General features: G+C 42.2%; 1 protein-coding gene across 1 annotated transcript; it reads right to left on the bottom strand.

Moving 5' to 3' along the window:
• Positions 1–61705: 61705 nt before the first annotated feature.
• On the bottom strand, positions 61706–472161 carry LOC126484826 (ras-related protein rapB-like). Its single transcript, XM_050108422.1, has 4 exons — positions 471909–472161; positions 136209–136300; positions 71041–71233; positions 61706–61734 (listed from the first exon to the last, which is right to left on the bottom strand). The coding sequence occupies exons 1-4, from the start codon at positions 472159–472161 to the stop codon at positions 61706–61708; spliced, it is 567 nt and encodes a 188-aa protein (XP_049964379.1).
• Positions 472162–576716: the final 104555 nt, after the last annotated feature.

Below are 576716 nucleotides of genomic sequence, written 5' to 3' on the forward strand. Positions count from 1 at the left end.
TGTCATCCCCAACCAGCATTAACCGTCCCTATATTGACCGACCAAGTGCAACCGGCACGGAACTCCATCCCACAAACTGATAACCAGCTCCTTACAACACAATGCATGTATGTTCGCATGTTACATCCAACATTCTGGCGGTTTATTAATGTACGAGAATTTCACATTTGCTGTTGCTTATCTCGCGCTTACATTAACCTACGATCTTGCAATGTTAATAACTTAAATATTAATAACTTAAATATGTTATGTAGACAGCCGGCCGTTGTGGACGAGCGGTTCTAGGCACTTCCGTCCGGAACCGCGCTGCTGCTACGGTCGCAGGTTCGAATCCTGCCTCGGGCATGGATGTGTGTGATGTCCTTAGGTTAGTTAGGTTTGAGTAGTTCTAAGTCTAGGGAACTGATGACCTCAGATGTTAAGTCCCATAGTGCTCAGAGCCATTTGAACCATATGTAGACAAATGTATTCCAGAAATTTCCTTACTACACATTAATTATTTTTTGGTGGTGTGATTTCTTCTCTTCAGTGTATTTACTGCTGGTGATGGTTTGATCCTCTCACCACTTTTGAAGCCGGCAGGGGTGGCCGAGCGGTTCTAGGCGCTACAGTCTGGAACCGCGCGACCGCTACGGTCGCAGGTTCGAATCCTTCCTCGGGCATGGATGTGTGTGATGTCCTTAGGTTAGTTAGGTTTAAGTAGTACTGAGTTCTAGAGGACTGATGACCTCAGCAGTTAAGTCCCATAGTGCTCGGAGCCATTTGATTTTTGAACCACTTTTGAAGAGTCATCATCTAGGACATTACATGTACTACTGTCTCTTTACCTGCCGGTGCACACATGTTGCCTTTAAGCCTATTTTATTGGAACGACTTTCTAATCAATATTCACTATTTGTGGTGGGTGCACGTTGCATACCAGGGAGTAAATCAGGCACCAGCTGCGTGGCAAACGGGTCGGTGATGTCAATGATCAACTGATTGTGCCGAGTGTAGAGCTCTAAAATCCTGAGTACTGATGCCTGTGCATGCATGCAAAGGCGGCAGTATCGACTGCTAGCATCGGAAGATAGCTTGTGTCCTACTCGGCTTAAGTAGAACACAGTTTATGGTCACTCACACTGGCGGTAACGCAGAGACCGGTGTAAAAACAAGCGGATCCCTTGGTTTGTGACGGTGTTCATGAAGCGAACAACTAGCCAGAAGCGAAGTCCAGGAGTGATCTGAATCGAAAAACATGAGCACCGGCAAAGTCAATCATTGTGCTATCAGTGGGGCATATCTAAGGCTTCACAGGATAGTGAAAACTGCCGGACAAGTGTCGGGCTGTGGTATTTACAGACACTCTCGCGTCAGCGAAGGGGCTCTCGTGAAATGCCCGCAGCTGCTGCGGCGCCTTTTGCAGAAGCAAGCTGCAGCCGTCGTATGAAGTTCGATAGGTCATGTACTAAACTAGTAATGGATTTTGCTCTTTTAGGTCCTCTTAATCTTCAGTTCACCGTTTTGTTTAAGTGACACGCTGTAAAGACTCCAGGATACTTGCTGTTTTTTCTATGAACTATTTCCACAAGAAATATCAAACATCTGAGAGCAAAGAAGTATTACACCACCTGAACAAATGAAGTATACACTATATATTGAAACGTCCCCTTAGAAAAATTATAAATGACTGTGCTTAAACTGACACACAATATTTTTAGCGGAACACACTCTGACTTTCAAAAATCCCTACAAAAGAATGGCCCTGACTAACAATAACCTATACCTTTCATGAATGACTTACCTCACAAAAATCTTCGTTACTCAAACTATTGCAATACAGCGTGCGCCAATACTGCCAGCTGAATAAAAGATTCTAACAACTGATAGGCATAGTTAGCAAATGAAAGATTTTGATAAAGAACAAACAATGTATTTACCTTAATAGTATTCAAAAGTCATAATATATATATCAGTTCATGATATCCAATATTACAAATTTACTCTTTTTAGCGCACACACGTCCAGATCGTCCGCTCTTAAAATTCTGCCATCTCTCTCCCCACATCCACCACTGCTGGCGGCTCACCTCCAACTGCGCAACGCTACGTGCTGTTAACAGCCAACTGCCCAACACTACAATAGCAAATTCCAACAATGCAAACCAGCCACAGGCTGCACACAGCACAGTCAGTGATTTTCATATAGAGCGCTACATGGCGTTACCAACATAAAAACCTAAACAGCCTGCTTACAATATAAATTAGAACGTAAATACATAAAAAATTTAGGAAAATTGTTTCAAGAGGATATAAATCTGATTGAGTGGGAAGAATTATTTTGCGGAATAAGAGAAACGATAATATAAGAAGGTGCAATTTACTGCATTCTACATTTTGTATGTGCTTCTGTGTATTTATTTTCTTTGCGAATAAATGTTTGTTTTGAGATGTTTAATCTACACTTTTCCTATTCTTTCACTTCTCATCAGTGTGGAGAATTTACCGTATGACCTTTGTCAAAAACATCATCTTGGATTCTAGTTCGGTTATTTATAATCTCTATAGGCCTACCACTGGTAGTTTCTTAATTATGCAGGACACAATTAAAGTGTCACGTTTAAAAAATCCGATAATATTCTGCCATTGCGACACAGAAGTTCTAAATTTCACTCAAAGGTGCCCGCAACCTTTCTCTGTAATGGCGCAAAACCGAGTCCCCTCGGGCTCAACGATGCTTGTAACAGCAAGGTGTCGACACTGCGAAAAAAAAACGGCCAGAGCCCTGAAGCTCATGCGCAAGGTGGGTTAGTGACGTCACATTGACACCAAATTTCTTCATAATTCTGCCTAGCGCCAGAGTGGACTTGTTACACCATGGGAAGGTCGTTAAACCCACAGTTACCCGCATTTCACCCCTTCTTTTCACGCCTGTTCGATGAAGATCAGAACCGCACCGCCCAGATTTAAAATCATGCTGTTTTCTTATTGGTTGCTGATTGCAGAACCTCCAAAGACGGTTCAAAACCACTCGACGAAATCTGAACGTGATCTGAAGCACCTAAGACTGTTTAAGCTTTTCACCCCTCCTGTTTCGCGTTCTCCTGTGGATGATCATAAGGGGGTGTCGCACCCCCTTATGATCATCCACTTGTGTGAAATAAATGCCAAATGCTGCATCTAAGACCCGCCAGTTTGGTAACAAAATGTTCAAAATATTCAAATGTATGTGAATTCCTAAGGTACCAAACTGCTGAGGTCATCGGTCCCTAGACTTACACACTATTTAAACTTACTTAAACTATCTTATGCTTAGGACAACACCCACACCCTTACCCGAGGGAGGAATCGAACCTCCAGCGAGAGGGGCCGCGCCATCCGTGACAGGGCGCCTGAGACCGCGCGGCCACTCCCCGCGGTTGTTCGGTAACACCATCGTTGCCATCTGCACACATTAGTTGGCCACTACAAAACATTTACAGAGGCAGACAATCAATGAATACTTGATGTGTCGGCAACCACTTCGACATCCCTGATCTGAGTGAGCTATGTCACTAAACTAGCATCTGCTGGCCATATGAGGAATGTGAAGGGTGTAGAAAGAGTTTCTCGTCATCCCAGTGCCTAGTTATCAGTGAAAAACTGCCTCTTTAGAGGAACACTTCTAAAGGTCCCAACAAAGGTATGCGAGTGGTACCCAGTGTTGCTGAACTGGTGGGGTCTTAGAGGTACCCGTTGTTCTTTATTTATTTATTTATTGATTTATTTAACCTGGCAAGATTAGGGCCATCTTACTTCTAACCAGGCACTCTACTTATTTTACATTCATATGTTTTAGTAGGCATGTTAAACTACATCTAGTCCAAAAAGTGTGTCAGTTTCACACTATCTGGTGACCACGCCACAGGCGGGCGGCAAAGAGGAGGATTGAAAAAGCTGCTTCGTATCACGTTCAGATTTCTTCGAATGGTTTTGAATGGTCCCTAGTAGTCCCACTCTGTACACCAGACCAAAAGTTGCAGTCACGCTGCGTTCCAAAGGGATGCGATCATGTTCAGTAGGGTTGCACGCCCACGATGTCCTTAGAGAAGGGTTGAATCGTTGAGGGGAGGGGGGGGGGGTATTAGCGGTGTCAAAGGTTGTCAAGAACGTCATCTTGCTGCTCATCGCCCTGTGAGTTGTCGTTTTCAACAGCGAGATGAGAGGGAATCAACACCTCAAGGAAAGAGGTGGTTTCATTGACGCCCATTGTGCCATTCCCTGAGGCCTCTTGTTGTCGATTGTGAGGGTCGGTGTCTCTGAATTGTTTTCCGTGTCTGAACTGTTTTCCTCGACCACCCATAAGAAAATCGCGTGATTTCAAAGCTGGACATCGTGGTTCTGACCTCCACTGCAGAGCCGTCAAAAGAAGCGGTGAAATGTAAGAGGGACATGTGTTAACCTTCCCATCGCGTGGCACGTTACCTGCGGCACTGGGCAAAATTGTAGTGAAATTTGGTGCCAATTTGACACCATTAAACCACCTCACATGAAGTTCTGAGCTCTGGCCTTTTTTTTTTTGCATTGCCACAGGGTGACGTCGCAGAGCACCACGCGTTTGCGCCATTACAAAAGAAATTGTAGGCACCTTAAGCCAAGTATCAAACTTCCGCGTCTCTTTGGTAGACAATTATGGGATTTCGAAAAAGTGACACCTTTAATTGTGTTGCGTAGTGAATATTTCGACTTTTTGTAAGAATATCACTTTCACTGTTATGGTTCCAACGTGCACGCTGGATAGACCTCACAATACACATAATTTTGGCATCGGTATGTAATCAAAAACGACAACTCGTGAATGGTTAGTCTTTGTACAGGAATGATACGCCCGGGACGCTGGAGTAGACTCAAGTAATAGTCGTTTGAAACAAGGAAGTCACTCCCATAAAAGGTACTTTAGATACAAGTAATTAGATAGTCCTGCGACAGTATATGGATAATAGATATTAGGCCTGCCAAGGGGCTGATATCGAACGCGGATAGTAATGATTCCCAAATGAGGCCCGACACACCAAATGACAGCATCAGCGAATTACTCCAAGTCACAGTGATACAGAAGTAAACTGCCATTTGTACTCATATTGGGGAGATTTCTGTCAGCACGTTGGACGACCCACCGCTGGAGATGATTTAGCGTTATCTCTGCAGCGTATCTTAGTCTGCTGGAAAACGCTCGTTTCCCTGGCAAAGCAAACGAATGATTTGGTAGTTTCCGATAGTTTTGTGGATAAAAATCTAGATGTCTGCCGTGGGGCTCTGTCGTAGCAACGAAAAGTCTCAAATACTAAAAGAAAAAAAACGTAGATAAATGTCAACTACTAATCCAAAGTCTAGTAATTCGACTCCCAGTCGATTCTACGATTAATACTCACCATTTCTTTCACATGTGGCACTGGTTTGTTGGTATCAAGCTGCACTGTGATTCAGAGTCCACAATAATTCATAGACCCACAGTAACTGGTTGGGTAACTTGTTCAGTGGTTGGAGAAAGGCAACAAGACCACAGACTTTGATTTTTGAGCCATGCGTGAACCGTGTCTGAGCCACGCACAAGCGATATCAGTTGCTGCCGCTCTGCATAAATACCTTTGCTCTGTTGTTGGGTAACCGGCTTACATGCTTCCGAAATGGGAACAGCGATGTGAAGCCGAGGGGCGATATATGGACGTACACGGCTTGACACCAGGAGAGTTGGCTTACTGGAGGTACAGTCTGCTGTTTGGTATTCGCTGTTGATGCAGGCATGTTTACTTTCTCAGCGGGAAGATCGTTGTGGCAGAAGCAGCAGTCTGGTCTGAGCACTGTTGGTGCTGAGACAACTATCTGAATTCGAGCCACTAGCCACTCAACCATGCGATGGACGGGAAACTGGCCAGGAATTACGTTTAACCCGAGAACTCTTGGAATCTGTAAGGAAAGCATTTGATTTCGTCGTCGGCCACGATTCGAATTTGTTAAACAGGTGACCTGAACCCTTGTCATCCTGCTTACCTTGCATCTTGCAAGTGTGTTTTCTGTGCCTTGTCTATAACTGGGTGAGAGTGCGTTTTTAACACGCACAGAAAACTTCTGCGTGCATGTTATTTGCTGAATTTTCTTGTTAGTTGCACCAAAGGAGCTGTGCACTTAAGAGATTTATTTTAGAACATACTTTTTGGTTTGCATGTTATGTCCTTGTCTATGCTATAGGGTTTATATGTGTGTTTGCTTGCCTATGTTAGTTGGAGCATTTTTATTCCAATTTCATATGTTGCAAGGGTGCATAGGATGATGATGATGTTTATTATTATCATTATAATAAATGAAAAGCACTAGTTTACTTTCGTTCTACAGTACTGTAGAACAAAAGCAAACTAGTGCTTTTCATTTATTATAGTGTTGTTCTACCACGAACCGACGGAAAGTCAGGTAATATTATCATTATTGTAATTACATGGTAAATGTACCAAAAGGGGAACTGGCATTATAATCTTTTGTGCCTGCTATTGGGCACCTCAACTGCCAAATAATTCGAAACAAAGGGGTAACTCGGCACAATCACTGAATGCAGTGGCTAATAAAGGTATCTGTCTCCTTTTATTAAAGCTAGTTAAATTTGTCAGTTTCTGTTACAGATTTTGAACACATGAGCCATATTCTGGAGTGTCTCTCGACCCTTCGTGGTATTGCCACAATTTTCTGTTGTTATGTATTGTTCTACCACCCCCCCCCCCCCCCCACCTTCTGTCTGCTGTGGAGGAGGTTAATTTAAGGCTGGCTGTCCAGCGGCGATAATTGTTAAGTTTCTTTTTAACAGAGCATCAAGAATTTCTTTTCATTTGTATAATTTTTCTTGTTGCTACTAGATGTTTTAGCAAATTATTATATATCTTGGTTGCAAGATCTCCCTAGCGTCATGTATTTACTTCTCCATTTTGGCATATTATTGCTTTAAGGAGCTTGTTCTAAGTCTAATTGTACATGCCCATTGATGGCTGTTCCATAAAGAAAATAAAACAAATTTTTGTTAGTACCGCAGTGAGGCGGTTTTCATTTTTCAACCTGTAACTGGCCGTTGCTTTCTTGGTGGTTGTAATACCGTTTACCAACGCGCTTTCTCTAGAACCTTAAGAGCTTTCACATTAAGTGTTTACTATTTGTTTATTTGATGACACTTAATGTTAACAAATTGTTGTTGAAATTTGATGTACTATTAATACGTTTGTTTGCATGGCCACCTTCCGCACTAGCTGTTAAAATCGATTACTATTGGTTATCCTTCTTGAGCTTACTGCAATTTAATTAAAGAGAATTATACCACACGCGTTTGGCTTTTATTTATAAAGCATCGTCCGTGATTATTATGAAAATTGTGATTCTTGAGTTTCTCCCGGCGTATTTGATAATCAAAATATCCACGGGTATGCTGCCGGTCTATAGTGTCCAACGGGCACAATATTTCGGCGATCAAACATGTCGCCATCATCAGGTGAACTGACGGACTGAGCTCCTGTGAACGTGCCGGCACGGAGATCCGTACGCTATGGCTGCCCAGTTCCCTCTGAGCAGCCATAGCGTACGGATCTCCGTGCCGGCACGTTCACAGGAGCTCAGTCCGTCAGTTCACCTGATGACGGCGACATGTTTGATCGCCGAAATATTGTGCCCGTTGGACACTATAGACCGGCAGCATACCCGTGGATATTTTGATTATTATGAAAATTGGATACAAAAAATTGTACATTTTTTGTTGTTTTAGGTTAAAACAGCATTTTGTTCATAAAGTTGGTGTGCGAGTTGCTTACGGTGTTCCTTTACGTATTCGGCTTCTTCCCTCCTTGCTTGCAGCGGCTGACATCGAAAAACTTCGATTGACTTATGCACTTGGCAGTTTTTTCCATTCTGCAGAATTTATTGCGCTGTATTATTTACACCTCACATTTGTAAACTGAACCGAAGTTGTATGTGACTCTCACTCTGCACAGTGACAGTGTTCATGTCTGCTCGTTTGTTTTCAATCACGCTTTGAGTGTTGCCCACCTATGAAACTACTACTTTGTGTGTGTGTGTTTGTGTGTGTGTGTGTATATATGTGTGTGTGTGTGTGTGCGTGTGTGGATAGAGAGAGAGAGAGAGAGAGAGAGAGAGAGAGAGAGAGAGAGAAAGAGAGAGAATTAGTGAAACTGTTTTGTACGTTAGGTAGAGATGTGAGAGGAGATGGGAAAGGGAGATTCGATTGCATTTTTTTTTTTTTTTTTTTTTTTTTTTTGTTGGGGTTGGGGATGGGCCTGGATGGTGATTACTGGACGGAATCTGAGAAGAGATGGTAGTGGTAAATGGGGCCTGTGGTACATATTTATATTTAATGTTATATTACGTGGTCAATCAGTTTAAAGAGTGTGTGATTTGCCAAGTTGGTCTGATCATTTATCTTCTTTTCTGTTGTGGTTTTTTGAAAGTGAATGTTTTTTTGTTAGGTGAGGAGGTGTTTTTTTTTGTTGTTGTTTATCCTTATGATTTCCACGTCTGTGTCTCTTGAGGTAATTTTATATTTAAAAAAATAGTGCCAAATAGGATTAGATGTATGGATGACATCTTGTACCTGATAGATGAACGAATCAATAAAATTGACCAGTTACACACAGGCATATATTATATTCATGATAAGATACATTTTGCAATAGAGAAAGAGCAAAATAAACAGTTAAATTTCTTGGACATCACCATAAAGATTCAAAACAACCAACACACATTTTACATACACTGAAAACCGACAACAACATACACAATTACACATGACAGATCACAACCCCCTGTGCTCAAAAGCGGGCAGCACTTAGTTACATGATTCACAGACTAAACACAGTGTCATTAGATACACACAATTACAAAAAGAAATGAATATCATAATGCAAGTAGCCACAAAAATGAATACAAAGAGAACTTAGTAACAAAGCTGAACAAGAAAAATCAAGAAACAGAAAAGAATAAACACTCAGCTGTCATCACCACGAGGACAAAATCACGTCAAACAAACACGCAAAATACAAGAACAGCAACAATACAAAGTGTGAAAAAAATAAAATTAAAGATGGTATACCATGATGTACAACCACAAATAAACACACACAGAATATCCAATATTTTTAAAAAAACGAGACATAAAAATAGACCATCAAACCAACACCTCAATTCAGGAATACTTCCCAAAAACAACAGGAAAAACTTATCTATATCAGACAAAAGGAATACACCAACTGAATTTCAATACATGTGATGGAAAATACATAGGTCAAACCAGGAGGACGTTCGACGCCACATACAAAGATCACGTAAGAACATAGAAGTATAGTATAAATTACTCAACTTTTGCAGAACACTTACACCAACACCAACATAAAACTACCGCCTGAGACACAGATAAGGAAATCATAAGGATAAACAACAACAAAAATGGCTCCTCACCATACAAGAAAAATACCACTTTCAAATAATCATAACAATAAAGAAGATAAATGATCACAGCAACTTGGCAAATCACACACTCTTTAAACTGATTGGCCACTTAATATAGCATTAAATATACACATATAACCACAGGCCCCATTTATCACTGCTATCTCCTCCCATATTCCGTCCTACAATCAGCATTCAGGCCCATCCCCAACCCCCTCCCATCTCCTCTCACATCTCTACCTACATACAAAACAGTTTCACTAATTTACACTAACATGTTCTCTCTCTCTCTCTCTCTCTCTCTCTCTCTCTCTCTCTCTCCCCGCTCTCTGTCGCATACACACACACACACACACACACACACACACACACACACACACACAAAACTTGAACGAAAGCAAACGGACATAGACACTGTCACTGTGCAGGGTGAGAAACGCATATAATTTCAGTGTAGTTTACAAAAATGAAGTGTCAATAATACAGCGCAAGAAATTCTGTAGAATGGCAGAAACTGCCAAGTGCATATGTGAATCGAAGTCTTTCGATGTCAGCCACTGCTAGCAAGGAGGGAAGAAGCAGAATATGTAAACAAACAGCGTCAGTAACTTGCACGCCAACTATATAAACAAAACGCTGTTTTTAACCTAAAACAACAAAAATGTACAAATGGTTCAAATGGCTCTGAGCACTATGGGACTTAACATCTGAGGTTATCAGTCCCCTAGAACTTAGAACTACTTAAACCTAACTAATCTAAGGACATCACACACATCCATGCCCGAGGCAGGATTCGAATCGGCGACCATAGTGGTCGCGCGGTTCTAGGCTGCAGCGCCTAGAAGCGCTCGGTCACACCGACCGGCACAAAAAATGTACAAATATATGTGTCCAATTTTCATAATAACTGTGGAAGATGTTTCATAAATAAAAGCGAAACGCGTCTGCTGTAGTTGTCTTTAATTAAACTGCAGTAAGCTCAAGATGGATAATCGATAGTAACTGATTTGTGTACTTTTGTTGGCCTACCACCTTACCCCTCACCATACCAGGTCCCCACTACTGGAGAGATGAAACCAACAGCTTTACCTTTTCACAAAAAGTTGTCATTGCGTTAGAGCTCTGGTCGCTATTCCGAATCCTCTGGAAAGTGATGACGTCTAAGCCAGTTACCTTTATAACAGGCACCACCTCCTTAAGGCAGTTTAACACCGCACCTTTGATGGGGCATGTACCTGAATTCACAAAGGTAATTACGATACTGTATAAGGGAAATTGTTTGTTTTGTATGGCTTCAGCTTTTAATATAATGAAATATGGCCTGATGGAGTAATTTAGTTCCGTCACAAAAGGCTCTTTTTAGCTCTAAATGAATAATTTACCATTAACTAGTAACACCATGAGAATAATGAAAATATCTTACAGGCTCTGCTTGTGTTATGCTGTAGATTCGATCTGCTACTCAATTGACAGTGAGGCCAAATGCTATAATTTAAATGTCTTTGGGTACAGAAATAGGATTATTAGGATTCAACGTCCCGCTGAGGAAGAGGCTAGTCAAAAGAGATATAGTAACTACTGGACGAATCATCTATGCTGTTAAACTCATTTATTGTGATAACCGTTCAGCCTTTGAGGTAAGGAAATGAAGTTTTCAGTATGAAGTAGCACTCAGTCGCCAGTATTTTCGATGTGGTATTCATGTTCTTACCTTTTTTGTTTACAGAGATTTTGAAGCTACTACATTACTTTCATGAAATTACGTACTTTTTTCCACTGCACTTGAAAAGAGGGGAATAGTGTAACGGTACTTGTTATTCTTTGCAGCAAGAATGTTGACAGAAAGATGTAGCTAGTGCGCAAAATACAAAGACTAATGAGTTGTCAGAAACTGCGTTCAGTTAAAAAGATAATTGCCCCAGTACCTCGAAAAAAATATGTGTTATGGAAGTTGATAATACAGCAAAAAGTTGACTACTCTACGCAATTTCATTCCTTGCAAACCTTGTTTTACTATCTGCAACGGTCCTGCACTCTATTTGGCTTTAACAAATTAGAATACAGTGCTCATTTAATAAATTATGACTTGAATGTTACTGGGAACAGCGATTACATGAATGGCAAAAATCAATACGATGCGTAAGAAAGATGCAGTTAAGCTCACTGCTTCTTTATACTGTAATTATTTTAGTCCGAAATTTATTTCTCATTTTACTATAAGTAAAGAAATTTGAAAAATTAAAAATAAGATGTGTGCGTCCTCCTTATCTCTCTGGATACAACGTGGTTTTCAGTATTCGATATGATTCTAGTTTCATTTTGCTTGTTTTAGCACCTCTAAGTGAAAAAAAATTTATTTTCTTCTGTTGTTATGCCAGCTGCCTTTAACTATTGTCACTTGCTAACGACCCTGATTAGGGTTGAAGCCGGTCGTGTCGAATAAACCGCTGCTGTAACAGGAGCTGTATTCTTCAACATTACTGTTATACGACAGTATTGCTTGGCTCTCGCTCTGGAGAAGCAGAAAACAGTTAAGACACGTTTTTTCCAATATAATTCTCTAGTAATACTTTTTGAATAACGTTAGACAAATCCTTGTCTCTGCTTTCTGCAGTAAAGGAATACTTCTTCCTGCCGGTAGCGCCATGTTCTCAAAGATTTCTCTGTAGGAATCCGCCTCTTTGCCAACGAAGCAAGCGGCTGTCAAAGAAAACCCAGCTACCAGGTCGAGTTCACCTTTGAGAGTCAGCTTTGCCCACCACATAGCGCATTCCGCATGTATATTGTTTTCACTAAACTTGACTTTTAGGCTGTGAGAAGTACACTGTTGCTCCTACTTTCGACATATAATTCAGCTGGAACTGGAGCCTACAAGGGAATGTTTTCGTCTCGCCCAGATACTCTGATTCGAAAATTTTCCGTTTACATTACGGTAATACTTGTTCCGTAGACTATGAATACGACATTTCATAATGAAGTGGAACGTATCAGTTTAACATAAGATTTTTCAGACTTTTTTTTGCAGTTACTACTTCACGCACTAAAATTCATCCATTGAGTAGAAGGAGTTGTCATACAAAAATTCTTTTAATTTGTTTTTAAATGTTGGTTGACTATCTCTCAGACTTTTAACGCTATTTGGCAAATGACCAAAGATTTTTGTGGCAGAATAGTAAAATCATCCTTTCTTCTACTGTTGTAGCTATGCAGTTTGCTATTATTTTTGAATTGGGATGGATTATTAATAACAAATTTCATAACTGAATGTACGTATCTTGAAGGTACTGTGAATATTCCGACTTCCCTAAATGAATGTCTGCAAGGTGATCGTGGGTGGCCTTCAGCTGTTATTCTGACTACATGCTTTTGTACACTGAATACTTTTTCTCTTAATGATGAATTACCCCATATGAAAGCAGTGAATGAAAATAGGCATTGTATGCTAATTTACTGTTATGTTTATTAGCAAAATTTGCAATAATCATAATAACTTTGCAAAAACAGACATAATGTCTGATGGGATAACCGCAATCAGTGGTTTTACGGTGTTACTTATAATCCGCCTTGATTGCATAAAATGTTTATTCACATGACCGGTTGCAGTTCCTCTAGAACCATCTTCATATATGCAATTTCAGTTGCAGGAGTAACCCGTCCACACACCGCAGCCTTCACATGTGACGCACAGCCAACATTGCCGGAAAAACGAAACCTCAGATAAAACCGATCAGCACTGAATGCAAACTTGAGGGCAACTAAGTAAGGAGAGCATTACTCTGGTCGGTGTAACGAACTATAAGTGCAGATATTTTTATATGTGGTGCCTTAATATGTACACACATCAGTGTATTCGTTTTTTTTTCTCCCTCAAATAGTCTTCCCACAAACACGTCACAAACTAGAAGACGTAATGCTCTCTGTGCCAGCGTAACTGCACCACTAAGTTGACTATACCTGTTAGTGTGGATTATCGGCTTTGCTTCCACGTGTACACGCGTCCACACTTCAAAGCCTGACCTGCTGCCCAGACATTAATGTCTTACTCTTGCCGCATGTACTCGTAGATACTACTCAAACTAAAAGCAGACAACTTGTAACAGCTATAATTATTAGTGTCTACAAATTACGTAAATGCTGATGTATTGTTGTTCAGTACACCGTCCTCACTCACCAATATAAATATCTGCACTTACACCTGTTCATCATATACAGGGCTATTACAAATGATTGAAGCGATTTCATAAATTCGCTGTAGCTCCATTCATTGACATATGGTCACGAAACACTACAGATACGTAGAAAAACTCATGAAGTTTTGTTCGGCTGAAGCTGCACTTCAGGTTTCTGCCGCCAAAGCGCTCGAGAGCGCAGTGAGACAAAATGGCGACAGGAGCCGAGAAAGCGTATGTCGTGCTTGAAACGCACTCACATCAGTCAGTCATAATAGTGCAACGACACTTCAGGACGAAGTTCAACAAAGATCCACCAACTGCTAACTCCATTCGGCGATGGTATGCGCGGTTTAAAGCTTCTGGATGCCTCACGGTTTAAAGTTTACGGCCCCTTTTTCTTCTGCGAAAAAAACGTTACAGGACACGTGTATCTGGACATGCTGGAAAATTGGCGCATGCCACAACTGGAGACCGACAGCGCCGACTTCATCTTTCAACAGGATGGTGCTCCACCGCACTTCCATGATGATGTTCGGCATTTCTTAAACAGGAGATTGGAAAACCGATGGATTGGTCGTGGTGGAGATCATGATCAGCAATTCATGTCATGGCCTCCACGCTCTCCCGACTTAACCCCATGCGATTTCTTTTTGTGGGGTTATGTGAAAGATTCAGTGTTTAAACCTCCTCTACCAAGAAACGTGCCAGAACTGCGAGCTCGCATCGACGATACTTTCGAACTCATTGATGGGGACATGCTGCGCCGAGTGTGGGAGGAACTTGATTATCGGCTTGATGTCTGCTGAATCACTAAAGGGGCACATATCGAACATTTGTGAATGCCTAAAAAGACTTTTTGAGTTTTTGTATGCGTGTGCAAAGCATTGTGAAAATATCTCAAATAATAAAATTATTGTAGAGCTGTGAAATCGCTTCAATCATTTGTAATAACCCTGTACATAAGAACTTTCAGGCTCATTAACATTGTATTAAAATTTCCGAATGTGGATAGTGATATCTAACAGAAACGTGTAGTAACAGTACAAAAGAATCAAAGAGGGACAAGAGTTTGACCGGTCACAGAAAGAACGAGAAATAATAGCAGATGGAGTGGAAGGAAGAAAAACAGAAATGGAGGAGAGAAGCGAGAAGCACAGATAGTTACAGCACGACGGAGATAATGGGTCCCTGCAGGACAGAAAGAAAATAGCTGGGATATACGGAGAGGGAACCTGCGCGGATGATAACAGATAAATCTCCTCCTGAAAGCAAAGTGGTTTTGGATAGGACGCAGGTTACACGGTTGTAGGACTGAAATGGAGGAAAAGATGGAGAAAAACTTAGTGCTTTGCAAAGGTACAGCCGTCACCCGTTACCTTGCCGTATAGAAAGTTCCTCGGCGTGACTATCTACTGCTCACCCTTACAGTCGCTTACGGTGATCTAACCACAAATGGCGAGGAAGCCTCCTAGTGCGCTCATCTTATTTTCCCTCTGAGAAAAATTGATAAATAATGCCGAGACTGGTTCTGTATGAAGTTTTCTGTCAACAGTTTTCTGAAGGCCGCATTTCCATAAGCCCACAGGCCTGTCGACGCAAACACTGGACTTGCGGCGGAGAGGCAGAATTCGTCTGTTGTGCGAAGCGCTTTCCCTCATTGCGGCTGCAACGCACAGCGTAAATATTTCATAAGTCGCTATTTTCCGCGCTCCCATTGTCCCGCCCTCCAGTGCGGGAGGAGACTTGGACAGGGGCTGGGTGCCCTTGCCCTTGTCCTTTCCCTTTGTATACCGGGTCGCTTCTTCGCAGAATTATTCCGTTTTACAGCTTTCGACTTCGTCATCGCCATAAAGTCGTGTTGGTTACCTGCAATTTCCAAAAGAGTGAACAACAGCGTCAAGGTGGAGGGATGCACAGGGCGGGAAAAATATATCTGGCTCAACCATTCTAAATTACGCTCTCCGTACCCAGGACGATTAATGCAAGTTCTGTTTTGCTCTCTCTGAAGTTCAGCTGCGGTCAAAAACTAATTTTAATTTGAATGCGTGGCATCTGGTTCTATAGAGAAACCCTTAGATGTTGCAAGATGGAATACGATGTCTTGACAAAAAGTTTGTGGTCAAGAAAAAAAGTGGGAGGAATAATAATAAATAACACAAATTAAATCAGAAGAACTAACCAATAAGGCTGACTAAAGAATGTTTACAGAAAAAAATTCTTTTACAAACATTAAAAATTAACCGAAATTTCTGAAAACAGATATTGGCAAGGTTGAAAATCTTAAAGAATTTGAATACCTTGGGGAGATAATCGAACAAAATGGTGTGGAAGAAACTGCAGTAGAGAACAGGATGCATAAAATGGGAAGAGCATATGGTGTAACTGGAAGTCTTTTACTCAAAGAAAGAAAAGAAAAACATGCCTGTCCGAAAATGCAAAAATAAAGCTTTACAATATAACAGTTACAACATGTCTTTTGATAAAACAGCAAAGTTATATTCCTGCTTATGGACTTCCCTGACCTAACTCCAGCTAAAATATTTGCAAAGTTATGGTAACTGCGTTGAGTTGACGGTAAAGAACTATTTCTTTTAACTGTTTTATAAAAAGACAAAATCTTTTGGAAAATTAACATCGGTAAACCCCATATATGATACTATTTTTTTCCACTAAGTTTTAATTATTTTGTCTATGAAAAAAGCGACATTAGAATGTTTCGTACTTCTTTTTCTGGTAGTGAAGTTTTGTCAGTAATAATTGGACCATTATATTTTAAACTTTGTTTTATTTTATAAACTTACCGACCTTCCAGTTTTGCCGTTTTAGTTATATAATGCAAGCAATTACTGGAGATTTAAACTAGGTTGTAAGCGATTTGTTGATGACTCAACGATCGACCGTCATTAGCGTCATATCGTAAATTATTTTATTTTTTGAAAATTGAATCTACATCATAATTCGAAGCCCGATTAAGTTTTTGCAAAGTAATTCGCTTTCTGTAAACATTGTCTGCGTACACGGTTATGCATCATCAGGCACGCCGTTAAGCAACATTGAGCATTTTGGCCTGAATTTAATTGTCATTCAAGCTAGTAAAGGCAATGAACTCCATTTTACTCAGACAGAAAAATAATCAATATTTGCAATATTTTCAATAATGAATGAGAATAATAGTACCTTCCCTTTTTTACCGCCTATGAATTGAATCCTTTTGTTTGACACTTTAGACACATTAGCAACAAACTTGATCAGCTTCTACGAAAGGAATACTTCACAGTGAACGCTGAATGCCTTTATGCAAGCGAATTTCTAACATTAAACTATAAGTTAGACAAATTAGAAGCACTATAAAGGCGAGCCATTGGGAAAATATTCGGCCTACAAAAACTATGGAAGGATGGAAATTACATAGTAATGATGAAATTCATCGAAACATAGAAAACATATCATAACTAATCAGAAAAATAATACTGGTATCTTTCGGACATTTGTATCGAATGCAAGACAGTAGATTAAGTAAAAATATCTTCAGATATTTATGGGATAGGAACTCAACAGTGAGTTGGACCCATCAAGTAAAAAACGATTTAGATAAAGGTAGGGTGAAAGCTGACAGAAAAGGCTCTAGGGAAAAAGTACTAAATGTGAAAGCATTCTCAGGCCAAAGAGTGAAAAAAACTGGTCTTCCAGTGGTCAGAAGAAGAAGGGAAGAAAAAAGATAGTGAACAGATGAAAGAGCTGGATGTAAAAAAGAGAACAACCAATAACGAACTGAATTTGGCATGTGATCCTTCGTTGGCCCATCCGAGAAGAAAATATGACGGATAAAAAAAAACAACAAACCTCACAAAGGAAACACGGAGACAAAATGGAAAGTAATATTTATGAAAGAACTGAGCAAATAATGTAGGTGTGAAATTGAAAATAGTAGTATGGCAAGAGAATAGCCTACCCCTACTAGTATTGTACTGATCCCTAGAGAAAATTGTTGACCTAAAATTAGATTGTAAGAAAACGAGACAGCTGCAGCCGTCCTTATGTTGTCATTTACTGTTCAGCTACCAATTTCGGCGCTTCGATGCACCATCTTCAGACCTTAGCAGATTCTGAAGGAGTTATCACGACCCATATATATATATAACGCATCAGTGACCAACAACTGGTTTACGCAGGCTACCTGTGTGGTATCGATAGCCACGATGCCGCAGCGTAGGTTGGCACTACGACACCAACACCGACGACAGCGCCCTCTAGCCGGTGCTGTGCTCTACGAGCTCCGCTCCAGATTCACCCCATTTGATGAAGAGCAGACGGCCGGGACACTTCGCACCTCATTACAAAGTTATGTATTCTTTTTGCTAGAGTAAAGGTGATTTATATTAATACTGCGGTACCGACGTGTAGTAGCTTTTCCTGCTCCTACGCACGCGCCGCCTTCCAGGCGGGATACAAAAACCTGTAACTGTGATATCGCCTTTCCAGCCATCAACTGTCAATTGGCACCTGATGGTTGGTGAGATGACATCACAGTTACAATACAAGGACGGCTGCAGGTATTTCACTTTCTTACAATAGTGAATGGCTGTAGACCTCAGACCTCCTGGCACAAGGATGGACACACAAAAACTTAAAATTAGAATGTCTAACCTTTGTAAACGACACAGGACTAATCAATACTGACGCAAAAAACAACTTAAAATGTTGAAGGAGCATGCAGAGAAGACTGGCTGCAAATTTCGTAAAAAGACGACATAACTGATATAAAACAGCACCGAGCGAGCTTAAAATTAGCGATTAAAAGTATTTCGTGTCAAAGAATTTAAATACTAAGGTGAAAACGGTAAAGAATAGACGATCATAAAATCCAGATTTAGAAACTACAAACTGGATTTCAGTTTTCAAAAGACAGCTTTCCTGAAACTGTAAAATACGCCATTATACAACAGTGGTCAATCCAGAAGCACTCAACTCTTCATAGACGCTTACTCTTCAGCCAAATATTAAACCAGCAATTAGAAGTAGAAGAAGCTAAAGTACGAGAAAATTCCTAAGACTAAGAATAAACAATGGAATATATGTTGTAAGTGTGGTGTCACCGTCAGACACCACACTTGCTAGGTGGTAGCTTTTAAATCGGCCGCGGTCCATTAGTATACGATGGACCCGCGTGTCGCCACTGTCAGTAACTGCAGACCGAGCGCCACCATACGGCAGGTCTAGAGAGACGTCCTGGCACTCGCCCCAGTTGTACGGACGACTTAGCTAGCGATGCAACACTGACGAAGCCTCGCTCATTTGCAGAGAAGATAGTTAGAATAGCCTTCAGCTAAGTCAATGGCTACGACCTAGCAAGGCACCATTAGCATTATATTGCATGTATCTAAAGAGTCTAACTTGTAGCGTCAAGAGCGATGTATACAAATGATGGATTAAAGTTAAGTATTCCAGCAGCTACGTACTTTTCTTTATAGTATTCATTCCGTATCCTGTTTCAGACCTCACGCCAGCCTGCGTGAGTTTAACGCGTGCATTTCGGCCTCCTCTCTCAATTAGTGTGCGTAGTGTTGGCAAACTGCCAACTCTATATATTTGGCGACGAATCTCAAAAGAGGCTTTAGCGTTGTATTGCCCTGATTTACTTGTGTCATGGCTTCGCCAGATGTACTGTCCGAATTTTATCGCTTGCAGAATCAGCAGACGCAGGCGTTATTGGATGCCCTTGGACAGCTCGTCCAGGTCAACGTGCAATGCAAAACGATGCGGCGGCCGCCGCTCCACCGCTACCGCAGCCACAACACACAGTTGCACGACCTTTTCGTCCTTTTGATGCTGCACTGGAAAGCTGGACGGATTGGTCACGCCAATTTGGATTCCATCTCGCCGCCTACAGAATTCAAGGTATTGAGCGGCAGCCTTTTTTGCTTTCTTGTGTAGGTGTGTCCACCTACCGTGTGATAGTGAAATTATTTCCCCGACGCGACGTAGCAACTCTGTCCTACGACGAAATTTTGTCTGCATTAGATGCATATTTCAAGGAATCAGTCAATGTAGTTGCAAAACGGTATACTTTCTTTCGTACCAAACGTACGGCCGGTCAGACTAATCGAGAGTGGGTTGCAACATTGCAAGGCCTTACTCGGGATTGTGCTTTTGAGTGTGAATGTGGACTCCCTTATTAAGATACAATGGTGCGTCATGCAATTGCACAGAATGTTTCTGATGTTCGTATACGGGAACAGATTTTGAAACTAGTTAATCCCTCCCTTCAACAAGTGATAGACATATTGGATCGGCAAGACACACTTGACTTTGCTCAGGCATCATTTGAAACTTCGCCAGCTGTGTGTCACATTAACCGGCCCGCCGGGCGAGCTGCATGGAACTGTGAACAGCCCTCGCGCCCGTCCGCGTAGCTGCCGCCACGCTCTCCACCAAGTGTGCCGCGTAAGCGAGCAAATGCAGTGCTAAAATCATGTCCGTGATGTGCAACTAGACATTCGCGTGACAATTGCCCGTCACGCCAAGCTATTTGCTTTTTCTGTAATAAGAATGGACATGTTCAAAGTGTTTGCCAGAAAAAGCTCAGATCAGACAATCACAACCATTCCAGGCCCTTTGCATCGCGCCAGAATCGAACCAAGAATACTCAGGCTCGTGAACCTCCGCCCATGGACATTCATGTAGTTAATTCCACTCCGCCCAGTGCCACTTTCTCTAACAGTGACTGTGTTCGTCCCACCAATAGTGTGCGTCGACGTCGCCGGAAATCCCGTCAAGTCACGAGTGCTTCTGTACCAGTGTCAGTTCAAATTGCATGAGACAGTCGCTCTTGTCGTCAGCAGGACAATAAACTTTTTGTAGACTTGGACTTTCATGGCCACGTGATACCATTCCAGGTCGATACCGGAGCTGCAGTTTCATTGATCAATCACGACACGTACAAACAACTGGGCAAACCTCCGTTGCGTGCCGCAAAGGTTACGTTACATAGTTATTCAGGTCAGAATATCCCTGTGTTAGGACAGTGCAGCCTTCTTGCAACATACGAGGGACGAACAAAACTTGTGTCATTTTACGTTCTTCGTTCTTCTTCTGCAGTGAACTTGTTTGGTTTAGATTTATTTCAGTTGTTTAATTTGTCTATAGTCAATCAGGTCCTATCAGTGAACCAGACTGTGCCTTCCGCCAGTGTTTCTCGTCTGTGAAGAATTTGCAGACATTTTTGCACCGGGCCTTGGTTGCGCTAAGAACTATGAAGCACATTTGGAACTGAAAGTAAACGCGCAACCGCAATTTTTCAGAGTGCGCAATGTTCCACACGCATTGCGTGATGAGGTCGCAAGAACATTACACGATTTAGAGTCACAAGGTGTAATTGAACGTGTGCAGGCTTCTCTCTGGGCCTCACCCTTAGTAATTTTGCCAAAACCTTCCGGAAAACTGCGACTTTGTGTGGACTTCAAGGCAACTGTGAATCCACAACTAGTGATTGCAGCTTTTCCTTTACCCTGCTCGGAAGATCTTTTTGATAAACTGTGCCCGGGTAAATACTTTTCGAAGTTGGACCTAGCAGATGCGTACTTGCAAATACCAGTGGACGACGAATCCCAGCTCGTCTTGGTGGTTAACACGCATCTTGGTTTGTACCGATTCAAAAGACTGCCATTCGGGTGTGCATCCACCCCTGCATTGTTTCAGCTGTATCTACAAACCGTTTGTGCGTCGGTCCCTACTGCAGCAAACTATCTGGACGATATTGTGATCTCCGGAAAGACAGAAGAAGAACATTCAGCCAACCTCCGAACATTATTTCAGGTCTTGCGACAACATGGTCTTCGCTTGCGGAAGGACAAATGTGTGTTTTTTGCTCGTGACTTACCATCTTTGGGACATGTAATCAATGCCCAAGGCATACATCCGAGTCCAGAGCACCTCCGTGCCATACAGGACTTGCCTTCGCCGCAGAATTTGAAGCAGCTACAGAGTGTGTTGGGAAAGATGAACTATTACACGCGGTACATCCCGCATGCCTCTTCCATTTCAGCACCGCTTCATCGCTTACGCCGTAAAGGTGTTCCGTTCGTCTGGACGACGGAATGCGAACGCGCCTTTCGCCAGTTGAAATCGGCGTTGCTTTCTAATACTTGCCTTACGCCATTCGATTCCCAGAAACCCCTTTTGACTATGCATCGGATTTCGGGATCGGTGCTGTGCTTGCGCACAAAGATGGATCGCATGATCGCCCTATTGCCTTTGCGTCCAAATTGCTCTCGTCTGCGCAAAGAAATTATTCCCAGATAGAGAAAGAAGCTTTGGCTCTCGTATTTGGTGTTACTACGTTTCATGATTTCTTGTATGGTCGTCACTTTTTTCTTTATTAAGATAACCATTATAATTAATACAAGTTAACCCACTTCCTCAGCTCATTAGTGGGTCCTAACAGTTATACATTTTTTATTAAATTGTGCAGCTAGTTTTTTAGTTTTATAGTGAGCTACAGTTACTAACAACAATGGGCAAATAATATCTACATCTACTGTTTATACCTAAATCCTATAACTAATTGAATTTATATATATATATATATTCAGCAGCGTCACATGTGTGCCAGTAAGAATATAAACCTACTATAATATGCCTTGTTCTTCGAGCTAAACCCGAAGACCATGCCCCTGGCACTGGGCAGGCGTCGACGTTATAATTCGCTGCAGTACCTATTCTAATTTCCTATATCTAAGTCCTACAAACTAACTTATCCTACGTCATGTCCGGTGTGTGTCATAATCGGTGGTTGATCCCTACTCCCCCTAGTCCTGCACATGGCGGATTCCAACTCGGATGAAGTCGGCCAGTCAACGCACAGGCGGCATGGGAATAGGGCTCTTGGTCGAAATCGGTGATTATTGTCCTTGTTATTTACTGTATCACTCTTAGATATTCAATTAGAACTTTTCGTGATACCTCGTTTGCCAAGGTGTTTAGGGTCTGAAAAGTTTCCTCTCGTCTGAGCAGTTGATACGTGTCATGGTTGGGAAGTCTGTTTCGTAGTGCGTTTGCGACATCATTGAAGAGGGGACATTCGTAAACAACATGCTCGGGTGTACCCTCCGGATCGCCACAGTCACACGCTGATGTTGCCCTTTTCCCAAATCGACATAAGTACGTCGGGTAGGGTCCATGGCCAGTGAGAAAGTGAATCAGACCTCGTGTTGGCTCGAAGTACTTCATTCCCAGGCGTTCCCTCACATCAGGTAGAAACTGGAAGGTTCGTCGTCCAGCCTCTTCTATCACCCAAGTCTCCTGCCAGAGCTCCTCCCCTCTTTTCCTTAGTTCTCTTTTATCCCCCACCCTAATACCCATAATATCTACAATCTTCTCGTAATTACCCTTTTTGGCCCAATACCGGGCCGCCTGTTCCCTTATTTTTATGTCCAGAGGGCAAAGCCCCATTATGACTAATAGGGCCCCCCCTGGAGATGTTCTGTAGGCACCTACAGCTCTTAGTATCATGCTTCTCTGGACCCTTCTCACTGCCATGGCGGGCACCACCCTCGTGAGCCTGTGCGCCCAGACTCCCGAGCCATAGCCCACAACTGAGGTTAGGATGCTGTTATGATAAAGTCTAATCAGGTGTGGAGGAAGATGGAATCTTTTATGGCCTATTGAGATGAGGTTGTTTAGTATGTGAAGGGCTCTCTGGGTGACGGTATCAATGTGTTTTCCGAAACTCCACCTCTCGTCAATGATGACTCCTAGGTAGCGTGTCTCACGTCGTCTGAGAACTGGTGAACCGTCTATTCTGACAGTCGGATTTCTAATGAGATGTCCTTTTAGCAGGAGGTAAATAGATTTGCTGGGCGATATCGTCATTTTAGTCGTGTGGCACCACTGTTGGTGCAGTCTCTATTTTCGGTTCGATGTCTTCGCGGCTGCGGCCGCCAACCAACAGGAGGAGGTCATCCGCATATGCTATCACCTGTAGCACCTCTTCATTCTGTTGTAAACTATCTAACAAAGGCTCCATATGGATGTCCAAGAAGAGGGGTCCTAAGACGGAACCTTGGGGACATCCTTTAGTAATTGTCTTTCCAACTCTTTCGCTAGAGGATGATAGCCAGACCTCCCGATCCTCGCAATAGCTCCTCAGGCAACCATATAGCGGCCCTGGACACTTTCTCCCGCAGGTAGGAGAAGAGCGAAGGCTACCACAGGTTGTCGAAGGCGCCACTGATGTCAACCATGATGCCAACCACGTATTTGTGCGGGGTCGAGCCACAGACCTCGGCCTGGTCGTCACTTTACAATCATCACAGACCACAAACCTTTGACATCGCTTTTTCATCCGAACAAGCCTGTACCTCCACTTACAGCGCAGAAATTCCTTCGCTGGTCTCTTTTCCTCTCGCAGTACCGCTACGATATCTTGTATCGGTCCACTACTAAGCACTGAAACGCTGATGCGTTGTCCCGTTTGCCTGTTGCTGAGGATAGAGCATTCGATTCTTCCGAACTTGCTTGCATGTTCATTGATTCGGAAACCGATGACGTGGTCTAATCGTTTCCGATTGATTTTCGTCGTGTGGCTACAGCCACAGCTACTGACCCTGTCCTTGCTACAGTTCTGCGTTTTGTTGCTACGCAATGGCCTTTGTCAAAGTCACGGATCGCGGATCCGTTGGTTCGCCGGTTTTTTGCTCACAAAGAGAGACTTTTTGTTCGACATGGTGTTTTGTTGTTGCGTTCTACATCTACATCTACATTGATACTCCGCAAGCCACCCAACGGTGTGTGGAGGAGGGCACTTTACGTGCCACTGTCATTACCTCCCTTTCCTGTTCCAGTCGCGTATGGTTCGCGGGAAGAACGACTGTCTGAAAGCCTCCGTGCGCGCTCTAATCTCTCTAATTTTACATTCGTGATCTCCTCGGGAGGTATAAGTAGGGGGAAGCAATATATTCGATACCTCATCCAGAAACGCACCCTCTCGAAACCTGGCGAGCAATCTACACCGCGATGCAGAGCGCCTCTCTTGCAGAGTCTGCCACTTGAGTTTATTAAACATCTCCGTAACGCTTTCACGGTTACCAAATAACCCTGTGACGAAACGCGCCGCTCTTCTTTGGATCTTCTCTATCTCCTCCGTCAGACCGATCTGGTACGGATCCCACACTAATGAGCAATACTCAAGTATAGGTCGAACGAGTGTTTTGTAAGCCACCTCCTTTGTTGATGGACTACATTTTCTAAGGACTCTCCCAATGAATCTCAACCTGGTACCCGCCTTACCAACAATTAATTTTATATGATCATTCCACTTCTAATCGTTCCGCACGCATACTCCCAGATATTTTACAGAAGTAACTGCTACCAGTGTTTGTTCCGCTATCATATAATCATACAATAAAGGATCCTTCTTTCTATGTATTCGCAATACATTACATTTGTCTATGTTAAGGGTCAGTTGCCACTCCCTGCACCAAGTGCCTATCCGCTGCAGATCTTCCTGCATTTCGCTACAATTTTCTAATGCTGCAACTTCTCTGTATACTACAGCATCATCCGCGAAAAGCCGCATGGAACTTCCGACACTATATACTAAGTCATTTATATATATTGTGAAAAGCAATGGTCCCATAACACTCCCCTGTGGCACGCCAGAGGTTACTTTAACGTCTGTAGACGTCTCTCCATTGATAACAACATGCTGTGTTCTGTTTGCTAAAAACTCTTCAATCCAGCCACACAGCTGGTCTGATATTCCGTAGGCTCTTACTTTGTTTATCAGGCGACAGTGCGGAACTGTATCGAACGCCTTCCGGAAGTCAAGAAAAATAGCATCTACCTGGGAGCCTGTATCTAATATTTTCTGGGTCTCATGAACAAATAAAGCGAGTTGGGTCTCACACGATCGCTGTTTCCGGAATCCATGTTGATTCCTACATAGTAGATTCTGGGTTTCCAGAAATGACACGATACGCGAGCAAAAAACATGTTCTAAAATTCTACAAGAGATCGACGTAAGAGATATAGGTCTATAGTTTTGCGCATCTGCTCGACGACCCTTCTTGAAGACTGGGACTATCTGTGCTCTTTTCCAATCATTTGGAACTCTCCGTTCTGATAATGATCAGTCCAGAGTCGTGGTCCCACGTTCGTTACAGTACTCTGTCTTACGGCTTCTCCACCAAGGACATTGGGGTATAGTGCGAACGAAACAACTTGCTCGTCAGCACTGTACTTGGTTCGGAATCGATGCTGCGATTACGAATATGTGCTCTTCTTGCATGGCGTGTGCCGAACAACAATCCGCACCGTCGCGGAAATTCTTTGCTTGGCCACAAGCCACTTCCCCTTGGCAACGCTTGCACATCGATTTTGCTGGTCCATTCTGGAATGCTCGATGGTTGGTTGTGGTCGATTCTTTCAGTAATTTTCCTTTTGTTGTCCGGATGTCTTCCACGACGTCATCTGCCACCATTCAAGCGTTGTCTGCTATCTTTTGCATTGAAGGTCTTCCACAGACTATTGTTTCCGACAATGGCCCACAATTCATGTCCGCAGAATTTCAGTCATTCTGCAAGGCCAATGGTATTCAACATCTGACGTCCGCGCCGTTTTCGCCTCAGTCAAACGGTGCCGCTGAACGATTGGTCCGGCCTTTCAAGTCACAGATGTTGAAGTTGAAAGAGTCGCATTCTCGGGAGGACGCGTTGTTGCTCTTTTTGTCTTCGTATCGCTCTCAGCCCCGAGATGATCGCTCGCCGGCTGAGTTGCTCCACGGTCGTCCTCATCGAACCTTGATGTCTTTGCTGCATCCGCCGCATCAGGTTCCTGTGCAGCGGCAGACTCCAGTTTTTGCACCAGGCGACGTTGTATTCTATCGCAACTATCGAGGTTCACGGCGTTGGCTCGCAGGGCGCATTCTTCGCTGCCTCGGCCGCGCGATGTATTTGGTTTTGGGGGCCTCTGGTGAGGTGCGTCGGCATCTCAATCAGCTGCGCCTCTGTCGTCGCACGGGTTCTGCTGCTCCCCGTCTGCTTTCAGCGACGGTGCTGTCCGGTCAGCGCCCTGGGGACCCATCTACTGGCTCGCCTCATCCCCAGGTGTTACCGACGCTGCCTTCCGTTTTGCCCCATGGCGACGCGCCGCCGCCGCCGCCGCCTGTTCTCCTGCCGGCGCCGCCCGCAGTGGACGCGTCGCTGCAACCGCCTGGCGCCTCCCTGGGTCACGCGCCGCCGATCGCTTCCCGTGACCAGCTGTCCTCCGCCATGGACCTCTTGCCCGCTCCGGACCACATGGCGTCTTCGCGCTTCGGGTACCTCGACGCGATGGAGGTCGACCCTTCGGCCCCTCCTGTCTCTTTACGGGCGCATACACCGCATGTTGGCGTGCACCCTGGACTAGGTTTTCAGGCGTTTCCTAGCTCCCCTCGGACCGAATGGCCGGGTGCGGGTGGCACAGCCTCGCCTGTTGTTAGGCTCCCCACCTCGTCGCATACGTCACCATGGGGTCCTCCCCACGGCGGGCGGAAGCCTTATAATACAACCGTTCGCCGATTTGCGGGGGAGGAATGTGGTGTCACCGCCAGACACCACACTTGCTAGGTGGTAGCTTTTAAATCGGCCGCGGTCCATTAGTATACGACGGACCCGCGTGTCGCCACTGTCAGTAATTGCAGACCGAGCGCCACCACACGGCAGGTCTAGAGAGACGTCCTGGCACTCGCCCCAGTTGTACGGACGACTTAGACTAGCGATGCAACACTGACGAAGCCTCGCTCATTTGCAGAGAAGATAGTTAGAATAGCCTTCAGCTAAGTCAATGGCTACGACCTAGCAAGGCACCATTAGCATTATATTGCATGTATCTAAAGAGTCTAACTTGTATCGTCAAGAGCGATGTATACAAATGATGGATTAAAGTTAAGTATTCCAGCAGCTACGTACTTTTCTTTATAGTATTCATTCCGTATCCTGTTTCAGACCTCACGCCAGCCTGCGTGAGTTTAACGCATGCATTTGGCCTCCTCTCTCAATTAGTGTGCGTAGTGTTGGCAAACTGCCAACACTACAGTAAGAGAGCCACATTCCCGTTGAGCTATCACTGAGAACTCAAACAGATCTCTTGTAGGTACAAATATTGACTATCAAGGTCGGACCGCCGAGATCGATTGGTCAGTGGTCAGTTGGCGGAGAGTAGTCGTTGAGGTTGTGTAGTGGAAAGCGTGAGTGGATGTAGTAATGGTTGAAATGGCTCTGAGTACTATGGGACTTAACTTCTAAGGTCATCAGTCCCCTAGAACTTAGAACTACTTAAACCTAACTAACCTAAGGACATTACACACATCCATGCCCGAGGCAGGATTCGAACCTGCGACCGTAGCGGTCGCGCGGTTCCAGACTGTAGCGCCTAGAATCGCTCGACCACTCCGGCCGGCTGGACGTAGTAGCTGTGTCGCCCTTGCCGCGGATAGACCCTCACTAGACCGACATAATTATACAAATTAGAGAGAAAAATGTAGTTTTTGATTAAAAAATGTCTGTGTATGGAACGAACATTGCCACCATTCGCGTCAACCGCGCTGGACAATGGATTACAGTGTTGACGCCACGAGAGTATCACGAGAATATCGCACCACGTAGGAGTTATCCTAAAGGGACGGAAATCGGTAGATGTTATGCACATGTACGCACAAACAAATCAGTACAATTTCAGAAACCTGGGTGATTTATTCAAGAGAAAGAGCTTCACAAATTGAGCAGGTCAATAACCGGCTGGTTCTTTTTTGTTCTGAACCTGTGTCTCCTGCTTACAACGCCCTTATGCAAGCAGCTATTCGATTTGGCATTAATTGCTAGAGGTTGTTAGAGGTCCTCCTGAGGGATATCCTACCAAATTCTGTCCAACTGGCGCCTTAGATCGTCAAAATCCTGAAATGGTTCTAGGGCCCCGCCCATAATGCTTCACACGTTCTCAATTGGGGAGAGTCCAGCTACCTTGCTGGCCAAGCTCATAGACAAGTAGTAGAAACTGTTGCCGTGTCGGACGGTTATTCTGTTGCTGAAATGTAAACCCAGGAAGGCTTTCCGTTAAGAGCAACAAAACGTGACGTAGAATATCGTCGACGTATCGCTGTGTTGTAAAGATGCGGCGGATAGCAACCAAAGGGGTCCTGCTATGAAAAGGAATAGTGGTCCAGTCCATCACTTCTAGTTGTCGGGCCGTATGGCGGGCAATAGTCACGTTGGTACCCAACCACAGTCTGGGGCGTCTCCAGACACGTCTTTGGCCTGGAATCTCATTAACTGGAGTAGAACTGTCTTCAGTAATGAGTCCCCCTTCTAACTGTGCTTCGATGACCAGAGAAGACTTGTCCTCAGACGCCGCGGACAGCGGTGGGAGTCTTTTTGTCTTAGAGTGTAGTTCAGTTTACTTGCCCTGTTTAGAGATTACAGGTAGGTAATCTACAAGACAAAGGGATGACTGTCTCCCATAGTTTCTAAAAAGCATACATTGATTTACGTAGTGCAAACGGAAAGGTGAATCAAGACAAGTGCAATTTAGTTGAAGACAAGAGCACCAGGAATTCGTTGAAATAGACGGAATGATGTTGAGGAGAATTCACCAGTCCAAATGCTTGGGACCTTGGTTTACCAGTGACAACAGTGCAGAAATGGATATCAAGGAAAGACTAGTGGTGGAAATGAAATACATGAATTTTCTCAGAAAGACAGTTCAAAATCAATATCATCGAACACTAAAATTAGAATCTATTGCACAGTGATATGTCCAGCAGTCATGTGTGATGCAGAAACTTGGAGCTTGAGTAAACGCGAAAATGAAAAACTATTAATATTTGAAAGAAGAGTAATGACGGTGGTACGGGGAACGATCCTAAAGGACAATGTAGGAGGAGGAAGAACGAGGGAATCTGCCTCCTCTCACAACAACCAACATTCCCACAGAAGCTTAATAGCAAAAGCATTCTAGTGGACGGGCCTTGCAGCCCATATGCCAGAAGAAAGATAGGTGACGAAGGCATTTGAATGGAAACCAAAAACCAGACTCCCCATAGGACAACCGAGGCAGTGCTGGATGGACGACATGGCGAAGGGCCTGACAGCCCTGAGGACTGAATACACCCGGAGGAGCATAAAACAAAAAGAACTGGAGGCAGTTGATGAAAGCAACGCGTGGTCTGCAGGATATGTGATCTAAAATGACCTTGATTATCATAAAACCTAAATTTTGAATCTAATATTATTAGGCAACCAAAGTTTCGTTGTAACATCTCCCGTGCCAAAACCGACCATCTTTACTCATTAGGCACAGTCACAAAAATCAAAAGTTGGGTTGCTTTACATTCTACAACTTTTTGACGGTCAGTTAGTCGTGGTTGTCAAATCTCCGGATATGCATAAATCTACAGCCAAATCCCTAATGTCGCAGCTACAACGCATATACGAAGTAACCAGCTCATGGGCGGCGTAGAAAGAATGTTTTGAAATAGACTGACCAATCAGATCCAAAATTTTTGAAAAGTAAACTTACTAAGGCCCCGCTAGTACACACAAACGTAAAACGCCAAATTTACAGCGGCAATACGCAATCAGAAAAATTACACAAAACGAGGTTTAGAGGAAGAAGTGAGAAGAATCAAACTACACAGGGGCATGGAGCAACGGAAAAACATTCAACCATATGTAAGACTGGAAAGTTACGCAGCTCATACCAATACTTAAGAAAAGAAACAGGAGTAATCCGTTCAATTACTGGCCCATATCACCAATGTCGATTTACTCACCAAGGTAGCCGAGAGCGCTAATGCGCTACTTCCTGGACTCGGCTAGGCGCGCTGGCCCCTGTTCGAATCCATGTGGCAGATTAACGAAGAGAACCGGTATGCCACATAGCCTGGATGTGGTTTTTGGGCGGTTTTCCACATCCCACTAGGTGAATAACGAGCTGGTCCCCATGTTCCGCCTCAGTTACATGACTCCCAGACATTTGAAAACGTTCACACTATTACATGGCATACACTAGGCGCAGACAGTTGGGGTTCACTAATTCCTCCCGGGGGGTTCGGGGTGGTGGCAGGAAGGGCATCCGGCAAACCTCTGTAACTGCCAAATCAATAGTAACACGACTGACCCCGCTTTGAAGCGGGACTACGGCCCTAAGAAAGAAAGAAAGACCACCGATTCGATTTGCAGCATGATTTTGGAACGTATTGCTGTGTTCGAACATTATCAGAAATTTATTGACACATAGTCATTACGGATTCAGAAAAAGCCGTTCTTGTGAAACAAAACTAGGCCTTTATTCACCCGAAGTAATGAATGATAGCGACAGGGGATCTCAAATTGATTCCATATTTATAGACTTCCTGAATACTTTTGGCACCATTCCTCACAAAAGAATTCGAATCAGATTGCGTGCCTCTGGAGTATCGCTTTTTGTGGGATTGGATTCGTGATTTCCTGTCAGAACGGTTCCATTTCATAGTTCCACCTCGCGTTCGTCAAGCAAGTGTTATAGGACCTCTACTGATACTAATCTATATAAACATGTTAGGCGACAGTCTGGGCAGCCCTCTCAGATTGTTTGCAGATGATGCTGTCATTAACGCCTCGTAAAATCATTTACCGCATTACGTGAGCGGTCGCCTTAACCGCTTTGGCATTCTGTGCACGACTCACGCCAGACCCAGACTTCCGTATTTCGTTGTTCCTGCCTCACAACCTTTACTCGTGCACACATTTTGTAATTTCCATTCACAGCAGGATATTTCAATCGAAAGTCGCTGCCTGGTTTCGCCGGATAAATACGATCTTGCAGTATCTGTGTTGTTAAAGACCGATGCAGTGCTCGAGTACGGGTTACGATGCAGGAACGACGACACGTAAATTTGCAGAGGGTCATGAGGCCAAAGCTGTTAAGTGAACCGCTTGCGTAAAGCAAGAAATCCAGGTTCGAGTCCCGGTCGGGTACAAATTTTCATTGTTGTCATTCCCTTACACAGCTGATGGTTGTTCGTATTTGCAACTGCGAATACATTTCATGTAAAGGTTTTTCTCGTTGCTGCAAGATCTTTTCACGAAATATCAATCACCAAATGTCTCCTCAGAATGTATTTGTCTGTTGTGCTCAAAGAATAGTAACAAACTGTCTTTCTAATGTACTTACTCCGTAGAGAACTGTAATATTTGTTTATTCTGCCCTGCATGATGTTTTCTCAACAACAGTAAGAATTTCCATATCAAGTCTTTACTATTCTTTTATTTGCTGACTATTAATATTAATAAATTGTTGTTGAAATTTTATATGCTTATCTCTCACCCTACCAGCTCCCTGACGAGTTTTGCTACTTAGGCAGCAAAATAACTGATGATGGCAAAGCAGATGGGACGTAAACTACAGGCTGGTAAAGCAAGAAAAGTGTTCCTGAAAATGAGGAAAATGTTAGCATCGAATATAAATGTAAGTTCTTGGAAAAGGATAGAGACTGAATCAATGAATTAAAATTAGTGCCACAGCTGTGACCTTTCATTATTGTTCGGAACCTGTATCTCCTACTTACAGGACCGAAGACCATCGCAGTCTGGTCCCATTACTACCACAAACCAACCAACCAACTTACAAGGTGAGACGCCCCGCTAAACCTGGAGGACAGGACAGATAGTTTAAGTTGTGGAAACGGGCCAAAATAAGCGGCTGTCAGTTACACTCGAACATACAACCTTTTATTTGATCAAACATTACAAGCGCTGAAGAAAGTTTTTGTTTTAAAAAAAGAAATACAGCTTTAGTTTTGGAACTTAATTAGCAACTGAATGCGTCGTACCTTAAGAGCAAGACCACTTTAATTTAGAAACAGCTGAAAGCCAAGAACTTGAAGCTCAACCAAAAACAGAAATTTAAAAGGCAAAGCCTTATCTTAAAACAGTTGCTTAATTAGGCTGAAGGCCCAAAGAATCTGACACTTTAAGAGCAAACAACTTAAATTCAAAATCGGCTGAAGACCCAATACTTAAAACTCAGTAACATTAATTTAAAAAAATGCCAAAGGCTTTACATAAAACAGTTCTTAAATTAGGCTAAAGGCCCAAACCATCTGATGCCTTAAGGGCAAAAGAACTGTAATCTAAAAATCGGCTAGAAACCATACAAGTACAAACAACAAGATCAAACAAGAAAAGGCAGTACACCCAAGGGCGCACAGAAGTTCTGAGGGTCGGCCTGGAATTCAAGCACTAACGCTCGCTTAGGTGAGATAGGCAGTCGGCCCAACCATTGTCGACCCACCGACAAGATAACCTCCGCTTCACCCGACCAGCACACAACAGGGAGTTCAATGGAACAACACAGAAGGTATTGGCTCCCACAACCAATTACACATTGAGCTGTCAAACAACACACTGTGCTGGACAGCGACAACACGGCGAGAAAAACACACTGCCTGAATTTACGTCAACGGCCAGGGCAGGTAACCGGAACGTTAACGGCCACAAGGCAGAAGATTCCGCTGGTGCACTTCAATTAAAATAACTAAGTACACTTAAACTCCACCGGAGGGTGGCTAAAATTTGTGAACTTGAAAACACACGTTGTTGCTCGCAGGCATATCCCAACAGCCAACAACGAACTCCAAACGAAACAATGTGGACAGTCGTGACTTGCTGGTAGATTAAGTCAAAACTCAACTTTCATATCCAGGATCGGTGAGCCACGAATCTCGTAGCAATGGGAACAGCACCACACACTCCGACACTGCATAGAGGCTGCCAGCGGGCCTGGCCAAACTACGCTCCGAGGAGATTTCCTCGCTGTTCCACGCCAACCGACCAACTGCCCAGGCCCGGAAACGGCGAAAGGACCAAACATACGTCGGCCGATGAGACTACCAACCGAACGACCGACGAACGGTCGTCCCGCTCCAATCTGCCTCCGTCGGACAGTTCACGTGTATCGCCAGCGGTCGGCGAGCTCTGGCTGTAGGCGCCTCACTGGCGCTGTGTCCCCGGCTTCACTCCTGCTGAGTCCCGACTGCACTGCTGGTCCGTCTCCAACCGACTGCCAGACACACGACGACCCGGAAATACTATCGGTCGCTCCAGAGATGGTACGACAGTGCACTTATCGATACGCGCTGCTGCTGCCGCTCACGGGCAAGTAAAGTAGGAAGTTAGTGACGCCAGTGAATGGAATAAGAAAACGAGGCGGCAGTACCGTAATAGAAGATGACAAACAATAAAAAAACGAGAGCCGTGCACGGCTCGCAAGGCAGAGATGCCAACTAATATATCACTGAAGATTGTGGCGACCATAGCTGCTCGCACTATCCTAGTCCAATGACCTTAACCTCACTTACACCAGGCAGGATTTCCCTACTACATACTGTTGTGGACTGGCAAGACAGCCAATCCACTAGGAGGAGGAAGCCGAAAGGCACGCGTTTAAGCTCACGCAGGCTGGCGTGAGGTCTGGAACAGGTAAAGTAATTATACTAGCAAAAGAAGGTACGTAGCTTCTGAAATACTTAACTTTAATCCATAATTGGTGAACATCGGTCTGACGGTACATGCATCACAAGATAAATAGCAAATGATAATGGCGCCTTGCTAGGTCGTAGCAAATGACGTAGCTGAAGGTTATGCTAACTATCGTCTCGGCAAATGAGAGCGTAATTTGTCAGTGAACCATCGTTAGCAAAGTCGGCTGTACAACTGGGGCGAGTGCTAGGAAGTGTCTCTAGACCTGCCGTGTGGCGGCGCTCGGTCTGTAATCACTGACAGTGGCGACACGCGGGCCCGACGTATACTAACGGACCGCGGCCGATTTAAAGGCTACCACCTAGCAAGTGTGGTGTCTGGCGGTGACACCACACATACAATGCCGGGATGCTATTGCAGTGTCGGAGATCCTTGGTAATACGATTTAAGAACGGGAAAATGGGGTGTAGGTGTGAATTGAAGCTTGTGTTAGGGAGGAAATTGGACTATGGTAGTTCATGCAGTGATAATAAACGCAATCCTGTAGTGGTTAGCGCATCTGCCTAACAATTAAAAGACTTCAGTTCAAGTCCCAGCGCCAGCCTGTGTGGCCGTGAGGTTCTAGGCGCTTCAGTCTGGAACCGCGTGACCGCTACGGTCGCAGGTTCGAATCCTGCCTCGGGCATGGATGTGTGTGATGTCCTTAGGTTAGTTAGGTTTAAGTAGTTCTAAGTTCTAGGGGACTGATGACCACAGATGTTGTCCCATAGTGCTCAGAGCCATTTGAACCATTTTCCAGTCCCAGCTGTGGTGCAAATTTTAATTCAGCGTCTCAGATTCTATTCTATTTCGAAGATAAAGTCTGAGACTCCCATGTTCCCAGGAAAATGTAATTCCGTAACATCAATAAATTTAACTGTTGTGAAGTTTCTTCTGATGACATTTGTCTAGAGTATAATCCTGCACGGAATTTAAATGTGGGCCATAAGTTGTTTAAACAAGAAATGAGGGGCCACAGAAGAATGTTGAAGATTATATGGGTAGATGGAATAACTAATTACGAGGTATTGTAAATTGAGGAAAAAAGAAATTGTGGCACAACTCGACTAAAAGAAGTTTCGAACTAGAGGAATGTAAGGGGGTTTCAAAAAATTGCAGAGGGAGGCCAAGACCTGAATACAGTAAGTATGTTCAAGGGGGTGAGGGCTGGAGTAGTTAATTGGAAATTAAAAGACTAGCAGAGGATAGAGATAGTGTGGAGAGCTTCAGCATATCGTCTTTGGACTGAAGATCACATCAAAAGCCAACTCTGACCGGCTTGCCTTTCAGTTTAAGCACATTTCTTGGATACAGCAAAAAGTTTCAATATCGACGTTAACGAGCGCTGTGTCACTAAACTCGCGTTTTCAACAGCTTTCTAATACCGTTGTATCCTACCATATAAACGTACTTGCATCTGTATCCCATACAACAAAATTATGCACCACCATGCCTAGTATCATTTACTGAAAACATGGCTCAGATACCTTGAACAGCCTACGAAACAGAAAGGATGCAACATTAGGTCATCCACCATTTGTATGGTACACGAAAGAAAGATCAGAATGAAGACACGTTTTCAAAATCGTTCTAAAAAGTACTAATAATTGATATCAGTATCACATAAAGATGCAATTTTAGGGTTCAAAATGGTTCAAATGGCTCTGAGCACTATGCGACTTAACATCTGAGGTCATCAGTCCCCTAGAACCTAGAACTACTTAAACCTAACTAACCTAAGGACATCACACACATCCGTGCCCGAGGCAGGATTCGAACCTGGTATAATCATACCAGACTGTAGTGCCTAGAACCGCTCGGCCACACCGGCCGGCTGGTTTTAGGGCAGCTGCTATATGGATACAAACACCGCTGCAGTAGCCGTACGCTGAACACTTCTTTGATGTGACTGAACGCAACCCTCTGCCGAGCAGTCAATACGCTCACCGCTTTGGTGTCTGCCTTTGCGCTGCTACGGACGCGCCATTGCAAACGGTTGCATTGTTAGGTTTATGGGAGTGCCGTCGGACAGGCGCACATGTGCAGCACTACAGTATAATCATACCTTAACGCAGGTTACTGCGGGTACAACTGACTCAGCAGAGGACAGCTCGAACTAGTGCAGCTAGTTCACCATAGATGGCTGGCACAATTAATGACTTACGTCACAGAGGTGTAAACGGTGGATGTGTGTTCGGCTTCAAAATCTATAATGGAAGCAAAGTATGTAAGAATAATTTCGACCTCATGATTTTCTTAAATATTGACATCTAACATTACAGAATGCTTGTAGGACTGGCTCGAATTACACACTGTCTGATCGAAACTGTCCAGATAGCTATTGGTAGATATTAACATGTGTCGTCTTTATGACGGCATGAACTCCATTTGGAACAATTCTAATGAAGTGTCTGAATGTCTGTGGAACAATGGCAGCCGATTCTTCCTCAAGAGACGAAACCAGAGAAGGTAGTGTTGTTGGACGCTGTTGTGTAGAGCAAAGTCGACGGATTAACTCATCCCAAAGAAGGAGAAGGAAGAGGAGGCCATGAATGTTTAACATCCTGTCGACAACGAGATCATTAGAGACGAAACACAAGCTCGGATTAGGGAATGATAGGGAAGGAAAACGGCCGTGCCCTTTCAAAGGAACCATCCAGGCTTTAGCCTGATGCGATTTAGGGAAATCACGGGGAACCTAAAACAGGGTGGGCGGACGCATGTCTGAACGTTCCCAATGCGAGTCCGGTGTGCTAGCCACATCGCCACCTCACTCGGTTCCCGAAAGTGTTCCATTGGTTTCAGGTCGGGTCTCTGGGCAGGCCAGTCCATTTCAGGTATGTTACTGTCCACTAAAAATTGCTTTACAGATGCTGCTTTACGACAGGCACACTGCCATGCTAATGCAAACAATCATCGTCTTTGAACAATTCCTCTACCGTACTCAGTACATGATACTGTAAAACGTGTTCGTAATCTTCCGCACAATTTTCTTAGGTGCAATAAGGAGACCTAATCCCAACATCGAAAACGTTCCCCATTCCCATAATGTAACACTACTCCTTCGAACATCACTGTTGGCGCTACTCAAGATTGCAGGTAAGGTTATTGCCAAACCGTTCCATGGGATTGCTACAGGTGTAGCGTGATTCGTCCCTCGGATCACTTGTTCCCAGTCATCCTCTGTCCAGTGGTGTCCCTCTGTAGTCCATAGCATTGACTGCAGAAATGTGTGGCTTATGAGGAGTCGCTCGACCATTGTACCCCATTCTTTGTAACTCCCTACCAACACAATGAAAGAGAAATTTTTAGATCTTAGCTTCTTAGGGGTATTGTATCAAATGCAACGACGACATGTGAAAATTTGTGCCGGACCAGGACTCGAACCCGGATGCTCTGTATCTCAGGAATGGTTGCCTTAACCGCCTCGTCCATCCAAGCACGCCCCCCGTCTAGCCCAAATTCCCACATGTCGCACACTGCAGATCATTTATTTTCCGTCCATTATCACCAGTTTGTTCGCAGCTATTCAGACGAGTCTCGCAAGGATTCGGACAAGTGAGTGCATCTATAAATAATATATCACTTCGCCGTCAGGGCGCATATATGTATGTACACTCCTGGAAATGGAAAAAAGAACACATTGACACCGGTGTGTCAGACCCACCATACTTGCTCCGGACACTGCGAGAGAGCTGTACAAGCAATGATCACACGCATGGCACAGCGGACACACCAGGAACCGCGGTGTTGGCCGTCGAATGGCGCTAGCTGCGCAGCATTTGTGCACCGCCGCCGTCAGTGTCAGCCAGTTTGCCGTGGCATACGGAGCTCCATCGCAGTCTTCAACACTGGTAGCATGCCGCGACAGCGTGGACGTGAACCGTATGTGCAGTTGACGGACTTTGAGCGAGGGCGTATAGCGGGCATGCGGGAGGCCGGGTGGACGTACCGCCGAATTGCTCAACACGTGGGGCGTGAGGTCTCCACAGTACATCGATGTTGTCGCCAGTGGTCGGCGGAAGGTGCACGTGCCCGTCGACCTGGGACCGGACCGCAGCGACGCACGGATGCACGCCAAGACCGTAGGATCCTACGCAGTGCCGTAGGGGACCGCACCGCCACTTCCCATCAAATTAGGGACACTGTTGCTCCTGGGGTATCGGCGAGGACCATTCGCAACCGTCTCCATGAAGCTGGGCTACGGTCCCGCACACCGTTAGGCCGTCTTCCGCTCACGCCCCAACATCGTGCAGCCCGCCTCCAGTGGTGTCGCGACAGGCGTGAATGGAGGGACGAATGGAGACGTGTCGTCTTCAGCGATGAGAGTCGCTTCTGCCTTGGTGCCAATGATGGTCGTATGCGTGTTTGGCGCCGTGCAGGTGAGCGCCACAATCAGGACTGCATACGACCGAGGCACACAGGGCCAACACCCGGCATCATGGTGTGGGGAGCGATCTCCTACACTGGCCGTACACCACTGGTGATCGTCGAGGGGACACTGAATAGTTCACGGTACGTCCAAACCGTCATCGAACCCATCGTTCTACCATTCCTAGACCGGCAAGGGAACTTGCTGTTCCAACAGGACAATGCACGTCCGCATGTATCCCGTGCCACCCAACGTGCTCTAGAAGGTGTAAGTCAACTACCCTGGCCAGCAAGATCTCCGGATCTGTCCCCCATTGAGCATGTTTGGGACAGGATGAAGCGTCGTCTCACGTGGTCTCCACGTCCAGCACGAACGCTGGTCCAACTGAGGCGCCAGGTGGAAATGGCATGGCAAGCCGTTCCACAGGACTACATCCAGCATCTCTACGATCGTCTCCATGGGAGAATAGCAGCCTGCATTGCTGCGAAAGGTGGATATACACTGTACTAGTGCCGACATTGTGCATGCTCTGTTGCCTGTGTCTATGTGCCTGTGGTTCTGTCAGTGTGATCATGTGATGTATCTGACCCCAGGAATGTGTCAATAAAGTTTCCCCTTCCTGGGACAATGAATTCACGGTGTTCTTATTTCAATTTCCAGGAGTGTATTTGTATGCATGGTGTCTGTTCTTTCCGACACGTCCGAAAGAATAAGCACCACACATACACTGAGCTGGCTAAAGTCATGGGATAGCGTTATGCACATATACAGATAGCGGAAGTATCCCGTACACTAGGCATAAACGGGCTGTGCGCTGGCGGAGCTGTCATTTGTACTCAGGTGATTCATGTGAAAAGGTTTCCGACTTGATTATTGCCACACGACGGGAATTAACAGTCTCTGAACGCGGAATGGTAGTTCGAGGTAGATGAATGGGACATTGTGTTTCGGCAGTCGTTAGGAAGTTCACAATTCCGAGATCCACTGTGTCCAGAGGGTGCTGAGAATAGCAATTTTCAGTAATTATCTCTCACCAATGACAACGCAGTGACCGACGGCCTTCACTTAACGATCGAGAGCAGCAACATTTGGGTAGAGTTGTCAGTGCTAACAGACAAGCAACATCACGTGAAATAACTGCCGGGATCAATTTGGGACGTACGAGGAATGCATCCGCTAGGACAGTGTGGAAAAAGTTTGAGTTAATGGGCAATGCCAGCAGACAACCGACTCGAGTGCGTTTGATAACAGCACACATCGTCTGCAGCGCTTCTCCTGGGGTTGTCACCATATCAGTTGGACCCTAGACAACTGGAAAACCATGACCTGGTCGGATGAGTCCCCATTGTAGCTAGTAAGAGCTGATAGTAGGGTTGGAGTGAGGCGCAGGGAATTTGATAAACGCCTGGTTTTCGAAGGCCTAGGTCATCTTTCACTGAACCCAGTAGAGTCAAGGTTTTAGCAGGGGGTCCGAATACACATTTCACATTGTTTTTCCCAGGATTCTACCGATTTTTCTTGAGGTGTTTCCGACAAACGGAATGCATGCCAATGACTTGTGTTCTTCTGTTTCTTCTTCTTGATCTCTTGGCGCAGTCTGGTTCAAATGGCTCTGAGAACTATGGGACTTAACATCTGAGGTCATCAGTCCCCTAGAACTTGGAACTACTTCAACCTAACTAACCTAAGGACATCACACACATCCATGCACGAGGCAGGATTCGAACCTGCGACCGTAGCGTACACGCGGTTCCAGACTGAAGCGCCTAGAACCGCACGGCCACCACGGCCGGCGGTGCAGTCTGAGTGCGTGTCTTATTTGCTTCTGGTTGTTCCCATTTTTCCGAAATGTTGTCTCGAGGTGCTGCAGTTCTGCTGGAAGGCTCTCCTGATCGCAGATCGATCGTGCCCTGTGAACAAGTGTGCGCAAAACTCCTTCACGCTGGGAGTTGTGGTGGCAAATGAAGGCATTTAGGTACAAATCGGTGTGTGTAGGTTTTCTGTATACACTGTGTCCCAGCTTGCCCTCATGTTTCCGTTTCACCAGGACGTCAAGAAACGGTAGGGCACCATCCTGCTCCACTTCCATCGTGAACTGTATGTTGGAGTGCAGCGAGTTGAGGTGTTCGAGAAATTCATTTAAGCTGTCCTGTCCATGTGGCCAAACAACGAACGTGTCATCCACGTAGCGGAAGAAACAAGATGGTTTTTGTTTGGCTTGTTTTAGTGCCTTCTCCTCGAAATTGTCCATAAAAAAGTTGGCTACAACCGGTGAAAGCGGGCATCCGATGGCGACGCCATCTGTTTGTTCATAATAATTTCCGTCGTACAGGAAGTATGTTGAGGTGAGCACGAACTCGAAGAGCCTTGTTAGGTTGTTGTCGAATTTCATGATTATCAGATCGATGGAGTCTTTCAGTGGTACCTTAGTGAAGAGGGATGTTGGATGTACTGTGCCAGTTGTACAACAATGCCGGTATCAGCGGTCACGTGAACATTCACAAACCCATAGACGAGATTCTGAACGTCCACGCATCACAGACGCCCGCCAGGATCGTTTTGTTGTAAGGGCAACAGTTACCACAACACAAACAAGAGAACTTGTGAGCCGAACCGATTATTAGCAATGGGCCTACGGACATGCACCCAGGATCGTTTTGTTGTAAGGGCAACAGTTACCACAACACAAACAAGAGGACTTGTGAGCCGAACCGATTATTAGCAATGGGACTACGGACATGCACATCTCTAGCCCGTCTTCTACTCACGCCACAGGCCTGACGTGCAAGGCTCGACTAGTGCCGATGGAGGATCACCTGGAAGATGGAATGTCTCGCCGTGCTCTTTAGCGACGAAAGCAGATTCTGTCTGCACAGAAGTGGTGGGAGTTTCGGGGTATGACGTAGACCTGGCGAGTGCTGTCTCGTAGAGTGTACACGTGCGATAAGCTACAACTCTCGTTCATCTTTGGTGCTTCTGGAGGGGACGCTAACCAGCGCTTGGTACGTGCAAAATGTTGTTAGACCCGTTCTTTTTCCATTCATGCAACAGGCAGGTGATGTGTTGTTACAACAGGATAATTCTCACCCACCCACTGTCCGTGAAACTCAACGTGCTCCGCAAGACATGCAGCTACTTCACTGGGCAGCACAATCTCTGGACTTCTCTCCAATCTAGCACGTGTGGGATATGATGGGACGAGGAGTGACTCGTGCGACTCGTCAACCAACAACCATTACAGAACTACGTGAACAGGTCGAGCAGACGTGGCATAACGTATCCATGTACAGTATTCGCCTTGATAGACAGGATGTCACAGTCAGTGCCTTCATTGCTGCCTGTTGAGGCTACACTACGTACTGACAGGGGTGTTTCGAGATCGATCGATACCTGGTAACTCAGAACCACTTGTGCTCTTGATTGTGAATGTAATCATTTCATACATTCCATATACTCTGTCACAACAACAAATCTTGAATGAATTGGAAATCTCTGAAACGGTGTACCAATTTTTTCCAGCAATGTACTTAATTAATACTTGCTGTAGTCTAGACAGTTAAGGATATTATAATCGTACATTAATAAACATTCAGATACAGTGGGCGAACTTATTCCCAAGGTCCATGCACCAATTAAAGTTCTGACCGTGGGCCTACGACGCATGCTCTCTCTATTCTTCCACACTGTTGTGTGATTCTGGCCCTATTCCACTTGAAATTCATATAACAAGTCCTTATTGGTACTGATTGCACTCACTCTGCAATAGCTCTCATTCATTTGTCACGTGCTTGTTTGAGGTTACCAGTGTTGATTCAGTACTGCACGATAGCCTTTCCTTTACGTAATAATGCCCTCGGTATGAAATGTAAATCTGACTTAAAAATTATTGGTATCGAGCGGTGGTATCGAGATAAAGCCAGACGGCTGTAAATGCCTCACGTTGCAGGACGTCGTGGATGTGGACTGGACTGGGATTGAGGCCACTCGAGTGGAACAAATTAGTTCCCGCGGCCGGGGTGCGGCTTCCCCGGTCGCGCCTTTGATCAGCGCCGCCAACTTGGCGCGATCTTTCCTCGCCTGGAACGGCGCGAAAATTAATTCCCACCCAGCGTCTGACGCAAAGGCCGTGTGCCGCCCTCCACGAAGCCGTGCGAGCGCCCAAAAATATTCCTGGCCTCCTTTCGGGAGCTGCTGTGTTGTGAAATACCTGCATAACACAGCAGCGATCAGTCTGGGTGGGAGCGGTTGGAGGGGGGGAATAACTACAGCTCACGCGCCCGGTCCAACGAGCATCAGTCGCGAATACCTTACTTAACTAGCATCAGCAGAGACCAATACGGCTAGCTAGCACTTCACTGTGTGGGTCAAAATTTCGGTACTGCCGACAGATACACACACACACACACACACACACACACACACACACACAGGTTTCCACTGTAGCTTACGGATCAGTTAATCCCTTCCTCAAGGAGGAAACGTGGATACTTTGCAGAAGGTTAGGCCCCAAGAACTCCACTTGGAGAGTGGTGGAGACCGAGAGAGAGAAGGAAGGGAGAGAGAGAGTGTGAAGGGGGAGAGACATGGGGAGAGAGGTGGTGGAGGGAGAGGGGGAAAGGCAGGGGAGAGAAGGAGAGGGGGGTGGGGAGAGTGAGAGATGGGAGGAACGGAGAGATGGTGGGGGTGAGGGAGGAGAGTGTAAGACAGGGGGAAAGAGGAGGGAGGGGAGAAAGAGAGGAGTAGAGTGGTAATGGATAGGAGTGGTAGAGTGGTAGAGTAATATAGGAGGAGGGGGAGAGAGAGGGAGAGGGGAAGGAGAGAGGGGAAGAGAGGGAGAAGGGGATAGGGGGAAAGGGCAGAAGAGGCTGAGATGGGGAGAGGGGTCAAAGGCGAGAGGGGTGGAGGAGAGGGAGGGCGAGAGTGGTAGAGGAAGGTAAGTGAAAAGCATTAAACAAGTAATGAAGTATTTAACAGGAGGAAAGGTTTGAAATTGTTAATGGAGGGGAACGGGATGAAGTGCACATGCGAGCATTCAACTGTTTCATGTAGATACTGTGTTACCTAGTAGTACCTAGTTCGCTGCTTTAAAAATTGAAAAGTGAGAACAAGTTACAATAATAGTTCCAACCGCCTATTGAGACATACGACACGTAAATCGGAAGCAGGCATATATGAAAGTAAATGGGAAATTTGCTCTAAGTTTTACATTGATCAAACAGGAAGGCTTCCAGTTTAAAGAGCACACAGCGATATGTGACAATAGTCCTTCCGCCTTTGCTGCATGTTTAGAGGACTCAGGCGGAACAGTGTTATTTCACATGGCTCTTGGTGTGTCATAAAGCTATGATTTGATTGGTTTATAAATGTGTAATGATGCTCATATAGATGTAATCAACAACTTGTGAAACGATAAGATTTTTGAAATTGGGTAATTAATTATTGTTATAGCCTTAAATATACGTATAAATGAACACGAAATATAAGTGTCTGAGCTCATCCCAAAGGTAATTTAATTAATTGATATGCAATGTATAGTATTCTGCTTTGGAATTGTGGCAATCATCAGGCCTGAGGACGGCCGACTCGTTCCCCTTGTCGTTGCGTTCACGAGACACCTTTTCTACGAGGAGAACAGTGCAGCAGGTCGTCCTGGTGGAAGCGAAGAGAATGGGTGGCGTTTTTTTGTTCTGGGAACGCCTTCTTTCCAGGAGGAGGTATACCGCAGACAGAGTTGGGCAGAGGAGTCTGCTGGCAGTGACAATGCGAGGTCGTGTTGCTGTGAACTCTGCAGTACATGGTGTATTTTGACTAACTTTGCTGCAATTGATAGCAACAAGTAATGACTAGCTCTTCTGCAAATAAAAGTCGTCCCTACTATATCGTTGCCGTGGGTGCAAGACTTTTCCCGTCATTACTGGATGTGGGAAATGTTGCAACTTATTGTTTCAAGTAAGCTGATCAAGGATAGCCAGTATGGTACTGCGGAAGGCTGACGCCAAATTGTTTTCGAATAGACGTCTCGATTCTCATTAGCAGCCACTGTGTTTATGCTACAGCGGACATACTGATGTCATTAGTTGCCATCTTATTTTTGCTTAGCGCAAGTGCCGATTCCCATAAGATACCTACAGTGACATAATAATTCCATTCCCATTTGACACAGACTTAGGTACATACATGCAGCAGGAATCGCAAAAAAATTGCCTTTTTGATATTCTGATAATATAAGTACAGTACAAGCAAAGTTGCAGTTATCAAGCATAAGTAATAAAAAAACATAAGTAATAAAAAACTTGTAGCAAATGTTTCGATGATATTCATGCCGGATAATTAGTCAATTAGACAACTTTTCCATTTGTTCTTTTATGTACTTTTGTTTGTACAGCATTTTTTTCGGAGTAGTTTTATTTTCGCTTCTAATTTTAACGCAAGTTTTAGTTTGAACACCATTTAAATTCCCCGACAGACGGAATATGATTGAAACTGAGCGTTCAGTTCAGAGTGGAACGCCTCACAGCAATTAGTAGTCCGTTCAGAGCTACTACTAAAGTCGGTACACGTAATGGGTGGAAAGTCGCTATGTGCAAAAATATTAGTATCAAGTCAATAATCAAAAAGATATCTAGATGTTCCTTGTTAGGCTTGAGGGAATTAGGTCCTCGACGAAGCAATCTTCAGTTTGGTAGGGAGCAGGAAAGGCATGCCAAAAAAGTTTGACATTGATATTTCTCCTTATTCGAACCAAATCGTGAGTTATGAGAGTGTCAGTATCATCATTAGCTAACTAGAGGCGCACACAAATTTTCTTCATCCTTTCTCCTGACACTTTACTGACTCTCTGTGCCTGTTTCATATACTAGAGACATCCTTTTCACGATTGTGGTCCATTTGCGAACCGCCAATACAATTTAAGGAATTTAATATTACAAAAGACTTACCTGAAATTGCAATGAAATCCAGACCATTAGCTGCTTTCAGGCGTTGATAATTATCAACGGGGACAGTGTACCCCGACCGCGAATCTAACCCAGGATCTCCTGCTTACGCTCTATCCGAGTGAGCCACCGAGGACACAGAGGACAGTGCGGCTGCAGGGACTTACCTCTGGCACGCTCCCCGTGAGACCCACACTTTACAACTTATTGTCGACGCACTACATTTGTAGTGCCCCTGCCCACTATACTCATTACTCACGGCAGTCAATCCTCCAATTCTCGTAAGAGTTCCGGCAATGTGAGTGCATCCGTACTGAAGAGGATCATTGGCAGTCAAGCCTTATCTATATGAACATGGTATCTGTTCTTTCGGACATGCCCTCTCCTCGTATACTTGTATCAATCAACGCCAACGACGAGACACTTATGGCAACAGAGTTTCACACAGGGCACTGTCTGCTTACAAGACTGACCTGTGTGTGCGGCTGTGGAAAGGTAAAGCGAGGCACTGCAAGCCGAAAGGTAAGGGAATCAATACGGGTGTTATTGTTCGACGAACTTAACGAAAGTGGGCATCAAGTAGTTTGCTATTCGACCGTATGGGGACGAAAAATGACAGCAACGCTTTGGTTACACAAGTGAAGAATATGCAGGAGTATCTTACTAGAAACCTCCCCAACGCACCCCCATCAGATTTAGTGGTAAGACGGCCAGGTGGATAGGCAGTCCAAAATTTAACACAAATCAAGCATGAAAAAAGGAAGAAGGTGAACTATGTAAAACAATCAAAACAGAAACAGTGAATGGTTCAAGCTCAACAAGTGCAACATAGAGGGTAATAGTTATGGCGTCATGCTTAAGTGATAATGGTGTTCGCCTGCGAAGCGGGTACTGAATTCCCTCGCGCCATCTATTTATTTTTTTCACAATTTTATGAACTGTCCGTCTGGTTATCAAAACGTTTGTTCTCTTTCTGTAATCCTGGCAGCTGTCACGGTTATAGAATGTAAGTCACTTGGTAAGAGTACATTAGCATCGCAAGTAAATGTGATTCACAGTGAGAGCAGGCGAGATACCACATAGTCGTTTCACGGAAATGAAAACTACAAATAAACGGATGTGAACTATTTTACAGCAAAGGGATTCAAGAGTCAGAATTTCCAAAGCGGAACGAAACCTCAAAAACGTTGAAAACATATGTCTTGACAGCGCGCAGAGAAACTGGTGATTGTGGAACTGTTGCGTTTATTTGTTGCAGCTTATGTGACAAACTATTACGTTTTCCTCTTTTCCTTGGGAGCGATCACATTCACATGAACACCTAAATCGGGCAAGGAGACATATACCACTCACCAGGCGTTCAAATTATGTCCTATTATATGACACAAGTACTGTCACCAATGCCGTGTACGATACACCAGACGTGTTTTCCGTTGGAGGATTCCATTGCTTGTCGTCTTGTCATCAAAGATTTGTGGTTCCCATTCGAAGCCATTTCCTTTCGTCTGCTAATAGAGTAGTTATGCAGAATCAATTTTCATTTTAGGTCCCTTCCTTACGTCTCACTGTTGCAAACGGACGTTACACCAAGGCACAGACACAAATTTGAATACTGCGAACAGCGAAAAAATATAATTAAAGAAAACGAGGCACAAGGTAGCCTTGAATACGGCGTGCCCGCTTTGCAGTCCATCACCGTCACCACTTAATCACGACGCCGTTGCTTCACTGGCCCGCTAATATTGCACTTGTTAAGCTTGGACTGTTCACTGTTTCTATTTCGCTTTCTTTTCTCACGTCAGTACACCTTCTTGCCATTTTAATGCTTGATCTATGTTCAGGTTTTGACGGGCGGTCCATTGGGCCCTCGTACCACTAAATCTGAGTCGGGTGCGCAGAGATTCGAGTCCTCCCTCGGGCATGGGTGTGTGTGTTTAGGATAATTTAGGTTCAGTAGTGTGTAAGCTTAGGGACTGATGACCTTAGCAGTTAAGTCACATAAGATTTCACACACATCTGAACATTTTTGGGGTGCGCAGGGGAGTTTCCCTTGTTAACACCACGTCCTCATCTGCACTGCTTCAGCCAAGACGAGCTACAGACAATGTATCCTCTGGCAATGTCTAGAAGAGCCGGACTTTTTAATTCGACAGGTGTGAGAAGCGTTTTGATTGAATACACAAACTTGAAAATTAGCGAGTGCCTACATTTCACTTCAAGGATCTATTTCATTTATTTTGAATTTTGTCTTAAAACTACTAATTTCTCATATGAAAGTTTCACCAGTAAAAGCGAAGATGGTGGCCAGTATTAATTTAAGAAAATGAGAATTACAAGTATCATGGGACGCATTGTATCAGTCTCTGCTTGACTTTCAGTGACAAATTCATGCACTCAAAATTCAAGATTAAAGTAACTTTTAATTAAAGACCATTGTTAAAATCAGTTTAGTTAACAAGTTTCTTAAAGTAACACTTGAATATGAAGTAATGTAATATCTGTAAGTTCCAATCTGATATAACAAACATTAATAACATTAATAAAATATTAAATTCCATAACTGTTTCAAACCGAACTAACAAGTTGGCTTCTCCGATACTTGTCACTTCACGACGTGGCGAGCGTTTATAGCAAGTATAAGGGGCAGACAAGAGAAGACCGGACAGATGGAAAAAAGTAAGTAAGGGAAGAAGTAAGTAAACTGTTTACTGTTTTAAAAGTAATCGATATAATTGTTAATACGTTTATCCCAGTGTAAGATGCTCAGTGCCTTCATGAAAAAATGTTTGCGGTTGCCCATGGGGCCTTGACTGTACCCAGACGTGTAACTCTTCGTCCGAAGCAAATCAGCGTCATCGAATGACTATCTTAAGGGCTGAAAAAATATGGTAATCGCATGGAGAGATATCGGGATCGTATCAAGGGTATGTAAGGGCTTCCCAGTGAAAGATCTGCAGCATATTCCAAAAAGCTCGGCAACGCATGGGCGGGCATGTTGCTGGAAGGTTACAGCATTCTTATGTCGACTCCTTGGTCGTGTCTTCTTCCTTCTATCCTCAATGCTCACCAACTCATACAAGAAATTCGGTTCGTTTATTAGTACTCACTGTTTAGTTCACTGTTAAAATTCTTTAGGTCGTCCATTGCTAGATGAGTCAACCAGTGTGTTGCTTCCTCCTGCGTATATCTCTCGAAACGACTGTGAAGATAAAGTTAGAGAGATCGGAGCTCACACGGAGGATTGCCGGCAATCGTTTTTGCCGAGCACCCTTCGCGACTGGAACAGGAAAGGGAAAGGCGGCAGTGATAGACAAAACACCCTCCTCCTCACACCGTGGATAACGGATTATAGATGTAGGTATAGACACTTTAACCTTCCCGTATAAATAAAAAATATATAAAATAATGAAGTGTAACCTTCCCGAACAGAAAAAAAATTTAAAAAAATAAAATTTGGATGAACTCCGATCTCTCTAACTTTATCTTCACAGTCGTTTCGAGAGATATACGCAGGAGGAAGCAACTCACTGGTTGACTCATCTAGCAATGGACGACCTAAAGAATTTTAACAGTGAACTAAATCTTATGAAAAACTGACAAATTTTGACGTAAGCAGTGCTACGCTCTGGCCCTGTGAAATCAATCTGAATCTGTACGTGAGAAACAAACTGAAAATTTCTTACCTCGTGATGATGTCGCCGGATAACGCTGTCTGTATATCTGCTCGTAAATGATCCAGCTTAGTGCAATGCTGGTCTATCTTCTAATACTGGATAACATTTGTCTGAGAACTGAATTACTAAAAAAACTGACTTTACTTAGTGACACAGCCGCACAGCTGGTCGTCTGATTACTAAAGGGCACGTGACTATGATCTGACAAAAATTCTGGAATATTTTAATTTAGATAAATGACTGGATCGGGACTAGCAATGACTTAGGCGAAATTATACTTTTATAGTTGACTGGTAAAAACAATTATATTCTGAAAATTTTTTCCGTTGTTGATAAAGATCTACAATCCACTACACGGTAAAATTGAATATATTACAAATCTGGGTCAACTGGTGCTGACGAATGACAAAAGAAAGGATTGAAACAAACTCGTATTAACATCTCAGACAAGTGACTTAACTACGCGCATGCCAATAAAAATAATAATATTTACTTTACAATCGATGGTTGACTTAATTACACTGTTGATTTTTCATTATATTAACAATTATTCATATGTTCATCATCATCTCATTCCATGGCATCATTTACCTCTGCGGCTGATCACAATTATTATTCAGATCCATATAATAAAATTTTACAGTTTGTTCTGCACTGTGACTTTAACAACTACTAACTACAAACTGCGCTGTACCGGCGACAGATTACAACTACAGGGTAGCAGCCAGCGACTGCAACTGCGGCAGACTGCTCTGACCTGCGACTCTATTGCAGCTCTCTTTTGATAGGGTCAAAGATATTTTATGTCTCAGGCAGCGCCTGTGAATTGTCGTTCTAGCAAGTGAGTAGTACATCGAGATTACATTTGCTCCAGCAGTGTGGTGAACCCCTTACAAAACGTGCTATAAATAACGTGCGCAAGCAATGGGGCAAATCATTCTGACGACGAAATTAGTCTTACTGCAAGGGACAATCAAATGAAAACGAGACAGATTGGAAAAAAGTAAGTAAACTGTTTATTTTTTCAAACGTAACCGCAACTATAACTGTTAATACGCGTTTCAAACTGTGAGGTAAGACGATCAATGCCATCATGAAGAAACGTTTGCAGGGACAACTGTTAACACATTTATCCCACGGTGATGACCTAAGATGTTGAGTCCCATGGTGCTCAGAGCCATTTGAACCATTTATCCCACGGTTACGAGACGCTCATTGCATTAACTATGTTGTATCAAGGTGTGCATCTCTTCTTCGGAAAAAAATCGACAGTCACAAGTGTCTTTCTTCAGGGCTTCAGAAACATGGAAATATCATGGTGAGAGATCGGGATTGTGCGGACGGTATGTAAGATCTTCGGAGGGAAAGTTCTGCAGCGTACTCGAAACAACCTTGGCAACATGTGGGCGGGCAATTTCTTACACGTTGCATTGATTAGCTGCAGACGTTTCGCTGAGAAGCCCTTACACATCTCCACAGTCCCGATCCCTTCCCATGCGACTATCATATTTTTGGACCCCTGAAGAAACACATTTGTGGCCGTCGTTTTGTTTCTGACGAAAAGGTGCATGCCTGGATACAGCATAGTTAATGAATCGACCGTCTTGTCACAGTGGGATAAAGTGTTAACAGTTATAGCAATTATTTTTGAAATAATAGACAGTATACTTACTTCTTTCCTATGTCTCTGGTTTTCATTTTACTGCCCATTATACAATAATGGAGAGTGGTAGTCTGTCACTTTTAAACTGTTGCTGTGAGCTTGACTTTCTTCATGTCGATAATATTCAGCCAGCCTGCCACAAGAATCTCTGCAAACTTTCGTGTTAAGGGGTGACTTGCAGGCGTAACCAGATACGCTCACTCGGGCAGCTTAATTTTTTGGCCCAATTACAAAAATCAGCCTTTCCTTTATAACTTGAGCGTCCTCATCACTTATCATCGTAATATTTATCATAATCATCATCATCATCATCATCATCATCATCATCATCATCTGTATACGTTTCTGATTAGCGTGCTAAGAACTTGGATGTAAATTTCATCTAGTTATTTTACTTTGCCGTAGTGGAATTTTGAGCTCAGTTGTCATCCTTGTAGAAAATAATAATGAATTAAGTTTGGGTCCGCCTTTTTGCAAGTACACAGTTATTGTTTTGATTTAATACCTAAATGATTCATCACAGTCGTGGCAACCTCAGTGAGCTTTTTTCTTTACCTTTCTGTAATAGATACGTACCGATTACGTTTAGGTTAGGAAATATGTGACATGGGATTCTGTTGTTGTTTAAATTACACAAGCACTTTGCCTTTTATTGGACGTTGTGTGTAACTTGGCTGTCAACCGAAATCTGTCGCAGCTCTAAATTAGTAAACCAGGTCATCTGGAAACAGAAGGGATGTTAACAAATCGTCTGCTAAAAACAGCCTAGGTTGCATAAGTATTTCTGTCTTTAACGTAAAATGAACACGTTTCACAACAACAAGATTTGTAAGACCTGAAGATGGCAGCAATGTCTGTCGATATAGGTTTCTTAAACAAGAAATTTTTATGAGGTCTAGGCTGCTGAATGTTTTTAGAAAGTTAAACAGATCACTCCTTCGGTATTCTCGAAATCAGAAATTCAAACAAATCGCCTGCAGTTAATTTCTGTTTGTAATCTAACCTATAAAATAAGAATCCCTGTAAAAATCATGGCGTATGCCCCTTTTATGACCTTAGGCTTGTACTGAGCTGTGGCTGGTTTGTATTTGTGTGCTGAACGAGTTTCTGTTGTTTTGCCTATTTTGTTATTTTGTGTAATACGCAAAAATTTTGTGATGCTATAGTATGAAGAACTATTTGCCGTTGTTTGCTATTCATGGATCACGTTTCGCGTTTTAACAGCGTTTACCTTTGTTTTCTGCTGCTGATTTGTGAATTCTGGGCCTTGTTATGTTGCTGTGACTAGGACACAAGTTTCATTGCACAATTTACGTTTATGATGCGATTTTTGACAGTCGTTTGTTTTACTGTTTTTGTTTGACGGTTTCAAACTTTGAATTTGTTCCGTTGGCTTTCGTTTTGCTCGAGGTGCGCATGTGCGTGCGTGTGTGCATTCGCACGCCCCCGCGAGTGTTTGTGTGTGTGTTTTATGTTGTGTTGTCTGATAGTTCGTTTAGAGTGGTGAATAGTGTTTTGCTGCATAGTGCTGTTGGCTCACTATGACGTTTGGCGTGTGTGATGGGTTTTTAAATTTGGTAATTTTCTTCTATTGTTAAAAAAATGATACAGATGATTACTATGATTTAGGATTTGGAGGTCTGTTTCTAGCCATTGTGGGTGGTGAGTGTTTTTAATGAGACAGTCTTCAAATGTGGAATGCGTCCTGTCAATTTTCAATGCTCTTAAAAATTTCGAGTATCTTATCCTGAAATTTCTGCGTGTCTGTCCGACGTGTATTGAATCAGTCTTTACACGCTAACTGGTATATACCTGCTTTGTTGAATTTAGCTGTGGTGGTATGGGTATTTTTAAACTTTTCTGCAGTGTGTTGCTTATTTTATATGTCACACGCACACCTTGTTTTCCGATAATATATGGTTCAAATGGCTCTGAGCACTATGGGACTTAACTTCTGAGGTCATCAGTCCACTAGAACTTAGAACTACTTAAACCTAACGAAGGACGTCACACACATCCATGCCCGAGGCAGGATTCGAACCTGCGACCGTAGCGGTCGCGTGGTTCCAGACTGTAGCGCCTAGAACCGCTCGGCCACCCAGGTCGGCCTGATGATATGTCCTATTCTGAGTGTTATTTTGTTGTTTGTGATTTCTTCATCCTGCGTATTTTCTATTGAGTGGTTGTTACTGGTGTGTTGTGTTGCGATACGGTTTGCGTGTTTGGTGGGAGTTACATTTTTATTTTATGGTTCAATTTGTCAACAATATCTTGATTTTCTGTGGAAACCAGTATGATTATGTTTATTTCTCGTGCGTAGCTATCTTTGTCCATTGGGATTCTGTTAAGTCTCTGCAGGAGGTGTCTGAGGCTGAACTCCTTGTGAGCTGTCATGTGGTTTGGCCAGTGGTGAATAACTGTGCTGGTTAATGTAGTTTTTATATTTAGAACCGATGTTTGTGGTTTTTGTTTTCTATTGTAATGTCTAGGAAGTTTACTTTTTTATCTCTCTCAGGTTCAAGGTGAAGTGTATTTCTGGGTAGTTATGGCTACTACACTCCTGGAAATGGAAAAAAGAACACATTGACACCGGTGTGTCAGACCCACCATACTTGCTCCGGACACTGCGAGAGGGCTGTACAAGCAATGATCACACGCACGGCACAGCGGACACACCAGGGGCCGCGGTGTTGGCCGTCGAATGGCGCTAGCTGCGCAGCATTTGTGCACCGCCGCCGTCAGTGTCAGCCAGTTTGCCGTGGCATACGGAGCTCCATCGCAGTCTTCAACACTGGTAGCATGCCGCGACAGCGTGGACGTGAACCGTATGTGCAGTTGACGGACTTTGAGCGAGGGCGTATAGCGGGCATGCGGGAGGCCGGGTGGACGTACCGCCGAATTGCTCAACACGTGGGGCGTGAGGTCTCCACAGTACATCGATGTTGTCGCCAGTGGTCGGCGGAAGGTGCACGTGCCCGTCGACCTGGGACCGGACCGCAGCGACGCACGGATGCACGCCAAGACCGTAGGATCCTACGCAGTGCCGTAGGGGACCGCACCGCCACTTCCCAGCAAATTAGGGACACTGTTGCTCCTGGGGTATCGGCGAGGACCATTCGCAACCGTCTCCATGAAGCTGGGCTACGGTCCCGCACACCGTTAGGCCGTCTTCCGCTCACGCCCCAACATCGTGCAGCCCGCCTCCAGTGGTGTCGCGACAGGCGTGAATGGAGGGACGAATGGAGGCGTGTCGTCTTCAGCGATGAGAGTCGCTTCTGCCTTGGTGCCAATGATGGTCGTATGCGTGTTTGGCGCCGTGCAGGTGAGCGCCACAGTCAGGACTGCATACGACCGAGGCACACAGGGCCAACACCCGGCATCATGGTGTGGGGAGCGATCTCCTACACTGGCCGTACACCAGTGGTGATCGTCGAGGGGACACTGAATAGTGCACGGTACATCCAAACCGTCATCGAACCCATCGTTCTACCATTCCTAGACCGGCAAGGGAACTTGCTGTTCCAACAGGACAATGCACGTCCGCATGTATCCCGTGCCACCCAACGTGCTCTAGAAGGTGTAAGTCAACTACCCTGGCCAGCAAGATCTCCGGATCTGTCCCCCATTGAGCATGTTTGGGACTGGATGAAGCGTCGTCTCACGCGGTCTGCACGTCCAGCACGAACGCTGGTCCAACTGAGGCGCCAGGTGGAAATGGCATGGCAAGCCGTTCCACAGGACTACATCCAGCATCTCTACGATCGTCTCCATGGGAGAATAGCAGCCTGCATTGCTGCGAAAGGTGGATATACACTGTACTAGTGCCGACATTGTGCATGCTCTGTTGCCTGTGTCTATGTGCCTGTGGTTCTGTCAGTGTGATCATGTGATGTATCTGACCCCAGGAATGTGTCAATAAAGTTTCCCCTTCCTGGGACAATGAATTCACGGTGTTCTTATTTCAATTTCCAGGAGTGTATATATGTGTAACTGTAGTACCCGGTTATGTGCTTGATCTGCGAAGCAAATTATGGCGTCAACATTGCGGCGCTAATACATTAATTCTTAGTCTTTTGTTTTTATTAATACTTCATAGATTTTGTTTTTAAGGTGATTAAGGAAGATGTTAGCCAGCAGACCACGTGTAGGGAGTCCTTCCTAAGAGATGCAGAATTCATCTTTAATTTTGTCCTGTATCTGTATTTGTTGGGGTAATGTTTGTCTGCCTTAGAAGTTTTTCGATGATTTTGATTGTTTTTTGGGTTGATATGTACGTGTACAGTACATTGATGTGATGTAAAATGACAATAGTGTACGTGTGATGGGTATGTACATATCTTCGATTTTGTGTATTAGGTCATTTGTGTTTTCTAAGCTTCTGTTGTTCGTATATGTGTAGTGTTTTTGTAGAATCGTATGCATTTGTATAGCTAAATAATGGGGCTTGTGACTTTTTTCCTTGTGTGTCTGTATTTCGGAAGAATAAAAGAAAAAAGCCCACCGAGATTACCACAACTGTGATGAAACATATTCGACTATTAAAGCAAAACGATAATTTTTGTACTTGCAAAACGGCGGACTCGTCCTAAATTCGTTATTGTTTAACTTTAAATCATAAACACATAGTCTATGTCTTATTTTCAGTGCACAGGTATCACCCTTTGTGTATTTTTATATTTTGCTACTGTAAAATTGTAAATAATTCTAGCTGAAAAGCGGTTGGCCATTTTGAGCCGCCAACCAGCCTAAACCAGAAGAATTTACAAAAAATTAAGAGAGCAGTCAATTTTACTTTTTCCGTGAAACTGCGAAAGAATCACCGTTTACCGTTATGTCATCAGTGTGATTGACGTTATTGTCTCAACTCTTTACCCTATCGCTGAACGTAACTGCGGGTAGGCTTGTCGTTTAATTATACCGTAGAAGTGTGTTACCTCCAGTCGAGATACTGAAGTTCTTGCTTAAAATATTGTAGACGTTTGTGTACCATTAGAGATCGCACTAGGAGGAGCTCTATGCTAGTAGGAAATGTAAGTGAATAATAATTGCTGTATTTCTATAGAAGCTGGAGAACCTATAGAAATATGATAAATGACAATATCAATAACATTCTATTGGAAACCCCTCCAGACATTGCAATGACAGAAAAATAATTAAATATACTTTCAAACGCTGTAGAAATAACACCACTGGTCAGAATGACGTCAAATTGCAACGGAATATTATCAGAGAAGGGAGAAAACGTATGGCAGAAGAAAAAAATAGTGTGGAAATTGATCAATAGATGGCGCTGTATGTGCCAGATACGTAAATGAAAATACCTGTCATGCGCACGACCCATTGAAGTTGGTATAAACACGCCGGGCACACGGCTTTTCCTCGTTTCGCGCCTGCGACGTTCGCCATGACTGTGGTAATGCAGGATCGCGCTCTGCTTGTAAAGTTGTATTACAAGAATGATGACTGTGCACACGTCGCTCTGCAGAAGTTCCGGACACTGAAGGGTATGAAAAAAGGCGTTGGTCCGACAACTGCCCCGGGTCTGGCAAAAATGATTCGGAAATTCGAAAAGGCCGGCTCTTTTTGTGTGCAACCTGGTAGAGGGAGGAAACGAATTGATTCGACGTCAGTGGGAGCAGTGCTCACGGCAATGCAGGAGGGGACGAGTGGTGGTGTGCAAACGTGAAGGGCATGGAGAATTTCCCGAATATTGGACATACCCGTGAGCACGGTGCGTAAAATCCTACGAAATATCCTTCTTTGTTATCCATTCAGAATTACCAGTGTGCACTAGTTGCTTCCTGTTACCTGCCATCAAGAGAGACCTTTACTTTAGAATTTCTTGCTCACATGGAAGTGGATAATGATTGGCCGTGGAAAATTTTGTGGACAGACGAAGCCCACTTCCATCTGACAGGATATGTCAATACAGAGAATTGTCGAATGTAGGAATGGAAAATCCACACGCAAATCAACCAGTACCACGTCATCCTGAAAAGGGCACTATGTGGTGCGGGTTTAAGACATAATTTACCATAGGGCCATACTTTTTCGAAGAGACAGGTGATTCCGGTCCTGTCACCTGTACCGTCACTGGTAAGCGCTCTAAGTGTCTTTTGCACAACCACGTCGTTGCAGCTCTCCAAAAGCGTAGATGTGTGGTTGGGATCATTTTTATGCAAGATGGCGCACCTCCACACATTGAAAATCCAGTTAAGCAGCTGCTGAAGCGCCATTTCGGAAATGCTAAAATTATCAGCCGCCATTTCCCTATAGCCTGGCCGTCCCGATCATCTGATCTTAATCCGTGTGACTTCTGGCTGTGGGGCTATCTGAAAGATATTCTGTTCAGTGTTCCGATTGGAAACTTAGATGCATTGTGGACACGCATGCGCAACACATTTTGAACGTGACCCAGGAAACACTTAGATAAGTTGTGGAACATTCATACTGAACATGTTTTGCGCCAGTCACACGAAAATTAATAATCCGATTTGATTTTGACTCATGCTTTTATGCAGATTTTGACCTCAGAACAGTTAAAAACCGATTTGATCGATGCTTTTTATGCGGGTTTTGGCCTCACGACAATTAAAAACCAGTTTTTCCCATCCGATGTGGTATGACCTTGTCGTGGCGAATGGGCTTACGTAACTAACAGTATCACACCTGTACACCCATGCACACTGTGTAACACAGTTTGTTTAACGTCAGACGTACACCTTAGGCATTGTTGTATGATTGATTTGTCATTTGTAGTCGACCACTATTAAATGATGATGCTACATTTTGTAACTATTTATTTTTCTTCCGCCATACGTTTTCCCCTTTCTCCGATAATGTTCCGTTGCAATTTGATGTCATTCTGTCCAGTGGTGCTATTTCTACAGCGGTTTGAAAGTTTAATTTTAATCATAATCACCCTGTATTTGCAATCCCTTGCTTGTAGGAACTGACAACGATACCTTTATGTAATGTACTGGTAATCTTACGTCAATGTATACATGAACTCTTTGTGTAATGCACCGTCATTGCTATTCCAAAATCGCCGAATGGTTTCTAAAGTTTCCAGGAATGATATAAGAAGAAACATGTAGATTTTAATGTCACGTCAGTGAAGAAATCATTAGACACTGCATGCACAAGTTCGGATTCGACAAGAAAGGAAAACGAAATATGTCGTGTCTTTTTCAACGGAACCACCCTATCATTCACCTTATTCGATTTAGGTAAACCATGGAAAGCTTATAACGGAATCTCACTTCTCCTGAATGTACATCACTTGCCTTAACTATTGCGCCATCTAATTCAGTCCAAGAAAACAAGGGAAAAAATAAAAACAAATTAAGGGAAACGCAAAGGTTGAAGAGCAAAAGGAAATTAAGAGTACACGGTAATATGAGAGCAATAGAAGTTTCTGAACTAGACAGAAGCATTTACACTTTACAAGAAAATGGCAGAAGGAACCATAAGAATATCATGATGGAGACAGTGGAGATGGTTCAAATGGCTCTAAGCACTATGGGACTTAACATCTGAGGTCAGTAGTAACCTAGACCTAGAACTACTTAAACCTAACTAACCTAAGGACATCACACACATCCATGCTCGAGGCAGGATTCGAACCTGCGACCGTAGCAGCAGCGTGGTTCCAGACTGAAGCGTCTGGATCCGGTCGGCCACAACGGCAGTGGAGAAAAGTGGAGGGAGGAAGGAAACCGAACAGTCACTCATATTGCGCAGGCATGTCATACCTTCATTCTGGATGTTACACACCACTGTTTCGATTATCAGGGAGACTACTAGAGTCTGAATATTTCCTTAAAGTTTAGTGTTTTTCACCCTGTGAAACAGAAACTTAATTAAGAGATTGTGAAATCATATGCGTTTCAGGATATTGTCACAGCATATAGGTAAAAACGAATCGAGATATTCGAAAAAGGAAAAGAGAGAACGACCTTTTGATGATGTATTAATAAAAAAAGTTGATGCAAACAGTGGTTGGAGGAAGGAGAGGAAGAGAGGGTGTACTAAAAAAAATTAGCTTGCCAAGTAGGCGATAACTGAGATCTGGAGCATCTAATTAGTTAGTTACATGTCGTCGGATCGCTATAATAATTTATCGGAATGTAATGGAACGAGTTAATTTGCAGGTTTATTACATTGACTATCTGTTAAATCCAGCTGCATAATGACCATTTAGATGAGTTGTAACAGCAAAAATATTATTTGTTTTAATGACAGAAGAAAGCACTATAACAAGTACAAGTAAAATAAAATCCTGTTAAGCAATAGAAAGAGTTACCAAGCAGGTATCCTGTTAGCTTAGTTTCAAATCTAGTTTTGCTATCTGACAGGCACTTTGTACCATTAGGTAAGTAATCAGAGATTGTGCTTGCAGCATTACACTGAGGTGAAAAAAGTCAAGGGATGCCTCCTAATATCGTGTCGGACCTTCTTTTTTCCTGGCGGAGTGCAGCAGCTCGACGTGGCATGGACTCAAGTCGTTGGAAGTCCCCTGCAGAAACAATGAGCCATTCTGTCTCTACAGCCGTTCATAACTGCGAACCTGTCGCTGGTGCACGATTTTATGCACTAACTGACCTCTAGATTATGTCCGGTAAATGTTCGACGGGATTCATGTTGGGTGATCTGAACTGTTCCGAATGCTCTTCAAACCAATCGCGAACAACTGTGGCCCGGTGACATGGGGCATCGTCATGGAATATCAAATTCATGAATGGCCGCAAATGATCTCCATCTAGCCGAAAATAACCATTTCCAGTCGATGATCGGTTCAGTTGGACTAAAGGACTCATTCAACGTAAACACAGCCCATTCAATCCTGAAGCCGCCACCAGCTCGCGCATTGACTTATTGACAACTTGGATCCATGGCTACGCGCTCTCTACGCCTCACTCCAACCCTACCATCAGTTCTTAGCAACTGAAATCGGAACTCGTCTGACAGGGACATGGTTCTGCAGTCGTCTAAAGTCCCACCGATAGGTCCACGACCACAGAAGAAGCGGTGCAGGCGATGTTGTGCTGTTAGCAAAGGCATTCTCGTCGGTCGTCTGCTGACATATAGCCCATTAACCCCAAATTTCGCCGCTCTCTCCTAACGGATACGTACGTCATACGTTCCACAATGATTTCAGTGGTTACTTCACTCAATGTTGCCTGTCTGTTAGCACTGACGACTCTACGCAAACGTCGCTGCTCTCGGTCTTTAAGTGAAGGCCTTCGACCACTGGTTTGTTCTTGGTGAGAGGTAACGCCTGAAATGTGGTATTCTCTGCACAATTTTGACACTGCGGATCTAGGAATAGTGGATTCCTTAACGATTTCCGAAATGGAACATCCCATGCATCTAGCGCCAACTACCATTCCGCGTTCAAAGTCTCTTAATTCCCGTCGTACGGGAGGTCGGAAACCTTTCCAAGTCAATCGCCTGAGTACAAGTGACATCTCTCCCAAAGCACTGCCCTTATGTGCCCCGTAAATGTGTTATTACTACCATCTTTACATGTCCATATCTCTATCCCATGACTTTTGTCACATCATTTTATTCATCCCATGATGCGCTAAAGTGCGTATTAAAGACGAATAATAAGGGTGTTTCACCTTCAAGTAATGTTTGTTATTATGACGGTATGAATCACAAGAAAAATTTTCATGATTGATGTTGTTGTGGTCTTCAGTCCTGAGACTGGTTTGATGCAGCTCTCCATGCTACTCTATCCTGTGCAAGCTTCTTCATCTCCCAGTACCTACTGCAGCCTACATCCTTCTGAATCTGCTTAGTGTATTCATCTCTTGGTCTCCCTCTACGATTTTTACCCTCTACGCTGCCCTCCAATACTAAATTGGTGATCCCTCGATGTCTCAGAACATATCCTACCAACCGATCCCTTCTTCAAGTTGTACCACAAACTTCTCTTCTCCCCAATTATATTCAATACCTCCTCATTAGTTATGTGATCTACCCATGATGTGTCATAATTGTGTGATGATTGATGTGTGATGATTGATAGTGTAATTAAAATACTTCATTCCTGAAATTGCTATGTACAAGATGACTGTGGGCAAGCACCATATATTATTTCTGCAGCACACTTTTTTGTAGTTACAAGTTCCTTTTGTAAAGACGAATGAGCAGTGCCATAATTTCATTGTCAAGAAGGGGAACGGGAAAATAGAACACGTAATTAGGTTTTAGCGTCCCGTCGAAGGCGAGAACACTACAGGCGGCACAGAACCTTGTGCTGCAAATGAATGGGTATGAAGTGTGCCATCTCGTTTTCACAGGAATGAATCCGTGGCAACCCTATATCCGGACGGCCGGATGGGACTTGAATTACTGATACTTTTCGTTGAATATTAATTACTGCGAGAGATGATGCTGCTTAATATTCATGGTGCTTCAGACCTTCTGTAACAGCACTCTTCTCGAAAACGGTGCGTCCGCTCTTTCTCGGGAGTAATGCGTTTTACGCAACCTATTAAGGGAGAATAGGATAGCGGAATTCACATTCACCGTCAGAAAATGGCGAATACGACCTCAGCTTCGGAATTTCAGACATGAACATGGGAAAACCTACTAGCACGGTTGCAACGAGCTCTCAAAAGTCAATGTTTTTGTCCTAATTTTTTAAAAAATTTCTCTCCTTTTCGACGATAACATGAAAAGTTCGTCTTAGCAACACGCCATGCCAGAACACCCTAGTCAACCGAAGCAAGTGGGAGCTGTTGACGGCAAATACCGTAAATTGCATATTCTCGCTGCTACTGCCATTCCTCATGTCAAACGAGGGGCGTTTTGGGGAACACTGCCAAAAGTTTCTGTGGTGGTCTTTAGTTTATGTTGTGCACAGTAAGGACATATTCTAAGGAAGAGGTATTTTTTATTCCCGCAGGAAGTCACCAGCATTACCTGCAAGTAGAGTGAGTTTATGCAGAGAATTATCAAGGTTGTATGCAGCCGCCACATGTTTTTCAGCGAATGGAGGCACGGTTCCACAAAAGCAATAGTGCCCAAGCACAACCGACCCTTGCGGAGACAAATAAATCAGAAGACGTGTTACAGCGACAATAAATCTTGACCCATATATTTCAGCACAAAACTCTTTTGGGGTGAGCAGAGTTACCGTCTTTAGAATTCTAAGTGAAAGCTGATTACGACCGTATCAAATGGTTCAAATGGCTCTGAGCACTATGGGACTCAACTGCTGAGGTCATTAGTCCCCTAGAACTTAGAACTAGTTAAACCGAACTAACCTAAGGACATCACAAACATCCATGCCCGAGGCAGGATTCGAACCTGCGACCGTAGCGGTCTTGTGGTTCCAGACTGCAGCGCCTTTAACCGCACGGCCACTTCGGCCGGCACGACCGTATCACATCCATGTTCAGCAGGCAAGGAGCGAAGACGATTTCCAGGCAGTACTCGCCTTTCCCATCTTGACACTAAATCAAAATCAGAAAATCGCGGTTGTGACACTGGTTTGGTGAAGCCATTTTCAAAAATGGCTTCAAGGTAGATATCCAGAATGCTCACTCGTGATCAGAACAACATTGTCAGAGGCTACACCAGCAAGAGGGCCAGCAAACTGGTACATAAATACTTTGTCTAGAATTTATTTTTTCCATGAACAGTTAAATAGCGGCAACCACTCTGTATTTGTCCAACGTATACTGTTAGGCTTACTAGAATATATTCCACTAGCAACACCTTTGTTAATGTAGCAGCAGTGTGGGCCTAGGTCTCTAGCACATTTTCTCTTGATGACCAAGAGCATATTAAATCACAAATTTTCTGGATCGATGGCGTCGTAGAACAGGGTCAACGACTTGGAATAATGGTTTCTCCTCTTCTTCTTCCTCTTTTTTTCCATGAGTCTACTAACTGGTTTGATGCGGCCCGTCACGAATTCCTCTCCTGTGCCAACCTCTTCATCTCAGAGTAGCATTTGTAGCCTACGTCATCAGTTATTTGCTGCATATATTCCAATCTCTGTCTTCCTCTACAGTTTTTGCCCTCTACGGCTCCCTCTAATAGCACAGAAGTCATTCCCTGATGTGTCAACAGAGGCCCATCATCCTGTTTCTTCTTCTTGTCAGTGTTTTCCACGTATTTCTTTCCTCTCCGAACCTGCGCAGAACCTCCTTATTCGTTACCTTATCAGTCCACCTAATTTTCAACTTTCGTCTGTAGCATCACATCTCAAATGCTTCTATTCTCTTCTGTTCCGGTTTTCCCACAGCCCATGCTTCACTACCATACGATTCTCTGTTCCAAACGTACATTCTCAGAAATTTCTTCCTCAAATCAAGGCCTACGTTTGATACTAGTAGAATTCTCTTGGCCAGGAATGCCCTTTTTGCCAGTGCTAGTCCGCTTTCGATGTCCCCCATGCTCCGTCCGTCACTGGTTATTTTGCTGCATAGGTAGCAGAATGCCTTAACTTCATCTACTTCGTGACCATCAATCCTGATAAGTTTTTCGCTTTTCTCATTTCTGCCACTTCTCATTACTTTCGTGTTTCTTCGATTTACTCTCAATCCATATTCTGTACTCATTAGGCTGTTCATTCCATTCAGCAGATCATGTAATTCTTCTTCTCTTTCTCTCAGGATAGCAATGTCATCAGCGAATCGTATCATTGATATCCTTTCACCTCGAATTTTAATCCGATTCCTGAACCTTTCTTTTATTTCCACGATGTTATTGTACTTGGCCTCCCACGATCTTTATCGGAAACGCGGGGTGATTCTCATATCAAACAAGTACAGTGGTGATTAAGGAAAATGCATAACACTGTGACAGTTGTGCATAGAGTTGCACTCTGTCGAAACTACCTGTAGTATTGGTAAAGTTGATGGGGAAAGAAACATTAATGAATGATGGGGATAGAAATTGGGAGCCGATGACTTCTTTGTTTTTGTTTGTGTGTTTGGTTGTTTATATTGCACATAATTAGAACTAAATGTCATTCATTGCTCGTCCGCTGTGTATTTTATATCCTCATAGAATATAAATTGCATTTTATAAGTAATAAAAATTAGCTGATAGCGGAACTTTTGCTCTTCGATGTAATCGAAGCAATTACTTTTACTGCAAGTATAGTTTACATGCACAAATACAATAGATCGTTATTCATCATGATCAAAGGCAAGAGTTTCCTGTTATAACAAGTTTATATAAGTTCGGTGATATACTGAAACAATGTTGATATATTTTTGTTTTTACGTTTATTTATCTTACCTTTTTGTTTAGGAAATTTCGTTTTCTATCTCTATATGATAGACCTGTATTGTTTTCCTTATTTTTACTATAACATACCTCTGTTTCACGTTACAAATTAACAATTTTCGAATACAACCTGAATTAAGCGTTGACAATTTCAGTTCTGCTAAGAATGTTGTTTATTTGTATGTAACAGACAGGAGAATAAGTATGAAGAAGAAAAATGTTCTGTAGGTTACACGTACTTTTATATACCATCACTCAGTTTGCAGACAGTTCACCATTCCAGTTTTTAGAGGGCTCTAGTGAGACCGTGATCGCATGAGTAAGGAAAGCAATCGTTATGACATAACGCCCGATCTGCATGCAACACTGCCAGCGTATAGGTAATGTGGGTTCGAGTCTAACAGATCCAGTCTATCAGGAAAACTGCCATAGTCTACGTTTACTTATTGTAATCTACAGTAACGTACGGCAATTTTTCAATAGTTGTGCAAATACTACCAAGTGGTTCAGCGTTTCCTCATGAAATATCACGATAAAATCTCGCGATAAATGGACAAAAGTGCCCTCGCGCCCAGGTGCAATAATATTGTGGTCGGCTAATACAAATGGCCCGTAACTTCCCCATACTGCATATCAACAACACAGTAAACACTTAATGAAAAAAAGTCTAGATCAGGTAAGCTTTTGCTGCTCAGTTGAGGTCAATCTTAAAACGTCTGCCAGATCAGGTCCTCCAGCATTTCCGTGACGCTCACCCGTGGGTAAATAAAACTGTAACCGGTCCCGCTAATCTTCTTTGTATACGTTCAGTACCCTCTATTTTGTATGTGTCACATATACTGGAGCAGAGTTCTAAGAATGTCACACGATTATTTTGTAAGCAATATCCTGTGAAAACTAATTACAGTAGCTGTGTTTGTGATTCACTTTTTGAAATCGCACACTTAAAATTCTCTTCGACGCAATTGCAGAACACGTTTCATATAGTTAACGGATATCATCGGCCTTTATCAGATGTTGTTTTACTTCCGAAGGTGCCAATGGGAGCCGATATCGGTTAACGATATAAAATAAGTTTAGATAACGTGGTTGGATATAAGACAACGCTCTATTACAAATTAGCACCAGTCAAGAACGCAAATAATCATTGATTTAAAAACGATGACAGGTTTCGGCCTTCATACTGGCCATTTTCAGCTCTAAAGCACCATGTGGCTGATGTCGGCAGTTCACAGAACAGTTATGTGATGCCACGACCATTTTTGTGTTATAAAAGGTACTAACGTTCGTGACATCACGAAACAGTTCTGTGAGCGGCCGACTTCAGTCACACGGTGCTTTACATCTGAAGATCGCCAGCATAAAGGCCGAAAAAAGTCATTTTTAAACAAATGATTGTTTGCTATCTTAACTGTTCCATGAAGTGACGAACGATATAAAACATTTTCTATGAGATAATTAACTGTACAACAGTTGCATTTTCTCAGTATTCTGTCGATGAACAGAAGTCTGTTGACTGATTTACCCACGTCTGAAGCTATGTTATTATTTCATTTCATATGCCTACAAACTGTTACACCAAGCAGTTGCATGAGTTCAGTGATTCTAATTGTCACTTATTGATATTTTTGTCAATTTTGCGTTTTATGCGCTATTCAATATTTTCTATTACCGTCCTGCAAAATGATAGTTTCTTTTCTGGTCAGTGTGATTTATTATTAATAATAAACAGTATTTAAATTGCAGAAGTTAAACACATTATATTCTTATTTCAGCTTTTGTAAGAGAGGCACCAATAACACAAATACACATGTCAGCATCTACACGATTTAGCGCTACCATTTTATTGAGATGGTGAGGCCAAATTTGACACATCTTCATATGTTATTGTGGACCTTTTAATGTTTTCTCGGGGGCAGCAACAGCTCTCTCGGAGTCTAGATAAACTACTACAGTAGCACATACAGGCTGTTTGACTATTATAGGTACAACCGAATGGGGACGAGTAAAGAACAATGAAACAAGCAAGTAATCCTAATAAAAATAGGTCCGGAAGCCAATGGTTTCTCCAGTATGGCCACATTTCCTACCTGGCGCTCCTAAATTTACTGCAACAAGATAATAGACAGTTTGGATGATGTTCCTTAGGGTGAAACGATGCATGTGTGGAGCACCGACACATTTTCATGTGGCCATTCGGGAATACGTAGCACGAATATTTGACAACAAGTGTTTCGGTCATGACTTGTAAACACCATGGCCTCTCAGACCTCCGACCTGAAGCCGTCGAAATTTTTTGTGGTGTGGTATTTGAAAGCTCGTATTCCCGCTCTGCTTATAGTGCCGATGAACTCCGGGGAGGCATCGTCGATGATTGTCAGTGCATCTGGAACACGCCAGGGAATTCTGAATGCACACAGGCCTCGAGAGGAGACCTGCTGATGCCTGTCTGCATGTGAACGGTGACGGTTCAAATGGCTCTGAGCACTATGGGACTCAACTTCTGAGGTCATTAGTCCCCTAGAACTTAGAACTAGTTAAACCTAACTAACCCAAGGACATCACAAACATCCATGCCCGAGGAAGGATTCGAACCTGCGACCGTAGCGGACTTGCGGTTTCAGACTGCAGCGCCTTCAACCGCACGGCCACTTCGGCCGGCAACGGTGACGGTACGGAACGCTTGTTGTAGTGTATAAATGCACTTTGGATCCTAGTGACCTTCATGTGTTGTTTATATACTCAATCGTAATGTGTCATACCGGGGAAACCGTTGCTTTTCGTCCTATGTTTATTAGGATTGCTAGCTGTACCCGACCACGCATTACTGTCGCTCAGTCTAGCAACCCCGACAAACATTCACATTTGTGGATGTACGTCCTAATCTCCAATCCCCCTTTCTTTGTCCCTCTTCTCCCCTGTCCCTTTCCATCACTTCCTTCCTCCTCTCTTTGTCCTCGTCACCCCACTCTCTCATACATACAAGATCTTCTCCTAACAGACGTCAGGCCCATTTTCTCTGGTGTTCCAGCAGATAACTGCAATTTCGCTTTTGGAATATGTAGCGAGAGTCATCTCAGACAAATACCGATCATCAAGTCTCTCATGCAAACCCCAGTGCTGACGGAAAGCGTCAGTTTGTTTTCTGTTACAAACAAAATGATTTTTAAAGCGGAATTTTACGTGACCATTGCCTTGAGCAAAATGTTTCAGATAAAAGTTGTAGGTGGTAAAGAGGGTCACGCATTGATACTAACGGTTGTGACTTTGAACGTGATTTCCAAGACGATTTGGAGCTTAAAGCCATTTTTTTAAAAATAAGAACCGTAATACTAGATTTAAGATTCGAAAAAAGCGGCAACATTCAATGAAGGTCAAATAAGCAAATACGTTTTTAGTTTTAAGATTAACTCAGAATAGAGCAAAATACAACGTTAGATACTAATTGGAAAGTGTATAAGAGGTCACGTATCATTGCCAATAACCATGATCTTATAGGTAATTATCGAAGGTAACTGGAAGGTTCACTTTCGTTTCATGGAAGCCACAGCTTATGTAGTCAGATTTGGAAAGAGCGAAGTTTTAATTAACGTGTTCATTGGAAAAAATAAATACATCATAAAGTGTAAATGTTGTTTTGATTTTTGGGAGACATAACAAACATAAATGAAACGTAGATCATTAATTTACAAGTCGTTGAGTGAGTTCCCTTGCCTTTCATTCCACAGGGTACTTTATTGAAAGAGTTCCCGTGCCTTTAACTTTATACCTGGAAACTGACCATTGAGTACGTGCACAAAGTGACCACCATTCCCCCGTCTGTTTCGAGTTCATCCCTACTAGAACTTATTTGATCTTCATTGAACCTTGCCATGATCTTGAATAATGCATAATTTTACACGTAAAATTGGCCGCTCTTTTCTAATCCTAAATCAGGTACTACGGTTCCCACTAAAAATAATCATTTTAACATCCTAATCATCTTAAAAATGACGGCCATTAGTAGCAATGCGTGACCCTCTTTGCGACCTACAACTTTTGTCGCAAACAGTTTGCTGTATCCATTTCTGTTTCGAGTTGTTCCACAGTATGGTTTAAAATGGTCTATACACAGTTATATCCTGCGACACGACACCGCGGTTCTGGTGTAAGCCTTTACGGCTAAATAACAATTGTGATTGCAAGATCAAATTTGAAACCTACGTTTAATTTGGTGACAGTACGGCTTACAGCCTTAAGACATGATCCAATAATCTATGATTACTTTATATTGTTTTCCTGCTTTATACACTGACCAGCCAAAACCTTATGACTACCAATTTGACAGTGTTTCGGTTCTGCTTTGGAATACAATACAACAGCGATTCTGCGTGACATGGATACGCAAAGTTCTTGGCAGGTTTCCGGAGGTATGTGGCACCAGGTGTCTAGGCATACGTCACAAAGACTCTCTCCTCCCAAACAGGCCATGAAGGCCCAACGGTACCGACCGGCCGCTGTGTCATCCTCAACCCATAGGAGTCACTGGATGCAGACATGGAGGGGTATGTGGTCAGCACACTGCTCTCCCAGCTGTATGTCAGTTTCAGAGGCTGCAGCCGCTACTTCTCAATCAACTAGCTCCTCAGTTTGCCTCACAAGGGCTTAGTGCACCCCGCTTGCCAACAGTGTTCGGCAGACCGGATGGTTACCCATGCAAATGCTAGCCCACCCGATCGGCGCTTAACTTCGGTGATCTGACGGGAACCGGTGTTACCACTGCGGCAAGGTCGTTGGCTCATATGTCACAAAGCCGCCATAAATTCGGTCTGATGGTATCTGGGCACGGAGCTGCTACCCGATTACACCCCAGATGTGTTCTGCAGTGTTCAGGTTAGACGAATTTGTTGACCATGACATCAACGGTGAATTCACTAACATGTTCTTGAATGCAGTGTATCACGATTATGGCCTTATTACCCTGTTGGAAGATGTAATCACTGGGAGGGAAGACATGAAGGGAGACAGGTAATCCACAGTAATGTTTACATAGTGTACAGCTGTCATGTTGCCTTCGGTTGCTACCACAGATTTCGTGGAAGTCCACTTGAATGTTCCCGTAGTGTAATACTATCCCCATCGGCTGCATTTGTGGCTCGATGCATATTTTGAGTAGCCATTTGTGTGGATGATGGTGTATCTGGACGCGGCCATGAACAGAGTGCAACAACAAACGTGATGCATCCACTCCCCGACATGTTTCCACTGGTCCACGCTCCAGTCTCGAAGATATCTGCCCACTGTAGTTGTAATTGATAATGTGTTTGTAGCAACATAAAAATAACATAGAGGTCGTCTGATGCGAAGCTTCAACTTCACCCTTGTGATGTGGACTGTCTGATTCGAAACCCTTGTGCCTGCATCACCACTGTTGTTAGATCTACCACAGAACGCCGTCTATGTTGCTTTACAAAGCGAGCAACCATTCGATTTCCATGTTGTGTGACACGTTGTGGACGTGCAACACCTTGTCGCCTGTCGTCCTCCTTCAACCACTTTTCGTAGATGTTCACGGTAGTAGTGTAGCGGTACCACCGTTAGGAAAGTTAGATTCAGTGCAATATTTCTCAGCACACAAGTTACAGCCAGACGCAGGCCTGTTGACAGTGAGTTACGCTGACCAGCTGTTGCGAAGTAGAATGGAAGCCACAGGGCCGTCGAACCACTGAAAAGAGAAAACGCGGAGTTTGCATGGCGCAAGTTACAAGCAGAAGGGGCCCACTGGCGCAACCTAGGTGTTACGAGTATGTGACATGGAGTGGCGTGTTAGCAAAACAGAGCCACAGAGCCGTGCATAAATAGGTGCCGGTTTTTTAACGAGGGGGATTCAAGTGTGGCAGCTCTCCCGGACGGTGGTATGTATCACACCACCGGCTACACACAGCAGCAGATGAGGCACCAGTGTTCCAGCCCACGGCGGGTCGCTGGTTCGACCCTCTGAGGCCAACGTGCGGTCCGTAGCAACTCGACAGTTCGCTACTGCGGGCAGTCTTGTTGGCTCCCAACACACGCCGGAGGCATCCCGAGGTGAGGGCCGCAGATTTGGCTGTGGGTTCGCAGGCGCTTATTGTGATAAGAATGATGGGAAGAAGCACGCAGCAGGCCGCCCTGCGGCTCCCAACGAGCAGCACTGAGGCAACGGGGACAAAGGCCACTGAGTCGGCTGCTGGCGCTTCCTGACGTAGTCAAAACTCGCGGCTGTACACGGCCGGCACGCTGCAGTACGTTGCACGGGTTGCTGTGGTAGCCCTTCCGTGCCAAGCTGTTTTGCAGACAGCGAAGTGGCGTCCTTGGCATTGTGGGACCATGTGATGCAGACAGAGGGGAACACAGCACTGTAGCTGGGAATAATAAAACACTTGAAAATCACGGCCGAGTTTCAATAAGGCGCATTCTGAGAGTTTCCATCCACGTGCTACATTCCTACACTGCACGCCAATTTGGCAGTGACGGCTACAGTAGCATGAGAGCTTTGTCGTTTCTGAGCTGCTCATTATCTGGCGATGGGCCATAGCAATCTGTCCTTTTTCAGAGTCGCTTATATCAGTGTATTTCCACATCTGCAGCCATCACTCTCGACAGAAAGAATCCTCATCATGTCCCATGCCTGCATTCAGGTGAAATTCAAACTCGTAATGAGCAATGGACAAAATGTTTTGGTTCAGCTGTGTAACATGTAGTGAATCGGATTGCAGGAGCCATGTAAGCATACACGCGAAGTAAATTCATGATCCCACAAAGCCTACAAAAACAAAGAACTAAGTACGCCAACAAATCAGAACAGATAACTTACCTTGTCCCTGGCAGGTCAGATCTTCCTATAGGGCAGTCCTCGAGAGGCATTGAGGTCGATGACTGTTTCACAATTCCAGAACATGCAAAATATCCAACCTGGGTAACTTGCTTTCCGAGAGCTGAGGGTGGGCTAGTGGGAGGCAAGTGACTCACCAGCCATGGGCACCTCCCGCCGCCTCTCCAGGTCTGCCTTGTTGCCCACCAGGATGACGCCACGCGACGCCACGTAGTCGTTCTTCCACAGGAACAGCAGGATGTCCTCGGCTGCCTTGAGCGTCTTGCGGTCCACTACCGAGTATACCACCACGAACACGTCCGGGTTGTACGTCGTGCAGTAGCTCTCCACCTGCAAAGCGACACGTACTACGTTAATAGCTGTAAAAGTGTGTCCTTCAGGCGGCTCACAGACAACGCCATATGCTTCGCCGAAGCATGCGGAGTTTCATCACAAAGCAACGGTTCTAATTCGGTTCAGCACTACCTCATAGACAAAACTGAACCCGTCGTACTTAAGGGAACAAAACAGACATGTAATACCAACACTTCATGGCACTTATGATTTTCACTTGCTTATAAATGATGTTTTACCTGAGTGTTGTGCATAATCCGTTAAAATTTAAATTAATTTGTAATTTCTTATTGAATATGGACTTTTATATATCTGTATTGTAACTGTAAAATATTATTTACTTTATTGGCTAGCGTATGCAGTAAATCAAATAGTAATGATAGAATAGGCAAATCAGGAAAGCGCGCCAAAGGAAAATGTGGAAAGCACGAAAGGAGCATATCAACTGAAAACAAAGTACGAACTGGTAGTTAGCCATCTGACCATACACTTACCGTTGTGTGTGCGAGGCTAAAATACCTCGGGTTTCACGGAGTTAGAGCCTCAGATGGATGTTGGTTCTGCATTAAAAGACGTGAAACGAAAATTTTCTGGTTCTAGGCGACTAATAGTTGGAAGAAGTCATCTGTGAGTCGTGAGTGAGCCCCTAAAGGATCCTCTTATATGTTGACCTGTTATATGTTTGATCAACATGTCTAAGATCATTAGCTAAATGTATTGAACACTTTCACGAACAGTTATACTGTACAGGGTGATTCAAACAGAAAGAACAGATCTCAGTTTTTTTATTACAGACAAACTATGAAAGACAGAAACGCATTACTCGTGTCATTGTTTAGAGAAAAGTACAAAGTTTTAAATTCGCATAGACACTATACCATACACTGAACATGAACACCACGGGTTGCTCGAGAAACATCGAAACGGTAGTCCAGTTCATTTGACACACGAATCAATAGGTACCGGTTTACTAAATCGACAGCTTCAGCAATTACATTTCTCAGCTCTTGAAGAGTAGAACAAATTTTTTCAAGCGTCTGTCAACAGCATCGATATACTTGGAGAAATGCTTGATACACACTGTGCTGTCTTACAGTATACGCGAGTCACCTAGTTTCTCACCGAGATATTTGATGAACAGTTCACGAATTTTTTCAGAGCAATTCGAGAAACGTTCTTCCTGAATGAAAACGAGTTCTAGATTTCTCGATAACTTGGTAGATCTACTGTCTCTAAAACGCGCTCCTCTCTGGCGGTCCAGACAAATTTTGGCCAATGATCATTATAGCTGCTCTCATATCACTAGATGCCTCACCTACTTAATTAGTTACAAGTCTTTAAGGAGTCTTCGTATCCTGCCAAAATGTATTCTCTCGAAATGCTAGAAAAAGTTTAGCTAAAGATATCTTTAGATGCCTGAAGAACTAAAGTACTCGTATATAATGCTCTGCGTACAAAGTTTGTTACCCATTACATCACTGAAGAATATACATGCTTGTATGTATTTAACAGTTCTTCACGTACACTCATCATTCTATACACCACACATTATGAGGGCGTGAAACCTGTATATTATAACCAAAATAATTAATATAACCAAAATGATCTCCATGACAGTTTTAAACATAGACTTTTTTGTAAATTTTTGTGTTGGTGGTGAGGGCCGTAGGCTCAGCCTACATATCCTGCGGCCACCGTGGCCAGAGTGACGCAGCCTTACACAAAGTCCATTTGTATGTCTTTCTAGGGAAACATTATAACTGTGGTTCGTCGCAAGCATGATAGTTATTTTGTAAAGCAAGTGGAGATGACACCATTCGGAATTCTCTGTGCATTGTTTGTGTTGTATAGTGCTTGTTTAGAGTGGTGAATTCGAACGAACATACCGCCAGTTGTGACAGTCGATCCATATTTCTTTTTTTGAGTTTGAGGAAGACTAAATAAGTCGACATTCATTGACATATTGGGGAGGTTTACGAAGAAAACGCGATGAGTAGTTCAGTGATAAAGAAATGGATCCGAGAGTTCAAGTAAGGACTTGGTCAAGTGCACAACAACGGACGAAGTGGGCGCCCATGTTTGTGCTTTGTCCTCCAGAAGAGACAAAGACATCCACAGAAATAAAAATGAGCGTTTGGCGTTGTTGGCCGGGAGGCCCCTTGCGGGGCAGGTCCGGCAGCCTTGGTGTAGGTCTTATTACATTCGACGCCACATCGGTCGACCTACGCGCCGGATGGGGATGAAATGATGATGAAGACAACAGAACGCCCTGAGCGGAGAAAATCCCCAACCCAGCCGGGAATCGAACCCGGGCCCCTTAGGACGGCAGTCCGTCACGCTGACCATTGATCTATCGGGGCGGACGACATCCACAGAGAAGGCACCACACGGCAAGATCAGCCTCTAGGGAGGCGCAACAGAGCCATAGTCAGACACCACAGAGCAGTGGTGGAAAACTTGATTATACCCATGATCTATTGTTTACTGACGAAACCCTGTGTTATCTACCACTTAACATGCTTCTTAAGAGGGAAAACATAAAATTGAAAATCATCCTTTCTAACTACTTATTCGTATTAGTGCGAGGACTGCGTCTGAGCATCTTCCGCTAGAATAGCAAAGTCAGGTTTGTAGTTGGAAATTGCCCGCCTTAAAGAATCCATTGTATGAGCGTCTGTCAAGCCAGAACGGTGCTTACGTTTTGTTTGTTTTAAGTAGGAAAATTGCTGATTCACTTGAATACGTTGAACCCAAACACGAATGCAGTTGTTCAACACATTTCTTCAGATCTGTATATTTCTCGTTCGAAACCAGTGCCCAGAAATCTAGACCAAACAATGACCTTGCTTTTAGAAATTTATCGCAGCGCAGAGTAATAATTTCGTTTTGTTGTATCATGTGGTCCATTTGAAACGTATCTGCAAATTTTTTAGACATTTCATACAAAACACTATGATCACTTAAATCACTAAACGGATAATTGATGAATTCCACTAACTTCTCAATTTTTTTCAAATCACTAAAGCTAATCTCGAAACCTGATACTTCTGGCTTAATTTATGCCGTGTACTTGTCAGGAATGAAACTGTAGGTAGGATGTTTTTCCAAATTATCCTTGATGTTTATAAATTGTTGATTTTTTTTCTTCTCCATGTTAACTATCATAGACGCTGTTTGACTTAGGAAGGTTGCAGTAGAACTCAACATTTCTGCTACTGTTTTATTCTTGCCTTGTAATTTCAGGTTTAATGTACTCAGTTTTCCGGTGAAACCTGCTATAAATGCTAAATCAAATTGCCAGTCTAAATCACGAAGATACTGATGATCATCACCTCTTTCTTCAAGAAATTTTATTATATTGTCCAATAGATCTCGAAATCCTTGCAAAATACTTCCTTCAACTCAGCCACCTCACGACAGTGTGCAATGCCCAATCTGGTTCCTTCTCATCTGATTGCGGCTTAGAGCTGCCTTTGGAGAGATTTGCCATTTATGGAATCTAGAAACAGCTATCCATTACATGTTTTGTGTTTAGTCTCTTACTAGCCATTACTTGTTGATGAATTATGCACTGATAGCTAATGAAGTTGGGAAAGTGTTCGTCTTTCTGACAAAGAGCAATAAATCCATTATGAATATCTGTCATTGCATGAGCCCATCAGTAGTCACTGATACGAGTTTGTGCAAAGGTAGCCTAATCTTGCTAATATATGCTTTGAATTTCCTTTTAAGGAAATCGTACTTAGCAATTGTTTCTTCGACAAATCTTCAAAGACCATCCGGATAAAAATAAGTAATTATGCCTTATTAGTGATATCCTTTGACTCTTAGAGTTGTAGCAAAAAAGCAGAGCTATGGATTATATCGCTTCATAGTTGTTCGTTTATGTTCCCGTTCATCATTTCGATATGACGCATCACGGTATTTCGACACAACTGTAAACCATGAATAGTTTTTTTAATTCCATTGTCATTTTTGAAATTCTCGAACAACGAATCTGACACTTCTTCGAAAATTCCTTTGATGTATTCTCCATCGGAAAAAGGTTTGCACTTTAGTACAATTCTGAAACTTACTTAAAAAGAAGCTTCAGTTACAAGCTTACTTTTCTCAATAGGTCGAGAAAACATGTTTTTTTGGACTGTTAATTGCGATATCAATGCTTGCAATTTACTTTCTTGTTTCGCTGTTTGGTGGAAAGTCTCTCTGATATTTACTATGAATGGTGTTAAAATGTCGCTGTAAATTTCCTTGTTGGTATTGCCACGGATGTATTGCATATTCAGCAGCAACAGTGTTCTTTCACCATAGTAAATAAGCTGTCCATTTGCCATTCTAGGTGAAAGTGATAAGATTTTAATTTCTTTGGAGCACATTTTTCGAGAAACTACAATAATAAATTTAAAATGTCAGTAACATAATTCGTTTGATAATAAAAGTAGAGATATCCCACCACTAAATGTGCATTAAATTTATTTTCGTAATGTTGGCAAAAATTTAGCGTCTTTACTAAGCGGAAACTTTCTGTTGTTTCGGCAGGTAGTAAAGTATTGTAGCTGCAGTTGTCGACTAGATCAGTAGCCTACGGCATTGTGACAATTGCTGTACAAGTTTGTCAAGATTTTGGCTTAAAGTTATAAAATAACGGAGGGTTTTACAAAATTGTGTGCTGTGTGAGATGATTTAGTTATACATATTCCCAGTACTTCAGTAACGAACAATGCAATCCAAATTTATGGTGAAATCTACATCTACATGGATACTCTGCAAATCACATTTAAGTGCCAGGCAGAGGGTTCATCGAACCACCTTCACAATTCTCTATTATTCCAATCTCGTATAGCGCGCGGAAAGAATGAACACCTATATCTTTCGGTACGAGTTCTGATTTCCCTTATTTTATCGTGGTGATCGTTCCTTCCTATGTAGGTCGATGTTAACAAAATGTTCTCGCATTCCGAGGAGATCTCTAAGCCGTCCGAAATCACCCCGTTTGACTTAGTACATGGGTAATTCGCTTGATCCATCGAGTAAAATAATGTTGAAAATATTATCTTACTTTATTTGTTGAATCTCTAGAAGCATTCCTTTCTTCATTTGAAGTTCGTTCAGCGTTTCTCTTCAACCACTTTTCCATAGCGCATGAGGCGCGATGCAGAGTCTAATCCTGATTTACATCGGTAGTTGTTGATGTAACTCCGCTAGTCCCTGTCGTCAACTGATGGTTTGACACCAGTCCCACACCCGCATTCCACTCGCTTCCCGCCTATTTTCATCGCGTGCCGACAACGAAAGAGAGCTACGTGACGGAGCGACGACTGAAAAATAATACAACATTGTGCGCACAACAGTCGAGGATTACGTTGCGCAGTGTGTTCTACGTATTTGTTACATATAACTGTTATTATTAAGTATATTAAACTTTCATGGTTTTTTGCCTTGCCACGATCGACAGGACTAATAGCCGCGATCGAGCGGTCTATCGCGATCGACTGTTTGGCCACCCTTGCTATAGACGGTGCACGCTACACGTTAGTGTCATGCTTCCGTCTTTCGTCACCCAGATATTTCCGAGGTGGATATTCATCTGTTAAACTCGGATATAAGAGAACGCACGGCTCTACTCAGAGAGTCTATCGACTGTTAGTTCCACAGTGTCAGCACCGTTCATCAGGACTTATTAGGTCCCAGCCCAGAAGACACCAACTAGACATTCTAATTACGTTAGCATTGTTCCCCGGATTCAGGACTAGGAAAAAGATCAAAGACTGATCAGTGCAAATGAACATTTAACTATATTGTCACTCATCATCTTCACACTCAAGTTACGCAATGTATAGTTTTTCTTAATAAATTATTGTTAATTGTTTCTAATCTGTGTTGCCATAATTTTTGCCGTAATTCGCTTAAATCTATTCGGTGCTGTTACGAAGGAGTACAGTTCCCGCGTGTAACCTAGCTCCCTCAGTAGCAACAACTACTTTTGGTCGTACAAGGTTCTCTTCCTGCCACAGCGCACGCAGGTGCATTTATCTAGTCAAGACTGTCTGATGAATACAGCAGTCTGGTTAATGAACAGCTGGCTCTGGCAGCTGATCTAGAAAAGAAAAAAAACCATTAGTTTAACTAAGAACTTTCTGCAAATTTCAAGGTCACTTCTTAATCAAAGCCGGCGGTTGTGGCAGAGCGGTTCTAGGCGCTTCAGTCCGGAACCACGCGGCTGCTACGGTCGCAGGTTCGAAGCCTGCCTCGGGCATGGATGTGTGTGATGTCCTTATGTTACTTAGGTTTAAGTAGTTCTAAGTCTAGGGGACTGATGACCTCAGTTGTTAAGTCCCATAGTGCTTAGAGCCATTTGAATTATCTTAATCAAATTGTTACAGAGAAACTGAATTTTCAAAATCTGTGTGCACGATTAGGTGCCTAAAGCTCTCCCTGGGCAATAAAAGAAAGCAGCAGCTTCGCAGTGCATTTGGCTTCTTGACAGGTTAAAACAAAGATTCTGAGGTGTGGGGTTGATCTGTTATTCTGCGCAATGGATTAATCTGAGATGTACTCTTTACCCTGTGGCTCCTGCAAGATGCAGTTTCCACCCTCACACTACTACAGAACTCAGACAGACGCTCCTAACGTTCTAAAGAGAAATGCCTGAAAAACTTTAAGCAATAAATATCTTCTGGAGTCGTCCGCTGTAAGGAAATGACACAAAAATTCACAAAATTTCTAACGTAACTAGTGGGATGCTTGGGTACTGGAGTAGTGCTAATTAGTGTAAGAAAAACATGGAATTAACGTAAGTTATTATTTATTTTGCAAAAATTCTGAAAAATCACAATGGCACTTTTAGTTATGAATTGAACAAGTTATATCCTGGTTCTTTTCGGAATGTGAAGTTACATCTCAAGGATAGGATTCGCTAATGAAATTTCTATACAAAGTTTAAGATGCTTGTTGCCTTGGCAAAATGGCTGAGAGGCGCGCCTACTCAACTTGAATAATTATCCTTTAGAATGTTGCTAGGTACGGTCGAGGCTGTTGCATGTGAAATGCAGTGAAGTGTACTGTTGTGGAGGAAATATGGGGCTCGCAATAGCTATAACGCACAATACCGTAAGCTGCGAGGACTGCTGTCTGCGCCGCTCGCTGCTGACAAATAAGATAACTTTCGTTCTATCTGGATTGACCTTCGTCAATCAAACTGTCCCTATGCCTTGATGAAGTCAAGGATTCCTATTCGCCCCTAGTCTAACTATTGGCATGGTACACCGGTCAGATAACCAGTCCACCGTGATGCCACTCAAGAATTCACTCACAGGCGTTTAATTATAACTCTGTCTGTTCACACCGCACAATAAGTGTGTCGGCCAACACAGTGAACAACGCTTAATCGCAAGGACTCAATACAGAGTCGCCCTTCGATTCGCTCTCGACAGAGGTGCTCTCCCAGTGAAGTACTGAGGAGAGACTTGTTCCTCGCTCTTTCGAGTACACATACGAGCGCGCACGCTCTCGCTATGTGTTCTCGCTCCAAGAGCGACAACGGAACAGCCCCTCTCCACGCCAGACGTGAAGGGGTATATCTTTCAGTCTCTACCATTATTCCTTCAGCTCAAGGCGTCAGAAATTTCGTCTGCCAATCAGCATTGCTCTTCTAAAACGGGAGAATGACGTTTCATTTAAGGCGACCAATCTGGAAGCTTGTAGCTTTGGCGTTTGGCGTTTGCTGTCTCCCTGTGAAAATCTCTGAAACTGCGTGCTATGTGTAAAGAATGCGTAGGCTGGCCGCTCCCACACAATGTAGCGGAAATTGCTTTTAAGCCAAACACGGGGTCTTTCCCCCTTTTCACTCGGGCCCACACTGTCTGCTATGGGTGGTCACCGGCCGACATGGGCTCGGTCGTCCTCTGAAGGGCCTGGCGTCTCGCTGTGGGGCCTCTCTCCTGAACTAAAGGCCTCTGTGACCGTCGTGTCTGGAATGTATGTGTACACGCCAGCCTCGAGTATTTCAACCATGGTGCGCTCGCTTGTCAATTGCATATCGTTTACATGAATTTATACAACATTGACTTTATCTTACCGAGTTTGGGTTCGAATGAAGCGTCTTGATGTGCGGAACATGATTGTGAGGTCGGAATATGTAAGCAATGAAGGTCTGGAGACCACGACGTCTTACAAGATGATGGCGCTTTTCAGAGGAAGATAGGGATTCGGTATGAAACCGACATTCAGCGGAATGGAGGTAATGGAATGGAGGCGATGGACTAGAGGCAATGGAATGGAATCATCTAGCAAATCTTGACCCCCTGGAAAAGTCACGCGCGCAGTCTTTTTGGACAGACACAGAATTTTTTACCGCTAGCTGGAAGAACAAATGAAAATGTTAGATGCTTATGGATCTACGTCACGCAAAACGGAATAACCATCTCGAAAATCTCGGAAACGGTACTATTTCGATTAATGGAAATGCCCTTTCTCTCACTGCGAAAAAACTTACAGAATTTGCCTGGAGTTGGGATGGCCACATTCTGTACAGTTCTGAGGTCTCCCATTTGTTCTTCAACCTGAAAACGTTCCTTGGTGGTTAAAAATTCAACAACGATGACTAGCTCAAAGAACATGGTACGAGACGGTTGACATTACGGGCGGAAATGTTCTCTGAGGAAATCACAGAGAAACTTGGGTAAGCTATGGGAAGGGCCTACAATACGGGGAGAGGTATGTAGAAAGGGCGCTTAGCATTTGTAAGTTTTCAACACTAAATTCTTCCGTATCTAACACTGAGCGGTGGTAAAATTATCTGTTTTGAAGAGCGCGCCGTAGCGCGTAGTGTAAAGCAGTCGCCTTCCCTTTCTGGCGGTGGCGCCGCTGTGGCAATCGCAGCTATGGTGTCTCCCTCTGGTGGGAAAGGGGAAAAGATGCCTGTTCACGTGCATTTAAGGGGCGCTATGAGGTCGGCAGGGGGTCAGATGGTGAGTCTGGTCAGTTGGTAAGCCGGGTCAGTGTGAGGCAGTCAGTGACTGTCTGTCATCCGGAGTGCTTGTATGTCTGTCGTTTGGATGAAACTTTAAAGACAAAAAATGAGAGTCTTGCCACTCCGCCAGTAACAGAACTCAGCTAGTGGTCGCCCGGTCGGGGCTGAGTTCCTGCATATGAGTCTGCGCGTTAGGCCGCCAGTCTGCTCGAGTTGCTTGGCCAACGGTCATTGGCGGTTGGGTCGGTCGGTTGGTCGGTCGCGCGCTGAGACACAAGATGACTGAACCGCCTTGAGCGTCGGCGCACGTGAGGTCCCCACGTGAGTCCAGTGGGCCGCGCCGTATAGAAAGGGGTAGTGGCTTCGCGGTCGACACGAGAGCAACAGGAGTCAAACCATGACATCGGGCTGGCCGGGGCGAGCTGCGACGCCGTGAGACGGGAGATCGGCGCGCCTTCCTGCGCCCGTTGAAACGGCTGGCAGCGGACGGTTTGGGAGAGCGTTTTGGGGGTGCTGCGCCAGGTCTCCGCCAGACATCGCAGTTTATTCGAAGTTAAGTGATTCGTGATATGTTGTTCATTACTTGTTAAATTCTGCTTGTTTCCTTGGTTAGTCCCTCGTCCCCAGCTTGCTCGTCTGTCTCTCGACCGCATTTGTTAGGCAGTTAGTGTCTGTCTGTCGGTCTGCCATACGTTAATAGCTGCCTCTGTCATGTTTGTCGGATTCGGTGTTAACGAATTTATTGCTTAAGGTGTAAAGGCAGAATTCCTTAAATATGTTTTTGTCTTGCCTATCATCTTGCGAGGTGGTGTATGTGTAATGTAGAGCATGTTGGTACATTTTATGTAGCACTGCATTTCATGGATTTTATTTAAATGGTCTTTTTAGTATATTAAGTTGCCACCCTTCCACCGTAAGAGTTCTTTTAAAAACAAGTTGCACTTTTGGTGGCAAATAATTTTTAATGTGAGTGTTTTGTACCGTTTCCATCCCTCTTACGGGGTGCATAATTTGTGTGTTTGTGTGAGTTGTTAAAATGTTTTGTTTTAAGTAATCTGGTGTGTTGCAGATTTGCACCAGTGTAGTCTTTCAGAGGCTGTTGTGAGCGGTCGTGACTACGGCAAGGTTCTCAGCCCGAAAGCTAATTATATATATATATATATATATATATATATATATATATATATATATATATATATATATATATATACACTCCTGGAAATAGAAAAAAGAACACATTGACACCGGTGTGTCAGACCCACCAAACTTGCTCCGGACACTGCGAGAGGGCTGTACAAGCAATGATCACACGCACGGCACAGCGGACACACCAGGAACCGCGGTGTTGGCCGTCGAATGGCGCTAGCTGCGCAGCATTTGTGCACCGCCGCCGTCAGTGTCAGCCAGTTTGCCGTGGCATACGGAGCTCCATCGCAGTCTTTAACACTGGTAGCATGCCGCGACAGCGTGGACGTGAACCGTATGTGCAGTTGACGGACTTTGAGCGAGGGCGTATAGTGGGCATGCGGGAGGCCGGGTGGACGTACCGCCGAATTGCTCAACACGTGGGGCGTGAGGTCTCCACAGTACATCGACGTTGTCGCCAGTGGTCGGCGGAAGGTGCACGTGCCCGTCGACCTGGGACCGGACCGCAGCGACGCACGGATGCACGCCAAGACCATAGGATCCTACGTAGTGCCGTAGGGGACCGCACCGCCACTTCCCAGCAAATTAGGGACACTGTTGCTCCTGGGCTATCGGCGAGGACCATTCGCAACCGTCTCCATGAAGCTGGGCTACGGTCCCGCACACCGTTAGGCCGTCTTCCGCTCACGCCCCAACATCGTGCAGCCCGCCTCCAGTGGTGTCGCGACGGGCGTGAATGGAGGGACGAATGGAAACGTGTCGTCTTCAGCGATGAGAGTCGCTTCTGCCTTGGTGCCAATGATGGTCGTATGCGTGTTTGGCGCCGTGCAGGTGAGCGCCACAATCAGGACTGCATACGACCGAGGCACACAGGGCCAACACCCGGCATCATGGTGTGGGGAGCGATCTCCTACACTGGCCGTACACCACTGGTGATCGTCGAGGGGACACTGAATAGTGCACGGTACATCCAAACCGTCATCGAACCCATCGTTCTACCATTCCTAGACCGGCAAGGGAACTTGCTGTTCCAACAGGACAATGCACGTCCGCATGTATCCCGTGCCACCCAACGTGCTCTAGAAGGTGTAAGTCAACTACCCTGGCCAGCAAGATCTCCGGATCTGTCCCCCATTGAGCATGTTTGGGACTGGATGAAGCGTCGTCTCACGCGGTCTGCACGTCCAGCATGAACGCTGGTCCAACTGAGGCGCCAGGTGGAAATAGCATGGCAAGCCGTTCCACAGGACTACATCCAGCATCTCTACGATCGTCTCCATGGGAGAATAGCAGCCTGCATTGCTGCGAAAGGTGGATATACACTGTACTAGTGCCGACATTTTGCATGCTCTGTTGCCTGTGTCTATGTGCCTGTGGTTCTGTCAGTGTGATCATGTGATGTATCTGACCCCAGGAATGTGTCAATAAAGTTTCCCCTTCCTGGGACAATGAATTCACGTTGTTCTTATTTCAATTTCCAGGAGTGTATATAAACATGTTATTTCTGCCTATGAATAACTGTAGCTTGATATTTACAGGGTGCTTTATGATTATAATTTTAAATCTGTTTAGAAAAAAAGAGGCTTTTAGGAATAAAATTTCCATTTATTGAAAAAAAAATTAATTTGATTTAATTTGTGTCATTAGTTACCCATTAGCAACTACTTACACGCTCACATAGTGTGATTAAATGTGTTAATATTGTTGATGAATAAAGTAAATTCTTAAGAAAAGGTTTTGAAAGTAAATTCACGGTTCAAAGATTCGATTTGTTTTTATTACGAAATGAAACTTACTGTCTTGACGAGCCATTTTTCACACAATTAAATCGACTGGATGCCTCGAGCCTTGCAGAGAGCTGGAGTAAAGGGTCCCCCGCCTTTTCCCGTCGCGGTCTCGGCGATACTGCATGTGAGCCGGCCGCGGTGGCTGGTGGTTTCCCGCCGGAGTTGGTAGGCTCTCGGTGCGCTGTGGTCCTCCACTCTTCGGCAAACAGCGCCGGCCTGATCCGCCACTCGCCCTTTTCCTCCTGCGCTCGCCGCAGCCGTCGCGACTCGGCCCTTTGACGGTCCTCCCACCGGCGCGCGTCGGCGTATTTGTATAGCAAATACGTTAGGGCGTGGCCCTCATCCCGTTAATGTCCCGCAGCCCTGCGGCGGTGACGTGTACGGGCCGCCGCCGGCGAAAGGGTCGCGCGAGTCGATCGAATGAATTCTTTACCAGCAGCTGCAAGCAGTGGGTCGGCGTCTCGGTGCGTCTACCTTACCGGCGCTCTTTCAGTTTACTTTTCTTGTTTCTCCTGACCTTTGAGCATCGCCGAGACAAGATTACGAATGTAGTACCTTGCAGTACGGAATCTGGGATGGAGCTGCTTCCATCAGGAGCGTAACTCGTAACTTCTTAATGCCCGGCGCATGATACATCTCCGGCCACTATACGGATGAACTTTCAGGGTCCGCAGGTAATGCCCCACGCATTCATGGCATCCGTTTCCTTGTCATAAACCTCGCCAGTATCAATGGAGTAAGCAGGTTTTTGGCTCTATTTTGAACCATAAACGTTTTCATTAACCTTTTCACTGATAAATGTATTTATTAATTGTGCTTCATTTAATTGTCATTTCGGTTATGCTACGAGTGTTGGTGAATGTGTTTGAATGGATACCTAACAGCATTATTTTCTTTCTTTCAACCAAAGTCAGAACATTTTACTGAAAAGTACTAACACTTCGTTTTCTCTTCTCTCGGTAGAAAGATCCATGTTGTATGCGACGCAAGAGACTCCTAACGGCCACCAAGTGAACCATCTTCTCAAGATTTGGTTCGAGACTGAATTACTATTTAATAAGCGCGTATTTCAATGTATAAATAAAATTACCTTTGTCTAATAATAAACAATTGCGAAAAAGAAAATAAAGTATCTAAGACGTGTTGTTCATAAGCGAAATCCACCACTGTAGTTACCAGTAAAAATTATTTTGTTTGTAGAGGAGGAAGTTTAATTTCAGCTCACTTGACTTCGTCTACTTTTCTAAAAAGCTGGTGTTATGCTCATAGCTATTTTGTGAGATACTGGAGAGTGAACTTACTGACAGAATTATTCTGAACCGGGAGTTGAATAGAGATTTTGTGTGATCTGTTGGAATCGTCCTTAAATGAAAATGTGGCCGGCGAACCTGATCTTAATTTAAATGATTTGTCTATAATACAGACGAGTCAATAAATACTCACAATTTTCATTCCCAATGGAAACTTTGCGTGAAATACTCTAAAATTATTAATTTTAAAGTAATGTATGACTCCTTGACGATTTTTGTCATTACATTTGGACTTGGCTAAAACAGCCGCTATTTTATGGAGTTTCCCATTTTCAGTTTCTCAACGAAGTTGTAAGAAGTAACCAAGACCGAGGTCCAGACGTAACAATCCTGTAAAGAAAAGATTCGTACAGATTATAAATTTATTTGTTCTGTGAGATCTATCACATTATACGTTGTTTATTACCAGATTTGACTTTCTCAATGTTTCGAAACTTAAGAGATTTTGAATTTCTCGTACAGCTTCCATTAAACCTTCTGAGGCTAAATATAACAATACCTGCAAGATTAATAAAACTAAAGATTACATTTTTACAAATAAATTGTAACTATCTCAACAATTTATTTAGAGTATTTCATTTTTGCTCATTAAGGTTTGCATTTTCACAAATGTTGACTACTGAAAGCAGTTGCATTTCGAAGGCGAATCAGTATTACGTTACTATGACGAGTGCAAATCTGTGTGGTGAATACAGCGACATTTCAGAATTGCCATTGCACCAAGAAATTGCGATTCATGACAGCTCGATGATGTTTGGAAGTGAGAAGGTGCTTGTTGCTTCCCTTCCAATTACAGTGCGTTTCAGTAATAAATGACTTGTTCTTGACATTGACCAGCCAGTTACACTACATATTAGTAATTGGTTCATACATGATATTCATATCGGATCTCCAGCCGGAACATAAAGCCATCTTGAGTCGGTATTTCGGCTGTCCATCTGACTACCATCTTCAGATGAGTAAGCCGTCGCACTAATTGCGGTGAGTTCAGAAACTTAAGCCCACTAACTCCGGCATGTTCAGTAACTTAAGCCTAGAAACGGAAAGACAGTAAAACTGAGTATTTTTCTTCCCATTCTAGCTTGGACATAAACGAGTTAAAGATCTGTGTATGTATTAAAATATTCCTAGAAAGGGAGAGAGCGTAAAGTACCTGCGTGTGAATGCTGTTCTGCCTTAAGTTCAGCAGAAGAGATCACACGATGATTTCTACACACGATGTAGTACTCGTCACACCTCTCGATCAAAACCGCAAAACGGAACAGAACTACACGTCACCTTTGTTATCACCGACGCCACTCTGACTTTATCGAAAAGCTGGTGCTCATTATTTTGTATCTGTTTGAACGGCATGTATGCGTATGCGATTATTTATTTATTTTCTTTTTTTTTTGCGTTATCAGTATTCTGACTAGTTACATCCAGCTCTGCCGGCCGCGGTGGCCGTGCGGTTCTAGGCACTTCAGTCCGGAACCGCGCGACTGCTACGTTGGCAGGTTCGAATCCTGCCTCGGACATGGAGGTGTGTGATGTCCTTAGGTTAGTTAGGTTTAAGTAGTTCCAAGTTCTACGGGACTTATGACCACAGATGTTAAGTCCCATAGTGCTCAGAGCCATTTGAACCATTTGAACATCAAGCTCTTCACGACTCCTCTCCTTTGCCAGCCAGTTCAGAGTAGCACTTACACTCAACGTTATCTGTTATTTGTTGCCCATACCCCAATCACTGTCTTCCACTACACCTCTTCGTCTCGACGGCACCCACTACTGCCTTGAAAATTACTCCCTGACGTTGTCCTGTCAGCCTGTCCCTTCTTCCAATCGGTGTTTTCCATATCGTCCTGGGGAGAACCTCCTCATTCCTTATCACTCCACTTAGCTTTAAGCATCCTCTGTAATACCACTTACGCTTCGATTCTGGACTTTACCGTTTTCCCCATATTTCAATAAAATTCTCTGTTCCCAGATGTACATTATGAGAAATTTATTTCTCAAATTAAGGCTTAATTTTGAAACTGGTAGACTTCTTATTGCGATGGATGCACTCCTGGTGTAAACCAATGAATAAATCGATTTCAGCTTCATTATGTTGGTCTCAACATTAGATTACTCACTTCCATCTGTATTACACGTGCATTAGACTTACAATGAACGTATGCGCAGTATGCATTTTGATATGAATTCTATGGCTAAATCAACAGGAAAAATGAAAAAAAGTATGTTTATACAGTAGCACACGACAAATCCTATTATTCGTTCACTCATTTTGACAAAAAACGCAGCCGTGATGTTGACGTATAATAACGAACTATTTTATATTCCGGGCAACTGCAGCTGTTGATAGGCATGATGTTAGAAAGATTTCCGCTAGCAGCTGGTAAAATTGTTGTTTATTAAAACATAATCGGTTTCGCAGCCTAAAGCCGCATCATCAGCTGAAATCCACACGGTAAAAAGGAAAGTATAGCGTCATCACGTTTTGCGGATATTAAAATTAATAAAGAAATTTCAATATATACTCACAACGTGAAAACATCATAGGCACACACATCGCTCCTGGCAAAAATTTACTATTCAGAGAATATCGTCAATACTACGAAGAAAACGTGCTCCATTCTTTAAAATTTGCCTGCATCTAAAAAGAAAATATTTTATGGTGAACGGGCGCTAAAAGTTTATAATAAGAGGCCAGATTGGCGATAAAAAAATTGTCACAGCTAACAGGATTATTCGCGGCTCTATACAGATTACAATGTGGAAAGTACCAGGTGGCAGTGTCTTAGCAGTGGCATAGCAGGGCAGCTCGGTGCAGGGTAATGAAAAAGCGGCCAGCACGAACAACAGAGAGAGGCTAGCCGGCAAGCGGATAGGAAGCTATCGATACGAAGAGTGTGACGTCATATACTCATGACTAAGAGAGATGGGTCGCTACCTTTACAGGCGACGATAATACAGAGTTTTATTACTCACTAACACCTAATCCTACGAAGAATCAAAATTAGCCAGAATGCTATGGTGCTTTAATTCCAATTTACTATTCAACACGCATTGTGCTTTTTCGTTTTTATATCTAAATATTTCTACCTCCTCTAGTATATTCAAAATATGACTTTTTTCTTTTTTAAGAAGTATTTTTAATTTTTCTAAAGGGATTGTGATGCAGTGCCTCTCATCTCGCAAGTGCGCTGTTAACTCCGATCATGGGTTATTTAATTTAAGGTATTCAAGAATCGCTTGATGTTGACTACAGAAATGTTTATTTTTGGCTCCTTATGCACAGAAATTGTACTAGCTGGACTGGCAGTAGCACTTTCTAACCCGCGAGTGATTTCTTCCGCTGAGTTAGTGCGATTTTTATGAGATCCTCCGGCAGTGCTGGACTGTCCCTGAGCGTCAGTACAGGAGGTCTGTCTGGCCTTGGTTCAGCTGTGGATATTTCTTCGCGTTTCCACTTCACAGCCCATCACCAACAGCTAACTTGGACGGCTTTAAAATGTTCAAATGTGTATGAAATCTTATGGGACTTAACTGCTAAGGTCATCAGTTCCTAAGCTTACACACTACTTAACCTAAATTATCCTAAGGACAAACCCACACACCCATGCCCAAGGGAGGACTCGAACCTCCGCCGGGACCAGCCGCACAGTCCATGACTGCAGCGCCTTAGACCGCTCGGCTAATCCCGCACGGCTACAACTTCCACCTACTGCTGTACATAGTCGCTGCTCTGACTTCCACATTTGTCTTGGTGATGCACCAACTTTCCAGTGCCCTCGTCACAGAAGGCAGTCACATGTGCTTTCCGCCAATTCTCTACGCTGGTCTACAGCTCGTTGTCTGTGACAAAACGTTGTCTTCAAAGCCAGCGGTTCATGTGAGCAGAGATGAAACGCAGAGAGACCCAATTACGGGCTGTATTGTGGGTGACCAAACTTTTCCCACCCAAAAAAGTGCAGGGGCATCTTCATTGCCCCTATTTGTATGCCGCCGAGAATTTTCGTGAAGAAGAAAACGCATGACAGTTATCTTATTTGGGCTGCATGCCATCAGGCAAAATCCCTAACACTCGGCGGGTGACACTGTTTTCTACGCATCTTTAAGTTCTCACTGTGCGCTCAGAATTGAAAAAAGTGACGTGACGCGATCTACAGGCATAACAGAGACACTGCCCAAGACATCTGTGGAAAGCTGCATCTGATTTACTCTGTAGATTCCATGTCGCGCCCGATCGGACTTTACTTTCCGAACAGCCCTCTCATGACGGGAGTAGGATTCGCCATGAATATGAAAGTAGGTCAGAGACTGAGTTACCTTGAACAATTCATTGATAAGGTTCAAATCGTCAGAATCGACAGCAATCGAATTTCAGCAACAATGAAGCACACATGCCAATGTCACAAGTAGAAAATGGAGTTACTGGAAAGTATACGAGGGGACTGAACATGTAATTCAGTATGTAAAGACAGACGAATTTCTAATAATCATGGCTGACTGGAATCCTGTAGTAGGGAAACGAATAAAAGACAGAGCTACGGCAGAATGTGGGCTCGGTATTAGGAGTGAAAGAGGAGAAAGACTGAGTTCTGTAGTAAATTTCTACTAGTACTAGCGAATACACTGAGGAAGATATATACTTGGCCTTGAGATGTGGCAACATTCCAGTTGGATTATAACACGGTCAGACACTTTCCGTAATCAGATATTCGATTATAAGGTGTACTCAGGAGCAAATACAGACTCAGATGACAATCCAGTAATGATGAAGAGTTTGAGACAGTCTTCCAAAAATTCAGTGTAGAAAGAAGTGGGGCACTGAAGTTATGAGGAATTATGTACGTTTGAATTTCTCTAAAGCTGTAGACACTACATTAAAGAATACCACAGTAGGCAGATCACGTGAAGAGGAATGGCTGTCTCTAAATAGGGCCATAACAGAAATCAGAGAGACAAATATAGGTACAAGGAAGATAACTACGAAGAAACCTTGGGTATCAGAAGATATTCTTCAACTGATTGAAGAAAGAAGTAGGTACAGAAATGTAAAAAAAAAAAAAAATACAGCATAAGTGTCATGTATGACTTCGTACACAACAGTAAGTGGGCTACAGTGTGGTGCGCAGCTGTCGTTGTGGGGAAGATGGACAGGAGCAGGAATAATTAACGCACAAATTATTCCCATAAATGTAGGATTTACTTAACTTCTATTTATCTACATCTACATCTACATATATGCTCCGCTAGCCACCAAGCGGTGTGTGGCGGAGGGCACAATTCGCGCCAAAGTCATATTCCCCCCCCGTTCCACTCGCGGATCGACCGAGGGAAAAACGACTGTCTGAACGCGTCAGTACGAGTTCTAATTTCCCTTATCCTTGAATGGTGATCATTGCGCGATTTGCAAGTTGGTGGTAATAATATATGCTCTGCATCATCGGTGAAGATCGGAATTCGGAATTTAGTGAGCAGCTCTTCCGTTTAGTGCGCCGTAGTGCGTCCTGTCCCACTTCAAACTTTCTATGAGATTTGTAACGCTCTCGTGATGGCTTGTCGCTCTTCTTCTGACTTTCTCAATCTCTTGAATTAGACCCAACTGGTAAGATTCCCATACAGACGCACAATACTCTAAGACTGGACCAACTAACGTATTCTCCAAGAGTACAATGACCCGTTACAATAATGCAGCAAGATGTAGAGTCCAGGTAATACGATAGCAACGGGGATGAGGCTTTCTGAACTAAAGTATGAACGATGATGTTGGAGCCGTGACTGGGCGTCATTTGTGTGGCATCACATAGTGAAAAGGCTTCATGCGCGAGTGGGGTTTGTGGCTGCTGCTGGCCATCCTATATCTCGGGGGCAGAGGATGTTCATGGTTTGGAGCCGCTGGAGGCGAAGCTCAGCGGGCGCACACTATTGAGTCTGTCAGATCTTGCGCGACTCCTGTCGACGTCTAACAGAAACCTGCAATGTTGTTGCCAACTTTAAGACACGTGTGGGGTGCTATCAATTCGTGGTGCCACAATAAGTTACTCAGGAATCAAATAAATAAGAAATGTCGAGGGAATCCAAGAAGAAATGGCTGTAGGAAAAATTTGAAAAAATCGAACGAGAAATAGTTGTCGGAAAGACCAGTTAACCTTAAGTGAAATTAAACGCCGTCAACATTAGGATTACGAGTGGAATTCCGTTGTTAAACGCAAAAGTGAGAATGGATAGGTTCACTAGTGCTTTGGAAGACTAAAGATCAAATAGATAGAATTTATTTTCAATTACGGAGTGGAATAGAGTGTGTCCCGACATGTCAGGCCAATAGATGTTCAATGTGGGGTACGTTAAAGGAGAATGTGTACCATGATGTGCCTACAACCCCAGAGGATATGAAACAACGTATTGTGGCAGCCTGCGGCGACATTACACCAGATGTACTGCGGCGTGTACGACATTCATTACGCCAGAGATTGCAATTGTGTGCAGCAAATGATAGCCACCACATTGAACATCTATTGGCCTGACATGTCGGGACACACTCTATTCCACTCCGTAATTGAAAACGGAAACCACGTGTGTATGTGTACCTCACCCCTCATGGTAATGTACATGTGCGTCAGTGAAAAAGACCAATAAAAAGGTGTTAGCATGTGGACGTAATGTGATGTTCCAGTTTCTTCTGTACCTAAGGTCCATCACCGTTCCCTTTGGATCCCAACGTAATTCGGTGCTCTCCGATAGACACGATCGAACAGCGGAGGAGTGGTACTCAAGCGTCAACTTTAGGTTACAATACCTCCGGATGTAATTAACATTTTACAATGCAACAAACGGCACTGATTACGTATTTGTTTATACGTTCGGATGTGCTAACATAACTAACGTGGTTTTATTTTAAAAAATGTAGGTTTGTGTTAAAAAACATACTTCCGTGCATTTTTTTATGGTTTGTATTAACCAATTACACTAGCCCCTCTCCTCACGTTCGGTCTGTGGAATCGGTTCGTCAGTATTTGATGTGGTTTACGAAATATATCCAGCGGTAACGTTAGGTGACTCACCCTGTATATAAATGTACAATCCGTTAAAAAGCTGTTTCCAGATGTTATTTGTTGTGTTAAATTTGGGAAGTTAGTATCACACGAATTTAAGGTTAGCAGACGAGTGAGACCACTACCATATTTAAAATGTTTTTGAACGAAGCATCGGAAAAATTCGAAAAGGAAATGAAAAATGGGGTTTGGAATAAATAATGGTAGCCTGGTGTTTCTAAGTTTCGCTGAGGATCATTTTCGCCCAGGACGGATGAATATGTGTTAGCTTAAAGAAGAATATAAGCAGTGAGGTACGAAAATAAATTTTAGGGCTGAATACTTGGTTTTCAGGATAGGAAGGGATCTTACTATGGATGTCTATCGTAATGTGTAGACGATCATATACAGATTTTGGGACAATCATTTCTGACATAAGTGGAAGCTAGGAGGAAATAAAAGCACAGATTAGGAAAGGTCAAAAGTGGCAATTAATCAGCTACGCTACATTATTTGGAATAAAAGTGCGTTAAAAATTCAGAAAGGAGGAAATACATAACTATTGTTGCAAGCATGCATGCTGAGTTGTGGAAAGTCTCCAGCATCAATGAGATGAAATTATAGGAAAACGTAATAGAGTTCTTGTGCAAAGTTGTGAAGTGAAAAGGAGAGACAAAATAAGAAATAGAATTACGAGAACAAATGAGAGTTACCAACGATATTGTAGACTCAACTGTAAACAAACGCCTATCATGGTGTGGACATCTTAAAAGAATGGCAGAGAGTATATATTCTTCTAGAATAAGGCACTTGAGACCTCCACGGCATGGAGAAAGAGGAAGAATATGGCTACATTGGAAAGGCGGAGTGAGGCGTACGATGCAGGACAGAGCCGTGCTAGAAGATGACTGGCTAGATAGTTGATGTTGTTGTGGTCTTCAGTCCTGAGACTGGTTTGATGCAGCTCTCCATGCTAATCTATCCTGTGCAAGCTCCTTCATATCCCAGTACCTACTGCAACCTACATCCTTCTGAATCTGCTTAGCGTATTCATCTCTTGGTCTCCCTCTATGATTTTTACCCTCCACGCTGCCCTCCAATGCTAAATTTGTGATCCCTTGATGCCTCAGAACATGTCCTACCAACCGCTCCATAAAAATACTTTCAGAAACGACTTCCTGACACTTAAATCTATACTCGATGTTAACAAATTTCTCTTCTTCAGAAACGCTTTCCTTGCCATTGCCAGTCTACATTTTACATCCTCTCTACTTCGACCATCTTCAGTTATTTTGCTCCCCAAACAGCAAAACTCCTTTACTACTTTAAATGTCTCATTTCCTAATCTAATTCCCTCAGCATCACCCGACTTAATTCGACTACATTCCATTAGCCTCGTTTTGCTTTTGTTGATGTTCATCTTAGATCCTCCTTTCAAGACAGTGTCCATTCCGTTTAACTGCTCTTCCAAGTCCTTTGCTGTCTCTGACAGAATTACAATGTCATCGGCGAACCTCAAAGTTTTTATTTCTTCTCCCTGGATTTTAATACCTACGCCAAATTTTTTTTTGTTTCCTTTACTGCTTGCTCAATTTACAGATTGAATAACATCGGGGAGAGGCTACAACCCTGTCTCACTCCCTTCCCAACCACTGCTTCCCTTTCATGTCCCTCGACTCTTATAACTGCCATCTGGTTTCTGTGCAAATTGTAAATAGCCTTTCGCTCCCTGTATTTTACCCCTGCCACCTTTAGAATTTGAAAGAGAGTATTCCAGTCAACAATGTCAAAAGCTTTCTCTAAGTCTACAAATGCTAGAAACGTAGGTTTGCCTTTCCTTAATCTTTCTTCTAAGATAAGTCGTAAGGTCAGTATTGCCTCACGTGTTCCAACATTTCTACGGAATCCAAACTGATCTTCCCCGACATCGGCTTCTACCAGTTTTTCCATTCGTCTGTAAAGAATTCGCTTAGTATTTTGCAGCTGTGGCTTATTAAACTGATATTTCGGTAATTTTCACATCTTTCACCTGCTTTCTTTGGGATTGGAATTATTATATTCTTCTTGAAGTCTGAAGGTATTTCACCTGTCTCGTACATCTTGCTCACCAGACGGTAGAGTTTTGTCAGGACTGGCTCTCCCAAGGTCGTCAGTAGTTCTAATGGAATGTTGTCTACTCCCGGGGCCTTGTTTCGACTTAGGTCTTTCAGTGCTCTGTCAAACTCTTCACGCAGTATCGTATCTCCCATTTCATCTTCATCTACATCCTCTTCCATTTCCATAATATTGTCCTCAAGTTCATCGCCCTTGTATAGACCCTCTATATACTCCTTCCACCTTTCTGCTTTCCCCTCTTTGCTTAGAACTGGGTTTCCATCTGAGCTCTTGATATTCATACAAGTGGTTCTCTTATCTCCAAAGGTCTCCTTAATTTTCCTGTAGGCTGTATCTATCTTACCCCTAGTGAGATAAGCCTCTACATCCTTACATTTGTCCTCTAGCCATCCCTGCTTAGCCATTTTGCACTTCCTGTCGATCTCATTTTTGAGACGTTTGTATTCATTTTTGCCTGCTTCATTTACTGCATTTATATATTTTCTCCTTTCATCAATTAGATTCAATATTTCTTCTGTTACCCAAGGATTTCTACTAGCCCTCGTCTTTTTACCTACTTGATCCTCTGCTGCCTTCACTACTTCATCCCTCAGAGCTACCCATTCGTCTTATACTGTATTTCTTTCCCCCATTCCTGTCAATTGTTCCCTTATGCTCTCCCTGAAACTCTGTACAACCTCTGGTTTAGTCAGTTTATCCAGGTCCCATCTCCTTAAATTCCCACCTTTTTGCAATTTCTTCAGTTTTAATCTACAATTCATAACCAATAGATTGTGGCCAGAGTCCACATCTGCCCCCGGAAATGTCCTACAATTTAAAACCTGGTTCCTGATTCTCTGTCTTACCATTATATAATCTATCTGATACCTTTCAGTATCTCCAGGATTCTTCCATGTATACAACCTTCTTTTATGATTCTTGAACCAAGTGTTAGCTATGATTAAGTTATGGTCTGTGCAAAATTCTACCAGACGGCTTCCTCTTTCATTTCTTAGCCCCAATCCATATTCACCTACTATGTTTCCTTCTCTCCCTTTTCCTACTGTCGAATTCCAATCACCCATGACTATTAAATTTTCGTCTCCCTTCACTACCTGAATAATTTCTTTTATCTCATCATACATTTCTTCAATTTCTTCGTCATCTGCAGAGCTAATTGGCATATAAACTTGTACTACTGTGGTAGGCATGGGCTTCGTGTCTATCTTGGCCACTATAATACGATCAATGTGCTGTTTGTAGTAGCTTACCCGCACTCCTATCTTTTTATTCATTATTAAACCTACTCCTGCATTACTCCTATTTGATTTTGTATTTATAACCCTGTATTCACCTGACCAGAAGTCTTGTCCCTCCTGACACCGAACTTCACTAATTCCCACTATATCTAAGTTTAACCTATCCATTTCCCTTTTTAAATTTTCTAACCTACCTGCCCGATTAAGGGATCTGACATTCCACGCTCCGATCCGTAGAATGCCAGTTTTCTTTCTCCTGATAACGACGTCCTCCTGAGTAGTCCCCGCCCGGAGATCCGAATGGGGGACTATTTTACCTCCGGAATATTTTATCGAAGAGGACGCCATCATCATTTAACCATACAGTAAAGCTGCATGCCCTCGGGAAAAATTACGGCTGTAGTTTCCCCTTGCTTTCAGCCGTTCGCAGTACCACAACAGCAAGCCCGTTTTGGTTAGTGTTAAAAAGCCAGATCACTCAATCATCCAGACTGTTGCCCCTGCAACTACTGAAAAGGCTGCTGCCCCTCTTCAGGAACCACACGTTTGTCTGGCCTCCCAACAGATACCCCTCCGTTGTGGTTGCACATGCGGTACGCCTATCTGTATCGTTGAGGCACGCAAGCCTCCCCACCAACGGCAAGGTACATGGTTCATGGGGGGAGGGGCTAGATAGAAGGAAGTGGAAACTTGGATATGAGAGACGTCACTTCATAAAGAAAACTCGAAGAAGTAAGATGAATAAATGACTGAGGGCGTTGGCCGAAAGTGCCAATCTGAGATGAAGAGGTTGGCACAAGAGAAGAAGTCGTGGTGAACCGCATCAAACTCTTTAGAGGATTGATGACTTAAAAAAAAAAAATTTACTAACTTTGCTGTCCTCCCCTCATTGAATATCCCATGAATTCGTGACAGCCGGCCGGTGTGGCGGAGCGGTTCTAGGCGCTTCAGTCTGGAACCGCGCGACCGATACGGTCGCAGGTTCGAATCCTGCCTCGGGCATGGATGTGTGTGATGTCCTTAGATTAGTTAGGTTTAAGTAGTTCTAAGGGACTGATGACCTCAGCAGTTAAGTCCCATAGTGCACAGAGCCATTTGAAAATTTGTCGCAAGTTCGTGACATGTAGGATGGACACTGTTACTTCATCTCGCTGAAACTATCCAAACTGCCGTTCATCATCCGCTGTTTAGATGCTGATTCGACGTTGACCACCCTGCACCAGCCCACGTTCGCTCGTTTGGGCGTGTCCTCGCCGCTGGCACTGTATGTTGTAGGATCGCCTGTGTTCGATTTGAAATTCCTACCAAAATGACTCCGACTGTCATTACACGATCTCGTACTACTTTCACCGTTTCCACACTAACAGTTTTTGCTTTACACGAAGCACAAACTCAGAGGCTAAAGCTGAGGACTTTTTTTTTTTTTTTTTTTTTTTAAATCAGCACATAAGCCGTATGGTGCAGTTCATCGAGTTTTGTCACTCGAGCAGTGTAGAATAGATTTTCTATAATTTTTAGTTGTATTCACGTTTTTGGCTATTTGTACATTAAAACAGGAAAGAACATGAGAAGAAACTAGGACAAGTCTCAGATAATGTGGGATGAAAAACACGTACCTGAGACACGATTGAAATTGTATGAAACCAGGAGGAGGAGGAGATTAGTGTTTAACGTCCCGTCGACAGCGAGGTCATTAGAGACGGAACACAAGCTCGTATTAGGGAAGGATGGGGAAGGAAATCGGCCGTGCCCTTTCGAAGGAACCATCCCGGCATTTGCCTGGAGTGATCTAGGGAACTCACGGAAAACCTAAATGAGGATGGCCGGACGCGGGATTGAACCGTCGTCCTCCCGAATGTGAGTCCAGTGTGCTAACCACTGCGCCACCTCGCTCGGTTATATATGAAACCAAAGATTTTCCTACTTCGATGTGTAGCACTGAGTCACGGGTCACATTTAAACGACAACAACGTAGAATTGTGGCTGCAGAAATCAGATTTCTCAGAGCAGTGAAAGGATATCTCCAAAATAAAAAATAAAATCTATGAAAACACAACAAAATGAAATGAACAAACAGGATGATTAGCTTAAGATTACTTCTCAAAATCATAAGAGACAAACATAAAGAGAGAAGAGGATTGAGGAAATTATGGATATTGCAACAGGCAAATGCCTAATGCGTGAAGTGTACTAGGAGCGGATGCAGATGAAGGGCATGGAAGTTTTGAAACTGGTTGCGTGGTTTTAAAGCATTACAGAATTGCTGACTTAGTTTTGGCTGCTCATTTAACATTTTATGTCACCTGGCTTCTACAGGAGTGACGGATGACGAGTCCCTGACACTAAACCATTGTTCATCCAATAACGCTACTCTTTTCGTCCCGTCAATGCGACATTGCTCTCAATACATAATGAATGACGGCGTGGGACGTGTCTGGGGTATCTACACAATAGACTACCATCGCCTGCGTCCATTTACTGCACTGTGATATCAGATTTGCATGCGGAAACAATGTGTGAGACAGAGATCACAATAATGTTCCTGTCTATTTCAATATAAGGTGTCTCGTCGCCTCTGTGGCATTACCAGGCTGAGTTTGAACTTTTTTCGAGGATTAGACACTCTTTTTGACAATTTGTGTTTACACACACACACACACACACACGCACACACACGTACGCACGCTTCAGCACGTAATTATTCTTGAAATCGGACATGCTGTTTTTACAGAATGAAAGTACGCAGATGTCTCACCAAATTTACCTACAGAACGTTCCCAATAATAATGGAAATGTTGGTTAATAATAGCACCCTTACATTTCTTAACTGGTATAATGCACTTTTCTTTATGAAACTGATAGCTAATGTTTGATCCAGAATGGCATTTACAGTATTGTGCCAGGTAAAATAGTTTGTAAGCTCTTTTCATTCCATATTAAGAACTTTGTTCCAGCCGGTATAACATGTACTGATGCATTTGCCATATTAACTGGGCACGTCTGTGTGTGTCTGTATTTAAGTCTGTGTTTACTTATGAATAGTTTCCAACATTTTTCACATTTTTTCGCGCTGACAATCCCTACAAAATGATGAGATGAAAGATGCTCACACCTTACTACTTTTCCGCCATTTATGCAGTAAAATTACCACATGAGGTATACCGTTATAATTTATTTCTTCTTTACCACTAACTTTAATCGTGACATATTTTGCAGACGGTAAGCATTTATACCAGTGAATCTAAGCGCAAAATTATATCATTGTACAATACATATTTCAGGAGACATGACGTCATAAACAATGAGACGCGTGAAACACTGCCACATCGTGCACGACGTTTAAATTTGTTACTTCCTTGCTGCTAACTAAATTCGCAGTAAATTCCGCAGACAGTATATACTTAGAAATTATATCATTGTACTACACATAGTTTAGGAGGTATGACGTTATATACACGAAGCACAAGGCCAGACGCTGCGTGGTACGGACATGGACGCACAGTTGCAAATGAATTCATGGGCAACGCCGGGTAGAACTGCTAAATTAACGTCGTGCGACTAGGGCCTCCCGTCCGGTAGACCGTTCGCCGGGTGCAAGTCTTTCGATTTGACACCACTTCGGTGACTTGCGCGTCGATGGGGATGAAATGATGATGATTAGGACAACACAACACCCAGACCCTGAGCAGAGAAAATCTCCGACCCAGCTGGGAATCAAACGCGGTCCCTTAGAATTGATATTCTGTCGCACTGACCACTCAGCTACTGGGGACGGACGTTTCTCTGTTAGTGTTTATAAAAAATCGCTAATTGCTATATCCTGGGGCTTAGGCCTTACAGCATCACATCGAGGTCTGCCGGGTTGCCTAACCAACAAGGGTCTACAATTTGTAAATAACGTTTAGGGGATGGCTTGCGGATGGCTTCAAGCGGATTGGCGGCGTCAACATTACCACCGGTGCGCTAAAGTCACCGCACTATTTTTCTTATGCTGATCATGTGCCCATGTGTGAGTGTAACACGTAACCTTCCCCCCAGTGGCTATTTAGTACGCCGCACAGCTGCAAGCCAGCTGGTTCCGGTTGCAGAGCCCCTTACACTCCTCTTCAGCGAGTTACCTCCGAGTTCATCTAGCAGCCAAGCTGTGGTTATGGATAGCCATCGATCGACCATGGAGCTTTCACCACTGACAAGTGATTGTGTTGGACTTTGCGTCCAAACGATACTTTAATATTCTTAGTTTGGCTTTGTGTCCAAGTAATCATCTTACTCTCCTATTTGGGACTTAAACCTCTTTGATTGGACCTTGTGTCAAAAGTGACGATTGGATTCTATAGATTGGCCCTTGCACCATCATCGTCATTAATGGACGCTGATAAACGTTTCCCATTTAACATGCAGGAATACACGATATGAACTGTGTGCTAGCCGATGATAATATGCAGAAGAAAGCCAGCGTGTGGATATGGAAAAGGCTGACTCTAAAGCAGGAAGAAGACTGCCTAAGCAGACTGTTCTACTGTTTTCTCTTTGATGAAGTATCAGCTTTTTAAAAAGATTCTTGTATATTTTGCTTGGTTACGAGAGATTGCTCTCGAAATGTGGGTTCCTGTTGCGAATTTTGTGTGACTGAGCCAAATTTGAATATTCTCGTAACCACACGCTCACCTCCAGCTAAAATGGAAATTTATTAAATGAAGAAATTTACAATTAAATTTACTTAATATTTGTACAGAATAAAACTCATATTCCTGTTACAGTGATCAACAGTTACACTGTACGGAAAACACAGAACGAATTGCTCTGTGACGAGTGGATTGCTAGTACAAAATACAAAGAGTAAATGTTCGACTATCATCTTTATTTGTAAAGCGACGTGTAAATGGAGATACAGCACAAAGAACTATATGGATTAGATTTACAATGCAGCTGCCTGAGAGATTTCTTAAATTCTAGAATGTATCCCATACAGACAGACTTCTCAGCCAGTTGCACTGGAAAGACAAAGATGAATTTTAGTGCTCAGAGTTACTCCATCGAAAGGTGCAGTGACCTATAATATACGTCCTCAGAAGATATCAGAATTGGGCTGTCGACAAGTACGGCAATACACCACGAGGTGATGCAAAGTCTGGTGGACCACAGATACAGAACTTACTTGTACATTACTTCCTAATTTACTAAAATTTAAATAAATTTAATTTTCTTGAATCGTGCAATGAATGCTAGAAAATCTATTAGTCATTAATGCACATTTTTTGTCAGATTTTGTCTGTGCTAGTGTATCCCTAACGTCAAGAGTGACAATGAGCGCCATTTTCGCAGCTTTAATTGTCAAACAAACGCACCATCTGCAAAGTTTATCCTGCAAGTGAAGTAGTCGTCGTTAACTAAATTTTATTCATGGTCAGTTCGAACAACATTAATAATAATAATAACAAAGAAAAAAGTTTTACTTTACCGGAACCAACAAAGCAAATTTACAGTGGAATTCAGAGATAAATGAATGCAAATGGAGTGTACACAGTTCGGTATAAATATTACGCTCCGAAAAATGAACACAACATCATGGAACTTTCTGAGCGGGGAGCACTACGCTTGAAGCCTAAAGCATTTAGTCAGCTTTCAGTGTTTAGAAGTCTAATAGGGAATTTATCGGAGCGTTTACATATTTAGTCTTCTAAGACAGACCCCAGAATTTTAAAACACTACACAAGTTGCAAGTAAATCAGTTATGAGCAAACAGATAATATAAACAGCCTCTATCGTTTTTCCCTTAAGTTAGTTTAAATATTGCAGGTAGAAGGAAAACAAGGAATGGAAGGAAACAAGATTTTTGTGGAGAAATAGCTCACACAGACAAAAATAGGAAAGGACATCGGAGTTGTATATTTGGTGGAACCGTCACTTCACATGCTTTACTTAAGAGGGGAAAATCAAAATGACGGTTGCTGTAATGGCCTTGGCTTCCACTGAGGATAGCCGTGGGCGTCTGTGTTGCATCTCTCGTTCATTTTTAGTTACTGTTCTTTAGCATATCTGATGCAGCCGTCACCTGACTTGCTTTAATCAACAGAGGAAAATCAACACGAAGATGGCTGTAATTACCTTGTCTCTCACTGTGGTTAGCCGTATCCGTTTATGGTGGATTTCTCGATCATTTTTAGTAACGGTTCACCTGCTGAAGTATATGCTACATGCTCTTCTATTTTCTGTGTTATTGATCAAGTGTAGTGTTTGACTTTACCTAAAGCCAGACACGAGTTCTCGAGATGCTTCAGTCGACTAAACTCCGTCTGTATTACGAGAGGGCCTGTTGACTAGTTACCTTCATGGGGGAGTGGCTCATTACAGCATGAAATACGATTTTGTAACTTGTTAAGAAAAAAAATTTGAGTACAGGAAATGGAATGTAAGAGCTCTCCCTTGTAGAATACTATACCACTTATTGTAAATAATAGACAGTACATATATAGTTATTGAGCCGTGGCGGCTCGGTTTGTTGGCCTAATGGGAAGCGAAGAAATGTTACGCTGACGATGTAGTTCTGCCAGCAAACAGTGATGACCATGTTAGTAGCTACATAGTCTGTTATTTTAAGAGACTGGTTTTACTGAAGTGAAAAGCCCTTGATTCTAGGGCCCTTAATTTTTAAATATGGACATTTAGATCGTTGCTGATACATGCCATGTGTAGACAGCTTTACTGACAGGTTGCTAATGAGTAAGGTTTAAATCTGTTGAAACCATGGTAAAGGTTATTTGAAAACCATCATTTATGGCAACTGGTTGGCTGTCTATTCTGTAACGGTTGCTGTAGTGCAGCCATGTTCAAAATATTTTTATAATGTGTTATATGACTGGTTTTGTACAGTGCTCCCAACGATCTCGGCAGGGTACAGTACCTGTTATTGTCTCATTTTATCTGCGTAAGTTACTAACTTTTGGTTTGTTTTAACAAACACATAGTATAATAATTTGTAATTTGCTGTAATGATACCTACTTCTGGTTCCTTATAGTTATAACTAATGATGGCACAATTATACTAGCATCTGTTTCTGTTTGTTAAACAATGTCCATGTTTTTGAACATTGAAATAATTGAGGAATTCTTTTCATGTACATTATATTTCCACTGTACTCTTCTTAGTTACACTGAGATATCTACTATGATGCACTAAGAATATAGAGTTCGGATTTTTTGTGCTTGTAGTCCGTAAAGTGACTATGGGAGACGTTTCCATGTTTTTTATTGTGCTTTGCGGTGCAATGGTTACTAATTATTTGTCACATTGCGTGGTTAACCTCTGGTAAGGCCTATTGTTCTACAGATATGTTTATTCCTTATTTGCCAGTTGTGAGGATATAGACAGTAAAATTGTTTTACTTTGACTCTAATGACTTTAGGTCATACAGTCATTTTCTACTGATCGTATCTGTTCTTGTTTGCACCAGCCTGAGATGATGTAAAGTGTTGTTTCACTGTACTTTCGATGTTGAAGGCTTAAACAAATATTTATATTTTGTTTTACAGCATTACAAATGACTTGGTAGTGTTTTGGTACCGTCACTTTACTACCGTTTCTAGCCCAGGTTTCGTTTAATTCGAATATCTGTTTTTATTTGTATTTTTAGTAGTGACTTGAAAGAACTTGCAACTGAAGCGTGGTGGCAGCTCCTTGTAGATTCTTCCCTGTCTGCCGTAGTTCAAATGGTTGAAATGGCTCTGAGCACTGTGGGAGTTAACATCTGATGTCATCAGTTCCCTCGAACATAGAACTACTTACACCTAACTAACCAAAGGACGTCACACACATCCATGCCCGAGGCAGGATTCGAACCTGCGACCGTAGCGGTCGCGCGGTTCCGGACTGAAGCGCCTAGAACCGCTCGGCCACAGAAGCCGGCTCTTCCGTATTCGTAAGACTTTATGGCTCCACATTACCCTGTGTATCGAGTCTCCTTGTGAAGCAACATCTCTGGCGTTGCATCGAGGAGGCGACAGAACACGGAGGAACCAATACAACCAGGGCAAGCGAACAGCTGGGTACGGCGAACCAGGACGACCAGCGGTCCACACTACCAGCGGCAGCTACACTAAGGGATCAGAAGTATCCGGACACACCCAAAGCCATACTTTTTTTATATTAGGTGCATTGTGCTGCCATCTGCTGCCACGTTCTCCATATCAGCGACCTCAGTAGTCATTAGACATCGTGAGAGAGCAGGATGAGGCGCTCCGCAGAATTCACGGAATTCGAATGTGGTCAGGTGACTGGGTGTCGCTTGTGTCATACCTCCGTATGCGATATTTCCACACTCCTAAACATACCTAGGTCCACTGTTTCCGATGTGATAGTGAATTGGAAACGTGAAGAGACACGTACAGAACAAAAGACTACAGGCCGACCTCGTCTGTTGACTGACAAGGATCGCCGACAGTTGAAGAGGGTCCTAATGTGTTATAGGCTGACATCTATCCAGACCATCGCACAGGAATTCCAACGTGCATCAGGATCCACTGAAAGTACTACGACAATTAGGCAGGAGGTGAGAAAACTTGGATTTCATGGTCGAGCGGCTGCTCATAAGCCACACATCACTCCGGTATATGCCAAACGACATGGAAGAACGTCGTATGGAGTGACGAATCACGGCGCACAATGTGGCGATCCGATGGCACGGTGTGGCTATGGCGAATGTCGGTGAACTTCATCTGCCAGCGTGTGAAGTGGCAACAGTAAAATTCGGAGGCGGTGGTGTTATGGTCGTGTTTTTTAAGGAGGGGCTTGCACCGTTTGTTGTTTTGGGTGGCACTATCACAGCACAGGCCTACATTGATTTTCTAAGCACCTTCTTGCTTCCCAATTCGGCGATGGCGATTGCATCTTTCAACACGATCGAGCACTGTTCATAATGCACGGCCTGTGGCGTAGTGGTTACGCGACAATAACATCCCTGTAATGAACTGGCCTGCACAGAGTCCTGACCTGAATCCTATAGAACATGTTTGGGATGTTTTGGAACGCCGACTTCATGCCAAGCCTCACCGACCGACATCGATACCTCTCCTTAGTGCAGCACTCCACGAAGAATGGGCTGTCATTCCCCAAGGAACCCTCCAGCATCTGATTGAACGCGTGCCTGTGAGAGTGGAATATGTCATCAAAGCTAAGAATGGGCTAACACAATACTGAATTCCAGCATTACCGGTGGAGGGCGCCACGAACTTTTAAGTCATTTTCAGCCAGGTGTCCGAATACTTTTGATCACATAGTATGTATTTTTCGGGTGCTTGTTTGGTTCACAGTTTCTCGCCTGCTGCAATATTTTGGGAGACGGCATTCTGTTGTATGAATTCGATTCGTCTTGACATCCGTTGGTTTGTGATTCAGGCGATTAAATACTGTATGCGACTGGATACTTAATGCTGCCCTGATAATATTCAACTTGCACCGCCTTTGGCGCCTTTCATAGTCAGTGGTCGCACTACGAGAGCTTCTAGCTTTACTTGGTCTTGGTGGCTTCCTGAAGGGCTGAAGTTAATGTGATTATCGATTGAGCTCTCTTTTTCTGTTTATTGGTACATTTTATTAATAACTCGTGTTTGCCGTTCAGTGATTCTCTATGGGTGGTTTTCTGTGTTATTTATTGCATGTGTAATCTGGTCGCTTAACTCTAGTTATAGTGGCCGAAGGCAGTTACTTAACGAATGTTATTTATCTTTCTATTGTATTGGTTATTACTTTGAGGGTTGCTGTGTTTTATTTGAATGCTGGTGGCCACCATTTTTTGAAATAGCGTTTTTAATTGAAGTTTAGTCCTTAACAATTTTGTGGTGTAAGAGGTTTCTTCTGGATGGCTACGTGAAATTCTGATTATACTGAAATGTTTATTTAGCCATATGGACACCTGAGTCTAAAGTCATTTAAATTTACTAGTTGTGTTTTCTGCTGATGGATATTTTAGCAGCACTGAGGCCACTAGCCGCTATAGTACTGCTACATCGTGCCACAATTAGGGCGTCACACTGAATCTGCATGCACAGGCAGCATTGGTGTCAACGCTTCCATTTAGGTCCACATGGAGCACAGTACTTCGATGTTATTAATCAACATGTTGTGAGAATCACACTATTTTTTATACTTTACGAACGTAAAGGACAGAGATTAACACCTAAAAATTTTTATTCACAGCCGAATGATTATACTGATGCCAGCTAAGTGCAGCTACAGAGTCGAATGTGCGCCCTGGCAGTAGTAGTTTCTTTTTCTAAACAGAATTTGGTTAAGTCTTTGTTCTCACTTGCATCTACATCTACATCTATATCTACATGATTACTCTGCAATTCACATTTAAGTGCTTGGCAGAGGGTTCATCGAACCACAATCCCGAACAGCGCGCGGGAAAAACGAACACCTAAACCTTTCTGTTCGAGCTCTGATTTCTCTTATTTTATTTTGATGATCATTCCTACCTATGCAGGTTGGGCTCAACAAAAATATTTTCGCATTCGCAAGAGAAAGTTGGTGACTGAAATTTGGTAAATAGATCTCGCCGCGACGAAAAACGTCTTTGCTTTAATGACTTCCATCCCAACTCGCGTATCATATCTGCCACACTCTCTCCCCTATTACGTGATAATACAAAACGAGCTGCCCTTTTTTGCACCCTTTCGATGTCCTCCGTCAATCCCACCTGGTAAGGATCCCACACCGCGCAGCAATATTCTAACAGAGGACGAACGAGTGTAGTGTAAGCTGTCTCTTTAGTGGACTTGTAACATCTTCTAAGTGTCCTACCAATGAAACGCAACCTTTGGCTCGCCTTCCCCACAATATTATCTGTGTGGTCTTTCCAATTGAAGTTGTTCGTAATTTTAACACCGAGGTACTTAGTTGAATTGACAGCCTTGAGAATTGTACTATTTATCGAGTAATCGAATTCCAACGGATTTCTTTTGGAACTCTTGTGGATCACCTCACACTTTTCGTTATTTAGCGTCAACTCCCACCTGCCACACCATACAGCAATCTTTTCTAAATCGCTTTGCAACTGATACTGGTCTTCGGATGTCCTTACTTGACGGTAAATTACAGCATCATCTGCGAACAACCTAAGAGAACTGCTCAGATTGTCACCCAGGTCATTTATACAGATCAGGAACAGCAGAGGTCCCAGGACGCTTCCCTGGGGAACATCTGATATCACTTCAGTTTTACTCGATGATTTGCCATCTATTACTACGAACTGCGACCTTCCTGACAGGAAATCACGAATCCAGTCGCACAACTGAGACGATACCCCATAGGCCCGCAGCTTGATTAGAAGTCGCTTGTGAGGAATGGTGTCAAAAGCTTTCCGGAAATCTACAAATACGGAATCAACTTGAGATCCCCTGTCGATGGCGGCCATTACTTCGTGCGAATAAAGAGCTAGCTGCGTTGCACGACAATGATGTTTTCTGAAACCATGCTGATTACGTATTAATAGATCATTCCCTTCGAGGTGATCCATAATGTCTGAATACACTATATGCTCCAAAACCCTACTGCAAACCGACGTCAATGATATAGGTCTGTAGTTCGATGGATTACTCCTACTACCCTTCTTAAACACTGGTACGACCTGCGCAATTTTCCAATCTGTAGGTACAGATCTATCGGTGAGCGAGCGGTTGTATATGATTGCTAAGTAGGGAGCTATCGTATCAGCGTAATCTGAAAGGAACCTAATCGGTATACAATCTGGACCTGAAGACTTGCCAGTATCAAGCGATTTGAGTTGCTTCGCAACCCCTAAGGTATCTACTTCTAAGAAACTCATGCTAGCAGCTGTTCGTGTTTCAAATTCTGGATTATTCCGTTCGTCTTCCCTGGTGAAGGAATTTCGGAAAACTGCGTTCAATAACTCCGTTTTAGCGGCACAGTCGTCGGTAACAGTACCATCGGCACTGCGCAGCGAAGGTATTGACTGCGTCTTGCCGTTTGTGTGCTTTACATACGACCAGAATTTCTTCGGATTTTCTACCAAATTTCGAGACAATGTTTCGTTGTGGAACCTATTAAAGGCATCTCGCATTGAAGTCCGAGCCAAATTTCGAGCGTTTGTAAATTTTAGCCAATCTTCGGGATTTCGCGTTCTTCTGAACTTCGCATGCTTTTTCCGTTGCCTCTGCAACAGCGTTCGGACCTGTTTTGTGTACCATGGGGGATCAGTTCCATCTCTTACCAGTTTATAAGTTATGAATCTCTCAATTGCTGTTGCTACTATATCTCTGAATTTGAGCCACATCTCGTCTACATTTGCATAGTCAGTTCGGAAGGAATGGAGATTGTCTCTTAGGAAGGCTTCTAGTGACACTTGATCCGATTTTTTAAATAAAATTATTTTTCGTTTGTTTCTGGTGGATTTGGAAGAAACGGTATTGAGCCTAGCTACAACGACCTTGTGATCATTAATCCCTGTATCAGTCATGATGCTCTCTATTAGCTCTGGATTGTTTGTGGCTAAGAGGTCAAGTGTGTTTTCGCAACCATTTACAATTCGCGTGGGTTCGTGGACTAACTGCTCGAAATAATTTTCAGAGAAAGCGTTTAGGACAACCTTGGAAGATGTTTTCTGCCTCAACCAGTTTTGAACAAGTATTTTTGCAAACATATCGGGGGAAGGTTGAAGTCCCCACCAACTATAACCGTATGAGTGGGTTATTTATTTGTTATGAGACTCAAATTTTCTCTGAACTGTTCAGTAACTATACCATCGGAGTCTGGGGGTCGGTAGAAGGAGCCAATTATTAACTTAGTTCGGCTGTTAAGTATAACCTCCACCCATACAAATTCGCACGGGGTATCTACTTCGACTTCCCTACAAGATAAACCACTACGGACAGACACAAACACTCCACCACCAATTCTGCCTAATCTATCTTTCCTGAACACCGTCTGAGACTTCGTAAAAATTTCTGCAGAACTTATTTCAGGCTTTAGCCAGCTTTCTGTACCTGTAACGATTTCAGCTTCTGTGCTTTCTATTAGCGCTTGAAGTTCAGGGACTTTCCCAGCACAACTACAACAATTTTCAACTAAAATTCCGACTGTTCCTTGATCCAAGCACGTCCTGTATTTGACATGCACCCCTTGAGATTGCAGCCCACTCCGTACTTTCCCGAGGCCTTCTAACCCAAAAAACCGCCCAGTCCACGCTACACAGCCTCCGCTACCCGTGTGTAGTGAACTCCTGACCTATTCAGCGGAACCCGAAACCCCACCACCCTATGGCGCAAGTCAAGGAATCTGCAGCCAACGCGGTCGAAAAACCGTCTGAGCCTCTGATTCAAACCCACCAACCTGCTCTGCACCTAAGGTCCGCAGTCAGTTCTGTCAGCAGTGCTGCGGATGGTGAGCTCTGCCTTCATCTCGTAAGCAAGACCGGCAGCCTTCTGGAAATATGTGTATAGTATGTGTATTTAACCTTGTTGTCTAGTATCATCTAATTTATTTTCAGTGTTTACGTAGTTTTAGTGCGTTTGCATTGTGTAAACTGACTTTTTAAAGGAACGTCACGCCGCTCACAGCCGTAGTGTCGCATGATTCAGTTTGAATTTTGTGACCGTTATGTACAGTACTTGAATAGTCATCAGAAGCGCAGCTGCGGAATTCATTGGAGGTCCCAACAGCTGCAGCAGCAGTTGCTGTTGTATACGCTATTTAGTTTAGTCTTTGTCTCCCGTGCTTCTGGGAAACAAAGGATAATAACAACATATTTAACTGTGAAGATTTTCACGGGTTTGCAGCCAGGTTCCATCGTCCTAACGACAACACGATATTTCAGCGGACCATCTGGTCGCCATCTTCAGGTGAGATTGAGTGCACAATCACGCCGTAACTGAAGGGATCTCATTTTTTTCCCTTTATTGTTATTTTCATACCTAAAACAATCAGGTAGGCTGTCAGCGGCATGCTACGCCGTTCTTCAGCCATAGTGTTGACAATAACAGAACACAGAATGGAGAATCAGAATGAACATAGTGACGGGCAAAAAATAGTGGTCACAGATACACAAAAAACACGGAGCCGTTCATACTCGACGATAACGACACTGAAAACACGTTGACACGGCGCACATAACACTGATGTATCCGACGGCACAAGTGAACGTAGAAGCGTGATGGCGGACACTAAACGACAAAACGACGTCACACACACGTGAAACTGATGGCTATGATCTCCGGCGCGCAAAAGTCCACAGATCATGTACGAGTCCGGGGACCTACCAAGGGGGAGGAAAGAGGAGTGGGAGGGAGAGGGGTGAGCAAGAATGACAATGGCGGAGGAGACGGAGGAAAAACGGAGGAAGGGCTGGAGGGAAAGCCTGGGGGAGGAGTGGGGAGAAATGGAGGAGAGTGGGAAGGAGGGGGAGAGAAGGGAGGAGGGTGCCCAAAGGAGCAAACACGGGAAGAGGGAGGGGGGATCAAAGTTGGTGGGAGGGGTAGATGGAGGGGAGGAGAACATCATCAGGGTGGGGGAGCTGGCGGAAGCCACCTTGGGAGAGGGTATGGAGGGTGGAGAGATGGAGACCTGGCGGGACGTGGGAATACAGGCGCGGCAGCAGGCGGGGGTGGGAGAGGAGGGGTGAGACAAGCGGGTGGGGAGGATCGAGTTTACGGGAGGTGTAGAGGATCCGAATCCTTTCAAGGAAAAGGAGGAGGTGGGGGAACGGAATGAGGTCGTACAGGATCCGCGTGGGGGAGGGGAGATGGATGCGATAGGCGAGGCAGAGAGCTTGGCGTTCAAGGATCTGAAGGGATTTATAATAGGTAGTGGGGGCAGAGATTCAGGCTGGATGGGCGTAACAAAGGATAGGGCGGATGAGGGATTTATAGGTGTGGAGTATGGTGTAGGGATCCAGACCCCACGTACGGCTGGAGAGGAGCTTGAGGAGACAGAGTCGGGAGCGTGCCTTGGCTTGGATTGTCTGGAGATGGGGGGTCCAGGAGATGCGACGGTCGAGGGTGACGCCAAGGTACTTAAGGGTGGGAGTGAGGGCAATAGGACGGCCATAGATGGTGAGACAGAAATCAAGGAGGCGGAAGGAAGTGGTGGTTTTGCCTACAGTGATCTCCTGGGTTTTGGAGGGATTGACCTTGAGCAACCACAGGTTGCACCAAGCGGTGAACCGGTCAAGATGGGATTGGAGAAGGTGTTGGGAGCGCTGCAGGGTGGGGGCAAGGGCAAGGAAGGCGGTGTCATCGGCAAACTGGAGAAGGTGGACGGGGGGTGACGGCGGCGGCATGTCCGCCGTATATGAAAGGTACAGAAGGGGGGAGAGGACGGAGCCTTGGGGCGCACCGGCGGAGGGAAAAAAGGTGTACGAGTCCGTGTTATGGATGGTGACGTAGGAAGGACGGTGGGAGAGAAAGGAGCCGATCAGACGGACGTAGTTAATGGGAAGGGCGAAGGTTTGGAGCTTGATGAGGAGACTGGAATGCTACACGCGGTCATAGGCACGTTCGAGGTCCAGGGAGAGGAAGATTGCGGAGCGACGGGAATTGAGCTGTTCGGAAAGGAGATGAGTGAGGTGGAGGAGAAGGTCGTCGGAAGAGAAGGAAGAGACCTCAGATTCGGCGGCTCCTTTATACCGCGGATACTGGCCGTTGCGCGTGCGCGAGCAACGTAAGAGCTGCCCTCTGTGAGGCGAAGAATTGCAGCAGCGCCAGCGGTGAAAACTGCCAATAGCGAGGAATCGCAGAATTAAAATGCACTTCGTGGGAAGTATTTCTTCGAAAATTTCAAGAATCCTCAGGAAATATGATATTAAAAGCGTCCTTATGCCTTTGGCCAAAACTAGATCCCTTCTTGGATCGGTTAAAGATGATTTGGGACTGAGGAAGCCTGGGCTATACAAGATTCCCTGTCACTGCGGAAAGGCCTACATTGGACAGACTGTTCGTACAGTTCAAGATCGATCTGTGGAACATCAACGGCATACACGTCTGCTGCAGCCGGAAAAATCAGCCGTTTCTGAACACTGTCTTAATGAAGGGCACAATATGTCGTATAATGAGACGCAAATTATTGCCTCGGCTTCCCGTTACTGGGATTGTGTATTGAAAGAATCAATTGAAATACGTCTGTCTGATGATATTAATAATAGAGATAAAGGTTTCCCTTTAAGTAAGACGTGGAATCCTATTTTGTCACAGATAAAACAACAACGGTCTGGTTTCCGACCGGCTGCATTTTAATTTTGCGATTCCTCGCTATTGACAGTTTTCACCGCTGGCGCTGCTACAATTCTTCGCCTCACAGAGGGCAGCTCTTCCGTTGCTCGCGCACGCGCAACGGCCGGTATCCGCGGTATAAAGGAGCCGCCGAATCTGAGGTCTCTTCAGAACGTAAACAACGCCAGTTTCAGTAACGGACACCACGCGCGGCCATTACCACAGTAGCGGAGCCTTTAGCTTAAACCACCGGCCAGTCACTTCGGCCCTTCGTTTTCCATTTCTCTCACTGTTTCTCTCACTATCCTTTCATCTTTCTTTTATTTAAAAAAAAAAATTGCACAAAGAGTCAAGCCGAACGATAAAGCCATGAAATTTCCCTAGCCAAACCGTCATGCCAGAAGGTGAAGCGCCTTGTTGCGCTAGTAATTCACCCCCAGTCGAGGTTATCTTCCTCAGTCCATTGTGCAGGTAGGTAGGTCTCTTCAGTTCTGGCGTGGTTGTGCATTCAATCTCACCTGAAGATGGTGGCCAGATGGTCCGGCGAAATATCGTGTTGTCGTCAGGACGATGGAACCCGGCTGCAAACCCGTGAAAATCATCAGTATTTGATACGCCGGGAAAATGTACGTTATCACAACATATTTAACTGTGTTGACATGATGTCAGGAAGAATTCCGCTAACCACTGGTTAAATTGTTGTTTATTAAAACAAAACTCGTTTCGGTGTCTAAATGTGCAACAACGTTAAAAGATCATAGGCATATCCAGCGCTCCTAGTTAAAACAGTAATGCCTACGATCTTTTAACGGTGTTGCACCTGATGATACGGCTTTAGGGCGCGAAACCGGTTGTGATTCAATAAACAACAATTTTATCAGCTGTTAATGGAGCTCCTATTAAATCATGCCTTTCAACAGATGCGACTGCCTGGAATATAAAATATTTTGTGTTGACTGGTGCCGATTAACTTTTTCTGAGCGTTTCCATATTTTTCGAGTAGCAGTGTCGCATGAGCTGACCTTTTAGTGATAACTAAAAGCATGGTAGCAGTAGTACTTGGACTGCACCTAGCGACTACATGAGTTTGTGTTATACTATTTGTTGTATTGACCGCTTTCCGTCAGATCATCGAAGTTAAGCGCTTTCGGGCTTGCCTAGCACTCGGATGGGTCACCGTCCGGGTCTGCCGAGTCCTGTTGACAAGTGGGGTGCACTCAGCTGCACGTGTGAGAAAGCATCCTGTGACACCTAGGGGCTGAGGACGACATGGCGGCCGGTCCGTACCGTTGGGCATTCCAGACAGTTTGGAAGGTGTTCGTTTGTTTTGTTTTATTTGTTGTATTGACGATCATAGGATGGATGGTGTCAGCACCAGATATGTATGTATGCAGGAGAAATTAGCCTTGTCTGGGACCGAGCGGGGTGGCGCAGTGGTTAAACACTGGACTCGCATTCGGAAGGACGACGGTTCAATCCCGCGTCCGGCCATCCTGATTTAGGTTTTCCGTGATTTCCCTAAATCACTCCAGGCAAATGCCGGGATGGTTCCTCTGAAAGGGCACGGCCGACTTCCTTCCCAATCCTTCCCTAATCCGATGAGACCGATGACCACGCTGTCTGGTCTCCTTCCCCAAACCAACCAACCAACCTTGTCTGGAAACAGGTGGAAGCTACGTTAGATACAATCGACAAGCTTCAAGCCGCTGCTCTGGAGTGCGGTAGCGTTAAGAACCCAGAGACAAATGCTCTGGTATCTTTGGTGCCTACGGAGTCGCCTGGGACCCTTGAGGTCGCAGCGCCCTCCGACTCGCTCCCCTAGCCGGTCGACACAAACCTGACGGTGAATGGCGAACAGTACAGTGGCGGGGTCAGGAATCACTGGGCGTAAGTTGAAAGTGGAACCTGCGACACGCACCGATGCCAACTTACGCCTTAAAAACAGGTTTGACGGTTATTCGGAGTTCCATTGATAGCCAGATCTTTGAGCCGCTTAGAGAAATAGAGGTCATGATAGGAGGGAAGGCAAGCGTTCACTCCGCTTGTCGGATTGGTGGCAGGGGGGGGGGGGGGACATTTGCAGGTTGCGTTCGAGCGCACCGGCTGCACCCGAATGCAAATAGTGGCTCAATTCTGCACGAATGACGCCTGGACTTACAGAGCATCGTCGGTTCCTACAAGCAGCTGTCTGCTTTGGTAAAGACAGGTAGCGCCCAGCAGACAGCATGCCTGACACTCAGTCGATTCTGTAATGAGGATTTCTCGATCTCTACTACTATCGGGTGGAGAATTGTAGCACATTTTTTAACAGGTAAGGTGTGCACTAGACCCAGGAAACGTCCACGATTGCAGAGTGAGTTTGGTGAGCACATGTGGGTGTTTTAGGACGGAGAAATCCCTCCGTTGACCAGAGAAGAATATCAGCCTTGCTACTTAAAGAGAGTAGCATTTGTCACGGAGAAAGAAAACATTAGTGTAGTATTAGATAACTGCAGGAGCGTCCATGGAAAGGTCCCAGAAGTAATCTTGTAGATACGGCAATACTGCGCACATCGCAATAGAGGCAGAAATATGGCTGAAACCAGAAGTAGATAGCAATGAAGCGATGGTAGAGTTGTGTTTATAGTTGTAGAAAATACAATTATCTCTAGTGACCTTAGTAGAGATTCCGAATGCGAAATCATTTGGGTGAAGGTGACTGTTAAAGGTGGGTCAAACATAAAAGGGTACTTTTATAGACCCCTGTCTCAGCAGCAGTAGTGGCAGAACGTTTTAATGAAAACCTGGAGAAAGATGCGTATAAATTTCTTGGCCATGTAGTAGTATTAGATGGAGACTTCAACTTATCAGCTACAGACTGGAAGATTCAACTAATAGGGGAGGTAGCAAGGACAGGGAATCGTATGAAATCGTTCCAAACGCTTTATCTAAAAATTACCTTGACGATTTAATGAGAGACCCGACTCGTGAAGGTAACATCTTAGGTCTCCTGATTACAAACAGGCCAGAGATTTTCGATTCAATGGATTACACATCATATCGTCACATATCAAAAGCGACGCTGTTTTAATAGATGTTCAGAGATTAATTCGAAATACTGCATACCTTGATGAAGCTGTTAGTGGATTAATCACATCTTCAGATGTGTTCAAACCAGCTGTGTGAAATTTGTAATTTTTGCAAGACCTTGGACGTAATAAATTATTATACTAGTGTATAACGTTTAAAATTCACGTACTTCCATCTGGAAATAAGATAATTTTTAAAAGGCCAGTGAGGTATTGCAACCAACGCACGTGGTCAAAACACTTGGTTTTACTTAATGGGCAAAGTTTTCATTTCTGTTTATTAATTAAAACATCGATAAAGATACACCAATAACTCTAGTAATACTTAAACAGAATTCAATTTCAGTCCCATACTCCTCTGATCAACCTGAGTCGTTTGAAGTACATCGAAATTACATTCTGTTTGATGTTTGATCTGGCATTTATCTAGTGATTTTTGCGTTTGTTTGTTTTTAGCACTTCCATCAGTCGTCGACTAGGTTCAATGAATGGGTGAACAAGATCTGCATGCGAACAAGACTTCGAATGCCGTTCAGATGCATTAAATTATCCACATGATTGGCCATCATAATAACTTCAAATTGATACCATAAGGCACTTCGCAGTTCTGACATAGAGATTGCCTGATGCCATGGGAATTACGTCACAAACTAATAGAATAAAAGAAGACACCATAGACGGGCAACAGCTGTGAGAGTCTTGACACGATATCAACAGCTGCAGCAGGTAGACGCTTTGGCAACTATAGAAATAAGATGCGGATGTTTTGCTTTTGTTTAGCGTGAAGGTGGTAACACTGATGTAGCGAAGTACAGGGTTGGTTGGGTTGTTGTGGGGGAGAAGACCAGACAGCGAGGTCATCGGTCTAACCGGATTAGGGAAGGACGGGGAAGGAAATCGGCGGTGCCCTTTCAAATGAAACACCCCGGCATTTACCTGGAGCAATTTAGGGAAATCACGGAAAACATAAATCAGGATGGCCGGACGTGGGATTGAACCGTCGTCCTCCCGAATGCGAGTCCAGTGAGCTAACCACTGCGCCACGAAGTACAGGGAGTAGGCAAAAATATAGAAAGGCTAAACCAACACCGCCTAATAGGGTGCTGGAAAACCACTGGCATTCAAAATGGCTTCCAGTAGTCTCGGAATGGATAGATACAGAGCCTGTGTGTTCGAAACGGTTACTTTTACTATTTTTTTCTGCAAAATAATGACAAGTTCAGGTAACAATAATGGAGATGCATAGCGACCACGCAGCCTTCTCTCCGAATTAAATCACAAGGGCTCAATGGTATTGAGATTTGGCGACTGTGGTGGCTAGGGGAGATGCGACAATTCATCCTCATGCTTACGAAACCAGTCCTGGGCGATGGGAGCTTTTCGAACAGGGGCTCTGGAACATAGCATCGCCATTGGTAAACAAACATTACACCATGAGATGTATCTGATCAGCCAATACGGCCACATAATTCTTGGCAGTAATGTGACTTTGCACAGTAACTGCGGAGCCCCTGGAATACCACGGTATGTCTATACAATGCATCTCACTTGTGCTGTGGTGTATTCATTGATGCCAAATAAACAAATATTACGGAAGGTTTTTGTTAGTTATTTATAGAATGAGAGACACCTCAAACAAAAAATGAAGCCATAGACCTGCAACCCTGTAGACCATTTTGCTTAGGCGATGGTCAACAGAAAGTATCAAGTTAAAAAATTGCATAACACTAGTACCACAGGAAACCATAATTGGCAAGATAATGTGGTAACTAATGTTAAAGCACGTACGACATGTCATACATCTTTGAAATTTTCCCGCTGTTAATGATGCTTCAGAACAGAAACAGGCAGCAAAATAAAATAACATTACTACAGACAGCATAGTGGTACACATTTTTTTAAAAACCTGTGTAACCAGCAAGAATGTGACAAGTACTTCCACTGGATTTGTGAATGTGGGAATTTGCATTATTAGTGTGGTCTTGCATTAACGCCATTTCAATTAAACACCCATAGATCTCAATATCTTACCCTTTTATTAAGTGCACTTAAAAATCAGTCTTTAATATTGTTAACTAGCATTATATAAATATGTAACATAAAGAACTTAAATATGAGTGAAAGAGTAAATTAAAATTTTGACTACTTTGGAAATTTTACAAGAAAGATTTTTTACGTTTTATTTATCTGATCACGAGGTCCTATTGGATATAAGAGATATTGGCTGTACTGTACTAACGTATGCTGTATTTCATGAAAATATCAAATGCGCTTCTACTCAGACTCTGTGAGCTTCGCCCTCCTCTTCCCGCCTAGGTATCGCGTTAACATGGATGCATAATGCAGTGTCAGAACGAGAGAGACGAGGAAGCATGTATCTGAGCCTACTACGAGCCAACAGGTGGCTGCCGGGAGCACGGTGGGATGCGCGGGCTGTTATTTTATTCAGGGAGGTTGCTCGCGGCAGACATCGACTCCTATTACGACACGATGCGGGCGGCAACGGGATGCGGGACCAGCACAAAAGTGGAATCACTGGACTCTGTAGTTGCATATTTTCGAATAAGTACACTACACATCTATCAATAACTACGGGGGCTGGAACGCCATGGCATCTACACTGCCGCTATGACCAAACCATCTCCCCTCCGCAGTTCCTCCAGTAGGTTGATAACATCGTTTTCTTAGACCTCTACGCTACACTCTAGGAATCCGAAGGGTCCCTCAAAATCCACGTTGACCTGTTTGCTTCCCAGTGTAACCAATAATCAAAAGCTGCGCAGAGTAAACCCATCCAAAATCCAGACAACCACCCGCCGCTTCCGCTCTCATCACATGTACCTCGCCATCTATAACAATGCAACCCTACTCAAATGGCTCTGAGCACTATGGGACTTAACATCTGAGGCCATGAGTCCCATAGAACTTAGAACAACTTAAGTCTAACTGACTTAAGGACATCACACACATCCATGCCCGAGGCAGGATTCGAACCTGCGACCGTAGCAGTCGCGCGGTTCCGGACTGAAGCACCTAGAACCGCTCGGCCATCGCGGCCGGCTCCAACCCTACTAAACAACACACTAAAATATCACCTAACGTTACCGCAGGATATATTTCGTAAACCACGTCAAATACTGACGAACCGATTCCACAGACCGAACTTGAGGAGAGGGGCTAGTGTAATTGTTGAATACAAACCAAACAAAAATGCACGGAAGTATGTTTTTTAACACAAACCTACGATTTTTTAAATGGAACCACGTTAGTTTTGTTAGCACATCTGAACATATAAACAAACACGTAATCAGTGCCGTTTGTTACATTGTAAAATGTTAATTACATCCGGAGATATTGTAACCTAAAGTTGACGCTTGAAACATTGTCCTCACTTCATTGCAGGGGCCCAAACAGCTGCAACATACATCGCGTTTCTACAGAATGATCTGCCAACGTTGCTCGAAAATGTCCCACTGGAAACGCGTCGACGTATGTGGTATCAGCATGATGGTGCACCTGCACATTCCACAATTAACACTAGGCTGACCCTTGACAGGATGTTCGACGGGCGTTTCATAGGACGTGGAGGACGCATAGATTGGCCAGCCCGTTCTCCTGATTTTACACCTCTGGACTTCTTTCTGTGGAGTACGTTAAAGGAGAATGTGTGCCTACAACCCCAGAGGATATGAAACAACGTATTGTGGCAGCCTGCGGCGACATTACACCAGATGTACTGCGGCGTGTACGACATTCATTACGCCAGAGATTGCAATTGTGTGCAGCAAATGATGGCCACCACATTGAACATCTATTGGCATGACATGTCGGGACACACTCTATTCCACTCCGTAATTGAAAACGGAAACCACGTGTGTACGTGTACCTCACCCCTCATGGTAACGTACACGTGCGTCAGTGAAAAAGACCAATAAAAAGGTGTTAGCATGTGGACGTAATGTGATGTTCCAGTCTCTTCTGTACCTATGGACCATCACCGTTGCCTTTGGATCCCTACGTAATTCGGTGCTCTCCGATAGACACGATCGAACAGCGGAGGAGTGGTACTCAAGCGCCAACTTTAGGTTACAATACCTCCGGATGTAATTAACATTTTACAATGCAACAAACGGCACTGATTACGTATTTGTTTATATGTTCAGATGTGCTAACAAAACTAACGGGGTTCCATTTAAAAAAACGTAGGTTTGTGTTAAAAACATACTTCCGTGCATTTTTTTATGGTTTGTATTAACCAATTACACTAGCCCCTCTCCTCACGTTAGGTCTGTGGAATCGATTCGTCAGTATTTGATGTGGTTTACGAAATATATCCAGCGGTAATGTTAGGTGACTCACCCTATATATATATACACTCCTGGAAATTGAAATAAGAACACCGTGAATTCATTGTCCCAGGAAGGGGAAACTTTATTGACACATTCCTGGGGTCAGATACATCACATGATCACACTGACAGAACCACAGGCACATAGACACAGGCAACAGAGCATGCACAATGTCGGCACTAGTACAGTGTATATCCACCTTTCGCAGCAATGCAGGCTGCTATTCTCCCATGGAGACGATCGTAGAGATGCTGGATGTAGTCCTGTGGAACGGCTTGCCATGCCATTTCCACCTGGCGCCTCAGTTGGACCAGCGTTCGTGCTGGACGTGCAGACCGCGTGAGACGACGCTTCATCCAGTCCCAAACATGCTCAATGGGGGACAGATCCGGAGATCTTGCTGGCCAGGGTAGTTGACTTACACCTTCTAGAGCACGTTGGGTGGCACGGGATACATGCGGACGTGCATTGTCCTGTTGGAACAGCAAGTTCCCTTGCCGGTCTAGGAATGGTAGAACGATGGGTTCGATGACGGTTTGGATGTACCGTGCACTATTCAGTGTCCCCTCGACGATCACCAGTGGTGTACGGCCAGTGTAGGAGATCGCTCCCCACACCATGATGCCGGGTGTTGGCCCTGTGTGCCTCGGTCGTATGCAGTCCTGACTGTGGCGCTCACCTGCACGGCGCCAAACACGCATACGACCATCATTGGCACCAAGGCAGAAGCGACTCTCATCGCTGAAGACGACACGCCTCCATTCGTCCCTCCATTCACGCCTGTCGCGACACCACTGGAGGCGGGCTGCACGATGTTGGGGCGTGAGCGGAAGACGGCCTAACGGTGTGCGGGACCGTAGCCCAGCTTCATGGAGACGGTTGCGAATGGTCCTCGCCGATACCCCAGGAGCAACAGTGTCCCTAATTTGCTGGGAAGTGGCGGTGCGGTCCCCTACGGCACTGCGTAGGATCCTACGGTCTTGGCGTGCATCCGTGCGTCGCTGCGGTCCGGTCCCAGGTCGACGGGCACGTGCACCTTCCGCCGACCACTGGCGACAACATCGATAAACTGTGGAGACCTCACGCCACACGTGTTGAGCAATTCGGCGGTACGTCCACCCGGCCTCCCGCGTGCCCACTATACGCCCTCGCTCAAAGTCCGTCAACTGCACATACGGTTCGCGTCCACGCTGTCGCGGCATGCTACCAGTGTTAAAGACTGCGATGGAGCTCCGTATGCCACGGCAAACTGGCTGACACTGACACCGGAGGTGCACAAATGCTGCGCAGCTAGCGCCATTCGACGGCCAACACCGCGGTTCCTGGTGTGTCTGCTGTGCCGTGCGTGTGATCATTGCTTGTACAGCCCTCTCGCAGTGTCCGGAGCAAGTATGGTGGGTCTGACACACCGGTGTCAATGTGTTCTTTTTTCCATTTCCAGGAGTGTATATATCACTAAAATACTTTGATACAATGTCATCTCCTGCTTTAATGTTGCATAGCTATCGTCTCCAAAGAACTTCTATCCAATCCATCCAATCCTTTCACCACCATACACCTTGCCTCGTTTTATGTACCTTTTTCCTTCTCCCAAATGGTTCCTGTACCATATCACCAACTTATCGCCTGTACTCATGCACATTTGACACCGCTGTACATCCTACACTACCAGCAACTGGAGTCCAGCAGTTTTATTGACTCCCATTATATCTCAATCCTGGAATGCACCGCACCTATACGAACACATTCCATCAACTCTACAACTGGAGACTCTCTATATCATTTCCCAGCGATACTTCAGACACCACTCATCCCCAGACAATGAGATCCACCTCAATATTTATCCTTGCTATGAACTATAATTCTTTCCCACGTATCACATTCTGCATCAGGGCTCATCCTTCCCCCTTCCATCTTTCTCTGTCCCTCTAACTCCTTATTGTTCGTCCCTGTTTTTCCACCATTCACAGTGAACCCAAAAACTTCCTCCATCTCCATAGATACTACCCAGCCGTCCCCAGTGCTTATCCCCACATCACCAGGTGCGAACAGGACGAGCGCACTCAGTGTTCCGTGCAAGCTTAATTATGTGTATAGACAATTCATCCATTCCAGGCATCCCGGATCTCCACGAGTTTTGCCTGTTATTGACAGTGGTACTTGCAAGATATCGGCCCCAGGGATTTGGAGACTTTTCAGAATGTTTTAATTTCAAGTTGCAGCCGCAAAGCAATTGAAAAAATAAATATTTTTTCGTATGATATAATTACAAATTAACACTTTTTTCATTTTTTCACGTTACTTGTTCTGTGAAACTTTTCTTCTCGCGAAATTTCATGATTTTACATCAGGAAGAAGTACCGTATATGTTTTAACGAGTGAGTTCGCGAGTATCAAAGTATATGACGTAAATGGCCATATCTTTTGACTGCATCGACTCAGAAGCTAACGATCAGTCATCGAAAGGGATCATAGACCTTAGTATGTGACATAAATTTCAACTTGATACGTCTGTCCGTTCGTTACAGAAATGATTTAGAACAGTCGAACAGACAGACAGACAACGAAGTGATCCTAAAAGGGTTCCGTTCTTACGGATTGTGTTACGGAACCCTAACAATTTTTCTCAGTGAGATCCACCTACCTTTTCGTGGAAGTGCAGTGCGTATTTAATAGATAGTCACACGTATTAAGTGTATTCTTATTACTCGTTTTTAGCTTTTTAAACGACAAAGATTGGTCAGGCGCATTTTCTCTGCTGGTTCGGCGGGTATTTGCAGTTTCAGTTTTGTGATGAGTAACTGGTGTCATCCCAGACAAACACTGCCCATCACGTCTTCCATGTGACGCCCATTGCCGACGGAATGGGTCGATTTGTTTCCCATTGCGAAGAAAATGATTTTTAAAGCGGAATTGTACGTCCCTACTCGTCACAGCTGCCATCTCTGGCGAATGCGATATTATAAGTTCCGTGTGTTTAAGCATTTAGTGTTCTTTTAAGTGGGCCATAAATTTAAAATGGTGCACGTGTTTCAAATAAAATAGTTATGAGTAAAGTGTTTCCATTATTTGTCCGTAACTTTGGTTTAAATATTGCAAGTAGAAGGAAAACAGAGGAAAGACGGAAACAAGATTTTTCCGGTCCCATGACATGGTTAATGTTGACACCATTCCTTTTAATTTCACTGAAGGTTGTTTTGACTTTTTTGTACGGTGACCAGTCTTCCTGCGCCCATTTCCTTTACGATTTATTCAGAATTTTCCTGCAGCCATTTCGTCTTTCATTACTTAAGGGGAGGTTTACTATCTTTTGGTTCAAAAAATCGATTTAAAAAAAAATGTATATTTGGATCCATAAAAGTGTTTAGAATCCACCCCTGAAACGGTTTTTTCGAATGCGGAACGGAAATGTTTGTTATTCGCGGTTGAAGAAAAAAATGCACCTGCCTGAAATCGGCCTTTTTCATGCACCAGCTTTTTCGGGAATCTCGACGTTGTAGCCGCGAAAAATTATTCTATGTGCTTGCTCATGACTAAAACTGATAAAGTGATCAAGGAGCTTACGACGTACTACGGCTTGGCAATCCGACGGCATTCCAATTCGTTGGAACAGATGAAGAAGGCAATTTGGGCAACGTATTTCCACAAGTGTTCGACGGATGACCACTCATAACACCAAAATTGTCCGGCTGGGGAAAGTAGAATATCAACACGACCAGCCGCTCTCAAAAGTTCAAAAAGTGATTCATCCTATCTACTAAGCCCTTTCAGAGGACGAGTTATTGTACCAGTGCTTGGGAGGAAACACACAAAATTCAAATGACAGTTTGAACGCGTGTGTTTGGAAGTTAGCTCCCAAGAATTTGCATTCTGGTGCGAAGACTATGAATATAGGGACTTTCCTGGCACTGAACAGCTTCAACGAAGGGTATTCAGCAATTCTAAAGAGCATGACAACGATGGGCGTCACCCTGGGACTCTATTCGACGCAGTTCGCCAAGCATTCGGACGACCACCGGATTCAAGTGGCCGAAAACCGCTTGTCACCGGCCGTACAAGCGGCTCTGGAGCAGCGCAGGATGGCCCAGATCGAGCAGAACGCCCTCTGTGAGGAAGAGGAAGGACTAGTTTATGGATCCGGAATAGCAGATTGAACGTAAGTTGCGTAATATTGCATTTATATGTAGTCAAAACATCAAACGCGTTTTTCTGGAAATGACTTTTTTTATCGCGCGGTATGGTAACTTCAAATCTACTGAACCGATTGGCTTGATTCTTTGTTTCCAACGAAGCTAACTAAATTAGCTAGGAGTTGTACCACTTTTATTCCGATCCATCAACTATAAATATTTTTACTTGACCGACAAAGTCGAAAAATCGATGAAAAAAAAACCATTTTTTCAAATGGCCGCCATTTTGTTTCCTACGGTAAAAATAACCTAAGCGAGGTACCGCTCCTAAAGAATCTTATACACTTCGCTAACGTCAACTCAAATTTGATTTGAGACTAGCCAGCTGACCTGTGACATACCGAGCGTGGAGGTCTACATCGAAATTTTGTTTCGTTCCGACGGCACTTCCGCCTTTAGTTATCGACATTTCCGGTCGAAAAGATTCCAGTTTGTAGAGGAAATATCAATTAACATTTTGACCAAATTTGATATTGAAATCTATAATACTTCCCGAGAAAAAAATTCTCAAAGAACATGCTTTTTTCGGGCCAAAGATAGTAAACCTCCCCTTAATTTTCCTCAACAGTTTTGTTCTTTGTTCTTCCGTCGAACATTCGAAATGTTCCTTTTGTTAAAAAAAGTTTCTTTGCAGTTACTTTCATGGTACCTACACTACTGGCCATTAAAATTGCTACACCACGAAGATGACGTGCTACAGACGCGAAATTTAACCGACAGCAAGAAGATGCTGTGATACGCAAATGATTAGCTTTTCAGAGCATTCACACAAGGTTGCAACCGGTGGCGACACCTACAACGTGCTGACATGAGGAAAGTTTCTAACCGATTTGTTGTACACCAACAGCAGTTGACCGGCGTTGCCTGACGAAACGTTGTTGTGATGCCTCGTGTAAGGAGGAGAAATGCGTACCATCACGTTTCCGACTTTGATAAAAGTCGGATTGTACCCTATCGCGATTGCGGTTTATCGTATCGCGACATTGCCGCTCGCGTTGGTGGAGATCCAATGACTGTTAGCAGAATATGGAATCGGTGGGTTCGGGAAGGTAATACGGAACGCCGTGCTGGATCCCAACGGCCTCGTATCACTAGCAGTCGAGATGACAGGCATCTTATCCGCATGCCTGTAACGGATCGTGCAGCCACGTCTCGATCCCTGAATCAACAGATGGGGACGTTTGCAAGACAACAACCATCTGCACGAACAGTTCGCCGACGTTTGCAGCAGCATGGACTATCACCTCGGAGACCATGGCTGCGGTTACCCTTGACGCTGCATCACAGACAGGAGCGCCTGCGATGGTGTTGTCAACGACGAACCTTGGTGCACGAATGACAAAAAGTAATTTTTTCGGATGAATCCAGGTCTGTTTACAGCATCATGATGGTCGCATCCGTGTTTGGCGACATCGCGGTGAACGCACATTGGAAGCGAGTATTCGTCATCGCCATACTTGCGTATCACCCAGCGTGATGGTATGGGGTGCCATTAGTTACACGTCTCGGTCACCTCTTGTTCGCACTGACGGCACTTTGAACAGTGGACGTTACATTTAAGATGTGTTACGTCCCGTGGCTCTACTCTTCATTCGATCCCTGCGAAACCCTATATTTCAGCAGGATAATGCACGACCGGCCTTTCTGTATACAGAAAATGTTCGACTGCTGCTCTGGTCAGCACATTCTCCAGATCTCTCACCAACTGCAAACGTGCGGTCAATGGTGACCGAGCAACTGGCTCGTCACAATACGCCAGTCACTACTCTTGATGAACTGTGGTATCGTGTTGAAGCTGAATTGGCAGCTGTACTTGTACACGGCATCCAAGCTCTGTCCGACTCAATGCCCAGGCGTATCAGGGCCGTTATTACGGCCAGAGGTGGTTGTTCTGGGTACTGATTTCTCAGGATCTATGTCCCCAAATTGCGTGAAAATGTAATCACATGTCAGTTCTAGTACAATATATTTGTCCAATGAATACCCGTTTATCATCTGCATTTCTTCTTGGTGTAGCAATTTTAATGGCCAGTAGTGTATTTTTGTCTATCCTACTTCTGTGATTGCCCTTTTTAGGATGTCCAATTCTGCTTCAAATAGGTTGCAGCAGACTGCCGAGATGGCGAGGCTTGAACAGGTTAGACATAGCGAGGAGAGCTGCATCAGACCTGTCTTCGGAGGGAAGAGCACATCTACAACAGCCGTGCTGAGGTGCGCGGCGGGCGGTTGCCCTGCACGGTGCGGCCTGCAGCGGACCTGAGGCGCCACGGTAGGCATTATCGGTGGAACAGCGGCGGCTGTCGGCCGGCAGACAGCGGGTGTCGGTGGCGGGACGTGCCCCCGGGCGACAATCGATTGGCAGGGAAGACGCCGTCCGTGTCCCTAGTGGCTCTCAGCCGCAGGCCGCGCACCTCCCCTCACTGACCTACTGCTACAAGCTGCAAGCCTGTCAGCCGATTACACGGCTAAGCAGCTTTACCGACCGTGGAGTTCTCGATTCTTTTGTAGGTGCCGCGGATGTAGATGATGCATAGGCTGAAAGAAGATACAGCGAATGTCGTCTTTGAAATTAAAAAATAGTCCATTAGCTTGCCACTCCGAAAAAGAAGAAAAAGATACATAGAACCTGACAAAAGGTTAAAAGACATTAGAATTACGTACAAGGTGATACAGCTGCCCCTACCGCTGGGGTTTATGCAACCAGCACCATTAGTATAACACGTACAAGATTTTCATATTCTTAGCTCACTATGCCAAAACTGATAGTCCCACAGAAAACATGAACAGGGGCCGGCCGGAGTGGCCGAGAGGTTCTAGGCGCTACAGCCTGGAACCGCGCGATCGCTACGGTCGCAGGTTCGAATCCTGCCTCGGGCATGGATGTGTGTGATGTCCTTCGGTTAGTTAGGTTTAAGTAGTTCTAGGTTCTAGGGGACTGATGACCTCAGAAGTTAAGTCCCATAGTGCTCACAGCCATTTGAACCATTTTTTTGAACATGAACAGGACCTGCTTCTACGAAATTTAATGTACTTAAAATTTTTACTCGGATACATGTTTGCTAGACGCCGCAGTTTTCGAGTTATTCAAGAAAAAAAAAAAACGTAGAAAAGTAACTTTCAGACGAGTTTTTCTTGAACAAATCGAAAACTGCGGGCTCTGGCTAAAACGTATCCCTGTACAAAATTTAACTATATTAATTTTCTTGCAAAATGGTCCTGTTCGTTTTTCCTCCAGGACTAATAATTTGTAGCGAGCAGGATAACCTAAAAATATCACGCGTGGTGTTTGAAGACATTGAAGGTTTCATAAAACCGATAAGTAGGGGCCGCTGAATCACCCTGTGTAACAACTAGCGGGGGGGGGGGGGGGGGGTTTAAGAAAATGTTAAAAATCTCTGGCTTTAGTAGAATAATTAACAAGGTAAACTAAATAAAAAAAGGTAAAAACAAAAAATAAACATTCCTATACATATCATGTGCATAGCCAGTCTTAAGCCTGGAGACAAATGAAGGGATGTACTTAGTACAAAACTACAGCTAAAATTTTGTGGTAGGGAACACCATGTAGGCATCACTGGTCGCAAAGCCCACTGTAGAAAAGCTGGCGAGACAGATTCCGCAAGTATTACTTTGCTCAAAAGGGGCGCTAAGGTAGGCACTGTTTACAGCTTAAAAAAATTACATGTAATTTGATAACCGATTTTCGATTACTGGTTGCAACAGCTATCAAAGGACTCTTTGACCCTAAGCTAAATTGATAATACATAAATTCTATTTTTTTTAAACGTAAGTCATGTTTACAACAACAGCGCAACACTACTGATTGCTTGCTGATTCCACAGATACGATACAATCGTTCTGAAGTTGTATTTTAGAATTTCTGTAAGAAATCCATATTTCGAATGTTGACACCACTGAAGTTCATGATCCCGTAGTTTGCTATCATGAATTAAGGATCTATATATAACGTCTAAAGATCATAATAGGATCATAAGTTTCATGAGAGATCTATTTGTTTGCCTTATTCCAAAACTGTATCACTCATTAACAAAGGAAGCTCAAATGAAAATTCAGTTAAAAAACTGTTTTCATAAGTAACGTTCATTTAGTTACTGGTAGAGAACAAAATATTATATTCTATACATACAACTGTAACACAAAATGAATTAATAAAAACAAAATATAAATTACAATATTAAATTCTCCATAACTTCGAAAATATAACACACTCGAAAACTAAGCCCAGTTTTAGAATCAGCACAAAAATTCTTGGAAGATGAGATATTTTACGTCTCATTTCACAGTCATATATGGAATATAGAAAGGAAAATCTCCTCTAAACTAAAACTAATATGAACTGAAATAGTGCTGGCCATCAGGCCTTAATTCTACTATGGGGTGCCGGCAGTTGTGGTCGAGCGGTTCAAGGTGCTTCAGTCTGGAACCGCGCGACCGCTACGGTCGCAGGTTCGAATCCTGCCTCGGGCATGGATGTGTGTACTGTCCTTAGGTTAGTTAGGTTTAAGAAGTTCTAAGTTCTAGGGGACTGATGACCTCAGAAGTTAAGTCCCATAGTGCTCAGTACTTATTTTTGTAACCTCATATACCTTAAACTTGTGGGGAGAGGCATACCGATAAACAGATATTTGAGACACCCCCGAAGGCAGTTCATACACAGATGGAAAGAAAAAATCGCAACAGCAAGAAGGAGTTGTGCGACATTCAAAATGTTCAAATGTGTGTGAAATCTTATGGGACTCAACTGATAAGGTTATCAGTCCCTAAGCTTACACACTGCTTAACCTAAATAATCCTAAGGACGAACACACACACCCATGCCCGAGGGAGGACTCGAACCTCCGCCGGGACCAGCTGCACAGTCCATGACTGCAGCGCCTAAGACCGCTCGGCTAATCCCGCGCGGCTGTGCGACGTTAACGAAAGTTGATACGCGTGTTTTTAAATCTGAAAGGTGATGTCCATTCAAATTTCATGCGAGACGCATAAGAATGGGGCTAGTAGGTTTGCTTTAAGTATGCTGTATAACGTTCGTGAACGTCAGTCACCTTTGAGACTAGACGTGGTGAGCCGATGTTAGTCAAGAATACCTTTAAGGCAACAAAAAGGCCATTATCAACGTCTCACCCGTTTGAACGAGGTCATCTATTAGGGCCACGAGAAGCTGGATGTTCCTTCTGCGATACTGCAGAAGTTATGGCAGGAATGTAGCCACTGTACACGATTGCTGGCAGCGGTGTTAATGAGAACGTACTGTCGCAAGAACACCAAGCACTGGATGAAGGCGTGGCACTACCTAGAGAGAAGACCATCGTGTTCGGCGTATGGATCTGGCGAATCGAACTGCATCTGCAGCAACAGTTAGAGCTGCAGTTGGCACCAAAATATACAACGAACTGTTACAAATCGGTTACTACAAGGACAGCTCCGAACCAGACGCCCTGTAGATTGCATTCCACTGACTCCAAGTCACCGCCATTAGCGACTTCAGTGGGTTGGAGGACAGGTTAGAAGTCTGTTGTTTTTTCTGATGAGATGTGGTTTTGCCCTGGTGCCAGTGAGGGCTGTGTGTTTGTTAGGAGGACAGTCGAGTGCCTGCAAACAACCTGTCTGAGTGCTGGACACACTGGACTACACCTGGAATTATGGTGAGTGCCGCAATTTTATGACAACGGGAGCACTCTCGTGGTTATTCCACGCAGCCCATGTGCAAATTTGCATTTTAGTCTGGTGATTCGACCTGTTGTGCTGCCATTTATGAGCAGCATTCGAGGGGGCTGGCCCAAGTACCGCTGTTTCAATTCAACACGCGTTACAGAGTACCGACATCTTGCCTTGGCCTGCTCGGGCACCAGATCTGTTTCCTATCGAGCACAATGGGACATCATTGGACGGCAACCCCATCGTCAGCCGCAAACAGCATTAACCGCTCTTGTATTGAGCGCTCAAGTGCAACAGACATGGAACTCCATCCCACAAACTGATATCCAGCACCTGTACAACACAATGCATATACGTTTGCAAGCTTTCATTCAACATTCTGCCGGTAACACCGGTGAGTAATGTACTAACATTTCACTTTTACAATGACATATCTCACACTTACGTTAACCTGTCATCACTCAATGTTAATTACTTAAATACGTTACCTAGACAAATATATTCCCGAAATTTGATTACTCTACGTCAACCATTCCTTGGTGTTCCGATTTTTTTCCGTCAATGTAGTGAGTTGATGTCGAAGTATGCCGTTAAGGCCGTCAGTACTTGTGTTTCTGTGAGCGCCTTCCAAATGTAAGTTCTCCACGGGGGGGAAAACATGGCCGATGGCTGTTGTTATTCTGAACTTCTATTCTAATGTGTGCTTACGAAATAAAGATCGTGGTATGAATACGTGGTTGTCATTTCTTAAAATTTACATAGCTTAAATGAACTTTACGATCAGGCCTCTGAAATCGTGTTTGGGGACTGAATAGTGTCAATAATTTAACTCAGAAGTTGATGGATAACAAGTTTTTTGGTGTGTGGTTTGACACTTCCAACAAAGGTAATCAAAAGTGTTACCCTTTTTGTGTAAGTTACTTTGATGTGCAAGCAGGCGTGTCCCACAGAATTCTAGATTTCTATGGGGACTCTGGTGAGTCTGCATCTGCAATGTTTGAACAGATCTTGAAAAGGATTCCAAAGCACAGAGGTGAATTTGTCCCAGGTTTCAAGTTTTACTGCAGACAATACAAATGTAAACTATGGGAGAGAAACTTTGTGTTCACTTGTTGTTGTTGTTGTTGTTGTGGTCTTCAGTCCAGAGACTGGTTTGATTCTATCCTGTACAAGCTTCTTCATTTCCCAGTACCTACTGCAACCTACATACTTCTTAATCTGTTTAGTGTATTCATCTCTTCGTCTCCCTCTACGATTTTTACCCTCCACGCTGCCCTCCAGTATTAAATTGGTGATCCCTTCATGCCTCACTTAAAAAAGGAAAATCGTGGTATCGTGAAATCAAATTGCTGCGCATATGTGGTCCATAATTGCTGTAAATCTTGTATGAATGTTATGTCAATAGATATTGAAATATTAGTTATTAAGACTTTCAACTATTTCTCATATTCAGCTAAAAGGGTATCTCAATTGAAACATTTATCTCAATTTCTTGATTTAGAATACGATGCTTTGTTGACACATGGACCTACAAGGTGGTTAAGCCTAAAGCCTGCCATAGAAAGATTGTTGAAAAATCTTCCTGCAATTATACAGTAATTTTCTACAGTAGATGATTGCCCCGGCTTCATTACAACAACTTGATTGATGTATCTGGTTCAGGAAAACAACTTATTTTAGTGGAATTTTACCTACAATTTTCCAGCAACTTTTAATTCATCATTCGTTCTTAGTGAAATCGATAAGTTGGATCTGTGGGAACAGCTGAATGATGGCTCAGAATTTAATTTTTTTGTCTTGAAGCTTAGAAAACGCCACACACTCTAACTGTTTACATTAATAGTTCCTCTCTCACTTGTATAAAAGCGTGTGATGAAAAGTCAACCATATTCTTATAAGACAAATCTAGAAGAAAAAGTCCTACAAACATGTCTGAAAACAAATACTTGTTGAGAGAGTGACAATTTACTTGTGTTAAGAACGACCAGTAGTCACAGCTGTGGTAGGTATTAGTCGACACCAACGTATCATGTATGCCGAACGACATCCTCAACGCCGCATATGTCAGAAAAAGAATTTCACAGTTTGTTCCAGAAACTTGTAGAATTGCGATTGTTTCCGACCAAGGCAGAGGTATTCCGCTAGATTTCTCACAGTTCTCACGCTGGATTTGCTAAGTACGAAACACAAAAAATAGAGTAGGTACCCCATTTCAACGAGAGTCTTCTTCTGATTATCTCTCAAGTACCGGCGGTTACCACTTTCTCAAACCTCAGCTAGCGAAAATTGTCTCACTAAAATTTCTACGTGATTTCCTAATTCCCATCGGCATAGTAGTGTATGTTCCTGTAGTCTTCATTACCAGTTCTCATGAATTCCAAGGAAGCAAGCTTTTAGAATCAAGCTTACATCTAGTGTCGAATTTCAAGGCAGGTACAAGCAGAACATACCGTCTAGAGCACACAAGAATATGTCAGTGAATGTTAGGTATCACTACTGCACGTGTTGTTGACGACTGTTCTGAAGTCGTGGCTAGGTGACGTCTTGTAGTCAAGACATTCAGAAGTGATTCAGTTTATCAGACGTTTATAGTTGTGAAGACAAGTTATTTCGGGCCAGGAAGATGATGTGAGAAACAAGGAAGGGACGCTAGATCAAGTTTTGTTCGGCACAAAATTTCTTGATAGGCGCTCTGGACAAAAACATTTAACATCTTTAAAGAATGTACGAGTGTACAGGATAGTAACGCTGTCCAAACTAGTAGAGAAATTCCGGAGTAATTCATAGCTTTAGTAGCGAGGAGCAATTAATTGACAACTCTCCTTCAGAGCTGGATAAAATATTTTTAATTAATCACCTACTCCACAACCTAAAACGGTAAGATACCTTTACGAATTTCAACGTCTACACGGTGGGAAAAGAATGGGAAATTTTGGAACGTGTTGTGGTCACTCCACGAGGTAGGTGTCACGGAATGACATATACAATGCTACTAGCACTGTCTTGCCATTTATTAAATGACAAGTTACTGAACACTTGTGCGAATTCAACTTATTTGACAAACATTAGTCTGACTTTCATAAACACCGCAGCACAAACACTGCACTAATTAAGGTAAACGGTGTCTTGAAATATGCCATGGACAACCGTGACACCACAACACTAACAGCACTAGACTTCAGCACAGGTTTTGATACTGACAACTTTGGCATATTGCTCAGGAAAATACGACAGCTAAATTTCTCAGACTGAAGTGCTACTTGAAAAACAGACAGCAATTTGTAGTCTGTGGGAATGAAAAATTGTCTTGGAAACATGTTACATCTGGAGGGCCACAGGCTTAATTCTTAAGCCCACTTTTGTTTTCCTTGTATGTCAATGAAATTTCCTTTGTTTTGTCTTTCTGTGAACATCTTTTCTATGGCGACGACCTACAGCTCTACCCGAGTGTCAGACCTGAAGGTGTCAGTAATTCTATTGTCCAGATAAATGAAGATCTGTCTTCAGTGGTAACTTGGATGAAAAACTTGAGTGTTAAAGGAAATGCAAAAAGGTCGTAAGTATGTTAGTAGCCTGTAAGAATGTAATAACTTCAGAATTCTGTGATCAATTTCCTCCCATTTCAGTCTACGGTAATAAGGTCCAGCATCAGAAAGCAGAGAAGAAAGTGGATGTAACTGAGGCAGAGAATACTGTCGCCAAGTGCCGGAAGACTTCCGCTTGCCTCGATGCCCTCAAAAAGATTCGAAACATGTTTGGAGAGGATATGAAAGGTCAACTCGTGCAGTCACTCTTTCTATCGAATCTTCGCTATTGTGATATAATTCAACATGTCACGAGTAGTGAAATACAAGACGGTTAGAATTAGCCATAAACGCTTGTATGCGTTACATCTGCAAAATTCGTCGACATGACCACGTCAGTGCTTCATACGTCCGGTTAGGGTGGCTGCTGCCCGACAAATTACGACACTACCACGCGCTGTGTCTACTTAACCGGCTCCTCAGGGCGCTACACCCCAGTAACAAGCAACAGAAATTAAGTTCCTGTCACGTCATCATACGCGAAACAAGGTTTCATTTATCTAGTATTCTAGATATATTCATAATACAAGAAGTTTTAAAAGTAACATAAACAGTTTAGACCATAAGAAACCTTTATTTTTGTGGTTACCGACTTCGGTTAGTTTCTGACCATCTTCAGATCTCATACTGTGGTGGTAGGCGTTAGCACTCCACGAACGTCAACTGCTCAGCAGTTCGTAACGCATGCTCCATTTGCCGCCACCGTGTACAGTCATGGTGTGAGGTCTGAAGATGGTCAGTAACTCACCGATACCGGTAACCACAAAAATAAAGATTTCTTGCGGTCGAGACTGTTTATATTAATTTTGAAGTACTAAAAAACCGCTGTTCTCCTCGAAAAATGTTCTCAAAAATGAATAATGCAAGAACTTCTGCAAATCTTTCGCTTTCGTTGCTGTCCGCCTCTGGAACAGCTACTTCGACTCTGCGCTTTTCGCACAATTTCAGGTCCTTCTACTTTTAAGAAGAAGTTTAAGCACTTCTTCTAACACATCTCATAAAATTAAAGTACTTGGCCAGCTTTTACTCTCCCAAATATCAAAGCCAGTGCTCCTATCTTTCTCCTTTCCCTTCTTTACGAGACATTCCATCTTTTCTTCCCTTAAGATATACCGCAAACTGTGGATGAAGAGCAACAAGCAGATTCCATATTCCTATATTTCCGAAAAGCGTTTGACTCGGTACCCCTCAACAGACTGTTAAAAGACTTCTGAGGTAATACAACCTAGTATGTTGTTCACTACGGTGAGTGTTCATCAGAGACAAGGCTTTTGTCAGGAGTGCGCCATGGAATAGTGATAGGACCGCTGTTATCATTTATGTACACGAATGATCGGCTGACAAGGGGGGCAGCAATTTGAGGTTTTTTGCTGATGATGCTGTGCCGTACTGGAAGGTGGCGAAGACGAGCGACTGCAAGAGGATACAAGGTGACTTAAACAAAGTTTCTAGTTGGTGTGATGAATGGCGGCAGGCTCTAAATGTAGGAAAATTTAATTTAATGCGGATGAGTGGAATAAACAACCTTGTAATGTTCGGATACAGCATTAGTACTGTACCGCGTGACACAGTCACGTCATTCAAATATCTGCGTGTAACATTGCAAATCGATGTGGAATGGAACGAGCATTTGAGGACTGGGGGAGGAAAGACGACTGCCCGACTTCGGTTTATTGGGAAAGCGTGGTTCATCTGTAAAGGAGACCACATGTAGAACACTGGTACAACTTACTCTTGAGTATTGTTCGAGTATTTCGGATCCGCACTAGGTCGGATTACAGGAAGCAATTCAGAGGCGGACTGCTAGATTTGTTACCGATGGGTTCAAATGGTTCAAATGGCTCTGAGCACTATGCGACTTAACTTCTGAGGTCATCAGTCGCCTAGAACTTGGAACTAATTAAAACTAACTAACCTAAGGACATCACACACATCCATGCCCGAGGCAGGATTCGAACCTGTGACCGTTGCGGTCGGTCGGTTCCAGACTGTAGCGCCCAGAACCGCACGGCCACTCCGGTCGGTTCCGATGGGTTCGAGCAACATGAAGAGTTGCGGAGATGATACGGTAATTCAAATAGGGTTCCCTCTAGGGAAGACGACCGTTGTTTTCGAGGAACACTACTGAGAAAATTTGGAGAACTAGATTTTGAAGCTGACTGCAGAACGATCTTACTGAAACCAACAAACATTTCATGTAAAGACCACGAAGGTAAGAGAAACCAGGGTTCATACGGAGGGATATAGAGAGCCGTTTTCCCTCCGCTCTGTCAGCGAATGGAACAGGAAAGGAAACGAGTAGTAGCGGTTCAAGGTTCCCTCCGCCATGCACCGTGTGTATGCAGTGCAGATGTAGATGTATCACTTTCCTCTTTCCCTCCATCCATCACACCAGTCTCTGTGCCCATTGCTAACAGCAATCATGATTAAAAACCTACCTTACTGTAATCTCTAGATGTTGTTTTATTTATCGTTTACAAATATAAACAATGTTTATGCGTTTTTTATATGCAGTATTGTAATTTTTGTTTGCTAAATATACTATAGCATGATTACTATAATACACGCAATGTAACACATGTAGAACACCTGTTTAGATGTAAGGACGGGGGCCTGATGGCACTAATTTTAGCAGGTTAATTAAATAAATAAATAATCTTAGCGGGAAGGTTAGTGTTGTCTGTTGCCCTAGTCAACCAAAAGGTGAGTGTGGTCGTATCGCAAGCCGTAAGTTGTTAAAATCAACGTCAAAAGGAGGCTCAGAAATATTTGAGTGTGTCACTGTACAAACATAGGTACAGAAAGTGGCTTTTGAAACAAGCAGATGAATATTCGTGTCTTATATAATAATAAGTGAAGGAAATTAGGATTTATTGTCCCGCCTGTAACGATGTTATTAGATACAGAACAAAAGCTTGATTTGCGGCGGATGGCGAATGAAACCAACCCTGCACTTCAAATAACATCCCGGGAATCGCTTTAACGCTTTAGATAAATCAGGGCAAACATATTGGGTTGGCGCATAAGTTCGTAGTGTTTCTTCAAAAGTTTAAACGCAACAGATACACTCAACAAAGTTTTTAGTCATCAATAATATATTCTCCTTCACTATTTACAACAGTCTGCCAACGCTGGAGTAACTTCTCGATTCCGCGACTGTAGAAATCACGTGCTTTTGAGGCGAAGTACTCGTCAAGACATGTTCGTAGAGCATTTTCATACGGAAAGGAATTTCCTTGAAGGTTTTTCGATAGAGAGTGGAAAATGTTAAAATATGACGGCGCAAGATCAGGTGAATAAGGTGGGTGCAGAGTGACTTCCCATGCCAACTCCTGTACAGCTTTTCTTGGCAGTGTAGCATAATGCAGGCGGGCATTATCGTGGAGTAGAATCACTTCACGCAGTCTTGCTGGTCGTTGTTCTTGGATTGCGTCTGCAAGACGACTCAATTTTTGACAGTAGACGTCAGCAGTGGTTGTTACACCTCAAGGAAGCAATTCGCAGTACACCACACGGTCGCTGCCCAACAGATGCATATGGTTATCATTTGTGGATGCACGCAGGTCTTTGTACAGGGCATTGCTTCTTTGTTTGGGCTCAATCATCCCTTTCTTTTCCTTACGTTAGCATAAAGACACACTTCTCGTCACCAGTAACGATACAGAGTAGGAATAGTCGGTGCTGTTCACGAACCACCTGCTGATTTTTGTGATTTTGGCTTAGCGCATGCGATAGCCATAAACCCGATTTTAGAATCTTCCCCATTGCATCCAAATGTCGCAAAATGATGGAATGATCACAACTCATCATATTTTCCAGTTCTCGAGTACAGTGGCGTGGAACACTGCGGATTAATGCCTTTAAACGATCTTGTCAAACCCCGAAGGTTCTCCTGAATACGGCGCAAATGCTCCTAGCTGCCTCCGCTGGTGTCATCCCAGTGTTGAACCCAAACAGAGGAATATGTCGGAAACGTTCCAATTTCTCCACTTGGCACTCCATTTTCTAGCGTCTACAGCGCCATTCACTACCTCCAAGTGACAGAATGACAATATGTAAACTCAAATAGCAACGGTGAACTACAACTGGGAAATGGCAATCGATGAATAAATCCATAGCAACCGGGACACCAACATACCCAACAAAAACGCTACGAGCCTATGCAACAGCCTAATCAATCTGCATATTAAACCGGGGAACTGACACTCCGTCCTTTCGAGTAAGAATGTAGTGTATTACGACTGAGACACCTCGCTTGGGTCTTAATTAAAGGCATTGTATTTTACAGCACTTACCGACATCTCTGAGGCTGGGTGGTCGACGATTTCAAGTTCGGCTTCGCGTCCATCCAGCATCACGGACACCGTCTTCTGGCCGAACTCCTCATCTGCAACAAATAGAAAAGTCATCAGCTGCAGTTCACCATACTTGTTCCACATACTGGCTGCCGTTAATTTTTCATAAACCCGAAACCAGAATTTTGCCGTTTATCTGAAACACACATTAGATTTCATTCCACACGTTAAGAGTTCAACACTAATGTGACTTAGATACCAGTCCACTCTGAGAAAGAAACATTTCAGCTTGGATCAAAAAATTAAAAAAAAGTATATATATCTGGTGTCTGTTCTTTCGGACATGTCCGAAAGTTCAGACAACAGTTAAGACAAAAAGGAATTACAAACATTATCTGCGATCATCATTGAGTTAAATCAATGGGGTAAGTTGAAACTGGTGCGGGACCGTGATCTAAACCCGGGTCTCCTGCTCACTAGGCAGATGCTCTGACCCCAAGCCATCGCAACTTCTTGGACTACCCCAGCGCGCCTCCCGTCACACTCAAATTCTCAACTTATTAAGACGCTACTAATTTACCGGTTATTGTCATTACTCGCAGCATTTCGCCGATTCCTATAAGAGTTCGAACTTTCCCCATCGATTTAAATCAATGTCCGTTCGCAGCCAATGTCTGCAATTCCTTCGTGTCTTTACAAGTTAGTGTCCAAATTCAGTCCCTAGATTGCTTTCCCTTATTCTGGTCATATTGAAGTAAAGGAAAGCTACATAGAGACTGAATTTGGACATTTTTCCATTAAACTGCCAATTCAAGTTCACTTGAAAATTCAGTGTGCAACTGACTTGAAATGTAGAAGAAGACTTCTAACGTTGTTTAAATTGACTGGGGACAGCCTGCAACTGAGTATAAATGATTGTACTTTCCGGCCTCAGTGCTTTGAGATCGAAAAGATGAAGCTCATTGTTGGGTCTGGATATTACAGAGGAGAAATGCTCCTATCGGACCACAAAAAATACAAGTATGTTCTTGTTTATTTAAAGGCTCTAACTGAAAAGTAAAGTACCAGCTTTTTTCTTTCCCTGCTGCAGGAGGGCATGTTACGCATATGAAAAGGAATATCTTGGTTAGCAAAATTTAGATAATTTACCTACCTCAAACCGAATTCACGTGCAAAAAACCTTTGAATGTGCTTCAGTATTGCAAGATGCGGTTCTCAGATGATAACGGAGACACTTTACAGGATGTTTGTCCGTGCTACGTCACTTCATAAACTACGTTTTCGCCCCACAGCTGGTTTTCCGTGGCTATTTCACTTGTATAAGCAGGGTAACTTTGAACCTCCGTATTTTGGAAAAAGACATGAGGAAAATTTTCAAGACTGTTCAGGATCGGGATCTTAGGAGTACATCATATAAATTATAGCCATTTTCTGTGCATAGCCGTCTTGGAATCCATGGCTGGGTTTTAGAAAAAAAGTTCTTGGGCGTTTCTCGATAACGGGCAAAAGTTTTTGGAAACGAGGAGATGGAGCTCCTACACAAATGCTTAGAGAATATCCGTTAAAATTTCAGAAAGTTACTGCAGTTGTTTATTATTTAGATTTCGCCTCATGCAGGATTTTACGTGTAGAGTTAGGGTAAGTTTAAACGTCTTTATCTTGGAATCGGATAAAGCCATCAAGAAACTTTTCAAGGTTGTTCGGGATAGGAGTCTTAAGATTATATCGTAAATATTTCAGCCATTTTCTGTGCATAACCGTCATGGAATTCTCGGCTCGACTTTGGCCTGTTGGTGAGGCGAATGTGTAGTAAAACAAAGATTTTTGTGGGGTTTTACGAGGAACCGCCCATGAAATGATGTCGTCTCCACAAGTCCGATCAGTCCCACCATAGACCATATCATGTGCAAAAATAACCAACCGATTTGCTCCGTTTGCCTAAGCAGTAGAGTAATGGTTATACTTTGACCCTGTAGTGTAGAATAGTGACATTAAGGCAATCCTTCTGTTGGCTATGCTAATCATCCCTAGTGCAAGAGCTATACAGAATATTCGACCATCACTTTCTATCACCAACAGAAATCTAGGTAAGGGCGTTGGAAGAATCCTTTTCTCATGCGCGGCGTTTTGGGAGATACTGGTACACACGCTGTCGCATACATACCGATGTCCAACTAGAAAAGTTCCCATGTTATCTGCGCCATCCATTATAGCAATATACAGACAGAACGTGGTACGTTTTCGAGTTTTCGTTCGAGTTGAAGGTTTTATGCACAATATTTCGGTAACTAACGCAGTTTCCTTTTTCGGTTGGGGTTATACATCTCTGTGGTGTAGATTCAAACGAGAAATTTTTGGGCCGTTTTAGAACCCTCGGTTCATTTCCGTCAAATCTCAGGCAGCGAGGAGAGAAGCAAATGAGTTCCCTATTGAGGGTATTACGTACTGAGTAGAAATAGACAGTTCTGGAATCTGCCGATAATCAGCGGGAAGCTACGTCTAACTTTGGTTGGAACCGGAGAATTAGAATTATTTTTGTGAAGGTGAGTCAAAAAGTATTTGCACAATATTTTTCTAATGTGTTACAACAACAGTTAAAAATTTGCAATAGCGTCATTTTTAGTGTTCCCTACCTCAGTCGGTATAAACAGAACCCTTATAGGATCACTTTGTTGTCCGTCTGTGTATCTTTCTGTCTGTCTGGCCGACTATTAAAAAACCCTTTTTCTTAGGAACGGATAGACGTATCAAGTTGAAATTTGCGTTTCATACCGAGGTCAAAGGTTCCTTGGTGATGTAAAAAATGGAATCTTTTAAGTAAATGCAATCAAAAGTTGCGGCCATTTGTGTCACATAGTTTACGTGGTCGTCGCCACCACACACTGCTGCACTTATTTCACTCTTGACACCTGCTTCAGACCATCCATACGGGGGACAAAGTTTTCTGTTGGGTCAATAACAAGCCTCACAACTAGTAATCTGGTGTCGTCACTAAGACGACTGACCAAGCTCATTATACCACTCACGGCAAATGAGGCCCAAAGACGGCACCAAAACCATCTTCGGTTTCGTTACTATTGTGATCCTGTCGTAGATTTTCGTTTTCACAAACGCTGCCTGCAACCTAAACTGCTGCCCTCGAACAGTCTCTACTGGTGCGCTGACTTTTACCGCAGACGACTCTGCCATAAGAGGTCGACTCTGTTCGCGGGAGCCGCCGTTCACAGCTACATCTGTCACGGACATCGAATCTCACCAGCTGTTCAGCCCTTGGCTTCCTCAACAGCGGCAATACTGCACACACTTGCGGCATTGGAAGGACATCCTACCTCCAGTATTTTGATGGATGGAGCCAGTGATTCATCAGGCGAATGTCGGGAGGCGTGTTGGTTGCCTTCGCGCCACAACCAATTCCATTAGCAGCGCCACGGCACAGACCTCCCCCACACTGTGCGACGATGAGGCGCTGTTTTTTTTATGAGGGGGAGGGCGGGGAGGAATCGATGGTGTCTTCGTCTACCGCACACTGCACGCCGTTCACATCTCGGCGTGAGTCGATGGATTGAAACCTCCCACCAGCGCACCTTCGCAGAATTACGTTATGAGTGGCGGATGGCTCGGGACTCATATATTTGGGGTTCTTGTACTGTTTTCCTTTTGCATGCTAAGATCGATGTAGTCATCATGTCCATCTCCAAATAGTGTAATTTCTTCCGGTTGAACACGAGTTAGTATCAGATGCATCCCTGGCTCTTCCTGCAGACTTTGCCAGTAAGTATTGGTTTGTTACAAGTGAATACTGTGCAGATTCTGTGATACAATTTGTCTCTCAATTTTTGGTTTGAAGTGGACATTTCGTACAAATCAAATTTTGGTTTTCCTCTTGAATTTTATATCAATAAAGGCTGGTCAAAGTGCACCCGTCATTAATTTTGGTGTCCGCCTCGATAGCTGAGTGGTCGGCGTGACGGACTGCCGTCCTATGGAGCCCGGGTTCAATTCCCGGCTGGGTCGGGGATTTTCTCCGCTCAGAGACTGGGTATTGTGTTGTCTTCATCAACATTTCATCCCCATCCGGAGCGCAGGTCGCCCAATATGGCGTCGAATGTAATAAGACCTGCACCAAGGCGGCGGGACCTGCCCCGTAAGGGGCCTCCCGGCCAATGACGCCAAACGCTAAATTCCATCAATTTTGGTAGTTAAATAAATCCCTTAATTCCTCTGCTACACTCTACGGAAAGAAAGCCGACGCTCCACGATGGAATTATCTGAATGAGACAGAAAACGGTAGATATGATGTACATGTAAAGACAAATAATGATTACACTTTCAGAAAAATTGGATGATTTATTTGAGAAAAAGCGCTTGACAAGTTGAGCGTCAGCAACATACTGATCCACCTCTGGCCCTTAGTATTGACTGACAGAGTTCTTGGATGTCCTCCTGAAGGATATCGTACCAAATTCTGTCCAATTGGCGCTTTATATCCTCAAAAGCCCTTGCTGGTTGAAGGCCCTGCACATAATGCTCCAAAGGTTCTTAATCGGGTAGAGTTCCGGCTTCCTTGATAACAAGGTAGGTTTTGACACGAACGAAGAGAAGCAGAGGCTCTTGCTGCGTGCGGGCGGTCAGTATTTTGCTAAAATGTAAGCTCAGGATGGGTTACCATGGAGGATTCATCACTGAAGACAATCAACTCCAATGAGATTCCAGGCCGAAGAAGTGTCTGGGGATACCAACCTGACTGTCGCAGTCATGCGTCCCGAAAATCTAGAGTGATGGTCTGGGGTGTCATTTCTTTTCGTAGCAGAAGCTCTTTGGTTGTCATCCGCGCACCCTTACAGCACAGCGGTACGTCGACGGTATATTCTGCACCCTGTTTCGGTCCCCTTCATGATAAGGTATCTTTGGGCTACATTTCAGTAAGATAATGCCCGCCCTCAGATGGCGGGTGTTTGTACTGCTTGTCTTCGTGATTACCAAACCCTGCCTTACTGTATATTCTACACCCTCTTTAGCAGCCCTCATGACAAGGTATCTTGGACTTACATTTCAGCAAGATAACGCCCGCCATCACATGACGAGTGTTTCTATTGCGTGTATTCGTGCTTGCCAAACCCTGCCTTGGCCAGCAAGCTCTAAGATCCCACCACAGCAGAGAACGTTTGGAGCATTATGGACTGGGCCTTTCAATCAGCTCAGGATTTTGACGATTTAAAGCGTTAACCCGCTCGGGACAATATCCAACAACTCTGTCAATTAATACCAAGCCGAATAACTTCTTGCATAAGGGCCATAGGTGGACTAACGCGTTATTCACAAGCTCAATTTGTGAAACTCTTTCTCTTGAATAAATCATCCAGCTTTTCTCCAACTGTACTCATTTGTTTGTCTATAAATGTGCATCACATCTACCGATTTCGCGCCATTCGGGTAATTCGTTCATTGTGCTTCGTTCTATTTTGACTTAGAGTGTAGTAATTCTGGCAAGGCTCACACTCGCGACTCATTTGTCAGGACCATTATTTCCCCAGTCTTTGCAGCTGCGAACAGTTGGTCAAATTACGTCTCAGTCTGAGTCAGAGTGGTCCACGTGCGGATCGAGAGGGTTCACAATTCAGTAACACCTTGTACCCTGATCCAGGATGATAACAGCCGACTTCACAGGGCTGTGTCCTTACATCCTTGATTGACGAACACACTGGCACCACGTCGCACTTCGTTCGACTCACCAGATTACTGAATATTCATCCTGTCTATTAATGTTTGCGACTACTTGTAACAGCAATCAGCATTCCCACAATTTGGTATCTCTGCGGGGTCTAATCAATGAGTTGCTTCATCTGAATACGCCGTACCAGAAGAAACGTCTGGACTTCTTTTCTCAGCGAATTATCACTACTAGAAGTGTTGCTAAACGCTGTTATTGTATTGTCTCTTTTTATCCAGTGTGTTTACGTGTATAGCGTAGGAATAGATTGGAAAAAAGACTAAAGGACATCTCCGAACGTTATTACGGCTTGTGTTTGTAGACGTGCCAATCCCTTGAAAGTAAGTTTCATGAAATTCTGGGGGCGCCAATGAGTAGCATTTGAAAATAAACGTATGAAGTACTTGTTCACATTTTTGTGTCTCACAAGGCACTTAAAAGAATTGCAGCAGATGTATAGCTTGTAGGCCGGCTAATTCGCCTCCAATTCGCTGGGCAATCAGAAATAAAGTGCCCTGTTTCACAATCGTGACGGCTGTTGCTCGTAAAGCATCGGGAAAGAGCTTACAGAGGCGCGTGTTTACGATGTAGACAAGCAGACGTAACAACGTAATAACATGTTAACCTCTGTCGCTCAAAAGCATGCGTCACAGGAGCCGTGGCTGTAAACAACCGACTTCCCGGCGCTTTGATCAGGGCAGCGGCACGGTCCAGCTGCGCTTACAAAAGAGCTAGTCAACTTCACACGCGCTGCAGCAGCAAGTATTTCTGAACGCAGTGATCTCTCCGGCTATGTTTATTACTCGCAATGTATTAACTCCGCGAACAAAACACTCGCCTAACAATACATTTTCCCGTTTTTGGCCCTTTCCTACCATAATGAATTACATTGTGATATTTCTCAAATTTCTTGCTTTTCGTCTTTACACTGTGACGGGCTTCACGCATATCACGCATTCCCGAAGATGATATACTATATGTGATCAAAAGTATCCGGACACCTGGCTGAAAATGACTTACAAGTTGGTGGCGCCCTCCATCGGTAATGCTAGATTCAGTATGGTGTTGGCCCACCCTTAGCCTTGGTGACAGCTTCCACTCTGGCAGGCATACGTTCAATCAGGTGCTGGAAGGTTTCTTTGGGAATGGCAACTCATTCTTCACCGAGTGCTGCATTGAGGAGAGGTATCGATGTCAGTCGGTGGGGCCTGGCACGAATTCGGCGTTTCAAAACATTCCAAAGGTGTTATATAGGAATCAGGTCAGGACTCTGTGCAGGCCAGTCCATTACAGAGATGTTATTGTCGTGTAACCACTCCGTCAGAGGCCGTGCATTATGAACAGGCGCTCGATCGTGTTGAAAGATGGTCTTCAACAGTGAGAAGCTAGAAGGTGTTTAAAACATCAATGTAGGCCTATGCTGTGATAGTGCCACGCAAAACAACAAACTGTGCAAGCCCCCTCCATGAAAAACACGACCATAACACCACAGCATCCGAATTTTACTGTTGGCACTACAGACGCTGGCAGATGACGTTCACCGACATTCGCCATACCCACACCCTGCCATCGGATCGCCACATTGTGTATCGTGATTCGTCACTCCACACAATGTTTTTACACTGTTCATTCGTCTAATGTTTACTCTCCTTACACCAAGCGAGGCGTCGTTTGGCGTTTACAGGCGTGATGTGTGGCTTATGAGCAGCCGCTCGATCATGAAATACAAGTTTTCTCAACTCCCACCTAACTGTCATAGTATTTGCAGTGGATTCTGATGCAGTTTGGAATTCCTGTGTGATGGCCTGGATAGATGTCTGCCTATTACACATTACGACCCTCTTAAACTGTCGGCGGTCTCTGTCAGTCAACAGATGAGGTCGGCCTGTACGCTTTTTTGCTGTACGCGTCCCTTCACGTTTCCACTTCACTGTCACGTCGTAAACAGTGGACCTAGAGATGTTTAGGAATGTGGAAATCTCGCGTACAGACGTATGACAAAAGTGACATCAAATCACCTGAGAACGTTCAAAGTCCGTGAGTTCCATGGAGCACCCCATTCTGCTCTCTCACGACATCTAATGATTACTGAGGTCGCTGATATGGAGTACCAGGCAGCACAATGGACCTAGAATGAAAAACGTATGTTTTTGGAGGTGTCCGTATACTTTTGATCACATAGTGTATGCTTCAGCCGAGGGCCTTACAATGAAATGAAAGCTTTTCGACTTACGTCTAACAATAATATCCAAGCTAAGTCGCAAATGAATCACAGATCTTTCCCATGAGGTGTTCATTTCATATCCTCCCTTCGTCTGTCTCTATCCATCTCTTTCCCTCTCCTCCCTTTCCTCCCACCCTCCTCCTCGCTCCAAGCTCGTACTCGACCTCTTCATCCAACTTCATCTCTTCACTCGTCTTTCACTCACACTCACATTCACTCACGCCCTGACTCTCTCTTTCTCTCGCTGTCTCCCTCGCTGTGTGTGTGTGTGTGTGTGTGTGTGTGTGTGTGTGTGTGTGTGTGTGTGCGCGTGCGTGCGTGCGTGCGTGAGTGTTCGTGTATATATTCTAAAATCAAAAGTCTCGTATTGTTAAAGCTGATGGTGTCAATTCCACTTGCTGCACCTGGTTCGAGGTTCGAACCCGTGCCATACCTAACTTAACCGTGTGTCTGTTTCAGTGTGGTACATTTTGTCATTTTTCGTGCCTGACCTAGGAGTGAAATAACAGGTACCACCTAGGATGCTATGGTACTTTGTAAAAACTCATTCACATTGTTGTTTAGTAAATTTTTAGATAATACAACAAAGACATTCGCCATGTTAAAACTACTATTCATAGTCCGGAAATTTTTAGCTCTAGTGTTCATGGCCACTTTATGCCTCCCGCACCACTTCCTAATATAGCACATAAGCACGATGAACAAGACTGTGGGATGTCCATAAATATAAGTATGTTGTTTTTCCATTGTCTCGTAAAAATATTTGGTAACACCTTCCGTATGTCAGACATGAAATTATTTGTGAATCATCATTTTTTTTCGTTGCGTATAAACTGGTCCATTTGATTTGGGGCGTGCAGCCACAGGCACTCTATTTCTTGAATTGATACTTCGGGCGTTCATCTTCCTTTCGCCTTCTGAGTGAGGTGAAAGACTGACGTTACAGCACTGCATTTAAAACATGAAAGCAGCGTCGGTGTGCTTTTGGCCATTAAAAACACAGGGGGCCAGAGATGTCGTTCGGTGGCGAAGAGTTTAGTATGAACTGAGTCTGTGATTAGACGATCGATCCATATATGTTATACTGTAGCGACTTCCTTACGAAGTGATCAAATATACCGTCGGATTCCATGCTTTACCTAATATTTATTCATCAGCCTGCAATGAATGAGTTCTTAGGGTAGGCGCAGGTACTTGATGGTAAATTGGATTTGCCTGGGAAGGAAATTGCTCTGGCTGGCCTAAGTTATTAAATGAGGAATCAAAACACTCGAAAGGCTACTGTACGAGCAAATCCGTCACGAAACTATCCGTCGAGAACCGGTACCAGTGTTGTCAGAGCTATGCTTCTACATCTACATCACATCTACATTTACATCTGCATCTGCTTCTTTATAACGTAAGCCATTACACAGTGCGTGGCGTACGGTATTTTGTTACACTATCACTTTCCCCTCTTCTTGTTCCAGCCGCGAATGGTTTACGGGAAGAAAGCTTGCTGGTAAGGTTCCTTGCGCTTCCAGTGATCAGTCTGGAGTCGTGTAAACAGACAATAGTGTGTCTTTCTGCCTATTTATGCATAATACGGTGCATTTGTTTAACTTGAGAGTCAATTTCCACTCCCTGCACCAAGTGTTGATCCTCTGAAGATCTTCCTGCATTTGGCTGCAATTGCGTTCAGATTAATCTGCATACAATAGCATCATCTGCAAAAAGCAGCTTCTCCCAGGAACCACAGTGGGTGGGAACTATCGACTTCGCTGACAAAAGAACGATGCCAAGTATCCATAAAAGCGTTTTCCACGAAGTATTTTTATCACAGCAACAGTTTGAAATAGGACTAATTCTGTGTCAGCAGGATGAAAAATCCTGCATCAGATATTCACCTTGCTTTAGGTAGAAGAAAAACGAAATTTCACTCTGGGTGTACAGAGTTCGTGAAAAATTCAAGAAACACTTTTTACACGTGATTAGCTACTTGGGTGGTGTGTTCAGAACATCAGTAACTGCAGTGCAGCATTTATCTTCAAACTGAACTTCACCAACATACTACTCGTGACGCAAATGACAATACCGACGCGAGGGAGGAACAGTCTACGAAGTTTCTGGATCAGAAATTCAAATATAATTTTAGAATTTCTCTTCCATTCTTGTTTTACATGTAATAAATTCTCCTAACTGCTTACGGCAACCTATTATTATGCGTATCTGACAAAATGAGACAATCGCAAATAGACTACCGTAAACAATCGAAGAAACGAGTCACATGTTAGCAAAAAGTAGTAAAAAAGAATCACACTTAAAATGTATTCTCTACATTTCCTCCTGTTCTTTATTTCATGAACGTCAGTAACCAGTAAAGACCTACAGTAGTTGGGAAACATTGTGGTACTAGATTTCCTCTGATAACTGGTTTCCGCTTGAGAAATGTCCTGGTGGAGACACTCTCCATTTTAGTCACCAACGGCGGCAAGATTATCCAGAAGTAAGCCCAAATTATTATTCAACAAATAACTTTAAGTGACATGTTACATCCCATAAGGTGACGTGATCTCAGTAGTTACACTACTGGTCATTAAAATTGCTACACCACGAAGATGACGTGCTACAGACGCGAAATTTAACCGACAGGAAGAAGATCTACATCTACATCTACATTGATACTCCGCAAGCCACCCAACGGTGTGTGGCGGAGGGCACTTTACGTGCCACTGTCATTACCTCCCTTTCCTGTTCCAGTCGCGTATGGTTCGCGGGAAGAACGACTGTCTGAAAGCCTCCGTGCGCGCTCTAATCTCTCTAATTTTACATTCGTGATCTCCTCGGGAGGTATAAGTAGGGGGAAGCAATATATTCGATACCTCATCCAGAAACGCACCCTCTCGAAACCTGGCGAGCAAGCTACACCGCGATGCAGAGCGCCTCTCTTGCAGAGTCTGCCACTTGAGATTATTAAACATCTCCGTAACGCTATCACGGTTACCAAATAACCCTGTGACGAAACGCGCCGCTCTTCTTTGGATCTTCTCTATCTCCTCCGTCAGACCGATCTGGTACGGATCCCACACTGATGAGCAATACTCAAGTATAGGTCGAACGAGTGTTTTGTAAGCCACCTCCTTTGTTGATGGACTACATTTTCTGTGGACTCTCCCAATGAATCTCAACCTGGTACCCGCCTTACCAACAATTAATTTTATATGATAATTCCACTTCAAATCGTTCCGCACGCATACTCCCAGATATTTTACAGAAGTAACTGCTACCAGTGTTTGTTCCGCTATCATATAATCATACAATAAAGGATCCTTCTTTCTATGTATTCGCAATACATTACATTTGTCTATGTTAAGGGTCAGTTGCCACTCCCTGCACCAAGTGCCTATCCGCTGCAGATCTTCCTGTATTTCGCTACAATTTTCTAATGCAGCAACTTCTCTGTATACTACAGCATCATCCGCGAAAAGCCGCATGGAACTTCCGACACTATCTACTAAGTCATTTATATATATTGTGAAAAGCAATGGTCCCATAACACTCCCCTGTGGCACGCCAGAGGTTACTTTAACGTCTGTAGACGTCTCTCCATTGATAACAACATGCTGTGTTCTGTTTGCTAAAAACTCTTCAATCCAGCCACACAGCTGGTCTGATATTCCGTAGGCTCTTACTTTGTTTATCAGGCCACAGTGCGGAACTGTATCGAACGCCTTCCGGAAGTCAAGAAAAATAGCATCTACCTGGGAGCCTGTATCTAATATTTTCTGGGTCTCATGAACAAATAAGGCGAGTTGGGTCTCACACGATCGCTGTTTCCGGAATCCATGTTGATTCCTACATAGTAGATTCTGGGTTTCCAGAAATGACATGATACGCGAGCAAAAAACATGTTCTAAAATTCTACAAGAGATCGACGTAAGAGATATAGGTCTATAGTTTTGCGCATCTGCTCGACGACCCTTCTTGAAGACTGGGACTATCTGTGCTCTTTTCCAATCATTTCGAACTCTCCGTTCCTCTAGAGACTTGCGGTACACGGCTGTTAGAAGGGGGGCAAGTTCTTTCGCGTACTCTGTGTAGAATCGAATTGGTATCCCGTCAAGTCCAGTGGACTTTCCTCTATTGAGTGATTCCAGTTGCTTTTCTATTCCTTGGACACTTATTTCGATGTCAGCCATTTTTTCGTTTGTGCGAGGATTTAGAGAAGGAACTGCAGTGCGGTCTTCCTCTGTGAAACAGCTTTGGAAAAAGGTGTTTAGTATTTCAGCTTTACGCGTGTCATCCTCTGTTTCAATGCCATCATCATCCCGTAGTGTCTGGATATGCTGTTTCGAGCCACTTACTGATTTAACGTAAGACCAGAACTTCCTAGGATTTTCTGTCAAGTCGGTACATAGAATTTTACTTTCGAATTCAATGAACGCTTCACGCATACCCCTCCTTACGCTAACTTTGACATCGTTTAGCTTCTGTTTGTCTGAGAGGTTTTGGCTGCGTTTAAACTTGGAGTGGAGCTCTCTTTGCTTTCGCAGTAGTTTCCTAACATTGTTGTTGTACCACGGTGGGTTTTTCCCGTCCCTCACAGTTTTACTCGGCACGTACCTGTCTAAAACGCATTTTACGATTGCCTTGAACTTTTTCCATAAACACTCAACATTGTCAGTATCGGAACAGAAATTTTCGTTTTGATCTGTTAGGTAGTCTGAAATCTGCCTTCTATTACTCTTGCTAAACAGATAAACCTTCCTCCCTTTTTTTATATTCCTATTAACTTCCATATTCAGGGATGCTGCAACGGCCTTATGATCACTGATTCCCTGTTCTGTACATACAGAGTCGAAAAGTTCGGGTCTGTTTGTTATCAGTAGGTCCAAGATGTTATCTCCACGAGTCGGTTCTCTGTTTAATTCAAAAAAATGGTTCAAATGGCTCTGAGCACTATGGGACTCAACTGCTGAGGTCATTAGTCCCCTAGAACTTAGAACTAGTTAAACCTAACTAACCTAAGGACATCACAAACATCCATGCCCGAGGCAGGATTCGAACCTGCGACCGTAGCGGTCCTGCGGTTCAAGACTGCAGCGCCTTTAACCGCACGGCCACTTCGGCCGGCTCTCTGTTTAATTGCTCGAGGTAATTTTCGGATAGTGCACTCAGTATAATGTCACTCGATGCTCTGTCCCTACCACCCGTCCTAAACATCTGAGTGTCCCAGTCTATATCTGGTAAATTGAAATCTCCACCTAAGACTATAACATGCTGGGAAAATTTATGTGAAAAATTTTCTCTCAGTTGTTCTGCCACTAATGCTGCTGAGTCGGGAGGTCGGTAAAAGGAGCCAATTATTAACCTAGTTCGGTTGTTTAGTGTAACCTCCACCCATAATAATTCACAGGAACTATCCACTTCTACTTCACTACAGGATAAACTACTACTAACAGCGACGAACACTCCACCACCAGTTGCATGCAATCAATCCTTTCTAAACACCGTCTGTACCTTTGTAAAAATTTCGGCAGTGCTGTGATATGCAAAGGATTAGCTTTTCAGAGCATTCACACAAGGTTGGGGCCGGTGGCGACACCTACAACGTGCTGACATGAGGAAAGCTTCCAGCCTATTTCTTATACACAAACAGCAGTGGACCGCCGTTGCCTGGTGAAACGTTGTTGTGATGCCTCGTGTAAGGAGGAGAAATGCGTACCATCACGTTTCCGACTTTGATGAAGGTCGGAATGTAGCCTATCGCGATTGCGGTTTATCGTACCGCGACATTGCTGCTCGCGTTGGTCGAGATCCAATGACTGTTAGCAGAATATGGAGTCAGTGGGTTCAGGAAGGTAATACGGAACGCCGTGTTGGATCCCAACGGTGTCGTATCACTAGCAGTCGAGGTGACAGACATCCGCATGGCTGTAACGGATCGTGCAGCCACGCCTCGATCCCTGAGTCAACAGATGGGGACGTTTGCAAGACAACAACCATCTGCACGAACAGTTCGACGACGTTTGCAGCAGCATGGACTATCAGCTCGGAGACCATGGCTGCGGTTACCCTGCAGAAAGGAGCGCCTGCGATGGTGCACTCGACGACGAACCTGGGTGCATGAACGGCAAAACATCATTTTTTCGGATGAATCCATGTTCTGTTTACAACATCATGATGGCCGCATCCGTGTTTGGCGACATCGCGGTGCACGCACATTGGAAGCGTGTATTCGTTATCACTATACTGGCGTTTCACCCGGCGTGATGGTATGGGGTTCCATTGGTTACACGTCTCGGTCATTTCTTGTTCGCATTGACAGCACTTTGAACAGTGGACGTTACATTTCAGATGTGTTACGTCTCGTTGCTCTACCCTTGATTCGATTCCTGCGAAACCCTACATTTCAGCAGGATAATGCACGACGGCATGTTGCAGGTCCTGTACGGGCCTTTCCGGATACAGAAAATGTTCGACTGCTGCCCTCGCCAGCACATTCTCCGTATCTCTCACCAACTGAAAACGTCTGGTCAATGGTGGCCGAGCAACTGGCTCGTCGCAATACGCCAATCACTACTCTTGATGAACTGTGGTATTGTGTTGAAGCTGCATGGGCAGCTGTATCTGTACACGCCGTTCAAGCTCTGTTTGAATCAATGCCCAGGCGTATCAATGCCGTTATTACGGCCAGAGGTGGTTGTTCTGCGTAGTGATTTCTCAGGATCTATGCACCCAAACTGCGTGAAAATGTAATCACATGTCAGTTCTAGTATAATATATTTGTGCAATGAATACCTGTTTCTCATCTGCATTTCTTCTTGGTGTAGTTGTGAAAGTGTCCAGTCTTTCAACATCACTCTACAATTCAAAGAACTATTCTTCAGGCGTTAAGCTGCTGTCCTACGAATGTTCCTTCCTATATCTTAGGTTCTCTGAACCTTGGATGCTTCTGTACGTGAGTCCAATTGAAGTTTTATTTACGGCTCTCTCAAAGTTTCTGAGGAGACGTGGTTTAGTGTGCAGTGATGGTGAATACACGTTTTTGGGATCAACATGAGGATTGTTCACCACATTCTTCTGTCCAGGCAGTAGTTTATTCCCAGCAGGCCATTTTCCCCATAATAGTGTTTCTTTCTGTTTCTGCTGTCCTATGCGTTTTATGTGACCGAGTTGCATGAGTGAAGGAGAACTGCAATTACCTTGAGATGTCCACATAAAAGCCATTTGTATTTCCAATGCTAGATAACTACGAGTAGAAGTTTAGAGTTCTTATACGTCTCCTTCAGAACAACTGCATGAGCGATCAGAAATTAAGTAAACTCGTGACCATTAAGAAGAAATACTGCTTTCAGACTAGCTTTGCTGGAGTCTATGAACAAGCGCCAGTCATGTTAACTGAAATCACGGCCAAGAATATCCCAAAGGACTAGATATAATGACAAAAAAGAATGCCGCCTTACTTGGAGAAATATTCAGAAAAAATAGCATTGCGCTCACGATAAATATTTCTATCGCAAAGAAGAAGATTCCATCGTTACATTCCCGAATTTGAAGGCTTGGATTTAAATTACGAACAAAATCGTTGATATCCTCTTGAGACAAAAAATGTGACTCGTATGATTCACAGTGGCATTCTTTCGGATGTTCGCCTCTGTATTCTTCACTAATTGTCAACTGTCAGGAGCCTCTGGGTAGACAATCCTTTACTGCGAAGTATAGGAATTATAGCAGATGGTAAATAAGAATATTCCACAGTTTTAGTTTCCGGCGCTATTCCATACATTTTTGTCAGACAAAAATAACAATCTGTTGTGTAGGCTGTTTCTCTCTCCAAATCGTGGGAACAGCAAAGGACGTGTGACGTGGACTTTTTAACTTCAGAGAAATGTATTACTTATGTGTGGAGCACCTCCTTTTCCTGATCGGACACCTTACATCCGAGATACAGTTCTAGTACCTATTTACAATAGGATTACGTTTCCGTTTTTGCGATTTAGAATTAAGCTCTCCATAGGTGTAAGGCTTGTCATGGTCAAGTTTGTGGAAAAAGCTATCTTAATTTTGAAAATAATATTTATTATGTCTTGATAATGGAATCAGACAAGGATAACCCATTTAGACTAATCAGGAAATCATCTTGGCATTTAAAACAGAAAGAAAAACACTGTTCGTAAACTTTTCTAGCTATAAGAAACAGTCAAATAAAAAAGAGACAGTTGGAAAAAAATAAGTAAACTGTTTATTATTTCGAAGGTAATCTCCATAACTGTTAATACATTTATCTCACTGAGACATGATATGGTCAATAGCTTGATTGAAATATGTTTGCGGTTGCCAACGGAACCATGATTGTACCGAGGAGCACAATTTTCGTCCACAGCAATTCGACGGCCACGAAGGTGTGAGGGCTTCCTTCCCATCGAAACTTCTGCAACGTAGTCGAAACATCCCTGGCAACAGGTGGGCGGCCATTTTGTTGCCAGGTTGTTCATCTTTTTCTATCACGCCAGCAGACAAGTCCTCCCCCTCACAGAAGCCTTCAAAGTACTCTTGCCGCCTACCCGCGGTGTCGCCTGCATGCAACAGTCGAATTCCCATTGCACTTTTAATGTTACCGCCCTCGCTTTTAATTTTATAGAAGACTGTTTTGATTTTTCTATGTGCTGAGTCACTCCATCTGACAGTCACTTCTTTTTCGATTTTTCACATTTTTCATGCAACCATTTCGCCTTAGGTTCTCTGCATTTCCTGCTTATCTCATTACTAAGTGACCTTTATTTCTGTATTCCCGAATTTATCTGAGGATTTTTGTACCTCTTCTTCCGTCGATCCACTGAAATATTTCTTTTGTTGCCCGTGGTCTATGGACAATGTCTTTGACTAGTAATCAAAGCGCTCTCGGTCCCACCACTCCCTATATTCTGAATAACAATCATCAGCAATGGCGGCCGAAGACTTCAAGCATAAGAAGTGACCCTCGCTCTGTCAACGGCTTTGCAAAGAGAGTACAGGAACGGATTGAGTTTCACGGTACTCTCTTGATCTCTGGTGAGTGAAGCTGCTCTAAAAGGCGAAAGAACCAGCAATGGTGAACGGTATGGGGATGCAGAAGGCAATGGAAATCACTGCATTAAAGACACATAATATGTATGCGTGCCTCAGCGATACAGATAGCCGTAACGTAGGTGAACCACAACGTAGGGGTATCTGTTGAGAGGACAGACAAACGTGTGGTTCCTGAAGAGGGGCAGCAGCCTTTTCAGTAGTTGCAGGGGCAACAGTCTGGATGATTGACTGATCTGGCCTTGTAACACTAACCGAAACGGCCGTGCTGTGCTGGTACTGCGAACGGCTGAACCCAAGGGGAAACTACAGCCGTATTTTTTCCCGAGGGCACACAGCTTTACTGTATGGTTAAATGATGATGGTGTCCTCTTGGGTAAAATATTTCGGAGGTAAAAGAATCCTCATACGGATCTCTGCGCGGGGACTACTCAGGAGGACGTTGTTATCAGGAGAAAGAAAACTAGCATTCTATGGGTCGGAGCGTGGACTGTCAGATCCCTTAATCGGGCAGGTAGGTTAGAAAATTTAAAAAGGGAAATGGATATGTTAAAGTTAGATATAGTGGGAATTAGTGAAGTTCGGTGGCAGGAGGAACAAGACTTCTGGTCAGGTGAATAAAGGGTTATAAATACAAAATCAAATAGGGGTAATGCAGGAGTAGGTTTAATAATGAATAAAAAAATAGGAATGCGGGTAAGCTACTACAAACAGAATAGTGAACGCGTTATTGTGGCCAAGATAGACACGAAGCCCACAGCTACCACAGTAGTACAAGTTTATATACCGACGAGCTCCGCAGATGACGAAGAGATTGATTAAATGTATGATGAGATAAAAGAAATTATTCAGATAGTGAAGGGAGACGAAAATTTAAAAATCATGGGTGACTGGAATTCGATAGTAGGAAAAGGAAGAGAAGGAAACGTAGTAGGTGAATATGGATTGGGGGTAAGGAATGAAAGAGGAAGCCGCCTGGTAGAATTTTGCATAGAGCAACACTTGGTTGAAAAATCATAAAAGAAGGTTGTATACATGGAAGAAGCCTGGAGATACTGAAAGGTTTCAGGTAGATTATATAATAGTAGGACAGAGATTTAGGAACCAGGTTTTAAATTGTAAGACATTTCCAGGGGCAAATGTGGACTCTGACCACAATCTACTGGTTATGAACTGTAGATTAAAACGGAAGACACTGCAAAGAGGCGGGAATTTAATGAGATGGGACCTGGATAAACTGACAGAACCAGAGAATGTAGATAGTTTCAGGGAAAGCATGGATAGAATGTCTGGACGCTGGATAAGAAACCACTGAAACTTCGACGGTGACGCATTCTTTTCTCATGATCTGGTTCTTGGTTTCTTCCAATGTTTGCACCATGTGCACCCTGTATGGTCACGATGCCTGTATCTTCGCAGCTCTGTGACGTGTGCCTACTGAAATGATTTTCTCTTGGCCCAATCGATGCAACGATTCCCTTGAAGAATTCTCCAACATTATCAATAACTCCTGCACTCTGTGATGGTCTACGTTTGCCACTGTCACTGTTTAGAACAGCAGTTGTCTCCCGCTTACAGTCGATAAAATTGTTGTCATTGTTGGAACACGGCACACACTGAATTGTCTCCGGAATGTCTATTGTGTTGTAACCAATCAGTCTGTCTTCCGGTATGTTTTCACAATAAAACCCGCCCTGGAAGTGTGTACTTCAAGCTTCTGTAAGCTAAAGACTGCGAAAAAATCACTGATTCGCTCGTTATTGTCACCATGCCCGAACTACACACTTATAAACTTCACAAACCTCGACCGTCGGTGCTACGAACGAACTAACACGAGCGATCAATTGCTGCATTTTACCGGACAACGGACCTCATACGCAGAAACAATAATTAACTTGCCAACAAAGGACGATACTCTTATTTTTCTCAGAACTACTGAGACCATTAAAACAACTTTCTCATTTTTACGAGCCGTCGGACGGAAGTTAACTCTTTGATGTAGTTCAGGTTTATATGAATCGCCCTTTATAATAAACTGTTTTCTAGTAAAAAATTTGTTTTCTGTAAATGACGTTAAGATCGCTGCGTTCTTCCTAACGATATTAGGCTTCACATCGATGTATTTACTCTCTCCAGATGTATTTTGCACGGTTTTTCTTAGGTGCTTCCTTTGTGTTGCGACCCCCTTCTAAGGAAGGCCAGCCATGACTGCATCTTGTTTGTGAAGCACGGAGCGGCGGGTGAAGTGTTGAACGCGGCCGGCGTAGGGCCGCAGCATTGTGACAGATGAGGCCAAGTCGCCAATGGTAAGACACGTACCCAAACAATGGATGGTTCCCAGGTAATGTCTATGTAACACTTTATTAGCGTAACACATAAAAGCCAAGTTCAGTATAAAACAGATTCTGATAAACACAACTAAAGAAACCTCCTGATTTTGTGTGAGTGTGACGAAACCAATGTCCGTAGTGATGTATGTGTCGACAGTAACTACTAACTACAGGTTCACAGTCGAAATTCCACAGCGGAATACGAGTCCAGTGAAGCTAAGTGTGGCACGGCCAGCAATGGTGGAGGCGAAGACTTGGAGCGTAAAGTCTGCCTTCTCGATGTGGCTGCTGTTGAGTATCATCCGTGGTTGCTCCGGTGTTCAGAGACTGAACTCGGCTGAGTGTTGGCACCAGATTATGGCCAATGGCAGTTCGGTGACAGTCGTGACGGATAGACTGTTGAGAGAGTGTAAGCTGCCTGCTAGCGGTCGTGCAGCGACTTAAATAACCATCAGGCGGAGAAATACCTGAGAGGTGTTGAGTAAGCGCATGTCTTGCAGATGTAGCACAGTGCCGTGATTGCAGCGCCACTATCGTCGATGCATGCATTGCTGTCGGGCGAGGCTAGCGCCCCTGGTGGCGCCTGTTGGAGACTACCGTGTCAACAAGGGTACTATTGTTTACCGAGAGTAAAGTTCCCAAACACACTGTATACTAGAGTAGTTCGGCGCGTTTGCTGTTCCCGGAGGAGAAGTGTTTGTAGCACAGGAGAACGATTACCCGCTAGTCGCTGGTGTTGTGCCGGAAGCAGAAGTGCCCGGCGAGACATCCTACGTAGCAGGTTTACATAATCATGCGATCTAAAGATAGCGGTGGTGAAATATAAGTTAATCACGCAGGGCTGTTCGAAATCAATATGGCGATGGCAAACTGTTATAAATATTTAATGTACATCGACAAGAATGACAGACAATGAGTAAGAAAGATCAAACAATTTAATTTAAACAGTTTGTAAGTGTTCTGTACAATACTTCTTAGGCACACGCATACACACACACACACACACACACACACACACACACACACACACACACACGACATGTAATCGATAATCCATCCCACGCCATTTAATAATTTGTGCACCCATCGAAGCAAGTGCGATAGAAATGTGATTTTGAGTTATGGAACTGTTTTCGGCACGATCTTCCACTTAATCCCATGAAAGTCGTACTTGGTTCAACTGGATTTTTAAATTGTTGAAGCGAAATTCGTTTCATTCAAGCTCTAGAGAGGCCTTTCACATTTATTGTTATGTATACAGGATCTACATTAAGTTAAATTTAATTAAACTGGTTTTGCGGAAGGAGTTACCACAGCAGACGGAGCGAGTGTACTGCAGACGACCCAGTGTGAAATCTTTCGTTTTAAATAGAGCCTTCGGTTGCATGGACAAAACCCTGCTTAAATTCCGGAAATATTTCCTGGAGGAAGTCTAGGCCAATGGAGATCGCAATGAAAGGCAGTAGGGGAGGGAGGAGTAAAAAAAGATAAAAAATGGTCTTGTGATGTAGTGCGCGCTTGGAAACCGAAAACTGGGGCCACGGAATATTTCAATCTTCCGTTAACCTATGTCTTAGCTTTCACTTACGTGATAATTCGCCAGAAATGACACGTCATTCCAGTTCAAAGAGGAAATCTCCTCTCCCTGGTAGTATTTCTGGAGTAGAGGAGAGACACTACAGTAACCCAAGTGGACCCTATTGAAAAACTTGCACCAGGACTCTCAGCAACACGTAATCCTTTTTCAACAACACATAATCCTTATTATTATTTTATAAAAAAGCCGATTGGTGTTAGGTCTGGACACCTACCTGGCCAAGAGCGGGACACAGGGTCGCCATGTCCAGCACGTCCGATTCAACGATTTGTAAGATGTTAATCTAAAAGGAAAAGCGAACCGCCATACTCCCATATGTGTGTGCTCCATTCTTGCTCACAGATGTTATACATTGAGTCTGTATCAACATAGCCATCAGCCAGTGATCAAAATTGTGTGGATAAATTTTACTGTAACAGTTAAGTGAAGGGAAATGGACTGTTCAATTTTTTGTGCTGACATCGCATTTCCATTGCCTTTGCAACTATTTAGAGGCGAATCTTTGTTAAAATACTAACGAAATGGGGTTCATTTTATATACTTGTGCAGTTAGTCACTATACGGCGAATAAAATATAAATATCAGCAACCTTCAGTGAGTCATGCCGATATACAGTACATGCGAACGCTGTAGTGAACCCTGTATTCGAATGTTGTTATATTTAACCATGCCACTTATGTGAAAGACTGCTTCGTCCCTGGATGTGCAGCAAATGTTTCTTACTCCAGAGCTTCCAGCAACCCTGCAGCGTAATTTGAACGTTTGACGTACAATTCTTGCTTCAGTTTTTGTAAACTTTAAATTACGTACGGCTCAATTATCAGCTTCGTCTGGAGATCACGCAGAACTGTTATTTGTAGAATTTATGGCTTGGAATTTATGGCTCCCTGATGGACAACGTTCAAACGAAAGGCGAAGTCGCTGCCCTTCAGCAACGATAAAAATGTAGATTTACGTATCCTGTAATTCTTATCAATAAGTCTCATGCATTAAGTAGTCAAAGCCGTTTCTAGTAGCTATATTTATTTTGATTTTTGCTGTCTTCTTCTTCTTCTTCTTCTTCTTCTTCTTCTCCTCCTCCTCCTTCTCTCACTCCAACGTAAGGCCTGGGGCCTGTTCCGGTCTATCTCTTCCTCGGTTTTCCCACAATTCTCTTGCCGCACGGTATATAATCCTTTTGATACTTTAGGAAGTCTTTGTGGCGACATAGCAAGTACGTGTTCTCTCCATTTTTCTTTGTTTCGGATTGCCTTTTGTGTTACTGGTTGCATCTCTTTATTCTTCTCTTATTTCTTCATTTTTATTTTGTCTTCCCTAGTGCGACGTTTTACAGATTTTGGGTATTTCGTTTTTGATGCTTGTAGTTTCCATAAATCTTTATTTGCTCAACGTCAAACTTTCTGCCTTATTTCCGAAGGGCGTTCAATAAGTAATGCAACGCACTTTTTTCTAGACCAATTTCGGTTGAAAATATGCGTAATTTGTTGTGGGATATTAAGAAATGTTCCCGCTTCAGCCCCTGAGGTTTCATGAGGTTTCGACAGGTGGCGGCGCTATACGTAGCCTATAAAAAATGGTCTTTAATGTAGATGTGCACTGAAGCGCGATAACAACGGTGAAGCCACTGATGACAGTGCCACTAACACGGTTTTCCGAAACTCCTTAACGAAAGAAGACGAAGCAAATATTCCTCAATTCCAATCAAGAACAACTGCCAAGATGAGAAACATAGAAGCAGATATCCTCGGTGTAGCAAAGCAGCTAAAATCACTTAATAAAGGCAAGGCTTCTGGTCCAGATTTTATACCAGTCAGGTTCCTCTCAGAGTATGCTGATATCTCCATATTTAGCAACTGTATACAACCACTCTCTCATAGAAAGATCCGTGCTTAAAGACTGGAAAATTGCTCAAGTCACACCAATACCCAAAAAGGGAAGTAGGAGTAATCCGTTGAATCACAGGCCCATGTCACTAACGTCGATTTGTAGTAGGGCTTTGGAACATATACTGTATTCGAACATTATGAAGTACCTCGAAGTAAACGATTTATAAACACATAGTCAGGACGGTTTCAGAAGATATCGTTCTTGTGAAACACAACTAGCTCTTTATACTCATGAAGTAATGAGTGCTATCGACAGGACATGTCAAATTGATTCCATATTTTTATATTTCCAGAAGGCTTTCGACCCCCGTTCCTCACAAGCGTATTCTAACCAAACTGCGTATTTATGGAATATCGCTTCAGTTGTGCGACTGGACTCGTGATTTCCTGTCTGAAAGGTCACAGTTCGTAGTAATAGACGGAAAATCATCAAGTAAAACAGAAGTAATATCCGACGTTCTCCAAGGAAGTGTTATAGGCCCTCTATTGTTGCTGATCTATATTAAAGATGTAAGAGACAATCTTAGTAGCCGTCTTAGATTGTTTGCAGAAAATTCTGTCATTTATCGCCTTGTAGAGTCATCAAATGACCAAAAGGAATTGCAAAATGATTTAGATAAGATATCTGTATGGCGCGAAAAGTGGCAATTGACCCTGAAAAAAGAAAAGTGTGAAGTTATTCACATGAGTACTGAAAGAAATCCACTAAATTTCGTTTACGCGATAACTCACACAAGTCTGAAGGCTTTAAATTCAACTAAATACTTAGGGATTACAATTACAAATAACCTAAACTGGAACTAAACACAGATAATGTTGTGCGTAGAGCAAACCAAGGACTGCGAGTCATTGGCAGAACACTTGGAAGGTGCAACAGGTCTATTAAAGAGACTGCTTACACCACGCTTGTCCGCCCTATCCTGGAGTACTGCTGTGCGTTGTGGGATCCGCTTCAGGTAGGACTGGCGGTTGAGAGTGGAAAAGTACAAACAAGGGCGGCTAAATTGAGGAGATAGTGCCACAGACATGATACATGAATTGGAGTGGTCATCATTAAAACAAAGGCGTTTTTCGTTGCGACGGAATCTTCTCATGAAATTTCAATCACCAGTTTTCTCCTCCGATTGCAAAATCATTCTTTTGACACCCACCATATATAGGGAGAAGTTATCATCACGATAAAGTAAGAGAAATCAGGTCTCGCACAGAAAAATTTAAGTGCTCGTTTACCCTTTGACAGTCACTTTATTGTGAATAACAGAGTAATCATGTAGATATAGATGTGACAGGTGACACGTACGTAAGCATCCTGTCTGATCACCTGCATCCATTTGTGTCCATTGTGCTTCAGATGGACTCGGGCAATTCCAGCAGGACAATGCGACGCCTCACATGTCCAGGATTGCAACAGAGTGACTCCAGGAACACTCTTCTGAGTTTAAACATTTCCGCTGGTCACCAAACTGCCCAGACGTGAACGTTATTGGGCATATCTGGGGTTCCTCACGACGTGCTGTTCAGAAGAGATCTCTAAACCCCCACGTTCTCTTACGGAATGATGGACAGCCTGCAGGATTCATGGTGTCAGTTCCTTCCAGCATTACTTCAGACATTAGTCGAGTATATGCCACGTCGTGTTGGGGCGCTTCTGCGTACTCGCGAGGGCCCTACACGATATTAGGCAGGTGTACTAGTTTCTTTGGCTCTTCCGTATATTTCAGGCAGAGAGCTGTCATTGAGTTTCTTTTGGTGGAAAACCAGGGCATCACAGATATTCATAGGTGCTTGCAGAATTTTTACGGAGATCTGACAGTGAACGAAAGCACGGTGAGTCGTTCGGCGACACATTTGTCATCACCGCAACAAAGTTCGTGCAAACCTGTGCAATATCCCGCGTACCGGACGGCCGTACACAGCCTAAGAAAACAGAAAAAATGCTTCAGTGTCTTCGTTCCATGACAATGCAAGGCCTCACAAACCTTCATGGGACTGTTTTTTTTTTCGTACACCCTACAGCCCTTGTTGCACCTTGAAGCAGTAGGTGGATGATGGGGTGGTAACTGATGCGCAATACGTTGGCTCCAACGTCGAGCGGCAGCATGGTACCATGCGGGTATACAGGCCCTCCCAGTGAGGTAGCTTACTGCCGTCGCTTTTAACGGAGATTATGTTGAAAAGTACAGTTTTGTAGCCAAAAGAGTGGGGAATAATATGGTGTATTGGAATTCTGAATAAAATCAAATTGCTTTCAGAAAAAACAGTCATAACTTCACAAAATCTCAGTTATGTCTCTTAAGTGTTCTCCTTATTGTGCCACGTATGTGCTGGTGAGTATTAATTTTTTTTAATATCCGTATACTTGTTCTATCGGTTTGTTATTGAGGACAATTTTTGTTCGTTCTGAGTGAATAAGAATGGGTTTGGTTCTGTTTACAGATAGACTGTAGCTTAGATTTCTCATTTAGTTTATATTATGGCCTTTGTAATTTATGTTCGCTGTCTTGTACGACAACTAGATCGTCTGTCAACGGCCGTGCCGGCCGCTGTGTTCGAGCGGTTCTATGCGCTTCAGTCCGGAACCACACGGCTGCTACGGTCTCAGGTTCGAATCATGTCTCGGGCATGGATGTGTGTGATGTCCTTAGGTTAGTTAGGTTTGAGTACTTGGAAGTCTAGGGGACTGATGACCTCAGATGTTAAGTCCCATAGTGCTTAGAGCCATTTGAACCATTTTTGTCAACGGCCGTCCGAGGTGGATACACCGGTTCTCATCAGATCACTGAAGTTACGTATCGTCTGACTAGACCAGTCCTTGTATGGGTGACTGTCCGAATACGCCCTGCGCTGTTGACAATTTCCTTTGCCTTTACGACAGAGGGGACAGGAAGGGTGGTAGTTAAAGTCCTCTTTGCACCAGTGTCCTGGATTAAATTCCAGTGTCTCATGAAGTGAGGGCGTGGGACTCTCTGGATGGTATATAATAAAATGTAACACATACACCCGTCCGTACGATGTCATTTAGTATATGGCTACCAGTTTCGGTACTTCAGTGCACGATCTTCAAGTCTTAGCTGAAGCTGAGGTGGTTAACTCCATCCTTATACACGATTCACCAGTGGCCAACATCTGTTGTTCTCCAAATCATCAGTTATCAACTTTAGTTGATAGTTGATGGTTGGAGCCAACGTCTTGCTGCATCAAAAACTTCATCATCCACGTACGCTTCCCCCGAAGTGCATCCTTCATTGGGCCAAACAGATGGAAGTCGGAAGGTGCAACCATCAACTACTAGCTTCGATTAATAGTTGATGGTTGGAGAGACAAAATCGCTATCACGGTAGTCTGCGGAAACCAGTTATAGATGTTGGAGAGACAACATCGCTATCACGGTATTCTGCGGAAACCAGTTATAGATGTTGGCCACTGATGCATCATGATACGGATTGAGTTAACACCCTCAGCGTCAGCTAGGGCCTGAAGATGGTGCACTGAAGCACCGAGACTGGTAGCCATATAATAAAAGACATCGTAAGGACGGCCGAATGTATTTCATTTTATTACATAAGTGAACGGCCGAGGTCCCTCACACCTCCAATCACAAGGATGGACATACAAAAACATTCGATGTTAATCCGTCCGTCGTATGGGGGTAAGTTAATCTTGGCGGCCCCCATGCTACTTTTCGACAGGAGTAGGCTGAGTGCCGCCACCGGGTTTCACTCCCTCCCATCTCTCATCGTCTCCAACACGAACATGACACTAAACTATGCACACACCATTGCAAAAAAATGGTTCAAATGGCTCTAAGCACTATGGGACTTAGCATCTGAGGTCATCAGTCCCCTAGACTTAGAACTTCTTAAACCTAACTAGCCTAAGGGCATCACGCAGATTCATGCCCGAGGCAGGACTCGAACCTGCGACCGTAGCAGCAGCGTTGTTCCGGACTAAAGCGCCTAGAACCGCTCGGCCACAGCGGCCGGCCACACCATTACAGCCTGCTACACTTAAAGGATACACTTCTCCATGCAGCCCTTATACTTCGCAAAGGAAAGGTGCCTTTGGGCGCGAAAGACAGGAAAAATCTTTCCAGTTAGGCCGCCTGAACCTGTCCTTCCAGCTTTCCCAGCCGTACGATGTTACCTTACTTTACTTACTTGATCAACCGCGAATTACATCGTCTTTACATGTTTGTTCCTCCTAATATATATGCCTGATGGTTTTCTAGTTCCTTTCCTTGTGATGTATAATCTGTAAGCAGCTGGCGTTAGTTTACGCGAATGTCCCTGCTGCTCCAGCTGCAGAGCCAAAGTGCCCCTCGGTACGCTACACGACAGGCAGGGCCACTCGGCGTTCGACCGGCCGCCAATCGATGAGGGCCGTTAGGTGGTGAGCCCGGGGCCGCCACCTGTTGCCGGGGGCCAGCCACGCCTACTCACACTCCCACACCTGCGCCCACGCCTCCACCTACACAGGGCGTGCTTCCCGGGCCACGCACAGCCAGCTCACACGGCCGGCACATCGACGTCTGCACTCCGCAAGACACGGCAGGGCGTGTGATGGAGGGGACACGCACTAGCTGATCAAAGGTAAACGGACACCTCTGTGTGATTTCGAAATGACCACTAGATGTCACGAGACGCGGACCAGCCGGTATAAAAGGAGACGGAGTGGTTGTACTAAGCAGAGAAGCGGTAACAGCAGAGGAGGGCTCATTGACGTCGACGTGGTATTCCATTGGATGCCACCTAAGAAATCTGTAAGGGTATTTCAGTCCTTCTAAAAATGCCCATGTCGACTGTCGGTGATGCGACTGTGAAGTTCAGATGTGAAGGAACAACCACAATCAAACGGAGACCAGGCAGCCCTAACACGTTGACGGATAGGGACTGTTGTGTATTGTGGAAGTCTGTTGCGAAATATCGCATAAAATCGGCGGAAGCAATTGCTCGTGAGTTTCAAAATGTTACCAGTACTCCAGCTAGCACAATGTGCGAGTAAACCATGGGGTACAATAGTCGAGCAGCTCCTCATAAGTCACACATAGCTGCAGTCGTAGTCACCCTAAGCGAATCTTGAGGTGGTGCAAAGAGAGAAATCACTGGAATGAAACTTCCTGACAGATTAAAACTGTGTGCCGGAAGACGACTCGAACTCGGGACCTTTGCCTTTCGCGGGCAAGTGCTACACCACCTGATCTACCCAAGCACGACTCACGACCCGTCACCACAGCTTCAATTCTCTCAGTACCTCGTCTCATTCTGGACTTCACTGGACTTCGGATAACTGGGAACGACAGACGTGGAGCGATGAACAACACTATACCCTTTGCCAGCTTCGTGAAAGAGTTAGGGTGACGTTACCTGCCATCATGTGTAGTGCGAACATTGATGTAGAGAGGAGGTTTTAAGGTAGTGGGTGTTTTTCGTGGTTATGTTGTGATCACCACATTGCACTTCAGAAAATGCTTAATTTGGAAGTACACGACCACACTTTGCAGCACTGTGTACAGTAGACTAACAGTTCGGAGACGATGCTTGTTTGCATCAGCATGGCTGTGCACCTTGTCATAATGCACCTGACCCTAATGGAACACTTTTGGAACGTAAACGTTGACATCGCTCCAGACTAGAGCGTTCAACATTATGCCTTCCCTGACTTGGCTATCGAGGAAGAATGGGCTTCCACCCGACAACAGACATTCAAACACATGCACGCATCCCGTATTAATGACCACTAATATGATCCCAAATACATTTTATCAGAGAGGATATTGCGGAGACATGGCTTAGCCACAGCCTGGGGGATGTTTTCAGAATGAGATTTTCACTCTGCAGCGGAGTGTGCGCAGATATGAAACTTCCTGGCAGATTAAAACTGCGTGCAGGACCGAAACTCGAACTCGGGACCTTTGCCTTTCGCGGGACTTCTTTGTTTGGAAGGTAGGAGACGAGGTACTCGCGGAATTGGAGCTGTGAGGACGGTGCGTGAGTCGTGCTTGAGTAGCTCAGTTGGTGCCGGCACGGTAGCTCAGCGTGTTCGGTCAGAGGGTTTAGTTACCCTCTGTAACAAAAAGAAAACTGAATGAACGAATCAACCATCAACCTGAACAGGCGTCATCGGACGTCCGCCACGAACAAATTCAACGAACAATCTAGAAAAAAAAGAAAAAAAATAGTAGAGCACTTGCCCGCGAAAGGCAAAGGTCCTGAGTTCGAGTCTCGGTCCGGTACACAGTTTTAATCTGCCAGGAAGTTTCATATACGCTTGTCCGTCCTGTTTTAGAATACTGCTGCACGGTGTGGGATCCTTACCAGATAGGACTGATGGAGTACATCGAAGAAGATCAAAGAAAGGCTGCACGTTTTGTATTATTGCGAAATATGGAAGAGGGTGTCACAGAAATAATACAGGCTGGATATCATTAAAAGAAAGGCGTTTGTCGTTGCGACGGAATTTTCTCACGAAATTCCAATCACCAACTTTCTCCTCCGAATGCGAAAATATTTTGTTGACACTGACCTACGTAGGGAGAAACGATCACCACGATAAAATAAGGGAAATCAGAGCTCGTACGGAAAGATATAGGTGTTCATTCTTGCCGCGTTCTATACGATATTGGAATAATAGAGAATTGTGAAGGTGGTTTGATGAACCCTCTGCCAGGCACTTAAATGTGATTTTCAGAGTATCCATGTAGATGTAGATGTATCCTAGGACTACAATATCAGTCTACAACTACGTCTACATTATAACTCTATAGTTCAGACTTTGCTGTTTGGCAGAGAGTGCTTACAACCAGTTTCAAACTATTTCAGTACCTTTACACTCAGCAACAGTACGTTGAGAAAATGAACGCCTATATCTCCGATTTCTCTTGCTTTATTCAGTTTTATTAGGATTTCACCGTTTTTAGGTGGAAGTCAACAATATATTTTGGCTTTCGGGGGAGAATGTTTGAAATTTCATGAAATGATCTCGCTGCATCGAAAGACTCTATAACTCGCTTATCATATCCGTGACACTCTCTAACCTATTCCGTGAGAAAACAAAACGAGCTGTCCTTCTCAGAAATATTTAGATGTCCTCCGTCAATCCTGTTTGGTGACGGTTCCATGACGTGAAGCAATGCTCCAGAAGAGGATGGACAAACAGTCTCTTTAGTTGATTCGTTGGACTACTAAAGCTTCTGCCGTTAATAGGCAGTCTTTGATTCACCTTCCCTAAAGATTTTCTGTATGATGGTTCCAGTTTAAGTTGTCAATAAATGTAGTCCCTAGGTAATTAGTTGAATCGATAGTCTTTCAATTTGTGTTATCGTGTAACAGAAATTTAACAGAATTTGTTTCAGTACTTACGTGCAGGACATCAACCTTTTTATTAGTGAGAGTCAATTGTCACGCATCACACCATGCAGAAATCTTTGCTATGTCATTTTGCCATCCGATTTGATCGTATGCTGAATGTACTAGACGGTAAACGAACACAATCTAAGAGGGCTGCTGAGATTGTCTTCTAAATCAATTAAGTAGACAGAGAACAGCAGAGGATCTTTAACATTTCCTCGGGGAACCCCAAATATCACTTTAGTTCCACTAGATGACTTGTTGGTGCCCAGAAGTACAATCTTTCTGACAGGAAGTCACGAATATAGTCGATATTTCACGGGCACGCCATTTGATAAGCATCATGTAAGGAATGGGCTCAAAAGCCTTCTGCAAATCTAAAAATAAGCAATGAACTTGAAATCCTCTGACGACAGTCACAGTAGGAACCAGTCAACTCAAACGAACACCTGGGTTTAACAATTAATTGGTTTAAATGGCTCTGAGCACTATGAGACTTAACTTCTAAGGTCATCAGTCCCCTAGAACTTAGAACTACTTAAACCTAACTAACCTAAGGACATCACATACATCCATGCCCGAGGCAGGATTCGAACCTGTGACCGTAGCTGTCACGCGGTTCCGGACTGTAGCGCCTAGAACCGCTCGGCCACTCAGGCTGCCACTGGGAATATGAAATGCAATGATTAGACAGGCTCAGTTCTGTGTAAAGCAAGTGTTAGACTTCGGTTTATCGTTAGGATACTTGGAAAGTATAATCATTAAAGAGGGATTGGTTACAAATACTCCTCTGACTGATCCTATAAAATTACCAAAGTATGTGGGACTGAATTGGTATACTGAACGTATATAAAGAAAGGCAGTACCAATTGCTACAGGTTTGACCGACCCACAGGAAAACGTCACGGAGACGCTGAAACAACCAAGCTGGAGAAACACTTGAATATTGTCATCAATTTATCGTTGATAGATTAGTTACGAAGTTTCAAGAACCAACGTTTGATGATGAATCCTGTAACGTATTGCTCCTTTAGGAATAATGAAAGCACAGTTACGCTAATTACATTGCGCACAGCGACGGTAAAGCAGTAATTATTTTCCGCGCTACAACAGTAAGAAAACCCAATACAAGCAACAGTGGGAAGCATCTTCTGCCATGCACTTCACAGTAGTTTGAAGAATGTAGGTGTAGATCTACTTATATGGCCAGCCTCCCCCCTCTTCCTATTCCACTGGTAGAAGTTATGTGCAAAGTAATATTTTGGTATCCCGGTCACTGTGCGGTGGTGCTTGAATCGGAGGTTCCCGGTTCGAATCCACACACACACACACACACACACACACACACACACGCACACACATTGTAGTATAAATCAGTGGTAGTCAACACGGTCCCTATTACTCACTAGTGTCGTCCCAACTTTCACAGTGGGTGGTACGAGACAGGGGTTTTAAGAATATTTTCATTAAGTTTTCGTAAAACGATTTGGTAAGTAATTATTATTATATGCTTTAACTTGTTGCAACTCTGCTTTATAAATTTTATAAGTTCAAGCTACTTTCCTCCTTTATAAATTATCATTACAGTGTGTGGTTAGAATATTTTACTACTTACAGAGACACAAACGAAGCGATAGGTTGACTGACATTGGAATAAATTACTCTGGTTTAAAACATTAAAGAATGCTACACCTAATTCACAGTCTTTTACATTTATTTTAAAGAAGAATTTTACTTCTGGGTCCGCAGATAATGAACTGACTCTAAGAGGAAAAAAAAAAGCCACGACGCACGAAGAAGGAAGTACCCGAATGGGACGGAAACTGTGATGTACACGTACAGACAAATAAACTATTACAATTTAAAAAAAAATATATTTATTCAAGAGAAATAACTTCACAAACTGGGCAACTCAATATCGCATTCGACCATTTCTGGCTCATATGTAAGCAATTATTCGGCTTGGAACTAAGAGAATTGCTGGATGTCATCCTGAGGGATACAGTGCCAAATTCTGTCCAACTGGCGCGGTAGATCGTCAAATTCCCAAGCTTGTTTGAAGGGCCCTATCCATAATGTTCCAAACGTTCTCAGTTGGGGAGAGATCTGGCGACCTTGATGACGAAGGTAGGATTTAGAAAGTACAAAGAGAAGCGCTAGAAACTCTTGCCTTGTGGGTGCGGGCATTATCTTGTTGAAATGTAAACTCAGGATGGCTTACCATGAAGGGAAGCAAAATGGGGCGCAGAATACCGTGCACGTACCGCTGTGCTGTAAGGCTACCGCGGATTGACAAACCGCGGATTGACAAACTACAGGGTCCTGGTATGTCAAGAAATGGCACCACCACTCCAAGTTGTCGAGCCATTTGGCGGGCGGCAGTTTGGTTGGAATCCCACTGTTGTTTGGAGCGACTCCAGACACGTCTTCGCTGGTAACTGGGGCTCAGTTCCAAGCGGGACTCATCACTGTCAATAAATTCCAGGCCGAGGACGTGTTTGGAGACGCACCAGATAGCGATCGGATACGGACCTGACTGTCGACTGCCATACGGCCCCACAGCCAGTTGTGTTGGTGTGGAGTATCATTTCATTTTATAGCTGACCCATTTACAGCACAGAGGTTGTTGTCGATATTGTACGCTCCTTTTTGTTGCCCTTCATGACAACCCATCGTGAGCTTACATTTCGGAAATATAATACCCGTCCGCACACGACGAGTGTTTCTACTGGTTGGTCGTGTTTGCCAAACCCACCTTGGCTACTGAGGCCCGGGATCTCTGCCCAATTGTGAACGTTTGGAGCCTTATGGGCAGGGCCCTCTAACCGGCTCGAACTTCCGACCATCTAATGCTCCAACTGGACAGAATTACACAATATCTGTCTACCTTCTCACATTATCAAACAACACAGACATGACACCACACAATACAGACACAACCGCTACAGTCACATAAACAGATACGTAAGACACAACTCTTACCTCTCGTGATATAGCAGCATTGTGTGCGTAGGAAGAAAATTAATTCCTATTAGATGCGTGAGCAAACCATCGTGATCCCCCAGCGAGTAATGACATATGACTCTTAATCGTAAGAGCGAGAACCGTCGTACTTCAGGCGTTAGATATATTTTGATTTTGGAGGAAGTAATATATTCCTTGACTCATTCTTGAACATGGGCCCTTGGAGTACTGTGAGAAAGACTTTTTTCGATGCACAACGTCTTAGTTGTAACGTCTCCCTCAAACATTTCATGACACACACACACACACACACACACACACACACACACACACACACACACACACACACCTTTGTGGCGTTCGGTGATCGAAGCGTCCTGAACCCCGAACCACTGCTTAAATTTTGAATAAAGTTCATCAGAAACAGCGGCCAAAGACGTTTCGGCGTAAGAAGTCACCCTCGTTCTGCCAACAGCATTCTACAAGAGGGCGGAGGAGCAGACAGATGATCACGGCATTCTCTTGCCCTTGAGGTGGGAAACAGAACCTACAAGGCCGACGAATCAGCAATGGTCAACAACATGAGGATGGAAATAACAGCATTAAGGACACATAATGTGCATCCAGTGACTATGCGGTCTGTATTTGAAAATATCATATGATCTCTCCACTGGCTAAGGATTCCGGATTAGAGCCCCATTCGGATCGCTGCGAGGGCACTGGAAAGGGGGAGGTGGGCAAAACTGAATAACCAACGAAAGGGCAACGTTCCACTAGTGTGGACGATGTTTGAGTCAGGTAGAGAAACCAGAAAATTTGAAAAGTGAAATGTTAAGGCTCAGTCTTGGTGTACGGGGAGCAGTTAAGCGAAATGAAAAGAAGACAAGGATTTCTGGTGAGACGTGTACAGGGTAATAGCAACAGCAGCAGAAAATGGTGTAACGGAACTGGGATTGCCCATCAATAGGAAGTTACGGGTGGGAGTGAGTTACTGTGAACAGCTCCTTGATAGAGTCATTCTCATCACATTCGACAGCAAACCGACACCGACAACAGTCGTTAGGTATACATGCTGACGTCGAAAGCAGAAGGAACTATATCAGGATATTGATCGGATAATTCAGTATGTAAAGGGGAAGGAAAATCTGATAATGATGGGGTATTGGAAGGTGGTTGTGGTGGAAGAAATAGAATAAATGTTTACTGGGGGAATATGGACTTGGCAGTAGGAATGAGAGACTAATTGAGTTATGCAGTAATTTCGCTAGTGATAGGGGGTACTCTGTTCAAGAGCCACAAAAGAAGGAGTTACAACTGGAGATAATCCGGAGACATGGGAAGCGGAAGCAGGAGCAGGAGCAGATACAGACTCTGATCACAGTTTACTAATGGTGGAGAGTAGACTGAAGTTTAAGAGAATTGTATGCATTCATCAGGGTGGAGGGAAGCGTGATACTGAAATTTTAACTAATGGTGAGACGCGTTTGAAGTTCGTTTATGATGTGGATTCTGCCGTAAGGAATATCACGGCAACCGGTTCAGTTCAAGGAGTTGACATGTCTAAAAAGAGCAGTCATCGATGTTGGATATGCACAAGAAAGGTAACTGCGAAGAAAATTTGAGTAACAGAAGAAGTACTTCATTTGAACAATTAAAGAAGGAAGTAGAAAAATATTCATGGAAACACGGAGTACTGTGATATGAACCTATAGGAATGAAATAAATGGGAAGTGCAGGGCAGCAAAGGCGAATCGGCAGCAGGACTATCTCAGCAATTTTTTTAAATTCATCAGCTTATCACTGGGTTAATGCAACACGCCACAAATCCCTCTTTTGCGCCAACCTTTTCATCTCAGAGTAGCACTTGCAACCTACGACTTCAGTTAGTTTCTAGATGTATCCCAATCTCTGTCTTCCTCTACAGTTTTACCCTCTACAGCTACCTCTAGTCCCATGGAAGTTATTCCCTGATGTCTTAACACTTGTTCTATCATCCTGTCCCTTCTTCTTGTCAGTGTTTCCCACATATTCTTTTCCTCCTCGTTCCTTACCTTATCAGTCCACCTTATTTTCAACATTACTCTTAGCACCACAACCCAAATGCTTCAGTTCACTTTCATTCCTATTTTCACACAGTCCATGTTTCACTAACATGCTATGCTGTGCCCCAGACGTACGTTTTCATTAATTTCTTCCTCATATTAATGCCTGTGTTTGATACTAGTAGACTTCTTTTGGGAAGGAATACCCTCCTTGCCTGTGTTGCTCTGCTTTTTATATTCTCCTTGCTCGATCCATCACGGGTTATTTTGCTGATTATAGTAGAATTACAAATCTTCATTTGCTTCGTGAACATAAATTTTGATCTTAAATTTCTCGCTGTTCGCGTTTCTGCTACTTCTCATTACTTTCGTCTTTATCGATTTACTCTCAGTCCATATTCTGTACTCCCTTAGGCTGTTGATTCCATTCAACACATACAATTCTTCACCCTTTCATTGAGGATAGCAGTATCATCAGCAAATTTTCTCATTGATATCCTTCCACCCTCAATTTTAATCTCACTCTTCAACCTTTGTTTTATTTCGGTCATGGCTTCTTCGATGTGCACAGTGGGAGCGAAGGAACACATCTATGTCTCACACCCTTTTTAATCCGAGCACTTCGTTCTTCGTCTTCCAGCCTTCTTCTTCCTTCTCGGTTCTTGTAGATATTGTATATGACCCGTTTTTCCTATAACTTAATCCTATTTCTATCAGAATTTCGAACATCTTGCACCATTTGACATTGTCGAATGCTCTTCCCAGGTCGACAGATTCTATGAACGTGTCTTGATTTTTCTTCAGTTTTGCTTCCATTATCAATCGCAACGCCGGAACTGCCTCTCTGGTGCCCTTCCTTTTCCTAGAGGCAAACTGACCATCATCTAACAAATCCTCAATTTCCTTTTCTATTCTTCTGTGTTGCTGATTGTGCGATAATTCTCGCACTCGTCTGCTCTTAAAACCTTGAGAATCGTGTGGCTGGTGGTTTTAGGAAGTCTTATGGTTTATCGCCAGTCTCATATGTCCTGTACACTAACATGAATAGGCGTTTTATTGCCATTCCTTTCACGATTTTAGAAATTTCAACGTAATGTTATCCATCCCTTCTGCCTTATATGATTTTAAGTCATCCAAAGCTCTTCTAAATTCAAATTCTAATACTGAATCCCCTATCCCTTCCTATCTACTCCCGTTTCTTCTTCTATCACATTATCAGTCAAGCCCTTCCCCTCATAGAGGCCTTCATTGTACTGATTCCACTTCTTGACTCTCTTCTCTCCAATTCCCATTACCACCCTTACTTTTAGTTTCACCTAAGGTTGTTTTGACTTTCCTATATATTGAGTCAGTCTGTCCGATAATGATTTCATATCTGTTTTTCATTTAGTCATTTCGCCTTTACTTCCGTGCACACCCTATTTATTTCACTGCTAAGGGAATTGTGTTTCTGTATTGCTGAATTTCCGTGAACATTTTTCTGCTTCCTTTTTTGGTCGTCAACTGAATTATTTCTTCTGTTACTCATGGTTTCTTCGCACTTACGTTCCCAGTTCCTATGTTTTTCTTTCCAACTTCTGTGATAGCCCCTTTTAGAGACGTCTATTCCTCTTTAACTGAACTGCATACTGAGCTGTCCATCATCACAGTATCTATACATTATCGCAGTGTCTTTAGTCTCAAAGAACTCTATGTGGATGTCTTCATTCCTCAGTATTTCCATATCCCGTTTCCATGTGCATTGCTTCTTCCTTACTAGTGTCTTAAACTTCAGTCTACTCTTCATCATTATTAAATAGTGATTTGAGTCTATATCTGCCGCTGAATATGTCTTACAATCTCATTTCGAAATAGCTGCCCAACCGTGGTGCAGTACAACTGAAATCTTCCCGTACCTACCGGTCTTCCCCAAGTGTGTCTCGTCCTCTTGTGATTCTTGAACAGTGTGTTTGCTGTTACTAGCTGCAGTTTATTGCAGAACTTAATTTGCCTGTCTCCTCTCTCATCCCTAGTACGAAGCCCACATCCCTGTAACCACCTTTCTTCTACTCTTTCTCATACAACCACATTCTAATTCGCCATGACTGTTAGATTGTCATCTTCGTTTACGTTCTGAATTACCTGTTCAATGTCCTCAACTACTTTGTCTCTTCGTCTTCTGCTTGTGACATCGGCATGTACACCTGTCGGTATTAGTTTACTGTCGATTCTGATGAGAACAAACTGTAGATATACAAGCCAGGCCCAAACTTTGGGGTCTCGTCACAGAACAAGGCAGAACGACTCTTGAACAGAGCCAGTGTTTGCTGATCACTTGCAGCCACACACCAGTTCCTCTCGCCAGCAGCCACCGGTGCCGCAATGACGCACCAGTGCGGCACAAAAGTACACAACGAGCCATCTGATGATCTGCGATGCCCCGTGCAGACTCGCTCCGTACGCCTTCCTCCTGCAGAGCGCTGGGCACTGCTTATCAATGGAGCGCTCGCCAACCAGCGCTCGATGATGCATATCGTTTAGACAGAGAAAACTGCGCGAAGGCAAGAGCCAAGAGCGTATGTTCTAGAGAAGTTCAGTAGCTGCACACATCTTTATTTGTTTGGTTACTGCGTAATGCAGCTTGACAACGTGTTACTCTGAAGCTGTGACAAACTCACGAGTGTGCCTGTAAGAGTTCGAACGCAGTGTACAGTGAGTCTGAACAGTTACTGCGGTGCACTAAGTTGGGATACGAACTGTTTGATTTCACAGCATAAATTATTAAACTCTACGTGTAATACTGATATGCACACATCAAAAAAAGGTTCCCAGAACTCCTGAAGACAGTCGTCGTCTGTATCAAAGACACAGTCCCTTTGACTGTTCAGAGATATCACTAAATCCACCCAAGGATGTAAACAACCATCCGTGAGCAGCGCATGTTAGACGGAGCGGGTCCGACAGCCGATCAGTTCCAGTCATTCCACCAAGAAGGAGGCACACGGCCTGTGTTGTCTGCAGTTCAACCATGCCTAGACGGTCAATACCGCGGTTCGATCGCATCCGCATTGCTACTTTGTGCCAGGAAGGGCTCTCAACAAGGGCGTCTCGGAGTGAACCAAAGCGATGTTGTTCGGACTTCGGACATGGAGAGTATACAGAGAGACAGGAACTGTCGATGACAGCCCAAGGGCTACTACTGTAGTGGATGACCGCTACCTACTGATTACGGCTCGGAGCTACCCTGACAGCGACACCATCATGTTGAATAATGCTTGTCGTGCAACTACAGGACGTAGTATTACGTCTCAAACTGTGCGCAATAGACTGCATGATGCGCAACTTCACTCCAGACGTCCATGGCGAGGCCTATCTTTGCAACCACACCATGCAGTGCGGTACAGATGGGTTCAACAACATGCCGAATGGACCGCTCAGGTTTGGCATCACCTTCTCTTCACCGATGAGTGTCACACATGCCTTCAACCAGACAATCGTCGGAGACGTGTTTGGAGGCAACCCGCTCAGGCTGAACGCCTTAGACACACTGTCCGGCCATTGTAGCAAGGTGCAGGTTGTCTGCCGTTTTGGGATGACATTATGTAGGGCCGACGTACGCCGCTGGTGAACTTGTGGAAAGAATGCGACGACGAATACAGGCATGCATGAAGGCAAAAGGACGTGTTACTAGGTATTAGAGGTACTGGTGTGTAGAGCAATCTCAACCACAACCTCTGATGGTCTCGCTGTGTGGTGGTACAACATGCAATGTGTGGTTTTCATGAGCAGTAAAAAGGGCGGAAATGATGTTTATGTTGATCTGTATTCCAATTTTCTGTACAGGTTCCGGAACTCTCGGAACCGAGGTGATACAAAACGTTTATTGATGTGTGTAATTTAAGGCACGCTACAGCTTCACGGTACATGCCTTTAATCGTCAACTGATGTGACCTACTAAGCCACATTCTGATATCTGAAAGGCAGTAAATACACTATAAAATAGGTGGGGGTTGGACAGGGGGAGGCTTACAGCATACTGTGTGTCTTGTAATACGAATTACGACAGATAACCGTTATATAGGATGTTGGAAAACAGTGTGAGAAGCTTGTATGTTGCAGGGGGGGTTTAACTGAGAAATATTTATTAGGAATAAAAATTGGTACGTCGGCCTGTTTCCGTTTTAGCGTTGAAGTTAACTAATGAAGTTGCTGCGCACGCAAATTCAAGCCCTTGCACGCACTGAAATGCGGTAATCCACTGATATCTGTGGATGCGTGAGCTACCACTTGTTGAAATGCTCATTACCAGCGGAGCGTGCTACAAGAACAACTAGTTGTGATCCTTATCAGTTACTTGACCGGACCTTGCCTATAGCTAGGACTATTACTGTTTGCATGTTACTTGTGACACCGATGTATCTCCAAAGTTAAGTATTGTCAGTTGCTTCATAGAAATAAAACTACTAATGTTATTTGTTTGAGTTGTTGTATAGGATCCGAGAACGCTGCATCCCTTAGGCACTCTATTAGCGACCAGTGGGCAAGACCCCACAAGTAGTCATTAGACATCGTGAGAGTGCAGAAAGGGGCGCTCCGCGGAACACACGGACTTCGAACGTGGTCAGGTGATTGGGTGTCACTTGTGTCATACGTCTGTACGTGGCATTTCCACACTCCTAAACATCCCTAGGTCCACTGTTTCCAATGTGATAGTGAAATGGAAACGTGAAGGGGCACGTACAGCACAAAAGCGTACAGGCCGACCTCGTCTCTTGACTGACAGAGACTGCCGAGGGTCGTAATGTGTAATAGGCAGATATCTATCCAGACCATCACACAGGAATTCCAAACTGCATCTGCATCCACTGCAAGTACTATGACAGTTAGGTGTGAGATGAGAAAACTTTAATCTCATGGTCGAGCGGCTGCTCATAAGCCACACGTCACGCCGGGAAATTCTAAACGACGTCTCGCTTGGTGTAAGGAGCGTAAACATTAGACGACTGAACAGTGGAAAAATGTTGTGTTTAGTGACGAATCACGGTACACAATGTGGCGATCCGATTGCAGAGCGTGGGTATGGCGAATGCCCAGCGAACGTCGTCTGTCAGCGTGTGTAGTGCCAATGGTAAAATTCGGAGGCGGTGGTGTTGCGGTGTGGTCGTGTTTTTCATGGAGAGGGCTTGCGTGGCACTATCACAGCTCAGGCCTACATTGATGTTTTAAGCACCTTCTTGCTTCCAACTGTTGAAGAGCAGTTTGGGGATGGCGATTGCATCTTTCAACATGATCGAGCACCTGTTCATAATGCACGGCCTATGACGGAATGGTTACACGACAACAATATCCCTTTAATGGACTAGCCTGCACAGTCCTGACTTTAGGATGTTCTGGAACCCCGACTTCCTGCCAGGCCTCACCGACAGATGCTGATACCTCTCCTCACTGTAGCATTCCGTGAAGAATGAGCTGCCATTCCCCAAGAAACCTTCCAGCACCTGATTGAACGTATGCCTGCGAGAGTGGAAGCTATCATCAAGGCTAAGGGTTGGCCAACACCATACTGAATTCCATCGTTACCGATGGAGAGCGCCTTGAACTTGTAATTCATTTTCAACCAGGTGTCCGGATACTTTTGATCACATAGTGTAATTGTACTTTCACCCTTACCACCAACCACGTCTGAAGCGGATAACAGCAACGTCAGCTAGTTTGGCTGAAAACGTCTCTGAGAAATATCCGAGAATGTCAGTTCTTGTTGAGAGTAAGGCGTTCGTCTGCTTTTCGTCACAGATCTCAGGCCAGTGTCTGACTTCTCTACAGCACGAACTTTCGTGTCAGCGAGATTTATTGTGTGGTCGGTCTCACACAGAGCGTGCTCCGCTGTTGATTTCTCAATCTGCCCATCCTGCAATGCCGCTTATGTTCGGTGATCCTAGTGTTGACTGATCATCCAATGAGTCCAACGTAGACTTTTCCATATATACATGGAATGCAGTATATTCCCGACATTGCAGGTGGATCACTTTTCATCTTTGCCGCTCTCGGAGACATTTTGATTTTCTTTGTAGGTTTGTATATAATCTTTACGCCGTGTTTGAGCAGTATACGGCCGATTCTGCCCGATACTCTTGAAATGTGTGGTAGAGAGGCCGTACCCAATATTTCTTATTCCGATGTGTCACTTCGTGGATTGATTCCGTGACACTTTTTATGGAACTGGTGGAGTACCCACTCGCGCCTCCGAACGCTTTATAGGTTTTTCATCTCCTGGATGTCTGTCCTATTATCGCCATCGAACTTCTTTTTCCTGAAAGTTACCTGAGGCACAATAGTTCTCAGCTAATAAGAGACGCAGTGTGGAAATGACGCATGCAGCATAATAGAAGGAACCATATCCAGATGAAGTTTCAAGTCGGTAAACGTAGAATTGATCGGAGCACCACTGTATCCACGCCGGTTAACACAAGCAAGGTCAATTAATTTGCTGTTTCCAGAAACATCCTCAATATACTGGACTATGTTGCAGGCATATTGTAATGTTGATTCACTAAGGAAGCTTCGTTAGATGTGATAGAAGGACTGAAGCACGTAATCTTGAGAGGTGGGATAAATACATCAATGAATAATTGAATTTGTGGCCACAGAATGATTTCTAGGTTTAAAGAATTCGCTCTCGGACACGTTCTTCATCTGCAACTCATTAAGAATCGTGTGTTTGATGCTAGCGGCAAGGACAGTGTTCTCATGCTATAATACACGAATTTACCTATAAAACTACGGTATACGAGCCTGTTACAGGTTAAAGAGAGCAGTGATTAAAACAATGCCACCCCACTTCCCCCATTTCCATCCCTGTTCGACCAGAGATCCGTTAGGTAACTTTCTGAAACATTTTCCGTTTGGGAAATCTTTTTCTCATCAACTTGATATGTGTAACATGTAACAAGGCCTTCATCTGTCCATTCGCAGCGGTTAGCACTTTGTCATCTTGAAAAGTTGCAAGAGTCACGGTAACTTTGCTGAAATAATCCTGGTCGTATTCATCGTCTCATTGCAGGCTAGTTCCTTTCATATATTTCTGTAGATTTTCGTGCTAGGAGGCTATTTTCCTGAGTTAAAATCAAGGAGGCAAATGATGTTTCATGTCCATCTGTGTCATACAACCGTAGAAGGGAGCTAATTGTTTGATAATTGAATCTGTGAATTTTTTCGTCTAGAGGTTTATTTAGAATGGATTACTTTATGCGAATCCCAATTTCCACTGCGGGTTAACCAACAGAGCAAGAGCTGTACCCATCTCGTTCTTATTTAGCAAGCAAACTGTGGTGTGACCGCCAGACACCACACTTGCTAGGTGGTAGCTTTAAATCGGCCGCGGTCCATTAGCACATGTCGGATCCGCGTGTCGCCACTTTCAGTGATAGCAGACCGAGCGCCACCACACGGCAGGTCTTGAGAGACTTACTAGCACTCGCCCCAGTTGTACGGACGACGTAGCTAGCGATGCACACTGACGAAGCCTCGCTCATTTGCAGAGCAGATATTTAGAATAGCCTTCAGCTAAGTCAATGGCTACGACCTAGCAAGGCGCCATTAGCAGTATATTGTCTGAAACTATAGAGTCTCACTTGTATCGTCACTAGCGATGTACCAAGGATGGATTAAAGTTAAGTATTCCAGAAGCTACGTACTTTTCTTTATAGCATTCATTACGTATCCTGTTTCAGACCTCACGCCATCCTGCGTGAGCTTATAGCGCGTGCCTTTCGGCTTCCTCTCATTGTGTCTATGCTGTCTTGTCTAGACACAACACAAACATTTTCCATTTGAAAGAAAGGCATTCAGACATACCAGTTTGATGAGAGTGTTGTTAAGTTGGTGCACAAGTTCGCAGTTTTTTTTAAGTTTAATAAACACAATAGAAGATATCAAATGATGGACAATATCCAAGTAGACAAATATTCAGGAATAAAAAGACTGGCTATGGACAAACAAAGTGGAAGAGGCCGTAAAGCATAATACCTACAACTACTACTACTACTACTATAAACGCAATACATACACATAACAGAGACTTTAGCCATTAGTAATATATTGTCCTTCACTATTTACCACAGTCTGCTAGCGCTGGCTTAACTTTTCGATACCACGACTGTAGAAGTCACGTGGTTTTGAGGCGAAGAACCGGTCAAGCCATGTTCGGAGACCGTTTTCATCCGGAAAGGAAGTTCCTTGAAGGCTGTTCGATAGAGAGCGGGCACAAGTTCAGGCGAATAAGTTGGGTGCGGACTGAGTTGCCAATCTAACTCTTGAATAGTGCTTTTTATCAGTTCAGCAGAACGCTGGCTGCCGTTATCGTGGAGAAGCATCACTTCACTCATTCTTCATGATCGCTGTTCTTGAAGTGCGTCTACAGAACGTCTCAGTTGTTGACAGCAAACGTCAGCAGGGAAGGTTGCTCCTCGAGGAAGCAATTCGCAGTACACCAAACCGTCGCTGTTCCACCAGATGCATAACACTACGTTTAGTGGGTGCACGCAGGTCTTTGTACGAGCATTTGCTGCTTTGTTTGGCCACACCATTCCTTTCTTTTGCTTGTGTTAGCATAAAGACACCATTTCTCGTCACCAGTAACGACAAAGGATAGGAATGGTCGGTGTTGTTCACGAGCCAATTGATGACGAGGAAGCAAAGATGCACACATGCCCACTGATGATATTTGTGACTCTGACTCTCTGCGGAACTCATTTTAAACCTTCCCCACTGCATGAAAACGTTGCACGATGGTGGAAAGATCACATTTCACCACATCTGCCAGTTATCGAGTACACTGATGTGTATCACTGTAGATTAGTGCATTTAAACGATCCTCTTGAAACCCCGAAGGTCTTCCTGAACGTAGAGAGTCACTAACGTCAAAACGATCCTGCTTAAAACGAGAAAACCATTTTTTTGCCGTGCTGTGCCCAATGGCGTTATCCTCATACATGGTGCAAGTGTTTCTGGCTTCCGCTGCTGCTGTCATCCCTCTACTAAACTCAAATGGATTTGTGGAAAATGTTCCAATTTATCCATCTGGCACTCCATTTTCAAGCGACCGAGGCTGCACTCACTGTCTCCAAATGATAAAACAACGATATGTAAACTCAAATAGTAACAGTGTACTACACGTAAAAATGACTATCGATAAGTAAACCCACAGCAACCGGAATACCAACATGCGAAACAAAAAACCCTACGAACTTACGCGTCAACATAATACAGCTAGACTTTATAGAAAATGATTTTCTTCATGTGGCTCCGTTGGTGTGGAATATTGGTTCCTCTTGATCTTCCTGTTAACGCCGTTTATGTAGTCCATTTCGGTAGACCCTCTGCGCAAGATGTTGACATTTAGTCACACGATTTATTTTTACGCATTTGGATTAGATTTTTATGTTTATTATTGACTTCCTTCGTTCCCTAGGAAGTTCATACAGCACATCAATTTTCTATGTAGCAGACTGAAATTAATCTGTCATTTTGAATATCTCACACGCAAATGGTAACCGTTTATTACACAGTTATTTCCTCACAATTTCCAGTCCTCGTCGTTTTAATAAGTTAGTGGAACTTAAAGCACAGAGAAAAATTATTGAAATTTGTCTTTCGACTTCGGAATAGCTGCAGCTTTCCGTTTCGTCGAGCACCATTTTAGCAACAATGTTAAGTAACACACAATCCTTGTTCGAATGAGTGACATTTTATGTAATTTTTTTGTTTTTGTAGTTGGGTTAACTGCTTTGCTGGGGATGAGAAACAGCTGTTAGAAGGTCACGCGGGGAGCAATGGGTCGTTGCATTCGTAATAATTACACGGGATTAACGCCACAAAGCCCTCAGAATGATTAGTCGGCATGCGTAAGTAGGCGCATGTGCAGATGTGTGTGTGTGTGTGTGTGTGTGTGTGTGTGTGTGTGTGTTGGTGGGGGCACGGGGGTGGAGGATGCCATTAAACCAGTCACCCTGACACGTCTGCCTCACTTCCCAACTGATAAAAAAAGAGCCTTTAATTATGCAGGAAAGCTTTAACGAAGAAAAAAGGGCTGAACACGTGCTGGTTCGATCCCGTTACCAGGCTTTCGACATGTCAGCTTTTCCGCTACTGTACAGCTGGAAACAGATGCTACATAAACTGGTCATGGAGCCAACAGCGCGTTCAGCATGTCAGTACATAGACTATTTTACACTATTAGCGTATTATTCGAATGAAAATTTGCACGCAACTTTATTTTACCCTTATACACTTTACATACGGAGCAAAGGTGCGTCTACTGATTCTACTTCTTGCAGATTTTCTATTATATGATTCACAGTTAACCTATATTTGATCAACAATTTAGCAACTACACGTGGTGAATACGGTCTCTTGTCTGGCTATTCTCAGGATTAACAGCTATAAACTAAAGCACCCGTTAAAAATTTCTCATGGATTTTATGTTGTAGTTACTACATCGAGGAAGGTTTTACACCAGGTCTACGGCTAAAGAATTCTCTCTGTTACGAATGATGCTATGAGTTACCAAGCATCCTCGATTTTCATAAGACTAAAATCATTTTGAGCAGTGGCAGCTCGTGAGTATACATTCTGCGTGTTCACGAATTTTTAGATACAGATAAATATGGGAATGTGAAATTAATAGCAACTGCAGTATACCAGTTATGCTTGTAAACTTATTTATACAACTACAGCCGCTTCCAATAACAATAGTAGTAGTAATAATAATAATAATAATAATGGTAACAATATAGATAACTTATTTGAAAAAAAAAGAATTGTGCTTGTGGAATCAGTCCAAACGTAAAACAACACACGATGTTGCAAATACAAGGAACGCGTCGAGATTAAACAGTCATTACCGCTTGTAACCTCAATTTTACTACCGTAAGTGATAATTCAAAACTACTACCACACTCATTAGAATTTGAATTAACTCTGTCACATAAGGTATTCTAGCAATCATTAGCCGAAATTACATGTTTTTATGACCAAGATATTTTGAGACCGTATCTGGACTCTTAAGCTTCTCTGACATTCGAAGTATTTTAGCTTTCTAAAAAGTTTTCCGATACTTGTGAGACGTCATTCATTTTGCGAATTGTATGGCATAACTAAAAATAGAATTAAACAGTTTAAAGCAATGGGATTAACAGCGCCAAGAGCTCTATAGATACTTCAAAATTACCATCGCGTAACCAAAATAATCAGCATTGGCGGCCGAAGACTTCCGGCATAAGAAGTCAGCCTCATTCTGCCAACGGCCTTGTCAAAGAGGGCGGAGGAGCGGATAGAGGTTCAGGGCACTCTCTTGTCCTAGGGGTGGGAAATTGCCCCTAAAGGCGGAAGAATCAGCAATGGTCAACGACATGAGGATGCAGAAGGCAATGGAAACCACTGCATTAAAGACAGGTAACGTGTATCCACAGGACATGGGGCCTGTAATTGAAGAAGTCTCATGATAATCTCTCCATTGGCAAAAGATTCCGGAATAGTCCCCCATTCGGATCTCCGGTAGGAGACTGCCAAGGGGGAGGTTACCATGAGAAAAATATTGAATAATCTACGAAAGGATAACGTTCTACGAGTCGGGGCGTGGAATGTCAGAAGCTTGAACGTGGTAGGGAAACTAGAAAATCTGAAAAGGGAAATGCAAAGGCTCGATCTAGATATAGTAGGGGTCAGTGAAGTGAAGTGGAAGGAAGACAAGGATTTCTGGTCAGATGAGTATCGGGTAATATCAACAGCAGCAGAAAATGGTATAACAGGTGTAGGATTCGTTATTAATAAGAAGGTAGAACAGAGGGTGTGTTGCTGTGAACAGTTCAGTGACCGGGTTGTTCTAATCAGAATCGACAGCAGACCAACACCGACAACGATAGTTCAGGTATACATGCCGACGTCGCAAGATGAAGATGAACAGAAAGTGTATGAGGATATTGAAAGGGTAATGCAGTATGTAAAGGGGGACGAAAATCTAATAGTCATGGGCGACTGGAATGCAGTTGTACGGGAAGTAGTAGAAGAAAAGGTTACAGGAGAATATGGGCTTGGGACAAGGAATGAAACAGGAGAAAGACTAATTGAGTTCTGTAACAAGTTTCAGCTAGTAATAGCGAATACCCTGTTCAAGAATCACAAGAGGAGGAGGTATACTTGGAAAAGGCCGGGATATACGGGAAGCTTTCAATTAGATTACATCATGGTCAGACAGAGATTCCGAAATCAGATACTGGATTGGAAGGCGTACCCAGGAGCAGATATAGACTCAGATCACAATATAGTAGTGATGACGAGTAGGCTGAAGTTCAAGACATTAGTCAAGAAGAATCAAAGCGCATAGAAGTGGGATACGAAAGTACTAAGGAATGACGAGATACGTTTGAAGTTCTCTAACGCTATAGATACAGCAATAAGGAATAGCGCAGTAGGCAGTACAGTTGAAGAGGAATGGACATCTCTAAAAATGGTCATCACAGAAGTTGGGAAGGAAATCATAGGTACAAAGAAGGTAGCTGCGAAGAAACCATGGGTAACAGAAGAAATACTTCAGTTGATTGATGAAAGGAGGAAGTACAAACATGTTCCGGGAAAATCAGGAATACAGAAATAAAAGTCGCTGAGGAATGAAATAAATAGGAAGTGCAGGGAAGCTAAGACGAAATGGCTGCAGGAAAAATGTGAAGACATCGAAAAAGATATGATTGTCGGAAGGACAGACTCAGCATACAGGAAAGTCAAAACAACCTTTGGTGACATTAAAAGCAACGGTGGTAACATTAAGAGTGCAACGGGAATTCCACTGTCAAATGCAGAGGGGAGAGCAGACAGGTGGAAAGAATACATTGAAAGCCTCTATGAGGGATTTGTCTCATGTGATAGAAGAAGAAACAGGAGTCGATTTAGAAGAGATAGGGGATCCAGTATTATAATCGGAATTTAAAAGAGCTTTGGAGGACTTACGGTCAAATAAGGTAGAAGGGAGAGATAACATTCCATCAGAATTTCTAAAATCATTGGGGGAAGTGGCAACAAAACGACTATTCACGTTGGTGTGTAGAATATACATGAGTCTGGCGATATACCATCTGACTTCCGGAAAAGCATCATCCACACAATTCCGAGACGGCAAGAGCTGACAAGTGCGAGAATTATCGCACAATCAGCTTAACAGCTTACAAGAATAATATACAGAAAAATGGAAAAGAAAATTGAGAATGCGCTAGGTGACGATCAGTTAGGCTTTAGGAAAAGTAAAGGGACGAGAGAGGCAATTCTGACGTTACGGCTAATAATAGAAGCAAGGCTAAAGAAAAATCAAGACACTTTCATAGGATTTGTCGACCTGGAAAAAGCGTTCGACAATATAAAATGGTGCAAGCTGTTCGAGATTCTGAAAAAAGTAGGGATAAGCTATAGGGAGAGATGAGTCATATACAATATGTACAACAACCAAGAGGGAATAATAAGAGTGGACGATCAAGAACGAAGTGCTCGTATTAAGAAGGGTGTAAGACAAGGCTGTAGCCTTTCGCCCCTACTCTTCAATCTGTACATCGGGAAGCGATGATGGAAATAAAAGAAAGGTTCAGGAGTGGAATTAAAATACAAGGTGAAAGGATATCAATGATACGATTCGCTGATGACATTGCTATCCTGAGTGAAAGTGAAGAAGAATTAAATGACCTGTTGAACGGAATGAACAGTCTAATGAGTACACAGTATGGTTTGAGAGTAAATCGGAGAAAGACGAAGGTAATGAGAAGTAGTAGAAATGAGAACAGCGAGAAACTTAATATCAGGATTGATTGTCACGAAGTCAATGAAGTTAAGGAATTCTGCTACCTAGGCAGTAAAATAACCAATGACGGACGGAGCAAGGAGGACATCAAAAGCAGACTCGCTATGGCAAAAAAGGCATTTCTGGCCAAGAGAAGTCTACTAATATCAAATACCGGCCTTAATTTGAGGAAGAAATTTCTGAGGATGTACGTCTGGAGTACAGCATTGTATGGTAGTGAAACATGGTCTGTGGGGAAACCGGAACAGAAGAGAATCGAAGCATTTGAGATGTGGTGCTATAGACGAATGTTGAAAATTAGGTGGACTGATTAGGTCAGGAATGAGGAGGTTCTACGCAGAATCGGAGAGGAAAGGAATATGTGGAAAACACTGATAAGGAGAAGGGACAGGATGATAGGACATCTGCTAAGACATGAGGGAATGACTTCCATGGTACTAGAGGGAGCTGTAGAGGGCAAAAACTTTAGAGGTAGACAGAGATTGGAATACGTCAAGCAAATAATTGAGGACGTAGGTTGCAAGTGCTACTCTGAGATGAAGAGGTTAGCACAGGAAAGGAATTCGTGGCGGGCCGCAACAAACCAGTCAGTAGACTGATGAAAAAAAAAAAAAAATTCTCTGTACTCGTGTTTAAGCAGTTATTTGTCCACATTTATGAACTTTAAACGACATGAAGAACTCTTTTGTTTCGGATCTGGATAGAAACCAAGCACCAGTAGCAATTATAACTAAGCAAAGCTTTCGTGTCCGACCGAGACTCGACCACAGAAACGTTCATCATTGGTGACTAGTCATAAAGAGTCGTGACATATCGAAGTCTTCACAAGTATCAGTTAGCAAATCTGAACGTGAAAATGTTTGTGCTCTGCCTGGACTCCTATCAAGAACCGTATCTCTCTATTAACTAACCACAAAAAGCAATTAATATAATTTGAAGTAACGAAGTTTGCACCTGTTTACAGTACAGTTCCATGATGTAAAGTTTTTTGACGGGGATTCGAATCCACCCCGTGATCATACTGTTAACTAAGTAACATCAGATGTTAGATATCAAATTTTGCAACAGCTGGGAGATATTCGAATCTCAAATACAATTTCTTTGCCTGACCAAGAATCTAACTCGGCACCTACCGCCCTCGTTTTCTATCCCCAGTTGATTGCTCATCATTAGTGAGAGTTGTTCAAATCTGACTATAAATAACAGCATCTGTCGTTATCGTTGACAACACACGAAGAGACATTAAAAAGAGGATTATTTATCACTAGTAGTTTTCAAAGCATGTAATCGGGAATGAATTTAACTTCTTCGCCCAAGAAAGTGCTCTCTACCTCTTAACGCACTAGGCTTCCTCCTGCTTTGTCAGTAGGTCTTTGCTTGAGAAGCGTAAAAACTCAAGGAATTTGATAAAGGTCGCATTCTTGCGATTCCTGAAGATGAATACTGCTTCAGCGCCATTTCCCGTGCCCCAGGCACAGAAAATCACAAGGTGAAGAAGATGTAGGAGGAAGATCATGTCCTGGCCGCTGTGGCCGAGCGGTTCTAGGCGCTTCAGTCCGGAACGACGTGGCTGCTACGGTCGCAGGTTCGAATCCTGCCTCGGGCATGGATGTGTGTGATGTTCTTAGGCTAGTTGGGTTTAAGAAGTTTTAAGTCTAGGAGACTTTGAAACATTTGCAGATCATGTCAACCGTAGTCGTCACCCTTAACGTCCACGGACTACCACGGGAGGCCAAGACAGCAGGATACTCCGCTGCAGTGACGAAGACTCTTTCACGACGAGCACAGAAATGAGGAACATCTGCCAGATAAGTGTGAGCACGTCAACCATTTGTCGTCATTCACGAGAAAGGAAGGTATCAGCGGTTAAGAAAATATTGAAGCAGAAGATTTTACTTCCACTGACGTACTGAAGGAAACCGCTTTCGTACTGGATGCAAGTTACATTTACGATCGATAATGTGTTTTCTGCTGCACCAAATATTTCAGTCGATATATATCGAACAAGTGGAGCCACATTCGACACCAAATATGTCCATCAGAGGCAAAGGTTTTGCCGAACTGCTGTAACAGTATGGGGATGGGTAACAGTAAGCGGTTGTGGGGTTGTGTGGCAACTGGTCTGCTTTTACTAGTCATTACTACAGCGAAGTACTCGAGAACATAAAGATTCCTTTTGTTCTTCGGAGTCTTTCAGAAGGCAGAATAATCTTCCAACATGACCGTTCTCCTGTCCACACATTGAACTTTTTAAAATACTGATTTCAAATGAACGGAGACGTTAAACTATTGGACTGGCCTCCCAGATCTGCTGACCGCCGTCCCACAGAACACGTATGGCGAGAGATGGAGAAAAGAAGCAGTAGGTTATACACAAAAACTAGGTCGTCTATTTCACTCTCTGAAGCCATTAAATAGACTCTTGATTTTAAACTATTTTGCGACCAATGATCAAAAAGAAATGAAGACATCAAAGAGAAAAATATTTCGTTTTTTTACGCCGAGGAAAAGCATCATATTAATTTGCTTTTACTTTATTTACATGCAGGGTAGCCGCCAATACCGACGAAAGAGCAAAGGAGATATCATTTTATTTTACTGCCAAGCAGAAATCCCAAAATGTGAACAAAAAAACTGGTGCCAGATCGGTGGTGTAGACGTAGTCGGCCACGTGTGTCTACTAAATCCTCAGTTATATTCTTAAGAATTCCTTAAAACTGTGAATACTTAATAATTCTCCTTGTCCTCCTAAACCAACAACTCTTACCACTACTTGAAATTCACTGGAACGACAGGATTCCTTCATCACGTAAACTCATTACATGAGAACATCAAATTCACGATGGAGATTGAAAAAGATAGCACTTTACCATTTCTAGACGTGCTAGTACGCCGTAAAAATTATGGGTCGTTAGGACATTCTGTGTACAGGAAACCGACTCACACGGATCTGTATCTCCAGGCGTCAAGCTGCCATCACCCAGCACAAACAGCCGGTGTTCTCAGTACCTTAATACATCGAGCGCATGTAATATCGGATGATGAAAACCTCCACGCAGAATTAGAACATTTGGAGAAGGTTTTTAAAGAGGATGGCTACACTACAAGCCAAATAAGGAAGGCCATGTGCAACTGTCATGACCAGAAGCAATGCACTGAGGACCCTGATGACGACTATAAATGAATTGCGTTCCTTCCATACGCCGGGAATGTGTCGTAGAAAATAGGCAGGTTACTGAAGAAAAATAAAATCAAGGTTATCTTCCGTCCACCAGCAAAGAATCGGGCCATGGTTGGATCCGCTAAAGACGATTTACAACTGAAGAAAGCAGGCGTCTACAAAATTTCATGTAAATGTGGCTCTGCATATACTGGCCAGACTACAAGAACTGTCCATGAACGATGTACAGAACATGAAAGATACACCCGTCAGCGGCAACCGTCAAAATCGGCAGTAGCAGAGCACTGTATTTCTTTGGGACATTCAATGGAATTCAATGAAACAAAAATTTTAGCTCCGGTTTCCGGATTTTGGGTTCAAATGGTTCAAATGGCTCTGAGCACTATGGGACCTAACATCTGAGGTCATCAGTCCCCTAGAACTTAGGACTACTTAAACCTAGCTAACCTAAGAACATCACACACATCCATGTCCGAGGCAGGATTCGAACCTGTGACCGTAGTAGTCTCGCGGTTCCGGACTGAAGCGCCTAGAACCGAACGGCCACCACAGCCGGCCCGGATTTTGGGATCTGTAATCAAAGAATCAGTGGAAATACGTCTTGCCGATAATCTTACAAATCGTGAAAACGGCTAGCAGCTGGATAAAAATTGGAATCCTGTTATTAAAATTATACAATCACAGCGGAATCGACGGCGTCATTCGATACTCAATTACTAGATGATCTTTTACTTTCATCACCGAGGGCAGCACGTACAACTCGGCTCAGCCGCGCATATCAACACCTGACGCATGAGCTGTAGGATGCCAGGACATTTCGCATGCACGAGATTCGGCAAAAATACCGCGATTGCACCTGGGCTCTTCAGTAGTTGTGTACTCACCTGATGATGGCCGGTCGTCTCTGGGGCGAAATATCGTGGCAGAATGTCGTCGGGATCCGGCTGCATACTCGGAAATTATTAGAAGAAGAAATACAGCGGGAAAATTTCAGAAGTCAGGATTCGTACTGTCTACCTGTGGACCAGAAACTGACCACTTTAACCCTTACGCCACTCTCTCAACTGTACACGCTGCACTTACTAAATGGTATGATATAGTTTTGTTTGTGATATCACATCTTTTCCATGAAAAAGATATGATATACCGAGTGAAATAGGCGCAATCATCTTTAACGGAAATGCAGACAGTCCATCTTACTTCGGATTCCATGTACGGAATTATGAAGAACACAAACTTATCAGAAGTTATACAGTAGGTATTCTGCTACGTTGTATCAGATCTGTTTCTTTTTAAGTTGCCTTGTGTGGGAGAGAGCGAGAACGTAATAGCTGCTAGGGCAAGTGTCATAAAATTTCGACACATGGACGAAAATTTACTCATGAGGCAATTGCTTGTGCAGAAAATGGTTTGACACTGTTTCAGCCATATATTATATCACAATCACTGAAATGTATTAGAAAACTCAGTTGAATTTTACGCTTGCCATATCTGTCTTACGACGAAAGTTTGATTTAAAATAGAAAACTACTGTTTCCTATCACAGTCATGAAATCCTTCAAATATGCCACACAGTAATCAAAATGAATATTTACAAGGAAATGCAAATGTATCCCTTCTGATGCAGATACAAAAAGAAAGACATGAAAAACATTGACATTCTGCTGTTCAATACGGCTGTCATCTCCAGAGTTATGTCAGTATGTTTATTGCTTCCGTAACGTTTATCTCAGGTGATGATTCAATAAATTACAAGCAATATACAAATTACTGTCACTAATGGTTCCTTTGAGCCTTTCCTGAAACTTTTCTGAGACTTTCTTTTGAAATAACTCAATATTTCCAAAACAGATACTTCTGCTCACTCCTACAATGTATTGAGTAGAAGTTTTGAGATGGCTTGTGATGCTGAGTTGTTTTGTGATTTAGCCACTAAGTTGTGTGCTGGCCGTATGCAGATCGAATAAAGACGACGAGAGAAAGACTTCCAAACTACAGCGTATCTGCCGTAACATGTGAACGAAATTGCATATCAACCACTACATTGGACATAGAGCGTGTTATCTCTAAGCCAACATGACACTGCTTTCGTATACCTTTTTTCATTATATTCATGTTTGATAATTGTATTACTCGGAACGTGACAATTGATGGCAATCGTAGCTTAGGTGCCAAATGTCATACATGGTAATTAAGATCAAACTGCAAGAACTCGAGGCGTAGTGCAAATGGAATTTCTCGTTCAAAAGGAGCTCCTCGCTTTTCTTAGCAAAGCATCAGCAGCAATTATATTGTAGTCGTCACGAGTAAGTGACAGTAACAACTGTACGATGAGAATGGTATGGCTGCTCAGAGAATGTTATGGGCGTATGAGATCCACCTGTTCTGAGTGACGTTGGTGGTAATGCTCTTAACCCAGCGCTGCCTACTTAAGTAAAGATAGCGTGATGGCATTTTCGCTTTTTATGACCAACAACTCAGATTAAGCTCTACCTACATCATCCTGTTCCGCGAGTTAGTATACACTACGCACTGACGTCTGACTATGAACATCTGCCCTGATATGCTGCCAGATGTTACTCTCAAGAGCAAACAATTAATGGATCCAAAAACTGCTAACATTAGAAGGGAAATCTGCTCTCTCTAATATACACACATCAAAAAAGTTTTGCAACATCCCGGTTCCCAGAACTCCTGAAGATAGACGTTGACTGTGGATATTGTATCACAGACACAGTCTCTTTGACTGTTCATAGATGAGCCTAAACCCGCCCAAAGATGTAAACAACCATGCATGAGCAGTGCCTATTAGACGCCCAGCCGATCAGTTCCGGTTATTGCACCAGAAAGAGGTACAAGGCTCGTTTTGGCTGTAGTTCAAGTATCTCATTACAGCAACCAGGCACAAAGTCATTCTTGTGGTAAATAGATAAATTCCGCAGTTATTTGCTCAACAGTTAACCATCTGATATGTTACTGAAATGACAGCCACTGTAAAGGGTCTGCATGTTACAGTTAGTTAAGTAATCGGCTTGCTTCTACTGTTTTGAAATATACTGACCGTTAGTTAGTTGAATAAATAGGTGCTACACTCTGGATCACAAATATTTGATATATGTTAGCGCCATCTCGAAACAATGACTAAGGGAAGGGTGCCGTTAAAGCCCCATTACACAGATAAAAAAACAAATGTTCGCAAATCACTTGCATCTTCTTAGAAAACAATTAAATATAAAATACCATCTGAAAAATGTTTGGCCATTCAGTGTCAGCTTAGGATTCCCTGGACTGGTACTAAATTAATTTATTCACTTCACTAGGTATTTACTTGTAATTTTGATGAAATTTTCTGAACAATTTGTGAGTAATACATAGCATGGGTTGGAAACTTTAAGTTTTTAACTGCAAGAAAGTCTTGTTAATTGCTTTGTGTGGTACCTGCTCCTTTCTTTACTAATTGTTATCATCCTGGCTACAAGAATCAGAAATCTGTGGAATAATTACATCCAAATCAGTGTCAGATTAAGCAGTGGAACAGTATAATGTTACTACACAGCTCCTCCAGAGTACCAAAAAATCATATGAAATTTGGGAAGCCTAAATTGTAAGTGAACAACTATCATAGAAAAAGTGCAACACATGATACCGCACGACAATAACTGTTGAGAAACACAAAACTGATGTTATTCACCCACTGTTGAGCAGTTCTATCTCAGGTAGAAATTAAGTGTGGCCTACCATCTTATGTTGTGATAGTCTGACGTTATGATTCAGCAGCATATGGATAAACTCAGCAAATTCTAGAACTGTCTGCAAATCTGTACCGCTCCAATAGAACTCAATGATTCTGATATGACCAGTGTAGCAACTTACAGGTGTCGTCAATATTAAAAAGTTAGAGGCTACATTGGTAACATTCTGTGCAACTGACGCATAGAATCTCAGCACGAAGCTCAGCTTGGGTTCTCTCTGTCTTAAGCATACGGCACGTGAAAAACTCAACACAGGTGCTTTTCGCTCTTATTGACAAAGCATCAGTAGCTGATAAATTTTAGTTATAATGAATGGATCACGTATTTATCTTTTAGTATTTATGGACTGAATGACTATTTATTCAAGGATTACGTATTCTAGACGTTACTGTCAGCGTTTTGTGTTTCTTGTTCCACTTTCTAATAACAGCTGCTCCTCCTTTCACATTAGCAGAAGCTGGAACTTAAGTTGCGTTGCATATATTCACTAATTTTTAACGGCATTTTGAGTCTGCATTTTCTGTCATTTTTTATAGTTTTTTGCATTGAAGCCTTTCTTGATTTGGAACTTAATCTTATTCGTAGCTTACGAAATCTTCCTGTGGAACTAACGTTTTGCAGTTGATACTGTGTTGTTGTCTCTTAATTTATATGGATGCCTTTCATGGATAGTGCCATTGACATAGATCTCAAGAAAAATATTTTCCAAGTCTATTATTACAAAAATGAGGTGTTGCCTACTTATAACATTTACAGTATAACTACTGGAGTTGCTCTAAAAATATGAAACATAACTGACTTAAGACAGAAAAAACAAATAATAGTGACAGTTAATGACTTTTGCTACAGTTGGCGCTTCTAAGTATTATTAGTGACTATGATCTAGTCCAGAAATCGAGTTACAGAAACGCAAATGAGACTCGTTGACAGATACTGACCCTGTCAGCGACGAGCTACTTGCTGGATGACACAGAATTAGCCGGCAAAATTCACTTGATGTATTTGCATCCTTTCCGTTAAATAATATGAGTGATTTTCATAGAAGGTGTGAAATAATGTTATCAATTTGCGGGTTTGAGTCAAGGAAAGTCATTCAACGCGGAAATCACACCTAATCTCGTCTCTTACGTTGTTCGATTATCTGTCCAGCCACCACTGGAGCAATAAGGGAGAGCAAAATGCTGCATTATTCCGCTAGCTATGAGGTAACGTGGTTTCTTTTAAAGTGAGGGCTGCTTTGGTCCCTGGCTCCAGTCTCACTGAAGAACGCTACATTTTTAGCTGTTTCGTGCCAGAGCTACAAGCGGCCAAATCTAAAATAACCAAGGGAATTTTATTTACTTTATTTACGAAATGCCACATTTCCATACTACTCCACTGTGACACAGGGCTGGAAGTAAACATAGACCATTTCGATATCCAGAATAAATAATACCTTTCTAATTCACGCTGAAGAAGATACACCCCTGTTATGTTTTGTTAAACAAGAAGACTTTCATCATAAGGATATTGTGATGATTTGAATTCATTTTAATTGGGACAGTGCATATTTTAATAGCTTTGTCCATTGTATTATTGAACACAACAGTCTGACATCTAAAACAGTCTGACAATTCTCAGATAATTTACCAATTCCAAGCGTGTATAAACCTACTGGATCTGAGTTAAAGATGTCATAAAACTACGTCTGAAGAGCATTTATATCTAGTGAGGAATTTTGTTGCCTGTTTTTCGATGTTGTCGTTGTTGTGGTCTTCAGTCCTGAGACTGGTTTGATGCAGCTCTCCATGCTACTCTATCCTGTGCAAGCTTCTTCATCTCCCAGTACCTACTGCAACCTACATCCTTCTGAATCTGCTTAGTGTATTCATCTGTTGGTCTCCCTCTACGATTTTTACCCTCCACGCTGCCCTCCAATACTAAGTTGGTGATCCCTTGATACCTCAGAACATGTCCTACAAACCGATCCCTTCTTCTGGTCAAGTTGTGCCACAAACTTCTCTTCTCCTCAATCCTATTCAATACTTCCTCATTAATTATGTGATCTACCCATCTAATCTTCAGCATTCTTCTGTAGTACCACATTTCGAAAGCTTCTATTCTCTTCTTGTCCAAACTATTTATCGTCCATGTTTCACTTCCATACATGGCTACACTCCATACAAATACTTTCAGAAACGACTTCCTGACACTTAAATCTATACTCGATGTTAACAAATTTCTCTTCTTCAGAAACGCTTTCCTTGCCATTGCCAGTCTACATTTTGTATCCTCTCTACTTCGACCATCATCAGTTATTTTGCTCCCCAAATAACAAAACTCCTTTACTACTTTAAGTGTCTCATTTCCTAATCCTATTCCCTCAGCATCACCTGACTTAATTCGACTACATTCCATTATCTTCGTTTTGATTTTGTTGATGTTCATCTTATATCCTCCTTTCAAGACCCTATCCATTCCGTTCAACTGCTCTTCCAAGTCCTTTGCTGTCTCTGACAGAATTACGATGTCATCGGCGAACCTCAAAGTTTTTATTTCTTCTCCATGGATTTTAATACCTCTTTTGTTTCCTTTACTGCTTGCTCAATATACAGGTTGAATAACATCGGGGAGAGGCTACAACCCCGTCTCACTCCCTTCCCAACCACTGCTTCCCTTTCATGTCCCTCGACTCTTACAACTGCCATCTGGTTTCTGTACAAATTGTAAATAGCCTTTCGCTCCCTGTATTTTACCCCTGCCACCTTCAGAATTTGAAAGAGAGTATTCCAGTCAACATTGTCAAAAGCTTTCTCCAAATCTACAAATGCTAGAAACATCGGTTTGCCTTTCCTTAATCTATTGTCTAAGATAAGTCGTAGGGTCAGTATTGCCTCACGTGTTCCAACATTTCTACGGAATCCAAACTGATCTTCCCCGAGGTCAGCTTCTACCTGTTTTTCCATTCGTCTGTAGAGAATACGCGTTAGTATTTTGCATCCGTGACTTATTAGACTGATTGTTCGGTAATTTTCACATCTGTCAGCACCTGCTTTCTTTGGGATCGGAATTATTATATTCTTCTTGAAGTCTGAGGGTATTTCGCCTGTTTCATACCTCTTGCTCACCAGATGCTCCTGTTTTTCAATAAGGAGCTTCAAAGGTAAACATTTGGGAGCATAAGTTCAGAAGAATAAGTGGGTGAGGGATGACTGTTCTAACTCCAGGATAATTTTGTTGGTTAAACTGGCAGAATGCGTTATCACGTAGTATCAATACATGAAGAAATTTTGTAAGTTATTTTTGTTGCACTATGAGCTATACATATCGTAGTTGTTGGAAAAAAAATGCTAGATATGGTATATTCTCGCCTGGGTATGTTTTTGTAGTGCACAGTGCACTGCACTTTCCTCTAATATATGTCTTTTCTTAGGACTCAGAAGTTAACATAAAGACATCATAACTAGTCACCAGAAGGAATATAGCAATGGAATTCTCAAAGGAAAAAAAAAATACTGACCAGAAGACTAATCTCCCAGGAAGAAAGTAGGAACGGAATGAACCTCTCATGTTACAAGGTCATGTGACTTGCATTTCAGTGATTATAAAATCAAGTAAACGATTATACGAAGCTGGCAATACGAGCGCTTTGTTTGTGTCAGTATGACTTGTCAGTAGCTGGGGCCTGGAATCATGCAAAGAAAGTTTAGGTCAGGAATATATAGAACTGGAAGTCATGGCACTATTAAATTCTGCAGTCCGTATACATTGCTTGCATACGAAATTACTATTGCAGTATACTTATACAGCCCAGCAAGTCCGTTGCGTATTTTTCGATGATAAAAAGCAGTAGCAAACAGTGAAACTTCCTGGCAGATTAGAACTGTGTGCCGCACAGAGACTCGAACTCGGCGCCTTTGCCTTTCGCGGGCAAGCGCTCCACCCGCGAAAGGCAAACTGAATGAGATTTTCACTTTGTAGCGGAGTGTGTGCTGATATGAAACTTCCTGCCAGATTAAAACTGTGTGCCGGACCGAGACTCGAACTCGGCACCTTTGCCTTTCGCGGGTGGAGCGCTTGCCCGCGAAAGGCAAAGGTGCCGAGTTCGAGTCTCGGTCCGGCAGACAGTTTTAATCTGGCAGGAAGTTTCATATCAGCACACACTCCGCTACAAAGTGAAAATCTCATTCAGTTTACTGAAATTGGTGTTCCGCAGAGCTACTACATTTAGAATAATTCCACAAAAATGTGAACTTGGCCCCGTCAAATGAGTTTATTGCAACTAAAATAGATGTTCTGCATTATTTTCATCCTTGTACTACTTGAAATAGGTAACGTCGAACACGCCATCTGGAGAAAATAAAAGCGACATTTAACAGAAGACATTAACATCTGGCTGAAAGTGATGCTCACCGCCACTCTTAGCATTTTACGAGCGTCGTTGCGAAGCATAAGTAAATGAAGTAGTGTACTGCAATTTCTGTTATGAAATAACATCTTCATCAGTTATTTTAGTTTTAATGTAGTTGACAAATAGTTGGATACTAACTTGAAAAGTATTCCCCAGTCATGGAAAGAATTAAAACATAACTGTTATGGTCCACTTGCCGCAGAACGCCCCAGCCATTTGCTCCGAGCCTAATTTTTACCTATTTTTGGACAACTGCTTATAAAAACGACCAAGAAATATTAAACATTTCCTTCAGGCACGCGTGTAACAGTAGCAGAATGAAGATGTTAATAGCGATAGTGACAGTATTTGGTAACTCCGTAATCTGTAATTGTATTTCTCGATCTAAGAGCTTCTTAAAATAGTGAAAATTTCAATATGGATTCGAAGCGAGGCTATAATGGCAAAAAGCATATTTACACACCGCTGCCATAAGACTAGCATAATTTCCGTATCAGAAACCTGGTGACGTGTGACCAGGTAATAGGTAACTGAATTTTTTTTTCGGCGTGAAATTTGCAAGCTAAGCGTATCATACGGTACGACACAATCATGAATGTAGTAAATGGGGGTTTCAGTGGTCTCGTGGATTGATCTTAGTTGCGACGTGTGTGTTCGATTCCACGTCCGTCATATATTTTAAACACACACGAACAGATTCCCTTCACGTCTAGTAATGTCAAGTGAAAAAAGTGAGGTTGCATTGTTCTCGCAGTTCAGAATCTGCATTATAATCCGCCTCTACCAACTGGGCCAGTGCCAGTTTAGGTTGGGCAGCAGCAAAGGCGGAGGTCATGGCAAACAGAAAATGTCGCTTCGTTACACTGGAAACTTTATTTAGTGGGCCCATGGTCATTTCATGTCACACGGCCCTTTCTTTATTTGAACGTGAGACCTTGAAAAATTTGGTTGTGGACTGGGATTGGAATTCAGATTTCCTCTTTCGTTGTTTCCCCGAGATTGCAAACTGCTGTACGGCTCCACGAAAGGCACATATGTCGGTTTGAATCCTGGTCCAGCACAAAAAAATGCATAATTTCACTTCAAGCCCTAGCATACGCACACCGAACTACAAGTGATTAATAATCCTTGTTTGTAATGTCTCTTCGTGTGTTGTCAACAATAGCGATAGGTGCTGTTATATCTAGTAAAATATTCACATCTCTCACTAATGGTAAGCAATTAATTTGGAACAGAAAACGACGACGGCAGGTGCCAAGTTCGATTCTCAATCAGGCAATGAAATTATGTCGTCATTTGAGATTCTAATATCTCGATGCTGTTGAAAAAATTCGATATCTAACATTTGATTTTACTTAGTTAACAGTATGACCACGTGGTGGATTCGAGTCTCCGTCAAAAAGCGTTACCTCATGGAACTTTATTGCAAACTGGTGCAAACTTTGCCACTTGAAATTATATTAAATTTTTTTTGGTTAGTTAACAGGGGGATAAGGTTCGTGATAGGATTCCAGGCAGGGGGCAAACATTTTCATGTTCAGATTTGCTAACTGATACTGGTGAAGACTTCCATATTTCACGACTCTTTATGCTTAGTCACCAATGACGAACATCGCTGTGATTGAGTGTCGGTCAGGCACGAAGGCTTTGCTTAGTTACAATAGGTACAGGTTCTTGGTCTCTATTCATATCCAAAACCAAAAGTTTGTCACGTCGTTTAAAGTTCAAACATGCGGACAAATAACTGCTCAAATAATGAGTACAGATAAATTACTGGTGATACGTTGTTAGTGTCCATAGAGCGCTTACGGCTATTAATCACGTTGCTGTTTACTAGTTAGTTCAAAACCAGTTTATGCCAAGCCACTCTCATCAAGAATGACGTTTCAAAGGTGAGAAAAATCTTTTTAAGAAGGGAAATACTTCGACTGTCAGAGAACTTTGAGTCCAGATATTGTCTCAAAATATCTTGTTCTATAAAATATTTAATTTTGCCTAAACACTGTTCGAATGACTTTTGTGACGAAGTTAGTTAACTCAAATCCTGCTGAATGTGGTAGTTATTTTGAAATATTTACTTTATTGAAATTGGGATTACAAGCGTCAAGAACTATTTCCTCTATGAAGATGCATTTCCTAGTATTTTCAATGTCGTGGTGTCGTTTTACATCTGGAATGGTTACCTTAAATAAGAGTGTTCTCAAGTCATCTCTTGCGGTATCCGTTTTGTATGGTTACGCGACTGTACTGTAAATAAATTAGAGGACCTGCAAGACTGTTACGTTATGTGGTCTACACACAAATCAGGCGAAACGCAATTCAAGTCTTTAGTATACTTTAAGGCACGATAGCGCGTCACATCTATCGATTTCTGTCCCATTCGGATACTTCCTTGGTGGTGCTTAATTTTTTTTTCTTAAACTGTATATTGTAAAAATTTATGGAGCTAGAACACACCCTTTGGCTACGCCCGTAATTTCTTTTGCACCCAAAGGCTTATCTCCATGTGCTGTACAGCGGTTTGATATTGAACTGACTGCGCCGTTGTGTACGGGTAGTCTCCTCAGCGGTAATTGGTTTCTCGGACACTGCTATACAAATTAATAGATGCTAACGAACACTTATTTATAGCAGCGCACAGGTAAATTATGACATTGAGTTCAGGTTAGGCACATACGAATCTGGCCAGGCTGGGAATTAAAACTGCCACTTCCAAACTTAAACACCTGTCCAGTGTCTAAGTCCATTACCAACGTTGCAGTGCTAAGTGCTGCGGCAGTGTCTATGCTCGTGGGCTGTTTGCCGTAAGTGACCGATTCCAGATTGGTGGCTGCTCTCTTCAGGTTACCGCCAAGAACGAACTCGGGGCAGCAAGGCTGATGCGCTCTTGATGAAACTCTGCTGCTGCCAGCGTAGAACTGAAGTGCTGCTGAAGACGAAGACTGTATTCACTCTTTGGCTGCGAGTTACGAAGCCGCGTAGATTGATAAATCTGACCCGCGTAATTGTCTGAGGCCACTGACGATATCGCACGTCGAGATCGTTGGCTGCCCAAGCGGGCTGATAAATCGTTCTCGTGGCGCTGGCGACTTCTGTGGGCAACCCTCAAAATGCTTGACACACTTGATCTCACCTGGTTGTGGGGATGCTGAAAAGCCACCATGACAGAACGGTGTACTACGCGGTAGAGGTTGAAGTGTAGGAAACCGCCTGACCGCCATTCCCCAATGGGGCAGAACCGGGTTGGTACACAGTCCTCCGAGTCAACTCGCTGGTCTCTGCGTCCGTCAGCACAGGTGGTGGCAGGACTGCTGCGGCACTGAGGCTCCCCCTTGCCCTTCCAGTGCAGTTGCGTTACCATCAACTGCACTTAATCAGTGCTATAATTCCTGGAAGCAAGAAATGTATCGACGCATGGTCGGATCGAGGATCCTACTGTCCCTCACTGCACCCACTCAAGTGGGAAACACTGTCGCCAGTGGACTTGGCAACAGGGAACGATACTTTGACATAGACGTCAAGGTCCCATATTCTGAGATACAATAGGGAATAGAGTGGTTTCCGAGGATGGTGAGTTGTCGTCTAAGCAATGCTATGTACGTAGTTTTGACGCTAGATGTAAATACATGTCGAAAACTTGCGGATCAAGTGCTACTGCGCGTTGGTAGATTTCTTCTTTCCAGGAATTTATAGCCGTGGTCCAGTTCTACGTGACTGCAACGCATCACTCTTAGAAGGGGAAAGGTGTGCCTCAGCCTGCAAAATGGCGCCATCGGTTGGATATCAACCACTATACGGCAAATTGACAGAACTGTTCGGCTGTGTTAAGTGCGTTCCGAAAGTCGAGGAACATGGCACCAATGTGGGTGCCGGTATGTACTTACTGCCTTTACGGTCTCATGGACATACGGAGTGAGGAAGTTCCTGAGCGACTTTCTGTCGAACTGTGTAGAGGCAGCGCAGCGACATGCCATATAAGCGCTCACGGCGGAGGGAACACCGTTCTAGGAATGCACAAAAGATTCTGCGACACCTCCCGTTTGTGAATCATAGTTAATGATTAGGCAGTCGTCCATTTGCTTATCTTTAAAAAGTCCTTAATGAATTTTACATCGCATACAGTGCGTCATCTATTCATTTCATTATGAGAACGTAATGTTTCTCGACAGATTTCACTGCAGAAATGTTCTCGAATTATCACCGAATGTCAGTGCTGTCTGGAATGAACGATTCAAACGGTAGCCTGCTCATAATCTTCAAGTATGGTGTTGTCTTCCTATTTCCTGCTAAGGAGCACACGGAAAGCCATATGTTATTTAGTGATTTAGCTTACTTAGGGTTTCGTTACTGTGACATTGATTTTTTTTGACGGGTTTCGAGGGCGAGATGATCATTTTTTTAAATTAAGAATTTATCTGGCTTCGATTGTGGGGCACACCTTTAGTATTCACCTTACATTCAGGGCAGCAGACAGCAGCTTTCTCCAGGTGCCGATGCAAGATTCCGTGCTGGAGGCAAATAGTTCCTTACACTCACTCGACCACTGACGAAAAAATAACGTCCCAGCAGTGTGTACCATTTTAAATACAATAATAATCAAATACATAAAATGTTTTAACATTACAACAGATTGTTTAACTATTGTGGAATTTATTAAGTAATTTAGTAATACTAATTTATTTACAACTTGGGTATTACACTGCTTTAGCATAACATTCAAGAAATGGCAACTCAGAAAAAAAACCTTTGATAAGAAACCGAAAATTACTGAAGTACATGGGTCGGACAATTAAGAACTATGATACGAAGGTGTGCTGAAAGTTTTTTATGTAAAAACTCTGAAGGCTTTTTAAATAAAATAAAATAAAATATCTTAAAATTTTACGTCTTTATTCTTCACGTCTGCATATTTAATTGTCAACATAGTTGCCTTGGTGATGGATACGTCCCTCCCAACGAGAGACCGGCTTGTTAATTCCGTCGCTGCAGAATGTTTGAATTTGTTGAGCGGCCACAACTTCACTTCTGCTTGCGCCGCCGCATCACTATCAGAGTGAAGTCATCGAAGGTGTTCTTTAAGTTTTGGAAGCAGATGAAAATCGGATGGGAACCAAGTTGGGACGGAATGGAGGATGACAGGGAAACCAACGTATCTGATCGTTGCAGATGTCGTATCGTTCGTGTGTGGTTTGGCATTGTGGCGTTGTCATGCTGAAGTAGATGGTGCTCCCTGTGTGTACGAGCTCTCCGAATTTGTACTTTTATTTTTCTGAGCTGTTCCACACTCACCGACGTACTTATGTAACACACCGTCATGATACACGCTACAATTCGAAGCCCTGTAATGGCAGAGGGAACCAAATATGAATTCATGAAGAAGGAAGATGTAGAATGTTAATAACGTCTGTTTTATTTAATAAGCTTCAAGAGTTATCTCAAAAAAATTTCGGAAGAATTACTTTTTAGCACACCCTCGTAGCAACAAATTATCGCAACTACGATAATGCCATAATTTAAAAAGTATGAAATCGAAGTGTGCACTCACAGTTATCAGTATCTCACGGAGCACTACGATTCTCAACATTGGTCTGGAAACTATGTCTCAACGACAGCATAGCTGAAGGGAGTACTGTTTCTTTCAGTAGTCTTTCAGTAGTCTACGTTCGATATGTCAGTTTCTCTGTTACTTTTTTCTTTTGTTTTAGTGGAGCGTCTTTCTCTACTTGTCTTCTCTTACACAATTATTTATGGGTGGCCGGTTATAGCTATGGATTACGGACCGTATCAGACGTATCGTGAGTAGCTGATAGATCGGCCTCTGGAATTACGCCTTTACTGGTTGGCATGTAACTGGCCAGGCCGCAGGCCCTTCCATGTTAACAGGACGCCATCCTGTGTCAAACGTAGTTCTATAATACTTTGCTATTTTCCAGTTTCGTACTTTACTTGTTATTTAACTCTCCGAAAACTGGGTTTTAAATTTAGAAACTTTTATATGTGTAAATACAAACGCTTGTATTATTTTCATAGAGCGATGTCAGTGACTCCCACAATCACCGAGTCGTGTGGACATGGTGATCATGGGGCTGATCATGTGTGGCTGGCAGCGGCTAGTCCTGAGGATAGATGTCCATTCTCTGCGCCACCTATCACACTCTTATACTATTGCACTCGAGATGCCCTTTGAAATTACTAGGAATATCGTCTTAAAACTAAGACACAAAATTGTTTGATGAACAATTTAGACAAAGAAAGATGGAATAAAAATCATTAACAATAAGAAAATATTGTAATCTCATTTTGAAAAATGTAAAATTACTTTTAGTGCTTAATACCAAATTACTGTTACTGTTACTTTATTGACTCCCATCGCTCGCACACAAGTTAATTTTCTGGCTTGTGAGTAGATAACATAGGATGCCTATTAATAAATCTTACAATACAATCCTGCCCAGCTAGATATGTTTCTTTGTCAAATCTTTGTGGTAGTCATCTATTTCTGCTAGTCGATAGGCTAATGATCTGACAATGAGGCATTTCACAGTTGGACTGAAAAGTCTGCTCTCCATTGCCCTAGATGTGCTACCAGTTCGTCGTTTTTCTCTGGAGTGAACACGTTTTTAAATTTCCGTCTTATTTGACAACTCTGCAGTTAGGATTGTTCTTATGTTTAGGAGTGTATCTCTAGAACGGTTATTTGGGAACGCCAAACTCCTTAGATGCTGCTAAGACTCTTATTACGGTAGATAAAATGGCTGAAGCTGTCATTGTCATTAATTCAGTAGTCAACTGCTGTCTGTCAAATGTAAGTTCACACCACCTGGTAAATTGAGAGAGAAAAGGATTGTATACTCTGAAATTTATTTGCAGAAAAATGAAGGGGCAGAACAGGACACTACAAGAGTCACACTTCATACCATGTAAAAACGGCTGTTGGACCTTCCTTTCCAGTCAGTCACATACCGACATGTCACTACAATAAGTGACAGTATTCTCTAGTCTAGAAACAGCATAATCCCGTTGTACCCCGCTACCCCGCTTTGCCCCGAGTTTCCCTATAAAGCTCACAGTAGCGCATTGGACTCGCATTCGGGAGGACGACGGTTCAATCCCGCGTCCGGCCATTCCCTAAATTACTCAAGGAAAATGCAGGGATGGTTCCTTTGAAAGGGCACGGCCGACTTCCTTCCCCATCCTTCCCTAATCCGGCGAGACCGATGACCTCGCAGTTTGGTCTCCTCGCTAAATCAACCAACCAACCAACAGCTCACAGACAGACCAAAAACAAGAAACTTGTTTTGGATCATCGGTTATATGACCAGTTTGACGCGGCTTGCCAAGATATTCTTCCACTTTTTATCTCAGTCCTCAATTATTTGTTGACAGTATACCAATCCTTGTATTCGCTCCACAGCTCCATCAGTGACCACGGAGGTTATTTCTTGATGACTTAACACATCTATCACCCTACAATAAGTGAGAGAAAAAGATACTAGCTGCGATTGTGTACCTAACACTGGACCTTTGGATTGGTAATTTGATATTTATCCATTTAGTTATCCAGTCACACGAAACTACTGCAGCCATCGTAAATGCTTGTTAGCACCATCTTGATCCCTACGTTAATAGCAACGGTTAACTGGACATCAAATTCTGACAGTAAGTGCTGACGACTGCCTTCTCTGCAGACAGCGGAGAAGGGCAATTTGCTCGGGTATCTCGTTTCTGACCAGCTGCTGCGGTGCTACCTGAAGCTGCGCGCTGATTGGCCCTTTCGTAAACGAAGACCTCACCTGAACGCCACAGCTAATTAAATGACCTCTCTGGGGAAATTGTACAGCTGCAGGCAGCCACTTTGCAGCAGCAAGTCCACATCTGTGCACGCTAGGACGCAACAGGCAATCGCAGAACACGACGTAACAAATTAAAAAGATGTACTACGGAAGCTTTTGTGCTGGAGTCTGGTTAGCTGTTGACATATGGTCAGAGTAACGGATATTTCCTTAGAGACAACGAGAAATGGCACACAGTGCTCTTTCCATAGCAGCAGCCAACCAGTGAGAAAAGTCCACTAGCGAGTCGGCCACAAGACGACTCGTCTTATGAGGAACAAAATCAGAGAGGCTTGTGCTCCACAAAACGTGCTGTCGATGTGTTGAACATACATGGAGATTACCAATGTAATACAGATATGGATTAACGTACAGTAGTGAGACAGACTACGTATATAACAGCGAACGAACTCCACAACACAGCAAGTTTGTGGTTCAGAGTAGGCAATGCTGCATAATTCCGAGAAGCTTAGTCATTAAAAAGGTGGTTAACTACGACAGCGAATTCAATCTTCGGCCCTCGTGGCTACCACAAACATCTAGCCTGATGTCGCAACTTTTTAGCCCCTTGCTTTGCAGCTAAGGGAAAAAAATGGTTCAAATGGCTCTGAGCACTATGCAACTTAACTTCTGAGGTCATCAGTCGCCTAAAACTTAGAACTAATTAAACCTAACTAACCTAAGGACATCACACACATCCGTGCCCGAGGCAGGATTCGAACCTGCGACCGTAGCGGTCGCTCGGTTCCAGACTGCAGCGTCTAGAACCGCACGGCCACTCGGGCCGGCAGCTAAGCGAAAAGATTTTATTTTTATTTCAATTTCGTGTGATTTATTTTGATGCACTGCCTGGAAACTATAGTTGATTGTGCTCTCCTGTTTTTATGCTAGAAGGCTAAGCTACAGTTAACGGTTCTGGCAGTCATTGTTTACACTGGAAACCGGTCCCCAGTAATTGATTGCCCCCCCCCCCCCCCAGTAGCTGAGAGCCTAGAGAAGCTGAAAACCCACCAATAGAAGATACGCCACAGTAGAAGACACCCCCAATAGAAGACACCCCTTGTGGAAGACAGTCCCACCAGTAGAGGACATCCCCAGTAGAAAACATCTCCTAGTAGAAGACATCCCCCAGTAGCTGACACCTCCAATAACTGACACCCTCCTCCCCAGTAATTGATACTGCAGTAGCTGATACACCACAGCAAGTAGTACTAAACTGTCCAGATTTCATAAAATAACTCTGATGTATAAGGTTTATGGAAAATATCACAGACAGTAGGTCCCGCAGTATGACAGTATGATTTCGCGTTATTAGCAGAAGATGAGATATTTTGTACTGCAAGATAAAGTTGATGCCCTGGAACAGGGTCGCTGTAATGTTTGAATGACTCTGAAAGTGGGTAGCTGAAAGCAGAGAAACCCTCATTTCGTACATATACAAATGAGTATTATTATAGTAGTGCTATGTTTGCCATTATCAGCAGGAGATGGAACATGGTAATACTTAATTTAATGAAGCAACAATAGAATTCAAATCCGTTAAGACACAGTAGCTGAGGTTTGCTGCATCAAGAACTCTCGACCTGTCTGAGAAAAAGCCCATGTGAATTTATGTTGACTCGGTTAAGCATGGCACGCTTGGATATTGTATCAGTGCTCATGTGCAGACAACAGCACTAGCTGGTTAAGCGGAAAGACAGTGGTTAAAAGCGAGTCTGATACTTGTAGCTAGTTACTGATGTCGTTGTTGCTGTCATCTACGCATGTGTCATCAAGAGATTTGATGTATACACGTACACAACCATCTTCAGCTTCAAAATTTATTGAGGGTGTTATTACCAATAGCTTCATTTTTTTTGTCCTATAGTGTTAAGAGAATCTTCTTCTTATTCTTGCGAATAAAAATGTAACCAGTTGGAAGGCATGTATTAAAGCGAGAGGAAGCTATTGATGCTGTTGCTGTCTCTTGCGAAGAAAATGAACAAAATTATAATAATTTCTACCATTTTACGAACATCCAGTGAGACCAGTAATTGCTAAGTCAAGTGAGGGAAATTTATGTGTATTACAAATCAGAAGGGTCTTCTAAAGCATTAAACTGTTCTTTAAAATTAGTGTTAAAAGAGAAATCGACTGTAAAACGATGGTATTTTAGTGAAAGTAATTTTGCCAAGATGCTATCAACATTCTGAAACAAATTATCGCTGAAGTTGTCAAAATGCCGCAGCTGGAAGAATACTGATTCAACAGTGTTAATAAAGAGGAGGAAGTTGCTGCAGATTCTAATGCGGCATATTCTGCGTTCGAGTAAATTAAATTAAAAATATATGTAAATTACTTTTTACAATTTACAGGAAGTCTGGAGAAAATTTCGTAATTTGATGTGACTGAGTACTATCTGTTTCGGATACAATTATTACCATAATTTTATGATATTTCAGACATCTTTCACCGGCTGTCTTTAGTGTTTCAGAATGTTGATTTTAACTCTCAATATCGATACCGTTATGAGCATTACAACACAAACGTGAGGTGTCAGATTTCCGGTTCACTTCCTATTAAACTGCACTGTACAGTTTGTAAAAGAGATATTGTGATGAAAATGATAAACAACGTTAATTATTATGAAATTCTGTAAATACCACGCTAATCTCTGATCGCAAATATCTGTTTATCACATTACAGGTTTTACTCATTATGTTCGTCTTCAGATTGATCTGTCTTCATGAAGTTAACAGAACAGGCAAATAAAATATATGGATATTAATGGCATCGCCACGAAGAGTAAAATCATAATAAAGTGGTAAACACTCATGATTCATAACGTCGGGTCGTCGCTGACCTATAATTATTATGAGTTTCTTATTTTTACACAGTAAAATCAACTAAAATACATATGCTTCTTCAGTATTAGTAGAGACATCTAGCTGGGATATTAATTTTATCTTTCAGCACAATTCATTTGATATCTACTGGTGTTAATATTAACTTATTCTGAGACTTGCTGACATTTACCGTGGAGTTTCTATAATATCTGGGTGGCTCTGAAAGTATTTAAACCCTTGATTCTTACCTATACAAATGTGTATTATTACTGTTCGGTATGCTATTACGGTGAAGTTTCATTTAGTGTCTACGGTGTGACAGCAGAAGATGACAACGTTTTCAATAGCAAGATTAAATTTGTACCTTAACATGGCGTCGCTATAGTGTTTGACCGACTTTGATAACAAACGGCTTTCTGACGAGGGAATAACATTGTTGTCTTTGCTAATTCTCGTTAAGACGTACACTTTAATTTGTAAGTTACATCAACAGTAGTGCTCCTCTAAGTAAAGCTGATAACAAGCTGTGTGTATTTGATAAGTAACACAGACAATTTGGATTTGGAAATATTTGATTTGAAGATAAATTATGCATGAAAAGCGTGTTTAGCGCCCGAAATCTTACGTATTTAAGAAATAATACAATTTTATTTTGCTCCAAAATTTGAATTTTACTGTCGAGATATCAACCTTCCATTTGCATCTTGTTGCATCATCATCTATGTTGTTTCATTTTTGTCTTCTTCCTGCACAGTCTTCGGTTATTGTTGTTTTAAGAAAATAAGCAGTTTAACTGATACCTCCAAGTAAAATAAATTTCCGTCAAAATAGCTTCCTCACTTCCTTCCTTCCAAAAAGTGTGTTACCAGTTCGTTAGTCTTTAGGGTCTGTTTTTTGTGCGCGTATTTGCTTTCACGTTGCGTATTTTGATTACATTTTGTTGTTACTTAGTATCTGATTACAGGAAATACAGTTTTAGAGAGCCTTGGCACCATGGTTCCCATTGGTAAATATTGTAACCTCCCTCTTAAGGTGTCATTGTGCATAACGTCTAGTAAGCCTGAATCATTTGTAATAAAAGCAATAAATGTCAATCAGTATAATCGTTTATATTTTTCTAGTATAGAATATGATGAATTATCTTCTTGCTGCCTAAACTGGTGCGTGCCGAGATGAAGTATTAATGAAAAGAAAGTACCAACATGCATATTTTAGACATGGGAATACCATTGTTATACTTGACAAAGATCATAGAACAATTAAGGTTTGGAAATATGTAATTTGAGACTGCATTGTGCTGTACACCAAAAATACATCAATAATGTTATTAATTACATTCTTCCAATACCTGGAATTCTTCCAATTCAGATTATAATGAGAATCAGTCCCATCACTGTTGGACTGTACTTCCATGTCGCGGCAAAATGTGTAAATGAAACTTCAGAACTTCTCGCATCTTAAAACGTCCCATAACTGGAGGATTTTTCCTTTCATGTAATTTAAACTAACATGAAAGCATATTTCAATAGATCTGTCACCATTTAAAAATGTTGGTGGTGTAATTGCTCACACTCGGGCTACGCGACTTTTGACGAGGGCAATTATTTGCTGGGACGTTTTGTATGTTCGGTGTCCTATGTGGCTAACATCATTTAATATCAGCCAGCCTGAAGATGCCTAAATCAGGCAATACGCGTCATTTTTAAATGATTAATAATCACAATACTGCAGTCAAAACTCTTTGTTTCTTCATCTTACCTTACTGATTCCTGTACCATCGGCACTATGAGTTGGAAAACGTTTCACTTTATTCAAACATATATTTTAATCTACAGGTTGAAGCAGCACAGACAAATTTTCAGAGGTTGTTCAGGGATACATTCTAAGTATTCTGGTGTAAGCAGGCGCGATCTCCGACGTCTCGTTACAGGGTTCTTGTTTCGTTTGATTTCTTGCCCTAGTTATCTTTATCTCTGTTTCACTGAAAATGGTGCACATCAGTGCAAGTATCAATGCTGTATGCTATGTATTTTTTTCGAAACAAACTTTTTCCGTTCGGTTACTCATGAGAGTCTGATCGATACCCACATGGACCTGGCTGCCATGATTATAGCAGCCGAGGAAGTAGTCCGCCACACTCCTGGAATTCTTGAATGTGTAAGACAGCCTACCTTTTGTCACTGTACACTCTGCCGTGATCACTGTGTTCGAAATGTTGAACAATATCTGCAATGGAACAGTTCTGCGTTTGTTGCATGCTGTACTGTACACCGACAGAACCATTTGAACACACTGTGATAAAAGTGTACGTATTTCGCCTGACGGGTTGTTGCATACTCTGTGTTGTACGTTTCGGCTATTGCATATTACAGGGCTCTTCACTGCTATGGAGATATTTCCACGAAAACAAGGGTGATTCCGGTAACAGACTGAATGAATCATAACTACATTAGTACCCTGTAACGAGCAGCCGGAGACCGCTGGTCTCTTACACCGATATACCCAGCAGGTGTCCCTGAACGACCTCGGAGAGTTTGTTGGTGGAGTTGTAGTTACTCTGAATGTTTTTGGGCGGTTCGGCCTCAGAGCTTTTAACTATGAGACGCTCCTCTCTCAGTTTATGATCATATTGCTAGACTACAAAGACAGTTCCTTGTTCCTAGGCTGTCTTGGTTTCGCTATTGGCAGAAATTCAGTGCAAAGCTTTTGACGACTATTTCTCTGCTTTCAAGTGTACGCTTTTTCGTCAGAGAGAAAACCAGAATCCATAAAAAAAGCACGTATGAAATGTTCAGAGGTCACTGTGGGTAATATGGAAAACAATATCAGAAGAATGGTTGCTGTTCCTACAGGTGCATGAAATGAAGGAAAAAAGTTTTCTCCCAGAACTACAATTTCCACTAGTCAGTAACAGCAGCAATTCGTTTCTTCCAGAATGTTCTTTAATTGCAATTATGAGCTTAATGTTCACCGTGGTGTACTGACACTTTAAAGGCTACCGACGGCCATTAAAAAATTCTGATGGAGTTAATAAAAATATCGAGCACATTAAATTAAGGATTACCTTCAACACTGCAACATTACATCGGTTTTGAGATGTTTCTTGTTGACTAATGAGTTCTCTTATAGTTGGACAACGAGCGTTCGGTCTTTCTCTTCTGACTTCCAAAAGAAGCGAATCTTTAATTAAATTCTGAGAGAGAGCGTACGGCATCAAGGCGAGTCGCTTTCAGTGAAACTTCCTAACGACAACTTGCTAGAGAGCTCTTCTGTAGAAAGAAAGCAGCGCCAAGTAGATTCCTCTATGAAGGGTGGTGCAGTGTTTGGAAAACAGTCTATTTAAAGAGGAGGAAAGAGATACATTATGGCTGCAAGATGCAGTAAGCCGCTCTTAGTTCTTTTCGTATTTCTCATATGTCAATTTATGACATGCCAAGGTTTATTAGGTATGTATTTACCGGCCTGGTGGCCTTTTTCTTTACGGAAATTTAGTCAGTATGATGAAAGTGACTCACCTGCAGAGTTGAACAAGGAAGACAGCACGGTAGCTTAGTGCAACGTAAGGGGTGACACGAAACGTCCGCTGTCCAGACCACATGTCGAGAACAATGACGAACAAAATGAAGGAAAAAAACAGGATAATGCGCCCTTTCCATGGAAAAGAGGTGACGCCGACTCCCGATTGAATCCGCCCGGCGTATTAACGACAAAGGCCCCTGTGCTGGTCAGACTGGACGTTGTTTTTAGGCACTTTTCCACATCCAACCAAGTGAATGCTGGGTTGGTACCCATGACCCGACTCAGCTACATGATTCGTAAACATATCGGACATGTCCTCACCCTGGAATATGAGATAAAACTAGATGCATGAAGATGGGCTACACACATTCCATACCAGGAGGAAGTGATGGCATCAAGAAGCACATTCAGTTGACCACTACCATTAATGCTGCAAAACTCGAATTAATATGTAGACCCTATTATGACATGTCATAATACGAGAAAGAAGATGAGTCAATAAAAGTGGCTGTAATAATAATGGAAAATGAAAAAAATTAAGTTTGGGTTATGAATATTGTGTGGCACAGGTTGAATTTATCGCCTCTCATTTGTATAACTTGCGACCTTAATAAGCAAAGAGGGGAAACTTTCGAATGGGAATACGTGTATGAGAGGAACTAATGCCAGAGATTTGCAAACGATATACGCATTGTGGTGGGAAGTAGCGAACAGAACCAGTTATTAAACGTAATGAACAGTGTAATTTGCGTCGAATGTGGATTATGAATAATAAATGCTGGAAATTAGGAACAGTGGAAAATAAGTGGTTAATACCTCTAGAACACAAAAATACGAAATGACGCAACAGGAAAAGCGAAACTATTTAGCTTCCAAGTATGGAAGGTTACACATGATAGCCGAAGCATCAGAAGCAGACCGACGCAAGGGAAAAAAGTTTTCTTGCCAAAAGTAACTCTACTCATATAAAATACTGATATAAGATTGAGGTAGAAGCTTCATAAACAATAAATCTGGAACACAAATTTGTGAGCAAGTGGATAGTGGTTCTTGAGAATGCCGAGGTGTAAGACCCTGAAAAAACATGAAATTCGGAGCGATGGAAGGATTTTTGAAATTGTGTAAACAGATAAATTTCTAAAGGCAAATTGTGTCAGCCGTGTTAGTGAGCTACCACTAGTAAGATCGGTAAATAGGAAAAGATTGTATGGGTATGTATTTAGGACACATTAGCAGTGGACCTAGGATTAAAAGGCATGAGTAGATATTACTCTAAGATGGGAAGATATGGATTCCAGCAACAGAGCAGTCTGCACAACAGGTGCAGAATGCATAATTTGAATTGAGGTATTTGACATTGATTGTGTTGGTGAAACTGATAAAATGAAGTGAACTGTTTTCTAAGTAATATTCACGAGTAAGCAACGATGTATCAATGTCGGCAATTCTGTTACACCTCGGTTAAGATTTACTTGATATTAACCGAAACATTCATCACCTAAGGAGGCGCCTGAAGCTAGAACCCTCTATTGAACGAACTGTTTTTACTTCATTCATCAGTTGTTCCACATTCATGAAAGTATCGGTACCTTGAGGCATCGATGTTTATCTTTGTGAAAAAGATTAGATACCCTCTGTCGGTTTCAGTGTCTCCATTCCTGTTTTTAACAGAAGACACCAGATTTTGCAAGTTTTAAATAGATTAATACAGGCATTAAATTGAGCAAAGTTCCTATTTTAATTACAGATTAAAATTTTTTAAAATTTACAACTCGAATCATGAAATTACTGGACAGATTAACTGAACAACACCTGAAGACCTGAAACAAGTTTTGAACCTCACTTAGTTGTTTTGCAGTTTATCAAAATAATGCCAAAATTCACTTCTGGTAGGCACCATTCTGTCAACTGATTTGCTGAAGACTGAAACTGTTTTAAACAACAGCACCAAAAAACAGGACTAAACGCGAAGATCAGGTGATTCCAATTGAACGAACTGCGAACGAAATGTTTCCAAGGTTGTAGAAGTGTCGCAAGTGTTTTCGAGCACTCAGTCTGTCGTCCACATCCTTATCAATTATCCAATTGTTGGACTGTTGGCTCTCGCATGTCCAGTTATTGAAAGAGTTGGAACTGATGAATCTATTCGAAATTTTGGGTAAATAATAAAAATATAATATTAGGACCATTCCATACGAAGCCTGCTACTAAGTATTGGTATAAGTGAAAGTATCAATTGAAAAGTACTGGGTAGAAACATATCGGTAGCGAGATGAAAGTACTTTATATCAATAAGTTTCTTTCTTTCCATTGTCCCGCTTCAATGCAGGGTCGGCCGTGTTACTATTGTTTTGGCAGTGTTAGAACAGAAGGTGGCTGAGTGCCCTTCCTGCCATCACCCGAACGCCCTGGGATGGAATTAGTATACTCCAGCTGTATGTATCTAGTGTAAGCCATGGAATTGTGCGAACATTTTCAAATGTTTGCGAGTCGTGTAACTGAGGCGGAACGTGGGGACCAGCCCAGTATTCACCTAGCGGGATGTGGAAAACCGTCTAAAAACAACATCCAGGCTGGCAGGCATACCGGCCCTCTTCGTTAATAAGTCGGGCGGATTCCATCAGGGCTGTCGCACCTACCCGAGTGCAGAAAGCGGTGCATTAGTGCTCTCGGCTACCCTGGCGGGTACTTTATATTAAGAAGTAAGAACAGTTTTTCCGTGTACTCATCTGGAAGTAGCATATCCACTGTACGGAGTTTAAACTTCAATAAAGTTTACTTTTCGTGAACTGCCTGAGGGAGAGGCGGCGTTGCACAGCTTTAGTGCAGCAATCTGTATATTAGTTGATAGATAAAGGCTGCTTATATTCGCAGGCAAAGTATGATCACAGAACATTACTCAGAACAGCCACCAAGGCTTCCATTGTTCCGGCAGCAGCAAACGAGGCCTCTGCAGTGAGTACGATATTATCTTTATGGTCGTCGTAAAGCTTGCTGTTTGACGCGCTCTCTATCTGCGTTCACGTTAACCAGCGAAGCCATCACAGCGACGCGTAACTGTTGTGAAATATCGCCCTAGCTATACATGTACGGAAATTATGTCAGCTTACGAGAAAGGCAATGGGAATTTACCTTGAAAAAGCCATTATTCGGATTGTCATACTAAACCTTCTCGAATTTAACGTGTACACCTCGATATTATTTTAATTTTATAATTTTCTTTTTATTTACGTGTTTACCTTTGGAATGTTTCATTTTGAAAGTACGTGGGTAGGACGACTGGTTGTAGCGTTTAAAGTAGAAGTGGAGCAAACGGGTTTTCAGCTATATATTGTCTTTACTCGTTTGAATGACGTTACTTAGAAAAGTAGGGAAGACTGTTTGAGGCGTACATTGCGGAGCTGGCTTACTTCTAGCCAAATCCCAGGAAGTTGAAAGGGGGCCAAACCGTAACTGGAAATATTCGGGACAGAATTGTCACTTCTGTAAATTGCCTCCCAAAAGTTTTGTCGGAATCTGGCAAGTGGAGCTATTTTTATTTAGTTTATGGGACAATACACCTTACACAAAAATGCGATGGCTTAGTGTGTGTTCGTGAATCTATTTAAATGAGGAAGAAGGTAAAATCGATGACTTCCTCGATATGTACAGTTTTCCTGCTACGACGGGCTATCGCCGGAGCTTTGAAAGGCGTAGTTACAAGTGACTACTACTGTCCGTAAGCGCATGACTTTCGGGATGGGACAATGGACAACGTCAGAGTAATAAATGAAAATACATACATTCACCCGGTCCCGATCGAGGCTTGCGGGAGATTTTGATTTGTTATTAGACGCTTGCACAAACTGGAATTCTTTTCCCAAATAATCTCAATTTATAATTCAAGCTTACTGGGATATAGGCAGAAAAGGACAAATTTCTACAACAGCCTGCTCAGCTGTCATGAGTAGGCGATGAAAAAAATTATACATTTAAAAAATTAGCCTTTGACTTTTATTACATATATCTTATGGGGGACATCTCAGATCCCTTAGAAATCAAAACAGGGAAAAGGAGATGGGGTGCCTCCAGTGCTTTTCAGCCGGTTCCTTGAGAAAGTGATACAAGAAGGCAGAAACAGAAATCAAACCTCAAAATTGATCAGTAAATCACTTTATGTAGAGGCAAGTTATCAATAGTCTGGCGAGCGGTTGCAGACAACTAAGCAACTGTAACACGTGACATTTTATCAGACGAAAATCAGACTGAAATTTCGAAAGAAACTGCAGAATAAATCGTTCCCCAGATATCTTTTGAAAATATAGAACACGTGATGTGCAACAAACAAGCACCAAAATTCATAGAGATAAAACATGTTAAAACTAAAAAGAGTTTCCTAGCTTAAATTTCTAGATGAGACCACTCGGGAAAGTGGACCGAAAACAAAAGGAAATGAAATTAAAACGAGAAGCCGAACGTTGGAAACTGCTTATCGACTTACCCAAAAGATCTACTACAGTAAACGTATCACCAAGCACAAAAAAACTATACAGTAATTAAACCAGAATGCCTCCATGAGTCAGAAGCTCTAATTTTGAACACGAAAACAGGCACTGAAAACATCAAGGAAGAGGAACGCAAAAAAAAAAAAAAAAAAAACGCAGGTCGTGACACATTAAAAGAATAAACCCAGGAAGGCTTAACAAAACAAGTAGTCAAATTCTTTGTCAACAAGAGTGAAGCCGAAACGGACTCGATAAAATGGATTGGTGAGGTCAAAACTGATCTGGAATTGGCGGTAACTGCAACAGAAGGTGTTCAAAACCGCGAAATTTTCGGGTCAAAAATTTACGAATGACTACTTGACCAGGAGGAAAAACCAAAGAAGCAACCCGGGACAACACGGTCTGAGGAGAGAAAGGCAGCCCGCAGCCAGAGAGTGAAAGAAATATGGCCACAAAAGAAGCAGTGTGTTTATCTCTGAGTACTTTGCATACTCCTAATGGTCTTATCCACATATAATAATGTTTATAGTGGGACCAAAGAATTTTCAATTCGGATTATATGCCGAACGGGGTAGCCGCTTGGGCTATGGCGTCCTGTCACGATCCGCGCTGCTCTCCCCGTCGGAGGTTCGAGTCCTCCCTCAGGCATGGGTGTGTGTGTTGTCCTTAGTGTAAGTTTGATTAAGTTAGATTAAGTAGTGTGTACGCCTACGGACCGATGACCTCAACAGTTTGGTCCCATAGGAACTTACCACAAAAGAATAGGATTACACATTAAGCTGTAAAATTTCTGGCCATAATAATGATGATGATGATGATGACGGTTGGTTTGTGGGGCGCTCAACTGCGCGGTTATCAGCGCCCGAAATTTCTGGCCATGGACATACTGTCCTAACCTAACCTAACCTAACCTAAGAACAGTTCCCTTCCTCGGTTATAACCAAGCCGCTCGAAATGTTTTCATGGTTGCAAAGAAAATGTTGGCTCAACGATCTGAGCACTGCGCATGCTTAATTTGGCTGTGAGCATAAAGCATAAGTTTGTGGGTATCGCGATTCGACAGTAGATGTACCTTGCGCTACATTGCAAAAGAGAAGTCATTATCAGCAGTTTAAAAGTAATCTGTAAGCATAGAAGATATCGGTCCATAAAATGTGAGATCAGTGAAATTGCAGCACTAGCAAGACGCGTGGTACCTGCGGAATTGAGCGCGACCATATCGTGGTTGTTCGACACCTGAAGCACCATGCTTGAAGACTGAATCGATCCGGGTACAGTCGCCTACGTGAGAATCAACTATCACGGATAACAAAATGTCGATCACAGTGGTCGCCGTCGACTATGAGGAACTGCAACAACGAATAGACTGGTCTCCCGCCAATACAATGTTTGGCAATAACAACCGATGAACAGTCAGTCACACTGTCCAGCACCAACTCCTCGCCAACACCTGACATGTGTACGTCTGCTGCCCGCACGTAGCAAGGAACACAAGTAGCATGGCCTCAGGACCACTGCACCTTGGCGCTTGAAACTGTCAAAAATTCGACTCTCGAATCAAATGATGACCGCTGTACAGGTTGTACGCGCTGATGCATGGTACGATTACGTCGAAAACCGCGTCCCACTAGCCAACAGTCACAATTCTGACAAGTGGTGTAGTCATTATCGTATCAAGGAAGTTATTTGGGATGGAAAAGGACCCCCTATAGCTTGCTGTCGTCTCTCACTGGTAAACCGTAACACAGCTTAATTGGGAGCTGAAGTGCGTCTATATGTCGGGTGAGTTGTGGGAGGTGGAGAAGCTGCCGCAGATCAGGATGGGTCCCCATCACTTTTGTTGTCTCTTGGAGTCTTTCCCGGATCGGTACTATCATTAGAGCGAAGCTGGGCGCTACGCTCTACCCAAGGCGTGAGTAAATTATTCTTCATGATTGTAAATGATGTATTGATTAATAAATTTGTCGTTTATGTGGTAACAATAGGGACTCATACAACCATCACCATAAATATATGTCTGCCCCGATAGCTGAGTTGTCAGCGTGACGGATTGCCGTCCTAAGGGCCTGGGTTCGATTCCCGGCTGGGTCGGGGATTTTCTCCGCTCAGGGACTGGGTGTTGTCTTCATCATCATTTCATCCCCATCCGGCGCGCAGGTCGCCCATTGTGGCGTCGAATGTAATAAGACCTGCACCAAGGCTCCCGACCAATGACGCCAAACGCTCATTTCCATTTTACCATAAATATATGAACAGTTAACATAATGTAAGAACACAAATTTACAGCTACCACTCTACGTATCTTAACCATTTCACTCCCCCCCCACCACACGAACACACACCCATAAGGATGCAGGGAGACACGATCGCTCAACCACTGTTATTTACACGACGATTAGCTGATTCCGGCTGTTAGATATTTCGAAGTGTGTACTCCTACATTCTCAAAAAATACCAACAAGAAAACCGTCCTATATTCGTCACCACTTTAAAATAACTACTGCAGAATGGCTTACTTATATAAACAAAAACTGTTGTCATTACTCGTAAAGATCTTTGTCATTCCCGGGTTGATCAAACAACACATGTTCAAAGGTATAGCTACCAAGTGTCACTACTGCCGGGTTGATCGCACATATCGGTATGTGCCGGAGATATGGTGCCGTACTATTATACCGGGTGATCAAAAAGTCAGTATAAATTTGAAAACTTAATAAACCACGGAATAATGTAGATAGAGAGGTAAAAATTGACATACACGCTTGGAATGACATGGGATTTTATTAGAACAAAAAAAAAAACAAAGTTCACAAAATGTCCGACAGAAGAGCGTCGTTTGGTGATGATCGTGTGCTCAGCCGCTACTTCCGTCATGCTTGGCCTCCCAGGTCCCTAGACCTCAGTCCGTGCGATTATTGTCTTTGGGGTTGTCTGAAGTCGGAAGTGTATCGTGATCGACCGACATCTCTAGGGATGCTGAAGGACAACATCCGACGCCAATGCCTCACCATAACTCCGGACATGCTTTACAGTGCTGTTCACAACATTATTCCTCGACTACAGCTATTGTTGAGGAATGATGGTAAACATATTGAGCATTTCCTGTAAAGAACATCATCTTTGCTTTGTCTTACTTTGTAATGATAATTATTGCTATTCTGATGAGATGAAGCGCCATCTGTCGGACATTTTTTGAACTTTTGTATTTTTTTGTTTCTTATAAAACCCCATGTCATTCCAAGCATGTGTGTCAATTTGTACCTTTCTATCTACATTATTCCGTGATTTATTCAGTTTTCAAATTTATACTGACTTTTTGATCACCCGGTATATCTTTTGTTTGTGTGCTTAAAATTGTTGTTATGCAAGTTGGTCGGTGGGTTGCTTGATTTGGAGGAGGGGACCAAACAGAGAGGTCATCTGTCTCATCGGACTAGGGAAGGATGCGGAAAGAATTTCGGCCGTGCCCTTTCAAAGGAACCATCCCAACATTTGCCTGAAGCTGTTTTTGGGAAAACACGGAAAACCTAAAACAGGATGGCTGGACGCGGGTTTGAACCGTCATCCTCTTGGATGCAAGTCCAGTGTGCTAACCACTGCATCACCTCACTCGGTGTGTTATACAAGGGTTGGAACTTCAATAGTGGCAACTATTTATTTACAGCTCGTGCAAAATAGATACGTGTTTCAAAGTTTTACTGACCTTCAGAGTAGTCACCAGTATTGTGTATAACCCGTTTCCACTATTAGAGTTCCAACCCTCGTATATGTATTTCACCTCATACACACAAATGTGTTAATCCTTACGTCATGCTACATGGTGAGTCATTTTATAAACAGAATTCATTAATTTAAAACAAACATTAACAAGTACTGAAATTTAAAACATTCACAAATTCTTCGAGGTTGTAAGTTGTCATATAATTACACATATGTAACTCCAGACTGTCTGGACACTTACTTACATTTATACCGTTCTATGTCATCAAATACTATGCTACTATGCTACGTAACTCCGTTCTAGCATGCGTCTATATTTCTATTTGCTCGAGTGTATGAACAATCCTTGTTTTACTGTGTAGTATTTGTGGGGCTGAGATGAAAATGTTGACACAGGAGAGGAATTCGTGGCTTGCCACATCAAACCATTCAGAAAACTTAAAATAAGTGTGTAACAAGGAAAAAAAAAAGAATCGGAAATAAATGAAGAATCAACGGAAGAGTAAAAAAAGAAAAAATAAGAATAAGGGTTGTTCCTGGATAACAATTCGTCTCCGCAGAGTAGGTTTCTGACATGTATTAGACCCCGTACAAAGTGTGTACATGCGAGTACATTCCCACATTGGTGTCTGGGACGTTTAGCGTTTATGGTGGCTGCTCACTTCGCTGGATGGGCAGAGTACCTTAGAAAGTCAATTTTCCCTTCCAACGCGGCGGCGTCGGCAATTTAGGCACGTAGCGGCTATCGACCACGCGGTCCGGCCTTCCAGAAGAACTCCCCCAAATGGCTCGTAACCGCCGGCCTTGTACTGCCTCAGTCGCCATCCGACATCTGCCAACACTGGCAACGCTGAGACGCAAGAGTCACCACTGCTGTAGAGATGTGCCACCTCACAGCACTGCAGCAGCATCTTTGTTTTAAGAAGTACAGTACTCGCATGTTTTCTAATACAAAGAGAGCGACGAAGCAAACTGTTACAGTATTGATAATGACAACTCTGCATATTTGGCGTTGAATATTTGATTACTGTTTCAGAGGTTAAGGTAAACAGATGCTGTTGGGAGAGATGTGCTATATACAATAGTGACAGAACCTCGGCAGTTTTCTAGTTAAGCATCTTTTGTGTTTGGGCATCTTGTTTCCAAGCATTGTTATCCTGGAAACCAACTCTTATAAATGTTTTTCACCTTATATATCACTGTGCGAGTTGCGAACCGCTCGAATGACTGAAATCCCCTAACAGATCATGTTTTCGTTTGCTAGAGAAGTCTATGGATGTGAAAAGAGAAGCATTTCTTGATGTAGTACTATGAGGGAAGAACTTTGTCAGCCAATGAGGTTGCTTTGCTCAAGGTAGAGCAGTCTGGCACATAGAGTATAAAAACTGTGGAGCGAGCGTTCGGATCCGCAGAACGAAAATTCTGCCCGCAACATCTCCTGTAGCTGAACTTCCGTGATTTTAGGAAGGCGCATTTTAGCCCGCATAGCGCTTAGCGTATTTTGAATGTTATTACTTTGCTGTTGCAGGAAGATCACCTTCAGAAGCACCGTGAAACTTTGTATACGAAACTTACAGACATCTTAACAATTTGATACCAGGAGCTGAAGTTGTCTTAAAGATATGAAGAACAGTGCTATTGTGCTTTTTCGCCACTGTATCATAGCTCAGTTCCATTTTCTTTACGTTTTTTTCGGTAGAGGAATAAGAGGTGACAACCAACAATATTTTTTCCGTTTTCTATTGCACTTTTTCATATTGTCGAATCTCTGTAGATGACGCGGAAGTGTCACGAAAAACTAACGCATTTGGAACTATGAAATTGTTACAGTAAGTACGGTAAGCGATTTGCGCCAGCAATTTGTCCACTGTTATTTTCAATTTTTCTTTGTTTATCTCTCTGCTTTTTACAGACATGCAAAAATCTATAACTTTTTTCGCAACCCCATACACTACGCATATAACAATACCAGTGTATGGTGTTCATGAATTTGCGTGTCTACTTTGTGAATAATAACGGAAGTAAATTTAACATATCTGACGCACTATTTCCCCTTCGAAGTCTTTTTCAATCCCACGATCTTTTATGCTCATATACACATTTGTCCACTTATCTTTGTTCATGCTAATGCCACGGACGAGTGCTACATATTTGAAACGAATTGCCTTCAGTAGAATTAGTAATACTTTGAAATGCCTTCAGCGAAACAATGTAAGTATGAGTTGCGGATAATTTCAAGACACGTGCTTCAGCAATGAATGGTACGAGACTTTGTATTTCTACGAACCATTTTCTTATCGTTAGCATTTAGAAGACACTGTGTGCCGCCGGCCGGTGTGGCCGTGCGGTTCTAAGCGCTTCAGTGTGGAACCGCGTGACCGCTACGGTCGCAGGTTCGAATCCTGCCTCGGGCATGGATGTGTGTGATGTCCTTAGGTTAGTTAGGTTTAAGTAGTTCTAAGTTATAGGGGACTGATGACCTCAGATGTTGAGTCCCATAGTGCTCAGAGCCATTTGAACCATTTTTTGAACACTGTGTGCAATTTTTTTGGAAATTTGTGGTAAGTTCCTGCTGGACCAAACTACTGAGGTCATCGGTCCCTAGGCTTACACATTACTTGATCTAACATAAACTCACGCTAAGGACAACACACACACCCATTCCCAAGAGAGGACTCGAACCTCCGCCGCGGAGAGCCTCGCGAAGCGTAGCAAGGCACCCTAGACTGCGCATCTATTGTGTGCAGTTACGTCTGTACATCACGCTTCTCTTGTGCAAGAGAGAGGAATTTATACTGAGAGGCTGTATCAGGTTGGCTGAAAACCTTGCTTGCAATTTATCTTCCTTTTATTTTGCAGTCCGTTGCGCTGTGAAAGTTTGTTTACTACCTCCTAATTCATTAACTACAGTCAGTTCGCGTTATTGTTCATTCATGGGTGAATTTTCGTACAAAGGGGGATAATTTCAGGGCAATAATACTGGAATCATAGTTTGCTATTCACTCAGGCTAAATTATAACAGTCGGTAGTGGATTTCAACCTCAAAACACCATACAGACAAAAGCATTGTTGTTAAACTGTTATTAGGCTGGGCAACAGGCTACGCTCTGTGCCGACGTTTCCTTTCGCGCTTTATTATAAATCCAGTCATGGACCACCTTGAGATCTGAGTACACTTAGTATATTACACGATTCGTGTCACTGTGTGAACTGTGTAGCATACTACGTTTTCTCAGGTCTGAAGACGGTCATTGTTGAACGAAGTTAATAATATGGTTAATAAACATTCGTGGTCCGTGACTCGATTTATAATAAAATAAATAATTTCTGGATCGCTGGAAAACATTACTACGACTATGTCGAAACTCGTTTCCTTTGTTCGATTATCTAATATTTTGATATGCTCAAGGAAATAGTAACACTTTTTTACATCTCTACTCTAGAATTGGGAGATCATACATTCAAGTGTCCCAGATTGGACTGTGTGTTTCATGCGTGTTAATTTTGAATATCACATCCGATCTGCTAAAATCACGGAAATGAATTTTGCTGAGAGTTTCTCTTATTGATTGTCTTAAATAAAGCTGTCATCGACACGAATGTATGTTTGAACCTGAAATATTTTACTAGGCCTCGTTCTGGTGAAGGCTGTATGCCCAAGAGTTCTGCCTACCTGTGAATTGACTTAGTCAGTTGTAGGGGGATACGACTGTGAATCACCTTACAAAGGTAAGAGAATAGCTGGTGGTAAGAGAATAGCTGGTGAATACTTCTGAACCAACCTGAGGCGGTTTATTCATATTGAACAAGTAGTTCCTCACCGCACTGCTCAGTTTTTGGAAGAAAATTTAACAGTTACCAGTTTCAAAGTGAAAACCGTAATACTGATGTAACTCTTCAGGCTTTCCCAGCGAGATCGTGACATGTGGAATAATCGGGTCTACTGCCGGATGTTTGTGTAGCTCTAGCACAATATTTCGGCCACGTAACTCGTTGCTTTCTTCAGGTGCTACCTGAGACTGCCGTATTGGAAGATCTTGTGCAGTATTTATGCCCAGAGGGTGCTGGGCGCTCTCTTTGCCGTCCGCGCCCGCCTGGCGCTGCTTGTAATGTGTTCTCTCTTCCCCGTTGCTCCCTCGGAAGTCCGCGCCCGAACTGGTCGCCATCTTCGGCAGCTCTCTGAGGCCCGTCCTGTGTCAGTTACATATGGCTGTATGAACGTTCTGTGCATTGTACTCAAGTGAGGGTGAGACAGTGTAGAACACATGGAGCATTTAAACCTCAATCTTAAGTTTTCTTCTTATTAATTCAGTCTCGAAACTTTTTGTACAGACGGGATAGTACGATGTGGCAACCATACCATCCATCTACTATTATCCTTTTATTTTACGTGTTCATATGACCTTTTAGATGTTATCATAAATGCACGTACGTAGTAGAGAGTCGTATAGTCAATAACAAGAATGGAAAAAAAATTGTTCCTTCTGTTAATTCTGTTCAAAATCTTTGAATTTGCATTTTTTGCTTTCTTAATGATTTAGAGCTTCGAATAAAGTTAATGAATATAATTCTTAATGAAATTATTTCTATTGTTACGTAAGTACAGGCCAGAGCCTGTTGCAGGAATACTAATCAAGAATCTGAAAGCTGACTTTAACTTACTGTATATTGCTCTCATTCATTAATATGCCGAAAATTAGAATGTATAATTTAGTTTCCGCAGAACTGCTCGCTTTTCTCACAATTTAAAGAAAATTAAATTTGCCCCGTAATTGTGGGGTATTGTTGCACCCCAGCGATGTTATTTCTCGAAGCTGCTGTCGTAAAATCTGAAAATGCTTAAATATTTGACACGGAGAGTGCTGTTATTACACAAACAATCACAAAACTAATGCTTAATGCATATATTATTCACCTCCCTTACTATACAGACCTGTATACAACAGCACTAATATTAATTAAGCGTATACTCTCAGTTACATCGAGAGAAGAAGTAGAAATCTAATGCCCGCTCTTGTTCAACATTTTACCAAGAAGACCTCTGGAATTATTGCACAATTTACTGTTCACAGACATTACGGCATATTGTTTATTCTTTCTCTAAATAATTACAATGTTTTCACAATTATTTTCACAGAATTAGCGTTACCGTGTTCTTGTCTTAACACGTATTGAAAGTAATAGTCATACACCACATGTAATGTTCTTCACCGTTCTGCGTTTAACAGATTATACAATAGCACATGTCGACCCATATGGGGACGTTATTTAACGTTAAGACCTATACTATCAACCGTTCCCCCTGGTCTGCTATTTCGAAGTTACAAAAAAAAAAGAGCGAGTATCTAATCCTGAATAAAACATTGTAGTGCCGTTCATAAATTTCAGGAAACTACTTCACATTAATGAAAAGATAGCAAACTATTTTAACCATGGGTACTTTTTGTCAAATTGCTTTTTCGGACCGGCCGCTGTGGCCAAGTGGTTCTAGGCATTTCAGTCCGGAACCGCGCTGCTGCTACGGTCGCAGGTTCGAATCCTGCTCGGGCATGGATGTGTGTGACGTTCTTAGGTTAGTTAGGTTTAAATAGTTCTAAGTCTAGGGGACTGATGACCTCAGATTTTAAGTCCCATAGTGCTTAGAGCCATTTGAACCATTTCATAATTAACATAGTGCTTAGAGCCATTTGAACCAATTTGATTTTTCGATGCACGTTTTCGACAAGATAATGGATGGCATCCAGACTGACATCAGATTTTGCAAAGTAGGCCTTGGGCTAAAGCATACTGTTGTGCCTTTCGTACTGCGTGCGTCATCCTCAGAGCTAATTAAGATGTAGGTAGCTGACTCTTATAAAGCAAAGCACTGTACTCTGTATTTTTTAAAGGCATTTCACATTTGAGAATCACCTGTGACGCGTTAGTGCCTAGCTTGTTAACAATTTTGTTATTCGGAAAGGTCAGAAAACACGGGGCGTTATTTAAATACATACTCTTCTGAAACTATTTTTTATTTTTCTTAATGCGAGAAAGGAGTTATCAGAAGCCAAACGTGACTGTTGGTTTTAGTGTCTTGAATTAAGTTTACTGTGTGGTTGGGATAATGGTTAAGAAATCAAAGTAAATGTTACAGTGATACAGAGTTAGTGCTTAAATTATTTATATGAAATTTTATTTAGACACTACCCTAACAGGTTGTTAAATAAATAATGCTCCGCAATGTGTTTTCTCAAAAAATACTTGTTATTTACAGTTCGGATTTGGTAAGGGTGTTAGTCAACATTTCTTTTAGACGTACAATTTTTCTAAACCGTCTCAAATCACTATTCGCTATCGCTGTGTATTCCCTATAAATATAACCTCTGTTTCTGTACTCTAAGTCATGTTTTCGTAACAAGAATTATGCTCTCATAATTTTCAAAGTGTGTATGGCGCAGGGAATCTAAGTGAAACAAACAGATGGAAGTTTGAGGTTGCCAGGTGTGGGCCATAGCGTATTTTAGTGATTTTTTCCTGTGTTCTGGGACGTGTGTGGGCGTGCATTGTCGTGATGGAGCAAGATTTATCTTGGATTCTAGTCAGACCTGTAATGAGTTAAGTTATAAACGAGATTTAGAACAGTAGTGCAGTGCCAGGACAGAATCAGGCCATGCCAGAGTCCCTTTTATGGAGGAATACTACATCTACATATAACTAGATACTCTGAAAACCACAAGCACACTTAAGTTCCTAGCAAAGGGTTCATCGAGTCACCTTCACAATAATTCTCTTTTATTCCCTTCTCGAACAGTGCACGGAAAAAGCTAACATCTATATCTTTACCTGCGAGCACTGGTTTCCCTTAATTTATTATGATGATCATTTCTCTCTATGTAGGTCGGCACCAATAAAATATTTTCACATTCGGAGGAGAAAGTTGGCGAATGGAATTTCTCCAGAAGATTCAGCCGCAATGAGAGAAGCCTTTGTTTTAATGATGTGTACCCCAGATCCTTCATCATATCAATGACACTCTCTCCCCTATTTTTCGATAATACAAAATGTGCTGCTCTTCTTTGAATTTTCTCCATGAACTCTGTTAATTCTATCTGGCAAGGAGCCCACACCGTGCAACAGTATTCCAAAAGAGACGGACGAGCGTAGTGTAGGCAGCCCTTTTAGTAGATCTGTTGCATGTTTTAAATGTTCTGCAAACAAATCGCAGTCCTTGGGTTCGCCTTCTCCACTTAACATTTTTTGTTTTCTTTCCACCTAACGTTGTTCGTAATTGTAATTCCCAGATATTTGGTCGAATTTACGACCTTTAGATTTGATTGATTTATCGTGTAACCGAAATTTAACGGATTCCTTTTAGCACTCGTGTGAATGAACTCACACTTTTCGTTATTTAGGGTCAACTGCCAATTTTCGCACTATACAGATATTTTTGTTTTGAGCTTCTGATGACTTTACTAGATGATGAACGACAACATGATCTGCAAACAACCTAAGATGCCTGCTCAGATTGTCTCCTAAATCGCTTATATAGATAAGGAACAGCGGAGGGCCTGTAACGTACAATGGGGAATGTCGGAAAAATTTTATCTGTTGAACTTTATTAATTAGGTTTGCGTCAGTTTTACAGGTATAGTGCAGTGAATAAAGAGTTTTCTTGCCGTTCCGATTGATTCAGTTCTGCAGGCAAAGCAAAATCACGAGGGACAATGGGGAGCCGCATCAGCATTGCAAAACTGGGCCGCTCATAGCGGCGTGTCGGGTGAGGGCGATCGTCCTATCTGGTAGGCAGGTGGTTGCCAACATAGGCGGCCGAGGGCTTGCGCCAGCCACGCTGACGTCACAAGGGGCCCACAGTGATCGATGCTCCGGCGTCGCCTTCATGTTTTTGTAGAATGAACTACTGAGCTTGAAAACAAATAGGGATTTCACGGAAGCTACAGTGGCTATTCTTGGCATACCGAGACTTAATAACAACATCCGTCTAATGTTAGTAACATCAGCACACAACTTCATAGTTTTTCACCAACGATTTTTGAGGCGAATTATGAAATCAGTTATCGCGAGCACGTTTCAATTGATGAAGTGCTGAAGAAGTGGTCTTTGCAGCATGCCAAAAGAGGACTGAAGCTTGCAGGGCATGTTCTACACATGAAAGATGGAAGAATCCACAAATTAGTACTATTGTGGCAACCAACGGTTTGATACAGAAGTAGAGGAAGACGTTGTAACACCTGGTAACAAACTTTAGCAAAGGATATTCAATGCACGGACATGAATTGGGAGGAAACTGAAAATATGACAGTTGATCGAGAATAGCTCGAGGAAACTTATTGTCCCACGTGCTTCTTAGCATTGGAGAAACCCAGTGTAAGTAAAAATAGGTATTTTTATACCATTTTTACTATTTCAGTGTATATATCGAAGTTTCAGCTTTATCATGAGAACTTATGTTGTCATTAATGTATTTTTTATTCTTTTTTTATTTTGGCTTTGGATTACAAGGACTATATAGCTAACGATGGTTATGAAGTGCCAAAGAAACGTAACTGCAAAAAAGCACTACAGAACAAAATTACGAAGTTGGCTTGGAAACACATTCTTAAAGTGAAATAAAAGCGCACTTAAACACTATGTTAAAACCGCTTCAGCTTTATTTAGTCCTTTATTACTGGATCACTACCTGTTCCGTGGCACTAAAAGCCACTAAAAGTCACATCTTCAGGTGAACACATGATTAAAACATTAGAGCGGAAAAGCCCGGAATATTTTTATCCAACATTCGTTGACCGTCAAAACTAAATAAAACAAAACAAGACACTGCTAAAAGGCGGTATGTCATGGATTAAAAACCGCCAAACCCTGTGGATGAAAGAGCCACAGTGACCTTGACGATCTAACTAATATGGTCACGGTGGATGTTATACATTAATGAGTGGAAACAGCTGTTGTCAAAGTAGATTTTTCGCTATGTGTCGTACAAGATGTTTTCTATCTAGCAGGATGCGTTGTTTTGCACAAAAACATTGAAACCTGATGGTATAGTTATCATGTCCTATTACCCACCTCCTCAGCCGAGGTCGCTAACTCACATTTGTGCTGTGGTGCTCGACTCGGAAGTATGTCGGTTCGAGTCCCGCCGGTTGAAGATCACTAGTCTTTGTGCCAATGTTGTGGATTAAACACCAAATCTTTCCGCAGTGCCTCATGAAGTGAGGCCATGTGACGCTGTTGATGGTGATCCGTCAGTCGGATGGGAATGATAAGCTCGGTGGGCCCATTGGTACTATTCGAGAGGAACAGACTGTGTGCCGGCAACGAGTTTCACCTTCGCCCTTCTCTCATCACTGTCATCATCCAACAAAAGCATTACACTACACTACACACCTATTCATTACGCTCACTCTTTGATTAGCAGTCAAAACATCCTCACTTCCATGTTCTAAACCCACCACCGCTTAAAATTTGAATAAAAATCGTCGGCAATGGTGGCCGAAGGTTTTCCAGCATAAGAAGTCACCCTCATTCAGCCAACGGCCTCGTAACAGAGGGTGAAGGACGGCAGACGTCTCAACAGCTGTCCTACCATCCTGTCCCTTTTAGATTCTGCAGAGACCCTCATCAGTTCACCTAATTTTCAATATCTTTTTGTAGCACCACTTCTCAAAAGCTTTGATTGAATTCTGTTCTGGTTTTTCGACAGTCCATGCAATGCTGTGCTCCAAACACACATTCTCAGGTATTTATCCCTTAAATTAAGGCCCATGTTTGATACTAGTAGACTCCTCTTGGCCACGAAGATAATCAAGCTTACACACACAGGGAGTTTTAGCAGCGCAATGACCGACCAGAGCTTAGGGTTAAACTCATACTAAAGGCGGCATCTAGACTGTGTTGATTATGATTAGAAAAAACAACTGCATTAAATCACGAACAACTGAAATATAAAGCATCAAATCAGGGCAAACGCTCCATCTCGAAGGTTATAATAAACAGTCGCAATAGCCCCTGAAGATGCAGATGGAAACAAGATAATTGTTACTCAGGCTGCTAATTCGGAAAAGAGCTAGCGACAAGTAATCAACCTGCCAGCTGTCTCACCATAAATAAGTACCTTTTCCACAGACGTATGGGAAATTTACAAAATAATTTTGTGAATGCCACAATACCAACCAAAACATACTACGCCTCTTGATTCGATAAATGAAAAACTAACACCGTCCAAACAGGCTCTGAAGACCCCATGCTACTGTCAGGCCGCCGTGTCATCCTCCGCTTTAGGCATCACCAGCTGCGGGTACGGAGGAGCATGGGGTCTGCACACCGCTCTCCCGGTCGTTGTCAGTTTTAGTGGCCGGAGCCGCCACTTCCCGGTCAAGTGGCTCCTCAACTGACCTCACAAGGGCCGAGTGCAACCCCTTGCTAACAGCACTCGGCAGATCCAGACGGTGACTCAGCGAAGTGCTAACTTAGCCTGACAGCGCTTAACTTTAGTGACCTGACGGGAACCAGTGTTACCGCTGCGGCAAGGCCATTATCTGATCGAGTTATTAAATAGTGGCTAAACTGTCCTGTAACAAACACATATAATCACAATTAAACACTATTCTAATTAAATGTAATCCATAAAAAAGTCTGACAAGCCACGAAAGAGTTAAACAGTACCCTAAAAAAATACAAAACGCCAATGAACTAAACCAATTTGGCAAGCACTGATACCGTTAAACACCAAACCACCAATGAATTAAGGAAGGCAGGCGAGCTTTGAATAGATAATATGCCAGGATATGGCGAGCAATGAAGAAGTTTGCGTGAGACGGGTATCTTAAAGAATGATTTCAGAGAAACCACGAGCTTGCGTACATAAACAACCAAGCCACGCTAGCAAGTAACGTGCCAAGTCAAAATCAGTTTACAACACTCGTTCGCCACAAACCATGTCCATGCAGCCCAGTAGCAAAATATCAGCGAGCGCCTTTGACTCACTACAAGAATGTTCACAAATACCAGCCAGATCTGAAAGGAACCAGATTGCTTTTGATCGCACAGTTAACCCTCTAACGGTAAGGTGAAGTTTCCTGACATAAACGGTGAGGTGGGGTTGGATCAGACCCTACCCTTCAAATATCGATTTTTCGGGGTAAAATAAAAAATGAATAATGATAAAAAGTTTTATTATCAATTAAACACACATAATGTGTGTTATAACAACAAGTCTTTTTTATTTTTATAGTCAATAAGTAAGAATATAAAGTACTTTGGAAAAAATAGGATCTTGATTACAACAAAGTACCTTAATAGAAATATTCTCTATAAAATTATTGAAAACATAGTAAAAATCAATAGATTCAGTCATCAACTAGGAACTTGAGTGCTTTAGAAATTCTAAAGATAGGAACTAAATGAGAAACATCTCTTACTAACTGTAGAAAATAATTATAGTGTCAGCAGTTTCGAAATATAAAGTTCTCAATAATAAATGTCTTTGTACACGTGATGTAATAGGAACAAATAATAAATGTATAATGTTATCCTGGAAACGATCACATACAGCCCTGAAAAAACATATTTGGCACAATTTATCACATCTCAGTTCTTTACAGCCAGGGCATATAATAACTTTATGCTCCCCACATATAGAATGATCACACTTACTACAAAAAGCATTCCCCTTCCTATCTTTTGATCTGTCACAAAAATCACATCTTCTTTTCTTTAGTGGCTGTGCTTGAATAGGCTTGTCTAGTTCGATTGGTTCTTCTTCTAAACGTTTTCCAATAGACGAACGGAGCTCACGGGGAAGATGTGTGTTATTCAACCTCTTTTCCAAAAGAGGTTTTGTCAAAGAGAGCGCAAGATTTTTGGGAAATGATATTCTCGCGTCATTTGAAAAGCTGTCCATTTTGCTATTGCTTTTGTAAATGATAAAACTATTTCTAGCAGCGATGTCTAAAAAACATGGTTCAAATGGCTCTGAGCACTATGGGACTTAACATCTATGGTCATCAGTCCCCTAGAACTTAGAACTACTTAAACCTAACTAACCTAAGGACATCACACACATCCATGCCCGAGGCAGGATTCGAACCTGCGACCGTAGCAGTCGCGCGGCTCCGGACTGAGCGCTTAGAACCGCTAGACCATCGCGGCCGGCGCAGCGATGTCTAAAATAGCATACGCATGGGCCATCTTCTCGATTTTCTTTTTGTGGACCCCTCCTTTAGTTAGATTGTAGAACTCCACAATTTCAGGCTTGTTTGATTTTTCCCTTCTCTCTCCAGAGAAGTGCATAGACGATATCAGTAAAACTTTTTTCTTTTTCTTTGGGGTAAATGACACCAAAGTTTTGTCGTCCTGATACATAAATTTTGAAGAGCCTAGTGGAGCGGAAAGCAGGATTGATGGTGGTATTTGCAGTTTGTTCCTCCTCAATGTACCTACAAATGTGAGTTTCTTTTGGAGGAGGGCGTGAGTCACCTCCAGCGAGGAGAACCAAGTCCGCTGTAATGTTTCTATGAGAACCCCTGATGGATTCCGTCAGGCGCAAAACATACTGGGCAGGTAAAGGCAAATCTCCAGGTCTCCTCTTTATTCTGTTGTCCTTGCCAGTGTATGGAATGACACGCAAAAAATAGAATGTCCTTGCGTCGCATAGTGACATTATTTTCAACCCATATTTGTCGAGTTTCGATGGGATATACGTTTTGAATGGACAGGCACCCCGAAAACTCAGTAGGGTCTCATCTGCTGTGACATATTCAGATGGACTATAATTTTTTTCACTGTTAGATTCAAACATGTCCCACACTTCTCTGAAAGCCGCAAATTTGTCGTTGATTTTTCTGGCCTCTAGTGGCTTTATCATCGAAGCGGAGGTTTTCTAGAAGAAATGCAAACATTTTCTTGCACATAGTGCAACGGAATACCGGAGATCCATAGATTGCTGAGAACATCTCATCTACACTGAGCATAAAATTTTTTAGGACACCACTCATGAAGAGAAGGCCCATCAACCCTTTTATTTCAACGCTCTCTGTTGGTGAATGAAACCACTGGACCGTATTGTACTTTTGCCTAGATTTCTCGATTTCAGCTTTTGTGTACAAAACAATTTTTTCTATAATTTTCGAATCTATAAATAATAAAAATATTTCTAATTCACTAGTGACCCCCCTTGCTTCCCCACGTGAACCAGGGAGATGCGTAATAATATTTGACGCTGGTGTCCTAGAAAATGGAATGGATGGGTTTGTTGGTCCATATTTTCTCTAAGTCTTTACCTAGCTCAAAATTTCTCTCATCATCTACATCTGACTGAGAATTATCAAACTCGACTGCTCCTGCCGCACAATGAAATACATCATCCTCGTCATCAGTATTAGATAATACATCATCCTCGGTTTCTGAACAGCCTTCTGCATCGATATTGTCACCATCCTCTGACTCAACCTCCTGTCGGAGAAACTCGTTGTACATCTCCTCAGGAGTTCTAAGGAGTTGATGCGCCATTTCAGTAAGATACTAGAAGAGAAGACAAAACTTAGATGTAATATAAACATCAATGTGGGGTTGAATCCTCCCCACAAAAGAAACTAACAAGTGTGACGTAAACAGTAAGGTGGTGTCGGATCCAACCCCAGCGCGGGCAATGTAGGTTTCGGATAGAGAGGGTAGCTGCAGGTCACTCACCGGACTGACGTGGCCTCCTCGGCGTTCTCGGGACGACTGGCTGGTAGGGTAGCTGGAACCACAGCGCTCTCAGAAAAGGGAGTGGGGAGCTATAAACGAAACAGACTCGCTGGGGTCGGATCCAACCCCAACCTTACCGTTAGAGGGTTAAGAAGAAAGTTGCTCCTCGTGACAAATAGCCTAATCGTGTACAGTCACATTAATGTGACCACTGCCTCTGTTCGACGTGATAGTGCAATAGCCTCTCACAGGCGACAGGTAGCAGCACTAGCAGTGGAGGGTACACAAAGGATGTCGGGTGGACGCGGAAAACAGTGCAGTCGTTGGAATAACACGGGAAGCGAGCTATTTATCTGACATTCAAATGGCGTGATCATTGGCTTTCGGGTCAAAGGTGAAGCATTTTAGAAACGACTAAGATTTTAAACATTTCGCGGGGTGAAATATACGTATAATAAAATAAAGTTCAGTCTGCTGTTTACAGCCCCAGTGAGAAATTTAAAATCTGTATTCAATAATGTAACGACATAGAGTTTGACTTCATGTATTTCACTCAAGACTTGAGTAGCGAACGAAAACATAGTCTACACTCATTTCTAACATTCACCTGATAGAGGACTAAAATTTCGGGTGAATGCTCCTCTATGAAAAGCCGTTCTTCACCAAATTAAATCGACTCTCGGATCGCATCTAGCGGTGAGATGCACTAAAGTAAACTACAAAAAGTTCGGCTTCCACTGTTCCATTTGTCTCAAAGTTATTAACAGTGAACACTCACAGAGGTGACATTAAGATCGCTGGTAAAAAAATGGACATATTATGTTTCTAAATCTGGGTGAGTTGTTTTGGATACACACTTCAGTGTACGTTACTTATTATCTTTCTGAAGATTAGCTATCATTGGTTTAGCCACAATTGAAACTAATCTCAACAAAACCATCAATAAATGTTTACGTTTAGAAGAAAAACTTAAACACAGTAAAATAAACCAATGAAGAATTAAAAATAGAGAATGAAGCAATTATAAAGTACCTTCCTAAAGGGTTGAATTCGCAGTCTCCATCATTTTGTAATTTATTTGAATGAAGAACCACATTCATCTGTAAAGCCTTCTTCAGTTTTTACAAAGGAATGACGCAGAGGACATGAAGTCGTTATCTGACAGTCTGTTCAAATAAATTAAAATGAGACCGAGATTGGGAGTTTTGCAGTTTATTTAGAGTTTGAGGTCACCGGTCACATCCAAATGCCTAAAAGTAATTTCGTTCCTACAGCTGACGAGCAAAACTTTTTATTTTTATTGATTGCAATAACTACACTCAAGTGCTTTACATTAATTAGTCAGTTTAACTGCATTTTGGGATACATAAGTGCATTATTTGTAATAAACTAGTGTATAAATGTAAGGCAGTACAGAAACTGTTATATCTTAACATAAAAATAACGTTTATATATTGCCCAATGCGGATTTAACGAAGAAAATAACCACGTAACAATTTTGCATGTCAATCTAGTTGAAGTGCATGCACCCACGGCTGACAAAAAGTGCAATACTATTATAGAGAACTTTCAGAAAATCTTACAGTGAATCCCATATTCAATAGACAATAGTAGCATTACTTTCATGATGGTAATTCTCGGTATTAAGGTTGGAAGGAACTTTACGATTTGACCACGTCAGTAATATTAGTACGTGATGCAGTTATCTGCTCAGTCACTGTGAAAATTTATGGTGCGTTTTGCATGAATGTACAGGGTACTCATTAAGCACTCATTACAAATTTTCAAACGTTACGTGTCAGTCAGTAAAGTCGAATATTCGTGTAAAAAAGTCGGAAGCACTGTTGTTGCCTCTGAACAATTAATTTTCCTTTCTTTTTTTTAAAAATTACATGTGCCCCACATCGTACTGTGTTACTAGCTTAATCATCCGACGTTTATGATACAGTATTATCTCTCTTGCTATCGTATACTAGTTTTATTTTTTGCTGTGCGGGCTGTGATTTTCTTTTGTACAAAAACGCGAAACCACAGACAGCACAAAATAAGTTTGTTATGCGCTAGCCGGACGAACAGCTCTCAAACGCAGAGTTTTTTTTCCTTCCTGCTATGTTAAAACATTTTAATACTCGTTTTGTGAAACGAGTGACAGCGTAACCATCTCCGCATGTTGTGAACGTAGTAACTGAATGCTAGTATTAACTCATTTCAAATATCCACGGCAACAGAAAACTGTTTCGCTGCTACCGTTTCTTAACGGTGGTCATTGCACACTATGATTACACTTGCCGTGCTGGGGCATGCTATAACAAAGAAGTTGCAACACAACAAGAAATGACAAATAATATTTATTAGAAGTATGTTACAAAATGTTACTTAACTTTGATACCGCTAGGTGCGTGGACCCTGATATCGGAAACCTAACACAACAATATCTAACTAACTTTGCTGTCTCTTGGCAGTACATGATATTGTTAAGTTCTCTGATAGTAATGTTTGCAGACCCGCTGTTACTGCTTGCAGTTCTCTGCAATAGAGCTTGCTACGACGGTAGGTAGTATTCAGAGTACTGTTTGATCTAACTCAAGCACTGACCGGTATTGTGTAAATGCTGGTGTGGAACTGAATGAGTGCCTCAGTCGCGTCGTGTTATGGTGTTCCTCGATGGATGAATTTCGATGTCCGCAGTACAAATTGGAAGCAAAGAAGTCTTCAGTTGACGGCATTCCCTGTTGTCTATCCAAACTGTCGGCTTATGTATGTGATGCGCCAGAGGAAGTGATGCAGAAGGAGAAGGACGCCCCTGTTTGGGAACGCCATCTGGCGGCTACTGCACAGAGCTGGCATATCCCAGTCGATTGGCTATGCCTGTGTGGTGGCGACATCTCATGGTAATTGTTGTCTCTGGGTACACAACTCCGCTAATGTTACTCAGTCGGTTGCAGCTCACATAATTTTATCACATGGTGAAAATTCATTTATATTTCCTCAGCTAGAGAACCACCAACATTTTGTGTGGCTCTGCAGGACATAAATTTAACTGGAAACAAAGGGGGTATTCTAAACCAAAATTATTCTCCAAATAAAATAAGACAGACTGCATCTTCAGTTACAGTGTAAATGCTGACTTTCACGGTGAAGATGATGCTGCTTGATTTTCATTTTTAATAAGAGCACAGTTAATTCTGCACATTTCCATCCTACGCAAAAGCCATTATTTTAAAATGAAAATTTCTTTTAGTTTTGTAGCTTTTAATAATTATTGGCGTTGCCAGTATTCAGCTGCTCTTTCCAAAGAACAAAAGATAGCATGCATAGCGATTTTTAAGTTTCTCCTATACAAAAATTTGTTTAATAATGTAAGTGATGGATGTCATTTTTGACGTGCAAGTGTCGTCAGAAGCAACTTACATAAAATTTTTTTCATTTGCTGAAAAATTTGCCAAAAATGATACTATATTTTGTAGACACTATCGTATCCAAAATAAGCATCACGTGCATCGAAACTGGACAGCAATAAACCTTTAAAGTTATTGGTGTAACTGAACACTTAATTGAGGACTGATTGCTTCAAATGGTTCAAATGGGTCTGAGCACTATGGGACTTAACATCTGAGGTCATCAGTCCCCTAGAACTTAGAACTACTTAAACCTAACTAAGCTAAGGCCATCACACATAGGATTCGAACCTGCGACCGTCACGGTCGCGCGGTTCCAGACTGAAGCTCCTAGAACCGCTTGGCCACACCGGCCGGCCGACTGAGTGCACTAGTGTGTCTTACTAACCCAAGGTTTTTTTTTAAAAAAAATTACATATCCGTAAGTAAACTGATGAATCAAACGGATTTTTTATTCTTTCTTCACATAAAACCTTGAGCGAAAAGTGTGCAGTTATCGGTGGGTGCTAGACAAGAATGAAAACAGTTCTTGTCGCAAGAGAAAGAATTTTTTGGAAGCAGTCTTCAGAACATCTGCCTACGATCAATGCGCCGTGCAAGTCTTGGTACCTGATCTTCATCACAACATACATGGAAAGAACCTACATTGTTTTATTAAACTTCCGCTGAGAAATCACTGGAATTAGTTACATCAATCAGTTGCCTCAGGGCTGAAGGTGAAACGACCTACATTTCTGGGAAGGCCAAATGACGCACAGATCCGTAATATCGAAAAAGAAATGAATGAAACAGCTTCGAAAGCAATACACATTACCTATCCATCAGCATACTTTGAAAAATTAATGCTTTCTGTGGCAATTAAAATGAGGTCAGCACTGTGAATGTATATCATTCAGGAACCAACATATCGACTCCTTACATGGCCAGTCTGAAACAATGACAGTTTCTGAGCTAACCATGACTATGAAATCTATTTTGTCACAGTACTTATGTACTTCAGTTGCCAATATTACACTCTCTTACAAAGGTGACGAGGCATATTGCTGGATTACAACAACGCCAGCAAGGTACAACCTGTGATATATACCATCCTTAGGAAGCCTTTGTAATTTAATTCCAGTAAATTTATTCTTAATTTTTGCGTCAATATAAGTGATAACTCAAGACGTTTATAGTTTTTATGTTCTTAAATCCGAAGATTGATTTCATGCATCAATACTCCCTGTGCGAGCTTCTTCATCTCTGCACAACTACGACAACCTAAATTTACTTCAACATGCTTCCTATACTCAAACTCATGTTTTCCTGAATTGTTTTACCACCCTACACCTCCCTCCAATACTGAATTGACGACTGCGTGAAGCCTCAGATTGTGTCTCTCATTTGATCCTTTCTTTTAGTGAAATAGGGCCACACATTTCTTTTCTCCCGAATTCAGTTTAGTACCTTTTCATTAATTCTCTGATCTACCCACCTAACGTTTTGCATTTTTCTGTAGCATCACTATGCCATGCGTGCGCGATATCCTTGGCACCCAAGTATCGACTTCATCTTTCCTGTGTCTGTCTCTGATCCATCGCTTGGCTACCAGAGGACACCAGCCCACAAGAGAATGCGTAAGCAGCTGTAGGCGGGGATATAGGGGAGTGCTGAGCTAGTAGTTTGGGAGTAACTTGCTGGCGGCGGTGTGAACAGTTGAAAGACTGGGTGTGCTGAAGACGTGTGAGCGCTCTGTAGGATTGAACACAGCTGGAGGCGGCACTTGGACTGTGGAGTGTTATTGGTGCTATCACGCCGGTTGCAGCTTAAATGTCAGCTACTCGACCGTTGAAGGAAGAAAACCTGCTCAGGGAACCGTTGCGTGCCCACATTGTGGACTGCCCTGTTCACTGACATCAATGTGACCACCGGTGAAAGACCTGAGTAAGCATATTTTGCAGTGCAGAAAGCATCGAGAACTGCAAGAGGAGAGTGAATGAGTTTCTGGAAGGTACCGACGTAGATATTGTTTCCTGTTTAGAAGACTTGATCGATATTAACTGATGAAATGAATTACGTGCTGTAAAGAAACAAGAAGAAAAAAACTTCCAGTCATAAACGACACCAAACTCGACTGAAATGACCTACATTTTAAGATAAAGTTGACGATTATTCCCAGATGTCAAGCCTAATAGTTGTGGCTAATGAGACACTTCGTTAACTACTCACTCACCACGACCAACCCAGACAAGCAAACTTTTTTTTGTGCCTGACGACCCAACTCTGCCCAACGAGCAATAACTTTCAGCACAAGTATGATGAAACATTTGTAAACTACGTAAGGGTGATTTCACCAATTCTGGCACAATATCTATTCCTTTTTGTAAATAATTAAATTTCTTACCAACACCTAAATACGAAGTAGGATGTTTAAGATGTACTTGGCGATAATGTCAAGATGTCCTTTTACAATGCAAAAAGTTTTAAGTACCCGGTCGAGTAGGTGAAGATTTAGTTTACTCATTCTGTGATACATATTATGGTAATAAGAGAAAGTGACGTTTAACAAATTCCGTCGGCAGTCTTCGATATGTTGGAGACAGGAAAGTCAAAGAGTAGCTTCCTTTTTAACCTAATTTACCACCTTCAAGACTCATCAGTTAAGATAAAATGTAAACAAACTTAGTAAAAAATAAAGAAGAATACGAGGAATGAAGGAATTCCAGGTTTTAAGAAGGAAGAATTTCAGTTTAAAGTGGGAAGGTTTGAAGTCATAGAAAATAAAGAAAAAGCTGGAAGAATTTTACATACAAAGAAGAAAATTTTCGAGTTATGATAAAGCATTTTCAAGTTTCAAAGAGGAAAAGAGTTTAGTTTCTTCAAGAGCATTAATTTAAATTTGGAGGAAGATATTAACACGTAATATACAATTTAACTTTCTATTTTTGTTTTCAGGCTTAAAGAAATTTACTAAAAACAGGCCTACTGGTTAAAAATTTACTAAGAAGGAAAAAATAAGCTCGACAAGAACGTTGCCCGAAAAACACAAGGTTCCGGTTTGCAGCACCGCTCGGGTATACAGTTTTAATCTGTCAGGAAGCTTTAAAGCAGCGCAAATTCCGTCGCAGAGTGAAAGATCAATAAATACAACGTATTGCACATTTTCACATTATTCTTAGATATCTGAAGTCCATATCACGGATTTCTTTATGGTGCTCTTTCTGATTCAGCAGTCCGTAAATTTAAATTATGTAAAAATAAGTTTTCATGACTAATATATAGCATTTAAAACTTTCTACATAACTGAAGATTGTGGCATAATGCACTATTTTTTTGCCGTATGGAATGAGGCATAGGTGTTGTGTCATGAACAAATAAATCTGATAGCTCGCCTGATATTTAACAATTAAACATGCAACTCACATAATTTGTTTTATAACTTACGTTAACTTATATTTTTTTATGTGGCCACCTATACTTACGAATATTTAGCAAAATTCTGATAAAATTGTTTTGCCTTAACGTTGACTAAATAGTAATCGACTGTGCTATTCATGCATGCGTTTATGAACAGTGGCAATCGTGTTGATGGAATTGCTGATGTAATTTATTAAATGACTACGCATGTAATATTGTAGTGCCTCTCATTTGAGGAGAAAGATGTGAAACCAACAGTTTGCTTACCTCTGTACACATTTTCGATTATATTATGCAAATACGGGATGAATGAACAAAAATTTGTCCAGTGAAGTAGGAGGAAGTATCAAGATTGGTGCAAACATTACTAGGTTGAACAAAAACATCATGGTTTTTTTTTCAACCAATAGTTACTTCCGCACAATGCACCGTTTCTTTCTAATTATAGATCATTTCGTTTCCTTTTTTGGTTTTACAACGCAACGCTTCGTTGAGAACGACACCATTTCAAATGGAGCGCTGGTTTATCTGCAGGGAAGAAAAACCGAAAGCCTTTACCGTCGACATACATGTCGTCAAAGACACCATACAGCCGTAGCTCAGTTGGACTGGAAACGTTTGCTTATGAGCTCTGATACTTTTAAAGAATACATCCTGGTATATAGCTGAAGCGTTTTAAGGAACTCATGGGAAACCTAGCGGAGTCTGGGTGGACAAGAATATTTTAACTCCACCCATTTACGGAACGAAGGAAATGTTTTGACTACCGCGTTAGGCAGTTAGATTTGTAGAACGATTGGGTAAAATATTACAAAGGTACAACAGTTCTCCATTTGGAGCTCCGTGCAGGGACTACTCTAGAGGATATCATCGCCAGGAATGACAAAACAGGCATTCTACGAGTTGGAGCGCGGAATGTTTGTTCCCGTAATCGGGAAGATAAGTTAGAGAACTAAAAAAGGGAAATGGATTAGTTGAAGTTAGCTATAGCGAGAATTAATGAAGCTCGATGGCAGGATGAACAGGACTTTCGGTCAGGTGAGTACAGAACTATAAATAAAAAATCAGATAAGTGTAATAATGAATAAGAAACTAGGATTGCGAGTAAGCTACTATGAATAGCGCTATGAACGTATTATCGTAGCCAAGATAAACACGAAGCTAGAACCTGGCACATTAGTACACGTTTATATGTCAGCTAGCTCCTCAGATGATGAAGAGATTGAAAAAATGTATAATGAGATAAAGAAAATTACTCAGATAAGAGGGAGGAAAATTAAATTGCGGTGAGGAAGTGAAATTCGATAGTAGGAAACGGAAGAGATGGAAGAGTATTAGGAAAATGAGGTCTGTGACTCATCTGGTAGAATTTTACACAGAACGTAATTTAGTCATCAATAACAACTGGTTTAAGAACCATGAAAGAAGGTTATTTACACGGAAGAGACCTGGAGACACTGCGAGGTTTCAGACTGATAATATAATGGAAAAACAAAGATTACATAACCAGGCCTCGAGATGCTGGAAGCCTTCAGATTGATTATATAATGTGAAGACAGAGATTTCACAACCAGATTTGAAACTGTATGACATTTGTATGGGCAGATGTGGATTTTGAGCATAATTTCTTGGTTATAACTGCACGTTAAAACGGTAGAAATTGCTAAAAGGTGGGAGATTAAAGAGGTGGTTGGACTTGGATAAGTTGAAAGAACCAGAGAGAGGATGCTGAGAGCTTCCAGCAACCATTGACTGAAACAGGGGAAAGGAATACAGTAGAAGATGAATGAGTAGCTTTCACAGATGAAATAATGAAGTAGCAGAGGATCGTGTACGTAAAAGCACAATGCTGAACATCACAGAAGATGTTTAACTGATGAAAGTGGAAACTATAAAAATGCTTGAAATGAAGCAGGTGAAAGAGAATACAGACGTCTAAAAGAGGAGATTGCCTGAAAGTACTATAGAAGTTCCTATAAATAGTAGAAATATAGATGCCAGTTATAGAAAAATTAAAGAGACCTTTGGAGGAAAGAGAACCAGCTGCATGAATATCAACACATGGAAAACCGGTACTAATGTAAGTAAAGAGGGGAAAACTGAAAGGTGAAAGGAATATATACAAGGGAAATGAACTTGAAGCAATAATAGAGAAAGGAAAGAGGCAGTAGATGAAGATGAGATGGGACATATGATACTGTGAGAAGAATGTGACAGAGCACTAGAAAAACTAAGAAAAAACAAGACCCCTGAAGCGGACAGACATTCCTCTAGAAATGTTGAAAGCTTTAGGAGCGATGACAACAATATTCCACCTAGTGTACAAGATGTATGAGACAGGTGAAATACCCTCAAAGAAGAATATCATAATCCCAATTACAAAGAAAGCAGGTGCTGAGAGATCTTAACGTTATGGAACTATCAGTATAATAAGACACCATTGCAAAATACTTACACGAATCATTTACAGATGAATGGGAAAGCTTGTAGAAGGCGACTTCACAGGTTTGTGTTCCGGAGAAATGTTGGAAAACGCGAGAAATGTTGATCATACATCTTAGAAGACAGGTTAGAGAAAGGCAAATAGACGTTTATAGCATCTGTAGACTTTGAGAAAGCATTTGAAAATGTTGGCTGGAATACTGCCTTTGAACTTCTGAAGACAGCTGAGATAAATTATAGGAAGCGAAAGGTTGTTTAGAACTTGTACAGAAACGGTAGTGGTAACAGTAGAAAGACATGAAGCGGAAGTAGTGGTTGAGAAGGGAGTGAGACAGGGTTCTAGCCTATCGCCAATATTATCCAATCTGTATACTGAAAAAGCGGTAAAGGAAACCAAATATTAATTTGGAAAAGGAATTAGAATTCAGGGAGTAGAAGTAAAAGCTCTGATGTTTGGCGATGGCAACGTGATTTTTTCAGATACAGCAAAGGACCTGGAAGGGAAGTTGATCGGATTGGACGATGTCTTGAAAGGAGGATATAATACGAACACCAACAAAAGAAAACGTGGGTAATGGTTAAAATGGCTCTGAGCACTATGGGACTTAACTGCTGTGGTCATCAGTCCCCTAGACTTAGAACTACTTGAACCTAACTAACCTAAGGACATCACACACATCCATGCCCGAAGCAGGATTCGAACCTGCGACGTAGCGGTCACGCGGTTCCAGACTGTAGCGCCTAGACCCTCTTGGCCACTCCGGCCAGCTAAACGTGGGTAATGAAATGTATCGAATTAAATCAGGCGATGCTAAGTGAATTATTTAAGGAGATGAGACACTAAAATTAGTAGTACAGTTTTGCTGTTTGGGCAGCTAAGTAACTGATGATGGCCATAATAGAGAGGATTTAAAGCGCTGACGGGAAGTGGCAAGAAAAGCATTTATGAAGGTTAAAAATTATGTACCGTGTACAGACTTAAATGTTAGGAATCCTTCCCTGAAGGCACTAGAAGTGTAGCCTTGTGCGGAAGTGAAACGTGGACGACAAGCAGTTCAGATAATAAAAAAATAGAAGGGTGTCCCAGGTTTTCATACCTAGAAATGATAGTTTTTTGTCCTTTTCTACTTACATGGTAAATTTTGTGTTGGCATGGTGGCTCAGGAGGAAAGGGATCCTCTTGCAATGTCTGGAATATACCGCGTACCATGCGCATACGGTAAAGTTTATGTTGGAATGTTAAAAATATGTGTGTGAAATCTTATGGGACTGAACTGCTAAGGTCATCAGTCCCTAAGCTTACACACTACTTAACCTAAGTTATCCTAAGGACAAACACACACACACACACCCATGCCCGAGGGAGGGCTCGAACCTCCGCCGGGCCCAGCTGCACAGTATGGTGGAATGACTGGACGATCAATCAACACCAGGATCACGGAACATAAGTAACATTGCAGGTAGGGGCAGGAGGAGAAATCGACCACGGCAGAGCACGCACTGTATAAGACCGACCACATAGTAAAATTCACTGACACGGAAGTTCTGGCAGTACAGAAGAGCTATCAGAGCCGCTTGTTCAGAGAAGCTACAGAAAAACACATACACGAGAGTAGCTTCAACAAGAAAGAAGAATGCCTCAAGGCAAACGCATCCTGGCTTCCTGGTGCTGCAGCGAACGGCCGATGAAGGTAACAAGAGGAGAACCGCACCGGAAGTGACCGCGGAGAAGCCTTCAGTCGTTGGCGCGCCAGGCACATATAGTCTGCGACCGCGAGCTCGGCACCAATCCACCACTAGCAATGGAGGGTGAAGCTTAAACAATGCCGGCCACTCGTCCTGGCGAAACGTTAGAAAAATCATCAGACGAACTTTGGCCGAAGACCCAGTGACAGAAGCCAACAGGCAGATTGTCAAATCATCACTCAAGAATTGGATGGAAGTGTGGGAGGTTAAAATTGTAGAGAGATGTAGGTTTCAGTACTTATTCAGAAGCGAAGAGGCTTTCACTGAATAGCGTGAAGAACGCACCAAACCAGTCTTCGCACTAAAGAACACAACAGCAGTCTCAGGTGGATCGTTACAATTAATGAACTTATGAATTATTTGCTTTTTTACCCTTTTTATCTTTGCTTCTTTGTAAAAAAAACCTTTACCAAAACGTACGCAGGAACATCTCACCATAGAGTCGCTGTGCCGCTCTTTCGTTGCATTCACTGAGCCCACGCAAGAGGTGCATATCGACCTGCTCTTTATCAGTAAAGCTATCCATATTGCGCCGTATCACTTTTATCGCACAACTAACACTGCTCGAAAATCACACCCTATACAGAACCGAGCGGTGATGAATGCAAACTTTGAGCGCCAAGAGTAACATGAGCTTTGCTGTTGTGGGTCTGAACGACCCTCACTAATTGTAACATGTCTGTTTCGAAATAAGACATACTGCACATGCTGTTGACGTTAGGCCTATTGTGCAAATGTTTTTGTGCAGTACAAAAATAATTGTGTGAATAAATGAAATGAAATGCACCTACTCGTTAAAGAGCTATCATAGACCTCGGGTACCTTATACTAAAATAGATGAAATCTCTGAATAACCCAAGAAAATTTGTTCGGGTTCACTATGTATATATCTAAATTTGTCATACTTTTATATACTTAGAGGGCTTAGCAGATTTTATCGTTCGTCACGTTCAACTGTGCTATTTCATATCCCCCTGCTATTGTTTCCTACCACCCTCTGCAGTGAAACTGTGTATCGGTTTTATCTGGCAAGTTTATAAGTACGATTACTTCTGCACTCCAGCACCCATTGTCGTCCAGCCTGGGCGAATGCTCATTTGTCAGTCTTTAATAACCTTGGTGCCAACGACTCCTTGAACTCCGACATTCGTGTTTTATCCTTCATGGGATTATCAGAAACTTTCATACTGTTGTTATTTGCTCTAATTCACGATACATTTATTTTGTCTTAACGTTATGAAACAAGGCTGTTATGGAATTTTTGCACATTATCCTTGTTCGAGTTGTTTCTAGTAAAAAACTGTCTAATCAAGAATAACACGTGCATGTATAAAGTTTTAACATTCTTTTTAAATACATTACTCTCCACATTGAGCGTTATGCACTCTTCCACTGACGCCCCCGGTAGCTGAGTTGTGCCGGCACGGTAGCTCAGCGTGTTCGATCAGAGGGTTAGCTGCCCTCTGTGATAAAAAAAACTGATTTAATCGATCAACAACGAACTTAAACGGGTGTCTTACGAAGTCCGTCCCGAGCAGATGCACCGAAGAAAAGCGAACAAAATGCGATGAAAAAAAGTGGTTAGTGCGACAGACTCTCAATCCTAAGGGCCCGGGTTCGATTCCCGGTTGGGTTGGAGATTTTCTCCGCTCAGGGACTGGGTGTTGTGTCGTCCTAATGATCATCATCTCATCCCCCATCGACGCGCAAGTCGCCGAAGTGGCGTCAAATCGAAAGACTTGCACCAGGCGAGCGGTCTACCCGACGGGAGGCCCTCGTCACACGCCATTTATTTACTCTTCCACTGATGTTCTAATGTTCTACCCTCTTATCACCTATAACATCCAGAATTCTCGATAGCATCTTGCATATACAATTTTTTGTCCATCCCTACACTTTTCCTTCCAATATTCCTATTCTTGGGTGCAGAAACAAGTGTTTCACCTAAAAATTCTTTCCTACCCTATTTTTTTCCAGAAGATCTTCATTTCGTACTTTAACTGCACTCTTAATTTTTAAAATATTTCTGTAACTATAATTTAGAATATTCCCATTTATTCCTACTTTGTGTTTTTTTATGAACTTACTCCATTACACTGTTGTTCCAGATATTTCTGGATGCGTTCCTTCATTTCAAAGTTTTATTAAAGTTTTTTCTCGATAGATTTCTTCGCCAGTGCCAGTCAACTTCCTTGGTATGGCTACCATGTGTTATTTGCATCATAGATAGCAGACCTCTCCCACTTTTTCTGGTACTACCTTGTCTTTCGCAGTTTTATCTCACGCAGGAGGTTAAACTCCTCCCTACTCTTCTTGATCATTTTCTGATTTAAGTTGCTTGTCATTAGCTTGTATTCGGTGCTAATTTGTACCCTATTGATACAGAAGTCCATTGCCCGCAATTTATACTAGCTTCGCGCTCCTGCAATCAAAATTTCAAACGGAATGTAGGGCTGCGATGCACAGTTACACAAAATATTGATCTGATTTTCTCGGTGTGAGTGATTAATGTTGTGGTTCCGGTTATATAGCCATGTTGTTAGCATTTTTTGCACTTCTAGACGCAACGGTAGTTAACCCGGCATACAATGAACAGCCATTAACTTTACCGAGAATTGCCGGATTTGATTAATAATGGACACAATATCCATTATGAAATTATTTTAACTGTAAATTATTCTGTGAAAACTGAAGCTCAAGAGGTGGATTTTTTGGATATTTTTATCTTTGATAGTGAATTATAAAATATATCTTGTCTGACTAACAGAATATATCTAGATATGCAACGAACAGCCATTAACTTCTCCAAGAATTGCGGCAGTCGATTAATAATAGACACAATATTCATTATGAAATTAGTTTAACTGCAAAGTATTCTGTGAAAACTGAATCGCAAGAGGTAGATTTTTTTGGCTATTTTTATCTTCGACAGTGAATTATAAAATATATGTTGTCTGATTAACAGCGTATATCAAGATGTACAGCCGAGTTGGTGCTTCAATTTTTTGCAGAATGTCTCGACGAACGACCCTATCCTCCTCTTCAGGTACTGTGAGTTTTGTTGTTATGAGCACTCGTTGCCTGGACTTCAACCAGAATATGAGCCACTGTTGGTCCCTCACTGCTGTTTGTACAGTGAGTAACGTTAACACTCGGACACTAGAAGAGTTTCGTTTTTTAGCATCACAACTGTATTCTTAACAAAACAAAAATAAAAAAATAATCAAGTATTATATTAAGGTATGTGTTCAGTAAATATTAGCAAGAACGTTTTTTACACAACTTGTAATAGTTGTTAAATAATGCGACGTAAATAAAACGCTGTTCGATTTTCATGTTACTTTGGTGTTCGGACAATTGGCAGTGTCGCACTTGCTTTGATCGTTCACGCCAAGTTATATACTCTGACTTAGTAGGAAGTGTCTGTTTACAGGTGTCGTCGACTGTTCAGATGGTACAATGCCGCACAAATCTACTACTAGTCTTGACATACGAAAACTTGTGATCTTTCATAACGTGAAATCGTGTAGACAAAATGCTGCCATGCTCAACATCAGTAAGAGTACTGTGGCAGTTATCATCAAACAATTCAAGAAGGTGGACCGTACAGACTCTATACCTCAAAAGGATCAACCAAGGCAGCTAGATGCATTGACAAGAGGAATTTAGTAGTGAATAGAATGAGCAAGTGAACTTTTAAAAGGACCTGGAAAAAGTTAACTTTTTGAGGATTCGCAGAACGTAGGAAGATAAGTAGCTACAGTAGAAGAGTGGCTAAGACGAGACCATATGTCAATGAACACGAGATTGGAATTCACTAAGTAACTTATTACGAAGAGGAGAACATAATGGAACGACGTCATTTTTACCGACAAAAGTAAGTCTAATATTTTTGATGTGCATGTACGAAGGAAGAATGAAAATTTAGCCACACATGTTAAGCCGACTGCAATGCAGGGAGGTGACAGTGTTCTTGTCTGGGGCTACGTATCCACATTTGACATTTGGAGCGAGCGAATTAGTGTTCATCAGTAACATTATGGACAAAAATATCTATCTGATTTTATTAAAAACGGTGTACACAAAAGTGCTGAAAAATGGAGATATCAAGAAGTTCAGTTTTTACCAAAACAATAACGCAATAACCAGGCGTCAATCCTATTGAGAGCGTGTGGAGAGAACTAGAGCGCCATATTAGAAAAACCCCAATATCTTCCAAAGAAGCTTTGAAGCGTCAGTTAAAAAATGAATGGGACGGCCTATGTAATGACTATTAAAATAGTGATTAGCAGTATGCTGCAGCGTTTGGAAGAAGTGACACACAACAGAACGGCTACCCGACAAGGTAATGAAATGTATATTTTCCACATAAATGGATCTTGAAATAATTAATTCTGACAAGTGACCAGATATTAAAGTAACGTGAAATAGAACTGCGTTTTATTTAAATCGTTTTACTAAAGAACTTTCGTGAATCATGTTTAAAAAGTTTGTTCTTTTACTTACCAGACATGTAACTTACTATGATATGTGGCTAGGTTGCTTGTTTGTTTTGTTGAGAATAAAGTTATGATTCTACAAAATAAAAATCCCGTAGTGTCCTAATACTAACGTTGTACTGTATTGTATGTTAACCGGGAACCTAGAAACGACGGAGAGGCTCCGTTCCCACCGCAGCCGCAGTGGTCCACAACCCCACGACGACTACCGCAGTCCACTTCACCCCTCCGCCGCCCCACACCGAACCCAGGGTTATTGTGCGGTTCGGCCCCCGGTGGGCCCCCCAGGGAACGTCTCGCACCAGACGAGTGTAACCCCTTTGTTTGCGTGGTAGAGTAATGGTGGTGTACGCGTACGTGGAGAACTTGTTTGCGCAGCAATCGCCGACATAGTGTAACTGAGGCGGAACGAGGGGAACCAGCCCACATTCGCCGAGGCAGATGGAAAACCGCCTAAAAACCATCCACAAGCCGGTGCACCGGACCTCGACACAAATCTGCAGGGCGGATTCGTGCCGGGGACCAGGCGCTCCTTCCCGCCCGGAAAGCCGTGCGTTAGACCGCACGGCCAACCGGGCGGGCTAATAATAACGTTACTCACAGTAGCCGATTGTGAATTTGATTCTCGACGCGTACTATTCCCTTTGCCGCTCTTTTGTTTATCAGAGCCCGTTTTGATATTCCTTAAAACGCACATTGTCTTAGCGTTTCCGAGCTCTGGTGGATGTAAAGTCTGGCGGGATCTTAATAAACTGAGTGCTGAACCCCAAGCTTATTAATATTGCTTATTAGATTTTTCAACATCTTAATTACAATGTCCTAAAAACATGTCGTTTGCGTCCCAAAACTGGCCTCTTCGTATTTCATTGAATGATTATATATGATTATATGCGAACGGATCTCAGTGACAGCTGGTTTGATTGATTTTTTTAGCCTAGTATGTCGCTGATATTCCTAGCATCACTGCTCGACTGTTCTAATAGTCTGTACCACATAACACATGCCACATTCGCTTCGAATGCGATACCCACTTGCCTTTCGGAGAATTACAGGGGTTGGATAAAAATACAGAAACACCAAAACGCAACATATTACCATACCTGACACGAAGAAGGAAACTTGTAGGCATTCAGAATAGTTCTAGGTCGTCTAGGAATGGATCAACACAGGGCCTGTATTGTTTCCCTACAAAACAGGAGGAAGTTCAGGTAAGAACCATGGAGATGTGCTCTTCTCTCCAAAGTACACCATAAAGGCTCAATAATATTGAGCTTAATAATATTGACATCCGGTAACTCTGGTGGCCAGGAGGGATGCGACAGTTCAGCCTCGTGCTCACAAATCCTGTGCTGCACGAATTGTGTGACCAAGGGCTCTGTCGTCTTGAAACAGAGTCACCATCAGGAAACAAAAATTGTACCACGTGATGAGCTTGCTCAGACGGATTGGTTAAACAATCTTTGGCATTTATGCGACTTTGCAGAGTACCTATAGAACCCATGGAAACCATGATTTTGTTTTGGCCATCAGTCTACTGACTGTTTTGATGCGGCCCGCCACGAATTCCATTCCTGTGCTAACCTCTTCATCTCAGAGTAGCACTTGCAATCTACGTCCTCAATTATTTGCTTGACGTATTCCAATCTCTGTCTTCCTCTACAGTTTTTGCCCTCTACAGCTCCCTCTAATACCACGGAAGTCATTCCCTCGTGTCTTAGCAGATGTCCTATCATCCTGTCCCTTCTCCTTATCAGTGTTTTCCACATATTCCTTTCCTCTCCGATTCTGCGTAGAACCTCCTCATTCCTGACCTAATCAGTCCACCTAATTTTCAACATTCGTCTATAGCACCACATCTCAAATGCTTCGATTCTCTTCTGTTCCGCTTTTCCCACAGTCCATGTTTCACTACCATACAATGCTGTACTCCAGACGTACATCCTCAGAAATTTCTTCCTCAAATTAAGGCCGGTATTTGATATTAGTAGACTTCTCTTGGCCAGAAATGCCTTTCTTGCCATAGCGAGTCTGCTTTTGATGTCCTCCTTGCTCCGTCCGTCATTGGTTATTTTACTGCCTAGGTAGCAGAATTCCTTAACTTCATTGGCTTCGTGACCATCAATCCTGATGTTAAGTTTCTCGCTGTTCTCATTTCTACTACTTCTCATTACCTTCGTCTTTCTCCGATTTACTCTCAAACCATACCATACCATACAGATCATTTAATTCTTCTTCACTTTCACTCAGGATAGCAATGTCATCAGCGAATCGTATCATTGATATCCTTTCACCTTGTATTTTAATTCCACTCCTGAACCTTTCTTTTATTTCCATCATTGCTTCCTCGATGTACAGATTGAAGAGTAAGGGCGAAAGGCTACAGCCTTGTCTTACACCCTTCTTAATACGAGCACTTCGTTCTTGATCGTCCACTCTTATTATTCCCTCTTGGTTGTTGTACATATTGTATATGACCCGTCTCTCCCTGTAGCTTACCCCTACTTTTTTCAGAATCTCGAACAGCTTGCACCATTTTATATTGTCGAACGCTTTTCCTATGAAAGTGTCCTGATTTTTCTTTAGCCTTGCTTCCATTATTAGCCGTAACGTCAGAATTGCCTCTCTCGTCCCTTTACTTTTCCTAAGGCCAAACTGATCGTCACCTAGCGCATTCTCAATTTTCTTTTACATTCTTCTGTATATTATTCTTGTAAGTAGCTTCGATGCATAAGCAGCTTCGATGCATGAGCTGTTAAGCTGATTGTGCGATAATTCTCGCACTTGTCAGCTCTTGCCGTCTTCGGAATTGTGTGGATGATGCTTTTCCGAAAGTCAGATGGTATATCGCCAGACTCATATATTCTACACACCAACGTGAATAGTCGTTTTGTTGCAACTTCCCCCAATGATTTTAGAAATTCTGTTGGAATGTTATCTATCCCTTCTGCCTTATTTCACGGTAAGTCCTCCAAAGCTCTTTTAAATTCCGATTCTAATACTGGATCCCCTATCTCTTCTAAATCGACTCCTGTTTCTTCTTCTATCACATCAGACAAATCTTCACCCTCATTGAGGTTTTCAACGTATTCTTTCCACGTATCTGCTCTCTCCTCTGCATTTAACAGTGGAATTCCCGTTGCACTCTTAATGTTACTACCGTTGCTTTTAATGTCACCAAAGGTTGTTTTGACTTTCCTGTATGCTGAGTCTGTCCTTCAGACAATCATATCTTTTTCAATGTCTTCACATTTTTCCGGCAGCCATTTCGTCTTAGCTTCCCTGCACTTCCTATTTATTTCATTCCTCATCGACTTGTATTTCTGTATTCCTGATTTTCCCGGAACATGTTTGTACTTCCTCCTTTCATCAATTAACTGAAGTATTTCTTCTGTTACCCATGGTTTCTTCGCAGCTACCATGATATGGCTTCCCAAATCATTGCTGTTTCATTCTTGGGGCATTAACTCTGCCGGAACTTGGCACCCCTGTGAAATAAGACACATCTGACCAGATGAATTTTTTCCACTGTTCCACAGTACAGGTTTTATGACTACGGCCCCTCGTTGTCCTGTTACGGGCGCTTGTATCACTGATGAACGGTTTTGGATTTCCTACGCGTCCTGCAATTCCCTGCTTATGGAGCTTCTATCATGTTGTTTTGGTGCTGAGAAGGTGCGCTAGTGCGACATTCAGTTCTGCAGTGGCTTTTACAGATGTCGTCCTCTTATTTTTCGTCACAGTCATCTTCAATGACCGTTTGTCACGATCTCTTAACACACACTTCCGTCCGCGTTGTAACTTATCTGAAGACGTTTTCCCGCTTTCTCTGTCAGCGGCGAACACCTTCCCTGAAAAACCAAACATTTCAGGTACCTTGGTTACTGAAACACCCACCATACGAACACTAACAATTTGCCCACGTTCGAACTCGCTTAGTTCCGAAATAACGCATTCGCAGCAACGCAACACGACTGGCGGTTACATTTATGTCTACCTCTACCTCTACATCTACATCTACGTGATTACTCTGCTAGTCACAATAAAGTGTTTTGCAGAGGGTTCAATGAACCACCTTCACGCTGTCTAATGTTCCACTCTCGAATGACGCGCGGGAAAAACGAGCACTTAAATGTTTCAGTGCGAGCCTTGATTTCTCCTATTTTATCGTGATGATCATTTCTCTCTATGTAGGCGGGTGCCAACAGAATATACTCACAATTGGAGGAGAAAAATGGTGATTTAAATTTCATGAGAGGAGCCCGTCGCAAAGAAAAACGCCTTGTTTTCATGATCGCCACTCAATTCACGTATCATGTCTGTGGCACCGTCTCTCCTATTTCGATATAATACAAAACGAGCTGACCTTCTTTGAACTTTTTCGATGTCATCCGTCAGTCCTACCTGATGCGGATCCCACACCGCACAGCAATACTCGAGAATAGGGCGGACAAGCGTGGTGTAAACAGTCTCTTTAGTAGACCTGTTGTATCTTTTAAGTGTTCTGCCAATGAATCGCAGTCTTTTGTTTGCTCTACCCACAACATTATCTATGTCACCGATCCAATTTAGGTTATTTGTAATTGTGATCCCTAAGTATTTAGTTTAAATTTGCAGCCGTCAGGTTTATTATGACGTAATCAAAATTTTGCGGGTTTCTTTTAGTTCTTAGGTGAATAGCTTCAAACTTTTCTGTATTCAGTGTCAATAGCCACTTTTCGCACGACACAGATATCTTATCTAAATCATTTTGCTATTCGTTTTGGTCATCTGATGACTTTGCAACACGGCAAAGGACAGCATCCTCTGCAAACAATCTAAGAGATCTACTCAGATTATCTCCTCTGTCGTTAATATAGATCAGGAGAAATAGAGCGCCTATAACACTTTCTTGGGGAACGCTAGATATTACATATATTTTTTACTCTATGACTTTCCGTCTATTACTACGAACTGTGACCTTTCTGACAGGAAATCAAGAATCAAGTCGCACGACTGAGGCGATATTCCATAGGCACGCAGTTTGGTTTAGAAGACGCTTGTGAGGAACGGTGTCGAAAGCCTTCTGGAAATCTGAAAATATGTGGAATCAATTTAACGTCCCCTGTCGATAGCACTCATTACTTCAGGAGTATAAAGAGCAGCGTATTGAGGACACTGCACAGGTGTCGTTCGTTGTCAAATACAAAAACACAAAAATTGGGCTAGCATCTGCATTTGTGTTCAAGCATGGATTTATACGGTGTTTCCATATTTTTCTTCAACCGCAGTAGTTTCTCTTTAACATTACAAAGAAGACTTTTTATTTCTGTTGATGGGTGCAAAATCCACTGGATGCCATGTTTCCGTAGGAGTCTACGGATTTATCCGTCATTGGGCCTACGTAAGGTAGATAACCTCCTTCTCAATTGTTTTTGATTTTGACGGCAACATCCACTCAGTCTGAGGATCTGAGAACCCATTCCTCCGGAACACAATTCGCAGGTATTGTAATTCTTCGGCGAAGCTCTACTTGTCTGAAAGTCTTTGAGCCCTGTTGGGCAGAGTCTTTAGCACCGCATTTCTATGTAGGTTTTCCACGTAGGTTTTTTATGTACACTGTGAAACAGTGATCCGTCCGTTTTTCTCTAAACTAACCCATTGACGAAATGGATTTTTCATTCTGTTTTAAGTTCCACCGGGTTTTTTTTTATTAGGATGGACGGAATTTAAATGTTCCAAGAACTCTTCAAGCTTTTTAGTTCCTTGTGGTCACACCACAAACGTTTCGTTCACGTATCGCCAGGAAGACGTCGACTTGAACTTGGCAGATTCTAGTACATTTGCTTCAAAGTTTTTGATCCGCCGGAACAGGTGATAACGAGCTACCCATGGCCACACCAGCAATATACCCACACACCCTAAACATCCGGAGGCACAACATTAATGATACAAAACAGCCTTCTTTGTGTTGAAACCATTATAAAGTTCTTTGTGAAATATCGCAAGGTAATTTGTAAAAACTGTTCATCTGTGAATTCTCGCCGCAGATGAAACAAGAAAAAGCGTTTTATGGGCCAAGACTGGTATCTGGATCAAACTACAGTAACGGAAATGATATCGTCGTTTTCCGTGGGTGTAAACTGTGTGTAATAGAAAGGTAAATGGGCGTAGATGACATAGGAGATAATGCGAGAAGCGTTTGACAAAGCTCTGAAAGATCAAAGTCGAAACAAAGTCCAGGGAGTAGACGATGTGCTGTTAGAACTTCTGATAACATTGGGAGAGCCAGTCATGAGAAAACTCTTCCATCTGGTGTGGAAGATGAACGAGACAGGCGAAATACCCTCAGACTTCAAGAGGAATGTAATAATTCCAATTTCAAAGGAAGCAGTTACTGAGAGGCGTGAAAATTACCGAATTATCAGTTTAATAAGTCACGGTTGCAAAATAATATCACGAATTCCTCAAAGAAGAATGTAAAATTGTGGTATAATGCAACCTCGGAGGAGATCAGTTTGGATTCTGGAGAAATGGAACACGAGAGGCAATACTGACCCTACGGCTTATCTTAGAAGATAGGTTAAGGAAAACAAATTCCGTTTATAGTATTTGTAGAGTTAGAGAAAGCTTTTGGTAATGCTGACTGAAATACTCTCATTGAAATTCTGAAGATATCAGGGGTAAAATACAGGGAGCGAAAGACCATTTACAACTTGTACAGAAAACATATGGCAGTCGCGGGGCATGAAAGGGAGGCAGTGTTTGAGAAGGTTAGATTAGGTTCAAATGTTCAAATGTGTGTGGAATCTTATGGGACTTAACTGCTAAGGTCATCAGTCCCTAAGCTTACACACTACTTAACCTAAATTATCCTAAGGACAAACACACACACCTATGCCCGAGGGAGAACTCGAACCTCTGCCGGTAGCAGCCGCACAGTACATGACTGCAGCGCCCTAGACCGCTCGGCTAATCCCGCGCGACTTAGATTAGGTTAGTTTAGGTCAGATTAGATTAGGTTAGAGTAGCCTATCCCCGATGTTATTCAATGTGTACAATGAAGGACTAGTAAAGGAAATAAAAGAAAAATTTGGAGTAGGAATTAAAGCCCAGGAAGAAGAAATAAAAACTTTGAGGTTTGTCGACGACATTGTAATTCTGTCGGAGACAGCAAAGGACTTATAAGATCTGTTGAATGAGAATGTCTTGGAAGTAGAACATAAGATGAACATCAACAAAAGCAAAAGCAGAATAATGGAAAGTAGTCGAATTAAATCAGGTGATGGCGGGAAACTTAGATTAGGAAACGAGACACTTAAAGTGGTAGATGAGTTTTGTTATTTGGGAAGCAAAACACCTCATGATGTCCGATGTAGAGAGGATATCAAATGTAGAGTGGCAATGGCAAGAACTAAGGAAGAGAAATTTATTAACATTAATACAGATTTAAGTGTTGGGAATTGTTTTCTGGAAATATTTGTCTCGACTGTAACCCTGTATGGAAGTGAAACATAGACGATAAACAGTTTAGAGAAGACGAGAAAAGAAGCTTTTCAAATAAGCTGCTAAAGAAGAATGTTGAAGATGAGATGGGTCGATCACGTAACTAATGAGGAAGTACTGAATAGAACCGGGGAGACAAGAAATTTGTGGCACAACTTGACCAAAAGAAGGGATCTGTTGGTAGGACACATTCAGAGACGTGAAGGGATCACCAGTTTGATATTGGAGGGAAGTGTAGGGGGTAAAAATTGAGAGGGAGACCAAGAGATGAATACAGTAAGCAGATTAAGAAGGATATGCGTTGCAGTATTTATCGAAGATGAAGAGGCCCGCACAGGATAGAGTAGGATGGACAGCTGCATCAAACTAGTCTTGGGACTGAAGACCACAACAGCGACAATTTTTTTTTTACCCTCCAACCTCAATCAGAATGATTTGTAAAAGCCAATGCGTCATTAAATGGAATTCCATCTCTGGATTTTTGTGTCACAGCTGTGAATATCTAAGTCGTGTCTAAATGATTCTGCGAGCGACGGAACTTCAAAAACAATAAACAGTAAACAAGGAAACTGAAAAGAAGCCGTCAGTCATGTAGTCTTGTCAGCAGTAGATAAAGAATGGAGCGAAGTCAGCAAACGAATGTTTTACAGAGTTGAGTAGTGACTTTAGCGTAGCTAACAGCAAAATTCTGTTTTAATCAATGACCATTTCCGCAGTCGCTTATTGAGTAGTGCGAGTAACGAAATGTAATTTGGCAGTGGGCAGGATACACTGCATTGCGCTTTAGTATTAATTACATGTTACGTTATGTGATTACACAACGGCGCAGCGCTGGTGCATCCGAATACAAAACGTAGCGGTATATTGCAGTGGAACCAGTAAAGGCGAACTGCGCTTCTGATCTGGAACAACGCAGTGAATGATGCAGACTCAGCCGGAGGGTAGTGCACTAGTTCTGAAAGCCTTGCATTGCTATCAGTATGACTGCTGCGTCCAAACGATTATGTTCGTCGAAGTGTATATACATAAAATATGGTTGTTCTAATAAAATGAGAAGGATAACTTTAATAAAATCAAAATACCTTTTTTTATCAGGAAGAAATTTTCAATATTGTTTCTATTCTCTTCAAATAAAGGTAACTTACTTTTGCAGAAAAACTGATGGTCAGCGAGTTTTAGTCTGAACTGTCTCGCTGTCGATCCTGATGCAACGTGGGCGATGACCAACGGGTTTATACACTGAAGCGCCAAAGAAACTGGTATTGGCATGCCATTCGAATACAGAGATATGCAAACAGGCAGAATACGGCACTGCGATCGGCAACGCCTGTATAAGACAACAAAAGTCTGGCGCAGTTGTTAGAATTGTTACTGCTGCTATAATGGCCGGTTATCAAGATTTAAGTGAGTTTAAACGTGGCGTTATAGTCGTTGTGCGGACGATGGGAGACAGCATCTCCAAGCTAGCGACAAAGTGGGTATGTTTCCTGTACGACCATTTCACGAGTGTGCCATGAATATCAGGAATCCAGTAAAACATCAAATCTCCGACAGCGTTGCGACCGGAAAAATAGCCCCCAAGAACGGCACCAACGGCGACGGAAGAGAATCGCTCAACGTGACAGAAGTGCAATCCTTCTGAAAATTGCTGCAGATATCAATGCTGGATCATCAACAAGTGTCAGTGTGCAAACCATTCAACGAAACATCATCGATATGAGCTTACGATCCGAAGGCCCTTTCGTGTACCCTTGATGACTGAACGGCACAAAGATTTACGCCTCGCCTGGGCCCGTCAACATTGACATTGGACAGTTGATGACTGGAAAGATGTGGCCTAGTCGGACGAGTCTCGTTTCCAATTGTATCGAGCAGATGGGCGTGTACGGGTATGCAGACAACCTCTTGAATCCACGGACCCTGCATATCAGCAGGGGACTGTTTAAGCTGGTGTAAGCTCTGTAATAGTGTGAGGCGTGGGCAGTTGGCGTGATGTAGGTTCCCTGAGACATCTAGACACGACTCTGACAGGTGACACATATGTAAGCATCCTGTATGATCACCTGCGTCCATTCATGTCCATTGTGCATTCCGATGGACTTGGGCATTTCCTGCAGGACAATGCGACACCTCACAAGTCCAGTATAGCTGCAGAGTGGCTCTAGGAACACTCTTGTGAATTTAAACACTTCCGCTGGCTACCAAACTCCCCAGACCCAGACATGAACGTTATTGAGGATATCTGGGATGCCTTGTAACGTGCTGTTCAGAAGAGATCTCCACCCCGTGGTATTCTTACGGATTTATGAGCATTCCTGCAGGATTCATGGAGTCAGTTCCCTCCAGCAGTACTGCAGACATTAGACGAGTCCATGCCACGTCGCGTTGCGTCACGTGCACACTGGGGCCGTACACGGTATTAGGCAGGTGTACCAGTTTCTTTGGCTCTTCAGTATATTTGCACAGTGTTACACTACAAATTTTCGCGGCTTTCTAAGTCTGCTACGCTATAGCGGAGTAGCAGACGGAATGTGTTTAAAAGCTTTTCTTGTTGCTACCAATACTACTTCGCAATTATTAACTATATCATAAAGAATTTAATAGAGGTATTAAAAGATAGCAGATAAAAAGCGAAAGTCTATGATTTTAATTGTCAGCGATACACTCTTCGCACCAACACACAGTGAGCCCTACCTCTGCTTATTTAGTGGCATTTAAATGATCCCCCAGTAATAGAAACACAAATCCACAACAGCTGTGGATATACTTATCAATAGGGGGTGTAAGTACACAACTTCTTTTGATGTCTAAAGCGATGTTGAGATTTGAATATCAAACAAACTTTTTATCTACTGTTTGTTTATTATCAACGTTCAGCACTATGTGGCTGACCACTGCAGAATAGCTGGCATCGATTTTGACACCAAACATTACTCAAAATGAAAGTGTAGCGCCATCTGACGTGACACACCTGCTGTCAGACCAACCACTACTTCACTCTCATCAGTTTATTGATACTCTGCCACGTTCATATGGTGCTAGTTCTTTTGTAATAGCGCTTTCTGACGTTATTCTATTAGTATCAACCGAGCTATACGTAATAATTACAAAAACTCTTCCAATTCAAATTATCTTCCATGTAATTTCTTAGTAAACAGAAGTAAAATTTTATGGGAAAATCAGTGCACCATAATAAATATTTAGTCCCTTAAATATTCCAGGTTCAATTTCCATATATATTATGAAACGTCCCCTTTGAACAATTATACACGACTGTCCTTAAACTGATACACAATATTTTTTTTAGCGCAACGCAATCTGACTTTCAAAAATCCCTACAAAAGAATGGCCCTGACTAACATTAAACTATACCTTTCACAAATCACTTACCTCACAAAAATCTTCGCTGCTCAAGCTACTGCAATACAGGTGCGCCACTACTGCCAGCTAAATGAAAGATTCAAACTACTGAAGGCACTAACTACTGATAGGGATAGTTAGCAAATGAAAGATATTAATAGAGAACAAACAATGTATTTACCTTGATATCATCATGTATAAATATAGCAGTTCATGACAAATTACAAATCTCCGCCATCTCTCTTCCCACATCCACCACTGCTGGCGGCTCACCTCCAACTGCGCAACGCTACGCGCTGTTAACATCCAGCTGCCCCTCTACAATGGCAGACAACAATGCAAACTAGTCACAGACTGCACACAGCACAGCCAGTGATTTCATTTTCATACAAAGAGCGCTACGTGGCGGCGGCGAAGGCACTAACTACTGATAGGGATAGTTAGCAAATGAAAGATATTAATAGAGAACAAACAATGTATTTACCTTGATATCATCATGTATAAATATAGCAGTTCATGACAAATTACAAATCTCCGCCATCTCTCTTCCCACATCCACCACTGCTGGCGGCTCACCTCCAACTGCGCAACGCTACGCGCTGTTAACATCCAGCTGCCCCTCTACAATGGCAGACAACAATGCAAACTAGTCACAGACTGCACACAGCACAGCCAGTGATTTCATTTTCATACAAAGAGCGCTACGTGGCGGCGGCGTTACCAATATACGAACCTAAACAGCCTCCTTACATAAAGAAAACATAAACAGCCTACTTACATAGCCCCCATGCTCCCCACAAAAAATTTTTACAAATGGTGTTGGGCACTGGCCAATACAGATTTGACAAAAATTTTTCACAATTACAGTAACAAAGATATAAAATGCACACACTTATTGATACAATGTTGGTCAAAAGCTAAAATTGTCTCACAGTCCATAAAGACAGTCCTGATCATTCATCACGGTAAAATAGTAGTGTTTTTCTCAAAGTCTGAGCAGTAGAAGAAAATGCACACGGAAGTAGTGGATTTCCATGCAGTCTTGAAGAAGTACTATTGTCCTTCCAACTGAAAGACAGTGCTGACTCTTGACATGCTGACAGGTAATGGGCCACAACAGAGCAAACCCACAGCAGAGTCATTCGACGGTTTGAAGAAGATTGGTAGGTAGGTCACAAAGAGCAGACCCACTGTAGTCCTGGTAGAAATTACGGTACTGGTGGGCCACCAGAGGTGCAGACCCACTGCAGTCCTTGTAGCAATTGGTGAGCCATCAAAGATGCAGACCCACTGTAGTCCTGGTAGAGACGGCCAGCAGCCATCTGTTGCAAATGTGCAGGTGCACAATCACCATCGAAGAGTCTTGCGGACAATATAGCAAGTCCATAAACCACCACTTGTGCACTCACAAAGTTTCTGGAATTGTCCTTAGATCCAGCAATGCTGTTATCCAGTCCCTTGCTGAATCATTAACACACGTGCAAACACTATCAGTCCCTACTTCTCACATATTGTCCATGTACTATGACCAACAGAAACGTGTGCAGTGAAATGTTACTTGATTTGAAGAACTGGTAACAATTACAATTTGGTAACATAAAAATACAATAACAAAGGTACAAAATACATCATTAAAGAACATAATAATACAGATAACATTTGTAATACAGGCTTTACAAAAGAATAGAAATAAACATATACATCAGTGTTACAGGAATTATGACATGAGTACAAAAATAAAAGATCAGAATCACTTTCGAAACATCAACTTCACACATGAGCATTAAAACAAAACAGAATAAATAATGTGTAAGCATATTTATAAGGTAAATAACATATTATTAATGCCAATTATATTTGAGGATAACAGTATTCCTCATCATAGTGAATGTAGCTTAATATTAAAAGAAGAAAAAATTCTATGAAACTACACAGAGACAGGAAGAAAACAAATACACAAGGGTACACAAACATATAGTGGGATAATACAAAAGGAAAGGACAGGGTTTGTTGTACTGCAGTATTTTGCAAACAAAACTTTCTTTACTTCTTGGAGATCTCCCTTCATTCAACATTATTCCCAAAAAGTCCTATCTATACCTGCTTTCTGTATTCTATTCATATTTCTTTCAATATAATTATTTCTCAGTGTACAATACTCATTTTGGCCCAAATCTGTTTCATATAACTTCGCAACGCATTCTTTACCTACTCTCCATAGTCAGTTTCTTATATAGTCTACCCCTCTTAAGCTAACTTAAATCTACTGAGCTCAGATGCTAAACTAAGGGACGAGGCAATGCAGCAGCACATAAAACAATTAATATAAACAGCAATGAAAAAAAAATGGAAAATCGCAAAGCAAGCTACAGTAAATCTAAATTACCAAGCAATTCAACATTACAACTAATATGAGGCAATGCGCAGCAAACAAAAAAATTAATCTGGCTTAGCAGAGTAACACAAATTAAAGTTCAGTAGCACTATGCCTGGCAAACAGCAGCTTATATCTAAACATGACATAGCTCAAGCAGAAAAAATAGTACACTAAAGAAAACAATGCAGATAAGGGAAGTGTATAATCATATCTTAATGTCTAAGTAATTAAAGTGGTGCACCACAACAACTTATTGTAAAAAAAATATTACCATGTACTTGAAAAGAAAATTATGTGTCCAGTTACTGTTACTAGTCCCTTCTTATTGTTCTTTCCTTTCCAAGTGCTCCTTTTTTTTAAAGAATGTGGATTACAAAATTATCATTTATAAGATCTGTTGACAGAAAGTGTTCATATTAGCAAATGCATCTAAGTTTATTTTATAAAACTAATGCTGTAACACAGCTGAAAAACATGTATCAAATGAAATAAGCAATTATGCAAACCAAAGCATACAAATATCATTCAATAGTCATGTGACATTTCATAAGTCAGTAGCTCTCAACTCTCATAGAAAGACACTTGTCATTATCAGGTTTGCAGATGTAAGAATATTTCCCATCAGTTTATAAGCATTTCAGTAACTAGCAGAAAGTAGGCGCTCCACAATATAATCATATGTTTCCAAGTAATGAGCGTGTCTTATTTGCGATGCTTTCCACAAAGGAGTGTCAGTAGCGAGGTTAATGGTCTCTCCCTTTTTTTTTCTCTCCACCTGCGCCTCTGAAAGGCTAATGGCTTTTTTTTTCGGGCGGCCGTCGCCCAGGTGGGTGCCCGCGACGCATTACGTGCAGGTGGTCACTTAACTTTCTTACGGAAATATTTACGACAGCAGTTTCCGCTACAGTGACAGTCTCACATAAAAATATTTCACAGGTCAAGAATTAGCGTTGCAAATCTGTAGAAAGAAAATCCTATAAATATAAGTGTCCAAATAAAATATTCGTCAGCATTGTGATACAGTCACGAATTTACGCACATTTCATAACTCTTAAAGTACGATTCTTGGTTTCCAACATACTTCTTATTCCTCATACCCGGTAGCATCATCTTATTGATCATAAACATATCTCAACAGCATAGTACACATCGTCGTCGTAATAATAACATCATAACACCTCAGTCAAATCTCAAAAACGTCGTAGCTTTCTGCAATAATTTCAAAACCTAAAAAAAATTCTCTGCTCATTTCAATAGTGTCATCTTCCTCAAACGTACTTTAAAATCATGCTCCCTTACCAAATACATCATTCAAAGCTCTCATAGTATCACAATGATTCCGAAAAAATATGAACAGTTTACAAAGTACAGACAAAATACAGTTTCATAAGTGTGAAGTTACCCAACTGTGCAATTGCGTAAACATCTGTCACTGATGTAATAAAAAAGTTTAGATAGCTGTGTAATTTGTGTGTTAGAGAAATATGGTACCGATGTGTAAAGTTGTATAAGCAAATACCATATTAGCTAGGGTTCCTTGTGGTTGCCACACACATGGTACACAAAGTAAGCGTGTACCCCCCTGAGGATTAATGTAATTATACCCTCAGGTGTTACAGATTACAGCAATGAAATGAAATGTATCACTGAAAACCTTTGTATCATTGTACTTCAAATATCTTTAAAAATAAATGTTTTAAGTACAAAATTAATCACTCAAATGCGTGTCCTGTAGCGCTAAATGTGCGTCTTGCTGTAAGATAATTCTGTGGAAGTGTCGTACTTATCGTCCTCCGAAAGCTAAGTTCTGCAGAAGTCAATGTACTTACCTCATGATAAACAAAAGTGAAATGCTTTATGTATAGATATCTTAGTTATTACGCTTATTGCCATGATGAAGAAAGTACTGTGCTGTAACGTATTGTTGTGCTACGGAAAAGGCAATCTCATTGTAGCTATACCACAAAAGTTACTACTAAAACATGTTTTACTTTGCAGAATAAAACAGAAAAACTGTGCAGAAATAAAATAGAAACACTACAAAAGCAACATTGTAAATTGTCACTCATTAGAAGCGTCGTGATAAAACCGTGTAGTTGTCACTTAAACTAACCACTGTGTCGTCTGGTATCTCACAGAAAGTACATTAAACCCAGAATGTATTTTCAAGTAAACCAAAATGTTGCATTAAAATCTCATTAGCAGTACCAGTATGTGTCCTAAGTATGTAAGCCTGATAGTCGTTACGTAATCGTGCAACTAACAATCAAGAATGTACAAATACAACACTGTGTCGTCTGTTCACTATAACAATGCATTCGTAATTTCTGTTTAAAAATGTTCCCTAGGTTCTAGACTGGATATTTAACTTCAAACATTGTTGCATGTTAACAGTTTCTTAAGTCTGACAAAGCATACTAGAAATGTGAAGTGAAAAGTTTTATGGCAAAGACAAAGTTAAAAAGCAGATTATCTTTCAATAAATGGTTTTACATGTGAAATGTGGTACAATCTTTTACTCTTCCTAGTGCACAGAGTTTCAACTTCAAAGCAATTATCATGTTGTATACATCGGTAAAGAATGCTAAAATTTTTCTCAAGGCTAGCGTCTTATGTTATTTTTCTCGGAGCGAGCGGGCGCACGCGGCTGCCAGCGGTGCGAGTCATTGTCTGTTTCTTTGTTGGCGCGCGTCGTTATTGTTATTTGGAGGTCTAACTTCTACAAATTCACCTTGTCGAGAGGGCCCTGCTCTGTTTGAATCCCGCCAGTTCTGGTTAAATTCTGATCTGTTGTAATGATTATATCGTCTGTCGTCATGTCGGTAGTTCCTGTAGTTTCTTTCTTGTCGGTCACATGGTGGAGAATTCCTCCCTGAATCGTGACTGCACGCTGAACTGTTGCGTCTGAAGTTATTCTGTCTCCCTTGATAATAATTTTTTTTTGTTCTTATATTGCCTGTTTCTATGGTAATCTCTGTGATATTCATTACTACAGAAATGCGATCTTTCTCTGTAACTATTATTACTCTGCCAGTGGTTGTCATATGGGTGGTGTCTGTTTTGGTCACGATTTGCTTTGTAAGAATAGCCTTGTCGCGTCCAGTTATTATTTCTTTCATCGCGGAATTGCGACTGATGTGATCTGTAATTGTAGTGCTCTTGCGTTCCGCGATTGTCAGTGTCACTTTCCAGTTCTTGTAACAGTCCCTGAAAAGCTTCAATGTCGTATTTGCAACGTCCTGCCAAAATAATATGTCGTAAATGTTCAGGCAGTTTGATTAAGCAAATGCGGATGAGTTCTGAAGGGCTGTATGGGGTTGAAAGATACTGATTCTTATGCAACATGTCTTCAAAATATTTCATAAGACTGGAAAATTCAGATTGTTCGAAACGTTTCATCATTATGATACTATGTTTTACTCGGTCTTGTGTGGCTTGAGACCAATATGCTGAGAGGAAGGCATGGTAAAACTCTCCTTCACTGTGGCAATCGTGAATTACCGATCGCATTCTTACAGCTGGTTCATTCTCCAAGTAGCCACACATAAATTCTAATCTGTGCTCTAATGACCAGTTGGGAGGAAAACAATGAGAGAATTGATGGAGCCATGCTTGTGGATGAATGTCGTTGCCAGAATTCTTAAATGTTTTGAATTTACGTGTAGTAATGAACAGCTTATAGTCAAAATCATCATGTCGACGAGTCGCATATCGGTCATTGTTAGGTCGTGTCGGCCGTTCCATCTCAAAATTCGGTGCACATTGCCAATTTCTTTCATAACTTCCGAAATGCCCTGTGTTATTATTTTGTGGCTGTTCCGTATTTCTGTATCCCTCTTCCCGTATTGGGGCGCGAGTATCCTCTGAAATACGTAATTCTTGTATTACCTGTGTCAGCTGATCTTGTACTTCCCGGATTTCTCTTTTGTACTGTGTACTGATTTGATTTTGATTCTGTTTGAATTTTCTAATTTGTTCATACTCTTCTGTGTCAGTGAAGGCTACAGATCTTGTGTCATTCAGATCATCATCTACCTTTGTAGATAAGTTAGTGACCTGATCCGAAAGTTCGGCTACTTTCTCCGTTAGTGAACACATTTCCTCAGTGTGTTTTTCTGAACCAAGTTTCAGAGTGTCCATTTGTGTTGAAATCGAATCTACTGTGTCCTTTAAGTTTTCCTGAGTTTTTGCAAGTTGCGTAACCGAATCGGTAGATGTAACTGAGTCAATTTTAGCCCACAAGGTCTCATGATTTTCATGAACAATGGTTTGCAGTTCTTTTATAGCTGCTTCGTGATTCTGTAACGCATTTTCATGCCGCGAAAAAATAGGTTGAAAATGCTCACAAATTTGTGTTTTTACGTCATTACAGACTTTTTGACATTTCGATTCAATGTTATGTAACTCAGTAGTTAAATCTTCACGTGTTTGTTCAAGTGTTTGTTCCAATGAGTCTAACTTTTTAAGATTTTGTTCCACTGTGTCTAACTTTTGAAGCTTTTGCTGTGTTTGTCTCTGATTTTGTTCCATTGTGTCTAACTGTTGCTGTGTTTGTCTCTGTTGTTGTTCCATTGTGTCTAACTTTTCAAGCTTTTGTCCCATTTGTTGCATTAATTGTAATAACAATGCACTGGTGTCTGAAACATGTTCCTCAGTGCTTTTCGGCAGTGAAGTTGCACCGGCAACATTCACATTTTGAAAAGTGGAAAATGTGTCTTGACTCATTTGAGAAAACGGTGGGAACCCAAAACCTGAGTCTGCAGTATTTGCAATATTGTGTTCTGTCATTCCCGATTCCTGAGGCGAGCTGTTGCCGACCAATCGATCGATAACGCTTCCCTGTTCACTACCTGTTTCACTGTCTACACCATTGTTTGCCGCCCGCTCCATTTCCCTATGCGCAATTACCAAATTACTACTTTGAACATTAGTTAATTCATTACTCTGCGGCGCTAACACACTGCTTCCGTCTTCACTGTCATTTCTCAGTTTACTTTGGAGCCTAGTATTACGTTTTTCAAACGCCATTATTGTCACAGTATTTCACACGATAACACAGAAAAGCGCAATTTGAAGAGCAAAATAAAATAACATAGCAGTGGAAATAATGTCTACTTAATTGCCAGCGCAGCTGCGAAATACTTGGTGCAAATCTACATGCATGCCACAACTGTTTTACTGTACAACAATGAAAAACTACAACTACAAAGGAAATTCTCTCTGTAATTACGCGCTAGCAATAAACAATAGCTACACTAATTACACAAACTACAAGAAAAAAATCAGAAGATTCCAGTGAGGTATCCTAGGCTAAGGGTCGACATATGAAACGTCCCCTTTGAACAATTATACACGACTGTCCTTAAACTGATACACAATATTTTTTTTAGCGCAACGCAATCTGACTTTCAAAAATCCCTACAAAAGAATGGCCCTGACTAACATTAAACTATACCTTTCACAAATCACTTACCTCACAAAAATCTTCGCTGCTCAAGCTACTGCAATACAGGTGCGCCACTACTGCCAGCTAAATGAAAGATTCAAACTACTGAAGGCACTAACTACTGATAGGGATAGTTAGCAAATGAAAGATATTAATAGAGAACAAACAATGTATTTACCTTGATATCATCATGTATAAATATAGCAGTTCATGACAAATTACAAATCTCCGCCATCTCTCTTCCCACATCCACCACTGCTGGCGGCTCACCTCCAACTGCGCAACGCTACGCGCTGTTAACATCCAGCTGCCCCTCTACAATGGCAGACAACAATGCAAACTAGTCACAGACTGCACACAGCACAGCCAGTGATTTCATTTTCATACAAAGAGCGCTACGTGGCGGCGGCGTTACCAATATACGAACCTAAACAGCCTCCTTACATAAAGAAAACATAAACAGCCTACTTACAATATATATATATATATATATATTTACCAAAGTATGTAGACATAAGAATACAATAGCTAAAACATGACAAAACACAAATTGGTACAAAAAAGACAGACCATACATTGAAAGGAATGTTACATAAATCAAATGATTGTGTTTCATTAGGAGAGTAAAAATCTGGAATCGAATTTTGCCCAGGCAAAGTATTTTGATAGGTATTGCCACATTTTTATCGATGTTTTAATTCCTTAATATCGATTAGAACATTGTCTTTTTTTTTTTTTTAAAAAAAAAACTATTCATCTGAATCGTGCTCTGTTAACCTCATATTTCGGCTGGTATCCCTCAATATTTGCTTCAAAATGTTTGTTGAAGTAAGTGACAAGAGATAAGTTGAGCAGTGCTGTTCTGTCAAATTTGGTGGGATTAGTCTATGGAAATATCCACCACGAAATCTATTACGTCACTGGGTGGGCGTGACTTTCAATGAATGTTAGGCAAAATTTAAAGAAAGGAAACCGAAAGAAAAAACTTAAATCACTTAATCACAGCTATTAGAGTAAATGTAAGAAACACGACTCGTATGGAAATACATACCGATTATTTCAAGCAGTTCAACGCTGTAGCCAAAAGTGTTTTATGTAACATCAGAATCAAGTTTTATTACTTGGAAATTTAGGTTACGAGGTACAAAGAGCCTTCCGTGCAAAGAAATCGGTAAAATGTGGATCGAGTAGTTATAGCCAATGTCATGCCGATGAAAAGTACGGAGAACTGACTAGAGTTTAACAAAAGAAATGTACAGAATTTTTTCTGGTAATGACACACATTCAGTTAGCAAAGCTCAATTTTTCACAGATAAGTGAAAATTAAACAGGCTCAATAGATTCTGTTGCAGCCAGGACTAAAAATAAACCAGGTACTTTTTAAAGAAAGTGGTTAAAATTGTGTTTTTATGGATTTTTCGATTTTTTAATTTTTCTCGAAATGACTATTAAATAGTTCAGTTAAATTTATATGGTGAATTTATTCAAAGCGCTGACGCATTCTTGCAAATACTACTTGACGGAGTCATTTGAATAGTGTCAAAATTTGTTAAAGTCTAAAGAGAAGAAACATTTTCACTACCGACTTTCATTGTGAATGCTGCAGAACTGTCCATTTGTCTTCAATTTCTAATATATAACACTACATAAACGTTGTTCATGGTTTTACAAATTGAATCTGACGATGAGCTACATGATACTTTTCGTCGTCTTCAAGTAAGACGATCTGGATTATTAGTTCAGCAAATATGATCCGTGCAACAATGTATGTACCAGATTAAAATAACAACACAATTTGCATGAACAAACATCTTCTTCATTACATTTCGGATGCACGACAAATCATTCAATCTAAAGACAGTCAGTTCAACTAAATACGTAGGGATTACAAATATGAACAACGTGAATTGAAACGATCACATGGCTAATGTTGTGGGGAAGGCGAACCAAAGACTGTGTTTCATTTAGAGATTGTAACTAATACATTCAAAGAGAGTGCCCACAATACTATTGTCCGTCTTCTGCTAGTGTATTGCTGTGCTGTATGGGATCCTTACCGGATAGGATTGAAAGAGGACACTGAAAAAGTTCAATGAAGGGCAGCTCGTTTTGTATTATCACGAAATAGAGGAGACAGCGTCACGGATATGATGCGGGAGTTGGGGTAGTAGTCATTACAAGAAAGACGTTTTTCATTGCGGCAAGATATTTCATGAAATTTCAGACAGCAACTTTCCCCTCCGAATGCGAAAATATTGTGTTCTTTTGCTACCCACCTATACAGGGGTAATAATCATCCTAATAAAATAAAAGAAATCAGAGCTCGTTCGGAAAGGTGTAAGTGTTCGTTTTTCCTGCGCATTGTTAGATAGTAGAAAGGTAGAAAACTGGTGTGAAAGTGGTTCGATGAACCCTCTGCAAGGCACCTAATTGTGGGTTGCTGAGTAGACGTGATGATGTGTATACAGATGCACCAACACATTTTTCATTACACCATACCCCGCCTTTCGTTCACACTGAATCTAGTCACCAAATTCCGCTGATATTGGATCACCTTATTCAATATTGCAGAGTTCACAAGAAGTATCAGTATCTTCCTTTCTTTTTTGGAGGAATCTAATGAACCTGACTCGGATGATTTATCTTGTAGGTAGTCTCTTCTTAACGTGGCATTTCTTCTCAATGTGTGGCTACGGAGACATTTTCTTTCCTTTTTCCAGTCTTTTGCGGATTTCGATATGTTTTCTTGGGTTGTAAAAACTAACGCGATCGAGTTTCCTGCCTGAAGATAACAGTGTAGACGTCCTTGGAGACAATAAATGTCGTGGAATGATACGGAAGATTATGGCGAGCCATTATTGTCATGAACAGTGCCATCGTGATGTGACGAAGGCCGAAGTTCAATTTCCTTTGGTGTATTTCAGTTGACTCGACCATATAATAGCCAGCGACAGTTCATGTTCAGTCACTGCATTTTCGTTCAGTGGAAGAAAGCCTGTTGGATGAAATTCATTTTCTGCACACAAACTTGAAAACTTTTCCAAATCTGAATTTGTGGAATAAATTTCATTAGCTGGGGGAACGAGCCATACATTACAACACTTGCATATTGGGATATCTGCATCATTACAAAAATTCTTAACTGCGAAGATGAACTCAGTTCAAGTGTTAAGGGAAGGAAAAAAAGGGAAAAAAGAAAAAAAAGACGCATCAGAAAGGAGCTATGAAAATTGGTTACAAATCGATATTAAAACAGGTATCGACAAAAATGCAAAAGTCTAAACTTTGACAGTCGATAGATAAGATTAATGTGACGCTCTTCACAATTTCACCACGCTGTTGGCAAGGATAGTGAAAAGGGGACATGTCGAGACCAGGGCATACAGTCTTCCCGAACTTCATTTGTGCATTTAGTTGGACAGTAACTATACCTCGCATATATGTGCGTGAACAATATACGCAGATGTCAACATTACAGAGAAGACATGTAGTTGGGCTGGGCTCAAAGAAGACGGTGGGAGTAATTTGTGAATCGCTTCACATTTGAATAGGAGCGATCCCACTATTCGACGAGGTTGCCAGGAATGGGTGAACCATGGCGAACACAGCAAGAAGGAAGCGGGCGACCTTGGTAGACGACAGAACGTGAGGACCGAGCAATCGTCAGAGAGCCACTCAGAGCCCCGGATTCATCGTTATCATCGATACAATGTGCAACTGGTGCTTCAGTGACCACAAGGACTATTAATAGGCGGCTCGCAGAAAGGGATCTGAGTTCGCGGCGCCCCTAGCGCCAGCTATCGTTGACTTCTGTACACCAACAAGCCCATTTGCAGTGGTGTCGGGCAAATTCAGCCTGGAATCTCACTGTCTGGAGTAGAATTGTCTTCAGTGAAATGAGACTCGATGACCAGTAAAGACGTGCCTGGAAAAGTCACGGATAATGGTGGGGTCCCAACCTGGCTGTCGCCCTCCACACTGCCCGACAACCAAGAACAATGGTGTGGCGAAACATTTTATTTCATAGCAGAATCCCTTTGGTTGTCATCTGCTGAATCTTTACAGCACAGCGATGCGTCAACGATATTCTACGCCTTGTTTTGTTGCCCTGCATGGCAAGCCATCCTGCGATTACATTTCAGCAAGATAATACCAGTCCGCACACGGTGGGAGTTTCTACTGCTTGTCTTCGTGTTTGCCAAACCCTACCTTAGCCAGTAAGATCGCCGGATCTCTCCTCAAATGAGAACGTTTGGAGCATTGGGGGAGGGTCCTCCAACCAGCGTAGGGATTTTGACGATCTAACGCTCCCTTTCGACAGAATTTGGTACGATATCCCTCAGGAGGACAACTCTGTCAATCACTGTCAAGCCGAATAACTGCTCGAATAAGGATCAGAGGAGTACCAACGCATTACTGACTTGTTCATTTTATATATATATATATATATATATATATATATATATATATATATATATATATAGGATAATGCTGATACATGGTGAAACAACACTCTAGTGGGCGGTTTGCGGGTTTAAATCACCTCGGAGTATGACCATGCGGTGCATTTGACCTGCGGTCGTAGCACGGTGGCGCTGGTAGCAGTCCACATACGCAGAGGTGTGTGGGTGCACGCCAGAGCACGGTGCAGCTAGTAAGTGTGCAGACGTTTTCAGACGTGCTAATGGTGACTGTGTATTGAAAATGACTCAAAGATCACATATTGATGACGTTATGAAGGGTAGAATACTAGGGCGACTGGAGGCTGGTCAAACATAGCAGGTCGTAGCACGGGCCCTCCGTGTGTCACAAGATGTGATCTAAAGATTATGGTAACGATTCCAGCAGACAGGAAACGTGTCCAAGCGCTACAGTAACGGACGTCCACAATGCACAACACCACAAGAAGACCAATATCTCATCATCAGACGGCCACGGAGTACTGCAGGTAGCCTTGCTTGGGACCTTACCGTAGCCACTGGAACAATTGACTCCAGACACACACTGCCGACGACTGAACAGACATGGTTCATTCGGCCGGAGACCTGCAAGGTTCATTTCACTGACCCCTGGTCAAATGAGAGCCCATATAGCCTGGTGTCAAAAACACAGTACATGGCCATTGGAACAGTGGTCCCAGGTTATGTTCACGGACGAGTCAAGGTATAGTCCGAACAGTGATTCTCGCCGTGTTTTCATCTGGCGTGAACCAGGAACCAGATATCAACCCCTTAATGTCCTTGAAAGGGATCTAGGAACTGTAACAGGTCAGGTGTATCGGAACGTCATTTTGCACCAGTTTTGTAGTACATGTGGTTCGAGACGGTTTTCTCAACTTATCACCAATAGCGTGGACTTACAGATCTGTGTCGTGTGTTTTCCCTATGTGCCTATGCTATCAGCGCCAGTTTTGTGTAGTGCCACGTTGTGTGGCACCATATTCTGCAATTATTCGTAATTTATGAGCATGAGTGTACAATAGCACATATTAAATAATGTGATTATTTGATTAAGACAGCTTTTTAATACAATAAACGTTCAACAGTGAATAAATTTATAATTTAACTTCTGGTTTATCATTTAGCAACCTGTTACCACGTACTGTGCCATTAAAAAAAAAAAAAAAGCTGATTCTGCATACAGTTCCGTTTGGTGTTGTTTTTCCATTTTATATAATATATGAAGTTCATTGATCATTCGCGCTTCCATGGAATGGACGGCCAGTGTCCTTTGTGCGGGTGGCTATTACTAATTTAGTATAAATTTCTGTGAGATATGCATTTATGTGTTCTTTGTGTTTTTTACATGGTTCTTAAACTTTTGCCAAAATTAAGGGCTTTGCATATACTACACACTATCATGTCAATGCCTGATTGACACGCACAGTTAAATGTTACAAAAAAGTGTCTACAACAGCATAAATCATTTCATTAATTTACAATGCAGTCTCAAACCTTCAAGCATTTACGTATAGCTCCTATAAATTTAAGTGGTAGTTTGTTAATCTTCGTCGCCCCTTTTGCGTTACGAATGAAGTGTGTACATCATCGTAGTATGGTTTTAGTGGCTTCAAAGGATCTGTATAATGGCTGCTGGCAGCGCGTTACGCGGCTTGGTTGTCATACATATTTTCTCCGATAATATGGAGTGCTTGTAAAGTTTTGCGAGACGCAAGACCATCCACAAGTCAGATGGTCTGCTCAGGAAACCGGAGAGATTGAAAATGTTTCAGCTGTTTTAGGAATGCACAATTAATCCACCTAGATTTGTCATTGTTACCAAGGACCCATTTGTAAACCATCACGAAGTTCAGGCAATCTATTTCTGTCTTTAAGTATGATTAGAGGGAGATAAAATTTGTTGTGGCACTAGCACAAGTTAAGATAGTGACATGTTCCTCTCTCTCCCTACACAAATCTGATCATAAACAGGTTTGCTTGTTGTTTCAGTAAAACTTTTCTTATGTGCTTGTTGTCCATTTGACAATCTGATTCCTCAGCATATAAATCATCTGAGGTTTGTCCAGTGAATCAACGTCCTCCGTAGTATTCCTCGACAAGGACAAGAATTCAGCCACTTCATTAAGGCTATTGCATCTCGGTAGGGAAAGCCTTTCTAATTTTCTCGAAGACAAATTTGTTTTCGTGCTAACCATTCTTTACGTGCCATTTTGTTATCGCCTGTAAAGGTAAGCTTTGTTTTGTTGAATTTTGTGAACTTGAAGGTAGGACTCCTTGAATCCAACGGAGAGCCAAATGCTTATAAAAAGCATTGTAACGATAGTCCTCCAGAGCTGCTTTTTTATATCTTTCGTATTTATTTCTATCGGTTTAGAGCATGGATCATTCTCAAGTGGCACGCAGTAGTATCGGAAATTCTTTTTTTACATGTCTGAAAAATAGCATTTGCAATACTACTGCGTACCGTTTGAAAATGAGGCATGCTCGAAACCGCTAGCAATACATAAAATAGATATAAAAATGTAGCTCTGGTGAACTAGTGTTACAATCTTCTTTATACAATTTGTAGCTGCAGAATAACATATAAAAGAAATATTAAATGCGTATAACTTCAGGATCCTTCAAATGAAGAGTTTTCTCTTGCTCTTTAGTAAACATTGTTTGACCTTTCCTGGAGAATCTTTTCCACTTTGCATTTTCGTTTGTTGGCAGAAATGCGGCGCCCCAGACAATTTCGCTGCGTGGCATTGACTTCTGTCCTCACGGTAAACTTTAATTGTATTTTGTATACCATTCCCGCCCCCCCCCCCCCCAAAGAAGTTTCTCTTTTACATTTTTCCATCTGCAGTACAAAACGCAAACAAAGTAATAATTGTAACAAATTGAACTAAAAAATATTTATCCTTTTCACCCGCATTATACTAACACTGTTAAAAGAAAATACAAAATATTTGTGTCATTAAGTTGGTAGTCGTGCCCGAGCATACGAACGTGTCGGTAACGCCATAATCTCTTCTCCGGTATATAAACTTCTTGTGTAACGAATATTTAATAAATAATAAACGAATTATCAGAGACGTATTAATTTGCATCCTGTTCTTTTTTATGAAGTAGAATAATTTCATAACTTGACAAAAACACTGCACTCCGGCACAAACTTCAACGCAGCTATGGACAGACCATCTTACACATTGAGTTCCAGCAGCCACGGCTAAGAGGCAGCAGTTCTTTACAATTCGTATGAGACACTCAGCAGGAAGTTCGTGAAATCGACCAATTTTCCTCCCGATCCGATTTTGTCAGTCTTCTCTTAGTCAAAGACAAATTATGGTCAGAAACGTTTATAATTACGCATTCCGTGGCCCTAAATGCAATAGGATGCTCATGATTTAGATTATTTTTCATATTCACGAAGAAACATTCAAAAACTATCAGGCAATTTATCATTAGGACTCATACTAACCTCGAAATCTTCGAAAACAAAAAGATAAGCAGACAGATGTTCTCTGTTTAGCTGTTGGGATTCTGTCGTTATATTTAGTGTTACGCTGTGGTAGACTCAGATTTATCTGTCTGATTCTGCACGGCATCATCTGTCATTTTTAGGCCTCTGGGGGTCCGAAAATAAACTGGCTTTGCAGTGGTATAACCGATTCTATTATCTGGTTTTTAACTAATTATCTTGGTAGGCTATAAATATGTGAAGGCAGAAACATTTCTATCGTATCCACATACGAGCTTTAGACTATATCACTAGTCTACGTCTACATGACTGCCCTCCAGCTCACTGTACAATGTTTTGCAGGGATTCCACAGAACCACTTTCAGATTATTTATTTATTTCTATGTCCTTGAACAGCGCGTGGAAGAAATGAACACCTAAATATTTCTGTGTGATATCTTAATTCTCTTAATTTACTACGATGATCGTGTCCCCTATGTAGAAAGGAGTCAATAAAATAGTTTGTCATTAGAAGAGAATTGTTTCTCCGATTACTACCTGAACTCGTTTATCCGATCCATGACACTCTCTTCCCTGTATCGTGATAACAAGAAGCGAACTTCCCTTTGAAGTTTTTCGATATCCTCCGTCATTTCTATCTGGTAAAGATCCGATATCACGCAGCAATACTAGCGTAGTGTATGCGCTCTCCTTAGTAAATTTGTTGCACCTGCTAAGTATTCTGTAAATAAAACGCAGTATTTGCTTGGACTTCTCCCACAACATTTTTTGTGCTGGTTACACTTCAGGTTGTTCGTAACTGTTGTCCATAGCTATTTAGTTGAATCGACAACCTTGAAATTTGTGTGATTTTTCGTACAGCTAAAATTTAACAGAAGTTTGTTGTATTCATTTGGAAGACACGAAACATTCCGTTGTTCAGTATCAGTTACCACTTTTCAAACTATGCAGATACCTTGTTCAAATCATTTTGTAATTGGTTTTGATCTTCTCATGACTTTACAAGGCGGTAAATGCTGTGAATAGGTCTTATCTACAAGAAACGAAGAAATGAAGCGCTGGGAGTGAAAAGAAGGCGACCTCGTTCTGGCAGAGGGCAAAGCACTGCAGCAAAGTTCACAACCGTCTCTGAAGTATTTATCTGGCCTCTCTCTTGAGAGGAGCCGTGTCTACCCGTGGAGAATGGCATAGCCGCCGCCTCCGCCTACGGCTTCCGAGAAGCACCTGCCCACGCGGCGTAGTGCTGTGGTTTCGACGGACCCCTGTTTGACCCATACCTTCAAGGCACGGGATAGCTAACCAGGTCGATATGAACGTGGCTGTGCATTCATGTCTTTACGACGGCTGGCATAAGGCATATTTTGCATTTCAATTAGAGCGGCCCTTTCAATATTCGTATTTTTCCCGGCAACAGCTAACTTCTGAAGCCACTACATGACTCACAAAGGTGGACAGAAAGTTTTCAGATGTTCCGGACCTATTCATTTCTTCTTTTGAATCATCTGTAAAGTCTAGTATGCGATAAATGGTCGAGATGTTCCTGGAAAAAAAAAAAAAAAAAAACAAGACTCTTTTACAAGCGAGTTCTGAGACAGGTTGAAATTATTTCGCTTATCTTGATTGCCAACTATCTCCACATGAAAGATATCCTTGCCGGCCGATGTGACCGAGCGGTTCTAGGCGCTTCAGTCCGAAACCGCGCTGCTGCTACGGTCGCAGGTTCGAATCCTGCCTCGGGCATGGATGTGTGCTATGTCCTTAGATTAGTTAGGCTTAAGTAGTTGTAAGTCTAGGGGACTGATGACCTCAGATGTTAAGTCCCATAGTGCTTAGAGCCCTCATGTCATCCTTAATACAATGGAACCTGTCATCAGTATCTTTGTGAAAATTAATGATTATCAGTTGGGAGGAGTTTCAGTAAATTATCCCGAAAATACTTCCGTATCTCACGAACAATATTATTTAATTTCGGACCTTCTCTCGTTTCGGAACAAATAGAAATACTTTGTTCTAATTTTAGCAGTACATAATTAATAAATTACCTGTTACACAGAATCACTTTTTTAACCCTGGAAAAAAAACACAGGGCACCGCGAAGGAATTATACGAATGGGAGGGAAAACGATCGGTGTGATGTACACATACAGACAAAAAAAGATTTGAATTATTTAGGAGAAAGAGCTTCACAAATTGAGCAAGTCAGTAACGCATCGTTCCATCTCCAGCACTGACACACGCAGTTATTCATCTTGGCATTATTTGATACACTTGTTTGAGTCCTTCTGACGGATATCGTGCCAAATTCTGTGTCCAACTGGCGGGTCAGATCGTCAAAACCCTAGCTGGTTGGAGGGCCCTGACCATAATGCTCCAAACTTACCCAATTGGGGTGAGATCCGGCGATCTTGATGGTCAAGGTGGGGTCTGCAAGTATGAAGACAAGAAGCAGAAACTCTCGCCGCGTGGGGGCTGATATTATCTTGCGGAAATGTAAGCCCAGGACGGCTTGGCATAAAGGCCTACTAAAGATGGCGTAAGATATCATCGACGTACCGTTGTGCTGTTCGAATGTAATGACAAACAAAGAGGTCCTGTTACGAAATGAAATGGCACTCCAGATCATCACTCCTGAATGTCAGGCCTCTGGTCATCGGGGCTAAATTCAAAGCGGACCTCATCACTGACGACAAATTCCACTCCAGTGAATCAGATTCAAGGCTGAAGACGTGTCTGGAGATGCCCTGAACAGCGGTGTGATACCAATCTGACTGTCGCCCGCCATACGACCCAATAACCAAGAGTGATGGTCTGAGATGCCTTTTCTTTTCACAGCAGGACCCCTTCGGTTGCCATCTGTAGCACTCTTACGGCACATTGGTACGCCGACGTTTGCATAAGGGCCAACGTGTTATTGTCTTGGTCAATTTGTTCAAAAATGGTTCAAATGGCTCTGAGCACTATGGGACTCAACTGCTGAGGTCATTAGTCCCCTAGAACTTAGAACTAGTTAAACCTAACTAACCTAAGGACATCACAAACATCCATGCCCGAGGCAGGATTCGAACCTGCGACCGTAGAGGTCTTGCGGTTCCAGACTGCAGCGCCTTTAACCGCACGGCCACTTCGGCCGGCGGTCAATTTGTGAAACTGCTTCTCTTGAATGGATCATCGAATTTTTATGAAATTATAATCATTGGTTTGTTTGTACATGTACAACAGATCTACCAATATCCGTCTCTTTTGGGCAATTCCTTCGTGGCGGTTCGTTTATTTTTGTTTTAGAGGGTATTACATTAAAACTTGGATACTTTTTGATATTGCTCAACAGAGTGATTATTTTCGGTGTCTAAAACCACCTGGAATAACGAATCTTAGAATGACTGAGTATCCCTGATAAGCTGCTGACAACGCAAATGCTTGTACTGTATAGACGCAGGTACAGAGCTGTAGCACAGCGGCGAATTTGTAAATCTCGTTATTCCACTGCAATTGTCCCTTAGCACATTGTTCTTCCGTCATCCGTAATTATATGAGGTCTCTATTGACCTTCTGTCTACTAGGACGTTACCGAATGCTGAAAGTCCGAGCTGAAACGGTATGTTACGCGTATGTACGTGTGAATTTCAAGTAAAGTGTATGGTGATACGTTTGTTTATTTAGCAGCTTTGAAACACTCATAGACTTTTTGGTCATCGAAATAGTATCCTGAGCTGTGAAAACGGAACGCACACCAAGTTCGAGATCTATATGAAGAGTTAATGCATTGGTAAGATCCAGAGCAGCAGTAGCTCATCGTAGTTTTGGATCTAGATACATCTTACTTTTTTCATACTTATCCAAGCGTCTCCAGTCTTTCTTTGTCTTATCAGCTGCACAGTCATTCGTGTTTTGGATGCAACTGCATATTTATTCCGTTTGTAGTACTTAATCTTTGTAGATGGTTTAGAATCGTTATAAACCGCGTTTCACCATTGAAATCAACGAAATTAACAGGAGGTATCAACATGGGAAGCATGGGAGTAACAGCTTTCTGGTACGTAATTCAATGAAAAGAGAAATATGCGAGAGGCGACTCAATTGTCCCTACCGATATCGTTTTACGTGACTACACATGACAGAACAATGTTGATGGCCATTTCGCTCTGGAGATGCGAAACACATTGTCAAAATGTTGCAGAATGAATGGTAAAGTATACAGAAAGATGTTGGACCTATTGTACAAATTTTGTTTTTGAAACTTTTTTAGTATCTTAATACCGTGAGTCATATAGTAATCTTTTCATTGAGTTATATAACAGAAAGTTGTTACTACCACAATTCCGTTTTTTTATATTTCCTGTTAATTTTTTTGTTTCCGATGGTGAAACACACTTCACAGGCCAACGTTTCTGAACCAAGTTCTACTGCTCTCCAAGGAGTACAGAGACATACAGCACTGCCACCAACAGTCCCAGAGTGCAGCAGATATTCTGGCTGCCTGATTTCTAGTCCAAGAGCCGTCATGAAGGTAGGGACCCATTTCACCAAAGTCTGTGGCTGAGAAGCACCTGGCTACCCGCCTGATGCAATTCTTGCCGCCTGCAGCACTGCTAAGCCCCGCGAAGATAGAGAAAACTACAAACAGCATTCTCACAGCAGTCCCATTAGCATTTAGGGACCCTAGGCAAAGCACCCTCCAGTTCCTTTGTGTTTGATAACACCGCTATCTGGTTTTAACAGATGAACTCTCTTATATTTCTATTACATTTCTGGTGCTGGAAGATGTAGAGCCAGTTTATCTTTTGTTTACGCATAGAACAAAGTAACCTGCTGGTACATGTTTAATTTAGCCACTACACACAGTAACTACAACGTGGACTCAAGAATTTCGAAATTTTCATCGGTCCAAAGCGTGCGTTCAAAAATTCAAACACACAGCCTACGGACATCTTCCGAAAATCAATGTGTAGCTTCACGTTTACAAACCAAGCTGAAAATGTTACGTTTATTGCTCTGCTAGAGCTCACCTTATTTATAGTTTTAATTTAATGCATTACCACGCATTTTGAATATGGTTTGCATGAAGAGACGCGTAATATAACAGAAAGGATGAGCTACTGTAAAAAAAGCTATGAAATTACGACGTATAAACTATGTCCACTGTTCTGTTAGGAAGTGGTTTTTTTAGGGCGGGAGGTGGCTGGAGTGGAAAATAAAATAATGTTCAAAGGTTTTAGCTGTTGTTATTTTCTGCGCATCCACAAGCTCCGAGATACACGTTTAGTGCCCTAACGGTAATAGTAACAACAATAACAGCTGGCAGCATTGGGTGTTATTTTCTCTTCCTCTCCCTCTATCCGTCTCTCTGTCTCCTCCCCCCTCTCTCTTTCTTTCTCTCTCCCTCCCTATCTCTCTCTCCCCCTCTGTCTCTCCCTCTCCATTAACGCAGTGGATGAGGTTTATACTCCATAATTTCACATTAATTAAGCAGCGTTTACCGTTCTAAAACATGTTTTCTGCATGCAAACACGTCCGATGTTAAACTATGCATTCTAGAAATAAATCGTAAAACGCCCGCATAAAACATATTGTTTCAATGTAACGTGCATAATTATTGCATTACAATCAGAGTACATATAGTTAGCCACTATGTTTACAATTAAGTTGTCTTATTTGAAATGCTAATAACTGACTGTCTTATACTTTTCGGACCACAGTCAGTAGCTTTATTGTTTTTTCATTCTGAGTGAGAAATTTTTCATATTTATATAATCAAATGGTTCAAATGGCTCTGAGCACTATGGGACTTAACATCTATGGTCATTGGTCCCCTAGAACTTAGAACTACTTAAACCTAACCAACCTAAGGACATCACACAACACCCAGTCATCACGAGGCAGAGAAAATCCTTTACCCCGCCGGGAATCGAACCCGGAAACCCGGGCGCGGGAAGCGAGAACGCTACCGCACGACCACGAGCTGCGGACTTTTATATAATCATTTAAGTGTATTTTACATTAGAAACGGGTAATATTCACGTATCAAGTGAGTCGAAGGTTTATTAAACTAGTTACTTTACATCTTTCTCAGACGAGGGGATGCCCTCTCAATTGTTCTGTTCAGTGTCATCTTAGTTAATAAGGGAATATAGGCAACAGGAATAGGGTGGAATACAGATGGATGGTAATTTCAGGAGTGTCGCATATGCAGACGATATCGTACTGCTAAGTGAATCAAACGATGAGCTGAAAGAAATGTTCCAGAAAATGAACAACTATGCACAGAAATTTGGGCTACAGGTGAATCAAGACAAAAAGGAGTTCATGCAATTAGGAAGAAGACAAGAGCAGTAAGAATTTCTAGAGACAGATGGCATGAGATTCAAGACAGTTCGCCACTTCCTATATTTTCAATATTGGTTTATCACCAACAACAGAATAGAAATGATCATAAAAGAATAGCAGTGGAAATGAAATGCATGTATTCCGTCAGGGAGTCGGTCAGCTCAGAATCACTATCAGCGAATACTAAAGTGAGAATATATAGCACAGTGATACGCCCAGGAGTCATGTACGGTTCAGAAGCCTGGAGCACGGCTAAACGAGAAAAGAGAAAACTATTAATATTAGATAGAAGAGTAATGAGGAAGGCATGGGGACAGATCTTAGATAAAGGAGAATGGAGAAGGAGTAAGAATGAGAAAATCTAGCGTTGCTACAACAACCAGAAACATTGAGCCGTGACTTCCTGCGATGCTCTTGACAGGATAGTTTCTGTCAATATTAGTCGCTTTGCGGCTTCCTGGCTGGCTAGCGCCCTCTATTTAGGACGGCCGCGGCTCGCGAGGAGGGACACGGTCGGGGCGGTGACGGAGACTCGGTCGGCGGCAGTGACAGAGGGAAGACAGCGCACGGAGCGTCGGCGCTTGGTGTACTGCGAGGACGCAGGGTGTTGACATTCCGGCACCTAGGTTTGGCGGAGAGCGAAACTGGAGTGTGGAAGCAGTCACCGGTCAACATAGGCTCAATTTAAGTGTCGTGTCTATCTCGAATTCTGAAGAGAGTGCGGGAGTTACCCTGGCGTGCACGTTTACAAAAAAATGGCTCTCAGCATTATGGCACTTAACTGCTGAGGTCATCAGTTGGGTTGGGTTGTTTGGGGAAGTAGACCAGACAGCGAGGTCATCGGTCTCATCGGATTAGGGAGGGACGGGGACGGAAGTCGGCCGTGCCCTTTCAAAGGAACCATCCCGGCATTTGCCTGGAGCGATTTAGGGAAATCACGGAAAAACTAAATCAGGATGGCCGGACGCGGGATTGAACCGTCGTCCTCCCAAATGCGAGTCCAGTGTCTAACTGAGGTCATCAGTCCCCCAGAACTTAGAACTACTTAAACCGAACTAATCTAAGGACATCACACACATCCATGCCCGAGGCAGGATTCGAACCTGCGACCGTAGCGATCGCGCGGTTCCGGACTGTAGCGCCTAGAGCAGCTCGGCCATATCAGCAGGCGCACGTTAACAGCGAGCTCCTGGACTAATTTTAAATGAAGAGTCTTTTTGTGGTGGAACTTTCGGATGTGATTGCTCCGTGTGACCGCTTTGATTATCGCTGATCATTTCTTAAACCACTTGGACGTGGGTCCGGGGTACTTGGTATTGCATGTCCATGTAACTGCGTCGTATCCTGGCCCCGTTGCAATTATCTTGAATTACAATTGTGGTCGATATTCAGCGATTCCCTTTTTATTATTATTGTTAATATGTTAAGTGGTCAATTTTATGAATCAAAGTTCATTCTCTGCATAAAACTTCTGCCGCTAATTTAAATTGGAATTGCAAAATTCTTCCTTGTTGGCAACTATAATACTAACAACTTTGAGCCGTCAAACGGTGCTTCGGTACCCACGGTTGTGTGCGGATTGTCTGTTTCAAAAATGGTTCAAATGGCTCTGAGCACTGTGGGACTTAACATCTGAGGTCATCAGTCCCCTAGAACTTAGAACTACTTAAACCTAACCAACCTAAGGACATCACACACATCCATGCCCGAGGCAGGATTCGAACCTGCGACCGTAGCGATCGCGCGGTTCCAGACTGTAGCACCTAGAACCGCTAGGCCACTCCGGCCGGCTGATTGTCTGGTCATTATCACCTTGAGCTAGTTGTGGCTTATAAATTTATAAGTACAATTTCACGTCATTGGAGATTGTGTAATGAACTATTGCTTTAATAGTAAATGCGGTGTGACACTACGATGTTTAACATATGTTCCTGCATTTGGCGCTACCCAGTGCTTGGCTGTTGGTTTTAGTGAACTGTGTATTAATATTGTGTGTGTGAGTGTGTGTGTGTGTGTGTGTGTGTGTGTGTGTGTGTTCTAGAAGCAGTTACTGGTGTGCGCAGGCCCACCTGCCCGTTGTCACTTGAGCTCTCGAGCGCTGAATTCAGGCACGCAGCCGATGTGAAAGCCAAACGCCGAGAATGTGCTGATTTCTTTGTAGATCTTTCAGGCTATCATAACATCATATTGCCGAATGTTTTCTATAATAGTTTATTCACGTATTTATGAGATCTTGCTATTTGAGTATGTTTGAAACCTAATACCTTTTACAAATTGTTATTTTTCATATTCACAAGGCTTAATTTCACAACTAGTGAGCTCAGATCTGCAGTTATGTTAAGGATATATTTGTGTCAAGTATTTTTTTTTACTAATTTAAAATGTGTGTGAAATCTTATGGGATTTAACTGCTAAGGTCATCAGTCCCTAAGCTTACACGCTACTTATCCTAAGGACAAACACACAACACACCCCTGCCCAAGGGAGGACTCGAACCTCCTCCGGTATCAGCTGCACAGTCCATGACTGTAGCGCCTCACACCGCTCGGCTAATCCTGCGCGGCTATTAAGGTTGGAGCCAGTAGTCTGTTCTCCTTTTTAAAATTTTTTTGAATTCTTGTCTTTTTGAATTGTTCTCATTGCTTTAATACAATTGAATAATCGGGGTAGATCACTGCAGTTTGCAAATGCTAATTAATCATTGTGTTGTTACCAGTGCTCTATTTTAACTAATGTGGCGAAAATAAATTTTTGTATCCTCAAATGGGGTCCGTATTTCACTCTAGCAGCCCACGTGCCCTGCTTACCAATCCTATAACTTACCAATTACTACGGGAGTTGAAGACCAAATAAATCAGTGGACGGGCCATGTAGGCCGTATGGTAGAAGAAAGACAGGTGCAGAAAGCACTTGAGGGGAAACCAAACACCAGACGCCATGAGACGACCAAGGCAACGCTGGATGGCTGACCTGACGTTGGATCCGGCAGCCCTGGGGATTGAAGACATCTGGAGGAACCTAATATAAAAAGACAGGAACGGAGGCGACTTGCGGAAGCAGCGCATGGGCTGCAGGGCCTGTGACCGCTGTTTGTGTATTTATCTTACGTCTGCTTCTTACTTTGACTTCGAACACAATATGTGTCTGTGAAACAACGTTTCTTACGCACGCTTGTATTATATCGCACGCATTCTGATTTAATTCTGTTATTTTTGTAACTGTCATGCATGTAACCAATTCCAAATTTTTCTTGTTTTGGGCCTTCGCTTTCTCTTACCTGTATCTGGCGAGGAAGGCTCGAATGTCGTTGGAAGCTGATGTAAATAATCCTCGTTATTTCACGCGATCTGTCCGACCGAGGGCAAGTTATTTTGAAAACATTAGTAGTCTGTAATAATTATCAGGGTTGTGAATATGAAATTTATATTTGTATTACGAGTATTTACAAAAAAAAAAAAAAATAAATAAATAAATCAGTGCTTTGAAGATTTGGTAGTACCTGACCGTCTCTTTACCCCTGGCCCATCTATTACTTCGGCCGACTGTACCCTTATCGCTAATTGAAATAAATGAATAAAATACGGTCTCTAGATTAATGTTTCTCGATATTTCTCTGAAACAGTGACCACTCACATTTGTGGAGACAGTATTCACAGAAATGCTCTGGAGCAAGGGACATCGCTTCGATCCAACTTGCAGAAATGGAAAAAAATACTGTGATCGGGAATCGATGCTAGATCTTCACGACGGGTTTAGACACAATCGATTAGATGGGCTGGTCATGCAAAACAATTTATAAACGCAGGAATCTTGACAAATACTGCACACATTCTCAGTAACTTCCAATGGTCAAGCTTTGATGAGAACAACGCTTAGAATGCCGTTGAGAGTGAAAGGAACCAGTGGAACAATTGTGGCAGGATTTTTCTACGCAAGGTTAAAAAGAGGAGTAAGTATTTTAGCATCTCGCATATGTTATAAACGCCACATTCTTACAATAACATGTTTAATAGAAGAAATCTTCTTCACGTAGGAATTCATCACATCCGTCAAATTAATGACGTTCCTACACGCGTTGTACTCATCATCTTTTGAATCCTCGGTTCAAAAATCCAGTATTCCCTTGTGGGCATACATAGGCTATTGGCTCTCTATGCCACTGGGTTACTCTGTCCATATTTCAGTTTATTTTCAGTGCAGGTAAAGTGAGAATTGAAAACAAATTTCCGCATACGGACTCGACCTCACGACTCATGCCTCTCCCGACCGGTGGCTAAAGTGCTACTTTTTGTAAACCCTTGGCTTTGTGTAGCTCCCACTTCCGCAACTTTCATTTCTGGCCAAGTCCTGTACACACCTAAATTTGGACGAAACCGGTGATGACGAGTAGGCACTTCCGCCTGTAAGAGATCGTGGGTTCCTTACAAAGTGCCGCCATGTTGTTCCTCTTATTTGCACCGCTCAAGTAATTGGGTTAAAAGTACCTAATATTGCCTTATAGCTACACGTCTGGCTGCGCTAAAGAATCAAAATGCTCATTTCACTACAACGAACTTACACTTTTGTCACACTCCTTACCGATGGGCTTTTCTCATTCTTTTATGACTTATACAGAATTTACTTCGCTTCATTTTCTTATACGTATTGAAGGGTATGTGTACCACGTGTTTTCTGAACAGTAATGTTGGATGTGGATCGTGCTTTAATTACTTTTAAAGATAATTACATGGATGTATATTCATTCATATTTTTAAATCGATTTCCCTTTGTCAGAAGTTTCCTGTTTAGAGGAGTTTGTACAGACTTGCAGTTATGATACAGAGATACTAGTTGTCAAGTAAAATTATTATAGAATTAGTATTTCATTAATATCATAACTCTAGAACATCACTAGGAAACTTGTATGTCGAATTCTTAAGCATAATCTTTCATCGTAAAAGGTAAGTGTCGGAGTCTGAACCAGACAGCAGACTCACAGTTTCTTCATTTTTTACAGAGTGTTATTATTTGACGAGCTGCACATGTGTGCTGTCTTAATAGACTGGGTCCACACAACCATCGCATGTCACACAGCTACAAGCCCACGTTGCTTACACGCTTTCATGAAAAGTGAGATGTTAACACTCAGGCCGAAAAAGTGATGAGGCACCTCCTAATATGGTTCGGAGCTCTTTTTGCTCGGTGCAGTGCGGCAGATCGACGTGGCATGCACTCGAGTCGTTGGAGGACCCCTACAGAAATATTGAGCGATGCAGCCTCTAAAGTTGTCCAAAACTGTAAAAGTGTTGCCGGTGAAGAATTTCGTGCACGAACTGACCTCTCGATTATATCCCAGAAATGTTTGACGGGATTCATGTCGGGCGATCTGAGTGGCTAAATCAATTTCTCGGACTGTCCAGAATGTTCTTCAAATGAATCACGAACAGCTGTGGCTCGGTGACATGGCGCTTTTTCATCCATAAAAATTTCATCGTTGTGTGGGAACATGAAATACATTAATGGCTGCAAATGTTCTCCAAGTAGCCGATTATAACCATTTCGAGCAAATGGAAACTTCCATGCGAACACAGCCCACACCATTACGGAGCCACCACCAGCTTGCACAGCGCCTTGACAGTTTGGGTCCATGGCTTCGTGGGGTCTGCGACACAGTCCAGCCCTACCATCAGCTCGTACCATATGAAATCGAGACATATGACGTGCTGTTAGCAAAGACAATGGCATCGCTCTTCTGCTGTCATAGCCAATTAACGCGAAATTTTGCCGCACTGTCCTAAAGGACACGTTCGTCGGACGTCCTACATTCGTTTATGCGGTTATTTCAAGCAGTGTTGCTTGTCTGTTAGCCTCGACAATTCTACGAAACCACCGCTGCCCTTGGCCGTTGGCCACTGCGTTGTCCGTGGTGAGAGGTAATACCTGAAATTTGGTGTTCTCGGCACACTCTTGACACTGGCTCCAACTAACATTCCGTGTAAAGAGTCTTTTAATTCCCGTCTTGTGTCCATAATAACGTCGGAAAGCTTTTCACATGAATCATCTGAGTAGAAACGATAGCTCCGCCACTGCACTACCGTTTTATACCTCGTGTACGCGATACTATCACCATCTGTAATTGTACGTATCGCTATCCCATGAATTTTACCACTTAGTTTATTAGAGCGACCCAGGTTCATGTAAATTCAACTTATTTTGCTATGAACTTTATAAATCGTTGCTCAAGGTAAGTATTCTCTGTCTAGCCAATTTTCTATAAATTTTGCAGTTGGATCGTTTTACCAGTTAATTCATGGGACTAAACATTATTCATGTGAGATCAGTTTTAATTCAGGGCATTTTCCGGACTTATTTCTAAACTAGTGTGTATTATAAACATATCAGCTAACCACTCTATTAACACGAGACTCGGTTTACAAAAGCCAGTGGCAGCTAAATTGATCTCAGCAAAATATGCACAGGTCTCGTAAGTGGTGATGCCAGTTATGAATTTCGAGGGCATATATGTATGTGTTACGGTGCAGAAATCAAATCTTGAGTCCGACAGCGTCCTGATTACGCCTAATAAACTGTTAATAAAGCTAAAAATGAAAATAGTTTGCTTTCCAGCTGTAGACGCCATCATAGACAGGGTACGGCTTGAATGCCGGTTAAGACTGGTATCACAGTTTCTCCGGCAGGAAGTGGGCGGGACCGCGGCTAGCGGCGAATGCTGGGGATGTAGCCCAGCCGCCGGAGACGAAGACGGATGCCCGGAGTGTGACAGCGCATCAGTCAGCCCAGCGCCGCGACGTCTCAGGCCCAACCTGAGCGCGCGCGCGTTCATATCGACCGCGGCCCCACCTGCCCCTGTTACGTCTACTTGCCCGCCGAATGATCCCGCCAGGACCGTCTTTCAAGTGCCACGTTATCCATCCCACGGGCATCTACGGATATCTCAGAGAAGAATGCCGATTCGTCATAACTTGGCAAGAACTATTTTCGCGACGGGGAAAGCTAAGAAAGCAACTTCGTTACTAACAGGATCATCTTCACGAATGACACAGCCCTTTATTTTTCGTATTTGCTAAATAAAATACGTTTTTTACGTAATTTGACATTCAGTAAACCAGAAAACATTTTTCTTGACGTATTCATCTTTCGATTTGCAGCTCCTTGTATTGACCATGTTTGCAGTTTAAATTTTTGGGATTTGAGGTCCGCCAGTTACGCAAAACACCGTGTTTCTCAGTACCCAAACATGTTCCGGCACCACTGTGCCATCATCAGTGGGTTTTCGTTTTTATTTATTCTGCAATGTGAACATTTTTGTTACATGATTATAAAATTATGTGCATTTTTAGTTCAAACAACAGATCGTTTCTTTTTGTAAATACCTTTATTATAAGGTGTTCCCGTATTTGCTGTAGAGCTTGCTGGGGAATGCCTGGCTGGGCGACGATATTTCCATCCTTTGATTTGAAGCTCCTTGTATTGGCCGTATTTGCAGTTAAAACTGTTGGGATTTGAGGTCCGCCAGTTATGCAAAACACCGTTTTTCTCAGTACCCAAAGATGGATGTTTCGTTGCCCAGCCAGGCATTCCCCAGCAAGGTCTACAACAAATACAGGAACATCTTATAATAAAGGTATTTACAAAAAGAAACGATCTGTTATTTGAACTAAAAATGCACATAATTTTATAATCATGTAACAAAAATGTTCACATTGCAGAATAAATAAAAACGAAAACCCACTGATGATGGCACAGTGGTTTCGAAACATGTTTGGGTACTGAGAAAAACGGTGTTTTGCAAAACTGGCAGACCTCAAATCCCAAAAAATTTTCTTGACATTTGCTACCAAAAACTTGTTCCCAACACATGTGTTCCATTGAGACAGGATATTTCCCTGAGTGTTTATTGATTCATTTATTTCTTATTTAATAAATATTCTGTATTAGCTGTAGTGCTCAGCGCTACCCAGGATATTTAATATCTGCTACACAAAGTGACTGGCCCTGTGCCTTGTTGAAACATTGTCAATCCAAGCCGTATGAGAAACTGGTGCTGGTGGAAATAAAGTGCTGTGGGACCAAACTGATGAGGTCATCGGTCCACAGGCTTCGGTCCCTACGCTTACACACTATTTAATCTAAGTTAAATTAAAGACACACACACACACACACACACTCACGCCCGAGGGAGGACTCGAATCTGAATCTCCGAGGGGGGGGGGGGGGGAGGGGGAGAGCCACACGAACCGTGGCAAGTCTCCTAAGACCGCACGGCTACCCCGCGGCATGAGAAACTGCAGTCGCTGTAAATAGAAGGACATATTTGAGTCACTGGGTGTCAACGGAATGCGACCAGTGATCTCATTTTGTTTCTGGAGAACTTCTATTTATCTTCTATTTATCAGTGTTTCAAGTATAGCTGTGTTTTAGCACGATTCGAACTGTTCGAACAGTTTACATTACAGTTCGAGAATCTTGGGTTCTGTTCCATATTTTGACCGGACTGCGGTCTAACGGTTTTTAATGGTATTATATCAACGACCTGCCCATAAAGGTGGAAGAATCAGCGATGATCAACGGCATGAGGACGCAGAAGGCAATAGAAACCACTGCATTCAAGACACATAATGTGTATATACAAGACAAGTGTGAAAAAGAGTCATGATAACATCTCCACTGAGAAAAGATTCCAGGGGGAAGTGGCCGCGAGAGAAAGATCGAATAACCAACGAAAGCATAACGTTCTACGAGTCGGGGCGTGGAATATCAAAAGTTTGAACTTTGTAGGGAAGCTAGAAAATCTGGAAAGTGAAATAAGGTGGTGGTGGTGGTTAGTGTTTAACGTCCCGTCGACAACGAGGTCATTAGAGACGGAGCGCAAGCTCGGGTTAGGGAAGGATTGGGAAGGAAATCGGCCGTGCCCTTTCAAAGGAACCATCCCGGCATTTGCCTGAAACGATTTAGGGAAATCACCTGTGAAATAAGGCTCACTGTAGATACAGTAGGGGCCAGTGAACTGAAATGAAAAGAAGACAAGGATTTCTGGTTAGATGAGTATAGGGTAACATCAACAGCAACAGAAAATGTTATAACGGTAGTAGGATTCATATTGAACAGAAACGTAGAACAGAGAAACTCAGTACTTAAAGGGAGATGAAAATCTAATAAACACAGGGGACTGGAATGTGGTTGTGGGGGGAAGGAGTAGAAAAAGGGATTACGGTACAATTAGGCGTTGGTACTAGGAATGAGAGAAGAAAGACTAATTGGTCTCTGTAATAAATTTCAGCTAGTAATAGCGAATACTCTGTTCAAGAACCACAAGAGGAGCGGGTATACTTCGAAACGGCCGGGAGAAACGGGAAGCTTTCAGTTAGATTATATCATGGGCAGGCAGAGATTCCGATATCAGATAGTAGATTGTATAAGCTGTACAAGAGCCAGCAGGGAATTAATAAGTGTGCAAGATCACGAGTGAAATTCTCAGATTATAAAGGATGTAAGACAGGGATGCAGTCTTTTGTCCCTGCTGTTCAATCTATATATCGAAGAAAGGATGATGGAAATAAAAGAAACCTTGAAGAGCGGAAATAATATTCGAGGTGAAAGGATGTCAGTGGTTAGATATGCTGTGACATTGCTACATTCAGTAAAAGAGAAGAGTAATTACAGGACCTGATGAATGGACTGAACAGTTTAATGAGTACAGGATGTTGACTGAGAGTAAATCGAAGAAAGACGAAAGTGATGTGAAGTAGCAGAAAAGAGAACAACGAGAAACTTAACATCAAGGTAAGTGATCGCATAGATGAAGTTGAGGAATTCTGCTACCTAGGCAGCACAATAACCCACGACAGATAGAGCAAGGAGGGCATAAAAAGCAGACCAGCACCGGAAAAACAGGAATTCCTGTCCAAGAGAAGGGTATTAGTATCAAACATAGTCCTTTATTGGAGGAAGAATTTTCTGAGAACGTACAGTGTAAGGTAGTAAAATATGGACTGTGGAAAACCGGAACAGAAGAGAATCGAAACCTTTGAGATGTGGTGCTACATATGAATGCTGAAAATCAGATGGACTGATAAGATACGTAATGCGGAGGTTCTACGCAGAATTGGAGAGGAAAGGAATGTATGAGAAACACCGAGAAGAAGAAGGGACAGGATGATAGGACATCTGTTGAAGCATCAGGGAATGACTTCCTTGGTACTAGAGGAAGCTGTAGAGTGTAGAGGGTAAAAACTGCACAGGAAGACAGAGATTGGAATGCATCCAGCAAGTAATTGAGGATGTAGGTTGCAAGTGCTACTCTGAGATGAAGAGGCTGGCACAGGAGAGGATTCGTGGCGGGTCGCATTAAACTAGTGAGAAGAATGGTGACTCACGTAGTAATAATACTACTACTACTAATGATAATAATGATAATAATAATAATCCACGACCTGCCTTACCATTTGTGTGGTACTGGGGATTTTAATAATACAGATAACTGTGAAATACGGACCAAAATGTCTTCTAGGCTATATGTCGTATGTAATAATCTTATGTAGACAGTGATCTTCCTCTTGCCTTGAACGAAAGATGTGCAAAATTTTACCAAGATCGAAGTAAACCTCTAGATTTGTATGAATTACAAACAAACAAAAGGACACCATTCTATATATTTATATAGCATGGAACATGTAAATTTTGGATTTGTGTAAATGTTGCACTATTGACCAATAGGTACATGCCAAAACTTATGTAAATTCGCAATGAAAAGCTGCAACAACTACTGATATTGTGCGGAGCCTTTTAGAATGCACAATCTACATGGTTTGACGAATTTATAATTGTATCGAAGTCCCACATCCCTTAGTAATAAAATTTATCCCCGTGCTCAGCACTGACACACGATAATTTAGATAATAGTAAACAGTTTGTGCTAGAAAAATTGCTGTTTAATAAAAATTTCGCCTGCAATAACGCTTCTTAATAAACATGTTTCACTGCAGATGATAAACAAGTCTTTAAACTGTATGATAGTTCAAATATAAATTCTTGCTGCGCTGCCACGCAGGTTAGCCGAGAGGTCTAGGGCGCCTTGTCACGGTCCGCGCGGCTCTCCCGCTCTTAGGTTCGAGTCCTCCCTCGGGTATGGGTGTGTGTTGTCCTTAGCGTAAGTTAGATTAAGTAGTGTGTAAGCCTAGGGACCGATGACCTCAGCAGTTTGATCCTATAAGACTTTACCGCAAATTTCCAAATTTTCTTGCTGCACTCTGAATTTACAATTTAGTTTTTTTTCGTTTCTCATGACTTTCCAAGTTTTCAGTGACCAAAGATGTAGACGTAAAAGTCAAGGAATGCTGCGATTTCTGATCCAACCATCTCTGCTTCCGCACTGCTATATACAACATGGCGACTCTTCGTTTTTAATACCACGAGATTGCCTCTTAAAATGATTGCTGGCTTGTAAATGAACGATGAGTTGTTGTAACATGTCAGTTTCTGGAAATCATTCTATGTAGTGCAGTTAATATCAGGATGACAATGTGGGTTCATATTAAATTCACACAAACAGCAGTTTCATTCTTATAGATTACACATGTAGCTCAATATTGAAACAAAATGAACTTCCGTTTATTTATTACGAATCATAGTGAATTCAGCAAATGAAGCCTACAAAATTCAATCACTTGTTTATGTTCTTCTCTCTAAAATACTATTTTCATAAATGACTTTTCAAATAACGTTCTTTCTTAAGTGTAACACACCGGAGATAAAGTTCCTTTTCAACGTGTGTGATTTTAGTGCAGGCTCATTTTAAACCATCTTTCACTCGGATGTTTAGTTTTTAACGCCTTCTATTGTAACTTTACGTAGGTAATAAATGACTGCATCAGTAATTGACCATGTGGCCACAAATATGGACAGGGAAAATGTGATGTAGCTGTAAAAAATCTCGAACTGTCAGACCATCTCTGTCAGATAACAACAGTAAAATCATGCATCGAATCATTCCCTAAACTACGAGCCTTCAAACGACATCTATCAGAAATGAAAATAAAAGATTTTTCAAAAGAACTACAAGATCAAAGCTGGAATGAAGTGTATAAGGAAACCAATGTGAATATGAAATTCTATAAATTCTCCACATTGTTTAAATTGAACTTTGAAAAGGCATTTCCAAAAGTATGCATGTCTGTATCAACATCTCACAAAAACAGATGGATAACAGCAGGTATTAAGAAATCCTCCCAAAAACTTAAACATCTCAGTTAAATGTGAAAGATACGGAATGATCTAGAATTCTTAAATTTCTATCATAGATACAGAAAGATCTATACGAAGGTGATGATTGCTGCAAAAAAGTCATTTAATGACAAAATAATATATAACGCAGAGAATAAAAGTAAAGTAATCTCGGATGATACTGCTAAGGTAGGACGGATGAGATAATAAATTATCCACAACACTTAGCAAACTACGAAAACGAGCATTTTTCAAGTATCACAGAGAAGTTACAGCAAACATTCCCCAAAACAACTATAGCACCTGCAAATAATGTTGCACTAAATACAATGATGTTACTTCCAACCACAGAGAATGAAGTCAATAAAACTGTTCAAAAACTAAAAAATAAGAAGTCAATAGGCTTAGATAAAGTACCAATGTGTATACTGAAACAACGCATAGGGATTATACAAGTCTCCTTTACAAATATAAATGAATCCTTCACATCACAGACATTTCCAGAAAAGTTAAAACAGGCAAGAGTTGTACCTTTGCTAAAGAAAGGTAATGCAGAAGACGTAGAAAATTACCAGCCCATTTCTCTGCTGTCACCATTCTCAAAAATAATAAAAGCAATTATGAAAGATTAATGAATTATCTGAATAAATACAATCTTTTAAGCAAATCACAGTTTGATTTCCAAAGTGGCAAACATTCGGAGTCAGCCATAGTAGAATTCACAAGTATTTGATGCTCTTGATAAAGATGAGTGTGTCACAGGCATAATTTTTGATTTTCTAAGGCCTTTGATACAGTTGACCGCAAGATTCTATTAAATAAATTAGAAGCATTGGGAATAAGAGGGGGAGCTAATGACTGGTTTAGATCATACCTAGCAGATAGGGTACAAAGAGTAGTGATAACAAATACGTCAAGTAGATCTAAACATTTACTAAAACACTTTCCAGAACCAAAATACATTAATATAGGGGCTCTGCATGGTAGCATATTAGGACCAATAATATTCCTGATATACATCAATGACTTTCCCAATAGTGTTAGTCATGGTGAAGAAATTCTCATCACTGATGACAGCAACATTATAGTCACTGAGAAAACAAGAGAACTCCTTACCAAGAAAGCAAATGAAACTCTCAAGGAAGTTTATGATTGGCTAATAAGCAATAAAGTGACATTGAACATAAAGAAAACTAACGCCATGAATTTCATTTTGAAAAGGCATAATTAAATGTAGATGGCACCTCTAAAGACAGTGTAATAAATGCAAAATTTCTAGGAATGGGTATTGATTCTCAGTTGAAGTGGTGTGAACACACAAAGGTACTTGCAAACAGAATGTCATCAGCATTTTATGCCCTTAGGATCCTATCATCAGTGTGTAACATGCAGTGTCTTTTAGTTACATATTATTGATATGTACACTCAGTTCTCAGCTATGGCATTCTTTTTTGGGGAACAAATGCACAAAATATGAACACAATTTTCAAACTCCAGAAAATAGGCATAAGAACAACAACCAAAAATACTAGTCGAGCTCATTGCAAAAATCTATTCAAAACACTGGGGATTTAACTGCTCCATGTGAATACATTTACCAGGCTGTTGTACACATCAGAATTAACATTCTTAATTACTGCACAAACAGCTATGTCCATGACCATGCAACAAGAGATAGACTCAACCTACATTTACCAAGAAAAAATAAACATAAAACTCAAAACAGCATTTACTACCAAAGAATAAAACTGTACAATAAATTACCAAAAGAGATTAAAGAAATTGCGAAAATTCACTTATTTAAAAAGGCAGCTAAAAAGCACCTGTTATGCAGTATATTGAAGGATTACTTAGATAAAAGAGAGTAGTAGTTTGATAAAAATGAATAATAATAATAATGATTATAAATGGTTGGTTTATAAAAAATCCAGCATTCCACATAACACATTCACTTTACATTTGTTTCTTTCTTTTTTCCTTTCTAGAAATACTTTCCCCAAAGATACGCATAGAACAATACTAGTACCTCTTCCACTTTCTGAGCTCAACATCTTACTCATTATGGAAGGATGCTGACTCAGTTTTTCAGAATAGCAAATGGGAAGTTGAGTGACTGATAATGAGATATGTGTGAACAGTGTGACATTACATTATTTAATAAGTTATCTGTAAAAAAGTATTGTCTACCAGGAGTAAATCTAATGATTGTCTCTAACTAGAAGTCTGTAAATATATGTGAATACGAATTAACTTATTTTGAATTGGTCAAAACTTGTAAATACTTTGACGCTTCCTATATCCTTGTAAAAAGAGATCTGCAGATGAATAAAGCTACTACTACTACTACTACTACTGCTACTATAATATCTCCACAGATGCAATGCCTGTTGCATAAATTATCTTTTAAATACTCCTATAGATGAATGTGTTATGGCCCTACCCATGGTGAACTTTCAAGTCACGACAATAATCCTTCCCACCTATGCATCTCTCTTGGTATGAGTATACAGTGTTTTCAGCGCAATGACTGAAATGTACTGAAACCGTATTCTGTAGGACTTGTAGCATGCTTCATCAGCTGGTTGGCTCTTTGGTGCAGCATCAAGTAAAATATTATTTGAATGAGTTTCATGAATTTGTGATGTATTTTCATTCTTTTTGCTGTAACAAACGTGTCCGCATAGTTCGTTCTAGTCTTTGTCATATACTCTATACATAATGCACATTTTTTACTTGCATAATATTTTTTAGGCCTAAACATGCTTTGAAATTTTTTTGTTCTTGTCCTCAAATATCTCATCAACGAACAAACTTGCAAGGTAAGGCATTGCAGTGGTCTGTAATGATCAAGGGAAAGTCATCTATCTTTGATTTTGTTGCGTCGTTTTCGATTGCTTATTTAAATAAACAGACGATGTCGAGGACACATCACGTGGAGAAAGATGCAACAAACAAAGCCGCAAAATAAATGGTAACAACACATCAGAGAAAGACATATTGTCTGTAGAATCTCATTATGGAACTAACTTAGCGATTTACTTACAAAGCTTTCATAAATTTGTTGCTGTTGAAAGAAAATACTTGACTATACCAACAAGTATATAGCAAGTATACAGAAATATCTTTAAAATATTCAAAGTGCATCAAAACTCTAATACATGTGTTATGAAATAAATTTTACAGGATGCTGCACGTTTGGCGAGAAATGTTTGGGAGAGTAAGAGAAAAAAAAACAGTATTTTGTACTGTGAAGTAGGGTTTATGAAATCCAAGTTCAATAATACTATTGACTTCTGTTCCAAAATAGTGTGGGATTCGTGCGCTACTGCCAAGACTGTGTTCAGTGGCGAGAGCCTTTAGGAACGCCTGTTACAGGGATTTCAAATGCTGCAGCGAAGCTGCTTTCCAACAACGGCGTCTATGAAGACGGCTTTGAACAACCAGAATTCTAAAGGAAGTAATGAAGAAGCTTAGGACCAGTCTTTATAATTCTTTTGTCGAGAAACTGGGGAATAATACGCGCTGAATATGCGAGGACACTATAGTGCAAAATGAAGATGTTGTTGGTCATGACTGGATGTTCATTATTCCCATGTTACTCCGCCAAACTCCGTATTCCTTTTAAAAGAACCCCCCCCCCCCTTTCCCGTCGGGGCTTCGAGTCCTCCCTCGGGCATAGGTGTGTGTGTGTGTTGTCCATAGCGTAAGTTTATGTCAGATTAAGTAGTGTGTAAGCTTAGGGACCGATGACCTGAGCAGTTTGGTCCCATAAGATCTTACCACAACTTTACAAATTTTTAAAAGAACATTTTGTCCTTGTTTGAGTTAGTCATGTTGAAAAAGTAAAATAAAGTCCTATAGCACTATCGTTGGAGAAGTAACAAAAGTTTAGCAGCCTTCTTTCACATACTTTGATATACTTCCTGTGTAAAATGTGAATGTTGTGTCTTCAGTATGACTGTTCTGTATGGGTGACAGATGAGTGGGTGTGGAATATAGTGGGTGTTAATGCTACTTATGATGATGGATATTGGAAACAGGGAGAAGGATGTTACTTCCACAGAGCCTCATCGAAGAACGCTCACTATAAAATGTAAAGTTTTGCAATGACTCATGAGAATGAAGTAACGTACTGACTTTAAAAATGGAAGCTGAGACGTAATCGACGTATCGTCCATGTACTGTCTTTATTATTGCGAAAACTATTTGAAGATATATTCTTTTACGAACAGCTAAGTCAAGAAGGATGTAAAGCTATAGAACAGTATCCTTTATAACGTAAGCGTTGGCGTACGACAAGTGGGACCGTCCGAGGTTGGCATCAGAAAAAAAGGTACACACAGCGGTATTATCGGTTGTGACACAAAGGCAGTAAAACGAAAATATTTTCCTTCTATACAGAACCTCCCAAACAGACGAAAGCAAAGTTTATTTCATTTAGTTTCGTTTCGTTTCTGCCAATGAGCGGATCAAAGAAAGAAAAAAACAATCTGCCGCTTTCCGCAGTAGGAGCTTTTATCGACCAACAACGCGGGAACGATGTAGAAAAGAAATCAGAGCGTTGGGCGGACACACAGATTAAAGAAGTAAGGATCGCACTTTTCTACCTACTGCCTTACACACAGCACGTTTCTGTTACTGCTTTTTCGAATGAAGGCATCATTCTCCAGCACGTTCAGAAATGCTGACGGAGACTTGTGCCAAAGGATAGCACAATGGGGAAGTTACAGGCCATATTTAGCTGTAAGAACGGTAACGCACAAGACATACAAATCCAAAAAGGTGATTCCAGTTAAGCCTGGGAAAGAAGCTTGGAAAAGAACCGAATGTCAGAAAGCTAGTACTGCTTTACGCTCTTTTAAAAACTCTTTTAAAAAGAAGAGATACAATGGGAAAGGAAATGGTTCAGTCACGTGACAATTTTAGCATTGCACCAAATTGCACACTCACAGTCGATAAAGTGAGAACATAATGCATCAAATGATATTATTTTACAGATTTTACAGATTCGAATACTTGCTTCATCTATCTTTCCAAATGAAATGCTTTTCCCAGGAATCATTCAGTCTGAAATAAATTGTACACAGGAGGGCAAGTGATAAGCAATTAAAACTTTTTATTGAACTGGGATTCAGTAATCTTCGCTTTTTTCAGAAATCGCCCTGCTTCCAATTGCACGCAAAAGGACAATGTCAGCATATATGTCGCTGTCGAATGATATTTTTATCCCAGTGCAAATAAACACAGTGCAGCAACTTCATTTTGTGCATGGGAAAAGTAATTCCAGTTATAATCATCGATGGTTAAACAGCGGCTCATGACGCTAAAGCTGTTCGAACTGGATGATTATAATAAAAGTGCAACTAGCCACGGAGGTCCACTGCGGGCAGTTATGGTATGGCAGGGAAACTTGATAGATATGCTAATGTTTAATGCGAAATCGATTTACACTGGGAAAAGTTAGTTCAAATATTGGCCACCAGGTGCAAATCTGGCGTCGACGTCTCCGGTACTCATGTTGAACAAATAGTGTAAGCGGCGGTTAGTAATAAAACCAACTTGTGCCTTTCTCACAGATTTGACCTTTTGTGCCCACGTCCCGCTCCCAATCCATTACACATGGAAAAATTCCTATACGTCTTTCTTGCATTCACAGACTCTGATGTACACCTAGTGGCCAAAATTGGAACTAAATTTTTTACAGCGTAAATCGGTTCCGCGTTAGCGCATTAGAACATCTGCGAAGTCTCCCTGACATACAGTACCTACAGACCACGTTGGACCTCTGTGATCAGCTGCGCTTCAATTATAACCACTCTGAACTGTAACTTATCTCTGGAGCGGTTACTGTGTCAGCTCATTCCTGTGTCCGCCTTTTGTGGCGGTGCCAATGGCCGCGATTGCCTATTTAGGCGCGCGCGTTGAGTCGGCGTAGCAGCGAGACGCGGTGGAAGTTATGCTGGTTCCGGAGAGAGGGTAGTCACCCTGTCAGTCGTTGTTCCTGCAGTTCTGGTCGTGCCTTTGTCGGTGGTGGGCCGTGCGAGCCCGGAGTTTGTTTTGGCCGAGTCCGGAAGCAATGCCCATGAGTGGGTGACGCGGCGTGAGACTTCAGGCTAATAGCGGAACTGTGGCCTTGCTATGTCTGGACGACAGCGTAGCCATACAGAGGCCTGAATACAACGGTCTACATCCAATCACCGTGCCAAGTCTGCCGCTGCCACCTTCAGCTGTGTTAATTCTGGTTGGTAAGCTTTTTTCCGTCCTGAATCGTTCTTGTACGATGAACTGTTGGGTGGCCCTTTAAGATCTTCACGCTGAGCAATGGTACCTCAAATGTGCTGTCGTGTTTTGTGTGTGAAAAGTCCTCGCTCTGTAAGGGCCATTTTGCTTACAGGTACTGCCTATGTCTATTGCGTAACTTACTGGTTCCAACTTACGAAAGCTGTGTAAGTTGGCCGGCCGGGGTGGCCGAGCGGTTCTAGGCGCTACAGCCTGGAACCGCGCGACCACTACGGTCGCAGGTTCGAATCCGGCCTCGGGCATGGATGTGTGTGATGTCCTTATGTTATTTAGGTTAAAGTAGTTCTAAGTTCTAGGGGACTGATGACCTTAGCAGTTAAGTCCCATAGTGCTCAGAGCCATTTGAACCATTTTGTGTAAGTTGTTCAACCTGTGTACCGTAAACTGGAAATTTTGCTGGAGTAATATCTGTTTATTTAAAGCATGCAAGTTCGATAAGCGCGACTCTGATAAAGTCTGTGTATTGTTTGAAGTATGTTGTATTGAACGGCAGCTTGTGTAGCCTTAATTGAGAGTCAGTCAAATTACTGGTAGTGGTCGCTCTTGCACTACTTGATTACGCACTGGTTACTTCTGCTCAACTGTGAGCACAAGCAGCTCAATGCAATGCTATTTTAATTGTAGTTTTTAAAGAGTAATTTTATCTTAACCCTATAATGAGCTGTGCCTTTACTGCTTTGCGCACTGCCAGAGTATTTCAATAAGCCTCCTACTTAAATCATTTGATGGTTAAAGTTACAATGAAAAGGTGTTAGGTACTATAAAGTATTGCTATGTGCTTTAAAAACTTCGGACTTATTGACTGTTTGCAAGGCTGTACGTTAATATCTGATGTAACATCTTACATGCGACAGGTTGGCTGACTTCATAGTTGGCACAAAACGGGTCATGTTTTCTATGCCGGCTGGGCTGCGCCTCATTCGTTGCTGCGTGACCAGCATAGTTAAGTGGCTCTATGACCACGGAAGGCTGCGAAGTTTGAGCAGTACTGTAATTGGTGCACGTATTCTACCTTTAAGAATTTTTGTCTGATTTAAAATTGATGCTTGTAAGTAATGTTTCTGGTGTTTTAGACTACTGGAAAGATTTCAAACCTTGTCGGAGCCGCCAGGCTTGTTTATCCCGTGTCAAATAATATCGTCTACAGTATCTGCATTTTTTTTAAAAGGAAGCTATATTTAGCAACTAAGTTTTGTCGCAAGCAGAAGCATAAGTTACAAGTTGAAGAAAGTCACTGTCATTTGTCTGAAGTTAAAATATGTATCCTTAGACGGTACGCTTATTACTTTGCAAGTGTTTTCTGAATTTTTGACTTTTTACATTATTTGAACAAATAGTTAGTTGTAATATCGTGTGTCTGTGCTACTGTTGGTGTTGGTTGCTTGTATGTCTGGTAAATAAAGTTTGTTGTTGGGAATCCTCTATGGACTTGGTCCTTTTACTCCCCGCCGTTTTGAGACTTGCTAGCAACGTAGCACACCCGGTAGATGATTTAAAGCTTCACAGAGAAGTTTGTTTCCAACTAGACTGCCGTCACGGTTCAGTGAATAGGACTTTCCTTAATGCAAAAATACGGCCATACGCTGTTTTGTTTGCCTGCTTAGATGAGAGATAAGTGACCGTCATTTAGCACGGTAGATACTGGATCGGATATCGAATTGTGTGCTAATAAAGTGATGGATTGAGACAGAGGGTGGGAGCGGTAGTGGATGCCGACTACGGATACGCTGAGCAGAACAATGGGCTGGAACATAGAAGTGCACTTCAACCGATGCTGTCCATCATGCTTTTGACAGCATAAAGGCAAAGGCGTCAGCAAAAGTTTCACGGGGATGGAGGAAAATAACGATATTGACTACCGATCTGTTGGTCGGGAAGCGCGGCATTTCTGTCTGGTAACAATGGAGTACAGTACAGAACGCACGAATTTTAAAGACAAGTCATATTTCTTTCCTGAACTTTAAGGTGAAACTTACAACAACGAACACACGAATCCAGTTATTCTAATGTATAAAAAATGTATTTTTATTGTGCACGCAAAGTAATATTTACACCTTTCTAGTGATAGGTCATATTCCGGCCAACTTTTGCCATAAAAGGTCTTATTTCGACGAACTTCTGCCAAAAAAATGCATGTATTTGTCGTATCTTTGACACAAGAATAAAAACATGAAAATCTTGCTCACATGACAATGCTTCACGCGATAGTGTCACAAAGAAACCAACAATCATTGCAAAGTTTTATTTATGAGGACTGTGGTAGACAAACAGCGTAACACACTATTCGGTTCGCTGACGTAAGACTTGTTGTGGCCGGCCGGGTGGCAGAGCGGTTCTAGGCGCTACGGTCTGGAACCGCGAGACTACTACGGCTGCAGGTTCGAATCCTGTCTTGGGCATGGATGTGTGTGAAGTTCTTAGGTTAGTTAGGTTTAAGTAGTTCTAAATTCTGGGGGACTGATGACCTCAGAAGTTAAGTCCCATAGTGCTCAGAGCCATTTGAACCATTTTTGAACTTGTTGTGCACTGTCATCAAAGGCGGCTTCCGTCGTAATATCGCACACGTTGTCACACTATTCAGTTTGAATGCAAACTCAGTCTGGTTCAACATGCCAAAAGCAAAGTACTGCAGCAGCATGAAGTTAATAGATTTTGTTCTTGATTTTTTTAGAGTTCTTCAACAATAACGGAGAAATACTATTTTTAAACTGTGTAAGATTAGAGGTAGTGCAGAAAAGCGCTTTAACGGGCTGCAACACTAATCACACTGAACACGGTAGTTGTGCGAAGAGAAGTGATGGAAATTACAGGAGACATGTGAGATGATGGTATCCTGCAACATGCCATTGTTTCTCGGATGTGGCGACAATTTATAGATACCCAAACAGTGCATGGCCTACCAAGTGTGATACCAAAAGAGAGGGCCGCTATTTGGCCGTAAGGGCACGACGGTACCGCCTTAGTACTGCACTGCAACTGGCATCTGACCTCGCAGCATCCACTCGAAGTGTTGTATCGAGACAAATTGTGTACAGAGGGCTTCGGCAGGGTCTTTATTGTTGGAGATCTTCTGTAAATGTACCTCTGATGCGTCTTCACAGAAGGGAACGTCTAGAGTGGAGTCGTCAACACGCCAGCTGGACGGCCGAACAGTGGGCCAATTTTTTCACAGATGAGTCCCGACTTGGTCTGGAAGTGATTCTCGACGCAATCGCATCTCGAGGGAAGGCGGAATAAAAAACATTGTGGAAAGAGAACGATATCGAGGAGCATCCTTAATGGTAAATGTAAATGTCGTGTGACTAGAGCCTCCCGTCGGGTGGATCATTCGATTTGACCCCACTTCTGCAACATGCGCGTCGATGGGGATGAAATGATGATGATTAGGACAACATAACACTCAGTCGCTGAGCGGAGTAAATATCCAACTCAGCCGGGAATCGAACCCGGGCCCTTAGGATTGACAGTTTGCCACGCTGACCTCTTTTTTTAATCTCATTTTGTTCGTTTTCGTTCGTTGCATCTGCTTGTGGCGGACGTTGTAAGACACCCGTTTCAGTTCGTCGTTGATCCATTAACTCAGATTTTTTTATTTTATTTTTTTATTTATTTTTTATTACAGAGGGCAGCTAACCCTCTGACTGAACATGCTTAGTTACCGTGACGGGGGCGAACATCCTTAATGGTGTGGGTGGGGTTATGTTGACCACTCGAACATCTCTTCATGAAATTGTACCGGTGAATCGACAAGGTTTAACTGTTGTCAGGCATCACGACGAGATCTTGGGGCCTCATGCACGGTTGTTGCGAGTTGATGAAGTCCCAGACTTCGTACTGAGGGACGATAATGCTCGATCTCGTAGAGGCCGAGTGGTTGATGTTTTCTTGGAAGTGGAAGATATTCTGTACATGGCGTGGCCTGCTCGCTCTCCGGGTTTGAATCCCATAGGGCATGTCTGTGATGCACTAGAGAGACAGGTTGTATCACGTCAGCATCTTCCAACCACTGTCGAAGACTGGCGAGCAGCTCTACAGGAGAAATGGGCGTCATTGCCCCAACATGAGACTGATGACATCAGTCACAGCATTTCCCGTCGTTGTCACGCCTATATTGCAGTCAGAGGTGGTCACACGCCATGCTGAGCACGTTAACAGGTTGCCGGAATGTGGGTGCAAATCCGTTAAGTTGGAAAGAAACGAATAACGTTTTTCTCTAACGTTATGCGGGTTGCAGTCGTTCACTTTCTGTTTTATTTTCATTGTTTCTACTTTACTATCTCCTTTTTACATTGTTTTGTGGCAAATAAACGCAACCTAGCAAAATTTCAGTTCGCTGCTTTAATTTTGGACACCAGTGTATGTACTTTAATCACAATTTGTTCAGAAGTGAATTTTGTATTGCGCGGTATATATATATATATATAAAAAAAAATTCAACAAGACAATGTTTTGACAAACTTATGTAGAGTCATATTTTATTTTTAAGGTCTTATTTAGTTTTTTTGGTCATAAATGCTTCCACATTTGGCTTTTTCAGGTCACTAAAATCCGGGAAGTGCTAGTTATTTATAAAGGTACGTAAAACAAGACATAATAAATCGGAATGATAAAACGAAAAATTAGGCTCGCATAGTTGACGTATATCGAGGGATTGTATTCATTGCAACTGTGAAGCAGTTATCCAGTAACGTTATCACGTTAACTACAGAGCGTCAAAGCTGCAGGGGAAAACCTCTTCTGCAGACCCTCCAAGTTACGTGGCAACATTTTTGTAACTGCGTTTCATTTGTTGCGCGTTTAAAAGCTGGCTGCTTAATATTTTAAAATCACGTTATAGGTTTAACAGTTTTACATCTATTAATACATTGTTCCACATTACTAGCAAAAGTTATTTTGAGCACTGAAAGCCAGAATAATAACAATGAGTTCAAGGAAAATCAGATTAGTTGAAGGAAACGGAGGGTGTAAAATAATAAATGTTAGTAACTTAGAAGAAAAGAATAGAAAGACAGGAAAGGAACGGTCTGCAGATTTTATCTTATTGTCAATACAAATTATTATGTGAATCGTAATCCCAGTTGCGGAATTATGTCTTGTTGTAACACTAAATGAAATACATACATCAAAAAAAGTTTTGCATCATCTCGGCTCCGAGAGTTCCGGAACCTGTACAGAAAATTGGAATAGAGATCAACATAAACGTCATTTCCGCCCTTTTCATTGCTCATGAAAACCACATATTGCATGTTGTACCATCATACAGCGAGACCTTCAGAGGTGGTGGTTCAGTGTGTTGTGCACACCAATACCTCTAATATCCAGCAGCGAGCCCTCTTGCATTGATACATGCCTGTATTCGTCGCGGCATACTACCCACAAGTTCCTCAAGGCACTGTTGGTCCAGATTGTCCCACTCCCCAACGGCGATTCGGCGTAGATCCCTCAGAGTTGTTGGTGGGTCACGTCGTCCACAAACAGCCCTTTTCAATCTATCCCACGAATGTTCGATTGGGTTCATATCTGGAGAACATGCTGGCTACTCTAGTCGAGCGGTGTAGTTATCCTGAAGAAAGTCATTGACAAGATGTGCATGATGGGGGCGCGAATTGTCTTCCATGAAGACGGATGCCTCGCCAATATGCTGCCGATATGGTTGCACTATCAGTCAGAGGATAGTATTCCCGTGTCGTACAGCCGTTACGGTGCCTTCACTGACCAACAGCTGCCTACGTCGGCCCCACATAATTCCACCCTAAAACAGCAGGGAACCTGCTCTCGCTGGACGGTGTGTCTAAGGCGTTCAGCCTGACCGGGTTGCCACCAAACACGTCTCCGACGATTGTCTGGTTGAAGGCATATGCGACACTCATTGCTGAAGAGTATGTGATGCCAATCCTGAGTGGTCCATTTGGCATGTTGTTGGGCCCATTTGTACAGCATGGTATCTTGGTTGCAATGATGGACCTCGTCGTGGACGTCGGGACTGAAGTTGCGTATCATGCAGCCGATTGCACACAGTTTGAGTCGTAACACGACGTCCTGTGTTTGCAGAGGAGAAACAGCATTATTCACCGTGGTGGCGTGGCTGTCAGGGTTCTGCCGAGCCATAATCCGTAGGTAGCGGTCTTCCACTGCAGTAGTAGCCCTTGGACGGCTTGAGCGAGGCATGTCATCGACAATTCCTGTCTCTCTGTATCTCCTCCATGTCCGAACATCATTGCTTTCATTCATTCCGAGACCCCTGGACACTTCCCTTGTTGAGAGCCCGTCCTGGCACAAAGTAACAATGCGGAGGTGAACGAACCGCGATATTGACAGTCTAAGTATGGTTGAAATACAGAAAACACGAGCCGTGTACCTCCTTCCTGGTGGAATGACTGGAACTGATCGGATATCGGATCCCCTCCGTCTAATACGCGCTGCTCATGCATGGTTATTTACATCCTTGGGTAGGTTTAGTTACATCTCGGAACAGTCAAAGGGACTGTGTCTATGATACAATATCCACAGTCAACGTCTATCTTCAGGAGTTCTGGGCATCAGGGTGATGCACAACTTTTTTTGATATGTGTTGTAATATTTCTGGCTTATTCAGCCATCATATTAGGCTCCAGGAAGCTATTCCCAGGGCAGTGGAGATGCAAGAAGCATAGAGATGACGCAATGTGGGATGAGGTACCGGTGACAAATGTTAGATTCGGTACCATTCCCGTGAGAAAGACCGCCTGCATGATGCTGCTGCTCTGTGATTGGCTGCTGTGTTCGGCGGTAGGGCGCCAAAACGTTAAACTTTAGTTGCTATTATTAATTAAACCTGTCATCCAAAGTACTTCATTTTTTTAAATAAACATTAAATAAACATCTCTCAACAGCCAGCTATCGATCAGTCATTTCAAAATTATTAAAATCAAAGGATTACTAAAACAAAAGACTGACGATATTACTGTCGATGCACTTCGGTGGCGTTCGGGTCACGCCTTGCTGGCTTGGCGCGCGAAGTGTCTCGAGCAGTCCAGCTCTCCAGTTCTGACCGTTCCAGTAGACGGACATGTTGTCTGTTATAGCAGTATTTGTGTCATGCAATTTTATTTACTACAGTTCCGACCGTCACTAGGTACAGACATGTTGTCTGTAATAGTGGAATTTGATTCATGTAATTTTCTTCTCCAGTTCCGACGGTTCCAGTAGACAGACATGTTGTCTATGGTAAGATGTATTTCATGTTATTTTAGCCAGATATAATGACTGTGGAAATGTATGTTCAATACGTTGTAATCAAGAATAGTTTCTCGTGTCTATATCAATAAAAACGCGAGTGGCATCCCAAATGAGTTATAGTTTATTCGTAGCAGCAGTTCATTGCGAAGTTAATTTCAGCCTCAAGAAAAAGACTCCACGACCTGCGTGCTGTTTTCTGCGCTGGGGACATCATCATCATGAAGACAGCAGGTTAGTGAAGTGTACAAGAACTTACGCATTCCACACAGGGCAGTGGAAACAACTAGGCACCTCACGTGTACTGCATGCACAGTACAAATGTGCACAGTGACACGTCATCTGCAGTAATGCAGAGGAGGTAAAGAAGGATGAAAGTATTAACACTATCTCACTTTTATTCCTTTTTTTCTTGCCGTATTGTACATAATGAGTGATTGCGTGTGTGTGTGTGTGTGTGTGTGTGTGTGTGCGTGTGTTTGTGTGTGAGTGAGTGTGTGTGTGTTTATACTGCCTAAGAACTAGTAACACTTGTTACATGTGTTCAGTGCTTGTGTAGGGCACACCAATTGCACTTTTTTTTCAATTGGTTCAAATGGCTCTGAGCACTATGAGACTTAACGTCTGAGGTCATCAGTCCCCTAGAACTTAGAACTACTTAAACCTAACTAACCTAAGGACATCACACACATCCATGCCCGAGGCAGGATTCGAATCTGCGACCGTAGCGGTCACGCGGTTCGAGACTGAAGCGCAAAGAACCGCTCGGCCACACCGGCCGACGCCCTTTTTGTGTTTCTATGTCTAGACTTCGTTGTACATCTTGTATGTGTTTCTTTGTTAATGTGTGTCTACATGATGTCGTTTCCGTCAACCAATGCCATAGAAGAGAAATTGGAGCTTTGCCTCGTTAAATGGCATATTCCATTAGATGTAATGATTCGCCCATTGTTAAGTAAGTCATTATCCTTTGTACTATATAGTTATCACATTTAAAATGTAGATTAGATACATGGACGAATCTCTTGCTGCGTCTACTTTTCTCTCAATTATCTTATTTACCTATTTTAGGCGTTATTATCTTAATATTTTGAGTCTATGTATCTGCGTTGTTGTTAAGTATGTGTCATTTTATGATTATCTGGTATCGCACAGAGATCACATTGCCACAGCAAAGTTTCAGCATGAATCGATACTACAGTGCAAGCTCACAACAATCCGCAACGACATATGGGAGGCGCTCCTGAACACCACACCTCTCCTGTCAGTAAGGCAGCTTCCTCACGCCGAGGTCAATATAGTGCCGAGTAATCAAGGAACGCAAAGACGTAGCCGTACGAAAGTAGTTTCACCTGGTCACAACTGTTTCTACATAAGTCTCTCCGTGTGTGTCTGAGTTTGTGCCACACCGAGGGTCCTATAATCGTGTTTGTTGTGTATCTGTTCGAGACCTTGTAATGGTTCTTTATTTACGTGACCATTACGGCACTCCAACCACAGTTCTCGATACCAGTAATATCGTACTACTTTCCTGCGAAGTAACAGACGTATTTTTGTGACAATATTCACATTTGGTTTTATTAATGTATAGGTACTCCGATGTATCGATATGTTACAGTGATATGGTTCTTGTGTATTCATTGCTGTGAGACTGTCATAATCTTTGATTTACTTGTAACCGTTTTGGTGCGAATGCGCACAGAGCAGTCTTTGTTTCACTTAGCAGAAGTCAAATTGTTATTTTGCTTTGTAAAAGAACAGTCAAGTCTTGTGTTTGGTTGAAGTGGAAACTAAATATATGAAGATTGATACAAAACAGTTTTCTTGATGATGTGAAAATTAAGAAGTATATGTGGATTTACAAGAAATTTAATAAAAATGTATATCGTGAACACCAAGTCAAAAATTATTTCTACCATACCATTGTTCTGATCTGGGATTGTTTGATCATTAAGAATTTCCTGAAAAACGCATTTGTTAGGTCTTCAAATATTGCTAAAATACAGATCAGGACCTTCTAGCAGTCAAACTGGAATCACCCTAGGATCAACAAGATGAGCCATAACAACTTCGACGAAATCTACGTTGGAATCCATTCAAGATAAGTGCCAAAATTAATGACTTTTTTACAGCGACTTCATTATTTCCATTCTGACGATACCATCCACAGTCAATAACTTCGTTGTTGCCCGACAAAGCGAACATATGCTGCGTGAGCAACATTATTAATCTGATTTCTAACCGACTTTGCAAGTGGTGGTATTGTTAGAACCTGCCTTATCAATTTCCTTTTTTTACTATACTGTGTACACATTTCGCTGCAGATAACAGGGTGCCAGGCTATGGGGATCTAGCCACCGACAATCGGCAGTGGAGCGGATCCGGTTGTTAATTTCACAGTGGGATGTAAATCGCCGTCCGTCCCGGAGCGTAGTGTTCAGTAAATGAAATCCCGGGAGCGGGTGTGAGGTTTTAGTGTCGCCGTATTTAACGGCGGGGAGGGACGCGCTCGTAAAAGCCCCTGGGCAGGTCGGGGCTGCGGCGTTTCACGCGACGCATCCGCGCCGTGCGGATGGAGGACACAGGCGGCGGCGTGGCCGACGGATCCGTGGTGTAACGAGCGTGGCGTGGCGGGACAGCCAAGTCAGGGCCGCGCGCCGCCTTCTCACGGGCGCAGGTGATGCAGCGCCCGGCTCACAAGGACAAAGGCTTATACCGTCATTATACGATTCTCCTCACGAGCGTATGCTCTACCACCTTACAGTGCAGCAACAGGCCACAGCATTGATACACCACTGGCCATTAAAATTGCTACACCAAGAAGAAATGCAGATGATAAAAGGGTATTCATGGACAAATATGTTATACTAGCACTAACATGTGATTAAATTTTCACGCAATTTGGGTGCATACATCCTGAGAAATCAATACCCAGTACAACCACCTCAGGCTCTAATAATGGCCTTGATACGCCTGGGCATTGAGTCAAACAGAACTTGGATGGCGTGTACAGGTACAGCTGCCCTTGCAGCAGTAGTGACTGGCGTATTGTGACGAACCAGCTGCTCGGCCACCATTGATCAGACGTTTTCAGTTGGTGAGAGATCTGGAGAATATGCTGGCCAGGGCAGCAGTCGAACATTTTCTGCGTCTAAATAAGCCCGTACAGGACCTGCAACATGCGTTCGTGCATTATCCTGCTGAAATGTAGGGTTTCGCAGGGATCGAATGAAGGGTAGAGCCACGGGTCGTAACACATCTTAAATGTAACATCCACTGTTAAAACTGCCGTCAATGCGAACAAGAGGTGACCGAGACTTGTAACCAATGGCACCCCATACCATCACGACGGCTGATACGCCAGTACGGCGATGGCGAATACACGCTTCCAATGTGCGTTCACCGCGATGTCGCCAAACACGGATGCGACCATCACGATGCTGTAAACAGAACCTGGATTCATCCGAAAAAAAAATTGCGTTTTGCCATTCGTGCACCCAGGTTCGTCATTGAGTACACCATCGCAGGCGCTCCTGTTTGCGATGCAGCGTCAAGGGTAATCGCAGCCATGGTCTCCGAGCTGATAGTCCATGCTGCTGCAAACGTCGTCGAACTGTTTGTGCAGATGGTTGTTGTCTTGCAAACGTTCCCATCAGCTGACTCGTGGATCGAGACGTGGCTGCACGATCCGTTACAGCCATGCGGATACGATGACTGTCATCTCGACTGCTAGTGATACGAGGCCGTTGGGATCCAGCACGGCGTTCCGTATTACCCTCCTCAAACCAACGAGTCCATGTTCTGCTGAGAGTCATTGGATCTCGACCAACGCGAGCAGCAATGTCGCGATACGATAAACCGCAATCGCGATAGGCTACAATCCGACCTTTATCAAAGGCGGAAACGTGAAGGTACACATTTTTCCTCCTTACAAGAGGCATCACAACAACGTGTCACCAGGCAACACCGGTCAACTGCTGTTTGTGTATGAGAAATCGGTAGGAAACTTTCCTCATGTCAGCACGTTATAGGTGTCGCCACCTGCGCCAACTTTGTGTGAATGCTCTGAAAAGCTAATCATTTGCATATCACGGCATCTTCTTCCTGTCGGTTAAATATCGCGTCTGTAGCACGTCATCTTCGTGGTGTAACAATTTTAATGGCCAGTAGTGTACAAACAGTTATTCTGCTTGGTATTGATTAATAGAGTCGTAGGATGTCTTTCTGAGGGATATCGTGCCAAACTCTGTCCAACTGGTGCATTAGATCGTCAAAATCGCGATCTGGCTGGAGAGCCCGGTCCATAATGCTACGAATTATCACAACTGGGGAGAGATCTTGCGACCTTGTTTTCAGAGTAGGATGTGGCAATCACGAAGAAGCAGTAGAAACTCTCCTCGTCTGCGGGCGGCATATTTTACTGGATTGTAAGTCCATGATTACTTGCCGTGAAGGGCAACAAAATGGGGCGGAGAATATCGTCGACTAATGCTGTGCTGAAAGGACGAAGCGGAAGACAAACAAAGGAGCCCTACTATGAATAGAAATGGCACGCCAGACCGTCACTCCTGGTTATCGGGCTGAATTGCAAGCACGTTCAGCTTGATATATCACTGTTGTATGGGGCGTCTCCAGTCACGACTGCAGCACTGACTCTCATTCACGATCAGAGCTGTCTTCAGTGACGAGTCCTGCCTCGAACTGCGCCCCACTGATGAGTGAAGACGTTTCTACTACTTATCTTCATAGTTGCCAAGCCCTACCTTCGCCAGAAAGGTCGACGTATTCCTCCCCAATTGAGAACGTTTGAAGCAGTATGGGCAGGGATCTCAAATCAGCTCGAGATTTTGACGATATAATTGCCCCAATTGCACATAATTTGGCACGATATTCTTCAGGAGGAGATGCAACTAGTATCAATCAACGCCTAGCCGAATAACTGCTAGGTATAAGGGCCAAATTTGGATCAAAACTTCATTGAGTTGCCCAATTTGTGAAGCTGTTTCTCATGAAAAAGTCATCCAAATTTTCAGAAATTGTGATCATTTCTGTGTCTGTACACGTAGATCACACCTACCGATTTCTGTCCTATTCAGGCAATTGCTTCGTGCTGCGTCGCTTTTCTTTAGTCTTAGAATGTATTTGCCTGACAAAAAAAGTGAAGCACCTAGAAATGGAGGAGACAACGAAATCATACCTTAGTGCTTCAGAGGATATGTGATTTTATTTCAGTGATTAGAACTTTGAATCAAATGCGTACAACGAACGTGGCAGTATGAGCCCATGTATCGTTATGACGTTCCACCTCTGGGTTTGATACAGCGTTACATAAAGCCATTGTAACCACTTTCAAGATAAGCTAGCCTGTAGCTGTTGTAACTGGTCCTTGATATCCTGGTTACTGGAGTTGTTTGAGCTGATCCCACACATGTCTATCAGACAGAGATCTGAGGATTTAGCTGGCCACAGATGTACCTCAACATGGCATAGACATTTCATAGACATACGTGTCATGCATGAACGAGCATTGTCCTGTTGGATATTAATTCCTTTGCCCAGTTGATGGTAGTCTATGATTACTGTTGTGGGTCGACTCATAACGTTTCAGGGATTCCAATACTTCTTCTCCAGTGCCAGGCAAAGATGTTTGGGGATTATGGTGTGTTTGCTACTGCATGGTCAGCGAGAACCTTGAGGGAGAGTATGCTTACCCTTAAGTTCACATGCAATCAAGCGTTGAACAACTGTTGGTGTGGCCAGGCGAAACTACTTTTGTCTAGGCATAGCTGTGGGCTCTTTGATCGCTCTGGGAGAGGGTTCATCAAATTAAAACCCATGAATTATTAGTTCACTTATTACCTAACTTTGATACATGTCTTTGTCATAGTATTTCTTCAAAATTTACAGCTGTCATTGACTAAGAAAGCTTCACTTGATGAGCAGGTTAACAAACTGTTCTCTTGCAGTACAAAATGCAACATCTATAAAACGACATTTCATCAGAAATTCTGTCACTGTCCTACATAATGATGTTGACTGCTGTAGCTCAGATCTAGAACGGGGGGAAGGGGGTGGGGCGGTGGGAGGGGGGGGGGCAGAACTGTTTCAAGCTCAAATGTATATTGACCTCAGTGCATGGGCGCTGCAGTGATGGGGGAAAGGCACGGTCTTCAGAAGCACCTCCCACACATCGATGCACATCTGTGGTCAGTATGTGTTGCCGATAGTGACCTCTGGACGATATCAAAACCGTCATGTCTGAATGCTACAAACTGTGAATGTTGGACGATTCTGTCACTGGCAAAATGGAGACCCAGAATGAGGCCGTTTTCAGACTATCTGGTACTGATAAGGGTACCTCGCACAAGTACATGACAAGGCCCTGTCTTTCGCAGTGATGACGCATTACCTGACGTTGTTCAAGCCCCTTGTATACCATACTAGGTTTGGTAACGACACAAAAAACACAACAACACTAATAAAGTCTGTTGGCCTTTCTACCTGTTGCAAGGAATTGCAACTCTAATCATTTACATAACCACTGATGGTGTGCCCATGCACTAAGTTACAATGACATGATCATGTCTTCGGGTGCTTCACTTCTTTTTGTCAGCCAGTGTATAGACATAATCAGTTGGTAATGTACATGAAACGTCTTTCAACAAAAATTGTACGACACTGTGGGGAACTGATTTGGCCGTGATATGAAAATGTACAAGGCTGTGCTGAAAAGTAATGCCTTCGAATTTTCTATGTGAAAACTCTGAAAGCTTTTTAAATAAAGCAAACTTTATTTTCTTCATCTTTATTCTTCATTTCTTCATATTTATTTCTCAACATAGTCACCCTGGCGATGAACACTTTTCTCTCAATGGCAGACCAATTTGTTGATACCACTACTGTGTAGAATGTTTGTTGACGGAACCAAAACCGCACCTCTTCTTGTGCAATGCTTCATCACTATCGAAACAAGTCCTCAAAGGTGTTCATTAAGTTTTGGAAACATGAAAATGGACGGGGCCCGTTGAATCCAAGAGTAGTATGTCTATGTTTGTTCTGGAACACTTCGAAGACGTGTATACGCATCGAGGACGCTTACTACACCGCACCGTACCCATCTAAGTCATCGCGCTCTGGCCGTTTTTCAAGGTCGGGCAGCCATCCACATGAGTCAGTTACGTACACTCACACACACACACACACACACACACACACACACACAATGTTTACAATTACAGCCGGCCGGAGTGGCCGTGCGGTTCTAGGCGCTTCAGTCTGGAACCGCGCGACCGCTACGGTCGCAGGTTCGAATCCTGCCTTGGACATGGGTGTGTGTGATGTCCTTAGGTTAGTTAGGTTTAAGTAGTTCTAAGTTCTAGGGGACTGATGACCTTAGAAGTTAAGTCGCATAGTGCTCAGAGCCATTTTTTACAATTACAGTTTTCTCAAAAAATGGTTCTGAGCACTATGGGACTTAACTTCTGAGGTCATCAGTCCCCCAGAGCTTAGAACTACTTAAACCTAACTACCCTAAGGACATCACACACACCCATGCCCGAGGCAGGATTCGAACCTGCCACCGTAGCGGTCGCGCGGTTCCAGACTGTAGCGCCTACAACCGCTCGGCCATCCCGGCTGGTATAGTTTTCTGTGTGTGTGTGTGTACAAGAGGTTAAAATTTGCCTAATTTAATATGGGAATGTTCTGAACTTCCCTTTCTTACGAATTATCAGTTCAAGTATTAGGCCGGTTGAGGTGGAAAAAACTTCTTGCGTGTGTCGTTTTTCCAGTGTGTTATGCTAGTGTAGGTTAGTTCGATTTGTCTACCACGGAAATAGGTCGATCGGCCAACCACTAACAAAGTTTGGTTTAAGTACCATGGAGATAGTTCGTTCTGTGTACGACGTCCTGTGTACCACGATTGATCCCGTCTGTCGCTATCCTTCGACTTTACCAGAAGAGTGGCGGCGGCATGGAGAACTGGAGCGAAATGTAGCAGCTAAGATTCCTCACCCCTTCCAGTAATGGGAACTAAACCAAAAAGGTAGCAAGTAAGAGCTCGCCTGCGAGCTCGCAAATTTTGGAAATGCAAGACGTACCACCAATATCTGCATCTGAGAAACTGTACTTTATGTATTCTGAAAATTTCCGTTAACCAGTTTGCAGTGTATCCCTTGTCAAAGACTGTCTTCTGTTTGTTAATACTGACATAATCGCCTATTTTAAGTTTCGAAGGGTGTGGATCGATCATTTTAATTTTATTATACACCTCCGCTGGCTGCATTTCAATTGTCCTGTGTTTCATGTGATTATATTGCTTTACGAATCCTTGTACAGTATTAATCAATTTGTACGAGCTCTGAGCAGTACATTTTCTGAACATAAGACTCTTGAGAGATCTGCTGAAACGTTCAACTACGGAAGCTTTCATATTTGAAAAAGTGGACTAATGATAAATTCTGAGATGCTGCATTAACTTTTTGAAACTAGTATTGTAGAATTATTTCCCAAGATCAGTTTGTAAGTGTACTGGAACCCGCCTGCTTTCTGTGTAAATTTTTTTAAGCGCGTTTGCAACTGCAACACCGCCTTTAGTCTTCAGAGCAGCAACCCATGCGTATTTGGAATAAACATCAACCACTGTTAATACATATATATGTCCAGAATTCCATTTCGAATATGCTGTCATGTCCATTAAGTGTGCTTAATGGAGGTTGCCAAATCCTTTTGTGATAAGTGCCCACATAGGATACGTTCAACGGGCAGGACGATGAAGCTCGTCAGCAATCGCAGCTTGCATCTCTCTTTAACTTGATGCTTATTGAAAACATCTGCCCAAGCCTAGGTCAACGCCGTTGGCTACTCAACAAAAGGGGACCACTATTGTTAGTAATAACGTCTCTACTCTGGTATTAGGGGAAATGGAATTAATGATGGACAACAAAATGAAAGAATCGGAAAGACAATTACAACCTGTTCGGGAGGAAAACAAGGAAATGTGAGAGGAAAACGAACAAATTCAGGAGAAAATCAAAACTAATTGATCACGTTAACAGATACTGTCAATAATTTGCGATCCGAGCTTACTGAGATGCTCGTTGAAAAACATGATCAGCTCAGATAGGGATGTAAAGTCAAACGCGGAGAAATCGAAACGGAAACCCAAGAATTTCGGACCCACGTTGACAACAAAATGCAAGGAAATAATTGAACCGGTTAGTAAAGCTCTTGAGAAAACACAGGCGCAAAATGATGAGGTCATTAAAATCAATAATACAAGCAAGAAGGTCAAAAATCGATGAGTATAATGGTTAACGGCGTACGGATCTAGTGCAACGAATTGAACAATGAAGTAGACAAAATCTGTAACATAACAACTGGCAGTGACGAAAGGTCAGCCGCATTTAGTAAAGAGATTAATGCTGTGAGTTCAGAACTCACAGAAATTACGACTTTAAATCACAAATTTAATTGAAATATCTACAACTAGCGACAGAAGACTAGTAGTGCTCCACAGCAATAAGGGCAAACAATATAAAAATTGTCAAGAAAAAATTCGGAATATGAAAACGTGCTTATTTTTCGTAAGTCAAGTTAAAGTGCCACCTCCAGCATGTGACCAGATGAGAAGAAACGCTGATTCCAAGAATTATCCCACTGAAGATGCATTAAAGTAAAATTCAAGACATGTCTAAAGGAAATAAAATACACTGCAGCAAGAAAAGACAGTTTTTGTTTATAAAACGAGTATCTCTTCGCAATGTTCGCTGGAAAACTCGTTGAAACGGATCTGCGTTCACTGACAACAGAAATTCCTGTCAATTTTAGAGATCCGTAGGCACGTTGAACAGTCCGCGTTGATATACATCTGTACATTGAGCAAATAATATAGGCAAAAAAAGCAGACATTTGAAAAGGGGATTAAGCTTCAAAGAGAAGAAATGAAAAATTTCGAGTTAGCAAGATTAGCATTTCTCAAAACACAAAATTTGCGTACATCGAATATGAATTAAAGTGCTACGAATTCATTTCACAGTTCAGACAAGGAGAGAATATTTGAACAATAGTGTTACAGAAAGAAAGTTATATACGTGGAAGAGACCTGGAGACACTGGAAGGTTTCAGATTGACTACATAATGGTAAGACAGAGATTTCGGAATCAGGTTTTAAATTGTAAGGCATTTCCAGGGACAGATGTGGACTCTGACCACATTTTATTGGTTATGAACTGCAGATTAAAAGCGAAGAAACTGCAAAAAGGCTGGAATTTAACGAGGCAGGACCTGGATTAATTAAAAGAACCAGAGGTTGTACAGAGTTTCAGAGGGAGCATTAGGGAACGACTGACAAGAAATGAATACAATAGGAGAAGAATGGGTGGCTTTGACAGACGAAATAGTGAAGGCAACGGAGGACCAAGTACGTAAAAAGATGAGGGCTAGTACAAGTCCGTGGCTAACACAAGAGATATTGAATTTAATCGATGAAAGGAGAAAATATAAAAAATACAATAAATGAGGCAGGTGAAAGGGAATACAAACGTCTAAATGAGATCGACAGGAAATGCAAAATGACTAAGCCGGAATGACTGAGGACAAATTTAAGGATGTAGAGGCCTATATTATTAGTGGTTAGATAGATGCTGCATAAAGGAAACTTAAAGAGACCTTCGGAGGAAAGAGAACCACTTGTATGAATATCAAGAACTCAGATGGGAAGACAGTCCTAAGCAAGGAAGGGAAAGCAGAAAGGTAGAAGGAGTATATAGTGAGTGTATACAACGGTGATGTACTCGAAGGTAATATTATGGAAATGGAAAAGGACGTAGATGAATATGAAATGGGAGATATGATACTGCGTGAAGAATTTGACAGAGCACTAAAAGACCTAAGTCGAAACAAAGTCCCAGGAGTAGACAACATTCCGTTAGAACTACTGATAGCCTTGGGTGAGCCAGCCATGACAAAACTGTTCCATCTGGTGGGCAAGACGTATGAGACAGGCAAAATACCTTCAGACTTCAAGAAGAATATAATAATTCCAATCCCAAAGAAAGCAGGCGTTGACAGTTGTGATAGAAGGTCTGTTAAAGAAAGATAAAACCTACGTTTATAGCATATGTAGACTTAGAGAAAGCTTTTGACAATGTTGACTGGAATACTCTCTTTCAAATTCTAAAGGTTGCAAGGGTAAAATACAGTGAGCAAGAGGGTATTTATAATTTGTACAGAAACCAAACGGCGGTTATAAGACACGAGGGGCACAAAAGGGGAGCAGTGGTTGAGAAGGTAGTGTGACAGGGTTGTAGCTTATCCCCAATGTTATTCAAAATGTATCATAAGCAAGCTGTAAACGAAACAAAAGAAAAATTTGGAGTAGTAATTAAAGTTCAGGGAGAAGAAATAAAAACTTTGAGGTTTTCCAGTGACACTTCAATTTTCGCAGAGTCAGCAAAGGACTTGCAAGAGCAGTTGAATGGGGCGGACAGTGTCCTGAATGGAGGATATAGGATGAACATCAACAAAGGCAAAACGAGGATAATGGAATGTAGTCGAATTAGATCAGGTAATACTGAGGGAATTAGATTAGGAAATGAAGCACTTAAAGTATCAGATGAGTTTTGCTATTTGGGAAGCAAGATAATTGACGATGGTCGAAGTAGGGAGGATATAAAATGTACACTGGCAATAGCAAGAAAAGCGTTTCTGAAGAAGAAAAATTTGTTAACATCGAATACAGTAAGTCCTTTCTGAAAGTAATAGTCTGAAGTGTAACCATGTGTGGATGTGGAACGTGGACAATAAACAGTTTAGACAAAAAGGGAATAGATGCTTTTGAGATGTGGTGTTACAGTAGAATGCTGAAGGTTAGATGGGTAGATCATGTAACTAATGAGGAGGTGCTGAACAGAATTGGGGAGAAGAGATATTTGTGTGGTTTGGTTTGTGGGGAAGAGATATTTGTGTTACAATCTGACCAAACGAAGGGATCAGTTCGTGGGACGCATTCCAAAGCATCAAGGGATCACCAATTTAGTAATGGAGAGAACCGTGGGGAGTGAAAATCGTAGATGGAGACCAAGGGATGAATACAGTAAGCAGATTTAGAAGGATGTAGGCTGCAGTAGTTACTCGGAGATGAAGAGGCTTGCACAAAATAGAGTACCATGGAGAGCTGCATCCAACCAGTTTTTGGACTGAAGACCGTAACAACACAACGACAGTTTTATAGAAGAGCGCTATCGATTGTACAGGTACATTCGATAACCAACGAAGAGTTTTTAACTTGTATTGCTGAGAAAAGAAAATTACGACATAATTTCACTGGAAGAAGATATCAGCTGGTAAGCCCATCCTGAGGCATCACAGAAATGTCAATTTGGTAATTATGGAAAGTTTCAGGAGTAAAAATTGAAGAGGGAAACCGAGACCTGCCTACATTAAGTATATTCAGCTGGGTGCAAACTGCGTAGTCACAGAGAAGAAGAGGTTCGCACAGGATATACTAGCGTGAACACGTGCGTCTTCATATCAAAGACCGCAACAATGTACTTTCCAGTCACATTAATGTAACCTTCTGTCAAAAGCCTGCATAACCACCTTTTGCAGTGCAGACCATTGCGAGAAAATATTCAGCAATAGAGTCAACTAGGTTTCGCAAGGTACTGACAGGGATGTGGAGTCATGCCGACTCCAGTGCTGTGGTCAGCTGCGCTAGATTTCTCGGTTCAGAATCCACGACTCGAACTCCCTGATAGACGTGGTTCCATAGATTCTCAATTGGGTTTAAAATATGAGAGTTTGGTGGCCATGGGAGTACGCTAAGCAAATCCTGGTGCTCTTCAAACCACAAACGTACAGTGCGAGCGGTGTGACACGTTGCATTGTCCTGCTCATAGATGTCATCATGCCTAGGAAAAACAAACTGCCTTTAGGAGAGGACATGGTCCCCCAGGGATAGATGTGTACTTTGTTGATCCATTACGCCTTCCAGAATGACGAGATCACACAATGTATGCCACAAAAACATTCCATAGAGAATAAAGCTCTCTCCTCCAACCTGAAAGTGTTGCTCTCAGACGTATCTCGCCGTACACGCCCACTGCTATCTGTCCGATGAAACATGGTTCATCTGCAAAGGCCATCTATCGCCACTCAGTTCGGAATACTAAATTGTACTTATATTTCGGAAATATAGGGGTAGTGCGACCTCCAGACCACATGAGAGGAAACGCAGATCACAGAAAACTGTAAGTAATTACCTACGAGCCGGCCCAAGTGGCCGTGCGGTTAAAGGCGCTGCAGTCTGGAACCGCAAGACCGCTACGGTCGCAGGTTCGAATCCTGCCTCGGGCATGGATGTTTGTGATGTCCTTAGGTTAGTTAGGTTTAACTAGTTCTAAGTTCTAGGGGACTAATGACCTCAGCAGTTGAGTCCCATAGTGCTCAGAGCCATTTGAACCAACCAATTACCTACGAACCTTTCCGGTTGCTGCTCTGAAGACTAAACGCGGTGTAGCAGTTGCAAACGCGCTTAAAAAATTTTACACAGAAAGCAGGCGGGTTCCAGTACGCTTACAAGCTGATCTTGGGAAATCATTCTACAATGCTAGTTTCAAAAAGTTAATGCAACATCTCAGAATTAATCATTAGTCCACTTTTTCAAATTTGAAAGCTTTCGTAGTTGAACGTTTCTGCAGAGCTCTCAAGAGTCTTATATTCAGAAAATTTACTGCTCAGGGCTCCTACAAATTGATTAATACTGTACAAGGATTTGTAAAGCAATATCACAGGACAATTAAAATGCAGCCAGCGGAGGTGTATAATGAAATCAAAATGATCGATCCACGCCCTTCGAAACTTAAAATTGGCGATTAGGTCAGTATAAGCAAACAGAAGACAGTCTTTGACAAGGGATACACTGCAAACTGGTTAACGGAAATTTTCAGAATATGTAAATTACAGTTTCTCAGATGCAGATATTGGTGGTACGTCTTGCATTTCCAAAATTTGCGAGCTCGCAGGCGTGCTCTTACTTGCTACCTTTTTGGTTTAGTTCCCATTACTGCAAGGGGTGAGGAATCTTGGCTGCTACATTTCGCTACAGCTCTCCTTGCCGCCGCCACTCTTCTGGTAAAGTCGAAGGATAGCGACAGACTTGATCAATCGTGGTACACAGGACGTCGTAAACAGAACGAACTATCTCCATGGTACTTATACCGAACTTGGTTAGTGGTTGGCCGATCGACCTATTTCCGTGGTACACAAATCGAACTAACCTACAGTTGCACAACACACTGGAAAAACGACACACGCAAGGTGTTTTTTTCCACCTCAACCCGCCTAAGCCGACTCTTGAAATACTTGAACTGATAATTCGTAAGAAAGGGAAGTTCAGAACCTTCCCATATTAAATTACGCAAATTTTAACGTCTTGTACACACACACAGAGAAAACTGTGGCCGGCCGGAGTGGCCGTGCGGTTCTAGGCACTACAGTCTGGAGCCGAGCGACCGCTACGGTCGCATGTTCGAATCCTGCCTCGGGCATGGATGTATCTGATGTCATTAGGTTAGTTAGGTTTAATTAGTTCTAGGCGACTGATGACCTCAGCAGTTAAGTTGCATAGTGCTCAGAGCCATTTGAACCATTCTTAGAAAACTGTAATTGTAAACATTGTGTGTATGTGTGTGTGTGTGTACGTAACCGACTCATCTGGACGGCTGCCCGTCCTTGGACAACGGCCAGAGCGCGATGACTTAGATGGGTACGGTGCGGTGTAGTAAGCGTCCTCGTTGCGTATATACGTCTTCGAAGTGTTCCAGAACGACCATGGACATACTACTTGCAAGGCGTCAGATTATTGCAGATGTCGCAGCGATCGTGGGTGGTCTAGCATTGTCGTGATGAAGGAGAGGGTAGCCCTTGGATGGACGAACCCTTCGGTTAGAAAAGCGGTTATTACTGCACACTGTCTCTCACGCCGACATATTTACGTTAGACACCTCCATGTTGTCCGCTACAGTTCGGATCCCTACAGCGACGGAGGGCAGCAACTAGCGTCTGCGAAATGGGAAAATCAACTGAATTACACACATGTCGTGTAATACCGTAACCGATATTGAGAACAAAATAAGAAATTCGAAGACATTACAGTACGCCATCGTAGTAAAGTAATAGAAATTGTATTCGAAGATACTGTTAGAGAACGAAATGTTTATTGCTTAATCTCATGCCCAGTGAAGTTCGCAGTAATGTAATAGTCCAGCTGCAACATTAAACTTCCACTCCGCTACACAGTGGCAAGTGATTTGGCTGTAAATGACACCTGAAGGTGCTGGAAAGAACGGCGTCTCCGAAAGGCTTCCTACCATAGGTTCCTCTCCTGTCAAAAAAATGCATTCTACTTCATGTCTGTTTTGATTTGATAAAAATCAAGTGTTTTTCAACTTTTTAAATATTTTTATTTCTTTTAAAATTGTTCGGTTGATGAGCGATGTAATCGTCAATGCCGACAGCCGATTTATCGTCCGCAAGTGCCGAGAGGAATGAAATAGCAATGAAAAATTGTTTAAAAATTCAGTGAGAGAAATATGTTGATTATGAGGTCAGATTTGTGATATATCGCGGAACGATTCTGTTCACTAGGTTATTAACATAGTTCGTATTCACTTTGGTTTTTATTTTCTTTATACTTTCTGTCAGACATTTCACTGTTCAACAGCCACAGCAATTACCAGGAGTGAAGATGAGGAAATCATTACAGCTGTGAATCTTCCTGGTAGTTTAAAACTGCGTGCCGGACCGAGAGTCGAGCTCGGGACCTTTGCCTTTCGCGGGCAAGTACTCTAGTTCTGAAAGGTTCGCAGGAGAGCTTCTGTCAAGTTTGGGAGGTAGGAGACGAGGTACTGGCGGAATTAAGGCTGTGAGGACGGGGGGTGAATCGTGCTTGGGTAGCTCAGGTGGTAGAGCACTTGCCCGCGAAAGGCAAAGATCCCGGGTTCGAGCCTCGGTCCGGCACACAGTTTTAATCTGCCAGGAAGTTTCATATCAGCGCACACTCGGCTGTAGAGTGAAAATTTCATTCTATTACAACTGTGATTTGAAGCATTAGTCTCCACAAAGTATGCAGTGAGTATTAGGGTATCGTAAAAATGGAATATGTTATAAGTAGTAAATTTTAGGTACAGAACTTGTATTTTCCGTGGCGACTGTAGCATTCTTTCCACCAGTGAGGATGTTTCCCACTTTCCAGAAAACTGTTGTAGTAGAAATGATGCTCGTTTTACAAGACGGTGAGACCCCTCAAGTTCCTCCAGGAGGCAGTATCTTGAACGAAAGTGCTGCGACGTTACCTCGATATCGCCGAACATCGGCATTAAATGGGACCTCCGAATTGGAAGCGCCGTAGCCAAGGCTGCATGTCGTCGATCTGCCTTCCTATTGCGTGCAGCGCTCTGCTGGCGGCGGTTCGCAGAAGTGCCCCAACTTCATTTACATGCTCGTTGAAGAGTTTAATGGCTTTGCGCGTCTGCATCGGGCTTGCTTAGCAGCTAAAATTATGTTAGGCAACGGGAACTACGTAATAGTTAGACGGAGTCTGGCGCAAGCAAGTAAGCAACCCATTTAGCCTCGAAGGGACAACAACACATTCAAGGACTGACTTGAAATGTAGTAGCCGAAGTTTCATAGTGACAATTGCTGGGTTGTGATTTAATAACGGTAACTTCCACCCGCCTGCGATGGAGTCCTCCGCTTAACTGCAATGGCGGCGAGATGGTTACTGCGTCACTAGGGCGGTATTTACCTGTTATTATTGATAGTTGTGAAACTCATTTATGCCACAAGCTTCAGGACTTTGCTTCCAACTAATGGCACACAAATGCTTAATAGTGAACTCTCACTCAATCAGACTAACAGGGGGAGCCCCAGTCTGAATTATTGAAAGCGTTAGTTACAGAAATATTTCCTACAATACTTACGATACAGTAAATGAAACTATAGTTAGGAATTATTGTACACTTTCTATATAGTGGTTAAACAAAAACTGACATTTCGTAAATCACTGCACAGTATATTTATTTTAAAAGAAAGTAATGTAAGTATATTACAGTACTGTACAATGTGAGTAAACCAATTACAGTTGCAATAAATATTCAAAAGCTACATTAAATAGGCTTTATTTATACGCTTCTGCGCGTAAACATTAGTGTATGTATTCGAAACTGAAGTCTACACTGTAATGGAAATTTGTAGGCTAAATTAATTGAGGCGTTGAGATCAGAAACGGGACTTACTTGTCATCAGTTTAGGGGTATATGAGTTATTACTGTAGTTGGTATTTTCACACGATTCTAAAATGGGACTTGCTCAGTATTTTTTCCTGTCAAGCCGAGTATTCAAATTACGTTTCGTGCAGAAAGAGGACTCGTCATACAGACAAGTCTCTAATTCCACGAAAGAACGTGAGGCGTGGGGGCAGCACTGTAACGGTTTGCAGTAATCAGCTGTGAGATTTCAAAACGGCTTCTGTGATGGGACCGTCAGACAAGTCCGAAGACGATTTACATGAATTTTGAAGGAAGAAAAGACGCCCTGAATTGTGATAGAGGAATGTGATTAAACAGAAGAAGATCAAGGGCACGTTGTGAAAAACTTGTACAAGGAGAAGAGGTGGGAAAATCAGAAATGATCACATTCGATTTCATGCAGAACGTGCCTGATATGTTCTATTTGCGGCAGCCATGGGTATTTGTATTTTGTATTTCATTGATTTTCTGATAACAAAGCTTTCTTTTATATGTTTGATGAAATAATCGCTAAGAGGGTCCTAATGTAGCGGTTTCTCTCCTTATGGATTTCATAACTAAACATGTGGCCTCTAGTGTGAAAACGTATGTATTTTCAGATGCCTGTACAGGACAGAATAGAAATTGCACAATGGTTAAATTTTGGTACACTTTAGTTCATAGTGGTAGATTTTCCAACGTTTTTCACATGTTCACAATCCGTGGACATTCCTATAATGCCTGTGACAGGGACTTTACAAGTCTGGAATTACCGAAAAGGAAACAGGACACAGTGTATACTCCCCACCAATGGTTCGCAGTACCACAGAAAGCAAGGAAACGCATGCATATTGAACTATGCACACAAGACGCATTTCTTGACTATCAGAAACATCTAGATTCATTTTTTAAGAAGTCTGTAACTGTGAAAGCAAAAAAATTGGCTGTTACACGATACAAACAATTTGAGTACACTGACCAGTCAAAATGCGTCTCTGTTTCACGGAATTGCAGTGGAATGGTGAAATATGATTTTCGTCTGGTTAAGGTTGGGACAGTCCCTCATTTCCATAATGTGCCGAGAGCATACATGGACGTCATTCCAATGAAACCTGAGAAACTAAATGATATTGCACGCATGATTGACGTTATCCCTTTGCAGTTTCGTCAGTATTTTGATAGTCTTCTAAAGCAATGCGACATTAATAAACTGACTGGTTGAGAGGACCCCAATGACTCTGGAAGTGAAGTTTGGGACAGTGACCAAGAGTGTCAAATTAAGGACATATATCTCTGTCAATATAAAAAGGGTTGTTTAATAAGTAAAAGATGTAGAATTAACTCTCCCATGTTACATGTGTAAGACCATGTTGAAATGATTGAAAATAATATTTTGCTTGTAGATGTCGTATTTTGTTTCGTTATACAACATTTCAGCACAATGACTGTTGTTTAAATCAAAAGGGGGATATGTCAATCATTTTCTATTACCATTTTCTATTAGTTGCCTTCAAACTATGATTACAGATTGTTCGTATAACATCGCATTCTTCCTCGCGAGTCTGTGGGACTAACTGTAAGGTTTGGGAATAACGCTATTCAGAGTTACACAGTTTTTTCAATATATCTCAGAACATCAGTTGAGTGACATATCCCCTTTTTGATCTCAACGCCTCAATTGGAGAATGATATGTTATCTACCAGTTACTTGCTGCTACCGTCTGTATCTACAGTAATATTGTCCACAACAATCAAACAGGCACTACTACTTCATATTTTACATGAATTGTATTCGCAGTTGGGAATACGAGTTACCATCAGCTGTATAAAGGAATGTCGACAGTGAAAATTTGTATCCAACAGGAACTCGAACCCGGATTTCTCGCTTTACGCGAGCGCTCGCCTTAACCACTTTGGTTGTCCGTGCACGACTCACGGCTTGACCAAAACTTCCATGTGTTGTCATTCCTGAGTCACAACCTGCACTCGTACACACATTATGCAATTGCCATGTAGGGGAAGACATTTTATTTGAAAGTCGCTGCTTGGTATGGATGGATAAACACAATATTGTTGAATTTCACAATATTGTTGAAAAGAAAGGTGCAATATTGCATCAATCCTCTTAACAACACAAGCAATTTGGTTTTGCCATAGCAATATGTTCATCCCTTACATACGCTAACAATGGCTTAAAGGAGGTGAACACAACATCGTCAGCGGTGTCCATTTAGGTCCAGCTCCCAGTTTTTATTTTCTGGCTAGTTCTTTTTCTTTCTGCAATTTTTCTTACCCTGATAAAAAGTCGTCTTAGCAATGCCAAACTTCGTCATAACACTCTGGGTAGAAGAAACAGGTTTGATTTTATCAAGCAACCTCGTACTATCTTCTAAACGTAGCAATATGTATTTAGTACTAACACTTGATTGCTTTATTGTCTTCTACGATACTTTAATACACTTTTAAGTGATCACAGAGTGGAGTTTAAGGCAACTCGTCACGTGGGCTTCAGCAAGCAAATGGAACAGGCTTTGACTTACGTGACTGTGGTCAACATTCGGACGTATATTACTCATCATTGATTACAAGTGGGAAGGTTTAGGTGCGTTCAGTATTTTGCAGTAAATGAATTACGGTAGCATTTCATTGCGCCATTTTTTTAAGTTCAGTTTCGAATTAGTGACGGCCCAGTTAGTAGAGTTGACTGATGTGCTTTGTGGAGTCTTTTATGTCTGAAGAATGGCTTTTTCCTTATATTACTTTTTATTTAATTTTCTGCTATATATGTTGTGATTTTACGAACACTCAAGTGTTGTCTTATGCTCTTTCACAGAGGTACTGTACACTGTATGTTCGCCAGTTGTAGAGCTGAATGGAGATATTGTATTATAGCATAATGCTTGATAATGGTTATGGGTTGTCACACATCTGATTACGATTCACGGTACACGTGTAAATTGATTGACTTGAACTGGTTGTATAATTGATTAATACAGCTGTGTGCTACTATGATTTTTTTATAACTTTTACAAGCTGTACATCATGGCCTTCCCAAGATAATGACTATTTCGTTGACAGTCAGCGTAAGGCAAGTTACTTTAAAGGGAATTAAAAGTCAAATTATAAAGTTGTCGACAATGAATTACAGAGTTGTATTTTGCATGAATCTCAAATATTCGCAAATATTCCCTTAACTTCTCTTCGGTATTCATTTGTTTTCATTGTCTTCGGAATATGGAATTAACAAGTAGCTTTATTGGAACTAAATTTGTTCAGTTCCATTTAGTATTGTCCTGTCTGGACAAAAGCATATCAGGTAACAGATGATTATTTTTACAAACTTCGAAGATGAAAATCTATGGCATATGCCTCATATCTAGCTTCTTTGGCCCAAGCATGTGCGTTTCCATGTCACTGGATAGTCAGTCTCGAATATTAAATTTTCCGTTACAACTCTGAACTCTAGTTCGTACGGACACACTGCTTGCAGTAACTGTTGAACAGTGAAACTCTACAAAAACCTACATATTTTTTAGCTAAATTCCTATTAGAGTGTAGCAATTTCCATTTTTAAAGCTACAACATGTCCACTAACACGCATGGCTACTGCATACAGTATTTTCACAGAACTGAAATTAAAAAAAAAAGGTTCAAATGGGTCTGAGCACTATGGGACTTAACTTCTGAGGTCATCAGTCCCCTAGAACTTAGAACTACTTAAACCTAACTAGCCTAAGGCCATCACACACATCCATGCCCGAAGTAGCGGTCGCGCGGTTCGAGACTAAAGCGCCTACAACCGCTCGGCCACTCCTGCCGGGACTGAAATTAAAGCTTGTTGTGAAATAAACTTGTAAGTAGTTCTGGGCGCAGAACGGGTGGTAGTAAAAACAGTGAGTCTGTTGCAGAAGAACGTAAGCAGAACCGTGTAAGCACATGTTTAACCTTAGTTGTCCTCTGTCGATACATCCCGAACAGCTGACGCTTGCAGAGCGCTACTGACAGGTCTCCTTTTCAGACTCGTTACGTGAGATGCCGATGCCGTCAAACACACATGCGACTAGAAGATTTAATGGTGTTTGGAAAATCCTATTCCGACTTGCAGCAGGGAACGAGTTGGTATATTTGTGAATAGGAAATCATGTCCTAAGGCAACAAATATGTGTAATAATCTATTCTCCTCTCCCGTGTCTGCAAGATGAGTGTACGATAGTAATTTATTGTTACTCTGGAAATTACTACATCTGGAACCAAATAATTAGCGCGGTAAGAACGACCACTATTAACGTTGTTGTGGTGACGGAACAGATTTCACACCGGGGAAGTGTTTGCAGTTTGCGTTCCGTTTGCCTTTTCACACTGTTAGTGATACCATGGTTATGAATGTAAGAATAAATAAATAAATGTAAAAGCTAACAGTCACGGCAAATTTCTAATCTTATTTTATAGCAAGCGTCGGAAGATGTGATATAGTATTTTAAATGTTCCTATTAAAACCGACACACGCTCGCTAAAATCATTTACGAGTAGTGCCGCATCATCTTGCTAGATAGTAAAATATCCAACATTTTGACCGGTGCAACACGGCCAAAACGTCGGATATACGAGTATTTTAGGATTTTAATATTTTATGATAGCGCAGAAGGATTTTTAATGAAACTGGCGCTGCCACAGTAGCCTAAGTATTTTTGTGTGTGATACGCACTCGGTGTCTACTGCTTGGTCTTCAGTTGCTCGTAAGGTAGCTTCGTTGAAGTAGTCGTAATTTTGGCGCCAACACATATGCCATGCAAACAGCAGAAGAAAATCTGAAGATTTTCTTGTGACTGGGAGAAAATTGCAGTACTGAGCAGCACGTAAGCAACATATGAACACTCTTTTACAAACTCTGTAATTTTTTCTCCTATACTTAATAAATATTTACTATCTTGGATTAAAGACTGAGGATTTTCTTCAATTCCAGTATGGTGCAGCCGTTTGAAACTATCTTCTCGTATTACGAAAGCTTTTAGAGTCATTATTCCATGAAACGTTTTCGATGCATTGCTTCTAATATTGTGTGGCATTTATAGATATATGTTAGTTGTCCATTATAAAAAATTGAGAACATTGTTAATAATAAGGAGCGGCCTAATTGTAAACTCAAGCACGAATCGAGGACGCCAGTTTTTTCTCTTGTTTTCTTTTGCCTTTCTTCTGTTTTTTTTAAGAGTGACAATCATATCATGCAACAATGAGAGAGTTGCAGATGGAATCAGTTGCCAAACGCCCTGCACTTGAAACGAGAAGTAGTATATGGACGTGGAGCACACGAAAGGAAATTGTATGAAATTTGGAGTTTTGTAGTGATTTCTACGTCGCACTTAGTTCGTGCTAATTTCAACCATGTTTTCAAATAGGCTTTCTTGGTGTGATGCTTCTTATTGTAGGACTCAGAAGAGTAACATCGACACAGAAGTTCTCAGTGTACACAAAGTGACCTGGATATTAGTTATTCTCGGCTCGGGAGAAAAAAGGGTTGCTGATACGTAAATTTGTTTTCCCGTTAGAGATGAAGTGCTGAATAGTGTTGTAAGATGGTAGCATGTTGCTAAAGCGAGATTTCATAGTGGATTGCTTTGAAGAAGATTTCACTTCGAATAAGGGGGGGGGGGGTGAGAGGCGTGTTAGAGAACGAGGAGCTGCAATAAATTTTTCCACATAAACAACGCTGAGTGGATTGACTGGCATTCAGAAATGGAAGCGGTTCACAAGATCTGAAGCCACTTCCCACTTCCATGAATAATTTCTCAAGTAGCCTGCTAGAATAGCCAACGCCGACTCCTTCTTCCGTGCTACCAAATTCTGACTCTTCGTTCTAAACTACAATCTATGCGAGTGATTCCCCGTATTTTTGTAACTGCTTACGGCTCCACATTTTTAGAAACTGGGGTACCGCTATAGCTTTTTACTTTTCAACGGGCTCTGAGGTGGGGAACGGTTTTGCTGGAGTTGAGTGACGACTACCACAGTGAAGAGGACGGTGCAGGGAGCATAATTTTAGCCACCTTGCTCAATGCTGACAACACGTGTTTTATATTGTGTTGATCAACTAATGTGTGTGGTGGAAATGTGAGACACAAAAGTAATAATGTTACGTGGAAGCACTTTTTTAAAGTGTCTTTCATGTTCATATGCGGTACTTATTGTAGCAAATAATATGAAATTGTATGAAGACGGTTGTGATACAAAACTTCAATGAGTAACAGAGGAATGATATTTAAAATATTTATTAATTTTTTACATCACAATGAATATAAAACAGTTGAGCAAGAGAGGTAAAAACCGAACAGGAAGTATAGTAAACTGGAGTCCAAAAAAGAAAAAAAAATTAGAGGAAGTTAGTCTTTAAAACCAGTAACTAGCCAGTTTTCAAATTTAGAATCCGATGAAAGAACATCTCCATGTTACAGTTGGAAGCATGTCTCTCTTTATCTTTAATCAGAGCTTCAAAATCTGGCTTGATTGAGGTCAACGTTACTCTCATGTGCTCTTCAACACTAAATCTGTTTCTAAATTTATTTTTAATATGCAACTACTCAGAAAACCCACTTTCACGTATGTGAGTCACCAAAAATCGGAATGCTTGTTTGAAAAGAGAACGTTATTACTTTTCTCCCTTATAAAAAAAAGACAGGAGAGTTTTCTTCTTGGAAATATCTTCCACTGAATCGTCGCTAGCCATGTCGGTGGAAGTTTCTTTCGTGACTACTTCTCCCGATACTATTCCTGAAAATGGATTTCTTATCCAGTCATATTTTGTGTAATCTTTGGGAAAGTACTTTTCAAAACTTTTTTGAAGGGCCTCTAAATATTTTATAACATCTCGAACTAAATATTCCATGGGGACTAGTTCATTGTCTTCCAAAAATGTTGTAGAGCATGGAACAAATGGAGAGTATGGAATACGAAAAAATTATTGTTCAATCTAATTAACTAGAAATTCAACTTTCTTTTCAAAGAGGATATTTTGTTATTTGCTAAGAAAGTTGCTGGGCCTCGTCCTTACAAGCGCGTCCCCAAAGTGTGAAACCTCTCAAAGATGTTAGCTAAATAGGCCAATGTCGATAAACATCAGGGAAAAAATTCTTCATGCCATTGTTTTTGTCCTTGGAAAACATAAAAACAATATCATTCCCGGTCAATGCAGCGGCGACTAATGAAGGGAGAGGTCGGCAGGGTACAATCCAACCATCCCGTGTCCTACAGTCCGAAACAAATATTCTGCGGTATATCCATTTTCTTTAGCATTTTACATATGCTACTTTTATCGGTTTCCTCCCTATCATTTTACTTTAGAAATAAAGTAACGTAAGAGAATAACTGTGCTTACATCGGTGTTTTGTTCACTTGGACGCATACCACCTGATATGTTCTTGCGTCCCATTAGTGATACTCATACCAACAGTGGTACACATAACACCATTTGGGAACCCCTGGTTTACATCAATACTCCAATTAATCGGTATTAAAATATTCTCTCCGTCTAGATAACAAACTAAATTTATTGTTCGTTTATTAAATTTGCCTGCCTATAGCATTTTATGATGCAAAGCTCTAAAGCTCTAAGTTGAAATGTACAGTAGAGCCAAATGACTGACCATGAACGACGCTAATAACTTACCAATAACTGCTTACCTATAAAACAGCTTCAAAAACCGATTACAAATGAGTCACTATTTTAAATATTTCACGTTAAGCATGTAAAACGTTTATGACTGAGGATGAAATGCCATAATTATATTGGTTTTTTTAGTCTTGGATTATCCACCCATAGATTAACGAAAGAGACAAAACCAAAACTAAGTGCTCTCATTCTCAGATACTGGATAAATATACTGTACTCTGGATAATTTGCGCGCTTTTTTAGTTACGCTTCCTCAAGACATATTCACAGTTTGTAATTTTCGTACATGGCTTGTGTCGCACTTTTAATGCAAGATTTTTACCTCTTAATGAACATATCATGAAAGCATTTATTGTTATTGTTGTTGTTGTTAGATGATACAATGAAAATCAAATTTTTTTGCCCCTGGAAGCCGTTAGACAGGCAACCTGCAACAGAGAATGCGTGATGGTGAGCGTTTTAGTTGTTTCGTAATGCAGCTTGACATTGTTCATTTCATTCTGAGCTTTATATGTTTGAGTTAAAAGACTCATTTTATTCTCATGAATAAAAAGTTCCTATGACTAACTTCTGGAGCGGAGTTCACTAACACATTGCAGTGCTGTTGCCTTCCGTCAGGAGGTGTTCAGTTGCAACACCGGTTGTGGAGGAAAGTTTACATCTCCTTTATTTTACTGGGCAAGAGAGAAGAGATGTTGGTGTAAAGTCTGTTATCATCACACTACGCAGCAAGCCTCGCACGTGTACGCATTTGCCACTTCAAAACATGACGGCGGAATGTGACGGCAAACCACCTTTACCAGGAATGCTGTACGAAATTGCTCCCAAAACGAACTGCAAACTGACTTTAAACACAAAGTCTTACCTTGTGGTCTCTCTCTAGTTTCTCCGCTGTCGCCGGCCGCGGTGGTCCAGCGGTTCTAGGCGCGCAGTCCGGAACCGCGCGACTGCTACGGTCGCAGGTTCGAATCCTGCCTCGGGCATGGATGTGTGTGATGTCCTTAGGTTAGTTAGGTTTAATTAGTTCTAAGTTCTAGGGGACTGATGACCACAGATGTTAAGTCCCATAGTGCTCAGAGCCATTTAATTTTTTTCTGCGCTGTCGATGATATGTATAAAAAAGTCTGAGGCAGTATCTCCAGGAAAAATTTCGACGTAAGAGTACATGTTCAACAACTTTCTTTCAAAAGCGTTCTGGTAAGCGCCTGACACAAGACGACCTTAGTAATAACCTGCACCCATTCCACGAAATGGTTCTACAGTGGCGAAAACAACTATTTTCCGTGTTTCACGTCGCACTGCGGTTACTGATCTAATGACAGCGTATTGTCAGGGTAAACAGAAAACAGTCAAAACGCATGAGAGCAAGATGTTGTTTTCGTAGTTTCTTAAATGTCTTACCATGAACTGCAATGTGCTTCTCGTGGAATCAACTTTAAAGTATTCTGTTTCTCGTATGAATCTGAATCAACCAGAGGAAAGCTTACTGAAATGATGAAGAATAACAATGTTTTAGAAAGAGTCAAGGAGTTCAGATTAGCAGTGGAATGGTAGAAATCAGATGACTTACTCCAATGACAATGACGCTAATGGAACTAATCTATAGTTTGCACGCTGTATTTTCCAAATTAGAAGGGATTTGGCTTACAACAAATCTTGCTACCTCAGTTCCGTTTACACAGTGGTGTAAATCGGTATATAGGCACGGTTCCCACGAAACTAATTGTACATTGTCTGAAGCATACATGTATCGAATTTTATGAGGAAGTGGTAGATATTTAGCACATGAACAGTCATCACGGAATCACATTGTTTGTTTCGTAACACAAGTAACAAAATAAAGCGTCAGCTTTTCCTGGATGGAAATTGGTTGTTATTGCATTGCCAGTACTTTGTCCAAACTCCTTTCTTACCTACGTCAGAACTCTCTTCGAAATTAATTTTGTTAGTGTTTGTAGTTCTTGCACTGCAATTGTCGCCCACTCTTCTGGTATTGCTCTTTTCATCTCACATACGACCTCAGCTTGCCTTCCATTGCGATAAACAACCATTGCAAGTATTTTTCCACGAGTTTCAAATCTGGGCTACGCGCAGGCCAGGGCAATACATCTACACTCCTGGAAATGGAAAAAAGAACACATTGACACCGGTGTGTCAGACCCACCATACTTGCTCCGGACACTGCGAGAGGGCTGTACAAGCAATGATCACACGCACGGCACAGCGGACTCACCAGGAACCGCGGTGTTGGCCGTCGAATGGCGCTAGCTGCGCAGCATTTGTGCACCGCCGCCGTCAGTGTCAGCCAGTTTGCAGTGGCATACGGAGCTCCATCGCAGTCTTTAACACTGGTAGCATTCCGCGACAGCGTGGACGTGAACCGTATGTGCAGTTGACGGACTTTGAGCGAGGGCGTATAGTGGGCATGCGGGAGGCCGGGTGGACGTACCGCCGAATTGCTCAACACGTGGGGCGTGAGGTCTCCACAGTACATCGATGTTGTCGCCAGTGGTCGGCGGAAGGTGCACGTGCCCGTCGACCTGGGACCGGACCGCAGCGACGCACGGATGCACGCCAAGACCGTAGGATCCTACGCAGTGCCGTAAGGGACCGCACCGCCACTTCCCTGCAAATTAGGGACACTGTTGCTCCTGGGGTATCGGCGAGGACCATTCGCAACCGTCTCCATGAAGCTGGGCTACGGTCCCGCACACCGTTAGGCCGTCTTCCGCAAACGCCCCAACATCGTGCAGCCCGCCTCCAGTGGTGTCGCGACAGGCGTGAATGGAGGGACGAATGGAGACGTGTCGTCTTCAGCGATGAGAGTCGCTTCTGCCTTGGTGCCAATGATGGTCGTATGCGTGTTTGGCGCCGTGCAGGTGAGCGCCACAATCAGGACTGCATACGACCGAGGCACACAGGGCCAACACCCGGCATCATGGTGTGGGGAGCGATCTCCTACACTGGCCGTACACCACTGGTGATCGTCGAGGGGACACTGAATAGTGCACGGTACATCCAAACCGTCATCGAACCCATCGTTCTACCATTCCTAGACCGGCAAGGGAACTTGCTGTTCCAAAAGGACAATGCACGTCCGTATGTATCCCGTGCCACCCAACGTGCTCTAGAAGGATTAAGTCAACTACCCTGGCCAGCAAGATCTCCGGATCTGTCCCCCATTGAGCATGTTTGGGACTGGATGAAGCGTCGTCTCACGCGGTCTGCACGTCCAGCACGAACGCTGGTCCAACTGAGGCGCCAGGTGGAAATGGCATGGCAAGCCGTTCCACAGGACTACATCCAGTATCTCTACGATCGTCTCCATGGGAGAATAGCAGCCTGCATTGCTGCGAAAGGTGGATATACACTGTACTAGTGCCGACATTGTGCATGCTCTGTTGCCTGTGTCTATGTGCCTGTGGTTCTGTCAGTGTGATCATGTGATGTATCTGACCCCAGGAATGTGTCAATAAAGTTTCCCCTTCCTGGGACAATGAATTCACGGTGTTCTTATTTCAATTTCCAGGAGTGTATATCTTCACCTTCAAATCACTTTTTGGTAGTAGCAGAAACATGGACACATGCATTATCTTGTTGAAACATTAGACTTTCGTCCCCTACGTCCTCATACATTCTAATCTATTGTATCCAGCACCTTATTGTACGCGTTAGAGTTCCTTCTAGTGTTCACCAAGCAATGTGTGACTCACCTTTAGCGCAGAGGACTGCCCAAATCATAACACTTCCAACACAAAATTTCCGCTCTTTTTTCCCTGCTGCTCTGTTCTCACATCACGACAATAATACTGAAATCCAGCCGGCCCATATAAATTAAACTTTTTCTCATCGCTGAAAATCACTTTATCCCATTCTGAAGTCCATTCCGCAAACTCCAATCTAACTTATTTATGATTGCGTGATGGAACATGTTTCTTCAGTCGTTCCTTGAGTGCAAGATGCTTGTCATGCGACAAAATTTGTCGTACACTTGTGGCAACTGTAAATCGGCAACAAATTGAGAAGAATAACTGTTTGTGTTTTTTTTGCGAAAAATTAACATTTTAAAAGTTTCAAATTATTTTTCACTCTGTCCAAATTCGGTTCTGTTCACGTTGTGAGACCAGTTTAATGAAATTATCAGTCAGTCTATTTGAACGGTTCAAATTCTTGGCAATTTGAAGATTAAGAGTACTGTTTCGTAATTCGCACCGATTTTTGCTTTTCCGTCACAACATAACTTTTCCATGCGCTGTTATTACAATTGTGGTTTATGTACGTAACACGCACTGTCACTGACCATGACTTTCCTATCTGCAAAAGGCACGTACGTACAGATTAACACCGCACAAAGCCGACTGCCTTTATACCGAGTTTCACTCTCTGTTACTTGAGTAGTTGATATTGTGTTATATACCGTACTACTGACGTTTGACTGCATTTGTCCTTGTACTGGATCTGATATTACTGCATATGTACTGTGCACAATCATTCCAACCGGCAATGACAATTTTCCTTCAAATTATCCATGCCTTTCAACTGATTTCCACTGCTATACTTTATAATTGTTCATCTTATAGCTGTCCATTTGGGACAGCTTTCTGTCATGGAAGTCAGTCTGTGTCCGTGGCTGCTATTTAATAACTTTCTATGCCTCATCTTTGGCCGATCAAAACTTGTGAACGGACCATTCTGACCACGCCGTTAATGGGAACCTAATCCTCTCTCCTTACTTCCGATCACGTTGTTAGTGACACACTTCACAACCCGAACACATTATTCCAGAAATCATTCAATGTAGTTACACGTCACACACAGGACAGAGGTATCATCGGAAAATATTGATTGTGTTAGCTTACACTGATTTAGTGAGTTATATAGTTAATACTCGGAAATATTACAAAAGCGAGGTGACATTGCAGGTGATTCATTATTTTCATCATTGGTATTGCGTACTCATCTATCAAGATACGATTAATTTGCCATGTATCTCGGACATGTTAACGTGTAAGCTATTCGAAATAATAATGGTTGTGTACCATTTACTATACTTAATTCACCAGGGATAACGTTTAGTTTTATTGTTTGTGCAAGCTATTAACTGTAATTTTTACGTGTAGCAATCCGTTTGCGGAAGAACAAATTCGGCATCGCTACATTCTATTGCTACTTCGTATACATATATATATATATATATATATATATATATATATTTTGGTACTCATATGATAATGTACCGTAATCACTCCCCAACTTCGTGACACTTCCTTAATATTTCACGTGCAAGGCTGAGGATTTTAATCAACATAGATACACATCTCTTCTTTCGAATTCCGTCTTTTAAAAATAAATCTATCTCTTATCGGAAAAGATTGGGAATTTAATTTGTGAGTCACAATGTTAGGAGCGCAAGTTGGCCAACAGTGTGACACTCCTCACTTTGTTGTAGCAGTGCCTTTATTGGAATATACACATTGTACCATCTACAAATGGTCACTTTTAGCCCAAAACACTTCAAGTAACAAAGTTTTGGATAGAAATCTCAAAAATAAAACAAATGGTTCTTGTAAGAATAGGAGTAAGCACAAACAAAAGAAAGGGAATTGCACAAGAAAATGCGCTAATTCAGGTGCTGAACGAAGGCATCTGGAACGATCTCTGTTGTTTGGCATATATTGCATTCTCTTCTAGCTCTGAAAGTACGTTTTGTCTACCACGGTTTCGAAGCGTCGAAGATCAAATTTTCATTTTTCTTTTTCATCCTTTTATAAATCACACTTATGTATATTCCATATCTATTATTACCATGAAGAGCTATGATGCTTTGGTTCTTCACTTCATCCAATCTCTTCCAGCAATTAGGGTCAATAATTTTTATACGACCGAATACCAACTTTTCTTCCACCACACCAGAGGTCTTTTCTGTAACAATGAACATGAAAATACGTCACTTAAATGTCTTAGACTTATAAAAAACCTAATGTTACGTTGTTGGGTACATAATTTTTGATTTTCCATAAAAAAGGGCACAAAAACCCGAATGAAAAAAAGCAATTCAAATTGCCAAAGGTCGCATATAGTAGCTGATATTAGTGAGATCACAATGCATGCCGTGAAGTCAGAAGAGATTATGTTAATCAGGTTAACACACGAACGACTCGCACTCGATATTCAAACGTGTGTACCATGTGGAATCCGTTCTACCTCTTCCAGTCAGCTGCCGGAACTTTCTGAATTTTTTTCCGAAAGTTTAGCTTGGTCATCACAGCCACCAAAGAGCTGTGTACGTCATAAACCGTGAGTGTCACATACCTGGGAGCCTGTCACATGGCTGGAGACTTTTACGCTAAGTGATTTTTCCCTAACATGAGGAAAAATGAAGGAACAATACGGTTCAATGTCGCATCGCTGTCTTTAGAGTTCAGCGAAAATCTCTGATTGGAGAAGTATAGTGAAGGAAATACCGTCCTGGTATTTTACCTAAGCATTTTAAGGAAACTGCGGAAAACCTAGATTATTGGCAACCAGATGGCGATCTGAAGCGCAGACCTGCGGAATGCGAGCCCTGTGTCTTACAATGAGCCACCTCTCTTGGTTTTTCCATAACACAGTTTCTGTGAACTGAAGTTTAAGTCTCCGTTGTAAATAATATCGACATTTTATCAATATTCTCAACAACGAAATTATCCCACACCGAAGTTTCTTTTTGCCTTTTTTTTTAGTCAAATGTTTGAGCGTAGCGGAAACAAGACCATCTAGAAATTACAGAGTGGATTTTTATTCGAATTTCCATAGCTAAGAAAAGAGTGGAAAATGGACAAATGAGGACACCAAATTGCCTTCTGTGGTCTAGTTTCGGAGGAAAAAAAGGTTGAAATGCTTAAAAGCAATCAGGGTGATTAAGAAAAACTTGACTAGTTATTTGAGGGAAAATTGAATTATTTGAAGAACAGCTACTGTTATCTACATAAATGTTCATTCCAAGGCTTGGTTGTTCAAAGATGTGTCGGATGTTTCTCCCATTTACTTTGTTTATTACTTTTAGGCAAATTATTTCATACAAGACTTGATAGTTTCTTTCAATTTTTTAAAGTTATTTTAACTAAAAGATTATTCTCCTGAACCAATGTCTTTAGGGGACGAATACAATCTTGGATTAGACCACTGTGTAATAGGTAAGCGCTTGAGGATTTTTCGTTGGCTGCATCGCAGCATTCACAAGTGTTTTGGAGAAACCTCAGGGAAAGTAAGTCCGCACCTTCGGATGAGTATTTCAACCTCGTTCTTCCAGAATGTAAGTCTGTTACCTCAACTGCTCCACCAACTCATTTCAGATTGAGTTACCAATTAAAATGAAGCACGAATAAGGCTGGAAGAAATTAATGAAATGCTTGTAAGGTACTGTTATTTGTCGATACGAGTGCCCAAAATGCTAGAGACAAATTTCTGAAGAAAAGTAAACATTGATTCCATCTACCTACCGTAAAGTTCATGGCATTGTTTTTCTTATCCTGCTCGTATTTCAGTTGCTTATAGCTAATAATTTTGATTTTACGTCAGTATGTTTTCACATGCAAGAGACGTGAATATCGCAATCATAGGAGCTTAATTTGCTTCACTGACATTTGTAGTGACATGTGAACTCAGGACACTACTCAATGGTGTACGCTGAAAGTTACGTGGCGTACTTGTCATATTCCTAATTTCCTACTCCTCTCCTGGCTAATGTGTGAGTGAAAAGAATGTCTGTACTGTTCGGTATCCACCCGAATTTCTATAATTTTGTCCTCATGACAGTTACGCTAGTTATAAGCTGAAAGAAGTAATATGTTGCTTGACTCATACCGAAACGTGGGATCTTGAAATTTTGAGAGTAATGCTCTTCACAATCGCATCTGCGCCGTACGAAACTGGGTCAGAAACTGGATGCTTATGCCCAGAAAATGCGTCTCCCGAACACACACTCTTCCTTTGTCACATGCTGGACAACGAAAGACAGTTGCATGTGACACAGAAAGATACAGGACAGTTCCTATGAGAAACTAGAAAACAGAAGGAACTAAGTACTGTTGCTGACGACATGTCCAGAACACTATACAAAGAATAGATACCTAGAAGATAATGCAGGCATGTCAACATCCAGTAATTCCAGAGGGAACTAGTGATGACACGACAAGAGAGAATACTAATGACACAGAAGACGAAAACGACCAATTGTTAGAACAACTGATCAACAATGAACAAAAACGGTCAACACGACTATACTACTAACATAAAGTATCATGACAACAAGAGTACACATAGACTAGACACAAATGCAAAGTTAAGCATGTCCACACAGGTAACAGTACATTTGGAGTATATACAAAATAAAGCTATAAATAAATCTTGTGTCCGGACAGTGTGCAAGCAAAGGAAACTTAAAATGTGTACCTCAGAACTGTTAGAATAAGATCGTGACCTGTTACTTTACACCAAAAGAACATGTAAATCTATATTAATTGAGTTGCAGAGAACAGAACTTTCCGTATTTCGGAGACTCTGTGCCTGCTTTCCCATTGTTGTTAAAATGGTGCACCTAGTCCTAGGCAATAATGGCGTACAGCACGACCATCTACAGGGTTATTCGTAACTCACTCAGGCGTTTCAGAAGACAGCTGCGTGAAAACTATAAGACATTCAGAAATTAGACACACATCAATGGACAGAGCATGTCACCAAGTTTTTACCTCGTGTGCCAGGTGCTCAGTTCGGGTACCGTTTGTGACGCAGTAAATGTCGTTATTCGAGTCGATGACACGAATTACCTGCGAAAGCGCGGCAGAAGCACGCTGTGGAAATCTGCTCATTAGGTTGCCTATGCACAGCTGCGAACTAATTCGATGTGACAATACACAGCAGACGATTTATTTACATATTCTGACACGTTTGCCTCATTGTGTAGCTACGCCTCGGCGCTTACTACGAATGTAAACTTAGAGAGGTGCTCTATACACTTTAAGGTGCAATTTTTCTTGTAGTTTTCACGCAGTTGTCTTCTGAAACCGCAGACGCACTTATGACTAGTCCTGAAAAAATTATACCTCTCTTCTTAAAATATATCTCACGTTGATACTTGTCATACAGGATAAGTTTTAAGATTTTCATAAAAAGATGCAAACAAAATTGTAAAACCAAGACTGGGAGTGTTGGAAAACTTTAATTCTTCAGAGTAAATTTGTGTGTCTTTCAGCGTTCTTTAAACCTCTGACAGCATGTTCACAAAGGGCGTCACATAAATGTAAGTACAATATATTTTCGAGGCACCTGCACTTAAAATACCAGGGACACGATAAAATGAGAACACATGTGAGTGATCCATCTCACCCAAAGGTGTATGCGTGAGATGGACCAGTCTATTGTGTGAGATTGACCGTATAAAAATGACTATAAATGAAGAGAAGAGTCAATTAGAATTTCACATTTTTGTTTCTAATATGTTGTAATGAGTACAGAATTATACTATTAAATATTTAATACGAAACAATTTATCAGTTTATTGTAAATCTTGACTGGACATTCGCTTTTCTAATGAGCGGGTGATTTTGTTCAAAGCATTAGCCTGTCTTTCTCTCACTACAGTAATTATTAACAAGTGTTGGCCGTCGAGAACCGGCAAGACATTGAATAGACTCAACATTTTCATTAGTTTCGTAATTGGTTTCACTGCAGCGAACACATTCATCTTCATCCCATTCATCAAACATATCTCCGTAATCTTCTACAATGTCTGTAATCTTCTAAAGTGTCTGCATCTGATAAACACGGTAGGTTATTTGAAGCATTTTTCTTGCTGAGTTTCTTCAGTCTGATTTTCTCTTCAGTAATATTTCTCTAGAGATATTTTTATCCCTTTTATCTTTTTCATTTCTTATTGTTCGTTTTCTTTACAGTTTTTAATATTTACAGTAGAGTTTAGCGCTTCGGATACAGTTGCTGCCTTCCTCTTAAAGTAAAAGGAACTAGTGCTATTTCTTCCAAAAGTTTTACGTGGCTTAGGAGTGGTCAGTTTTGAGATTGTAATCGTGAAAATTCTAGGTTTAATAGCAGTGGAGACCGAAGTTGTGTCAGTGAAGGAATTTGCCTTGTGCGGGTAACTCTGTTCTTTTGATGAGCTAGGATTCATTAGCTTTGAAGTGGCTGGTTGGCCTGTGTGTGAGATTCTGCTCTTCCATTTGTTGGCACAGTCATACCTTCCGACAAATGGAATGCTGGCATATTCAGTGGGATTATTCCACATGCCTTGCAGCTAAATTTAACTGTGGGCCATCCCTCTCACATTAAAGCAGGTGTTCCATCTCTTCCAAATAACACTGGTCCATCTCTCCTGCTTGATTTTTCTCCAGAACTAACACCATATGATAGCAACACTTCTGCATAGGTTTATTCACAAAAGAGCTTCCTAGCAAGGAGCAGGGCGCGCTCTCCAGCGGTGAAATACGCCACTGGTCAACCTCACTCAGTGGTCTAACTCTCTCGGACTTATTCTGTCTGTAAAATCTGCGATACGTTCTGCACTTAAATAACAGGTGAAACTAATTCAGTAATTTATGGTAATAAATAAATAAATAAATAAATCACAACCCCTTTCTTACCGCATCACCCATCGGAATTTGTTGAGAATTTCTCTGAGGCTATTGTCTTGAGTAAAAAAGCTAGTTTTTCCCCCTCCAGTCGAAGATATGGAACGAACAACGCATAGACTTACAAAGAGGCCAATGAAAACCACAAGAGTGGTGACACTTGGTGGCCATAACTGTGAGGTGCTCAGCTAGTTACTAAGATTAATTCACCACAATCAGTTTCAAAAACTGGTTCGAACTGTGTGTCGTGAGCTTGGCAGGAGAAAGTGGCACTGCGGCAGAAGGCATCATTAAACCCGCAACAAGCAACAACAAAATAAGGGCTACAGTGCACTGGCCCGCCGAAAGCCGCGGTGTGTAGACTAGGTCTGCCCGTCTGTTCTCTGGACCCCGTTGTAGCACTTGCGCTCTCATTCGTTTCGATCGGAATACGGGAGACGGACATTTTTTTTGCAATTATTATAAGTAATAAACCAAAATGAAAGTGTCTGCGGTAGATGCTGTGCCATTTGGCTCTTGGTACATCATTTGAAGAAGAAACGGCGGTGCAGAAGCAGAAAACTCATATGGGCCTACTGGCTGCATCCTTCCTTTTACAAGGAGTTAAGAAACTGTGAGGTTAATTTTTTAATTGCAGCAGAATGTCAACATCTTCCTTCAACGAAATACTTTCAAAAATGAGACGGACAAAAACTGAAAGACAGGAATCTTTCGCTCATATAGGCCTACATACCCTGAAGAAAAGCTGGTGGTAACAATCAGGTAAGCATGTTACTATTCTATTTAAATATCTTAATATCATAAGGTTTCATATTGAGTACATAGATCAACAACACAAACAAATGAAACTTAGTACTGACACATCGTCAACTGCTCGTATTGGCCACTTGCTTGTGAATGGTGAGATATATGAGATGTAACATTTTCATATATATTTGTGTAGCTAGTTGATGGCAAGTCAGTATTCATGAAATTGGTATTCCGTGAATAGCTCTGGGGTGGAGGGTTTTCTTGATAAGAAGCATCCATGATCACTTTCGTAATACTGATTTTAGTTATTGCCTTCAAATGCTCTGGATCTCGTTTAAAATCATTCAACAATAACGACAGAAAGTGGTGGTCAGTGGTGACTGCCGTTTCTTGCTAGACTTTCCTTCTGTAACTGAACAAGCTGTACGTCTTGTTTTCAGTGATCTGCACTCTGAGTCTCATTTCGTTCTTCACTAGGCTCAACTTCAGCGCTCTTCTGTCCTACTTCAGTTGAACTCAAACTGTTATCCCTATTATTTCATGCAACAATGTATGTAAGAAACATAAGCTGGCTGAAGTAGATGTACGTGGATTTCCTGATCCACTTTCCCAATTGCTGAATTTCCGATATTCCTTCACAAAACTATCTCTCAGATTTTTTTCATTTCTTTTGCAGTGAAGGACATGAAAAGGGATGTATTTTATGTTTCAGGTACTGGACTTCTGGATGCTCTTTTCCTGACATCCACTACATATATCGCTTGGGAACAACTACAGTCAGCGAAATTGCGCAACAAGTTTCTCAAGCAATATACACACATCACAAAAGTATTGCATCACCCCAGTTCCCAGAAATCCTGAAGATAGACGTTAACTGTGGGTATTGTATCACAGACACAGTCTTTTGACTATTCAGAGATGTCACTAAACCCTCCCAAAGATGTAAACAATCATGCGTGAGCAGTGCCTATTAGACGGAGGGGGTCCGACAGCCGAACATTTCCAATCATTCCACCATGGAAGGCGCTGCAGTCTGGAACCGCAAGACCGCTACGGTCGCAGGTTCGAATCCTGCCTCGGGCATGGATGTTGTGATGTCCTTAGGTTAGTTAGGTTTAACTAGTTCTAAGTTCTAGGGGACTAATAACCTCAGCAGTTGAGTCCCATAGTGCTCAGAGCCATTTGAACCACCATGGAAGGGGGTATACGACTCTTGTTGTCTGTAGTTCAACCATGCCTAGACGGTCAATACCGCGGTTCGTTCACCTCAGCATTGTTACTTTGTGCCAGGAAGGGCTCTCAACAAGGGAAGTGTCCAGTCGTCTCGGAATGAATCAAAGCACAGATACAGAGACAGGAACTGCCGATGACATGCATCGCTGAGGCAGCCAAAGGGGTGCTACTGTATAGGATGGCCGCTACGTACGGACTATGGCTCGGAGGTACCCTGACAGTATCACCACCATGTTGAATAATGCTTTTCGTGCAGCAACAGGACATCGTGTTACGATTCGAAGTGTGTACAATAGGTTGCAGGATGCGCAACTTCAATCCCGACGTCCATGGCGAGGTCCATCTTTGCAACCACGACACCATGCAGCGCGGTATAGATTGGCCCAGCAACATGCCGAATGGACCGCTCAGGATTGGCATCACGTTGTCTTCACCGATGAGTGTCGCATATGTCTTCAACCAGACAATCGTCGGAGACGTGTTTGGACGCAATCCGACAGGCTGAACGCCTTAGACACAATGTCGAGCGAATGCAGCAAGCTGGAGGTTCCCTGCTGTTTTGGGGTGGTATTACGTGGAGCCGTCATACGCCGCCGTTGGTCAGGGAAAGCGCCGTAACGGCTGTACGATACGTGAATGCCATCCTCCGGCCGATAGTGCAACCACATCGCCAGAATATTGGCGAGGCATGCGTCTTCATAGACGATAATTTGCGCCCCCATCGTGCACATCTTGTGAATGACTAGTGTGGCCAACGTGTTATCCAGACATGAACCCTATTGAACATGTGTGGGATAGATTGAAAAGGGCTGTGTATGGACGACGTGACCCACCAACCAAATCGCCGTTGAGGAGTGTCACAATCTAGACCAACAGTGCCTTGACGAATGCAGGCATGTATCAATGGAAGAGGACGTGCTACTGGGTATCAGAGGTACCGGTGTGTACAGCAGTCTGGACCACCACCTCTGACGGTCTCTCTGTGTGGTGGTACAACATGCAATGTGTGCTTTTCATGAGCAATAAAAAGGGCGGGAATTATGTTTGTGTTGATCTCCATTCCAATTTTCTGCACAGGTTCCGGAACTCTCAGATTCGAGGTGATGCAAACTTTTTTTGATGTGTGTAGGTCAAGATAAGAGAAAAATCTTTCCGAACCGACGACAGAATTTTGGTTGAACGTAGCTGAAAAATTTGAATCCAAACCAAATTTTCCTCAGGTTACAGGAGCTATAGACGGGAAACATGTACCTGCAATAAAAAAAAATTGTTCAAATGGCTCTGAGCACTATGGGACTTAACTGCTGAGGTCATCAATCCCCTATAACTTAGAACTACTTAAACCTAATTAACCTAAGGACATCACACACATCCATGCCCGAGGCAGGATTCGAACCTGCGACCGTAGCGGTCGCGCGATTCCAGACTGTAGCGCCTAGAACCACTCGGCCACCCCGGCCGGCCATCCGTGTAATAAAATCAGGCCACACAGGATATATTTATTACAATTATAAACATATTTCTTGATAGTTTTAATGGCACTTTGTGACAGCAAATATAAATTCATATACGTTGATGTTGTGGCACATTGAGAATGTGGTGAGTCGTCGGTTTTCGAAGATTCGTTCTGACGGAAGCAAACTTAGGAATTCCTGACGTTGAGGAAATAAAAGGTATTCGAGGCAAAATTTCGTATTTCTTTGGTGACGAGGCATTCAGTCTATCAGAACTTGCAGAAAATAATTTAAGTAAAAACAAAAGACCACTTAATTATTGGTTAGGTAGAGCACGTAGATACAATGAATCCCCTTTTGGTATTTTTGATAAGAAGTGGTGGATATTATATCGACCTCTAAATGTTAACGTAAATTCGGGAAAACAGCTTGGCTAATTCACAACTTTACATGCGAAAGACGCGGTAGTAATTTTAAGCAAATTTTACACACTCCAAAAGAAAGCTTGGACGATATTGAAAAAGCAAAAGCTCAGAGAGGAAGCCATGAGTCATTCACAACAGAAATGTATTACTGGATTACTCTGTAAATGGCAAGACCGATTCAATTAACATCTTTTGCACCAGATTCCACAAATGTCAAAAATGTTATTAAAAAAATAACGGCCAATCACCTTACCCGGCTTTTTTCCCTCTTGTGACAGTTCTTTTCCTCCAAATATGTCTACTATTTATATTTTAAAATTCTGTCACTGTGTTCGTTCACCTTCAAATTTCAGAAGGCTGGACGATTTTCCACTTCCGAAAAAAGTTTGTGTGTGTCGAAATTGTTCACAGCGTGATCATGGCAGGCGTGAAACGAGGCCACGTGTGTTGTCTGCTGCGCACGTTAAACGCAACCAGTGTGTCGTCTTTCACATTAAATTACAGAAATAGGCAGCCGCTTACCCGTCATCAGTCGTGGCACACGGCCCATGCGTTGTTGCCTAGTACAGCTGGGAGAGGCGGCGGCGTCGATACGGACAAAGGGTTTCGCCGAGCGTACACAATTTTCCATCCACGATCATAAAATGGGCATAAAATGCAAAACATGTGCGGTGTTATGCGAGGCCCGCCTTGGCCAGTGCCATAAAATGTTCTGCTCTTGCGCTGTTTTCACCTTTAATAAAAAAAAAAAAGAAAATAAAAACGGGTCCGCCGTCTTTACATCCCCGTCATTCCCGCGCAAGTTTGTACGCACCGTGGCGAGGAACTTTAATTGTTTCCAAAGTGCCGTTACGAGTAAGGCGGAGGCTGCGGAGCTGACGTTCCCGCGCTGGGCACAACAGGCCCCGGCTATAAATCTTGGCAATTCCTTCCTCTCCCACATCTTTCCTCAGGCGTGAATGTGGCGGCAGCTTACTTCGCTGCACCAGTAATAACGAGGCCAGAATTTCTTAAGTTTTCATGATATTATCCTTTAACTTACAGAGATACATTTAGAAATGTGCAAAAGAGTGCACTGTATATTTAAGGAATAAAATTAAAGATAATTTTAGAGGCAGAGGCAGAGAGACAGTGTGTGTGTGTGTGTGTGTGTGTGTGTGTGTGAGAGAGAGAGAGAGAGAGAGAGAGAGAGAGAGAGAAAGAAAGAGATTGTCATAATGAAAATTGCCAGAATGTTAACGATAAGTTCTTTGACGTATATTGTGACATATTATATAGCGTGTATCATAATTAATAGCGGAAACTGACACATGTAAAAGTATATTAATATACAAGCCGTCAATACGGGTCGCCAAGAGACTTGTTTGCGAGATAATTGCTAACGTGTATGTCCACTATAAAACATGCCCCAGGGAAGAGAAACAATAGTGTATGGCAACCGTAAATGTCGGACTGAGTAAACGAAAGGTATCAGCCATGAATGTCATATGTCAGGAGGTAATAGAGAATGTTGAAGAAGTATATCGATCTTTAGCACCAATTTCTGTCAGTAGCCGACCGCGCCATGAAGAATACACTCAGTCAACTCGAAACTATAAAACAGCAACCCAGTATCTGATCAACGTTGGTGCAACAAACTTAGTGTATCCGCTGAAATTGGGACACGAAAAATACACGGATATATAATTAATATGAAGATCACTGTAACAAGCATAATCTTCTACGAGAGTTAATGTGTAACTCAGAAATTGAAAACAAGTCAGTTCTTGAATACTGAAAGAGCAACACTAATATCTGAAGGCGAAGGCCTGAAAATATCGTTGTAAATTGAAAGTCTCCAAATCCAATGTCAATACACGAAGTGTGCCACAGTCAAACTCTGGAAGGGACGCGCAAAAACTGAAGCTCTCAGACGACGAGCAAAAGTCCCAAAGATTAGATTAGATTAGATTAGATTAGTTCTTCTTCCGTAGATCGTGAATACGACACTTCGTAATGATGTGGAACGTGTCAGGTTAATAAAAGGCGTCTATACAAGATATTAAATTACACAAAATATTACTTGCCAAAAGTATTTTAATTTATTTGTAGGGGTTGGGGAAATTACCCACTTACTATATCCAAAAATTCATCTAATGAGTAGAAGGAGTTTCCATTAAGAAATTCTTTTCATTTCCTTTTAAATGCTACATGGCTAACTGTCAGACTTTTGATGGTATTAGCTAAGTGACCAAAGACTTTTGTGACAGCATAATTTACCACCTTCTGAGTCAAAGTTAGATTTAACCTTGAGTAGTGAAGATCATCCTTTCTCCTAGTGTTGTAGCCATGTACACTACTATTACTTTTGAATTCATTCGGATTGTTAATAACAAATTTCATAAGTGAATATATATATATTGTGAGGCTACAGTGAGGATCTCTAACTCTTTAAATAAGTGTCTGCAGGATGATCTTGGATGAGCCCCAGCAATTATTCTGATTACACGCTTTTGTGCAATGAACACTTTTTTTTTACACAATGATGAGTTACCACAGAATATGATGCCATACGAAAGCAGAAAATGAAAATAGTCATGGTTAGCTAATTTACTGAGATGTATATCACCAAAATTTGCAACGACCCTAATAGCATAAGTAGCTGAACCCAAACGTTTCAGCAGATCCTCAGTGTGTTTTTTCCAGTTCAACCCCTCATCAATGCATACACCTAGAAATTTCGAATATTCTACCTTAGCTACCGATTTCTGATATTTATTAATGGTGTCATTCCATTTACTGTGTGGAACTTTATATACTGTGTTTTGTCAAAGTTTAATGAGAGCCCATTTGCAGAGAACCACTTAATGATTTTCTGAAAAACATTGTTTACAATTTCACCTGTTAATTCTTGTCTGTTGGGTGTGATAGCTATAGTTGCATCATCGGCAGAAAGTACCAGCTTTACATCTTCGTGAATATAGAATGGCAAGTCATTAATATATATTAAGAACAGCAGAGGACCCAGGACCGAACCTTGTGGCACCCCATTTTTGATTGTTCCCTGGTTTGAGAAATCACCAGTTTTTTGCATATTATTTGAACTACTTATTTTAACATTCTACACTCTTCCAGTTAGGTATGATTTAAACCATTTGAGTACTATCCCATTCATACCACAGTACTTGAGCTTATCTAGAAGTATTCCATGATTTACACAATCAAAAGCCTTTGATAGATCACAAAAAATCCCAACCAAAACTCAGAGCATTTAATATTTCATTATTGAAAGTATATATAGCCTTCTACATTGAAAAAACGTTCTGGAAACCAAACTCTAATTTTGTTAAAACTTTATTTTTACAAAGGTGTGAAGCTACTCTACAATACATTACTTTTTCAAGAATTTTGGATAAGGCAGTCAGAAGAGAGATTGGACAGTAGTTGTTGACATCAGACGTATCCCCTTTTTTATGCAGTGGTTTAACAATGGCATACTTCAGTCTCTCTGGGAAAATACCCTGCTTCAGAGAGCTATTGCATATGTGGCTAAGAATCCCAATTATTTCTTGGGATCAAGCTTTTATTGTCCTGCTGGAAATGCCATCAACTCCATGTCAGCTTTTATTCTTGAGAGAGTTTATTATCTTCCTAATTTCAGAAGGAGAGGTGGGTGGAATTTCAGTTGTATCAAATGGTGTGGGTAAGGCCTCTTCCATTAACTACCTTGCTTCTTCTAATGAACATTTAGATCCTATTTTCTCTACAACATTTAAAAAATGATTATTCAAAATGTTTTCGACTTCTGGCTCGTTGTTTACAAGTTTCCATTCGCTTTGGTGGTGATGTCGTTATTCTGTACTCTTGGTTGCCCTGACTCACTTGTAATAAAATTTCAAATTGTTTTTATTTTGTTATCAGGGCTATTAATCTCAGACATGATATACATGCTTCTGGACTTCTTAATAACCTTTATTAGTGTACCACAGTAGTTTTTATAATATTTGCCTGTTTCTGGGTCATTACTCTTTCTTGTTGTTAGATACAGTTCCCTTTTGTGGTTACAATATGTGTTTATTCCTTTAGTAAGCCAAGGATTTCTGCAAGGTTTCTTATAATTATATTTAACTACTTTCTTGGGGAAACAGTTTTCAAATTCTCTTACTAGTGTATCATGAAATAAGTTATATTTTAAATTAGCATCGGGTTCCTTGTACACCTCATCCCAGTCTAACTGCTGGAGATTTTCTCTGAAATTTCTAATTGTTGATTCAGTAATTGAACACACAAATTTGGAGGGTAGTTTTGAATTACTGAATGGAGCTATGTCATATGCTGTAACCAGCTGAGCATCATGATCAGAAAGGCCATTATAAACAGGACAAGAATTTATGTTTTTAAACCTATCTTGGTCTATAAAAGTGTTATCTATCAATGTGCTGCTGTCCTTTACTACCCAAGTAGGAAAATTAATGACAGATGTCAAATTGAAAGAACCGAACAAGACTTCCAGGTCATTCTTCCTATTACAGTCTTTCAGTGAATCAACCAAAGAGCCCTCCTTCAGTTTAAGTTGACAGGCACATGCTTCTATATGTTGCTCTAGACAAAACATTTTTTGGATCTAAGCTTTCTACACAGTGATAACTTTAGACATATAAGGCAACTCCTCCTCTCACCTTATTCTCTCTACTCATATGTGCAGCTAGTTTATAACCAATGATATTTACGTTTTCCATATCAGACACAATGTGATGCTCTGACAGGCATAGTATATCTATTACATTATCAGATTCAGTGTCATCTAAACAAACCAGGAGCTCATCTACTTTATTCTTCAATCCGGTAATATTTTGGTGAAGAATGATAACATTATTTTTTACTTTACTTTTGCGGGAATCTACTTTTTTCTTTAATCCACCAATATTTGGTTAAATATTGGTAACATTATTATTTACCTTCCTGTTGTGAGAATTTTGTGAGTTTTGGAACTCTTAAGCACCTGCCTGCCTGAACTTCTCATTGGACACTTAGTCTAAAAAAGAGGTACATTCATCAGTACAGGTGACCCCCCCCCCCCCCTGCCAGTTTACCCTTCTCTGCATGAAGTTTAAATCTGGCATATAGCTGACGAAAAACAAAAGGCACATATTACACAGTCTAGTTGCTGCTCTCAGCATCAGAGGGCACGTCTCTTTGGTGTAGAGGCGATGAATAGTGTAGGTCCATAGCTGGCAGGTCCTGGAGGCGAAGGTCGGTATGGATGGCGTCGTCGTCATAGCGGCGGCTTCAGAGTGAAAACCTGATTGTGAGAATGCTTTTACAATCAGTGTCTGGCCAGGGTCAAACTGCTCGATCACAGCCCACGGACGGGCCTACATACTACACAGGTGCCAGGAAACTGCAGATACTACTTTTGGTCACATTACCCATTGAGTAGAAAAAGTCTGTGGGGAAAGGGGAAAGTGACTCGTGGGGCGTTTGGGTTGCCACCTAATGGCCCGGCAGAGCACTGTCATCCCGGATTTGTCGTCTGAAGAGGTCCCCTGCTAGGTCTATGTCCACATAGCCCATCTGTGTTCTTGGTTGCTGGCTGAACAGGCACAAGGCCTCGACACAGTATTGCTCATTCATTAAATATAACTCCCCAAGAACAACATGCATTTCGTGGACAGCGAACGATACTCTCGTATGTTTTCACTGTAGGGGCCCTGCAATGCAGAGAGAGAAAACGAGTGTTAAATAACTACTATGTCGCAAGACCGCAACCATTACAACAGTCACACCAGTCGACTGCAGACAATTATAGTCAATCTGTGGGACGAAACCCTTGGTGAGGTTGTTTTCAAACACGTCTTAGGCATTCTCCATCACCGTACAGAGGTACCAGCCAATCGCCTAGCCGTTGAATTAAAGAAAACTTAGCGAGGCGACCATTTATGGAGGTGAAGCCTCCACAGAACAAAATTCTCCAAGAACTTCACCAAAATTTCAGGAAATCTCATTGATTTCATCATCGATAGCACGTCTGTCTGGGTGCAGCTGACTTAGGAGCTTCCTTTTCTACGACGTTGTTTGATTACCATCGTCAGGTTAAGAAGTACCATGATACGAAAGAACTTGCACTGAAGTTCGCTAATGGATAATATGTCCAGCCGAAATTGACATGTATTACAAGAATTTCTATCAATGACAGAATACAGCACTCTAAATTTTAATACAATATACAATAGTCGTAATGTTATTCTCGTATGGGACGTTTTGCAAGCAGCAAAAGCAGTCATAGACTGTTGAAGATCAGACTCCAGATTGACGAAGCTCTTCCAAGGTGCAAAGACTGCAGTGGTCATTTTATTGACATTGAAGGAGTTGTTATCCAACCATCATAAGTAAGGCGAGTTCCAGTCATTAGTCGAGATGCCCAGTTAAACTGCGAATTTTTTTTCAACTGCTATTCAGGCTCTCATATAGTGACGATCATAAGGATTATCGGGGAATTTCAGATAATTAATTGTGAACACTAAAGGTCCCTGTGTAGGGGCAATCGAGGAAAGACAGTTTAGTGTGTCAAGAAAGAATTGTCTTCCGCAACCACTGCAGACATTTCAGGGGACGTAGCTACTATTGCACTGCCAATAATATCTGGCCTGACTGAGAAACAAACATTTGCAAGGGATAGCCATTCTACAAAAATTTTTGGATCGTTTCAGATCCTGAGTAGAGAGAAGAGAGACCAAGCGACTCATGTCAAAACAAATTATCGACACTGGGGTTCATCCAACAGCCAGTGCTCACAAAGTTGTTGGCTGAACGACAGATAATCCTGTAAGAAGTTGAGAAGATGCTGCAAGATGGTACATCATTATACCATTAGAGAGTCCCTGGCATTCTCTTGTGGATCTTGCGAAGAAGGATGGTACATGGCCTTTCCGTATCGAGTACAAATTCCTGAAGGTGCTGAAAAGGTTATAGACTAAGCTTCCACAGTAGTCTACAACTCTTCAACCGAAAAATAGTAGTCATTTCTTATTTATCATTTCTGGAGGGTTCTTGACATATGTTTTTAATGTTCCTATGCTCTGGATATTCGTTGCTTGCATAAATATCAGCATACTGGAATATTCGATGGTTGTGTAAATAGCTGCACGCTCTGACCGGGCTGTACATTGATCTTATGCTAAACGTGCTATCATTTCTAAGTTCTGTATTTAAATGACGATCCTGTCTTCGGATCTGGACTTGATTGTAGTTTCGACTTGACAACATCAATACTCAAGAATGAAAAAATCCGTTAGGACTAGTTTATGAACAATTATTTGATCTAATAAAATTATTCACTATTTTGCAGTTTTTACCAGTCTTATCAGTGTACCTCTAATTGCGATTTACAATTTTTTCTGCTCGTCCTTAGTGATGTGCACAGACGAAGGAATAATTCTGTTCGCTTAAGGTGTGAGTGGAAGGTGTTATCTTGAGAGTCTTCCAGACACCTAGGAAAACTACGTAACAGCAGAAGAGTCTACATCATTACATTAACATCTTGTGGAACCACTCAACCACCTGACACAGTGGCGTCGATTAAATATATAGGCATATAGTTACAAAGTGCCATGAAATGGTACAAGCTTGTAACGTAGGCTTTAGGGAAGGCGAACGATCGCTTTCAGTTTGTTGGGAGAAATATAGGGAAGTGCAGCTCATCTATAAAAGAGGGAGCGTACAGAAAATTTGTATTACCAATTTTTGAATATTTGGGGTCCCCACCAGGTCAGATTATAGGAAGACATCGAAGCAATTGATATGCGTGTCGCGAAATTTGTTATTGGTAGGTTCAGTCAACATGCGAATGTTATGGAAATGCTCCCTAGAGAAGAGGAGACTCCCTGTTAGCGAAAAAATGTCGAAAAAGATTTGGAAACTGACTTCTGTGACAGGCTGCAGAACGATTCTACTGCCAGCAACGTTTACCTGGCATTAGGTCCGCTAAGGTATGATAACTCAGAGCTCGCATGGAAGCATTTACGAGTGGAACACAACAGGTAATGATTAGCAGTGGTATAAGGTAAGCTCCGCCAACGGATGGTGGATTCCGGAATTTATATGAAGAAGTAGATTTATTATCTCATAATTAATTTATTTTGCAAAACTCTCACAGATGTTGTACATGTACCTTCCTCATGTTCCTGTTTTTGATCCATATTTCTATAATTCATTATTCTACTAAAATTACGAAAGTGTCAAGAGTATTCGCATTCATTTTATTGTTAGTTGACATGTTCAATGTATGTGCGAGTCTTTTGTAAAATTGTTGATTGTAAGACAGGCTTTGTAATTACTAAACTGGAACAGGGCGCATCCAGTAGAATGATAAATAAAAGTCTAACCTAAGAAACCAAATCACGAATAGAATACTGTTCTACCCGACTATGTTATTAGAACAAAATGCACATAAGTGGCTCTGATTGTTTCTGTTGTCTGGCTGAAAAGGGGGAGGGAGGGGGAGGAGGCGTTAATACAGTAACGGTTTGCAGGCAGATACGCACCAAAAAAAAAAAAAAAAAAAAAAAAAAAAAAAAAAAAAAAAAAAAAAAAAAAAAAAAAAAAAATATGGCTCTGGGCACTATGGGACTTAACATCTGTGGTCATCAGTCCCCTAGAACTTAGAACTATTTAAACCTAACCAACCTAAGGACATCACACACATCCATGCCCGACGCAGGATTCGAACCTGCGATCGTAGCAGTCGTGCGGTCCCGGACTGAGCGCCTAGAACCGCTAGACCACCGCGGCCGGAAGATGCGGACATGGGTGTGCATCCTATCGGTGCGAAACTGCCTGGACGCCAGACACGTATGTGCGCGCTCCGTGCACAGTGTAGAGCTCCCTATGAGAGCTTGAAAGCTTGTAGGGAGATTCATCGTTATAAATCTCTTTGTGGCCACACATAATGAGGTACGACAGGATATATGCCATATATCTTCCTCACTTACTTCTGCTTGTGGAGAGAAATAAGAAACATGGAAACCGAGAGAGACATAACGTATAAAAAAATATGCACTGCTGCTTAAGAGAAATGTAACACCAATAAAGTGAGAAAGTAACAAAATTTCCCTTATTGGATTTGCACAGTATGGTACGAAGAATATTTCATTAAATTTGGTGATTTAAGATGCGCACAGGGCAGGGCATTTAGTGCACATGACGTTAGTTTGTCGTTTTCTGACTGACTCGTTATCATGTCGTTTAATTTTGGTCACCACTTAAGATTAATTCCGCCAGTAATCATTGGGAGTCCAAGCTTTTATTTCAGTTTATTGGTTTCGGATCGTGTCCATTCAACCATAAATGCTGGAAAAACGATGCGGCATTGTCTTGGAGACGATTTATTTAGTCAATTACCACGATCAGAACTTAGAGACAACACAGCACCCAGTCTCTAAGCGGAAAAAAAATCTCCGATCGAGCCGGGAATCGAACCCAGGCCCCTTGGATGAGTAATCTGTCGCGCTGACCCTGCAGCTACCGACGTGGATGGGTGAACGACTTCGCAGCAGTTATCACAGAAATAATTAATGCATAGTAAGTAAATAGCATTCACATTCCTCTCTCTTCTGTACATGGAAACGCAGGGGAAATATTAATCTGAGTTAAGTAGCAAAGTTTACACAATATAACGAGGTGGGATTTGGTATGTTAATTTCGAAGTCCCTTGGAGACCACGAGTTGCCGTCGCCATCCACTCTGTGAGGACACGATGACGCGGTGTCTGCCCCTTTGTACAGGCAAGAGTTTGGGGACAACAGTGACTTTAGAAAGGGGAAATCTCCACACGTATTGATTAGGTGGCGACTGAAAGGCTCCGTACTTGGCCGAATTGACTGTGATCCGCTTGTGTTAGTCAGGCTCGAGAATTTCTCAACAGAGCGACTTTGGGAAGGACAGTCCCCCCGCACACGCAATTACCCAGGCTATATGACGACGCTGTACGTGTTAGTTACGGAATGCGCGATTTCGTCCGCTGTGTCGCGTCACGCCACCTGTTTGGAAATTGTCTTAAGGAGGGAAAACGCGATCGGGATTTTCTCTGGTCTCATTGGAGACAATGAATCATGCGCCTTCATTGGCCGCTGATATTTTTGGCAGGTGTTTCTCAGGAGCATAGCCGAGGAGGAGGGATTACGGAAGGAGAATTTGCTCTGGTTCGATAGACAGACAACTAGACACAGGATTAGATTTGCCGATGTTGGTGTTAGGCACGCATTTTCTTTCACGGGGACGCCGGCAGGCTAAGCCAAGTTCTTCGGCACTCTACGGTAGGTCGGGCAGAAATTCGGGGACGCTACTCTGCGCTCAACGAGGGAGATGTAGATGCTGCACCGCCGAACGGCGGAGAACCAGACGCTTCAACTCGGACGCTGGACGCAACTCGGATAATCAGTATGCGCAGATTCGCATCGATATTTGGTTTAAAATGAAAGTGGGTACGATGTAGTTCGATCGGGCATCGCCATTTGATTTGATTAGTGCCGTTTGAAAGATTTTCGTAATTTTTTGGTTGTTTCAATTTTTGTGCCAAATTGCTCATTGTAGTGTCAAATGGCTAACATTATCTCCTATGCAACCATTTATACTGTCAGTTAATGCAGATTCAAACGCAATTCCCAGAGATAATATTTTTTGTTTCCTTTCGATTGTGGCCAACGTCCCGCTAATGTATGATCGGCGTAACTTAATGCCTCCATGTATACTGATGGCTTTCGGATGCGTATTACCCCATGTAAAGTTTCTCATCTACACATTAATCCCATCTACATTTACATGTACTCTCGAATGGCGCATGGGAAATAAGATTGTAGGTAATCCTCTGCATTAACTCCAGCTTCCCGAATTTTCTCGTCATAGTCATATCACGAGATATATGTGGGAGGAAGTAATATGTTGCTCGACTCTTCACGGAAAGCGCTCTCCGTAATTCACAACGGTTATCTGTAGCGCTTGCGTTTAGAATTTGTTGAACATCTCAATAACGCTCTCGTGCCGACCAAGAGATCCAGTGGCGAATCGTGCCGCTCTTCGTTGAACCCTATCTATTTGTTCTATCAGTACTACCTCGTAAGAGTCCGAGATTGATGAACAATACTCAAGAATCGGTTGAGTATTGTTCATCAATCTCAGACTCTTACGAGGTTGAACAACCTCCTTGTAAGCCACTCCTTTCGTGGGTTACTTACATAGGTTCTTCCTATGAATCCCAGTCTAACATCTGCTTCTCCTCCCATTTGATGTGGTCCTCCGCTTAAGGTTGTTCTCGATAGTTATTCCTAGATATCTTACGGTAGATGCTGTTTCCAGCAATTTGTCATCAGTAGAGTGCTAGTACAGCAGTGGATTTCGTTCCATACGTATCTGAAACAGGTTACATTTATTGACGTTCAGAGTCAGCTGCCAGAGTTTCCACCATTCATCAGTGCTCCGTAGGTCATTCTCTGAAAGGATACTGCGTTCTGGCGTTGCTACTTTACTATAGACAGCTGCATCATATACTAACAGTCATAAAGAAATTCCGAAGCTTTGTACTAGATGAACCATTACTACCACTGTCCACCACAACTTTGGAGCCATCTGGTGGCGTTGCGGGCACGTGACGTGGTAACAGAAGTGTGTAAGCTGAGCAGACACGGACGGGGGATCGCCCTAGCGAAGATATGGGCTGAAAATGGCGGTATCCAGAGAGACAAGCGACTCTGACTAAGGTCAAATTATTATTACGTAGAGCCCATGAACGACTGTCTCGAAAACGGTGAAGCTTGTCGAACGTTCACGTGCTACTGTCGTGAGAGGTAGAAGGACAGTGAAATTATCACTGGGCGGTAAATGGTTGGACGTGTACGACCCTTCACAGAAAGAGGGTTTTGGAAGCTTGTCTGCTCTGTAAATTATGAGAGGTCGTGCTCTGTGGCATCTCTGCCGAATGACCACAATGCTGGTGCACGCAGAAGTGTTTCGGAGGGCACCGTTCATCGTACGCTGTTGAACATGGAACTCCGCAGCACACCACCTATAAGTGTTCACATGTCGACCCAACGACATCATCAGTTACGACTGCAGTGGGCACTGAAACATCGGGATTCGACCAGAAAGTGATAGAAACGTGTCGGTTCTTCGGGTGAATCACATTTTTCCTTTTTTTTTCTTTAAGAGCGCCGTCATCGAGGTGAACGGGGACTCGAAACTCGCAACGCGCCACCAACACAGGTTGATGGGAACAGTATTATCCTATGGGAGACATTCTACAGCACTTTCATGGGACCTGTGGCAGTAATAAAGACACGCTAATAGCTGCAAACGTCTGCGTCTACGTCTACGTGATGCTATTCACAGTAAAGTGCCTAGCAGAGGGTTAGTGAAACACCTTCAAGCTGTTTCTCGACCTTCCACTCTCGAACGGCGCCTTTGTTTTAATGACTGCCGCTCCAATTCACGTATCAGTCTGTGGCACTATCTTCCCTATTTCGCGATAATACAAAACGAGCCGCCGTTCTTTGATCTTTTCTGATGTCATCCGTCAATCCCATCTGATGCGGATCCCACACTGTTCAGCAGTACTCCAGAAATGGGCGGACAAGCGTGGTGTAAGCAGTCTCTTTAGTGGACCTCTGTTGCACTCTCTTGCTTGATGTCTTCCACGACGTCAATGTCATCTTTCAACAATATGTCCGTGTCTCGGAGCCGTAACGGTGCTACAGTGGTTTGGAGAGCATTATAGTGAACTCACGTTGATGTCTCGCTTGTTGTAAGTCCTGTGGAACCCATCTGGGGCGCTATCGGGTGCCATCACTGTGTTAGCAGATGTTGTTGTTGTTGTTGTGGTCTTCAGTCCTGAGACTGGTTTGATGCAGCTCTCCATGCTACTCTATCCTGTGCAAGCTTCTTCATCTCCCAGTACCTACTGCAACCTACATCCTTCTGAATCTGCTTAGTGTATTCATCTCTTGGTCTCCCCCTACGATTTTTACCCTCCACGCTGCCCTCCAATACTAAATTGGTGATCCCTTGATGCCTCAGATGAGTGGCCTGTTATTTACGCGAGTTAAATGACCTGTGTGTAGACATTTAACACCACATAGCTCCAGAAACCTACCAACAAACTGTCGGATCCGGTGATACGTAGAATCAGTGATGTATTTCGTTCCAGTGACGGACAAACAAGCTATTAAGTGGGTGGTTATAATGTTTTGGCTCACCAGTGTGTACCGTAAACGCTCACGGTTTTGCCACACTCCCTTGGGGTACTCCGGAAATTAACTCATGTGAGTGACTGTTAGTATAAATAAATAACGGGGCATTACTGGACTCTCTTTCTTAACTATTCTGCAGGTAGATAATCCCTGCCCCTTGTGACTTGGTGATTTTGCAAGACCGTCACCCGTTTATTCATTTACGAGGACTCATATCCCTACATCCATTGCGCGAACTTTAAATTACGTAACTGAATAAATGAGGAACAGCCCGACTGACAGAAAGTCCACCTGGCATCGGACATTAATTCGACAATACACGTGTAGGCTCACAGCTGGCAGCCTGCACACAGTGCTGCTATTTACGGCAGAAAGAATGACACTAATATGGCACGGCATTGCATCGGAATGAGCTTGAATGACGGATACGTGCATTTCATTTCATACTGACAACGTTCGTAAATCACACTGGATTTTTGCATCCTAGCATCAAATGTTTCCAATGGGACAGATCTCAAGACCATTGAGGCCACGGCAACAGTCGAAACTTTGATATAGAAATGAGTGAAGACAGCATGGTATTATGTCCCTCCCTTGTGTTTGTAGTTGACGTTGACATTGCGTGAAAACGTCCATTGGTTAGCAACCAATGTATATTCAGGTGCAAGAAAGGTGACATCAAACAACTGTAACCATATCACTTAGCTTTTTAAGACGGCGTCAGTGTGCAAAGGCGATGAAATGTTGCGTAACATGTTATATGATATTAAATGACACGGCATGGAGTTTATAGTTATTCTTACGGAAAATGTGGTTTATTTACGTCCACCAAGTTTCACACTTTCCACATGAAAATCTCAAAACATGAAACATAGAACTATTTTAATTGTCTATATGCCGAAGATATTGCAGAGAGCTTTATAGATGTTGACTTAGTCCGCATCAAAAATAGTCTGACATAGTTAATGTCTGCAAAAAATAATGTAAGACAAGATGTATTTTCCTAAAGCTTCTAGAACTTCCGATAAGTTAACACTATGTTAGTGTGAATTCCGTGTTGGATTACTCATCAAATTTAGTTTATTGAACGTTTCTTGAAGACGCGTATTTACGCAAAAATTTTTAGCAGTAGCAGCTTCAACAAAGGTTAAAAAAATTTGCAGTTTGCATAAAAATGCTTTGAGACGACGTAACCATTTGCATGTACTTTTAATAACTTATGCCTTGACCATACTTTTATTTTTCAACAACCTTCTGCATTTCGACTTCGGTCATTTTCAAAGTCAATATTATGTCAGCCATATAAAGTCGTTAGATACATTATGTCACCTCAACATTCTCGATCATGAGACAAGTGCACTCGTGATCGATAATATTGACGTGGTACAATGAGTCTAATGATTTTATATGACTGTCATAATACTGACTTTGAAAATGAGGGAAGTCGAAACGCGTAAGGTTCAAATGAGGTCATCAGTCTCCTAGAACTTAGAACTACTTAAACCTAACTGACCTAAGGACATCACACACATCCATGCCCGAAGCAGGATTCGAACCTGAGACCGTAGCGGTCGCGCGGTTCCAGACTGTAGCGCCTAGAACCACTCGGCCACCTCGGCCGGCAAACGCGTAAGGTTGTTGAAAAATATGGGCAAGGCATAAGTAAAGTTATTAAAAGTTAAAACATTTACAAATATTACAATTGGAAACTTCCTGTTATATTACTACATCGACTTCATATCGATATAAGAAACACAAAATTATAAATGGGATATCAGTTTTATATACATTTGAAATAGTCCCCTAAAAGTATTCCTAAGTAATGCAGTTTTGTTTAAATATAATTTGCTGTTGAATTTCTGTAAACCAATCTAGAAAGTGCATCTCAACATAAAGTGACCATATGTATACAAAATATATGTATTTAAGGCAAAATTTACGCTCGTTGGTTAGAAATGTTTGTGAGCATCCACAGTAATGGATAATTTACTTCATAAACGAAGTGCCGTGATATCGCATATTTCACTAGTTGGGAAAAAAGGTCCCGTTAGATGTCGTTTTATTGCAGAGGGTGTCCGCCTGCTTGGCTGTGTGGTTACGTGTTTGCCTACTATGCAGCGGTCCCGAATTCGATTCCCGGTCAGGTTGGAGATTTTCTCTGCCCGTGAACTGGGTGTTGTTTTGTCCTCATCATCATATCATCACCAGCGTGCAAGCCGCCCAGTGTGGCGTCACCTGAAATAAGACGCACCCGGCGGCCAAACTCCTCCAGACGGGGACTGCCGGCCAACAATGCCACATTTCATTTCATTACAGAGAGCAACATGGAGTCTTGTGTTACCTTGTTCAAAGGCAATGGCCTTAACACCTCAAAATGTAATGCCTGTTATCCAAATTTCTGGCTATGCCAACTAGAGGTGATTGTGTTCCAATGGGACCCCGTTCCATCCTACCAGGCGCTTTGCCCGTGTGACGATGCGCAAATGCAGTCTGATGATTTTCGTCCTCGTTGGAGCCTGCAAACATGTCCACCGTGATGCTGAAGGCAGAACGTAGATTCGTCCGAATAGGTGGCTTGGTGCCGCTCCTGTGTCTGCTATTGTTACAAACTGGAGAAAAATACTGTAGGGCTAAGAACCAGCAGTGTGATAACGTTGAGTGAAATGGGGGGACGAGGAGATGGACAGACAATGAGGGGAAGGAGGAAATAAGCACTGATAGGTGGAAGATTTGGACGGAACTAGGGAAGGAGAAAGCGGACAGACAGGGCTCTGAGAACTATGGGACTTAACAGCTGTGGTCATCAGTCCCCTAGAACTTAGAACTACTTAAACCTAACTAACCTAAGGACATCACACACATCCATGCCCGAGGCAGGATTCGAACCTGCGACCGTAGCAGTCGCGCGGTTCCGGACTGCGCGCCTAGAACCGCGAGACCACCGCGGCCGGCCGACAGACAGGGGGAGAGGAGGAAGTGGACAGAGAAAAGAAAGATTGGCAGATGAACAGAGAGAGGAAGTGGAATAGGATGAGGAGATGGAAATACATGGGAGAGGGGGAGAAGGACACAGGGGAAAGGAACTGAATGACAGATAGAGGGGTGATGAGATGGACGTATGGGGGGGGGGGGTGATAGAGATGAGCAGGGAGAGGAAATGGGGTAGATAGACAGAGAATAGGTGAATGCGGAGATAGAGAGAGAGGAAAGCAGGGGATGGACTAATAGGAGGTTCGAATATTAAATACCCAGGTAATGCCGAGTACTCAGTATTTCATATTCGTATGACGGTCGTGGTATTCTGACTTACGCGGATAGCAATATTGTGGAACGACAAAACGCACTTTCGATCGGCCACACTACTGTCACTGTCTAATTCCGAAACGTGTTGGTAGACTTTCCTTCTTCGTACACGAAGCACACCAGGATCTTCTCATGCACAACCAACACTCAAATACGATTTCTAACTGAGAAACTTGTTGTGTATTCTTTCTTTACATGCAGAAAATAGATGGCGTTACTTCTACTTTGTATGTTGATACTGAAGTGCTAATTATTTGTATATCCAAGCATGTAGTACATATCACGGCATTAGAAGTTTGTTGCACGCTGGCTTCACGGTGCTCCAGTTCCTGTCACATGTTTCATCCGTACTATCTTATGCGGAGGCGACGGAGGAGTAAAATGAAATTTGACAATGGATAAAATTACAAAGAGGGAAGACAGCAACCTTGTGGTTCATGCGTGTTTTCTTCTTGTCTTCTCAAAATGATAAAGACGTAGGAAATCTACAGAATGTAAGGTGTGTGTGTTGATAAGGACAGAGTTCGTATTAATGATAAAAAAATCAAATTAATGAAAACAACAAGCATAACATCTATACAGAAACGTAGAAGAAATGAAGATTCTCTTATCAAAGCAAAATTTTGTGGAGAGGGAGGAAGCAAGGAGAATTCAGGAATTAGAACAGTCCAAACACTGAAAGGTACTCCATCAACAATGATATAATGGCACACAGTAAATAAAAGCTTTTAGATGTGGATCATTTTAATCGCAACACTGAGTAAATGATGCAGTGACACATGCAGAAATCGAAATGCTGGAGACGGCGGTATAGCGAGTGGTGGCTGTAACTTGTTACAAGATGAAGTTCGACACGGCGCTTTGCCCGTGTGACGATGCGCAAATGCAGTCTGATGATTTTCGTCCTCGTTGGAGCCTGCAAACATGTCCACCGTGATGCTGAAGGCAGAACGTAGATTCGTCCGAATAGGCGGCTTGGTGCCGCTCCTGTGTCTGCTATTGTTACAAACTGGAGAAAAATACTGTAGGGCTAAGAACCAGCAGTGTGATAACGTTGAGTGAAATGGGGGGACGAGGAGATGGACAGACAATGAGGGGAAGGAGGAAATAAGCACTGATAGGTGGAAGATTTGGACGGAACTAGGGAAGGAGAAAGCGGACAGACAGGGCTCTGAGAACTATGGGACTTAACAGCTGTGGTCATCAGTCCCCTAGAACTTAGAACTACTTAAATCTAACTAACCTAAGGACATCACACACATCCATGCCCGAGGCAGGATTCGAACCTGCGACCGTAGCAGTCGCGCGGTTCCGGACTGCGCGCCTAGAACCGCTAGACCACCGCGGCCCGCGTTTCATCTCAGTGAGATGATATTTTTCTGAATGTTTTTATGGAACACTGCATGTACGTTGTACACAGTAGCTTTTGGAATACTGCTGGTACATATGGATGAGGTAACAGGGGTTCAAATGGTTCAAATGGCTCTGAGCACTATGGGACTTAACATCTGTGGTCATCAGTCCCCTAGAACTTAGAACTACTTAAACCTAACTAACCTAAGGACATCACACACATCCATGCCCGAGACAGGATTCGAACCTGCGACCGTAGCGGTCACGCGGTTCCAGACTGAAGCGCCTTTAACCGCACGGCCACACCGGTCGGCGGTAACAGGGGAACACCAAGTTTAGGAGAGAGCAAGCTGGTGTTCCTGCCGCAAACGAAGTGCGGGTGGGCTAATTCGTCGTGTGTAGGAGGCAGTGCAGCAGGGCGGCTGATTTGTGAGCCCATCCCTCACACGCCACCCACTGCTGCCCGCACACTGCTGCTGTTAGCCGTGCCATAACGCTGTGTCTGATTCATCTGTGGGTGTGTCGCGCACTGTAAGCTAGCCCGCTTCCAGTCTCCGTCGGAGCAAAGAAAAGACACTTGCAGAGGACCGATAAGTCTATATCGTGGTAATATAAATGAGGGGAGCGAACCAATCGTGAAGCTGGACGATTGGAAAATACCGCATTTGTACGAAGCGCTTGGAAGAGAGCTGGAAAGACAACTTTTCAAAATGTTATGATTTGAATTGAAAAGGATTTAAGTAAGGGAAAAGATCCGGATGGCATTGCTGGCTGGCATACCCCATGGGGTTGTTCAGTCGCCTCGTCGGAACTGGATGTATTCCGCGGCGTAATATGGCCACTCTCCCAGCGGTGTAAGTAAGTTGTGTCTTTTGAGTGCAGAAGCCTGGAATGTATGTATGTGTGTGTGTGTGTGTGTGTGTGTGTGTGTGTGTGTGTGAGTATAGTGCGGTGCCATTTTTGTGTGTGATGGGGTAAAGTATGGTGATAATGGCTTCCACTGTTCCACTATTCCACTATATGAATCGGTTGCCTCTGAATCGGCTCTATGAGAAAAAACTTAGTACATCTTCTTAAATCCAGCTTGCCAACTGCACGGAACTGTCAACGAGAGGAAATTAGCTAAATGTAGGGCAGTATCGTTAAAATATACGTTTTGGTGGGATTGCCAGGAATGCGAGCACTCCGCTAAAACACATTGTTAGATACATTAAAGTTTATTAGATTCACGTTACTAACGTCTTTGGCAAGATATCTGCAAAGCACTGCATATGTCAGTAGTTGTAGTACGCTGCTGGCTTACCATATGTCTCATAGTAATTCTGTCCACAAAAATCTCACAACTGTCAGACTACCATAAATCTGTCTTGCATTAAACGGACAGAAACAAATTTGAAAACCGCTGCCAGTTTGAAGTGAAAGCCACGAAGTCTCCGCTAGCAGTGAACTTTATTATGTCTCCATGGGAATTTAAAGAATCCTACGCTGGTGACACGTTTTGCACGTTTCTCGAGAAGCGCCGGAAAACCACAGGGGTAATCCCCCATCCCCTCCCCCCCCCCCCATCCCATATACTTTTACTATTGTAATCAAATAGATTGAATGTGGTTCTACGAATCCTCTGCCAAGCATTTAATTGTGAATTTCATAGAAATCATCCAGATGTAGGTGTAGATAAAGGACAGTAAATGGAAAACGAGGTAGTTAGGAAAAAGTAAGTAAACTGTTTATTATTTCAACAGCAATCGCCATAACTGTTAATACATTTATCCTACTCCGAGACAAAGCAGTCAGTACCTTGAGGAAAAATATTATAGGTGCCTATGGAAGCATGATTGTAGCCAGGCGAGAACTTCTTCGTCGGAGGCAAATCGACGGCCAGGGAATGTCTTTCTTCAGGGTTTCAAAGACATGGAAATCGCTTGGTGAGAGATAAGGATTGCCCGGAGGATGCGAAAGGCTGCTCAGCGAAACTTCTGCAGTACATTCGAAACAACCTTGGCAACTTGTTGGCGGGCATTACCCTCAGCAGAATGATGCAGTTTAGATTACCCGCTGCGTTAGTTTCTTTGAGAAGCCCTTATACATCCTCAGTACGGTCCTAATCACTCCACAAGCCATATCCATATTTATGGAGCCCTCAAGAAAGACATTAGTGGCCGTTGCTTTCCTTCAGACAGGTGCATGCCAGAATACAATCATGATTCCGTAGGCAAAAGCAGATATTTTTCCACAAAAGCATTGACCACCTTGTCTCATGATGGAAAGAACATATTTACAGCTATGGCGACTACTTTTGAAATAATAAACAGTTTACTTACTTTTTCCCATCTGTCTCATATTCATTTGACTGCCTCTCATGCTTTTTTAAATTTGATTACATTAAATTTTGGTTTTCTTATCTCAGTCAGGCTTGTCTCTATCTTATATTCCAAACGTTACTTTTTGTTATTAGTGTATATGTAACCACATTACAGCAACATACGTATCGTGATTAGTTGTAGGAATGCAGAGTATCATAGCAGTAACATTAAATAAAAAGTTCCTGCGTTTCCAACCGCGTCAAGTAGTTAAAATTACACGAGCTTTCGGCCATGCACACCTTGGTCATTGTCAAGTGATTAGTCTGTCTGTAGGCTGCTCGTACTTTGTCCGCAGCTCGTGGTCGTGCGGTAGCGTTCTCGCTTCCGGCGCCCGGGTTCCCGGGTTCGATTCCCGGCGGGGTCAGGGATTTTATCTGCCTCGTGATGACTGGGTGTTGTGTGATGTCCTTAGGTTAGTTTGGTTTAAGTAGTTCTAAGTTCTAGGTGACTGATGACCATAGATGTTAAGTCCCATAGTGCTCAGAGCAATTTGAACCATTTTTTTGCTCGTACTTTCTATATACACTAGCTGCCGGCTGTAACGTCACTAGTGCCCGCAGCATTGCCGTTTACGGGCTATGTTCACTCGGCCTTCGATGCGCCCATTTCAACTCCGCAGTCGCTGGATGCCACACCATGCTGAGATGCAGGCCACCGTTTCTATTAAGGGTTTTAGAATGGATGTTATCTTATGGCCTTACATCTTGAACTATCAAGGACACTCACAACCTTGGACTGGGAATGGGTCGATGCAGCTACGGTTTTCCAACAAACTTCATCACAGAAATGAACTACAGGGAGGCAGAAAGGAAAGTTCAGGCGCCTTTCGTAACAGCAGGTTGCGGACAACAGATCCTCAGGTCGCAGCGTCATCAGCCTGACGGCGAGAGATGGAGACACGAGTGCAATGTCGGCACTTACCAAAGGACTTAACTTCACACATTCGCCGATGGACATGACCATCTGAGATACAATAAGTGGCGGCGACAGTCAGTCCGAAGTGAAACAGCTGATCAAATACGGCTTTCAACGAGCCATATGGTTGCAAACCCAAGTTACCACCACCCAACATGACCAGGCCTGAGGACAATGGCCTGCGAGCACTACCCAAAGATGAGAGCATTGTGTTCCTTCCTGCTGACGAGGAGAATGCAGAGCCTAATTATGGAATATGGAGATCTGCACTCTAATGGACGAAGATATTTATGGGAAATTACCATGCGATCCAACACAGGAAATAATAAGAATAACAGCTGACCTTCTGAAGCACTCTTCGGTGGAAGACAGTGTGGGCAAGTCTTTCCCCACAGGAACCTAGACCTGCTGCTTATGCTCTACCGAAGATCCACAAGGATATGCCGCCATTTCGCATCATAGTATCCACCACAGGTTCACCGCCATACAAGCTGGCGAAGTACTTGGCCAATCTCTCGCTCCACAAGTGGGACATTGCGAACATCATATTACAAATTCAGCAGATTTTGTTTACCGAATTAACCGTCTTTGGCGCAGTGAGGGTGACATTATTGTCAGTTTTGTTGCGTTGGTCCGGAACCGCGCTGCTGCTACAGTCGCAGGTTCGAATCTTGCCTCGGGCATGGATGTGTGTGATGTCCTGGGGTTAGTTAGATTTAAGTAGTTCTCTGTCTATGGGACTGATGACCTCAGATGTTAAGTCCCACAGTGCTGAGATCAATTTGAACCATTTTGATGCGTTGAGGCTGTTTACGAATGTGCCTGTCAAAGACTGTTTGGACCTAGTAGCCCAGTTCTTTGAAAGTGAAGTAGTCGAGCCATTTCGGTACACTTTTACGCTGTCTTATTTTCCGTACAACGGCCAGTATTACTACCAGACAGACGGCCTTGCAATGAGTAGTCCAGTAGCTCCAGATTTTAGAAGCCTCGTCATGGAGAATTTTAGGATATTGCATTGGACACGGCTCCATTAAAGTGTAGTTGTTTCTTTCGATACGTTGAGGACACGTCAGTCATTTGGTCCCACGGACGTGACAAACTTGACGAGTTCTTGGAGGGCCTCTACGGGATTAATAGTAACATCCAGTTTAGCATCGAAGTGGAAAAAGACACATCGCCCTTCCTCGTCGTTCTCGTCCGCCGCAAACGAAATGGATGCCTTGGCCACAGCGTCTATACAAAACCCACCAACGTCCAGGCGAAACGACACAAGATGAAATCGATTTTCAGACCTCTGACGAAAATCCGTCAACTACTGGGCGATCAGGCCAAGCTCTCGTTCAAAATGGTCAATAATTCGATTTTTATTGGATATTTTTGAAAGGTATATGTGTCTGGAATGTTGTGACGAAAAGTTTTTTTTTTAATCTCTGCGCTACAAAAGTTTCTACAGCCCATTGTTCGAAGTAGTGTCACGGCCGTCATGGAACGCTTCAGCCGGAGACTCCCGCCTCAGGTAGAAAACGTGTCGTACCGTGACACACATTTACAAAATTATTAGCCGAAATAGCTGACGCTGCAGGCTGCCGAACGCAGCACATCCAGCTCAGCCTGCTCGGCTTCCCTCGCCAAGAAGAACAAGGGAATTGCTCTCCAGGAACAATAACAGTTAGCGAAAGGGTTGATATACAGTCCTGGAACAGTAGAGTAAACGAAAACACTTTTCTTGGTCCATCATATTGGATTATCCATTTTGAATTTTGAAAATCTAACTTCCGATTTGCATTCAGCGACATCAAAAACAGATAACAATATGTAGTTTTTATGCATATTCAACTAATAATACATATAAAAGTTTTCCCTAAACTTGATACAGGTTATTCTCGAGAAACAATTTGTCAGAACTGCGTGCAGCATAAAATAAAAGAGGTACAACTACGTTTGACCCGCGAAAAGTAAACACTGTTCTTGGGAGCTTGTACTCGTAATATATGAAATTTGTTAACATTACCTGTTTTGTGTAAAGCCTTATAGGGGGAAACAAACCCTCAAAAATGGAACTCTGAGTTCGAGTTAGCACCATATCGTTAAATTTAAGGTTATTTCATTGTGGTCAGCCATAGGACCCAATAAATTTAATGTAGTATCGAGTAATGTTAGCCTTTTTTTATTCCAATGGAATCAGACCTTTAGCTGCTTACAGTTGTTGATAAATATCGATGGGGACAGTTGAAAATGTGTGCCCCGACTGGGACTCGAATATAGGATCTTCTGCTTACATAGCAGACGCTCTAACCTTTTGAGCCACCGAGGACGCAGAGGATAGTGTGACTGCAGGGCTTATGTCTGGCACGCTCCCCGTAAGATCCACATTCCCAACTTACTGTCCATACACTACATTTGTAGTGCCCCTGCCCACTTTACTCATTACTCGCGGCAGTCAGTCTACCGAGTCAGAAAGAACAGATACTATTGGTGATCTTGCAGGTCTCGAAGAATGAAATTACAATGAAATCAGACCTTTAACTGCCTACAGGCTTTGATAAATATCAACGGGGGCAGTTGAAAATGTGTGACCCGACCGGGATTCGAACCCGGGATCTCCTGCTTACATGGCAGACGCTCAATCCTTCTGTTTTTCGGACATGTCCAAAAGAACAGATACCATCTTAATACAGGTAAGGCTTACCGGCCAATGAACCTCATCAGTGCGGATGCATTCAAATTATCCAAACTCGTATTAGACTCGGTAGATTGACTACCCTGTGTGGTCTCGGTGGCTCAGAAGGATGCCGGCACGGTAACTCATCGTGTCCGGTCAGAGGATTAGCTATTTTCTGTAATAAAAAAACTGAATGAATGGATCAACGAAGATACTGAACGGCGGTTATCGGACGTCCGCCCCGAACAAATTCAACTAACAATATAGACCAAAAGGAGATCAAACAAAAAAGAAGGATAGAGCGTCTGCCATGTAAGCAGGAGATCCCGGATTCGAGTCCCGGTCGGTGAACACATTTTCAACTGTCGCCGGTCATGTTTGTCAACGCTTGTAAGCAGCTAAAGGACTGATCTCATTCTTCGAGAGCTGCAAGACATGTCCGAAAGAACACATACCATCTTCATATTCATATATTTTTTAATTCAGATAACGCCTGAGGAGTTACTCTGCACACAGTCCGCTTACTTCAAACTCGAAGGCCCTTTATCAATACATAATTAAGGGCGTCATTTTGCTTTTTTGAATCAAAAATAGAAAATAAAGTTCAAAGTACGATCAATCATTATCTCCAAATTGGTCCTTTGTCTGTATTTTCATTGTCTCAAAAAAAGTTTCGAAACTTTGCCTAGTTTTTACTCATTTGAATCAGAACCTGGCCTTAAAGACTCAGCAGGTCTCAGTACATCTGGTGTCTACAAGATATCTTGCGAATGTGGCCAGTCTTATGTCGGACAAACAGTACGCACTGTGGAACAACGCAGGAAGGTGCATGAGGGGTTTTATCGCCTATGGTACTCCGAGAAATCTGTTACAGTTGAGCATGCTTTAGAAAACGGATAACGGATAAAATTTTACTAAATATCCGTCGTTACTCGGACAAACGGCTTCTGGTATTGTGTAATTAAAGACGGCATTAAAATAAAAATCACCAATAAAAGACTGTGACCTGCAGCTCAGCACGGCATGGGATCCAGCGACAGTCGTTGTGGCCGAGCAGTTCTAGGCGCTTCAGTCTGGAACCGCGCGACTGCTACGATCGCAGGTTCGAATCCTGCCTCGGACATGGATGTGTGTGATGTCCTTAGGTTAGTTAGGTTTAGGTGGTTCTAAGTTCTAGGGGACTGATGACCTCAGACGTTAAGTCCCATAGTGCTCAGAGCCATTTGAACCATTTGAACCAGCGACAGTGCCCGCATACGGCGATGCCGCGGAGACCAGTGACGTCACAGCCGGCAGCTAGTGTGTGTAAGGGGCGTAGCAGCAGCCCACTGGCATTCTTATCACTCGGCAATGGCCAAGGAGTCTAATTTGAATTACTTGACGCTGTTGGAAACTTTTTATTCACTTTTAATTCACTGTTATTAGATGATGTAAATACTGATTGTGCTAGTTATTAACTCTTAACGGCATAACCCCTTTGTTTTATGACTATCGTTTAATTACAATGGTCACGAACGATCAAAAGCAGTTTTTGACAATGTCATGTGTGGATCTTGTCATTTTAAGGAAGACTTCAACGAAGTCTGAAGTCGTAATGGCACCAACACTAATGAAGTATGTTTTATGATTTGAAGATGACTAGATTGTTAGTCGTACTAGTAATCCCCCTATACAGAAGCTATCAATTGCAGTCTTGACCTCAAGGGGTTTTAATCCCTAAAATAAATAAAAAACGATTGTTCATTGACATAAAAGTGTTACGGGAAACCACACAGTATTCAGCAACATCAGGAGTATGATGAAGTTGTGAGTTTCCATTGTGGTAAATACAATGGAAAAGTATTGATGTAGCTACTCTCAGTGATCTGAACAGTAATAGACCGGGCTGATTCCAGGACTCACGACATGGATACTATGCAAATCACATTTAAGTGCCTGGAACAGGGTTCATCGAACTACAGTAATATTTACATTTACAGTGTTTCTTGACGGAATCCTGAACAGTGCATGATACGTTTGAGCATTATCAAATGGTTCAAATGGCTCTGAGCACTATTGGACTTAACTGCTGTGGTCATCTTTCCCCTAGAACTTAGAAATACTTAAACCTAACTAACCTAAGGACATAACACACATCCTTGCCCGAGGCAGGATTCGAACCTGCGACCGTAGCGGTCGCGCTGTTCCAAACTGTAGGGCCTAGAACCGCTTGGCCACTCCGGCCGGCTGAGCATTATCCAGTCCTTGTCGCCACTCCTTCAACGATAAAGTAATGATCTGTCTCCGAGGGACAATACTCATGCACATGTTTAGCTTTAAGGAGATGATCTGTTCCAGAGGGACAATACATGTGCGTGTGTTAATGTCTCTATGTGATCCTTGTCAACTTCCCAGAACCCCCTCTATAAAGCATGAGTTGGACATGATGTGTGCCTGCCTTCATTTTAGACATTTTTAAGTTGAAGAAATTAAAGCAGTTATTATCTTAAGTTGAACAGCGAATTTCAATGTCTGATGGAGATTATGCTTTTGTCTGATTCCCCTTGAAAAGTAAAATAATGTTATCTACATAATACGTTCTTTAATATACAGAGTGGTCCATTGATAGTGACCGGGCCAAATATCTCACGAAATAAGCATCAAACGAGAAAACTACAAGGGACGAAACTCGTCTAGCTTGAAAGGGGAAACCAGATGGCGCTATGGTTGGCCCGCTAGATGGCGCTGCCATAGGTCAAACAGATATCAACTGCGTTTTTTTAAAAAATAGGAACCCCATTTTTATTACATATTGGTGTAGTACCTAAAGAAATACGAATGTTTTAGTTGGACCACTTTTTTCGCTTTGTGATAGATGGCGCTGTAATAGTAACAAACGTATAAGTACGTGGTATCACGTAACATTCCGCCAGTGCGGACGGTATTTGCTTCGTGATACATTACCCGTGCTAAAATGGACCGTTTACCAATTGCGGAAAAGGTCGATATCGTGTTGATGTATGGCTGTTGTGATCAAAATGCCCAACGGGCGTATGCTATGTATGCTGCTCGGTATCCTGGACGACATACAAGTGTCCGGACCATTCGCCGGATAGTTACGTTATTTAAGGAAACAGGAAGTGTTCAGCCACATGTGAAACGTCAACCAAGACCTGCAACAAATGATGATGCCCAAGTAGGTGTTTTAGATGCTGTCGCGTCTAATCCGCACATCAGTAGCAGACAAATAGCGCGAGAATCGGGAATCTCAAAAACGTCGGTGCTGAGAATGCTACATCAACATCGATTGCACCCGTACCATATTTCTATGCACCAGGAATTGCATGGCGACGACTTTTAACGTCGTGTACATTTCTGCTGCGGGCCACAAGAGAAATTTCGGGACGATGACAGATTTTTTCCACGCCTTCTATTTAGCGACGAAGCGTCATTCACCAACAGAGGTAACGTAAACCGACGTATTATGCACTATTGGGCAACGGAAAATCCACGATGGCTGCGACAAGTGGAACATTATGGTGCGGCATTATGGGAGGAAAGATAATTAGCCCCCATTGCATCGATGACAATGTAAATGGTGCAATGTATGCTGATTTCCTACGTAATGCTCTACCGATGTTACTGCAAGATGTTTCACTGCATGACAGACTGGCGATGTACTTCCAACATGGTGGATGTCCGGCACATAGCACCCGTGCGGTTCAAGCGGTACTGAACAACATATTTCATGACAGGTGGATTGGTGGTCGAAGCACCATATCATGGCCCGCGCGTTCACCGAATCTGATGTCCCCGGATTTCTTTCTGTGGGGAAAGTTGAAGGATATTTGCTATAGTGATCCACCGACAACGCCTGACAACATGCGTCAGCGTATTGCCAATGCATGTGCGAACATTGCGGAAGGCGAACTACTCGCTGTTGAGAGGAATGTCGTTCCACATATTGCCAAATGCATTGAGGTCAACGAACATCATTTGAGCATTTATTGCATTAATGTGGTGTTTACAGCATGCGTTCTCAGAAATGATAAGTTCACAACGGTACATGTATCACGTTGGAACAACCGAGATAAAATGTTCAGACGTACTTCCGTTCTGTATTTTAATTTAAAAAACCTACCTGTTACCAACTGTTCGTCTAAAATCGTGAGCCATATGTTTGTGACTATTACAGCGGCATCTATCACAAAGCGAAAACAGTAGTCGAACTAAAACATTCATGTTTCTTTACGTACTAAACGGATATGTAATAAAATAATGGGGGTTCCTATTTAAAAAAACACGTAGTTTATATTCGTTTGACCTATGGCAGCGCCATCTAGCGGGCCAACCATGGCGCCCTCTGGTTTCCCCCTTCAAGCTAGACAAGTTTCGTTCTTTGTAGTTTTTTCGTTTGACTCTTATTTCGTGAGATATTTGGCCTGGTCGAGATCAATGGACCACCCTGTATAATATTTTCTAGACATATAGCAGAACTTCACGTTACATCTACTGTAGTTTAATAAAATATAATGGATGGTTAACATTAGGTAAATTCCATGGCAATCAATTTCTGTTGCTATATATTGTTATTGAACGAATAAGTGGGTTGGATTTTATTAGTATTCATAGTCGCTCTTACTGGCTTATAGGGAGGTTAGCTTTCATTAGTATTAATAGTCGCTCTCACTGGCTTATATGGGTAAAGGTATTTTTCATATAAGGACGCCATAGTGGCAACAAACTCTGGGGTTGCCGGCTGAGCTGCTTAGCATATCCTTAACATGCTACAGATACTATCTCCGGTGATCTACAGAGATGGGAAGCTCCCCATAAGATCATGAGAATTTAAAGAAAACAAGGTTGTCCAATGGATAATGGTTTATTAAATGAAAATTTCTAGCAGTAGATCAATTACGCATGAGAGTATGGGTATCGCACCTCACATGGGCATCCATCAAACTACAAAAGGAAACGAATGGTCACTGTAACAGTCACGTTTACTGCCAAAGGCATCAAAAAGGATTTATCCACTGAATCAAGAATGCAAATATTTAGCAAGCTGACATAGGTGGGTTAATACATAAAAAAACAATAAAAACTGAGTTGTGGATGCAACCAATTATTGCGAAAATGGTTAGTGATTTAAAAGTATGAAGACCACCAATACCCTCCCCTAAGCACACGATGGGTGCAACTAGCTGGCTGTGAAAATTAAATCTGTCAAACTAAATCATAATAAAAATAACTGACTTTACATTTGCCTTGTCTCAGCGGCTGTAATGACGATCCATACTTAACCCTCATAAGCTATACGAGAACAGGTGTCTGCAGCAGTGGCTTAAAATTCGAAGTTCAGCTCAGCCTCATCCTTTTCTGCTCTAAGTTGGAGACCTCTCACAGCATCTCTCTGCATCGTCCTAAAGCACTTATCTTCTGTAGCTGTCTAAGAAGAAATGTGTTCTCTTCAGTCTCCCTGAAGCAAATATATTCTAACTTTTCTCTATTAAATGTAGCTGATTCCGCCAGCACTGGAAGCTCGTCAGCTAACTGCAACATACCTTGTGAGTTCTGGTCAACGATAATTTAATATACAAACAATTTCCTACTCTTTCGGATATTCTCGTGGTTAACTAATGAGGTAAGTTCTTCACCTGACACGGGGAAGACGGCAGAAGATCTCTCCCATTACATGACAGATTATCAGTCATGATCAAACAACCTAAAGACGTTCTTGTTCACATGCATGAGGAATTGCTGGTGACAAAATATTTATTATGAACCAACCAGACAACTCCTTACAAAATCTGAAGAAACAGAGAAGCTGCCTTCACTGGGCTTAATGCCTGCTCCCACAGTATGTGGCTTCATGTCCGCTGTCTCTCAGGTTCTTACCTCTGCTGAAAAGGATTCCTTTCGGTACTTGCACAATCCAATTTTATGGCACAATGCCCATCCTCACTCTAAGCTGCTGCGGGACTGGGGTGGCAGACTGTTCTCCTCTGCTCTGTAGCTGCATTTAGAATGACTTTCAGCAGATAACTTTATGACTATTCGTTCTCCTAAGTGAAACTTCTCTTTTGCAAGCCAGCTAAAACCCCGAGGCTGTATAAAGGCACATTTGCATGCCGAGCGTGAGTTTCCTCGGAAACGCGAAATATTAATTAAATAAATAATCAGTGACAAATAAATAAAGCCTATGGCACACAACTGCAGCGCTGTGTCGCTGATAAAACAAAAGCACAATTGCGTTACTCTTATGTTTGTTTAAGAAAGGGAGAGCTCTGGTTGAAGTGGTGCGAGAAGCACGTATTTTATTTTATTGTCTGGCACACCGCCATATTTCATGTTATAGAAGAATACTGTGAGTTGCAACCACACTAGGCACTCGATTCTGTAAAGAATTTATATTTATAAAAGTAAGTAGGATTATGAACTGTAGGCTTATTCATTGAATATATCTGATTTAACTAACTGTGTAACTTTTTTATGTTTAGTAGACAATCACCTCTGTACGACGTATTGGCATGGCTGGCAAATTATTGTAATATTGAGATTTAGATTATGAGTCCGCACCTACCGCAGCAGTCTTTGGAAACGATTTAATTACGAAGTCCGATATTCAGTTTTATTTCACGGTCAACTACGAGTAACATTGCCTTTACGAAAAAGCCATTGTCAAGCGTCTGATACCGAATAATCAAACGTCCACGTTCTAGATAAGCGAACACAATTGCAATCACAATCACCATCATACAGATAGAATAATTAACGTATTTAAAATAACAATATTTTTTTTCATTCATTTTATTTATTTTATATTGGCGACTGCGTGTCGGACTTGTTATTTTGTCATTTGTTACATTGTTCTCTTTGTTTCATGTAAAAAATCAACTTTCTGGACCTGGACGTCAATGTATGAGAGATAACAAAATCTGAAGATATTTTCCAATTCTGAAATTTTGCGGGAAGACGCAATGAAACTTCCAGCAAAATAAGGTAAGACGCAGCATCTTTGCATTGGTAGGCTTGACCAGACGTATAATTCAGTGTATTAGCTTTTCAGTAAATTCTGTAGTGTTTCTTTTCTGCATAACAGTTTCAGTGATAAATTTCATTCTCAGTACTTTTCCCTAAACAATAACGTATGCAACAATACCAATACACGAGTGTACAATATGGCCGACTTCTGTACGATATCATGTAACGTGGCCAGCAGCCATTACCAATAATCTCAAATTCAGTTTATATTTTTAAATTAACAGACAGCCATTGTTGCTACGAGCGATTCATGCTCAACTACATTTTATTTTAAAATCAGTGTCAAAATTTTCTTGAAACATATATCACGTGTGGCATGGTAATAACTAGAAAACAATACGCAAAAATGGAACAGCAAGGACGTACTATTCAGACGCAATCCGACTCGGACGTGAGACAAGTGTTAGAAAATGACTTTACGACAGCAACCGGTAGTGACGATTCATCAAACATTGACGCAAGTGTTGACGAAAATTTTGACGATAGGCCGTCCACTACAAAAATTTCAAAATCTCAATCAGAGCCCATGTTAATGCATGACGTCACGTCTAATGACGCGGCGGGGGCAGAGACCTTGCAAACGGTAAACATTGCCGACATGTTACAAATGCTAATGAAACAAAACGCCGAAAACATGGCAACCTTAAAGGCACAATTAGAGACACAAAATGAACAGTTAAAAACACAAAATGACGAAATCAAATCTGATCTCATAGCAATCAAAATAGGTAATGACACTTTATGTAAGCGTGTGGAACTTATAGACGCCACACTGACCAAACAGATGACCGAACTCAGTACTAAATTTTCCCAGCTCAATACGAGACAAGAAAAGACTACAACTGACGTAGCACTTTTACAGACACAAGTAAAAAACCTTAATGTCACCTGTGAAGTTCTTACTGAACAAATTCAAACATATCCTTCAGTACATGACAATCTTGAAAAACGAATTACTGACGTACAGAATAAATTTGACAATGTTGAACAACACCTGACTGACATCTTACAATCAGATGCCACAGCTCATTTTCAAAATATTAATAAAGAATTTCATGATTGGGTTGAGAACAAAGACAAACATTTTGATAGATGCTTACGTGAAAATTTACCAACAATTGTGCACGACTCCGTAGCGCAATACATTACAAATAACAAACAGCTGATCAGTGACGCAGTACAATCCGTCACTGCACCCATGAGACAATTCACCGATCAACTACAGTCTGAATGTAACGAAAATATCAGTCAAAATGTACAGTTCAGAAACCAATATACATTCGAGTATGATACACACATTCCGCACACGACAAATACACAAGAACAAAACACACCACGACTACAACACATACCACGATGTGGAAACACAAACACAAGCTATTATCATGGTAAACCACAGCAACATTATCGTAATTACTCGCCAGCTGAACATACCAGTAATTACAGTGGAATAAATCCATATCACAATGCGAAGGAAGATGAAAGCTTAATGAAACATAGGCAATTTCAGATTTTTATCCCAGAAAAACGAACCATTCATCCGGTGATTTTTCTTAAATCTTTTAGTAACGCATTTCCACGCACTTGGAGTGACCGGAAAAAGATTTCATATATTGTCGGTTACATCCAAGGCGATGCAGCTGCCTGGGCATACAGTCAAGCTGACGTATGTACCACGTACAGTGAGTTTGAGCGTGCTTTTCTGAACAAATTCTGGTCGCAATCCGTCCAGGAGCGACTCAGAAGACAAATTTTAGAACCTGAAACTTTTAACAGTAAAAATGGTAACTTACGCAGATATTTTGAAAAATACTTGAACATGGGACATTTTTTAGACGAACCAGTCGCAACGCGTGGTATACTCCGTGCGTTGAAGGCCAAATTGCCTTTCAACATTAAAGAAAAACTCCTACATATCCCGGATGACGATTCAGATTATTTTTTAACAGCTTTAGATTCGGTTGACATGTTACTTGAAGATCAGCGCTTCGCGCGGCAAAACAGCAGCCACAATGTTTACACTAGTGGTATGCAAAACATGCAGGCTTGCCAACTCAATTCTGGCGCGCCCACAGTTGGATACGCGGTACAACAAAAACAGCAAACTCACATGCCGTCGCAGTACGGAAATCAAAATCAACACGCGTATTCCAATACAAACAATAGTTACAACAGTAATAACATTTCATGCGGCAATCCATACAAAAGGCACCGCGGTAATAACTACAACGGTAACAACGGATACAAAGGTAATAACAAAAACACAAACAGAAATAGAAATAATAATAACTACGCGCCAAGACAGCATCAAGGTTGGACTCGTAACGATCAGTACTTTCATTCAAACTCTGCTTTACCACAGCAGCCACCAGGTCAAAATTGGAGCATACCTTACGACCGACAGGTAAGTTATAATGCGCAACAGCAACAACAACCGCAAAAGTTTGGAGATCATAATAGGCAATATCCGAATGTGAATATAATAGAAATGACACCTGATGCACAACCTCAATCTGTGTCAGTACCTAGTACAAATGGTAATCCAACAAACTAGAAACAGTCACTACTTTGCCCCAGGTCGTGGCTGAAGAATTCTTGGGGGGCGACTTCAATGTTAATCAGTTATTTGACACCACACTTGAACAACAGAATAATGATATGCCGAGTAATTCTAAACAAAAACTACCTGTTTTATTTATAAGATACAACCACAATAACAATATATCAGATGAACTTTTACAAGACAGTACACAATGTCGTTTAAACACAAATGAAATTGTTTTAGCATCTACTACTGGTGTAGTAGGTGGGATTCCAACTACTATTATCCTAGATACAGGTGCAGCTGTAAGCGTTTTGTCTTTTAATTTCTATAAAAATATGTGTGAATTGGAACCTGTGCCTGAGTTTCCTGCCCAAAACTGTAAAATAACTACTGCACTAGGTAATAAGTCATGTAGGGTTACGAAGCAAGTTTTTGTAAACGTTAAAATAGGTAATGGAACCGTACAATGGCCATTCCTGGTTGTACAAAACCTTGTGACAAATTGCATATTAGGAATAGATATTATGAGCGAGAAGGACTGCATTATAGACTTCTCCAAAGGTAAATGTATTTTAAATGATAAAGGCAGTGTAATTATTATTGATTTGGACAGGAGAACTCTAAAGCATGACAAACACTGTACAGGGTACAAGGTTCAGTTAGTACTTGACAATGACATTCAAGACATGCAAACACACTCATCTGACACAGAGCTAATGGACTTGAAAACATTGCTTGATCATAAGATAAGTGAAGCTACAGCTCTCAGTGTACATGAACGTATAAAACTACAGGAAGTGTTATCCAAATATTTACAAGTTTTTACCAAACGATTAGGTGTTATCAACACGTATGTATACAAGACTGAAGTTAAGCCTCACAAGATCTTCTACCATAAGACATATAACGTACCGTTATCTCAACGACCTGCTGTGTGGCAAGAATTAAAACAAATGTTAGACTGGAAGGTCATTGAACCATCCACCTCACCTTATTGTAGTCCTCTACTTGTTGTCAAAAAATCAAATGGAAGCATTAGGTTAGTGTTAGACGCACGAGCTATTAATGAAATAATTTTACCGGTTCACACAAAACCTGAAAATTTAGAAGAGCAATTACAGAAATTTCTAGATGCAAAATATTTTTCCACAATAGATCTCGCTAATTCGTTTTGGCAGGTGGGTATCACTCCTGATTCTCGGAAATATACTGCATTTATGTTCGGGGGGCGAACCTATCAGTTTTGTGTTCTACCCTTCGGACTGAATGTCAGCTCTGGGGTATTCATTACAGCCCTGGATACCGTGCTTGGCGACGATTTAGTTGAGACAGTCACACACTATGTAGATGATATACTGATAGCTACACAATCTTGGAATGAACACGTTGACACACTTCAAAGAATTTTAGAAAAATTTGCACAAGCTGGAGTCACAGCCAACCTAAGAAAATCAAAGTTTGGTTGCAGTGAGATAAAGTATTTAGGACATATCATTAATTCACAGGGCATACGTCCGGATCCCAGTAAATTAGATGCTATCAGAAACTTTCCTAGCCCTCGAACTAAAAAGCAGTTAAAATCATTCCTTGGGCTATGTTCATTTTTCAGACGTTTTTTGCCACAACCACTTTTGAACAGTAAACATATGCTAAATCTACTCAGAAAGAATCAAGTTTAGATCTGGTCGGAACAGTGCCAGAATGACTTTAATACAATTAAACATGCTTTAGTGAATGCTAACATATTGAGCCATCCAGATTTCAATTTAGATTTTTGTATGACTTGTGACGCTTCACGTACTGGCTTGGGCTGTTGCTTATTTCAAGTTGTAAAGAATAAAGAGGAGGAACAGATAAGAATTATTGGGTTTGCGAGTCGCACTCTAACTGAATGTGAGCGTACATACTCCACTACTGAGTTAGAAACACTTTCCATAGTATGGGCATTCAAGAAATTCAATTATTATTTATTTGGAAAACATACAGTAATTTACACCGATCACCAGGCCCTGACATTTTTGTTAACTTGTAAACTTGTACATCCTAGACTATCACGATGGGCAGTCACACTTCAGAACTACTCTTTTGAAATTAAGTACATAAGAGGTAAGGACAACACCATTGCAGACACTTTGTCTAGACTTCCACAAGGTATGAATGATACCAACAGTGACTTAGAAAATATAAATGACTACAGGATTCTCTTAATGGAAGACGAGCAGTATCACCAATATTATATTGATATGTGCAGAAACATGGCTGAATTACAAAAATCTGATCCTCACTGGTATAAGATAATAACATTACTGGTAGAAAAACACAATCATCCTTTGACTAAGTATTACAAGTTACACAATGATGTGTTATTTTACCGCCGACATCCAAATGCTACTAACTGGTGTGTATGCATTCCCAAAGAGTCTGAACGTAATCTAATTTGGCACACACACTTAGTTTGGGGTCATTATGGGACGAAAAAGTGTTTGGCAAAGCTCAGCACATACTGTTATTTTAGCAATATGAGAAGAAAAATTTACAGGGAACTGAAAACATGTGTCATATGTCAAAAATCAAATCCTCAGAATTTATCCACAAAAACAGATTTACATTCTATTTTACCTAGTAAACCCCTAGAAATTCTGTGTACTGACATCAGTGGACCGCATCCAGCAAGCTCTGGAGGCGTCAAATATATCTTAGCTTTTTACGATATATTTTCTAAACATGTAAAACTTTATGCTTTAAAATCCGCCACTGCAAATGCTATAATACGAAGATTCTCAAGTGATTACCTGACGCACGTGGGAAAACCTAAAGCAATTCTATCAGATAATGCAGCATACTACTCTGGATACAAATGGAGAAATTTCTTGAAGGACAATAACATTAAAAGTATATTTATTTCGAGGTTTAGTCCACAATGTAATGCGACTGAGAGACTTTTCCGAGAATTAAATCGATTCATGAGGACCTATATTTCATCAAAACATACTAATTGGGTGTCCTACCTAAGTCTTTTCGAAGATGTACACAATAACTTAAATATTTACGATACGAATTACACACCTAACGAGATCATGTTCAATTGCAAACAGAACGATCAGTGGATAGAACCATTACCTAAGTTGTCAGACAAGGAAATCACACCTGAACAGAAAATAAAAGAAGTATTGACTACATTGACACATCACGCACAAATACGAAACAAACATCACAGAAACATAATAAAAAGAAAACAAAAATTCGAGGTAGGAATGCTTGTACTACTTCGTACTCATCATAAATCTGTAGCACTCAAACGACGCAACGCTAAGTGGCGTCTGCTATATGAAGGACCGTATATAATTGTTAACATACCCCATCCTGGTGCGTATCTGTTACAACATCCTAGAACTAACAAAATTATTGGGCTATACGCACACCGAGATCTTAGAGCATTTCATGCCAAATAATGTCAAGGTCATACCCATCAAAATATTGCTAAGCAACTCGAAAAACTCTGTTGTTACAACACATATAATAAGTAGTATAGAAATTTTCATTTCAGCGGTTCCAGTGACGCAGTTGAAGACAGAAGAACTCTTCTTTCAGCGCGCGCCTCCACCTGAAAGACGGAATATTAAAGTAAAATTTATGATTACGTAGCAGTGGATGACATATTAATTTTTCACGGAACATTTGTTACTGAAGGTACCACTGACTTGGTGTGACACCTGACGAACTGACAGACGTCATCTGTGAAGCGATCTTTTACTTTGAGAAATAGATTAGACGCACATCTCTCAACACGAAAAGCATCTATCAGTAGTCAAGGCCACACAGACACTCTACACACACGCACAAAACGCGAGGAATTGAACATTTTCTCTCTCTTACTATTTTGAATATTTATTGAGTAGTGAAAACGCCTGGTCGGTCTTGCCTACTGATGTAATGAATGTTGTGTCTAACCTATCTTAATTTCAGATGACATCACAAAAAACATCGATAATATCCCAGCAAAACCGCTAAAGAGGATGTACATATCTGCAATTCATGTAATCAAATGTGACACAATGTAATAACCTATAGCGATGTAATGATGATGTAAACATGTTTATGTGCAACTATATTATGTTTATGCTAAGAAAATATGTGATGTGTGTATGTATAATTACTTATTTTTTTTAACTGATGTATAGTGCAACTGTTACTATGTAAAAATTTGAACAAAACGAGTGCCAAAAAGACATTGCATAGTGAACCACTGTTCACGGACATTAACGAACATTACTAACTCTGCAACTACGCGGAAACCTATGTGAAAGAAACTGTTAATGCCATTCATTATGCAGCGTATCTATGTAAACGCGATGAACGATTTCCTTGATTAATAACTACGAACATTTAGGTGAGCTATATTCAGCAAAAAACTGAAAATGTGAAGTGCATAATTCGTGCATCGTCTAGTGACATTACTACAGTACCCAACTTCAAGATGTTAACTGGATTAAATGGACACAAAGTGCCTGTCCAGAAAACAACACGACGGGTGGAAGAATTTTGGTTGGAACTTCAGGGAATGAAATGTTCTCGAAATGTGACGGACACTCTTACCTGGACTGTCCAAGGATCGACGCCAGCTATGTGCCGTCCGAGGTTCTGCAACCAAGCTTCCACGGAATGTAAAAAACGAACTGCACGTGGACCAATTAGTCGACGGTCACGTCTGATCTGTAATAAGCAATGCTTTTAGTCACAACGAACTGCATCACTACGACTATAATGGAAATGAGAAATGGACACGCTTATGTATTAATCACGTTGTTATACAACGATGTTACTGTGATCAAAAAACTTTACCACGACGATACTAACCTGTAAAAAATTATTGTGCAGCGGATGAATATGAACTGTAATAACGACACGATGTGTATAGGTCAACGCACCTGAAAAATACGGACATTTTTCTTTGAAGTATTTCAAAACAATACTATGTAACTAAGAACATTCAACAATCTAAGTTGTATTGTGTTATAACAAATATTGTAAATTTAAAACTAAGTTACCTGTCATAGAATGTAGTCTTCATATGTAATCTTGGTTGAATATTTTCTTTGTGCAACGACTGAAAAACGCGCGCACACGAACAATATGATCTGCAATACTGTGCCGCGTGATCTAACTGTACGATATAACGGCAGTGCCGCAGTTACACAGACGCTTCTGCGCATGCGCGCACTCTATCTGGCAACATTAGAACTTTTACGGCGCACCCGCGTCATTCAAATTTTGTATATAATGTGTATAATGTGTAATGTAAGTCATGTAAATAGTTGTAGATAACTTAGATTTTCTTGTGCCTTTAGGTGAATTGCTCGCCTGCAGGTGTGTCCTTTCGCCTCGCAATTCAGGGGGCAATATAAAGGCACATTTGCATGCCGAGCGTGAGTTTCCTCGGAAACGCGAAATATTAATTAAATAAATAATCAGTGACAAATAAATAAAGCCTATGGCACACAACTGCAGCGCTGTGTCGCTGATAAAACAAAAGCACAATTACGTTACTCTTATGTTTGTTTAAGAAAGGGAGAGCTCTGGTTGAAGTGGTGCGAGAAGCACGTATTTTATTTTATTGTCTGGCACACCGCCATATTTCATGTTATAGAAGAATACTGCGAGTTGCAACCACACTAGGCACTCGATTCTGTAAAGAATTTATATTTATAAAAGTAAGTAGGATTATGAACTGTAGGCTTATTCATTGAATATATCTGATTTAACTAACTGTGTAACTTTTTTATGTTTAGTAGACAATCACCTCTGTACGACGTATTGGCATGGCTGGCAAATTATTGTAATATTGCGATTTAGATTATGAGTCCGCACCTACCGCAGCAGTCTTTGGAAACGATTTAATTACGAAGTCCGATATTCAGTTTTATTTCACGGTCAACTACGAGTAACATTGCCTTTACGAAAAAGCCATTGTCAAGCGTCTGATACCGAATAATCAAACGTCCACGTTCTAGATAAGCGAACACAATTGCAATCACAATCACCATCATACAGATAGAATAATTAACGTATTTAAAATAACAACATTTTCTATTTAATTTTATTTATTTTATAGCTGTTGTTATTACAAGACCCCCTCACTGTATCAAGAGGAAAGGAGGTATATATAATTATAATGCAGACCTTGGCAATAGTGAATATTCCTTGCAGATCTCATGCAGTGTTACAGATTTGACTTGACGGACTATTACACTCATGTTAAGAAAAAACAGAAAGCCTTGAATGACTAGGGCAACGGCTTTGCCGCAGTGGATACACCGGTTCCCGTGAGATCACCGAAGTTAAGCGCTATTAGGCGTGGTCGGCACTTGGACGGGTGACTATCCAGGCCGCCATGTGCTACTCTACCGAATAGTAGCAGCTTCGATCAAGAATACCATCATAATGACTGGGAGAGTGGTGTGCTGACCCCACGCCCCTCCTATCCGCATCCTCCACTGAGGATGACACGGCGGTCGGATGGTCCCGGTAGGCCAATCGTGGCCTGAGGACGAAGTACTTTTCAATGACTAGATGTTTGAATTCATATTGTTATGTTCCGCAGAAATGATTAGCATTTGAACCATATCGGCCCGCGGGTTCAAGGTCAACATCGACATTGTGGTGCAACACAGCCTACCGGTAAAATGTGCCTCGGGTTCTCATTGTCGTCATTAACCGAAGACAATGGATCAGTGTTACTTGAGCAGACATGCAGGATGCCTCATATCGTATGCGTGAACCGTATCGTCAAACCAGAATGTTTGAAAGATGGCGCCTTTTTTGGCGTGAGAGTATGTGATCCATTTGGAGAACTGCTGCTCGTGGGGGATGAAGTGTTTCGGCAGTGCAACTGGTGTGTGCAGAATACTTCATGAAATGCCGTAATATATGGCGAGATTGGTCAGGTCGCACCACACAAACAACCCCCCCCCCCCAACTCCCCCCAAGGATATCGATATCTAATCCGAATATCAGTGCAGGACACATCTGCGTCTTCCTTGGCTCTGGTGCAACAGAGGAACAGTGTAACGCATCGTGCACTATCATCAACATCGACATCGTCGCGCAACACAACCTACCGGTAAAATGTGCCTCGGATTATTGTTGTCGTCGTAAACTGAAGACAATGGATCAGTCTGACTTGAGCAGACATGCAGACGTGTGCGTCGCCTACTTCTCCAATTACGTTTAACGTATGTGCGGAAACATGCTAGATGGCAATGGTGTGTGGAACGATGTCACTGGGGCAGGAATGGCATAAGGTAGTGTTTTCCGACGAATCCAGATACTGTTTGTTTGAAAATGATGGCTGCGATTTGGTTCGCAGCATACAGTGGGAGTGACATCATAGAGACTGCATTCACACAAGATATACATCACCAACTCAAGGAATTATGGTGTAGGGTGCTACGGGGTATAACCACAAACCACAGCTGGTGCATGTCCAGGACGCTGTGACCACTATGACCTACCTGAATGACGTTCTGCGACCCTTAGCCATACCCTTTCTGCGCAAAACTTCAGATGCCATTTTTCAGCAAGACAATGTATGACCACATGTTGCTGCACAGTCACGTACCTTCTTGGTATTACAGGATGTCAGCCTTTTGCCCTGCCCCGCTAGATCACCAGACTTGTCTCAAATTGAAAATTTGTGGGATATTGTGAAAAGGCAAGTGCGACGCTCTGACCCAATACCAACCATCACAGATGAACTTTGGAACCATGTGAATGCAGCGTGGATTGCTATACCACAGGATGCCTTTCGCACCTAATACGCGTCAATGTCATCATGCATGGAACAAGCTGTCAGGGTCCATGGCGTACCTTGTGTCTATTAGGCAACAGGGCACATGCAGAACTGCGTGGCTGAAATGCTAATTATTTCTGCAAATCATATTAATGTACATGTCCTGTGAAAATGAACGTACAGTCTGTAGTCGTTCAAGGTGTCCTGTTTTTGAACATGAGAAAAGTATCTGCATATTAAATTAATTACAAAGCAGGTGATCCGTGCGTGGCTCGTGTTCCCTCCATTATCTATTGTACACCCTGTTTTAGCGCACTTCCACCTCAGTACGTTAATTTGAATTACTACTGTCACTGAGTTGCTGCTTTGCTTGACTGTGACCGGCGTTAGCAGCGCATGTCGATATAACACCTCTCGTAGTGTCTTTGCTCGACTGCTATAACTTCCCCGTCGTTGTCTGTCGTAAGCCAGTTCGGGGCGTGAGTTCAGGTCAGCCAGTCCGTTGGAACGCATCTGGAGCGCAGTCTGGGCCTGCCTGTCGGGGAGTTGCAATGCGGCACTAGTGCAGTCGGGTTGGAGTAGCAGTGAGGTCTGCGTCGACATGGCTCGCCCGACCATTGCTGCCACGAATTACTTGAGCCTGGCTACGCTCTTGGTGGATCGTCTGTCGTTCATGAGTCGGCTTTGTGTGTGTGCATCGACCCCCGATTTGTCTTCGTGCGTGATTCGTTACTGTTGGGTATCGTTTAGGTCTTCGTGCAAGTGTTTGTCAGGTTGTGTGTGTTATTTCCACTGACGACTATTTTAGATGTTTTCGGCATTCTGAGAGGGTTCGGTCGGTTGCTGCGGACCAGGGAAGATACCTCCGTGCAGTGCAGTCGGCTGGGTCCGCTGGTGGCTCCTGCGCAGTGTCGGAGAGTGCGTGGAGCTGTCCGATCGCTACGAGCTTCGTGGCTCACCGACCCAGGACGTCAAAGTTGAGCGGTGTTTTAAGTACCCAAGCCACGTCCATTTATGTTGTGTGGTTCGTTTCGGTGGTTCGCTGTTGGGGAGGTTTTCCTGTGAGCAACACCGAGTGTTTGTATTGCTGAAATTTAGCCGCCATGTGCTGGAATTAACTATATTGGTTGACTACAATTCAAGCGCACCAGCGGTATTTTCTGCCTTGGGGCCGTTAGTGTTCCGGTTACCTGCCCTGGCCATTAACGTAATTTCAGCCAACGTCCTTTCCTCAACTGTCGTCACTGTCCAACATGGTCTGTAGTTTTGACAGCTTAACACATATTTCATTGCGGATAATCACGTTCGTAACATTTTGTGTTTGAGTTCTTATGTACCGACTGGTGCCAAGCAAGTCGTTTTGTCGGTCGGTCCGTGGCTGTCCCTTGCTTGGGTTATCGACGGATCAAGTGTAGTTGGGCTCATTACCTGTCGCAGATAAGCGAGCGAGGGCAGACCGACCCCTGGAGGGTTCTGAGTGCAGTTGTCTTTATTGTCTTTCTCACCGGTGCTTAACTGTCTATTTATAATCTATCATAGCCAATGACTTAAAAAATTCTTAGTTCACTGTATTTTACGTAAATTAAAGGCCTTCAGCCGTGTATAAGTAAGTTTGAATTCCGGGAAGTGGATATTTGCTGAATGGGTATTGTCGTTGTGTTGCCTTTTCTTTGAGTGCGTTTCAGCCACCTAAAACTTAAGACTTATTGTTATAGTTTTTTTTTAATTTTGAAAAATTAATTGTAGGTCTTCAACCGCTTGAAACCTTATTCCAAAAATTACCTTTCAACTTATATACTGTGGCCTTCTCCCTTAAAGGTTTATGGTATTTTTGAATTTTGGAAAATCAATTGTGGGCCTTCAGCCACTTAAAACCTTATTCTTAAGGTTACCCTTTAAGCAAAAACATTGCCGCCATCTGCCTTTGAAGGGTTATGGTAATTTATTTATAAATCTTAAAAATTTTATTGTGGGCCTTCAGCTGTTGATTTTTTTTTTTATTCATTTATTGCCAAATTATAGACCTGTTACCTGATGTTTAAAACAGGTCGTACATCTTACAAGTTTCGTTTTCCATCTTTTTTCAGTTTTCTTTCCTTTTGTTTTATCTACAACATTTACAAAGAATGATTCAAAATAACAATAATTTGAGGTTGAAATATAAATAAAATTTTGTTGTTTTTAAGAAGAATATAAAAAGAAGATAGGATAGATGAGAGATTTGTTAGTACCATCACCGAGTGTGACTGACGGTGAATACCTCGGAATGGTTTCATCGAGCCGTTGACCGCCAGTCACACAGACACACACAATAATGTTTCTTATCCTATTTGTTACTAATCCTATGTATTAACTACATTAGGTGCGCATCCATGTACAGCATTTGGTGTTTTCTTGGCTAGATTGCCAGCAATTTGCTTATTTACATTCACATCTCAGCTTCCTCCTCCTGTTCCTCCCCATTGTCACTATTTTCGCTGTCACTGTGGGTATCGCTGTCCATCCTCTGGAAATTTCTGTTACGCTGCACATAGGCATATCTGTGATGTCGTGCCCGCATATACTCTTCATGTGTTGTTTTTGAAATACTGTTTGTCAGTGCGTTTAATTGTGCCCATTGTTCTTCGTCTCTTATTGCTGTGTATATATCTATGTCTGTATCTGTGTAATCTAAGTGTAGTGTATGTCTATTGTTCGCGTATTGCCCGCAGAAAAAGACAGTGTGTTCTGGGGAACCTTCTTCCCCGCATGTGCATGTAGGTGTCTGCCTCAGACTCACGCGGTTTAAGTGCGTGGGATAAGGTCCGTGCCCGGTTAAGAAATGTACCATACCGCGGCTGGGATCGATATGTCTCATTCTCAACCGCTCCCTTATGTCAGGGAGGAAGTTGTGCAGTCTACGTCCCTTATCACTTACATCCCACTCACCTTGCCATGTATCCAGACGCCAACTTTTAAGGTGACGTATCGTCTCTATGGGCACACCGGTTATTGTGTGTACCTTATCTAGTCTCCCCACCTTTAACCAGTACCTTGCAGCTCTGTATTTGATCGTGATATCTATGGGGCATATTCCGAGCACCACACACAGTGCATCCGCTGAGGTGGTACCGAAGGCTCCAGATAGCCTAAGTAGAACACTTCTCCGCCCTCGTCTGACGGATGCTTTGTTGGTGACCACGTTCAGTCTATGTGCCCACGTGCTAGCTGCAAAGCTGAGTACTGATTCGAAGAGCGCACAGTGGTATGTACGTATGACTGGTAGAGGTAGTCTGTACTGTTTTGAATTTAGCCTCACCAGTTTGTGGAGTATTTTTTCTGATTTGTCTGTTGTTAGCCTTATGTGTTCGTGGAAATTCAATTTTTCATCTATGTGTACCCCAAGATAGCGCGTAATGCGTGCTCGTTTGATGTTTGTGTCCCCAATTTTAACCGAAGGATTCCTTTGGAGTGATCCTTTCAGTAAAGTGTATGTTGTTTTGTTTTCGGGTATCCTGAGTTTGTTGTTGTGACACCACTGAGTAATTGTTTGTAGTAATCCACTGGCTTTCTCTTCTAACTGGGCTCTGTTGTTCGCAGTGACTACAACTAATAGGTCATCTGCGTAGGCGACAATTCCGTCTGACCTGTCATCCCCATCCAGAAGTTGTAGGAGGGGTTCGATTGTTATGTCCCAGAAGATGGGGCCGCAGATCGACCCTTGAGGACAGCCTTTGGTAATTCTTTTAATTACTTTCCGGCTGTCCATCTGCCATTCGACTACTCGGCCTTTACAGTAGTCCAGAAAACTGTCGTACAGTGATTGCGGTACCTCCAGATGTCTTAGCCTCTGAAACAGTGCTGGCCACCAAAGATTATCAAATGCTCCGGCAATGTCAATCATTACTGCCATGGCGTATTTCTGTTTTGTGGTGTTAACTATGTGCAGGGCCTGGTTAATGGCATCATCTATTGATCTGCCAGATCTGAAGCCGAACTGGTGTTGGCTCATACCCCTGAGAGCTCTGTGTGTTTGCAGGCGCTTATACAGTAGCTTCTCCTGAATCTTTGCTAGGGTGTTTATTAGGCATATTGGCCTGTAAGTCTTTGGATCTGAAGGATCCCTGTCCGCTGATTTCTTAATAATGACTGCTTTGGAGGTTTTCCATACCGTAGGTACCCTGCCCAGCCGTAAGGCATCGTTCAGTAACGTTGTTAGGAACGGGGTGATCTGCGGTGCTAGTTTTTTCAGTGTTTCCGAGTGGATACCATCTAATCCAGGTGATTTTTTGTTTTTGAGCTCTGACATTGCTAGCGCAACCTCTTCTTGCGCAAAAGGACAGGTGACAGTTGCAGTGTTGTATGGTGTGTGTAGGTTTTCTCTTAGTGTTGCATGATATTGTGTGTCTGTATCGATAACGTCGTCAGGGAGCAGTTTATACAGCAGAAACTCCGCTGTATTCCTCCATCCCCTCGTCATCGTGCCGTCATCCTGCCTTAGCGTTCCCAGAACTAGTGGGGTTTTTATCTTCTCTGTCAGAATTTTGTATGGTTCCCCCCACATATTTTGCTCTGTTGGTATTGCATCTTGTTTTTTTAATATATATATATATATATATATATATATATATATATATATATATATATATATATATAAAATGACGCCAACCTTATTTGGCGCTTCCCACAATTCTAATCACCTGTTCTTCCCAGTGGGTTTAGTGGGCATGTCAGCAGGTTATGGGGCAGTTTGCGAATAAGCTGTCACATAACAATATTGAGTGGCAATATTGCATATTGGTCTCATAATTTGTTTTAATTCAAAAATTTGTACACAAATATTAACTTTTTAGTTTATGAAATGGACAATTAATATTACTGGCTGTACAGTATTATTGACTATACAGTGTTACTGACTGTACATATTGGCGTATTTACCTTATGTAACAGTAACTGTGCTCCAAATGATGGAAGTTGTGGATTACTTTTAAGTCATCATTTTGCTTTGCTGTGAATAGAAACTTTGCCTAGTCCATGATTTTGTTTCTAATTTGAACCTAGAATTAATTTTTGCAATCATTTCGGAAATTTCATTTTCGTTAAAGTACCAAGCTGTCAGATACCTATTCACCTTCACAAATAACCACTAAAATATAATTACTGCCTTGACAATCTTTATAATCAATCTCTTTAATAATTATTTCATTTTTTGTTACATATTAATGCCTACATTTTTCAGTATTTTATATTTCTAAACTTTGTCATACTAATTCTATATTGTTATGCTTTATGTAACTTAATGGTTTTAGTTTCAAAACGAACCTCAAAGACTACCTTCTTAACATTGTTTGATTTATGGGAAGTCTGTGTTTTATTTTAAGCCTTTCTGTAGTGGTAGTTTTTCTCTTTCAACGAAAATTATTTACGTCAGTTTCATAACCGTATAAAAAACATTTTGTACATTATAAAGGTCCTTTCGAACATTGTTTACTTTGTCTATCAGTTTATTAATTTTCTTTGAGCTATTTCCGTTTATTACATTTAGGACTGTTTCATTTTCGCCTCAATTTCATGTCTAGGCTGCATTACAAGTAATGTCTTTTTATCATTTGCAGCAACAAGTAGAGGATCTCTCAAAGTTCAGAGATAAAACTTTTATCATTCTTCCATCTCGCCTACGATCAAGAGTATGAACGATTTCAGGCTTGCATAACTGTAGTGTACTATATAAAACAATATTCTAAATACTTATAAGAACTTCCTCCAAAGGGAACTCACGTGTTGGTATATGATACTATGATTATATTCATATAACGTGTAAGACCTGCATATTGTGTGAAAGAGCTTCATTATGTGGGAGCATTGCCTCAGCATCTTTAGTCTTCAGTTTCCACTGCTTTAATAGAGGCTGAATATTATCAATGTTGTCCTAAGGAAAATGTTTTTTTTCCGGCTGTATCAAAACATATTGACTGAAAATCTCTTTGTTTTTAACATCGCACACTTAGCTTACTTTGAGCGCTTGTTTTTGCTGGTGTGTGCAGGAGTGAAATATAAACGTGATTATTTAGAACTTGGACCTACCTGAATTTCACTTTAGACCTCATTCTGTAGAGAGTTATTGTTCATATAATTGACATTTATAACTTTTTATGAGCATCTAGTTGGAGTGAAGTCTGACCTTGTACTTCCACAATTTGAGAATGATGTTTACAAACCTAAGGTATTAGATTCAGTCATCTGTTGATTGAAGAATTTATTTCTCGCTATTAATAAGACTTTCATTTCTAACCACAACCATTTGTTAGAACTCGAATGCCGGGTTTGACTCGGCAGTAATTTATTTTTAAAATGCTGCGTGCGTGAGTTCTTCCTTTAACGGCAGAAACGTGCCTCATTCAGCAGTATTGTATTCATATTGATCTTTTCTTAAAGGTTAGTTAGATGAGAGAGTGTAGATAGCATATAGCATATATAATTGGAAGGACAAGCATGTGACTCATAAATACATATTCCCAGTTCTATCGAAAATTTGTTTTTGGATAAATGGTGATGAATGATGTTTACAGATAACTTAAGACATAAAACTACTCCTCTTGCCATGTCCATCCTATCAAACACAATTAGTGAAGTAAGCCCACGATATTCTTCAACAAGCTGTCCGTTGTACTTACCAGCCGCGCAGGATTAGCCGAGCGGTCTAGGGCGTTGCAGTAATGGACTGTGCGCTGATCCCAGCGGAGGTTCGAGTCCTCCTTCGGGCATGGGTGTGTGTGTGTTTGTCCTTAGGATAATTTAGGTTAAGTAGTGTGTAAGCTTAGGGACTGATAACCTTAGCAGTTAAGTCCCATAAGATTTCACACACATTTGAACACATTTTTTTGTACTCACCACAGACGTAAAGGAGAGAAGGGCTTTTTAAAAGCTGTAGATGTGATGTTGCAAATGTGCCTGTGTGAGGACTATAGGAAAGTCATCTCTAATGATGTTCTTTCATTGAATGAAAACACGCTGTCAGTGTGTTGACGACAATCATTGGAACAATGCCCGTCATAGCTTCGTTTGTAAATCCCGTCAGTGAAAAATATTTGTCTTCCATCTACAGTGCCAGGGTGCGAGCGCAGAGTGCTTCTGTTTCGCAGTGCGCCTGATAAGCCTCTCTTTGTGGCATCCGCCAGAGAGGCTACTATGCTATGGGCGTCCAAACGGGCGACATTCGGCGAGCGCAGCACCAATGCGAGGGCTCCAATGAGCGCTGACCAATAAAACAGCGCTGCGGATTGGACGTTATCTGCTGCGGCCGCCCGTTTCACTGTGTCCGGCAGCTTTGAAGCCGACACATTCCCGTAGCATAAGCTGCAACGCGGGACGCACTGCCAGCCAACTCATTGAGCACTCCTGCAATTGCATCCGATCTCAGGCCCATTCCTTTCAGCCTGAAATGCAAAGCAACAGGATGAAGAAGTAGAGGAGACATAGAGCTGATCGAGTTCTGTTGGAAGGTCCATGCTTTACTGCGATTGTGTGCTATCTAACCCAGACATGTTAAAAGTAATTTGCCGATGTTTAGGTGCGTGCTCACGTGGCAGTTGGAAGAAGTACGATAGTCAGTAAGCTATAGTCGGTAAAAACAAGTACTCGGTCGTAGTGTACCTCCATCTGTCTCTGAGGGGTGATGAAGTACTACTTACTCGCCATCGGATGAGGCACAGTCCGATGACACATGAATTTCCGCTCTAGCTCAAGGACCCTCCAATGCGTGTTCATTGTATCATACAGATTCCAATAAGTCAGAATTTAGTGAATGCATTTTGTGTTCAGATTAGAAGGCAAAGGCTAGATTACCAGTTTTGATATGCCCTCTATTCACACGATAAAATTTTTGTAGCGTCTGTTCTCCAAAGACCATTAAGGGAAAAAGTTTTGATGCATTACTATAGTGTTTTCCTCATCAGCTGGTGAGCCAGCAACCCTTTACTGATTTTTCCGGTTTATTCTTTCAGTTACAAATTTAATATCGCATTTTATCAATTATAAAGTTGACCATTTCTTGGTATTGGGATTGAGTTTGAGTGAGTAGGTGAATGTGTATGATCAAGGTAGAGAGTGATTATAAGCATAAGGGAATTACTATTTCACGCTAAATTAACCACAATCGTATCAGACTTTTCAGGATGGTCGTTAATAATCACACTGTTAAACACCGTAGATCGACACACACACACACACACACACACACACACACACACACACACACACACAACACACGCAGACACACAAAACGTGCATATGCGCGCCCGCGCGCATGCGCACGCACACACACGTACACAGTATTCCGAAACTTAGCACTATATGAGCACATCTCTCTGACATTCGCAGTAGAAAATGCTCGGTGCTGGTATTGTATTTCTTATTTGTTTATCATTAACTAGCTGAGAAAACAGGTGTTGGTTGGGTATTGTTTTATTCTGGTCTTGTACGATGGTCGTTCAATAAGCAATGCCCGACATTTAAAAAAAAAGCCGTTAATATACATAGACAAATTTCCTTTTTGGTACTTCAAATTTGATGTTCGTTCTGTGCGCCGGTGAAGTTTCAAAACGCTCTGGCAGATGGCAGAGACATAGTACAGCGTCAAAATGGCGTCTACATACGACTCACGTCAGAAGCAGCATGTTATTATTGAATTCTTGTGTACAGAAAAAGAAACCGTGGTGAACATCCATAAACGTTTGTGTGCAGCGTATGGCGTTGCTGCAGTTGATAGTACAGTTGGGCGATGAGTGTAGAAAGTTGCAGCCTCCGGAAATGCAGAAACAGAGCTCCATGATCAGCCACGCTCGGGATGTCCTGTCACAGCCACTGCACCAGACATGCTGAATCATGCAGATGCCATTACTAGTGCCGACCGGCATCACAACGCGACAACTAGCTCTGCAATTGTCGGTCATCATAAGTGCGTCTGCAGTGATCGAGACCCTTGGATATTCAAAGAGGTTCTCACGATGGGTTCCACGAATGCTCACAACGGACCATAAGATTCAAAGAAAGGCCATTTCATCCGAATTGTTGGAACGTTTTGAGACCAGCATAGAGGCCTTTCTGTCACGGATCGTTACTGGGGACAAAAGATGGGTGCACCACTTTGCGCTGGAAAAAAAATGGCAGTCCATAGAGTGGCATGATCCTCATTCACCACAAAAGAAGAAATTCAAGACAACCCTCTTTGCCGGAAAAATAATGGTAAAAGTCTTCTGGGATTGTGATGGCGCCTTTCTCGTGGATGTGATGCAAAGAGGGTCGGTCAACCATCAATCCAGAGGCATACGTGAAAACTCTGAATAAACTCAAGAATCGTTTCCAACGTGTTCGATCGGACAAGAACCCAGCAGAAATCTTGCTCCAGTACGATAATGCACGCCCATATACAAGTCTGAGAACCCGGGAACACATCGCCAAATTGGGTTTGACATCATTACCTCGTCCACCCTACAGTCTGGAACTGACACCCTCGGACTTCCATCTCTTAAAGATTCTCTATGGGCACCACACTTTGAAGATGACGGGAGTGTCACTCATGCAGTGAAAACGTGGTTACGCCTAAAGGACAAGAGCTTTCACCAGCAGGGAATACATGTTCTTCCACAACGTAGGCGTACGGCCATTGGACGTGAGGGAGACTACGTAGAAAAATTGGACATGGACGAGAGATGTTGGCGTATATTGTCACTCACTTCTGACTCTTAACAATAAATATGTTCTGAAAAAAAGGTGGGGCATTACTTATTGAAAGACCCTCGTATTATTCATCTCCTCCTGCCCCCTCTCTCTGTACATATCCTCTCCCCTCATTCACTCTCTGTCGTCTTCTTTCCCTCTATCAATTTCCCATCTCCATCCATTTCCTCCTCTCCTCCCTCTCTCTGTTTGTCTCCTACTTCCACTTCTACTGTCGATCTCTTCCTATCCGCTCTCTCTATCCATTTACCTCACCCTCTCTTGAGCGCAATAATAGGACCACATTATAACCACGAAAACACCACCATATCGAAGTACCACCTCCTCTGTACTTCACTGTCGGCATTACACATGACAGCATGTACTCGTCGCGTCCTCCATGCATTCGCAAAACGCGAAAATTTACATCGGGTTGCCTCGGGATATAGCGTTCACTCAACCCCTGTCCGCTGAAGTCGTTCATCGCCGCCTCAAGCGTCGCTTAGATAGACTGCAGAAATGTGTGACGTGTAAGGAATTGCTCGACCATTGTACTCCACTCTTTTTAATTCCCTAAGCACAGTCATTGTGGTAGCTGGACAGCTGGTGGCACTTTCAAGAGAATGTTAATCTACTCTTTGAACCTAAATTAAAGACGCCCACGCGTTGGCTGTTCTGAATAGGACCACCCAGTACATGGAAAGCTGCACAGCTTACATCAATACACAAGAATGGAAATTACGTAATCACTCTGTCCGATCAGGCCTCGGATGGCTCAAAGGTACTGACCAACAGTCGTGTCATCCTCAGCTGATTCAGCTGACAGGCGTCACTGGATGCGGAAACGAAGGAGCGTGTGGTAAGCAGACCGCTCTCCCGGCCGTTGTCAGTTTTCGTTACGAGAGCCGCCACTTGTCAGTCAAGTAGCTCCTCTGAGTGCACCGCGCTCCCGAATAGTGCTCGGCGGATCCGGACGATCACCGATCCAAGTGCTAGCCACTCCAGACAGCGCCTAACTTCGGTAATCTGATGGGAACCGGTGTTACAACTGCGGCAAGGTCATTGCAAAATACAGTAATCAGGTAACTTACAAATCCGTACCACTGACATCGGTTTGTAGCAAGATTTTGGAGCATATACTGTGTTAAAACCTTACAAAATACTTGGAAGAAAATGCTGTATTGCCACATTTATTCAGAAAATATTGTTCTTGTGAAAAACAACAGGATCTTTATTCGTGCGAAATAATGAGTGCTATGAGCACTGGAATCTCAAGTTGATTCCGTATTTCTAGGTTCCCTGGCGCTTTTCACACCATGCCTCACAACTGGCTCTATGGAGTATCGTCTCGGTTTCGCGACTGGATTCTTGATTTACTGTCAGGAAGCTCACAGTTCGTAGTCATTGACGGGAAGTTATCTAGGGAAACCGAAGTGACGTTTACCGGCTAGTAAAACCATCAGAAAATCTAAACGAACTGCACTAAGATTTAGGCATGTTGTGAAAAGTGACATTTGACCCAACAAATAAAAACTGCAAGGTCCTACACACGATTACTAAAAAAACCTACTTAAATTTTGATTACGCGATAAATAACACAAATGTAATGGTTGTAGATTCAGCTAAATACCTAGGGATTACAATTATGAACAACTTACCGTCACATAGTAAATTATGTGAGAAAGGCGAAGCTAAGACTGCGTTTATTGGCGGAATACTTTGTAGATGTAAGAACCCTAAAGAGACTTTCTACAATACGCTTGAAAGTCCGCTTTTTGAGTAGTGTGGCGTGGAATGAGATCCTTACCAGATGGAAGTGACGATTTACACTGAAAAATTTCAAAGAACTGCAGCTCCTTTTTGTATTAGTGGGGATTAGGTGAGACAGTGTTACGCACATGACACGAGAGTTGAGGTGGCAATCATTACAACAGTGGCGTATATCACTACAGCTAGCTATTTTCCGAGTTCGATCACCAAATTTAGCCTCCGAATGCAAAAATATTTTGTTAACTCTCATCAAGAAAAGGAGAGATTATCATTGTGCGAAATAGCTACGTGTTCAGTTTACCCACGCGTCATTCGGCTGTGGCACTGGCTAGAAATATTCTGAACGATCTATCAAACACGTAAGTATGTCTTCAGAGTAACGATTTGGATGTAAATGAAGAGCTTACGCGATGTACTTAGCCACTGACTGACAATGAGAAACTACAAGTTCACCGTTGAGATAATTACTTATTTATTAAATTCGGTGTGACGTAATAGCATTAGTGGAAGCAGTCTTCTTCTTCTTCCTCTCCACTCAAAACAGATCAGACCATCGTCTCCTTGGTTTTCCCTGATCTCTTTCTCCTTTTTTCCTACAGTCCAGCACTCTTCAAGGGGTCTTGTGCTTCGCCTTTCTACGAACATGACGCTTTCAATCATTTCCATGGTTTACAATCTTTTTCTAAAGAAATTATTCCCAATTCTTCTTTATTTATTCATTTGCAGTTTTATCAGAACGGGTACACCCTTTTACCATTCTTTAGAATCTAATTTTTATCAACTCTTGTCAACGCCCATGTTTCAGATCCGTAGAGAAACACATGCAGCCATTACTTTCGAGAAATTCATTCGTGTTACTTTTCTGGTTTGAGTTTATAGGTTTCTATTTATTGTGCTGCAAGTTTGTTGTAACATAGAAGTTTGTTTTTTCAAATCATTTTCTTGTTTATAACTGATATACGATCCTCCGTATCTTTGTTTGAGCACACTGTCACTGATTAAAATTTTGGTTCTATCATTATATTTACCTTTGAAGGCCATTGTTTTTATTTTACTTATTCCCGCATAACTTACGTACCATATACAGGGTGGTCCATTGATCGTGACCGGGACAAATTTCTCACGAAGTAAGCGTCAAACGAAAAAACTACAAAGAACGAAATTTGTCTAGCTTGAAGGGGGAAACCAGATGGCGCTATGGTTTGCCCTCTAGATGGCGCTGCCACAGGTCAAACGGATATCAACTGCATTTTAAAAAAATAGGAACCCCCATTTTTTATTACATATTCATGTAGTACGTAAAGAAATATGAATGTTTCAGTTGGACCACTTTTTTCGCTTTATGATAGATGGCGCTGTAATAGTCACAAACATGTGGCTCACAATTTTAGGCGAACAGTTGGTAACAGGTAGTTTTAGAATTAAAATACAGAACGTAGATACGTTTGAACATTTTATTACGGTTGTTCCAATGTGATTCATGTACCTTTGTGCACTTATCATTTCTGAGAACGCATGCTGTTACAGCGTTATTACCTGTAAATACCACATTAATGCAATAAATGCTCAAAATGATGTTCGTCAACGTCAATGCATTTGGCAATACGTGTAACGACATTCCTCCCAACAGCGACTAGTTCGCCTTCCGAAATGTTCGCACATGCACTGACAATGCACTGATGCATGTTGTCAGGCGTTGTCGGTGGATCACGATAACAAATTTCCTTCAACTTTCCCCACAGAAATAAATCCGGGGACGTCAGGTCCGGTGAACATGCGGGCCATGGTATGGTGCTTCGACCACCAATCCACCTGTCATGAAATATGTTATTCAATACCGCTTGAACCTACGTGATCTATGTGCCGGACATCCATCATGGTGGAAGTACATCGCCATTCTGTCATGCAGTAAAACATCCTGTAGTAACATCGGTAGAACATTACGTAGGAAATCAGAATTTATTGCACCATTTAGATTGCCATGTATAAAATGGGAGCCAGTTATATTTCCTCCCATAATGCCGCACCGTACATTAACCCGCCAAGGTCGCTGATGTTCCACTTGTCGCAGCCATCGTGGATTTTCCGTTGCCCAATAGTGCACATTACGCCGGTTTACGCTACCGCAGTTGGTGGATAACGCTTCGTCGCTAAATAGAACGAGTGCAAAAAATCTGTCATCGTCCCGAAATTTCTCTTGTGCCCAGCGGCAGAAATGTACACGACGTTAAAAGTCGTCGCCATGCAATTCCTGGTGCATAGAAATATGGTACGGGTGTAATCGATGTTGATGTAGCATTCTCCCGATCGCACAATTTGTCTGCTACTGATGTGCGGATTAGCCGCGACGGCAGCTAAAACACCTACTTGGGCATCATCATTTGTTGCAGGTCGTGGTTGACGTTTCACATGTGGCTGAACACTTCCTGTTTCCTTAAATAACGTAATTTCCGGTGAACGATCCGGACACTTGGATGTTGTCGTCCAGGATACTGAGCAGCATACATAGCACACGCCCGTTGGGCATTTTGATCAAAATGGCCATACATCAACACGATATCGACTTTTTCCGCAATTGGTAAACGGTCCATTTTAGCACGGGTAATGTATCACGAAGCAAATACCGTCCGCACTGGCGGAATGTTACGTGATACCACGTACTTATACGTTTGTTACTATTACAGCGCCATCTATCACAAAGCGAAAAAAGTGGTCCAACTAAAACATTCACATTTCTTTACGTACTACACGAATATGTAATAAAAATGGGATTCCTATTTTTTTTAAAGAAACGCAGTTGATATCTGTTTGACCTATGGCAGCGCCATCTAGCGGGCCAACCATAGCGCCATCTGGTTTCCCCTTTCAAGCTAGACGAGTTTCGTTCTTTGTAGTTGTTTCGTTTGACGCTTATTTCGTGAGATATTTGGCCCAGTCACTATCAATGAACCACCCTGTGTACCGCATTTTGTTGCTTGTATTCAGTTAGAATAATATGATCGTCAGGAAATAGCATTGTCTTAGGAGTAAAATTTGGTGCAAGACAAATGCCTCAATTCATTTCATACATCCATTCTCTAATCAGATAGTTTATTGAAATTGTAAACGAAAGAGAAGACGAACTACAACCTTGTATTATACCTTGGTTCATACGTATCTTTTTACTGTATCTTTGGTCAAGTATGCTGTTTGTTGGCAAGGTGTCAATAATGAAAGCTCCAGTTTCAAAACTGTCGAAAGCAAATCACTGGCCAGTATGACGTCAGATTTGCGTAACATACCCCTGAGTGTCCGGAACGTTTGCTGGGCTACTGGCGCATAATCACCGTTCTTGTAAAAGGGCTTTACCAGCAGTGCGCGATCCTTCATGGAGACTGTCATGTTAAGCGTCTGAGGAATAGAAGTGTGTCGCGGGTCTGCTGGTGCGCATATTCGGACACTTACAGCGCCATCTATTGTTCAAATTTTCGTTAACTTTTTTTCTTCCATCACGTTTTCTCTTGCGCAAAATAGATTTTGCGTTTTTTTTGTTAACACTTGGTGCTTTAAGAAAGTGTATAACTAATTTATTTGTTGTATTGTTTACACCAGGAAGGCAGATGATGGGCAGAGCCCGAAACATTTTATTTGGAAGAAATGCACAAAAAAACCAAATAGTACCTGTTAGTTTGGGACTTCTCAGCTTTTCTCAAGTCCATTCAATTATACTGATGGTAATGATGGCATACCTCTACCGGCAGTTTCAGTCAAACATACGTAAAAATTACCCACATCCAGGAGATGCTTCCGTCTGACCTGCCAGCAAGACAAACGCTCTGAAATTCTTGCTCGTATGGAAGTGGACAATGAATGGCCATGGAATATTCTGTGGATAGACGAAACCCATATCCAAGGACATGTGAATTCGCAGAAATCCAGAATATGGGCAACGGAAAATCCGCACGCACATCGCTTCATTTTGCAAAAGAACCTGTGTGGTACGGTTTGGAGGCATTCATTTATCACAGGACGTGTTTTTCGAAGGAGGTGAGTCCTACGTGTCCTGTTACCATTACCTCACTGGTAAACGATACGTTATCCCAACACTTCAACAGCATGGATATGTGGGTAGTATGCAAGGCGGCGCACCACCGAAAGTTGCACTGCTAGTGAAGTGGCTGCTGCAGAGGCATTTCGGAAATGCTAGAATTATCAGCCGTCATTTCCCTACAGCCTGACCGTCTAGGTCATACGATGTTAATCGGTGTGACTTCTGGCTATAGGTTATCTGAAAGGTGGTGTGCTCAGTGCTCCTGTTCGAACGTAGCTAAACTGAAGCCACGCATTCCGCAACACATTCAGAACGCGATCACCAAGACCGATTTCTTATGGAGCAATTTCAAATTGTGGCAGAAAACAGTGGTCAGCATATCGAACAGGACAGTTAAAAACCGATGCACGTTTTGATTTTATGTGTTGTTTGGCACGTGAACAATTAAAAACTGATGTAAATTTTCTTTTTGTGCTGAGTTTGGTTGCTGCACAATCAAAAAACGTTGACATTTTGCTTTTTATGTTTTTTTTTACTTCCAGTAAATTAAAAACACATGTTATTTTACTTTTTATGCGGGTTTTGACCTCAGGACAGTTAAAAACCATCTTTTTCCATCCGATGTGGTACGATCATGTCATAGTGGATGGGCTTATCGATGTAACAGTGGCACAACTGTTGACTGCCGAACTTGTGGGGTTATACACATGGGCAGTACAGATGGTGGAATATGCAACACCAACCGTAGCCATCGTTTTGCGGTTCATCTGTTATGTGTAGCCGATTCCATTTACGTTAAAACACATACATTGCCATCTAATGGTAAAAATTTTCGTTAATGTTTTTGTTCCAGAACGCTTTCCCCTGCGTCGATAATATGCTCTTAAAATCAGACGCAATTGTGAGCAGTGGTTCTATTGCTACAGCGCTTTAAACTGGAACTTCATTTATGGACACCCTGTACATTCCAGTACTTTAATTAGGTTACTTGGGTATCGTCTTTTTGTCATAATTTCTCATAATGCTTTTTCGTAGTCAATAAAAGCTATATGAGTTCTAAGGTTACATTCTCTTCCTTTTTCTGCTACGTACTCAGCTGTGGAAGTGGCATCTGTTCAGAATAGTTCCTCCCTAAAACCGATTTGTTCTTGTAGTAATAAAACGTCTGTGGGGGCTCGTATCCTTTGTTTCTTACATAGATTTAATCTCCTTGTGACGGTACGTCACATAAATATTGGCATTTTTAACGGTTGTAAACCGCAGTTAAAGTATTTTTTATGAATATAATTAGTGTAAAAGATATAGTTAATGTTCTTGAAACAACTGGTATGCAGCGATAATTTAAGAGTAGCATCTTTATTTAATGTCTATGAAAATAAAAAAGGATCGAAAGGGACGCGATTGTACGGCCGAGGAGGAAGGATGTATTTTATGGGACACACACTGTTACGTATTTTGTGGTACATGGAAATAGATTACATATATGGCATTAATTTCACATTGATATAATTACATACACAAAAAATTTTCTTTTAAATATAGTTTTCTACACGGACAACAATATCTCAGTCAATTTCTGTGTACTTAATATTGGTACATAAAATTTCGGGCCCCACGTTGGGCGCCATTTGTGACGTCTGTGCCATTTGTTACACCATATACAAAAAATTACATATATATTTTATATATTTATATTTTTAATTTAACAGCATGAATTTTTCCTTTGTTTGAACATGACTCTTTCTCTCAGGGATAATATCTTTTCTTATCACTTTTACTTAGGTGCGTAAGTAAATACGAAACGGGTTCCTGAAGGGCCGCTGTTATTCATGTACCAACTTTAGATTTTGAATGTGTTGACTAAAATATAGTTGCCGTATACTGGATTGAATGTAATTTTGTTAATTTCTGTTTATTGATTTCAAAGCAAGGCTCGAGAGAATTTCGATTGTTGCCGTGGAGCGGCCAAGATAAAACTTACTGAACTCATGGAATCTGTATAATTTAAAAAATGAACTTTAATGTAAATTAATTTTCTGGTGCAATTTAGAAAGGTTCTTAGAACGAAATCTCTCGCATTTACATTTACTGTTAACACTTTGAAAAATAAATTAATACTTCGGCGCGTAATGGCCGACCAGAGGCTGCATCGGAAGATGATCTTCTCGCAGCGTAAATTACTAAAAAAATGCTTATTAAAAATAATTAGCCACTGCGAGCATTTGAGGTGACAACTGTTACAAAGAAATTCGTTTTGTGATAATAATAACAATTTTATTTACCAATAAATACGAATAACTTACATAAAATATGTGTGGCCGCTCAATGGCTGCCTTCCGTATAGCGAAACAAAACAGTGTGTGTCCCATAAAATACGTCCTTCCTCCTCGGCCGTACAATCGCGTCCCTTTCGATCCTTTTTTATTTTCATAGACATTAAATAAAGATGCTACTCTTAAATTATCGCTGCATATCAGTTGTTTCAAGAACATTAACTATATCTTTTACACTAATTATATTCATAAAATACTTTAACTGCGGTTTACAACAGATAAAAATGTCAATATTTATGTGACGTACCGTCACATCCTGTATTAATACCACTTATTCCCTTATCATTTTCACACCTTCTTTAGATATAGGCATAACTTGGGCAGAATAGAAGCGGTATGAGGAAAATTGCAGGGTTCCTTTGCTTTCAGTGGATTGTCAGACACAGCTCTGAACTTGACTCAGCCCCTGCTGGCAGTTTTTGCTGCTCTGCTAGCAAGCGCAGGACGAAATGTTCGCAGATCGTCCCCGAACCAGCTATTCTGAGATGAGGCTTAACGAACGGAGCGAAACGTGCTGCTGAAAGCGTCCTTTCTCCGCACGCACTCGTCTGGGGCTCGAGGGCCCAGGAGGAGCAGCCGCACCGTGGAGGAATGGTGGCGCACAGAGTCCGCGCAGCGCGTAGATTGCGGCAGTTAATTACCAAGTTGGCAACAAGTGCCTGCGCCGCCCAGACTTCTCTGCGCCCCTCGCCAGCGCCGGGCTTGTTATCTGTAGCGGCGGCGCAGCTCGGGCGTAGCTTTCAGTTAGCCTGCGAGGCGGGAGGAAGGGACGGGGTGGTGTTCAATTTGCCGGCTGGATCAAATTACCGCCGCAAAATGGTAGAGCTCGCTAAGGTCGCACAAAACGGCGCGGGCGCAGGCGCAGTGCCAATGGTCGATTACGCAGTTTCAATTGCGAAAAAAAGGAAATGCTGACAGGATAGGGTCAATCATTCTAATCACGGGACAAAAGAGTGACGAAAAAATAATTACCGAGTGGAAACGAGGACTAACGGAAAAAAGTAATTGTGCAAAGAAAAAAAAAGTTAGGGAATTCGAGCAGGTCGGTAGGAAAAGTTAATGAGTTTCTCGTTGCACAAAGCATTTTTCCATCGGCGAAAGTACAGGCTATAAATTCTTCATATACGTTGGCATTAACGTAAGTAATAGAACATTATTCATAATGAGAGCAGAAATGGATATTCGACAGAGAAATTTAACGTTCAAAGAACACGCACAGACTGAAAAACTGACAGCATGGACATGCTGACACGGAAATTGCAAATAACGTTGACATTCTTTATAAAAGCACATCGATGATTGACATCACGTTCTACACCATGAGCTGAACTTCAAAAACATTTATCGGCCAGAATGGTTATCGAGTACACGGTCCATCATGAGTGTAGACTCCTACTTCCACATCAAACGATATGTCTGTGGTAAAATGTTTATGATGATTATAAATGCTGTCGATTTTGCGGTACACGGCCCGTCGTGCACATGTTCTCTTCTTCTCTTCTGGTCTTCAGTCCTGAGATTGGTTTGATGCAGCTCTCCATGCTACTCTATCCTGTGCAAGATTCTTCGTCTCCCAGTACCTACTGCAACCTACATCCTTCTGAATCTACTTAGTGTACTCATCTCTTGGTCTCCCTCTACGATTTTTACCCTCCACGCTTCACTCCAATATTAAATTGGTGATCCCTTGACGCCTCAGAACATGTCCTACCAACCGATTCATGCACATGTTATAAAACTGTAAAAGATTAATGGATTGAGGGTAAGTAACTCTTTATAATACACACAAACGATCGTAACCATCTCTTCAAAATACATGCAAACACGATTACCAGATAACTTCTTCTATCAGATGTGTGTGAGTGCAATGTCACTTGTCCGAGACATACTTTTTGGTTTATCGGGTACTATGCACAGTATACCATCTTTACCTCTGTTTCTTGGGATAAGTTGTATCCAGTCAGATGGACACACCAAACAAAGTGTTCTGTGATAGGCAGTAGACGTTTATTTTAAATAGCAAGTAACTGCCATTGCTAAGTGACGTTGGTAGTGGTATTACATGATTGTCCTTCGTATACGCTTAAAGCAAGTGTGTGGGTGTTGTAATACATTAAAAATATGGAATAACGAATATTAAAATATGTATGTCATGTATTAAAATAATGTCGTACTTGGACTGCATATAATCAGTGGCAAAAACATTCGAAAAACCAAGTTGTAGCACAGGTTAAATCAGGATGAGTCTGGGTAATTAAAGTGCAGAATGACAAAACAAAACATTTATTAACCAAACACATACAATTTGTTAGTAAATATTAAATAGAGCAAAACATATAAATTCAATAATACAGCGAGTAGCACTCGTAGTTACTTAGACAGAGAATGCGTCCACAGGATAGCTTAGTACTTAAGTTCTCTATTAGTCCCTGTGTTACATGTCACATAGGAAAATGACTCTACTCGCAGTTTGTAAGTATCAATTCACAAAAGATTTTCACATTGTGAAAACCATTAAATTTTACGATATAAAAATACTTGGTGTTACCTGTGGCTATGTTAGCGTATCAGTTGTTTTGTTAAGATGAGTGATGGTGAGTAAGTAAGCTACTGTAAGTGCAGTATCATCACTTGTTTTCCAATGTCTGCCGGCTCGGATAACCATAGCTCGTGATATGCGCCCCGCTCTCGGTAGATGGGTTCAGTAGGTTCTAGCTCACTTTTCATTTTCTACTAAAAATCACTCGTTTCACTTGTTCTTTTCACAAGAAAATGAAAACTTACCTGGAACGTGCTGAATCCATCTACTATTCTCTACTCATCAGGTCTAACTCACTTAAAAACATTAATAATAATGAATATTTTTTCGTATCATGTTCACTAATTTCCAAAAATAATTCTTTATTCTTACAAAAGGTGACTGTAAGAAAAGAAATAAAATGAGTTATGGTGACTGTAGGAAATCTATTCCCTTCTAATTCTTTCTTCTTGAGCAGTAATAAGATTTTTACAAACTGCCAATCGACTGTATATGTTTTTAAGGTAAGACTTATTTACAGTTTGACCACATCACATGTAATTTTAATTTTCAGATGTCACAATAAACATTCTACAGAAATCCAACAAAATCCCTCTTTGCAATATTCATCTCTACATAATTCATCAATATTCTTATCTCTAGACAGTTACTACTCTGCTTTAGCTGCTTGGTATTGTCAATTTAAATAGGATGCAAATGTAAACAAGCTGTAAAGATTTCTTTAACCTTTTCTAATTTTTTATTCACTGAGGTAGCTAAAATTTTTTCCATAAGTATTCTGTGCTGTGCATCATAAATTAAATTTTTCTTTCTATACATAACTACATATGCTACAATGTCTACAAGACACTAAAAGTTGCACAGAGTTTCATAATCGTTTTCTGCGAAGTTACAACATTCTTTCTATGAGTCATGTTAATGTCATACGTAGGATAGTTCGCTAGGAAATTATATGGTGTTATACCAGTGTCTGATTTAAGTAGTGTAACTCGTTTAAAATTTAGAAATGCATCATGTTCTTTGAGAAAATTATTTGGATGATTAATATTCCTGTGGTAAAATATTGTTTCTTTCTTTTTTCAAGAAAAAATTCTGTAGATTAATGTGGTCGAATAATAAAGCATCAAATAACTGATTATTTTTACGATTTGTCTGAAATGTAACGAATACAAAATATGGCATATCAAATTCCACTGAGTTATAACAATTTGTGATATCTAGTTCGAAATTTTTTTTGTCACTCAATTCTGCAGCTTCTGCTGTTTGTAGTTCATAAAAAGATAGTGAAATTTCTGGATTTTTAAGAATATTTTCGCGTTGTTCTAACTTGCAATTAGGTTCATGTTTAACAATTGATACACGAATTTTCATCTATTCTATGACAATTTTACCTTCGTTAGGAAGTGTATCTTTAATTTCAATTCCAGCATCATTATACTCAGGCTATGTAAGAATTTTATATGCAGAACTGGAAGACCTAGTAAAAATTACTGTTAAATCTCCTTCCCACATTATTTCTTTATAATCTTCAAAAAGTGCTTCAAGTATTGATAACAGATACAGTACTTCATTTTCTTAATATTTGTTTTTCCATTATTAAGAATGCATCATTCCAATCCTGTTTTATCAGTAACAGATCAAGTCAAAAATGACATAGCTATCGATGAAATGAAAGGATATTCGATTCTAGATAAAATAGTATATCCTTTGTTAATACTTACAAAATTAGTTTTGCCACATAATTATCACTAATTTTTTTATTGGATTTTCCATCATATCTTGGATTATCTGATTTTGATCCATCTGGATTACCTATAACAATTCTAAAGTTCATGTATAATTCTGCATGATTTGAATGAAGCCATCCATCTCCAATATTTATCTCAATTTCTATAGCCTTGTTGGGTGCATTTAAATAATTTTTTGTTTTCTCATTGACGAAGAATGAGTAAAACTAATAACTCTCGATATTATTCATGATTTATTAAGGAAAAAAAAAAAATTATTAGCATCAGCAATAGCAGACTTTTGCGTCAGCAAATAGCTCACATTAGTCTGTGACTTAGTTTGTGACTAAGACATTTTTAAAATTACTGTCACATAAGCACCATAAAGTAAATCAATTTATCATTTTCATCAGTTATAGTAATTTCTAAATCTTGAATAAGATAAAAATAAGAATATCTACATGGTAATGTGGTTCATAACTTATTGGTCTTCCAATTAAAGCATTTGGTTTAAATGAAGCAAAAATATTAGTTGCTCCTTGAAAATGATCAGTATGTCTAACAAAATTTCCAGCAGTCAAATTAAAATTTATGTCAATTAATTCAAATGGGCCAATTTAAGGAACATCTTTAAAAACTTTAAATATTACTTTGAAAAATAATAAACTTTATGTTGATGGAGAAACAACAGAAATTCAAAAATTGACTGTCAAAAAGCCCAAATACTCACATTAAAGAAAATGAAATTTTAAATAGAGTTGTTATTGAAAATGATATAAAATTACACATAGATATAAAAGATAGTATTGGTAGTATATCAGGATTCAATAATCAAAATTTCAAATAATACGGGAACTAAACATTGACAATTTCAATTTCGCTATAAATACTATTTATTCTTAAGTGTCAGGCAGGAGGAGTCACTTTCTAAACAGTTCACCGCTTCCGGTTTTTAGGGGGATCTAGTAGGACACTGATTGTATACGTAAAGAAAGGGGTCGTTATGAGGTAAGGCCCGATAGGTATGCAACACACCCGACGTGCAGGTAACGTAGGTATGAACTTAACTGACCAAAGTTACTAGGAAAACTATCGTGGTCTACGCTTACTTATGGTAATCTACGGTAGCTTGCAGTAATTTTACAGCTCTATCCAGGAAGCTTCACGATAACTCCTTCCTGCCATTCTGTCACATCTCCAAATCGGTCTACCCCACTGTACAAATTTCACTGAACCGACTGGTACATGCACACCACTTCGGTGTCGTGACTTGCGTCAGCGGTGGATGGTCATCCGAGCACCTGCAACCAGTTATCACCACTCCAAAGCGAACAGCGCACTCTTTTAAGGTAGTAAGATTACTGAAAGGAGTGACTGGCATGAATGATAATTACCGCCGAATAGATTGTTAATTTCTGTGGTGGTAACACCGACGTTGGACTGTTGATGATTGGAAACTTGTTGCCTGGTCTGACGAATCTCGTTTCAAATTGTATCGAGCGGGTGGACGTCTACGGCTATGGAGACAATCTCATGAATCCATGGACCCTGCATGTCAGCAGGAGACTGTTCAAGCTGGTGGAGGCTCTGTAAAGGTGTGGGACGTGTTCCGTTGGAGTGGTATGGGACACCTGATACTTCCTAGTGGAATGACTAGAACTGATCAGCTGTCAGACCCCTTCCGTCCAATAGGCGCTGCTCATGCACGGTTGTCTACATCTTTGGGCGGGTTTAAAGACATCTCTGAACAGTCAACGATACTGTGTCTGTGATACAATACCCACAGTCACGTCTGTCTTCAGGATTTCTGGGAACCGGGGTGATGCAAAACTGTTTTTAGTGGGTGTATGTTCAATAAATATATAGAGTGGAAATTCGTCGTGGTATTATTTAGGTATGTGGTAAAGGATGTATCAGTTGGTTATATCAAATTATTATTGTAAATTCACATATACAGAACTGGCCTCGATTCTTTTTCTGTTTTCAGTGTGTCTTTGCCTTGTACGGTTGGTACGATAATGATGCTATCATTACTGTTTATGCATAAGGCCTGAAGACGGTGAACTGAACCACCGAAACCGGCGGCCCTGCAATATATAACATCGTAAGGACTGCTATATGTGTTCCATTTTATTACATATGAAACGTCTGTGTGGTTGGAATCGTTGTCATGAAGAATATTAAAAGAGGATGGTGTTGATGTCGAATAGATGGTGGAGTACTACTGTTGAAGTCTGAAAAAAGCACTGAACTCACAGGAGTCGAAGAGGGTCCTTTACAGTTAGTCAAATTAGTAGGTAAAAAGACATGTTATCGCACTTTCAGAAGAGAATGATTCACAAAACACAGCCAGTCATCTAATTCTCTAAAATTGCTGCCTAAATTATATGAGGGAGATGAATTGGTATGCAATCGTGTTAGCTCTGGAGAAAATGTAATTAAGAACTATTTCTGTTGTTTCCTTTGATAATGTAAAGGAACTCTCATACATTCTAGGCATTTACCAGAGAATACTACTAATACGGATGACCCAAAGCACTATGACCACTGATTACGTTGCGGTTATAGTAAGAAAAACATACAAGCATAGCAGAAGATAATGGGGAAGAGACTAAAAATGGGGAAGTCCATTGACGTCTTTGGCAAATGGTAGGTATTATGACTTGATATTTGGGAACGAGCATCTCGGCGAAGATGGTCGGCTTTTCGTGTGCTACTGTTGTGAGCATCTATGGGAAGTGCCTGAAAGACGATGCTACCACGAGTAGGCGACAGATAGACGTCCACGCGTCGTCACGGAACGGTGAGATCGGAGGATTTCTCGCGCTCTTAAGCAGGGCAGGTGGCGACGTGTGGCAGATACTGCTGTAGGTACAAGTATTCCGGAGCACACTCTTCAGCGTACATTGTTTAAAATGGGGCTCCGCTGAATACGATATCCACTTGTTAACACGTTATCGTCAGTTACGACTGCGTCGGGCACAGGGCTGTTGAATGAATCGTGAAACATGGTCACCTAGTAAGATGATTCACGTTTGTTGTTACAGCAGGTTGCTGTCGTATCAGGATACGCTGTCATCCAGGCGAACGGCTGCTCGAAACATTTACAGCACCATGGTCGCGGGTTTCTGGGGCCAGCATAACGCTATGATGGACATTCACTTGGGCTTCTATGGGACACTGTGGCATTAATTGAGGGCACCATGACAGCTATGGACGACGGGGACACTACTGCGGTCTACCTGCATCTCTTGGGACATTGTGGCAATAACTACGGACTACGTGGACATTACTGTAGACTACCTACATCCCTTCATGTTTGATCTCTTGCTAGATGGTATCTTTCAGCTGTAGTGTCCAAGTCACAAACGTGCAACATTGGTTTGAGGAGCATAATAGCGAACTCAGAAGAGTCACCTGATCTGAGCCTGATGGTATATGTCTCAGAAGCTTTCGGGCACCAGCTTCGCACCAACAAACTACCGACGCGTGATCTACAAGAACAGCGTGACCTGTGAGTTTGTAGCCAGGGCCACACACTGCAAAGTCCATCCGGGCCCCTGTGACGTCGGCAACCCGCATGACAGAACAGAGTTGTGGGATGCCTTCATCAAAGAGAGTGAAACCTAAATAGATATTTACGATACTACCGACAGTTGCCGCAAACGAAATCAGTCTCGTGTCTCAACCAACGACCATCAGGCCCCGCTATCCGAGCACAGCAGAGCCAGAGGTTGCGGACTATTTTCCTACGCCATTCACGCGATCGAAAATAGTCCCAGAAGACCCATCCTCCAACCAGCCTTATAAGACGGTGCACCGCCGTCCAGAAGGCAGTTCGACACGCCGTCCGGACTTGTAGGGATCTGCCATTCCAGCCGCAACATCCACGCGCTTTGTCTACTGGTAGGTCTGGATCGTCAGGGGTGGTAGCTTCATACTCTGACTTGAGAGTGTCGTGCAACAGTGATCTGGCATCGCTGGATAGCTTTGTGGTAATGCTGCGCCGACCACTCTCTAGTAGTTTTGTTTCAGTCTTTTCTGTGGTGGACTTTGTCGAGTGAGAGAATAGCGAGGAAAACATTTTATTTCGTTAATCGCCCATTATAAGACGGGAAGTGGAATCCACACTTTGTTTCTTAATAAATCGTTCTGTTTCGACTACTTTGTCGGCATCAGCAATATTTTTGTTTCATGGTTTTCCCCAACATAAACAGAGGAACATAGTTCGCGTTTTGTCATTACTACCGCAGATACAGTACAAACTTCCAGAAACATGTCAATCTGACCTGAAGAATCGCTGTTGTATTACCTTCTAAATTTGGACCAACATCTATTAAGCAGCTGGACATAATTTCCTGTTTCCTAGTATCTACGAGGAGTGATATAATGTGGCAATTTTCGCTGAAACTGACCACCAACATATTTCCGAGGTTTATACGCAAATTCCTTCGACCAAGTAGTCGTCCAGTACATTGCTCTGTCACTCTAAATCTATGTTAGCTTTCAAGTAAAGGTATCTCGCTTCACTTCTGCCTTTGTTAAATAGTTGGTGGTGGCTGCGAAGACTGGAAAACTCACAAGATGGATGTGTGAGGCAAGAGTCTCTGTTAAGTGGAATTTGCCGCTATAAAACTGTAGCACCTTAGGCAGATGCCTGGCGTCAGGTAGCGAGTCTGGTGATCTTCCTGCTCTACAGACGGGATCCGGAGAACACATTCCTCTATCGAAGGAAACATTGAATTCTTCGTAGGAGCCTTTTTACCCAGATAAAAAATATCTAGGCAAGTGTGATTCTCTCCGGGAATTTCTACATTTAATCAACAATTTACACAGTCACTTGTCGATTAGAGAATTATTAAGGTAACTGTGTTTTATCGTCCCTCCCCCCCCCCCCCCCCCCTCCCACTGTGCCTAGGCTGTATTTATTTTGCATTCCTTTATCCGATTATAATGGTTCATCTTAAGATATAAGTGGGTAGCTTCCACGTTCAAAGTCCGTAAATTTATTCGTTGTAGTGTCCATTTGTTTCCATTCATAGCTAGAAGTTTCCTCCTCTCATTAATATGTGAATGTGGCTGGTATGGCACCCATTTGTTTCATGGTTATATGGATCACCCCTATTGAAACGCCCGCTAAGCCAGCTGGGCAGAACAGGTAATAGGGTTGTGGAAACGGCCAAGGTTGAGGTCAGTTTCTCCATCTAATTGCCATTTATCGTAATTTAAAAACCTTTACAAACAAAGCAGCACATAACTGGATCTTTACCGAATGAAACTGTTTCACGGCTGAAGCTCTCCAACAAGAAATCTCAACAAATCAACAAGATAAAAATCCAATTAAGATAGCAACAAAATAATTTTTAAAAAAAGCAACATATGCAAAGTGCAATATCAATGGCTCAGGGCCATAATTAAACTTCAAAATTTAAAAAAAAAATATTACCATAATCTTTTAAAAGCAGAAGGCGGCAATGTTTAAGCCTGAAAGATAAATTCAAAAAATAATTTTGCAAAATTTTAAGAAAACAAACCAATAACCGTAAGCCTAAAATTTAAAGCAGCTGACAACAGATAAACACCGGTGGCACTCAGAAGGCCTCCGGGGACGTCGGTCTGCCCTCGTTCACTTATGTGAGACAGGTGCTGAGCCCAACTATACTTGATCCGTCGGAACCCAACCAGGGGACAGCCACGGACCGACCGACACAATTACTTGCTTGCCGTCAGTCAGTACATGAGAACTCAAACACGCTACGTTACAAACGGGATAATCCACAATAGAGTATCTATTAGCTGTCAAAATTACACACCATGTTGGACAGCGACAACAGGCGAGGAAAGGACGCTGCATCAAATTACATTAGTGGCCAGGGCAGGTAAGCGGAACACTAACGGCCACAAGGTAGAAAATTCCGCTGGTACACTTGAATTTGAAACACGGTAATAGTTAACTTCGCTCAAAAGAACACGGCCTGAATTTACGTCAGTGCCCAGGGCAGGTAACCAGAACACTAACGGCCACAAGACAGAAAATTCCACTGGTGCACTCAAACCGTTGTCGACCAAATTAGTTAATTGCGCCGCATGGTGACTAAATCTCAGCAGTAGAACCACTCGGTGTTGCTCACCGGAAAACCTAACGTACCCAACAGTAAACCACCGAAGCGAACAACCACAACATGAATAGACGTGGCTTGGGTAGTTGAAACCATTTCTTCAACTTTGACGTCCTGGGTCGGTGAACCACGAAGCTCGTAGCGATCGCTCAGCTCCACACACACTCCGACACTGCGCAGGGGGTGCCAGAGGCCCCAGCCGACTGCACCGCGCGGAGATAACTTCCCTCGTCCGCAACAACCGACCGACTTTCAGAATGCCGACAACATATCTAAAATAGTCGTGAGTGGAAATAACACCTACTACACACACAACCTGACAAAGACTTACACGAAGATCTGAACGATACTCAACAGTAACTAAGCACGCACGAACACAAATGGGGAGTCAATGCGCGCGCGCGCGCGCGCGCACACACACACACACACACACACACACACACACACACACACATACACACACACACACACACACACACACAAACAGCCGACTCATGAACGATCGGCGAGCCAAAACACGTCGTCCGGTTGGACGACCGACCGACGATCCCCCATGACCCCAGGACCATGGCCCGGTTCAAGTGATGCGTGGCGGCAATGGTCGGCCGAGCCATGTCGACGCAGATCTCAATGCTGCTCCAACCCGACTGCACAGTGCTTCATTGCAACTCCCCGACTGGCAGGTCCGGACTACGCTCGAGACTCGTTCCAACTGACTGGCAGCCCGAACTCGCGACGCGAACTGGCAATCCGAACTCGCTTCCCGAACTGCGACCAACTCACCACAACAGACAACGAGTGGGAACTAATAGTAGTCGAGCGAAGATACTACGAGAGGGGGTACAGCTATACGTGCTGCTAGCACCGCTCACGATCAAGCAGGACAGCAACTCAGTAGTAATTTAAATTAACGTAGTACGTTAAAAACAGCGTGTAAAATACATTATGGCGGGCACATGAGCCACGCACGGCTCACCTATTAATATTCATTTAAATAAGATATGTTCTGTTGCACGACAGTTTCCTTGTATTTAATTAATCTTCGTTATCATTTGGGGTGGTTCTTCATTCTGCTGGGCACCAGAATTTGGTTTTGTACGACCTAGGGTATGCTCCTATCACAACCGAAACCTCATATAAGATCCTGGGGAAAACAGAGTTACGTGGAATACGATGTCTGTAATTTTCAAGAAACTTTGTAAACGAAATACAGAGACGTATGAATAATTTTATATGTATAAAAATAAGCTTAAATAAGAAGAAAGTTCATATTAAGAAGAGTGGATCACTACTTAATTGATCCGCTATCTGTTTTTTAAACAAGAGCTGCCAGAAACCACATTTTAAGAGAGATCAATATCAGTTCTGAAATTAAGAAAAGATGTAGCCCTTCTATATGCAAATAAGTAAACTTCTAACATATTTACTGTAGTCTGTTGTACATGTAAATTAGTTTAACAAAACAAAGAGAAAGATACTGAAAACGAACGAACAGCTTGCTGGAGATCATAAATGGAGACGGTACATCATAAAAAGTGTAAAATATTACGCTGTACAGGGCATCCCATCTCAGCTGTGTCAATGAAAGAGATGCATTTGAAATGTTTCAAGTAACATGAATTTTAGCCAAACTGTTATAGACGATCAGAGTGATGGACCTCTTATTGTATGGAAGCTGATGGAATCAGGAGAAAATACGGTAGACTTAAGAATTGTAAATGGTAAAGTGGTACAAATAAGTATGAATAGGACACTCAATGTCATCTTCTGTCAAGGAAGTTATTGGTACGTGGCACGGATTCAGTGTAAACGTAGAGTATTTTCCTAGCAACAGTTCAGAAAGCAGAAAATTTGTAGGAAATCGATGTTTATAAGAGCACCATTTTATGAATGAGCTGAGAAATATTTTTCATCCAGCTCGAATTTTAAATAAACCATACCCGCCTGAAAATCGACAGGAGGTAGCCTTGTGTAAATATTACGTTATTTATTGGTAATATGACTCATTCCAAATCATTACGCCATGTACTGGGAATGGATTATGAAAAAGTGTAACTAAATGATTATCAAATGTTTGAGTAAATGATTTTGTTAAGAGTAGCTAATGTTGGACAGAGGCAGAGAGTTAAAACTATGTAGTTGACGGAGTTAAATTTAGTTCAGACTTTGAGATTTTTTGCCTTCAGTTATGTTAGGCGCCACAGTGAAAAACCGGAGCTTCATCTAACTTGTAGCCGGTACATTTGAATGGGTAGCTGCGCCCACAGGAGAAACGGAAGCTGTCGATGCATTTGTATTGGAGTCCCCTGGAGATTGAGGAGCAGCACTGAAGCTATGTCTGAAATTAGTAATGCGAGGCGCTACCAATTTCCGGGCAATCCACCAGAGGGCTGTTCTGCGATCAGTTTGCACGTTCCCATCACTCCGGAAACAGAACGCAGAGCTCTGCAGACGAGACCAGATGCTTGTAGTTAGAAGTCGAACCACCTAACTCCAAAACGGAACAGGTCACCTAATCAGATGTATAGACATTATAGACTCTAATACCTTGCGACGGTATAGCAGTAAATTTTCTCTGCCAATAAAAGCGCATCATATTCATAAAGTTTGAGAAACATACAAAATTCTAAAATATTGGTATTCTGAGATCGTCAAAATGTTAAGGCTTATACTTCGCTATAATTATTTTACTTTTAATTGAGAAGTCCTCCACTATAAGTAGAGTTTGCCATGGGTGGTAGTATCTCGTATTTTGGTCTTCGTTTCAGATGTCCTTCGCAACAACTTAGCAAATAATGTTTACAATGAGGAAACTGAATTTCTTGTGGAATTCAATCAAAAACGTTTACTTCGAGTAAAGTCATAAGATATCACGGCAATGCTTCATAAAATGTGTATTTTGACTGCCATACAAATTATTTACATGACTTAAGTAACCGCGACGTTGCTACACATTACTACTTTCATATTTTTAATGGATAATTACATTTCCACCAAACCCCTATCTATCCACGTGCCAGAACAATATGCCAACATTATATACTGAAGCGACAAAGAAACTGAGATATGTAAACAGGCACAATACGGCGCTGTGATCGACAACGCCTATGTAAGATTACAAGTGTCTGGCACAGTTGTTAGATCGGTTACTGCTACTACAATGGCAGGTTATCAAGATTTAAGTCACTTTGAACGTGGTGCTATAGTCAGCGCACGAGCGATGGGACACAGCATCTCCGACGTAGCGATGAGGTGGGGAATTTCCCGTACGATCATTTCACGAGTGTACCGTGAGTATCAGGAATCCAGTAAAACACCAAATTTCCGACATCGCTGCGGCCGAAAAAAGATCCTGCAAGAAAGGGAGCAACGACGACTGAAGAGAATCGTTCAGCGTGACAGAAGAGCAACCCTTCAGCAAGTTGCTGCAAATTTCAGTGCTGCGCCATCAACAAGTGTCAGCGTGCGCACCATTAACGAAACATCATTGATATGGGCTTTAGAAGCCGAAGCTTCGCCTGGGCCCGTCAACCCCGACAGTGTGCTATTGATAACTGGAAACATGTTGCCTGGTCGGACGAGTCTCATTTCAGAATGTATCGAGTTGATAGACGTGCACGGGTATGGAGACAACCTTATGAATGCACAAGACCCTGCATGTCAGCAGGGGCTTCAAGCTGGTGGAGGATCTCTAATGATGTGGAGCGTTTGCATTGGGGCGATATGAGACCCCCTCTACGGCTAATTACGGCTCTGACAAGTGACACATACGTAAGCATCCTGTCCGATTACCTGCATCCATGCATGTCCATTGTGAATTCCGACGGTATTGGGTAATTCCAGCAGGACAATTCGACACTCGACACGTCCAGAAATGCTAAAGATTGGCTCCAGGAAAACTCTTATGAGTTTAAACTCTTCCGTTGGCCACCAAAATCCCCATACATGAACATTATTGAGCATATCTGGGAGGCCTTGTAACGTGCTATTCAGAAGAGATCTCCACCCCCTCGTACTCCTATGGATTTATGGACAGCTCTGCAGAATTCGTGGTGTCAGTTATCACCAGCCCTATTTCAGACATTAGTCGAGTCCATGCTACGTAGTGTTGCCACACTTATGCGTGATAGCTGGGATTCTACACGATATTAGGCAGATGTAGCAATTTCTTCGGCTCTTCAGTGTAGTATATTTCGAAAGAGATAATTGGTGTTCAACTGAATTATATTATTCTATGCACCACACCGTATTCAATTATTAATGACGACTTCGTCCCTTTCCATTTATAAGATCAAATACAAGTGTCTAAAAAGAATATTTATCAGTAGTGAGCAATTTGTCTCTAATATACAGAGAAAAATGCGGATACTTACGTTCCGGTAAATAAACTGTAAGTGGAATCGTGCAATTCACTATCGTGCAATTCACTACAAAACTCCAATGAACACTAGCATGTAGTGGCAGAAGTGCATCAATTGATATATTACCTGAATTATGGGAATGCAAAGAACTTAAACTAAGTCAGTTGTGCCTCTTGTATTTGAGAAAATATATACATAAAAATTTCGGTGTCAACAAACCCCTCTTCTGCAAATAATACTCTGTTCACTTGCAGACAATGAAATTTCCGCCAGTATATATATCGAAGCCTGTCCTAAAACACTTCATTTTCACCAAGCACAACGACGTTTCCTCTACTTCAAGTGGCTCTAGTGGAATTGAAAAGTGCTTTCTAGAGAAATAATTTTATCATATCAATGGGAGCTCACAGGTCTACAGTTTGAAATTTTGTTTTTCCGAGAAGTACAATCAACATTGTTCTCCGTGAATCCTGAAACGTTCACCGTTGTTTACACAATTAAAGAACTTTTAGGCCTGACAGGACATAGACTGCTTATTCCTTTATATGCTTCTTACCGCTGTTCGTAATTTACAGTTAATAAGAACTTTCTTACAACGAACTGTTCGCATGTCTCATCATATAACACAGAACCAGGCACCTTACGCACACCGTGAGCGATTAAAAATAGTCGGCACAGACCAATCATTTTTCTGCTACAGGATTCCAGATGCAAACAACTTTTTAATCGTCTACATAGTTTAACATCACTCGTTAATTTTCGCGCAAATTTATATGAATTGTTCGTTACTTCGCGAACACACTTTTCGACTTATCAGTCCTCCGTAAATCGACATACACATTGTCACTTCAGCAACAAAAATCTAAAATCAGGTGGCTATCAGCCTTAAGAAGTCCCGTATTGTTAACCAATTCACACAGTATACACTAACATCAAAGTAAAAGATTATTACGTATAATCAAGGTTTACAAACAAGAATACTTACAGATAAAAGACCTCAAATAAATTCAGTTATGGGACTGTGTTGTACCTAGAGGACAGTGTGCCTCTAAAGAAATTATGCTTACTGGTTGGTACTTCAGTATAGTGACTGATTTTAAAATCACATGAAGGTATGCCCACTAGATGCCCCCAGATGCAGTTTCACCACTTTTTTAGTTTCTAAATATTTCGAGTTCCACGCATGTAGGCGTTGTACAATTTATTTAAGCTCTTTTGAATACAGTACTTGAGTTATAGATTTTTATGCCAGCTAGATTACACTGTACAGTGTACCTTATAAACGTCTACGACTTGGAGGGGGGACTGGGTAGATAATATTTTGAATTGGAATCCACGTCCGGAAACATACCGTTTCCGTGCTACAACCATTTAAAAACATGTTGGTAACACGACTGCTTTCACAAGCAATTTATTAGGCGTGACCCACTGCATTACTTGTTTTAGAATTCCACTCATTAATAACTAAGGAAACAAAAAGGAAACTTTGCCAGTTTTCACAAATACAGTAGTTTAAATTAAAAAAGTTTTTATCCTTATCAAAGGAGGATTAGCATTCTGATCCACTACAGGTAAGGTTCGACTAACAAGCTGGAAGCAACTTCCATTGCATGCGCAGTTGCTAGAGTACTTGTTGACGGGTTCTCTTCAACGTGATGCAGTACGGCTTCTTCCAGTTCGGGTGTGGGGCCTCTCCTTAGAGCACCATGGTCACGCCTGCTGATCATGAATATACCCCTTTCTCGAAGATGTAACGTAACTGTGGCGGAAAGGGTATGCAGGGAGTCGGACGTAATGGATAACGATCTCGATAAAAACGACGAACAGCTCTTCCATTATCGTGAGCTTCGCTATACAGAAGACTCAGGTCGGTGCATTCTGCAAACATGTATTCACCGATGTTGCTCTAACACCCAAACACATGAACGAGGCTCGATACGGGTCTGTGGTAGAATAGATGCGAAATGGCATCAGCCGATCAACGCAGACGCTTCCCACAGTGACTACCCATTGTTTACATACCTAGCAAATGTTCCAAACGGCTGTAGCACGGAAATGGTACATTTCCGGAAAAGGGTCCCGATTCAAAATATTGTCTACTCAGTTCCCTCTACACTTCCTAGAAGTTTGCAACAGGAATTGTAGAATATGCTGCATAACGTGTCGAGGGTTAAGCCATGCTTTGTCAAATCGCGCACCGTCCTTGAAATAGGAGGTCTTTCACCACAGATCATCTGATATTTACAAATTAACTGAGTTTTATTGATTCTTAACAATTTTACCTGTCTTCGAAACAGATTTTTGTGTTACTTTCCAATAGCTTCACTTTAAAAATGTATTTAACTTGTAACTCATTCTAGATAATACTTTTTCTTAATTTGTTTTCACTTACGGTTTATTGGTGTCTAGCAGAGTAATAATGTAACAAACAGACGACTGAATATAATCTTGCAGAGATTTTCTCGTTTGCAACACTTTTAAATGTCAATAAATTTTTTTTCTCTAGGTACGTGACCATATTGTTCCTTGGAACATGTTTTCACAGTCGGAAAAATCATGATCATCCAGAGTAATTTTCGTAATTGCATAAAAAGTCTGCAGCATGTGAAAAGTGAATGCCATCACTTAAACGGAATAACAAAATATATTACACTTCTGGAACAGGACTGGCTAGGGGAAAGAGTCTGGGAAAGGTTTGAAAGTGCAAGCCATCCCCTACTATTAAATATTTCAATTACTTCAGCTCGTATCCGATCGTTTTAGTTACTGACATACACGCTATTTTTCACTTACAATTCAAAGTTTCATATTATTTTTGAGCCATTTCCAATTCTGGCTCATAGATGTCGTAGGCGTGTAATTTATTATTCTCGGTGCCACTATATACCGGGGATGCCCTAAACGGACGTGGTTAATGCGACCTACGCTCCTCTCATGTCACATCAGAAGTCATTTTTGTCACGTATCTATGCAACAGATAAAATGCTCTTAACATTTTAATATCTATAAGATCTCTTTCTGAAAACTGTAGTGTTACCTTATAATTTTGTAGCCTCTTGAACTTCAGGTTGTGTTAGTGATTATCACAGAATACGATAACCGTCGATCTCTTGTCGGCTACCACAAAAACGTGTATTGTCCAGAAAAATGTGCACCTACGCTAACTAATAGTTCATCATAGGAGCCAAGTCACGTCACGTACGATCTGTGTATCCCTAGAGCTGAACAGAATTCTGTATGACCATAGATCCACCGTACCGCAGCCGAAATGAAGTTCCTTCATCCTAAGAAGGTTCGGTGTTGTTGAGGTACATCACAGGGATGTTGAAGAACGAAGTAATAATGCTTGCCTTTTCTCGACATGATCTCCTCGTAAAAGTGTTTGCTCAGAACGTTGCAAGTTTTCACAGTCAGTGTTTTCGATTTATGATACCTGAATTTTTGGATTTATCGAAGTTGATTACCTGTACCTGTAAAGTGTTCCAAGATTTCGCTTTCTGAAGCAATAAAAGTTGGTGAATCTGTGTATCCACATACGCAAGCGATATTTCATGTAGCAGTAGACAATACATTAGACCACACAATCCCCCTTAAAAATCGACAAAGGTTAAAAACAAAGTTTTTCTCTGGTCGCTTATACTTTATCGATTTATTACATGTTCTGCTGCAAGAGGGAATCTTTGCGTCATGAAAATTACAGTAATCTATTATAACAGATAGCATGCATATTAAGAAACTTTTCATGTTTTTTCTGTACATGGTACTGATTATAAGACTCAATGTATGATTGTTAAATTTTATAACTTTACTTTAATAGTTTTGTAACAATTAAATTTAAGTGGTAGAACGACAGTTTGCGTCAGCATTTTACTAAATTACCAAGTCAGGAGATTACTTACGATTTCTTTTTTGTGTGAAGACTTGAATTTTGAACTACCGGTAGGATTATTAATTGTTCGAAATAGTTTGTTTCATCTTTCTATAGGTCACGAAGCTTGTTTACCTTACAATGCATCAATTACACAACCACAAGAAATATAGCGTATTTAGATAATATTTATTCGATTTTTAAAACTCAAATGAGTTTAAGTGTAGTAATAGGGTCAACTTCCTCTAATTGCTATCAGCAAGACCACTTTTTGTAAGAGTAAACACACATCAAAAAAGGTTTAGCATCACTCCGGTTCCCAGAACTCCTGAAGATAGATGATGGGTATGCCGGAGTGGCCGAGCGGTTCTAGGCGCTACAGTCTGGAACCGCGCGACCGGTACGGTCGCAGGTTCGAATCCTGCCTCGGGCATGGATGTGTGTGATGTCCTTAGGTTAGTTAGGTTTAAGTAGTTCTAAGTTCTAGGGACTGATGACCTCAGAAGTTAAGTCCCATAGTGCTCAGAGCCATTTGAGCCATAGATGTTGACTGTGGATATTGTATCACAGACACAGTCCCTTTGACTGCTCAGAGATGTCACCAAACCCGCCCAAAGATGTAAACAACCGTGCATGAGCAGCGAGTATTAGACGAAGGGGGTCCGACAGCCGATCAGTTCCAGTCATTCCCCCTGGAAGGAGGTAAACGGGTAGTGTTGTCTGTAGTTCAACCATGCCTAGACGGTCAATACTGCCATTCGATCGCGTCCGCATTGTTCCTACGTGCCAGGAAGGGCTTTCAACAAGGTGAGTGTCCAGGAGTGTCGGAGTGAAACATAGCGATGTTGTTCGGACATGGAGGAGATACAGAGAGACAGGAACTGTCGATGACATGTCTCGCTCAGGCCGCCCAAGGGCTACTACTGCAGTGGATGACCGCTACGTGCGAATTATGGCTCGGAGGAAACCTGACAGCAACGCCACCATGTTGAGTAATGCTTTTCGTGCAGCCACAGGACGACGTGTTACAGCACAGACTGCATGATGCGCAACTTCACTCCCGACGTCCACGGCGAAGTCCATCTTTGCAACCGCGACACCATGCAACGCGGTACAGATGGGCCCAACTACATACCGAATGGACCACTCAGGACTGGCATCACGTTCTCTTCACCGATGAGTATCGCATATGCCTTCAGCCAGACAATCGTCGGAGACGTGTTTGGAGGCAACCCAGTCAGACTGAACAACTTAGACGCACTGTCCAGCCAGTGCAGCAAGGTAGAGGTTTCCTATTGTTTTGGGTTGGCATAATGTGGGGCCGACATACGCCGCTGTTGGTCATGGAAGGCGCGGTAACGGTTGTACGATACATGAATGCCATCCCCCGACCGACAGTGCAACCATATCGGCAGCATATTGGCGAGGCATTCGTCTTCAAGGACGACAATCCGCGCCCCCGTCGTGCACGTCTTGTGAATGACTTCCTTCAGGATAACGACACCGCTCGACTAGAGTGGCCAGCATGTTCTCCAGACATGAATCCTATTGAACATGCCTAGCACAGACTGAAAAGGGCTGTTTATGGACGACGTGATACACCAACGACTCTGAGGGATCTGCTCCGAATCGCCGTTGAGGAGTGGGACAATCTGGACCAGCAGTGCCTTGGTGAACTTGTGGGTAGTATGCCACGACGTATACAGGCATGCATCCATGAAAGATGACATGCTACTGGGTATTGGAGGTACCGGGGTGTACAGCAATCTGGACAACCACCTCTGAAGGTGTCGCTGTAAGGTGGTACAACATGCAATATGTGGGTTTCATGAGCAATAAAAAGGGCTGAAATGATATTTTTGTTGATCTGTGTTCCAATTTTCTGTACAGGTTTCGGAAATCTCGGACCGAGGTGATGCAAAACTTTTTTTGATGTGTGTAAAATTAGTCCCAATTCATATTTTAAAAACTTAGCATACGAGGGACGAGAAATTCTCCAAGCACAGAAGTTGGTTGCAGATAGACATGTTCTCCGAGTGTTTTGATGATGCTCAATTAAGTCTAATTTATCGTGTGTAACATTTTATGCACGAAAAATTTTATTTAAAGGTAATAAAAGATATTAAGGAGTATTTATTTTACATGGTCAACTTAGCTTTGATAACCCTAGTCGTGTTATGTTGTTAGGTATAACATTTTATGATAATTATAAAATGGGTAACATAAAGAAATGTTAAGATGTTTAGACTATTTTATGTACCATGGATCATTATTTTGAAGAATATGTGTTGTAGCGTATGTTGACTATATTATGTAGCTGGAGAAAAAGTTATTAAACTAGATATTGGATCTACATAAAACCTCTAGGAATCCCACTTTGCCAAATTGTGGCAGTGTTAAAAGTATATTCTTACGGTGTTTATTCATGCAAAGAAAAAGATAAAATCAAAACAGAGAAACTTTATAGTCTTCTAATACAAGAAGCAACAGTCACATTTATATCCACACCACAGGTAGCTATGACATTCCAGCACATAAACGCTAGTCACTCGTACGTACTTTTGAGTGAAAGTCATATGAATTGTTACCTGACCGTCTATCTTACCTTTCAATTAATGTAATACTAATGTAATACAGATGTGTACAATAAAACGTACAAACAGTGGAATTCACCTAATAAGACAGCAGCATCTCTGTTAAATGAAATAGCTCTGGCTGCCTTGGAACCCTCCTCCCCCCTCCCCCATCTGGATGTTCATCATATCCTGAACGAATTATATCAGCTGAAACGATTCCTCATAGCTTTTTTTTTTTTTCTGAGTCATCAGACTTCCGACTGGTTTTATGCTGTGCTGCCCGCCACGATTTCTTTCAGCCACGCGGGATTAGCCGAGCGGTCTAGGCGCTGCAGTCATGGACTGTGCAGCTGGTCCCGGCGGAGGTTCAAGTCCTCCCTTGGGCATAGGTGTGTGTGTTTGTCCTTAGGATAATTTAGGTTAAGTTCAAAATGGTTCAAATGGCTCTGAGCTCTGTGGAACTTAACTTCGGACGTCATCAGTCCACTAGAACTTAGGACTACATAAACGTAACTAACACACACATCCATTCCCGAGGCAGGATTCGAACCTGTGACCGTAGCGGTCGCACGGTTCCAGACTGAAGCGCCTAGAACCGCTCGGCCACCCTGGCCGGCTAGGTTAAGTAGTGTGTAAGCGTAGGGACTGATGACCATAGCGGGTAAGTCCCATAAGATTTCACATACATATCACACACACGAATTTCTTTCCTGTGCCAATCTCTTAATTTCAGCGTAGCACTAGCAACCTACGTCTTCAATTATTTGCTGGATGTATTCCAGTCTATGTCTTCCTCTACAGTTTTTACCCTCTGCTGTTCCCTCTAGTACCATGGAAGTTGTTCCCTCATGTCTTAACAGATGTCGTACCATCCTGCCCTTTCCACTTGTCACTGTTTTCCCCATATTTCTTTCCTCTCCAATTCTATGCAGAACCTCTTTATTCCTTATCTTATCAGTCCATCTGATTTGCAACATTCGTCTGTAGCACCTCATCTCAAATGCTTCGATTCTCTTCCGTTCCGGTTTTCCCACAGTCCATGTTTCAGTACCACACACTGCTGTACTCCAAACGTACATTCCCAGAAATTTATTCCTCAAATTAAAGCCTATGTTCAGTGGTAGTAGGCTTCTCTTGTTCAGAAATGGCCTTTTTGCTAGTGCTAGTCGGCTTTTTATGTCCTTGCCCCGTGCGTCTTGGGTTATTTTGCTGCCTAGGTAGCAGAATTCCTTAACTTCATCTACTTCGTCACCATCAGTCCTGATGATAAGTATCGATAGAACGTGTATCTTCAAAACAGAAAGTTCAATATAACAGGGAAAACAGAAAACAATGGCAGTGGGATACAAACACATGTGGTTTAGAGTGTACCCGTATCCCGCTATGTGGGTGCACCATGCATCGGCGTGTACCTCCTATTCAGCAGCCCAAGCGACCGTTTCCCGTGCTACGCTAGTTCAGTTTTTGGCCCTATGACACTCAATGAGAAAAGTCCCAAATGTCTAGCTCTGCACTGAAAAAAAAAAAAATTGTGGTTCAGTTTCCTATACGTTATTAAAATCCGTGACTGTCGACGGTGACTTCCTCCATCAGAACATTGTTGCCCAAGCACTTAAACGTTTTTAATTCGCTGTAACGCGCGCATTCCTAATCCCAAACTCGACATCCACGGCGGTGACCGGAACAAAAATGTGACGATTTCTCTGTTACAAGACACGCCGATCTACAAGGGGGTGTGGTTTCTGTATTGTTTTCAAGCGAATCTTAGACCATTCTTCCTGCAAAATTGTAGCAAGTTTAGGCAACAGTGAAGGAGGTCGGTTAATATCACGCATCATTCTCTCCAAATTAGACCACAAAGGCTCAACAATTTGAGAACCGGTGACTGTACGATGCGAACTCTGTGACCAGTGGCTCTGTAGTCTTGGTACATGACATCATCACTGGATAACAATGATTGTACCCTAATGTGGACCTGATGAGCCAAATTGGTCACATAATTTTTGTCATTAATGACACGCTGCAGAGGAACCATGGGGCCCGCGGAATACCAAGACATATCTGCCCAAATGATCGCCGAACCCCCGCCACCGTTCACCCTTGGGACGTAAGCTGGCCAGAATTCGGAATTAGTGTGAGACAAGACGCATCCGACAAAATAACTTTCTTTCATTGCTCCATAGTCCAGGGTTTTATTGCTTTGGCACCACGTTTTCGTGTTACGAACATATGAATCGTTGATGAGTGTTTTTTGAATTCCAGCTAGTTTTACAATTTCCTACTTATGGAGCTCCCTTGGTGTTGTTTTATGCTGACAGGGTTCGCGAGTGCGAAGTTCAGTTTGGCGGTAACCTTTTCAGTTGTCGTCCTCTTATTTTTCGTCACAATCCTCTTCAATCACCGCCTGTTGCGATCACTCAGCACACATTTTCAAATGGTTCAAATGGCTCTAAGCACTGTGGGACTTAACATATGAGGTCATCAGTCCCCTAATCGAGCGAGGTGGCGCAGTGGCTAGCACACTGGAGTCGCATTCGGGAGGACGACGGTTCAATACCGCGTCCGGCCATCCTGATTTAGGTTTTCCGTGATTTCCCTAAATCGCTCCAGGCAAATGCCGGGATGGTTCCTTTGAAAGGGCACGGCCGACATCCTTCCCCAATCTGATTAGACGGATGACCTCACTGTCTGGTTTCCTTCCCTAAAACAACCCAACCCAACAACTTAGAAGTACGTAAACCTAACTAACCTAAGGACATCCATGACCGAGCCAGGATTCGAACCTGCGGCCGTAGGAGCCGAGTAGTTCCAGACGAAGCGCCTAGAACCGCTCGGCCGCACCGGCCGATCACACATTTTCGTCCGCGTTGGGCATTATCGGTTGATGCTCTAATTCCACTTACCCTGTATGAGGTATAAATCTTCGATACGGAGCCTCTTGTAACACCAAACACTTCGGCATCTTGGTTTCGGAGCACCAACGATACAAACACCAGCAATTTACCCACGTTCCAATTCACTTAGCTTCGACATAATGCACCCACAACTAAACAGAACGCTGCTCTGATCACAACTCATGCTTGCAACTTATTGATTGCATCGCACATGTGCCGTTCGTGGTCGAATTCAACGTGGCAACCTGCAGGTTTGGCTAGCATTTGCATTTATATTCAAGTAGAATTTATCGCTGTGTTTCCATTTTTTTTCCAACCTCTGTATTTATTTTGCTATGCCGAAATACAGCTGATGTTCTAATTACTACACCGATGAGCGTAAGTACGCTCGAAGTTTCTTAGGTCGTTAAAGTATTTTTTTTACAGCCTCCGGTTCAAATGGTTCAAATTGCTCTGAGCACTATGGGACTCAACTTCTCAGGTCATAAGTTCCTAGAAATTAGAACTACTTAAACCTAACTAACCTAAGGACATCACACACACCCATGCCCGAGGCAGGATTCGAACCTGCGACCGTAGCGGTCGCACGGTTCCAGACTGTAGCGCCTAGAACCGCTCGGCCACCCCGGCCGGCTACAGCCTCCGGGCGCCACATTCGTACTCTGATAGAAGGCGACTACGAAGTCACCTTTGTACATCTTAGCTAATTTTGAATTCTTAACAAGTATGGGTACAGAGCGATCAGTGACTTTAGAGCGTCATGTTACGTTTTCTAAGTTTGAGAACGTAAGACAAGCGCAAAGTCATTCGAACTTCCAGCACAGGAGGCACTACGAGATTGGGATGTAATTTGGTGCAGCCCTTGTATCGGGAGCTGCCGTGTGCCGCAGGGGATGGGTGATGGCTTTGGAGGAAGTTGGACGTAGGAGTATAGCGACGGGGTTGGTCGAGAGGAGGGGGGGGGGGGGGCGTATCGGGCACTCGAGCCCCGCCGGGGCGGCCAACTTCTTTGACGGGTTGGCGCTCGCCACTCAGACTTGCTGGAACGGCCGGCCAGATATTGCGGAACGAAGAGGCCTTCGAGAAGCCGCCAAAGCTCTCGACGGCGCGCCCTGTGGCCACTCTTCCATTCTGCTGGGCACGCGGAGCCAACTCTCGTTCTCGCCGTGTACGTCTTCTAATTAAAGGCCAAGGAGGAGAACACACTGAGAAACTCAGGATGTAATCTGGTTGTGCAAGGACGTGGTGTGTTTGGTAAGACTTCGCAACGCCTTTATCTCAGCTCTAATAATGACGCAGTTGACTTCTGTGCTGGACGCGAAACATCTTCTGGGCCTCTTTCTTTGTTGCCGTAGTTCGACTGTCGTCCTGGAATTAACTGCTTCACAATGCTGTAGTAACAGATAAACGTAATTCAGAGATAAGCAGTAGTACAGGCAATAATGAGCTTAGCAAGTTTACTTTACACCTTCTTGTATTACAATGTAATTTCAATTTTGTGATACGTTGACGCTTTCAAATTCTCACAAAGCGCTCCCATTTGCAAATAAAAGCTGTACTCACGTAGTACAGTGCAATTTTACATGTTGTATGTGGGGTAAAGGTATGCATTGTATAACCCACTGTTAAACCTAGAAATCTCCATATCTAAGGCTCACAGACATCTACAATGAACTGCAACCGGAAGCAAGTACTGATATGATACAAAGAAGAAGAGACTAGCAGCATATATGTTTTTCGCGATTCGATGATAATGCGTAGATTTACCCCACAAGGAACACACTCTTACCCCACAGTCTGTTAAGACTGTTCATTACAGTTTAAATTTTACACGTTCGTTTCAGACTCTGTAATACAGGCTGTGCAAATATTTTTATTGGTAACTGAGATAAATGTACTGGACATCACATTAGTATTTACTTCATTTGGAGACTTATAATTATAGCTATTAGATGTTGTGTGTTTTCATGTCGGCTAGTACCTCCATGTAAATGTAGCAAGTGCAACGAATTAACGCTTATTTTTCCCAGCGCAGCAGGTCACGTGTACATTTGCGGACACATGGACGCAAAATAGTCTATACTGACAGGCGTAACCCACTTAGTGCAACAGTTACGACCTTGTGGAAAACACCAGTCAGTAAGTTATGTAACTTGTTTTTGAAAGAATGTTCGAAGCTGAGGAAAAACAGTTAACATACTAATGTGTGCATCATGCTGGGCAGTCTCACCCTGGAAGATAAACAACATTTCCTTGCCAGAATGAGATTTTCACTCTGCAGCGGAGTGTGCGCTGATATGAAACTTCCTGGCAGATTAAAACTGTGTGCCCGACCGAGACTCGAACTCGGGACCTTTGCCTTTCGCGGGCAAGTGCTCTACCAACTGAGCTACCGAAGCACGACTCACGCCTGGCACTCACAGCTTTACTTCTGCCAGTACCTCGTCTCCTACCTTCCAAACTTTACAGAAGCTCTCCTGCGAAACTTGCAGAACTAGCACTCCTGAAAGAAAGGATATGCGGAGACATGGCTTAGCCACGGCCTGGGGGATGTTTCCCGAATGAGATTTTCACTCTGCAGCGGAGTGTGCGCTCAGTTGGTAGAGCACTTGCCCGCGAAAGGCAAAGGTCCCGAGTTCGAGTCTCGGTCAGGCACACAGTTTTAATCTGCCAGGAAGTTTCATATTAGCGCACACTCCGCTGCAGAGTGAAAATCTCATTCGGGAAACATCCCCCAGGCTGCGGCTAAGCCATGTCTCCGCATATCCTTTCTTTCAGGAGTGCTAGTTCTGCAAGTTTCGCAGGAGAGCTTCTGTAAAGTTTGGAAGGTAGGAGACGAGGTACTGGCAGAAGTAAAGCTGTGAGTGCCGGGCGTGGGTCGTGCTTCGGTAGCTCAGTTGGTAGAGCACTTGCCCGCGAAAGGCAAAGGTCCCGAGTTCGAGTCTCGGTCGGGCACACAGTTTTAATCTGCCAGGAAGTTTAACATTTCCTTGATACATTTTTTATTTTTCTACTGGAAAAACTGTTATTTGAGATGATCATGATATATGGGACACTTTTGACATGTAGATGTTGCTTGCAAGTTACAGCCATCCTCTGCTGCCGAGTTAATGTAATGCTCCACACGAAGGTGACATTTCGCCTCAACCCCTCACATGCCAAAGACAGCTTATCCACAACGTTCTGACTGCATGCGTCGCTTTAGAATCAACAACGTAATTCTGGCAGGAAGTCAATATAGGAAGAGAAACAACAGAAACAGTATTTTTCTCGAATTTATAATTTCTCTTTGTTTCTTACGTGGCGATTGGATCACACAGGGTAGATCCCACAGCCAGAAAGTCGTTGGAGATGCTTTGTCTTAAATCTTAAGATCCTTGGTTACTTGTTTTGCTCTCTCAAGTATCAAGCCTTTATGTCATCTCCAATTTGTTTTAACTAGCTTTTCACTAGTGTTGTGCGCTGTACTCTAAGCTCAACAGGCCCATCCTTAGCTTGGTCTAAGGAATGTTAGCAGTGAGTCGTGCAATGTATCTATAATACTACGGTGCTCAGATACGTCATGGCTCGAGTAGCGTGCAGGTAACAAGGCGAAGGGTGGGGGATCTGTGGTCGCAATAGATCATGTCACGCAACAGTCAGTAATGTTTATCTTTAGCGTGTGCATCAGGATATTGGCTGAAATTTAACGATTTTCGGATTGGTGCCAGAATGGGTACGACTATTTTGCCATTTTAATATTAATTATGGTCGAGAATAGATTCCGGAGCAGGGAAACTGGAGAGGTAAGTATAATAGATAACCCATCCACCTCTTCCGCTCCCTTTCGCTATTTATGTTCTCCCTGCTCTCCTCAGTCGTCAGAAGCCGTAAGCATGTGGTCCGTTGGCCCACGTGTGTTGAGCCGAATCCGACGAACTGTGACATCGAACAGTGCGCTGTGGGGTATGTATACACAACGCATTACAACACGCTTACTTGAAATTGACATGATAACTGAAATCGGCAGATATCACATTACACTAAGGTTTTATAGCCAGAAACGGATAACAACAGCGAAATCAGGGGCCTAAGTCAAGACATTGTTTGAAAGTAGTGTAGCGAAGTAGCAGCCATAGCACCACAATTGAGTAGGATATTGCAAAACACACTCATTTCCTACATTACGAAACTACACTACTGGCCATTAAAATTGCTACACCAAGAGGAAATGCAGTTGATAAATGGGTATTCACTGGAAAAATATATTATACTAGAGCTGACATGTGATTACATTTTCACGCAATTTTGGTGCATAGATCCTGAAAAATCAGTACCCAGAACAACCACCTCTGGCCGTAATAACGGCATTGATACGCCTGGGCATTGAGTCAGAGCTTGGATGGCGTGTACAGGTACAGCTGCCCATGCAGCTTCAACACGAAACCGCAGTTCATCAAGAGTAGTGATTGGCGTAGTGTGACGAGCCAGTAGCTGGGCCACCATTGACCAGACGTTTTCAATTGGCGAGAGATCTGGAGAATGTGCTGGCCAAGGCAGCAGTTGAACATTTTCTGTATCCGGAAAGGCCTGTACAGGACCTGCAACATGCGGTCGTACATTATCCTGCTGAAATATAGGGTTTAGCAGGGATCGAATGGAGGGTAGAGCCACGGGTCGTAACACATCTGAAATGTAACGTCCACTGTTCACAAGAAGTGACCGAGACGTGTAACCAGTGGCACCCCATACCATCACGCCGGGTGATACGCCAGTATGGCGATGACGAATGCACGCATCCAATGAGCGTTCACCGCCATGTCGCCAAACACGGATACGACCATCATGATGCAGTAAACAGAACCTGGATTCATACGAAAAAATGACGTTTTGCCTTTCGTGCACCCAGGTCCGCCGTTGAGTACACCATCGGAGGCGCTCCTGTCTGTGATGCAGCGTCAAGGGTAACCGCAGCCATGGTCTGCGAGCTGATAGTCTATGCTGCTGCAAATGTCGTAGAACTGTTCGCGCAGATGGTTGTTGTGTTGCAAACGTCCCCATCTGTTGACTCAGGGATCGAGACGTGGCTGCACGATCCGTTACAGCCATGCGGATAAGATGCCTGTCATCTCGACTGCTAGTGATACGAGGCCGTTGGGATTCAGCACTGCGTTCCATATTACCCTCCTGAACCTACCGATTACATGTTCTGCAGTCATTGGATTTCGACCAACGCGAGCAGTAATGTCGCGATACGATGAACTGCAATCGCGATAGGCTACAATCCGACCTTTATCAAAGTCGGAAACGTGATGGTACGCATTCCTCCTCCTTACACGAGGCATCACAACAACGTTTCACCAGGCAACGACGGTCAGCTGCTGTTTGTGTATGAGAAAACGGTTGGAAACTATCCTCATGTCAGCACGTTGTAGGTGTCGCCACCGTCGCCAACCTTGTGTGAATGCTCTGAAAAGCTAATCATTTGCATATCACAGCATCTTCTTCCTGTCGGTTAAATTTCGGGTCTGTAGCACATCATCTTCGTGCTGTAGCAATTTTAATGGCCAGGAGTGTATTTCAGTTTTGATTAGGTTGACAGTTCAGCATGTACCTTAGCTTCGCATGTTAGTTTTAACTTCGGTAGAAATGAGAAATCATTGATCTTCTGGTTGACACAAGTAACTACTATGAGGGCAGTACACGTCTGACGGCTGTTCGACAGTGTACTGCTAATTTTTTGTCTAAGGAGAGGACGGGGAAGACGACAAGAAAGAGATCGGGGGTTGAATACAGTGTATACAACTTTGGGGAGAACTAGGAACAAGAAAATAACATTTAATGCAGGTTATCGTTGTTTAATTGTTATTTTCAAAAGTACGAAGTGAATCCCGAAACTCACTATCCGTGTAGTCATTTGGGCGGGTTGGCTGGCAACTGTTGTATCAAAAATTCAACTTTCTAAGGAGAGCAAATTTTTAAGTTTGCATCTCACAAGTACAAATATTTTGAGCAAATTAGGACACGCCAGTAAATGCATTGTTGAATGCTTTTAAAATAAATCTTTCGAAACTGCCTTAACAACATGATTTTCAGAGGGAAATGAGCTTAAATAAAAGATGAAAACCTAATCGAAAAGAAGAACCACCATTTACTGTCGAGAAATATTAAGCGAAAGAAAAAACGAAAAACACAAAATGAAAATTCAGGCAATGTCATTAGTAGTCACGGTTTCACCAAACTGTTCATCACAGACTGAAACGTTGTCACGATCACATTGTATAAGTAGAAAGAAGTGATGCTGACATTGACATATAAAATTCAATAGGTCCGTCGCATGTTTTTCTTTGCTTCTGGGACGAAATTTTCAGCAGGGGAAGCTGTTTGAAATTGACGGCTAGCAAGACCCATTGACAGGCGCCGAGCCCTATTTCCAGAAGCATGCAGGTCTCAAATCTAGCTCCTGGAATTCAACTTCGACATTCACGGATTATTTATAAAAGCAGTTATTCTATAGGCCCCAACGCTTTATGCTGTTGGATATGACGATTTTCAGCCTGGCGCTTTCATTTCCAGCAAAATTTTTTCTCTTTTCGGGACACACTCTTGAAGGTCTTTGTCAGAAAATCTAAACGCTGTATTTCATGTACCGCAAACTTTTCTTTGTCATGCGCCGGTAGCATATCTGACTGCCGTGAGCATTTGGTCCTACAGCACTCGATTGTCAAGGCGTTCAGCAGTTTCGTTGACGAGGAGAACGCGGCAAATACCATAACCTGATTTCCCAGAAACTTCGCTCATTGGAAGAGGAGTCAAAATAAGCGATTATTTTTCTCTGTTTATTCGTTTATACTCAACAGTTTCTAAGAAAACAACGCAATTTAGATGCCTCTCACTTTCGCGCCCGGTGTTCGAATCCCGATCATTGTTTTTATTTATTTATGTTTCTCATATTTCTACCCTAGAAGAGGGTTACTACGCGAATGTTTCTTATCGGGTGAGGAGATATAAGGGCGTTATATTGACTGTAAACTTACAACTTAGTATCAAAATATGTCACACATTTTTGTGTGTGGAATTTTCAGGGTTACAATATTTTTAAATTCCCATATTCTTATATTTCATTCTCATATCAATTCTTGTATTTTATTCTTAGCCGGCCGGAGTGGCCGAGCGGTCATACGCGCTTCAGTCTGGAACCGCGCGACCGCTACGGTCGCAGGTTTTAATCCTGCATCGGTCATGGATGTGTGTGATGTCCTTAGGTTAGTTGGGTTTAAGTAGTTCTAAGTTCTAGGGGACTGATGACCTCAGCAATTAAGTCCCATAGTGCTCAGAGCCATTTTTTATTCTTATATTTATTCTTTAGGAAGGTATGATGCATTCCCTTTGATGATACCGATGGTAGAAACATTTTAAAAACAGAAATTCCGAACGCCATGAGCATCGCATGAAGGCATGTTTGCCACAGTGACTCTTCTTCGTACGGATCTCACTTAAAAAAGAAACGGCGTTAACTCTGCTGAAGATTTCACGGGTTGGAAAACCACGTATAACGGACAATTTCTCCGAAAACTGGCGCTTGTGGTTGATTATACCCTACAAGTATATCACCGAAATGTAAAACGTTTGCCTCATTCAGTTATTGTTGCTTTTATTTCATTCGCCAGACACACGATTAGTGAACGAATGCGGACAACGTTATTTCACCGTACACTGCGAGACATTAGTGGACTAATCTTCTTAGGACATGGGTGGATGAACGGAAAACGGGTCTCGAAGACGGGGCGCGAAAGTTTGCAGCCGCGACGATAGCCACTCCACCACCATATCGAATCAACTAAGTCCCCGCTGAAAAGCGTTAAGTACCTCGAAAACTCTGACCGTCGTTTTCTCAGAAACAGTCGAGTATCTTCGGATAAGCCAAAACACGTATTCGCTGATTTTGACCCATCTTCTACTGCGCCAAGTTTCTGGAAAATTTGGTTAAGGCACTTGCCGCGTTGTGTGTGTGAATTCCTAAGGGACCAAACTGCTAAGGACATCGTTCCCTAGACTTACACACTACTTAAACTAACTTGAACTATCTTATGATAAGAACAACACACACACCCATGCCCGAGGGAGGATTCGAGCCTCCGGCGTGAGAGGCCTCGCGATCCGTGACATAGCGCCTCAAACAGACATGGCGCCTCAAGCGCGGCACGTTTGCCGCGTTGACCTCGTCAATGTGAGTAAACTATCGAACTAGGTTGCACAACACAGCGTATCTTGTAATTATTGTGACTTACACACATGGTAAGCAACGCGCCCATTTAAAGCAATGGAAATGCTTTCAACGAAATTTTCTCGGATGCCAGTCTTCAGAAAGTCAATTTGTTACTTTCAGTGTGGTGTACGCACTTGACCCATTATTACACAGTAATTGGTGGAAAAATTGGAAATTTATAGTAAGGTCTCATAGGACCAAACTACTGCAGTCATCGATCCCTAGACTTACACACAACTTAATCCAAGTTAAAGTTAAACTAACTTACTCTAAAGAAGACAACACACACACGCATCGCATGCCCGAGGGAGGACTCGAAAACTCCGACGGGAGGCGAGGGGGGGGGGGGGGGTGGAGCGGACCGTGACAAGGCGCAAGGCGGGGGTAGACCATGCTGCTACCCCGCGCGGCATAACTAGTGGCTTCCTCGACTAGATTCTCCACGTGCCACATTCTGAATGTGTAGTTTCTACATATACATCTACATGGTTACTCTGCAATTCACACTTAAGTGCCTGGCATAGGGTTCATCGAACCATTTTCATACTATTTCGATACCATTCCACTCTCGAATAGCGCAGGGCAAAAAGGAATACCTAAATCTTTCCATTCGAGTTCTGATTTCTCTTATTTTATTATGATGATCATTTCTCCCTACGTAGGTGGGTGTCGGCAAAATATTTTCGCATTCGGAAGAGAAAGTTTGTAATTTAAATTTCGTAAATAGATCTCGCCGCAAAGAAAACCGCCTCTGTTTCAGTGACTGCCATTCCAACTCGCGTATCCTATCGGTGACACTCTCACTCCTATTGCGCGATATCATGAAACGAGCTGCCCTTCTTTACACTTTTTCGATGTCCTCCGTCAATCCTACCTGGTAAAGATCCCACACCGCGCAGCAATATTTCAGCATAGTACGGACAAGAGTAATGTAGGCTGTCTCTTTAGTGGGTTTGTCGCATCTTCTAAGTGTTCTGCCAACAAAGCACAGTCTTTGTTTCGCCTTCCCCACAATATTATCTATTTAGTCTTCCCAATTTAAGGTGCTCGTAATCGTAATTCCTAGGTATTTAGTCGAATTGACAGCCCTTAGATTTGTGCAATTTATGGTATACCCAAAATTTATTGGATTTCTTTTAGTACCCATGTGGATGACCTCGCACTTTTCTTGGTTTACTGCCAATTGCCACTTTTCGCACCATACGGAAATTCTCTGTAGATCATTTCGTAACTGGAATTGATCGTCTGATGATTTTAATAGACGGTAAATTACAGCGTCATCTACAAACAATCTAAGGGGGCTGCTCAGATTATCAGTAGATCATTTACGTAAATCAGGAACAACAGAGGGCCTATGACACTGCCTTTCGGAACGCTGGATGTTACGTTACACTAGCGACATAAATTTTCTAACGGGTTGTATTCCCGAGCGTAAGAATGCAGCCTCACAACCTTGTCCTGGCGGCTGAGTCAATGAATTGCTGCCCTTTCGACAGTGTTAGTGTCTGGCAGTTTTTGCTTATTACGATGGTACCTGGACAGCACCATAAAAAAAAAATGACATGGTGGCAAACCCGTGCGTGTCGTTTGACGCGCTAAATCGGGCTAGCCCAGAGACTTCTCATTGGCAGTTACATACGAAGGGAAGAACAAACATTGGTCTCCCGAACGTTTAGCTTCTCCCTAGAATAATATCTTGCCGGGTATACAAATTGTTCAAAGAGCGGGAGCCGAAACAGTGTCGGCATACAAAGCGTACTGAAGCAGTAGTGTCAGTTGCGAGGAATCAGAGCAATTGGAGCGTGTGGTGTGAGACAATCAAACTGCTCATGACACACGTAAACACACACGAGACAAAATGTTCGCTGGCGCATTCTGGAGGAACTAGGCGTCCTTTATTACTCCATAGCAAGACGAGATTTAACCGATCTAGCAGTGTCTACTAGCAGAAGTGCTGCATACAACCGCCTCAGTATATTGATAGAGAAATTTTCAACATTAAAACCTTAGGAATGAATGTCTACAGCTTTCACACATAGCAAATGACTGGACGATAGGCAACACACAAGGCATAAGCATGCCGCAGTGTGCCTACACACTGGTGCCTCTCAGGGGCATAACCCATACAAAAGGACACCTAGTGTCGCTGGGAGTGCCAGCGAACATTTTGTCTTTAATAAAAGTTCTTCGTGCATGTTCAATCAGACGACAACGGGGATGTATAATTCGTTATCTTCAGTCTTTTTCAAGACGCTGTCTCTTACTTATGATAGTTCGCTCCCTCTGGCTTTTGCTTAGAACAGTCACTAGCGGCAGTATTGATAGTGATGTTCCTGACTGACGCCAGCGGTGCGTGCTTTGGGAAATGATTCTCTTTGTCTAGATTATAAAGCGATATGACGTCATATGTCCAGCGAAACAGAAGAGGGCCCACGTTATTGTAAGAGAATCTTTTCCGAGTCACTGTGGCTTGTAGGCTTTTATATGTTGTGCAGTTAACTTGCGACATCGCTGAGCGATGGGCAGACCAGTATCCGTCTACTTCCGTACAGTATTTGCGGCTGGTCGCTGAGTAGTTGGGTAATGTGAACAGATATACTTTCCTTTTCCTCTTCAACATATAACTTCACATGGGTTTTGTTGAATTACACTTGTGACAATTTGCATTTCATGGTGGTTGTGTAATTTCCACTAGTTTTGAGGTTTATAAAATGGTTCAAATGGCTCTGAGCACTATGGAACTTAATTTCTAAGGTCATCAGTCCCCTAGAACTTAAAACTAGTTAAACCTAACCAACCTAAGGACATCACACACATCCATGTCCGAGGCAGGATTCGATCCTGCGACATTAGCGGTCGCGCGGTTCCAGACTGTAGCGCCTAGAACCGCTCGGCCACTACGGCCGGCCCAGGTTTATAATTAAATGTGCTTGGGATCAGTGTGTCCTATAGTTTGGTATATTTGATGGTGCCACTCTCTCTCCATCTTTCGTGCTTCCTATCCGCATTCTAACATGATTCCGGAGATCCGATTAGATGTGATTGTGTATACCTGCACTTACACACACACACTATAGTAATTGCCTTTCCTATTCAACACGGAAATGGAACGTGGAAAAATGACTGTCTATACGCTGCCATACGAACCTTGATTTCTTTTGCATTTATGCATTTATGGTCCCTATGTGAGATGTACTTTGGTGGCAGCAGAATAGTTCTGTAGCCCGTCGCAAAAACCGGTTCTCTAAACTGTCACAATAATGTTTCATGAAAAGTACGGTATCGTCCAGATATTGCGGCGTCACATCAGGGTCGGCAACGCTAAATCAGACATTAGCGAGGGCTCGCTGTAAACCGCAACGACGAATCGGAGGTGCTCCTGAAGACCACGCCTCCGCTCTCAGCATAGTTGCGCTCCCATTCTGGGGTCAATATGGAGTCGAGCATGCAAGAGCTCACACCAGTTCAGGACCTCAGCTACAGCAGCTTCATCATCTAGGACCAACGAGTAGATTAAGTTTCAGATGAACTTATACTGTTGTAAATGCCGAACACTGTAGCTCAAGGGAACAATTTGTGTTTGCACGCAGCAAGTAATCTTTCATAGACATTGACAGTTGTAAATATTCTATGACCTCCTGTGGCAAAGAACTGTCTCAAGTTAAGTGAATCTTTTTATTCATTCAAGTAATAAAGTAAACTAATATTTCAACTGTTGTAGTTTAAAGTGAACCACCTCCCAGAACACTATAGGAAACTACGCTTGTGACCGAATGACTGTGAGTTTATTTGGTCACAACAAGAAAAAAAGTCTTCTTCCCGCCAGGAATTCCCACTTGAGTTGGAGCATTTCTGTAATACTCGTATGTTGATCGAAGCTGCTGGTAAAAATGTAGCAACGCGCCTTTGAACTGCTTCGATCTCCTCCTTTAATTCGACCTGGAGGGGGACCCCCAAATACTCAACCAGTAATCAAGAATGGGTCTACGTGGTCTCCTTTATAGATAACCTACACTTTCCTATAAATCCCCACTAAACCAACGCCAACAGCCTCAAAGAGATCATACGTGCTCACGCCTCGGTATTTAATCGACGTGCCTGTATTAAACAGCGCAACATTAATGGCACATTCGACAACTACAGTATTGCTTTTCTCTACTCAGCAGTCCTAATTTACACATTACCACCTTTTGATTGAGCTCCCACTCTCCACACAAAATACAAATTCTATCTAAATGATCCTGTATCATTGTACAGCCACTCGACGACGGTAATTCCCTGTGCAATACACGGTCGTTAGCAAACAGCGGCAGACTGCTGGTCACCCAGTCCGACAGATCATTTACGTATATAGAGAGCACGTCCCGGGGCACTCCAGAGGACATAGTTGTCTCTGACAAGCACTCGTTTACCAGGACAACACACTGCATCCCATTTCTTAAAAAGTCTTCGAACTACTCACATACGTAAGAACATTCCGTTGTCGTGTTTCTTCTGTTATCATTGTATGGCATTGTGTGAACCGTTTTCCAGAAATCTATAAATAAAGAATTAGCCTGTTGCTTTCATCCATGGCTGATAGCATACTGTGCGAGAAACGGCAGTCTGAGCTTCAAGTGATTCGTGCTTTCTAAATAACTGCAGATTTGTGGTCAGAATTTTCTCTCTCTCAACAGAATTTAGAACTTAGAATACGCTCGAGTGTTACATACTTGGCTTATTTCACGTAGGTTGTTTCCGCACCAGAGTGTATTCAAACGTGTTTCTCTAGTAAGTCATCACCCATGTTATTAATTGGCGTGAGAGTTCAGTTACTTATTGACACTAACAAACATTTTGGTACCAGCTGACCAGCTGAAGCACTTTGGTATTACTAGCCAGAGAGAAGGAAATGTTAAATGTGTTAGTTAAATTAAATAAAAGAATAATAGGTAGTTCATCTGTAGGTTTCGATGAGAGAGTTCTCAAGACCCAAAATATGTCCCATAAATGGCCGTATCCTTTCATTACATGACTTAGAAGCTCAAATTTTTTACACCATCATGGGACTGATAAATTTCAACTTTATACTTCTACCCATTCCTGAGAAAAAGGGGTTTCAACAATAGGACAGACAAACGTACGACAAAGCGACTCTACAAATGTTCAGTTTTTACCTATTGAGTTCCATTAGGATGCTTATGATATCCATTTCCTTCGCCTCAGTAAATCCCAACTGATACCGCGCTTCGCCATTTCCCACATGTTGTACTTAATCTTAGTAGCAGCAGGTAAGATATTCCTCAGCCTAGCAGCGTAGCTGTGGAGATATGAACAGTAAAGGAGGTCAAGATAGGAAAATATATTTTTCCATTGTGCAGAGCAGGGTTATAACCACCAGAAGACTCACTAAAACTGAACATCTCTCATCCAGAGTTTTCGGATACATGTTGTAATGTTTGTTGAGAAACTGCAGCAACGTATCGTTAAAGATCTTTCTGCAGTTCGACGGGCTGGTTTATGTAAGCAGTGTCCTTAAAGTATTCCCACAAATAGTCAGGTGAAAATAAATTAAGTGATTTGTCCTTGAAAACACAGATTCAAGAACATTAGGTCATTGTTACGAACATGAACCGTCGCACTGTGTTGTTAAAAGCTTGTCTGATGTTGCTAGTGATTCAGATATCGGGTGCACAAATTATTGTACCGCAAGCATGTAGCGTTCACTGTTCACTGTGCCACGAAACAATGTGACGACGAGACACCTATGTAACATTACACAGAAACATCCACTCTTGTGCGTGCAAAGGGGATTCCTGTAGCTGATTTCCGAAGTCCAAATCCACGCATTTTCTGCTTTCACACATCCACCAATATCGAACCTAGTCTTCCAAAAAAGTCCTCGAGTACTTGCCCATCTGGCGTTATTGTTGAGATGTAGAACTGACAGAAAGCTCCATATTTTCCGTTGTTTTCATAACATCTCTAGAACAGCAAGCATTCTGTATATATACACAGTGCCGATTGGGCATACCAATTGAGGTATCAGGCACACCAGATAGGCGTCGCACATACTTCAGGGGAATCAAAACTTACACGTTGTTGAACATATACAATATGTGATCAAAAGTATCGGGGCACCCCCAAAAACATATGTTTTTCGTATTAGGTGCATTGTGCTGCTACCAACTGCCAGGTACTCCATATCAGCGACCTCAGCAGTCATTAGACATAGAGCAGAGTGGGAAGCTCCGCGGAACTCACGGACTTCGAACGTGGTCAGGGGATTGGGTGTCACTTGTGTCATACCTCTGTATGCGAGATTTCCACACTCCTAAACACACCTAGGTCCACTGTTTCCGATGTGATAGTGAATTGGAAATGTGAAGAGACAGGCACAGCACGAAAGCGTACAGGCCGACCTAGTCTGTTGACTGACAGAGACCGCCTACAGTTGAAGTGGGTCGTAACGTATAATAGGCACACGTCTGTCCACACCATCACACAGAAATTCCAAACTGCGTCAGGATCCACTGCACGTACTATGACAATTAGGCGAAAGGTGACACAACTTGGATTTCATGGTCGAGCAGCTGCTCATAAGCCAAACATCACGGTGATTTCCCTAAATCGCTCCAGGCAAATACCGGGATGGTTCCTTTGATAGGGCACGGCCGACTTCCTTCCCCATCCTTCCCTAATCCTATGAGACCGATAACCTCGCAGTTTGGTCTCTTCCCCCAACCAACCAACCAACCAACCAAACATAACGCCGGTAAATGCCAAACGACGCCTAGCTTGGTGTAAGAAGCGTAAACATTGGACTACTGAACTGTGGAAAAACGTTGTGTCGAGTGACGAATGACGGTACACAGTGTGGCGATGCGATGGCAGGGTGTGGGTATGGCGAATGCCCGGTGAACGTCAACTTCCAGGTTGTGTAGTGCCAACAGTAAAATTCGGAGCCGGTGGTATTATGGTGTGGTCGTGTTTTTCATGGATGGGGCTTATACCCCTTGTTGTTTCGCGTTTCACTATCACAGCACAGGTCTACATCGATCTTTTAAACACCTTCTTGCTTCCCAGTGTTGAAGAATAATTCGAGGATGCCGATTGCATCTTTCAACATGACCGAGTACCTGTTCATAATGAACTGTATGTGGCGGAATGATTACACGACAATAACAGCACTGTAATGGAGTAACCTGCACAGAGTCCTGCCCTGAATCCTATAGAGCACCTGTTTTGGAACGCCGACTTTGTGCCAGGCTTCACCGACCTTCATCAATACCTCTCCTCAGTGCAGCACTCCGTGAAGAATGGGCTGCCATTCCGCAAGAAACTTTCCAGCACCTGACTGAGCGTATGCCTGCGAGAGTGGAAGCTGTCATCAACCGTATTGAATTCTAACATTACCGATGGAGTGCGCCACGAACTTGTACGTCATTTTCAGCCAGGTGTCCGGATACTTGATCACATAATGTATGTTGTTAACACAAACGGTCGTCCACCTCTTGGTACGTCCGTCTACTTTTTGCCCAGGAACTTGTCATAAAGCCGTTTCTTATTGGACTTCTTTGGCGCATGTTTTAACATGCTTCCACTGCTTCCACTCTTGCTTCACTGCAAACTTGTTTGTCCAAGCCAGATGGGACCGTATGTCATCGGGAAGTAAAAAATTTGGATAATACATACTCAGAAAAAAAATAGGATGACATATATTATATGCTGCAGATACACACGTTTATCTTGACGTAAAGACACAATCATAAATCATTTTCATATAAATGTTAACGAAAAACCGGTGAGTTTTATGCGCTGGAATAATTTAACCAGCCATCGCCACTTGAGAGAACAGTGGAAGTTAACCAGAATGTATACTATTGGCCATTAAAATTGCTACACCACGAAGATGACTTGCTACATACGCGAAGTTTCACCGACAGGAAGAGGATGCTGTGATATGCAAATGATTAGCTTTTCAGAGAATTCAAACAAGGTTGGCGCCGGTGGTTACACCTACAACGTGCTCACATGAGGAAGGTTTCCAACCGATTTCTCATACACAAACAGTAGTTGACCTGCGTTGCCTGGTGAAACGTTGTTGTGATGCCTCGCGTAAGGAGGAGAATGCGTACCATAACGTTTCCGACTTTGATAAAGGTTGGATTGTAGCCTATCGCGATTACGGTTTATCGTATCGCGACAATGCTGCTCGCGTAGGTCGAGATCCAATAACTGTTTGCAGAATATGAAATCGGTGGGTTCAGGAGGGTAATACGGAACGCCGTGCTGGATCCCAAAGGCCTCGTATCACTAGCAGTCGAGATGACAGGCATATTATCCGCATGGCTGTAACGGATCGTGCAGCCACGTCTCGATCTCTGTGTCAACAGATGGGGACGTTTGAAAGATAACCATCTGCACGAACAGTTCGACTACGTTTGCAGCAGCATGGACTATCAGCTCGGAGACCATGGCTGCGGTTACCTTTGAAGCTGCATCACAGGCAGGAGCCCATGCGATGGTGTACTCAACGACAAACCTGGATGCACGAATGGCAAAACGTCATTTTCTTGGATGAATCCAGGTTCTGTTCACAGCATCATGATGGTCGCGGTGAACGCACATTGGAAGCGTTTATTCGTCATCGCCATACTGGCGTATCACCCGGCGTGATGGTATGGGGTGCCATTGGTTACACGTCTCGGTCATCTCTTGTTCGCATTGACGGCACTTTGAACAGTGGACGTTACATTTCAGATGTGTTAAGACCCGTGGCTCTACCCTTCATTCGATCGCTGCAAAACCCTACATTTCAGCAGGATAATGCACGGCCGCATGTAGCAGGTCCTTTACGGGCCTTTCTGGATGCAGAAAGTGTTCGACTGCTGCCATGGCCAGCACATTCTCCAGATCTCTCACCAACTGAAAACGTCTCGTCAATGGTGGCCGAGCAACTGGCTTGATGAACTGTGGTATCGTGTTGAAGCTGCATGGCCAGCTGTACCTGTACACGCCATCCAAGCTCTGTTCGACTCAATGCCCAGGCGTATCAATGCCGTTATTACGGCCAGAGGTGGTTGTTGGGGGTACTGATTTCTCAGGATCTATGCACCCAAATTGCGTGAAAATGTAATCACATGTCAGTTCTAGTATAATATATTTTTCCAATGAATACCCGTTTATCTAGTGCATTTCTTCTTTGTGTAGCAATTTTAATGGCCAGTAGTGTATAAATATCTCCAACACTGTACATGCTATACACTGTCCATCAAATTAATCTGAAAAGCAGTAAAAAGCCTGAATAATCACCTTTTGATGCGCTGACCGCTGCGCGAAGTGCAGGAAGAGAGTTAATGATGTTCTGGAAGGTACTGCCAGGGATGTGGAGCCATATCGACTACAGGCAAGTGTGCTGGCTATCTGCGCTAACTTTGTCCGTTGAGGATCCATGTTACGAAGACCGCGATCTAGGTGGTCCCACAGATTCTTGATTGGGGAGTTCGTTGGCCAGGGGAGTACGGTGAACTCAACGTGGTGCTCTTCGAACCACCCACGTGCACTGTGAGCTGTGTGACATGTTGCATTGTGCTGCTGTGGGATGCCGACAAAAACAGACTTTTTGTAAAGGCTGACATGGTCTCGAAGGATAGGTTCATACATGTATTGGTCCACTGTGCCTTCCAGAATGACTAATTCACCTATGGAATGCCTACAAAACATTCTCCAGACCATGACGCTCCCTCCTGCGGCCTGAACCCTTGTGAAGATTGTTGAAGAGTGTTTGATTTCGGATGTTTCACGCCCGATGGAGCATAAAATGCGAATAATATGAGAAGTCCACCTGTCTCCACTAAGTGGAAGTCTAGCTGCGCCTTTGGCGTGCACATTCTAGCCGTCGGCGCCGATGAACGGCGGTCAGCATGGGTGCATGAATCACGCGCCTGCTGCTGAGGCCCGTACATAACAACGTTCGATGAACAGTCTTGAGGAGACACTGTTGGTAGCCCCTTTATTTCATATGGGCGATCCGTTACTCGGCAGTTGCACTTCAATTTGTCCACATACATCTTCGCAACCGAAATTCACCCCTATCGTGTACGGCGTAGGTTCTGGATAGTGTTATTTTGCCATGCTTGATATATTTTAACCATGGCGCCACGCGACAGGTTTACAAACTTAGCGGTTTCGGAAATTCTTCCACGTTTCTCGCTAAAGCGAATGACCGTGCTCTCTTGGACCACTTAGACGTCGGATAGGTCGCTATGTTTACGCATTAGGACAACGACTGCACTGTATCCCGCATCCCCCAGACACGCTTTATATATACTCCACTGCCAGTACTACCACCTGTCTTCTGTTAGTGGTTATGACCATGCTCTCTTGGACAACTTGGAGGTCGGATAGGTCTCTACGTTTCGCATTAGGGCAACGACTGCACTGTATCCCGCATCCCCCAGACACGCTTTATATATACTCCACTGCCAGTACTACCACCTGCCATCTGTCAGTGGTTATGACCATACTCTCTTGGACCACTTGGATGTCGGATAGGTCGCTATGTTTCCGCATTAGGACAACGACTGCACTGTATCCCGCATCCCCCAGACACGCTTTATACACTCCTGGAAATGGAAAAAAGAACACATTGACACCGGTGTTTCAGACCCACCATACTTGCTCCGGACACTGCGAGAGGGCTGTACAAGCAATGATCACACGCACGGCACAGCGGACACACCAGGAACCGCGGTGTTGGCCGTCGAATGGCGCTAGCTGCGCAGCATTTGTGCACCGCCGCCGTCAGTGTCAGCCAGTTTGCCGTGGCATACGGAGCTCCATCGCAGTCTTTAACACTGGTAGCATGCCGCAACAGCGTGGACGTGAGCCGTATGTGCAGTTGACGGACTTTGAGCGAGGGCATATAGTGGGCATGCGGGAGGCCGGGTGGACGTACCGCCGAATTGCTCAACACTTGGGGCGTGAGGTCTCCACAGTACATTGATGTTGTCGCCAGTGGTCGGCGGAAGGTGCACGTGCCCGTCGACCTGGGACCGGACCGCAGCGACGCACGGATGCACGCCAAGACCATAGGATCCTACGCAGTGCCGTAGGGGACCACACCGCCACTTCCCAGCAAATTAGGGACACTGTTGCTCCTGGGGTATCGGCGAGGACCATTCGCAACCGTCTCCATGAAGCTGGGCTACGGTCCCGCACACCGTTAGGCCGTCTTCCGCTCACGCCCCAACATCGTGCAGCCCGCCTCCAGTGGTGTCGCGACAGGCGTGAATGGAGGGACGAATGGAGACGTGTCGTCTTCAGCGATGAGAGTCGCTTCTGCCTTGGTGCCAATGATGGTCGTATGCGTGTTTGACGCCGTGCAGGTGAGCGCCACAATCAGGACTGCATACGACCGAGGCACACAGGGCCAACACCCGGCATCATGGTGTGGGGAGCGATCTCCTACACTGGCCGTACACCACTGGTGGTCGTCGAGGGGACACTGAATAGTGCACGGTACATCCAAACCGTCATCGAACCCATCGTTCTACCATTCCTAGACCGGCAAGGGAACTTGCTGTTCCAACAGGACAATGCACGTCCGCATGTATCCCGTGCCACCCAACGTGCTCTAGAAGGTGTAAGTCAAGTACCCTGGCCAGCAAGATCTCCGGATCTGTCCCCCATTGAGCATGTTTGGGACTGGATGAAGCGTCGTCTCACGCGGTCTGCACGTCCAGCACGAACGCTGGTCCAACTGAGGCGCCAGGTGGAAATGGCATGGCAAGCCGTTCCACAGGACTACATCCAGCATCTCTACGATCGTCTCTATGGGAGAATAGCAGCCTGCATTGCTGCGAAAGGTGGATATACACTGTACTAGTGACGACACTGTGCATGCTCTGTTGCCTGTGTCTATGTGCCTGTGGTTCTGTCAGTGTGATCATGTGATGTATCTGACCCCAGGAATGTGTCAATAAAGTTTCCCCTTCCTGGGACAATGAATTCACGGTGTTCTTATTTCAATTTCCAGGAGTGTATATACTCCACTGCCAGTATTACCACCTGTCATCTGTTAGTGGTTATGATCATGCTCTTTTGGACGAGTTGGACGTCGGATAGGTCGCTATGTTTCCGCATTAGGACAACGACTGCACTGTATCCCGCATCCCCGAGACATCCTTAATATATACTCCACTGCTAGTACTGCCCACGTGCCATCTGTTAGTGGTTATTAGACGTTGGCGTCGAACATAGGCGGTAGTGACATTAATGTGACTGGACCGTGTAGCTTAGAGTTTGGTACCGTGTTTTTTTCTGTGACTGAAGGCTAATCTAAGGAACTGCTGTAGAATTTTGATACGGTTTTCAGTAATAGATAGACTGATTCAGGATAAAGGTATCTGTGTATAATTTATTACCACTACACCAGGCGAGTTGTCCTGACGTAACGTAGTGCTAACCGTGTGACGTCAAGATGGGTAGCCGGTAATGGCTGATGTAAACAGTTTCACTGCTGGTTTTATGCAGGACACAATGAAACGAAGTAGCTTCTTTTTTCACTTATATTGCTTTTGAAAGCCGATAAGGGATCTTTAGGAGCTCCGGGGTTTGATGTCAGTTTTTATTTTGAAGATCCTATAATAATCCGATACCGTGAGGCACCGAAAATACGGCCAGACGTTATTCTGCGCCAGCTACTTCTCCCGCGCGGGTTAGGAGAAAATATCGCCGCTCCTTTTGAAGAAGCTCTTTGTCAAACAGTACCCGCTCTTTGCTTTGCTCGTCACAGAACAGTGGAACGCCGGGAGCCCTGAAATTTCCTCGAAACGCCGTCAAGCTGCCCCGGTGCTTGTCTATCCATATCGCAAATTTTTCAAGATCGTCAGTGTCATATTTGAGCCTTTACTGAAAGCTGTGTTGTCTCCACATGGTTTCCTGCCACAATGGAAAGAATTTCGTTACTAGTTCCGACATACTTTATTTTGCCTTTTGTACAAAACAGTTTAGCTCCATTCCACAACCTGATTTTCCATTACCTAAAATTACCATTAGATGTAAGTCTAACGTCAACCAAAAAAGTGCAGAGTTTTCACGTTTGCAGATGATAAAACGACAGTAGAAAGTATTCTACGCTGATCTGTTACTTTTTCAAACCGGTTGTGACGGATGAGAACCAGTGTTAATATAACAGGTGATAAATGTTATTAAAAACTACCTTTACTGTTACTTCCTATTGTTTTAATTTATTTTCAGGATATTAAGAATGAATTGCTTTTCACGTCTTACTTCTACCCCTTTTTATAAGCCTGAAACGTGAATAACTCTTGGCTTCAATCATCGAACATTCTGTTAATTTCGTGGTCTGAAAAACAGTTCCTCGCATGAAATGTAGCTCTTCTTCCCTGTGCGGACAACATTAGGTGGTCGTCAGATTTTTTTCCTGCACAACTAACTCATATGCTCCGTTTACATGTGTTGGGTCATTGCTATCCACTATTAAGATTATTCATATCAGAATAACGATATCCTGTAAGTTCATAGAATTAATCTTCGTCGGACTTGATAAAAAAAGGGTACTTTATTAATAAAGAAAACAGGTAGTTTAAATTACAAAAAAAGCGACGACATGTGTCTATCAATACACGTAAGAGATATGTCGAATATGATACAATTAAAATTTTTACAAAAGATGTGCTTGTACTTCTATGGGAATATGTAGAAACATTTTCGTTATTTCTACACAGTGCTTAATCAAAATTTCTGGTAGATACATTCAGTTACTTCTCACATTCACTTTCGTACTCACTGAAAATAACAAAAGGGTTTACATATTGGCTTTTCCCAAATTACTGTCGAACCGTAAATATCGAGTAACACATCCACCGTGGGCCACTGCAATAGACATAGTCAAGCGAATGCCTTCTGTCGCTGTACGTATAGAGTAGGGAACAGGAGACAGTGATTAATGCACTGACATTTCAGTTCGCTTGTTGTGACTTGCATTAGTGTATGTTGATAAAAATTTATTAATCTCTCCAGCTACATCATATTTTTCATTAATTTCGCTTGCTCTTTCTTCGACACTATGCCAGTTGAAATTTTCTAGCATTGTTGCTACATCCCCCCCCCGAAAGTCAGCCAGACAAGTTTGTGACCACTAACACAGCAATTCTGTGTATGTGCACGAGGTCTTTTACTATTTCCATTTGATATGGATACGTGAGCAGGATCCCTGTTTATACCATTTCATTTAAGTACCTCTTTCGCATACACTTTGCAGTTTGAGGACTGACACCAAAAAATTCTATCACTTTTGATTACTGGAAGTAACTGGGAAATTAAGGGAGAAGAAAAGAAAGGAAACTTTGTTATGAATATAGGCAAGTCTCCTAACAACTTCTCAGTGAATATCGTTGCTAATGTGTGTCAACATGGGAGACGTCTCAGAAAATGAGCCCTTGCCTGCAGAGTCCCCTGCCATGCTATTAGCTTTCCAGTAATGGGCCGTTACCGAACTTGTTATTGGCTTTTCCGCCTCATTAACGACGTTTAAAGTTTCATTACCTTCTTTATTCATAGCTAATTTAGTGTGACACTTTGAAACAATTTGCATAAATAATAAATGACAGCCCCGATAATTAAAGTACCTCTTTGTAGGCGTGGTGTGTCCCTTTCAAATAACGAACATCGCGTGCAGTGGAACGTGAACACAGGAAAAATGGCAGAGCATTTTGGTAGGTAAAAGTATCTAAAGGGAACGAACCAATTAAGGACATTGTTTGTAATTCAATCAAAGGGATTCTGGGGAACCTCATTTACCCACTGTAGTAGCTCGCAAATATTTAATGGTATTTTGTGCAGCAAAAATCTCAGAGGTCGGTGGATTCCAGAGAGTTATGTGTTCGGATTATAAAATCGAGGTTAACCTTCTTCTTTCTTGCGGCTTTAGCGAAAAAATTAAACTATTATTCGGTATAATTTTTGCACTCAGTATCGTCTTGTATATACTAGACGGCCGTAGGTAAGTCATGTACGTATGTCTTATGTCTTAATTTAATAAATAGTTCTGAGGACTTAACCCAATACTACTTTCGTGCAATAATTGTATTTAACCTGGAAATTAATAGTACTTCGAAGTCTTTTTCTTTTTGTAATGATATCTTCTTATTTATATGGAATCTATACAGGGTGTTACAAAAAGGACGGCAAAACTTTCAGGAAACATTCCTCACACACAAAGAAAGAAAACATGTTATGTGGACATGTGTCCGGAAACGCTTAATCATGGAATGGAAACACACAGGAACAGAACGTACCAGCGTGACTTCAAACACTTTGTTACAGGAAATGTTCAAAATGTCCTCCGTTAGCGAGGATACATGCATCCACCCTCCGTCGCACGGAATCCCTGATGCGCTGATGCAGCTCTGGAGAATGGCGTATTGTATCACAGCCGTCCACAGTACGATCACGAAGAATCTCTACATTTGGTACCGGGGTTACGTAGACAAGAGCTTTCAAATGCCCCCATAAATGAAAGTCAAGAGGATTGAGGTCACGAGAGCGTGGAGGCCATGGAATTTGTCCGCCTCTACCAATCCATCGGTCACCGAATCTATTGTTGAGAAGAGTACGAACACTTCGACTGAAATGTGCAGGAGCTCAATCGTGCATGAACCACATGTTGTGTCGTACTTGTAAAGGCACATGTTCTAGCAGCACAGGTAGAGTATCCCGTATGAAATCATGATAAAGTGCTCCATTGAGCGAAGGTGGAAGAACATGGGGCCCAATCAAGATATCACCTACAATGCCTGCCCAATCATTCACAGAAAATCTGTGTTGATGACGTGATTGCACAATTGCGTGCGGATTCTCGTCAGCCCACACATGTTGATTGTGAAAATTTACAATTTGATCACGTTGGAATGAAGCCTCACCCGTAAAAAGAACATTTGCACTGAAATGAGGACTGACAAATAGTTGGATGAACCATTCGCAGAAGTGTACCCATGGAGGCCAATCAGCTACTGATAGTGCCTGCACACGCTGTACATGGTACGGAAACAACTGGTTCTCCCGTAGCACTCTCCATACAGTGACGTGGCCATCGTTACCTTGTACAGCAGCAACTTCTCTGACGCTGACATTAGGGTTATCGTCAACTGCACGAAGAATTACCTCGTCCATTGCAGGTGTCCGCGTCGTTCTAGGTCTTCCCCAGTCCCGAGTCATAGGCTGGAATGTTCCGTGCTCCCTAAGACGCCGATCAATTGCTTCGAACGTCTTCCTGTCGGGACACCTTCGTTCTGGAAATCAACGTACCGCGTCACGGCTATTGCGCCGTGCTAATCCATGCATCAAATGGGCATCTGCCAACTCCGCATTTGTAAACATTGCACTGACTGCAAAACCACGTTCGTGATGAACACTAACCTGTAGATGCTACGTACTGATGTGCTTGATGCTAGTACTGTAGAGCAATGAGTCGCATGTCAACACAAGCACCGAAGTCAACATTACCTTCCTTCGATTGGGCCAACTGGCGGTGAATCGAGGAAGTACAGTACATACTGACGAAACTAAAATGAGGTCTAACATGGAAATTAAGCGTTTCCGGACACATGTCCACATAACATCTTTTCTTTATTTGTGTGTGAGGAATGTTTCCTGAAAGTTTGGCCGTACCTTTTTGTAACACCCTGTATACAAAAATCGAAGTCCAACAACGAAACATAGATGAACTAATCAGAAATAAATATTATATTATTTTTATTCTCAATTGTTATTTTGAGTGCCTGTGACTGTATCAGACTGGCTCAAATGTGACAGAACTGTAAAGCAAATAAGGTAATAATTTTTATTAACTGCCATTGTTGTAATTCTAATTGTTGGTTTTCCTGCTTCGTGCTAAATACTCGTTGTGTGGAGATGTTAACTGTGGAAACTAATATAGATTAGAAAGGAAATCCTTGAATTATAATTGAAAAGTGCAACGTTTGCGCTGAGAAGTAACGGTTCACGCCGGTGGGCTTTCACGCAAGTTGGAAAAAAATTAATCTTATTTATTCCCTTGTTTTCTGCTTTATTTCAAGTTACTGTTTCAAAAATAATTCGAAATTCAACTTGTAAATTTTGCTAAAATTTCTTTCTTAGTTTATCAAAAATAGTCAGACAATTTTGTAGATTCAACGTGGGCATTTATATGCGGTATAAACCAAGTGCTATTTGTCAGAAACAATTCGATATCTATCTGATCCAGTTAATAATAGGGCTGACAAACATGAAAAAATCATTTATGAAGAATTTGATGTTCAAGGCATATGTATTGCAGAGAAATTTGATATATGGACATCTAAAAAAGAAATGCATGTAACAGAGACAATAGTGACTAGGCTCTAGGCAGCCTTACTGCACGTCATAATGAATTTTTCACTGGACATGGAAACGCTGTGAATCAAATTCAGAAAGAACTCCAACAACTTAAAATGTATTTGAAAAGAGTTTTCGCTGTGGTGAATTTATGTCAATGAGGAAATTCGAACTATTGAAAGAAAAATAGTAGAAAACAAGGAATAACTAGAGTACATCCGTCAGCAACCCACAGTTCGAAATCAGTATTAAATCCTGAACCGCTGTTGAACATTCACAACCACTCTCAGATTAATGAAATTATCGTACAGCAAGTGTAGGAATGCATAACATAGGGGCTATGGCGAATTTTGCCTCGGTACACCTAGAAGAAACTGCTAACACACTGACAGTTTGAAAATTTATACCTGACAAAAAACTATTCATTCAGTAGTAGTCATAAAGTCTTTTTGTGGTAAACTACCATTCTCATGACGAGATGTGAAATAATTGGTTTTGTGGATGAATACCTCCATGGTGATGCGGTCCTGTGGATGACTGAAGCTGCTGGTATGGGTATTCATACGATAAATTTGAAAGATCATTTCTTGTCAAATATTGGTCCTCAGCTGTACGGAAGTGACTACAAAAGGAAACCTTTAACACCGACCCATTTTATATGAGAAAAGGAAGTTTGGGAAAATATTTTGAGAAATATAGGCCGGTGATGTAATAGTCCTATCGGTGAGGAACGAAAGAGGTCGAATATGGAAAATAATTGTTGTAGTCGCTAATTTTATTTGTGTACTGTGGTAGGAGGGGCTGCTATGAACAGCGTACTAAAATTCCAGACAAGGTGGAGGGCTGACTGTGGGGGTGGGGGATCGTTTGAAGAACCCTTTTTTAGGGTTTCCTGAATAACTCGTTTACCATGGCCTCTAGGAATAACAAAACCAGTACAAAATAGAATTACATCAAATTCCATACAAAATTTTGCCTAGGATAAATGGGTAGTGCCCCGAGAGCATGAGACTGTTGAAAATTACGTATGTCGGCCTGAAACTGCCGTTAGAGGTGTGTGACCTTTATTATTAATATAACTGACTAGATTTTAGAAAAGCTGATTAGTCACAAACAAACAGGTGCCAGTTGTTTTTTGGTGCATTTATTCCAGATGACGTTTTGGGCTCTGCCTATCATCAGATTTCCATTTAATAGCAAAAATAGCTTTGACAGCTTGTTCCTTACTCATACATTCAGGAACCTAAAGGTGTTACATAAAATTTAAACTTGAAGAATGGGAATGTTGGTCGTGAGAAGTCTACTAGTATCAAAGATAGGCCTTAATTTGAGAAAAAAATTTCTGAGAATGTACATTTGAAGCACAGTATTGTATGGTCGTGAAACATCGTCTGTAAGCAAACTGGAATAGAAGACAATCGAAACATTTAAGATGTGTTGCTACAGACAAATGTTGAAAAGTGGGTGAGCTGATAAGACAAGGAATGAGGAGGTTCTGCGCAGAATCGGAGAGGAAAGGAATATGTGGAAACACTGAGAAGGGGAAGGGAAAAGATGATGCGACATCTGTTAAGACATCAGGTAATAATTTCCATGGTACTAGAGGGACCTGTAGATGGCAGAAACTATAGAGGGAGACAGAGACTGGAATACATCCCGCAAATAATTAAGGATGTAGGTTGCAAGTGCCACTCACATCAAACGACTGCTGTCGAAAAACAAAAATGGCGAATTGATATATGATTTGTGTGGAAGCACTTTGTTTTCATTAAGTGTGCAAAGAAAATAAGACCAGCACTGATAACCCTGGTTAATAAAGTTGATCACAGAAAGAGATATTTTGACTCTAGGTTAATAAAGGTACAGCAGTGTGATGTATGTGAGGAGGTGCTGATTAGGAATCATTCTTAATCATATCTTGTGCATAAAAGGAACAATAAGTGGCAAACGCTATGCAAGGGACAATTTAAAATGTAGGACTATCTAAAGATGGGTTTGGCCTACAAGTCATCCCTAAGTTAAAAATATTAATGGAGCATCTTCTCTAGGATATCGAGAGATATTTTCGATGATAATCTGTAAATTACAAATCTAAGTCATATTTGAAGCAGATGTAATAAGAATAATACAGTAAAAAGTTAATAAGCAATTTACTTATAGAAAAAGAAAAAAAACATTACATGAGTTGCTATTATTTCATTTTTTTATTGTTGTGTTACAATTTAGCAAATGCGTTACTCATCTGAACTGTGACAGAAATGTGTGTAAATGTGTACGTACTAACTAAAACTTTTCCTACAATGTAGGTAATCTGTAAAAATATTCACCCTGCCGCTTACAAGGGAACATTCCCAACTGCCAATAAATGAACTTGATAAAATTTGCCAGGGGTGTAGAGGGGGCAAATTAGTGTTATATGTATTTCTTTATTTGTGCCCAATTTCTCTTTTAAGTGGCAAGACACACTTCAAAAGGTAATACGCCATTTGGCGTTTTAGGTTTGGAGGGAATATCATTGAAACAATGATATACAAAAAAAATTTTTCATGTATAAGTTGATATGTAATTAACGTTCCTGAAAGCTGTATAAACAACGTTTTAAAAATTTTAAATTTCGGGAAATACCCCATCACCGTTAATTATTTTAAAAAATGAAAAATTTTGTTACAACATAAATTAAAGAAGCTTCCAACCCACTTTCATCACTTACATCCCTATGTAATACCCAGCCGGTTTCAGAAAAATAGTTTTTGGAAAATAAGCTGTACACATTGTGTATTTTCAACATACCTAACAAAATACCTAAACGGTCATTACTATTCTAATTATTTATTTTACTTATACTTGTTTTATGTTTTTGTTTGTTTTTCAGTTTACTGTTTCATATGCATGTATTTTGTCAACTGAAAACAGAAAGTAACTCATCACTATGACAGAAAATAATAACAGTAATAATTTTGAACCCAACTTCATCACTTGTCACAATGTTTTTAAGGAACTCATCACCCTCACGCTCAAAACACAAAAAAAGTTGACAGGTTTCTAGTCTCGCCTGTTTAATGACAGGAATGAGTATTCGAGGCACCCACCGTGATCACAGTTTTCCATTCCGCAGTGCTACAGTACTGACCTGTCCATGCTCTCACGATATGTCACACTTACCTCAGAGCTGAGTTTGTTTTATCCGATTATATACTCTGATGTGTTCACCAACCCGATTCCGATGAGTCTCAAAAGTTGCTGTTTGTGTTCGTCAACTCTGAGCGCTGTCACACGCGTTGAGGTTACCACCACCGTTTCCTTCACTACGAGGATCAACAATCCAGCGTCCACATTACTAATGTCGGTACAAACATCACTGTACACAGTTTTATTTCTTCTTGGATTTCAACTGGAGGCACTTTTTCTGCTGTTACAAACTCGATTACAGCACGCTGTTTCTCACGCATCGACATAGTTGCGCTACACACTTCCATTTTACAAACTACAGTCCAGAGTCCTCTAGTGGCAGAGGGTTGCAACTTGCGTCAGTGAAGCGGGGAAGTCGACCAATTAACACAATGAGCTGACAAAAGTCATGGGATACCTCCTAATACCGTGTCGGATTTCCTTTTGCCCGGCGTGGTGCAACAATTCGACATGGCATGGACTCAGCAAGTCGTGGCACGTTACACATTGAGCATTCTCCATCTATAGCCCTCCATAAATGCGAAATTGTTGCTAGTGCAAGATTTTATAGACGAACTGACTTCTGGCTTGTTGTTTGTTGTTGTTGTTGTTGTGGTCTTCAGTCCTGAGACTGGTTTGATGCAGCTCTCCATGCTACTCTATCCTGTGGAAGCTTCTTCATCTCCCACTACCTACTGCAATCTAAATCCTTCTGAATCTGTGTAGTGTATTCATCTCTTGGTCTCCCTCTGCAATTTTTACCCTCCGCACTGCCCTCCAATACTAAATTGGCGATCCCTTGATGCCTCAGAACATGTCCTACCAACCGATCCCTTCTTCTAGTCAAGTTGTGGCACAAATTTCTCTTCTCCCCAATTCTATTCAATACCTCCTCATTAGTTATGTGATCTACCCCTCTAATCTTTAGCATTCTTCTGTAGCACCACATTTCGACACCATCTATGCTCTTCTTGTCAAACCTATTTATCGTCCACGTTTCGCTTCCATACATGGCTACACTCCATACAAATACTTTCAGAAACGACTTCCTGACACTTAAATCTATACTCGATGTTAACAAATTTCTCTTCTTCAGAAACTCTTTCCGTGCCATTGCCAGTCTACGTTTTATATCCTCTCTACTTCGTCCATCATTAGTTATTTTGCTCCCCAAATAGCAAAACCCCTTTACTACTTTAAGTGCCTCATTTCCTAATCTAATTCCCTCAGCATCACCTGATTTAATTCGACTACATTCCATTATTCTCGTTTTGCTTTTGTTGATGTTCATCTTATATCCTCCTTTCAAGACACTGTCCATTCCGTTCAACTTCTCTTCCAATTCCTTTGCTGTCTCTGACAGAATTACTATGTCATCGGTGAATCTCAAAGTTTTTATCTCTTCTAAATGGATTTTAATTCCTACTCCGAATTTTTCTTTTGTTTCTTTTACTTCTTGCTCAATATACAGATTGAACAACATCGGGAATAGGTTACAAGCCTGTCTCACTCCCTTCCCAATCTCTGCTTCTCTTTCATGCCACTCGACTCTTATAATTGCCATCTGGTTTCTGTACAAATTGTAAATAGTCTTTCGCTCCGTGTATTTTACCCCTGCCACCTTCAGAATTTGAAAGAGAGTATCCCAGTCAACATTGTCAAAAACTTCCTCAAAGTCTACAAATGCTAGAAACGTACATTCGCTTTTCCGTAATCTAGCTTCTAATATAAGTCATAGGGTCAGTATTGCTTCACGTTTTCCAACATTTCTACGGAATCGAAACTGACCTTCCCATTCGTCTGTAAAGAATTCGTGTTAGTATTTTGCAGCCGTGACTTACTGAACTGATAGTTCGGTAATTTTCACATCTCTCAACACCTGCTTTCTTTGGGATTGGAATTACTATATTCTTCTTGAAATCTGATGGTATTTCGCCTTTCTAATACATTTTACTCACCAGATGGTAGAGTTTTGTCAGCGTTGGCTCTTCCAAGGCTGACAGTAGTTCTAGTGGAATGTTATCTACTCCCCGGGGCCTTGTTTCGACTTAAGTCTTTCAGTGCTCTGTCAAACTCCTCACGCAGTATTATATTTCCTCTTTCATCTTCATCTACGTCCTCTTCCATTTCCATAATATTGTCCTCAAGAACATAGCCCTTGTATAGACCCTGTATATACTCCTTCCACCTTTCTTCTTTCCCTTCTTTGCTTAGAACTGGGTTTCCATCTGTGCTCTTGATATTCATACAAGTGGTTCTCTTTTCTCCAAAGGTCTCTCTAATTTTCCTGTGGGTAGTATCTATCTTACCCCTAGTGAGATATGCCTCTTGCCGTCCCTGCTTAGCCGTTTTGCACTTCCTGTCGATCTCATTTTTGATACGTTTGTATTCCTTTTTGCCTGCTTCATTTACTGCAGTTTTGTATTTCATCCTTTCATCGATTAAATTCAATATATCTTCTGTTACCCAAAGATTTCTACGAGCCCTCGTCTTTTTACCTACTTCTCGCTTATGTCCCATAAATGTTCCATAGGACGTGTCAGGCGATCTACGCCTCACTCGAACTTTACCATCAGCTCTTACCAACTGAAACGGTACTCATCTGACCAGGCCACGGTGTTCTTCATCGACATCTACATCCATACTCGGCAAGCCACCTGATGGTGTGTGGCGGAGGGTACCCTTAGTACCTCTGTCGGTTCTCCCTTCTATTCCAGTCTCGTATTGTTCGCGGAAAGAAGGATTGTCGGTATGCTTCTGTTTGGGCTCTAATCTCTCTGATTTTATCCTCATGGTCTCTTCGCGAGATATACGTAGGAGGGAGCAATATACTGCTTGACCCCTCGGTGAAGGTATGTTCTCGAAACTTTAACAAAAGCCCGTACAGAGCTACTGAGCGCCTCTCCTGCAGAGTCTTCCTCTGGAGTTTATCTATCATCTCTGTAACGCTTTCGCGATTACTAAATGATCCTGTAACTAAGCGCGCTGCTCTCCGTTGGATCTTCTCTATCTCTTCTATCAACCCTATCTGGTACGGATCCCACAATGCTGAGCAGTATTCAAGCAGTGGGCGAACAAGCGTACTGTAACCTACTTCCTTTGTTTTCGGATTGCATTTCCTTAGGATTCTTCCAATGAATCTCAGTCTGGCATCTGCTTACCGACGATCAACTTTAAATGATCATTCCATTTTAAATCACTCCTAATGCGTACTCCCAGATAATTTATGGAATTAACTGCTTCCAGTTGCTGACCTGCTATTTTGTAGCTAAATGATAAGGGATCTATCTTTCTTTGTATTCGCAGCACATTACACTTGTGCACATTGAGATTCAATTGCCATTCCCTGCACCATGCGACAGTTCGCTGCAGATCCTCCTGCGTTTCAGTACAGTTTTCCATTGTTAAAACCTCTAGATACACCACAGCATCACCGGCAAAAAGCCTCAGTGAACTTCCGATGTCATCCACAGGGTCATTTAAGTATATTGTAAATAGCAACGGTCCTATGACACTCCCCTGCGGCACACCTGAAATCACTCTTACTTCGGAAGACTTCTCTCCATTGAGAATGACATGCTGCGTTCTGTTATATAGGAACTCTTCAATCCAATCACAAAATTGGTCTGATAGTCCATATGCTCTTACTTAGTTCATTAAACGACTGTGGGGAACTGTATCTAACGCCTTGCAGAAGTCAAGAAACACGGCATCTACCTGTGAACCCGTGTCTATGGCCGTCTGAGTCTCTTGGACGAATAGCGCCAGCTGGGTTTCACACGACCGTCTTTTTCGAAACCCATGCTGATTCCTACAGAGTAGATTTCTAGTCTCCAGGAAAGTCATTATACTTGAACATAATACGTGTTCCAAAATTCTACAACTGATCGACGTTAGAGATATAGGTCTATAGTTCTGCACTGTTCGACGTCCCTTCTTGAAAACGGGGATGACCTGTGCCCTTTTCCAATCCTTTGGGACGCTGCACTCTTCTAGAGACCTACGGTACACCGCTGCAAGAAGGGGGGCAAGTTCCTTCGCGTACTCTGTGTAAAATCGAACTGGTATCCCATCAGGTCCAGCGGCCTTTCCTCTTTTAAGCGATTTTAATTGTTTCTGTATCCCTCTGTCGTCTATTTCGATATCTACCATTTTGCCATCTGTGCGACAATCTAGAGAAGGAACTACAGTGCAGTCTTCCTCTGTGAAACAGCTTTGGAAAAAGACATTTAGTATTTCGGCCTTTAGTCTGTCATCCTCTGTTTCAGTACAATTTTGGTCACAGAGTGTCTGGACATTTTGTTTTGATCCACCTACCGCTTTGACATAAGACCAAAATTTCTTAGGATTTTCTGCCATGTTAGTACATAGAACTTTACTTTCGAATTCATTGAACGCCTCTCGCATAGCCCTCCTCACACTACATTTCGCTTCGCGTAATTTTTGTTTGTCTGCAAGGCTTTGGCTATGTTTATGTTTGCTGTGAAGTTCCGTTTGCTTCTGCAGCAATTTTCTAACTCGGTTGTTGTACCACGGTGGCTCTTTTCCATCTCTTACGATCTTGCTTGGCACATACTCATCTAACGCATATTGTACGATGGTTTTGAACTTTGTCCACTGATCCTCAACACTATCTGTACTTGAGACAAAACTTTTGTGTTGAGCCGTCAGGTACTCTGTAATCTGCTTTTTGTCACTTTTGCTGAACAGAAAACCTTCCTACCTTTTTTAATATTTCTATTTACGGCTGATATCATCGATGCAGTAACCGCTAAATGATCGCTGATTCCCTGTTCTGCGTTAACTGTTTCAAATATTTCGGGTCTGTTTGTCACCAGAATGTCTAATATGTTATCGCCACGCGATTTTCAGGGCTAGTTGCTTCGGCAGGTGAGTTGTTACACACTCCTTAGCGGATTCCGACTTCGTCTTGGATCTAACCGATATGGTCACGAGCCCAAAGGAGCAGGAGAGGCGCTGCAGGCGATCTCGTGATGTTAGCAAAGGCTCCCGCTTCGGTCGTCTGCTACCACAGCCCGTTAACGCCAAATTTCGCAGCACTGTTCAAATGGTTCAAATGGCTCTGAGCACTATGGGACTCAACTGCTGAGGTCATTAGTCCCCTAGAACTTAGAACTAGTTAAACCTAACTAACCTAAGGACATCACAAACATCCATGCCCGAGGCAGGATTCGAACCTGCGACCGTAGCGGTCTTGCGGTTCCAGACTGCAGCGCCTTTAACCGCACGGCCACTCCGGCCGGCCCGCAGCACTGTTCTAACGGATACGTTCGAAGTACGTCCCGCATTAATTACTGCGGTTATTTCACGTTGGGCTTGTCAGTTAGCAATAATAACTCTACGCAAACGCCGCTGCTCTGGGTCGTCAAGGAAGAAGGCCGTCTGCCACTGTGTTGTACGCGGTGATAGGCAATCCCTGAGATCTGGTATTACCAGCAAACTCTTGGCAGTGGGGATCTTGGAGTACTGAATTGCATAACGATCCCCGAAATGAAATGTCCAATGCTACTAGCTCCAGCTACTACTCCGCATTCAAAGTCTGTTAATTCTCGTCCTGCAGCCATAACAACGTCGGAAACCTTTTCATATGAATCATCTCACTACAAATGACAGCTCTATCAATCCACTGCCCTTTTATTCCTTGTGTACGCAACGCTACCACCATCTGTATTTTTGGATACCGTTATCCCACGATCTATGTCAGCTCAGTAAGTGCATGACATGTAATAACTCAGGACTGAATATAATATTCGGATGCATCACTTTTCAGCACGCCATCGCCTTCCAAAAGATGACCGGTGCCAACGCTACGGCGGATGTAGTAGAAAAGGAGGCGTGCCATGATCATCAAATCGTTGAGTGTGCCATCCTCCTGCATGATATCACCCCGCTGCTGAGCTACATAGTAGTGCGTAAATGGTAAGAGGAGTGGCTGCAAGTAACAGACAGTAAACTGCGTCTGGTAACGTATACAACTCCGCCATGTGGTACATCCTCCCTGCCACAGAAGGTCGTTCTCACTCGTCGTCGCAAAGGACACAGCCCTCTAACAAATGACTTCTTGCTCCAATGAGAGGACGCTTGAGTGTGTTGTGCTTTTGGCATACAGATCAGAACACAGTGCGTCACGTTTTATAGTATTTTTTTATTCTTACAACAGGGCAGCAGCTCACTTTCCGATCGATTTGCCTTCTATTTTAACTGACAATGACGCGAATGTGCTAATATTTTAAGATTTTGCGAAATGTCTGGCTTGTTCCCTAAAATTTTAGGGCGAACGTTTTTAATGTGCTATTGGGGGTGGCTGGCTCATCAATATTTTTTGTAAATGGCCAACCACACATTGCCGAGAATCTGTTTTAGTTTTCCTCTTGTCTTACTTGTGTTTTAATTGCAATTTTAAAGCATATGGCCATTTTTAACGATATCTTCCAGGATGTGAACTAGTGTGGTTATGCAGGTGACAATGGATGAGACTGAGAGAGTGAGTGCAACTTGTCTTAGATCGCTTCTTGCATTTTCTACATGTAATCACAAATGTTTGGACTAATTTTTGTATGGGTGCTGATAACCTCGCTTTGAGGGACTCTAACCCACAAACACACCCACGAACAACACGTATACACGCACGCACACACACACACACACACACACACACACACACACACACACACACACACACACACACACTATGTTCTGTTAGCAGATTCGCAAGGCTGCTGTAAGCGTGTGCGACTCTTAAGCTGAATAAACCAGTCCACAGTACTGATGGTCTGAGCAATGTACGACATGGAACAGCAGCAAGGGATACGACAGACACCCGCCTTATGGAAACCAAAATCACCCTAAAAGAGCTCTAGTCTTTGATGGTGATCGGAAACACATTTCACATAATGTTTCCGAAGAATACAACCAATCCTGTTGGAAAGCTACCTTCGTAAGCTACCTCATTGTTTTCGTCACCCACATAGTTGACTGTCGGTCGATTTCGCAACGCCAATCTGATATGGCGTTGCGAAATCGACCAACAGTCAGCTGTGTGGGTGACGAAAACAATGAGGTAGCTTACGAAGGTAGATTTCTCATCTGATATGAGGTTTTAAAATGTAAGACATTTCCAGGGGCAGATGTGGACTCTGACCAAAATCTATTGGTTATGAACTATAGATTAAAACTGAAGAAACTGCAAATAGGTGGGAATTTAAGGAGATGGGACCTGGATAAACTGAATAAACCAGAGGTTGCGCAGAGTTTCAGGGAGAGCATAAGGGAACAATTGACAAGAAAATACAGTAGAAGAAGAATGGGTAGCTTTGAGGGATGAAGTAGTGAAGGCAGCAGAAGATCAAGTAGGTAAAAAGACGAGGGCTAATAGAAATCCTTGGGTGACAGAAGAAATATTGAATTTAATTGACGAAAGGAGAAAATATAAAAATGCAGTAAAAGAAGCAGGCAAAAAGGAATACAAACGTCTGAAAAATGAGATCGACCGGAAGTGAAAAATGGGTAAGCAGGGACGGCTAGAGGACAAATGTAAGGATGTAGAGGATTATCTCACTAGAGGTAAGATAGATACTGCCTACAGGAAAATTAAAGAGATATTTGGAGAAAAGAGAACGACTTGTATGAATATCAAGAGCTCAGATGGAAACCCAGTTTTAAGCAAAGAAGGGAAAGCAGAAAGGTGGAAGGAGTATATAGAGGGCCTATACAAGGGCGATGTTCTTGAGGACAATATTATGGAAATGGAAGAGGATGTAGATGAAGATGAAATGGGAGATATGATACTGCGTGAAGAGTTTGACAGAGCACTGAAAGACCTGAGTCGAAACAAGGCCCCAGGAGTAGACAACATTCCATTAGAAGTACTGACGGCCTTGGGAGAGCCAGTCCTGACAAAATTCTATCATCTGGTGAGCAAAATGTATGAGACAGGCGAAATACCCTCAGACTTCAAGAAGAATATAATAATTCCAATCCCAAAGAAAGCAGGCGTTGACAGATGTGAAAATTACATAACTATCAGTTTAATAAGTCACGGCTGCAAAATACTAACGCGAGTTCTTTACAGACGAATGGAAAAACTGGTAGAAGCCGACCTCGGGGAAGATCAGTTTGGATTCCGTATGTTGGAACACGGGAGGCAATACTGACCCTACGACTTGTCTTAGAAGAACGATTAAGGAAAGGCAAACCTACGTTTCTAGCATTTGTAGACTGAGAGAAAGCTTTTGACAATGTTGACTGGAATACTCTCTTTCAAATTCTGAAGGTGGCAGGAGTAAAATACAGGGAGCGAAAGGCTATTTACAATTTGTACAGAAAGCATATGGTTGTTTTAAGAGTCGAGGGACATGAAAGGGAAGCAGTGGTTGGGAAGGGAGTGAGATAGGTTTGTAGCCTCTCCCCGATGTTATTCAATCTGTATATTGAGCAAGCAGTAAAGGAAACAAAAGAAAAATTCGGAGTAGGTATTAAAATCCATGGAGAAGAAATAAAAACCTTAAGGTTCGCCGATGACATTGTAATTCTGTCAGAGACAGCAAAGGACTTGGAAGAGCAGTTGAACGGAATGGACAGTGTCTTGAGAGGAGGGTATAAGATGAACATCAACAAAAGCAAAACGAGGATAATGGAATGTAGTCGAATTAAGTCGGGTGATGATGAGGGAATCAGATTAGAAAATGAGACACTTAAAGCGGTAAAGGAGTTTGCTATTTCGGGAGCAAAATAACTGATGACGGTTGAAGTAGAGAGGATATAAAATGTAGACTGGCAATGGCAAGGAAAGCGTTTCTGAAGAAGAGAAATTTGTTAACATCGGGTATAGATTTAAGTGTCAGGAAGTCGTTTCTGAAAGTATATGTATGGAGTGTAGCCATGCATGGAAGTGAAACATGGACGATAACTAGTTTGGGCAAGAAGAGAATATAAGCTTTCGAAATGTGGTGCTACAGAAGAATGCTGAAGATTAGATGGGTAGATCACATAACTAATGAGGAGGTACTGAATAGGATTGGGGAGAAGAGGAGTTTGTGGCACAACTTGACTAGAAGAAGGGATCGGTTGGTAGGACATGTTCTGAGGCATCAAGGGATCACAAATTTAGTATTGGAGGGCAGCATGGAGGGTAAAAATCGTAGAGGGAGACCAAGAGATGAATACACTAAGCAGAATCAGAAGGATGTAGGTTACAGTAGGTACTGTCAGATGCAGAAGCTTGCACAGTACAGAGTAGCGTGGAGAGCTGCATCACACCAGTCTCAGGACTGAAGACCACAACAATAACAACTATCTGATATGCCTTTCGCTGTAAACATATGGAGAATGGTGACTTCGAAGTGAGTGGCGCAATTCAGCAGAGAAACTTTCAGGGTCTGAGGTGATGTGGACTCTCTGAACTGAAGTAGGGATTATCTTTTCACGTTGAGCAGGTGATGGCAACTAGCAGCCTGAGGTACAAATCGGTGTGAGTTGACTTCCTTTAAATGGCATGTTCCAATATACTATCGACCTTTCTTTTATCAACATATCAAGGAAAGGGAGGCAGCCATCCTTTTCCATTATTGTAAAGCGATGATTCAGGTGGGCTGATTTCACATGTTCTAAAGAGTCGTTCCAATTCTCACGTCCAAGAAGCCTGACAAAAATATTGTTTACATGTCTAGAAAAAAATACAACCACGTTTCAATGCCGATGACTGCAGGGTACGTTCCTCGAAATCATTCATTAACATGGGAAACAATGTCAAAGCTATCGCCATAACAATTCCATCTGTCTGTTAATATTACTAGGCAGTGAAAAAAAATGTCGAAATAGGATCGATGATTCGACACCAGACGTAACTTCAACTAGCCGTTAAGTCTCAGAGGACCACGTATGAAGAGATATACTATATTATAATTGACTATAATGTATGAGTCATTTAGATGTAATCCCTATAATCGGCGCAAGAGGACCTCTGAGTTCTTAATGTGATGCACCTACTAGTGGGCTCAACAGATTTGCGAGGTGTTTTGCTACCCTTCGTATTGGAGCACCAGTGTTACTAACGGTAGCCCTAAAAGGAATTTTTTCCTTCTGGAACTTTGGAAGACCATATAATCTAGGAGAGACTGAACAATAAAAGATTCTTGATGGTCTTTTGCGACGAGGAACTCTTCTTCAGGAGCCTTCCTTCCTTTTGTCGTATCAGCACTGAACCTGCGATTCGCTGGATCAGATAGCGTACAGTGCATCTCTTGAATAAAATCCTTTTCGTCCAATAAAACTGTAGCATTGCACTTGTCTCCGGATATACCCTCAGTGAACGAAAAGCCGCTGTCTCAGCTGCTGGTATATTACTCTAGGGTGAACGTTCCCCATCTACACACGACGTGCATCTCTCCTTACCTCTTCGGATTATCAGGAGATAATTTAAAAACAAACTGTTGAATTTATAAAATCAACAACTGGTAAATGGTTGGGCATCAGTCGATGTTTAAACCTTCTCGTAGCACGGATAAAGCTGCGTAGTCCAAAGCTTTCTTCATTGGAGTGATCACAGATTGTCAGGCCGCCATCAAAGACGCGTCGTCCAGCGAGTCCCAAGAAAATTCAGAAATTTTCGAAGTAGTCATTAAATGATACAGACATAATCCCTTTGAAATAAAATCCAAACCATGGTGAATATAATGGTTCCTCTCAGGAACATGAGCTACACCGGCACGTTGCGGGAGTATTAATATGAAGTACGACTCTCGCAAACATTGGGACAACATCATGGTCTCGATTGCGCAATAAAAACGAAAGTCAGATTGCAGTCTCAGTCAACCCTTGTGAAGCTATCCATCTTTTGCAAGCAGCGATATATTTCCTCCCCGTAGAAATAAACAGTGTTTAGCTAGAGTTCCCCAAGGCACGTAAAACGTAGAAACACCTTGTGGGAATACAGCCGGATGACGTCTTCAGCAATTGCCAATGTTTCGACTGATGCACACTGTCATTTTCAAGGCAAATATGCAACGAAAGAAAGGCTCGCACTCTAGTACTGAAACCAACACATTTTTGTTAATATTAAATAGGAAACACTTGTTAAAGTTGTGCAAAATTGTTTTTCTTTCGTCACGTACTGGCATTCGGCTTCTTCAGCAGTTTTCAGGTAACAACTCAACTTCATAAACCCAGATAAAATGACGTGTGATTTACATAGATGTTATTTACACAGAAGATAACAAGAGTAACGATCTGTAGTGTGTTTGCATATAAAGCATTACATTTTCCTTTCATTTTATGCAGAAATAATTGCATTAACTCAAAAAAGAAAAAAATATTTATGTGAAGATACAGTTAACAGCTGATGAGAAAATAATTCAGATATATCGTTTCCATTACAGCTCTGCCATGACTAGTAATACACAACGAGAAAAGAAAATGCGTGGCCAACAGGAAGCAGTCAGTAGTGTCCAGAAACTTCTGCTTTGTCCCAAACACCTCGCAGAAAAGTTGAAGCGTATGAACTACAGACCTGCATGTTTTTATTCAACAATAAAAACTAAATGAAAACCCTGACACAGAGTGGTCTGTATAAAATCACACGGAAGTGCTGTGAGAAAGCAGTTAGGCAGAGCTGTCGCAATTAGATTGTCTGAACACGAGAGAAATTGTAGATTAAGGAAGCAAAATTCAACTTTTGTCGATCATCTTTTAGCAGAAAAACAGTTACATGTGTCGAATGTGAAGCAGAAATATAACCCTTTTGCATATACTGAAAATCAACAAACATATATTACTGTATGCCAACTTAGTGATAAGTGATTAAACTTAGTTTCCAGTTTTCCCTCTGTTAAATTAAATTTGTTACAAAGACTAGATTGAAACTGTAAATTCAACTCTATTTTTTTCATCAGTTGTTAAACGTTTCTTCACATAGGAAACTTTATTTTCTCTCAGGGTTCCGTACGTCAGTTGGTAAAAACATAACCGTTAGAGGATCACTTTCTTGCCCGTTCATCCATGTGTCTGTCTTTTTGTCTGTCTGTCTGTTCGTCTGTTAAGAGTCATTTTCCTCAGTAACGGGTAGTCGTATCGAGTTGAACTTATGTCAGCTACTAAGGTCTATGGTCCCTTGATGCTGCAAAACATTGAACCTTCTAAGTGACTGCATTCAAAACGTACTGCCATTTATGTTGCATATTTTGATACTCCCAAATTCGCTCATCAAAAGCTGGTAAGGAACCCAGGATGCGCGAGTCCTACTCACACTTACCGGATTTTTTTAGTTAATGTAACTATTTCTGTATGAAAAAACAAGAATAAAAATAATTTACTATTTAGACACTCTTCATGTTATAATTTTTTTTATCTTCTGTATAAATAATGTCTGTGTAAGTAGCATGTGATTTTATCTCTGTTTTGCAGCATTCAGTTGTCACCTTAAGATGGCCTAAGAAGCCAAAAATCTGTTCGTGAAGAAATAAATACAATTTTACAGATTATTACTACGTGTTTCCTATTTAATACAGGATGTTTCAGAAAGAATACACGTATTTTGAACGCATATATTTATTAAACTGTAGGGTATACATCTATGTAACAGGGACACATTTATGAATGTTAGATTACAGATGTTTATTGTGTCCTCCATCAGCTACACGAACAATATCACATCGATACTCGAATTCCTCCCATACTCCGGTAAGCATGTCCATCGTCAGTGATGTTAAAGCAGTGCGGACCCAGTTGTTCACTTCTTCTATGTTCTGTGGTAGTGCATAAACATTTTCCTTGATGGAACTCCACAGGAAGAAGTCACACGGCATCAGACGTGGAGAACGTGAAAGCCAGATGAGAAGTGTTAAGACAGTGTCAGCTTGACGACCAATGCATTGGCTCGATAGAATCGTTTATATATTGCACACTTGGCGACGGTAGAGAGGAGGTGCCTCGTCTTATTGAAATATGTCCTCGTTCAGCCTAGGACACAACCAGCTTTGTAACATAGTGCTGATTCTTAACCGTGTTTCTGTCAAAGAAGAATGGGCCGTAACGAGACGAGTGGGATAAAGCGCAAGACAAATTGACTTTGGATGAATCTCTTAAACTTTCAGTGTGTGCCCGTGAGTTATGTAGGCCCCAGATTTGACATTGTGTTTGTTTACATTCACACTGAATATGATGCATTATCCGAAAGTTTTGTCAATGTCAATAGCATTCCGTAGCTCGTCGGAAAACCCCAGATGTTTTAGTTTGTCGTCATGGCGTGGAGCCTGTAACCGCTCTTACATCAAAGGCTTGATAAGCAACCGACTTGAATTCGTGCGACATTTTAGTCGTAAACACACGGGCGGTCGAGGCTCTTTCCCTTCCATACACATCCTGTGTCTACAAATTGTCGATACCATCTGAGAATCAGTTTGATATCTCAACTTGAAACGTCTTTTCCTTGTAATCACCTAAACATACTCCGCAAATTCGAGAACAAAAACTGATTTCTGCTGCGGATTAGCCATTTTGAAACACATGACGATAAAGAAACAGGAGACAACCGACATCTGGCGGCAGTGAATATAAACTAGGCAACGTATTCGTTCCTCCAATGACCGGGCCGTGGCGCAGCGATCGATAGTTTTGACAATATAATACTATGGAATACGTATATTCTTGTTGAAACTCCCTATATTATTGCCGGTTTCTGTCAAGAATTCACGGAAAATTCAGTTAATTTTTTTATTTTAAATTTTTGTGGTGCCTACTCGTAAAAGCAGGCCTGCGTTGAGTGCGCTAAGTTTGGTTGAAAACGACGACGTGAACCCATTTCTTCTCCTCTCGGCGATTCCCATTGCAGCGTTAGTCGTTCTCCGCCTCACCGTTCGCGAAGCTGCGTAATCGCCGGCACGTAAGTTTTGTCAGTTGGGTACTCACCGAGCGAGGTGTCGTAGGCGCAGATGTACTCCGAGGTGGTGAACTGGCAGGTGAGCGCCGTCTTGCCGACGCCGGACGCGCCCAGCATGGCGACCTTGAAGCGCGGGATGTCGGCGGCCGCGTCTCCGGCGCCGCCCTGCGCCAGGGACAGGCCCGACGCCCCCGCAGACGACGCCTGCTGCGGCTGGCCCTGCGACGCCGAGCTGCGAACACGGCAAGGTGTGCAAAGGTCAGCGCAGGCTAAGCGCTGCATCCGACGTGATTACCGGCTTTGTGGGCAGCGTACGCTAACTCCACTACTGGCCATTAAAATTGCTACACAACGAAGAAGACGTGCTACAAACGCGAAATTTAACCGACAGGAAGAAGATGCTGTGATATGCAAATGATGAACTTTTCAAAGCATTCACACAAGGTTGGCGCTGGTGGCGACACCTACAACGTGCTGACATGAGGAAAGTCTCCAACCGATTTCTCATACAGGAGCAGTAGTTGACCGGCGTTGCCTGGTGAAACGTTGTTGTGATGCTTCGTGTAAGGAGGAGAAATGCGTACAATCACGTTTCCGACTTTGATAAAGGTCGGATTGCAGCCTATCGCGATTGCGGTTTATCGTATCTCGACATTGCTGCTCGCGTTGGTCGAGATCCAATGACTGTTAGCAGAATATGGAATCGGTGGGTTCAGGAGGGTAATACAGAACGCCGTGCAGGATCCCAACGGCCTTGTATCACCATCAGTCGAGATGACAGGCATCTTATCCTCATGGCCTTAACGGATCGTGCAGCCACGTCTCGATCCCTGAGTCAACAGATGGGGACGTTTGCAAGACAACAACTATCTGCCCGAACAGTTCGACCACGTTTGCAGCAGCATGGACTATCAGCTCGGAGGCCTTGGCTGCGGTTAACCCTGACGCTGCATCACAGACAGGAGCGCCTGCGATGGTGTACTCAACGACGAACCTGGGAGCACGAATGGCAAAACGTCATTTTTCGGATGAATCCAGATTCAGTTTACAGCATCATGATAGTCGCATCCGTGTTTGGCGACATCGCGGTGAACACACATTGGAAGCGTGTATTCGTCATCGCCATACTGGGGTATCATCTGGCGTGATGGTATGGGGTACCATTGATTACACGTCTCGGTCACCTCTCGTTCGCATTGACGGCACTTTGAAAAGTGGACGTTACATTTCAGTTGTGTGTGGCTCTACCCTTCATTCGATCCCTGCGAAACCCTACATTTCAGCAGATTAATGCACGACCGCATGTTGCAGGTCCTGTACGGGCCTTTTGTATACAGAAAAAGTTCGACTGCTGCCCTGGCGAGCACATTCTCCAGATCTCTCACTAATTGAAAACGTCTCCTCAATGGTGGCCGAGCAACTGGCTCGTCACAATACGCCAGTCACTACTCTTCATGAACTGTGGTATCGTGATGAAGCTGCATGGGCAGCTGTACTTGTACACGCCATCCAAGCTCTGTTTGTCTCAATGCCCTGGCGTATCAAAGCCGTTATTACGGCCAGAGGTGGTTGTTCTGGATACTGATTTCTCAGGATGTATGCTCCCAAATTGCGTGAAAATGTAATCACATGTCAGTTCTAGTATAATATATTTGTCCAATGAATACCCGTTTATCATCTGCATTTCTTCTTGGTGCAGCAATTTTAATGGCCAGTAGTGTACACTGCGAGAGTACAGAAGAAACTGTCCGTAGTGGGCACAGAATGTTATGTCACTATATAATCTTTCAGACATTCCCTTCTTCGTATACCGCTAGCGGTACCTAAGATATGACTCAAACGAGTTATCGAGTGCTACTGAGAATCTTAATTGCGGAACTTGAAGTTCACTGCCGTTCTTCATGCGGATTGCGAAGAACATTTTGCTATATTTAGCGTTAACAAAGGTAGAACGTAAAGGAAGTACTGAAGGTGCTTATCACGACTTTTACCATTAGGTTTTGACCGATGATCAATGATTAACGCACAGACTCGAAGATGATCATTTTACAGGATGGAACAAAGAGATATGGGCAAACTTTCAGGAAACATTGCTCACACCTAAAGGAGAAAAATGTGTTTTATGGACATGACTCCAATAATGCTATATTTTCATGCTAGTGCTCATTTTCTACTTCTCTTTATAATCAATTAATCACAGGAAACACAACAGGTTTGCATCATACTGAACAAACAGGATCTAATAATTCTCCTGAATAATTCAAAGAATGTCGCAATGAGAAAAAATTTTGGTGATAAGGGAGAAATCGCGAGGGGAGTCCCACAAGGTTTAATTTTTTGTCCACTCCTCTGCTTTATTATGAACTATCGGGAAACCTCAAGAACTTCTGCAGTCACATCATCAACAAAGGCTTTCTCTCAACATTTGGACGGGCATTGTTGGTGTTTCTTAAAGCCTTATATTCCTCCATGCGGGTTCAACGAAGAAACTTGCCGTCCTTTCCTATAGAATATTCTATCTGTTCTGCCGGATGACTTCCCTCCACGAGTGCGTTAAACATGTACTTCGTTCATGATGGGTCTTCTCCTCATTTCAGTGATAATGTTCGTAGGTTTCTAAATAATAGATTCCGTGGCAAATGGATAGGTAGAGGGAGACCATTCCTTAGCCTCCACGATCTGTGGGACTAAACCCCGTAGATTTTTATTTGTGGAGAAATTTGAAAGCAATTGTATACAAAATGCCGGTATAAGAAGTAGAGAATTCTCATCCCCGTGTTGTGGCAGGCTGTGAAACTATACAAAATTCTCCAGGAATACATCAGCACATGAGAGATTCAGTGTGACGGTGGGTTGATGCATGTACACTTGCTAATGAAGGGCATTTCGGGAATTTCATTTAGGAAAGTGTATCATACCGTGATAATATGTTCTTTTCCTGTGTGTTTCCTACGTTTAACATATTGAAGCGTTGTAGAAAATGAGCTCCAGTATGGGACGAAAGTCTTTCCGAACCCAAGTCGATTTAACATACACTCCTGGAAATTGAAATAAGAACACCGTGAATTCATTGTCCCAGGAAGGGGAAACTTTATTGACACATTCCTGCGGTCAGATACATCACATGATCACACTGACAGAACCACAGGCACATAGACACAGGCAACAGAGCATGCACAATGTCGGCACTAGTACAGTGTATATCCACCTTTCGCAGCAATGCAGGCTGCTATTCTCCCATGGAGACGATCGTAGAGATGCTGGATGTAGTCCTGTGGAACGGCTTGCCATGCCATTTCCACCTGGCGCCTCAATTGGACCAGCGTTCGTGCTGGACGTGCAGACCGCGTGAGACGACGCTTCATCCAGTCCCAAACATGCTCAATGGGGGACAGATCCGGAGATCTTGCTGGCCAGGGTACTTGACTTACACCTTCTAGAGCACGTTGGGCGGCACGGGATACATGCGGACGTGCATTGTCCTGTTGGAACAGCAAGTTCCCTTGCCGGTCTAGGAATGGTAGAACGATGGGTTCGATGACGGTTTGGATGTACCGTGCACTATTCAGTGTCCCCTCGACGATCACCAGTGGTGTACGGCCAGTGTAGGAGATCGCTCCCCACACCATGGTGCCGGGTGTTGGCCCTGTGTGCCTCGGTCGTATGCAGTCCTGATTGTGGCGCTCACCTGCACGGCGCCAAACACGCATACGACCATCATTGGCACCAAGGCAGAAGCGACTCTCATCGCTGAAGACGACACGTCTCCATTCGTCCCTCCATTCACGCCTGTCGCGACACCACTGGAGGCGGGCTGCACGATGTTGGGGCGTGGGCGGAAGACGGCCTAACGGTGTGCGGGACCGTAGCCCAGCTTCATGGAGACGGTTGCGAATGGTCCTCGCCGATACCCCAGGAGCAACAGTGTCCCTAATTTGCTGGGAAGTGGCGGTGCGGTCCCCTACGGCACTGCGTAGGATCCTACGGTCTTGGCGTGCATCCGTGCGTCGCTGCGGTCCGGTCCCAGGTCGACGGGCACGTGCACCTTCCGCCGACCACTGGCGACAACATCGATGTACTGTGGAGACCTCACGCCCCACGTGTTGAGCAATTCGGCGGTACGTCCACCCGGCCTCCCGCATGCCCACTATACGCCCTCGCTCAAAGTCCGTCAACTGCACATACGGTTCACGTCCACGCTGTCGCGGCATGCTACCAGTGTTAAAGACTGCGATGGAGTTCCGTATACCACGGCAAACTGGCTGACACTGACGGCGGCGGTGCACAAATGCTGCGCAGCTAGCGCCATTCGACGGCCAACACCGCGGTTCCTGGTGTGTCCGCTGTGCCGTGTGTGTGATCATTGCTTGTACAGCCCTCTCGCAGTGTCCGGAGCAAGTATGGTGGGTCTGACACACCGGTGTCAATGTGTTCTTTTTTCCATTTCCAGGAGTGTATTTTCTTCCTCCACGCTTATGGAATGTCTCGTGAAAGTTTGACCATACCCGTTTGTTACACCCTGTATATCATCGAAACTAACAATAAATCATTTATGTTGTGGAAGATGGATTGTAAACATAGATGTTTTGGTCTGGAATACTGATATAGTTAAAGATTTCAGAAGTAAAGGTGGTAGGTTTGTGGGAGTATGTTGTGTTAGATGTCTACGCACAACAACGGAACACTGATTTGTGTACGTGGTAATGGCGCCCTATAGCGACCCAGATGGGTCCCATGTGGTTCACATCAGGAGAATTTGGTGAGCGGTTCTGGCTCCGAGGCACGGACAATTATATTGCTGAAAGACGACATTGCCGTAGGTGAAGACGTCATAAGGGGATGCAGGTAGTTCGCCGCTGTCAGCGTGTCTTCGGTTACAGCCACAGCAAGCGCAGGAGAATGTCTCCCATAGCATAATACTGCTCCCACCAGCCTGTGTCCATGGCGCGCTACAAGTTTCGAGCCGCCGTTCACCTCCCTGACGGCGTTTGTGGAGACGACCATCGACCTAGTGTAGCAAAAATGTGATTCACCCGAAGAACCGACATGTTTCCAACGATCGACGGCCGAGCCCCGATGGTCCCGTGCCCACTGAAATCGTAATTGACGATGTCGTTGGATCAACATGTGAACACGCAGGGGTGCTCTGCTACGGAGCCCCATATTCAACAATGTACAATGAACGATGTGATCCGAAACACTTGTTCGTGCACCAGGATTCTGCTTTTTCGACAGAGAAGCCGCAGCTCACCATTTACCCTACTTTACAGAGCAGACAAGCCTCCGAAACCCACGTTCTGTGAAGACTCGTGGACGTCTAGCCATTTAGCGCCTAGTGGTAGTTTCACTGTCCTTCTATCTCTTTCCGTAGATGCTCACAACAGTAGCAGATGAACATTCGACCAGCTTCGCCGTTTTCGAGATATGCAGTAATAATTACTTGCCGTTAGTCAAGGTCTCTTGTGTCAATGTAATTCCTCATTTTCAGCCCATATTTTTGCTAGAGTGATCCCCCCTACTTGTCTGCTCCACTTACATACTTCCATACCGCGTCACGTGCCCGTAACGCCACCACGATGCTTCCAACGTCGTAGTGGTCAGTGGTCATAATGTTTTCACTTTTCAGTTTACACTGACAGAAGTACAGGGACCGTTAATGCTGGTTGAGGATGACGCTGGAGTTATTGTTCGATGATGTCCAATACGTGTTTGATTGGAGAGAGAACTGGAGACTGAGCAGAACAAAGTAACATTTCGACACTCTGTAGAGCTTGTTGGGTTACAACAGCGATATGTGGACGACTTCTATCCTTTCTGGAAAACACCCCCACGCTTTTGAGCAATGGCAGTAGAACAGGTAGAGTCACAGATCGACATCTAAGCTGCAGGGTGGATAAGGAAGATCAGTCCAATGAAGTTTTGTAAATTTCTCTCGGGTGAGCATACTTTTTTGAGACATTCCATTGTCATGGGGAAGTATAAATTCGTTTGCACTTTTGTGGCGAGGAACACCCTGAGTTCGTTTCTTGACTGAAGGTATAACAGAACACTTGATCATTGGACCATGAGCGAGGACATTACACAGAATAACTCCTTCACAGCCCCAGAAGACTGTCGCCATCACTACCGGTTGAGGGTGCAGCTTTTGAGGAGAGGTGGTTCGCAGTTATGAACTCGTGTTTCATCGCTTGTGACGATGTACTACAAAAAATTGTCACGATCAGCCTCGCAAAGCACAAGCAATTCCTCACAGATGTTGTTATGGTCTTCTGTTAGGCGGGGAGGAAGCCAGTGGGCACACACCTTTGAGAACGCCAAATGTGAGATGGTCAGCTGAGCAACGAGGTGTCTGATTGTGATCCGTCGATCACCTCGAATGAGAGTGTCCGCACGTTCCAACATTGCAGGATTCACAGTTCTGTGCGGCAGGCTGGCACACGATACATCGTACAGGTTTGCGCGACCTTGTTGCGTTGATGACTGAAGTTTCGCACAACGACTCAGCGTGTTTTTGCTCACTGCCTGTTCTCCGTAGACATTGTGAAAGTGCCCGTGAATGTCTGCGATGCTCTGGTTTTCCACCAAAAAAACTCGATGACAGCTCTCTGCTTGGAATCCACGTCCGTTATAGATGCCATTTTGAAGGTCTTGTATAACGTCGCCACCAATCTAGATCTACATCTACATATATACTCCGCTAGCCACCAAGCGGTGTGTGGAGGTGGGCACAATTCGCGCCAAAGTTATATTCCCCCCACACTCCGTTCCGCTCGAGGGCCGTACAAGGGAAAAACGACTGTCTGACCGCCTCAGTACGAGCTCTAATTTCCCTTATCTTTGAATGGTGATCATTGAGCAATTTGAAAGTTGGTGGTAATAATATATGCTCTACAGTCTACATCCTCGGCGAAGATCGGATTTCGGAATTTAGTGAGCAGCCCCTTCCGCTAAGCGAGCCGTCTATCTGTAAGTGTATCCCACTTCAAACTTTCTACGAGACTTGTAACGCTCTCGCAATGGCTAAATGTACCAGTCACGAGCCGGCCGGAGTGGCCGTGCGGTTCTAGGCGCTACATTCTGGAACTGCGTGACCGCTACGTTCGCAGGTTCGAATCCTGCCTCGGGCATGGATGTGTGTGATGTCCTTAGGTTAGTTACGTTTAAGCAGTTCTATGTTCTAGGGGACTGATGACCTCAGATGTTAAGTGCCATAGTGCTCAGAGCCATTTGAACCATTTGAACCAGTCACGAATCTTGCTGCTCTTCTTTGGACCTTCTCAATCTCTTGAATCAGACCCAACTGGTAAGGGTCCCATAAAGACGAACAATACACTAATGCTGGACGAACTAACGTATTGTAAGCAATTTCCTTTGTTGAAGGACTGCATCACTTCTGGATTCTACCAATAAACCGCAATCTAGAGTTCGCCTTGCCCGTTACTTGTGTAATCTGATCATTCCATTTGAGATCATTTCGAATCTAAGCTTAATGAAACTATCGGAGCTGAAGTGGGAATATTCCACAATGTCCCACAACAAATTCAGAATTTTTTAAAGCGAAATTGGCCAAGGACAATTTTTTTTGCGTTACTTACTGAATGCCCCACGTAACTCCATAAAGAGAACTGAAGTAAAGAGAAAAAATGGCTCTGAGCACTATGGGACTTAGCATCTGAGGTCATCAGTCCCCTAGAACTTAGAATTACTTAAACCTAACTAACCTAAGGACATCACACACATCCATGACAGAGGCAGGATTCGAACATGCGACTGTATCGGTCGTGCGGTTCCAGACTGAAGCGTCTAGAACCGCACGGCCACACCGGCCAGCGAGAGAAGGGACAAGGTTACGTTTAGGGTCGGGTCTGCGCCATACGTGATCTGCCGCAGTACGTAACCCCGCCTACGAAGTTGCTTCGTACCGCCGAAAGCAGAGTGGCGAACCGCCACCCGCGGCTTCTATTCCCGGACACGGCAGCAAACAAAGTGGGGGGAGACCTGCGGCCGGTCCATCGCGGGGTCAGCTGCTTTCCATCGAGTGCCAGCCGTAGCCGCAGCCGCAGCCGCAGCGACTGCCGTAGCCACTACCGCCACCGCGCACAGTTTACTCGAAGGAGAGTCCGGCGCGGCCGAGAAGAGATGCGCAGCCGTTTGGAGGGGCAGTGGCCGCCGCTGCAAACACACGGCTCTAAAATAAACTTCGAGGGCTGCACGAGTCTGCCCGCCACGCTCCTGCTCTCTGCTCTGCCAACTCATCGGTGTGCAGTGCACTTTGGTAAGAATATCTTATATAGAGCGGCAGCTGACGTGGCGTCAAAATTGTACGGAAGGTAAAAGTCCATGGACTTCGAAGGGCAGCCACAAACTTTTCATTACCACCGCGTAAAAGACAAGCTGCGAGCATAATTCTTGGTGTCGTTCTTCTCTAACCCCCCCCCCCCCCCCCACCCAATGTGACACATTTTTCGCAGAAGTGGGTCCATGACACAGTATTTCGTAGTACAGGGAGACACAGAAAACGGGAACATTTCCACAATCCAATTAAACTAGAAGTGATGCAGGAAAGAAACTGCATTCATAGTTATAGAATAGATAATATATAGTAACAGAATAGATAATAGTAATAGAATAGATACTAAATGGTTTCAGATAGATTATATAATGGTAAGACAGAGATTTAGGAACCAGATTTTAAATTGTAAGACATTTCCAGGGACAAATGTGGACTCTGACCGCAATCTATTGGTTATGAACTGTAGATTAAAACTGAAGAAACTGCAAAAAGGTGGGAATTTGAGGAGATGGGACCTAGATAAACTGAAAGAACCAGAGGTTATACAGAGTTTCAGGGAGAGCATAAGGAAACAATTGACAGGAATGGGGGAAAGAAATACACTAGAAGAAGGATGTGTAGCTTTCAGGAATGAAATAGTGAAGGCAGCAGAGGATCAAGTAGGTAAAAAGACGAGGGCTAGTAGAAATCCTTGGGTAACAGAAAATATATTGAATTTAATTGATGAAAGGAGAAAATACAAAAGTACAGCAAGTGAAACAGGCAAAAAGGAATACAAACGACTCAGAAATGAGATTGACAGGAAGTGCAAAATGGCTAAGCAGGGATGGATAGAGGACAAATGTAAGGATGTAGAGGCTTATCTCATGAGGGGTAAGATAGATACTGCCTACAGTAAAATTAAAGAGACCTTTGGAGAAAAGAGAACCACTAGCATGAATATCAAGAGCTCAGATGGAAACCCAGTTCTACGCAAGGAAGGGAAAGCAGAAAGGTGGAAGAAGTATATAGAGGGTCTATACAAGGGCGATGTACTCGAGGACAATATTATGGAAATGGAAGAGGATGTAGATGAAGATGAAATGGGAGATATGATACTGTGTGAAGAGTTTGACAGAGCACTGAAACACCTAAGTCGAAACAAGGCCCCGGGAGTAGACAACATTCCATTAGAAGTACTGACAGCTTTGGGAGAGCCAGTCCTGACAAAACTCTACCATCTGGTGAGCAAGATGTATGAGACAGGCGAAATTCCATCAGACTTCTGGAAGAATATAATAATTCCAATCCCAAAGACGTCAGGTGTTGACAGATGTGAAAATTACCGAACTATCAGTTTAATAAGTCACAGCTGCAAAATACTAACGCGAATTCTTTGTAGACGAATGGAAAAACTGGTAGAAGCCGACCTCGGGGAAGATCAGTTTGGATTCCGTATGTTGGAACACGGGAGGCAATACTGACCCTACGACTTGTCTTAGAAGAACAATGAAGGAAAGGCAAACCTACGTTTCTAGCATTTGTAGACTTAGAGAAAGCTTTTGACAATGTTGACTGGAATAATCTCTTTCAAATTCTGAAGGTGGCAGGAGTAAAATACAGGGAGCGAAAGGCTATTTACAATTTGTACAGAAAGCATATGGTTGTTTTAAGAGTCGAGGGACATGAAAGGGAAGCAGTGGTTGGGAAGGGAGTGAGACAGGGTTGTAGCCTCTCCCCGATGCTATTCAATCTGTATATTGAGCAAGCAGTAAAGGAAACGAAAGAAAAGTTCGGTGTAGGTATTAAAATCCATGTAGAACAAATAAAAACTCTGAGGTTCGCCGATGACATTGTAATTCTGCCAGAGACAGCAAAGGACTTGGAAGAGCAGTTGAACGGAATGGACAGTGTCTTGAGAGGAGGGTATAGGATGAACATCAACAAAAGCAAAACGAGGATAATGGAATGTAGTCGAATTAAGTCGGCTGATGCTGCGGGGATTAGATTAGGAAATGAGACACTTAAAGTGGTAAAGGAGTTTTGCTATTTGGGGAGTAGAGAGGATATAAAATGTAGATTGGCAATGGCAAGGAAAGCGTTTATGAAGAAGAGAAATTTGTTAACATCGAGTATAAAGTGTCAGGAAGTCATTTCTGAAAGTATTTGTATGGAGTGTAGCCATGTATGGAAGTGAAACATGCACAATAAATAGTTTAGACGGGAAGAGAATAGAAGCTTTAGAAATGTGGTATTACAGAAGAATGCTGAAGATTAGATGGGTAGACCACATAACTAATGAGGAGGTATTGAATAGAATTGGGGAGATGAGGAGGTTGTGGCACAACTTGACTAGAAGAAGGGATCGGTTGGTAGGACATGTTCTGAGGCATCAAGGGATCACCAATTTGGTACTGGAGGGCAGCGTGGAGGGTAAAAATCGTAGAGGGAGACCAAGAGATGAATACACTAAGCTGATTCAGAAGGATGTAGGCTGCAGTAGGTACTGGGAGATGAAGAGGCTTGCACAGGATAGAGTAGCATGGAGAGCTGCATCAAACCAGTCTCAGGACTGAAGACCACATCAACAACAGTAATAGAAATCTCTCACCTCTGCCATTTACTACACATTGATAGCATTTATCATTTTTTTAAAATTATGTCCTTTAGATGGCGTCCTCCTGTACGAATACGTTCGTGAAATCTGCTGTTGAGATTCCTCTTTGACCGCTGCAACATCTCAGGTCTGTGAACTGCATCCCGAATTCTCTGTTTTAACTCATCCAGCGTTCTTGGTCCAGTCTTGTAGACTTTGCTCTTGAGGAAGCCCCACAAGAAAAAATCACAAACGGATAAATCTGGCGATCTAGGGGCCATGGAATGTTACCGAATCGTGAGATCATACGATTGCCAAACAATCTCGCACATAATGAGAATTTCCACTCTGCAGCGGAGTGTGCGCTGATGTGAAACTTCCTCGCAGATTAAAACTTTGTGCGGGACCGAGACTCGAACTCAGGATCTTGCAAAGGATGTGTGTGATGTCCTTTGGTTAGTTAGGTTTAAGTAGTTCTAAGTCTAGGGGACTGGGGGCATCACATGTTGATTCCCATAGTGCATAGAGCCATTTTAACAATTTTTTTCTGAAAGTGCGAGATCCATGCTGCAGGGAGGACAAGGACGATCGTCTCGGTCCCGCACACAGTTTTAGATTTCCAGGAAGTTTCAATCTCGCACATATGCCATTGATTGCCGTGCAATGTGTGATGTCTCCCCGTCCTGTTGAAACCAGGCTTCTTGAACGTTTGGAAAGTTGTTCAATGCAGGTGTTACGAATGTTCGTAGCATCTCCAGGTAACGATTGGCATTGACAGTTATTGTATTTCTCCTCTCAGTTGCAAAAAAATACGGTCCGATAATCCCATGTGATGTAACACCACACCAACTGTCACTTTACTAGCGTGTAAAGGGCGCTCATGAACGGCATTAGGATTTGTGTTTGCCCAGTAACGGTAGTTCTGTTTATTCACATAACCTGTGAGATGAAAATGTGCCTAATGTGACATCCAAAACTTGTTTAGAAATTCATCTTCATTGTTGAATTTCGTTATCATTTGTTGATAGAATCCTATTCGAAACCAGTAATCGTTGTCCTTCAATTCTTGCACTATCTGTAGTTTGTACGGATGAAATTTAAAATCAAGATGAAGAATTCTGCGAACACTCTCTCGGGACATTCCAGCCACTGCTGCTTGCTTACGAATTGAAGGCCGAGGGCTCCGTAAGACAGACTCGCGTACAACATCAATGTTCGCTGGAGAACGCACTCATTTGGTCGTCCTGTTGGTTTCTTCTTGAGGACAGATCCAGTCTCTTCAGAGTTATTAATCCAACATTTTATCGCGTCTTTCGACGGAAGGGCATCATGACGTCCTTAATCATAAACATCAACATCTACATCTACATCTACGTGATTACTCTGCTATTCACAATAAAGTGCATGGCAGAGGGTTCAATGAACCCCTTCATGCTGTCTCTCTACCGTTCCACTCTCTAACGGCACGCGGGAAAAAAGAGCCCTTAAATTTTTCTGAGCGAGTCCTGGTTTCTCTTATTTTATCGTGATGAGCATTTCTTCCTATGTAGGTGATTGAAATTTCGTGAGAAGATCCCGTCGCAACGAAAACGCCTTTGTTTTAATGATTGCCACTTCAAATCACGTATCATGTCTGTGACATTATCTTCATAATTCGCGATAATACAAAACGAGCTGTCCTCCTTTGTCCTTTTTCGATGTCAGCCGTCAGTCCCACCTGAGGCAGATCCCACACCGCACAGCAATACTCCAGAGTAGGGTGGACAAGTGTGGTGTAACAGTAGTAGACCTGTTGCACCTTATAAGTATTCTGTCAATGAATCGCAGTCTTTGGTTTGCTCAAAGCACAATATTATCTACGTGATCGTTCCAGTTTAGGTTATATGTAATTGTAACCCCTAAGTATTTAGCTGAATTTACAGCCTTCAGATTTGTGTGACTTAATCGCGTAATCGAAATTTAGCCGATTTCTTTTAGTACTCATGTGAATAACTTCACACTTTTCTTTATTCGGAGTCAATTGCTACTTTTTACATCATACAGGTGTCTCATCTAAATCATATTGTAAGTCGTTTTGATCATCTGATGACTTTACAAGACGGTAAATGACAGCATCATCTGCAAACAATCTAAGACGGCTATTAAGATTGTCTCCTATGTCGTTAATGTAGATCAGGATCAATAGAGGGCCTATAACACTTCCTTGGGGAACGCCGGATATTACTTCTGTTTTATTCGATGACTTTCCGTCTAGTACTACGAACTGTGACCTTTCTGACAGGAAATCATGAATCCAATCGCACAACTGAGGCGATACTCCGTAGGCACGCAATTTGGTTAGAATACGCTTGTGAGGAACAGTGTCGAAAGCCTTCTGAAAATCTAAAAATATGGAATCAATTTGACATCCCCTGTCGATAGCACTTATTATTTCAAGAGTATAAGGAGCTAGTAGTGTTTCACAGGACCGATATTTTCTGAATCCGTGCTGACTACGTGTCAATAAATCGTTTTCTTCGAGGTACTTCATAATGTTCGAATACAGTATATGTTCCAAAACCATGCTGCATATCGACATTAGTGATATAGGCCTGTAATTCAGCGGATTACTCCTACTTTTCTTTTTGGGTATTGGTGTGACTTGAGCAGTTTACAGTCTTTAGGTACGGATCTTTCTGTGAGTGAGTGGTTGTATATAATAGCTAAATATCTCCATATTTTATCAGGACCCTGAGAGGAATCTGACTGGTATACAATCTGGACCGGATGCCTTGCCTTCATCAAGTGATTTAAGCTGCTTTGTTACGCCGAGGATATCTACTTCTATGTTTCTCCTCTTAGCAGTTGTTCTTGATTGGAATTCAGGAATATTTACTTCGTCTTCTGTGGTGAAGGAGTTTCGGAAAACCGTGTTTAATAACTCTGCTTTAGTGGCACTGTCATCAGTGACTTTACCGTTGTTATCGCGCTGTGAAGGCATTGATTGCGTCTTGCCACTGGTGTGCTTTATGTATGACCAGAATCTCTTTGGGTTTTCTGCCAGATTTCGAGACAGAATTTCGTTGTGGAAGTTATTAAAAGCATCTGGCATTGAAGTGCGAGGTATGTTGCGAATTTCTGTAAAAATTTGCCAAATTTGGGGATTTTGCGTTCTTTTAAATTTGGCATGCTTTTTTCGTTGCTTCTGCAACAAAGATCTGACCCGTTTCGTGTACCGTGGGGGATCAGTACCATAACTTATCAATTTATGTGGTATATATCTCTCAATTGCTGTCGATACGATCTCTTTGAAAATATTCCTCAACTTTTGTACACTTACATGATCGGATCGGAAGGAGTGAAGACTGTCTCGTAAAAAGGCGTTAAGAGCATTTTTATCAGCTTTTTTATATAGATATACTTTGCGTTTCTCTGTTTCTCTTTGATGGTTTTAGGTGTTACGGTATTAAGCCTAGCAGCAACTGCCTTGTGGTCGCTATTTGTCCATGATTATTTGTTGCTAAGAGGTCAAGTATGCTTTCGCAAACATTTACGCTTCGAGTGGGCTCATGAACTAATTGTTCAAAATAATTTTCTGAAAGAGCATTTAGTACAATTTCAGATGACGTTTTATGCCTGCTGCCGGCTTTAAAGGTATAATTTTTCAGCATATCGAGGGTAGATTGAAGTCACCACCGACTATAACTATATGTGTGGGGTACCTATTTGAAATGAGACTCAAGTTTTCTTTGGAATGTTCAGCAACTATATCTTCTGAGTCGGGGGTCCGGTAAAACGATTCAGTAATAGTTTAGTCCGACTGTCAGGTATAGCCTCTACCCATACTATTTCGCAGTAACTATCTGCTTCAATTTCACTACAAGGCAAACTACTTCTGACAGCAATAAATACTCCACCACCAACTGTGTTTAATCTATCCTTTCTGAACACTGTTAGAGCATTTGAAAAAATTTCTTCTGAACTTATTTCCGGCTTTAGACCGCTCTCTGTACCTACAACTATTTGAGCTTCAGTGCTTTGTATTAGGGCTTGGAGCTCTGGTTCTTTCCCAACACAGCTACAACAATTTACAACTACAATACCAATCGTTTCAGCAACTACCTTACTGTGTTTTACCTGCCCACTTTTACACGGACGTCCCTTCTGAGGTTCGCTGAGACCCTGTAACCTAAATAACCGCCCATTCCCTTCCTCGCAGCCTCTGCTACCCGTGTAGCCGCCTCCTGTGTGTAGTGGACTCCTGACCTATTAAGTGGAACCCAGAAATCCACCACCCGATGGCGCAAGTCATGGAACCTGCAGACTACATGGTCACAGAACCGCGTGAGCCTCTGATTCAGACCCTCCACTCGGCTCTGCACCAAAGGACCACAGTCGGTTCTATCGACGATGATGCAGATGGTGAGCTCCGCCTTAATCTCGGAAGCAAGACTGTCAGTCCTTACCATTTCCGCTAGGCGCCCAAAACCAGACAGATTGTGCTCCAAAGCGACACACATCATTGGTACCGACATAAGCCACCACCTGCAGTTGGCTGCACTCTGTACTCTTAATGGCACCTGGAAGCATCCTTTCCACATCCGGAATGACTACCCCTGGAATGCACTCAGAGTGCACACTGGCTTCCTTACCCTCCTTGGCAGCCATGCTTCTATGGGGGCCCCATTATGCGCCTAACTTTGGAGCTCCAAAGTACCAGCAAACCCACCCTCTGTGAATGCCCAGACCTTGCAGGCCGAGAAGCTTCCTCTGAAACAGGATGGACGACTGCATCCGACTCAGAGACATCGTCAGCCACAGATAACACCCAAAACCGGTTCTTCAGACGAATTGGGGAGGTCTACAATTGGACCCTTTGAAAGTCTTTCGCTGCCTGCCAGACTTTGGAATGATATCCCACTCGTCCATAGGTGAGGGGTCAACCTCATTGCAGGCAGTCCCTGGGGCAGTCACACCAGTGGACCGATTAGAGGAAACTTGGGACGTGCTCGACGTCCCTCACATCCCCGCATTCAATCCCCCACAGTGACGCCCCTTGGCAGCAGCCTCAAGCTATGTGACAGAAGCCAACGCAGCCTGGAGCTGTGAGCGAAGGGTCGCCAGCTCAGCTCACATCTGTACACAACAATCACAGTTCCTATCCATTACTGCAGTCGCTCCTGTTTTAAGCTTGTAAAAATATGCATAAAGCAAACGGTGTACTTGCCTTATTAGCAGTGGGAAATCGAAGTTCTCTCTCGCTGACAGTCTAACCGACACTGGGCTGTTCTAACCAGACAAACAAAAGCCTGTACGATATGAGGGTCGATACAACGGTCGACAGCAACGGCGGTACTGTACACTACACTGTTATGCAATAAAAGGTTGCGCCTAGTATGCACTCGAACACGCAAAAAACTACAAAAATAAACTAGTAACTACATAGATAACTGAAAATAAGTCACTTCTGTTTGAAGCTCGTAAAAAAATATAACAAGCGAACAGTTTACTCGTCTTATTAGTAGCAGGAACTAGTGGTGCGCTCTGGCTGACCGTCAGACCGACATAAAAACGTCGAGACTCCCTCTGCGTCGCTACCAAACTATCATTGTTTTTATAAAACATTTTTATGGCTAACTCACGCTCTTGTCCATTCCACAGATCCATAATTGCTGAAATGGCGGACTTTTTACTCGCTAACTGTCACGAACCCGCAATGCCGCCACCTGCCCACGGCTGCCACTACTCATTTCAAACATTCCCGTTATTCTGTGTCAACCTGTACAGTTATGATTTGGCTGTTCGTGGAATTTACCACTCCGAAAATCGTCTCTTAGTCACTCCGGCAATGTCTGTCATACGTTGGTTGGTTCCTCCACTAGCGATGATCACTCGAGGTATGAAAGAGAACTGTAAAATGAAAAACAGGAAGTCGCAGTTGAGAGTATAATTACACTTTATCAGTACCAATGAAAATTTGTACCGTACCTGCACTGGAACGCGAACGTCCCGCTTTGTTTCAGTACACCGCTAAAAACATCTATTTGAAAAAAAAAAAAAAACAGGAACGCCAAGAATAGAACACGGCTCAGCAGTGGGGGTGGGGGGATGGCTAGAGTGTGTAGTGGTCGAAATCCAAGGCCTGGCTCCTTGCCACTTCGGCTATCCGATCACCCTCCACGACCGATATAAACTTCCGTGTGTCAGTGTTTTTCTACGTCCTGTGCACGCACAGTTGCCCTGATTCCCTTACAAGAACAGGTTTTCATTACTATTGTAACGGTCTTTTTTGGAATTAAATTGTATTTACAGTGCCTGTGTTGTAAGTTTACTATGCAACAGTACATGGAAGTTACGCCGAATAACACAGACGCTGCAAATACTACTTCAGCTTCTGTGAACAGTAGACGGAATAAGTATAGCTGTGAGGGAACGTCGTAAATCGTTCTTCAATAACTCACTCGGTGGTACGCTTCCAGCCGAAAGGTAAAGTGCCTAGGTTTTAGTCCTGCTGCGGCACATAGGTTCAATCTGTCAGGATGTTTCAATTCAGTATAGACTCCTGCAAAGTGAAAATTATTTCTGTAAAAGTTGTGATCTATTTATGTCAATAAAAAACTAAGTATTCGTTTCTCACAGTTAGTCCATTATATCAATGCACCCAGATTAGTATCTCCCATTCTGTTTAATTTGACCCTGAAGATTTGGGACATCGGTAGTTGTATGAGCTAAATTTTTAAAAGCTTTTAATGTCCAAAATGACCAAAATGTCCCTCCACACAAATTCCCTAAATTGTATTTAGTGAACAATTGTGTACAAGAAAAATTTTCTACTATTGCTCGGTCGTTCCCACCAGGATCTATACTCCTCCTTTAAAGGGAAAAGGAGAAATATAATAATGAAAATAAGCAACGTCAAATTCTAACTATTCTACATTACAGTTAAGGAACCGCGTCATACGCTGTTTCTCTAAAACTTTCTTTTAAGTGTTTAAGCAATTTAAAATTAGTCAATTACTGTTTGTGGATGATGCCTTGGACAACCACACGCTGAAAGTAAACAAAATAAGACTAAAATAATGCTGACACCTAAATCAAATAGACAAGTAAGGACAAGTATCAGTAATGAAAATGCAGTACACATGCAAGTGAATAAATTTCGCTTCCTAGGAAGTACAATAACAGTGACTTTATGAAATATTTATAGTGCTTCAGTCACTTTTTTCACTTTTTCTATGTCAGTATAACACTTTTTATGCAGTATGCTACCGTCATCAGATGCATCCCAGTTGCATGTATATTACATTTATGTGAAGGATGATTAGTTTCTTCTGCTGTGTGTGCCAGAGAGTTTGTGTGTCCAAATAAAATCTTTTTCTCTTTTTCTTGGAATCATTTCTTTTCGGGTCGTGTCCATTCAGGCATCTCAATAATATAGTGCCAATTACGATTATGCGAACATTAGGACAACAGTACACAGTCCCTGAGCAGACAAAATCTCGCACTCAGCTGGGAATGGAACCCGGACTCCTCCGCTTGGGAAAATTTAGTTTTGTGGCACACAGAACACAGTGGCAAACACATTACAGCTTAGAACTTTCACAAGCAGATGTTTACGCGATTACAAAGAGTCTTCAGAGTGCCACACAACTAAATTGCCAACGAAACTGAATTTATTTCGACACTTAATCTCACTCTTACTCCCTCTTGGTTCTTGTACATGTTATATATGACCCGTCTCTCTCTATAGCTCGCCCCTATTTTCCTCTGAATTTCGAGCATCTTGTACCATTTTACACTGTCCAATGCTTTTTCTAGGTCGACAAATCCTAAGAACGTGTCTTGATTTTTCTTTAGAGTTGCTTCCATCATCAACTGCAAGGTCAGAATTGCCTCTCTGGTACCTTTACGTTTTCTTGCACATCCTCAATTTTCTTTTACATTCTTCTGTCTATTATTCTCGTCATTAACTTGGATGCATGAGCTGTTAAGCTGGTTGTACGATAATTCTCGCTAATGTCGGATCTTGCAGTCTTCGGAATTGTGTGGATGATATTTTTCCGAAAGTCAGATAGTATGTAGCCAGACTCATACATTGTACACACCAACGTGAATAGTCGTTTTATTGCCACTTCCCCTAATGATTTTAGAAATTCTGATGGGATGTTATCGATCCCTCCTGCATTATTGAATCTTAAGTCCTCCAAAACTCTCTCAAATTCTGATTCTAATACTGGATCTCCTATCTCTTTTAAATCGACTCCTGTTTCATCTTATATCACGTTAGACAAATCCTCCTCCTCCTCCTCATTGATGCCTTCATTGTACTCTTTCCACCTATCCTCTCTCTCAGTGGATTGCACTCTTAATGTTATCACTCTTGCTTTTAATGCCACCGAAGGTTGTTTTGTCTTTCCTATATGCTGAGTCAGTCCTTCCGACAATAATTTCCTTCTCGATTTCTTCACATTTTTCTGCATCAATTTCGCCTTAGTTTCCCTGTACTTCCTATTTACTTCGTTGAATGAGCTACGGAAACCTAGAAAGAACACTATTCAACCGGGGCTGCGCATTACATCATGCATTGGTTGTCAATGGCAATCAAGCAAGTTCGTAATACTGGTAAACTGCAGTTGAAAGGTTCCATGCCAGCAAATTCGCCAACTGAGATTTCGTCAGAACATATTTAGACTGAAGACGCAACTGCGTATAAAACCTTCCCTTTAGATTTCCGTGGGAGAATAAGCAGGCTACTCACGTCGGATTTCGGCGGCGGCGAACTCCATTCTAAATGACGTGGGCGGCTAAAAGCGTCTGCAGCATTAGCGGGCCAGCAAAGCTAAATGCAGTCGGGGACATTGCAAAAACTGTCACGTTAGAAGGGCGAACCGCGTTCGAGTCCAAAACTGGTGCGTAGGTTCATTCAGTAACTCAAAAGTAGGAAGCCACTGCCACTGCTAAGAATTAATATTTGTCAACTAATTGAACACCTCGTTAATGGCAGAATAACGGTGGAAAGTACAGTGAGAAACCTTTCAGATAAAAGTCTGTTCTGTCTATCTGAAACACCACTCTAAAATGTATCAAAGCATGGACGAGAGAGTTTCAGAACATTATTCTGAAAAGGAACGTAGCAACAACATGAGTTCACACATACCGTGAATGCCATAACGACACTGCACTGTTATCATCCAAGAGTAGCGCTACTAAATGCTTAATAACTGTGCATCCCTCTGGTTTAATGCCCGCTCTTCAAATCTTGAAAAAATTTGAATTTGTGATGACAATACGTTCAGATTTAGCACGAAAAAACAAAATACACAAAAAGTAATAGTCCGTGACTGTTGCTTGCTGGAGGAAGCCTCTGTTGATGGTCCGTTGATTCAATCATAACAGATGAGCCATAGTAATTCCGACATCTAAACAAATGCACTAATAGAAGATGATAGCAATGTCAGGGATATAGTGAAAGAGGAGACTGGTAGAACCAGAAAGAAACGGGAGCAAACAGCATTAAGGGTATATGACACATTAGTAATCGATGGGCATAGTGTTTAACAAGAACTTTATATCCGTTACTGATAGAATGGGATTGTCAGGATCAGTAAATAATGCCCTTGAATATCTGAAACTAACCTTTACAAACAGCTTCAGGAACATGCATATGTCACTCACTTCATCAAAATAAATAACTTCCATAATAAAATCTTTAAAAACAAAGCATTCTAGTGGTTATGATGAAATATCAACAAACTTAATTAAGGCATGTTCTTGTGAGTTTAGTACAATTCTAAGTTACTTGTGTAACCAGTCAATTATAACTGGGACATTTCCTGACTGGCTACAATATGCAGATGTTAAGCCACTATTCAAGAAAGGGGATAAAGAGATACCATCAAACTACAGACCGATTTGACTTTTGCCAGCATTCTCAAAAATTTTAGAAAAAGTAATGTACAGGCAGCTTCTCAACCATCTGACCACAAATAACAAATTATAAATAACACAGTTTGGATTTCTGAAAGGTTCTGATATCGAGAAGGCTATTTACACCTACAGTGAAAATGTACTTAATTCATTAAAATAACAAATTACAAGCAGCAGGTATTTTCTGTGATTTGTCAAAGGCATTTGATTGTGTGAACCACAACATCCTTTTAAATAAATTAGAATTCTATGGTGTCACGGGCAGTGCTGCAACATGGTTCAAGTCATACCTCGCTAACAGAAAACAAAGGGTGTCAATGCAAGGGACTAGTGAATTAAGTCATCAGTCATCATCAGAACGGGGAGAAATTATACGTGGTGTCCCACAGGGATCCATCTTAGGGCAATTGATTTTTCTTGTGTATATTAATGATCTATCATAAGTTACACTGCCAGAAGCAGAATTCGTTTTGTTTGTAGATGACACAAGTATTGCAATAAATAGTATGTCGAGTGTAGTTCTACAAAGATCTGCTAATGATATTTTCATTGATATTAATAAATCGTTTAAAGCCAACTCACTGACATTAAACTTCGAGAAGACTCACTACATGCAATTCAGAACCTGTAAGATGTTTCGACCCAGTATATGCATAAAGTGTGAAGAAGAGCAGATAGAAGAGGTTGACAGTCTTAAATTCCTGGGATTACAATTTGATAATAAATTCAATTGGGAGGAGCACACTGGAGAACTGCAGAAACGCCTTAACAAATCTGTATTTGCAATTCGAGTGTTAGCTGACATAGGCGACATAAAAGTGAGAAAGCTTGGATACTTTGCCTACTTTCATTCCATAATGTCATATGGTACAATATTTTGGCGTAACTCTTAAAGTCAAACAAAAGTTTTCAGAGTCCAGAAGTGTGTAATACGTATTATTTGTGGAGTAAATTCACAGACGTCCTGTAGAAACCTCTTCAAAGAACTGGGTGTACTAGCTACTGCCTCTCAGTGTATTTACACCTTAATGAAATTTGTCCTAAGTAATATATCACCTTTTCCAACAAACAGCTGAGTTCATACATACAATACCAGGAACAAAAATGATCTGCACAAGGACTTACAAGCACTTACTTTAATTCAAGAAGGGGTCCACTACTCAGGAACACTCATCTTCAATAATTTGCCAGCAAACACAAAAAATTTTGTTACAAACAAAGATCATTTTAAAAGGAGCCTGAAAGACTTATTAGTGGCCAACTCCTTCTACTCCATTGACGAATTTTTTAATAGAAACAAATGATGTATTGTATATATTCATACTATTAGTATTGTTATTTCAGCTTTAAAAAAATATTGATATGTTCCACATCCACGAGGATCTCCTCAGCACGGATCTATGGAACGAAAAACTAATCTAATCTAATCTAATTCTGTATTTAAAATTTCCGTTGTTGATAGGACTATGGGGAACGCAGCCGTATGATTAACTGGGAAAAAAGTAAAGTGACTCGTGCTACAACTAAATACTACTTATTTTATTATACCATGATAGATTTCTACGCTTCTAGGCTCAGGTACCTCTGACGATGCTAGAAGTCGCGAAAACGATGATGGTACAGTAAAATGATGCGCATCTAATTACAGCCTGAGGCATTTTATTTGTCACCTAACCGTTGATCTGGTACACGCCTTTTCAAGCAAATGGCTGGATAATAGAAAATCTCCGTTCTGTGTTTAACTGTTTGTGTCTCGTATTTCCCGCAAGATTTAAAACTGGCATACTTTTCCCCCTTACGTTGAATCTTTCATATGAAACAGATTTATTGACATTGGCGTTACTGCACAACGAAACCATGTTTCTACTGAGAAAGACGCGTAATTGCTGAGAAGCTCGCCTCTTTCTTGCGTGCGGTAGAGCTCGAATTACTGTTCGATCATACTGGTGCAGTTATCCGTCCACATAAACGCTGGGATCATTCTGTCAACAGGGGAAGCCAAATCTTTTCTACGTTCTCATGCGTTTGAGTTAGTGCTTATATTGTAACAACAGTGCTTTAGACAAGATAATAAAACTATATTTCCCAGAAAGAAGAATATGTCCAAAACTTTGCTGAAGAAGTGGCTGAAAATAATCATACGTAAATGCCACCAAGTGATCTTTTAGTTTATGAAGTGTGGTAATAAGTGTGTACGGCGCTCAGCTTTCTTTGGGCCGTTTCCTACTATAGCTATAGGCGGACGTCTATATCCTTACAAGAGTTATTAGTTTTGTAGTTCGTCAACTGAGGAACTGCTGCGATTCTGTAGAGATTTCCTTGACATCTATTTAACATTTCACTTTCACCGTAAATGCAAGGTTCTGATGCTGAAAATTACTGTTATACAGGGTGATTCAAAAAGAATACCACAACTTTAAAAATGTGTATTTAATGAAAGAACCATAATATAACCTTCTGTTATACATCATTACAAAGAGTATTTAAAAAGGTTTTTTTTCACTCAAAAACAAGTTCAGAGATGTTCAATATGGCCCCCTCCAGACACTCGAGCAATATCAACCCGATACTCCAACTCGTTCCACACTCTCTGTAGCATATCAGGCGTAACAGTTTGGATAGCTGCTGTTATTTCTCGTTTCAAATCATCGATGGTGGCTGGGAGAGGTGGCCGAAACACCATATCCTTAACATACCCCCATAAGAAAAAATCGCAGGGGGTAAGATCAGGGCTTCTTGGAGGCCAGTGATGAAGTGCTCTGTCACGGGCTGCCTGGCGGCCGATCCATCGCCTCGGGTAGTTGACGTTCAGGTTTCATAACTAACCTTTTTCGTAGGACTCTCCATACAATTGATTGTGGAATTTGCAGCTCTCTGCTAGCTCTGCGAGTCGATTTTCCTGGGCTGCGAACAAATGCTTGCTGGATGCGTGCTACATTTTCATCACTCGTTCTCGGCCGTCCAGAACTTTACCCTTTGCACAAACACCCATTCTCTGTAAACTGTTTATACCAACGTTTAATACACCACCTATCAGGAGGTTTAACACCATACTTCGTTCGAAATGCACGCTGAACAACTGTCGTCGATTCACTTCTGCCGTACTCAATAACACAAAAAGCTTTCTGTTGAGCGGTCGCCATCTTAGCATCAACTGACGCTGACACCTAGTCAACAGCGCCTCAAGTGAACAAATGTACAACTAAATGAAACTTTATAGCTCCCTTAATTCGCCGACAGATAGTGCTTAGCTCTGCCTTTTGTCGTTGCAGAGTTTTAAATTCCTAATGTTGTGGTATTCTTTTTGAATCACCCTGTATATCTTTTAGCTAGAATTTAGCATGCTCAGCATCTTAGACGAATAAATATTATTCGTAGACAAAAGTGGTAAATGTATAATAAAAATACTTAGGCAAAGAAAAGAGATGTAACAGTTGTGAAGAAGGCAAAAGAGTTGATGATACAAATGGAACGAGGAAACTATTACAGAGAACGCGAGAGTTTCTAGCAAACGAGTAAAGGAACATCAAGAAAATGTCGAAGTAAACAAAATTATTCTAAAATGTCTTTCTACAATTCGGGAGAAGGAAAACCGAAAGTCGGAGAATAGGAATTATTGAAAACAATTGTTGGGTAGACATTACATTTTCTCCATTAAGGAAGCAGATCATAAAGTAATTGACAACAGGGAGGGAAATATGCACAAGGGTTTGAAGTTTTTTAAAATGTTCGTATAGTCCAAGAGACAAATTTGAAATGCAGTTAGTTAATAACAAATATAGTAACATTATAAAAGAAAATGCGTCACCTGTTTGTATTACAGTTTATGTATCCTGTACGTATTTCGAAGTGAAATCTCTATCATCAGAGTTTCCGAGTTTCACTTAACATTTTCCGTGCTGCTTGGTGAAGCAGTCGCACCTGAGGAAGATTGTCCCTTTCTTGCCTGCCAGCGTGCAGTGAAATAGTGTCAGTGCAGCTATCTATCGTCGAAGCATTTAACGATACGAAATAATAAGCAACCAGAAATCATAAAAGAATCTGAATTTCTTTACCTTCTTCAGATGGTTACACCTGTCGTATTATTTGGTAATGTCAACAACAAGATGCATACAGAAAAATATCGTCATGCCAGATGGGATGATGTCTGCACTTGTTGTTTCGCTTCTTTCTACTAAATCTGTACAGACGCTATGAACCATATCACATGGGGCAGCCGTGCGGTCAGGGGGCCCTTGCCACGGTTGGTGTAGCTCCCCTCGTCGGAGGTTCGAGTCCGCCATTGGAAATGGGTGTGAGTGCTGTCCTTAACGTAAGTTCGCTTTTACCTTTTGAAGCCCCTTCGTAATTTAAAATGTAGCAGACGGGTACCTCTTGGATGTCGTTGGTATTGGAATGTTATGTTTGAAAATAAATGTTTGGTATTGTGACTATGAATGAGTCTTCACACTGATACACAGCGTAGTCAGTGTAGGAATAGTTAATGTCGTTATACAGTGTTGCGTTGGTAAATATCCAAAGGGTGAGGTTAGGTTTATCACTGTCTGGACCTTATTATAGAACGTCACACTAATAGAAGATCGACAAAACTAGCCATTGAACCATTTTTCTTTCACTCACTGGGAAAAACGTTGTATGTTTTTGTAAAATATGAAGTGGGCCATATGTAACAGCAGTCGAACGAAAAGGAGACAGATGAAAAAAAGGAAGTAACTTTTTATTACACTAACACATCACGAAGGAATTATCCGAATGGGATGCAAATATATAAATGTGAAATACACGTACAAACAGACGATCACAAAATATCAGCGCACACTCCGCTACAGAGTGAAAATCTCATTCTGGAAACATCCCCCAGGCTGTGGCTAAGCCATGTCTCAGCAATATCCCTTCTTTTAGGAGTGTTAGTTCTGCACAGGAGAGCTTCTGTAAAGTTTGGAAGGTAGGAGGCGAGGTACTGGCAGAAGTAAAGCTGTGAGGACGGGGCATGAGTCGTGCTTGGGTAGCTCAGATGGTAGAGCACTTGCCCGCGAAAGACAAAGGCTCCGAGTTCGAGTCTCGGTCAGGCACACAGTTTTAATCTGCCAGGAAGTTTCTGATGATCACAATTTCAGAAAAAAACTGAGTGATTTATTCTGTAGATAAAACTACACAAATTGAACACGTCAATAATGGTTTGGTCCACCTCTTTCCCTTATGCAAGCAGTTATTTGGATTAGCATTGGTTGATAGTGTTGCTGAACGTCGCCCTGAGGAATTTCGTGCCAAATTCTGTCCAATTGGTACCTTAGATTGTCAAAATCCTGAACTGCGAACTGGTTGGAGGGCACTGCCCATAATGGTGCAGACGTTCTCAATTGGGAAGAGATCCGGCGATTTGCTGGCCAAGGTAGGGTTCGGCAAGAACGAAGCCATGTGGTAGAAACTCTCACAGTGTGCGGTAGCGCATCTTGCTGTTGACACTATAAGCCCAGGATTCTTGCCACGAAGGGCAAAGAAATGGGGCGTAGAATATCGTCGAAGTGCCACTGTGATGTGTGGGAGCAGCGGATGACAATCAGAGGGTCCCTGCTGTAAACTGAAATGACACCCCACACCATCACTCCCAGTTGTCGGGCCGTAAGGCAGGCGACAATCTGATGTCCCAGCGCTGGTCGATGTGTCTCTAGACACGTCTTAGCTGGTCATCGGTGCTCAGGATACCAACGTGATGTTCACCGCAGTACAGCCTGAGAACCGAGAGTGAGGGTCTGGGTGCCACTTCATTTCATAACAAGACCCCTCTGGTTGTTTGTCTACGTCCTTTGCAAACAGTATCTAGGCCAGCAGGATTGCCGGATCTCTCCTCCATCGAGAAAGTTTGGAGCATTATGGATAGAGCCGTCCAATCATCTCGGGATTTTGATGAGCTAACCCACCAGTTGGACAGAATTTGGCACGATATTCCACAGAAGCAATTCTGTCAGTCAGTGCCAATCTGCTGAACCGCTTGCCTAAGGGTCAGGGGTGGATCAACGCTTGTGAGTCTCTTTCTCTTGAATAAATCATCCAATTTTTCTGCAATAGTAATAATGTGTTTGTCTGTGCATTTACAGCACGCCTACCGATTTCCGTCCCATTCGGATAACTCCTTCCTGGTGAGTGTATTTTTTCCCTTAGAGTGTATTTCAAAAGCATTCGTCATAATATTTAAGACTCTGTGTCCGCAGCTCGTGGTCTTGCAGTAGCGTTCTCGCTTCCCGCGCACGGGGTCCCGGGTTCGATTCCCGTAGAGTTCAGGGCTTTCTCCTGCCTCGAGTGTTGTGTCGTCTTCATCATCATCATTCATCCCCATTACGGTCGGAGGAAGGCAATGGCAAACCAGTTCCGCTAGGACCTTGCTTAGTACGTTGGTACAGGTCTCCCGCATCGTCCCCTACGCTCCTCGGAGTATGAGACCTCATCATCATGATGCGACAAGAATCAATGCTTACATGCAAAATGTTTGCGGAGCCACTAATGTTCCCTGGAATTTCAACATCGCACGCATTGTTTATTAAGTTCTTGTCGTAACAGTGACAGATATCAAGGAAATTGTAATTGGAACACGATTTTTATTACTGAAAGGCTCAATGTTTTCTTTCTGGAGTTGTATTTTCATGTGATGCTTTGTAAATCTGTAGTTCAATTTAACGATAATATGAGAAGGAAAGTTGCTACTCACTAAATAGCGGAGATGCTCAGTCGCAGATAGGTATAGACAAATGACTTTCACAATTAGAGCTTTCGGCCATTGGCCTTCGTCAACAATAGACACACATACGCACACACACCCACACTCACGCAAACGCAGCTCACAGTTGCCTGAGACTGCAGTCATGTGTGTGTGTGTGTGTGTGTGTGTGTGTGTGTGTGTGTGTATTGTTGACGAAGGCCAATGGCCGAAAGCTTTAACGGTAAAAGTCTTTTTGTTGTGGCTATCTGCGACTCAGCATCTCCGCTATATGGTGGGTAGCAACTTTCCTTCTCATAATATTGTTACATTCCATCGTGGATTTCCCATTGTAGTTCAGTTTACATACACCGAGAGAAAACAACAACCTATTGGTACAGAGAATGTTCTCGTTTTCGGATTACACAGGTTTGCATGTCCTACCTGGACGTTAAGACCAATTTTTTGCGCTGTTTCTCTACTCTGCTTAAAGAAGATGTGATATTCCAGAATGAGATTTTCACTCTGCAGTGGAGTATGCGCTGATATGAGATTTCCAGGCAGATTAAAACTGTGTGCCTGACGGAGACTCGAACTGGGGACCTTTGTCTTTCGCGGGCAAGTGCTCTACCATCTTTTTTTTTTTTTTTTTTTTTTTTTTTTTTTTTTTTTTTTTTGTAATCTCATTTTGTTCGTTACTGTTCGTTGCAACTGTTCGTGGCGGACGTCCCCTGACGCCCATTGAAGTTCGTTATTGATCCATTCACTCAGTTTTTTATTACAGAGGGCGGCTAACCCTCTGACCGAACACCATCTGAGCTACCCAAGCACGACTGAAGCCCCCTCCTCACAGCTTTACTTCTGCCAGTACCTCGTCTCCTACCTTTCAAAACTTCACAGAAGCTCTCCTGCGAACCTTGCAGAACTAGCACTCCTGAAAGAATGGATATTGCGGAGACATGGCTTAGCCAAAGCCTGGGGGATGTTTCCAGAATGAGATTTTCACTCTGCAGCGGAGTGTGCGCTGATATGAAACTTCCTTGCAGAAAAAACTGTGCGCCGTACTGAGACTCGAACTCGGGACCCGAGTTCGAGTCTAGGTCCGCCACACAGTTTTAATCTGCCAGGAAGTTTCGAGATGTAATATTACTTTCTTACAACGGCAATGACCGATTTCTTGCCGTATCCTTATCCAATCCGCCGTCTCTACTGTCCTCGTCATCGGCAGAACGCTAAATCATAATATCCCTTCTCTGTTTTTCAACCCTAATTTCGGATAATGAAGCTCCATAAACTAATTAGCATTTCATAGATATTGTCGCACTGTATTCCCAGTATCAAAAACTGTATGCAAGACACCAACGGTTAGTAGTTCTAAGTAAATGTCTGCTGCAGCGCTAGACACACGCGTTCTCAACCAATGTAAGTTCCTTTTCCAGGGTCGCTATCTTCAGTCGAGTATCTCTGTGGATGTAGATAGCACAGCGCAGGAGGCACGTGGGCACTCGCTATGCCTGTAATATTCACGTCAGCGCGCCGCAGATGCAAAAAAAAAAAAAAAAAGGAAGAAAATCTCTCTCTGCACGCGACAACGTGTCGTGGAACGAGATGGGTATCCTACAAACAGGCATGTTCCATTTGCATTTAAAACACGTCGACATGGTAGAATTTCGGAGCGCTGCGCACGCAACATCAAACACGTGATAAGCGAAACACGTACCACACGCGCCTCTCTCAGAATAAGTAGATGAAGTACCGACTGCCTCTGCGTAACATGTAACGATAAAACATGCACGGCACACCTCTCACCAACATTGGCTTCATCTCTTTTTTTTTTTTTTACGGTAGTGGGATTGGATTGCTACTGTGTAATCGGCAGCGAACGCTTTACGGAAGAAGAACACAGTTTTGGCGCTCTCATTACAAGCATTACGATAACATTTATCAGTTTATGTATACTATGATAGCCTAAAATTACTTTTGTCAAACAGATGACTAACGGAGATAGCGTAACTTCATAAGTTACATAGAAAAACGATAAGTAATAAATCGGCTTGTGGGATTAACGCCAATGTTGTTCCATAGTAATTTAAGGATTATCAATGTGCAGAAACTTCTGATAGCCACTTTGTCTTTATGCTATTAATGAGGTATGTTTCAAGAAATAATTTCTCACCTTCTTGCGTACAATTAACTCTTTACGTTTGGATTGAGGTATATCATCACGAGACAACATCATTTCTGTTACGTCGAAGGTAATAAATTTTGCACCATTGATTTGTCGTTATTATAGTTATGTAAGCTTAAGGCTTTCATCGTTGAAGATCAACGACGGTATTTTAATAATGTTAGTCTGTTTCCCGTCCTTGCATGACAGTGATTAATGATTACCCTTCGGTACTATTGTTGTCACCTCCAGTGATTCCGGAAATTATTCGTCTCATAGGCTTGAAGATTTCAAGGAATTGTGGGAAGAATATTTTCTCAAGAAGGCTATCATTCTAATGTGTATACTATTTTGTTATATCTTTCTCTATTTTTTTCCCCTTGTGCTTATTAAAATAATACTGTAGCCTTGATTCCAACGAAAAGAACAACTTGTCACCTACCAAACAAAAATACTTTATTTATTGTGAATTTAGGTTTAAAATATTTTCCAGTTTACGAAAATGTTCTTCTTCTTGCGCGGAAGGCGTGCATGTTTGCACATTTCCGCTAACTTATAGGCCAATTGCGTTAAGTGTTGTTTGTTCCCGTGGTTAAAACATATATGTGTTTACTGAATTGAAAAGTATGGCCTCCATTCTACTGTCCATTGTTTTTAAGTGGACAATAAAACCTAGTGAAAGCATCTCGTTCGTTTAAGCATGTTTTTAAAAAGCTTGAGGTGAAAAGTACAATGGAAAAATGTCCAGGTCAGCCTATGGAATTGTGTTTTGAGAGTTAACGCAGTAATTAGAGCAATAAATTCCATAATGTGTGTGCAAGCTAGATGTGACGGGAAAGACTGGACAAAAACGGGCGTCAGTGTAACTGCTAATAACAAAGAAACTCAACTGTCCACTTCAGCTATTGAAATAGCATATAAATCATTTTAAGGGGGGTTTCGGACGCACGCGAATAGTTTGCCTTACTCATATGGTTTGTGTGATGGTTGAAATAAAAGTTCTTGGAAATCAAAGACTTAATTAAAAAAAGTCAGTAATATTAGTAACACTGTATAATGCAAGGAGCGATAATAACAAAGCACCATATGGTAAATATATATAGTAATGATATCACATGAAATACGTAGTTGTAAGATCCTATCCTAAGAAGCATAAAACATGTAATCATATTAATTAATTACTTTAGAAGTAATGCTAGATGCACGTAAGAGCACAGCGTCATTCAATAGTCCTCAAGTATACTCATCCTGTGAAACGGCAGCTTGTATCTCTTACACATGTTAAATACAGCTTAGAAAATCTTTGCACTAAGATAATAATGCCGATTACGTTTAATTAGTGCGAGAAATAACATTTCCGAAGGCATTATGTATAAGAAAATGAAAAGACGATGTCGAATGATGCTCTCGCTTAATTTAGATAGTTTTCAGAATGTTTTCTTTGTGTGAGAATAAGAGTGTGAAAACTTTAATTAGACATTTTTGTGATATGTTGTGCACTCTATAGTATTCCATTAGCCACCAGTCTATTCAGACTAAACGAACGCATAAAACCATAGAATCATAACATCTGCAGCAATTGATTTTTCTTGTACGGTTGTACAATGGTGATGACGATTACCACCAAGATGAACAAGTGGGTAACTGACCGGATGCAAGAGAACGCCGCGCGGCGTAGCCGCACGGTCTTAGGCGCCCTGCAACGGTTCGTTCGGCTCCCCCCATGGGAGGTTCGAGTCCTCCCTCGGGCATGGATGTCTGTGTTGTCCTTAGCGTAAGTCAGTTTAAGTAGTGTGTAAGCCTAGGGACCGATGACCTCAGCAGTTTGGTCCCATAGGAACTTACCACCGAACCAAAAACGAGAGAACGTATGTGGTATTCCAGTTTGTTGCCTGTTTTCCACACAGTTTGATGCAGCCATCAATTTTGCCGTGCTGCATATTCGGTGCACTTAGAAAATGTTACGAGTTACAGTCTGACGAATCAGAGAATTCCTCATGTGACGACTGAAAAGTTGGACTTCCTGGAGCAAAGATTCGATGTAAAATGATTTTGTCTATCCCGTTATGGAGAGTCTTTGACTTTATACGTTTGGAGGATACACATGCTCTGTTTCTTGGCGATCATTTTGCAACTTGTTTAGTGGCACGTTTAACGGCCAGAGATCTTTAGCGGGGAAAGAGGACCATTATCTTCAATCTCCATATGAAGTCTAATTTCTCTGATTTTCTGCTCTAGAGGAGTACGCGGGACTTTTCTTGGAACGAACGTTCTGAGAACATTAATGGTTAACATCTCCGTGACTTGTAACGCCTCCCCTTTATCGTCCGTTTGTTGAGCATCTCCGTAACGGTCACAAACTTACGAAACGAACGCGGGACGAAATTCACCGCTCTTAGTTGCATTTACTCCGCCGCTCTCATTAATCTTGCGTGGTAAAGGTTCCAGACAATATTTTGTATATCAACTCTTTACTGACTGAGCTGCAGTTCCTTAATGTGCTTTTCCTGCAACCATCTCTATGAGGTAAGTCTGCCTTGGATCGCTCCGGACATCTATCCTTAGGTATTTGAAAGTTGTTACTGTTTCCTGTGATTTCTCACCAATGTTGTTGTTGTGGTCTTTAGTCCTGAGACTGGTTTGATGCAGCTCTCCATGCTAATCTATCCTGTGCAAGCTCTTTCATCTCCTAGTACCTACTGCAACGTACATCCTTCTGAATCTGCATAGTGTATTCATCTCTTGGTCTCTCTCTACGATTTTTACCCTCCACGCTGCCCTCTAATGCTAAATTTGTGATCACTTAATGCCTCAGGACATGTACTACCAACCGATCCCTTCTTCTTGTCAAGTTGTGCCACAAACTTCTCTTCTCTCCAGTCCTATTCAATACCTCCTCATTAGTTACGTGATCTACCCATCTAATCTTCAGCATTCTTCTGTAGCACCGCATTTCGAAAGCTTCTATTCTCTTCTTGCCTAAACTATTTATCGTCCATGCTTCACTTCCATACATGGCTACACTCCATACAAATACTTTCAGAAACGACGTCCTGACACTTAAATCTATACTCGATGTTAACAAATTTCTCTTCTTCAGAAACCCTTTCCTTGCCATTGCCAGTCTACATTTTATATCCTCTCTACTTCGACCATAATCAGTTATTTTGCTCCCCAAGTAGCAAAACTCCTTTACTACTTTAAGTGTCTCATTTCCTAATCTAATTCCCTCAGCATCACCCGTCTTAATTCGACTACATTCCATTATCCTCGTTTTGCTTTTGTTGATGTTCATCTTATACCCTCCTTTGAAGACACTGCCCATTCCGTTCAACTGCTCTTCCAAGTCCTTTGCTGTCTCTGACAGAATTACAATGTCATCGGCGATCCTCAAAGTTTTTATTTCTTCTCCATGGACTTTAATGCCTACTACGAATTTTTCTTTTGTTTCCTTTACTGCTTGTCACCAACAGTGTAATCGAAAACTTATGGACCTCTTTTCCATTTATGAGCAATAGGTTACATTTATTCACTTTAACAGTCACGTGCGATATCCTGAAACTGTCGTTATCTACAGATCATAAAAAAAATGTTCAAATGTGTGTGAGATGTTATGGGACTTAACTGCTAAGGTCATCAGTCCCAAAGCTTACACACTACTTAACCTAAATTATCCTAAGGACACACACACACACACACACACACACACACACACACACACACACACACACACACACACACACAAACACACACACACCCATGCCAGACGGAGGACTCGAACCTCCGCAGGGACCAGCCACACAGTCCATCCATGACTGCAGCGCCTCAGACCGCTCGGCTAATCCCGCGCAGCGACTGATCATCGTGCACTTCGCTATAGTAGTTTGGCGGTACAGCCTTCCTACAGAGAACAGCATCGTCCGCGAACAGCTTCATGGAGCTTCCGACGTCATCCACCATAGCATTCACACGTCACATTCTTTACTCATGAATCTGCTTTTACATATGTCGATTTCGGTCCGCTGCGAACAAGTTTAGTTTTGTTTGCTAGGAACAAATGAAACCAGTCACAAACTTGGTCCAGTACTCAGTAAGGTAGTACACTGTTGACGAAAGGATAGAGCGGATCTCTCTCTACTGAACTCAAAGCACACGACACTACCCTGAGCGCCGTTGCATACGACGGTACGAATCTCGTAGATGAACAAAGCGAATTGAGTTTTAATGCCATATGTAGGCCACATTGCTATCCTCAGCAAATGCGAAGAAGAATTACAGGATTTGTTGAGTGGAATGAACAGTCTAATGAGTACAGAATATGCCTTAAGAGTTAAAGGAAATTTGACATTTTTTTGTTTTGTCATCAGCCTTCTGACTGGTTTGATGCGGCCCGCCACGAATTCCTCTCCTGAGCTAACCCCTTCATCTCAGAGTAGCACTTCCAACCTACGTCCTCAATTATTTGTTGGATGTATTCCAATCTCTGTCTTGCTCTATAGTTTTTATCCTCTACAGCTCCCTCTAGTACCATGGAAGTCATTCCCTCATGTCTTAACAAATGTCATATCATCCTGTCCCTTCTCCTTATCAGTGTTTCCCACATATTCCTTTCCTCACCGATTCTGAGCAGAACCTCCTCATTCCTTACCTTTCAGTCCATCTAATTTTCAACATTCGTGTGTAATAACACATCTCAAATGCTTCGATTCTCTTCTGTTTCGGTTTTCCCACAATCCATGTTTCACTACCATACAATGCTGCACTCTCAGAAATTTCTTCCTCCAATTAAAGCCGATATTTGATATTAGTAGACTTCCTTTGGCCAGGAATGCCCTTTTTGCCATTTCTAGTCTGATTCTGACGCCCTCCTTGTTTCCTCCGTCACTGGTTATTTTACTGCATAGGTAGCAGATTTCCTTAACTTCATCTACTTCGTGACCATGTTACCTTTCTCGCTGTTCTCGTTTCTACCACTTCTCATTACCTTCGCCTTTCTTCGTTTTACTCTCATACTCTGTACTCATTAGACTTTTCAATCCATTCAGCAGATCATGTAATTCTTCTTCACTTTCACTCAGGACAGAAATGTTATCAGCGAATGGTATCATTGACAACCATTCACCTTGAATTTTAATTTCACTCCTGAACCTTTCTTTTATTTCCATCATTGCTTCCTAGATGTGCAGATCTGGCAGTATGAAACCATTTATCAGTGTGGTGTTGTCTGACTGCATGCACTAGTTTGCTAGGGAAGCCTGTCAGGGGCCATTCAATTTTCTGGCCATTCAATTCTCTCCTGTCGTGAGATGACCCACAACTGTTATAACTGGTCCTTGATATACCGATATTGCCGCAGAAACGGAGTTTGTGTCCGAGATGGTCCCACAAATGTTCAATCGGGGGCAGATCCGGTGATGTTGATGGCCACAGGAGACAGCTCTTGGAGACAAGCGCGAGGTGCAGACGAGAACTGTCCTATTTAAAAATGGCACCACGTCAGTGTCTTATGAGCGCGCAGGATGTCGGTGACTTACCGTTGAGCCCTCACTAGCAGCCGTGACCTGAGGTCATAGCCGATGACTCCTCACAACTTTGCACCAGACGTAACACCTCTGCGCCTCAACGAAACATTGAAAGAATACTTTTCCCCAGTCCTCCGCCATAGTTGCTGACAACGGTAATCTTGGCTAGAGCAGAATAATGATGCATCGCTGAATGCATTGAGACGCCATTCAACAGCGCTACTCCAAATGCAGTCACGTGGGCTGTAGTTTTAGTGACAGCCTACGAACTGGACGGTAACTCCATTGTCCAGCTGCTTCTATTCTCCGATCGATGGTCCAGGATAACACAGAATGTTGCTAGGACTACATGACTTGTTTTCGGATGGTAGATGTGTCGGGGTTACGATGTTTGGTGCACAATACGGCGTTCATCCCATGTGGTGGTCAAATGTGGTAGACAAGAACCTTGATGACCAGTATACCTGTCACCACGTTCGCAGGCAGTCCTACACCAGGCCACTGCCACATCCAAATGCACAATAAATCTGGGTATTGCACGATTCGACCAGCTGGGCTTATGTGAATCAACAGTGAGGATTCTGATATTGCTGTCTCACAAGAGTATATGGCATCTTCGGATTCTTCACAGTGTTCCCTCAATATCTGTCGCTGTACACGCCCCTTATTACCCTACCATGTCTGGTAACAACAATAAGCACAAACAACACTAATGCACTATTTGGCCGTTCTGACACAGAACTGAAACGCTAAACATTTGCATACAATCGATGGTGTGTATACGCTGACGAAACAGAAATCATGACGTCAGCGGCAGTTGGTAGGCGTGTTTCTACATATGAAAGATGATATCTATTCCAATTTCACGCCAGTACCATAAGAGGAGGATGTAAATCAGGTTTGCTTTATATACACGCTGTAACGGTCGTGAGGGTAAGTGACCTCTGAGATTGTTCGTGGTGAGTTGGTGTTTGTCAAGAATGCCTAAAGGTAAAGACGCCAACACCTCAAAAAGCTTGAACTAAGTCATGTAATAGAGTTACTGGAAGCTAGATGTTCCGTCTGCGATACCGCAGAAGGACTTAGCAGGGATGTAGCCACCGTACATGATTGCTGGCAGCGATGGACACGAGAATGTACGGCGCAAGAAGACCACGCTCTTGACGGCCACATGCCACTGTCGAAAGCGAAGACCATCGTGTTCGGCTTATGGCACTGGCGTATCCTACTGCATCTTCTGCAGCAAATTGAGCGAAAAATGACCACACAGTGACAGAACGAGCTTGTACAAATCGGTGACTTAAGGAACAGCCCTGTAGTGTGCATTCCACTGACCCAAAACCACCGCCAGTTGCGACTTCAAAAAAAATGGTTCAAATGGCTCTGAGCACTATGGGACTCAACTGCTGAGGTCATAGGTCCCCTAGGACTTAGAACTACTTAAACCTAACTAACCTAAGGACAACACACACATCCATGCCCGAGGCAGGATTCGAACCTGCGACCGTAGCGGTCGCGCAGTTCCAGACTGTAGCGCCAGAACCGCTCGGCCACCAGCGGCCGGCAGTTGCGACTTCAGTAACGTCAAGTGAGAGCTCATTGGAGAGGCGAGTGGAGGTCTGCTGTGTTTTTTGATGAAACTTTGCGCGGTTACGCTCGTCCATTACCTGCACCTACCTGTGAACTCGTTGCAGCAGGTCGCCGGTGGGGAAGCCGCACAGAAAACTATCGTACTGCAACTCGCACCAGGCTGCATGCAACGTAACTGTTCTAAGAATAGAGAAAAGGTCTTAATTTTGAATGAAAGTTGGAAATAACGACAAAACTTCGGTACATTCTGAACCTTGAGATGTACACGTTCACTGACAGGCCCGTGCTATTCTTATCACAGTCATGCACAACCCCTTTCACTTACGTTAGAAAGTTTATGGTAACGTATTTCCCGAAATCTGAACAGCTACGAAGCACGGATTGTTCTTAATGAAAATGCTCGACTTACTATTAAGTTTATCGGTGTCTAATGTCTCAAGTTTTTAGTCACCGATCTGCTCAATATGCCATGCGGAATAACTGTCTTTCTTATAAACAAAATGCTTGAAAAATCTGTACTTCATACAAAACACACAGGAATAAGTATGACTTCAATTTTAAACATTTTTGAAACATGTAGCACAACTAAAAGCATCAAATTATAACTTCCTTCGGAGCTCATAGTGCACACGACCGTACCATAGAAAGGCTGGTCTCCGACCACTTAGACTGCTGTAAGCATTCTATATCTCCAAGAGAAAAGACCAGTGAAGAATACTCCGTTCTGATTGTTCAGTTTTCTTTAAGGCCAATAGAAAAACATTATCCTCTCGCATTAGTCCGCGCTTTTCATGACTAACGAATCAACAAATAACACACTACCGAACTGTACTTTTTCCCGAAAAAAATATTTAACATTCTGATATTTTTTATACTTTATTAATTATTTTCATTCACATTCGAATTAGCTTTCCTTTTATCATAAACTTATTTAACACATTATGACATAAAATTTCCCGTCGTCCGCATTCACACTGTCCTAAGACTTTCCCACACTAGTTTGTGTAGCGTTCATCAGTAGAACAATGATCTACATATTTACTTTAGACCCCATTCACGCATCATTCATATTACTAAAAGCATACACAAAACTGTGCAAACATAGATAAAGAAAAAAGCCTTCAAGAAATAAACACAACAATTCATAATTCTTGAAGTTCTCTGTGCACTGCTGGACTCTGATGGTCAAAATTCTTAACTACATTATAGTTCTTTCTGTTTAGTCCTATCTGCTACTGTCCTCTAGCAGATGAAAATTAGAACTACATACTTGACTGAATCCGCTACAGACCATCTGTCACTGTGCAAGCATGAGTGATTCTCCCGATATACAGGAGCGATGTGAGGCGCCACGCCTCAAGCTAGCCGTGCCTTGGTGCCAGTGATGGCCGTGTGCTAGACACACTGGAGCTACGCCTGGAGTTATCGTCTTGCGTGCGGTTTCGTATGACAGCAGAAACACTGTCGTGGTTAACCCACGCAACCTCACTGCAAATTTGTATGCCAATCTGGTGATTCGACCTGTTGTGCTGTCATTCATGAATAATACAGGGTGTACCAAAAAGAATGACTCGATTTAACTTGTAATAACATTGAGACATATGTCACTCCTTAACTGAAACAGTGCTAGATGTAATCGTCATGGTCTAGAGTTTCATAAAAAAATCCCCTAGATGTCGCTACCAGCGCATGTTCCTCAATGCCAAAGTGCATTCAACGTTGCATAGGGCGTACAGGACCGCGAAACCAGGCTTTACACTCTTGGCCTCCTAGGTCCCCTGACTTAACACCATGTGATTTCTTCTGTGGGGATATGTTAGACAATGTGTTTACGTTCCTCTCTTACCTCGTGACATTGATGAACTACAAACCAGAATATCGGCTGCTGTAGCTTCAGTGACAGAAGACAACTTACGCTCAGTTTGGGATGAATTCGGCTATCGGCTAGATGTCGTCCGTGCAGCCAGTGGAGGACATAATGAACACTTATGATGAATTTTTGTAAACTTGTATTTTTTTCTGAGTAATTTAATATGCAATTTGTTGGTGGTAGCCCTTCTTCCTAATAAATAATTCTGTTTAAAATCGGGTCATTCTTTTTGAGAAACCTTGTATTTCAGGACGTGTTTTCCAACAGGATAACGCTCACCCACATTCCACTGTAGGAACCCAACATACTGTACTGTAGAGGTTGTCTTTGCCTGCTCGATCACCAGATCTCTCTCCAATCGAGCACACATGGTACATCATTTGACGGCAACTGCAGCTTCATCCACAACCGTTTGTTTTGACCGACTAAACCCAACAGGCACGGAAATCCATCCCAGAGACTGACATCTGGCACCTGTACAATACGATGCATGCACATTTACATGCTTGTATTCAACACTCTGGCGGTTACATCGGTTATTAGAGCACCAGCATTTCACATTTGCAATTGCTTATCTCGCGCTTCCATTAACCTATGATCTTGCAATGTTAATCATTTAAATATGTTATCTAGACTAATGTATTCCAGAAATTTCATTATTTCATGTTAATTATTGTTTGGTGCTGTGATTTTTTTTCGGTCCGTGTATGCATGAAGCTACACTGACATCTAACCATGTCTTCTGGTGCATTTCCTTTTTTGACAGGCAGTATTTTGCAACCTGTAGGTTCTATAGTTGTTGGAAACTTCGACAGATCGCTATGAATGTAGTTGTAAGATTTCGAAATTTTTTCTTATTTCTAAGTAGTGTTATCTCTGTTTAAATAGGCTTACTTGTAGGTATTGTAAATAATGAGAATTGTACGTTCTGGAAGGAACAAACGTATCTTCAATTTTTCTTTCTTCATTCTCTTTTATTCGCTTATGCATGAAAAATGAGAACGCTGTAGAAATACAGCACCAGTTTTCCGGCACGTAAAGAGCGGTTCCAGGTGTTTTATCTTTTAATAAAAACTCGATCTGACAGCAATCCTACTTGCGGTGCCATACGTCGCACAGGAGCGCGGTCTTCCAGTAGGAGAGCCATTTGTTGGCGTTAGCGCGCAATGAGGGAGGACAGCAGAAATATGGCGGTATCGGGAAAACGTGATATACGACGGCGTTGCACGCCAAAGAAGTCTCCTGCGAAATGAGAATCCCGCGATGCCCCAGTACCTGCAACGGCTTCCGGTAACAATAGATCGAGCAGATAAATTGTGAGGAAATTACGGTGCACAGCATCTCTCAATTTACTGGATACGGTCCACAGGTGCGTACCATTGTAAGTGGTAGGACCTAAATCTTGTACTGTGTAGTCTCCGAACACACAAACACACACACACACACACACACACACACACACACACATACACACAGCACAAACACTCACACCACGTAAGAATTCTTTGTTGACGAAAAGAAAGTCAAACCAATATCTGATTATTCACTGACCTTGCTTTGTCACTTACAGTCCTTGGCGGCACAGTCAGGCGAAGTATTCAGGGTGTGGAATATGTACTGACCACAGAGGCGTATGAAACGACTACTAACGAACACAAAGGTTCGCCTCACACTTATCACAAGTAGCTTGTCACGTGATTTTTAGTTTCTTGATAAATGAAAGCACTTTTTTCATTTAACTTTGTAACACTCTTTTTCGTATAGTGTATCCCGTCCTTTGGTTACCAATGTTTTATTTTATATTAAATTGTGTGGCTCGATACCCATCCTTTCACGACAACCGACAATTAACAAATGGGAGGGAAGTTGTTGACGCCATCATGTGAACTTTATTTTGTTTGTAGCCGTGCGCTGGTGCGCACAACTTAAAGACGAAAGTATTTTTCGCATGCTGTGCACTGGCAGGTAACATAGCTTGATGAAAGTTGTCCCATATACACTATTGGCCATTAAAATTGATACAGCACGAAAATGACGTGCTACAGACTTGAAATTTAACCGACAGGAAGAAGATGCTCTGATATGCAAATGATTAGCTTTTCAAGGCATTCACACAAGGTTGGCGTCGGTGGCGAAACCTACAACGTGCTGACATGAGGATAGTTTGCAACCGATTTCTCATACACAAACAGCAGTTGACCGGCGTTGCCTGGTGAAACGTTGTTGTGATGCTTCGTGTAAGGTGGAGAAATGCGTACCATCACTTTGATAAAGATCGGATTGTAGCCTATCGCGATTGCGGTTTATCGTATCGCGACATTGCTGCTCGCTTTGGTCGAGATCTAATGACTGTTAGCATAATATGGAATCAGTGGGTTCAGGAGGGTGATACGGAACCCTGTGCTGGACCTCAACGGCCTCGTATCACTAGCAGTCGAGATGAGAGGCATCTTATCCGCATGGCCTTAACGGATCGTACAGCCACGTCTCGATCCCTGAGTCAACAGATCGGGACGTTTGCAAGGCACTAACCGTCTGCACGAACAGTTCGACGATGTTTGCAGCAGCATGGACTATCAGCTCGGAGACCGTGGCTGCGGCTACCCTTGACGCTGCATCACAGGCAGGAGCGCCTGTGATGGTGTACTCAACGACGAACCTGAGTGCACGAATGGCAAAACGTCATTTTTTCGGATGGATCCAGGTTTTGTTTACAGCATCATGATGGTCGCATCCGTGTTTGGCGGCATCGCGGTGAACGCACATTGGAAGAGTATATTCGTCATCGCCGTACTGGCTATCACCCGTCGTGATGGTATGGGGTGCCATTGGTTACACGTCTCGGTCACCTCTCGTTCGCATTGACGGCACTTTGAACATTGGACGTTACATTTCAGATGTGTCACGACCCGTGGCTCTACCCTTCATTCGATACCTGCGAAACCCTACATTTCTGCAGGATAATGCACAATCGCATGTTACAGGTCCTGTACGGGCCTTTCTGGATACAGAAAATGTTCGACTGCTGCCCTGGCCAGCACGTTCTCCAGATCTCTCACCAATTGAAAACGTCTGGTCAATGGGGGCTGAGCAACTGGCTCGTCACAATACGCCAGTCACTACTCTTCATGAACTGTGGTATCGTTTTGAAGGTGCATGGGCAGCTGTACCTGTACACGCCATGCCAGCTCTGTTGGAGTCAATGCCCAGGCGTATCAAGGCCGTTATTACGGCTAGAGGTGGTTGTTCTGGGTACTTATTTCTCAGGATCTATGCACCCAAATTGAGTGATAATGTAATCACATGTCAGTTATAGTATAATATATTTGTCCAATGAATACCCGTTTATCATCTGAATTTCTTCTTGGTGTAGTAATTTTAATGGCCAGTAGTGTATGAAAAGAACTGCCGCGGAATAAGGTAAATAAAAGACAATGACACGAACAGAAATGACTTTTATTCAAAGTTTTATTCAAAGACGGTAATAACACTGCAGTTACTATGATGGTCCTCTGGACTTTACAAAATGCGGGCCATGGTTCTTAACAGGGTTCGTATCACCACGGACGACAGTGCATGCTTCGCAACTTGCTCCCAAGGTTGGTAAGGAGTTCCTGTGGAGTGGCTTTCCATTCCTCCACCAGCTTGGAAACTGCTGTATGGACGTTGGTGCTTGTGGAGGAGTTACGTTACCTCTACCCAATGTATGACACACGTCCACAATGAGATTTAAAACAGAAGAAATGGCAGGCCAGTCCACTCGCCTTAAATTCTCTCGTTTCAAGAGTTCCTCCACTTGCGCTGTTTATTGCAGTTGCACTTTTTCATCTATAAAAACGAAGTCAGGACCAAATGTTCCCTTGAGAAAAGGCTCTTGGGAAAGGAGTACAACGTGGCAATAACTTTAGCCGGTGAGTGTACCTCATTCAAGGATCTGGTGGTCAGTACGCCCATGTCACATTATGCCTCCGCACAGCTATCACCTGGACCACCAAATCGGTCATATTCGATAATGTTTCTGAGGTACGTCCAGAGCCACTGCTCAGACGGAATCTGCTGTCACCCGAGAAGGGCACACGACCCCACTCCTCTCTGATGCAGTCCCTATGCTTTTGGCAACGTCGCAAATGTTACCGCCGATCTGCGGATAGCAACGGAACATAACGTACTGATGTAAGAAAATGAAACACCTACAGCTGTCCTTAGGATGTAATTTATTATGTGGCTACCAGTTCCGGTGCTTCAGTGCACTATCTCCAGGCCTTAGCTGATGCCGATAGGGTTAGCACCATCCATATACACTGGTTTTCGCAGATTACCTGAAGCCGCAATATTTCTCTCCAACACTGCTGTTACAGGTAACCTGCAAAAACCAGTTATAGGTGTTGGCCTGTGATATATCTTGTATAAGGATGGTGTTAACCCTCTGGGAATCAGCTAAAGCATATAGATGGTACACTGAAGCACCGAAACTGTTAGACGTACAATAAATGACTTCATAAGGACGGCTACAGGTGCTTCATTTCCTAAAATGGCAGCAGAAGTCCCACAGACTTCCGATCACGAGGATGGACATACAAAAAGTTAACGTACTGGTCGTCTGGCAAAGAGAACATGACGCTGTGGAGTGAGAGATTGCGTGCTTTGTAATCCTGTTAAATGCTGTTGAAATGGCACATTCTTTTCGACATGGGTTCCTTATTCCCTGTTGCACAATGTAGTGGTCATCTGCTGCTTTGTCGACCAACTCCTGCGGTTCGGAACGCTCCCCTTACAGATGAAACAATGGTGTAAACAATGTCAAACTCCTGGGCTACACTTGTCACACTTCGCCTTTCTTCTCGTCTTCTGATTATTCTTCTGTATGTGAATTCATCTAAATGACGTCTCTGTGTCACATTGTAGTGAAGAGCGTCTACTCAGTGCACGGTAACTACTCGCTCATTGACACATTGTCCTTTCCCTTTCGTTCAACTGCCTCATGTCGCAGGGCGTACCCTATTTGGCGCCATAGTCACTCACTTCTACATCTACATATATACTCCGCTAGCTACCAATGAGTGTGTGGCGAAGAGCACAATTTGCGGCAAATTCGTATTTCCCCCCCCCCCCCCCCCCCTCTCTTTGCCACTCGCGGATCACGCGAGGGAGAAACGACTGTCTGAACGCCTCAGTACGAGCTCTAATTTCCCTTATCTTTGAATGGTGATCATTGCGCGATTTGAAAGTTGGTGGTAATGCTATATGCTCTACATCCTCGGCGAAGATCGGATTTCGGAATTTAGTGAGCTGCCCCATCCGTTTAGCTCGTCGTCTATCTGCATGTGTGTCCCACTTCAAACTTTCTGTGAGATTTGTAACGCTCCCGCGAAGGCTAAATGTACCAGTCACGAATCTTCCCGCTCTTCTTTGGACCGTCTCAATTTCTTGAATCAGATCCATCTGCTAAGGGTCGCATATAGACGAACAATACACTAATACTGGACGAATTAACGTATTGTAAGCAATTTCCATTGAAACCTTCCCGTCTCCTCTACACCTCCTGTGTTATTGATAACCTTCCCTTTTACAACAAACTATGTAACCTTTTCTTAAGATTTCTATCTCTTGCTTAATAATAACAAATGAAATCTTCCCTTTGAAATTTATTCTCTTTCTCTATCGTCGCATACAAATTTAATTGCTGCTTATTAAAAGTGATTTTCTGATTATATCGACGAAACATAGAATGTGTCGTCGTCGTGGCCCTCAGTCGTTATCTGCAATAACCCAAAACTGTTCCTTAGCTTTTTTACTGTTACTGGATCGCCATCTGACTGCTACATCGAACTGCGACATGAATATACTTACTCTGTTTTACTATACTCTAATAGCTGCTGGTGGGCTTTCATAATAAGTGGCTGTATTTATTACCAAAGCTGACGTTATTCTATAATTAATTTGACTGAAATTACGTAATATATAGTTAAACTTTTTCTTGACAACAATAAAATTTTGCAAAGTTTTACGTTGATGGTTTTTGGGATGGATTATAATTAGAAATGCAATATTGCTGGCAAAAGTTAATTATATTCTGAATGAAATGATTTTACAAGCGTTCAAATGGGACTTACTTTTTACAATAATCTTACAACTAGCAAAAAATTAATTCAATAATATTAATTCCTCTTATTGTAATAGTTAACTGATGTCTCTGTACATCCGTTTATAATCTCTTGTAAATCATAGCTAGTGGCTGGCAGGCACACCGCTCCTCTCAACCTCTCACTTCAGACCTGCTACCGACTCGCTTCACTTCTCGCTTACTACAGACTTCCTACGAACGCTAAAGTGCCGTCTCTCCTGCCAACAATGCTTTCTTGTGCAGACAATCCCTTCCACCATTACAAAATGTATCAATGCGCGGTCTTTCCCGCTCTTTTCCTAAAATGTATCCATACGCGGTCTCTCCCACCCTTTTTAAAAATTATATCAATTTGCGATCTCTCTTGTCAACAATACTTTGGTGCAGACATTACCTGCTACCACAATTATTTCCAACGTGACAAATATTAATTATTCCTACTTAATCCTATTAATAAAATATAAACATCTTTCATAAATTGTGATTTGACAATAAACAATAGAAATATGCACGTCTTACACCTTTGTTGAAGGACTGCTTCGCTTCAGGACTCTACCAATAAACAGCAATCTGGAGTTCGCCTTGCCCGTTACTTGTGTAATCTGATAATTACATTTGAGATCATTTCGAATAGTCATACCCTGATACTTGACGGATGTTAACGCTTACAAAGACTGGGCATTTATTTTGTACTCGTAGATTAATGGCGATTTTCGTCTTGTCATACGCAGTAGGTTACACTTACTAATATTGAGAGATAACTGCTAGTCATTACACTATGCGTTTATTTTCTGCAAATCCTCAGTGATTCGTTCACAACTTTCATGTGATACTACTTTCCTGCGGACTACAGCATCATCGGCAAACAGTCTAATGCCGCTGTCAATACCATCAACCACATTGTTTATGTAAATCGTAAAAAGCAGTGGATCTATTAGGCTGCCCTGGGGCACCCCTGAAGTTACGCTTGTTTCTGTTGAAGTCACCCCATTCAGGATGACATACTGCTCTCTATCTGTTAGAAAACTTTCTATCCAACCGCATATGTCATCGCATAGACTGTAATCGCGCTCTTTTTGGAGTAAGCGACAATGCAGAACTGAGTCTAACGCCTTTCGAAAGTCGAGAAATATGGCATCAGCCTGGGAGCCGGTATCTAGAGTCGGTTGTATATCATGCACAAGAGGGCCAGCTGTGTCTCGCATGACCGCTTTTTCGTAAAACCGTGCTGGTTTCTGCAGATGAGCGTCTCAGATTCTAGAAAGGTCATTATATCTGAACACAAAATATGTTTCATGATTCTACAACAAATCGATGTCAGTGAAATTGGCCGATAATTATGTGTATCCGATTTTATACCCTTTTTATAGATTGCTATGACCTGGGCCTTCTTCCAGTCCCGTGGAACTTTCCGCTGTTCCAATGATCTCTGATAGATGATGGATAAGAATGGTGCTATATTTGTAGCATAGTCAACATATAATCTTACGGGGATACCGTCTGGGCCAGATGCCTTCCTGGTGTCTAAGGATCTTGAATGTTTTACAATCCCAGATACACTAAACACTATGTCAGCCATCCTTGCGTTTGTTCGATAATTGAAAGGGGAAACGGTGCTGCAGTCTTCTACGGTAAACGAGTTTTTGAAAGCTGGGTTTAGAATTTCGACCTTCTTTTTATCATCATCCGTTACATTACCCGTAGTGTCAGCAAGATAAGGTACTGAATTATTTGTTGCGTCCATAGATTTTACGCCATATGACGTCCTGCTTTCTGTGCACGAAAGGGAAACTTTTGGCAACATGCTCCCGCATTATCATTCATTTTCACCCACTACCTGATATGTTATATTACTTCCCCTAGAGCATCCTTATGTTTTGTAGAGCAGTGTATTAAAAATGTTTAATTGTGTAATGAGCCTAATTCTTCTTGATAGGGAAATATAGTTTAACATTAAAGTAACTGTTCACTAATTTTGTTCAGTGTTACTAACCAAGTATAGGAATCATCTGTCAACCTCCCAAATTTTGGCAGAATTAATGAACTGAGGTGGACTTTGTGTCGTACCTTCGTAGCTCAGTCAGTACGAGTATTGGCAAGGTCTCGGATTTTGATAAGGTTTTCTGTTCAAGACTCGTACTGTGATATTTTAGCAGGTCAGAATATGTGACTTTGGTAGCCTGTACTCTGCAGAGTGTTCTAAACAGTGTAACATGTCAGCTTAATTGCTGTGTGCAGAGTAATTCAATGTGGGCTTTCACAAGAGGTCGGTTGGCTGGTTGGTTGGGGGGACTAGACAACGGGATCATCGGTCCCATCGGATGGGGAAGGGCGTCGGCCGTGCTCTTACAAAGGAACCACGCCGACATTCATCTGAAGCGATTTAGGGAAACAACGGAAAACCTAAATCAGGATAGCCGGACCCGGGTTTGAACCGGCGTCCTTCCGAATGCGAGTCCAGTGTGCGAACGAATCAACAAACAAATTGAAGGGGTGTCATCGGACCTCCGCCCTGAACAAATTCAACTCAACGAACAATATAGCACAAAGTTTTTATTTTTTTTTAAAGACGGCATGGTAGCTCAGCGGCTGTAATAACAAACTTAGTAAAAGAAATCAACTTGAACGGATGTCTTGTGACGTCCGCCCAGACCAAACGCAACGAAAAAAAAAAGTTGGATTAAGTAGTGTGTAAGCCTAGGGACCGATGACCTTAGCAGTTTGGTCCCATAGGAACGTACCACAAATTTCCAAAAAGTGCACATCATGGCCCCAAAAATGCTGACGAAAGAGCACAAACGTCAAAGCGCTGAAACTTCCCACAATTTATTCGACGCTATATAGATGAAAAGGACAATCTTTTGGATTCAGTAGTCACGGATGATGAAACTTGGGCTTTCCACTTCAAATCTGAGATCAAACAACAATCACGTGAGTGGTGGCATTCCGATTCACCCAATCCGCAAAATTTCAAAAGAACACATTCTTCTGGTAAAGTCATGGCAACTGTGTTATGGGATCGAACTGGGATGTTGGCCGACTTCATGGTTTCTGGGACAAACTAAATCGGGACAGGAATTGATAGACATCAAAAACCGAGAAGGGCCAGTGAAAACCGTAGAAGAGGAATGTTGAGCAAGGCAATAAGCCTTCTCCACGAAAATGCCCACCTCCACACTGACTGTCAAACAGTGTATCTTCTGCAACAGTTTAGATGGGACATCACCCATCCACCCTATAGTCCGAACTTAGCGCCTAGAGATTACTTCTTGTCTTCCAAGTTTAAAGAACACTTGGTTGGAAGACGACGACGACGAGGTAAAAGACGAGATGTGACGCTTCTTCCGGCGAAGGGCTGGTATGAGATGGACATACAAAAACTACTACAGCGTTCACAAGAACTCTTCGATCAAAATGGCAAAAATATAAAATTTTCAATCTTCAAACAAAGCACAGTTGATTGTAAATAAAAGCTTCTTTATACTCTAAAAAAATCTGGACCTAACTTTTGCGATCATCCTCGTACAAAAGACGTTGCACTTACTGCAACTGTGTATTAGGAGGACCTATTCTGATCCGAAGAGTCAGGAATCACCTAAGGTTTCATGTGGGCCGGGGCGACAGGCAGAACCGAATTCCTGCCACACCGGGATTGTATGACAAGGGAGTTGAATAGCGCATCTAACGTTTATCAGATGAACGACTGGGAAAGTGGGATGAGGAGTTCGCGAACAGGATATAGGCTCAGTTGGGCTAGCTTAAAATGGTTCAAATGGCTCTGAGCACTATGGGACTCAACTTCTGAGGTCGTCAGTCCCCTAGAACTACTTAAACCTAACTAACCTAGGGACATCACACACATCCATGCCCGAGGCAGGATTCGAACCAGCGACCGTAGCGATCGCGTGGTTCCAGACTGTAACGCCCAGAACCGCTCGGCCACCACGGCCGGCTGGGCTAGCTTAAGCGTCAGTGTGTTGCGTTAACCCGTTTCGCTCAGTACGAATATATTTTGTACATGCGTTGCTCCTGGCAGTCGTCCCTTTAAACAACTGCTATGAACAAAAGTTAGTGTTGAAAGTTGTAAACTGTGAAAGATGTAAACTATTTTGTGAGTGTGGTACTTAAAGATTCATTTCGCATCATATAGTTTCTTGCCTACACCCATTGTAGGATAATCTGTCATCTCTGTGATTTTAGCTCTATAGGTTTGTGCTTATGTTTGTAGCTACATTTCATTAAGCAGTTGACTTTCTACAATATTGAACATTAAAATTATGACACTATGAAAATTATCAATTGATGAAATTTTACGTATTGTGCATAAATACAGAGTGTGAAATTTAGTATAAATCGCTACCAGCGCTGACAGTGACACTGGTGTGGTTGAAATTCCCCATCGACATTCCATGACTAGGTTTCTCGAGGGTTCTGTAAATTACTTAAGGATTTACGTCTGGGTGGTTCCTATGAAAAGGATACAATCATTTTTCTTCCAAGTCCCTATCATATCTCTGCTTATGCTTCGTCTTTTAATGAATTCGTCGTTAACGAGACGTTCAGGCGAAACTGTTATTTTCTTTGGTGTTTCCTATGGAATACAGTACTTCATTTCTCCAAATAGTCATTGATATATGTAGAATAACTATTGTATTTGTGAAGAAAACTACTAAAGATTTTAGAATCAACATAGAGGGTGAGAGGGTGTTTTCTCGCGAAAATATGGAAAAATAACTATCTATTGTTTGAAAATGCCTCATTTTTTAAGTAAAATTTTGTGTTTGTTCGGATAAAATGGTTTTAATGGCTCTGAGCACTATGGGACTTAACTTCTGAGGTCATCACTCCCCAAGAACTTAGAACTACTTGAACCTAACTAACCTACGAACATCAAACACATCAATGCCCGAGGCAGGATTCGAACCTGCGACCGTAGCAGTCGCGAGGTTCCAGACTGTAGCGCCTAGAACCGCTCGGCCACCCCGGCCCGCTGTTACGATAAGTTAAGCCGTAGAACTCTTTCGGAATGTGCTCCACAGTATGTTCTTTCTCAGTGAGAAGTATCATGAAGTTTAGCACGTTTTAGTCACGTTGTGCGAAATGCGTTGACCCATATCGTTGAACGTACTGACACAAATTCGGGTGAAACCAACATACGTTCTTTCAGAACTGCTTCACCGAAGAAAATAGCAACACTATTCCTCTTTTCATTGCTGAAAAAATGACAAACAATAAAAAAATAATAATAAATGTCGAAGAAGTAAAACTATTCAGTGGACACGATAAATTAAAGCCGCTGGATTCGGTCAACTTACATAGCGAAGTAAGAATAGTTATGTTGCATTAGCTACATACGATAGCTGAGAAGTGAGCAGGATTTTCCAATTTACTGGGGCACAGGGAAATGCGAATAATATTTTAGTGGACTGAATGGCTCTGAGCACTATGGGACTTAACATCTATGGTCATCAGTCCCCTAGAACTTAGAACTACTTAAACCTAACTAACCTAAGGACATCACACACATCCATGCCCGAGGCAGGTAGTGGACTGAATCAAACAGAGAATCCGATTATCGGTAGGAGAAAACTTTGCAATGTAAGAGTTTGCAGATACGATCTCGAATTAAAATATCAGCTATCCAACCGTGAGGCTCGAAAAAGCACGTAAACAGTTAACACGCGCGTAAATAGTTAACACGCGCTTAAGTACATCGGCCGGACCGAAATTTGAAATTAACGTGCCGATATTCCAAAATGAAATGACGTCTGTCCCGGGCGGTCAATTAATAGCTTTCGTAATTGAGTTTGCGTGACGAAATGCCGACGCTGGAATTGACCTAAAAGTTAGGATAATGACTATCACGGCCGATAACCGGATTACGGGCTTTGTGCAGTCGCCGCCAACACCGCATCGCATTACTGGCCAGATAGGAACTCGCGGTGTGCACAGGTAGATATGAACTGCCCAAGTGAAACAGCTTCGTGTTCCTAACGCGGACTGCAATTCGGTTGGAAGTCAGAAAACGTATCGGTATTACGGGCCCATAACATTGCGGTAGCTCGTTAGTTGCAACAGGTGCACAACCTAGGATATAGTCTGCATAAAAAGTATCCGGACACCCCCAAAAACAAACATTTTCCACATTACGTGCATTGTGCTGCCACCTACTGGCCGGTACTCCATCTCAGCGACCTCAGTAGTCATTAGACATCGTGAGAAAGCAGAATGGGGCGCTCCGCGGAACTTACGGACTTCGAACGTGGTCAGGTGATTGGGTGTCACTTGTGTCATACATCTGTACGCGAATTTCCACACTCCTAAACATCCATAGGTCCACTGTTTCCGATGTGATAGTGAAGTGGAAACGTGAGAGACACCTACAACACAAAAGCGTACAGGCCGATCTCGTCTGTTGACTGACACAGATCGCCGACAGTTGAAGAGGGTCGTAATGTGTAATAAGCAGACATCTATCCAGACCTCCACACAGGAACTTCAAACTGCATCAGGATCCACTGCAAGTACTATCACAGTTAGGCGGGAGGTGAGAAAACTTGGATTTCACGGTCGAGCGGCTGCTCGTAAGCCACACATCACGCCGGTAAATGCAAAACGACGCCTCGCTTGGTGTAAGGAGCGACGATTGAACAGTGGAAAAACGTTGTGTGGAGCAAATAATCAACGTACACAATGTGGCGATGCGATGGCAGGGTGCGGGTATGGCGAATGCCCGGTGAACGTCATCTGCCAGCGTGTGTAGTGCAAACAGTAAAATTCGGAGGCGGTGGTGTTATGGTTTGGTCGTGTTTTTCAAAGAGTGGCCTACCACCCCTTCCTGTTTTGCGTGGTTCTATCACAGCACAGGACTACATTGATGTTTTAAGCATCTCCTTGCTTCTCACTGTTGAAGAGCAATTCGGGGACGGCGATTGCATATTTCATGCCAGGCTTCACCGACCACCGTCAATACCTCTCCTCAGTGCAGCACTCCGTGAAGAATGGGCTGCCGTTCCCCAAGAAACCTTCCAGCACCTGATTGAACGTATGGCTGCGAGAGTCGAAGCTGTCATCAAGGCTAAGGGTGGGCCAACACCATATTGAATTCCAGCATTGTCGATGGGGGGTGCCACGAACTTGTAAGTCATTTTCAGCTAGGAGTCCGGATACTTTTGATCACATAGCGTACCTTTGGAATTTTATGAACAAGAAATTGCATAAGGTTTTATAAAATATGTTCTTATCGGTGCGATTTAATTTTCGCATCCTTTAAATTCACTGACATCCTACAGCCTATTTCCATTTTTCAAACAAGCTGTTAACGTAAACTGTTGCAGAGATCATGGGAAAAGAAGAAAAGAAAAGGAATATAACGGATGGCGAATAAACTTGGTTACATTTGTAGATGATACGATGAGTTTAAGACACACTTTTTCTCAAACATGTGATCTTTGTTGTAAAAATACAAATACGAGACATATTTGCCATTAATAGGGAATTTGGTAACGATATTTATATTGAACATGGTGCCTGCTGGAGGATACAGGGTGACTTAGACAAAATTAATAGTTGGTCTGATGAATGGCAGCTAGCTCTAAATGTAGAGAAATGTAAGTTAATGCGGACGAGTAGGAGAAACAAATCCCTATCGTTCGGAAACAGCATTAGGAGTGTGCTGCTTGACTCATTCACGTTAATTGAATGTCTGGGTGTAGCAATATGTAATGTGACGATCATGTGAGGAGTATGGTAGGAAAGACGAGTGATGTACTTCAGTTTGTTCGGAGAATTCTAGGAAAGTGTGGTTCATTTGTAAAGGAGACCGCATATAGGATGCCAGTGTGACTATTCTTGAGTACTGCTCGAGTGTTCGTCATTCGTACCAGGTCGGATTAAAGAAAGACATTAAAACAATTCAGGGTCGAGTTGCTAGATTCGTATCATTACCGTTCGTTTTAAACTTGAAGTAAGTTAATGTGTGTAATATTTCATAACTGCCCTTGTAGCTGAAACTAATAAATACGATTAAGGAGACAACAGAAGTTCTTTTTATGACACTAGCGCTATCTTCTAATGAAATACAACTTCTGTGCGAGTTACAGATAAAGACATTCTGCACCTGATGTGGTTGTAGAGTAAAATCTAAAAAGATCTTGAACTGGAAAAAAAACGCTAATCCACTGATGACGTAGCTAATACAAGACCTTTGTGATAATAAGCGGTATTATCTCTCTTCCTACCACTGCTTCATCGGTAATATTTGTTAAAATTTCAGAAATGAACTGGCAGGATGAGACTGTAATAGAAAACCTAGCACTAACAAAAAGGACACTAAATGAAGTTTTTCTGTTACGTGAGAGTTCACAACAGTAAACAGGAAAAAGGTTACACCTTTATACAGATCTGTTTTGGTTATTGCACTTGGTACTATCTTGGTAATTAGCTTCCAGTGAAATGAATGTGAAACATTAAGCTCTACTTATAAGGTTCAAATGGCTCTAAGCACTATGGGAATTAACATCTGAGGTCATAAACATCCATGCCCAAGGCAGGGTTCGAACCTGCGACCGTAGCAGCAGCGCGGTTCCAGACTGAAGCGCCTAGAACCGCTCGGCCACAGCGACCGGCTCTACTGATAAGGGTTTCGTAATAAAGTAACTTAAAGGTATCGAATTCCTAAGACTGTAAGTAGTTTACGCATCCTGCTTCAGTGCAAGGTAAACGCAATCTTTTTTTATGCTTAAGTGGTAGAAGAAATGAACCAACAAGCAACAGTATTCAAAAAATAACTTACATCAGGTCTGATCAAAAAGTTTCCGTTCGAAGACGACAGTAACCGCTTGCCAACACGTTGGTGTTTATATACCCGCATCGTAGACGCGCTGTGTTACGCTGCAGCAACGCTCTCAATCGGAGTCTTTTTATCGACCCTTATACACATTGCCGGAAAAAAGTAGTACACACTGTTAGAGGTTTCCAATTAACTCAAAATTTATTGTTGCAACAGTGCATATGGAGCACATGAAATGATTACATTTACAAACCAATAACACAAGTGGTCCTGAGACACCAGGCTGCAACACCCATATTAGCACGTGGTGTCGTATCAACGGGCGGCGACGCAGGTGCTGACTCCAGTCGATGGTAGTACACATGGTGAACGCTGTCCTGTGATACATTATGCCATGCTCGCTCGACTTGTTCACGTAGTTCTGTAGTGATTGTTGGTTGACGAGTCGCACGAGTCACTTGTCGTCCCATCTTATCTCGCACGTGCTCGATTGGAGACAAGTCCGGAAACTGTGCTGGCCAGAGAAGTTTCTTCACGTCTTGCAAGCCACGGACACTGTGTGGGCGAGCATTATCCTGTTGGAATAACACATCACCTTCCTGTTGCAAGAACGGCAAAAGAACGGATTTAACAACATTCTGTACGTGCCGAGCGCTGCTTAGCGTCTCCTCCAGAAACACTAAAGATGAACGTGAGTTGAATCTTTTCGCTCTCGAGACCATAAGGTAAGGGGTCGGAGCATTGTGTCTTGAACGAATGCACTCTACGAAACAGTGCTCACCAGGTCTATGTTGTATGCATGGACCACACTAACTTGCGCGCAGACAGAATCTGCTTTTATCGCTGAAGACCACGGCGTGCTATTACGTCTTCCAGGTAATCCTCTGACAGCACCAGCAGACCCGTGCACGTCGATTTTTTTTTTTTTTTTTTTTTTTTTTGGTCATCAGTCTATGGTTTGATGCGGCTCGCCACGAATTCCTTTCCTGTGCTAACCTCTTCATCTCAGAGTAGCATTGCAACCTACGTCCTCAATTATTTGCTTGACGTATTCCAATCTCTGTCTTCCTCTACAGTTTTTGCCCTCTACAGCTACCTCTAGTACCATGGAAGTCATTCCCTCATGTCTTAGCAGATGTCCTGTCATCCTGTCCCTTCTCCTTATCAGTGTTTTCCACATATTCCTTTCCTCTCCGATTCTGCGTAGAACCTCCTCATTCCTTACCTTATCAGTCCACCTAATTTTCAACATTCGTCTATAGCACCACATCTCAACTGCTTCGATTCTCTTCTGTTCCGGTTTTCCCACAGTCCATGTTTCACTACCATACAATGCTGTACTTCAGATGTACATCCTCAGAAATTTCTTCCTCAAATTAAGGCCGATATTTGATATTAGTAGACTTCTCTTGGCCAGAAATGCCTTTTTTGCCATAGCGAGTCTGCTTTTGATGTCCTCCTTGCTCTGTCCGTCATTGGTTATTTTACTGCCTAGGTAGCAGAATACCTTAACTTCATTGACCTCGTGACCATCAATCCTGATGTTAAGTTTCTCGCTGTTCTCATTTCTACTACTTCTCATTACCTTCGTCTTTCTCCGATTTACTCTCAGACCATACTGTGTACTCATTAGATTGTTCATTCCGTTCAGCAGATCATTTAATTCTTCTTCACTTTCACTCAGGATAGCAATGTCATCAGCGAATCGTATCATTGATATCCTTTCACCTTGTATTTTAATTCCACTCCTGAACCTTTCTTTTATTTCCATCATTGCTTCCTCGAAGTACAGATTGAAGAGTAGGGGCGAAAGGCTACAGTCTTGTCTTACGCCCTTCTTAATACGAGCACTTCGTTCTTGGTCGTCCACTCTTATTATTCCCTCTTGGTTGTTGTACATATTGTATATGACCCGTCTCTCCCTATAGCTTACCCCTACTTTTTTCAGAATCTCGAACAGCTTGCTCCATTTGATATTGTCGAACGCTTTTTCCAGGTCGACAAATCCTATGAAAGTGTCTTGATTTTTCTTTAGCCTTGCTTCCATTATTAGCCGTAACGTCAGAATTGCCTCTCTCGTCCCTTTACTTGGCGTAATTAGAAGACGGGCTAAAGGCACCACTGCTAATAACAATGTCGCAATAGTTGGTGCTGACACGTGTGGGCTCACAAGCCCTGTTATCTGTGCTATGGTGTCCGCTGTCATTACAATACTACGATCCTGGCGGACGGCTGTGCCGCGTGGACGTCCGAAAAGATAAGGCAGGTGCGTTGTCACTAAGAAGGACACGCGGAGGCCAAATACAGCAAAAATATCTGACAGGTGGCGAATGGTTAATCCAGCAGTGATACCACTACTGCGTATCGAACAAACGGACAGGGAGAATACAATGGACGTCTAGAATTTCATCCAAGGATGTGAGAATGTTCACGTCATTTCACAACTGACGTAGCACATCCAACACGTGAGGCGGTTCTCCAAAACGACCATAATGGACCATTCCACCACTCGGAGGACCACAATTTAACCCCTCTCAAATTCGCACGAGTGCGTCTGCCTGTCAAGGTTACCTGCTCGCTTCACACGTCTGCACCAGACTGAGCGTCCTGGTTGTGAGCATTCCCTATTAAAGGGTAGACAGATGACGCTGTGACAGCTGTACCACTAGTCCATTATCTGTTGACGGACGACATTTAAACCAGGTGGTTCATGCCATCATCGAATCAAAATCGACGTTGTTGTCTTTCCAGCATACTATTTTATTCGGTAGTGAATTACTCATTCTCAAATTTGATTCATAAGTTGAGGAACATTTCGACTCAGTACTGCTTAGCTTTTAAGAATTAAACCGTCAAACATCGTGTAGGAGTTTTCCCGTAAGCAAATGGCTCTAAGCACTATGGGACTTAACATCTGAGGTCATCAGTCCCCTAGACTTAGAACTACTTAAACCTGACTGACCTAAGGACGTCACACACATCCATGCCCGAGGCACGATTCGAACCTGCAACCGTAACAGCAGTGCGGTTCCGGACTGAAGTGCCTAGAACAACTCGGTCACAGCGGCCGGCCTTACCGTAAGCAACCGTAAAATAAGTTTACGTCAGACATCCTCAGGCGCCTCGTTCCAGGGACGACTGTAGGTCTTCGTGGATTTCTCTGGACGACTGCGTTTTGTTGTACGCAAGCGCTTATGTATTTAAAATCCATTTCCGTCTAATAAATAACAACGAAAGAAAATAACTGAATGCTTTTGCGTTGAAGGTTACAAGTATTTCACTCTGACAACTTCAAGGAACAAGCCGTAGTTGATGGACACTTGTTACAGTTCCGTAGTATAGTATTCTATTCCTATTTAACAACTATGTTTCTGTTTGCTGAAATCATCAGCAAGAAGTTGCTAATCTCCTGATTATTTCAAGAAATTACATAGTAGTTTCCTTGCAAATGTCTAAGAGTGTTTATTCAAGTTGCTAATAATATTTAAGCGTATATTCCATTTTTAAGAAATTAAATTGTTTGGTAAATAATATGTTATACAAATAGCAAACATTCTAGTGATGTTGCAAAGAGAGTACTTTTGCAACGCCGTAATCATCGCCAATATCATCAGCCTATAAGATATAGAATGCTCAAGAAAGATATCACAATCTGGAGAGGTAAGGTCACCGGTCGACAAGTAATAGTGTGGTACATTACATGTTTCAACCTCAACTTGTAACTGGAAACTCTGAAGAGAAAAATGGGCTATCTGATATTAAACTTGACTGGTGAAGAGAAGTAGATATGGAGACATTTCTTCAGATTATTGGGTGGTTAGATTCGTAGAATGAACTGCATGGTGTAGCATATTTGTCATTATTATAAATGAACAAATAGATAATAGGGTGACTTATTATGAGCAAAACAGTGAACAATTTATTCTTCTGAGAACTGAAAAGAAATCCAATGGCAATCCCAACCACCTTTTTATAGAACTAATGGATACATCACAAGCTGGTGAGGAAAAGGAGAATACATAAGGATTTGATGCAGTACGTGGAGGCAGTGGAAACGTAATAGGCTACAATAGGAAACAAAGTTACTGGCATAATTTATAAATACCATTTATATTCACCATTTGATATATGCCATGTATTTGTTCAAGTATTTATTGCATAACACGCTCCTTTAAAATGCGTTTACTTTGTGGTTATTGAAAAGAAAATTCTATAAAATAGCACACACTGCTTACTATTACCTCCTTAAATATTATAATATTACAAGGAAAGTCATTAGATGCCTGTAGGTACATATGTTCGAACAGAAATAAATAATTCAGATAATGAGATTTAAACTGTAGAGGATAATGTCAAACGGAAACAGGACAGACGGACAGTATAGAAAATACATTAACAATTAAACTAGATGATACTGTTGTGACTGATAATTCATAATTTGGGAGTACTTTTAACTATAACTTTCTAAATGTAGCAGCAAAAATATTATTAAATGGTTCACTTGAAGAGGCAAGAGAATATATTAAAAATATCACTCCATAAAAGTTTAAGCAACTAGAAGTAGCGAATCCCTTACTGGAATTAATGGAATTACAAAGCTTCTAAGAAACGAAAGCTCATATGTTGATGGGATTCAAACAGAATTCTGAAAAGTGTTTCCAACTTAATAAGTAATGTCCTTAGCGATATTTGCAACCAATCACTGATATGCAACAAATCACTGTCACAGGGAATATTTCTAAGCAGGTGAAAATATGCAGTCGCTAAACCTCTTCATATGAAAAGTGATAAGATAAACTGAAACACTCATTGTCTTGTTTCCTTACTGACATGTTTCTCCTAAATATTCGAGAAAGCGAACTATTCAAGAGCAGTATCACACTTAAGTGGAAACAATTCACTCAACATATCGCAATTTGCATTCCTATTCACTCTTCAAATAGTACATGCCTTACATAATAAACTAAGGCCAGTTGGTATTTTTTGTGATCTTTCTAAGGCGTTTGATTGTGTAGGTCATGTTACTCTCTCAGAAGAACTCAAGTTTTATGGAACTGATGGGTTTATGCACAGCTGGTTTGAATCATACTAAACGAACAGAATGCAAGAGGTGCTGAAAAATTCAGTCAATATCAGAAGATGAGAAAATCTTAGTGACCAAAGAGAAATCACAAAGTGAGTCCCACAGGGTTGAATTTTGGGACCACCCCTATTCCTAAAATATGTGAATAGCCTTACACTTAATATTCAACAAGCAGAATCGATTCTTTTTGCAGATGGTGTTAGTATTATATCCAATATATTAGAAAGAAAGCAACAGAAGATATGGCATATCATAATTTCCAAAGAATTATAAAATGGTTCGCAGAAAACTGAATTTCTCTAAATTTAGAAAAAATCACTCTGTATTCAGTTCTGTACAACAAGTGGAATCATACCAACAGTTGATGCCGCACATGAGGAGTCGGAAAGTGTGGTAAATGCTCTAAATGTTTGGGTCTCTTATGGAACAATTGTTGGGTAACTCATCACCTAGAAAGAAGGCACTGACTGCGAAAATGCGAGCAATAAGAATAAAATATATGGTGTTCACTCTTAGGTGTCATGTTGATACCTCTTCTAGGAGATAGCTATTTTAACTGCACCATCACAATACATGCTAATGAAATTCGCCATAAATTATTAATCAGAATTTGAAAAGAACAGGGACATGCATACCTACAACATTAGATGGAAAGATGACCTTTACTACCCATTATCAAAGCTGTCAATGGCACAGAAAGCAGTTCAATATGAAGCGACAAAAATTTCTGATCATGTTCTCAATAACACAAAAGTCTTGGCAGCTAGCAAAGCAATTTTTAAATCTAGTTTAAAACCATTTCTCCCAAGAAACTTCTTTTTTTTCTTTTTTTTAATAATCTTTTTCAAGTGTAGCTGCATGAGAAGAGCTTAAAGAATACTGTTTACATTAATATTAGTACTCATCTGACACATATCCTGTAAACTAACTCGTTCCACATAATTTCGATGAAAGAATGGAACATGTAACTACCTGTCACCATGAAAGTTAATCTAAGAATTCCAAGAACAGTTACACTGCAAGATATTAATGTATATGGTGTCAAAGCACTGCCACCAGGAATCTCAAAATGTACCAGCACGTCAGGATGAGGTATTGTCTTACTAACTACCATTAAAGGAAAGTTACCATTCGACATCCAGGTTCGGAATACCGTCTCGAGCAGGCAGGTAATCTGCTGCACATACTCCACCGCACGATGACTTTCGTTAATATCAACTTAATACTTTTCCGAGAAGAATCTAGCTATTGTGGCAGCTTTGTGTAGACAACTATTATCTTATACGGCTATTGTACATAAGCGTCGTGTTATTGTATACGAGTGTATTACTAGCAGCCAGCGAGCGTTTGTGTGCGTCTTATGGCTTTATGTTTAACTAAATTCTCGTGCAGTGCTTCTTGTTTTAGATGTGTCATCGGCGTGTTTTGTTAAAAGTCACATTGTGCTACTTGATAAACATTTAAAATCATATGTTTACATATTCTTAGATCGCATTTTCGCAGTCAGTGCCTTCTTTCTAAGTGATGAGTTACCCAACAATTGTTCCATAAGAGACCCAAACACTTAGAGCATTTACCACACTTTCCGACTCCTCATGTGCGGCATCAACTGTTCGAGAAAAATAAATCAGTAAAACGTATAGCATAAGGTGATCAACGGTGGTATGCTTACAGGAAAAATCATGACTTCCTTATTTCATAGTAATTCAGTGGCATACAACGTGGTCAAAGTGCAGTACCCCGTAAATTATGCTAATATTTACTGCTACTTATTCGCTGTTTTGTTCCACTCGGTAGTGGAGTGAAGAACAATACGACTGTCTGTATGCTCCCGTACTGGTCATACTTTCTGTCCTGTCTTCGTTAAATGTGCATTGGCGGTAGTGGAATCATTCCGCATGTGAAATGTCTGTTGAGGTAATTCTCTATCTAATTAAAGTTTTAAATACATACCTATAAACTAGGAAAATATTGCTAGCACAAACGACATGGGTATTATGTATAAGCGCTATATTTTACCTAAGGAAACATATGTCCCTCAATCTAGGAAGCTATTAAAGTGCAATAACAACCTAAAATACTGTATCGAGACATGGAGCTGCCAAACTTGCTTTTTATGAGTGATAGGTTAAAAGTTGCAACATTCCTGTTTGTTCCACTGCAAAACATGACTGGAGGTCCGAACATGAAAGATATGGCTGAGAACTTGATATTAAGTATATATTTGACCGATTTCGACCTTCACATTAGACATCATGTGATGATTCTCAACATTTACTTGTGTATGACATAAACGTCAAAACCGACAACTCGCACAATTAATAAATATTACAAACTACTGTCGACCATGTTTTCCTTTACAAAAGCTTTAGAGGCTGTGGCACCAACCAAAAGCAAAATTTCGTCTGATAAATGTTTCTCCTTCCATTTTAGAAATGGAGGAAAATCATAGGTAGAAATTAACAAAAGAATTAGCAGTGGAAGGAAGGTTACTGGGATCTCAACCTTATGGAACAGAAATGTAATAAACCGAACAAAAAAAGTCGTATATAAATCGATACTAGAGAGCATAGCTATGTATGGAGTGGAGACTTGGACTACTACTCTGTGACAGATAAAAAACTGCAAGCAGTAGAAATGGACTTATGGAGACAGTCAGCAAGAATTTCTAGAAAAAAATAAAATAAGTGTCATGTGACTAGGGCCCCCCGTCAGGTAGACCGTTCGCCGGGTGCAAGTCTTTCGATTTGACGCCACTTCGGCGACTTGCGCGTCGATGGGGATGAAATGATGATAAGGACAACACAACACCCAGTCCCTGAGTGGAGAAAATCTCCGACCCAGCCGGGGATCGAACCCGGCCCGTTAGGATTGACATTCTGTCTCGCTGACCACTCAGCTACTGGGGGCGGACGGTTCTAGAAAAGAAAGTAATAAACGATGAGATCGTAAAGAGAATTGAAGTAAGAGAAAGAATACATGACGTATTGGATAGAAGGAAGGTACAATGGTATGGAGATGTAAGAAGAATAGAGGAAGCCAGAATTCCTAAAATGATCCTGGAATGAGAATTGGAGGGGAAGAAGAGAAGAGGACGCCCTATGGCCACCTGGCTCCAAAATATTCGATTAATATTGAGAAGACTTGGCGCAAAACAAGATGTCGATATACATAATCGAAACACCTGGAGATAAATTAAGATCCTTTGTAAGAGATGTAATAATTTCCCGATATTTGTTATGTTGGAGAAAAACTCTTGTGTACAGAAAAATTTCAGTTAAAAAAAACTTTCTCCCATGCAATCTGCAGCACCAACTACGCCTAAAATTTTGCGTAATCTGGCCATCATGACGTCATCTTATTTAGTTTTTAGGAGAATGATTTCATTTGTTCTCCTAATGTACCATCCCCTAATCTAATGTCGAGGAACTCATTATTCCCCACTACAAAGCTGTAAAAGATATATTTGGTGAGGCTACTGTGGAATGTAGGAAACTTAGAGTTTTCAGTGCAATAGATGTGTATGCTGTGTACATAGCGTAGACACTTGTATGGTTGTGGTATACTGTAAAACAGGTTGCGGCAAAAGAGAAACCCTTTGTCAACATTGATACCAACCATAACCATCATATGGCTATGGTTCATTGCATACAACAATTATTTAACGTTCTAACGAGGTTTATACTGTAAATATTAAAATACTCTCTGTACCGAAATGATGTGGAAAATTGAATTATTTTCGGTTTGAGTAAAATCTAAACCTTAGAATTAAAAATATGTTGTAATTATCGCCCGAAAACAAGCTTAGAATAACACGATTGAATAACAGGTGAATAATGAATTCTTAATTATCAACCCAGAAAGATATAGAATAACACATTTTGACTAATGCATTAACGCTTAATTTCGTATGGACGCTGCTGTTATTTGTTTACAGTAATATACGAAATTTTATTATTCTGATGTTGACTCTGGGCGATGTTTTGATGTGGAATACGACAAATGAGGGAACAAATTTTATTAACATAGGACAGTTCACTGACAAAATATATTTGCGGTTTCGTTTGATAACAAATGATCACATGATGGCATTCTAAGATAATTTTTTATCACATTATGCAATTGCAAACTAGAAATATAGAAAAGTAGTTTATTTACATACTAATCGAAGGGAAACAGCAAACCACTGCACGAAGAGGATGCTCTGATATTCGTATGTGCGAGGCTTTTTGCTCATGATGCCATATCCTAGCTCTGAAATACAAGTAAACCAAACTGACGTATAGGATATATCATCAATACTTAGAAGAATTTGGCAGACCGTTCTATCTTAGCAACAAATAAGACAAAATAGGTCAGTCAGAGATAAGTATGTATATTCTTCGTTTCTGAAATCTTCCAAAAAAAATTGAACAGCTGGTCATCGAATATTAGTTGTTGTTAGCTAGTATGAATTCACATTTCAAAAATCATGTTGAAAAGTGTCACAGACTTTCTCTGTATGTGGGATATCCTTAGAATGAACCAGGTTTTGTAGGTGTCCTGTTGTACTACACCTTGTCTCACTGTTACAATAATACAATACTGGCCATTAAAATTGCTACACCACGAAGATGACGTGCTACAGACGCGAAATTTAGCCGACAGGAAGAAGATGCTGTGATATGCAAACGATTAGCTTTCCAGAGCATTCACACAAGGTTGGCGCCGGTGGCGACACATACAACGTGCTGACATGAGGAAAGTTTCCTACCGATTTCTCATACACAAACGCGTTGCCTGGTGAAACGTTGTTGTGATGCCTCGTGTAAGGAGGAGAAATGCGTACCATCACGTTTCCGACTTTGGTAAAGGTCGGATTGTAGCCTATCGCGATTGCGGTTTATCGTATCGCGACATTGCTGCTCGCGTTGGTCGAGATCCAATGACTGTTAGCAGAATATGGAATAGGTGGGTTCAGGAGTGTAATACGGAACGCAGTGCTGGATCCCAACGGCCTCGTATCACTAGCAGTCGAGATGACAGGCATCTTATCCGCGTGGCTGTAACGGATCGTGCAGCCACCTCTCGATCCCTGAGTCAACAGAGGGGGACGTTTGCAAGACAACAACCATCTGCATGAACAGTTAGACGACGTTTGCAGTAGCAAGGCTGCATCACAGATAGGAGCGCCTGCGATGGTGTACTCAACGACGAACCTGGGTGCACGAATGGCAAAACGTCATTTTTTCGGATGAATCCAGGTTCTGTTTACAGCATCATGATGGTGGCATCCATGTTTGGCGACATCGCGGTGAACGCACATTGGAAGCGTGTACTCGTCATCGCCATACAGGCGTATCACCCGGCGTGATGGTATGGGGTGTCACTGGTTACACGTCTCGGTCACCTCTTGTTCACATTGACGGCACTTTGAACAGTGGACGTTACATTTCAGATTTGTTTCGACCCGTGGCTCAACTCTTCATTCGATCCGTGCGAAACCCTACATTTCTGCAGGATAATGCACGACCGCATGTTGGAGGTCCTGTACGTGCCTTTCTGGATACAGAAAATGTTCGACTGCTGCCCTGGCCAGCACATTCTCCAGATCTCTCACCAACTGAAAACGTCTGGTCAATGGTGGCCGAGCAACTGGCTCGTCACAATACGCCAGTCACTACTCATGATGAACCGTGGTATTGTGTTGAAGCTGCATGGGCAGTTGTACCTGTACACACTATCCAAGCTCTGTTTGACTCAATGCCCAGGCGCATCAAGGCCATTGTTACGGTCAGAAATGATTGTTCTGGGTACTGATTTCTCAGTATCTATGCACCCAAATTGCGTGAAAATGTAATCACATGTCAGTTGTAGTATAATATATTTGTCCAATGAATACCCGTTTATCTGCATTTCTTCTTGGTGTAGCAATTTTAATGGCAAATAGTGAAACTTAATCGCTATAGTCTCTTTGCTGTACTTTTTCTGGTTTCAGTCAGAAACAGTTTAAAGTCTATCTATACAAATATGAGCTCCACTATGGGAGATCAAATCGATTTTGAAATCTAAGCGGCTGTCAGTGTCTTGACATTACTATCGGTTTTAACCCACAACGTAGGACTTTGGCGAACTTGTTGATTTTTTTCAGAGTGCACAAAAGAAAGCACAAGCTTTGCGGTTAATTATTACAAAGCTTTTTGGGATGGTTCATCGGTGTTCTGTCTAGTTCGATCCGGCCCACCAAGAATTCCTTTCATATATCAACATATTCACCTTCGAGTACCACTTACACTTAATTTCTTCAACTATTTTTTGGGTATCTTCCAATCTCTGCCGTCCCTTCTAGTCTTTACCGCCCAAAGCTCACTCGACTACCATGGAAATCATTCCTTGATATCTTAACACTTGTCCTACGATCCTGTTCCTCCTTATCGTGAATGCCCTCCACATGTTCCTGTCATCGCCGATTCTGAGGAGAACTTCCCAATTTGTTTATCAGTCTACTTGGTTTAGAACATACTTCTATAGCGCCAGACCGCAAACCCTACGATTCACTACCTTTCAGTTTTCCCACAGTCCGTGATCCATTTCCACACCTACGTTCTCAGAAATTTCTTCCCCAAATGAAAGCCGATGTAAACATCGGCTTTCATTTGGGGAAGAAATTTCTGTTTTCTATTCCGAATCGCGCTCGTACGAGTGTTTATGCAGACGATTGTTAAATGCGCGCTACACACTTTGAAGGCTTGTAGTGAAGATCGTTTAACATACTGAATAGAAGATCATGCTTGGAAATTTATCGCTTCCACGCTACGCCCTTTATGTACGAGGTGTTGTCCCATCCAACTCCACCACATTATATATTTCCGAAAAGAAACAAAATGTGAAAAATGCAAGTGGCCAGGGATGTACCACACAATGAGCAGGAATGCATAATCAGTATTGGTCAAGGAACACCACTTTCAATACACAGTAAATGTAAATGTCGTGTGACTAGGGCCTCTCGTCGGGTAGACAGTAATTTTTTTAATGGTAGATGTATGATTTTCTCTACAGAAATGAAAACTAGAGGTATAATTAGTGATCGGAGACTTGGTTTCTAAACCTCATACGTTCTGAAGTATTGGACTTTAAAGGATGGCAACGACACCGCGGTTTCTGCCGTAATACGCAGAGCGAGGGTTGCCACCACTATCCTGCCGTCTGCTGTAAACAGACTACTAATGTTCTACGCACGTTCTACTAATCAACCACGATATTATTGCACTTAGCCGATATCGGAAACATGCGGTGACGTTACAATAAACAAGTACAGCGGTGAATAAGGAAAATGCATGGTATTGCTGATGCTTTAGGGTCAGCTGTGTATATACTATCATCCCCAATTACGCCCTGAATGACAACATACCGATCAAAGCTTTCTAGCCCCCAAGTGCAATGATATTTTGGTCGACTTACACCTGCACCCTCACTCTACTAGAGTCTCCTGCTCTAGACAGCTGTACTGTGGATGTCAAACAAGAAAACACACTGTGATGTATTTCAAGTATGTTTCGGACAATGATTTCCCTGTTTTGGTGTGGCTTGTGATATTTACGGCCCTCTCGTCTATGCGATAGTCTTCAATAATGGAGGAAAACAAGATATAATCTTAATTTACGGTGAATGTCACAAAAATGCAACCACAGCCGTAGCAATATACGCTGTACGCTACCCATATCAATGGCGTCCTTCACGTCGTAACATTTCCAACATCCGAACACGTCTCAGGGAAACAGGCAGCTGGGTACCCAGAATGTGTCAACGTACGAACACAGCAATTAACAATGTTTTGAACATATCATATTTCACTAAGAACCATACGGGAATGACTTTGAGTCCCTAATTGAAGCCTGTCGTTTTGCACTTAAGTGATTGCAGGGTCGTCCTGATTTCCTACGTGATACGTTATTTACGGATGAAGTTTCTTTCAAAAATGATGGTCACACGAATCTGCCGAAGATGCTCTGCTGATCCGTTCGAAATTCCCGATGGATTCGCACCGTTGCCCATCAGTGACAGTGTAGTGCCAATGTTTGGTGCGAAAACATTGATACCCAATTCTTACCAGGGAACATTAATTGGACGACGAAATGCATCATTTCTGCTAGAAACTCTACTCCTTATCATGGAGGACGTGGAATTGGAAACGCTTCTATCTGTGTAATTCCAGTAGGGCGGGTGCCCCGCAAACAACACACGTGTTTCCAGGCATGTTGTGGATGCAATGTTTCCAAACTGGTGGACAGGAGAGGGAAGTCCTGTGAGTTGGTCATCCTGGTGCCCCAGTGCGACGTCGTCAGACTTTTCTGGGTCGCAATGGATAGAGTGTGTGTACCACGAATCCCCAAAGACACCAGAGGAAATGCAATGACGTATTACCTCGGTACGTGTGGCTGTATGTGTGGGAGCACTACAATCTCTGCGACGTTCACCATCGCCACAAAGGGATTGCAAACGGCGGGCACTATGAACAGCTTTTGTTCATCGGACGTGCCGTTACTGGTTATTTGTGAACGCGTTTTCGGAGGTGACATCATGCACAAAATTGAAGATTCTTTGGGCTATATGCCATTAACAATTGTATTTAGAACACTAGAACCACTTCTTACCACTAAATTATACCTCTAGCTTTCATTTCTGTAGAAAAAAACATGCACTTTGTGTCGAAAGAGGTGTTCGTTGATCTTTATGAAGTATACACTCTTGCCCGTTGTGTGAGCCCCTGAGATAGCTGCATTCCTAGCCAATTGCATTTATCACATTTTATTTCATTTCAGAAATACATGGGGTGGCAGAGTTATGTGTGACACGCTGTATAAAACATCACGACATTTGCGCAAAGTAAACAGCGGAAAACAGCACTCCTCTTGCAAATGCCTTGACCACTGCACCTGCTCGTTCATCCCTGCGAATGACGCATACTTTCGTCTTGCAGGAGGTTCTATTCCTTATACGCTTATCTAAAAGGAGAACACGATAGTAAATTTAATTTGAAAAATCATCAACAACATTTTTCGGCTAGACTAGTTGACTGCCGAAACAGCGCTGAAGAGATTACCGCTAATGTATTGGGTTGGTGTACATGTTAGTAAAGTTCTTTTGTAAGTTAAATAAACACAAAAGATACTCAAAACAGAGACTTAAGTCATCAGTAAAATATTCTCCTCCTTTATTTATGACAGTCTGCCATCATCCGGATATTTTCTGATTCCGTGACTGTAGAAATCACGTAGTTGACGAAAAACTCGTCGAGGTATCTTTGCAGCGCATTTTCAACCAGAAAAATTTGTACATAGAAGAAGCAGTGATGGAAATAAAAGAAAGATTCAGGAGTGGAATTAAAATTCAAAGTGAAAGGGTACGATTCGCTGATGACATTGCTATCCTGAGTGAAAGTGAAAAGGAAGTACATGATATGCTGAATGGAGTGAACAATCTAATGAGTACAGAATATGGATTAAGAGTAAGTCTAAGAAAGATATAACTAATGACAAGTAGTAGAAATGAGAACAGCGAGAAACTTAACGTCAGGGTTGATGGTCACGAGGTAGACGAAGTTAAGGAAATCTGCTACATAGGCAACAAAATAACTTATGAATGACGAAGCAAGGACATAAAAAGCAGACTAGCACGGGCAAAAATGACGTATGTGGCCAAGAGAAGTCAACTTGTATCAAAGAAATTTCTGAGAATAATTGTTTGGAGCTCAGCATTGTATGGTAGTGAAACATGGACTGTGGGAAAACAGGAACAGAAGAGAAATGAAGCATTTGAGACGTTGGGCCACAGAGGAATGTTGAAAATTAGGTGGACTGATAAGGTGAGGAATGAAGAGGTTCTGCGCATATCTGAGAGGAAAGGAATATGTGGAAAACACTGACAAGGAGAAGGGATCAGGTCATAGGACATATGTTAAGAAATCAGAAAATAACTTCCATGTTATTAGAGGGAGCTGTAGAGGGTAAAAACTATAGAGGAAGACAGAGATTGGAATACATCCACCAAAATAAATGAGGATGTACATTGCAAGTGCTACTCTAAGATGGAGAGGTTGGCACAGGAGAGGAATTAGTGGCGGGCCGCATCAAACCACACAGGAGACTGACGGCGCAAAAGAGGAGGCTCTGAATGTAATCGGAGATAAAAGGAATACGTGGAAAACACTGATAAGCAAGGACAGGATGATAGTACATCTGTTAATAATCAGAAAATGACTTCCAGTGTACTAGAGGGGGCTGTAGACGGGGCAAAAAGTGTAGAGGTAGACAGAGAGTGGAATACATCCAGCAGATAACTGAGGACGTAGGCAGGAAGTACTACTCTGAGACGAAGAGTTTGGCACAGGGGTGAAATTCGTGGAGGGCCGCATAAAACCAGTCAGAAGACTGATGACTCAAAAAGAAGATACCTCCGAAGCAGGGCCATGATGATTCACATGCGGTATCTCCCGCTGCATGCTAGCTGTGGTGGATCCCCAGTCTACCTACTTGTTCAGGCTGGTCTCTCATCCCTCTTTTATACTGTTTCAATAGCTTTGGTTTTCCTCCTCTCTGCCGTGATCAATTTTCTGTTCTGAGTATCGCACTTTGTTGTACAGTGGGCTGTAATGGATGAGGGATGGAACAGATGTGCGCTGGACGTTTACTGTCTCATGCAGAGCCCCAGGAACGCTCACCTGCTAACTTTCCTATCTCCATCTTCTTTCTTTTATTATTGATGGCATAAAATATGTCTTTCATGTTTTTAGCCTTCTTACTTATACTTTCTACACCTCCCGACTAGATCAGAAAACGTTCTCTGTCAACATCTCTACTACCGGACGCACCACTCTTGGATCGAGAGACTGATGACCTCCCTTGCCCTCCAATCAGACCGAACGTGATTTCCATTAACGTGGACTCTGCCGACAAGGAGACTTTAAGCACTATTCCTCGTGCCATGCTAAGAAAAGTGACTATATGCAGAGCGCTACTATAACGAATAGAAGGAGTGGGAATCAGAAAACTGATTTTTCGCTGGTGCTTTAAGGTGGGTAATACTTAATCAGATGATGTAATGCTGTTCCTGGTGTCGTTGAGGAGACTGTGAAGCAGTAAAATATCCAAAATATCTGAGAATTAAGTATTTTGACGTTTATCAGACATATGATCCACATAAGTCTTTAATCGATGTTTCATAAATGGCTGGTTTCGCAGGGATACCTCTAAATATCTACAGCTGGACGACTTGCCCGTAATATGTATTAATCCACACAATCTCCCTTGAGAACCAGCCAATCTACTGGTAAAAACATTTCTAAGTCCCTGCACTAGTTCCTGCGATTAGCCTTCAACGTAGAAAAACGCGCCGGCGAGCTTTTGTGTCCAAGCTGTTGCTTTTACAACTAGATACTATTTCCTCTCTAGCTGACCACCTCGTAGCTCCTATGATCGCCACGAGATATTACTCCAAACACAAATTAAATATCAACCCGATGAATGAATGAAATCCCGTGCTTCTTGACAGAGCGTAGTGGAACGATGCGGGAGACCCGCACCGTCCCACTAGGCAAGGTCCTAATGGAGGTGGTTTGCCATTGCCTTCCTCCGACGGTAGTAGGGATGAATGATGATGATGAAGACATAACAACACCCAGGCATCTCGAGGCACGTGAAAATCCCCAACCCTGCCGGGAATCGAACCCGGGACCCCGCGCTCGGGAAGCGAGAATGCTACCGCAAGACCACGAATTGCGGACATGAACCAGATAAAACATAACACATATTACACGCTCATCATAACCATAAAGAATAAATTGCATAACCAATCCTCCCTCGTGAATCAGTCTGTTACTGAAAACCGTATTAAATTCCTGTAACACTATGAGACGAATCTGAACATACGGACTGAAAACTGTGTTAAATCCCTGTAGTATCCTGAGACGAATCTGAACATACAGATAGGGAAAAGGACCAGGGGATTTTAGTTTATAATATTTATAGATAAATAATTTCTGTGAGATATGCTGATACATGATGTCATTGTTCTTCACAGTTTTTACAAGATTTCGTCATGGCTGAAGTAGAAATGTTCCATAGGATCGATGTTGCTACTTGGCAGATAAACGTAGAACATTTATTCCACAAAATTCGTCGAGAAAGCCTTCGTTAGCACATGGCTGTAAACTACTTTCGCATATTAGTAAGCAGTTCACTGTTTTTTTTTTAAGCAGTGTTTTAGGTTTATTTGGATCTTGAAGGGTTTATGAACTATAGTCCCAACAACAGCTGTTCTAGCTTTCAGAGCTATGGAAGACCGTAAAAGCTCTCAGGCCATGGATTAGTAAGTACTAACACAAGGGCGTACGTCGAAATTGCACCGTGAGTGTATCAGAAAATAACATATGAATTTAACCGGTGGGGTAATAAGCGAGAGGAAGCTGAACTACTGGTGCGATGCACAAAATGGCGTAATAAACTGCGTGATAAAGCAAAGCGGACAACGGAAATTTACATAGTTACAAATTGCTGTACAGCAAACATTTATAGCAACTGCTTCAGATGACGAGCTAGTTGTATACACAAAATATTCGTGTAAACTCTCGTGGGTTAGCGCAATATAATCAGCAGATTAAGCAAACATACTTCCAGATGCGGTCTGCCAATTATGAAAAACTAAACAGTTCGTTCAGACACATTTTCCTGTCCTGCCGCACTGCAGTACGTGGCGAAAAATATCCGAACACTATTTTCTGATTGCCTCAAAGATGTCAAACTGTGCGGCTGGTCCCGGCGGAGGTTCGAGTCCTCCCTCGGGCAAGGGTGTGTGTGTTTGTCCTTAGCATAATTTAGGTTAAGTATTGTGTAAGCTTAGGGACTGATGACCTTAGGAGTTAAGTCCCATACGATTTCATACACATTTGACCATTTTTGATGTCAAACTGATACTCCGCTCCCATTTCATTCTATTATGGTATTCCACCATCAACGACAGGTCCAACTATGTTCTTTACAGAAGAAGATGAAAGACAAAAAATTATTAGTGAATAGCCGTCTTAGAACAATACACTATCATACCAAAGTATCCAGCTACTAGCTACCACAAGAGGCGGGCTCACCAGTGTAAAAGGAGACTTGAAGCTCTGTGATGACAGTAAAGAAGCAGTAACAGCAAAGTGGGTTGGTCAGGAGAGCTCAGTGGTTTGTAATATGGGCTAGTCATTGGATGTTAACTGGCTTTGTTTTGCTTTAGGGCGCTCATTGGATGTTAAGCCCGCCCGGCTAGCCGAGCGATCTAACGCGCTGCTTGCCGAGCGGGAAGCCGTGCCGGTCCCCGGCACGAATCCTCCCGGCGGATTAGTGCCAAGTCCGGTGTGCCGGCCAGCCTGTAGATGGTTTTTAACGAGGTTTTCCATCTGTCTCGGGGGATGAAGGCTGGTTACCCTTATTTCGCCTCAGTTACTCTATGTCGGCGATTGCTGCGCAAATACTGGCTCCACGTACGTGTACACCACAATTACTCTACCACGCAAACATTGGAGCTACACTCTTCTGATATGAGACGTTCTGGGGGGGGGGGGGGGGGGCGGTGAGGTGGGAGGACTGGACTGCTATGGCTTGTTGTGGGGTTGTGAACCACTGAGGGCTACGGCTGGACGAAGCCTCTCTGTCGTTTCTCGGTCCCCTGTTCACTACACAATACATACACACATTGGATGTTACCCACTTCATAGATATTCAATCATTCTAGGGTTGCTCAAGTCGACTGTTGATGATGTGATTGTGAAGTGGAAACGCGAAGAACAAACACAACTCCTCTACTGCCGTATAGAAACCATCGAGCACTGCTGAGGTTGGTTGCAAAAAATCGCATGAAGCCCACGGAAGAAATCAGCGCAGTAACAGTGCGTGGAGAGTAAAAATGAATGGGGGTACAACGTTGCAGGAGTTCCTCATATGCCACAATTTTTTATAGTCGGTTGTAAGCGACGCTTAGCGTGGTGCATGGAGCGACGACATTGGACAGTAGATGATTGGAAACGAATGATTTGGAGTGATAAATCACGCCATACTCTGTGGAAAACCGGTGGAAGGATGTGGTTTGGCGGATGCCTGTAGAACGTTACCTGCCATCGTATGCAGTACCAACGGTGACATGCGGGGGAGCCAATGTTGTATAGGGGTGTTTTTCGCAGTCAGAGTGTGCTCCCCTCGATGCGCTTGGAAATAAGCTAAATGCGGAAAGACAGGAAGACATTTTACAGCACTGTGTATTACATACAATAGACGAACAGTTCGGAGATGATGATTGTATTAACATGAAGAGCACCCTGTTGTTAAGTAGCGCCTGCGACGTAGTGCTTATTGGACAGTAACATCCCTGAAATGGATTGACCTACCTAGAGTCTGCACCTGAACCCCATGGAACATCTTTGGGATGTTCCATACTCGGCGTCCAACAGCACCAGCTTCTCTAGTTTCGGCTCTTGAGGAAGGATGGGCTGCCGTTCCTCCACACACATTGAGATACCTTATTGAAAATCAGCCTAGCAGACTTCAAACTATCATAAAAGCGAAGATGACCATACCCCGTGTTAATGCCACTAATAAGTGTTCGGATACATTTAGTCAGATTGTGTATGTCGATTACCATTAAATTGTAATTGCAGAATAGTTCGGTAAACATCAAAATGAGGAAAAATATTTGTAAAATTGAAAGAACTGTCTCACAGTAAGGATCACGGTGGAAGCATGTAAGGATTTCCCCAGGAAGCAACTGCGATGATTTCTTTCGCATATCATATCTGCTGCCCATAAGTCACAACAGCACAGCGCAGCAGGTACATCGTGGGATAGAATAGTGTTCTCCCCTTCTTGTTCAGTTCATGGGTGATACATGGGAAGAAATATTGTTGGTAGCCACAATGAAAGCTGGAAGTCTTTCAATTTTAGATCACTGGTCAATATACCGAAGAAGTTATACGTTCCTTGAATGGTACTAAAATCTTATGTCATTTGATCTCCACACTGAACGGTCAACAAAGTAAAAAAAAACACATTTAGAAACGGAATGAAAGTTCGAGGAGAAGAAGCAGACACTAATTTCACTGCGGAAGTCCGCCTGCTTAGCTGGGTGGTAACGTGCCCGCCTCCCATGCAAGCGGGCCCGGGTTCGATTCCCGGCCGGGTTGGAGATAAACTCTGCCCGGGGTCTAGGTGTCGTCTTGTCCTTATCATCGTTTCATCCTTTCACCCCAGCGCGCAAGTCTTCCAATGTCGCGTCGAATGAAATAAGACTTGCACTTGGCGGCAGAACTTCTCCGAATAGGGGCCTCCGCGCCAACGATGGCACACGCTCATTTCATTTTTTTTTTCGTTGATGAAACTTCAGTTCTGTCAGAGACGGCAAAAAACCTTGAAGGGAATGGATATCGTCTCGAAAAGAAGTTGGAAGACGAAAATCATTTACACTAAAACAAGGATAATGGAATGCAGTCAAATAGATGTATTTCGTGTGACTAGGGCCTCTCATCGGGTAGACCGTTCGCCGGGTGCAAGTCTTTCGATTTGACGCCACTTCTGCGACTTGCGCGTCGATGGAGACGAAATTATGATCATTAGAACAACATAACACCCAGTCCCTGAGCGGAGAAAATCTGCGACCCAGCAGAGAATCGAACCCGGGCCCGTAGGACTGACATTCTGTCGCGCTGACCACTCAGCTCCCGAGGGCGGACATGCAGTCAAATTAAATAGGACGACGCTGAAGGAATTAGATTAGAAATGAGACACTAAAAGCTTAGAGGAAGACCAGTGCTTGTTACACTAAGTATGTTCAAGTGGATGTAGGAGGCAGTTGTGCAGTGATGAAGATGATTGGACAGGATAGACTAGCATGGAGAGCTGCATCAAACCAATCTTCAGGCTGAATACCACAATAACTTAGACTTCTTAAGATTTCGGTAATATTTTCTCTCTGACATTCTAAAACAGACATTCTGCTTAGTACTACAGTATTATTTTCTCTGTTCAATATGTTTTCACGAGCGTCCTTTCTTCACGTCTCCTGAGGGAATTTTTATCCATGTATTTGACAGTTTTAATGTATTTCGTCTTTAAGTTTCCCTTCTATAACAGTAACTTCTTGTTTTAATTTATTATTATAAAACTTCATTCTAGATGATCTATGTAAAAAGTTATTATATTCAGAATGTACATCATGTTGGTAACTCCCATTCTCAAACCTGTTCTTCATTATCTTCCATTTTGTTCCAAATTTATTATCTTCTTGTCCTCCTATATATAATGTGTATCATTTGCTGATCAGTATGGTTGGAATGATGCAGTTCTACGTTTCTCATAACATTTGCATCATTAACTCACAATTGTATGTCCCGTTAGTGAGATATTCTTGATTTAATGAATTGACTATTAGTTACATAGCTGGCATATGCACACTGAAGGATTGTCCGCCCCCGATAGGCCGGCACGGTAGCTCAGCGTGTTAAGTCAGAGGGTTAGAGCTGCCACCTGTAATAAAAAAACTGAGTTAATGGATCAACGACGAACTGAAACGGGTGTCTTACGACGTACGCCCCGAGCAGATGAAACGAAAAAAAAAGGGTAGCTGAGTGGTCAGCGTGACGGAATGTCAAGCCTAAGGGCCCGGGTTCGATTCCCGGCTGGGTCGGAAATTTTCTCCGCTCAGGGACTGGGTATTGTGTTGTCCTAATCATCATCATTTCATCCATATCGACGCGCAAGTTGCCGAAGTGGCGTGAAATCGAAAGACTTGCACCAGGCGAACGGTCTACCCGACGGGAGGCTCTAGTCACACAACATTTTTTTTTTTTTAATGAAGGATTCACATTTCTCTCCATATATTTTGTAAAATTCTATTGTGTAAATTCAGCACAAGATAAATGATACGTGTCTTTCATACCATCAGAATAATAATCATGCAAACTCTTCCCAGAGTTATACTACATGCAAGTTATACTCCCCATTACAATTTCAAATTTGATCTGTCCTCCACTAAAAAGATATATATCGATTTTTCTTTCTTTCATGAGTGAGCCCATTTCACGAAAATCATTGATTACTTTCTGGTTCCGGAACTTGATTCTGATTGCCTTTTAAGCCTACGTGATGAGAACAACTTTCAGTGCAACAGCATGAAGCTGTGTTTTGTGCGTGAAGAGAGAGAGAGAGAGAGAGAAAAGAGAGGAGGGGGTAAGAGTAAGAGGGAAGAAAAGTTTGCTTGTACTGATGATTGTACACTTTAGAATAAATGTATTAACTTTTAAAGTACTTCTAATGTTGAAAAATGTCAAAAGACGTCGAATTCTGGCTCGTGGTTGCCAAATACAAACGCAGATAGCTTCCCTGAATGCGTTCGCGCATTGTAAAATACAACTTTTAATCTAATTTTCTTTTACATGCAAGTTTAATATATTGAATTCCACTTGCTTACTATACCGAGACATACGCCTATCATCAGATTAAGTGGAAGATGATGCTCAATACATAAGGTAAAAATTGATGGCAGGGAATGAAAACCTCGTAACTCCATCTGTCTGTGGAAACCTCGTAATTCCAGTAACCAATAACTCCACAACCAAAGAGAGATTTGAAAGTGCATGGGTTTCTCGAATCCGTCAACAACTAGGCTTCTACTATACAGCTACAATTGCAGGAACTTTCTGTAGCTATTTATATTACTTTTAAAGAAGTAGTTCTTGCTTCTCCTCTAAAATTTAACAAAACGGAGTCTTCATTGCCTACCATCGAAGTAGTACTGTAACGGGGATTTTTTCTCCTTGTAAATTCGAACAGTATCTTTCCATCTATGACTTATAACATTAGGGCTGATTGAATGTAGCACATGTTTTACCGATTCTTTTTTACGGATAGTAGCACGAGGTTTATAATTGAAGAATATGTTTTGTTGCGCTTTACGTAAAGTAAATGTGAATCTTATGTAATACTGGTGTACAAGAAGTGTTATAGCTCAGTAGGATAAAAATCATCTCTGTAATTAACATGGCGGCAGGGGGGGGGGGGGGAGGCAAGGCAGAACAGTTGAACAGTTGCATCGAGAAGAGGAGGATGGTTTTTTGATGGTGACATGTTTGCGGAAGTGCATTGTCGGTAGGTGTGGGAGGTTTTTTCATTTTTAAGCGAGGTGGTGACGTGTGGAGCGGAAGCAGAATGCGAAACGACTTACAGTTCAGTTGTTTGAAGATTAACAACGAACGCAAAGATGCTGTTACCCGGAATTGATCATGGCGTAGTTGTTGGATACGTGTGTGAAATTTTACTAATTTATTCAGTTTACGAAACGACACATCGCTGTATTGTCAGATTCCTGAACCAGTAAGGACATCTTCCAGCAGTTAAGACAATCACAGTTACAATAGAGAAACTACACGTCTTTGGAAGAGCCACATTCATAATATTTACACCAGTGTGTGTGTACGAAAACTTGACAATATGCAACTTCCAGCATTTCACAGTAAGTGCAGTTAACGGTTCAGAACAGACTAGAACAGTGTTAAATATCCCAAAACTAATTAATAAAATCAAACTGTGTTGCATGTTCAAAACGGTATAGTGGAACTCATGTTATCAGCAACTGACGTATATGTAATAATGTAATAGCAATAGGGAGTATCTCGCAGTTAGGAGCCGTAAAGTTTCGGTATGAATAATGTTAGATATGCGCACGTTGTTTACCAGAATGTTATTAATATGGAAATGCAAGTGTATGCAAGCAGATGTACGCTAGAATTCCAGTTGTCTCTCTGGAATGTAAGAATTGAATCGTATGTGGAGATGCAAGTGTATGTAAGCAGTGTACTTGAAAAGTGTTTCGTCGACGTCCAGTTGCCTTTCTGGAACCTTAGAACGAATCGCATGCAAAACACAAATAGTTAAACAATTCAGTATCCGTTTGTAACATGTGTTTCGTCATATTTGTCTTTTAATTGTTAATGAGATATGCACACATAGATTGCCAGAATCTTAACATGTAGATGTACGTGTACATAAGTATTTTGGTTTACTTGAAAAGGGTTATATCGTAACGTATCGAGTTGCTTTTCTTGAATTTAAGATAGGAATCACACGCAAAACACAAATAGTTAAACGATACTGTAACCTCTTATATGTGTATTATGTCATATTTGTCTTGTAATTGTGAAAGAGATTTGAGCGAGTGTGCGCATGTGTGTTTTGCCTATGAAGCAGTACAATTGTTCTGAAGGCCGTTTAAGAGATTGCATCGAAGGGAGTAGTGATTTATTGGCAAGGACTTTGATTACAATTACGTCATACAGAGCGTACGTATTTTCGATAGAATGTGTAGACTCCGTAAAAATGAAAGTTTTAATACAGTCAATATCACGGAGCGATCTTCTAGTTTATCTGTGACGACGAACTTATACACGGAATTGATTTCACTGTGGAAACACATAGACATTTATATACATGAGGAATGAGCTAGCGGCGCACCTTCATTCGAGGCATAGCCCATGTAATACATACCATAAATAACTGATGGGTTTGAAGCTTCCTGAAAGACTAAAACTGTGTGCAGGATCGGCAATCGAAGCGGTAACCTTGCCTTTACGGGTAAAGCTTTTATAGAGTGAGCTACACGGATATGACTCACGACCCGCCGTCATAGCCTCATTTCCGCCAATAAGTGTCTACTGCAATCGAGAGTACGAAAGAAGGTCTGAAAAGCTGTAAGTGAGCATTAAGTGCGGAAGGCAAGTTTATGGGTTCGAGTCCAGATCCTGAACAAAGTTTTAATCCGTTAGTATCCAAGGTCTGAAGGACGATTGCTGTTTGACATCTTTCATGTCCCGTATTCGTGTGCTGCATATTGGCTACTCACGCAACGAATATAAGCCCTACTCTTACGATGGCCGCCAGCGTCGAATGTTTCTGACGTCTGTTCCACCCGGATGCCTTCTGCTTCCCAACTACCAGGACAAATACAGTCAATTGGATTAAAGGAATGGCGCTGTGTTAAATTATTGGTCTTTCCTGCAGGACAAATACAGGAACGTACAATGCTGGGGGAGATACCGGTTCTGCTTTGCCAACTATCTGAGTCCGTTGCTCTTGGACTATGGTCTTCCAGGTGCGAGAAGAGATAGATGAGATAGTCCACGATTTATGATAGATCTAAATCTGTGTACACATGGGGCTGTACTCATCATCATACAAGAAGACGACCTGCACAATTTGCATGCTCAGCTGTTATAGGGTTTTCTTACCAGTTTAGTAGTTTTTTATTCACCTAAAAATAATTAATATAGAGTAATGAAGATTCGGGAATATACTTGTCCAAGTGACATATTTAAGTGATTAATGTTGGAAGATCACAGGTTAATAAAAGCTCGAAATAAGCCACTACAGATTTGAAATGCTGGTACATTAATAAGCGGTATAAACGACAGAACGTTGAATGCAAGCATGCAGGCATGCATGCATAGTGTTGTACAGATGCCGGATGTCAGTTTCTGGGATGGCTGTTGCACTTAGTCGGTCAATACACGAACTGTTAACGCTGTTTGGGGATTATACTGGTGGCACGTACGTGCTCGAGTGAAGATGGATATGGTAATCGAGCAGGCCAAGACAACATGTCTAATCTCTGTAGAGCATGTTGGGCTACAAAAGCGCTATGTGGGCGAGCGAAATCCTTTTTGAAAACACCCCGTAGAATGTTGTTCATGAACGGCAGCACAGAAGGTCGAATCCAGATTGATGTGCAAATTTGTAGTTACTGTGCGTGAGATAACCACGGAGAGCGCTCCTGATGTCATACAATATCGCACTCCAGACCGTAACTCCAGGATTAGCTCTAGAGTGCCTAGCACACAGACAGATTGCTTGCAAGCCCTCATCTGGACTCCGTCTAACCAACACACAGCCATCACTGGCGCCAAGGGAGGACCAGTTTTCATCGAGAAACACAACAGACCTCCACCTTCCCCTCCAATGAGATCCCGCCTGACATTACTGAAGTCGCAGATGATGACGGCCTGCGGTCCGTAGAATGCACGCTACAGCGCATCTGCATTGGAGATGTCCTTGAAGTAGCCGATTTCTAACTGTTCGTTGTTTCACTTATGCCCGCACACCAACCGTCGTCCCGTCGTCCCCACTGCACAGATATCGCTTCGCTGTCCCCCCCCCCCCCCCTCCACCCCCGCCCCAACCCCCTGGCAGCGGAGCTGATCTCACAAGTTTGTGTATATATTGTCCCAGCTAGTTAAGAACCATTCCGTGCCCTGTGGGTCGGGCATAAAACAGCTTTGAATCACGTTGTGAATCTAATCGTGTGAACTAGCAGTTGAAAATTAATCGCGTTTTTCCAGAGATATTTCATACACTTCCAACCACGACGGATCCCTAGTTCCGTTTCAGCCGCGCTCGCGAGTGGCCGCTGTTAACTGTTGCGCTGCACTTCAGTGTTTACATCGCTGTACTTGCGCTTCGCCGAGTGCCGTCCGTCCGTTAATCTCCGTGTTCGTTCCTGTTCCTTGTGATCTGATCGCTCTTTCTGATCTTGCTGCTGCTACTTGGAATTTCGGTTGTTTAACCGAAATTGCTTCGCTGGATTAACCATGGCTACAAACCTCAGGAAGAATACTCTGGTATTTGCTTTTGACAAAGAATCCCGTCCTGTTCAGCCGACATCCCTGGAAATAGATGACTGGATTACACAGGTAATTGGTCTAAATTCTGAAACCGTTCATACCTGGCAACTGGATCAGGAAAAATACTGTGTTTTTGTCAAGTTAATCAGTGCTTCGACTGTTGATAAAGTGTTACGAAAGTGGGGCTATGAAGTAGATTTTGTGCATAGAAATGGTTATAAAAGTAAGGTTTCCATCTATAGAGCGGACATTCATTACAAAACCGTTCGTGTCTTGAATCTCCCCATTGAAATTGAAAATGATAAGATTAAGGAAGCTCTTTTAAACTACGGAGACGTTAAATCAATTGCAAATGAAAGATGGTCGCCTCGCTTTAAACTGCAGTGTTTTAACGGGGTCCGCTGTGTAGAGATGGACGTTAAGACGAATATTCCGTCTCACATAACTGTTTGTGGGTATAAGGTACAAATTGTTTATACAGGTCAGGAAGCTACATGTCATATATGTAACGAAACCGGCCACTTCAGACCGGAATGTCCGCGGCGAACTGTTGTGCTTAAAAGTAATTTGATACAGCGTCAGAAGCTTACCTTAAATGATCTGTTACCAAAGAATAGCCCGGAACAACTGGTTGAGGATGTTAACGCAGCGGGACAAGCTGATGTCTCCCTTCACGATAACAGTCAATTTCCCCCGTTAACAACAAAAGGAAACCCCGTTGCCACTACTCGTGAAACTGAAATGCAACCGAAAAAACGACCTCTGGAGATAACTGATAGTTGTTCAGAGGACGAGCTGTCTTGTCCCACCCCCTCACTTCGCAAGCAAAAACAGTGCGATGAGAAGGCAGAGGAACCTGAAGGCAAAATGCGAATGGAAACTAATGAACAGAAAGATAATACACATACGGTACCAGAAAATGAAAGGGGTGTAAGCAGCATTAATTTGCAAGAAACAACAGGTGCAGTAGCCGATTGCAAAGATCAGAATCTATCTGTTAATAAACAAATTCAGGGAGAGGATGCAGAACTGCAGTCTCCATTTGTTTCCCTCGATCAGAAAGTGAGTGAAATTAATAAAGAACGAGGAAGTGGTGGCCAAACTGAAATCACGGTCAACACCTCAGGGCAGGCGCCGGCAACCGAAATTGCTAAAGCGTCTGCTGCTGCTCCAGATAAGCCGCGAAGTAAAATACCGACGCAACCAAATGAGAATGTAGCTCGTAACCAAGGGAAGGGAAAATCCAGTAGGGGCGACCCAAGCCCAAAGAATGTTCAGTCCGAAACGGTCGTACACGAATCACTGGAGGAAAAATCAGAAAGTTTACCAGGAAATCACTCTGCTTGCGGTACAAGAGAAAACATCAGAAGTAGAAAAAAACGGGACAGTAACTAATAAACTGATTGAAGTGTTATTCCATGTTCAGCCTTCCGAGAAAACTGTTACAGCTTAACTGAACCCTGAACCACAGTAAACTACATTAGTTCAACAAAACAACTACATAGTGACAGCACAATGACGCAATCTTATTCTGTCACCACTATAAACATAAATAAAATCACGACCGGTTTGAAATTATCGGCCCTTATGGAATTTTTGTACGAATCCGCGACTGATATTGCCCTGCTACAAGAAGTTCTAATTTCGGATTTGGTAATTCCCGGTTTTGTCAGTTACATCAATGTGTCTCCCGAAACAAGTGTTGGAACAGCTATTTTGGTAAGGGAAGGGATTATAGTAAGCGAGGTGGAACGACTGGAATCCGGAAGGGGAATAGGACTAAATATCTATGATGTGACTATCATCAACTTGTACGCCCCTTCAGGAAGTTCTCATCGAGCTGACAGGGCACGTTTCTTCAAAGACGACTTGATATACATGTTAAGGAAATCACGAAGACAGTTATTACTTGGAGGTGATTTTAATTGTGTTTTAAATCGAAAAGATCAGTTACCTAATTTTAATTTCTCAAGTGAACTAAAACAATTAGTTACTGGTTTAGAATTAAAGGATATATGGGAAATCAAATACCCCTCCATTGTTGAGTTCACTTATGTCACGGCAACATCACGTAGCAGGATTGATAGACTATATATTTCTAAAAATCTTGTAACTTCCGTGACAAAAGTAGAAACCATTCCTACGTACTTTTCAGACCATTCAAGTGTCTTAGCTTGCATAAATCTAACAAGACAGCCGGTTCGCCGATTCAAGAATCAGTGGAATTTGAACACTTTCTTGTTAGTTAATCATGATTTAGAAGATCTGATTAAAGAAACATGGGCAATATGCCTGCGAGCCCGTAGTAGATGTGCCACTGCTATTGACTGGTGGGTTAAAATGGCAAAGCCAAAGTTGAGGAAAGTTCTTATTCAATACAGTGCCCAGAGCGCAAGGGAAATGAAATGCACTATAGAGTATTACTATTCAGTTTTGAGAGATCTATAAGATCAAGTCTCAGCAGGTTCCTCACTTCGGATAGCAGACATCAAAAAAGTCAAAGCCAAGTTACTTAATATCAAGAGAAGTCAAATGGAAGGGTTGAAAATAAAATCGAAGGCAAATTCGGTGTAAGCAGATGAAACTACTTCCCTATATCATTTAGTGAAGCATACGAAAAACGGGAGAAGGACTTTTATTGAAGAAATTCGAACAAAACACGGCACGATTCTCAGAACCCAGCAGGATATCATGGACGAGATTTATCGCTATTATTGCGAGCTATATTCTGTACATCAAAGTAGTGATGCTTCCTTGGAAGAATTCCTTGACATCCTAGCCCCACAGCTGACAGAAGATGACAACGAAATTTTTCTCGAGGTTGTCAGTGAAGAAGACGTGTATGAGACTCTGTGCGCCTCGCCACCAAAAAAATCCCCAGGACCGGATGGTCTGCCAGCAGAATTTTACATCCGTTACTGGCCAATAGTGGGTGCAAAAATCACGGACATTGTAAATGAGGTTATTCAGGGTAAAATGATTCCGGCTGAGTTTAAGGAGAGTAAAATTGTTCTGGTGCCAAAAAATAATGGAAACAAAGATTTAAATAATTTTCGTCCAATTTCACTGCTGAATTCTGATTATAAATTAATAGCTAGAATAATAAACAAGAGAATTTCATGCCTTACAGATAAAATTATTAGTCAACATCAGAACTGTGCGCAAGGCAGAACCATTTTTCAAAATCTAGCGGAATTCAGGGATATCATTGCAATAACTTCTGTAACAAACATAAAGTGTGCTTTATTGTTTTTAGATTTTTATAAGGCGTTCGATGTAGTAAACCATGAATATCTTCTACAGACATTGAAGAAAATAGGTTTCAACGATAGGGTTATACAGTTGATTAAGAACATAGCAACTGGAATAAATGCTAAAATAGCGGTGAATTGTCAACAATCCAGGCCGATGCAAATACAACGAGGTGTTCCTCAAGGAAGTCCTCTGTCCATGTCGCTCTTCGCAATTTCGCTGGAACCTTTCCTCCGACATGTCCATGCTACAATAAAAGGCTTAACATTATCAGGAAACAAAACAGTTATAAGAGCCTATGCTGACGATATAGGGGTCATTATAAGGAATAATGACGAGGTAACCACGCTAGCAACAGTGATTGATTCGTACTGTAGAGCATCTGGAGCCAATGCAAACGGAAAAAAAAGTAAGATGTTAAATCTCAGAGGTTTTGATAATATCAACGTCGAGTGGGCAAACTTAGTCCGACAACATAAAACACTTGGGATCACCCTGACAGCATGCCCTATGAAAATGACGGCTTTAAATTGGAAAGTTGCAGCAGATAAAGTGCAAGGAGCCATTGTAGAGAATTTAACTCGATATATGAACCAAGTTCAAAGAACACAGTATATCAACTCATGCATCCTTGCTAAGGCTTATTATACTGCCCAGCTGTTTCCAATACCGAGAATGATAGCGAGGAGAATAATGTCCAAAATCACAAAATTTTTGTGGAGAGGTGAAGTGTTCAGAGTACCTGCTAAAGTAGCCACTTTAGATCCTAAAAATGGTGGACTAGGATTAACTGATATAACGGATAAAGCCTCTGCTCTTTTTATCAAAAGGCAAGTTAATTTAATAAGAGACTCGCGAGAAAGCATAACCAGCCAACTTTTCGACATCATTAAACCTCCAAGCCTGCTTCCCCCGATTGACGTGCAGAATATCAACAGTCGCTTACAGCACGTGAGGATTTTCTATGTTGAGTTTAGTTATGTCAGTGTCGAACTCAGGCAGTCCCGACACTTAACATCGAGAGCCATAATGCGGGAACGAAAGAAAAGCGAAGGAAGAAACAAAATAGAACGACAGTTTCCAAACATTGAGTGGACTGAGATTTGGAAAAACATTAGTTCTAATGTGCTCACGTCTAATATAAAAACGTCATGGTACAAGACAGTTAACAACATAGTTAGCACCAATGAAAGACTGCACGCAATCGGACTCTGTGAAACAAATTTATGTCAACAATGTCATCTAGTTGACACAGTAATTCATCGATATACTTGCAGTGGTCACATGAATAGTTGGAAGTGGATCCGGGAGCAAATAGCTCTGATTACAAGAACATCCCCTGAGTATATATCGCTGTCATTGATACACAGGCCTAAAGCACGCTATTTCCCAGAAGCAAAAAATAACGCTGTGTACTGGTTGCTGGGAAATTTTGTTAACTACGTCCTTAACAAATTAGGATCCGATAGCATCATAGAGTTCAAGGTACACATGCTGTGTGAGTTCCACAAAATTAGAAGCTATTCGAATCACAAGAAAAAGTTCGGTAATATGCTAAAAATTGTATTTGAAAGAATGGGCATTGGTTAATATAAAAAAGAAGACTGTGTTGACAGTGATGTATTGTAGTTACCTTAAGGATACTATTTAAGATTTTACAGTATGTTTATGATGTGTGCTTTCTCTACTTCAGAGAGTAGTTTTTTGAAATTTATAATCTAATGTACAGAACTTATGTGACATTGAGATTGTGTGTCTAATAGTGCCAAACACAAATCATGAAAGGTGCATTATTGGCTTATACAAGAAATTAGGAAATAGACAGTTTTTATACAAATCTCCTTATCGATTGGTTAAAACCATAAGATACTATCCGATAAATGTAAAATTCAATGGCTGGCACATTGCCCTGTTCATTTTTGCAGTGAAAGACTGATTATATAGATCTGATCACTTCAAATACTTAGATTCAATTAATGTCCAGAAAGTGTAGTTGGAAGGCTAGTCAACTTTATTATATATCTCCTTTCCGCCATTCTCAAGTATTTATGTTTAATTTAATTCTTTCTGGTGATTTAGTCAGTAACACAATCTTCTGTTGTCTTTCCTTAATGTCAGCGCAATTGAAATGATCAAACCGCTTTGTTTAAATAACATCATGTATGTATAACTTAGTATGTATTTGCAATGTGTAACATTGTTTTTTTAATAAAGGTTTTATAAAAAAAAAAAAAAGTGGTCAGCGTGACGGAATGTCAAGCCTAAGGGCCCGGGTTCGATTCCCGGCTGGGTCGGAAATTTTCTCCGCTCAGGGACTGGGTATTGTGTTGTCCTAATCATCATCATTTCATCCATATCGACGCGCAAGTTGCCGAAGTGGCGTGAAATCGAAAGACTTGCACCAGGCGAACGGTCTACCCGACGGGAGGCTCTAATCACACAACATTTTTTTTTTTTACTGAAGGATTCACATTTCTCTCCATATATTTTGTAAAATTCTATTGTGTAAATTCAGCACAAGATAAATGATACGTGTCTTTCATACCATCAGAATAATAATCATGCAAACTCTTCCCAGAGTTATAATACATGCAAGTTATACTCCCCATTACAATTTCAAATTTGATCTGTCCTCCACTAAAAAGATATATATCGATTTTTCTTTCTTTCATGAGTGAGCCCATTTCACGAAAATCATTGATTACTTTCTGGTTCCGGAACTTGATTCTGATTGCCTTTTAAGCCTACGTGATGAGAACAACTTTCAGTGCAACAGCATGAAGCTGTGTTTTGTGCGTGAAGAGAGAGAGAGAGAGAGAGAAAAGAGAGGAGGGGGTAAGAGTAAGAGGGAAGAAAAGTTTGCTTGTACTGATGATTGTACACTTTAGAATAAATGTATTAACTTTTAAAGTACTTCTAATGTTGAAAAATGTCAAAAGACGTCGAATTCTGGCTCGTGGTTGCCAAATACAAACGCAGATAGCTTCCCTGAATGCGTTCGCACATTGTAAAATACAACTTTTAATCTAATTTTCTTTTACATGCAAGTTTAATATATTGAATTCCACTTGCTTACTATACCGAGACATACGCCTATCATCAGATTAAGTGGAAGATGATGCTCAATACATAAGGTAAAAATTGATGGCAGGGAATGAAAACCTCGTAACTCCATCTGTCTGTGGAAACCTCGTAATTCCAGTAACCAATAACTCCACAACCAAAGAGAGATTTGAAAGTGCATGGGTTTCTCGAATCCGTCAACAACTAGGCTTCTACTATACAGCTACAATTGCAGGAACTTTCTGTAGCTATTTATATTACTTTTAAAGAAGTAGTTCTTGCTTCTCCTCTAAAATTTAACAAAACGGAGTCTTCATTGCCTACCATCGAAGTAGTACTGTAACGGGGATTTTTTCTCCTTGTAAATTCGAACAGTATCTTTCCATCTATGACTTATAACATTAGGGCTGATTGAATGTAGCACATGTTTTACCGATTCTTTTTTACGGATAGTAGCACGAGGTTTATAATTGAAGAATATGTTTTGTTGCGCTTTACGTAAAGTAAATGTGAATCTTATGTAATACTGGTGTACAAGAAGTGTTATAGCTCAGTAGGATAAAAATCATCTCTGTAATTAACATGGCGGCAGGGGGGGGGGGGGGGGAGGCAAGGCAGAACAGTTGAACAGTTGCATCGAGAAGAGGAGGATGGTTTTTTGATGGTGACATGTTTGCGGAAGTGCATTGTCGGTAGGTGTGGGAGGTTTTTTCATTTTTAAGCGAGGTGGTGACGTGTGGAGCGGAAGCAGAATGCGAAACGACTTACAGTTCAGTTGTTTGAAGATTAACAACGAACGCAAAGATGCTGTTACCCGGAATTGATCATGGCGTAGTTGTTGGATACGTGTGTGAAATTTTACTAATTTATTCAGTTTACGAAACGACACATCGCTGTATTGTCAGATTCCTGAACCAGTAAGGACATCTTCCAGCAGTTAAGACAATCACAGTTACAATAGAGAAACTACACGTCTTTGGAAGAGCCACATTCATAATATTTACACCAGTGTGTGTGTACGAAAACTTGACAATATGCAACTTCCAGCATTTCACAGTAAGTGCAGTTAACGGTTCAGAACAGACTAGAACAGTGTTAAATATCCCAAAACTAATTAATAAAATCAAACTGTGTTGCATGTTCAAAACGGTATAGTGGAACTCATGTTATCAGCAACTGACGTATATGTAATAATGTAATAGCAATAGGGAGTATCTCGCAGTTAGGAGCCGTAAAGTTTCGGTATGAATAATGTTAGATATGCGCACGTTGTTTACCAGAATGTTATTAATATGGAAATGCAAGTGTATGCAAGCAGATGTACGCTAGAATTCCAGTTGTCTCTCTGGAATGTAAGAATTGAATCGTATGTGGAGATGCAAGTGTATGTAAGCAGTGTACTTGAAAAGTGTTTCGTCGACGTCCAGTTGCCTTTCTGGAACCTTAGAACGAATCGCATGCAAAACACAAATAGTTAAACAATTCAGTATCCGTTTGTAACATGTGTTTCGTCATATTTGTCTTTTAATTGTTAATGAGATATGCACACATAGATTGCCAGAATCTTAACATGTAGATGTACGTGTACATAAGTATTTTGGTTTACTTGAAAAGGGTTATATCGTAACGTATCGAGTTGCTTTTCTTGAATTTAAGATAGGAATCACACGCAAAACACAAATAGTTAAACGATACTGTAACCTCTTATATGTGTATTATGTCATATTTGTCTTGTAATTGTGAAAGAGATTTGAGCGAGTGTGCGCATGTGTGTTTTGCCTATGAAGCAGTACAATTGTTCTGAAGGCCGTTTAAGAGATTGCATCGAAGGGAGTAGTGATTTATTGGCAAGGACTTTGATTACAATTACGTCATACAGAGCGTACGTATTTTCGATAGAATGTGTAGACTCCGTAAAAATGAAAGTTTTAATACAGTCAATATCACGGAGCGATCTTCTAGTTTATCTGTGACGACGAACTTATACACGGAATTGATTTCACTGTGGAAACACATAGACATTTATATACATGAGGAATGAGCTAGCGGCGCACCTTCATTCGAGGCATAGCCCATGTAATACATACCATAAATAACTGATGGGTTTGAAGCTTCCTGAAAGACTAAAACTGTGTGCAGGATCGGCAATCGAAGCGGTAACCTTGCCTTTACGGGTAAAGCTTTTATAGAGTGAGCTACACGGATATGACTCACGACCCGCCGTCATAGCCTCATTTCCGCCAATAAGTGTCTACTGCAATCGAGAGTACGAAAGAAGGTCTGAAAAGCTGTAAGTGAGCATTAAGTGCGGAAGGCAAGTTTATGGGTTCGAGTCCAGATCCTGAACAAAGTTTTAATCCGTTAGTATCCAAGGTCTGAAGGACGATTGCTGTTTGACATCTTTCATGTCCCGTATTCGTGTGCTGCATATTGGCTACTCACGCAACGAATATAAGCCCTACTCTTACGATGGCCGCCAGCGTCGAATGTTTCTGACGTCTGTTCCACCCGGATGCCTTCTGCTTCCCAACTACCAGGACAAATACAGTCAATTGGATTAAAGGAATGGCGCTGTGTTAAATTATTGGTCTTTCCTGCAGGACAAATACAGGAACGTACAATGCTGGGGGAGATACCGGTTCTGCTTTGCCAACTATCTGAGTCCGTTGCTCTTGGACTATGGTCTTCCAGGTGCGAGAAGAGATAGATGAGATAGTCCACGATTTATGATAGATCTAAATCTGTGTACACATGGGGCTGTACTCATCATCATACAAGAAGACGACCTGCACAATTTGCATGCTCAGCTGTTATAGGGTTTTCTTACCAGTTTAGTAGTTTTTTATTCACCTAAAAATAATTAATATAGAGTAATGAAGATTCGGGAATATACTTGTCTAAGTGACATATTTAAGTGATTAATGTTGGAAGATCACAGGTTAATAAAAGCTCGAAATAAGCCACTACAGATTTGAAATGCTGGTACATTAATAAGCGGTATAAACGACAGAACGTTGAATGCAAGCATGCAGGCATGCATGCATTGTGTTGTACAGATGCCGGATGTCAGTTTCTGGGATGGCTGTTGCACTTAGTCGGTCAATACACGAACTGTTAACGCTGTTTGGGGATTATACTGGTGGCACGTACGTGCTCGAGTGAAGATGGATATGGTAATCGAGCAGGCCAAGACAACATGTCTAATCTCTGTAGAGCATGTTGGGCTACAAAAGCGCTATGTGGGCGAGCGAAATCCTTTTTGAAAACACCCCGTAGAATGTTGTTCATGAACGGCAGCACAGAAGGTCGAATCCAGATTGATGTGCAAATTTGTAGTTACTGTGCGTGAGATAACCACGGAGAGCGCTCCTGATGTCATACAATATCGCACTCCAGACCGTAACTCCAGGATTAGCTCTAGAGTGCCTAGCACACAGACAGATTGCTTGCAAGCCCTCATCTGGACTCCGTCTAACCAACACACAGCCATCACTGGCGCCAAGGGAGGACCAGTTTTCATCGAGAAACACAACAGACCTCCACCTTCCCCTCCAATGAGATCCCGCCTGACATTACTGAAGTCGCAGATGATGACGGCCTGCGGTCCGTAGAATGCACGCTACAGCGCATCTGCATTGGAGATGTCCTTGAAGTAGCCGATTTCTAACTGTTCGTTGTTTCACTTATGCCCGCACACCAACCGTCGTCCCGTCGTCCCCACTGCACAGATATCGCTTCGCTGTCCCCCCCCCCCCCCCCCCCCCCCTCCACCCCCGCCCCAACCCCCTGGCAGCGGAGCTGATCTCACAAGTTTGTGTATATATTGTCCCAGCTAGTTAAGAACCATTCCGTGCCCTGTGGGTCGGGCATAAAACAGCTTTGAATCACGTTGTGAATCTAATCGTGTGAACTAGCAGTTGAAAATTAATCGCGTTTTTCCAGAGATATTTCATACACTTCCAACCACGACGGATCCCTAGTTCCGTTTCAGCCGCGCTCGCGAGTGGCCGCTGTTAACTGTTGCGCTGCACTTCAGTGTTTACATCGCTGTACTTGCGCTTCGCCGAGTGCCGTCCGTCCGTTAATCTCCGTGTTCGTTCCTGTTCCTTGTGATCTGATCGCTCTTTCTGATCTTGCTGCTGCTACTTGGAATTTCGGTTGTTTAACCGAAATTGCTTCGCTGGATTAACCATGGCTACAAACCTCAGGAAGAATACTCTGGTATTTGCTTTTGACAAAGAATCCCGTCCTGTTCAGCCGACATCCCTGGAAATAGATGACTGGATTACACAGGTAATTGGTCTAAATTCTGAAACCGTTCATACCTGGCAACTGGATCAGGAAAAATACTGTGTTTTTGTCAAGTTAATCAGTGCTTCGACTGTTGATAAAGTGTTACGAAAGTGGGGCTATGAAGTAGATTTTGTGCATAGAAATGGTTATAAAAGTAAGGTTTCCATCTATAGAGCGGACATTCATTACAAAACCGTTCGTGTCTTGAATCTCCCCATTGAAATTGAAAATGATAAGATTAAGGAAGCTCTTTTAAACTACGGAGACGTTAAATCAATTGCAAATGAAAGATGGTCGCCTCGCTTTAAACTGCAGTGTTTTAACGGGGTCCGCTGTGTAGAGATGGACGTTAAGACGAATATTCCGTCTCACATAACTGTTTGTGGGTATAAGGTACAAATTGTTTATACAGGTCAGGAAGCTACATGTCATATATGTAACGAAACCGGCCACTTCAGACCGGAATGTCCGCGGCGAACTGTTGTGCTTAAAAGTAATTTGATACAGCGTCAGAAGCTTACCTTAAATGATCTGTTACCAAAGAATAGCCCGGAACAACTGGTTGAGGATGTTAACGCAGCGGGACAAGCTGATGTCTCCCTTCACGATAACAGTCAATTTCCCCCGTTAACAACAAAAGGAAACCCCGTTGCCACTACTCGTGAAACTGAAATGCAACCGAAAAAACGACCTCTGGAGATAACTGATAGTTGTTCAGAGGACGAGCTGTCTTGTCCCACCCCCTCACTTCGCAAGCAAAAACAGTGCGATGAGAAGGCAGAGGAACCTGAAGGCAAAATGCGAATGGAAACTAATGAACAGAAAGATAATACACATACGGTACCAGAAAATGAAAGGGGTGTAAGCAGCATTAATTTGCAAGAAACAACAGGTGCAGTAGCCGATTGCAAAGATCAGAATCTATCTGTTAATAAACAAATTCAGGGAGAGGATGCAGAACTGCAGTCTCCATTTGTTTCCCTCGATCAGAAAGTGAGTGAAATTAATAAAGAACGAGGAAGTGGTGGCCAAACTGAAATCACGGTCAACACCTCAGGGCAGGCGCCGGCAACCGAAATTGCTAAAGCGTCTGCTGCTGCTCCAGATAAGCCGCGAAGTAAAATACCGACGCAACCAAATGAGAATGTAGCTCGTAACCAAGGGAAGGGAAAATCCAGTAGGGGCGACCCAAGCCCAAAGAATGTTCAGTCCGAAACGGTCGTACACGAATCACTGGAGGAAAAATCAGAAAGTTTACCAGGAAATCACTCTGCTTGCGGTACAAGAGAAAACATCAGAAGTAGAAAAAAACGGGACAGTAACTAATAAACTGATTGAAGTGTTATTCCATGTTCAGCCTTCCGAGAAAACTGTTACAGCTTAACTGAACCCTGAACCACAGTAAACTACATTAGTTCAACAAAACAACTACATAGTGACAGCACAATGACGCAATCTTATTCTGTCACCACTATAAACATAAATAAAATCACGACCGGTTTGAAATTATCGGCCCTTATGGAATTTTTGTACGAATCCGCGACTGATATTGCCCTGCTACAAGAAGTTCTAATTTCGGATTTGGTAATTCCCGGTTTTGTCAGTTACATCAATGTGTCTCCCGAAACAAGTGTTGGAACAGCTATTTTGGTAAGGGAAGGGATTATAGTAAGCGAGGTGGAACGACTGGAATCCGGAAGGGGAATAGGGCTAAATATCTATGATGTGACTATCATCAACTTGTACGCCCCTTCAGGAAGTTCTCATCGAGCTGACAGGGCACGTTTCTTCAAAGACGACTTGATATACATGTTAAGGAAATCACGAAGACAGTTATTACTTGGAGGTGATTTTAATTGTGTTTTAAATCGAAAAGATCAGTTACCTAATTTTAATTTCTCAAGTGAACTAAAACAATTAGTTACTGGTTTAGAATTAAAGGATATATGGGAAATCAAATACCCCTCCATTGTTGAGTTCACTTATGTCACGGCAACATCACGTAGCAGGATTGATAGACTATATATTTCTAAAAATCTTGTAACTTCCGTGACAAAAGTAGAAACCATTCCTACGTACTTTTCAGACCATTCAAGTGTCTTAGCTTGCATAAATCTAACAAGACAGCCGGTTCGCCGATTCAAGAATCAGTGGAATTTGAACACTTCCTTGTTAGTTAATCATGATTTAGAAGATCTGATTAAAGAAACATGGGCAATATGCCTGCGAGCCCGTAGTAGATGTGCCACTGCTATTGACTGGTGGGTTAAAATGGCAAAGCCAAAGTTGAGGAAAGTTCTTATTCAATACAGTGCCCAGAGCGCAAGGGAAATGAAATGCACTATAGAGTATTACTATTCAGTTTTGAGAGATCTATAAGATCAAGTCTCAGCAGGTTCCTCACTTCGGATAGCAGACATCAAAAAAGTCAAAGCCAAGTTACTTAATATCAAGAGAAGTCAAATGGAAGGGTTGAAAATAAAATCGAAGGCAAATTCGGTGTAAGCAGATGAAACTACTTCCCTATATCATTTAGTGAAGCATACGAAAAACGGGAGAAGGACTTTTATTGAAGAAATTCGAACAAAACACGGCACGATTCTCAGAACCCAGCAGGATATCATGGACGAGATTTATCGCTATTATTGCGAGCTATATTCTGTACATCAAAGTAGTGATGCTTCCTTGGAAGAATTCCTTGACATCCTAGCCCCACAGCTGACAGAAGATGACAACGAAATTTTTCTCGAGGTTGTCAGTGAAGAAGACGTGTATGAGACTCTGTGCGCCTCGCCACCAAAAAAATCCCCAGGACCGGATGGTCTGCCAGCAGAATTTTACATCCGTTACTGGCCAATAGTGGGTGCAAAAAATCACGGACATTGTAAATGAGGTTATTCAGGGTAAAATGATTCCGGCTGAGTTTAAGGAGAGTAAAATTGTTCTGGTGCCAAAAAATAATGGAAACAAAGATTTAAATAATTTTCGTCCAATTTCACTGCTGAATTCTGATTATAAATTAATAGCTAGAATAATAAACAAGAGAATTTCATGCCTTACAGATAAAATTATTAGTCAACATCAGAACTGTGCGCAAGGCAGAACCATTTTTCAAAATCTAGCGGAATTCAGGGATATCATTGCAATAACTTCTGTAACAAACATAAAGTGTGCTTTATTGTTTTTAGATTTTTATAAGGCGTTCGATGTAGTAAACCATGAATATCTTCTACAGACATTGAAGAAAATAGGTTTCAACGATAGGGTTATACAGTTGATTAAGAACATAGCAACTGGAATAAATGCTAAAATAGCGGTGAATTGTCAACAATCCAGGCCGATGCAAATACAACGAGGTGTTCCTCAAGGAAGTCCTCTGTCCATGTCGCTCTTCGCAATTTCGCTGGAACCTTTCCTCCGACATGTCCATGCTACAATAAAAGGCTTAACATTATCAGGAAACAAAACAGTTATAAGAGCCTATGCTGACGATATAGGGGTCATTATAAGGAATAATGACGAGGTAACCACGCTAGCAACAGTGATTGATTCGTACTGTAGAGCATCTGGAGCCAATGCAAACGGAAAAAAAAGTAAGATGTTAAATCTCAGAGGTTTTGATAATATCAACGTCGAGTGGGCAAACTTAGTCCGACAACATAAAACACTTGGGATCACCCTGACAGCATGCCCTATGAAAATGACGGCTTTAAATTGGAAAGTTGCAGCAGATAAAGTGCAAGGAGCCATTGTAGAGAATTTAACTCGATATATGAACCAAGTTCAAAGAACACAGTATATCAACTCATGCATCCTTGCTAAGGCTTATTATACTGCCCAGCTGTTTCCAATACCGAGAATGATAGCGAGGAGAATAATGTCCAAAATCACAAAATTTTTGTGGAGAGGTGAAGTGTTCAGAGTACCTGCTAAAGTAGCCACTTTAGATCCTAAAAATGGTGGACTAGGATTAACTGATATAACGGATAAAGCCTCTGCTCTTTTTATCAAAAGGCAAGTTAATTTAATAAGAGACTCGCGAGAAAGCATAACCAGCCAACTTTTCGACATCATTAAACCTCCAAGCCTGCTTCCCCCGATTGACGTGCAGAATATCAACAGTCGCTTACAGCACGTGAGGATTTTCTATGTTGAGTTTAGTTATGTCAGTGTCGAACTCAGGCAGTCCCGACACTTAACATCGAGAGCCATAATGCGGGAACGAAAGAAAAGCGAAGGAAGAAACAAAATAGAACGACAGTTTCCAAACATTGAGTGGACTGAGATTTGGAAAAACATTAGTTCTAATGTGCTCACGTCTAATATAAAAACGTCATGGTACAAGACAGTTAACAACATAGTTAGCACCAATGAAAGACTGCACGCAATCGGACTCTGTGAAACAAATTTATGTCAACAATGTCATCTAGTTGACACAGTAATTCATCGATATACTTGCAGTGGTCACATGAATAGTTGGAAGTGGATCCGGGAGCAAATAGCTCTGATTACAAGAACATCCACTGAGTATATATCGCTGTCATTGATACACAGGCCTAAAGCACGCTATTTCCCAGAAGCAAGAAATAACGCTGTGTACTGGTTGCTGGGAAATTTTGTTAACTACGTCCTTAACAAATTAGGATCCGATAGCATCATAGAGTTCAAGGTACACATGCTGTGTGAGTTCCACAAAATTAGAAGCTATTCGAATCACAAGAAAAAGTTCGGTAATATGCTAAAAATTGTATTTGAAAGAATGGGCATTGGTTAATATAAAAAAGAAGACTGTGTTGACAGTGATGTATTGTAGTTACCTTAAGGATACTATTTAAGATTTTACAGTATATTTATGATGTGTGCTTTCTCTACTTCAGAGAGTAGTTTTTTGAAATTTATAATCTAATGTACAGAACTTATGTGACATTGAGATTGTGTGTCTAATAGTGCCAAACACAAATCATGAAAGGTGCATTATTGGCTTATACAAGAAATTAGGAAATAGACAGTTTTTATACAAATCTCCTTATCGATTGGTTAAAACCATAAGATACTATCCGATAAATGTAAAATTCAATGGCTGGCACATTGCCCTGTTCATTTTTGCAGTGAAAGACTGATTATATAGATCTGATCACTTCAAATACTTAGATTCAATTAATGTCCAGAAAGTGTAGTTGGAAGGCTAGTCAACTTTATTATATATCTCCTTTCCGCCATTCTCAAGTATTTATGTTTAATTTAATTCTTTCTGGTGATTTAGTCAGTAACACAATCTTCTGTTGTCTTTCCTTAATGTCAGCGCAATTGAAATGATCAAACCGCTTTGTTTAAATAACATCATGTATGTATAACTTAGTATGTATTTGCAATGTGTAACATTGTTTTTTTAATAAAGGTTTTATAAAAAAAAAAAAAGTGGTCAGCGTGACGGAATGTCAAGCCTAAGGGCCCGGGTTCGATTCCCGGCTGGGTCGGAAATTTTCTCCGCTCAGGGACTGGGTATTGTGTTGTCCTAATCATCATCATTTCATCCATATCGACGCGCAAGTTGCCGAAGTGGCGTGAAATCGAAAGACTTGCACCAGGCGAACGGTCTACCCGACGGGAGGCTCTAATCACACAACATTTTTTTTTTTTACTGAAGGATTCACATTTCTCTCCATATATTTTGTAAAATTCTATTGTGTAAATTCAGCACAAGATAAATGATACGTGTCTTTCATACCATCAGAATAATAATCATGCAAACTCTTCCCAGAGTTATACTACATGCAAGTTATACTCCCCATTACAATTTCAAATTTGATCTGTCCTCCACTAAAAAGATATATATCGATTTTTCTTTCTTTCATGAGTGAGCCCATTTCACGAAAATCATTGATTACTTTCTGGTTCCGGAACTTGATTCTGATTGCCTTTTAAGCCTACGTGATGAGAACAACTTTCAGTGCAACAGCATGAAGCTGTGTTTTGTGCGTGAAGAGAGAGAGAGAGAGAGAGAAAAGAGAGGAGGGGGTAAGAGTAAGAGGGAAGAAAAGTTTGCTTGTACTGATGATTGTACACTTTAGAATAAATGTATTAACTTTTAAAGTACTTCTAATGTTGAAAAATGTCAAAAGACGTCGAATTCTGGCTCGTGGTTGCCAAATACAAACGCAGATAGCTTCCCTGAATGCGTTCGCGCATTGTAAAATACAACTTTTAATCTAATTTTCTTTTACATGCAAGTTTAATATATTGAATTCCACTTGCTTACTATACCGAGACATACGCCTATCATCAGATTAAGTGGAAGATGATGCTCAATACATAAGGTAAAAATTGATGGCAGGGAATGAAAACCTCGTAACTCCATCTGTCTGTGGAAACCTCGTAATTCCAGTAACCAATAACTCCACAACCAAAGAGAGATTTGAAAGTGCATGGGTTTCTCGAATCCGTCAACAACTAGGCTTCTACTATACAGCTACAATTGCAGGAACTTTCTGTAGCTATTTATATTACTTTTAAAGAAGTAGTTCTTGCTTCTCCTCTAAAATTTAACAAAACGGAGTCTTCATTGCCTACCATCGAAGTAGTACTGTAACGGGGATTTTTTCTCCTTGTAAATTCGAACAGTATCTTTCCATCTATGACTTATAACATTAGGGCTGATTGAATGTAGCACATGTTTTACCGATTCTTTTTTACGGATAGTAGCACGAGGTTTATAATTGAAGAATATGTTTTGTTGCGCTTTACGTAAAGTAAATGTGAATCTTATGTAATACTGGTGTACAAGAAGTGTTATAGCTCAGTAGGATAAAAATCATCTCTGTAATTAACATGGCGGCAGGGGGGGGGGGGGGGGGAGGCAAGGCAGAACAGTTGAACAGTTGCATCGAGAAGAGGAGGATGGTTTTTTGATGGTGACATGTTTGCGGAAGTGCATTGTCGGTAGGTGTGGGAGGTTTTTTCATTTTTAAGCGAGGTGGTGACGTGTGGAGCGGAAGCAGAATGCGAAACGACTTACAGTTCAGTTGTTTGAAGATTAACAACGAACGCAAAGATGCTGTTACCCGGAATTGATCATGGCGTAGTTGTTGGATACGTGTGTGAAATTTTACTAATTTATTCAGTTTACGAAACGACACATCGCTGTATTGTCAGCTTCCTGAACCAGTAAGGACATCTTCCAGCAGTTAAGACAATCACAGTTACAATAGAGAAACTACACGTCTTTGGAAGAGCCACATTCATAATATTTACACCAGTGTGTGTGTACGAAAACTTGACAATATGCAACTTCCAGCATTTCACAGTAAGTGCAGTTAACGGTTCAGAACAGACTAGAACAGTGTTAAATATCCCAAAACTAATTAATAAAATCAAACTGTGTTGCATGTTCAAAACGGTATAGTGGAACTCATGTTATCAGCAACTGACGTATATGTAATAATGTAATAGCAATAGGGAGTATCTCGCAGTTAGGAGCCGTAAAGTTTCGGTATGAATAATGTTAGATATGCGCACGTTGTTTACCAGAATGTTATTAATATGGAAATGCAAGTGTATGCAAGCAGATGTACGCTAGAATTCCAGTTGTCTCTCTGGAATGTAAGAATTGAATCGTATGTGGAGATGCAAGTGTATGTAAGCAGTGTACTTGAAAAGTGTTTCGTCGACGTCCAGTTGCCTTTCTGGAACCTTAGAACGAATCGCATGCAAAACACAAATAGTTAAACAATTCAGTATCCGTTTGTAACATGTGTTTCGTCATATTTGTCTTTTAATTGTTAATGAGATATGCACACATAGATTGCCAGAATCTTAACATGTAGATGTACGTGTACATAAGTATTTTGGTTTACTTGAAAAGGGTTATATCGTAACGTATCGAGTTGCTTTTCTTGAATTTAAGATAGGAATCACACGCAAAACACAAATAGTTAAACGATACTGTAACCTCTTATATGTGTATTATGTCATATTTGTCTTGTAATTGTGAAAGAGATTTGAGCGAGTGTGCGCATGTGTGTTTTGCCTATGAAGCAGTACAATTGTTCTGAAGGCCGTTTAAGAGATTGCATCGAAGGGAGTAGTGATTTATTGGCAAGGACTTTGATTACAATTACGTCATACAGAGCGTACGTATTTTCGATAGAATGTGTAGACTCCGTAAAAATGAAAGTTTTAATACAGTCAATATCACGGAGCGATCTTCTAGTTTATCTGTGACGACGAACTTATACACGGAATTGATTTCACTGTGGAAACACATAGACATTTATATACATGAGGAATGAGCTAGCGGCGCACCTTCATTCGAGGCATAGCCCATGTAATACATACCATAAATAACTGATGGGTTTGAAGCTTCCTGAAAGACTAAAACTGTGTGCAGGATCGGCAATCGAAGCGGTAACCTTGCCTTTACGGGTAAAGCTTTTATAGAGTGAGCTACACGGATATGACTCACGACCCGCCGTCATAGCCTCATTTCCGCCAATAAGTGTCTACTGCAATCGAGAGTACGAAAGAAGGTCTGAAAAGCTGTAAGTGAGCATTAAGTGCGGAAGGCAAGTTTATGGGTTCGAGTCCAGATCCTGAACAAAGTTTTAATCCGTTAGTATCCAAGGTCTGAAGGACGATTGCTGTTTGACATCTTTCATGTCCCGTATTCGTGTGCTGCATATTGGCTACTCACGCAACGAATATAAGCCCTACTCTTACGATGGCCGCCAGCGTCGAATGTTTCTGACGTCTGTTCCACCCGGATGCCTTCTGCTTCCCAACTACCAGGACAAATACAGTCAATTGGATTAAAGGAATGGCGCTGTGTTAAATTATTGGTCTTTCCTGCAGGACAAATACAGGAACGTACAATGCTGGGGGAGATACCGGTTCTGCTTTGCCAACTATCTGAGTCCGTTGCTCTTGGACTATGGTCTTCCAGGTGCGAGAAGAGATAGATGAGATAGTCCACGATTTATGATAGATCTAAATCTGTGTACACATGGGGCTGTACTCATCATCATACAAGAAGACGACCTGCACAATTTGCATGCTCAGCTGTTATAGGGTTTTCTTACCAGTTTAGTAGTTTTTTATTCACCTAAAAATAATTAATATAGAGTAATGAAGATTCGGGAATATACTTGTCTAAGTGACATATTTAAGTGATTAATATTGGAAGATCACAGGTTAATAAAAGCTCGAAATAAGCCACTACAGATTTGAAATGCTGGTACATTAATAAGCGGTACAAATGACAGAACGTTGAATGCAAGCATGCAGGCATGCATGCATAGTGTTGTACAGATGCCGGATGTCAGTTTCTGGGATGGCTGTTGCACTTAGTCGGTCAATACACGAACTGTTAACGCTGTTTGGGGATTATACTGGTGGCACGTACGTGCTCGAGTGAAGATGGATATGGTAATCGAGCAGGCCAAGACAACATGTCTAATCTCTGTAGAGCATGTTGGGCTACAAAAGCGCTATGTGGGCGAGCGAAATCCTTTTTGAAAACACCCCGTAGAATGTTGTTCATGAACGGCAGCACAGAAGGTCGAATCCAGATTGATGTGCAAATTTGTAGTTACTGTGCGTGAGATAACCACGGAGAGCGCTCCTGATGTCATACAATATCGCACTCCAGACCGTAACTCCAGGATTAGCTCTAGAGTGCCTAGCACACAGACAGATTGCTTGCAAGCCCTCATCTGGACTCCGTCTAACCAACACACAGCCATCACTGGCGCCAAGGGAGGACCAGTTTTCATCGAGAAACACAACAGACCTCCACCTTCCCCTCCAATGAGATCCCGCCTGACATTACTGAAGTCGCAGATGATGACGGCCTGCGGTCCGTAGAATGCACGCCACAGCGCATCTGCATTGGAGATGTCCTTGAAGTAGCCGATTTCTAACTGTTCGTTGTTTCACTTATGCCCGCACACCAACCGTCGTCCCGTCGTCCCCACTGCACAGATATCGCTTCGCCGTCCCCCCCCCCCTCCACCCCCTCCCCCCTGGCAGCGGAGCTGATCTCACAAGTTTGTGTATATATTGTCCCAGCTAGTTAAGAACCATTCCGTGCCCTGTGGGTCGGGCATAAAACAGCTTTGAATCACGTTGTGAATCTAATCGTGTGAACTAGCAGTTGAAAATTAATCGCGTTTTTCCAGAGATATTTCATACACTTCCAACCATGACGGATCCCAAGACAGTTTTGTTTTTGTTTTTAATACTCTGGAATAAGATATCAATTGAGTTCCAGTTTATTTTTACTGTTTGTTTCCCTGAGTAATTTGATTTAGTTACTTTAGCAGTCTGTATGCATTCGTTGAATCCTGTTATAAAAAGGTATACCAGCTTCCTTCAATAACCCTCGAATACTCACAGATATTATTGTCTATGTATTAGCTGATTATGGAATTTAGTAAACACTGGGAATGTCTCGAATATTTCTGCTTTATTGACACAATTAAGTTCTTAAATTAATGAGAGATGGCACTGGGGCATCAATGAAAGAATCGTTGATACTGGTGTGTATTGTTTCGTTATTATAACAGTCCGTCAGTACTACATTCCTTTGTGTACCTATCAACAAAGACATACTTTCGCATGAAACTGTCTTTTGCCATTAATGTCCGATAAATTGTAAATATGTCTCTGGGCCTTACAATGTCTAAGCTTCTCAGTTCTCACGACACGATATTAATCCTTTCAATGTCTGTTCAGCCAAGTTTAGTCTTTTAATGGGCACTATTTTTGACTTCACGTTTATTAGTGAAATCACCTTGACAACGAGCAGCAGAGATTCTAGTGTGGTAAGTTCCAAACTATTTTCGGTCCCAATACTCTTCAATAATTCGCATGCAGTGAATAAAGTCCTGATTCAATACAGAAGTTTCCCTATTGTCAATAAATCTCTTCAGTATCGTAAGTATACGATCGTAGCGTTTCGTTTAACATGTACAATCACCATTCACTTCAATATCAATGTACGTACACCCAATCACCTCCAATTGACTCCGTCTTTGATTTTATCCCAAAATAATCTATTCTCCACGACTCCAATGTCTAAACCAGTTCTAAGAATGCAGTTTAATTAGACTTGTAATCCCAAAATTCCGACTACCACAGAAGAACTGAGAACACACTCGCCACCGCTGAAAACAAAGACTCAAGAGATCTAACAATGCTGCGCATTGGTTTATATACACATTCAAAACAAAATGCAGCTCTGTTATGTCTTCCTTGGATTCCCTTTGTACTACTTTGCGTTACTCTATTTCGAATATCTACTATTTGTAAAATTTTAACTAACTATTACTTCGAAATACTACTACCGTTTTTTGGCTCTTAGGTCATTTCGTATTACAGAATTAATCTGATACTCGTTTCTGTGTAACTACTCTCTAAAAAGCGGTTACACACTGTGGTACCATTTGCTGCTCAAACTGCTGCTGCAGATGCAGTAGGATGCGCCAGTGTCATACGCTGAACACGATGGTCTTCCCTTTCGCTAAAGTGCGCGTCATTTATGACGGCGGCCGAGTTTAGGTTCGTTCTGCGCATCTGACGTCACAAAACACAGTCAGCCAATGAACAGAGAACGACATTGCCAGAGCTCGACTGCACTGCAGAGCACAGACGAGTGTCTTCAGTTTTAGAAACGTTCAATCATAAATAAAGTAACTGAACAAAAGCAATGTCTTGATAGCAGACCTTCTTTTATAGAAAGTTTGGAAAAAACATTCTTTATACCAATTGCTTCATACTCTATTAATTAATTAAACCAAACAAGCAATAAGCCTCCTAATAGCGATCGCAAGGAAAGGTGTTTGTATCATTCTCACTAACCGCTTTTTCGCAATAAAGAACAGCGGTAATTGTTTATTTCCTATTGTACTTCGACGAAACGTGAGTAATTCATAGCCATACCAACAGTGTTTGTCGCTATTTTGTGTGCTATTTTAAAGTCCTCCGGGAAATATATTCAATGATGAGCTGCGTTAGAGTAATGGTTACAGTGTATAGCTGCTAAGCGAAAGGTTCTGAGTTCAAACCTTGTTCAGTGCTTGATATTTATTTAAAAATAATATCGAAGTGTCAACATGAATTTTAGTAGTTTGAATGTAATTTTTTGAAATTTCTAATGGCAACTAAAATCGACCATACGAAAGCATACACTATGGACTTTTACCTCTGCCAACTCTTCAAAATTTCGTGCAGTGGTTTACTACATCTAATGCTGCACAATAACTGCATTGAACATCGAAACAAAATTAAGTCATTTACGGGGGGGAAGGTATCAGTCAAGAAGATGTGTAAAAATCAAATTTTTGGGTCAAATAATTTTTGTGAAATCGAATGATAAAGTGTGTCAAAGCAGTCGAAACACCACGTGTCTGCACAGACAAGCAGTGCAATGATGACAAAATCGCGCACATCGCGGAATGCGGGGAGCACGCCTCTGTAGCAGCGAAAGGGTTAATGTGGCCGTGGTGGCTTTACTTCATAAACTGCGCGCTCCCCCCTAAACGTAAGTTTGCGAACTATACTATGGCGCTGCTTCTCTTAGCGCGTACAACTGGCAACGCAGCCATCTCCCGTGTCTGGGCGGGCATGCGTGAACCGCCAAGATAAAAGAATTGAACTATAGTGTCACGTGGCCGTCTGGAGCGCGGCCTTCTTGCGACCGTACATTCTCGTGACCACGGCTGCCAGCAATCATGTACTGTGCCTACAGTCCTGCCAAGTCTTTCTGCAGTATCACAGAAGAAACATGTAGCTTCTCGTAGTTCTACTACACGACCTCGCTCAAACTCACTGAGGTGCTGATAATGCCATCTTTGTCGCCTTTAAGGGCATCTTGACTAACGTCAACTCACCACACACAATCACGAAGGTAAATAATGTTCAAGATCGTTACAGCGTGTATTTAAAGAAAACTTTATCTACATTCTCATAGTGGTCCTACTTGCGCCACTCGTAGCCACTGGAGCAAAATTTGAATATACGTCATCTTTCAGATGTAGGAACACGCCTAACAACTTAGCTTTTGTCTTACAACTCCTTTGTGCTGCGATTTTTTCTGTTAATGTAGGTTGTTTTACTCTACTTACTTTAATAAAAGTATATTCTATAATATTCGATGCTATGTAAATATAATTGCGCTCTTTCAGAGAGTTTGTTCGACTGGCTTTATATACCAGTAACCTTGCAGTATGCCCGCCCGGTTCGCCGAGCGATCTAATGCACAGCCCTCCGAAGTGGGAAGGAACGCCTGGTCCCTGGCACGAATCCGCACGCCGGACTTGTGTCGAGGTCCGGTGAGCTGGCCAGTCTGCGAATGGTTTTTAGGCGGTTTTCCATCTGCCTCGGCGAATGTGGGCTGGTTCCGCTTATTCCGTCTCAACTAAACTATGTCGGCGATTGCTGCGCAAACAAGTTCTCCGCATACGCATATACCACCATTACTGTACCACGCAAACTTAGGGGTTACGCTCGTCTGGAGTGAGACGTTCCCTGGGGGGGAGGGGGGGGGGTCCAGAGGGAGCCGAACTGCACACTAACCCTGGGTTCGGTGTGGGGCGGCTCAGGGGTGAAGTGGACTGCGGTAGTCGTCGTTGGGTTTTGGACCACTGAGGCTACAGCGGGGACGGAGCCTCTCCGTCGTTTCTAGGTCCCTGGTTAACATACAATATACGACATACAACCTCGCAGTGCTTGCGGTAAGATATTTCACACTCTCTTGTTCGAAGTTTTGAATTTCACGCGTTGTAGCGATTCCGCTACTGAGTAGGAACAGTGATAAAGTCGAAATGACCTAAGGAATTTACTAAAGAGTGAGAATGATGAAATGATTTTTATCTGATGTGAAGACTGTTGTAAATATGTACCACACTATAATAGTGTAGGCTTCCGCGGCCAGAGTCACTAGAC

This window comes from Schistocerca serialis, chromosome 6 (genome assembly GCF_023864345.2).
Source record: "Schistocerca serialis cubense isolate TAMUIC-IGC-003099 chromosome 6, iqSchSeri2.2, whole genome shotgun sequence".
NCBI lineage: Eukaryota > Metazoa > Arthropoda > Insecta > Orthoptera > Acrididae > Schistocerca > Schistocerca serialis.

Coding starts and splice junctions, on each gene's coding strand:
- LOC126484826 (XM_050108422.1), bottom strand. CDS start 472,161: ATGCAGCGCTTAGCCTGCGCTGACCTTTGCACACCTTGCCGTGTTCGC. Junction 71,234..136,208: donor ACCCAGCCTCAGAGATGTCG/GTAAGTGCTGTA, acceptor GTCGCTTTGCAG/GTGGAGAGCTACTGCACGAC. Junction 61,735..71,040: donor GCGGGAGGTGCCCATGGCTG/GTGAGTCACTTG, acceptor CTCTACTTGCAG/GTAATGCTGGTGACTTCCTG.